The 576,716-nt window shown below is 45.0% G+C and overlaps 6 protein-coding genes and 1 pseudogene across 10 annotated transcripts; 2 read left to right on the top strand and 5 right to left on the bottom strand.

Annotated features, from left to right (window-relative positions):
* The first annotated feature begins 149,129 nt into the window (after window positions 1-149,129).
* LOC8028901 (5'-3' exonuclease PLD3) lies at window positions 149,130-232,827 on the top strand. Of its 2 annotated transcripts, none has more exons than XM_029972504.4 (10): window positions 149,130-149,228; window positions 212,287-212,564; window positions 217,301-217,484; window positions 220,102-220,225; window positions 221,066-221,199; window positions 224,361-224,561; window positions 224,909-225,048; window positions 228,825-228,996; window positions 230,165-230,267; window positions 230,768-232,827. In XM_029972504.4, the coding sequence occupies exons 1-10, from the start codon at window positions 149,187-149,189 to the stop codon at window positions 230,926-230,928; spliced, it is 1,539 nt and encodes a 512-aa protein (XP_029828364.2). In that variant the 5' UTR covers window positions 149,130-149,186; the 3' UTR covers window positions 230,929-232,827. The 2 variants fall into 2 exon arrangements, with proteins under 2 accessions (XP_029828364.2, XP_029828363.2); XM_029972503.4 differs by lacking the exon at window positions 149,130-149,228 and adding an exon at window positions 202,628-202,993.
* On the bottom strand, window positions 232,126-283,656 carry LOC8053406 (thyroid adenoma-associated protein homolog). Its single transcript, XM_029972500.4, has 39 exons — window positions 283,454-283,656; window positions 283,049-283,146; window positions 280,608-280,735; window positions 279,763-279,908; window positions 279,193-279,225; window positions 279,045-279,093; window positions 278,197-278,354; window positions 276,487-276,572; window positions 275,887-276,059; window positions 274,526-274,591; window positions 273,884-274,001; window positions 273,172-273,238; window positions 271,535-271,728; window positions 270,856-270,993; window positions 269,955-270,030; window positions 269,742-269,860; window positions 267,427-267,582; window positions 267,187-267,294; window positions 266,974-267,094; window positions 266,425-266,567; window positions 264,006-264,508; window positions 262,770-262,912; window positions 261,381-261,643; window positions 260,454-260,563; window positions 256,580-256,700; window positions 252,801-252,908; window positions 251,292-251,414; window positions 250,589-250,773; window positions 245,798-246,071; window positions 245,474-245,574; window positions 243,116-243,201; window positions 242,308-242,702; window positions 239,241-239,318; window positions 239,117-239,157; window positions 238,257-238,323; window positions 237,580-237,742; window positions 235,673-235,783; window positions 235,178-235,329; window positions 232,126-233,877 (listed from the first exon to the last, which is right to left on the bottom strand). The coding sequence occupies exons 1-39, from the start codon at window positions 283,527-283,529 to the stop codon at window positions 233,419-233,421; spliced, it is 5,736 nt and encodes a 1,911-aa protein (XP_029828360.2). The 5' UTR covers window positions 283,530-283,656; the 3' UTR covers window positions 232,126-233,418.
* Window positions 283,657-291,127: 7,471 nt separating this feature from the next.
* Window positions 291,128-292,130, bottom strand: LOC8053399 (annotated as a pseudogene).
* On the bottom strand, window positions 291,128-302,596 carry LOC8053400 (cofilin/actin-depolymerizing factor homolog). 2 transcript variants are annotated; one of them, XM_002435089.4, is made up of 3 exons: window positions 302,199-302,596; window positions 296,147-296,424; window positions 291,128-292,332 (listed from the first exon to the last, which is right to left on the bottom strand). In XM_002435089.4, exons 1-3 carry the CDS (start codon window positions 302,199-302,201, stop codon window positions 292,170-292,172), a joined length of 444 nt encoding a protein of 147 aa, XP_002435134.1. In that variant the 5' UTR covers window positions 302,202-302,596; the 3' UTR covers window positions 291,128-292,169. The 2 variants fall into 2 exon arrangements, with proteins under 2 accessions (XP_002435134.1, XP_029828366.1); XM_029972506.3 differs by having other exon boundaries at window positions 296,237-296,424; window positions 302,199-302,344.
* A 4,010-nt stretch (window positions 302,597-306,606) lies between these two features.
* LOC8053401 (serine/threonine-protein phosphatase 2A 56 kDa regulatory subunit alpha isoform) lies at window positions 306,607-355,011 on the bottom strand. 2 transcript variants are annotated; one of them, XM_029972498.3, is made up of 11 exons: window positions 354,236-355,011; window positions 343,577-343,773; window positions 336,090-336,191; window positions 332,566-332,658; window positions 330,657-330,787; window positions 324,070-324,238; window positions 322,673-322,726; window positions 318,267-318,317; window positions 317,786-317,905; window positions 314,174-314,403; window positions 306,607-310,966 (listed from the first exon to the last, which is right to left on the bottom strand). In XM_029972498.3, exons 1-11 carry the CDS (start codon window positions 354,402-354,404, stop codon window positions 310,789-310,791), a joined length of 1,494 nt encoding a protein of 497 aa, XP_029828358.1. In that variant the 5' UTR covers window positions 354,405-355,011; the 3' UTR covers window positions 306,607-310,788. The 2 variants fall into 2 exon arrangements, with proteins under 2 accessions (XP_029828358.1, XP_029828359.1); XM_029972499.4 differs by lacking the exon at window positions 354,236-355,011 and adding an exon at window positions 352,487-352,760.
* A 331-nt stretch (window positions 355,012-355,342) lies between these two features.
* LOC8053402 (endoplasmic reticulum membrane-associated RNA degradation protein-like) lies at window positions 355,343-389,757 on the top strand. Its single transcript, XM_029972497.2, has 16 exons — window positions 355,343-355,641; window positions 355,718-355,863; window positions 357,703-357,804; window positions 357,907-357,996; window positions 359,341-359,438; window positions 363,817-363,953; window positions 365,016-365,127; window positions 370,280-370,382; window positions 373,798-373,827; window positions 375,013-375,081; window positions 375,772-375,942; window positions 376,303-376,383; window positions 381,445-381,605; window positions 386,242-386,463; window positions 387,706-387,819; window positions 389,510-389,757. The coding sequence occupies exons 1-16, from the start codon at window positions 355,467-355,469 to the stop codon at window positions 389,742-389,744; spliced, it is 2,046 nt and encodes a 681-aa protein (XP_029828357.2). The 5' UTR covers window positions 355,343-355,466; the 3' UTR covers window positions 389,745-389,757.
* Window positions 389,758-402,137: 12,380 nt separating this feature from the next.
* LOC8035961 (pyrokinin-1 receptor) lies at window positions 402,138-438,220 on the bottom strand. Of its 2 annotated transcripts, XR_006078243.1 has the most exons (5): window positions 437,749-438,220; window positions 415,307-415,587; window positions 411,282-411,451; window positions 403,007-403,697; window positions 402,138-402,573 (listed from the first exon to the last, which is right to left on the bottom strand). XR_006078243.1 is itself a non-coding variant. In XM_042293246.1 (4 exons), exons 1-4 carry the CDS (start codon window positions 438,112-438,114, stop codon window positions 403,210-403,212), a joined length of 1,305 nt encoding a protein of 434 aa, XP_042149180.1. In that variant the 5' UTR covers window positions 438,115-438,220; the 3' UTR covers window positions 402,829-403,209. The 2 variants fall into 2 exon arrangements, 1 of the variants encoding a protein (XP_042149180.1); XM_042293246.1 differs by lacking the exon at window positions 402,138-402,573 and having other exon boundaries at window positions 402,829-403,697.
* Window positions 438,221-576,716: the final 138,496 nt, after the last annotated feature.

Here is a 576,716-nt window from a genome sequence, read left to right as displayed (position 1 = left end):
GGTGACGTCATTTTTTTCTGTGAATGTCAAAACTTTCTCTGCCTCTTCTAAAAACCTATCCAGTTAAAATTGCAATGAACAAGATCTCGGCGTATAAATAAAAAAAACACCACGGTGCTTTTGAGTTTTTTTGTTTTTTTTTTGTAACCACATGGACGGATGAAAATAATCGCAATAAAAAAAGAACATAGGAAAGATGGTTATTCACCTCGCAGTCCTCACAGCTCGTATACATCATATAAAGGACACAGTGTTCCCTGGAAACCAAATGACAAAATGATCCGCGAAAACGTCTCCAACATGCTCCGTGCATGTTTGTTTCATACACTTCCACGCTTAGAAGCAGACACTACTTGTACCTCTCCAAGAAGACCGTCGTACAACGAAGAGCCCCACCTCATACACTGTCTGCAACAGATTATCTTTAGTACGACGTATTCGGAAGTGTGACCGTGGTTTTACGGTCGCTTTCGCACACCGCCGCCATAGAGGGAATTCCTAACAAAAAGGACGCAGCACGAAAAGGGCATTAGCATTGTGCAGGGGTCGGGAGAATTGTGCGGAGCCAAGCGAGCAGGCGCGATTCCCTCGACGATCGGGAACGATTCCGTCCCGCCCCAAAGAGCAACAACGCGCTCAACGAGAGTAAATCGCCAGAGCGGTAATACAGTTAAAGCATTGTCTTCAGCGGCGGCCGGGTGAGTCCCACGAAAAGAAACGAAAAAGCAACAGTCTCGGCTTTCCGAATAATTCACTATTTTTTTTTTCTTCTTTTTGACTGTACACTTTTCAGGCGAAGAATAGGGCGTAAATTTATTAGAAGCCCCAGCTGCATACTCGGCGGCATCATAAGCTGAAAAAAAAAAAAAAAAAATGAAAGACGTTTACCATTCTCTGTAGTGCGAAATGAGAGCGCAGCTCTTGAGGAGGAGAAAGCGAGTGTACGGAGAGGAGGTTATGCCCCTCCTCCCCCTCCGCACCTTCCCCTCCTCCTCTCCTCCTTTCCCCTGATTTAGCCGGAAATTTTCGCTAAATTTTCCGCTAAATTGAGTGAAAATTTCTCCGCTATATTTAGCAAAGAAATTTTCCCATAATGCAACGCGCGGTTACGCTCGGTTTCATTATTCCCATGATGCAACGCGCGCGCGGTTACGCCGACGCTGACGGCGACGCCGACGCCGCTCAACCCGGAAACGGGCGCCTCAGAACTGCGCTCCAAAATAAAATAAAAAAATAAAAAATAAAAAAAATATTTTTTTTTCACGTTTTCTGTTTTACGCTTTCAGCTTTGAACCTGCTTGAGCTTCAAACAAGTCTCCGCTAAGCGTCCGGCACGCCCGTCAAGGCTTTGCCGCCTGCTAGCGAAACTCACGAGCTCGACGCTCGTGAATCACTAGTCCACTAGCGATGACGTCGTGTGCCGGCCTTGTCTTCTAGGCCTTCTTGCATTGCTCCACAGAACGCCCTTTGTTGCCTTTTATCGGGCTTCGGCGGGGCATACTAGTTTAGAAGTATACGCACTGATCAAACAACGCATATCGCGCGGTACACGAGACCTGGCCTACAAGGGGTGTTTAGAGAGGTGAAGGAGTTTTGCGAAGCCCCGCTGGAATCTGGTTGTAAATATCATTCGGCGTGCAGGTCATTTTAAGCAGTCGCACACCACGATGTAAGCATCTTTAAAGGTTAACGCGTTTTAGATGCCCTTGAAACAGGAATCACTCACTTTATTCAGCTCATTTTTTTTTCACACGCGCAGCCAAATACGACAATGACCTTCCCTACGGCAATGTTTCTCGATCCAATCCAATTTATGTAAAAAAGAGGTTGATGAAAGCTGCGCTCACAGCTGCCTCAAAGACGTACTAAAACGTCTTTTTTTTTTTTTGCAGTGTTCTATTTTTCTTTTGAGTGATTTCAATTTGACGAAGCATAACTTCTGTGTAGTATTTTTTTTTACCAGTTTTCGTTCTAAGATTTACGCAACGCGACAGTTCTACACGCTCTTTCCGAAGTTTAAATTGCATGGAAAAGAAATAAAAACCCCAAAGGCTACATAAAAGCAATTACGTAGTCGTTTATGCAAACAGTTTCTATCAAAAACCCTCGCCTAACCCTGAATTATTTCATGTAAGAGCATAAATAAAAAAAGCTTTCCACCCCTCTTTCAAATCCCCTTTTTGTATATAAATCCGTAATGGTGTTACGAGCTTTCAATCATCCGTGCGCGCGTTTTCTAACAGGGCGAAACACCTATGCAGCACGTGGACTTCATTAAAGCACAGAATAATATATATGTGCATATATATTTAATCCTCCCGCCGTTAACGAATTCCTGAAAGACTGAAGAAAGAACTCATTGTCACGTTGCCGAGAATCAAGTCCAGTAGTGTCCGAAGCACGCTCCGGAAATTACTTATTTCCCGGGAGGTCACGAACATCCCCGTGATTTGACTTCGATCCAGGTTCGACTTTTTCGAACTTTTAAATACGAAGTTCGACTTAAGTTCGACTTTTGTGCGCATTTGCGAAAACGTTTAGGGCGACCTGAGGCCACCCGGTGGGAGAAAAAGGCAACATTTATTGGGTACATTTGTTACGCCGTTTCACACTAGTAAACCATTCACGGCGCCGACTATTTCCGGCTGTCATTGTCGTGGCTATAAGCGTAACTTCCACACAACTGCTGCATACAAAAAGACAATGTTCGCGGACATGATGTCATAGAATGATCTCCAGACATGACTCAGGAATGTTCTAATCCTGTTTGCTTCGTACATTTGAGATTGCGTGTTTCGAACATATTTTTCCAGACAGTTTTCGAGTGAGCAATGGGACAGGACCGCCATAGAAAGGAAGGAACTCTTCTTAGACATTGTTTGCAGACAGTCTTTTGTATGACGTCTCACCTTGCATGACTTTGACTTTAGAGTACCGTGAAAACTTACACTACCCATCGACAACGCACAGCTCAAATTAGTTGCAGCCGAATATAACTAAAGCGTGAAAAGTACATATGTTTACGTTCACTAATTCACTAATTTATAAATCGTTTGTTTCTCAAAATTCAAAACTCGTTTGTGAACAAGTCGGGCAACGCCGTTCACATTTGAACTTTGTCGAACTTTGTCGAAAGTTCGACCGTTCCTCGGAAGCAGCAGAACCTGTTTCGACTAAAAATTCGCAATCAGCCCTACTTATTTATAGGTTGTGCGTATATGTGAATTCACCCGGTCGATTTCCCAACCCGTGCGGATGTGTAAATATCCGCGGGACGAGGTCCCCGTGCGATGTCGTCGTCATAAATGCGTCGCTAGCGTGATGCCAATGCGTTCCGCAAAAACATTAGGAAGGTGGCTTCATTTTCTGCGGCAGTCCCGGCACGCGTTTGCAATCAAACATGGCCCGAATATATGAATATACAATTATCCACGGGCACTGCGCGTCTTCCAATCTGACTAATGAATATTTCCGGGTCAATCTCGGAAAAAGCACTGTCGCTCGTTTCGGCTCGAGCTTAATTTTTAGGGTCGTATTTCCAACTCTATGCTTCGTTTTACATTATAGGCCGGTTCACACAGCACCACCCGCTTACGTTACTTTGTGCGATACGGCAGCCAGCGTCAATAGATTGCTTCAGTCGTGGAACCTCCGCAGAGGGAGGTACACCTCTCATTCCCTTTAGCAAGCTTCCCGTCGTTTCTGGCGCCATCTTGATTTTGGTTTCAAAACTGAACGTTTCATAGACAAAGGTGAAACGCCATCCAGATGCTGCGCTTCGGAACATGCGTCTTGCATAGAACACACTGCATTTACCATAGTAGCCATCCCCCAAAGACAATGGCACGCCGCACGACGGGAGGCGAGTACCGCAACTGAACTAACCTAGTAACGTTGGCCGACAGCTTACGTCCGCTTATGCCCAGAGTCACCGTTCCGGTGACTCTCGGCATAGAGCGTTCCGCCAAGCAAGCATAGAGCGTTCCACTCTATGCTTGATGCGAAGCGCGGTTACCAGTTGAAAGGGTATACCCCTGCACGCGACATTCGAGGCACGGATGTTCCGGTTACCTATAACGTAACGTGAGCAAACGTTCCCTCGTGAATGGGCCCTAAATCCCACCGGAACCAACGCTACGATTGAGTTGAACCAACCCAATAGCACCTTCACGGCCCTCGTGTTCTTTGTTGTGCGTTCGTTGCCACCGACTAAATCAATCGCCCCGCCCCCCCCCCCCCCCCCCCCAACGCCGCATTAGTTGTAATTTTTTTTTCGAAACCCCATCAAGCAACATTGGAAGTCGCCATTTCTTGGTCACGAAGCGTGTGATTGGATCCGAGTCCTCACCGAACCCTGACGTCACGCTCGTTCTCGTTACGAGCTCAGCCGAGTAGACGCCGAACGCTCACGCAGCCCTCGTGCCCAATGCTGGCTCAGAGCTCGTATTGGACGACGAGCGCGGCGACTGCAGTGTACCTAGATTTGGAGAGTGTTTTTTTTTCTTTTTCATTTAACTGCTTGATCATGGTTACGTGTTTTATGGGCCGTGTTTGCAACACTAGAGAAGGCGTCAATCGTCGGCGAGCGCTCCCGGGCGTTGCTCTACACCACCGTTCGCTGTCCTCGTCGCCCCATGGCTTCGCGCGCATGCGCACGAGCAATCAGCTTAGCGAGACGCATCCGCCATTAAATAGACTGTACTTACAAAAACCCTTCCGCGCAACACTACGTTCGTTGAGTTATGGGACCTGATTGGGCAGAGAGAGGAGGAGTGGCCTGGCTTCGGCAAATACTTTACAAGGGGGAATACAGCTTACTCCTCTGATTTGCATTAGACCAATTTCTCCTCCGGCGGTGTAAACTTCTAGCCGCGCCGAAAAAAAAAACACGTCTGTTTCCTCTAAGAATGATTAAGAAAGAAGCCACGACACATATCAAATAAACACTCGCATCGACTGAATGGCCTGTGGCGCGCCCGATTTCGCACACCGGCGCGAATGCCCGATAACGCCGACTTCCATGGCAATAGGGGACGCCTCGCACCACTACTGATTCAATGCGGCAAACACCAAGCTTGCTGGTCAATCAGCCATTCAAACTGTGCCAAACTTATCCGCGCCGAGGCCATTATATCATCGAGGAATAGTGCATTCCTTCTAGTAAAGTGTTTGGTTTAGGGATCGATCGCCCCTTTGACGAGGTAGTGCATCTCTGCACTGCGTGGAAATGAAGTCAGTGCTCGCTTGCATTGCACTCATTCGTCTTCCTGAAGGCCCCCGTTGAAAGACAAACCTCAAGCGGACGTAAGAACCTGTCTGGACTGATCGAAGAGTAGGAGTACGGCCAGCGGCATCCCATACCCTTCAGCGGCCTGGCTATCACTCCAGAGTGCAGCATGAATCTCCCAGCACACGGATAATCTAAGTAGCCCAAGACATTGATGAGGAAGTAGAGCAGGAGGATCAGCCCTAAATACTTTCTTTTTCATGTGCCATCGTCGTCCTGTGCGAAAAAACGCCGGCATATCAAAACCCTCCCGAAAAAAAAAAAAAAAAAAAAAATCTCACGGCATTTTATCTGTATACGGAGGCAACACCTGCGGTATCATAAATTTAAGAGGTGTCGCATAAGTGAGAATGCAAATAATGTATTTGGTCGTGGAGAGATGTCGTGAAGTGAGAGTAGCTAATCGAAACCGAAACTTAGTGGCCATCCAGTACCCATGATGCTTTGCGTGGTATCTGGTCACTAGGATCGCTTCGAGTTTTGCAAGAGGAATATGGCGAACGCGCTTCCTGATTTTTGGTCTCTTAAATCTAGGCTATTTACGCTACTCAAGAAAAGGCGACATCGCCACCTAGCGGAAAAGGTGTGACTTTTAGAAACGAGGAGATCATGCCTGTCGAAATGTGCAGCGAAAACTTCCGCGGCCTGCCGGGAAAAATGTTAAGCCGAGGTACGGAGGATTTAATGCACACCGTTGAAATCACTAACGCTCGGTGCATAGGAAAGACAACGACAAAAAGGTCACATTTGTTGAATAAATATTCATACAGATGCCACGCTGTCTTCAAGCAGCGTCTCCGCTGGTATTCCGAGGGTTTATGCGTAGTCCACGTAGACTTTAATATCCAGATGCACGCCATTTTGTAAGTACCGCCCATAGCAAAACCAGCAAGAGTCGGTGAGTATAAAATATTAATTGCGTGCTAGAGTAGTCGCTACTCCACGCACGGTCGTTATTAAGGTTTATAAATAATGTATGAAGTAGGAAAGCCGTGTCCTCGTTTCTAACACACTACTATATACTTCGTAGGGAGGTTCAGTAGACCGGTGCATTTCGCAACGATGGTGGTGGGTCGTTGGGCGAATAAATAAACGATTTTGGCTCTGTTCTTTGCACTCGATGGTGACTTGCGCCACCCGGCCTATGTGTATCGAAACTATAAAAATGTTTCTTAGTGTTAATTGAATGAATGAGAGCATACGGCTCAACCTTTTAAAATTGGGCGGCGGTCTGCGCCATCTAGGCACCTAGTCAGTGATCACCAGCATAGCAGGCGGGGATTAACTGTTAGCTTAACCACATAACGATTAACTGTTCGGTTAATACATTAGCATTTGACCCGTATTAAATGTACAAGAGTATTAAGTTAAAGCTTGTATTAGTAATAATTTTATAAATTAAGAGAGCGAATATTCCTAAGCAGGAACGCTCACCTTCCGCCCTTGGAAGTTTAGGATTCCTAATCTGGTGGCGTACTGGGAAAACCTCAAAACGAGGAGGTTTTAAGCGTTTATTCATCTTTTGATTCATTGATATTGTAACCTTAGATCGCTAGAAGGCATAAGACAAACCCAAGCTTCCTACGCTCAAGGGGAACTCTGCCGGTTTTCTGGGCAACCCAAACTATACTACATTTTCTGAATACTCGGCGTTTACTTTTTCAAGTGTGCTATTTAATATTTCTATACCACAAAAGAAACATTGAGTAAACAGAAAATCAAGGCTGTGCCAATGAAAATATTCAAATTTCCCCGCACTTTTGGTGGCATGACCTCAATGGCAGGCAAACTTGCAGGTCGAGCAGGTAGTCTGGAAATCAAAGTATGATGCGCAGTTTGTTGGTGCGTGATGCTGAGCGAGTGCTCGAGGTAGCTTTTACGGCATTAATTTTAGACCATTAAAATTATCTTAAACAGCTCGGAACAAGCTTTTTTGTATAAACATGGAACCTGTGTCGTGCGCTGGCGTGCCTTTTTTGGTATCTTAAGTAGAGCTCCTCAATTTGAAAACGCGGGGAGGACCCCCAAATTTGAAAATTCAATACCTTCACGAGAGAAAATTATAATATTATTTTGGAGTAATTACTACTTCAGCCATGACTACTGCTGCGTTGAGCCAATTTTAAGGCAAATCAGCTAGTGCAATAAACAAACCGTCAAAGTACCCATTTTTAATCGCTCACCTACCTGCTCACTCTGCCATCTATATGTGAGTTTTATTTTGTTTTGTTTTTTTACTGCTTTAAGCAAAATTTTTGTCTTTCATAAGACAAAAATCAAAAAGTTAAAATGTGAATAACGTTAGCTGTTCTCCTCTTGCAGCGTTCTACCCACCCAACTCGGAGTCCAAACGAGCTGCTACGTGATCTGGAGCCGATTATATGCCGCCAATGTTGATCATAGGCACGCGCTGGGGTTGGCTAATTACAGGACAAGCGCTGAGTTCCAGGCATTGTTAAGATTAGTATATTGTCGTCACTGCGGCTATTGGACAGCAGCCACTACCCTAATGCTTGTCGAGCTATTGACTGTCGCGAGCCCAAGTCGAGTGCTCGCACAATGTTCGGGTCCTATCTATGAGCCGCATTCAAATATCGTCACTGAGGGATTATGCTAACACTGCAACCTTTAAACTACGTCATCAAGTTTTGCGACTGAAAAATTATAACGAAAAAAACGCTGTTTCTATATTTTTTTAATAACACCACAACAAAGAGGTCAATGGCATCGCGTGCGAGTATAATTCAGCTTAAGTGACAGTAAGCTCGGGCAAAGTGAACAGCATTCCAACCGAGTATAGCGGCACCGCCTCTTTAAAGACACCGTAAACGCAACGGCTCTACACCAACACGGTGGCTACAGACAAGTCTAGGTTCGTTCACATCATTTATGTGCACTGAGCGTGCGCGGAAACTAGAATCACGCATCTGCGCATGCGCGGTCCCGACAGCAGCGCCACCGTAGCAACCTGACGTCAGACCCGCGCGTTGGTGTAGAATTCATTAAAACAGTTTCGAAATTCTCGGAGATTCAAAGCATTACTCTGACCTTAGTATCCTATCGAGACTCTAATGTAACGTAAACAGTCTCAACCTTATTATCAAGCCTTAGAGAAGAAAGAAAAACACTCTTCTTAAAACCCGCTAACGTCTAGACTGTTACAAAAACACACCGAACGTAAGGAGAAAAGGTATGCAAATTCACTGACGAAAGACAAAACAAACGGTATTCATCACTGTTTATATAAGACACTCAAAAGCTTCTTCTTTTTTTTTTTTTTACGTGTTAAATTGTTTTTTCTAGTTTTGATTTTGTTGGCGCTCTGCGATGACAGTGTCAGCATGTCCGTCGCGTTGACAGTGTCAACACCGGGAGAACTGAAAGCTTCTGGAGACTGATCTTTTCGAAGCCTTTTTATCGCATTGCCTCCATCTACGTGCTTCTTTCTACGAGCTTTCGTTCCTGTTTTTGAGGAACGCGTGCAACACTGGGAGAGTTGCTAGGAGCACGGGCGCAACAGTATGCGCCGGTCACTAAAAACTTAAAAAAAAAAAAAAAAAAAAACTAATGTAAAGAAACGCAAATCGTGGCAGATTTTTTTTTTTCTTTTGCAGTTAGTTATTTTGTTTTTATATAGATTGTAGAATTTTTCCGATTAGAACTCAGTACAAATCCCGAAGCAAGAACGGTGTTTCTTCAGATGCCACTAACACCAGAAGCGTAGCTCCACAGGAGGAACAAATTATTGGCAAGGTGCGCAACCAATAGCGTCGCTCTGTTCGGCCTTTCATGATCATCCAGATACTCGGGTCGTATTTACTGGCGGCCATAGCTGTGTGAGCAACTGCTGAGCGCGTGCTGACGGCGAGCTTCCTTCCGCAGTTCTTTTGCAACGTGCATTCCGCACCATCACGATTGCCGGTGTTAGCGGTCTATTATTATGAGCTCTTTCTTGAGCATGCGCTCTTAACGTCGCCCTAAAATATGGCGTCCGGTAAATACTCTCTATACCTACAGGTATTGGCAGGGTGAGAACGGCTGGGAAGTATCTCAGTTCTCCTGCTTCGAGCGCGAGCTTCCTACCTTCGCTGACACTTTGGCGTCTTGTGACATAGGCTCTCCTCTATACTCACAAAGCCTGGCAGTTCGACGACGGTGCCATATAGAGTGCCCGGTCGCAGATTTGGAGCGCGAGGATCTGGTAGCACAGAGCATCAAGGAGCCATTTCTCAGGGAACCTGGACTTCAGCAAACAGCTTCTGCAGTGGCGAGGAACCGAAACACGCTTGTTCGCTCGGAAGAAGTGTGTTTCGGCGTATCGCCGCAGCGGGGCGCCAGTCACGTGGCTCTCCTCTCATCCGTTGTCTGTCGTTTTACCTTTTTCGTTTCGGCGGCCGCTTCTACTGGCGATCTGCCAGGCTTTGTCAGTATATAGGAGGCTATGCTTGTGAGCTTTTATTGTGCACGCGCAGCCGAAGCGCGATGGAGGGCAACCAGCAACTGCTAGAGGCCGGACATCCGGAAGACACGTTCTGCCGTTCTGGTTCTGTCTATGACTATAGAAGCTTTGCAGCAGCTGTGCATGGGCACCGCCATAACTGACTTTCAGTTTTTGCTTCCCCTTATTACGTTTACTTCACTTCATTATTACCATAGCAGGCTAGGTTATTGCCATCTTAGATATTATTCTGCCTTTCTCCCCAGCATTGGCCTTTGTGGAGGCTCGTCCGCACCAATTTCAGTGCCTCGGTATCTCGGTAAAACAAGAGAAGGTCAGCAATGGCGGCCGTATTCTGGCGCGTGTATAAAGCGTCCATAGTAGCATTAATCGACCCTTGTCGAAACAAACTCAGTGCCATCCGATGGCTCAAATGGCATTTTAATTTTTGTCGTACAAATGGCGGTAATGAACCTGTGTTCCGCAGTATTTTATCGGGCACCGTCAGTTTCGCGAGTCAACGGCACAAAGATAATGTGCGCTTCAATGTGCAGTCCTTTCTCAATCTCTCCCAATGTTGGTAGCCACAAAGATGCAAGCAGTCAGAACGAAGCGCCAACCTACACCGACAACTTGATAACGTTCTCTAAATGTCAAAGGAGTTTGAAGCCGATCGTGTGCTACTGACAGATTGACCGGGCCCGAGTTAGAAATCAGCGCTTAAGCAGCTCTTGCATCCGATTCCTGCTTCGCATCGTGCTAACGTGTTGAATGTATAGACGATTGCCAGCAAAGCATTTGGCCGCCCCCAAGTCTCTGCTCATGCTGGCAAGCTCGTGCATCTACAAGCTTGCCAATGCTACGCTCACGCGCACGCTACGAATGCTCGCACGCGTGGGGCACCAGTGAGGCGACATACTTGCAATTTTTTTATAAGGAGTATTCGCTGGGCGCCATATTTGTGGGTGCTGTGTAGAGCGCGTGCTCAGAACAAGCCCCCATTAATAGGCTGCTAAGACCGGCCATTTTGACGGTGTGAAATGCACGTTGCAAAAGAACCCTGGAAGGTAGCCATCAGCACGCGCTCAGCAGTCGCGCACACAGCTATGGCCGCCAGTGAATACTTCCTATTGGCATCGAATCGTCAGCTTAGAAGCGTCTTGAACTTCTTCCTCTATCACTAAACAGATGATTATAATGATCAAAGTGACAAGACTGAACTTCCGAAAGCCTCTACGTCGCGGAAATTAGAACAATTTCTGACTCAACTTTGACAGTGATGACTTAAGAACGCGGTTACTTTAGGCATTCACACTACTTTTTGAACACGCAATCGAACTTGCTAGTCACTACTGATTACACTGGTCGTGACGTCACGAGTGTGAACGCCAAGAGGGCGCCATTGAAACAACTCGTCGCTAATGTCACTTTATTTAGTTATCGATAACTTTCCACGTCATATAGTTCACTGTAACGTCAAAATAACGCTCAAAATATAATTTAAAAATATATTAAATGTTTTTGTTTTTTTTGTTGTTTTTTTTGGGGGGAAATAACATTGCATCTTGAGTTTTGACATTGCAAATAATAAAAACAAACATTGGTAGCGAAAGCGCTTTAGAAAGTTTCTTCATGGTCGGTACAACGATGACGTTACCCGAGATAATCGTAATTAGAAACGATGAAAAACCACAAATATTCTCCGTCAAATGTTGGACTCCCCATAAATGTGACGGAGTACGTTACGAAGGCATTAAAGCGCTTATGTAACCGACCCCACGCCCATCACATGTGCATCCTATCTTCTGGGTGTTCACAGACGGAGTCCTGCGCGCCGTCAATTAGCGACGCGACACATCTGACCCATTATGCAAGCTTCGACTGATTTAACGCGACCCTTAAACCGGAGTCACACAAATTACGCGGGCGGAGTTCTCCGCAGAGATGTATGAGAGATTAATCCGCGGACATACCCCTCAAGCATGTCCGAAGCTACGAATATGCGCTCTTCAAGCATTCCTGCAGAGTTTTTTTGTTTCTATGATGTATTGGCGGCGGGACCGTGGATTAGCACATCTGGGGGAAGCGATATACACAGTATGCTACAGCGGGGGTACAAAAACAGGCTTACGGCAGAAAGGAGCATCGACGAAAAATAAAAGGGAAAAAGCATTAATCAGCTCACAATTGCCCCCCCCCCCCCCTCACCAATCGGGTCTTTCTTCGTATATATCTCTCACATTACCAGTTGATTGTTAGTAGAAAAAAGTGCCCTGTAGAAATTAAATAAAAAAAGACATTAGAGATGAATAAAACTTTGTCTAGGAAAGGTCCAACTTCAAATATTTGGCTAAGGGACCAGCGTGGGACCTGTTGCTGTTACGGGTCAGAAAAATTATTAATACAAATATTAATGAGGAAATACTACATAGCAAGCGTAAATCAGTATTTGATTAAATAAAATGAGACTAGAGCAACAATTTAAAGAACATTAAGGTGGGTGAATATCAGTGTTGCGGAGTTGCCACTCCGGAGTTGGAATGATTCCGGAATCATTCCGCATTTTCTCGACCCCGGAATGGAATGGGAATGGAATGGCGGCAACGTTCAGGGGAATGGAATGGGAATGGAATTAGATGCCTTTTGCCCGGAATGGAATGGGAATGGAATGCGCCAAGTTCTTTATCTTTATTTATTTATTTATTTACGTTAAGCTATACCAAGCCAGGCAGCGAGTCAGCTGTTCAGAAATAAAATGAGCGAGAAACTACAAACCCGCGTAAGGCCCTAACAGACTTATACGCAAAAAAAAAAAAAATGCAATAAAAAAAGCCTCAAAGCAAAGAACAAAGGGGAGGGGGGCGGCGGTGGCGCCTTTCACCAGTGAAGTTCAACACATATCCGAATGCATCTGCGCCTGTAATATTGCACGGTTGAAGGGTACGTCATCAGCCGTCGTGAACGTGACCCGCAGCTCTGGTGATCCGATACCCAGGAAGGAGGCCAGACGTGGCCTCGCTGTGCGGACCCAGACTTCGTACACCTGCGAGTCGTCTCGAGCGGGCTGTTTCTCGGGAGAGCTCGCATTTGTGCTGGCCATCTCTGCTATACCACGAGCTCTCTGTTTGAATGATGCTAGGCGAAACTTGAGGATTGCCATTCATGCGTTGGAAGCGGAGGGTTTGCAGATAGGACCGTCACAACAGGGATGCCACCGTATCGATTTTTCAACCGTAACAGAAGGTAAGACGTGTGCTTCAGGATGCTTCAGGCGCTCCACTTTTCTCGAAAATTCCAAATGCAACTGCCTGCATGGCCTTCAACGAGGTCACCTACAACGAAAGTATGTACTGTCCTTTCATACAGCAGCGTGGGTAAAGTTTCATGTTCAAGGCAACACCTGTCTTTTTTCGAAAAAAACAAGCAATGTTTGCCTGATGCAGCTACCGAGCCCACTATGCTGTTTGAACCTTTTTTGTGAGTGTATTGATGTGGTACGCTCTCTCCTGTTATTATCCGGCGATGTCGAGGTAAACCCCGGGCCCGGACCTGACCCTGATACCGCAACTACTCGCAGTAAACAGTCGAAACAGATGGCTCTCACTAGTACGCAATCACAGGCCTCACCGGACGCCATCGCACTTTTAACAAAACTAAGCGAAGGACAGGACTCACTTTTACGTGAAATGCAGGCGATAAAAAAGAAAGTATCGTCTACGGAGCAAACTCTTTCTAACCTTTCCGAACGAATAAGTGGTCTAGAAAAGGAATGTTCTTCCTTCTCCTCAATTTCAACTGAGGTCCAGACCATACAGTCTAACATGTCTTCAATGAATAACACAATTGCCTGCCTGGAAGCGCGTATTGACGACGCAGAAAACAGGTCTCGCCGTAATGATTTAATTTTTTACGGCTTGCGGGACGTCGCTGGTGAATCTTGGCAAGATTCTGAGAAGCTAATAATTGAAACATGTTCAACTCATCTTGCAATTAACCTGGAGCCACCGAGTATCGAGCGCGCCCACAGGATTGGCCGTTTTTCTCCCGGAAAAAACAGACCGATAATTATGAAGTTTGCATCAAGTAAATCCAAAGAATTGGTATTTTCTAAAGCGAGGCTTTTCAAGGGAACGCAGATAAGTGTAGGAGAGGATTTTTCGCCAGCCGTTCGCACAGCCCGTAATCACCTTCTTGCTTTTGCACGCTCAAAATCATGCTCGTTTAGTTTGCGTTTTAATAAACTTTGTATTCAAGATAAGCGGTATTTTTATGATAGTTCTGTTGCTGAGGTAAAAGAATGTTCCCCATAACTAGTCCCCCGACCACCCATTGACTTGATGGCCAAAAGTGTATTGCCAAAAAACGAGAAAACATCGTTTTTGTTCACTAATATTCGCAGTGTCATTCCGAAACGTGACGAGATTTCTGCACTCATATCCGCAACTAACTGCGACTTCGTCATCTTAACCGAGACATGGTTATCATCAGCAGTCGATGATAGCGAAGTATTTCCTTTTATGAATAACTTTACTTTATTTCGCGCCGACAGAAGTGATAGGCGAGGTGGCGGTGTCCTAATCGCCGCCAAAGATAATTTAAAATGTTCTCTGATTAACGTGGCCTCTTCGCTTGAAATGTTGTGGATTTGTTGCCGCGTTTTCTCGTCCCCTGTTTTGATCGGAGTATGTTATCGCCCACCGGGAAATGACCCGTCATTCGTACCCATCCTTAATGACCACATTGTTTTGTTGAAGCGTAAATATCGTAACGCCAAAATGTTCTTATTTGGCGATTTCAACTTTCCTGGTATTAATTGGTCTACTGGAATACACACTAATGCAGTCGAGCGTGATTTTTATGATATGTGTCTTAACTTAACCCTTTCTCAAGTAATAAAAGATGCAACGCGTGTGTCCTCCCAATCATCCAATATACTAGACTTAATACTTACAACTGCTCCTGAAACGTTGGATAGTATATTCCACCTTCCCGGTATTAGCGATCATCAAGTAATACTGGCTAACATCAAGCTCTCATTTAAAAAAAGTCCTACTCAGCAAAAACTAATAACACTTTATGACAAGGGAAATTATGAAGCTATTAACGCTGAACTACAAAAGTTTTACGATGCCTACGAGGTCGGTTTTCCAACGCGGGATGTTAATGATAATTGGCTTTTATTTAAGGATACTATGCGGGATCTCATTAATATATATATATCAACGCGTCTAATTAAGTCAAATCCGCAGGCACCATGGTTTAACTCGTCACTAAAGCGTCTTAATAATAAAAAGAAAAGGTTATTTAGGTCGGCAAGTAAATATAACACCCCCGCTGCATGGAATAAATACTACTCTGCTGATGAAGCATACAGGTCTGCTTTAGAATCCACCAAGCGATCATTTTATTACCAACGTCTGCCTAATATGCTAATAAACACCCCTAAACAGTTCTGGAAAGTTATTAATCCATCTCCAACAACATTAATTTCTTTAATTGATAAGGAGGGAATAAGCATCGACGTTGAAAATTGTGCTAATATTATTAATGAAGTGTTCAATTCGGTTTTTACAAAAGAAATTGTTGGTAATCATCCTGTAACTTCTGCCTATAACTTTCCACGTCTGTCAGCCATCGAGTTCGATGAAGAAGGCATCTACCATATAATCAAGAATCTGAAATTATCATCTTCAGCTGGTGTCGATGAGCTTAATTCGAAAGTTCTTAAAAACACAAATACTCTTACTAGTAAAATATTAACCCTCATTTTCACCCAATCACTAACTACTGGCTGTATTCCTGACGATTGGAAAGTGGGGAAGATCGTTCCTATCTCAAAAAAAGGCAACAAGTTCTCTCCTTCGAATTATAGGCCCATCTCGTTAACATGCATATCCTGCAAAATCATGGAACATGTAATCTTCTCAAAGCTAGTATCTTTTCTTGAAATGAATAAGTTCTTTTATCCTTATCAACATGGTTTTCGCAAAGGGTTTTCATGCGAGTCGCAACTTTCCGCTTTCATTCATAATCTACATTGTAATCTTGACAATAACATACAAACTGACGCAGTTTTTCTGGATTTTTCCAAGGCCTTCGATAGGGTTCCCCATAACCGACTGATGCTTAAAGTTTCCCAGCTTAACTTAGATGCTAACGTCATTTCTTGGATTAACTGTTTCCTTACCGGTAGAACCCAGTTTGTACTCGCTAACAACCACTCTTCTTATCCTTCTCCCGTCACGTCTGGAGTACCTCAGGGGTCTGTTTTAGGTCCTCTTTTGTTTTTAATATATATTAATGACCTTCCAATATCAGTAGCTTCTAACATTCGTCTTTTTGCCGATGATTGCGTAATATATCGTAGCATTATTTCTCCCGCTGATAATATTATCTTGCAGAACGACCTAATAACCATCGAAAAGTGGTGCACAGACTGGCAAATGTCACTCAACACTGATAAATGCATGCTCCTTTCCTTCCACCGCCGCACTAACCCAATGTCATTTGTGTATCGCTTAAATAGTTTCGCCCTAACATCCTGCACATCGTATAAGTACCTTGGTGTATATCTCACCCCAAACCTCTCGTGGGCAACTCACATTGAGCATCTAATTAAATCTACTAACCGCTCTTTAGGTTTCCTCAAGCGTAACTTAAAGTCAGCCCCACATCACCTCAAACTTCTCGCCTTTAAAACACTTGTTCGCCCTAAACTAGAATTTGCTTCATCTGTGTGGGACCCTCATCAGTCATATCTCTCTTCCGACATCGAGGCAATTCAAAATCGCGCAGTCAGGTTCATTCATTCAAATTATTCGTATAACACTAGTGTCACAGCGTTGAAGAAACAAGATAACTTACAAGATCTCAGCATACGCCGCAAAATAACCCGTCTTCTGCTCTTTCCTAAACTATTTAATGACGCTACTAAGTCTGAGTCATACATTAAAGTAGCTGCTGAACGCCATCTCCGCAATTACCATCCTCACCAAGTCATACCTGCAAACTGTAAAACAACTACCTTCATGAATTCATTTTTTGTCAAAACTGCTAATGACTGGAACGATCTTCCCCGTAAAATCACTTCACTTGCTGACCCACTGAAATTTAAAACAGCTCTCCTCTCATTTTTCTAACTTGTGCCTATGTTTACGTTGTCCATACAGCCAGTATTGCTATCATCAGTACACCAGTCTAACTAAACACCAGTATCATACTTAGAATTTTTCTAGCATTTTTCTAGCATTTTTTGAACCTCTCATTATTTTTTGTGCGCGTTTATTGCTTAATTTTTATTTGTATTGTATAATTTGCAAGTCCTTATTTGAGTGTCTATTTGTTACACTGTTTATTTTGTATTATCTACTTGCATTTGTTTATTATATATCACACGACCACCATGTCCACCCCTTATGTAATACCCCGCAAGGGGTCCTTAAGGTATGGAAATAAATAAATAAATAAATACAAGAATACTAGCAATACTAGTTCGTCCCACCGTGACGTCAAGTGATCAGTGCTGACAGGGGCGCCCTTATTGGACAGGGAAGTGGTGATGTTTTGATGGAATTTATTTAGAGGCCGAAATCTTTTCGCATCACTGGTCAGACAGACAGGATGCCATGGAAGGGAGCGCGGTCAATCCTTGACGGAACCTTTTTTGAACCCACTGAAGACTCTTCGTCCGGAACCACTACGTTCAAGGCAAAGTGCCAAGCCTGCGGGAAAGTAATTTCGGGACAACAAAAAACTTCCACTTAAAGCTTAAAGCCTCATCTCAGTTGGCGTCTCAACGAAATTTGGAAAATGTAATGCATTATCAGTATTTATATTTCTGCCCTCCCTAAAACGTATTCCTGTATTTGTATTTCGAAAAACTTTTTGCCTCTTTTTAAAATGTATTTCCGATATGTATCGTGATACATTTTTACAGATATATTTGAGACTTGGGTATCACTATTTTAGCAACCATTTTCACATACTCCAGTATTTGTATTTCTAAATACATTTTTGAATATTTCTGCCCAACCCTGCAACGCAATGCGGCTGTTAAGTGAAACTATTCATGTTTAGGAATTAGAGGAATGGAATGGAACGATTCAGCCATTCCAGGAGTGGGAATGGGCCCATTGTCCCCATTCCTAGGAGCTGAAAGGAATGGAATTATCGAAACTCTAATTCCCCGGAATGGAATTGGAATGGAATGGGGGTGCCCATTCCGCAACACTGGTGAATATGCCTAATATTTTTAACGTAATATGTTTCTATTTCTGAGATTACAAAATAACTGTGATTTAATGAGGAAAATGTGCGAGAGATAGGAAACAAGACACTATGCACGATATACACAAGAACGCAAAGAAATTTTATCGTGGTTCCAGAGACATGAGGCGGAAAGCTTCGAGTAGTAATGCTGGTGATGATGATGTACACAATACATATTAAGCGAAAAAAAAAACTAGTTTTTATGTAGTTTTCCCCTTCTGATTGCTTTGTTTGCGCTTTCTTTCTTTTCGTCGTGGTGATATTAATCTTAAAGGATACTGAGTCAAAATTTTAAATAAAAAAAAAACATTAAAAATTAAGTCGAATGGGATCAGCTGAACTTGTAATTGATAGTCGCATAGACGTATTTGAAGCAGAAGGCTATATTTTTAGTACTAAATGACAGGATTCTGGCGACCGCTTCAGTATCAGCCATCGAAGAGCGGGATACATATTTGAAGGTCTGGCAGATCGGGCGCGGCCTTGACGTCATTATGCCCTGAGGGATTAAGCGTACCGTAATTACAAGCTTTGCCACTTGGAGGCGTCAACGCGTTGCAATCTTGCTTAGTCGAAGTACCCGAGGGCTGTAGCATATCGCGGAGCCGGCGGAGCTGCCTCGAGTACGCGGTGGTCGACCAAAGAGACGAGAGCGGTGGGTAGAATGACACATTGAGGACAAAGAAGCCGCTACATTACCAGTGGCCATGATGGCCAAGAAGGGGCCTAGAGTCATATTTTTATGACCCGTCTGCCTTGTTCACGTCGTCCGCAACAGGTAGCACAGCTTATTCGCGAAACGCTCTTAAGACAAAACCCAAGAAATCTGCACTCACGAAGCAAAATTATCGCACGTTTTTCGTAAGCAGCGACGAAATCTTTCGATCGCGCCTACGACAGCTCCATAGGTTTACGCACTTTTTATGATCAAATCCACATCGCCGGTGACATCGCTCGCTTACGTCGTCCCGATGACCATCGTGCATTTCTTTGTGCTCTCTGTGAGCGTCCCGACTTAGAGCAGCGAGAGAAAAAAAAAAGCATTTGCAACTGAATGTCGTGACGTAGGGAAACGCTGAAATCGCAGATACCCATAAAAGCTACAACGACAACTATCCCGCCGACCAGGCGACCACGAAGGACTATCTAGGAAAGCTAGGCCTAGCAAGCCACTCCGACGCAACGTTGCTTCGACGATCCGGGACAGGACCGTCTGCACACGACCGGCTGGCTTGCTGAATGGAATATGCACACGTGACCTTTATGAACCATTCACGTATGCGAAATAGTTTCATCCCTGACCTCTACTTTATGATAAGATCCTTGCCCGCGTTGTCCCTAGCAATTGTTTTCAGATGCCGTGGTGGCGAACGCTCTCGTCAAGAAGGAACTCTCCTTGATTCTCTCCTTTTTTGTGTGACAGAGCTCAAATAAACGCCGTATGGATTTCCTTCGCAACATGGGTACGTACACATTTTTTGTATGTCCCTTTCAGTCCGACATGACGGTACGCCAACACATGTTGAGAGTTGTTTTTGTGCTACTCAATGCCGGTTCAATCTTTCTCTGCCGAGCGTCACGTCAGCATCGAGTTGCGATTGTCTAGTGGCCCAGCGGTTCATAAATTCGGTTGTAAAAGATCGTTCCCGAAGCGTTTACCGAAAACGCGACGCATGCATGTGCGGTTACGCTCCTAGTGTGTACGGGTATTTACGTGAATCTTGCTGGACACTCTTTTACTTCAAACGTATCTTCCTGGACGTTTGCTTCCACCCGCATTCCTGAAGCCACGAAAAACGCCTCAGTGATTTGTTTACATGTGCGCCGCTTTGCAGAGCCGTGCGGGCGGTCTCATTCTAGCAACGATGGTAGTTGTGTTGACCTCGCAGTGATCGAGTTCGTTGCGGTGGACCACATTGCTATCCCGTCATCAGTAGAGGTGGGCATTCGGGCCCATTTAAATAGACGTTTCGTAGCGTCCGCATTACACCGCACGCACATAATCCCCAAACCACCGCAAACAAGTCTTGCCGGAAAGACCACTTGATACTGAAACCAATGGTGGCCAACTCCGCTGTTACTTTCTTCACCACAGCCCCTCGGTACTACGTTAAGTCCTCAACAATCTCTATGAATTAGCGTAATTTCAGTTGTGGCGATGGCTTTTACTTGCATGTTGATGTCACGACATTCCATCGAAGCTTCACTGACACCCACGAGGTGCTTTATGGTTATCGTTATATTCAGCCTAAAATACGTTTTCTTGCATGATACCACCAAATATTGCTATTGGTGAGGTCCTACTTTAACCCGCTTTAAGGATTAAGAGAAGCAGAAACACTTTTTGAAGAAAAACAAGTAAGAGGTGATTTTAAGCGTATTTATATTCCATGAATATAAATATCACGTTCGTTTTCCCCGAGAGTGTAACTAAACGCGAGAAAGCACAAAAAAACTCCGACCACTCGTGAGGTCATAATAGGGTTTTTGGACGGCCAAGCGGGCGTCGCTGGTTTGGGCAACGCGTGCAATTGCGAGCTTGCCAGGTATATTCTCCCGCACTGACACCAGTCGTGACGTCTCTTTTTGAGCTTTTCGAAAGCAGTACGAGTGCGCGTGCATAGCATTGATAGACTCCGAAGATGCGCGAGAGCAGAGATTCCGGAAATACTCTATATGACGTAACACTCCGGGCAGGCAAAGCTTCAGCGGTACTTTGAAATTTAATTTCTGCCACCTCCGGGCACCAAATGGAAAAAAAAGTAATAATCTCAAAAACCGTGATCCCGGAGTCCAAATGAAGACGATTTAAGTGCATATCTTCAAATGCAAAACCGCTTCAGTTTCCATTTAAGCAAAGAGATGAGCGCCAGAGCGCGAGCATATTTTTTTGTTGATGTTTCGTAACAGCGGGTCGCGGGCCGTGGGTCACAGGAAAGACCGCGGCCATTCGTGGGCCGAATATGACCCGCGGGCCGTGGTTTGGAGTACCCTGCTATAGACAAAAAGCTTACGCAGTATTCAATAGACCTTTTTGTTCTTTTAGTTAGGCTTTTTTCACTTATTTCATTAAATATTGAAAGACACCGAATTCGGTTAAAACAAGAAATTCAACTAACAGAAAATAGTTCTTTTTCTTTCAGCGAGAATTTTTTAAAGAGCAAAAAAGTAAAAGCCGCGGTCACGCTAGTCATACACCATACAAAAGACAGTCTCCAAACATGGTCGACGCATTATCCGTGGCTCGAATGCCGAGTGCCAAGTTTCCCACTTGAACTCGCTGCCATGCGGCATTTGAAGCACAGATTTCTCGATGGCTCGCATTCAAATCTCTACGCAGACTGTCTTTTGTATGATGGTGCCAGGAGTGCATCCACGATTTAGCTTTGCTATGCCAGCCTTGGTTACATTGGAGATCTAAAACAAAAAAAAAGATAGGACAGCATTTCGAGAGAATAAAAATTACAAAAAGCACGTACCTTCCCGCTTCACGTTTCCCAAGTTCCTGTTGAGCACGTGTGAGAAGTTGATCAGGTACGCTCCCTGCGCCAGTCCCACCAGTACGACTCCCAGGAAGAACAGGTGTTGCGTTGCCCTGGTGAGCATGACGACCGAAAGAAACCGAGACCACGGAAGCAGCAACACGCAGAAACAGACGACTCACTACGACGCAAAGAACGAGATCAATACGAATTTGTCGAATGCCCGATGACTAGGATAAAACAAAAGGGAAGAAAAAACTAGAAAGTGAACTAAAGACACTTCACTGTGACGGAGAAACTTAAAACTTGTTGCGAGATCGAACGTCCGGTGTCTGGCGGGCGGGCGGGCGGAGAGCCGACGACGACACTTTTCGAGGAGAGCGCAAAAAGGACCGACCCTTCGCGGAACAAGTGCTCTGCGGGACGCTTCTCCCCTCTAAAGCGCGCTTCTCTGCGGTGCGGCGGTGCGATGCGGCAGAGTCGAACTCCTAGGACAGGGGCTCGCGCGGGTCGCCTTCAAGCCCCTTTAGCGGCGGGGGTGCCGCACGCGGCGCGCCACTGCGCGTGCGCAACAGACGGAATCGGACCAATGGGGGCAGCCCAGAAGCGAGCAAGCGAGGGGGAGGGGGGCGACCTTGCGGTGTTCGATACCACGCTCCTCCTGGAGTTGGAACATTTTTGGACCTGTTGGCGTTTTGCAGCATGGGAAAGGGAGGGGACGCAACGCGTGGGCGCCATGTTTTGACGTAGCGGTGACGTCACGGTGAGCGGTAGGAGAGGGCAGAGATGTGATCAGGGTCTGCAGTGGTACTTACACGTAGTGTTCTTGTCCTGAATCAGGAATGGGGGTTTGGGTAAGAAAGGGTGTGATTTCTTTTGTATGGTCGGCTGAATGCGGCGTCCGAAATGTTAAAAGCAATGTCGTCTTTTTTTTTTTTTGTGTGTGTGTGTTTTTTGCGACTAGTGGCGAGATGCCCAGGATTATCCTTCAGTGATTGCGGGTGGGCCTGCGTTTGGCCGGATCGTAAGAAGCTGACCTTCACCACGGGTTGAGGATTTCTCCCGGCGCATTATTACACACCGGGTGAACCGATATGGTAAAAAGAAAACGAGAAAAAATGGTCGAAACACTCGCCGCGTCGCAAGCTTTGTATGCCATCCCTAAAGTTCCCATGAGCTTCATCAGCGACAGGAAAGCAGACGCATAATGTCCAAGTGTTCTTGATATCAGTCTCTTTTCGCATAGCTGTATTTTTTTTTTTTTTTTTTTTTTTTTTTGTACTTTACCTTGTCACCACCGGAAAACCAGTTTAGTTTTGAGCGCGGTTGAAACGTACAAAGGAATTCCTGTCTACAATAGGGGCCAGCGGCATTGGAGGCGAACTGGCGCATCATTTTGTTTCCCTGAAGTTAGAACTTTGAAGGATTGACCTCGACATGGGTTTTTCAAGCGTTGGCTGAGGGCATTCTACCAATGAAAGGCTTTCGTTGCCAATTAAAATCTTAATTGCGTCAGAGACGATCTGTGTCGTCTTCCTCCTCAGGTTTAGATTCTCCAACTCGCTTGCGCGCTCACTCTTCTCTTAGGTACTGGTGGTTTAAAGCGTTAAACTCAGATGTAAATAATTCCCAGACTTTACCTATTGAAAGACTTTTTTTTTTCCAATTAGTTCTAGGTTTCGGCAAGCAGGCGATAATTTAGCACACTATCAACTCTTGTGGGTTTCAATGTTTTCCTTTGACACGAAAGCTGCTTGCGAAAGTATTTTTGTTTTTATTATCTGAATAATTTCCGATTAAAAAAGTGTTCGTAAAATAAACATTAAGTCGCAATGATTATAAAATTTAGAATAATAATTTTAGTTTCGGTTTCAACTCTATGTGACGGAGTTGAAGCCATCAATATCTGTGGCAAATAGTACTTCGCCTGACGTGTGGGAGCAGCTCCTTCAGCAGAATATTCTTTAGGGGGAAGGGATATTTATTCAAAAGGAGCTTTAGGTCCTCGTCTGACAGAAGTATTACTCTTATACCCTGAGTGTCTTCTATCGGCGTGGCGACGGCAAAACAATGTTTTCGTCCATTCTGAAAGTGACGTTATTCAAGATGGCGGCGCCCTTGTGGAAATGGAGTAGAGTGACATCCCCTGTGCACAACTTTTATTATGGTACATCTATCATTCTTTCGTCGCAAAAATTACAGTCGCGAGCTGGGCTGAGAACTATAGGTTGGATACTTTGTCGTGCACGCTCTCCTACATAACTAAATGTCTTTTACTCGTAACCACATCAAACATTAAATAAATTACGTTACCCGCTTCTTTTCTTAAATATAACCACGTCGTTACTTCGTTACAAAGAAAAGTGTCTAGGTCCAAGTAGCGTGTTAACGAATTAAATGCAATTTGTCTAAAACTGACCATACAGCGTCGTTAATGTGAAAGGGTTCATGAAATAAATTTTTCGGTTGGAATAAATTTTGATTTTTCTAATCGCACATCATTTTAGTGCGCAAAAATAAAACAAGAGCACGAGCATAGAAAGCGCAACACCTGCGTTTGACTACAAAAATTTTTAAAATATAGCAGACTATTTCGTAGTTCTTTTCCTTCGAAAGCCCTCAGCCTTTTCACCGTGATGCATCCGCTGTGCCCGGGCACGTGAACCGAACCCAGCTCGCGCAATGGACGCTGCGTCACTCGGACGTATGCGCTCGTTAACAGTCAATCCGACGACAAACATTTGAATTCGCGTTCGTGGTTAACGAGTGCCGTTGCGGCGCTTATCATCGCTTGAGCATGAGAAGTTCTGTGGTAAGCTTAACAAGCACGGTGGAAGCTTGGGATCATCGCTTCCGGTGACCAACCACGTCACGATCACGTGATTTCTTCTTTAGCTTTTTTGTTGAGGATTAAAGTTAAGGAGGAAGAAGTTGATAAATCATTCCATGGTCCCTTTGAATTCACAAAGTAGTGGCGAATTTAACAACATTAACGCGAAAGTAACAAAGCAACGTTAACGCAACGTTTACGTAAATGGGCGACGCAATGCACGCTTCTTGGGGCACAAACCCTTTCTCTATGAAACCGTTTAGTTGTGACAGGAGATTAAAATACCGTCGCTGAGAGGCTTTTGTCCAGCAACGGCTTGCGGTAGCGGTTCATTTGGGTTACAAAAAAAAAGCGAAATATATATATTTTTTTTTGTGTGTGTGTGCGTACCATTGCCCCTTTTTGCAATCTTATTTCTTGCTTCCTTTTGCGGCACTCAAGTTCTCAATCATGATTAACTCGATGGTCCGTAGCTACGACACTCCATTATGCTTTCAATCACCTTCTCAACGCTTGCCAATTAATTAGTCCCTCGGAAGAGCGAACGCGTTAACGCGATAATACCACTGTCATCTCGCAAGTGACAGGAATGACCGAAGAACAAACCTAACGTCGAAACTACTTTGGTTGATTAGTTAGGTTATCACACTCAGCAAAAACAAAAGAAGTGAAAGGGGGGGGGGGGGGGGGGGGGGGGAGAGACCGCACCCAATGTAACGTCAAAAACAATTGTATTACCCTCTACGAACGTGTTTTTGTTTTATTATTTATTTTTTTAAGCTGCAGTTTTACTGCTCATGCGTTATATAAAAGACACTGAATTTTCTGCAGAAAAGTATGAGAGATTTATGCGTAAAGAAGCCTCAAGGATATTTGAAGTAAGTTTGCTTTCGTTTCCGTATAGCCCACGTGGTAGGACCCTCGCAGAATAAGAGACACGCATCAGACTGTGCCTACGGACTGTGCTTTGAGGTATTAGCGACGCGAACGCGACTGAAAGCAACGGTAGCTTTAAATCGGATCCCAGCACGGACGTCGCTCGATCGTGTTGGCGTTGGTCACACCATCGTGACGCCATGGGAGAGAGTGTGGGCAACAGAGCACTGCTATTGGTTTGACGTCATAACGCGTGCGACCAATGGCGTGGCGCATCGCAGAGGGGAGGGGAAGGGGGGGGGGGGGGAGCAAACAGTGCACCAACTAGACTTGTACGGTACACTTATTACAAGTAATCAAAATACTTGCAATCAGTTTCTTTTGGGTGAATTTTGCAATCGTTCGAATACGTTTATGAGGAAGTAATCGCAAGAGTAGACTGGTTACTTATAAAAGTTCTAAAATTACTTGTGACCGTTACTACTTCTCCCTCCCCTTTTTTTAATGGCGCCCTTTGTGTCTAGAAGTTTCCCACCGAGGAATTATGGAACCAAGTCTTGGTGCATTAAGAAGATAAGTAGTTGTAATTCGGTGATCCTAAGCCAATCATGGACAGTATACAAACAAAAACGTTTTCGAACCGGTAGAAAAATTTGTCGTTTCGAAAATCCGAAGTAATCGGAAAAGCAGCGGTTACTTTTCCAAGTAACGTCCAATTTTACCTTTCTACTCGAGTAATCAAGTAATCTAATTGAATATTTTAAGCAAGAGTAATTGTAATTATAATTGATTAGTTTTGTCAGTTATGCGTACAAGACTGGCGCTAACAACACCCCTTCTTACCCCCTTACGCTGCGTAGGAACAGGGGCTGCGTAAGGGGCGGGCCGGGGGGGGGGGGGGGGGGGAGGGGGAGGTAGGAACTGCGTATTGGTTGAATAATGTAGTAGGGGCAGAGGCATTTTGAAAGTTCTGCTCGTGAAAAAACCCCATCGAGTGAAAGTCAAATATTTGGAGGACTATTGTCCGCAAAAGCAAATTTGGGGTCAGAAAATAATAATGTTTCCCTTAGACAGTTTACACCTGGTGCACTCTGGACGTAAAAATCGTCATACACAGCGCACCTTGACAAATTCTTGCTGTATTAGCTTACAATAACGCTTGTACCATACATAAATCAACGTTCTTCTACTTTGTTATTCGTGTAATCCTTCGCGTATTGCCACAGTAAACGATCTATAAAAAACAAAACAAAAACAAATCCTCGTATAATCCGCATTTTTAGATAGTCCGAGAAAAAAATTTCAACTTTTAAACATGTATAGTCGGCGGAATATATTTACTCTGGAAAATACGGTAAACAATCGCTCGTTTATTGCATTTGACGGGTTATCTATAGGCCAGGCGAGTTTTGCTTTCTATTTGCGGTGAGAAGCTCGCGAGGGGTGCTTGTGTTTTCCTTAGGGATGCCGCGAACCACCCTAGGTTCGATTTCGAAAGATTTCAATATTTTCGAACCGAACTGATGTTTGAATTTGAAAGGTTTCGACATTTTCGACCGTACAGAGATTCGAATTCGAAAAATTCGCAACTTTCAAAAATCGTGAAGTTTCGAATTCGAAAAGTTCGAAGCTTTCACGGTTTCTAAAAGTTCGGGTTCGATTATTTCGAATATTTTTTTTTACTGGAGGTTCGAGAAATTCGAAGATTTCGAACTTTCCTAACTTGAAAATTGAGAGATTCAAATGTTTCGATTTTCTTTGAATCTGAAATTCGAAAAATTCGAACGTTTCGAATTCTTATAGACATGAAGGTCGATATATTCGAAGATTTCGAATTTCTTTCCTCATAAAGTTCAAAAAGTTCGAAGATTTCGATTCTCTTTTAGCGCTAAATTTGAAAAAGAAACTTAGGTTTCGAATTTCTTTAAGGTCCAAGTGCGCAAGGTTCGAAGTCCCGTTTTCATGTTCCGCCACAGTTTCAGTTTCAAATAACGTTTTCACGCCTCAATGGTCTTCACGAAATCAGGTTTAAAAATGTTCGGGTGTGATATTCAGATTGCGCGAAGTTGGTCAGGCGATTAAATGGGACGACGAGTGTCCCGGATGGGCTGGATTATTTGCCAGTGCAGAGTGACGTGTGCAGACCAGTAATTGTGGCCGCCAGCCCGGGGAGGGGGGGGGGGGGGGGGGGGTCTTTAACGTGAATCACGTTGTAGTGATCACACGAACGCACTGTTTAACGATGCTCATCCAGTTCGAAACGGCCAGGGGCAGGCAGGTGGTTGAGTGTCACTGAGGCTCAGAAACACCTTGAAGCGATCTGGGAAACTGCCCCCCTACCCCTTTGCACGCTGGTAGAAATCCGCTGGAACGCCGCCCGAGTGACGCTGGCATATAGTAAGTTTAGTTTGTACATGATCCAAAATCCTGAGACTGGGAATGAAATTTGAAAGAAAAAGTGTAAGAAGACAGAAAAAAGGGGACAGGACGACGTCTCAAACTCAGCTCAGGACAACGTCTCAAACTCAACTCAGCTGAGTTTGAGACTTTGTCCTGTACCCTTTTTTCTTTCTTCTTACACTATTTCTTTCGAATTTGATTCCCAGTCTCGGGATTTCGCATCATGATCAAAAGACACCAGCTCGCCTGCACCTTGACATTTTTTTTTTTTTTTTTTTTTTTTTTTTGTAATTGTTTTGGAGGTTTATTTTCGGAGACGGAAGAAACGCCGAGCAAAAAGCACAGAAGCCGATACAGCTGGAGGTCGAGGAGCGTTCTACCATACCAGCAGCGTCGGAATAGGAAAACAAAAAGGGGGGGGGGGGGGGGGGTGCTCCGGTCTTTCCCTCCTTAGGTATTTCGGACTGTTATAGAAAACAATACGGGGAAAGGGGCCATGGTCGAGCTTGTTTTAATCTGAAATTAATTATGCATATGTATAGCTACTGTCGCTCTTCACTGCATAAAAGATCGCGTAGATGGTCATTGCTAGAAACTCGTTGTCAGAAGGCACTACTCGTCACATGCTTAGTGGTTCGGAAGTTCAAAACTATGTCTTTTCGACCCAAAATAACTGCGCCATTGGTAAAAAATAATAAATAAATAAATATAACAATAAATGCAAAAAATAAAAAGCTGGAAAAAAAACTATCAAGAATCCGCCGGAAGTGTGGTATTCTTGCATATTCAGAGGCCCAGAACTACGAAACAGATTTCTCCTACCAAAATGTGTACAGGCTAAAAGAAACACGTCCCAAAAAGGTGGAATGAAAAAAATAATAATAATAAATTTTTTTTTGTTTTTTATGACGTGCCGAATTTGAACAATATTAGAAATCTGTTTCCCTGAGTTAATTTATTCATCAACGTGAAAAGAACAATATATACATTAATTTGTATTCTGCAGATAGTAATGATATGTACTGTATGTGGTGTTAATTTAAATGCGATACCTCAAACAATTTCGACGAAAATAATTACCAAGTTTAGGGCACAATTGCCCGTAGATACATATTTGAATATCTCTTCGAAACTCCTCTTGAACAACAATAATCATATCTTAAGAGGGCACTTACCTAGGTTATACATTGATCTTTCTTAAAAAAGTTGAACATCTCTACCATAAATATCTTCGCCTATAGCGCGCTTCAAATATGGCACAAACCCGTCGTCCTTCCTCGCTCCTTCGGGAATCCATTTCTTTAAAACCAAGCATGCCAGATGATTGAAATAAACTGCATTGTCTTTCGCAAAGAATGCGGCACCACATGCGAGAAAAAGAAGAATGCGAGAAAAAAAAGTTACAAATGTACCTCACTGCTTAAATCCAAATGAAACCGCCCGCCCGTATTTCGAAGTTCGACGAACTTCGAACATTTACCCTAAAAATTTAAAGTTCGACGAACTTCGAACTTTTACCCTAAAAATTCGAGGTTCGTCGAACTTTTGATTTTTCAGGAGTCGGAAGTTCGACAATTTTCGAATTCTTTAGATTAATAAGTTCGAAAGGTCGAAAATTATCGAATTTCTTAGCGTAGAAAAGTCGAAAGTTCGAAAAGCTTCGAACTTTTTAGTGCAAAGAAATCGAAAGTTCGAAAATCATCGATTTTTAATCTATCAAATTCAAAAGTTCGACAAGCATCGAATTTAGCAGCGTAATAAGTTCGAAATTTCGAAAAGCGTCGAACTTTTTTGTTTAACAAGTTCGAAAATTCGACTTCCGTCAAATTTCTCGATATGGAAAGTTCGAAAATTCGAAATATTTCGAACCTTTCGAAACGCTTGATTCGATCATTGAAACTTCGATTCGAAAAAGGTTCGCGGCATCCCTAGTTTTCCTAACTATGGGTAGTGCACGTGCTACACACGAAGTTATCTTTTAAATTTCATAGTGCATAGAAGCATGGCACCACACCTGCTTGTACCAGCAGAAGAAGTTCAAGTATCCTCACTCTAGGTTGTGAAAGAATTCCACCAGGCGGCGATACCGGAACTTCTCGCCACGACGCTTGACGTCGCACCACTCCGGTGGCGCTGCTGTCAGCACTGCGCTTGTGCAGAAGCTTCCCTGCTCCCATTAGCGCTCTGTAGCCATCCAGATTGCGACGTCATAAGGTAAGGACGCCGAACTACCAATCGCAACACAAGAAGTAAATAATGTATCCTGTATATTTGCTAGTTAGTTGTTGTAAACCTTTTAATGTCGTGTTATTTGCTTTCGTTGTATGTGTGAATGTATATGTTGTATCCCACACCTACTTGGGCCTTCAATGGCCTGTAGTATCCTCTAAATAAAAATAAAAAGCGCGACTTTTAGTTGGCAACACCCTCCGTTCCATTAACCGCCAGTGACTATGTAGTAACTTTTCAACGGAAGCTTGTATTTTTTAGCAAAGATTTAAAGAAAAAAAAACCTAAGTTACTTTTTGGTCAGTGCTTGATAACGGCAGTGGATCCCCGAATGTGTGTATATGTTCATTTCTGCTATGGCCAATCATCCACACGCGACATTCCATCCAACACGGCCCAGAAACGCAAAGCTAAATGTTGCTCCGTCCGTTTTTTTTTTTTTTTCGTTTTTTTTTATGACATTGATACGTTAGTAAGGTTTTTGAACGCTAACCTCTGAATTTGGTTTTACCGATAAATTATGTGGAGAAGATCGAAGGTCACTGGGTCAAATGTCAATCGTAGCTAACGTATCGCCGAAAAAGTACAATCCATCGAGTATACTACGCGCTCTTTAAATATGCACCTGTAAATGCCTTGGCCCGTTGACGGCTGGCAGTACGAAATGAATAAATAAAATAAATAAGCGTCTTATTCTACGCAAGCAGACATGGGTGGAATTTCCCGGTTTTAACGCGGTCGTTGAACGTCTCTGACGTGGGAGTGTACACCTTAGGGTTACGAAAGAGGAGTCCCTAAGAAGAAAACCGAAGCCCACAAGGGGCAATCGGTCGGTGGCGGGTGGCAGCTTAAGCCCCCGAACAACAAAAGTAATGACATCTTTCTCTCTCCTCCAAGGGGCACACTCTGTGCGTCATCACGATGTGTCCCAAAATAGCAGGGAGGCCGCATGCTAACAATCAACTCAAGTGTGGCCGTCAAATGCTAAGAGCCACGCCAGACGCGTGCACATAACTATATAAGAAGAAAAAAAACGTATTGTCACGGTGCCTGTATTCGACGTTTCATTGGATTAGACGCGACGAACAAACTCCAAGAAAGATTATGAAAGCTTTTACGACGCGCCTTTTGGCTCGCTAGATTGGCGCCATCAACTTCCTTAGCGTCCGCTCTTCCCCCTTGACGGTGTTCGCATCTCTCGTGTACCTAGACTTCGAAGTGTTTCCAAGTGCACGCTCGGGGTTACGTGTTTTACAGGCCGCGTCTGTAATACGGGATCTGCGAGCAGGTGACGAACGCGGTGGTCGTCTGCAAGCGACTCCACCTCTCCGCCAGGTTTTCTTCTCGCCACGGCAGGACGGAACGCATGCGCACTTCCGACCAACCCACCATTAAATTGCAAACGCTCTCTATGGTTTGAGTTGCTCTTTCTCTCTCTCTCTCTCTCACTCCTAAATCTAGGCTCTCTGCGCAACCTCGGAGGAGGGAGCGCCAATCAGCGGAAAGCACGCGAACGAGCCAAGTGAGGAGCTACAGCCTATTGAAGGGCGTAGTAGTGTATGAAGGCTCCGTAGGGCGTAGCGAAAACTGACGCGGCATGGCGGCCGAAACCCGAGACAGGGAGAAAGGGAATAAAATGTGTGCCACCGAAGTTCCGAATATAGTCATTCCTCCTCCATCCTCCTCTGTCTCCTATAAGCTCTTTAATGTTCGTCCTTTTGTTTTCTTTCGTTTTGTTTGTTGTTGCTGATTTATTCTAGAGCACTCGCGCGTGTCCCAAGATATCACAAGGTAATATTCTAGGTTTTCGTTACTTTTCCTTGCAGAGGCACTCGACGCCGCGATAACACACGTCATACAACTGTCAGTAGCGTCTCAAGCGTGTGCTTCTTTGCAGGATTGTCCCGTCCCATCTGTCATGAAAAACACAATGCAGACAAGTCCGAAGCATACAGAATTGCGAAGCCTTCGAATATACCCTTGAGGTGACTCCACAGATATTTTTCTCATTATGTCTGAGGATATATGAGCACTCTGACATCGGCTTTAAAATAGCCTACTAGGAGAACGAACTAGGGAAACGTCTGTATATATCGCTTCAATATTTTGAGCATAAAATATGAACCAAGTAGATCACGGTAAACTGAAAAAGGGAGGGTGGTGTTAAAATACGGGTAAAAAAAGAATAATTCCCTTACGTTTGGACAGGATTGTTTTTATAAACACGAACAATATGTCCATACTGCTGTATACATGTTGCTTTTCTTTTTTATTAGCTTAAAAGATCTGTTCTAAAAAAAAAGCAGCGAAAGCTGCACTAATGCGGATTGTGTGAGTTATACCGTCAGGGGGACAAGGTGTAGGGGGTTAATTGAAACGATCAGCCGCATAATTAGGTAAATTTTGTTAATTATATTTTTACTTAGTGGAAATAGACGTATGGTTTCAATTAGAAACTTGCCGAGCGTCATTAAAAACCACTATATGAGTAATTTTTATAGTAACTTTGAGCGCGTGACAAGCGCAGTAGTGCGCTAAAGTTATCAATCGCGTACCGGAAGAGAGTCTGTTATCATAGCCCCAGCCTTGTACCTGCTGCATGAGCGGTAACTTTAGCGCACTCATGCGCTTCTCACGCCTTCAAAGTGTTTCTAAAAATGATTAATTCAGTGGTTTTCGATGACGATCAGCTAGTTTCTAATTAGGACCCCCCCCCCCCCCCCCTTATATGTTCATTTTCACTAGACAAAAAGGTAATTCAGAAATTTTACTCGATTAGCCGACTGATCGTTACGATTAGCACCCATACCATATTCCCCTGGCAGTATAACTCACCTCCACCAACTGAATAATTGTGGCTTTCACGGCATTTTTTTTTAAACAAATTTGTTAAGCTATAAAAGAAAACACCTTGTATATATACGAAAACACCCTGTATATTTTCCTTTAACACCTCAGTTTTGCGGGCACGTTAATTCATAACGAACTCCTTTAAAGGGTTCCCGGAAGACGGAAAGTACCATTCGCCGTGTGTGCTTTGAAAGCGAAGGGAGTCACAGGGTCCACGAGTGCGCAACCACAAGCCAAGGTTCACGACAGCGCTGCGTTCACTTCGGCAATCTCGTTCTGTTTGGGGCAACACGGCGATGCGAGAAAGAGCCGAAACGTTCGTGGTGTGTGGTGCGGTGCTTGGAGGTAGAAATCCGCACTAACACAGAGCTGATATTGGTTGTTGTGGGGTTGCGTTTGACGGGTTCAGACCCCGTCGCCGTCAGCTGATCCGGCCCAGCTGGTCCGGGAGGACGAAGCGAGCGTTTTTAAAAGTAAATCTTCCTTCGTTCCGTTTCAAAATGTGGAAGATTCCCGACGTATACCGTGAGTAAAATGCTGCGGGAGTTTTCAACAAACTTACGTTGTTTTAATTGAACAAGAGACTTCGGATAGTTGTCCTAAATCTGCCGTTTTTATGCTTCGTGTCGTTGGACTGCATTTGCACAGCGACGTGTTCGCACAGTGACGCACACCGCTCGAGTAGATGATTCGGTCCCGCAAACGACCGGTTATACAGAATTTCAGGGAAACTTAAGTCACCACCGATGTTTTCCTGTAAACCTCGCGTGAATCGTGTGAGTTTGTTGCGCTTATCATGCCGTGAGAATAAATTCGGGCAAGATTTTCTACCTGCCCACAGATGCATGAACTGAGACCAATTTTTTACGTAGTGAACATAGTGCTTTTTCTTTACCTTGGGAAGAGGCCCGAATTTGTCTCATTTCCCTCTGGCACTGCCCCAAGTTTCAAGTTGCAGTTTCAGTAGACATACCTACTAACAAGTACATACTGCTCTAAAGCAGGTAAAATACTGGGAAGTCAGGACGGTGCGGACATCGTGTTTTGTGCTTCTCGCAAGGTGACTGATGCTTTTGCGAGGTATGCTGAATATGCAAACGATTTTGTTATGCCAGTCGTTTCCGTCTCCAGAAAAACGAATAAGATTATCTACAAATTTAGGCGCAATCACAAGCCAAGATTTACGATAACAGTGCGTTCGCTTCGGTGGTCCGTGTAGTGGTATTATACCCTGTTTTCTGCAACACCGTGTCATGACGTAGAGCTGGAACGGTCACGGTCTGTGCTGGGCTAATGGTTGAAAGAAACCCGCATCGCCCGCATCGGCACCGAGTGCACTTGGGCTGTTGATGCTCAAGCCTTTTATACGCGACTTGTTGCCAGCTGATCCTGCTGCTGGACGGTGAGGAAGCGGCGAAAGTGACCTCTGAAGTAAATGTAAATCCTCGGTCATCCAGGTATCCAGTGTCAAAGTGTGGAAGATGTCCAACGTGTACTGAGGGCGGGAACTACGAGCGTTTTCCCTTGCTTTTATAACCGAAACCAGAGCAGCGAGATAATCGCCTTGCGTACTCCAAAATGACGGAAGCAATAAGTTTCAACAGGTCGAGTATGTCACGGGGTACGTAGGCGAGACGGTGCACACTGTTTAAACGCTTGCAGTATCCACGAGTGGTACCAGGAAAACGACGTCAACCGAGAAGGAGCTCGCGATTCAGCATAATCCAGTGCCACGTGCCCGTAAATTTTCAATGTCGCTATAAAGAAATATTTAAAAAAAAAACGCTTCAGCGCCACATTGGTGATCACGAATAACACCGGTCACCTGGTCACAAACTCCTAAGCCTCACCGCTCCACTCGACACCAACACGACATACGACAACAATCTGCATCAAAACGCCCCAAAATGGGAAGGCGTCTGCCCCCGTACGCGTACTACAACTAGCGGAAGTGAAGTGTTGGCGGATGTCCTTCACAATAATAATAATAATATATATATATAAAATGCCTTGTGCAAGTATAATTTCCATTTATTATTGAAAACGTACTGATAAAATCCCAATCATTTGTTTTTTTTATCTGATTCAAGCTAGTCGGACTCCTCATAACACTGGTCAAGCATGAAAATAACAAATATTTGAACTTTTTCATGGTCGGTTTAAGATTTATTGTTAGTACATCGTTGTTTTTCGCAACGGACTAATTTTACAGATTTTGCCTTCATACTTTTTAAATGCAAACAGTTCTTACATACGGCTGTCCATTGTGCCGTGTTTTGTGTCTTCTATAAATCTGTAACGGTCAGCGACCAAAGAGCTCACCCGCACATGTCAAGCTTATATACGCCGCGGGGAGAGTCCGATGTAAGTAGGATGTGTCGGGCGTAGTGTCGATGTTGTGTTTGTGTATGTGTCACTGCTGTGTCCTATGTGGTGCTCGTGTTGTCTGTGATGTATGTAGAGTTGCAAATTAGTCGTGATAGTTCCCAGCGTATTAACAGTCTCCTCCTTTTTTTTGTTTTTTTCATTGGTTGCTAGAAATCTCACTAGGTGGTGCAAGTTACCGCCCGATTCCAAGTAGTTTGCTTGAGTTATTTATCCACGTTAATTCGATATTCGTTTCTTTTTCTTTTTTTTTTTGTCTGGTGGTTTTGTCGTAGCTGCCGACGCCACCGACCGCCGACAACGCACGTACATTACTTTGCACGTAGCTACGTCCACCGCTTAGAGACTGTTTACTGTGCATAAAAGACATCGAACGAGAACGAACGCGTCCTGTGTGCTTTCAGTTCGGCTGAAAGGCGCGGCTCGCTGGGCTCGTCTCTCGCCTGTTCTCGGCTGCTGGCCGCCATGTTTCATAAAAAACACGTTGAACCGCGCTTCTCGGAAGGCAAACACGGTGTAGCGTGTTAAGTTTACACATCACCTCATGTGTAGACGAACAACACAAATGGCTCCGTGTAAAACGAACACGTTTCGACGTGTCCGCTATGGGTTAACGGTTTACACGTCTGGACGTGTTATTTTTGCTAACAGAGTAGGGTCCAAAGTAGCGCTTCAGTAGTTTTTCGCTGAGACCACCACGGCGGCGGATTGGTGTCCACACCCACACCCGGTCTTCAGGTTGAAAGTGGACGTCCCGGTGACGAAGGTTATACCGGCGTGCGTCGACTCGCTGTTGCTCTTGAATCTTGATTCTTGCCAGTTGACGAGCTTCCTCCGCGCGTTGAGAGATCAGTTGAGCGTCGTCGTTGCCATCATCGGTTGGCACGTGAGGCAGCATGACGTCCAGCATCGTGGTAACCGTCCGGCCGTGTACCCGTTGGAACGGCATCATTCCTGTGGTTTCTTGTACCGCTGTGTTGTACGCAAATGTAACGTACGGCAACACCTCGTCCAACGTCTTGTGCTCCACGTCGACGTACATGGAGACCATGTCGGCGATGGTCTTGTTCAGCCGCTCTGTTAGCCCGTTGGTCTGCGGAGGATAAGCGGTGGTTCGTCGACGGCTGGTGTGACTGAGCCGAAGTACCTCTTGAGTCAGCTGTGCCAGGAAAGATGACCCTCGATCTGTGATCAGCGATTCAGGTGCGCCGTGTCGAAGGAGAATGGACTAGACGAAAAACTTAGCGACCTCCACCGCTGTTCCCGATGGAAGGGCTTTCGTCTCGGCGTGTCGTGTAAGATAATCGGTCGCGACAATAATCCACCGGTTTTCTTGCGTCGACTTTGAAAACGGCCCAAGCAAATTCATTCCGACCTGCTGGAAGGGCGTAGTCGGGGCAAATATCGGATGCAGGAGTCCTGCTGGCTTTGTCGGAGGCTTTTTACGTCGTTGGCGCTCATGGCACGACCGTGTGTAAAGATGGACGGTTTTCGGGAGTCTCGGCCAGTAGTACTTGTCACGAATACGGGCGAGCGTCCAGCTGTAGCCAAGGTGTCCAGCCGTCGGGTCGTCGTGGCATGCTTGAAAGATTTCTTCTCGCAGGCTGGCCGGAACAGCCAGCAGCCAGGCAGGGTTACTCATTCCGAAGTTCTTGAAGAGTACGCCTCGCCGCAGAATGAAGCTTGACAAGTCTCGGACCAGGACTCGCGGAACTAAACTTCCTTGACCTTCGAGGTGTTCGATCACGGCGCGAAGTTCCGGGTAGTCTCGTTGAAGTGCTCCCATGTCAGCATCTGTCACTGCGCCGAGGAAACGGGCGTCATCGTCGTCGTCAGTGCTTTCGGGAGGAGATTCGACTGAGGCCCTAGACAAATAGTCGGCGTCGTTATGCTTGCGGCCAGACTTATGCACAATGGTCACGTCGAATTCTTGCAGTCGCAGACTCCAGCGAGCGAGGCGTCCTGACGGGTCCTTGAGGTTGGCGAGCCAACAGAGAGCGTGGTGGTCCGTGACAAGGCGAAACGCGATCCCGTACAGGTACGGGCTGAACTTGGTTAACGCCCAGATGACTGCGAGACATTCCTTGTCGGTCGTCGAGTAATTTTTCTCTGCCTTTGACAGTACCCGGCTTGCGTAAGCGGTCACCCTCTCTGCTCCGTCTTGTCTTTGGACGAGTACCGCGCCGAGCCCGGCGTTGCTGGCGTTCGTGTGAACTTCCGTTTCCGCTAATGGATCGAAGTGTCCGAGGATGGGGGGCGACTGGAGTCTTTTCTTCAGTTCGGTGAACGCTTGTTCTTGTTCCTCCCCCCAGTGGAAGTTCATGTCGTCCTTGGTCAGATGCGTGCGCGGTGCCGAAATCTTGGCAAAATCGCGAACGAAACGTCTGTAGTAAGCGCACAGTCCAAGAAATCTGCTTACGGCTTTCTTGTCTGATGGCTTCGGAAATTCGGCAACAGTGGATGTCTTGGCAGGATCAGGGCCTACACCCTGAGCACTCACGACATGGCCCAGGAATTTGAGCTCGCCGTAAGCGAACCGACATTTTGACGGCTTTAGTGTCAGTCCAGCATTCTGGATAGCCTGTAGCACGGCTCGCAAACGTCTCAGGTGCTCGTCGAAGTCGCTTGCGAATACCACGACGTCGTCGAGATAGACGAGGCAGCTTTGCCATTTCAAACCGGAAAGAACGGTGTCCATTGCGCGCTGGAACGTCGCCGGTGCTGTGCACAATCCGAATGGCATCACTTTAAATTTGTACAGTCCGTCCGTCGTGACGAAGGCAGTCTTCACACGATCCCGTTCGTCAACCTCGATCTGCCAGTACCCACTCTTCAGGTCCATCGACGAAAAGTATCGGGCATGGCGCAGCCGGTCCGAAGTGTCGCCGATGCGTGGCAGCGGGTAGACGTCTTTTTTCGTTACGGTGTTTAGTCGGCGATAGTCTACGCAGAACCAAAGAGTCCCGTCTTTCTTTTTCACCAGGACTACCGGTGAAGCCCACGGGCTGCTTGAGGGCTGAACAATGTCGTCATCGAGCATTTCTTGGACCTGCTTCTGGATGACCTCTCTCTCTTTCACGGAAACACGGTACGGCGACCGATGAACAGGAAGCGCGTTGTCTTCAGTGACAATTCGATGTTTCGCAACTGTCGTTTGGCGCACCTTTGACGACGTGGAGAAGCACTCATTGAACTCGGCGAGAAGGTCACTGAGTTGTTGTCGTTGTGGGGTAGGCAGGGTTGGGTCGATGTCAAACTCCGAAGGCGGCGTTGTCTTGGGTGACCACGAAGAGAGGTCTTCTGATATTCCGGCGATTGAGGCTGCGTCCGGGAGTTCCTCGGCGTGACCCACGGCGGTGCCTTTCGTAAGGTGCTGGGCCTCCTGTCGGAAGTTCGTTACGAGTGCGACAGTGTGTCCGTTTTGGAGCTCCGCGACGCTTCTTGCGATGCCGATCCCTTTTTCTAGAAGCAACTGGAGGCTTCCTTCGAGCAAAACGTCGCCGCAGAAAGTCTCATCGACCCCGACGGGTACGAAAACACTTGACCGCGGCGGTAGGTTCACGTGGTTTGCGAGGACTCGTACCGCGGATGACGTCGCTTCGAAGCGTCAGCCGGTTTGCTCCAAGGTTGATTATGGTGTCGTACTCGCAGAGAAATTCCATTCCGAGGATTACGTCCCTCGAACAGTCTTGCAGAACGACGAACTTGACAGGGCACGTCTCACCGTGGATCTCGACGCGAGCAGTGCATCTCCCGACCGGTGTGATGAGGTGCCCTCCGGCGGTTCGTATTTGAGGTCCATCCCACGGCGTCGTGACTTTTCGAAGGCGGCGGGAGAGCCTCCCACTCAAGGCTGAGTAGTCTGCTCCGGTGTCCACGAGCGCTGATGCGTCGTGGCCGTCGATGACGACGTTTAGGTTATTGGACACCGTTGCAGGGGCGTCGTTTCGATCTCTGCTAGCGTTCGAGTGGGGGCCCTCCGACGTTCGTGGAGTATCTTGGCGTCGGTCGTCTTCGGCAACTCCACCTCCAGGGGTTGCTGCGCCTAGTTTCCCCGGCAAGGAGCGAGGGGTGGGTGAGAGGCTTTCACGTCGGGGTCGGTGCATCGGCGAAGCTGGACGTCGTGGTGAGGGCGATAGGAACTCTCGGCGGGACGCAGGCTCGGGGGACTGAGGTCGTCGCAGGTACTCGTCGATCTCCCGAGGTGGTTCACCATAACGGGGGCGCGGGTCGTTCGGGTAGAACCCGCGCAGCCCAAGTCGCCGGTATGGGCATCGGCGGTAGGTGTGGTCTGCTTCCCCGCAGTGGAAGCACAGAGGGCGTCGGTCGGGCGTTCGCCACACATCGGTCTTCCGGGGTGCACGAGGCTCCTCGCTGGCGTACTGGAGCTGGTCATCCCGGCGTCGGTCGTGCTGCGGCGCAGGAGACTGACGTCGGGGCGGCGCGACATAGGCGCGAGGAGAAGGCGGTGGCCGTCGGGCCACTGCGGCATAAGTTAGCGCGGGTTCTTCGGGGACTGCTGCGCTGTTGGGAGCCTCTGGTTGAATGGCTCTCTGCACCTCTTCCCACACGACCTCAGCGATGGAGAGCGAAGCTGGTCGGTCAGCGGCGAGTAGTAGCTTTCGCAGCTCCTCCCGGACGACGTCGCAAATGATCTCGCGAATGCCTGGGATGCTGGAGCCAAGGTCGCAAGCGGACGGCGGAACCGCACTGACGCCTGGTAGCCTCTGGTAGTGGCTGGCTCGGGCTTGCAGAGCACGCTCGATGTTCGTCGCTTCGGTTACAAATCCTTGAATCGTCGTCGGTGGGTTGCGTACGAGCCCACCGAAAATGTCGTCCTTCACGCCGTGCATCAGGATACGCAGCTTCTTTTCCTCGGTGGCCTGAGGGTCGGCGCGGGAGCTCAGGCGCAGGACGTCTTCTACGAAACTCGTGACGCTCTCATTGGGGCCCTGGGTCCTGGATCGCAGCAAATCTTCGGCCCTCTCTCTTCGGTGTTGATTGGCGAACGTGCGCGTCAGCTCGTTCTTGCAAAGCTCCCATGAAGTCAAGGAAGCTTCGTGGTTTTCGAACCAGTGCCTTGCAGTTCCTTCAAGCGAGAAATAGAGGTTCTGCAGGCGCTGTTCGTCACTCCACCCGTTGTGGCGAGCCACGCGCTCGTACTGGGTCGCTAAACTCGTCAAGCACAACTTTGTGCCCGAAGTTTGCGGAACGCGCTAATTGGACTCTCGCGACGCTGACGTCGCGCCGAGCGAGGTGTCAATCATTCGAACGCTCATTTCTTGCAGAAAGGCAGAATGTAGCAAAGTTCATTGAGGCGCGCGTGCGGCGCGTGAGGGGAGCGAGGAGCCCGCTGATTGAACGGCTTTGCCAATGACGTAGCGCCCGTTTGTCCCTACATCCCTACGCCAAGCTAAAATTAATGCTTTGCAGATTGTCCCTAGGCGACCTGCTGACGCTCAAAATCCCTCCGAAGTTTGTGGAGAAAAAAAACCTCGTTTGTCGAAGTTGTCGCTGACGTCAAAGTGACGTTTCCGAACTTTGCGAGAGCCGTGGTTTGAGCTCGAGAACTTCGCTTCGGATCGAGGCGAAGTTAAACTTCGTCAACATGGCACTGCCGTACGCTGCGGCCAAGCTTATGTTCCGCCACCGTCGGCGTCGCTACTGAGACCACCGGGGACGCCTTTCAACTCCCCGACGACGACTTTCGGCTACAGTACCGGCTATCGAAGGCCGTTGTGCGTTTACTCTGCGACGAGCTTCGTTCGGCGCCCGGACTTCGAGGCGGCGCAAAATCGCGTCTACCATGACCGTGGAACAACAAGTTCTCTGCGCGCTCCGGTTCTTCGGAGCCGGTAGCTTTTAAGGCATGGTGGCGACTGACGAGCACCTGTCAGTCTCCCACATGACTGTGAGCCGGGCTGTCAGAGTTCTTGCGGCTGCTATCGTTTTTTTTTTTTTTTTTTTTTTTTTTTTGTAATATCCGAAGTGGTACTAATAACCTGGTATTCAATTCAGAATGTTGGGAAACAAACAAGAACCGCGGTAATTCTTGGGTAGGGTCGAGTCTCCTGGCAGCCGGCAGAATTATTTCCCCGAAATTCTACTGGCAGTCGTCACTCATTGGCGGTCAAATCAGTTCATCGAACGACGTGTCATCGACGGATCGTTTCAACGGCACGCGATGTAATCACATGAAAGAGATTTTCTTCCGTTAGAGGTATATACACATTAAACATTTTCACACCTTTATACATGTAAGTGGGGTGTCCCATAACTAACACCCTAATAAGTGCAGCGATGGACCTTATAAAAGAAATGTAAACCTCACACCTTTAAAAATGTGTGATTTTTAAACACGTTTCTTAAAACGCGTAATAATGCACTACACCTTTTTATAAAGATGTAAAACTACAATACCCCTTCTCGTCAGGCACGTAGCCAGGGGGGGGGGGGGGGGACAGAAGGCCCGCCCCCCCCCCCCCCCCCCGAAACCTTCCATTTTGATGGGGCCTCCTCTCCCCCCTCCCCCTCATAGAGCACTTTGTCATGGGCGCCCGCCCCCCCCCCCCCCCCCCCCCCCCTTATACAAAATTCTGGCTACGTGCCTGTTTCTTGTCAAGGTGTAATTATCACGGTACCTTTCTTTTTTGGGGTGTACACTGTGGCCCGGGACCGAATAATATGACTGAACAAATAAATTACATAAACGAGTCGCCGAAACAGCACGTTGCTTCTTGGCGAGTGTCGAGGCAATTTCGGCCGAAAACCGGCTTCAATATTGGTCGAATGTACGGTTTTGCGCCTCGTCCCGACGTCCGGCAGTTATGGGTGTACCGATGCAAATAAACGATTTTTGTCTAATAGCACTGGCACCACTGATTTCTTAGGAGGCTAGATCGCGGATAGAGGCCTGTATTGCTGGGGTCGAGCGGTACCACCGGCAGTCATCGCTTGATACGATCTAATGCATGCTATAGGAGAAACGGGAAAACTCAATTTTATTACGTTAGTAGGTTGTTCTCTACCATGAAACTTCTATCGTGTTTCCGCAAATAACAGTTAATATTGTGGGCAAGAATATTAAACGCGTTAGGATACCAATCTTGTTTAACTAAATGTTGTGTGGTTGAGGGTCGAGGGCGACTTTGTTGGGCGTTAACTGTGATGTGTTTAATGAGACAAGGGCTACCGAGAGTTATTGCGGAGTCATCCGTGATTTCGGAGTCATCAAAGCTCAGCAAACGATAAGTTAGAAGGCCTTTACTGGGGACATTCGCATTGTTTTAACCGCTGTACATAGTACTTCATGGTAAAAGCTTTTTCTTTGAACTGCTGTGAGGGCTTCCGTGACAAACTGAAACTCGGAGCCTGCCGTTCAGTCGCTGAACGTGCCATTTATTTTGCAACCGAAGCAAGCGACGTCGGTAAAGTCAATGGTGCTCCGGCCGATCTTTTTTTTTAATCGATGTTCAAACGCTTTACGAATGTCTATTTGATCTCCAAGAACCCAACATAATCATCGCAGCACGTCATAAAATGTTCGCCCTCGAGCACCACGTACAAACTTTTAATTTTTCCGTGTTTCTCCCTTAGACTTGCGTGTATTGCCTCATGATGCAATACGCCAAAACAACAAGGACGAAAACGAAGGGAGAACTAGACAGTACGCGGCGTATTGCCGGTCGTCAAGCAATGGCCGCCGGTGAGGCCAGTGACGGGCTCCCGATTCGCGATCCAGACTTGCACCGTGAAGGCCGGTTCAGACACTTGCGTTTGAGTGCGTTTGACTGCGTTGCGTCGAGTGCGGAAAGCTAGTCACCGGCACATCTGTGCTTCGTAAGAAGCGTGGAATCCAATCCAAGGAATCATCTTGGCACGCGATATAAGCAGCAGGGATGTCCTGGTTTCTCGCTGCCGCAACGCAGTCAAACGCAGTCAAACGCAACTGTCTGAACCAGGCTTAAGAGTTCTAATGCATAACACCCGCGGAGTGCTGCACGGAGAACAGGCCCCGAACGAACTTGCCGAATGCACCGAGTGCAGACTGATGCTGTCGTCATAAATGTAGTAGAAAAGTGCCCACCTCAAACCGAAACTAGCGCCTTTTTGTTCGACGTGATGGGTGGGAATGCGAGAGTGCAGTCGCTGCCATCGTTTATCTATAAATGTTGGTTGCTGCAACGTGGAACTTATATTTGCGATGACTTCCAATTAAGCAACTCGGGTGTCAGAGATATCTACAGACGGCGTAAGTTTCCGAAACCAGCTGACTACAAAACAGCATACGCTTGAGAAAATTGATGGAACTGTACGCGCAAGAGTTTGCTCCGTTTTAAGCATAGTATTATGAGTGGAGCACTGAAAGGATACGGCTTAAATCTAGTTCTTCGTAACACCTAGCAATACGTTTTGTAAGACTCTTTATTTCCCTGGTGAGGGCATTGAGAACGAGAGCTTTCTCGAAACAAAATATGAAGGGGCAAGATAGCTGCCGTTCAAATATGACTTTGCTTGAGTCTCGGGCAAGGTCTCCATGTTTAGGCTTTTCGGACGCTGAGTGAATGTGTCACAGGTTTCTGCTGTGGGAGCTTTGTCGAAAAATGTTCCACTTTTCACCCATACACAAATGATGCTAGATCTCACGGCCTCTGTGGTTGTCCTGACCCTTTCATTACACATTGCTAGGTTTCAGCGTCTGTACGGCTACAAAACGACTCAAATTTTGCAAATAAAACACGGACCGTCAATTCCTCCCTTCGTGAGATATCAGACGCTAGAATTCAAGCTCGCGTTTGAGTTTGTGGCCCGCGGGACGCGAGTTCGAGCAGAGAACCAACTTTTTCTTTCAGTTCCGCTGTGCGAATGCCGCACCGTAGCAGACGAACTCTTGTCGTCTGCTCTCGCTCCTCGCCTGGGCAAGGAATGACGGGATTGTCGGCGCTAGAGAGCTCAAAGACAACGTACAGCGAGCGGCGTGAACGCTCGCCTCCCCGCGCTGTCTCGTGCTCTCGTGCACCGCCTAGGGATCGCGGGGGATTTTTAGTCAAAAGTTGCGAAGTTGAGCGCGCGCAGGGAGGAGGAAACTTTGCGGAGTTCTTTTGGTCACTCCCCCCGCTACGTCAAAAAGCGAAGAATGTTTTGCTCCACGAGTTTAGCTACCCTGGTTGATCCAGTTTTCGACGTCCTCGTAGGTCTCGCCGAGGAAGGGAGTAGGCGTCCGCGGAGCGACGGGCAGGACGACGACGGGCGGGGTTGTCATCGCAGGGATGTTCCTCTTCAGCTTCTGTAGCAGGGGTCCGGATCCCGGGAGTTGGACTTTGGTACGGCGGCTTGCTCGGGCGTCGGCGTCTTGTGAGAAAGGTAGCCATCCGGGGCTGAGCACCTCACTTGGCCGGGATGTTTTCGGAGGGGTACGCTTCACGGGCATAGAATGCGATACCCCGCACCTCCACCAAAATGTCACGAATGACAATTGATGAGGCGTTGATAACTGAAGAAAACTAAACGTTTAATGGGGCGAAATTGTGCCAAAAATAAAGAGAACACAAAGAAGAAGAACAGAGCGTCGCCGACGTCGAAGTCGGCGTGACAGCAGAGTCGAACGCTAGGGCGAGACTGACTCGACAAGGTCGCGGGCGGCCTGTTATCTAGAGTGAGTCACTATCTCGAAGATTCGGCGGGGAAGGTTCGAGCGTAGCGCGCTCGGGGCGAGAATGAACACGCACTTTCTAGAACAACAAAGGCAGGGACAAACGATAGAAGTTATGTTCGCAGCAAGAATAAACGAGAACCTTCTGCAAGTCTGCGCGCGGCAATATTATGTTTCTTCTCGGCGAAAAAAAAAACATTTTTCGACTACTCTTTACTTGCTTCTATCATCTACAGAACTATACACATTATGTAACGCCAGCGTTTGCAATCTCAACGAAATGTAACGTTTTCATTGGTCACGTGATGTCCTGGCTGCTGGTACAATGCTCCTCCCATCGCCGGAAATAATAATTTCGATCTTTGTTTTGTTTTTTTTAACAGGAAAGTCGGCCGCGCATCGTCATGATGTATAGATTTTCAAGATGCTTAGGGACGGCAGAGTGAATTATCGCCATATTTAGGCGACCTCAGAAACCTCCTCAGGGCAACTTTAAAGCCGTGGCCACAGCGCTGATACACCGTACAACAAAAGACACGGAGTTCTCCGCAGATATGTGTGAGAAATTTATCCGCAGACACGAATCAAGAACCTTCGAAGCATGTACAAATGTACAAATGTATGCTTCGAACATTTTGTAGACAACGTTCGTATGTCTAATGTGACAGGAGTAACAAACAAGAAAGGAATACGCCTCAGGTCTACTGCCAGACTGTCTTTCGTACAATATCTAAGCAGTGTAAGTTCGGCTTGACGTTGTTTCTTTTAACGCATTTTAAATTTGCTTTGTTTTTTTGCATTGTTACCGTGTTACTTACGCCAAACACGTTTGCAACATTAAAATCAGGTAGCTTTTCTAAAGGGTTAGGTTTAATGACGTTTACGACAAGAGGCGTTAGGTTTTATTTCGGGTTTTTCACGTGCCCAAAGTCCTTTTACGATCAACGCCAAACAGACTGCTGTTTATTTTTTTATTTTTTTTTCAGATTGGCATTTTTTTCGGGTTTCACCTGTCACATAGCCGTTGCAAAATTATGTCTGCAAAAAACAGGAGCAAAAAGATCAGAGATTTTTCTTCATCGCTTTACTTGCATGACTTTCGCGACAGTCATACACGACGAATATATACGAGTAACGTACGTTTCGCTACTGGTGACACTTTAGACAGATTTCGTGTTTTCTCGTCTTTTATTTTTTGCTTTTCATGCTTGATTTTTTTTTTTTTGCTTTTTGTGTGTTTAATGTTTTGTGTAAAGCTACTTTATGTCGTCAAATATTTTCGTTACTAAAGTTTGAACGACCTTTGCCTACCGCTCGAAAATGCAACTAGGAATGTTCCCTAAACTTAGACGTAGGTTTCGCTGTGATTACGTAACAAAAAAGCGGTGACACACACTATGGGATTAAAAAAAAAAACTGAGAATGAATGCTCTGCAATGCCTTGTCGCTTTGACTGTAAAATCACCGCATGCAGTCTTTGACTTGCGTCACAATTTTTGTGTATCCGAGTCGCCTCGTAAAAAATAAATGTCGACCCTGTTCGCATTTATGAGTCGTCTACGAGGCAACTATAACGCGCCGACAGGTCGGATATACATCCTCCACGGCGTCTGATCATCTCTTTGTCAAATGTACGAATAATCGTCCGGTTGCACAAGTCCCTCTTTTAAAATGTACAACACAAAAGAAAAGAAAAAAAATCTCCACGAGGACAAAACGTGAATGCACTCGCTGATGACGCCAAACTTTAAAAAAATCCCTCTTTCGTAAGCCGACCGCGACGATGTGTTCTGAGATGCCACCGCTAAGCCTTGGCAAAAATCAATACAATAAAAGTACAGGGCGTTTCTGAAAAAGGAGAACCGTGTTTTCCTGACCGCGTAGCTAAGCTACGCATGGCAGAAAGCTCTAACTTTGTGAGAATGTGACATTAGCGGGTGGGATAGAACGAGGAAGTTCAAGAACATGACATTACCCGGATCAAAAAAATAATTGAGAAAGACGAAACGTTTTCTATGAGCCGACGTTGCCCTAAGCCTAATATTGTCAAAACAAGAAATGACTTGTGGTCGCCTGTAGCATCTATCTCAGTGAAAGAAAAAAGAAACTTCTCAGAAAGAAAGAAAACAATATTCTCTTTCTTGCTGGGAAGCGTTCTTCCCTGATATAAATCCCACGTGCATCCACAATGTCATTTCTAGTTTTGGCAATATTAGGCTTAGGTTGGCGTCGGGTCGTAGAGACGTTTGGTCCTTCTCTTCAATCTTTTGATCTAGCAAACGTCGTGCTCTCAAAACTTTCACGTTTTATCCCAACTGCTAGTGTCACATTCTCAAAGCGTTTGCGGTTTCTTAGATACATAGTCCATTTACCCAGACCAAAGAACGTGCTTTTATTTACTCGGTAACGCTCCGTACAGCTTGACTGCGCTTTCGTGGCACAAATGAAAAATTCCGGTTCTTTGCGGCGTCCCGAAAATCACCTGTGCTGACAGCAGAGACGCTTCACACTGTCGCACAGAGTTACTCTGGCGTTTTTACAATTAACGGACATACTTTCGCCCAAATGTAGGAGACGGTGTTTATGCGGCACTGCGCCGTCACGTGATACCATGACGGCAAGTGACACTGTAACATCGCGTGGTACCATAACGCCACGTGACGCTAAATTCCCTCCGAATATAGCTAATACATTTTCCCGCTAAATTTAGGGAAGAAAATTTACCGCTAATTTTTTGGCAAAATTTAACAGAAAAATTGTGACGTCGCGTGACATGACGTCACGTGAAACCGTGACGTTAAAATATCACGACGTTTTGATTCTGCCGCTAAAATGAACGGGCGAAGTTTCCCGTTAAATGTAGCGGAGAAATTTTCTCGCTAAATTTAGCACATCACTTTTCACGCAATATTCAGCAGACCAATTTTTCTGTTAAATATAGCGGAGATTTCGTGACGTCATGGGACGTGACGTCACGTCTCAGTTTGACGTTACAATGTCACACCATTGTGATTACCCACTAAATTTAGCAGAAAAAATCTTTCCGTTAAATTTGACGGATAAATTTTCTCGCTAAATTTTGCAGGAAACTTTTCCCGCTATATTTGGCATACAAATAGGCAGCTTTGTAGACTGCGTTTTCCCCTCCGCTAAGCCCTCCACTACGAAGAAGCCGCTACTGCGCCTGCGCGCCCATGGCCTTGACTGTAGAGTTTCGGGTATCGTAGCGGGTTGGCGGAGAGCGTTGCGGGACGGCGAAAACAACCCACGAAAACTCCCTATTACGAACTTTTGTAGACCGTGTTTCTTCTCGCCTACTCACCTAAATTTAGCAGAGAAATTTTTACGCTAAATTTGGCGGGTAAATGTTTCCTGTTAACTCTAGGGGGCCACGACGTTTACAAAACACGCACGAGACGTCCTCCCCGAAACCCCGCCAATAACGGCTGCCGCCGTAAAAGGTATACCATCTCAACTCTCTGACGTAATTTGACTGCGGTGGCGCTGCTATCGGCTCAGCGCATGCGCAGACAATTCACCTTACGTGAATGTTATTTCTGCGCAGGCTCAGGGCATACACCTGGTATGTGCAAACGTGGGTTTGTTAGTAAAGAGAGCGTAGGTCTGGGGGTGAGAGAATATGTAAACTAATTTGCTTACTCTATTTGGTGTTATAAAAAGATAATGCGTGACTTAATTGTTTTTTTTTGCATAACGTCGTTAACGGTGTTGTTGATTGCACTGCGCTACTGAAATGGGCACATTTACGTGTTCCTCAAAAGGTCTAGTCTCGTGTACGCTCATTAATTTATACTTTGGTTTTTTGCACACAGCACTGATCCCATACTACTCGTCTGCAACTGGTTGTATAACAAACTCAAATCCAACTTAAATAAATCTGATATTCATCTTTTTTGGGTGCGAACAAGCATTACGAAAGTGAGTTGACGCCTTCCTTTCTTTCTGAAATGCCAACATTCCTTCTGGAGATGGGAGCTCTTATTTTTAAGACGTAGTGCACCCCCGAAAATGAGTATAGTCATTTGTGCGGCACTGAAAATGAAGCAAATTAGTACTTCTAAAACGTATGCACCTCACCAGCGCTTATCGCTCTGGCGAAATTATGCCTAGTCACAGGACTGTGGACACGTGCGCGAGACTTGATATTCCGCGGAACGGGGCTATTGCGCGTGCTAAGTACGCGTTTCGCACCCCAGTAAACAAAAATGGCAGCGCAGGTGGCGATCGCTGGCATTGTCCATACTTAACCAAAGCATATATAGTTTGTTAAAAGTATCACTAAAAATTAGCTTCGGCCGGGTAGACCTTCCTGACTGGACTGGGTCGGTGGTAGCAGTAGAGTTAATATCCGCGAAGCACCCACCACTCAAACAAACTGTAAAAGTATATCGGAACATATACCTCAGAGTTTGAATGTATATAGAACTATAATCAAAATGCAGTTTTCGTGCACTACTTTGCTTCTTTAAATTTCCAAATAAATACGTTTTCGGTAGATTTCTCTGTAGTTTTTAATACCGAACACTTCAAGATTTGTCCTACAAACCATGGCGTCTCAAGCACTGCCACAAGAACTCACCATTTGGAACACGAAAGTGTTTAAAGTCATCATATCACACCTCAAAGAAAAACAACAATTAAAACATTTATGTTGCCTGGTCACCAGGCAAAATCAACTTTCCTTTTGTCTTCGTGATAAGATATATCTTCAGCTGTATCGTATGTACCTAATTATGCATTTTCTCCGACATTGTATGAGTTTTAAGACTCAAGATATTTCTCACAGGGTCAACAAATATCCCATCCCAAAGTCAACAATGTTTCGATCACAGGGTAGTAAACGTTTTAATCAAAGAGTCGAAAACCTTTCCATTACAGAGTCAACAATGTTTCAATCACAAGGTAAACGCATTTCCTACCCCAAAGTCAACACATTCTCCACCACAGAGTCAATAAATTGTTGATCACAGCCATAAAACATTTTCATCATGCAGTCAATAACATTTCAATCACAAAGCGAGCAAAGGTTTCACAACAAAGTCAACAAATTTTTAATCGCAGAACCAGCAAACTTTTCGCCATAGAAAACAAAATTCTGATCACAGATGCAGCAAATTTTCTACTACAGTCAATAATGATTTAATAACATAGTAAAAGAAGTTTTCATAAAAAACTTAAAAAAACTTCCCTCTACAAAGTCAGCAAATTTACGATCACAAAGCCAACAAATTCTTTCATTGCAAAGTCCACAATGTTCCAAGCTCAGAGTCAACAACTTTCCCATCAGAGTCAAGAAATGTTTAAACAAAGTGCCAACCAATTTTCAATCACAGAATAAACAAACTTTGCATCACAAATTTGAGGTGTTCGTGAGCAGTGCGTGGTGCTTGCTTTTATATTTTAGAGTTAATTCATAAAAGTACACGTAAAAATTAATATACGATTGTTCATTTGACACCATCAACAAGTTCGGTTAGTCAACTGTGAAATACACCCGGTAACGTTACTGACTATTAAACATAAAATATTCACTCCATCTTCAATACAAACAACGTTTCAATCAATGCCCAACGCGTCGAGGCGCCTCGGGTGTTAGGCGGAAGTTTCTTCTCGTGTTCTCGTGGGCACTAATCTTTAAAAAAAGACGGGCTCCGACAGATATTCCTCCGTTTCCATGACTTCAGCAAAAAAACTGTGCGCTCGTTGTATCGTGCGGAGTGACGTAGAGGCGCCATTATAGCTCACTGGAAATTTGAGGGCGGTGTCTTTGCGGCAATGCGAATGTCGCGACAAATTATGCGGAGCTCATGTTCGTCTGCTTCTTGCACGGAGTTGTGATGATGTCGGAACGCGCAACTCTTATGGGCTGTTTGAGAAAAAAAAAAAAGAAAGCAATAGTGGGTAGCTCACAAGGCACCTGCTATGACTCACTATCCTTCCAATCTAAACCAATCAGAACGCGGCTTCGTTCTGACGTCACTGCAACTTCTGCTCAAGGAGCAGACGACTTGCTTTCCGCTTAGCGCTGGAAACAGCGGTTCTTGTCCGCCTACAAATCAAACTTGGCAAATAATGCGGCTCAAAACAAAAAACCCGAAATAACTCGAAAACTATGTGCGCAGTGTGTCGTTCGGCGTCGTGCTGTTTTACATTACGGCGACCTGTTCAGTGTCAAATAACCATATAATTTTGTTTTCCTTTTTATTAGTCAACAACCACAAACGGCCTTGAAGCTTTCGATACTGCCTCCGCAATTGTTTTGACGCAGAACGTTTCCGAGCATGAATAGAAAACAAAAAGAGCCATTCTGCACGCTTCAAAATCTCGTACCGCATTCATCGTAACTGTCATTACCTCCATGAAGTTCGAGCTCCCAAGCCGTCGCTGGATGTACTAACGCAATAATTGCGTGAAAAAAAAAAAAGCAGTTTCAAAGATATTGTAAGGAATGCATAAAAATGAAGCAATCCGGTAGCGCTCCCTCTGCACTTTCAAAATTGCTCCGTGAAAACAGACACTTCAGACACCATTTTAAAGCGCGGCTGCATTCCCTTTCTCTATACCTCCATGTACCAAAGCGATGTTGGGGAACAACTCAAAACGGAGAAAGAAAGCATCGTAATTATTTTTTTTTTTAATTCGTTCATGTGCTTTCTAGAATTAAAAATTTGACCGTTTTTCAGGCTGAGCACTGTCCAGACCACTTGTTACCTAAAGCGTTGTTTCTGTTTTAAAAAAGCACTCTATAAACAGTGTTCCCCCAAATCGTAGGGGAAAAAACAGAAGTCTAAATCGCACAGATAACTTAACTATCGACCCAGTTTAAAAACTAAAACAAAAGTAACAACAAAGAAAAACCAAATAACCCCGAATCCAGAAAGATAACCACAGAAGACCTATGGACGGAACGCAGACGAAACTCCATCTCACCCTAACTTGGCAAACGGCGAAGGCTACGGTCAAAGTTAGCCAATCAGCGCGTCGGAAGGACACACGTGACTTCACCCTTTCTCAAGAATTGCGCGAAGTGCAGCAGAATCCACGCAGGAGAGAAAGAGGAAAGCAGTTTTTGTACGAATTCTGAACAACGGGCTAATCTTCAAAGGGGACAAAAGCGACGTCCGAGACGCACAAAAGAGGGCCCGCGTAAGAGGGGAGCTCCTCCTTCCCCTCTTCTCCAACTGCTTGGGTCACGCTTTTGCCCTTGTAGCTTTCCTAAGGGCTGTCACGTCGTGCCTCGCCTCCGTCACTCGGATTGGCTCCGAGGGGGCCGTGGCGTTGGCGCTTTGCCAAGATACGAAGTATGGATGAACACGCGGGAGACAAAACTAAAAGAAACGAAATAAAAACGGTCTTCCGTTTCCGAAGCCCAATCTTAATCTAATTTCGGTTTCGGCCGCGTTTCTCCAGCAACGCACGAAACGCGTTTCCGAGGTCGAGGAAAAACAATGCCATCGCCGCTGCGGCCGCGCGCTCCCCTTTGCCTCCTGTTGCCCTGGAAACGTCGCGATCTTTGAAATGAAATGCGGCATCGAAGCGAGACCACGCAACGCGAACAACGCCGGAAACGTGCATGGCAGCGAGAAGTTGAGTCGATGACTATCTCGTGCTACAGACAGAAAACGAGCTCAATTTTCCTGCCCTTACCGAAAAGTACTTTTTTTCTTGTAGGGGGGGGGGGGGGGGGGGGGAAAGGGGGGGGGGGTGGCGCGGTTTTAAAAAGATTTGCGCGAAATTAGTAGTTGGTAAGAATAATCCAAGAAAAAACAAAGTGCTTGTCCGCTTTCATAAATTTGGGCGCACCAAATGTGAGATGAACTTTGTTTTACGTTTGTTACGTTTCCCCGCTAACTTTTGCGTTTCCACGATAAAATTTAACGGATAATTTAAATTGTAATATAAAAATACACTAATCCAAAGTTTTTTTTTGTTTTTTTTTTCGGTAAGTAAACCTGGAAACCCAATCAAGTGAGTGCCCGAATGGTGGATATGTTTCATTGGAAAATGCTGAACTGGGTTTTAATGTCGTGGCCCCATTGCGAGTGCCTGCACGCTCGATAATACCGCTGCAGTTTAAGTAGTCAAGAAAAAAAAGTGAAAGCCGTTTGCAACTCCCTGTAACGCCGAATTGGAGCGCAGCTCTTGAGGAGGAGGAGGGAAGGGTACTGAGGGGAGGGTAGACCCCTCCTCCTTCTCCTCATTCTTTATTATTCTCCGGGGGGGGTCACCTGACCTCGGCGGGGGGGGGGGGGGGGGGGGCGCGTGACTTCGGGGGGAGGGGGGTCACGTGACCTTGGGGAGGGGTCACGTGACCTGGAGGGGTCACGTGGGGTTCATCTTGGGGGTCACGTGACCTTGAGGTGACCTTGGAAGGGGTCACGTGACCTTGGGGGTCACGTGATCTTAAGAGGGGTCACGTGACCTTTGGGGGTCACGTGACCTTGGGGTGACCTTGGTTACGCCGACGGCGACGGCGACGCCGCTCAAGCCGGAAACGGGCGCCCAAGAGCTGCGCTCTAAAACATGTCATTGTTTTAATGGATTAAACTAATACTCTAATGTCTGAAGCCTCCAGAATCAAAGCGCGGACAGCCTATTTATTCACAGCCAGTCGAAGCGATCCGACTCGCGACAAGGCAGAAAAAACAAACTCGCTTTTTGTGCCTCCTTCAAGGCGCAAAAAAACCTCGAAAACCACGAGGTTAAAAACAAAATTATACAATGTAAGACCAAAGTAACATTAGAAAAGAGAAGGTTCTATGGTCACAAATGCCAATTGATGAAGCGACGAATTACTTAAGGAAAATTTAATGCGGCGCGCTTGTGCCCAAAACAAAATAGAAGAAGGCTAGCGTCGCAGGCGTCGATGGCGGCGCTACAGAAAGGGGAATCTATAGTTCTGGGACGAAACAGACTCCGTACGGCGGGACGCGGCTTCTTTTGACCCTTCGCTGGGAGCATAGAATATTCTGCCTCGATCCTTCTCGAACAATACAATGTGAACATGAACTAGCTAGACGATTCTTCAATTTTCTCGAAACTTCCGCTTACACAAAGGAAAGTAATATGAGATGCAGTGCCGGGAATCAAACCCGAGCCACATGCGTGTCAGCCCAGCGGGCTGCCGACTCGGCTACGAGAGCGCCTGCCAATATGTACCGCTGCAAATTCCTTCCAAACCTCAATTTTTTTTTTAATTCCATGGGAAGCTTCAGATTTCTTGATCTTTCAATGCCCCTTTGGGGCACAGCATACGTAAGAGCCACTCAAAAAGAATCACGATGTTGAAAAAGGTGCAATCGTTCAGAAAAAAAAAGAAACACGAAAGAAGCGCGTTAGCTTAACATCCGCGGCACGTGTCAAAATTGAGTCAGAAGTATGTAATAATATTATTTGAAGCGTTAGGAAGGAGACATGTTACTTCTGGGTGCCACTTATTTCGTATCCTCGTCTTATTTTTGTCGAGTTGTTACGCAAAAAGTTGTCATCGTAAGTTTGAGCCTCACTCACGCGAGGCGGGGTGAGTATTTAACCTAGGCGAGACAAACTGATGAAGAAGAGGCCCTAACCGAAGCTAACCGTTTGTGGAAATAAAAACTAGAAGCTGCCTTTCTATCGTGGATCGATCGAAGGCACCTCACGCCGGCTCGAAGGTTTTTAAAACGTTTTATTTCGGGATACCGTGTTGACGAGTGTGTATCTTGTCGAGAGTTGAAAACAGCAAGGTCGAGATGGGGGCCTATGGCGGGAGTGAGTCGATCAACAATTCAACGATTCGAAATCGATGAATAAGCATGTTTAAACTATCCGCTACAGAAATTGAAGGTCTCTTCCCAGCTACCTTACATCCCAATTTTAAAAATAATAAGAATCTAGTCGCGTTATGACGGTCAAGATAGGTTCACGGCTCTTTGCCCTTGGTGGAAAGTCGTTCAAAATCAGTAGGCTAGAGGTGTACTGAAGTATACTAAAAGTATACTTTCAGTGCCGTCGTTGTACTGATTGTATACTTTAAGTGTACTTAAAGTATACTTCCAGTAAACATGGTGGTGGGCTGAAAGTATACTCGTCCGTATAACCCAAGTACATGTAGTATTATCGTAGTGCCCACGGCAAAAAGTAGTACAAAATCAGTATACAAGTGCACTCAAGTATACTAAAGGTCTACTTTCAGTGCTTGCAGTCGGCGTACTCAAATAAAGGTATATATTAATATGTGTGTGTGTGTGTGTGTGTAGTGCGATTTTTAACATCAACACATTAAAAGCGCGATAGATAGGCCGATGTCTTTTTCACAGAATATTTGCGGGGCTCGGCGAACATTAGATGAGTAAATAAACGTCACAGTCGTTGTAGAATTAACTTTTTTATTTGACAGTGTAATTGACCGTGTTGAAGATTCAATTTTAAAGGGGCTATGAATAAACTCTAGCCCAAATGAAACAATTTGCGAAAAGGCGACGGGTTTTGGGTTATTCGTAGCTAAAAGTCTGCCTTTCGTCGCCTGGCACGCTGTCAAAAGTGTGCAAGTTTGTTCATGCTGAATGCGACAGCACTTTATGAGGGTTGTAACTTCACTAGAAAATAAAATAATGCATGGAACTCTAATCTGAGAAGTTTTCGCTAACACAAACAAACATGCCATCACCGACATGCCATGTCAAAACCGCTAAGTCACTCTCCACTTTCCCCGACCCTGCAGCGCGTGGTACTTGAATCGGGGGAAGAAAGTGCAAAACTTAAAATATAAGTATCTCAAAGCACCTTGCTGTTTCGTGAATAGTTTGGATTGGGTTAGGCTCTAATAGTAAAGCAATAGTAAAAAAGATAATTTACGGATTTTAGCTCATTAACAAAGATGTTTCCACGGTTGTCCACTCATGTAATGTCCACCGAGTCGCACGACACACTGAAGACTGCATCAACGTGGCAGTGAGTCCCCTTTTTTAAAAAACCTATTGATTAAAAAATAGCACCCGGTATAGCTGACATAATGTGACAAAGGGATGCTTCATTTCTCATTTCACTACAGACCACGTGGTCCAAAAATTTCCCGGGGAAACGACCGGCACTGTCAAAGCATACTTACGCCTCAAATGCAACATGGACTATACGCTTAAAAGGAGCACAAATAGAAAAATCAGCTACATTGTACGTTACGGAAAGTAGGGTTACGTAACTTGTCAATATTATTTTAGCTACTCATTTCTACTATATTGATCAATTGAAAAGTCTACTTTTATGGCAAAGATAGCTTTTATTTTCCCTGAACTGTATTTGTTGCCTTTATTGAAGAATAAAAATTTACTGTAAAAAACTGTTAGCACTATTCGGAAGCTAGACGATCGAGGGCAAATGGACCAAGTATTTGATGCTGCTGATGCAAAAGCATGCACATGTCTTTGTTTTCAAAGTGCACCGCCACTTGCGTGCTGCCTCATAGGCTAGTAGACAAATCACGTTTACAGGATCATCCAGTGTTTTTGTAATGCAGGTCTCAGCGCACTATACGCTATCTCAGAGGTCTGCATCCGCAGCAAGCAAAAGTACACGAGGCAAAAGAAACCACGGCTAATAATTCGTACATAATATTCGCCACCTTGCGAAGTCCCATGTAGCGCAAATCAAATTCTGAACCGCATAAGTGAAGTGTTGTTATGAATGGAAGCTCGCTCTGAAATTGGCTGGAGAAATTGGCGCCTTTTTATGTAACCTCAAGCTTTCACCGAAAGTGTTTCATGGTGTAGATTTGACTTGCAAAACTCAAAGACATCTCAATTCACGTAAAAGGAACTTGACAATTGCAACAAGGAACACAACAACACAGTCGATCGAGAGTTCCACCCTGTAAAAAATCGACGTAAACTTCACGTATCTTTCATTCGCCAAAAAAAAAAAAAAAACGGGCACACTTATTGTTTCAAAATACGAGTTTGCCCTCATTATTTATTTGCCACGAGATCCACGCCTTCCAGAAAAGCCGAAATCCAAGGAGAACAAGCATGCGCAGATGAATCAGATTTCGCGACTCCAGCAAAACGGACGCCTCCAAGCGGGAAAACCGGGAACCAGCCGGACCAGGTCGCTCCGCGCCCCTCCGCATCGCTGGTGGCTTTCTTAAATTTCTTAAGTTTGCCTGAGTGTTCATTTGTGTGGGGAAGCCTCAGAAGATTGTTCTCTTCCATCACGTGTTTGAAAGCCCGTTTACTCCACAGCACACGGTCACGTGCTTTCGATTTCTTGGATGGAAAGGAATCACGGAAAAAGGTTTTGATTATTTGTCTGTCTCTAATCACATTCAAAGTGACGACCACTTGGTAACTGATAAGTGGTTTCTTTATAGGGATGTAGAACAGTGGACTGAGGACGACAGACGAGGTGTTTCACTCAAGGAGGCACCAATATTACTGTCAAGTGAATGGGAAGGTTCGATAGCTGCTTTTCTTGAGTTTGGTTGTGGTCGATTAGCTTGAAGATTGAGCCTCCAAGCCGGTCGGTGCGTTGGCTATTCATATTGGCTGTTTTTTGCCAAAAAAGATTATGGACCACACTGAAGGAGTTTGGGCTAATTTCGCAATTACTTGATTCAGGAAAACCTGCTCGCTGCAAATGATGAATGAAGGAAATTATCTGTCTTCAAAAGGTGGGGGATGAGTCTCGCAACGTTAGAAGCTGTCACGGCATTTCAATCTATCGCGCCTCCAATATTTATATTATACCCCCGTCAAAGCCAGCAGAAATATACGTCTACATTGCTCAAAATGACCGGCCACAAAAAAAAAAAAAACTAATTTTTTACGTTCAGGATTTGAAGCAAAGTTCAATGCAGAGAGGTTCTGCGTGAATCTCAGATGAAGACTCTCTTTAGTTTGTCTCCGTGCTGCCGGCTAGAACCATTTGGCTAAGTTTCAGTAGTATTTCTCTGTCTGTTAAATATACCTTTATTCAGCAGTTCACCTAATAGCTAGTCAACTAAGCTCATATTTCAACCCGAAGAATATACTAATATCGCTTTAGTGGGACCCCCCTTAGTACGTAATATAATACATAACCCGCTCGTCAAAATGACTTCTCGATTGCTACTAAAACCTGAATTGGAATACGACTATCAGCTGCTTAGTGGGGCGCCGGCGGGTTAAAATGGTCCTTAGCAGAAGCTCTTGCCTAATTTTCTTAATTTTCCTGCAGCCTGTGTAGTTGGCCGAGCAGACGACCGGAGCTGTTTCTTAAACGCGGATACGCACAAAAGCTCGATTTCGCGGGCAGATAGGTCACGTGGTCGAGGCATGCGAGTTAGCTGAAAATTACTCTCGGTGAAACAATTCTGTAGTCATCGCCGCTTTTCTTAGATGATCAAGACGGATTAGTATCTTACCGTCTCTCCGGAACCCGTATTTTCGATTTTGAACGAAATATCCGAAACAAAAGTTTGACATGAAAAGCACAAAAAACACCGGGAAAACAAAACTATGCTTTGCAAGCTTATCTGCGCCGGCATAACTTAACCGTCTCAGCTCAAATACTTATAAAATTGGCCATTAAACGAAAGAAAACCTGTTAAATTGAACGCGCCACCTGTTCAGGCGGCCCGGCCGAACCGAACCGACCTGGACTCAGCCGCCATTTTTGTTTGGTGATGGCGCCCCCTATAGGTCGCTGGAGTCAGAAATTGCTTGAGATAGTTTCGGTTTTACACTGAAAAAGAAAACCTAAAGTTTAGATAAAACATAAGCTTGACTGAAGATTTGTTAATTTTTTACAAAATTAATATAGTGACATTATTATTGATAATATATATTGATTTGCTTATTTTTGTCCTAAAAAAAAGAACAAAAAACAAAATAGACTTGAAAACTGCGCAAGACCATCGCTATTGCAATCAGCTTCCGTTCGGCCGCCGTTGGGGTTAGGGGTGTCGCGAACCGGCCGAGGTTCGAGTTCGGCCAGGTTCGACTTTTTCGAACTTTTAGTGGAAATTTTGACGAACCTTGTATTGAGGTTCGACTCGTGTGCGCATGCGCGACAGGCTGTCCAGTTGGCTTCGGATTGGATGGTGATGGCAAAGTCATGAATTAAGGGCACCGCTGATTGGCTATTTCATGTAATACTGTACAAAAAATTAAATTATTAACTTCTGCAGTGATTAGAATTGGTTTCTTTTAATTGCAACTGTTCCAAAAAATAAAATAACCCTTTGCATAAAAAAAATTTCTCCAAACCTAGACATGCTTGTATCAAGGTCTGGCTACACTGTCCACAAAGTCGAACCGGTCGAATCTGGTGAAAAGTTTCGAAGATTCGTCGAACCGGTTCGACCCAGTCGAACCCTGAAGGTTCGACCTAAAAATCCGGTTCGACAAAAGTTCGCGACACCCCTAGTTGGAGTACGGTTACAAGGGGTGTCGCGAACTTTTGTTGAACCGGATTTTTAGGTTGAACTTTCGGGGTTCGACTGGGTCGAACCGGTCGACGAACCTTCGAAACTTTTCACCAGACTCGACCGGTTCGACTTGGTGGACAGTGTGGCCAGACCTTAATAAAAGCATGTCTAGGTTTGGAGATTTTTTTTATGCAAAGGGTTATTTTACTTTATGAACAGTTGCAATTAAAAGAAACCGAATCTAATCAGTAAAGAAGTTAATAACATAATTTGTTTTGTACTGTATTAACTGAAATAACCAATCAGTGGTGCCCTTAATTCATCCCTTAGCCATCACCATCCAATCCGAAGCCAACTGGCCAGCCTGTCGCGCATGCGCGCACGAGTCGAACCTCAATACAAGGTTCGTCGAAATTTTCACTAAAAGATCGAAAAAGTCGAACCTGGTCGAACTCGAACCTCGGCCGGTTCGCGACACACCTAATGGTTACGGTGCCTGGAACGCGTCTCCGACCGGCGTGTTTACCGGGTCCAAAAAAGTGGTCCCTCGATTTCCGCCTGATGACGTCATAAAAGTGTCATGCTATCACCGGTCGCGAACCTGGCGGTGTCTCAGCAGCTGCGGTGGACATACCAGACGCCTGTTCTAATGCAGGTCGCTCTTCACTTCGACAGTCCACGGAAGCTACAGCAGCAGGAAGTTGGGACGCCTGGGACGCCGTGACGACAGCGACACTCGTGTTCGCTCGTTCTTTTCGCCAGCATTTCTGCGACCAGCAGCAAGGATCGCGTCAGGCTACAGCATGACACTCCGGCTTCTGTGACGTCATTTGTTGCCACTTCGGGACCACTTTTGATGTATGGGCGGGATAGGACGCTAAACACACCAGTCGGAGACACGCTCCAGGCAGTATAGTTTGAGTTCCGAAGGCTTCGAGTATCGCTTCCTTTTTACGTTTTAGCCGTTTTAACGGATACTTTAGATAACTTTCTCACGAATACCGTGTTCAAGAATAGCAAGCGATTACCGAAATCTGGGAGACGCTGCGTCTTACCAACGCAAGTAAGTGGCGGACAGTCATGGCCGACTGGTGCAAGCGCCGGTGAGGAAGTTTCTTTTGTTTCTGCGAAGTGCGCCGCTGTTCCAAACTTTATCGTGTACCGTGTGGTTGCTAAGCTATGCTTGATTCTAACTATGCTCTACCCAATGTTATTTCGTTATTCAAAAAGAGCGTATCTTCAAAATTTATGGCTCTCTCCGCAGAGTGAAAAAGATTTGCGTGCGGCGGAACCGAGGGCCGGCCGAGGGCCTGTTCTGGGCGCCGTCCTACGGCGATCGCCCGTCGACGCTTTTGCGGAGCGTCTAATCGCAGTCTGACGGCCGTTCAAGCAATCTCAAGTTACGCTAGTTCTGACATGCGGTCCCAACAGCCTCTCGCCAACGATTTGTTTTATAAAGCGGGAGTGAGAATACGTTACAGGAGGGAGCAGCATGATTTCTTGCCTGTGTTGATGCCTGTGCCGTAGACACGCGCGGTTTCTTTGCGTATGCCGAAGCGGCACGGTTTCCAAGTTTACGAGTGTGTGATGTAAATAAAGTGAGTTTGGATGTCACGTTTTTTAGTGGCAGCGAAAGCCGCTAGTTAAAAGCAAAAGCAAGAAAAAAAATGCGAAAAGGACCTGAATATTCGATGGCGTTGAAAGACTACCAACGTACCAACCCGCCCGGTTATTTTTTATCAAAGAATAATAGCATATAGTAATAAATTAAATAAATGCCAACTTTTAATTGGATACAAATTTGTTATTGATGCAGTACAGCCCTACCCTGTTCCAGTGCTTTAATGATATCAAGTAATGTGTAAATGTATAGGATAGTTCATAGCAACCATTTATGTCCCACCTATTATATTGAATATTTTCTCTAAAAGCTCGAATTTGATAAAAAAAAAGTGCTCATCATACATTAAGCCGCACCACTGAATGTGTAATAGCGTGTGACTTCTATGTGTGTTCTCAGCAAAAGAAAAGGATGTATTCAAAAAGGGCCAATCATTTTGTTTCTTCTGTGTTAGAGCTTCTTTCAGGTACACGCAAAATGTGGGTGTCTACGTCTAAAAGAGTGCAATTGACATTTACCGCAGAGCTGCAGGCCTGACTCAGTTGGGATAGCAGGTTGCAACCTATGGGAACCTGCAGGGACCTGCATCACAAGAGTAAAAGTGACGTCCGCCCACTGATCTCTATTATGGGTGGCTGGATGATGCATCAAGCAGAAGGGTATGAAGCCACCGGAAGTAAGCGGCCTGTCCCGATAGCGAGCGCTTGACAGGCTTTTGAATTCTCCCGAATGCTGGTTCAAACAGCGTTGAAGCCGCTGGGTTTATTCTCATCCCAAGAGAGCCAGCTTTTTGCAGAGTAACAGTGCCTGTGGACCCGAGAAGTCTCCTGGGAAACCATTCGATGTGAAAATTTTGAGATTCTCTTTTATCAAAAAGTGTGTATGTCCCACGTTCAAATGTCTTATTTTTGAAGATTCATCCAGAACTAATCTCTGCAGCGCACTGGCACTTGCGGAGAAGCGCTTTGAACAAAGCAAATCCATCGCAATGGTGACTTTTGCGAGCGCTTTGAAAGGTTTGAATGGCATGAACGACTTTATATTCGCGAACTCAATATTTTATACATTTCATGAAGCGTTAGTGTTGGGAATACTTTGCCGGTACGATATTTCGGAATCAGGAATAAGGTTCAATGCGTCGATATTCCTGGAGTTACTTTTTTGCATGACCAATTTTAAAGAATTTCGATAAACTGGCAAAAATTAAGCCTTCGCGAAAATGAAGTCGTTTACAGTAGTACAATTAATCTTGAAACCAATATCGAATACGGTATTATACTAAACTTCTCAAATAGAATGTTTACATTATCACATTCTTGAAAATGGCCACTCTCAAATGTTTTCGTTGTGGCCTTCATCAATTCATAAGTGCTTAAAATGCAGCAGCTGCAACCTTGAATCTGGAAAAGGCTATTGTTTGTCACACATTTTCATTATGCTGCTTAAGATTTGAGGTTATAAACGTTGTGCCCTGCAATGAACACTATTACCTGTAGCATAGCCCTGGGTACGCGAAAAAGGCACACCACCAATGTCTGACATATCAGGCTTTCAGAAAGGTTATTGTCCGATTTTCCTCACCCTTAGGTCAAGATGAAGTTGTTACTATCTTGCCTCCCTTACACAGTGGTCCTTTGAGCGAGTTATGTAGTGTTATATCATAGGGTGGCATAGGGTAATTTTCGCTTCTCTTTTTACGCAGGATGTAATGGCACACCAACATCACAAAGGAGAGTGTACAGCGAGGCGAGCTCGAAAACTTGAATAAAGTGATAAGTACGATTTCAATTTCTGTCTTATCAATTACGCGAAGAACACTGATCATAATGTTTGTATGCTACACATACTTTCAGCTGAAAAAGGCAATGCACCTTGTTTTTATGGCTTTTCTCACACAGTGTCAGAAGACTGTGGTACGTCATTTTCACGAGGAATGTTGGGAAATAGAGCTGCCAAAGATTTCCTCGTAATTTTCACGTACATAGCCACAAATCAAAATGACGACTCTCCTAGTCAATGTTAGGAGACGGCAGTACATTATTTTCACGAGGGAAGATTTGGAAATGATTCAATTGTCATTTTCAGGTCTATGCTCGCAACTTAAAAATGCAGTGCCTCTTTTTTTTTACAACTTTGCCCACGTGATGTTATAACATGATTGTACGTTATTTTGACGAGAAATGTTTGGAAATGCAGCTGCCAAGACTTTCCTCGTAAAATTTCTGACTCATTTTTAGGAGTGCGTCTCCCGATGGTGACCCCTCTGCATTATCATCAATTAAGTTGTCAACGGCGTTTCTTAACTTTTCATGAGAATGGAGCTATATGTCATGCAATTTCACAAGTTAAAAATCCAGCCGTTCAAAGAAACACCTTTGAAAAGTCAGCTTCTTAAATGCAGGCGCCGATTTTTCTGTCCAATTTTAGACCGTTCTTTCCATTCAGAACGCCCACATACACGGCGTCCCAGATAACTTGCACCGTACTTAAAAGACACCGGAGCGCTCTGCAGGAGTGAAATCAACTGTCGTTAGCAAGCGTCTTGCGCAAGCGAAACATTTTTTTTAATACGCCTGGTTATCTAAATAACTAAGATTGATCAGCTTACCTTTCAAATATTCTTTTAAAGGACAAGATGTCAATTGTAAAATTGCAGGGCGCATTGAGAAACGCCCAATTAAAGTGTTTTAAACATAATACGCTTTTGTGCTTTTTCCGCGTTCAGAGAACGCACATTCCCGGCGCCCCGCGCGCCGTGATTGAAAAAGCGAGTTGCCACGCTTTTTTTTTTTTTTTTTGTATTTCGCGGGCGTTTTTTGAAGCCTAGGAAAAAGGAGCATGCAAAGTGCACCTTGTTGAAAATAGTTTAATTGGGTGTTTCTTAATGCGCTCTACAACTTTCCGATTCGCACCTCGGCTTTTAAACGAAGACTTCAAAAGTTAGCTTGTTAGTCTTAATTAAATAACTAGGCGCACTAAAACATTTTCGTGCACTTTCGCAAGAGACTTGCTAACAGCGTACACTTAGTTTGAATCCCGCAGAACGCCCCGGTCTTTTGTCATTTTAAGTTTGGTGCAATTTGTTTGGGACACCCCTATATATGTACTAGTAGTGTATATTTAGTACACTAAAGGCACACATGTAGTGTACTAAATGCACGCTTATATTATGCTAGATCAGGGATGGGCAAAATACATGCAAATACTGTATGTATCAAAATACAAATACAAAATACTTCGTCAAAAATGCATTTAATTACAAATCTAATTACATTTCCAAAAAAGCATTTAAGTGCAAGATACTAATACAACCAAATGTATTTGGTCTCCTCCAAATACTTTTCCAAATACATTCCTCAAAATTTACGTCAACGACTTCAGGGCACCTGCAACGGGTTTCTGGGTATCTCATTTTAATTTTGCATAGCACACACGGGAGTTAGTGTGCGATAGTAACGTAATAGAAATATAATCACAAAAATTGTAATCAGCTTGGACGTAATAGGTGAAAAAAGTACAGAGCTTCAAGCAGTTTTTTTGTCGATTACATTTTGGTATTGTCCTCGAGATCGACCTAGAGGTGGCGCTGCGGTCGCGCTATCATCGTCATCAAAGCGGGGATAGGAGAACGGCCGCCCCATAGGCTCTCCACTTTCAAGCGCGAGACGGCGTAGATTCTTGCGTTTATTTTGTCGCATACTATCGGTGGGAAAAATTTTCTAGCGGAAAAGGATGCGGTACTGTTCGGTGCTTCAGTGAAGATTGAATCGTATTGCCAGCGTGCGGCCTAAATTTATATAATCGCTTCTGTGGGTGCATCGTCTGCTCTAGGCAGACGTTGGAAAGCATGGATCACCACGAATGATGCCTGTCTCCGGCTGAACTGGAATATTTATGTTAAGCATTTGTTTCGTTTAAAATGGATGTATCGGTTCATCAACGTGGGAATTAAAAAAACAATAAATTCCAGCCCAGATAACATAATACTGGTACTGTGGGCTGTGAAATCGCAGCTTTTATGCTTTTTTTAACGTCTAGCTTTTGCAGTAATATAAATGTTTAGAATGAAGATAAAGTTAGCTCTGTACTGGAAATTACCATGCTATTGAGTTCCTCTGCCCTTTTACTGTGCCATAGTGTGGGTAAGTTTTTTGGAGTCTGAACAAATCTACTGCGTTGCGATGAGGAGAATGTGTCTCTTCTAGTTAAGATCTGCAAACTGCACGGTTGGCAGCACAACTGAAACAAGTGAAACAAACTGTTCTAATACATCTGCTGTTACTGTAATAAACGAGCGTAACCGAGCAACGCAGCAATGTTCCTGTTATTAAATGCTTTTCTCGGGAGTGTGGGTGCACCCGCTTCAGTTTTCTTGGTGAGGGCCGCGGATGTCAAGCGGCTAATATTATAAATTTCTGGCCAAATAATCTTGTATTCAACCACAGTAGACTCTGCAACCCCAACAAACGACGCGCACCACGACACAGACAGCATCGGCCGCAGTGACACTCTTTTACTGAAGAGGGCTAGCGACCTTCACGAGACTATCCGATCACCCTCCGCCCTCACCTAACGTATATCGGGACTGGGCAGTTCTTCGATTAACTTTCAGATTATTAAAGTAAAGATTTAATTTTAATTTTTTGCCGGTTAATTGGAGTCTTGTTCTGTAGAAAGTCAACGAGGAGTAAGAAATGCCTGCCTTAATATTTTTGATGTCTTTATTTCTTTTGTGACACAGGCTTGCACGGTAAACAACTTCAGCGTGCTTGTCATTTCACCGAGGGTGAGTATACTGTTTAAATAATAACTTCAAAAATACTTCATTTTAAAAGGCTTCCCGTGTTGATATGTATGTAGGACTCACAACGTGAAGTTTAGAATGAAAATGCAATATGCCATTTATGACTGTAGTGGACCGCGTTCACGCTTGTGTGGGTGTGCGACGCGAAGAGCATGGACAAAGAGACGACATCTTTGGGCCAGTACGAAAATATATTAAAGCGTTAAACACTAGAGAATGAGAAAATTAAAAAAAAATAATTATCGGAAAATCTAGCACTTAAAGGATAATTAAAGGAGTACTTCACATAGTCCGTGAAGCGGGTCTGAGTTCTGATCATGGTTGACACGCCGAAGTCTTGATGCCAGGTAGATTGGCGCGTTGGGGCTGGGTAGTGGACGACGGGGTGGCTTGAAGAGTGTGGCCTGAAGTAGCGGCAGGGCAGCCTCGGAGGCCCGCTGACCAGGCCTGTGTTTGTGGACGACGAACTGAAGCCGTGCCGACCACGCCTATCGTTGCGGGTCGGTTTTTTCGCCCACCAGATCCTGCTCGCTTGTCCTGTTCGGTCACTTCCAGGCTTCCTTCTACTTCTTCTTTTTCCACCACCCGCCACTCGCGCCAAATTTTCCCCGTGCACACAAACACACAGTCAACCAGCCACATCAGCATTCCTTTTCGTCGTCGTCCTCTTTTTTCTTCTACATTGAAGTCCGAAATCACCACAATGACATATAAATGACATATTGCCATTTATGACAGTAAAAGAATGTATAACTTTAACGTCTTTCACGCAATATGACCGGCAAAAAATCAACATACGGATTTATCGATTGATTAGTCTGTTAAAGGATAGCGATCAGTCGGGTTAATTTTCTAATCAAACCACAGACCCACTCAACATTAAATGCTTTATAAAAGCCACGGTTTGTGCGAGATAACAAAAATACGCGGGAGTTTTTTATGGAAGCTTCCGACTTAATAATAATCGCTTTGCTGAATTTCTACGCATGGGAAACGATACAACACAACCTTTAGTAAGAAGAAACGGCAACAAAAATATAAAACATTTAATAAGGAATGTCAAGCTCAGCCTGAAACGGCCGCTGACGTCGCCAAGATCCATGCTTCTGAGCGTGCGCCCGTAGCAGACGACGCACGGCGGTATCCCCGCTTTCGCGCGTTTCCAATTTCGGCCGCATGGTGGCGACACAGTTCGATCTCTAGGCGAATAGACCAACAAAGAACGGAGACGACCAAGACACGCAGCACTAGCTAGAGAATTTTTTATTGTTGCAACTCGCACCAGTTACGAAAATCCGGACGACCCGCACATTAAGAATATTCCAGACAAATATATGGATGGAAATCAGGCTGCAAAGCATCACAAGTTGTCACAGGCACTTATTTAGCCAGTCTGCCTGTGAACGTCGATTTCGTCACTATTCTTGCCCTGGACTAGCACCGTAATCACAAAGTCACTAAACGCTTGTGCTTGATTGAGAGACACTGCATTCGGTGCAGAACGTAGTTTTCTTCCTGCTCTGGACAGTAACAATAAATTTGAGGGATGTATTTTTGCCCACAAAATTGTATTTAATTACAATTGTATATGAAATACCCACATTTTAGTATTTAAATACACACGTCAAATACATTACGGAATTTGTAATTAAATAGAAATGCAAAATACACAAAGTATTTGAAATACGTATTTCAAATACTTGTATCTGAAATACTGCCCATCCCTGTGCTAGATATACACTCGAGGCGCACTTATTGTATACTACATATGTACTTGGGGTTTACTAAAACTATACTATTTTGTTTCATAAAAGTATGAAACTAGTACGATTTCACTAAATACCTTAAGTTCACTATTAGCATACATTCAGTACATTGATTTTAAACGACTTTTCACTAAGGGTGGTATTACGCAGGAGATCGCAATTCCAGAAAACCGGTAAAACTAACTTTTCGACAATTTCCATCCACTCCCGGCGACGGAAATGAGCCTTCAACTAAATGTTGTAGATAATAAACTCGATTGAGTGTCACCAGTTTAAAATATGAATATTCAAATTAATTTAGTTACCAAAAGTTGCAAACTGAAACAGCAATTGTCACGATAAAATTTGCACGCACCTTGCGGGCGTACCCCATGTTCATCGGCGGTAAAGCGTTCGGTGAGCGCTCCATTGACAAAATGTTCCGAGCAAAGTTGAGAGGATGACGTTGAGGAAACATCTTTTCGGTTTACGGACGTAACCCTCTGCAGCCGGAGATGCAGCTTAAAGACAATGCAGCCGCACTCGCCTAGCCGGATTTTGTGCGAGAGGTCCTCGGGCAGTATTCGACGCTTTCTGTCGTTATTTGTGCACCCTATGACCAAGTAATGGTGTCCCAATGACCGGGGATTGTCGCCATCCACGCCCGTGGCTTTAATAAGATTTGGGAGTTTAAAGCAAGGAAGAAAGCGCGAACCAAGTTTGGGCATTGCGTACACCCAACAACGGCAGAGACTCTCATCCGGGGCTTTCACTCTTTTTAACGCACCAGCAAGGGGAAAAGCAACGGTAGCCCTTTCCCCTCCTCTCTCGCCCACTTTCAGTAAAACGGTCTACACACCGTCCGCAGTCGACGCTATAGTTCTATGGAGCCAATCCAGGAATGCCAAAAGTGTATGGTGACGGTCATTTTCTTGCGCGCGATTGATTTAGTCAGTTGTGGCAAACGCACAAAGACGACGAGCGACATATGACGATGCACTTTTGGGGCTGCTTGATTGGCTTACTCTGAACGTATGACGTCAGCTGCGGTGACGTAAAATAGGAGCAGTGGTAAGCGTGCTGGTGTCGTAAAGGGAAAACGAATATATGACCGAACATTGCGTTTTAACGAACATGCAAAACCAGAAACGCTATAGAAACATCACATCTTATTCACTGCCCCAAACACGTAACCAAACAATCTAGCTAAACGGTTTTTTTTTATGTCTTCCTATTACAGTAATGCAGCGTTAATATGGACCTCGATCATATAAACCACGTTAATATAGATACCCGCTTATGTAGACAAAACTTTCGGTGACCAACTCGATAGATACATGCCTTTTTTTCCCCGTTATTATAAACAACTCACGTTAGGAACAATTTTTTTTTTTTTTTTTGCTTTTGGGAGGGGGCGGGGGGTTGTATTAGAGTTTTATAATAGAGAGCTCCAAAGCTTTGGGTCTCCCAAACAACTTTGGACGTCTCACTGCGCATGCGCAAAACGTCCGCGCTTGCGCACTGCGACCCTCCGAGCTGCTCGGGTGCACCAGAGCGTCCCCCTATTCTGCACAACTCTCTATTATCTACACGTGGCTGTATTGCGGCAAACGTGGCGAACGCAAAGTCGGTGTCATCATCCGGTTCTTGGTCATTGTACACATCGAAGTCTACTGCCCAGGTCTCGGTGCTCGGACATTATGAATAAAACGGTGTTTGCTGCAGATTCCCGATTACCAAATTATCTGTCGACTCGTCGCAAGTATGTACGAATTTTACGGTCAGTGCGTGGGCGAGCTGGTGGAAGTTTACTACGATGATTTTGACCCGATACTGAAGCACAAAAAGGACTTTTTTTTTTAGATAGAAGCGCTGTCTGTCCCAGTTACTTTCTCTTTCGTTGTAAACAAATTTACTTCTACTGTCCGTCTCGGGTAAAAATCGTCTTACGAAGCATCTTTGATGGAATCATGTATACGCTCCAAATATTTCTGCCGACAAATTTTATGACCAATGTGTCTGGATCATCATACAATCAAGAAACAAGCATGAGACATTGACTGCGGATTTTTTTTTTTTTTTTATGATCTTGTTGAAATTTATTTGAGACTGGTAAAGGACGGGAAACTCGGTAGAAGAAAAAAGATGAAGTTTAAAACGTAAATTTTTTCCCGTGTCTTTTTTTTTTCTAAGTTTGTTTTTATGTTTTTTTTGTTTTTTTTTTTTTGTTTTTTGTTTTTACAACCGCCTCGGGCAATTTTCAACATCCCATTCACGAGCTCGCCCGCACACTCACTGTACTTTTCGTTAATCTTTTCATCGTTAATCGCAGCGTGATCCCGGCACGGACGATACATACGATTGATAAGGTTATAAGGGGAATTATCCGGTTAGAGTGTCTGAAAAATAGTTAGCGTAAAAACGGAAAAAGAAGTGCGCGCGTGCGCGTGTGGGGAACCAGGGGAAGGGGCAGGCACGTCTACGCTTAAGCTCCAACTTTTTAAGCCTTAAAACTCCGCTATAAAAAAATAGGGTAAACTTTTTTTATTTTAATGTCAAAGTTGACGACCTTCGAGCGTCCGCGCACTCCATGCATATAAAGAGATGTTATGAGAAAATGTATGCCAAAGTATTCCAAGCACGTTCATTGAGAGCGCTGGCAGCAGAGCATTCCACTGTTCAAGCCCTAATCCGTCGCTTTGATCCCGCGCGAAAATCTGCGGCTCCAATTTCGCCAAACGATGTAGCCTTTTTCCGTGCCGTTGCCGGATCACTTTACAGTTTGCTTCTTCGACGTTTAGGTGCAATCTAGAGATGTGGCGCCGCACACTGGCGTGATTCCATTATACTTTGCATTATATAATTACTATTTTCTTACGTTTTTGTCTAGGGCGTGCTGTACATCGATGCCATCGCAGAAGCTCTCCGTCGAAATTGCCGGGAGGGTGCTGTGCTCTCGCGTGCTTGTGGCGGGTTTTCCAGAATACGCGCGGGCACTTCTAAATTTTTACGTACAAAAAGGTACTCCGGTCCTCTGCTATGTTAAAACACCTGAGACTGAATGTCAGAAAAACCTTGAAACAACCAAAAGTATAAATTACAGTAAAATAGGTGTGACTGACTTCTTTTCCTGTCTGTACTACTTTTGGTTGTTTCAAGGTTTTTTTCACACCCAGTATCAGGTGTTTTAGGGTGATCTCAGATAAGACCGATCAAAGGGAGGCTGGTCGACATTTTTTAAATCAACTGATGTTTTTATATGCCATTGTCTGGTGTCTGGTATAAACGAATCAACACTTAGTTTTGACCAGAAAAAAAATTTCGAGACAGGAAAAATCGTAAGGCATGGAGAGGTGGACAGTTGCAATAACGCGCACTGATGGAGGGGGCACGTTTAACGAGAAAAAAACAAAAACAATAAAAACAGGAGAATTTTAATTCTTTTTAGAAACAAACTATGGGTACAGATTGCTTGTAATATAAAGTAATAGTATTTTTTTTTCTAAAAGTTGCCAAACATGCCTGCTCGAATGACAAATGGCAAAATTTGGAGGTCTGTATCTCATGATATAATTTAATCATTATTATATAATTTTCAGATAGTATTCTACTAATATATGGATATTATTTAAAAACTAAATAAGGTTTTTTAGTGATAGTATAGTTAGGATATATTTAGAAAACTTGGGGAAAAAAATAAAATAAAAAAACATTCCGATCCGAAAAAAAAACACCACCTTAGTTTTTTTTTTAGTTTTTTTTTTGTAATTTGGGTATTTTGTTATACTCTATTTCGGCATTCATTTCTATTAAAACATGTTGCATCATTTTGTCGAGAGAGCAGAAACAACTCCCCAAAGTAGGGTCCTTTTTCAAAGCCTACATTTAGCAGTGTCCTATACAAGAAGTGACTATGAGTTCCAGTTTCACGAAACTTACACAAATCTTTTATAAATTTTTATTCAGATGAGGTCATTGATAACTAGAGCGATCGGTCACACATAAAAGGGAGGAGAAACTATATACAGCATTTTACATAAGCGTACAAAGTGGTATCAGATAGGTACGGAGGGGACGGTATGCCCCTCTTCCTCATCCGTACCCTCTCCCCTTCTTCTTCCTCCTCCTGCTCTCCTCTTCCATCCTACCCCCCACCTCCCTCCTCCTCCTTCCCGCGCGTTGCACCATAGAAAACGCCCCATATTGCAACGCGCGCGTCAGTGCGGTGCATTATGGGACGTTTCCCATAATGAACCGCGCGGTAACGCCGACGGCGACGCCGACGCGACTCAAGCCGGAAACGGGCGCCACAGAGCTGCGCTCTTAAAGCAATCAAAGATTGAACACACACCAAGGTCATCTCCGGGAATGAGACGAGCATTGTTTCCGCAGCCTGGACGACATGTGACCAAAGAAAACGCGATATTTTGTTGAGATCGCAAAAGATGCTCTTGAAAAATGTGTATGCCCTTGTAGATGATAAAAAAAATAAAAGGAGTCGAAAATATTATTTTTCCGCAAAAGGGAACAAAATACTGGAATAATTGTGTCAAATACAGCGCCCTAAGTTGTTGTTGTTGTTGTTGTTTTTTTCTACTCTATTTTGCGAGAGTGATGCGTCCGGTCGTCAGCTTTTGAGTGCGCGCTCGCTGGATTCAATCATAGTCCGGGCTGTATGGGCAACGAGCCGCTTGCATTCGAGACATCACTCCGCGGTTCCATCGGTCGGAGGCGCGGGGATCTTTCGCTTGTCATTGGCTGACAGTGGTCCTAATTTCGGAACATGCTCCACCCATCGCTGCAGACGACCTCGGTCTGTTCGATCTTTAAATGTTTTCTTAACAGAAAAATCGCCTGCGAATCGTCATTATTTAGAGATTCCTAGAAAGCTTAGTGCCAGCAGAGTGAGTTATTGTCATATTTCGGCGACCTCAGAAACCTCCTCAGGGCACCTTTAAGCTGAGAGTGCGGCCAATGCCACGAGCGCGAGAGCTCGTGGTCGCTTCCTTGAAGCGTTCTTCCGCAGAACGAGCACTCGCCCTACAAATGCATGTCTCAAAGCAAGGAGCGCGGCCAAGCTAGCGCTTTTAGCTTTGGCTGCAGTCTCAGCTTAAGGTTGAAAAAAGTTTAGCCTTGACAAAGCAGCGAGAAAAAAAGTGGATATGGAGTTTCTTCAGCGATAGCCGTTATGGCTTTCCCCGCCTCTAAAATTGACGTTCGTCGTTGATGTTGTAGTAGTAGTTGTTGTTGGTGTTTTAGTCGTTCTTGTTGATGTTGTAGTTGTTGATGTTGTAGCAGGCGTAGTAGGGCGTAGCGTGTCCCTCATCGATGTTGCCAAACCCTTGAAAAATATCGCCCGTCGCCCGCTGGAATAGAACCTGGGCCCGCGGCGTGGGAAGTGGAGGCGTTGGCAGAGAGCTACGCCACAGCGTTAATAACCCGCTTTTTACTTAGAGTTTTTGTAGTACCCGATGCATACTGCACCATCTCTCTGGAAAAAATACGTAGAAATAGCCGAGAACAAAATGCCGCCGTGGCACTGTCTATGGCAAAAGCTCGTGTAGGTAGACGCTCTTCCACGCACTCTGGAACAAAAAGGAAACAAAAGTTTCGAACAAAATGGTCATATGTCTATTTTGTTCCCAACGCATGTTTTCACGCGTCCCACGCTTCGTGAACGCGACGCCGATTCCCAAAGACCTCACCGAGATTGTCGCAGCCATCGCTGTGACTAGCTGTACCGTGAATTAACATAGAACTGTTTTTTTTTTTTTTTTAATGTACCTTGTTATTATGAAGCCGGTCGTGTGACCAAGATATTCCTCAGGTGCAAATTTTAACCGCCGGGAAAGATACCCGCATTCATCAGCAAACCGGCCAGGGACGGTTTGCTGATGCAGTCATCATTTGCTACAATATACCTGTAGCTCTCAATCCTTGAGAGCTACAGGTATATTGGAGCGATTTCGCAACGGATCTCAGTGTGTTTCCTGTAAATTCGTCGTGGCTGGGACAGATTTCTTTGCTAGATTCACCTGAAACAATCTTCCGCTAAACACCACAGTGTCACCTGGCATGACATCAAGCTTTGGAGTTCCGTGACACTGTAATATCACGCGACATTGTGACTTTACGCAACGCTGTGACATAAGATGATACAGTGATGTCCCATGACGCTATGGCTGCTGTGCAGCGTGATTTTTTGCGGTCTTAGTGCGGTACTTCGGCTGTCGCCAAATTTTACTTGTAGGGCACGACTTTTAGAGCGCAGCTCTTAGGCGCCCCCAAGCAGCACGGATTTTGGCCAGGCAGTGGCCAATGGCTGGGGATGGTCTTGTGGCCAGTGGCCAAACAGTGGCTATTCATCGGCTAATGCTTGGCCGATGGCTGACGGCCAGTGGCCATCGGCCAATGGCCAGGGAAAGGCCAGTCATCGGCCAATCTTTGGCCATGGTCTCGCCACTGGCCAAAAGACCATTGCCAGCCATTGGCCAATGCTTGGCCAAGTCTGTGCTGCTTGGGCCGTTTCCGGCTTGAGCGGCGTCGGCGTAACCAAGGTCACGTGACCCCCAAGGTCACCTCAAGGTCACGTGACCCCCCAAGGTGACCCCCCCCCCCCCCCCCGAAATCACATGACCCCCCCCCCCCCCGAGGTTACGTGACCTCCTCCCCCCGAGGTCAGGTGACCCCCCCGGAGAATATTAAAGAATGAGGAGAAGGAGGAGACGGAGGGGTCTACCCTCCCCTCAGTACCCTTCCCTCCTTCTCCTCAAGAGCTGCGCTCCAATTCGGGCTTTACAGGGAGTTGTAAACGGCTTTCACTTTTTTATAAGCGGTCGGTGACATTTTTTAGACCCATTTAAAGACAAACGAAGTTAGTCGCTTTCTGATCCTTCTTTTTGTCTCAAAATCCGACTTGCACTTTTTAAACGAAAGTAAATGGTCGGGTGACATAAACAGCCGGTGTTCTGTAACGAGAAAATAAAAGAATAATGTAAAAAAACATTGCCGACCGTCATTGAAGCGACTGGAAACAAACTAGAAAAAAAAAAGCAGCTGCGATCAAACTCCCTTCAGTTCCCTTCTTTTCACCCTCGATCGAACCGTCTGCTCCCACCAATTTCCATCACCGTATTTCCTAATTTGGGTTGAGCTACGGGTTCGCCGTTAGGACGCCCTATCGGAATACGCGTGTAATAAAAGGAATGGGGATCAAACGCTTCGCGTCGGCACAAGTGGCGAGCGGCCATCTTACGACACCCAAGAAGGAGCCAAAACCTCGGCCGTGTTCATGAACGCGCTATAAAGCAGGGCGCTCGGAATGAGTTAGGAAGACGCCGTGACCTCACTCAATGCCAACTAGAACACAAGGCCTGCAGATGAAGTCATCGTTGGTGGCCCAAGCGGCAATCACGCGGACGATTGATAAGAGTCGCCGCAAAAAGGTGGACGCGTTCTTCTCATCGTCGCGTGCTAGCGTCGTGCATGTTGTGAGACACAGCAGGTTGCTCTGGTGGCGGTGCTGACGGCATCTAGGTGGCGCTGCGTGGGTTCACTTGGGATGACGTCAGGGGAGGAATGGTGCGGGCCTTGTCTTGCGGCTGGTATTACCTTACTCCTCGATGAATCCTCCCGAGACACATCTAGCCGTGCGATCAAAATGGCTGCCTTTCTTTTTTTATTTGTTGTTCTTGGCGCGTTTACTGCGGGTTTCCATGAACGCATCGAAGGAAACTGCCTTGATTTTCTTCTAGGCCCTGTTTCCCCTTCCGGGCATGGTGTCTCGGCGGGACAGTGCGCCATCGTGCATCATTAAGAAGCCAGGATTTGGCGTCCGTTTGGCGTTTATTACCGTTATGAGATGACGTGGGTAGGTACACGTTCGTTTAGTCTGCGTCGGTTAGCGTGGCGCGAGTTGGCGATTTTCAATATTGTGTTGACGCTGCGAATGTTTGCGAAGTCTGTCATGGAGCCTTCTTAGCATCTGGTTTTCTGGGGCGCGAAAATTCCTTTTTTGTAGCAGCTGGATATATTTATAAAGTGGGTTTATGCCAAGGCGCCCTGTTAGGTACGTAAGTATAGCCATTAGTAACATATGGGGGTGTTGAAACATTACCACGAATATCTAGTAAGTTCCCATTTATAGCAAGGTATAATGTTTGGTATGGGACAACCCTAATAGTTAATAAAGTATTGCAGCGAAGCTGTATATGGCTAGGGTTTCACGCATTTTTTGGTATCCGTGCGCAGAAACAAAATTGTTTGTAAAAGCGCTCTATGGTATGGAAATCCGTATACGCCCCGTCACCTTGATATTCATTTTGATAAGGAAAGACGTCGGAACGTGTGATAAGGGATAAACATCCGAGAACAATGGGCCTTCTTCCGCGGGTGATTTCTCTGCTTTACATATATGAAAGCTGCAACTTTTATATGTATGTTTAAGCATTATATGTAAATACTTAACTTTAGTAAAGAATCTCCGCAAGGTTGTAATGGAACCCATTGGTGTATATTATAGTGATTGCAAAGCAGCCATCACTACCGTTTCAAAATGATGTATATATATAGTGTATAAACATTTGGTGAAGTGTGTCTCTTGGTGAATCAGTCGTAATGGTGCTCTACAGCTTCGCTAACCAACCACGTTCACAAAGTGGAATGGCTCAGAATTTCTAACTCCGAAATTTAATTTTCAATCTCGCTGGGCTTTCGGCGGTAAAGAGCAAGGTTGTCTCAAATAGGGCTTTAGAGACTAAATTTGTACAGACCTATACAATTGCTAATCTGTAGACTTTACATGTATCAAGTTGCTACCACACGTCAGCATGCCCTCGCGCATCGTCTCAAACCTGCGATCGTAAAACAAGAGCGACTCCTCAGTATATGCCATTATTACGATAAAAACACAGCTATGAAGACAACACCACGCGAAGAGACAAAACTCGATTCCTGGAAGGTGTCGTTTTTTCAATTACTTTTAAAAAGGTGAAGCACGCTTTTCAGGCGACAAGATTGCTCAAAATTGCAAATGTTCGCTTTCCGAAAGGTGGCTTTTCTAATAAGGACCCTTTGTGAGGTGAAGCACGCTCTTAAGGCGACAAAGATCGCTCTAAGTTGCAAGTGCTTGCTTTATAAAAGGTGACCTTCCCCCATAATGATCATTTTGGGGTGAAGCACGCTCAACAGGCGACAATGATCGCTCTAAGTTGCAAGTGCTTGCTTTATAAAGGGTGACCTTCCCCCATATTGATCATTTTGGAGTGAAGCACGCTCTTAAGGCGACAAACTAAGATCTCTCTAAGTTGCAAGTGCTTGCTTTATAAAAGGTGACCTTCCCCCATAATGATCATTTTGGAGTGAAGCACGCTCTTCATGCGACAAAGCTCGCTCTAAGTTGCAAGTGCTTGCTTTATAAAAGGTGACCTTCCCCCATAATGATCATTTTGGAGTGAAGCACACTCTTCAGGCGACAAAGCTCGCTCTAAGTTGCAAGTGCTTGCTTTATAAAAGGTGACCTTCCCCCATATTGATCATTTTGGAGTGAAGCACGCTCTTAAGGCGACAAACTAAGATCGATCTAAGTTGCAAGTGCTTGCTTTATAAAAGGTGACCTTCCCCCATAATGATCATTTTGGAGTGAAGCACGCTCTTCATGCGACAAAGCTCGCTCTAAGTTGCAAGTGCTTGCTTTATAAAAGGTGACCTTCCCCCATAATGATCATTTTGGAGTGAAGCACGCTCTTCAGGCGACAAAGCTCGCTCTAAGTTGCAAGTACTTGCTTTATAAAAGGTGACCTTCCCCCATATTGATCATTTTGGAGTGAAGCACGCTCTTCAGGCGACAAAGCTCGCTCTAAGTTGCAAGTGCTTGCTTTATAAAAGGTGACCTTCCCCCATAATGATCATTTTGGAGTGAAGCACGCTCTTCAGGCGACAAAGCTCGCTCTAAGTTGCAAGTACTTGCTTTATAAAAGGTGACCTTCCCCCATATTGATCATTTTGGAGTGAAGCACGCTCTTCAGGCGACAAAGCTCGCTCTAAGTTGCAAGTACTTGCTTTATAAAAGGTGACCTTCCCCCATAATGATCATTTTGGAGTGAAGCACGCTCTTCAGGCGACAAAGCTCGCTCTAAGTTGCAAGTACTTGCTTTATAAAAGGTGACCTTCCCCCATAATGATCATTTTGGAGTGAAGCACGCTCTTCAGGCGACAAAGCTCGCTCTAAGTTGCAAGTACTTGCTTTATAAAAGGTGACCTTCCCCCATAATGATCATTTTGGAGTGAAGCACGCTCTTCAGGCGACAAAGCTCGCTCTAAGTTGCAAGTACTTGCTTTATAAAAGGTGACCTTCCCCCATATTGATCATTTTGGAGTGAAGCACGCTCTTCAGGCGACAAAGCTCGCTCTAAGTTGCAAGTGCTTGCTTTATAAAAGGTGACCTTCCCCCATAATGATCCTTTTGGAGTGAAGCACGCTCTTCAGGCGACAAAGCTCGCTCTAAGTTGCAAGTACTTGCTTTATAAAAGGTGACCTTCCCCCATAATGATCATTTTGGAGTGAAGCACGCTCTTAAGGCGACAAAGATCGCTCTAAGTTGCAAGTACTTGCTTTATAAAAGGTGACCTTCCCCCATAATGATCATTTTGGAGTGAAGCACGCTCTTCAGGCGACAAGATCGCTCTAAGTTGCAAGTGCTTGCTTTATAAAAGGTGACCTTCCCCCATAATTATCATTTTGTAGTCAAGCACGCTCTTAAGGCGACAAAGATCGCTCTAAGTTGCAAGTACTTGCTTTATAAAAGGTGACCTTCCCCCATAATGATCATTTTGGAGTGAAGCACGCTCTTAAGGCGACAAAGATCGCTCTAAGTTGCAAGTACTTGCTTTATAAAAGGTGACCTTCCCCCATAATGATCATTTTGGAGTGAAGCACGCTCTTAAGGCGACAAAGATCGCTCTAAGTTGCAAGTACTTGCTTTATAAAAGGTGACCTTCCCCCATAATGATCATTTTGTAGTCAAGCACGCTCTTAAGGCGACAAAGATCGCTCTAAGTTGCAAGTACTTGCTTTATAAAAGGTGACCTTCCCCCATAATGATCATTTTGTAGTCAAGCACGCTCTTCAGGCGACAAAGCTCGCTCTAAGTTGCAAGTACTTGCTTTATAAAAGGTGACCTTCCCCCATAATGATAATTTTGGAGTGAAGCACGCTCTTAAGGCGACAAAGATCGCTCTAAGTTGCAAGTACTTGCTTTATAAAAGGTGACCTTCCCCCATAATGATCCTTTTGGAGTGAAGCACGCTCTTCAGGCGACAAAGCTCGCTCTAAGTTGCAAGTACTTGCTTTATAAAAGGTGACCTTCCCCCATAATGATCGTTTTGTAGTCAAGCACGCTCTTAAGGCGACAAAGATCGCTCTAAGTTGCAAGTACTTGCTTTATAAAAGGTGACCTTCCCCCATAATGATCCTTTTGGAGTGAAGCACGCTCTTCAGGCGACAAAGCTCGCTCTAAGTTGCAAGTACTTGCTTTATAAAAGGTGACCTTCCCCCATAATGATCATTTTGGAGTGAAGCACGCTCTTAAGGCGACAAAGATCGCTCTAAGTTGCAAGTACTTGCTTTATAAAAGGTGACCTTCCCCCATAATGATCATTTTGGAGTGAAGCACGCTCTTCAGGCGACAAAGCTCGCTCTAAGTTGCAAGTGCTTGCTTTATAAAAGGTGACCTTCCCCCATAATGATCATTTTGGAGTGAAGCACTCTCTTAAGGCGACAAAGATCGCTCTAAGTTGCAAGTACTTGCTTTATAAAAGGTGACCTTCCCCCATAATGATCATTTTGGAGTGAAGCACGCTCTTCAGGCGACAAAGCTCGCTCTAAGTTGCAAGTACTTGCTTTATGAAAGGTGACCTTCCCCCATAATGATCATTTTGGAGTGAAGCACGCTCTTAAGGCGACAAAGCTCGCTCTAAGTTGCAAGTACTTGCTTTATAAAAGGTGACCTTCCCCCATAATGATCATTTTGGAGTGAAGCACGCTCTTAAGGCGACAAAGCTCGCTCTAAGTTGCAAGTGCTTGCTTTATAAAAGGTGACCTTCCCCCATAATGATCATTTTGGAGTGAAGCACTCTCTTAAGGCGACAAAGATCGCTCTAAGTTGCAAGTACTTGCTTTATAAAAGGTGACCTTCCCCCATAATGATCATTTTGGAGTGAAGCACGCTCTTCAGGCGACAAAGCTCGCTCTAAGTTGCAAGTACTTGCTTTATAAAAGGTGACCTTCCCCCATAATGATCATTTTGGAGTGAAGCACGCTCTTAAGGCGACAAAGATCGCTCTAAGTTGCAAGTACTTGCTTTATAAAAGGTGACCTTCCCCCATAATGATCATTTTGGAGTGAAGCACGCTCTTAAGGCGACAAAGCTCGCTCTAAGTTGCAAGTACTTGCTTTATAAAAGGTGACCTTCCCCCATAATTATCATTTTGTAGTCAAGCACGCTCTTAAGGCGACAAAGATCGCTCTAAGTTGCAAGTACTTGCTTTATAAAAGGTGACCTTCCCCCATAATGATCATTTTGGAGTGAAGCACGCTCTTAAGGCGACAAAGATCGCTCTAAGTTGCAAGTACTTGCTTTATAAAAGGTGACCTTCCCCCATAATGATCATTTTGGAGTGAAGCACGCTCTTCAGGCGACAAAGCTCGCTCTAAGTTGCAAGTGCTTGCTTTATAAAAGGTGACCTTCCCCCATAATGATAATTTTGGAGTGAAGCACTCTCTTAAGGCGACAAAGATCGCTCTAAGTTGCAAGTACTTGCTTTATAAAAGGTGACCTTCCCCCATAATGATCATTTTGGAGTGAAGCACGCTCTTCAGGCGACAAAGCTCGCTCTAAGTTGCAAGTACTTGCTTTATAAAAGGTGACCTTCCCCCATAATGATCATTTTGGAGTGAAGCACGCTCTTAAGGCGACAAAGATCGCTCTAAGTTGCAAGTATTTGCTTTATAAAAGGTGACCTTCCTCCATAATGATCATTTTGAAGTGAAACACGCTCTTCAGGCGACAAAGCTCGCTCTAAGTTGCAAGTGCTTGCTTTATAAAAGGTGACCTTCCCCCATAATGATAATTTTGGAGTGAAGCACGCTCTTAAGGCGACAAAGATCGCTCTAAGTTGCATGTGCTTGCTTTATAAAAGGTGACCTTCCCCCATAATGATAATTTTGGAGTGAAGCACGCTCTTAAGGCGACAAAGATCGCTCTAAGTTGCATGTGCTTGCTTTATAAAAGGTGACCTTCCCCCATAACGATCATTTTGGAGTGATGCACGCTCTTAAGGCGACAAAGATCGCTCTAAGTTGCATGTGCTTGCTTTATAAAAGGTGACCTTCCCCCATAATGATAATTTTGGAGTGAAGCACGCTCTTAAGGCGACAAAGATCGCTCTAAGTTGCATGTGCTTGCTTTATAAAAGGTGACCTTCCCCCATAATGATAATTTTGGAGTGAAGCACGCTCTTAAGGCGACAAAGATCGCTCTAAGTTGCATGTGCTTGCTTTATAAAAGGTGACCTTCCCCCATAATGATAATTTTGGAGTGAAGCACGCTCTTAAGGCGACAAAGATCGCTCTAAGTTGCATGTGCTTGCTTTATAAAAGGTGACCTTCCCCCATAACGATCATTTTGGAGTGAAGCACGCTCTTCAGGCGACAAAGCTCGCTCTAAGTTGCAAGTACTTGCTTTATAAAAGGTGACCTTCCCCCATAATGATCCTTTTGGAGTGAAGCACGCTCTTCAGGCGACAAAGCTCGCTCTAAGTTGCAAGTACTTGCTTTATAAAAGGTGACCTTCCCTCATAATGATCATTTTGGGGTGAAGCACGCTCAACAGGCGACAATGATCGCTCTAAGTTGCAAGTGCTTGCTTTATAAAGGGTGACCTTCCCCCATATTGATCATTTTGGAGTGAAGCACGCTCTTAAGGCGACAAACTAAGATCTCTCTAAGTTGCAAGTGCTTGCTTTATAAAAGGTGACCTTCCCCCATAATGATCATTTTGGAGTGAAGCACGCTCTTCATGCGACAAAGCTCGCTCTAAGTTGCAAGTGCTTGCTTTATAAAAGGTGACCTTCCCCCATAATGATCATTTTGGAGTGAAGCACACTCTTCAGGCGACAAAGCTCGCTCTAAGTTGCAAGTACTTGCTTTATAAAAGGTGACCTTCCCCCATAATGATCATTTTGGGGTGAAGCACGCTCTTCATGCGACAAAGCTCGCTCTAAGTTGCAAGTGCTTGCTTTATAAAAGGTGACCTTCCCCCATAATGATCATTTTGGAGTGAAGCACACTCTTCAGGCGACAAAGCTCGCTCTAAGTTGCAAGTACTTGCTTTATAAAAGGTGACCTTCCCCCATAATGATCATTTTGGAGTGAAGCACGCTCTTCAGGCGACAAAGCTCGCTCTAAGTTGCAAGTACTTGCTTTATAAAAGGTGACCTTCCCCCATAATGATCATTTTGGGGTGAAGCACGCTCAACAGGCGACAATGATCGCTCTAAGTTGCAAGTGCTTGCTTTATAAAGGGTGACCTTCCCCCATATTGATCATTTTGGAGTGAAGCACGCTCTTAAGGCGACAAACTAAGATCTCTCTAAGTTGCAAGTGCTTGCTTTATAAAAGGTGACCTTCCCCCATAATGATCATTTTGGAGTGAAGCACGCTCTTCATGCGACAAAGCTCGCTCTAAGTTGCAAGTGCTTGCTTTATAAAAGGTGACCTTCCCCCATAATGATCATTTTGGAGTGAAGCACACTCTTCAGGCGACAAAGCTCGCTCTAAGTTGCAAGTGCTTGCTTTATAAAAGGTGACCTTCCCCCATATTGATCATTTTGGAGTGAAGCACGCTCTTAAGGCGACAAACTAAGATCGATCTAAGTTGCAAGTGCTTGCTTTATAAAAGGTGACCTTCCCCCATAATGATCATTTTGGAGTGAAGCACGCTCTTCAGGCGACAAAGCTCGCTCTAAGTTGCAAGTACTTGCTTTATAAAAGGTGACCTTCCCCCATAATGATCATTTTGGAGTGAAGCACGCTCTTCAGGCGACAAAGCTCGCTCTAAGTTGCAAGTACTTGCTTTATAAAAGGTGACCTTCCCCCATAATGATCATTTTGGAGTGAAGCACGCTCTTCAGGCGACAAAGCTCGCTCTAAGTTGCAAGTGCTTGCTTTATAAAAGGTGACCTTCCCCCATAATGATCATTTTGGAGTGAAGCACGCTCTTCAGGCGACAAAGCTCGCTCTAAGTTGCAAGTACTTGCTTTATAAAAGGTGACCTTCCCCCATAATGATCCTTTTGGAGTGAAGCACGCTCTTCAGGCGACAAAGCTCGCTCTAAGTTGCAAGTACTTGCTTTATAAAAGGTGACCTTCCCCCATAATGATCATTTTGGAGTGAAGCACGCTCTTAAGGCGACAAAGATCGCTCTAAGTTGCAAGTACTTGCTTTATAAAAGGTGACCTTCCCCCATAATGATCATTTTGGAGTGAAGCACGCTCTTCAGGCGACAAGATCGCTCTAAGTTGCAAGTGCTTGCTTTATAAAAGGTGACCTTCCCCCATAATTATCATTTTGTAGTCAAGCACGCTCTTAAGGCGACAAAGATCGCTCTAAGTTGCAAGTACTTGCTTTATAAAAGGTGACCTTCCCCCATAATGATCATTTTGGAGTGAAGCACGCTCTTAAGGCGACAAAGATCGCTCTAAGTTGCAAGTACTTGCTTTATAAAAGGTGACCTTCCCCCATAATGATCATTTTGGAGTGAAGCACGCTCTTAAGGCGACAAAGATCGCTCTAAGTTGCAAGTACTTGCTTTATAAAAGGTGACCTTCCCCCATAATGATCATTTTGTAGTCAAGCACGCTCTTAAGGCGACAAAGATCGCTCTAAGTTGCAAGTACTTGCTTTATAAAAGGTGACCTTCCCCCATAATGATCATTTTGTAGTCAAGCACGCTCTTCAGGCGACAAAGCTCGCTCTAAGTTGCAAGTACTTGCTTTATAAAAGGTGACCTTCCCCCATAATGATCCTTTTGGAGTGAAGCACGCTCTTCAGGCGACAAAGCTCGCTCTAAGTTGCAAGTACTTGCTTTATAAAAGGTGACCTTCCCCCATAATGATCATTTTGGAGTGAAGCACGCTCTTAAGGCGACAAAGATCGCTCTAAGTTGCAAGTACTTGCTTTATAAAAGGTGACCTTCCCCCATAATGATCATTTTGGAGTGAAGCACGCTCTTCAGGCGACAAAGCTCGCTCTAAGTTGCAAGTGCTTGCTTTATAAAAGGTGACCTTCCCCCATAATGATCATTTTGGAGTGAAGCACTCTCTTAAGGCGACAAAGATCGCTCTAAGTTGCAAGTACTTGCTTTATAAAAGGTGACCTTCCCCCATAATGATCATTTTGGAGTGAAGCACGCTCTTCAGGCGACAAAGCTCGCTCTAAGTTGCAAGTACTTGCTTTATAAAAGGTGACCTTCCCCCATAATGATCATTTTGGAGTGAAGCACGCTCTTAAGGCGACAAAGCTCGCTCTAAGTTGCAAGTACTTGCTTTATAAAAGGTGACCTTCCCCCATAATGATCATTTTGGAGTGAAGCACGCTCTTAAGGCGACAAAGCTCGCTCTAAGTTGCAAGTGCTTGCTTTATAAAAGGTGACCTTCCCCCATAATGATCATTTTGGAGTGAAGCACTCTCTTAAGGCGACAAAGATCGCTCTAAGTTGCAAGTACTTGCTTTATAAAAGGTGACCTTCCCCCATAATGATCATTTTGGAGTGAAGCACGCTCTTCAGGCGACAAAGCTCGCTCTAAGTTGCAAGTACTTGCTTTATAAAAGGTGACCTTCCCCCATAATGATCATTTTGGAGTGAAGCACGCTCTTAAGGCGACAAAGATCGCTCTAAGTTGCAAGTACTTGCTTTATAAAAGGTGACCTTCCCCCATAATGATCATTTTGGAGTGAAGCACGCTCTTAAGGCGACAAAGCTCGCTCTAAGTTGCAAGTACTTGCTTTATAAAAGGTGACCTTCCCCCATAATTATCATTTTGTAGTCAAGCACGCTCTTAAGGCGACAAAGATCGCTCTAAGTTGCAAGTACTTGCTTTATAAAAGGTGACCTTCCCCCATAATGATCATTTTGGAGTGAAGCACGCTCTTAAGGCGACAAAGATCGCTCTAAGTTGCAAGTACTTGCTTTATAAAAGGTGACCTTCCCCCATAATGATCATTTTGGAGTGAAGCACGCTCTTCAGGCGACAAAGCTCGCTCTAAGTTGCAAGTGCTTGCTTTATAAAAGGTGACCTTCCCCCATAATGATAATTTTGGAGTGAAGCACTCTCTTAAGGCGACAAAGATCGCTCTAAGTTGCAAGTACTTGCTTTATAAAAGGTGACCTTCCCCCATAATGATCATTTTGGAGTGAAGCACGCTCTTCAGGCGACAAAGCTCGCTCTAAGTTGCAAGTACTTGCTTTATAAAAGGTGACCTTCCCCCATAATGATCATTTTGGAGTGAAGCACGCTCTTAAGGCGACAAAGATCGCTCTAAGTTGCAAGTATTTGCTTTATAAAAGGTGACCTTCCTCCATAATGATCATTTTGAAGTGAAACACGCTCTTCAGGCGACAAAGCTCGCTCTAAGTTGCAAGTGCTTGCTTTATAAAAGGTGACCTTCCCCCATAATGATAATTTTGGAGTGAAGCACGCTCTTAAGGCGACAAAGATCGCTCTAAGTTGCATGTGCTTGCTTTATAAAAGGTGACCTTCCCCCATAATGATAATTTTGGAGTGAAGCACGCTCTTAAGGCGACAAAGATCGCTCTAAGTTGCATGTGCTTGCTTTATAAAAGGTGACCTTCCCCCATAACGATCATTTTGGAGTGATGCACGCTCTTAAGGCGACAAAGATCGCTCTAAGTTGCATGTGCTTGCTTTATAAAAGGTGACCTTCCCCCATAATGATAATTTTGGAGTGAAGCACGCTCTTAAGGCGACAAAGATCGCTCTAAGTTGCATGTGCTTGCTTTATAAAAGGTGACCTTCCCCCATAATGATAATTTTGGAGTGAAGCACGCTCTTAAGGCGACAAAGATCGCTCTAAGTTGCATGTGCTTGCTTTATAAAAGGTGACCTTCCCCCATAATGATAATTTTGGAGTGAAGCACGCTCTTAAGGCGACAAAGATCGCTCTAAGTTGCATGTGCTTGCTTTATAAAAGGTGACCTTCCCCCATAACGATCATTTTGGAGTGATGCACGCTCTTAAGGCGACAAAGATCGCTCTAAGTTGCATGTGCTTGCTTTATAAAAGGTGACCTTCCCCCATAATGATAATTTTGGAGTGAAGCACGCTCTTAAGGCGACAAAGATCGCTCTAAGTTGCATGTGCTTGCTTTATAAAAGGTGACCTTCCTCCATAATGATCATTTTGAAGTGAAACACGCTCTTCAGGCGACAAAGCTCGCTCTAAGTTGCAAGTGCTTGCTTTATAAAAGGTGACCTTCCCCCATAATGATAATTTTGGAGTGAAGCACGCTCTTAAGGCGACAAAGATCGCTCTAAGTTGCATGTGCTTGCTTTATAAAAGGTGACCTTCCCCCATAATGATAATTTTGGAGTGAAGCACGCTCTTAAGGCGACAAAGATCGCTCTAAGTTGCATGTGCTTGCTTTATAAAAGGTGACCTTCCCCCATAACGATCATTTTGGAGTGATGCACGCTCTTAAGGCGACAAAGATCGCTCTAAGTTGCATGTGCTTGCTTTATAAAAGGTGACCTTCCCCCATAATGATAATTTTGGAGTGAAGCACGCTCTTAAGGCGACAAAGATCGCTCTAAGTTGCATGTGCTTGCTTTATAAAAGGTGACCTTCCCCCATAATGATAATTTTGGAGTGAAGCACGCTCTTAAGGCGACAAAGATCGCTCTAAGTTGCATGTGCTTGCTTTATAAAAGGTGACCTTCCTCCATAATGATCATTTTGAAGTGAAACACGCTCTTAAGGCGACAAAGCTCGCTCTAAGTTGCAAGTGCTTGCTTTATAAAAGGTGACCTTCCCCCATAATGATAATTTTGGAGTGAAGCACGCTCTTAAGGCGACAAAGATCGCTCTAAGTTGCATGTGCTTGCTTTATAAAAGGTGACCTTCCCCCATAATGATAATTTTGGAGTGAAGCACGCTCTTAAGGCGACAAAGATCGCTCTAAGTTGCATGTGCTTGCTTTATAAAAGGTGACCTTCCCCCATAACGATCATTTTGGAGTGATGCACGCTCTTAAGGCGACAAAGATCGCTCTAAGTTGCATGTGCTTGCTTTATAAAAGGTGACCTTCCCCCATAATGATAATTTTGGAGTGAAGCACGCTCTTAAGGCGACAAAGATCGCTCTAAGTTGCATGTGCTTGCTTTATAAAAGGTGACCTTCCCCCATAATGATAATTTTGGAGTGAAGCACGCTCTTAAGGCGACAAAGATCGCTCTAAGTTGCATGTGCTTGCTTTATAAAAGGTGACCTTCCCCCATAATGATAATTTTGGAGTGAAGCACGCTCTTAAGGCGACAAAGATCGCTCTAAGTTGCATGTGCTTGCTTTATAAAAGGTGACCTTCCCCCATAACGATCATTTTGGAGTGATGCACGCTCTTAAGGCGACAAAGATCGCTCTAAGTTGCATGTGCTTGCTTTATAAAAGGTGACCTTCCCCCATAATGATAATTTTGGAGTGAAGCACGCTCTTAAGGCGACAAAGATCGCTCTAAGTTGCATGTGCTTGCTTTATAAAAGGTGACCTTCCTCCATAATGATCATTTTGAAGTGAAACACGCTCTTCAGGCGACAAAGCTTGCTCTAAGTTGCAAGTGCTTGCTTTATAAAAGGTGACCTTCCCCCATAATGATAATTTTGGAGTGAAGCACGCTCTTAAGGCGACAAAGATCGCTCTAAGTTGCATGTGCTTGCTTTATAAAAGGTGACCTTCCCCCATAATGATAATTTTGGAGTGAAGCACGCTCTTAAGGCGACAAAGATCGCTCTAAGTTGCATGTGCTTGCTTTATAAAAGGTGACCTTCCCCCATAACGATCATTTTGGAGTGATGCACGCTCTTAAGGCGACAAAGATCGCTCTAAGTTGCATGTGCTTGCTTTATAAAAGGTGACCTTCCCCCATAATGATAATTTTGGAGTGAAGCACGCTCTTAAGGCGACAAAGATCGCTCTAAGTTGCATGTGCTTGCTTTATAAAAGGTGACCTTCCCCCATAATGATAATTTTGGAGTGAAGCACGCTCTTAAGGCGACAAAGATCGCTCTAAGTTGCATGTGCTTGCTTTATAAAAGGTGACCTTCCCCCATAATGATCATTTTGGAGTGATGCACGCTCTTAAGGCGACAAAGATCGCTCTAAGTTGCATGTGCTTGCTTTATAAAAGGTGACCTTCCCCCATAATGATAATTTTGGAGTGAAGCACGCTCTTAAGGCGACAAAGATCGCTCTAAGTTGCATGTGCTTGCTTTATAAAAGGTGACCTTCCCCCATAATGATAATTTTGGAGTGAAGCACGCTCTTAAGGCGACAAAGATCGCTCTAAGTTGCAAGTGCTTGCTTTATAAAAGGTGACCTTCCCCCATAATGATAATTTTGGAGTGAAACACGCTCTTCAGGCGACAAAGCTCGCTCTAAGTTTCAAGTGCTTGCTTTATAAAAGGTGACCTTCCCCCATAATGATAATTTTGGAGTGAAGCACGCTCTTAAGGCGACAAAGATCGCTCTAAGTTGCATGTGCTTGCTTTATAAAAGGTGACCTTCCCCCATAATGATAATTTTGGAGTGAAGCACGCTCTTAAGGCGACAAAGATCGCTCTAAGTTGCATGTGCTTGCTTTATAAAAGGTGACCTTCCCCCATAATGATCATTTTGGAGTGATGCACGCTCTTAAGGCGACAAAGATCGCTCTAAGTTGCATGTGCTTGCTTTATAAAAGGTGACCTTCCCCCATAATGATAATTTTGGAGTGAAGCACGCTCTTAAGGCGACAAAGATCGCTCTAAGTTGCATGTGCTTGCTTTGTAAAAGGTGACCTTCCCCCATAATGATAATTTTGGAGTGAAGCACGCTCTTAAGGCGACAAAGATCGCTCTAAGTTGCATGTGCTTGCTTTATAAAAGGTGACCTTCCCCCATAATGATAATTTTGGAGTGAAGCACGCTCTTAAGGCGACAAAGATCGCTCTAAGTTGCATGTGCTTGCTTTATAAAAGGTGACCTTCCCCCATAATGATCATTTTGGAGTGATGCACGCTATTCAAGCGACAAGATCGCTCTAAATTGCAGATGATTTCCGAAAGGTGGCTATCCCTCATAATGATTCTTCATGTGGTGACGCAAGTTCTTCAAGCGACAAGATCGCTCTAAATTACAAATGGTCGGTTTCCCTCAAGAGCACCCTTTGTGAGGTGAAGCATGCACTTCGGGCGACAAGACTAAATTGCGCAAATGTTCATATCCGAAAGGTGGCTGCCCCTCATAATCACCCTTTATGTGGTGAAGCACGCTGTTCAGGTGATAAGATCGCTTTAAATTCCGAATGGTGGCTTTCCTTCATAGAGAGAAGTTATGAGGTGTGCGCATGTGCGGTGGGCGACAAGATCGCTCTAAATCGCAAATGATTTCCGAAAGGTGGCTATGCCTCACAACGATCCTTTATGTGGTGACGCACGTTCTTCAAGCAACAAGATCGCTCTAAATTGAAAAAGGTGGCTTTCCCTCAAAAACACCCTTTATGAGGTGAAGCACGCTCTTCGGACGACCAGACTAACTTGCGCAAATGTTCGGTATCCGAAAAGTGGCTGTCCCTCATAATCACGCTTTATGTGGTGAAGCACGCTCTTCAGGCGATAAGATCGCTTTGGATTGCAAATGGTGGCTTTCCCGCTTAAAGACCCTTTATGAGGCGAAGCACGTTCTTCCGGTGACAAGATCGCTCTCAATCGCAAATGCTCGCTTTACGAGAGGAGACTTTCTCTCATAATGACCCTTTATCTGACGAAGCAGGCTCTTTAGGCGGCAATGCCACTCTAAATTGGATATGCTTGCTTGCAAATGGTGGAATTTCCTTAAAATGACCCTTTGTAATGTGAAGTACGCTCTTCAGGCGACAAGGTCGCTCAAAATTGCAAATGTTTGATTTTCGAACGGTTACTTTTCCTCATAACCACCTTATATAAGGTGAAGCACATAGTTCAGAATACAAGATCGCTCTAAATTGCAAATTCAAGCTTTCCGAAAGGTGACTTGCCTTCATAAAGTGCACTCATAAGTCGAAGCACGCCCTTCAGGCTACAAGATCGCATAAAAGTGCAAAAGCTCGCTTTCCGGAAGATAGCTTTCTCTTATAATGACCTTTATGATGCGAAACACGCTCTGTTGGCGACAAGATCACTCAAAATTGCAAATCCTCGCTTTCCGAAATGTGGCCTTTTTTTCACAGTGACCCTTTATTATGTGAAGCGCGCACTTCAGGCAAAAGGATGATACCAAATGGGAAACACGTATTTTTTTCTGAAAGCTTTATGTTGGTATTTGAAAAGTTGAGCGTGATCGGTTATGACTCTGTAGTCCACTTACCACCGCCGTTACTGAAAAAATTTTGCTTCTAGTGACGAGAATCGGCTTTCTACCAGAGTTCACAAGGAAATATTTGCGTTCGCATTCATTAGAAGCACGGCCAGACATCATGCGATCACGGGAATTTCACGAATCCCGGCGAAACGCGAAATGTGTCTCAGATAACAAAAAAAAAATCATACCCACGCTTCTTTCAATTGTGGAGAAAATAACATTACATGCTGTAATAATCCGAGCGCCTAATCACACTAATATTGGCGAACATCCAACTTCAAATTGCATAGTGCGGGAAAAACAAATTCTTCTTATTCGCTATATCTGTAAATGTACAAAGAAAGACACTAGTTGTGGTTTCTTCTATCTTCGGTAAATTCAGGAAACGTGCCTACCGCATTAATATGAAATGGAAGATTGTTGTAAAGCAGTTAGATCTTATCGAATCCCATTTAACGATGACCATATACCCCGCGAAGCGACTGCCTTAATAACGAACGTCGGGCGGCTTTCAGAGCTTCGGAAAATGGTCATCTCGTAATACTTGCTGTTTCAAGCGATACGGCTAGGCAGTAACCAGAGATTAGGATAACTGGAGATGGTTTATACCAAAGTCGTTTCGTGCAGTTGTGTTTACGAGTCTGTTAAGTGTATCTGTGCGCGCGCGAATGCGCATGTGTGTGTGTGCGCTTGTGTGTGTGCGTGTATTTGTGTGTGTTTTGTGCAACAGTAAGAGCTATGCAAATGCAATTAGGGCGGACATTTTTAAATATTTTCGAAGACAAACAAAATATGATATCTTACCTAAACTGAAACGTCATTACCAATATTCATAATGTTTCGAATGACAGAGTAAAAATGTTAATTTATTCGTTGTCACAATAGCTTCTCATCTAAGGCTCATTCTCCCCAATTTCGTCAAAAAAATCTTGCGAGAAAATCTTAAAATGATCCCCCGCAGAAAAAAAAAGTCAGAAACGTTTGTCATATTCAAAGGGAACACTGCTATTCACTAGACAGTTCAAAAAACCCTCGCATAATCCTGCCAAGGAATAAAACAGACAAAAATCTATGACCACGGTGCTCGAGACTACAGCGCGTCAATCCTGTAAGGTTTCGGCTAGTCACATTCTAATAAAAAAAATTAAAACTCTAAAAAAAAGGGGTCGCCGACTTCAAGTGCGCGTTGTACCAATCAAAAGCTTTTTTTCTTTATTACTTCTAGCTTGCGGCAATCACTTCAACAGAATGCGATTGAGATCGACTCTGCAGACTCAAGAATTCAGCAACTTGGCTCGCGAGCCGAAGGTCTTTCGAGCTCTTTGAACTTGCCGGCTGTAAAGAAGCTTTAGCCAGATCTCCCTCGTGGGTGAAACGTGACGCCTCTAAAGGAGGGGGCACACACCAAGAAAAAAAAAAGAAGGGAAAGAAGAATGTGCCAATTTCAACAGCATCCTTCGCGTTCCACTGAACGAGATTCAGCTTCGCTTCTAGGTTCCAATTTTCAATGTCACCCGAGGAGACGGCGCCTCTCTATCGGGGCAAGGGTATAGAGCCCGTATTTGAGAGATGCAGCGACTCGGACCACGGAGATCGTCCGGAATTTTAATGGCGGACGTTTCCTGCGCAGATCGAGCGCACGTGCGCACGCGTCCGTTGTCAAGTGGTGAGGATAGTGGGAGCGGAGAGTCGGAGGAAGGCGAAGAGCACTTGTCGACGGCAGAGGCCTTTACCTCCACGTCACAGCTCATATTCCAAACGCGGCGCATAAACCACGTGACCTGGATCGAGAAGTTTGGAACAGCCCGAAAAGGAGGGATACACTCTACTCCATTTCCTTTTAAAATCCGACCGCAACCAACGCTACAGTTCGACGGAGTCAATCAATTAATTTCATTCATTAAATTGCATAAATATATATTTTTCGTTCATTTAAAGTTATTGAACATTCTTTTTAAATTGTTTATGTACATTTTTCCTCTTACCTAATGCCTTTCACGGGCCTGTATGGTACTGAAATAAATAAATAAATAGGTGCCCAGAGTGCAGTGTCACGGCGCCGATCGGTGCCTCGGCTCGTCAGCTATCACCGACTAATCACGCACAGAAAATACGTGACTATCCTGCACCCTTTCTCTTGCCTGATTGGTTTACCCGATGCTAACAAACCCAGAAGGACAACGAGCCCCCCTGACAATGCGCTTCTGGTGCTTTTTGTTGGCCCGATCGTATCGCAGCATCGGCTCTGGTCGAACCTGCAGATAAACGGAGCATAAAGAGGATTTCCAATCAACACGCCTCTAGCGGCTAAGTTGAGAACTAAATCAATGGGGACAACAACAACGCAAAATATTTGTTGATATTTCCAAAGTCGGCCGAATGATGCGTCAGTGTTCACCCCGAGGCCCTTGATCGTCTTCAATCGGGGAAGCACAAATTGACTACGAGCCACAGGCGAACGCTGACGCCACGTTCTTGTCCAATTTCTGCGCCATGCCCGATCGAAGAAAATTACGTAAAGGATCGAGTCCGGAGGCCTCGTGTTGCGAAACTACCTTGCCCTGCGGAACTCAAGATGGACACAGCGGCCTCTACAGATCGATCTACTCGCCAATACTTCGTTCTCTTCTAAGCTGACAGTGCGGTGGAAGTTAATGCTCTATGAACCAGTCGTGCCTTTCACCGTGCAATCTTCCTCCCGTTCTAACCGACGCGCAGAAAGAGGTCTCGGTAGAAGAAAAAAAGGCGGTGTATTGGTCCAGCCAGCGAGTAGCTTCCAGCGCAGTGTCAGCTTAGGGGTGAACGGAGAATATCCACTGTTGACGGCCGATAAGCAAAGAAAGGGAGACGCGGGGCTGGTATTTATGGAAGTAAAATAACTAAAAAAAAACGATACACACCCTAACAAACGTCGTGTGTGTTCTGGTAACCATGAGACTGAGTATGGGAAAGTTTTGTGTGGGTTTCTGTAGTTACTGTTATCGAGTAAATACGCTTTCTGGATCGATCGCCTATCCTGACCTAACGTTTATGTGCTTCTTGCACTGTTGGCATTTTTCTTCACGGGAATGTGTACACTCCGCCACGAGGAACACGCACATACGCACACACTCAAACTCGGATGAACTAGCTCACGTACACAAACAAACACAGTCACCCCTTCACAGACTCGCACGACAAAAACACGTTCTCTTACTCACCGTCGCGCAACAGCTATGACTATACTCCGCGACAACTTTTCTTGGCAATACAGTGGAAGGTACAGGCCCGCGTCCCCTCTCCCATTTTGAGTGTGCACGGGCTCTCCTCCTCTCCCCGGAAATGGGGAGAGAAAGAGAGTTTGCGTACACTCAAAATGGGAGAGGGGACGCGGGCCTGTACCATCCACTGCATTGCCAAGAAAAGTTGTCGCGGAGTATAGGCCGTCAACTATCTTGTGCTGCACATTAGCAAGGCAACCGTAGATTCAGCAGTGCTACAACGCAACTCTTTTGCAAGACTGCGAGCGCAAACGAGCCGCAAGACGAGACCACGTGCTCTCGCAGCAGCGCGGCGTTTTTGCAGTGTGGAAGCTCCGCTAGCCTCGACAACGTGGCATCAAATACTCGACGCCGAGTATGGCTCATTCACTTAATTTTACGTTCACATATATACACAGACACACAAACACGAAAAAATGGCATGTTTGTTAGCACCTTTAACAAACTTCCCTTTTTTTCATTTTTTTTACACCCTACACGTACAAACACTAAACGTCTCCAGGTTAACCTTTTTTTTTCACCTTTTGTCCTTTCTTTCTTTCTTTCTTCTATCTATTTGACATTTACTTTCTTCTTTTCTTTTTTTTTTTTTCTTCGGCTTCACGAATTTTGAAACTTGGAAAGGGCTTTCCGCAAAACCGTGAACGCGGCACGTTTTGTCACAGCCTAGAGAGATCCGGGGGTGCCTTTTCCTACTTGTTCTTTTTTTTTCTATTTATTTCTCCATTATCGCATCGCGTTCGACTTTTCACTTTTTGACTTATCTTATTCAAGAGCTGTCGGAGCGAACATGACTTGATTTTTTTCGCACCACCATCTCTCTCTCTCTTTCTTTATTTGTCTCTTCTGTCCTCCATCAACCACCAGCAGTCGTGACCCGCAACTTCAAAAAGGATTGCGCAGATCCACTCCCAACTCCGCGGGGACTTCCACGACGCATTCATGGAGTCGACGTACGCATAAGACAGCGATACACACCCACATCCTTCTCGTTTTATAATATGCAAAAAAAAAAAAAAAAAGTCGAATTCCGAGAAGCACCTCGGGGCGAGTTTCTGGAGCTCCAAAGTTTCGAGGCTTTGCCTTCTTACTCTGCATTCAACCCTAAGCTGACAGTTCAGTGGAAGCTACGGCTGATCGGTGGCCCAGTCGTGCGTCGATCTTTCGTCACGTGATCAACCCCCCACCCCCCGCCCTCCCCCGCCCAGGCGCCGAAAGGGATGATGGGAACGTAGGCGGCTGATCGGTCCGGCGAGCACGTAGCTCCCCACCGCACTGTCAGTTTAGACGTGATCAGAGTACAGATGCTCACGTCCTTCGGTGTTGTGGGAGTCGTGAGAAACGTTAGAGAAAGTGAGGAAGTAAGAAGCGTGGTACGTAGTGCGCAAAAAGGTAAGATGATGCTCTTCTCCTTGTTGATGCCTTCGGCACTGACGTGTGAAAACTCTTCGCCAGGGTGATAAAAAAAACTCAAATAGTTCGCCATTTTCTCTTGTTTATTCTTTTTTTTGCGCTTGGAAGGGGGCTGAAAAATGTGGAAGTCGATGTCGCGAAAACTTGGTCACGGAAATGACGTGTCTCTCCAATTTAAGTCAGGTGTTGTCGGGTCCCGTGCCGTCAATTGATGTCACGTGTCCTGATATATGCATCAATTCACTTTCCCCCCTAAATTTGGCAAACGAACTGATATCACCTGTACGCAAATTTAGTTTCTCCGTTAAATTTAGCGGACAAATCGACGCCACGTAACCTAGACGCCAGTTATGTTTCCCCGCTGAATTTGGCTAGAAGATTAATGTCACGGGACGTGGCGTCACGTGACTTATACACCACTTGCGTTTACCCGCTAAATATGACGTGCAGATCGATGTCATGTGACCTGAAGTCGCAGGACTTTTACGCCAATTCAGTTTCCAGGCTAACAGTAGCGAGGAAATTTGTGTCACGTGACCGGACATCACTTAAACATACACAAATTTAGGTTCCCCGTTAAATTTAACGGGGTCACGTGACATCAGAAATTCCGCAAAATTTAGCGGGGAAACTGAATTGTTGTATAGGTCACGTAACGTAGATCACGGCGCCTCATGTATCATCCCCCCTCCTCTCATTCCTTGTGACACCCACATGTAGTTAGTTCTACGGAAATTTATGCAGCATAGTACGACACCTATGCAGTGACCAATAATTTTACGTAGAACTACGTCTTTCTCTGCACCTGGAAAGGGCTGCAAAGTTGCAAGTCGATATCACGAAAACATGGTCCCGGAAGTGACGTCTCTCTCGAGTATAGGTCAGGTGACGTCGGGTCGCGTGACGTCATTTGATGTCACTTGACCTGACGTCACACGATATATACACCAATTCAGTTCACCCGCTGAATTTCGCGAGGAAATCGACGTCACGTGACCTGACGTCACGTTGACTACACACAAATGTAAGTTTACCGGCTAAATTTAGCCGGAAAATTGACGTCACGTGACGTAGACACCAGTTCAGTTTCCCCGCTAAACTTGGCTGCAAAATTAATGTCACGTGGCCTGACGTTACGTGACCCATATACCAATTCGTTTTCCCCGTTAAATTTGACAGAAAAATTGATGTCATGTTACCTAACGTCACCTGCAACGTACACCAATTCAGTTTCCCTGCTAAATTTGGCGAGGAAACTTATGTTACGTGACTTGACATCACGTGAACTATACACACATTTAGTTTCCCCACTAAATTACGCGGGTCACGAGACATAAATTTTCCCGCCATTTATAGCGAGAAAATTGAACTGGCGTATATAGGTCACATGACATTAATTTTCCCGTCAAATTTAGAGGAGAAAACGAATTGGTTTATAGGCAATACCACCTAGAAGACAAGGCCTGCGCATGACGTTTCGTTAGTAGATCCCCGACACGCCCCAAGCGGCAAACACACCGAAGCTTGACGAGAGTAGCGGCCCCGCGAAGCGCGGGCGAAATGTGATCGCAGCGCCCCTGGCGAGCTCGGAGCCTCCGCTAGCAGACGAATTCTCCGCAACGCATTGATTTTGCCCAATTTCCATGCGAAGTGACCAGTGACAAAAAAATTGTCACGGGTATTCGTTGCTCTGAATGTTAAAAAATAGGTGCCACCTCACAAATAAAGGACATTTCCTTCGCGTGGGAAACATGTTAGAGTGTTCAGGTTGCAATTTTGGGACTCTCCTGAAGAAGACACTCTGTCACAACTTATGTAAGCGAGACAAAACACGAATGTACCCTCACACTGTCTTTTGAAAAAAACGGCAATGTACAAACATTTCCGAACGTAGCTACGTTTCAACTTTACTGTTCTCGTCAATCAATTTGGTTCGTTGTTGCAGTTTCCATTTCTCATGAATGTATGGCTCATAACTGTTTTGTTGTATAGGCGAATAGGATGAAGAAGCAAAAGTCAATTTCGAACCACGTACGTTATTGCGATTTCAGTATGCTCTGGAAGAAGTCGATTGTGCACATGCAAATCTGGCGCTATTACTGAAACTAATAAAAGTGGAGTTACAACCAAAGCAGACTTTGCGCCCGTTCAAAAGAAAAAAAAAACGAGGAGAGCGTCGCAGTGAAAAAAAAAAAAGTGATTTTGGTCACGCTATATTCGGTTTGGAAATTCGGATTGTTAGCGCCCGGACGACTAACGTCTTCGTCGCTTCCTCCGATAAAAGGCGGCACCCTTTAGACCGTCAGTAACTCTTTCCATTTTCTAAAGTCTACTTTCTTTTATTTTTGAGGAGACGCTACGGTGTTGCGTTCTTTCTTCCTCCTGCTTTTATGGGAGTTTTTTAGGTTTTTTTTTTTTTTTTTGTGTGTGGTTTTTGTTTTCTTTTTTGTTAACTTCACGTTCAAACCATCGTGTATTTTGTATTGCCTCGTTTGGATTCATTTTCGCTCTGTTGCCTTCAGTTCGGCGCTTCCAACCGCCAGTCCGTCTGCTACGCTGTGCCCGGAAATTTGGAGGGCCGTCTGCAACTTTGTTGTTGTTGTTTTCTTCCGCTGTCGTCTGCGATAGTTATCGCAGACGACAGCGGAAGAAAACAACAACAACGCGAAGGCGAAAATAGAAGGTTATCGCCGATAACCTTCTATTTTCGCCTTCGACTGAGTTTCTAGTCCTAAATCTTCATATGTGCTTTTTGGAATTTACAAAATATATTCGAAAGTGCAAGCTCGTTATACATTTATATTCGAATGTTATTTGTCTACGGCGGAACGTCTGCTGTAGGTCATCGTTTGTTGATCAAGAGGCCGCCTTCAGGCATACACCAGCGAATACTTGGAGATGGCAGGCGTGTAATGTGCTACCTACCACTGCAAAAACAAGTTTTTGCTGTGTGTTAGAAAATCCTTCTTTCGTTTCCCAAAGTCCGAACAAACGTGAGTAATTAAGTTGCTGCAACATTAAAATTAAGCTAAAAAAAAACAACTAAAAAAAAGAGAAGCTCATTTTTTTATGCTGCTGCTTTACATTTTTTCTCCCCCTATGAGCCCTAATGATCGTCGTCGTTGAAGTAGTTTTTTGCTGGGTGATTTGTATCTTTCTATCGTCTTCTAATGTTTTTCCGCCGTTGTTCAGTACCTGTTCCCCATTTCTCTTTATTTTCGTCGGAGAAGGGCACCCCAACTTTCCTGCAAAGTCCGGAAAACGTTTGCACGGTCATTTTCTCGTCCTTTTTTTGTTTTTATTATGCTGCAGCGGCTGGTTCGCTTGCTCTGGTAATCTTAACATGTTGTTTGCGCACGTTTTAATGATCAACTATCCACATAAGAAACCGTGACAATGCAGTCTGTAACGGATCAACAGTAACTTCTTACGACATAGTTCGAGCAGCTAAACGCCTTTCTTCCGCTTCGCAGATGCGCTCCAAACTCGTGTGATCCCCTAAGTTGCGTTTGAGTCCACTAAATAGACTGCTCTATCTTTGTTTATACGTGCGTCGTTAATTGAGTGTCCTTTCAATGGATTCCGCTCCGCAAGCAGACTGACCGTAAGGAATTCTTTCAGCTGTTGGGGCAACGAAATGGACGAAACGGGGCTCGCAAAGCGTCTGCTCACCTAAACTCAGAGTCCTTTATCGGCGTTCCCCGCCGCTCCCGTGGGTTTTCGGAGGAACTACGCCGAATTTACTGGTGGCCACAGCTGCGTGCGCGACGGCTTAGCGCCAGCTGATAACGAGCTACAGCAGTTCATTTGCAACGTGCATGCGACACCATCAAGATTGCCGATCTTAGCAATGTAAGCTCTATCTAAGCACGATCACTGAAGCAGGCGATGGAGCAGACGATGTAGCAGACGATGGAGCTCATTCGAGCTACCTAGGGGACGCTGAGGGGATCTACTTGTGATGACGTTTAGAGGAGGAAACGCGCAGGCCTCGCGTTCTAGGCGGTATTGGTATAGGGCGCGTGACGTCGATTTTTCCACTAACTTTAGCGGGGAAACTGAATTGGTCTGTAGCTCGCGTGACGTGAGGCCACGTGAGTTCGATTATAACCCCGTCGCGGGCATTCCTTACTTTCGCACCCGACATCGTCACGCGGCACGAGCCGGTGGACGTATGTCCAGCTACCACAAACAACACGTCTGGGACGAGTGGACAGGGAACGGCCTCTTATGTATCACCCCCCCTCATTTCTTGTGCCACCCACACGCAGCTTTACGAAAATTTATGCAATATAGTACACCTTCGCACCGACTATTTTTTTTTTTTTTTTAAGTTTGAAAAACGCTTTTTTCAATCCCAAAATTACGTCCGTCCATCCGTCCGTCCGCGCGTTCGTACATTTTCGCTTAATTTAGCGGGGAAAACTACGTCACGTGACCTATATATCTTGGGGAAATTGTCGACACAGGACTTATACGTGAGCTCAGTTTCCCCCTAAATTTAGCGGGAAAATTCACGTCTTGTAGCCAATTCATCAATTCAGTTTCCCCACTATATTCAGCCGGAAATTGACGTCACGCATTTGACCTATACACCGATTCAGTTACCCGCTGAATTAAGCGGGAAAATTTACGTCCTATGACTTAGGCACTATTCCAGTTTTTCCGCTAAATTCAGCGGGGTAAATCGACGTCGCGTGACCGGGCATCACGCGACCTATACAACCATTCGGTTTCCAAGCTAAATTTAGCGGGCAAACGTACGTCCCGTGGCATACCCATTGCATATAATGAATTTCATGCTTTCTAGGACTTTGAAAGTAAAAGTCGCTGCCTATTTTTTTTTTTTTTTTACTTGTAACTAGAAATGCGTGATCTGCAGTGACACCTGCTGCGTGGTGCGCTGCCACTAGCCCCACCAGCCCAACATCGCGAGTTGTGTATCAAAACGTCAACTGGCAGGAAGGTTAGTTACGCATAAAAAAGAAAAGCATAACTCAAAAGACTTTTTTTTATTTTTTTATTTTTTTTTTATTTCTAATATTTACTGACCGCGGTCGACGCTATATCATCCGATAGAGTCATAGAAGCAACGCCAAAAAAAAGTGCATTGTTCACGTCTCTCGCCGCCTTTGCGGGTTTTCCAACACCGGCGAAATTAATCACGCAGAGAGAGAGAGAGAGAAAAAAAAACCTCAGGATCGTTCACCATTATTCATTGAGCGTGACTGGCTCGTAGGCATTCGATGTTCGAATGCCTACGAACATCGAATGACTGAAGTAGGCATTCGATGTTCAGCTGCCGCGGTTCGGGGTACCACGGTCAACGAGACCTTCAGAAACGCGGAGCATGGCGAATTCCGTGCATCTCATTACCGCTTCCTAGCCAATCAGGTTTACGGCATTGGCCGATGTGATTGGCGAAAAGCCAGTCAGGAATCACGAAGCGTGAACGGGGTGAGCCCATAGAGTTATTACAATAAACGCTAGAGGCTCAGGTGGCGCTAGTGTGCTGTTGCATTTTGAAGCAGACAGCAAGCAGTCTGAAATTGACTTCCGGTAATGCATTTCTATGGGAAAAAGCGAGTGCATTTTTTCTCTGCGCTCGATTATAAGAGCAAATATCACGACTAATGTGTACGTACTAGGCACATTCGAACATTTCTAGGTCACGCAGACGAAATAATTGGTCAGTTACAGCACTTTTACTTGAAATTCGTAGCATGAAAAACGGTGTTAAAACCGCTTCGTGCGTGTATTTATGTACACTGTCGGACACTGTTAGCGCGAACGCGGCGAAGATGCTTTCCAGCATGGGAGATATACGTGCCAAACGAACGAAGGACATGTGGAAAACCAAGAGAGACGGCAAGAACTACGCAGTAACACCGGATAAGTAACTCCTTGTGCACGCAGATGATTAAAATAAATTGAAAGCCACGTAATATAGTCAGATTTGCAATAAATAAGTGCTGCTTTATTCTTTTTGCTCGTGAATATGTGTGAAGATGGTTGTTCTGGGTTCAAATCATGGCCCGCACGCTCCAAATCTTTGCAAATAAGGGGATCCAGAAAGCAGATGCCCGATAAAAACTGCCCGACATAGGAAATAATAAGAACAAACACCTTTCGTAGCTCACGTCCTTAATTTTTTTGCGTTCGAATGTTTCTTTAACCGATTGTAAAGATCCACGACGAGTTAATTTTCATCCAATGACAGGACGGGCATATTATCAATATATAAGCACCACCGAAATGCTAGCAGACCTTGAACACACCTTACGTTCCTTTCGATCATTAGTTTGCTTAGAATCGTGGCTCGTTTTCACATGCCTTCCTTGAAACAGGGGTTTGGGCCTGAAATAGAGCGAAGTTTGACATCGTTCCGAGGTAAAAAAAATGCTGCAGCTAAAGCAATTACACTTTCACAATACCAATAAAGGTACATACTATCCGGTACAGCCGAAATGACAAAAGTTATTCATGTTATATTCCGGCGAAGAGACGAAATTCACGCGCGTTTTCCCATAGGAATACACAGGGAGGCTGGAAACGTAGACTGCATGCTGTCTGCTTCAATTTGCAACCGAAAGTCCCGTAGACACTAGCGCCAGCTGAGCCTCTAGCGTTCATCATCATCATCATAATGCCTTTATTTGTGCCAATTAACAACCAACAAAGGTCTACAATGTGGCACAGTAAAAAAAAAACAAATTGCACAACTGTAAAACATGTTCAACTGATAAAACTAGCATGCAACAAAACACGACAGTACATTTTTAGCGACGGAAAATAATCTCATCTAATTGTCTACTGAGATTTACGTAGCTATCAAAAATATCAAACTTTTCATGCCCAAGATTGTTTACACTTGTCTGCATTCTTGTTGTTGGTGATGTGATGTGTTGATTGTAATAACTCTATGGGTGAGCCCTACCATGCGTTTCCGAAGTAGTCAGTGACCACACCGAGTCTTAGTGCGAAGGTATAGGGCTAGTTTATTTATTAACGCGATAGCCGTTAAGGGGCTTGTATCCCAAAAAAAGCCGCTGTTGGTGGCGCGCGCTAACATCCAGGATTGGTCGATAGGGTTATGACGTCATAACCACGTGACCTCGCGTGGAAATTTTAAACAACCCACAAAGCTCACGTGACGTCACGCGTGGAATCAAAGTGATTAAAAACGTGGCGTGTAATACGAATTAAAACTTGCCGAATGTCTGAAATGGTTTTACGTTAAAGAAAAAATTCTTAATTTTAGGCGGAGGCGGGATTCGAACCCACGACCTTCGGTTGCGAGCCAGACACGCTACTGGCTAGGCCAAGAGGGGACACTGTTTTATTTATTTCTAGACCCCATGGACACACTTGCACGGCTACATATGTTCAGCTATCGCGATCCACCCTTAAAGGCGACGCTTAAGAACCCTTTAATTTTTTATTTATGTATTTGAAATACCCTCAGCACCAGAGGTGTTATAGAGGGGAGTGGGTGTTCGTGAGGTGATCGGTTATAACTTTCCGAAACAAGGTGCCGTCGCTGATGGTCGCAATATTCTCCGGGAGGTCACTTCAGCCCACAATGACATCGGGAAGGGCAGAATAAGAGGTAGGCCGTTGAGCTGCGTATGGGTACCGGGTATTATTCAGGAATGATCAAACCTTGGAGAAACATAAATAGGCGCGCGAAGAAGGAACAGATGTAAGGCTGGGTGTTAGTAAATTTTGAGCAGACGACAAAGCCGGGAAATGTTACGACGAGTAGAAAGATTTTTTGAATGTTAAGTTGAGCTTTCACGGCGGACATACTAAAAAAAACGTGAGTAATTAGACAGAACAAAAAGAACGGCTCGGTTTTGAACCGATTCATTAAGGTTTGCTAAAGTGAATTTGTGAGTAGTCTCAATCGAACCCGCATACTCTAATTTTTTTGACCAGACAGGGGCAACATGAAGATGACTTTTAAGAGAAGGACAGGTGAACTTAAAGGTGCGCCGCAAATATCCTAAACTGCGGTTTGCTGAAGCTATGATGGCATTAGTCTGAGTATACCAGGAGAAATCAGAAGTAATGCGGACCGCCAGATATTTATACTGATTAGCATAGGGAAGGGCTATACCGTGAAAAGTGAAAATCGGTTGGGGATAATATGGAGGAGAGAAACACGTGGGCATTTACATTTATTGATGTTTAGAGTCGTGTGTCGTGTAACGCACCAGTCGGATATTTTATCGATGCCATTCTGTGACCGTGCAATGTCATGGGGAGTTATTATTTTCCTATACACGACACAATCATCTGCAAAAAGACGAGTAGAGAACTAAAGATTCTAGAGGCAGCTAAGCGCTCGCTTTGTCCAATATAAGTGACGCTTTCAATATCGACCATTTCTGCCAACCGCGCCATGCAAGGCCGATAACATGTATAAGAGCATTTTGGGAAACCGTCCTCGTAAGAACGATAGGATCGATCCCTGCCTGCATATTTTTAAAAGTGTTGCCGTAAATAGCCTCCTTGTTTTCATCTCGTACTTCCCGGTTCTACTCGTGCATGAAAAGGGTTGAAATATGACGAACATCCAAACTGCGCGTCCACGAAATTTAAAACGGCGTGCAAACATTTTATTCTAAAAAGGATACATTATGTACTCGGTCTTGCCGTAACTCGGCCAACGGCGAAGACTGCCCTACCGGGCCAAAACCCAATATAACTTTTCGCTATCTATATAATGGAACAATAAATCTTATTGAAATCTATCTGGATTTCAGGTTTCCAATACATTTTCAGCTAGATTCCTTGTTCCATAATCCATTAGAGAAAAAGCTATATTGGGTTCTGCGGTAGGGTACAGTCCAAGTAAGCCAATCCGCGCATCGGGGAGAGGCACGTGACCCTTATCCCACTAGTTCCGCACAGTGTTGTCGGAGCCACGGGCGGAAGAAAAGAGAGGAAAGTCACTTTTGCACGAATGCTGAGTGACGGGTTAATCTCCGAAGGGGAGAAAAAAAGCGTCGTCTGGGATGCACAAAGTAGGGCCCGGCTAAGAGAGAAGTTCCTCCTTCCCTTCTTCTCCAACTGCTTAGGTTACCCCCTCGCCTTGTACCCTTGGTACGGGCTCTCACGTGCTTCGCATCCGTCGCACTAATTGGCTCGAAGGGCCGTAGCGTTAGCTCTTTGCCAGGTTACGGTAAAACAAAGTATAAACAAATCTTTAAAAAAAAAAATTTACGACGGGCAAGAAGAACGCTAGTTAAAATAAATTGCCTAAACGAATAAATCTAACCGGATTTTATTTGACCGAAATTTGCAAAGAAAGCAAATTGCGTTAATGCCGTTAAATAATCGGACTCTCTTTTTTACTCCGGCCTTAGAAGGTGCCTAAGTTCGAATGCGATTACCGCGGTCATACAGCGCTAATCCCTTTTATTATACTCCGTTTCACTTTAAGTTAAACCGCGTTTTGCGCTACAATCCCTTAGAGCAAATCAAGCGGCGTCAAATGTCCACTCGTTTCATAAGCTGTCGGTCTGCCAGCTTAAGTAACCAAATGTGTGGCTTATATTATGTTCACGTTCCCAACTTCATGATTGTTTTCTTTCTTTCTTTCTTTTTTTCTGCGTTCTTTTCGGCAAATGCTAAAATTTCATTGGCTGGGGAGCCATACAATTATGCTTGCGATGCACCAAGTGCGTGTTTTCAAATTATAATCTAAAATTATTTACTTAGTCGTTTAACATAAAAATAAGAGGGAGGAAAAAGCTGATCGAGCAGCTTGATGTTCGCGTGGCCCTCGGTCCCCCCTTGTTCACAAAGTGGTTGCAGCGGCAATGGAGAAAAGCAAGGTGTTGATAGCTCATGCACACGAAAAACGACTGTATACAAAGTACGCCATCAGCTAAAGGACATCAAGAACGAAACAAGTCACACACATAAAGACGCAAATAATTCGTTGATTCGATATTTAGCAATGATAAAAAATAGAGCGAAATGGTTTCTCTAATATCCTATAAACAAACATAACTGGCGCCAAGGCGGTAAGCTGGGCGAGTTGGTGGAACATCTTCAAACGTGCACTTCTTTCACTGGTCCTTTGTCAAATTTTTGCACTGTTTTCATATAACTTGCGCGTCATAATAACGTGCACTTTAGTAGTTGACAAGTTACGCCTAAAATGTTTGTAGCGTAAAGTTGTATATATTCAGCGAGACAGAAGTAAACCACCCTCAGTTTGTGTAAATTAATATTATTAAAATAAAAAGAAAATCTGCTAAAATGCGATAACTAGGAATACATACCGCAAGAATAAACAGCAAATTGAGGTACATAATTTATATCCCACAACAACAAACAAACAACGCCAAAGTCCTACGTCTGGCACAATTTTGTTTCGTTTAGAGCAAACTCTATGGTCGCATAAAGTTTTGTTTTAAGAGAAGCGCTGTGTATATCTTGTTTGTTATTTATAAGAGGTATAAAATTTTTCTTTTATGGCAATCCTGCAACACTTGTCACACAAAACCAAACGAAACTTGACATTCGCGTTTCTACAGCGTCAAGTCGATCTGCCTTTAAGGTGAGGCGAGACTGGTTTACGCTCTAGACGAGAGTCTAATCGATACTGTACCACCGCTTACCTGTACGAGACATTTCGGTGTTTATATTAAGTGGCGCAAGATCTTTCCACGAGCCAGCAGTCGCTGGTGTGCGCTAGCACACGCAACGAAATTGACGTCATCATATCCCCCATTCACGCTTAATAAGCTTGAATGGGGGATATGATGACGTCAATTTCGTTGCGTGTGCTCGCGCACACTGGCGGCTGCTGGCCCGTGGAAAGATCGTGCGCCACTTATTATAGACACTGAAATGTTTGGTTCAGCATCCCTTTAAAGTGCACGACGCGGTAGTGATGCACGACCGCACGCCGGCACGCGAACGCTTATCCAGATCGAAACGGGTAAGAGTGGAAATTGAAGCTGCAGCGTCCCTGCAGCGTCTCAAGCTTTCCACGTGCGTGTGAAGCCAACGTGCGTGTGAAGCACACATGCTTCGACCGGGCTTGATCTGTGGCCGCATATAAAATCGTTCATCATGTTTGCAGAGAAACACGGGGTGTCATTTGTCACTGAGGCTTTGGAGACGCATTCTCCAATACAGTCAACCTCGCTATACAAAAAGACGTTTTCTTATTTTTTTTAAAGTAATGGTGAAAGTAGTCACGACTGTTCGTGTATCGATTTTATAATAAAACAATCTTGACCATGTTGAAAACAATTCCCGGGGTTAAGTAAGTTAGAAAAATTGAACAAGAGTCCTGCGCAGTGCTGTCACGGCGGTGGCTGCGACACGTTACGGTGGAGTCGCTGGGCATCGGCGTCACGTTCACGAACCCTGTGGCGCAGTGGGGTGCGTGAACTAAAGCGTTTCGGAACAAAATAGATACCTGCTTTGTGCCCAATGCTTTTGTTTTGTTCCGATTTCTTCCAAACGCTTTTTTTAACGCGTGAAAGCGAGTTTTTTGTCACGAGCTCTTGGCATTGACCGTTCTACAACCACATTTTTTTATAATCTACTTATTTTTTTTTTTTTTTAGAAAGCGCGTGCAGTGGGCGTTTGGTACTACAAAACGGCCAAGTTTGGAGCTGGTTATTAACTCCGTTGCGGTGAAGACGTCTCCGCTTTGCACGCATGCGGACCCAGATTCGATTCCCGAGGGCGGCGGACGACCTTTTCCAAGGATTTGGCCTTACATCGCAAACTACAACATCCACAACTACTTCAACTACAACATGAACAAAGACCGTAATTACCAGTGTTGGGAAGAAGCCCTAGCTGTGTTTCGAGATTTGTGTTTGTCTTTTTCCCCGAGGTTTCCCTTCTCCAGAGATTACTTTTCATCATTCTTGTCTAGCTCGCTTGCACATCTGTATTTAATATTTAATTGCGTTAAAAAGTCCCCAAAAATACCGACACTCAAACAGTAGCCTCTGACCTATATATATATATATATATATATATATATATATATATATATATATATATATATATGGAGACACGCAGCGCTGCCCACGCTGCGACAAGGTCGACTAGATAAAGTCCTCTTGGCGCGCGCCCAAGTGGTCCGAGCACACAGCGTCTCCGCCATTCAGGGGCTCTAAACTTGTCAAACACAAAGTTGGGGCCGAAGTTAACGGAGCACATCGATTGGACATCCCGGCGATGACTTCGCGCTTTTGTCGCCGGCCTCCAATCAGCCCGTTCCGCGAACTTTCGGCTCCAACTTTGACGAGTTTAGAGCCCCAAAACTAAGTTAAAAAGACAAAAAAAAAAAAAAAAACTCCTTCTAGGTCGCGCGGTTATTTCGCTCTGAATTTCTTCCCTGACCTTTACGGGCGCTGCATGGCTCGAAGGTCACGCCAGAGATCTTCATTTCAACGCGTTGATAAAACTATTATTGCCTCCGTTCAAAAACGAAAAATGACGAAGCAGTGTCTAAACAACACGAGCAGCGCAAGTTCCAAGTTTTACATGACTTGGCACACCCAGGAAACTACTTTAAAAAGATCACTTGTCCCGTGGAGCATGGGAAACTGGGCCTCGAAAGGCGGGGCCTCGACAGCACTAGCCGCATATCGAGGAGCCATCTGGTGTCACCGCTTGCAACCAAGGCGAAAAGAGGACTTTGTCTGGCAGCTGCGACGCGCACGGTGTTGACACCTGCCTATATATATATATATATATATATATATATATATATATATATATATATATATATATATATATATATATATGGGTGGTTTCATCTCAAATCGTGCAGGCAAAAAGGGTCGAAATTTTAATTTTGATGAAAAAAATATAGGTTATGGCGCCGCTTCTAAAAACGCAGTCGCCACAAACCGCAAGTTCGTCGGATTTTTTGTTCTCGACTTATGAATTTTTAAAGAGGCCGCGGCGAAAAGCTGTGTTTTTCACACCCGTCGTGGGTCGGATGTTTCGCTTAATCTCCCGCCGTGGATTTTTAGTCCACATTATATTATCTTTTTTCAAGCACTCTGTGGACACATTTAAAAGGCTCCAATACCATAAAATAATTTTAGGCGTTTTGCTTTTTTTCTGTAAAAATGTCAAAAACGCCCCCTCGGTCAATTGTTGACGAACTTTGACAATTAATAACTGGCGTTCTACTTGGGTTACATCGGTAATTTTTATGTCCACGGAGAGCCCAAAACCCGTTCTTTATATGTATTATAAAATAACTCGGCTGTATAAAATATTATTTGCCGTACGTTTACGTTAATGTTATGTGAAAACAAAAAAGTACCATTTTTGAAATTGATTTTCTAAAAAAAAACATTTTTAATTTTTTTTTATTTTTTGTTAAAATGTAGATATGATAGTTTTCTACGCGAAAATCAAGTCTAGAAAGTGTATATTTTGTTTGTATGTTCTATATTTAAGCATCAATATCGTACAAAAACGTGTTTTTACGGCTCGAATTGGCTTTGCTAATTGCGCGTCTCCACAAGCTTGGAAATAGTTTTTTTTCTTTTTTTCAACGTTCCCACATAAAAATGAAATACCGTATTTCCACCCTGTTATATTTATTGATTATTTAAATTTTATTATAGGCGGCAAGCTACGTCGGAGGAGTTCCAAAAAGAGAAAGCAACACTTCTTAACAGACCAGCAGGTGTCGTAAATTTTTAATGTGTTGGAGACGGCAGACGTCCCATTGATTCGGGGTCCTCATTGGCCTGCATGAACGTCCCGCCCTTTCGGAGCCAGCAGATGACCACGACCTTTCGCGCTCGTTGTGTTAGATATGACGGCCCGTGACAGTAAAGCGAGCAGCGCACCCTGTGTCACGAGGAGTGAAATGGTACGATTGTGTCGTTGACGCGGCGAACAGTGACAGCCACCCAGGAGGAGTCAGTCAGAGTGTTGCACAAGGGAAAGCAAAGGAATCGTTGCCTGAAAGGATGAGGACACCACGGCCTTACAATATCGACGGTCAACAACTGTTCTGCCAGCCAAAACAACACCGTGTGCGCGCTAAAACCGGCGGCGCGGGACAGAATTCCCGCAGACGCACACACGAAGTTGGGCCGGTTTCGTTAGGGATGTGAAGAAATTTGAAACCAGCCATTCGTGCATGCGTGAAATGATACCGCCTGTTTGCCCTAGCTTCGAGCACCCTATCCTTACCTTGAAACGGCCGTGCTCTCTCTCCCTCTCCGGGGAGATCCGATAGCACAGAAGGGTTATCTATTAAACTTGAGGAAGAAAACGAGAAGGGAGTGTTTAAGTTTAATTATCCCCACCAACTCGCTCGTTCTGTCCTTATAAAGGGTTATCTCTTTTGGAAACAGCAAAGCCCGGAGATTGACATTAAAACGAGCGTGTTGGTAAACATACTTGTGTTTGTACTCTGCCCAGAGACTAGTTGGGTCGAAGTCAGCCTCCTTGTCAACTATAACCGTTTGTGAAGACTGGGCTTCTCCCGAGATGAAAAGTTAGCGCCGGCTGACGTGTTCTTTTGAAAAAGGGAAGGGGAAAGAGAAAGTTTGAGTAACTGCAGAAACTACCTCGAAAGCTCCTCTCCCGATATGAAGCTTGAGGCATATGTTTCGGTTACCTTCTCGCGCATCGGCTGCTCGAATCTATTCTTCACATTCTTTCGCACAGCCACTGTTCCGCACAGCCGTCGTGGATGTGCGTAATAGAGGAAGGAACAGATTCGAGCATCATCTGGACGCCGTCATCCTGCAGACTTCAGTGTCGTGGGACCGACTCGTGTGTTTCTTCGCCCCGCTGAACTTTGTTTCTCGGGTGCGGTATTTTCTGAACGTTTTTTTTTTTTTTTTTCAATGTTTTCTTACGATTGTTTGTTATCACTGTTCAGTTGTTGCGTTTATTTCGTCATGGCGTAGCGGCCTGGCGGTGATGTAGAGAGCGTGTTCGCACGCATTTGGTTGCGTCCCGTTTAGGGAATGCCCGGAGGAGTTGGTTTTTGTTCTTGCCATGTGCGGCTGAGTTTTCCCGTCCTTATTAAATTATTGATTTTTTTTGTTTGTTTTACCTTTACGTGCCGTCGACTTCTTTGTCTGACTCTCACCCAGGCGTGGACCTATCGCCTTGCCACCGCTCGAACCTAAAAACTTTATTTTTTTAACGCAATTTTCGTTAAGATCGCAGTTGGGCAATTTAATTCCTATCTATTTATTTTTATTTCCTACCCCTCTCCGTGACACACTCTCTGCGTGTTTCGGACCGTTCCTGTGTCACCACTTTCGTGTATTACGGAAGTGAAAGGACATTCCCTGGTGACCTGTGCGATGTGCGGTGAACAAGCCCCAGTGTTTGGTTTCGGAAAGAATTGTCCATCTCACGGGACGGACACTATATACAGACGCAACAAGTTTGCAGAAGACAACATCGGAAGTCATTTCCGAAAAGGTCGTATCTCGTCGCGCGCGGGTAGTAGAGAGCCTAAATTTAAACAAAAGGGAGAGAGAGAGTGCAACTCAAACCATGGAGGGTGTTTGCAATTTAATGGCGAACGCCACCTGCTCTGATTGGTCGCAAGTGCGCATGCGTTGCGTTTGCGCGTGGCGATGAGGAAAGCAGGGGGAAAGGCGGAGTCGCTTGCAGATGATCGACGCCTTCATCACCTTCTCGTTGCTCGTATTGCAAATCCCGCACATTAATCACGTGACCTCGGTCCAACAGTCGGGAACTCTCAGAAATCTAGGTGCTCTAGAGTGTAGAAAAAATCAACAAGCTCCGTTGTGGTTCTATCCATCTAGTACACTCATGTGTTTATTGGATAACTGTTTTTTTTACCCGCTATGAATTATTTTTTTTACTTCAAACTTTGTTTTGTTGTGTCGGAAAGAACCTGCTCCCACGCCTTACGCTCTACACCACGTGAATATGGAAGTTTTAACACAGGGCCGTGGGCATCTTGAGTTTCAGAACTTCCTGTGTGGGCGCAGAACATCGTTTTGCTCTCTCGCGGCGCCATTAGAAGGTGTTTCCGTATCAAGCGTGAATGTCACCTGTTCCTGTCTTTCCTTACCTTTCATTTTCTTAAATAAAAAAAAAAAAAATTTTTGTCGTTTATATTTGATACTGGAACCAAAAGGACCGAAAAGATCATCAAAAATCTGTAATGGGCAACCAGACTTTTTTTTTTTTTTCTCACTGTAGTTGACAAATAAAAAAACTCAGCGCGTGCCATGTTTTGCTCCTTGCTCTGTCATTGGTTGTTCGGCGGCGAATGCAGCGATCTCATTGGCTGCCGAGGTAACATTCATATGTTCGGGACCTGACTGCGGTTTAAGTTCTCAGTGGCCCTCTTTAGTGACACTGTAGCGCGACGGTCAGCAAGCGCGGCATATGTCTTATCTGTCTGCGAGCAGACAAATAAAATGAACGTTCGATCAATGCAACTGCGACTTCCATGCCGGCACGAAGTGAAGCTACACTCGAGTCGCGGTTGACCTGAATACGTTTGTGACGAAATATAAGACGCGACATCCCCGTTTGTTTGCCAAAGTCTGGGTGGCGTTGACACACAGCACTCTTTCTATGTTTACAAGACATATATAAATATATATATATATCCGAGAGAAGCCGACGTTCTCGACAGCAAACACTGTAAGCCAGTCGATGGCGGCGAGGCACGCCAGAGCCGAGCCTACTTTCCACGAGCATGTGGCGCCATCTGCACGGCGGGGCTCAAAACAAACCAGTACCGGGTATTACCCGAACAATCCGCACACAGGGGAGAAGGGTCGTTTTCAAAAGTCGACCCGCGTGAGAGCCGGTCACTGTATTTACGCGGCCGGTAAATGCTGCATTCGTCAGACTTTTTGCTGCCATCTGACGAGATAATCTCGGTGGATCGATGGACGGCACGCTATACTACATTTCACTCGAGCTCCGGCAGCGGCTGACGCTACGACGCCATGGCGTCAGTCAAGCAGCCCCAAAAATGCATAATCACGACGCTTGTAATCTTTGTGCAACGCGGAGAGTGAGTCTTCTGCTTCTTGCACACGAGTTGCGGTGACGTCACAATGATGCAGAGTTCTTATTGGGTGATTGAAAAAAGTAGAGGGTAGAACTCAAAGCGTCTATAGCATTGAGATCCACCCGCTATTTGTTTTTTTCTTTTTCAGTCAGCCAATAAGAGCTCGGCGTCGTTGTGACGTCACGGCAACTCCTGCGCAAGAAGCAGACGACTTCTTGCGCATGCGCAGACGACCGGCTAGACCAATCACGCAGAAAAAAAGTGCTGATACGACGGCGCCTGCCCGATTGGTTTTATCCGGTGAAAGCAGACGCACAGAGACGACGAGTGCCTTGAGGGGCTGCCCTTTGGTCGCTGTTTGCTCAATTGGCTTCATCAGATCTTAAAGTTGGGCCCCGGGTCAAACGTAGAGCAAAACCGAGCATAATGAAACGAACCTAGCTCTTAGCAACAATATTCTGCTGTATCGATTGCTCGCCACCGCATGTTTCTGATCAGTTTCTGACGCTCAGGAGTAAAAGACGTTTGATAACTGACGTTTTCGACGAGCAGTGCATGTTGTACGTCGCTCGAGTAGGACGAGACCTTTAAGCGGGGGTCTCACTGTTCATATACGTCATACAAAAGACAGTCTGCAAACAAGAGTCACCGCAATAATAATAATAATGAGTTATTTTCCAGTGCCCACAAACAACCTAGCGGTCAACTGTGTGGTGCACAAACATGGGGGAAGTGTTATACATATAAGACAAAATACAAATTATCAAAGAAGAACTAACAAACACAAGCAAAAAACAAGAAAAAAAACTAGGGCTAGGCTTGATCTGGCCTGCTTAAGGCGATTGCATCCATTCGCGTAATTGGTGCATAAAATCCTGATGTGCACTAAAAATATCAAACAATTTTGTGATGTGCATTATTAAAATCATTTCGAACCCTCAAACGAGTTAAGACAGGCGATGTACAGGAGGGGTAAAATCTAAAAAAGTGTATTTGTTCCTAATGATTCGGGGTGGAAGATGGAAGTCAATAGACTGCAATGTCGTCTCACAGTCAGTTTATGCAACAGAAACCTGTGAAGCAATGATTCGTAGTGGTAGAAACGCCCCCTTCCAATATACCTATCGTAGACAATTCTAATCATTCCCTTCTGTACATTTTCAATCGCGATAGCTTGCGAAATAGTCAGTGAATTCCAAACCACCGAGCAAAATTCTAGCCGTGATCTAACCAAAGACTTATACAAATGCAATAAACCTGAAGGGCCAGAAAATTGGTGACATAAACGTGAAATCATACCTAATACTCTTAGCGCTGCAGTTACGGTTGTAAAAACATGATTATTAAAAGAAAGTGCGCTGTCAAGGACAGACGCCAAGATCTCCGATAAAAGATGCGGGAGCAATCGGGACGCCACCAACAGCGTACGCAAAGGAAATTCTCTCGCGCTTTCTAGATAGCACTCTAAATTCAAAATTTTTCGACGTGTTACGCCACCTAGCCGGTGTTATTAACATTACCAGTTAACCTCTACCCAACATACAAGACGACAAGGTTAATCCTTATATTAGCAATACAGTTTCAAGCCTATGATATCCGTGGGACGGCAGTTCCTCTTCGCAGCAGGGTGCGCGCGCCTTCCATTCTACCGATCGACGGAAAGGAAATAAGGCAACATTTATTCGATAATCATGATGATGATAACGACGTTGCGTAATTTCTTTTGTGTCCTAGTCAAAACTGAAAAAAAAAAAAACTTTAAAAATTGACTCCCACTGCCGAGTACTGTAACCACTATTCCAGAGTTGTTGCGAACCCGTTCGCGTTCGAGTTCCGCAACGTTCGAGTCTTTCGAACTTTTTAAAGTAATTTCCGACTCAAGTTCGTCTCTGAAGCTTACGCGCAGAGGCTGAAAACTAGCTAATTTCACCTGGCAAAGGTGGGGTACAACGTCTATCGGGTGTATTGCTCTACATTAATAGCCCAACGACATCGTTAAACATATATACGCGCTCTTTCGTGTTCCGTAGAATTTTTTGAAAAAATTCTGTGGAGGTCGAGCAACACCGTTAAAAAATCGAACTTTGTCGAATTTTTGCAAAAAGGTAGAAGGTCCGTCTGACTAGTCGAACCGCCAACCTCAACCAAAGTTCGCGACGCGTTTAGTTTCAGCCTCGTTTTTTTATCGTCTGCACACACAAACACACTGCAAGCGCAACAACACGTTCCCATGGCGTGCCGCCATCTAGTGACCGGCTCACGCACTACGCAGCGCTCGCGGCGCGCCGCCGTCGAAGTTGGGAAGAGGCGAAAGCGTCGCCGCATCTTCCGCTCACTCCAAACGTTCCTGTTGCCCAAAGTGGCTCTATAGGCGGGCTCTGAGCGCAAGCGGGAAAGGGGCGACCCATCTGCATAAACTGGAGTCGGAAGACCCACGTTGGCATCCCCAAGACCTGCGTCAGCAGTCATGGGCATCCGGATATCTTCCATCTACCGCGAGGTAAGCGTGACTTGCGTGTTTTGTTTCATTTTTTTTTTTATCATGGCGAACAGTGCATGTTCTTTTCAAGGCGTACTCGAGCATCGAAAGTTTTAAGCCGGCGTTACAATGGCTCATACATCACAGAAATAACACGGCGTTCGTTGCGGACAGCTTGCTTGCTTCAACCATGGCAAAAAAAAAAAACAGTTTTTGTACGGTTAATGTTTTAGGACCGGTTATGCAAGAACGAAACACGTCTCGGGCAATGTCTACATACTGTCTTTTGTATGATGTGTTAGCCGCAAAACCGTTCTGTTAATCTGGAGTACACGTATAAGCTTAGGGGAGGACCACGGTTTTTTGTTTCTGGTAAAGTGGGCGCGCTTAATTTAGTTATTCAGATTCCTCATTGAAATTCTTTATATGTGTGTTGTGTTGTGTTGTGTTCGTCCCCTTCTGTGTTCCTGAGTCTCGGGTTTTATTACCATAAATTCTTTATGTTTCTCTATTTACAAGGGAGAGATAGAAGGGGGAATAAAAGCAGCTCTGGAATCGCTTCAAAAGCTTCCTTCACCTCACCCCACAAGAGCGTACAAACAGCATGCACAATTTTCAATATAATGATGCAAACACGCACGCACACACACACGCGCGCACACACACGCACGCACGCACGCACACACACAAGTATGAAGTTCGTTAATGCATGAAAACACGAGCAATAAATTAATTTAGGTCTCCGCTATTCAAAATGGCCACGGAAATCCGCACTTCTTTTCTTTTCGTGTTTTTCTCAAGATGTTTGTGTATAATTCGTTCAAATTATCTCGGAAACGGGGTACGTACTATGCATTCCAACTTCCTAGTAACTTGGGTTGTTCTGCAGTACGACACTAACCCGATTTGCGGACATGCCTTCTCAAATCGACGAGCTTATTTCCATATTTGGAGCAGAACTTCGAAAAACTCTGGCCTGCATTCACACTCCGAGGTTTCTGAGAGGAAAAGGTCGCCACAATATGTTGAACGGCACTGGCAGCCTGGTCATTTTAATTTTAAGTTCACCGCCAGTGCAAGACACAGTTAGTGCGAACGTATCATTGGCGAACATAATGATAGACCATGAGGCTGTAGTGAGAATAAAAGGTAACAACCATTAGCAAAAGAAAAAAAAAGACACAATATTTCAGCAGTTTCTATTACCCTAATTTTGTTTTTTCTTTCGCCATTTTCACTCTTTTCTACTTCGGACCAACTGTTTACCATCGTGTCCAATATAAACCAGCTCGCTCGCACTTTGAGCATCTTTTATGTCATTACTCCCCCATTTGTTTTACATTTTTCTTCCACCAAATAGTCCGGAGAGCTACATGTCGGTACATAAGATTGTTGCGACACGAAAACACGTATAAGTGCCCTCATAACTTTTTTTATATAGTATGTTAGCAGTTCGTTGTGAGTGTGTTGCAGCATTAACACACCGCCTCCATAAGCTGCCATTGAAGAGTTGCTAAACCCCGCTGACCTCAGCTTCTGCGAAATGACAACGATGAGTGAATGCATCGAGGCACCTCGAAGCTAAAGTTGTGTTTTGTCTGAAACCGTAAAACGGAGTGTTTTCTTGTTCATAACACCGCAAAAATTCAACAAACTTCGAGCGATATCGCCAGCAACTGTAGTGATCGGTCAGTTGCCGCATCGGCTGGACCATAGTTACCCCTTGTCGGGCAGTAGCCAAGAGTTTGGACGGAGACCGGGTTTACTTCAACTATATTCACCGAAACTATAAGAACGACAAGAAGGTGTTTCTCCTTTTATTCACTTGTCCCACTCTCGGTGCGAGCTTCCAGTTTTCGATAAAGCTTCGGCGTCTCTTAAGATTCGAGCAGGCACCCGCTGTCAAAGAACGACGGAAGGCAACAAGCGAGCCCTGGAGGCCGGGCATAAGAAAGAAACGTCCCGCTGTTTTCAACCATGTCGGTGGCTATACAAGGTCGAATAATGATTCGTACATTCCACAGAACGCCCATCCTGCAAACCTGGCGACCAATCGACCTTTTACTTTTTAAAAGCCCATCGAGCAACATTGGCAGACGCCATTTTTGGGGCACAATCGAAGCGTCTGATTGGATCCGAGTTATCGCCGAACTCTGACGCAGCACTCGTTTCCGATACGAGCCAAGCCGAGCGAGCTCGTACCGAACGCTGCCGCAAACTCTAGCGTCCGATACACGCATGCTTAGAGAGGAGGGGCCCAAGCAACGGCGGACTCAGATAACAGACGAAGCAGATATCAGATGGCGCCCACTTTCAAAAGGGGTCTATCATTCGCGGAGAGAAGTTTCGGTATCACCGCCTGGGTAGCTAAACTCGTCGAGCACAACTTTGTGTCTGAAAGTTGCGGAACGCGCTAATTGGACTCTCGCGACGCTGACGTCAAGTCGAGCGAGGTGTCAATCATCCAAGCTCTCTCGGTGCTCAAATTCCAGCGAGAATGTAAAACACAAAGTCGTAGCGAGCTCCATCGAAGCGCGTGCGAGCAACACCGTGGTGCCAGCCGATTGAACGGCTGCACTGATGACGTCTCGCTCGAGTGTCCCTACATCCCTACGCCGCGTTAGAGTCAATGATGCGTAGATTGTACCTAGGCGGCCGGTAAATACTCTGAACTTTCTCGTCGCAAGATCGTCGTTTGTGGAAGTTAGTGGTGACGACAAAGTGACGTTTCACAACTTTGGGAAGGAGTTATTTGAGGCCAAAATCTTCGCTTCGGAATCGAGGCGAAGATTGAACTTTCTGATGCTGTGGAGCCGTGCGCGGTGTACGCGGGCGGCTTTGTAGAGCTCATCTTCCGCCACTGTCAACAACGCCACCGGGTTCACCCACAGGCGGTTTGTGTAGAGACGTCGGTAATGTCTGAGAAATGAGGGGAAACGGGGGATAACAAAAAAAAAAAAGCCGAAGAAATGGAAATAAAAAAAAATGAAAGACGTTTACAAATCTTTGTAATGCGAAATTAGAGCTCAGCTCTTGAGGAGGAATAAGGGAGGGTACGGAGAAGAGGGTATGCCCCTCCTCCTCCCCTCTTCCTCTCCTCCCCTCCTCCTCCCATTCAGTTTCTCCGCTAAATTTAGCAGGGAAAAGGACACCACATGACAATCTAGCGGAGAAGTGAATTGGCGTTGAAGTCACGTAGCTGGGAATTGAATTGGTGTTGAGGTCATGTGACGTCAATTTCGCGCTAAATTTAGCGGGCCGGTTACGCCGACGGCGACGCCCACGCCGCGAAACCCGGAAACGGGCGCCGAAGAGCTGCGCTCTAAAGAAAGAAAGATGTGTTGTCCCGTCCCCTGTCTTTACGTATATAACTCTTTCTAAACCTACATCGATACCAACGCGCTCACTAACAAGTGAAAGAATTAAGGCCGGTTCTCACATGCAGCGAAGCGCTGATGTAGCGCTCCTCACGTGCCGTCAGGTACTTATCGTCTGCAATGAGCAACAATATTGACGGTGCGATGCAAAGCTGGTGAATGCTCCCGTCAGCACGCGCTTAGCGCAAGGTCAGCGCTATGCTTGTAGCGCTCCGCTGCATGTGGGAACAGGCCTTTAAGGTACGACCAACACACACACACACACACACACACACACACACACACACACACACACACACACACATACGCACAAACAAATAGGAGTCTCAAGGGCCGTAGAAATTGTTCGGGAGAGAGAGAGAGAGGAGGTGATGGTGGTGAAGAAGGGGGATATTCCTTTTCCCTAATATTTTTATTATAGCTCTCTGAAATGCTATGGTGGTTCGGGGCTGCGGCGATACCCCTCCCCCCCCCCCCCCCCTTCCACCTTTATGCCCCTTGCCCCCTCTTTCGACGCAACTGGGGGAGTGGGGGCTAAATCCCCCCTTCCCCATCCTCCTGTTTCGACGACCCTGCTTAGTGGTGTTTCAATGAGCAATGACGAGGAACAGCACAGCCTGCAATTTTCGAAATAACGGTTCAAGAGATTCTGGAATTAAAACGGCTCGCGTTCCATGAACTCAAGAGTGGCCATGACAGACTTTCAAGCGAAAGGTTCGTGCCAGGGCAGGCATATAGTGTGCGGGCGCGTTCAGTGACGTCATTTTATAGTTGATACCTTTGACGATGGAGTCAGGATTGTCAGTTGTGAACGACAAATTTAATGGTGCGTGTTCAAATCGACGATGTCAAGTTTAGTGTCCTTGCGTTCTTGAAGCATCACCGCCAATATTGACAACCTGACACACGGCCGGACTGGAAGCGCGCGCCCTCTTTCTCTTCTTACGGCCTTTGCAATTGGGGCAGTCGCCACCTCCCACCGCAATTCGTGGAGGGCGCTGTCACCTCACCCCTGGGCTACCCTTCGCCGTTTGCGCAAAGCGCGGCTGACAGTGTATCTCAACGCTGTCGCAACTTGCGGCCGAGATTTTCACAGCCTTTGACGCTTGATCCTTACGTTTAGACCCTCAGCCACTATCTAATGCGCTTCTGATGAGCCCAAAACGGTGAATATTTGACGTACATCTCCGAGAGATTCGGGAGTAAAAAGTAGTAAGTAGAGACAGCGAATGCAATTCCGGAAAAACTATAGTCGTCTTTACCTCCAAGACTTCTGTTGCAACTCAAGAATAGGAGGAGACGGACCCTGTCTACGTGGAGGAACTTTAAATGATGAATAATTCGTACACTTTCGTGAAATGTAAGCAGGCCCAATCTATCTATTGCCGTGGTCTGCATCATCATTTCATAGGCCGCACATGAAGTCGGTCAGCTGCTCTAGACGAGGGTGTAGTAGTCTGTACAATTTTCGTGCAATGCATATTACAGCCTAAAGTGCTTCCTCGAGGGCTTGTGCACATATCCTGCTGATTTTTCTTTTCTGTTCGTGGCCGTCTTTGCATGGTTAATCAGAAGTATTCTGAGGAACCGTTGCCAAAACAACAACCTACGAAGCTCGAACACCTGCTCAAAGCAGCTCGAAGGGACTCTCCGAGTGGGGTGAGGTGGGGTGAGGTGGTTGCGCCCCTGGCGGCAAGCAAATGCACTACATACGGAGAAAAAATGCCATTGACTCCCGGGCGATTGCAAAGGCCGTAAGAAGAGAAAGAGAGCGGGCGCTTCCAATCCGGCCGTGCCTGACATTACTTTTATTTCCTTATTTCCGTTGATAAACATACTTAATCCCAAACTGACTTATCTTCGAATGTCTACCATAAAAGGATTTTATCCCGCCGATGAAGGGACAATTGCCCGGAGGCGAAATTCGCCCGAAAGTAAACAACGGTAGTCGGCTGGTTGTGACCTAGCCACGTCGGGCTACACTTTCGCCAGATTCGAAAGGCCGAGATAAATCAAAAGAATGGCAGGGACGCTTTTTAGTAAATTCTGCTTTATCGGTGTAAATAAGAACGATAACAGACTAACAACTCCGACGGTGTTGATTTTAAAATGCAATTCCCAAGCATCCATCGTGCTTTTTAGAGACCATCAAACATGACGCTCGCAGCTGATAATCTTTGTTGCGACGTCACACGTATGAGCCACGGTTAAAGTCCCTTGATAAAATTCACGCTTTCAAGTACCGCCAACCATTGTTGTAGGAACGCGCGAGACACGTGCCACGAGCGAGTGCTCCGCCGCCATTCGCTTCCAAGAGCCGATCATTTCAGTGCTGCGCCGCCATTTGCTTCCAAGGACCGCTCGAGACACAAGCCTCGTGCACTGGCGCATTTGACTCTACTTGCAAGACAAACAGAAACACATCGAGGGGCTTTAGCCACGGTCGTATCCGCGCGCTCTCTAGTGCTGCTCTTGTTCGGTGCCTAGGGAGGCGTTGGGAATTTTCGTCTCCTCAACGAAAAACGTCACGAGGACAGACAGATCTGCGGGTTTGTGAGAAAAGAAAACTTCGCAGCAATCTTTCGGCTCCTCCCCCCACCATGTCATAACACAACGAATATTTTTGATGACGACTTTAGCGACCCTGGTGTGATTTTCTTCACAACCCATAGGGAGGATACTTCAACTTCCTCAGCTGGGGCAAGCACATGCAATGCCAAGCTTCGATGCACTATGAAAATTAAAACATAACCGTGTGGGTAGCACGTGCACTACCAAGAGTGAGGAAAACAGAAGCGCCCCTAGCGAGCTTCTCATCGCGAATAGTCCAGAGCTGGAAGACAGATGTTTCAGTTCAATTTTTTTTTTTTTTTCTTTTCGTTCTTTAGAGATTTTCTCTTTTTGTACAATTGGCGGACGTTGCCCTCAGACCCGCCGTTAAACTTAACGTGAAACGCAGGACACATCGGGTTTGGAGCGATTTATTATCGCTCCGCGCAAAAGGTCATCGGGTTATAATCCCCCTCAGATATCGCATTTTCACTAATATCTTGGAGCGGCCAATTTACAGCGAGGGCCCCAGCACCAGATCAATCTAAGATGTCGGAAATCTTTAAAAGCTGAAAATACTTTTCTTTTTTTTTTTTTTTTTGCCAGTGAATAGTATGGTGTTTGGAACGCGCGCCACCGACTGGTTTGTTTACCGCGTTCAAAAAAGTTGTCCTTGGATTTCCCCCTAGTGGCGTCATAGAATCGCCATGCTTTCGCTGGTCGCGATCCTGGCGGCGTCCTAGCAGCGGTGGTGGAAGTGGCAGATGCCTCGTCTGCTACACGTCGCTGTCCAGTGTGCCAATCCACTGAAGCCTCGTCAGCCAGAAGTTGGGACGCCGCGACGACAGCGACACTCACGCTCGCTCGCGGTTCTCGCCCAACATTTCTACGACCAACAGCACAACACCCCAGCTTCTGTGACGTCGTTTTTGCCACTTTGGAACCACTTTTGATGTATGAACGCGATCTAGAACGCTAAATACACCGGTCGGTGGCGCCCTCTAGGCATCATAGTGACAAGGCAGCATCCAGGACAAATAAGCGTGTATACACCTTTGCAAGTGGGATCCCGGCTTAACCTCGAACCGCGCGCCAAGGTGAGGCGGACCTGTTCTCCAGCCAGGACGTTCGCTGGTTGTCGTACAATGTTGCCAAGCGTCTCTCGCCGAAGCGTACACCACTGAGCGCAGAAAGAAATTTTAAAAAATAATTATAAAACGTACACGTGTCGTCTTCGACACCGAAATAGCAAGGACAATTAAATAAAATGCCTAAAGCGGTAACAAATCGAAAATTTTCAAAAAGATCGAACGTCTCAAGGCGCTCTCTTCAGGATGCGCCAAAAGTCGCATGGCCTTTGCATCAACGATGGCTGCGCTCGCGGCAGCTCTGGCTTCCACAACATGCAGGAACAGAGGCTGCGATCGTTATAAAGTCAGCTCCAACCCTGAAAGACGCCCCGTCCTACAATATGTGACGCTACGATTCTGTGTGGATACCTCCTGCTGCGTTCCGAGACAGTAAGTGTGCCGCTAACGTAAGCCATCGGCGATGCAGCAAACGGCACCATCTTGTCATCGCGCACCCCAATGACGTGCCCCTGGCGCACCCCAGCATGGCGGAAACGGTACGGGGCGCCAGCATCGCTCAAAATGGCAGCGCACAGGAGCCTTTCTTGCAAACGTGTATAGTTGGAGTCGCATAAACCTCGAAGACGATCCAAACCCAAAGTTTTTCATTCATGTTTTTTTGTTGTTGTTGTTGTTGTTATTGTTGTTTCTAGGCATAAAATGCTTTTCAACCGAGCTCCCAATTCTAAAATAAATGTTGTCCGTCCGTCCGCACATTTCCCGCTCAGCTTAGCGGGAAAATTGACCTCCCATGACCTAAGCCCCAAATCCGATTCCACGCTAAATTTTGCGGGTTAATTAATGTCACGTCACCTGACTTCGCGAAACCCACAAATCAATTCTGTTTCCCCGCTACATTTAGCGCGAAAATTGACGTCACGTGACCCATGCGCAAATTCAGTTTCCCCGCTAAATTCGGCAGGAAAATTAAAGCCACATACCTCACTTCTAAATTTAGCCGGAAAAGTGATGCCATGTTTCCTCTACATAAATGTTGTTTCCCGCTGCGGAAAGAAAAAATTGACGTCACGCACCAAGTCAGTACAGAGTTTTAGAATAGGGGGCCCCAACGCTTTGGGGAACCCAACGCTTTGGGGTACCCAACGCAACGACCCCTCACGCAGCGTGCTTATAGAATAGACCCTTCCCGAAATTCAGTCTGGCCACTTTGATCGCTATCATCATCATCGGAAAAATGGCATATGTGCCATACCAATGGCGGCTTTCTATTTACTGATGAAGGAACATGCTGAAGATACTCCTAAGCTGAGGATTCGAGGCCTATACATTCTAGACGGTAGCACGTTGCAAAACCGGAATTGAATGCAAGCGCTACGTAAGTGTTCATTTCTCTAATTCGAGCCCAGTGAGCCTGTTACTGGCACAAGATCGACTTCGAAACCCCTTGACTTATAGAACTTAATCAAGGCGTCTGTCTGGGTTGGCGCTTCATTCTGACTAATTGCATCGTTGTGGGAATCGAGACTGGATGAGATGATCCAGAAAAACCTGTATAGCGAAAAGTTTATTCTCGTCTGCCGTTGACATGCAAAAGTGACGGTGCCCGATAAAATACTGCAGGCTACGGGTTCATTGCCGCCATTCGTATGGCAAAAGTTAAACCGCCATTTCAGCCACCAGTTGGCGCTGAATTTCGGAAAGGGTCTATAGGGTTTGTGACGAGGCAACGCGGCACGCTTGCCTTTTTCGCATGCAGCGCCTTTGTGGACAACGAACGAACTTCTTAACAGTGAAAAATTATTAAACGCAAAACATTTGCGCTGAAACGATACTTGATTGCGGCTTGCGGTTCAAATAATAGGGAGGGTAACACCAGTTGGAACGGCACAGCAAGATCCATCTGCTGACCATCTCTAGATCAGAAGATTTACTTATCTGGTCACAAGAGAGTGCGCGCCCTCAAATACCAGGCTATCATGTGCGCCAATGGAATTATCTGCGAACTCGACGGGCCATTCCCCGGTCACAGGCACGACGCGTGTAGCTTGCTTTTAGCCCATCCTGTAGCTGAAGCGCAGCACAACAGTTAGAGAGAGTTTCATGATAGGGGGTCCCAAAGCTTTGGGGCCCCAAAAGAAATAGGGGCTTAGCACTGCGCATGCGCAACCGGCTTTCGCTTTGCTTTATCTCGCTCAAATCACAAAGAATGAGCGGTGGGATCGCCCTATTTTAAAGATTGTACCTGATTCTGGCCGTTCCTAAGCCTAAACATGCGTCGTAACTGTTGACATGGTAACGTACTGCTACTCCGTGGCTAAAGTCTGGTTCACACAGACCCTTTTCTTTACGTTACGTTACGAAAAGTCACCGGCAAATATGTGCTTCGTATTAAACAGTGCCACCAGCAGGTCAACCCGGTAGCGGAAGGCCCGCGTGGAGAAATTTCTTCCGATTGCTTCGGAGACCCTTTCGGTAATTGAAGTTCAATTCCTGGAAACCTGGAATGGGTTAGTGGCGTACACTTCGCCTAGCACATAAATGTCATCGTCGATCGAGAAGCGAACGCGCGCGGGAGCCTTCTCTTCCGCCATTTTCCTCTGGTCTTGAATTGGCCTCGACTCGTTCGGCCATCCCGCTTCGGGTATAGCCGAAACAATCCAATCCGTAGCGCTGTAATTTGGCGCTTGTTCTCGTAGTAACATAGAGAGTTAAACTAGCTGGTACTTAGAAGGACATACCTAAAACAGCGCACAAGCACAGGAGGAAGATAACAAAAAACACAGGAAGGGGCGCTGACTTCCAACTTAGGTATTGTGAATGAAAGAGTAAGAGGAAGCTTCAGATATGAAGCCCACATTGTTGTTTTTCTTTCATTTTTTTTTAATCTTTTTTTCGTCGTGACCATATAATATCAGTTTTCTCCTATTCTACTGCAACTTAGTACCTGTTTTTATTCTGTTTTCTTTTTTTTAACCTTGTGGGTGCGCGTGGGCTTCATGTCTGAAGCCGTCCTTTTTCTCTTTCTTTCACAATAAATAAGTTGGGAGTCAGCGCTGTCATGGTCATTGCCGGACAAAGAGTTAAGAGAAAAAAGAGGACGGAAGGGAAGAAAAAAGAGGACGAGGGGCTCGTGAGAGAGAGCGGCACGCAGGGGCTCGGGACAGTCGAAGCTCGAATCGCAGACCGTCCGGGACGAGCACCATCGACCTCCGTCGGGGTTCCCAGGCTCCGAGAGGCGAAACATCGGCTGAGACTCGAGCACACAGCAACGACCTCCGTCGGGATGCCCAGACCCCGAGAGATACGATTGGGCTGCTTCCAAGCGCTCGAGGCGCCGGCCCGTACGAGGTCGACTCAGCTGCGCGGAAAGCAACCGGCGATAACAATCTGAACCTTCAAGCCCCGGACTCCGTCCGACTCGCTGACCACCCGGCTACTCAAGTGACTGACTGCTCGACCCGAATGACTGACCGACTGCCCTCCGACACTCTGACCAGCCGACCACCTCGCTGACTGCCCGACTGCCTGCTCCCTCAACAAATCAACGACGTGCACGTTCAAGTAAAACTTTTGTACACTAATAACTCTAACGTAATTAGCACTGTACATATTCTTTTTATTCAATCTTCTTTTGTTGCCCAGTGAAAGCTTATATAACGCATCCAAATTGTCTCCGTGTGATTACTTAACACCTCTCAATCACAACCGACATGACAGCGCTCTTTCCTGTATTCCATTTTCTTTCTCCTGTGCTTGCGCGCTGTTTTAGTCATGGCTCGTTCTCTAATTTTTTTAGCGTTCGTGTGCACTTTGACCATCTGCAGCCGAAGATTTAGGCCTTCAACTATGCTCAGACTGAGATGAACGCGAGCGCGCATACTCTGCGAGCAGCTGCACTGTTTGGAGCGACTTTGAAGCCTTAAAATACTGGTTTTCAAGATGCAGGTATCGTGCCACGAACGAAATCTACTCAGAGCCACGAAGTAGTAATACGTTGCCATGTCAACGGTTACCGCGTATGTTTAGGCTTAGAAACGGCCAGAATCCGGGACGATCTTTTAAATGGGGCAAGCCCACCTCTCATTCTTTGTGATTTGAGCGAGATAAAGCAAAGCGAAAGCCGGTTGCACTATTCATTGGCATTGAAATGGGCTAATACTGGAGCGACCATGACGAATATGCTCCGAAGCGAGCGGAAATTTGGGCGCCGCCAAGTTTGCCGACGCAACCCGGCCCCAAGCAATTGGGGACCCAAGCGCCAACCCAAAGCCCCAAACCGAGTTTGGGTTCTGCGCATGCGCAGTGGTGAGCCCCTATTTCTTTGGGGCCCCCAAGCCTTGGGGCCCCCTGTTCTAAAACTTTCTAGTTCCCCTGCTTAATTGAGCGGGTAAATTAATAAAATATAGGTTCTTCATCACTCCTCGAAACAACCGCTTAATGCTTTAAAAATAAATTTAAATGATCGCTCATTAAGTACTGCGTTTCATGGGTTATGAAACTTTAAAAATAGAAATCGCTGTCATTTTTTTTACTAATCAAATGTTTCGATTTAGAAACTGGTTACTTGGGGTGACAGTGATATATATGTCATTGTTGTAAAACTTACATAATTGATCAGGTAAAAATTTTGAACGCGCATTGGGAGTTAAGGTATGTCATCGTGACGCCCCGTCAGTTCTACGACATTCATTAATATAAATATAAAGGGGTGATGAAACGATTTTCGTCCTTTGCGCAAATATCGTCTAGAACGAATCCCTGACGCCAATGACCTATGACACACGCGTTCGTTTTTCACCACACGCGATAGAAGTCGCAGAAAAAAGAAACCAGCAAAGTTCATCCTTTTACCTCGCAGCCAGAACAAGCGGCCACGTGATCTGGAGCCAATTGTATGCCGCCAATGTTAATCATAGCCACGCGCTGGAGTTGGCAAAGCACAGGACACGCGCTGAGTTCAAAGACATCCTTACGGTTCGAGTTTTGTTGTCATTGCAGCGGTTGAACACGGGCCACTACCCGAATGCTTGTCTAGCTATTGATTATCACGAGCCCAAATTGATTGGTTACGCAATGCTCGGGTCCAATCTATAAGCCCCATTTAAATCTTGTCACTAGACGGTACTGCGACCCCCACCTACGTCATCAATTTTTGCGAAGGAGAGATAGAATGACAACGCTCGCTCTCGTCCTTGAAATCAGACCGCTACAAAGAAGTTTCTTGTTCAGTGGCGTTGCGTACGAGTACAGTTCCTGTATAGGCTCTTTACGGGAGCCAAAGTTGCTCGTTCACCCCGGAGCGCCGGCTTTCCTGCACGATATCTGCTTCTTACGTGACTGAATTCGGCGAATAGCGGCACCGCGCGTTCGAGGCGAGCGGCGCGCTCAAAAGCAGGGGAACGTACGCCGGGGCGCGCGCGACGTCTACTTTCCTGCACGGCACTTCATCCGGCTGCTCACGTGATCGGATCTCGGCGAATAGCGGCGCGGCGGCACGTGGAAAACAGACGCGCAACTCTGGCTCCCGTAGGGAGCCTATACAGGAACTCTACGTGCGAATATACCTGGGTCCCATAACACTCTAAAAAACGCCCGTGCGTCTACTTTCTCACACAACACTCGTAGAGCCAGTCACCGCGACTTACGGAGGCACCTTAGCGAATGACGATGCCGAAGCACATGTTCAAACCAAAAAAACACAGTCTGAGTTGTGACATTAAGCATTGCGAGCGTGACGTTCTGCAACTCAGACTGCGTTTTTTGGTCTAAACATATGTTTCAGCATCGTCATTCGCTGAGCTGCTTCCGTAAGTTGCGGTGATTGGCTCTCCGAGTGTTGTGCGGGAAAGTAGCCGCACGGGCTTTTTTTAGAGTGTAGTGCTAGTAGGCTTGTGTAAAGGGATTAACATTCCGAGCGAATGAAACGATTTTCCTACTTCTTCTTCCTTAGCTTTAATCCTCAACTCAAATGTGAATTGTAAAATCACGTCGTTGTGACATTTTTCGGCACCGGCACGATGACTCCTAGCTTCCACCGTGCTTCTTATGCACGCCATAGAATTTGTCATTCTCCAATGACGATAAGTTCCGTCAGGGCACTCATTGGTCACGAACGCGAATCCGAATATTCGTCGACAGATTTATTTTTGACGAGCGCATACGTCCGAGTGACGCAGTTCTCGTGTCCAATGCGTGAGCTGGGCTCGACTGACGTCAGGTTGGCACCGCTGACGCGCTTAGGGAACCGCGGATGTATCATAGTGAAAAGGCGGAGAGCTTTCGAAGGAAAAAAGGTACAAAAGAGTCCGCTATATTTTCAAATGTTCGTACCGAAAAGCTGGCTTTTGACTTTCTACCCTTTTTCTTTTGGCCAACTAAACGATATGAGATTAGTAAAGTCCCAATATAAAATCATTCATCCCAGCCCAAAATTCGTTTCATGGCCTTTTTAACCACGGTTAACTCAGCTTTAACATCTAGTACGCGGCACCACCGTTACCGCACTATATTCTCGGACAGCTATTTCGGAAGAAGCGAAGGCGCGCGTGCACTGCTTTGTTGGGTGCCCAAGATGCTCAAGCCCACGTTCCCCTATAGCTTTGACTCCGTAGACGCAGAATGTTGCCCGCAAGTTTTGTGCGCTAACTGCGGCTTAGAGTAACTGCAGTTATGTGTGCTCGTGTAACGAGGGTATTAGAGTATCGGCACTCTGTACCCGATATTGTTGTGGGCGCCGCCATTTTGGTGCTTGTCCAGAGCAGACGCAACTGCCGATCGTCATTGCTCAAAAGTGCGACTTCCTCAGCATTAAATTCGGTGTGAGAAAACTCAGGAAATATAGCTTTGCTCTGTCGCGAACCGTTTAAACATTCGTGAAGGACGGGAAAGCATTTACTGTGATGTTAGATAAAGCTTCAGATAACTGGAAACCATAATTTTTGAGCCACAAGATGGGTAAGTATCGTTACTGTGAAGCGTAGCTTATTTAGTGACACTACGCGGTACTATCACTCCGTTTCACTTTAAGTGTGAGCGTAGCAGAAGCTACAACAGCGAGCTCCGGGCTTTCAGCTTTCCTGCCAAGCACGCGCTCTCTTTCAGTGCAAGCACTGTTCAGGGCCACATACTCGCGCTTGTAGCATCGGCTGTGTCTAAATTTAAGCTGAAACAAAGTATATACAGTGATCGTTATCGCCATGTTCTTTTTCCTTTACCTGTTGTATTCAAAATAAGCTACTGACAATTTTTCGGGCTTCCCATATTCGTTATATATCAAGAAGCACCGACCAGCGTTCGCTGGATACGAAATTGAAGGAAAGGACTCGAGCTCTTATTTTACTTCACACCTGCTTTTATACTTGTTAATCTACGTGTAATTTATTAATTCTATCTGCTCGGACATTGAGGAGTGCTTTATAATAATATTTTATTAGAAACGCTCAAGCAATTATATAAAGTAAAGTTGATTGGTTATGTATCATGCATGATTGATATATCTCGATTCCTTTTTGCGCATCTTTAAGCATAGCTGTGTACTTTTAATACTTCTTTTCCAATTTATTTTATATTTTGGAGTCTCTTTCAGTGAGTAAAAACACCGATACACGACGAATTATTACCCCGAATTGTGCCAAAGAGAGATGTACCCGTAAATCGTGAGCCATTCCGTCGGATAATATTCTGTCATCAAGTTTTAAAGAGTCGCACTTACACTGGTATCCAGAAAACGAACAAACTAACTCGATTGAAATAGAACGCTACTCAGTTGACAAGACCTATTCACGTGAATTCTTCTTTCAGCAAAGGTTCAAAAGGTTCAGGATATTTCGTCCCCCTACCGCGAAACTTCGTCCTTTTTAGGCTGATCAGAATATAACAACGATACCGGTCTTGTACCAGTTACTCGCAAAAAAAGTAATGGATTACAATTATAATTACTCTTTTTTAAAACATAATTGTATTACATTACTCGATTACTTGAGAACAAAAGTAATTGTTCGCTATTTGAAAAAAGTAACCGCTACTTTTTCGATCTCTTCAGATTTTCAAGACGACAAATTATTCCGCCGCTGTGAAAACGGCCCTTTCGTACCGTCTGGTATTAGATTAGAATCACCAAACCAACTACTCATCTTCTTAATCATCCAATTTGGGTCAGCTATCCACCTGTGGTTCGAGTATTCCTTTGAGGGAAATGTTTCCAAACAAAAGGCCCCATTAGGAAGGGGAGAGAAAAAAAGAATTTAAATAGTACAATTAAATTTGAATACTTCGAGAAGTAATTAAAATACTCGTGCGATCACTTCCTAACAAATGTAATCAAATGACTACAAAATTACTCCAAAAATAATCGATGACAAGTAATTTGATTACTTGTAATCAGTACTGTACAGGTGTGAATGACACTGGCTGCTCTTGTTCCCAACAGCTTAACAAGCACGTGAACGTGGCAAGTCCCGCGGATCTAATTATTCCTCCTCAGCCAATCAAATTCCAACATCATTTAATAACAATTTCTAAGAACCCATTACGAAGCTAGAAGTGTAAACATATCACGTGCACGCACTCCGTTTTTTCATTATTTGTTTAGGTTGTTAGTGACTGTAGTTGTTTTGGTTCTAATTTGGTGACCATGAGCTTTCAGTAATGCCTCGTCCACTAACCTTTAACACATTCACCCATTTATAGAAGGGCCCGCAGGAAGACGTTACATGGCAACAGCGCGAGTGCAACGCAGCCGAAAGGCAGCGAGCTCTTGCGCAAGTATAATGGTGTGCTTTCCGCGGGCGTGCGTGTGTACGACGGGTGATTAACTCCCGCGTCGTATCGCCACTCGTCTGCACAAAAAGCATCGTGCGAACCTTTGCGGTAAAACGTAAACAAATTCTAGAAAGAAAAAATAGAGAAAAAAATGCATATAGGCGTATAATTTTGGAACGCCTACGTGGTACTGACCTTTACTCGCACAATTAGCAACCGAGTACTGCAAGCATTTGGATCCGACGTGCGCTTCAATAATCTCATTAGCCTTTTTCATTTATCTTCTTTTTTATACTGTCGAGACCAATCATAGCGAAGTCGGTTACAACGAAATAGCGGCTACAGCGAAGCGATCACGGTTTCCCCTTCCGTTTTGAACTTCGTTATAACCAAAGTCGGTTATAACGAAATATCCACTACAGCGAAGCCATCATGATTCCCCATTCCCTTTTACACTTCGTTATCACTGAAGTCGGTTATAACAAAAAAACGGATATAGCGAAGTAATTTCCGATTCCCGTTGGCTCCGCTATAACCGGTGTGGACAGTATTAGGTTTTTCTTTATACTTTCCTGTAGCGTAAAAGCCCCGGTCACGATACTAAGGTTACATTCGTACGGCTCCTGCATCTTACAAAAAGACACGGAGTTCTTGCTGACATGATGAAGAAATCATCCGCGAGCACGTTCGAACCAAGTTTCCTCTATGCATTCGAAGTGTGATCAGAAAGTTCTGGGACTGATTTTGCAGCGTGGAAAGAGAGAGAAGCAGAGGGATGCGCGCGCAGCAGTCGAAGGAAGGGACCTTCGTGTCCCGTTCCGTTGTACCAAAGGGCGTTGCTCTGTGAACATCCGGAGCTGCGTGGACGAGTTTTTTTCTGACCGCACGTGCTCGGACAGAATGGCGATTTTACCATAGACTGTAAACCAGAGCCAGAGCGGACATCAATTCTACGTCAAACTGGGCAGATATGAAACAGAGACCGTTGAAAGGATTCAGCAGGTTCGTGTCACGAAAAAGGCGGTGAACTTTGCGAACTGTTTTAAGGTGCAGCCCCACCCTTGGTTAGGGTGATTCTGAACCAATAGATGGCGGTGGGATCGCCTTCCAGGCCTGTACATCAATGCGAGAAATCGTGCGTGGTGGCGCTTCGATACAGTGGGCTATTTTTCTATGTCCTGAATTTGACATCTCTGGTCCCTGGCTTGTTCTTCTCTCCACGAGCTTTTTTTGCAACGCGCACGGCTGCGCCAGTTGTCGTGCAAGGGGGCCAGTTGCCACGCTCCGAGCTCACGTCTCCAGCAAATGTGGGCAGAACAAAATGCGAAAATTGTCCTGAGCCAAATGGCGAGACACATGCATAACAAAACCACCGACGTGTTGAAAAATATAAAATTGCCCGTGCGCCGTTATCGGAGATTTCAGACGCCAATTCCACATATTTCAATGTGATCAGATTTATATTGTCACGAATGAAGGTGACGAGTCGACGAACAGTGAACTGAAAAATAAAGGTTTTATCGGCGATCTTGTGCCAAACAAAAAAAGTATAGAAAGAGCGTCGAGGCAGCAGCAACCAGGTGGCAATTCGGCAGCGTAATAGAGAGCGAGAGCGAGACTGACTCGACAAGTCGCGGGCAGCTGCTTATCTACAGTGCGTCACTATCTCGAAAGTTCGGCAAAGAAGGTTCGAGTGTCACATGCTCGGGGCGAGGATGAACTGGCGCTTTCAAGAACAAGAAAGCAGGGCGAAAGTTAAGTCTGGTGCAGGAATGAACGCGAATCTTCTACAAGTCCGTGACCGATCGTTGCTTTCCCGGCTCTGCGGGCGGCAATAAGACGGGCCGGCCCTTTTGTCGTGCATGTGTTTGGCTCTTTGTGGGTTTCCAGGAAAACGTGATGACGTGTAGACATGGGTTTCCAAAATTCTAGCTTGAGGAATTAACTACCTAAAATATCAAAACAAATGAACTATCGGTCAGGAGTCTGATTTAGGTAGCTGGGTGTTTAGTTTGGCCAAAACCACGAGGCTGAAAAACACAAAAAATGACACTCAGGTTTAGATGTTGAGTTTGGTAAACCCAAAGTAGGACTGGTGCGGGAGTCATGATAAAAAAATTCCGAGGTTAATAATTCATACATAGCAATAAATTATAAGAATTAATTTTAATACGAATCCAGTGATAAATGCAGGACTGGCCAGGCAAAGATTCTGGGTCTGTGGATAGCGTTTGCACAGAGTTTAGAGGGGCCCTCCGGAGCGTTCTGCGATGGTCTATTTATGGCGGTAAAGGCGCGACCACATTGGCGTTTCGGAGGCCTGCGGCGCGACGGTCGTCGCTGCCGGTTGCCGGCGGAAACCAGTTTTCGGCTTCAACGTCACGACGTGCGGCGCCGCACACCCAACCGCTCCGTGCGCGGTTCAAGCTTGACGCCGCACGCCGCAGAAGAGAGGAGCCAATGGGAGGTGGCGTAGATAGTGACGTCGCGATGCCATGGCAACGCTCAAGCCGGTCCTCGGCGCCTCTCGAAGCGAAGGACGTGTTTGGTGTCGTCTGCTCCCCCTATTTCCCCCCGATGCCTTCCCCAACGGAGCGGTTCCTTGAAACTAACCAATTCGGAATTACAAGTGAGTTTCTCCGTGGCACTTGTTGCATGTCGTCTCTGTTGTGACGGATGTCGTGTTGATTTGGTGACACTTTCGAAAGTAGCCTTCGTCTCTGGCGCGCTGCCGGGGCAGCAAAGCCCCGGCGGCGCGCCAGACCTCTCCTGTCCTTCGGTGTTTCGGTAGAACCAACCCGGCCGGACCCAAAACCTGCGCCTCCTTCCCTTCAGAGCGCGGCGACGTCGCAAGATCAACGAGCAGGTTAGGATAATCACATTCACGCTGATCACCAGGTCATTATGAACTCTTACCGTCTAGACAGCGAGTGCGGAACGGAAGAATCTAACGAAGAGCAGACGACGAAAGAGCGGGAAATCCGACGGGAGGCGCGATCGCGGGAACCAGTGCTGTCACGTGACGCCTGCAAAACGGAGGCCAATGTGGACTCCTCGCGTTGGGACGCCGGACGGCGGTACCGCCCGGCGGCGCCGCCCGGCGGCGCCGTTCACGCTAGTGTGGTCGGGCCTTAACTCAATATACAGGCCCTAAGGATCTTAAAAATTATAACATTATGGTCATGCGCGGCGGATTTCCCTAATAAAATTGCTATCAAAGTCCCCGGCACGCCCCGCTTTCTGAGATGACTCCGGAAAACGGGAGGGGCATCTGTTTGCGCGTCAGCCAATGGCAAGCGAAGGATTCCGGCGTCACTGCGCATCACCAACGCGGCCGACCGCCGACCCGCGGAGGAATCTCTCGAACACGCGCGGACCGTCGTCAAGGTGCCCGGATTTTGTGCTCGGCAATCGTCGTTCGTCGCACCGCACCGTCGCGCTGCTACTGCAATACGCAGTCGCATTCCACAGATGACAAAGAAAAGTTTCACTCGTTGACATGGAAGGATCGCAAAGCTGGCTTCGGAGTCGGGATCCACGGGAAGAGGGAACACGTGTGCCGCAAACGCACGCTCGCACACGCCCCGGGAAGCAGACGAGCCGACGCGCCGAGGCATCACCCCCTAGCAACAAGCTTGCGAGGAGAAAACATAGTTTGCTGGTTTTGGAACGATAATTGCGTATTACGTTTCCCGCACGACAATCAGTTTACGTTTTTCTCAAACTCTAATTTACAACAAGCTTAAAAAGTGTTGCGATAATGACGTTCGCATTCACCGCGAGATGCAGCATTTCCATTGGTCAAGTTTTAGCGACAGGCAGGAAATGGGAAATGGTCTTCCAAGCCGAAAATAGTCCCAATATATTTCTAATCCCATCTGCTTAATAAACGGTTTTGTAATCTAAAACTTTGTATATATGTTAACTTTATAGAGTTAATATTAACATATTAACTCTATTAAAACTACGCCAATATAACAACATAAATAAACCATCTCAGAAAGCTTCGGAGGGCCCCTTTAAGCAATGTGCAGTGAACCTCAAAAAAAATTACAGGATTTTTTTTTTTTTTACCGCAAGAATAAATTAGGCATCGCCGGATGCTCATTCTCCGCCCAAAGGTAGCGCTAGAGGCCACAACCAGATGTCAAAGTTTGAGCACGATCCGATACCTTATTAAAAAAAAATAAGTGATTTTCTAAAAAAGGTTTAATGGGAAAATGGCGGCCGACGTAGTTTTCGAATACATGAGGCTCTATGGCACCAGAAACCGAAAACGGGCAAAAACGGGCTCCATTTTCCAATTGCAAATTTTCAGAAAATCACTTATAACTTTTGAATATAAGATGTCCGTTCGGAATAAAACTTTGGCATCTGGTTGTGACCTAGGACTACCTTTCGGCGGAGAATGAGCATTAGGCAATGCGTAGTTTATTTTGCGGTAAAAAAAAAACGTAAATGTTTTTGTGACATCCTGCACCAGTCTTAATTTGGTGATTTATGCGCGCAAGTAGTGATGTGAATAAATGAAAAAAATGCAAACGGGAAGAGTTTGGCGTTGCATAAAATGCAGTGTAAGCACGCACATGGTACGCTGATTAAGAATGAAACAGCGCTACATTTTACACTAGCGTTGAGCGTATCGAAAGTTAAGCGTGCATCAAAAGCTAAAGCTTCCACGCATATACTGCTCAGGCAGTAATGTTTGAATGTTCATAGTACTTTATTACCTTAAGATTTGGTGTAAATTGTCTCCTGTTAGCTTACAACAGAAAGAAGGAAACATTCTAACTCTGGGTTGATAGAAAAACTCCACCCGCTGACAGCTACCAGTCATCTCGGCGCGAATTTATGAGTATTCACTGCATGCTAACGGTCGTGTGCTTAGAACGAGTTTTTCCCACGTGATTTCATACAATCGCAATTGTTCTTGACAAACAACAATGTTTACTCAAGCCAGCGGTCACATGTGAAGCTTATAGAATATTTTGTATTGATTGTGGCACACGTGTCTAGTTTCATAGGTTTTTCTTACAATCCGCGAAATAGAATGCTCCTGGGTTACCTTGGTATCTAAGGCATGTATCACACAAAAAAGCACGAAATGAATCGCAGTGGGAAACGAAAACAATAATGATAAACAAGCGTCCGTGTAATCACGCGAAAACTGAGGGCATTGCACATATGCAGAAGGTAGCTTTGTTTCACTAAATACATTACCAGTAGAGTATTTGATTTTATCGTGCGAGTGAAGCGGAACATACAAGTGCGAGCATACTACCCTGAACTACAATTCCAATGAACAAGCGCACCATCCAATGCATCGAGCTTGCTTGTATAAACTTTGGTGCGCTGAAACCTTTGAAAACACAATTATAATCAATTCTATTATTTCAATTATTTTTATTAAGTGCGCCTATGTGTATGTTTTTTTTTCTTTTGCGTTCACGTGCCATTTTCTTAGTTATATAATATTTTCCAGAAGTCCGACAACTACAATCTGTTTCAGAAAAAAAAAAAAAAAAAGAACGCGACCACACATTAAAGTGCAATGTAACGGAGCATTCAGAATGAGTTGTTAGTTTTTTAGAGAGCAGGAGTTTCGTAGGGCGACATTGTTACCCGTTGAAGATTATAAAAAGTGCTGTATAGAACTGTTAGCTCGGTGTCTTTAACGTGCATTACGCAGTATATGTGGTACACGATCGCACGACGGTAGGATGCAGATGGGCGACTGAACCCAGGGTCCCTGCTAAAGCACCTTGATAAAAGCGTTTTTTTACAAGTACCGCCAACCATTGTTGTGGAAACGCGCAAAACACGTGCCACCGAGTGGGTGCTCCACCGCCAATCTCTTTCAGGCAGGGGGGGGGGGGGGGGGGGGGGGAAGGTGCCGCCGCTTCCAATGCACCCTCCTCAGAATTTACGGCGCTCCGTGGGGGCCGCCATGTTAAAACTTGATACCAGTGTTGCTGCATCTGTAAGTCATCTTTAAGTTAGAGCTGACGGAGAAAATCTGGCCACGGCGCAACGCCGATGTACGCTGGAAGCTAGAGCCGGTTTGCTTTCGTTGTTTTTGTTTGGTCGGAGAGAATCTAGCAACAACGCACGTTCAACATGGCGCCGGTATTGCTTCGGCAGCTTCGGTTCGACCACGTTTGACGCGGTTTTCGAGCACATGTAGCGAAGACGTGACCGGAGAAGTGCCCTTGATGGTCCCGGAAGACGGAAAGTATCATTCGTAATCGTCGTGTGTGCTTTGAAAGCGAAGGGAGTCACAGGGTCTACGAGTGCGCAGCCACAAGCCAAGGTTCACGACAGCGCTCCGTTGACTTCGGCGATCTCGTTCTGTTTGGTGAAACCGGTGCAACACGGCGATGGGCGGCAAAGAGTTGAAACGTTCGTGGTGTGTGGTGCGGTGCTTGGAGGTAGAAGCCCATACTAACACGAAGCGCAAATTGGTTATTGTGGGGTTGAAATTCAGCGGTTTCAGTCCCGTCGTCGTCAGCTGATCCGGTCCAGCTGGTCCGGAAGGACGCAGTGAGCGCTTTTAAAAGTAAATCTTCCTCCGTTCCGTTTCAAAATGTGGAAGATTCTCGACGCATACCGTGAGTAAGAAGCTGCGGGCGTTTTCAACAAAATTACGTCGTTTTGATTGAATAATGGACTCCGGATTGTTGTCCAAGACCTGCCGTTTTTATGCTTCGTGCTGTTGGCGTTTGCACAGCGACGCACACCGCCTGGGTAGATGATTCGGTCCTGCAAACGACCGGTCATACAGAATTTTAGGGAAACTTAAGTCACCACCTATATTTTCTTGTAAATCTCGTGTGAGTTTGTTGCGCTCGTCATGTGGTGTGAATAAATTAGGGCAACGTTTCCTCCTGCCTACGGATGCATGAACTGAGATCATTTTTTACGTAGTGAACATAGCGTTTTTTTTTTTATTTTGGAAAGGTGATGGGGAATTTATTATGGTAAAATCACTTGAGAGTTCAGAAATTGGAGAGAGCGAGCATGCTTTCCCAACTTTGTCTCTTTTCTCTCTGGCATTGCCCCTAGTTTCAAGTTGCAGTTTCAGTAGACATGCCTACTAGCAGGTACAAACTGCTCTAAAGCAGGTAAAAGACTGGTAAGTCAGGGCGGCGCGGACTCCGTGTTTCAAGCTTTTCGCAAGGTGACTGGGTAAGTGCTTTAGCGAGGTATGTGGAATACACAAACGATTTTGTTACGCCCGTCGGTTGCGTCTCTCCAGCAAAACGAATAAGATTATCTACAAAGGCGCAATCACAAGCCAATATTTACGATAACAGTGCATTTGATTCGGTGGTTCGTGTAGTTGTATTTTACCCTGCTTTCTGCAACACTGTGTCATGGCGAAGAGCTGGAACGTTCACGGATTGTGCTGGGCTACCGGTTGACCCAAAGGCGGATCCAGAACTCTGTTTTTTGTTTTTTTTCTTTTGGGGGGGGGGGGGGGGGGGGGCGGGGGGGGGGTGGAGGGAAAATCTAAAGCAAAATAGACAGAACTCGGGTTGCGCCTTTTGTTTTAACCGCCGCAGAACCACAGTGCACCGACGGCCCCTAGATGTGCGCCGCTGACTTTTGGTTCTAAGCCGTGCTTTGATACCGCCGCCGCGGACTTCAGTCTCAGTTGAAGCGACGGAGTGGTTCTCCAAGTTCAGAGTAGAGTGTGCCTGCTAGGGTGCGGCCTACCCTATTTCGAACCCTCGTCCTTGAGTACCGAGCCTCCTACCACCATGTCAGGCCGGTAGTTGGTGTTACTTCGGGGGATCCACCCATGTCAAATCGCCCTTCGAAAAGGGGGCAGGGGGGGGGGGGGGGGGGGGGGAAGCGGGGGGCGTCCCCATCGCCCCCCTCTTGGGTCCGCCGCTGGGTTGACAGAAGCCCGCGTCGCCCGCATCGGCACTGAGTACACTTGGGCTGTTGTAGTGGCTCTAGGCTGTTGATGCTCAAGCCTTTCATCCGCGGCTTGCCGCCAGCTGATCTGGCTGCTCGACGGTGAGGAAGCGGCGAAAGTTACCTCTGAAGTAAATGTAAATCCTTGTTCATACAGTTATCCAGTATCAAAGTGTGGAAGGTGTCCAACGTGTATTGAGGGCGGGAACTACGAGCGTTTTGCCTTGCTTTCGTAACCGAAACCAGAACAGCGAGATAACTGCCTTGCGTACTCCAAAATGACGAAAGCGATAAGTCGTCAAAAACCCGTCTCTAGGGTTTCAAACCAAGTAAACAAGACAAATATAATTCAACTTCGTTGTCTGTATGCAGGAGGACTTATGTAACACAACAATACATTCTCGTTCCAAAACGAAAAAGAAAGTAAAACTCAGTCCGCCGTATATGGCAGCAACTTCTCCGCTGCAAAACCTATGCTGGCAACGTAAGCGGTTTTAATATGGCAGCCTCCGCTTTGCGCCGCGTTCCCTTTCCCTCCTTCCCCCCCCCCCCCCCCCCCCCCCCTGCTTTCAGGGGCCAGTCATTTTAGTGCTGCGCCGCCATTTGCCTCCAATGGCTGCTCGAGAGACGGGCCTCGTGTACTGGCACATTTGAGGTTACATGAAAGACCAGCGCAAACGGCATCGAGGGGATTTATACCCTGTTTCACACTTAGCGTGCAACGCTGTCAAAGCTACTGGCGCGAGCATGAGGCTTGATCCCGTTGATCATTTGCACGCGTGCTCGCGCGAACGAAACCATAAAGAAAGCCACGTGCTCGCGCCAGTAGCTTTGGCAGCGTTGCATACTAAGTATGAAACGAAGTATAGTCCCTACAGGCTCTGTAGCGTGAGCTCCGTGCCCTGAACGGAGCTCGCGCTCGACCATTTCTCCACGTGCTCTGGTCTGCGGTGCCACAACACACTCGGTTAACGATCCCCCACCGCACTTGGTTTAGCTAAAGCCCCATCATGTTTCAAAAGTTGCGCAAGCTTCGTCGATGCACGAGGCACGTGCAACGTGCAGCTCTTGGGAAGATCATGACGGCACAGCGCAGCACAGAGCTAGATTTCAGACGCCATGAATTTCCCAGAAGTGGCGCGCGGCACATGCCTCGAGCATTTCTACAACAATGAATGGCGCCACTTTTCCCAGGATAGAGGGCATGTGAGGTAAACCAAATGAGCTACGCTTAGAGTATCGGCACTTTTCCCCCCGATATTGTTTTGGGCGCCGCCATCTTGTTGGTTAGTAACAAATAAACGCAACTGCCGATCGTCATGATTCAAAAGTGCGACTTCCTCAGCATTCGGTGTCAGGTAGCTCACGTAATATTGCTTTGCTTTTTCTCGAACTGTTTAAACATTTGTGGAGGACGTAAAAGCGTTTCCTGTGATTTCAGATAAAGCTTCAGATAACTGACAACCATCATTTTAAGCACCAAGATGTGTATGAAGCGTAGCTTATTTATTGGTTCTAGTTTAACCCGACCGCCTAGGCACAGGAAGAGAACGAACAGCTTAACCTCACGCTCTTGGCGATGCTTCAGTGGCTTCATCAGCCCGTAGCGTTGGCTGCGCTCCGAACTAAAGTAAAGCAAAGCAAATTTTAAAATCTTAGTTTCTCACAAGCCAAACCAACAAAAATCACTTAACACGCCCTAATAAAAAATGCTTGTTTATTTTGACTAATTGAAGATCTTTTGGCATGCAACCGAAATCTCAGATTGGCCTCCGTCGGATTGCGGGCACCTCGGCCGATATTTAAATCCGGCAAATATGAATTCATGGGCCAGCACGTTGGCTCAGAAACACCGAGAGGATTTAATGTTTTGTGTTTTGTTTTAATATCATTGCTACTTAAGAGTCACCGAGGTGGTTTTTGAAACAAAATATAGTCGAACCATTCCGACAAGCATAGTTTGATTGCGAAAATGATTTTTGCAAGTGATAAAAGCATTAAAATGTTTTCGCATGCGTGGCGGAATCTGAGATGGCAGAATGCATTTCCATGGCGCACATTTCATTTGGATCGCGTCGGGCATGTGAACCGGCGCACAGTAGAACGCGCGCAAAAGTAGCTGTGGTGCACCCGCAGCCTCGCGCTTGTTGTTCTGACATCTCTGGCTAGCTCACTGCGAGCATCCAGGCATCTGACACCCTGACATCTGGCGCTTTTTCTGTCTTTCACGTGGCGTTCCAAGCGGCACAGGACGGAAAATGCACATCAAGCTCTTCTTGAACACGTGTCGCCATCTGTATTTTATAATAAGAAACTACAATTTTCCGTAACTGAATGGGAAAGGTTTGAGGTCTTATAACATTATTAACGTGTAATATATCAATATGGAAGTTCTGGGAATTGTAATATCGAAGGATGCTTCATAATTTAATGTCTCGTTATTTTGATTAGTTGACGTGATTCCGTTTTTATAGCGCCATGAAATAATACTATTTTAAACTTTATTCTTTATTTTAAAATATACATTATTTGCACAGTTCGTTGCTTACTTTTTTTTACTTTATTACATCCAACCGAACGCTCACGTAAAATATCGTGGACGATGGGACGTTATAACTCGAGAAATAATATTTTCAGTATTAAAGACTGTGGTCTATTAAACGCTAAATAAAAAAGTAATCACTACAAATAATCGTAATATCGAGACATTAAAGTATCGTTGAAAAACTGCTCTTTAATTCGACATTAACTTTATAAATGCAAGACACATAGAAAGAAAGTTATAAACCGTCAAAAACGCATAAAAGCGTCATGCACGGTGGGGTTGCACCTTGCACTCAGCGCTTCTGGAACGGCAGAACATCGCTGGAAGACGAAGAGCGGTATACGGCGACCTCAGCCGATCTCTCTTTGGCTTCAGTGACGTTCTGCCATTCTTGAGCCGCAAATGCCACCCGAACCAAAAAAAAATTAAAAAAAAAATGTTTACACTTTTTTTTTTTTGTACATAAGCTTTTTAAATTATTTCAGGCGTCTCTGTTTTAGATTTTCCGAGTTTGACGTAAAACTAATGTTCGCTCTCGCATTGGTTTGCAGTCTATGGAGAGATCGCCATCATATGCTCGTGCATGTGGTCAAACAAACTCGTGTAGCGCAGTTCCAAATGTTTGCAGAGCGACACCCTTTTTTGCATAACGACGCAGGAAGGTCCCCAGCCTTCGACAGGCTGCGCGCGCATCAGTACGCCCTCTCTTTAGGCGTTACAAAGTCAGTCTCAGAACTTTTTGATCCCACCTCGTACACATGCTTCCGACACATCCAAAAGACACTCTTTTTGCGACCAATGTGACGTCATACAAAGAAGTAACAGGCCTCAGACAGTGTCTGAATGTAGTGTCTGTAGCGATGTCTTTTGTGGCTGCAGAATATCCGTGTCGTGTCGCTGTGCATAAACTTTTAAGAATGAACTGTACCTATACTAGCCCGATCGTCAACGTTATTCAAAGATATATTTTTTGTAAGACGATTATTGATGTGTGCAGTCGAGAAATATGGTGTACATGCGGTGAAATAAGAAATACAAAAAAGGCCAAGCAAGTCCGTAGCTTCCGAAGCACCCAGCGCTATTTAACGAGGGAAAGCCGAGTTCAATCCCCACCCCTGCCCGTTTCGATCTGTATGAGCATCGTACCGGCGTGCGGTCGTGCATCACTACTGCGTGGTGCACGTTAAAGACCCCAGGTTAGCAGTCATACTGCACTCGCTAAATTGTTCATCTACAGCTGGGAGACTCGTCGCCCGTTGAGACAGACTAAGTTTTAGGCTGTATAAACATACACACAGCGCCCAATTTTTGAGGGAAAGCCGAGTTATCAGCAGGCATGATGCGCATGCATGAGAGATATTTAAGCAACTGTTTTTTTTTTCTTTTTTTTTGTCATTTTTTGGCTCAGTCGGCCAACCAGCTCTTGCTGATTCACTGCTTATCTTGACGCTAACTTCTGAAAAAGCTTGTAGCGGCGTTTAACAACAGCCAAATGGCGAAAGAGATATTGGCTCATCCAACAGGGAATGAGATAATGGTTAGTTCCAAAAATTTGACATCTGGTTCGGACAGCTATAGCGCTACATTTGGGTGAATAAGCGTTCGGCGTAAAACAATTTACATTTGCGGTCTAAAAAGAAATTATATGGAAAAAAAATTGATGTGGGGCACGTTAAATAATCAAAGTACCGCTATTTTTTTTATTGAAGTGTATTAACTGGTGCTTTACACTTCTGGCTTTCGTTTTCTTTCCTTTTATTAGCCCTGTCTTCATACATTTGTTATTACGTGGTGCAACGTTTACGCGCGCGTCTCCAGTTGTTTACGTAAATTCTCAATATTTAACTTCACAGATGCCCAAGTTTCTACATACACAAGCAGCAGGACTGCCAGACAGCGGGTCGCCAAAAACTTCGTTACAAACCAAAAAAAATAAGCTAAAATGCATGGCAATACTCGTTCACCGGTTCGAGGAGCAAGCAACCTACAGCTATGCAAAGGAAAAGGGGGGACGTAGCAGAAAGAGAGAAAAAAAGGAGCAAGGCATTACACCAGACCCCAGCTGGCTGCAAACCAAAGCCATCCACGACTTTCTCCATGCATACATTCATACGCACGCTCGAAGGCGCATCGTCAGACGTGTCTTGAACACGGTAACTGTTTCCCCCCCCCCCCCCCCCAACCCCCCCACCCCTTTCCCCCGCCCCTTTCCTCGAAAAAAAAAAGGAAGCAGCAGCGTGGATTTTTACGATCGTGTGAATCTCTGGAGGCCAAAAAAGCGTGCAGCCACGAGGCAAAGGGGCGAGCGACTCCGCGAAAAACCTAAAAAAGTCCAGACTCGAATCCCTCGGGGTCGGGGTCGAAGTTTGTTTTCTCTGGCGCCCCCCCCCCTCTCCCTCCTCCCTCTACCCTCCCCTTTCCGCAGAGACTCTACGAGAGATGCCTACAAGCTCATCCTTTACAGCTGCCCAAATTTTCCGTCGGTACAAAACGACCTACCTCTCCTTTTCCATCGTTTCCTGTTGTTTTTTTCTTGCACTTCCGGATCGGAACACCAGGGATCACGCCATGGTTGCGTCAGTGCTGTTTTTCGTCGCAGCACCTCGTATACACCAGCACAACTTTCTAGCGTCACACCGTGGCGCTGCTATCGGCACTGCGCATGTGCAAACGCTGCACCTCTCGCGAATTTGATTCCTGCGCGCTCGCAGTGACACAGTGTGGCCGAACGCAGGCTGGTTTGCGAACTAGGCGTTAATGCGTTTTATTATTTTATTATTTTTTTAGGCTCGGTATATTTTAACGGACTCCTTTTTCTTTAATAAGTGGAAACCGATGGAGGTGTTCGTAATATCTTCGCAGTACCGGCTATTCCATTCCAAGTGCAAAAAGAAAAAGCATGTAACTTTAGCGTAGAACAAAACAATATAATCTACGCGTATATAAGCTACGCACGCAAAGCACTTCGTCAAACCGGTATACACAATCATAGACATACATACAACTACCTAAACAGTTCTGGTCGCATAAAGTCCATTGTTTTGTGCGATGCCAGTTTGTCCGTTCGTATGTTCATGCATTTTCTCGCTGAATCTAGCGGGGAAAGTGACGTCACGCGCCCTACATCCATCCATTCAGTGTCCTCGCTAAATTTAGGGGGAAAACACTGACGTCACGTGATCTAGGCAGCGAAAATTTAGTTTCCTCCGTTACATTTAGTGTGGGGGACAAGAGGTAAAGAAAATGTTCTTCTGCGCTGCCCGAAACGACAGTTAGAATGTCTTCTAAACAAAATAAAGTTTGTTCATTCGAAAAATTTCGAAACGACCGCTCCCTTAAAATACTGCGCTCCGTGCGTTATATACGCTCCAAGAAATATGGAGCATCTACTTTCCCGCAAACCGCTCGGGAGAGCAAATGGCCGTAATTTATGGAGAGAGCTCAGTGATAGGCGGGGCTTAAAATATGTTTAGAGCTAGAAACATCAGTGTGCGGGGTTTCAATCAGAGCGACCTTTCGCTATGCTCAAAGCCACAATGCAAAATGATTTTTTTGGGGGTGTTTAATTATATTACTAGTTTCGTCACTCGCCGACCTGCCTCTCGCAAGTGTTTTGCGGTAACGTAGACACGCTCCACATTTCTTAAGAGTGTGTGGTACTCTAGTAATTAAAGTCGCTGCCAATTTTTTTTTCTTTTTTTTTAGTTGATGGTGTAAAAGTGCCAGGAGAGAGGCGGCAATAACGGACGCTGCGTTATATATTGCACGCTTCGGCGGCGATGCGAGCGGCCCAGATGACTTTAGGGGCGCCCACGAGTGCACTTGGTCGGGGCGCAAACGTGACCCCATGTTTCCCTATGGGGGCGCCCCGGATTCTTGATTCCCCGCAAAAGTCACACCAAAAAGAAAAAAAAATGATTTCGAACACGTGTGTGTGTGTGCTTGATGTCTTGACTTCTTTCCCTCCCGCAATTCGTTCTCCTAAAACTCTTTCGCCGCGGTCACACTCTTAATACATCATACAAAAAAAAAAAAAAAAAACTATCTGCAAACACTGTTTGAGGCGTGTTTCTTTTAGACTTTGGCTAGGTGGCGCAAGCTACCGCCCGTTACAAAAAGCATAGCCATGAACACCCATCTATCCGTTCTATGTGTGACGTGCCCTGTCACATTTATCATACAAAAAGTGCCTGCAGAATTGTTCTAAGCACACATAAGTACGAAAGAAACGTGCTCCGAACATCCTCGAGGCTCGTACGCAAATATTTCTCTCACCATCACATCTGCAGCGAACGACGCGTGTCTTTTTGCATCCATCACGTATATACAAGCAGTTTGATTACGGCTTTTTACGGGCAGTCCAGAAAGGAAACAGCAAATAGCCGTGCATGGCAAGGAAAAAACGCGCCTAAAAAAAAGAAGAAAAAAAAAAAGAAGGCCCTAAAATATTTTAGGTTTCCGCAGCAATTTTGAGTAAATCAAGCCCTGTTTTTAACGAATATCATCCTCGATCGAGGGATGATTAAACATTCTCCCCCAATAAAAGCAATTAACCAATCGACATTTCGTAGCGTCGACATTACATCGCACGGACGCAATCCCCAAACCGACCCAAACGAGCATTGCCGAAAAGACCACGTATAGATGCTAACGGTTCCTACCCCTTGTACAGAGCGGTGGCCAACTCTTCTGTCACGTCACGACATCCCATCGTAGCTTCCAAGACATCCATGACGTGGTTCTTGGCTACCGTTTAATTCCGTTTAAAATATGTTTTCTCGCGTTTTTTTTACGGAATAATGTTATTGGTGAAGTCCTACTTTAACTCGTTTAATGTTGAAGCAAAGATATGACCTCCAAAATTGTGGTTACCGTACCCCTTTAAGTCACAGTAGCCCACATCTGCTTTCCGGGGCAACGAAGCGGATCTTGGGGCCTGAAGTTGGAGAAGTATGTTACCTCACGGTACCCTCCGAAAAATGGTGATACAGTTGTGCTTTCGAGATGAATTTTATACCACCGTAGCCCAACGAAACATACCCAAAAGGTCACATCAGCGTCCCTGATGGTATACCTTGCTCCTTAGCGCTCACGTTTCCCAGCATACATTCTGCACCTCTAAGTCTGTCTTTATCCGCAAAAAAAAAACGAGTAGGTTTGACCATCAGCATGATGCGACGATGTCATGTGCAAGCCATCTAACTCAGCCTATTCTTTTGCTGGTCTGCGACAACTCGTACAACAAAGGAACTTTGCGAAGTCACACGCTCGTTTTGCCGCCTTTTTCGCCAATGCAGATATTTGGGGATCCACTACGAATGACGTCATGCGCAAACCCTGTCTCGTAGGCGGTAGTGGTTCAACTGACGCGCTCACACGCGCGTTCGTCTGCCCCTCAGCCACGAGCGTTGAGCGGTTTTCGTGTGTCGTCACCTCCCCCACCCTCTCCCTCCCCTACGGGTCATCTATCAACAGCCCCGCGGCTGAGGGCACGTGCGGACATCGTCGGGGAACGGGAGTATCGACCGCCTGTCGTCCGCGCCAACAGGTGGGAAGGCGGCCCGGGCGTGTCGAGCGATGGGAAAAACGTGTTGCCCTCGTCAGTGGTTTCGCAAACATCCACGCGGTACATTCCGCTTGTGGTTCACTCGAATGTTTACAGAAGACCCGCCGGGCCTCCAAGGAGTGCCGACTAATGGATATATCCTGGCACGCAGAACCAACACCAACTAGACAATACTAGCCATTACTGAGTCGCAGGAAAGGTAAGACAGACGCAGACGACGTTGCGAGCAGACGACGTTGCGAAGGAGCAGACGACGCTCAGATAGGGGGTCGCGATCAGCCAATCAGGGCTCGGCGTTCTGACGTCACCGCTACCCCCTGCGCAAGAAGCAGCTTTCGAAAGACCGCCCTCTGTAGGCAGCTGTTGAATCCCTGCACAACGGCGGGCTCAAACCGCAATGTCGCGGCCCACTTTACGCGTTTGGTTGGATTCGAAGGGAAAAACACACGCACAGAAAAAGTGACGATTGCATTGACGTTGCACTTTCGACGCTGCTTTTATTGGTTCGTCGGCTCCTATGGTTGACCGCGCTTCGACGTTCGTTATCTTATGGAATGACTTGCACGTTCCACGATGTCAATTGTTCCGCTATTGTGCAGTGGTTCCGAAGTTTAATGATCGGCACGTGACTTTCGAAAGGGGTCTATATGTGTAAACTCGTGTCCCGACATGGCCCAGTGAACACTGCGTTCAAATATGGCACTCATATTTAGTTTCAGCTTAGAGGAACCGTGCAACAATATTCGCCTGAATTTTTTTTTTTTTTTTAATGTTGCACGAACTATTAACACTAGTGGGACCAAAGTATACTCGCACGCAACGCCACTGACCAAGAAACTCCTTTCTTGCGGTGTCATTTCGAGCACAAAGGCGAGCGTTTTCTTTTAATCTCTCCTTCGCAAGACTTGATGACGTAGCTGGAGGGTGGCAGTGCCCCCCAGTGACGACATTTGAATGCGGCTCATAGATTGGACCCGAGCATTGTGTAATCGCTTGATTTGGGCTCGCGATAATCAACAGCTCGACAAGCATTTCGGCAGTGGGCCGTGTCCAATCGCTGCAATGACGACAATACTCGAACCATAAAAATGTCTTGAACTCAGCGCGTGTCCTGTGTCTTGCCAAACCCAGCGCGTGGCTATGATCAACATTGGCGGCATATAATCGGCTGCAGATCACGTGGCCGCTTGTTCTGGCTGCGAGTTGAGGGGTGAACGCTGCTCGTTTTTCTTATTTTTTTTCCCCTGCGACTTCTATCGCGTCTGGTAAAAAACGAGCGCCTGTTTCATTGGTCATTCTAAGTGGTATTTACGCAGATACAAAAATCGTTGCATCGCCTTTTTAATTCGAGACTCAGCCGACGCTACGAGCTAAGGTGAGCAATCGAGCAGCGCCAAAAGAGCAATTCACTGGGCCTTTTCTATTTATGATTAGTTCAGCGATGATAGAACACGTACAGAAACATGACGAACACCATGAGGATGTGCTTTTGACGCTGCCTGATAGGTCCCATCAGCACGTAGCGTCGGCTGCATCAAGACTGAAAGTAAAACGAAGTATACTGAACACCCTCCAAAGTCATTACGTTAAAGAAGTAAAGGCACAAGCCGTGCCTTCGGGGTGATATTGGTTGAACTTGCATGCACGCACAAGTCAAATGCACAAACAATAGGCTCCAGTCTCCACAAACCTTAAATGAGCCAGCGAACACCGACTCTCAGTATTACAGAGCACGAGAAGACGTTAGACATCTGCTCCTGTACCATCTTGAATACAAAGACTAGCGAAAGACCCTCGTTCGCTCGTGTGCCCCCGTCAACGGCTTTCCTTTCCTCAACCGTTGGAGAACTTGTGTTTTCCAACACAATAAGTCGAACCTCCAACAGGGCATACTGAACCTTATCGACTAATTTATTTTCTTTAATATTTTTTTTGTGCAAGATTTGGGTTTGAACTCAAATCTAAAATCTAAAGGAAGAGGGAAGCAGTATGACGTGTGCCTTATAAAACTGGCCTTTATTCGTGACTTCAATAAAAACAAACCTTCCATGTACGGCTCGCTCGACAGCCGACATCACTTTCTTGATGCAACTTATAATCAAGAAGAGTAGCCTAGTCAAATATTTGTTGACCGGGTGTTATTGTAATTATACTTCTTTTTTCTTGGTGACGTGTATAGCAAGTATGGTTACCTAACCCATGTCTTCTGACACTATTCAATTTTTTTCACACTTTTGCTTAAAAGCTGCTGAGGCTGAAATAATTTCATCATCTATCCTAGTTACACATTAAAATTACTCATAAGGGGAAAAAACGCGAATAAGAAAAATGAACTTCTGGGCATCTTTTTAAACAAGTTATTACTCGAGCGCAATTCTGTAGAACAATGCAACATGTAAAAACCAAAAAAAAAATGGACACTTCAATATTTAACGAAGCTGCTACAGCTCTAGCCCGTGTGGCGTAACTGCGGGACGAAACGCTGGAGATGCATTTTTATTGAGAGATTCACGAGCGAGCTGTGGCTACAGAAAACGCAGCTCGAGGGAGTGATCATGCGCTTCAGAAATTACAAAAGGGCGTTGTCGTTCAAGAAAAAAATAACTCATTTGAAGCGTGGATGAGGAACGGCGAGGTCATTGGAGCGAACGAACAATTCCCCTGCCCTCAACAAACTCATCTTCGTCGGGATAAAAATGGCGCGTACACCGTACGCCAACAAACAGCGTTGCCGAGTTCCTGAAATATACCCAGAGCAAATAAATATGCGGAAAGAAAAATAACCGAGGGCCGGCGAGGAGGGGATTCCCGGCCTCGGTTGTCTCCTTTCGCTAGACAGACGCAGATGCCACTGAACCGTATGTTGAAGAAAACTCTTGCGGCAGAGAAGACGTTGACGCAAGGAAGACACGCCTACATACACTTCGTGCACTCCTAAGCTAACAGTGCAGTGAAATCTACGAGCTTGCTGATCCAGTCATAAGTTGTTATTGTTTTTTGTCACGTGATCACGGGTTTCTCGCAGGCGCGGGGGGGGAGACGAAAGGGAGGCTGCTGATTGGCCCAGCAAGCGTGTAGCTTCCACTGCACTGTCAGCCTCGGGGTGAGCGGAGTATGGGAGGATCGTTTTGTTTCGCTTTCAAAACAACACGGCTCGGAGTAAAACTAGCTCGCGATCTCGGGGAGTGTTCAGTCTGGTGCGCTTTGTGCAAAGGGGGCGTTTGAACCGCGTGTCTTTGTTCTTGAGTTTGGAGGCCCGATGGCGATGCTACGGGACGACGTGACATCGCCGATGTCAAAGGTAATGTGACGGTCTATCTGCGCCTCGGTGCGATTCTTTGCATAGATATATGAAACTTGGCGGCTATGCCTCCTGTGCAATAAACCCTTTTTAAATTTGCGCGACATCTAAACTCGTTTTCACCTCATTAAAAATAATAATAATAATAAAGTGCGGCTTGTCGCGGAGCCAGTATTAATTTCTCCCTTTTATGCGGGGAATTGAAATATAGTATGTAGGTGCATTCTTTTTTAGATTCTATACATGTCATCTTATCATGACGTATACGTTTCAAATGCCATTAGCGTCGCTCCTTCCTCCGACAACGAAATCTTGTAAGGACTACTTTGTGCGGCGTATGAACAATGCGCAAAGCTTCCATTTTGTAGTCGACGTGAAAACGAGAGTAGCCGCTGCTCCGATTATCCCGAGTCCGCCATTGTTCGGGCACGAACTCTTTGCAGCTATTGGACACGAGGGCTGCGTCAGCGTTCGGCAAGGAGTCGGATCCAACCATAGGCTTCGTGTCCATGTACGGGAATATGAATAGATATCAACGGCTGCACCTTTTATAACGGGCGGTAACTTGCGCCACCTGTAACCTAAAAACTTGAAGAAATATCGACCGTCAATATTGTTTGATGCGGGGTTTGACGTGGGTTTAGCGTGTGGCGGAGCGTCTCCAGTTCTAACCTTATAACGGAGCGTTTTACATAACTGCGTGCAGCCATCTTTGTTTGTAGGGTTGTAAAGTAGTACGTTCTGAGCGTGCAGAGTATGGCTCTCTTCGTATACGTGATATTTTGTACGCCGAGCATGCATGTTCACGGCCCATGACTGGCTTTTTTTTTTTCTTTTTTGGGGCTGAGAGACTGGGTTGGAGGTTTTCTCGGAAAGATCTACACTCAACAACTCGGAGGGTCTGACGTCTCGCAGATGCGTGGCACTGCTGTCGGTACGACGCATGCGCGCACTTTCCTTTCTTTCACACAAATCTGGTTTTTGCGCACGCGCAGCGCCCATACCTGGCGTTGGCAAGCGAATCGACATCGACAGCGGCGAGCGCTTCAAAGGGAAGCTTCTAAATACAATTTCGTGCCGAGCGAGTTTTTTCTTCTTTTTTTTTTTTTTTAGTTTCCCGCAGAAGGGACGCCATTTTGACAACACACGGGGCAGGAATTCAAACAAACTCGCTACGCATGCTGCAGTTGCCGGGAGTTCATAATGTGACCCTTTCTGAGTGAACAATGCGCCCTACAGGGTGCTCTCGAACGCTACACGGGTGCCAAAGAAAAATAAATTGTATAAAAGAAACCGAGAAAAAGAGAGACTAACTTTTTCGCAAAGGTGTTTTTAGCTGGGTCATTTATCACACCGAAATTGTATATCGGCTTTAAAAAAAATTAAGTCTAAAAGAACGGACATGGTAGACCAGGAGCGGAGAAAAACTGGAACGGACAACACAAAGCTTCAATGTCAGCATTGAACCAGCTTGCCTCCACACTTAGTTTAATTTAGAACAAAAAAATTGTGTTTTCTTATGCACGAAGAGAAAAACGGCAAAAACCATCTGGTTGGCGCTGCTCCTCACCAGACGGCACGACATAAAGCAAACACGTAAATAACTTCAAAGTCGTATAATTCATGAAATACATTCAAGGGAATCGGTGAGGGAATTGGTATGGTCACGTGAGGTATATTTTCCCGTCGAATTTAGCGAGGAAACAAGAATGGTTTATAGGTCACGGTCACGTGACGTAGAGTTCTCCCGCTAAATTTAGCGGGAAAACTAGATTGGTGTCTGGGTCACGAGACGTGAATTTTTCCGCTAGCGGGTAACTGAATTCGTGTACAGGTCACGTGACGTCGATTCCCCGCTAAATTTAGCGGGAAAACTAAATTGATGTTTTGGCCACAAGACCTGAATTTTCCCGCCAAATTTAGTGGGAAAACCGAGTGCCGTCGATTTCCCCCAAGGTATATGGGCCACGTGACGTGACGTGACGCCAGTTTCCTGCCACATTTAAGCGATTAAACTGAATTAGTGTATACGTTGCGTGATATCGATTTCCTGAAACCTACACTTATATGGCTTGAGTGTTATAAATGTACCACCTAAAGACACCTTTGTGAAAAAGTTTCAATGCACTCGGTTTGTGTGTTTATTTATACGAATGTTTGTTTACGCCCGAAAAAAAAAAACGCTCGAGAACACCTTGTATGTTACAGTCAGGTCAGTTCGCTTTTCCGCAGGTCACGGAGACGGCCAGTCCCAGTGAGCGGAAAAGGTATCTCAGCGATCGACGAAGCTCGAAATACGATCACGATCAAGAATGCGATGAGCGCAGGAACGATAAACACGATGTTTCACTCGCTCGTTGTTCGGGGCAGCGTCAAAAGAGCACCATCCTGCTGTTCGTCATTTTTTGTGTACGTGTTCCATCATTGTTGAACTAATCATAAACAGAAAAGTCCCAGTGACGCACTTTTTACTCTGCTTGTTTGGTCCGATTAGCTCGTAGCGTCGGTTGCGTCAGGACTTAAGCTGACACAAAGTATAGTCGCATTTTGTGCTTCGTCATTTGCAGACCGTTCCTTCTGTCGTTAGCCGCAAACCCACCGCCCAGCCTCCCTCGCAAAATAGAGAGGAGTATTGCGCGCGTGTGCTGCACGTCTTGGCCACCAGGGGCAGGACCGCTGGCACAAAGATGCAACGCGTCCAAACTTAGAGGTTTTTTTTGGACGCCATAAGACGTTGTGTTTGCCTTATATTATATACTTTAAAAGAAGCTGATTTTGTGGTGCTTGAAAATGCTTAATAATGCTGTGTGTATGTTTATACAGGCGGAAGTTAGTCAGCTTCAATGGACGTCTGGTGTCTAAGCTGTAGATGAGCAATTTAGCCAGTGCAGTAAAAACGGCTAGCCTGGGGGTCTTTAACGTGCACCACGCAGTAGTGATGCCGGAGCGCTCCCCGGTTCGATGCTTATCGAGATCGAAATGGGCAGGGGTGTGGATTGAACCGAGGATTCCTGGGTTCTGCGGCGCGAGATTTCGCTTCACGCAAGCCCATCACGGCCACGGATCCTGCCTCCCCTACCCCCCCTACCCCTTTCCGGAAAGATGCTTAGCGAGGTTCTCGTTAAAATCATGTGTTTATTTTCACCACTTAAAAAAGTTAATTAATAAAAAGTTAATTAATACATTTTTGTTCATTATTTAGCTAATTAGTATGTGTTTTGCAGTTCCTGACGTCCGCCGTGGCTGGCATTTTGTTCCCGTAAAGAGTTTCTTTTTTTTTTTTTTTTACCTATTTTTAAAGAATTTTGAAAACCGTCGCCGAAACACCCGGTATATATCTTCGCAGCATTTGTCTGAAAGCCCCAATCCCTCCGCCAGAATGACATTTAACACATTTCGATTAATTGCACGCTGCTGACAACACTGTGCTCTACGCTCCGCTCGCGTGCCGCTAAAAGCCAGGCGGCTACGAACGCAACAATAAAACAGACAAAAAAAGAAGCGGGACCTAGTCGGGCGTGTGCTACCATGGTTTTCGCGAAAAAGACAGCTCTCAATATTGATTCGACGAGTAAACAAGAGACAAAAAACAAAGCGCTAAAAAAAAAAGGAAAAATGCCAACGTAGCGGCCTTGGCATTTCGCCACGCTGCCCAGTCGATGCGTCGTGTGGCGAGGCGCGGAAAAGCTACCACCTGTTGCGGTAAGGCGCCGCAGTTTCGAACAGCACGCAACTCTTTGCACTCTTCTGACGAAGAAGTCTCTTTTCTTCTTCCGAGATGGGGTTGCGCCGGGGGCAGACAGTGAGTATGCATATATCTACATACGTTACACGCGACGCGCGAAATAAGCGGATCGTCCGTGTACCACCGTAAGGGCCAGCGAATTGCCGGATTCTCTCCGATTTGCTCTTAAGCCGCAGTCACGCTTCTTGTATACATGCATCGTATTCAAAAGGCGCGGTGTTCGATTGCAGGTGTAATGAGGGAAGTTTTCGCGGACGTGCCTCAAAAGCATAATCGAAGCATGCCCTGCTTCATACACATGGATACACTTCGAATATGTCTGCAGAGTCATTTGTATACTGTACAAGGGGTTAAAAAAAAATATGCGCACGGTTTACATTTACACACTATACGCATCGCCGAACGCTATCTCTCCGCTCAACTGTAGCGAGACACATCGTGGTGTCTCGTGTTTGCAGACTGTCGTTTGTATGATGCACGAGAAGCGTGACCCCGGCTTTAGAGTCACGGACAGATCTTCACGCTTCTTGCTCCGTGATTGGTTTCATTGCGTTTTTATCGAATAAAGACACAATCTGATTGGCTGCGAGGTAATAACTTGATGCATGAAACTTGCCACGCCCCGCATTTCTTATAAGCTGTAAGAAACCATATGGAAGTCAGTGCTTGTTTAATTCAACTTTTATCTGATGAAGTGAAGAGTTTGGTCCAATATTCTGTGGCCAGCTACTTAAAACTTAAAAGAAAAAATAGATAGAATCTGCGATAAATTAACTCTAATCAAAAAATATGTACACTATTATTAAAGAATTGAACGACGCGTACTCACCCAAATAAATATATATGAACACTACAAATTTAAACGATCACGCGATAAGTGCAATGAAACAGAATCATATAAATGATAAGATACAAGATAAAATAAACGGCATACTAAACGTTGGAAATAAAGCGCGCTTCTTGTTTCCTCTTTACATTAGTTATTATTTCATCCCTATTTTAGTTACATTAAAAAATCGCCTGGTAAGGCGGATGCACGTTTCTGTTTCTTGAAGTCAAACCAATAACCTAAATTGTTGTAAAATAAAATTGGGGCTCCCATCCACGCTGTGAAGGTGGTTGGTGAGCGAAGCTGTGGTATCACCTGCAACGATTGCCTACTGCACTATAGACGCTTTGCAGCAGCTGTGCCTGGGCGCCGCCATAACTGACCTTTAGTTTTTGTTCCCCCTTATCACGTTTACTTCACTTCATTATTACCATAGCAGGCCAGGTTACTGACATCTTAGACATTATTCTGTCTTGCTCCCCAGCATTGGCCTTTATGGAGGCTCGTCCACACCAATTTTAGTGGCTCGGTATCTCGGTAAAGCAAGAGAAGGTCAGCAATGGCGGCTGTATTCTGGCGCGTGTGTAAAGCGTCTATACGAAATGCCGCCGCCGGTCGCAGCACGCCGCCGCTGGTCGCGTTGCCGTTTCTTTACCCTTCTGCCGCTCCTAGTATACACGCTGCTCCTCGGGAGTCCTAACCATCCGTGGCCTATTCATCGCGGTGCTGCAGTAACAATGAAATCAGTTGCTATACTTCCTTTCACCTTACGTTTGAGCGCAGCGGATGTTACGAGCCATCGGAGGCCAATCGGAGGCCGTGTGAGGGTCACGCAGACTTGTACACGTTACTGAAAAAAAGTAACGGACTACAATTACAATTACAGCCTCGAAAAAGTAATCAGAAAATTACTCTAAAGTAATCGATTACTTCCCACGTTACTTTTCATTCAACTTTTCTTATTACGGTAGCATAATCCTTGGGGTCTGGCGCTCAGTTGTTCCGAAAAAAAGAAAGAAAAAAAAGCCTTGACAGTTTTTGCTTAGAGCTGAGTGAGCGACGCCAACACACACAATCCCTCTCGGGAAAAGATGAATAGAGTAAAGTAAAAAGAGCGCTGTTTGAATACATTACTCACGAGAGGCTGCATAAGGTAAATAGTAATTTTTCATACCTAGACGTAGTCTCCGGTGTACAAAAAAAATGAACCCAGGAAACGAAGCATAGTGAAGTGGCCTACTAATCCCCAAGGTGCCGTGCTTAGTCGTTTCGAAACAAAAAACAAATTGGCCGTTGTCTAGAGCTGAGTGACCCCACCACATCTAACCCCTCCCCCCACCGCCCCCCCCCCCCCCAAAAAAAAAAGAAGAAATTTATAAAACTTGTAATGGGTAATTTTGGAAGCGATTATAGCAAAAAGTAATTCAATTACTAGGATTGTTACTCCTTAAAGGAAGTATTTGAAGCGTTACAAAATTCAGTAAAATGTAATCCATTACAAGTAATCCATTACTTGTAACGCGTTACGTGCAAGTCTGGTGTCACGTGACCTTAGAGATGGGTCACAGCGACGTGCGGAAAGCGTATCACAGGCCACGCCCACAGAACGGGATTGGCTAAGATAGCTCGTAGCATCCGCTGCGTCTCGACGGGGTATAGGCGGGTTCTTCTTTTATATAAGGAAGGCTAGTGACATCACTACGTGCTTCGAATTGTTCGCATGGCGCCGTTATCATGCATTATGCGGTTTGCACTTCACACGAGGGCTTTGAATGACGTCAACCCCTTTCGAAGCAGCTGCAAACCCAATCTTTACTGGAACGCGTGGGAGGGTGTTCCTATTGTTCAAACGCGCCTTATCATCCATCATGTGGTTTTGATGCTTCTTTTGTGGGTTTTTTATCAAAACGGATACTGAGCTGATTTCAAAGGAGATATGATGTCTTGCCTTCAACGGTTCGCCTGGAGGTTTTTGCTTACAACGCCAACGACACGAAAACTTCCTTGGCTGGTAGAGGTATACAGTTTCGCTGTAAAAAAATGAAAATAAAAAGAGCCATTGTCGAGTATGGTTAGTTCAACCCGTAATCGACTTCGAAACCAACACAAGCAGCGACCTTGGGGATTAGTTATGGCCGCTACTTGTGTTGGTTTTTGTGTAGTGACTTTGCTGTTGAACATTTAGTTTCGAATATTTTCTTGTTGCTTTTGCGTTTCATTATCGGAATTCACGAGCAACGTCTACGGTATCTTTTTTACATATGTATATATTTTTCATTATTTTTTGTTTTTCGCTCGTATAGACATTTTTCGTGTTCAGCGTTACTTGTCGTTTTTGGTTACTGCTGCATGCGGTGTTTCTTCTTTTTACGCGGGATGAATGTAACGGATATGATTGCACGACGCAAAGTTCAATCCGCGAAGTGTTCATGATTATTGAGCCACAGTACGACACCCCACGGGTTCTTGAAATTTAGTTTTTGTTTTATTCTTGTTGTTTCTTTTTTTTTTTCCTGTAGTAATGCGTTTGGGGGGGGGGGGGGGGGGAGAGACTTGTAGAGTTGGACTGCCCGTTCTCACACACAAGCACACATGTGCTTAAGTGAGACGATTCTGGAAAATGTATTCTTGAAAGAAACCTGGAATAAACACTGAACCTAACTGCGGCGGTTCCTAATTATCTAGAAATTGCTGAAACACTCATTCGTGCTTTTTCGACGTACCTGCCAGTTGTTGATGGCGCTGTAGTCTGGACTAGGAATGCAACACGACTCTCACACGTCGGGAGAAAATGAAGCTTTAGGGAACTGCAGACGCAAAAAAAAAAAGGGCGGAGCGGGCGTTTTAGGTTAGTAATTCGTCATGAGAGTACTGGGTGAGACGGTAAAGATCAGCACATTTAGCGCGCCTCTCAAAATTTCGAATTCCAAACGTGCATACCTGAAATTGGGCACGCGGATGTGGTTTCGCGAGAAATTTTGTCTCGTGTTCTTTTAGAGCTCAACTTAAAGGGGGTGAAATATTAAAAATGAAACAAAAACGGCGGCCGTGAATTTCTTATGTCGTATATACACCAGCCAACCTGTACGGTTTGCAAGCTCGTATCCGGGTGGCTTGCTGAACGCAAACATGCTGAGAATGCCCTATTGGAGTCTGCCGACGAGCGGGATAATCGCAACGAGTAATATTTTCAACAAAATATATTAATGCTGAGTACTTAGAGCGAGCTCGCAAACCCGTCTGCAGGCAACAAACATCCGATATATGTAGTAAATTGAAAATGCACGGCCGTTTTAGCACTATTCTTAAAATTTCTCCACCTCTGTTTTGTGCTCTGAGAAGAAAAAAAAAGAACGTGTAAAGCATTTTGCGAAACTACGTTCTCGTGCCCAATCTCAGGTACTTATGGTTAGAGTTCTAACTTTGTCAAGGCTTGTCAGATGTTCTGACGGCCTCACACTGTACACTCTAGTGTTCATTCCTAAACTTGTTCTTGCTGAAAAAAAAAATCTGGGACTAAAAAAAAATATGCTTCAGAAGGTACGCGCTCAGCAGCAAGACCACCACAATGGCCGCTGATCTGACGTCATGCGCAAGCGATATATACGCCAGCGAGCTGCGCTGATATGTCCTGCTCCTGCAGTGGTGCTGCTGTCGGCGCGGGGCTAAAACAGGCGAACGCCGGCTTGTTTGTAAGCAACCATGTTGGTCTATGAATGCAAATCGACAACGGCGACAGATCTTTGTTTGTTTGTTTGTTTTCATATATGGACCCATTGGGAGGCTGGGCTCGAGTAGGGCCACTAGTACCCGACTTACACCGGCAACCTTAACCGAAGTTAGGTCAGCCATAACTCCAGTTACGCTCAACCACAGTTACCACACTTTGCAAGTGGGATCCCGGCTTATCCTCGAACCCCGCGCTGAGGTGAGGCGGACCTACCCTCTAGCCAAGACGTCCGCTGCTTGTCATACAATGTTGCCAGGCGTCTCTTGTTGAAGTGTACACCAACAGAAAGAAACTAAAAAAATAATTATAGAACATACAGGTGTTGTCGTCAACCGCGAAAGAGCGCTAAAAATAAATGAAATACCTAAACCAGTAGGACATCGAAACATTATTTTAAAAAGGAATATCTAAAGTCCCAAAACGCTTATCAGAATGTGCCAGAAGCCGCATGGCCATTGCCTCAACGACGGCTGCGCTCGCGGCAGCTCCCATAGCTTCCTCGGCGTGCTGAAACTACCGTACATTGTACTGAAACAGAAGCTGCGATCGTTATAAAGTCTGCTCAAACCCTTAAACATGCACCCTTCTACAATATTTGATGCTACAATTTTGTGCGGATACCTTCCCCCGCATTCCGAAACAGTAAGTGCGTCGCTAACGCTGGACGTCGGCGATCAACGTTGTCGGCGATGCAAAGACGCCGCCATCTTGCCCTCGCGCACCCCAATGGCGTGACCCTAGCGCACCCCAACATGGCGGACACGTTACGCGGCGCCAGCATCGCTCAAAATGGCAGCGCACAGGAGCCTTTTTTGCAGAAGAGTTCACTGTCGGACAGCTATTTCACGAGAAGTGAAGAGTGCGCGTGCACAGCTTTGATGGGCCCTCAAGGTGCACGAGCGCGTGTGCTCTCAAAGCTGCGACTGCATAGCCACAGAACGTTGCCCGAGATTATATTGTGTGGTAACTATGGTAGACCGTAACCAGTTAAGCGTGCCCGTGTAGAACTAAGGTATAAATAAGATACGCTTAGATATCAAAACTCCATTTCCATTTTTTTTTTTTTTTTTGCGGGTGCCGCCAATTTGGTGCTTGGTGCAGTGCGGTGCAATCAATGATAGTTCTAATACTTGTTCCCATTTCTCTTTTTTTTTTTTTGTTGGTGCACTAACAGAATACCATCGTAATTGTTTACTGGCAGTAAAAAAAAAATTTTAATTTAGTTTTATTATTATTATTATTATTAAAGCAATATTGAAGCGATAACTTTACGGACGACGATTTGCAGCGATTTCGACCTTGTGGGGTGTAGTCGCCGCTATGGAAAAACCCTTCTCCCCGCTCTCGGCGCGACGCCAGGGAAGCCGGGTTTTTCCGTCGGCTCCACAGCGCGGAGTGAGAAGAGAGGGGAGCCTAGGCAGCCCGCCAGTAACGACGCGGCGGAAGGAGAGTCTTCCGTGTCGTCTGCTTCAAAGACTTGTTTTCAAACACTATACTCGCGTTATGCGAAATCCCACTTTGGCAGTGTCCAGTTGCTACGCGTCATGTTGGGTGGTTTTAGAAACTTCTACCCCGTTTACCCACTTCGCGGTTCACCGAGCACTGGTGGCGGTCATCAGTGGCGTCCACGACGCCAACCACGACGGCACGAGAATGAACCGCGTCGCACCTCCATCCCCAGGTACGTGCCAGCACCACTCCACGCGCACTGTGCGACCGTGCTGCACCTATAGCTTTCGTTTCTTCGCGCATTGTGGGCGAAAAAGTATTTGTTTGTTCTCATTATAATAATTGTTCATTAATTACAATTCTTATCTAACGAAATTTACCTTGTAGCGTCTCTGACTTTTTATAGCTTCTTTGTTGATGTTTTTTGTTTTGTTTTGTTTTTACATTGCGTGTGCTTCTTTATAAAAATTTCGTTGGGATCAGTCCTACAAGCCTAGGATTTTGGCAGTCCCTAAACGATACCTTGAAGACCTTTAAGCACCAGAAATAAAGTATTATTATTATTATTATTATTATTATTATTATTATTATTATTATTATTTTAAGCGCCAAGCTGGCCGAATTGTCGCTACTCTGAGTCGTCGCTTATGGGGTGGCTCGAGGCTCGCGACCAATCGCAACACTTCCCTATTCTCGTTAACGGACACGGGGTAAATACCCGGGCTTTCAGACTTCCCTCCCGCTGTGTTTGTCGCGCGTCTTGCCCGCGGCCATGAGGCCAGCCCGTGAGCTAAGAGCCGCCACAGACTGGCTCCGTCAACAGAGACGACAAAGGGAAGTGCGCCGTCTAAGAATAGCAGCGTTACATGCGCGCTTCGCCGTTTGTGTGCGTGGGGTCTGGGCCAGAAAGAGGAAGGGTCAAAACCCCCCGCGGCATATACTGCTCGCTGCACTACCGCTATCGCCTTCTTTGGCTGCCTTCGAGGTTGCGGGGGCGCGCAAGTCGATCCCGCTGGGACGGCGAAGCGACATCCAGCAGTAAGAGAGTTTTAGGGGACCGTTTTATAGCGAAGCTGTTATGTGCTAGGATCTGGAGAAAAAAAAAACATGCGTCCATGGATGTTAACAAAAAAACTTCGGTTTAAATGGCGCTCCTTCGTTCCGACTGGTCGTGGCAAGTATAAATAAAAAGAGGGGGCAACCCGCGTGACTCAGCCTTTCTTAGAATTATTAGGTTGTGAGGTCCTGATCCCTTGTTATCATCTACGGTCACCGACTTGTCTTAGCTAAGAGTGCGCTGTGACGAGGCTGAGGGCAGAATGCGCAGTTCTAACCTTCTTTTCTTCCGCTTGCGCGATGCTGATAAAGAGACTTGGGCTCTTTATCAGCCTTGCTGATAAAGAGTCCAAGTCGCTGTAAAACCTACAATAGTCGCATACCAACACCTATACGCATACCAACGAGCAACAACAGAGCGTGTATAGACCTCACGTTTAGTAAGAACGTATCCGAAGTCAAAATACAATGGCGGTTTACCGTAGTCACCATAAGGCAATGATCACTTTAGTCACTAAGAGTTAAATAGACACGATTAGACAACGAAGTCATGTACGTGTCTTCATTGCAGTCATACGTAAATCGAATAGTTGTCGTAAAGTTGTCGTAAATTCGTAAAGATAACAGCTTCGCTGGTCGTCCATCCTGACGTGAAGTGCATGGATGGGCTCTACAACGTTTTGCGCACCCGATACGGTAGGATGAGCCCTCCGGTAGGTACTGCACATGCGCATTTTATACCGGACGGCCCATCGCGTATACAGTATCGGATGCGCAAAAACGGTTCTCTAAAACTCTCTATTCATAGCGAGTTCCTGACATCGCGTATACGCGCAAGCGCAAGCACCATGCATTTGCGTTAGCGTCCCGTTTTTCACACTGCGCGTGGACGGCAGCCCAAACTGCGTCTTGGATTGGCGCATGCATGGAGACGACGCGCATGCGCAGCGTGCATCACGCGAGGCTAAGGCAAGCACACATTGTGGTCGCCTTTTCTCCTGTACGCGATACTAAAACTCTCTCTCTAATACGATTCTCACACATAGCGCAGGCATACGCCAATACACTCTAAACCCACAGTCAAACTATTTCATTCGTCGTATACAAAAAACAAGGCGTTCGCTGGGGGCACGATGAGCGAATTATCTGCGAACAGGCCTCAAGCATTTGTCGAAGAATGCTTGCTTCTTACATACGTATGCTTCGAACGAAGGACAGTTTTCGTACGGACAATGTGACAAGGTCGTCGTACGAGGAAAAAATACGGCCTCTGAGAGTGCCGGCAGACTGACGTTTTTGCACGACGTATTAGTGTCCGCGGTGCGTCTCTACTACGAAGCTCGGCGAACGCTCTGCAGTTCTTACCGTGTACACCACACTGTTGAGCTCGTAACGTGCACTAAGAGCTTGGGCAGCAACAGCACTCGAATTCGTCGGCAAGCCTATGCGAAGCGCAAGTTCGTCTGCTTCTTTTGCGGGGGTTGTGGTGACGTCAGAAAGACGCCGAGCTCTGATTGGCCCTGATTTAAGGATAGTGGGTAGAGCTTAAAGCAAGCTGCCTAGGGGTCTACCCACTATCTTTCAATTGGAGCCAACCAGAGATAGGCGTTCTGACGTCACCACAACCCCCGCAAAAGAAGCAGACGAACTTCCGCTCCGCATAAGCAAAGAATTGTTGTATACCGCAAATTTGGCATCTGCAGTCGTACAAAGGGTTAACGTCTCCCGTCCTAATGCTTAGATCTCATTTTTGAGCCGGACAGGCAGTCGAACACTATGGTCGCTGCCAGATTTAAGAAGCACCCGTAAGAAAACGCGAGGAAACGCTCCCGCGTGAATGAGCCTTCATTCGCTTTTCCGGGTTCTGATTGGGCTGCGAAAGAATAACGAGATGCTCGGACTAACCACGCCCTGAATTTCTTGAGTTGTCAGTGAGTACACGCCTCTACAACAACTCACTGATGTGCCTCCACGTAAAGAATTGTTGTTCAAGTTATTACACTTTCCAGCGTTTAAGGTGTACAACCACCGAAACCAGAAGTGGTCACGTTTGAAGCGAACCTATTAAGCAATTTGGGCGAATAAATGTATCGAAGCCATTTGCTGCCAGTATTTGCTCTTCGAAAAGAGGCCTTCGCATAACTCTGCAAAACATATTTTAAGGGAAAGTAATATTACATTTTCCAAAAACGCTCAGCACATTAAATGTCTATCTCGTCACATACAAAACAGCCCCCTGACTGTATCATTTTTTGATTCGTCAAATAAGTGCAACGAGCATGACAATGAGCAAGGAAATTGTCCTTCCCATTGTCCTAGCTCATATATTTTTTTATTTGTCTAATAGCTCGGAAACGTCTATAATTAGCACGCTTCAGTGTAATGACAGTTATCCATATTGGGGCTTAAAATTATGGTTGCCAGTTATCTGAAACTTTATCTGAAATCACAAACTACGCTTTTCCGTCCTCCACAAATGTTTACAGAGTTCGCGACAAAGCAACGCAATATTGCACGAGCTTCCTAACACCGAATCTGATACTGAGGAAGTCGCACTTTTGAATCATGATGATCGGCAGTTGCGTCTGCTGTGCACTAAGCACCAAGATGGCGGCGCCCACAACCATACCGGGGCACAGAATGCCGATACTCTAGCGTAGCTCATTTAGTGGCTTTATAGAAGCACCGTTGCATAAATTGCACCGACAAAAATTTTGTGGAAAAAAAAAAGCGGCGGAACGCCGGCGTCTGGCGTTTGGCTTTCGCATTCGAATGCGTTCGACAAGTGCACTACCATAGCCTCCTCTATACTCACAAAGTCTGGCAGTTCGACGACGGAGCCATAGAGTGCCCGGTCGCAGATTGGGAGCGCGAGGATCTGGTAGCACAGAGCAACAAAGAGTCATTTCTCGGGGAACCTGGACGTCAGCGCACAGCTTATGCAGCGGCGAGGACCCGAAACACACTCGTTCGCTCGGGAGAAGTGCGTTTCGGCGTTTCGCCGCGGCTGGGCGCCAGTCACGTGGCTCTCCTCTCATCCGTTGTCTGCCTTTCCCATTTCGGCGGCAGCTTCTCGTCGCGATCTGCCAGGCTTTGTCAGTATATTCAATTTTCAATTCAATTTATTTACTCCCATGATATAAAATGGGCGATGGAGGCAGGAGAAGAAGCTACTGAAGTGCAGGTTGACGAAGCCCCTGCCCCCTACAGGCAGATTGGTCAGCGGGATATAATTACATTATTTGAAACAAAACAAAAAAGAAACAGAACATACATACACCACACCAGTGTTGTACGGAACGGCGTTCCTGAAACGCGTTCCTTTTAGAAGGAACGAAGGAACGCCGCCGTTCCATTTTGCATCAGTGGAACTGGAACAGAAACTCGTTACATTTTTATTGGAATGGAAAAAGGAATGGCGTTCTTTTTTTGTCCAGTGGGGTAATCTTTGCTTTATTTTTAAAAGGGAAACTCTAAGAGTATAAAAAACAACAATATCTTTGCGAAGAGCAGGATCTCGTTAACTTTTAGGTTACTTATCTTAGAGTTTATTTTGTGTGGGCCTCGTTTGGTAACAGTCGGGTGCAGCAGGGCGAGTGAATATTGATTCTTTTTTGAGTGCCCGAGACTGCGGTACAAAAAGCAAAACGTTTTGGTCGAGGGAAAAGACACAAAAAGAGGAATGTTTCAAACTCAGCTACTTTCTTTGCTTCCCCGAATCCTGATACACCCAGGAAGCTAAGGCTGCCTACAGCCGTCACTGAACTTCCACAAAAAGACCTACAGTTACAACAAAAGAACAGGATACCAGACAGTGAACGCACCCTTGTATCCCGAAGATTGGTCACTTAAAAGATACACAAAATTAAACTTTATTCCCTCTCCCCTTGTCTGCCACGTTCAAACTGAACAACATATCCAACCTTCACAAAGAAAGACTTGTACTTTTCAAGACTGACTTTCCAAAAGCCCTACCGTCTCCTTCACCTGCTCGTCTCGCGGATGGCAACATCGACAACTGCTGTTACGTTCGAACAAGGGACTTTTTTATATTAAAATGCGTGAAGTAGTTAGTTGTTAAAGCTCGTGCAATGGGGGGTAACAGTACATTTGGCTCGTCTGAATCGTCCACCACAAGCATAAATATAGTTAAAAGCTGAGATTTGTAAAATTGAATATATCAACAAATGAAACCCTGCATCCGCTTGTTTTCTTTTCATCGTGCCCTTCTATCACAGCATTCAAACTCGTATGTTCTCATTTCATGTGATATATAAAAAAAAAGGAAACTTTGCTTATTCTAACTAAATGTGGTAATGAGCTAAATACATATGTAACGTATTTGTAACGATAGTTTCATTTTTTTAACTGTAACGGGAACGAGTTCCTTTTTATACATATGGAACTTGTAACGGGGACGGGTTCCAAAACTTAGAAGGAACGAGGAACGAGCTTTCGTTCTTTTTTTAGAGGAACGTGTACAATACTGTACCACACCGAGAATTATGTTATTAGGAGGATAATGCATTGTGCAATATCTTCTTATTTAGATTTTCTATGCAGACGCCCTGTTCTTTGTAAAAAAAATCAATACTGTTGGAAGTGCGTGCTGAATCATCTGAAGCCTGTAGGTAGTTCGTGGAATCTCTCAAGGATCCGTCGCTGAGCATTTTATATGCAATATTTTGGTTAGTTAATTTGGAAATTTGCCGTAATGGACTATCAGGAAATTTAAGTGATGCCATGTACATTGTTTCTAGCTTATATTTAAAATATGCTTTGATTTTCTTTACCTTGTGTTTACAGAAAAGACGTTCAGTATGTGCGCAAAACGACTCATTAGTTACGATACAAATTGCGTTTTTCTTCAGCAAAAACTATTTATTAAAGTTAGTACGCGCCGTAGTTCCCCAAACTAGATGGCAGTATGATATACGTGAATTAAATAATGCATTGTAAATTAAAAGCTTTACACGAATTGGTAATATATAGGATGCTTATATAAAGCACCTATGATACTTGAAAGTTTGAGAGTAATGTTTCGAACATGCGGAGTCCCATAACATATGTTCGTGAAAAATCACGCCTAATGTTTTAACAGTAGCTACAAATTTAACCTCCGAGAAATTCATCCTTAATTTTGTGGTGGCGCTGCACACTGTAGCTTTTGGTCTGAAGATAATTGCATTTGTTTTACTTTCATTCATTTTTAGGGAATTGGAAACAGTCTACCAACTAAGTTTTTCTAGGCGTATATTGCACCGGTAATTAAACTATCAATGTTTTTTTTTTCCTGAAGAAATATACGGGTATCATCTGCATAAATGACAAATGAGGCATCACTTGCAATAGTAACTACATCCTTTATAAATAGATTAAACAGCAATGGCCCCAAGGCACTACCTTGAGGTACTCCTGTCAGAACTGTTTTCAGCATTGAAGAATATCCGTTTATTTCAACACTTTGCTGCCCGAAGCTCAAGTAGATTTCTATTGGAGACAGGGAATGCCCTAAAATTTCATAAGAATATTTTTTTTCAACCGAATTTAATGACTCAACCGGTCAAAGGCTATAGAAAAATCAGTAAATATTCCTAAAGTTAGACAATATAGGAGGCTACGGCAGTGGAGACAAAGGAGGCTAGCTTTAGGTCTACCTTCTAACCCTTATATTCAGAGCTCGGCGTTCTGACCGTCCCCTCTCCTCTCCTCCTCTCCCTCAGCTTCTCGACTCACAGAAAGACGCGCCCGCCGGCAAACAATGTCCTCCCGCGAACGGAAAGCGCTCCCGAGAGAATTGGCCCTAAAGTGTGCAGCGCCACCACAAAAAAAATGGCGAAAAAGCCCGGCCGCCATCAAAAAAAAACGAAGCGGTTTTTTTTTTTTTTTTTAACGAATTGCAGGAGAAGACATGGCGCAATCGTCCGCCATTATGTACAATCACGCCGTACTTAACATCCCCGTGCTAATGTACTGAGAGCCGCGATGCAACTTTCGGCCGTCAGATTTGCCGAACACTTCAGTCAAATCTTTTGCGTGCGTGCGTGCGTGCGTCCGCGTGCGCACACTTTACGTAAGCGTGTGTGTGTGTGTGCGTGCGTGCGTGTGTGTGTGTGTTTCGAACCTTCGCTTAGAACTGCATGTTGATCGCGCCTGCTCGGCTTGAATTCTTGATGCGAATAAACGGATGGATGGATCAGTGCATGCAAGAGCCGTATATGTAGAGAGTTTGGTCAATGGGAGGCGCGGGCAGAGCCAGGGCGTGCGGCAGACTCGGAAAGAGGGCTTGGCATGCTCTCTTGACCAACCAGAAGCCGAAAAGAATCCCCTAGCGGTGGTAGCGAGAAACAGTTCTGATCAAAGGTCTATGTTTCGTATATGGTTTTAATAAGTGCGTAAGGGTGAAGTGTAGTAACTCTTTGTGGTTGAAAATAGAGTTCATGTGTTGTTTTCATCATGATCATGCAGAAAGATGTAAGAAACGAATGCGCTACTCAACTCTGTTTTGCACGGACAGAGTGTGACCGCTCGGACGGAAGATTCCCTGCCCTCGGCGCTTGGCGCAAGGATTATGTTGATCGTTCCGCTAGTCGCACTCTTCCACCATCATTTTGGATGAGCGTGATTGAAACATCACGTGTACCATATTTTCAGTCACCGAGAGTTACTCCGATGCACTTATCAGGTTTGTTTCTCGCGACCACCGCCAGGGTATTATTTCCGGCTTCTGGTTGGTCACATTTGAATTTCCTAAGACTCTCTGGAAGACGCCCAGCCCGCTTTCGGCCAATAGCGCCTCATCATTCGTTTCCTAAAGACCGTTTTACTGAAAGAGGGCGAGAGAGAAAAGGGGAAAGGGCTACCGGCGCTTTCCCCCTTTCTGATTGTGTAGAAAGAGTGAAAGTCCCGGATGAGAGGCTTCGCCGGTGTTGGGTGCCTGCTGTGCGCGAACTTTGTTCGCGCTTTTTTTTCTGCTTTAAACTCGCAAACTTAATTAGAGCCAGAGGCTACAATGGCAACAGTCCCCCGGTCATCGGGACACCATTGCTGGGTCATAGGGCGCACGAATAAAAACAGAAAGCATAGAATACTGTCCGAGGACATATGTAGCTTGCAAGGAATCCAGCAAGGCGAGAGCGCCTGCAATGTCTTTGAGCTTCATCGCTTTTCACATGACCCCTGTCTCCGGGGGCAGTGGATTGCGTCCGTAAACCGAAAAGGCGTTTCCTCAACGCCATCCTCTCGACTTCGCTCGGAACATTTCGTGAATGGAGCGCGCACCGAACGCTGTACCACCGATCAACATGGGGTACGCTCGCAATGTGCGTGCGAGTTTTCTCATGATAACTGCTGTTTCAGCTTGTAAAATTTCGTAACTGAATTTATCTTAATAGTGATAATTTGCAGTTGTGACTGAATCGATTTTATCATCTACGACACTTCTTAGTTCAAGGCTTATTTCCGCCGCCGGGTGAGGCTGGAAATTGTTAAACGTAGTTTATTGGTTTTTTTCTTCGTTTTCTTTTTTTAATTGCGATCTTTTGCCCGATACAAGAGAGCGCCCCTTACAAAAATGATCAATGAGTTTCAATTGAGTTTCTATTCAATTGAATGACTTTCAATTAAAACTCGTTTCATTTTTTTGTAAGCCGGCAAAAGCGCTCCTTGGAGTGCCGCTGGTGGGTTGTTTCCGTCGACTAAGGCGCTTTGAGGCGCTTGATAGTCGCTGCAGGGAACGTCTCTTGTGTTGCGATCTGCGTTTTCAAGCCCATTGTGCACGTTTCTTTGTTTGAGTCATGGCACCCGCCAGTGTGGCGACGGGGGGAACAGCGGCAGCGAACGTGCCAGCTATAGAAATTGGAGGTGAGTACCCAAAATATTGCATCAAATAGTAAAATAATTCGTGGCTGCTTCGAGGCTTTCTGCGGTTCGATAGAAGTACATCGAGAGCGTCTTCGTCGTTCATTCATAAGGAAATATAAGAACAGGGACACGAAGATAAAAACAGCACAGCAAGACGATATGTAGCAGCTCCGGGCGTTTACAAAGTTAATTGAGGTTCCCGTTTCGTGTATCGCTTGTTGATTACAACTAAAAGCGGCTCCGTTGAAATAGGCCCATTGCAAGCAAAAATGTATAAATGGTTCATCATTTCCAGTCATGCGGAAAGCAATGGAGCACAAAAACATTCCAGCCGTACTTGCCTTGCCGGATTCCATGCAAGCTACATATAAGCCCTCGGACATTATTCGACGCTTTCTGTCGTTATTCGTGCACCCTATCACCCAGCAATGGTGTCCCGATGACCGGGGGACTGTCGCCATCAAAGACCATGGCTCTAATTAAGTTTGGGAGTTTGAAACGTAGAAGAAAGCGCGAACGAAGTTGGGGCACTGCAGACGCCCAACACCGGCCAGGCCTCTCATCCGGGACTTCCACTCTTTCTACACAATCAGAAAGGGGGAAAGCTCCGGTAGCCCTTTCCCCTTTTCTCTCTCGCTCTCAAAATGGCGCTACCCACGATAAAACGGTCTCGAATGGCCAAACCCTCGACATATACGGCCCTGGTGCATGCATGATGGCTATTCCCTTTGAATCAGGCAGTAACTTGCGCCACCCGGTATTTTTTTTTTTTTTTTTTTTTTGCTCTAGACTAAATAATTTGGTCAGATTTAAACTCTATCCGACCCTTGATTTTAGTCACCACTGTACTTTCGCTCCGCCGCGTTGAGGTCACTTGGCGAGCCAATGGCTTCGTGCCTTTTAACACAAAGACAGCCGCCTATTTGTGATCGCAAAGAAATGTCCATAGTCGTATAAGTGGTCAACATATAACGCCGTAAAAGGACGTCGACAACATCGTTCGCTGGAGTCGCAGGAGTTCAACGCTTTTTCTACGGCCATGCCATCTCGGACATTTTCAATCTTCATTCTCTTTTTACTTATCTTGTGTCGTTTATTTCAAAGCATGCAACGCTTTTTATCGGAACACCCTACACCCAGACATTTTTTTCCGCCCTCTTGTCCGTGCCTTTTCTCGCTAAACATACCTGGGAAATTAGACCGGTACGTGATTATGCAATAATTTGGGTCACACGTTACACGCTGTTGATCACGCGGGAGCGTTTTCGCGCTAAATTTAGCTCGAGAATTCAATTGGTGTATGAAAAGCAATTGACTTTACGTTAGACCTCGACTTAACACCATGAAGTACATAGCGTGACAACGTCGTCGCGTGATGTCAGGCTACGTGCCACAGAGTTAAGGTGTCACGTCACGTGGCGCAGTGACGTCACGTGACTAAATAACCTACGTCGCGTGACAGGACTTGATATTGTGACGTCAAGGTGTTATGCCACACTGTCACGTGACATTAGTCCACGTGACGTTTGTGGGCACCCTGGCGGCTCCCCAGCCCAGTTGCCCGACTGCGAGGCAAGGGTGCCGAACTTTTCCCGCGTGGCGGCGACGTCACGCCAGCCACGCGCACATCGCGTGCGCCGCCTTGATAAGGCGCATCAGGGGCGGCGCACAGGGAGTCGCTGCCTGGACTCAGGCGCCGGTGGTATCAATGTTAATCGTCTCGTCGATGTCCCATTAAATGTAGTTTCTTGTTGTTGAAACCGTTGGCTCCGTGTTATTCCTCCGGGTCGGGTATGCAGCAAGGCAAACCGACCACACGTTATGGCCCCAAATGGCACCACACCGTGACGTCGCGTGACGTGAGATCGCTTGACGTCAATTAAAAAACATGTTCAATCCCCGAAGCGACTGTTTAAGGACTTCTAGACAGTATTAAAGGGGCGGTGTAACGATGTTTCTACTTCACGTAGACATCACTTAGAACGAATCCCTGTCGTTTATAACTCACAAAACACGCGTTAGTTTGTCTCCCTGTGTACAGGCAGTCGTAAACAAAGAATTAAAGAAAAACGGGAAGCGTTCACCCCCTCAACTCGCAGCCAGATCGAGAGGCCACGTGATGTCTAACCGATTATATGCCACCTATGTTGATCATAGCCACTCGCTGGAGCTGGCAAGGCACAGGACATGCGCTCAATTCCAGACATTGTTAGAGTTTGGCTACTGTCGACATTACAGCAATTGGAACACGAGCCACTACCCAAATGCTTGTCGAGCTGTTGATTATCGCGAGCCCGAATCGTGAGCTCTCGCAATGCTCGGGTTCAATCTATGAGCCGCATTCATATATCATCATTGGGAGGCTATATATATATCGTCACTGGGGGACACTGCAACCTCCAAACTACGTCATCAAGTTTTGCGAAAAAGAGGTTGAAAGAAAACGCTCGCTTTTATTCTTGAAATAACACCGCAACACAAAAGTGTCTTGGATCAATGGCGTTGGGTGCGAGTGTACTTGAGACTAGATGCTCCGCCCTCTGCGCGGCTTTCGGTCCCATGCTTATAAAACCGCGAGTGCGCAGGCACGCGCAACCAAAGAACTGCGGAAGCCAGCGAGCTCGCGCCGGCGGCGGAGTTTCTTGTCTCAGCTTAAGGATGAACGGAGTGTAGTGCCAATAAGCTCGTGTAAAGTAAAAAAACATTCCTACTGAATATCGCTGCACTGCCCCCTTAAACGAGCTCTCCTTAAATACTGTATTTCATATAAAGGTCGCTGCCAGTATATGTTTTTACGAGGGAGGCGCGCGCTGCACTCCAAAAGATGTCCGTACGTCTGATTTCTTACGGAGCACTTGGAGATCCAATTATGGCGATATACGATGGAAGCTCGTCGAACAAAGGGGCCGGGAAAACGTGTCTCAGAAACGAAAGCTTTTCAACGAAGACAGACGAGGACAGACAGGCAGGATTCTACGTACCTGTCTCTCCTCGTTCCTCTTCTTTGAAAACTCTCGTTTCTTGAATAGGAACGTACTTGGAAAGACTCGTCGGAGGAACGTTTGCAAGAAATTTCTTAACGTCTGCCATGCGACAAACGACGTGTCTTAGCTCGCAGTGTTGTGCCCGGTGCTGCTTCGGATCCTTAGACTTTCGGTAAAAACGTTCTTCCGTCCAAGTTCTCCGTGCCCGGCGTCAATATTAATAATTGGGGTTGTGTGAATATTTATACAGCGTGTAGTTGGTCAGCCATTTCAAAGTTGCGACGAGTCACTCGCTGTAGATGAGCAACTTAGCCAGTGCAGTACAACCGTCCACAGCAGACCTAAATGGAATTGCCACCCTGACCCGTTTCCACTTCAATGACTTCACCGAGGCTAGGTCACTATACTTTGTTTCAGCTTAAGTCCAGACACAGCCGACGCTACAAGATTAATGAGATAAATCATGCAGCATCGAAAGCGAAAGTCACGGGGCCTTTTTTCTTTATGATTGGTTCAGCGATGCTAAACAACGTACAGACACATGACGAGCACTATGAGGGTGTTCGTCGTGTGTATTCGTCATGTTCGTCATGCGTCAAAAGCGCACCACGATGGTGCGTTTTCGACGTAGTCTTATTGGTTCCATAAGATCGTAGCGTCGATTCCGTCTGGAGTTAAAAGGACAGACACTGACACCACCCCCCCCTGTTTTTGTCAGGTGATTTATTATGGCGTTAGAAGACTGCCCAATCAATATTTTGCTACAGCGTCACGTACATTTTTAATAAGGTCAAAAAACGCATCTTCTTGAAACCGAAGCTGGACGGGGGGGGGGGGGGGGGGGGGGGGGGGGGGGGGAGGAGAGAGGAGAGGAATGGGGATATATTTAGAGGAGGAGAAAGTTACCGGAAGTCACGTGGCTGGGCCACTTTTTTTTTTTTAATCAACGTATTTGCATTTTTTTTGAGGCCACAAAAAAAATGGATGACATATTTTTTTGTCAATTTCTAGTATTGAATGTGTGCCTTCGATCACCCGCGACTATGATTAATATTTTTAGTGGTTGTGCCTAAACCATAAAAAAAGAAATTGCACGTGACCACGAAGAAGAGAGTGAGCGCGACTCGAACCGGTCAGTTCTCGATCGGCGGTTTTCGGGCGGAGAGAAAACGAATTTCGAGCCGCAAATTGTGTTCTGGGTAGTTGAGCTCTCATATATGTCATGTACAAATAAAAACCTTAACATAAATACCCTGTCAGTGTCTCCTGAAGGCGAAATGACGTGAGCGCGAGCGCTTTACCCCTCGCATTAAAGTCGGCCAGCGAGAAGCGCATTGCGTATCGTGCTCGTGACGTCATTAGCTCATGGTGCTTGTGCAGAGCCAAAGTTATTAGATTAGCTCAGTTACGGAACTGCTCACAGACGCTGCATGCACGAACAGTACCCCCCCCCCCCCCCTCACTCCCCACGACGCGCCGCTGGACGGCTGCTTTGGTAACTGCAGTGTATTCTATGGGAATCAGGATATGTATGTTTCGAAGCACGGCGTCTAGATGGCGCTTCAGCTCTGCTCTTTGGAACGCACAGTTATGAAATGAAAATCTAGATGGCGCTTCGAACGACGGCAGGCAGATTGAAGTGAGTGAGGGGGGCACCCCCTTACGCGGAAGTTCCACAACTGAGGTAATCTAGTAACGTTGTGCAGAGCCGACGCAACTGCCGATCGTCATGATTCACAAAGTTCACAAAACACGATCACCGTGGTGTTTTACGCGCAACGTCTCTATACTTCGTTTCAGCTTCGGTCCGAGCGCGGCCGATGTTATGAGCCGAAGGGCCAATCAACCCGCGAAAGAGGCACAACGTTATGGGGTGCTCTCTGCAGTTGATAGGACCAGCCGGTATTCGCAGTCTCTCTGTGCGCGCTCCTCCGCCGGGCAGTCCTATCAAGCGCAGAGAGCACGCCATGACGCTGCGCTTTTTGCGCTCTCTAATTGGCCCTTCGGCTCATAACATCGGCCGCGCTCGGACCGAAGCTGAAACGAAGTATAGCAATCAGACTACGGCACTCATCACCACAAGCAATCAAATTCGTCGTAAGCGATTACTGTCCCGAATAATGTTGTAATCGTTGGATTACATTTATTAGGAACTAATCGCAAGAGTAATCTCATTACTTTTGGGAGTACTAAAATTACTCCAACCGTTACTTTTTTCCCCCTCTTCCGTTCCTAAAGGCGCCCTTTTTTCGTGCACGCGTTTCAAATCAAATCAAATCAAATTTATTTGACACCACATGTACAAGGATGGTGATGTCGGGAGCACAGACAAAAAGCCACTGGGGTGTGGCTTGACGAGGTCTGTGCCCCCGATTGATCTAATTAGCGACAGCGGCTATTATACAATAGTAAACAAGGAACAATCTATACAGCAGTTTGCAAAACAGAACTTAGCATATGTCAGGCCAACAATGCAGTGAAAACAAAAACCGGAAAAACAAGGTTGTATAACCTTGTTTTTTCGGTGGTCCTAGGACGGAATCCTCGAACCAAATATCCGACAGGGAGATGCATATAGGTTTAGAAAGAGTTATACACGTAAAAACAGGGGACGGGACAACACATCTACGGGACAACACATGAAAGATGTGTTGTCCCGTCCCCTGTTTTTACGTGTATAACTCTTTCTAAACCTACATCATTACCAACGCGCTCACTAAGAAGGAGATGCATACTTTACCAAAATTTTGTTGGTTAAAGAGATAAGTAGCTTATAATTCGGTGATTCTAATCCAACGATGGACAGATACGGAAGACCCGTTTTCAAACAGGCAGTAAACTCTGTCGTCTTGAAAGTTTCAAGTACTCATTGGAAAAGTAACGCTTACTTTTTTCAAGTAACGGCCATTTACTTTTTTGTCTCGACTAATCAAGTAACCTAAGGGAACTCTTGTTATAAACGAGAGTAATTGTAATTCTAATTGATTACTTCTTTTTTTTCCGAGTTACGTGTGACTGCTAGCAATCAAGAACACTTCATCTTTTTAATGCAGTTTTTGACCATAGCAGAGTGTGGAGGAAACTTCACTTCAAGAGAAAACTTCGGTGCCTGACACAAACAAAACGACCATGGCGAGTTGCTCTTCTTTTCTTCTTTTTTCTTTTCTGTAGACTTGCAGCTTATAAACGGAAGATACAGAAACCATCATGCCTGGAGCGCGTCTTCGACTGGTGTTTTTGTTTAGTGTTTAGCGTCCTTTTCTGCCCATATACATCCAAAGTGGTCCTGGAGTGGCAACAAATTACGTCACAGAAGCCAAAGTGTCATGCCGTTGCATGTCGCGATCCTGACGGTTGGTCGTAGAAACGTTAAGGAGGAGCTGCGAGTAGCAGAATTGAACGCGAGTGTCGCTGTCGTCTCGGCGTCCCAACTTCTGGCTGCCGAACCTTCCGTGGACTGTCACACTGGAGAGCGACCTTTAGCAGGACAGGCGTCTGCCACATCCACCACAGCTGTTGGGACGCCGCCAGGATCGCGACCGGCGACAGCATTCTGTGACGTCATCAGGCGGAAATCGAGGGACCACCTTTTTGGACGCCGTAAACGCAACAGTCGGAGAGATGTTCCAGGCACCATACAGAAAGTGCTCTAGAACTTTCTTTGCAAGACGGGTTGTCAACCGAGTTGGAACCCTGTTCACTTTCTACTTTACTTTTATGTCATGGAACGCTTTACAAAACAACACGTTAAAAAAATCGTGGCTTTGTTTGTTTGTAGGTGTGCGCATTGCGCGTGCGCAGAAACCACAATCGCGTGATGTAATTCGTCCGAGCACGCGCCACGCCGGCATCAGCGCCATTGCAGAGGTGTGAAGTCAGAATGGCAAAGCAATGGATGCTGTATAATTATAGGTATCGCGTTTGTTTGTTTCTGTGTTTCTTTTTAATGCTGATAAACCCGTAACATTTGATCCAAATCGGGGAAAACCGAAAAACCTCCGAATAGACCCTTCCCGAAATTCAGTCTGGCCACTTCGATCACTATCATCACCATCTGAAAAATGGCATATGTGCCATACCAATGGCGGCTTTCTATTTACTGATGAAGGAACATGTTGAAGATACTCCTAAGCTGAGGATTCGAGGCCTATACATTCTAGACGTTAGCACGTTGCGAAACCGGAATTGAATGCAAGCGCTGCGTAGGTGTTCATTTCTCTAATTCGAGCCCAGTGAACCTGTTAGTGGCACAAAATCGACTTCGAAACCCCTTGACTTATAGAACTTTATCAAGGCGTCTGTCTGGGTTGGCGCTTCGTTCTGACTGGTTGCATCGTTGTAGGAATCGACACTGGAAGATCCAGAAAAACCTGTATTCGCGACTCCAGCAAAACGGACGCCGCCAAGCGGGAAAACCGGGAACCAGCCGGTCCAGGTCGCTCCGCGCCCCTCCGCGTCTCTGGTGGCTTTCGCGGAGACGTGTTGTCGGCGCGGTGGCGAACAATGTAATTTGACGAAGGTCCGAATATTTCTTAAGTGATCATTAGAGTGATCATTAGTGTGGTGAAGCCTCAGTAGATTGTTTTTTTCTATTACGTGTTTGAAAGCCCGTTTACTCCACAGCACACGGTCGCGTGCTTTCGATTTCTTGGATGGGGAGGAATCACGGAAAAACTTTTTGATTTCTTGTCTGTCTCGAATCACATTCAAAGTGACGACTGCTTGGTAACTGATACTGGAGGGAACATCAATGTTGCAGTCAAGTGAATGGAAAGGTTCGATAGCTGCTTTTCTTGAGTTTGGTTGTGTTCGGTTAGCTTCAAGTTTGAGCCACCCACGCCGGTCGGAGCGTTGGCTATTCATCTTGGCTGCTTTTCGCCGAAAAAGCCTCTGGACCACACTGAAGGAGTTGGGCTGATTTCGCAATTACTTGATTCAGGAAAACTTGCTCGCTGCAAATGATGAATGAGGGAAATTATCTGTTTTCAAAAGGTGGGAGACAAGTCTCGCAACATTAGATGCTGTCACGGCATTTTGACCTATCACGCCTCCAATATTTATATTACGAGGACGTCGAGGCCAGCGGCTGTATACGTCTACATTGATTAGGTTGACCGGCCACAAAAAAATACTAATTTTCTCCGTTCAGAATTCGAAGCAAAGTTCAATGCAGAGAGGTTCTGCGTGGATCTTCAATGAAGACTCTCTTCAGTTTGTCTCCGTGCTGCCGGCTATAGAACCATTTGGCTAAGTTTAAGTAGTATGTCTCCGTCTGTCAAATATACTTTTATTCAGCAGCTCACCTAATAGCTAGTCAACTAAGCTCATATTTCAACCCGAAGGATATACTAATATCGCGTTAGTGGGACCCCCCCCCCCCCCCCCCCCCCCATAGTACGTAATATAATACATAACCCGCTCGTCAAAATGACTTCTCGATTGCTACTAAAACCTGAATTGAAATACAAGTATCAGCTGCTTAGTAGGGCAGCGGCGGGTTAACATGGTCCTTGGCTCAAGAAGCGGTTGCTTAATTTTCGTGATTTTCCTGCAGCCTGTGTTGTTGGCCGAGCAGACGACTGGAGCTGTTTCGTAAACGCGGATACGCACAAAAGCTCGATTTCGCGGACAGATAAGTCGCATGGTCGAGGCACGCGAGTTAGCTGAAAAGTTGCTCTCTGTGGAACAATTCTATAGTCATCGCCGCTTTCCTTAGATGATCAAAACTGATTATTATATTACCGTCTCTCCCGAGCCCATAGTTTCGGTTTTGAACGAAATCTCCGAAACGAAAGTTTGACACGAAAAAAACAAAAAAACACCGGCAAAACAAAACTATGCTTTGCAAGTTTATCTGCACCGGCTACACTTAACCGTCTCAGTTCAAATACCTATAAAATTGGGCACTAAACAAAAGAAAATCGGTTAAATTGAACGCGCCACCTGTTCAGGCGGCCCGGCCGAGCCGCCGCGACCTGGACTCAGCCGCCATGTTTGTTTGGTGGTAGCGCCCCCTATAGGTCGCTGGAGTCGCGAATAGCCAAAAGTTTATGCTCGTCTGCCGTTGACATGCAAAAGTGACGGTGCCCGATAAAATACTGCAGGCTACAAGTTCATTGCCGCCATTCGTATGGCAAAAGTTAAACCGCCATTTCAGCCACCAGATGGCACTGAATTTCGGAAAGGGTCTATTGGAGTTGTCCTTAAACTACAAAAATCCCAAGCTTCGCGGGAAGAACAGCAATATCTACGGATTTTGTTTGTATTTGACCCGCAACGCAGGCCCCCATGAACTGTCCGCAAGGCTTGCTTCAAAACCTCACATCTTATCTCGTTTTCTTTTGCCCTTATTATCGGTACGAGAACTTTTTCAAAGTATTTGGTCCACGCGTACGCGCAATGGAGGTTGAGAAATTTCTTATCAGTGCCCTGTTTTCTTCAAAACCAGCCCCGATAAACAACGTGATTTTTCGTCCGATATCGCACATCGCTGCCAAAAAACACTGAATCTGTGCGGAAAAAAAACCAAAACGTAAAACCGTGCGCCCGTGCGTGCCGACCCCCCCCCCCCCCCCCCCCCCCCCCTTCAACCCACCCACCACGCGATGATTAGGTGGCAGGATACGTGATTACAATCGGTTTGGTCGTTATGGAAACATAATTCCAAATCAATGAATGCAAGCTCTTACCTCTTACTCAGAATTAAGCCAATATATATTCACCTAAGGTGCCTTTATGTGCGCTTTGCTTGGGGTGATGAATGAGATCTGGCTATTTCTTTTCAAACACTTATTCTTATTTTTTGTTCTAAAGCGCGTGAAAGAGCGTGCCCCTGCCCGCGCTCGTGGCGCTGACTATGCTAAAGGTCTGTTCACACGATGCATCTTTTAGGCGCCCAACAGTTTCGCGACACTCAAGTTTCGCGAAATGTGCTCGTTCACACGTACCGCTTCACGTGCAACAATGATGACGTTTAGACTCGCGAAAATAGTTTGGGTGTTGACCATAAAGTGGCGCTTCAGTTGAAAGCCAACATCATCATCATCACCATTAGCCATTCAGCGTCGTGTTCTCCATCTCCCGCCACATTCTAAGAGTCAAAACGCAGGCGAGCTGGTGAACAATCATAATTAAGAAATAAAACCTTAAGACAAGGAAACAAAAAGGGACATATATACACCACCGTCTTAATACCAGCACAGCATACAGTTGTCATTTACTTCCATTTTACTCTTAAATTGTCATTTACTAGTTGTTGAATTGTCATTTACTGCCATTTGCTTTATTTACTGTTGAATATGTATAATTTGGATGGAGGTTGACAAAAAAGAAGACTGTTGTGGAAGTAAATGAGAGCTGTACGCTGTGCTGGTTTTGAGACGGTACTGTGTACGTCCCTTTTTGTTTCCTTGTCTCAAGATTTTATTTCTTAATTATGACTAAAAATAGACGCGAATTATCATCATCACCAATTAGGTCTTCGTCCATCGCTGGATTTTTTTCCGATATGCTACTCACTTTTCCTTCAGTGGTGCTTTACTTGCTTGCGGAAGCGCCTGCAGTATCCATCGTTCGTGGTTTCGGTTTTTTTCGGATTTGGCTCAGCTACAACACCGGCAGTGAAGTGGTCTTCTCAAACAGCTCGCTCCCCCCTCAAAGGCCTCAAAGGAGCGTTTCTGAGCGGCCGTTGGCGGCTCCCTGAAAGTGATTGACAGGACTCGGCAAAGTTTCAGCAAAAGCTCGCTCCAGAAGCGAGGTGTGCGCGCAACTTTTTTTAGATGCGCGCGTCCTTTTCGGACTCGTTCAGACGGCGCAACCATTTCGCGAAACTACGTTTCGCGACACTAGATGCGCGAGAAAAATGCATCGTGTGAACGGGCCTTAAGGCGACATTTTGTTTCCTGCGATTTCTTTGTGTTTTCCCTGTGAACGCGTGCTGGCGGCATCGGGTGCTACAAACGACGGCATCACCCTAAACAGAAGGACATTGATGCACTCTATACTCACCTGAGAAGAGATGAAAAGCTAAAGCCGGGTCACACTGCTTATACATCATGCAAAGGGCAGTCTGCAAACGCGAGTCACAGCAATATCCGTGGTTCGAATGCCGCGTGCACAAGTTTTCTTCTTGAACTCATTGCCATGCGGCATTCGAAGCACGGATCTCGCGGTGACTCGCGTTCGAATCTCTATGCAGACTGTCTTTTGTATGGTGTATAAGCAGTGTGACCCCGGCTTAAGTCTCTCGGAGAAACTTCGGCTGCCATTCGGATCAGAACCAATCAGAGCGACGGAGCTAAGCACGTGGCAGCTTTCTACGCGGTGAGTGTGCACTCCGACGGTGAGTTGTCACGTGCCTGGCTTCGACGTTCTGGTTGGCTCGGTGGGGCCGTATCAAATGCACACGGAACTAAGGATGACGCCCTATCTTTCAGTTTTGCCACATTCGGAGAGGAAGTCGTCTGATCCTCGCGCAGGGGTTGCGGTGACGTCAGAACGACCCCGAGCTCTGATTGGCTCTGATTGAAAGGATAGAGGGTAAATAATAGGTATTCACTAGACGCCATATTTGAGGGCGATGTTTAGAGCGCATGCTCAGAACGAGCTTACATTAATAGCCTGCTAAGACCGGCAACCTTGATGGTGCTAAATGCACGCTTCAAAAGGACTGCGGAAGCTCGCTGTCAGCACGCGCTCAGCAGCAGCGCACACGGATATGGCCGCCAGTGAATACTCCCTATACCTCGGTGCTAGATGCCTTGAGGTCTACCCACTATTTGTTTTCGATCAGTCAGTAAGACCTCGGCGTTCTGGCCTCATCGCAACGCACGGGCAAGATGCGGACGAACTTGCTCTCCCCATATCTTTAAACCAGAAGTCTGCGAACTTTTTGGCTAAGGTGGCCGGACTTGCGATATGTTGCAGTTTCGAGGGCTGGAAAAAAAGACCAAACATAAACGAAGAAAACTAACTAAATATGTCTAGATAACCATTTAATTACACAAATTAATGTTTGAGTAACTATTAAAAACATCTCCTAAGGTGGATGCGCTTTATTTCAAAATTTTATATTTAGCTAATTACGACATTGCACGACACTTGTGGCCAAGACAACTCACCAGTCATAAAGCAAAGCGCATAGCAACTTCGCAACAATCGCGCAGTGCAAAAGATCAATGATAATGATAAAATTAATGCTGACAATATGCGATAGTTGTGACCGAGCACACTAAGTGCAGTGTATATGAGAACGAAACAAAAAAAAATCAACATAGTTACACAGACACGAAGCAGGGGACTAAGAATGGCAATGCTGGTGATGACAATGTTTAATTAATAATATGGCGCGAGGACCCGGGTTACAATTCAGTTTCTCTCGTTCTTTCTCGTACCTTAGTTTGCGCATTTGAGCGCGACCCGGCGCCGTTTCTTTCCGCAGAATTATTTCTGCGCCGCTAGCGAAGCCGGCCGCGCCGGGCTTCATTGGAAAGGCCGCGGCCAGCTGCGGTACGGTCGAAAGACCCCGGCCCGCGGGCCGGGGTTTAGAGACCTTTGCTTTGAACTATCTTATCTTGACTTATCCTGCAAAACAAAATCACATCTTATACATCATATACCGTGTCTTACATAAAAATAAAAATACAAGAAACACGCGAGATAAAAAAAAATTTAAAGCGAGACACGACGTAAAACACTTTCCCTTTTATCACCGACAGTCCGTCTATTCTTGCGTACGTAAACCCCCTTCACATACATGTGTACGTCAAATAAATTACTAAAAAGAACAACGCTGTCGGCTTTATTCGTTTATGGGGCTGGACGTTTCGCAACCTTGCGAAGCTTGCAAGAGCATAAAAACAAAGTAAACAAACACCTCAATTTTACCTTTTTTTATTATTATTAGAGGGTTTTACGCACGGGTACCCTTGAGGATCCCAAATACAAAACAAAAGCATAAAACGCTATTTGCTATTTGTACAATGCCGCGGAAAAACGGCTGAGAGCGGACGGCCATCAAGCTCGACCTTTTCCCAAAAGCCCCGCTTCGCAAAAACGGAAAAAGAAAAGAAAACAAAAAAAAAAAAACGGAGAAAAGCCCCGAAGCGCTGCATGTCGTTCGAGGACTGTCACGTAGACACGCATACAGCCCCGCCGGATGGTGACGCTGTGATCGCGTTTGATTGCGTTCGTACGGTGGCGACATCTACGTTAATCGAAAGTTAATTAGTGTTGGTTTACCTAGCCACCGTTTGCTGGAATTGTTTCCGAGACAACAATTGATAACCCAGAGCTCGCGAACGCCACGGGGAATCGACACTGTGATCGCGTCGACTGAGGGTTCGGTCATTCACTTGAGATTGTCGGCACGAAAATGGAGGAACGTCACCGGCCGAAGCCAGGCCGTGTCAACACCGTCTAGAAGACAAGGCCGTGGTGCTTCGAGCCGAGTCTGAGTCAAACGTTGACGCAATCGTCGTGTCCAATCTGTGACCAGCGTTGGCCTTCGCTAATGACGACATCTCTATCAGCACTACGGATCTGCTATCTAGGGGGTGTTGGCCGTGTTCGCAAATACAGTATCCGCGCAGACACAAGAACAGTAGTACGCTTGCGGTGGGTATCTAGCAAACACTGTAAGCCCCAGTTTGTTATTTAGTTTTAACATATATACCTGAAAGTTATGACACTTGGGAATCAAAAAGATGGAGCAAGTTATCATCCTCCCCTGGCGGATTTCAATAGTGGACCGTTGGCCTGCCGGCCGAGTCGGCGCTTTCATGAATTCGGTATTCAGTCTTTTGGAGCCACATTTACCTTCGAAGCGCGCTAGGAGCCGTAAACCCTAGCCGCGGAATCTTGGTAACGCTCTGCTAAAACTGCTACAAGATTTTGATCAACTGTAAAGGTTTTTGGACCTGTGCCTCGAACCTCATTTCTTTTTAATTATAATGCAATTAAATGCAAAGGAGCAAGCGAGCTGGACAAGACTGACGAAAATAATCCCTGGAGAAGGGGAACAAGAGGGACAAAGGACAAACATCGAACCCGGGACCTCTCCATTACAAGTGGCGCGCTCTACCAACTGAGCTAACCAGGTGTTAACCCTCAGTTGGTAGAGCGCGCCACTTGTGATGGAATGGTAGAGCGCGCCACTTGTAATGGAGAGGTCCCGGGTTCGATACCCGGACCAGGCGGATTTTTTCGGTCGCTCACCAGTCACCTAGCTGTGTTTGGAGATTTATGTTTGTCCTTCGTCCCTCTTGTTCCCCTTCTCCAGGGATTATTTTCGTCATTCCTTTCTTTCTTTGTTTTTCTCTTCTTTTTTTTTTTATTTTGTTACAAATAGCGATAGGTGGACGATGCACAAAGCCCATACACCCGTGGTCCTTGAAAGAACATGGTGGCGCAGCTCTTTAGTACTGACGAACCCCCTCCCCTATTTTTTTTTCATGCTCACAAGTTAAAACAATTAATGTGGCTGCAACTGTTACATGTTGCTTGTACATTATACGAAAAAAACTCTGCGTTCGCTACTGACATAAGGACTTTTGACCAACCGTTACCGTGTTCCGCGGCGTGCCGCAATGTTCCGAAGCCTTTGAAGCGTGCTTTTAAGCGCGCGCCCGGGTGATACCATGACCGCGAGACGCGCGCTTAAAAGCATACTTCAAAGGCACCGGTAGCGCGGTACGCGGAACACGGTAATGGCTTACTAAAAGTCCCCAGTGACAAAATCATCTACGGAACCGCCTCAGGCATATTCTAGGCACGCTTTCTTCATACATACGTATGCTTAGAAACATGTTTGCAGACGGCATTTGTACGGTGTACTAGCAATGTCATCAAGGCTTAAGAATTCAGTACAAAATTGCTCCGCCTCCATCGCGCTCCTTGTTTTGCACCGCGCTATGGCAGAGCGTTCGACGAAGTGTTATCAAAATCACTGTAAACCTTCTTGGTAGGCGCATAACACCTGTTTCTCAGCGACCTTAGACTCTCCCGAATCAAAACAAACAAACAAAAGTCAGAAAGCTCGCGCAGAAGGCGGAGCATCTACTGAATGCTTAGCTTATATATAGACCAACCACACTGTTGACAAAACAAGTACGACTTTGCTCGCACCAGGCATGGCCGGTGCGCGTGTGCAGAAAACAGATCCGCGTCAAGAGACACGTCTGCGCATGGCGGCGTCCACCGAAGCGATGTCTAACAGGCAAGCTTCGAAGCCCAACGTTTGTCTGGGGCCAGCAGCGAGTCGGCGTGTGGTGGACGCTCTATAGTAAAGACATCGCGCAACCGCGCCCGGGGAGCCTCGTCTAGAGCGAGTTGTCATAGCACGACTTTCGCGAGGGAGCGTATCGGTCGCCGTAGGCGCGAACGCTAAGGACGCAACCGGGTTGAGGATGTCATTGAGGCTTTGCTTTCAGAACAGGTTCATTGCCTTCCATCGTCCTGTGACTGCACGTAGCACTTGCTCATCGAAACTTCTTTGGGTGCGCCGAACGTATCGAAAGCTGCAGCCGCGGCAGCGGGCAGACGAAGCAGACTACAGGTATACGGAGCAAACGGAGCCTGAAGCCTAACGTAGCCTACCGAGCCGACCGAGCGGCGAGCAGACGATGAGAGCAGCGTCGGTGCGCCAAGTAATCTGGGATTAAGTTTATTTTTGTTCGTTCTTTTCGGCGTCGCTGAGCAAGACGTTATGCCGAGCCCTGGGGTATTTAGACATCCTTGGTGACTATAGTTGAATATCTCATCTACAGCGTGACTCATGGACTCTCGCCCATATCTTAAACAGTAGACGGACTCGCAAGAAAAATAAAAAAAAAAATTTGAAAACGCATAAAAGATGTTCTACCCTTACTCGCAAACGCCCCATAGCGAAACACCTGCCCACGCATCTCTGGATTACCGGTGTCAGTGCACCAGAAGTTGGAGCGTATCCCCACTCCGGCGTTTCGAAATGAAAATCCCCTCAGAGAGTCCCGCTTAAAATTCTCGGCGTCAATCTAGCCGTTGCTTCCATCCTATATATATCCTCCTCTCTCGCGGATTTGAACCGCATCTCTTTCGGGAAATATATAGTATATAGTCCGCTTTTGCGGGATACGGAGATTCGTTGAAATTTCGAAGTATACCAAGGAACGGACGAAAATAGAGCGGCCCAATCGCCGACAGGGATTTCGGCGCCCGTGGCCCCTTCAGCAATAATCCCCTCGAGCGATTGTACCCATTTCAGTTGGTGTGACAGAAAAATCAATACGACTCCTCCCTTTCTGAGGCCACGTTTTCAAAGAAAAAAGGCCGACGGACGTATATGTTCCTATTCAGGCAATCCGTCTGATTTGAAAACGAGAGTTTCTCGCTATAAACCTATAGATGGGTATTTGAAGCGCGGGGTCGCAAAAAAGGAATCGAAATATTGGGCTGTTCGCCCGATACGTGCTCCGTGAATGGGATTCTTTGAAGGCTGGGGACGCTCGCTTTCGTTCGTTATGCTAATGTTAGGACGACAATTTTCTTCTTTGTTTTTTCTCATCTCGAGCACCAATTTTTGGTAATGTGTTTCGGTGAATTACACACTAAAACATTTCGTACCCTAAAGGATGTAAAAAAGGCTGTTCCAAAGACTTATACCCATGGCTACACAATTTCAGCACCATCATTTCAAGCTATACATCCTTTTTATTCGTAAAATGGGGTGTTGTTTCACGGACTACCTTTCGTCGGCTGCAGGGTATAAATTAGGTGACATTTGAAGGGTGTTCGCCCTTCAAAAATAACTTTAGCGGACGTTGTCTTGTCGAGTATGTCAACTAATTATTGCCGGTACAAATGGTTTTCGCTTAGAGATACGTTCCTAGAACTTAGATATATGCCATGTGTTACGTGAAATATTGACGAAAACAAAGCACCATGCATGTACCTTTCGCAATTGTGGTTATGAAGTAGGGTTCCCTGTTTTATAGGGTTTATGTTTCTTCGAATTCGGGGGTGTTTTTTTCACAGTGTTTTTTTTTTTTTTTTTTTTTTCCACAGTCTTTCGGTGTCAATATTTGGTGTCGAAGAAGAAATGGATGTTTATCGGGCCATATGTTAAATCTCCAGAGAACCATGTACGCGTGACCCGAATACTTGGAAAGTGACCGCGTATACCACAAGGAAACGAGATAAGAGTTTAGGTTCCTTAGCAAAGAACTAGCCTCGCGGTCTGTTCAGTACGGCTGTGTTCGAAGTAAATACAAACTAAGACGGTAGTTTAAACTTATTTTTCCCCGTAAAGTTTAAATTATTATTTACTTTTTTTTTTTTTTTTTTGCGAAGGACAATTTTAATTTGGAGTTTTTCGGTTTTTCTCGATTTTGAGAAAACCGGTTCGGGGGTTAATTTTCAGGGTTTATCGGTATTTGCCGCAAACGCACGAATCCTAGTCACGATCAAGTTAACTCTTTCCTGATTGGTTCGTCGCCGTTCTTATCGGCGAATGCCGTAGTCTGATTGGCTGCTAAGCGATAATAAAATGCGTGGGGACTCGCTCCGCCCTTCGTTCCTTGGTTGTCTGGTGCTACTTTATACAGAAACGCGTTCGGTAGCCGAACGTGCGCAATTCTCAAGCACGATATTGCTGCGTCAGACATATCGTGCCACTGCAATCTCGTGCACGCGTTATTTCTCGTTGCATATAACATATATAGTTCGACTTAATTCTCGCGCCGAGGCAGCGCCACAGTGTCTTTCTCTCGTCTCATGGTCATTTCAGACGTTCCAGCTTACGTTGTCCACAACTGTATACGTCTTTCCGACACAAAAAGATGAAAAAAAAAAAAGTTATCTTGACATAGGAACGGCAAGGAAGAGACTTGATTTCGATAACGAAAGAGGTGCATGGAAGACAAACGGACGACATATGCTGCAACTTCTCAAAGTGGTGGTTTAAAATTTTCTACTATACTTCCAAACCCGAAAAGATTAAGAAAAAAAAAACACTGCTTTTTGTTCTTGGCTTTTTTGAGACGGGTGCAAAACAATTTAGGTGCCTAACCGAAAATCGATAGTATTGGCAGGGCGTCGTCTGCTTTGCTACAGCGAGAACGATGTATTATCTACACCGGTGGAGCCCTACATTCCAGCCCGCGCCCTCTCGGGTCGTTGGGCCGCATGCACGTATAGACGTATATCTACTCACCGCATACTGCACTCGGTTCACCCCTAAGCTGATAGCGCGGCGAAAGCTACGTGCTCGTTGGACCAGCCATACGTTTATTTTTTGTCACGTGATCGCGCCCGGCGAGCGCGTACAGCTCCCACCGCACGCTGTCCGCTTAGGCCTAGGTCACATGGGTGATGCACCATATCCCCCCCCCCCCCCCCCAAAAAAAAAAGAAAAAAAAAGGTGTGCAAACATTGTCTGGGCCGTGTTTGTTTTTTTAGACATAGGCCAGGTGGCGCAAGCTACCGCCCGTTACAAAGGGTATAGCCATTAACATCCATCCATTCATCCATCGTTTCTTCCTTGTGTGACGGACAGCTGTCACATCGGTCGTGCGAAAACTGTTTGCAGACGTGTTTCGAGCGTGCTTGAAGCGCGTGTCCGCAGATACCGAACCGGTTTTTAGGCCTCTTGCGACGTCTTAGGACTGGATGCGCTGCAGCGGAGCTGGTCCTAAGACATCCCAAGAGGCTTAAAAAACGGTCTGGTCTCTCTCGGTCTCACTCGGTCGCAAGAGTGTGAATTGGCCTTAATTCTCTCATACATCTCCGGGGAGAAAACTCCGTGTCTTTTGTACGGCGTATGAGTAGAACAATCGGACGCTACGAGCCGTCGATCGATCCAATCCAATCCCGCGTGAGTGTCACGTGACCGTCGGGAGGGGCGTAGCCACGCGTCGGGCGGCTGGTGGCGTTCGCAGCGCTGGGTTGGCCGGGATGGCTGGTAGCGTCCGTTGCAGTCCACTGTAAGGCGAAACGAAGTGTGTGTATATATATAGACAAAGAAAACGGCAAGACCTGCATGCCGACATTATACACGACTTCTCAAACTCGCTGTTTAAATTGCCATACTTTCAAACCTAGGAACACAAAGAAAAAAAAAAACCGTCGCCGCTCATTGCCGCCATTTCTTTTGAGACGAGTACAAACTATTTAAGGTGCCTAAGCGAAAATCGATAATATATGCTGTCGGGGCGTCGTCTGCTTTGTTGGAGACGACGCCCCGACACTGCAGACCTATTACAGCGCTCAGGTATTTATACTGCGCGCTGGAAGCTACGAGCTCGTTTAGACCAATCGTACGGCTATCTTTCGTCACGTGATTACGCTTTCTACCCATACAGCTCCCACCGCATCATACAAAACACATTCTAAAGACACTGTCTGAGGCATGTACCACCCTTGTGTACAACGTCCCTGACGAATTGGTTCATACGTGTCTTTTGAATTATCCATGAGCAGTGGCTTCCGCTCTAGGGGTGAACGAAATATATATATATGCTTGGTAATGGATGCGTAATGTCGCGCGAGCTTTTTTTTGACGGACGACGGGTATATATGTCCGAGAAGAAGAAAAAAAAATGAATAAATGGTCTCCATGAGCTATATCGCTTTTAGAGTTCCATGATGGTGGGGCCACCATTCGTAACTCAAATATTAAAGCCCGAGGTTTGGGACGCGGTGGGAGACATCTTTTTGTATTTTTTTTTATGTATTAATTTTTTTGTTTGTTCGTTTTCCGTGTGTAGGAGGACCGACGAATAACGTGGCATTTTTATTTTCGCGGTTCTTGTACGCTAATTACGTATTTACAACGAACAAAACAGGAAGGTGACAAAGCTGCTAGAACCTGAATGGATCGACGATTGTGGCTGTACCCTTTGTACCGGGCGGCAGCTTGCGCTACCTAGCCTCTTGGCCAGTTGTCGCTCAATATACTTTCACAAGACTTCATTTCAAGTTCAAATTATGTATCGTCGTAATTATCGTTCTTGACAAGACGATCTTCGTTCAGTACTTGGTAGAATGGTGCAGTTCTAACAATCTTTTCTTAAATCCGCGCTAAACAAAAGTCATGTCGCTGTCGAAAAAGCGTCACAATTTATCCCATGTATATGTTCTGGAAAATAAAACGATCTGTCAGACCACGCAGGTGCGAGACCTACGCGTTCTTGTGGACGACCCCCTTTTTTTCCTTTCTCATGTAAACTCCATTATTAGTCAGTCATTACGCACGCTAGGAATAATGTCTCGCCTTAACTAGACCATTTATCAATTATCACTGTCTTTTGAGATTAGTACCCATGTGCGTTCGAAACTAGAATTTGCATCCGTAGTCTGGAACTGCATATCTATAACAGCAGGTGAAAGTGTAGAACATCTACAAAAGCGATTTGTGCGCATCATTTACGACAGATATTTTGGAAGAAAGTGTTTTTACGAATATAATTCGATTTTAGCAAAATAACATTGGGCACCTTATGTAAAAGAAGGTCTATTCGGGATGTTCAGTTTTTACATAGGCTAATTCATAATGCAATAGACAGCCCTACACTCCTCACCTGTGTTCACTTTCGCATTCCTCTTAGAACGAACTCTAGAAATCCTGGAGTATTTTACCCAGACCTCATTCGAAACGCATCACCGGTTTCGCGTATCCAACATGTTTTAAATACGTAATTTACTGACGTCGATATTTTTAGTACAAACCTGTCTTTTGGAGAACGATCATTTTGATGCATGTGTTTTCAATTGGCATATATACATGTTTGTGTGCTCGCATGTTTTTTTGTTTTTTTTTCACAACTCTTTATTTTGTCAACTCTGTATTTTGTGTGCATTTCAATTGTGTGTGCTTAACCCAATAGACTTTAAAGCTGTTGGTTAGCACAAGAAAAAAAAACATTGATTAATTGATCGTCAAATTATGTATCGTCAAGTTCAAAACTAAATTTTACTTATTTTTCTAAACACACACACACACACACACAAACACCCAAACACACACTCTAATGCGCTCTGTTGGGTGAGTTATTTGACCATGGGGGCATAATACAGTGGGTTAATAATGATAAGCTTTATTTACCATATATAAGTATCGAGGAAAAAAGCTGTTCAAGCTGCAGTTTGACCGGTCATCAGCACCCTTACAGAAACACAGCAGTTGCAAAGATTACATATAAAAGAAATTACAAGATACTTATAATAACACAACGCATGCATGCAAAATTTCAAAAGCGGTAATACAGTGATACATTTACAAAACAGAAAACAACGACGTTATGATTGTTTATTGTGAAAGAAAAATGAATCCGAAGTTCACGAGTGCTACATAAGCTTATATCTATGTCTGAAATACATAAGTGTATTCAACAAAGTTGGCAAGGTCCGTTTCATTATTTGAAGGCCGCACTCTGAACGCCAGGTTTCTACTACCCAGAAGTCTGGGTGACGGGTGGAATATGCTGGAACTTTTACTCTAATTGATGCTAATGATAAAAAAAAAAGATATTTGTCTCGTGTTGTTCCTGTTTACATTTTATACTAAGTCTATAAACATAATGATCATATACTTTAATGCCTCTAGTTGTTCAAAAAGTTAATCAGTATGAAAAGCATGTTACACACTATTCTTAGCATTCTTTTTTGTAATAAAAATATTCTTTGTATGTTAGTTTTTGTAATTCTTCCCCAGACTAAGTGGCAATAATTCAAGCGAGATAAAAATAATGAGTTATATAAGAGCAATTCTACACTAGGTGGAAAAATAAAGTAATGTCTACCTATCAATCCAGTTATAGAAGCCAGTTTGGAAATAATATAGTCTACGTGTCAGTCCTTGGCATGTGCTTTGAAAATATAACTCCCAAAGTTTTAAACGTGCCGACCACTTCGATAGAGGAGGTGTCCAGAATAATATTACTCGGAAGGTTAGAATTTTTGTTCTTGAGGCTAAGAAGAATAGCTTTGGTTTTGTTATTATTTATTAGCAGATATTTGAACTAGCACAAATTTTTAGGCGTCGTATAGTGTCATTCGCTATACGTGAACTATCATTGCAACTCTAGACCGTAAAAAAGATGCTGGTTTCGTCAGCAGAAATGATAAATTTAATTATCGGCGCAATGTAACGCAACGCAACGCAATGCAAAAAGCAACGGACACAATACGCTTTCTTGGGGTACTCCAAATTTTATTGTTTTTTTTTCGTTGTTTTTTTAAGTTTTTATCCGAGATGTGATCGTTATTATTAACATATTGGTGGCGGTGATTTAAATATGACTTGATGAGAGGTGATGTATGTCCTATATCATGCCGCATCTTTCAAGTTTTTGAAGGAAGAAATGGTGGTTAATGTAATCAAGCGCTTTAGTGAAATCTATAAATATGCCCAGTACCATAATCTTGTCTTCAGAAATTGCGCAATATGAATTATTTTTGGTCCAGCGAAGCTAGTTCTGTGGAACGCTTTTTTTTTTAAATCTGAACTGGGACTCTGCTATAATATTATGTTTAACTACAAATTTTATAATGCGGCTATAGATTACTTTGTTAGGCATTTAGAAAAACATAGAGAATTGAAACAGAATTACAGTTGTTTATATCATTTTTATCGCCTTTCTTGTGAATTACTGCTACCTTTTCTATCTGAATTTTTATGGAGAATATGGGCCTGAGTCTAAACAAAGATTAAAAATGTATGCTAGGAACTGGCTAATAGTATCTGAAACATATAAAACAGGGCGTGTCTGTATATCATATGCGTAGCAGCTGTGACTAATATTTACACTGCGGAATACTGATATTATTTCTTCCTCATTGACCGAATTTATATAAATAATTTCATGAAAATCTTGCCTTATATAATCACAAGCATCAGTTGTGTTGAAGTTTCCTACTAAATTTATGAAGAAAAAAAAGTTGTTAAACGCATTAGCAAGGGAACAACTGAACAATTTAACGTTATTGTGGGTTTTAGATTCTACGTTGTTTGGGGTTCCATTTCTGCTTAAAACAAAATTCAGCTTTTTTCAGATCATATTTCTTCGGCCAGACACCGCGCTGAACAAATTGTGGCAGTAGAAACTCCTGCATCCCACTAGTTCTTTGTTCAAATTATTTCTAAATATCTTAAAATTTTTTAATTTTCCTGTTTCTTTTTTTTTATAAAGTGTTGATACAGCCTATTTTTTATTTAAAACTTTGCAAGTACTTTCGTTGTCCATTGTTTTCGAACCCTTCTGAGATACCTTGAGGATTTGAAAGGGAAGCGTTTTTTTATAAACAGATATTAAAATATTAAGGAATGCTTCATAGGCTTCGTTCACGTCAATTTTGTTCAAAACTCCAGCCCAGTTGACATTGCTTAGACTCTCTCTAAAGTCATTCACGCAGTCAATAGTGACGCTCTGAACTAGACTGCCTTCCCGAGAACCTCTATTGCTACCAAGGTTTTTATCTATACATATGAAAATTGGAATGTGGTCACTAATATCACAGGCTATCACCCCTGACCTTGCAATTCCAAGTTTAAAGTTAGTTACTAATAAATCTATTAATGTTTCTGAAGTGGTACTAAGACCTCTTGGTAGATTTATAACATTAATGCATCCATTCATTCGAAAAATCGTAGTGATCTGGGTTTTAGAATTGCTATCGGTAAGCATATCAACGTTAAAATCTCCTCCCCAAATTACGCTATATTTTTCTCCGCAATAAACTCACGTTCAGAAATTCACATAACCTTAAGATATTTCCATGTGGGGAACGATAGAACACCGAAGCAGCATTTTGGTTTGTTCTTATCGAAAGCACTTCATAGTCTGCCGCCGAAAGGCAATACTCATTCCAAAGTTTGTAACTCGTACTCTTGTTTATAGCATCGAAACACCACCGCCATGCTGAGTTGGCCGGTTTCCAAAGTGGGTGTTATACTCGGGAAGTTTAAGAACGTCACTGTCACACTTGTCTCTGATAACATGATAACGTCGAAAGAGACGTCGATCGTGTCAAACCGCAGCTCTAAATCAGCACATTTATTTTTTGCGGGTCTTGTATTCAGATGAAAACATTTAAGTGAGGTGGCAAGTTTTGTGTTCATATGATTTTTTAGTTCCCTGGGTAGAATGACATCGGAAACTGTCCTTTCATATCAGCGATTAAAAGTAACACGTTCAGCAGGAATCGGATAACTCATCTAATATTTTGGAGGTCATCGATACTCTTTACAAGAGCTGCTCGTTCACCATCTTTTTAACAAACAAGAATTTTTCCGTTTTTGTGCCATACGAATTGAAATCTGTTTTCACTGACCCAATTTTTTGCTAGATGAAGCAGAACTCTATTGTGTCGAGTCATATTTTCTTGGATGTAGATCAAATCATTTGTTTTCCTTCGTTTTTTTTTAGGCATTGGTTTTGTGTTTGCTGTTTTGCGAAGCGGATGATGATCGATGGAACTTTCTCGGGTTTTAGGGGAAGCATATGTGTGCCGACACCACTTCCAATTCTGCTAGATCTGGTACACCTCTTTTAGTTGCAACTTGGTTCATCTTTTTGAGAAGATTTTCATTATCGGTTAGCGGAATACCATGTAACTCTAGCTTTAGGCGCCTGCTTCTCCATTCAAGATCATTCATGGCATCTCTTAACCGAGAAACCTCATTATCATATTTGCTCTCTTCAAGCTTTCCAACTCGCGCTTTTAAGTTTTTAATGTCTGTGTTTTGTCTCGACAGTAGGCTCATGATTTCGTCGCATTGATCTGACATCATCTGGACAGAGTGCTCGATTCCATCGACTGTTTCCTTTAGTGTCATAAGGATTTCAAGGTTTCCGTTTATTGAAACGAACAACCCGGCTATGTCATCTTCCGACATTTTGGTATTTTTGGTTGGCTGGCTTCTTTGTTTCCTCTTTTTACAGGTGGGACGTTTCAATTTCTCCCTGGCACTTTCGCCTTTCTTTTTAAACGAAGCTTCGGAAATCCCACGACATGCTCCAAAATCGTAACAGTAAGAACACTCTGAGCAGTTATAATGCAATTAAATGCAAAGGTGCAAGCGAGCTGGGCAGGTTGCGACAGCTCCGTCCTCTGGAGGAGGTTTACCACACGGCAAACACTCGTCGCTTGAGCTCTTCATTGTACCAAACACAGTTTAGCTGTACGGCAGCACCAGCGGCAAACAAAAAGATTTGAATAAAAAAAGGGCGTGAAACCAACCTCGAAATGCAGGACGTTGTTTATCGACGCGTACTCTGTGCCGCCGCCGCTGCATGTGTCGGGGTCGTTGGCAAACTGCTGCTTATGTATAGGAGGAATGAGGATAACTCAAATAGTTAACTAAACTCTGTTGATAAGCTTTTAGTAAATTAAAATAAGATTTTAGTTAATAAGATAAACGAGGCTGTCGCCACTAAAAGTTGCCGACACTCTCGTCTGCTACCACTACACTGCTAATGGGCCCCTTGCAGATCTAACTCAGTGACCGACACGCGCGCCTCTCGCGGCGGCGGCGCGCGTACTCATCGGGAAGCGACCTCGGCAGTCGCAGCTTGACTGCAGTGGTACACCGGTGGGTGTTGCAAGGTCGACATGCCTGCTTGGGCTACCAGATTGGCAGAAGTGCGGGAGCGGAGCTCTACCATTCTCCCTACGCTGAATCTCTTCACAGAATCGCAGAATCTCTTCACCGTTCACACTTCGCTAAATAAAAAGGGTTTTTTTTTTGGGGGGGGAGGGGCATTTAGCTACATTCTGGTTAACCCTAAGCTGAGACTGCGCGGTGGGAGCTACGTGCCCGCCGGGCCAACCAGCTGCCTCCCTTCCGTCACCTGACCAGACTCTCTGCGCCTGGGTGCGGGCGGGAGCGTGGCCACGTGGCGAAAGGGAGGCGTATTCTGACTGGCCCAACGAGGACGGGGCTCCCACCGCAGTCTCGGCTTAGGGGTGAACGGAGTATGGGGACACATTTGACAGGTCATTATTTTCTCATCCCATCTAGCTCTTCTCGGGGCGTCATTTTGTTCACTAGCGTTTATATATATATATATATATATATGTCATGCACTTTTTGGTGGTGTGTCAGTTTTATCTATATTTCTTTTGCGTGCTTTAAGGGCCCTTAAAAAGACCTTCGGTGTTGTTGTTTGTGCTACTGTTTTTTTTTTGTGTGCCTGGAGTTATTTTTATTTTTTATGCTCAGCTGAAAATTCTTCTGCATTTTTTGTTTTGTTTTTGTTTTTCTTACGTTACGTATTTTAATTAAGTTTGCCAGCAGGAAGACCACGAGATTTTTCCTGGTCAGTAAAACAACCACTAATTGGTTGATTGATTATTATCATAAATCAATGACAGATTGATTGATTATTATTATAAACCAATGATTGTTTATTATTATTCAATAATTGATTGATAATAATATTGTTAACGGGTACAAGGAGGAGCGGTTTTATTTATAACGACATAAAAATGCATAAAAACGGTTGAAGCGTCCAAGTGCCAGACAGCGGCCAGCGTGCCAAGTCACGTGACTGTGACGTGCTACCCCCGCGGCATGAGTGGGGCGGACTAGACCGAGCCACGGGCTCGTTCTACTTAAATCTTCTCACTTAATCAAGCTACATATACAGTACCGCAAGTTAGTACAAACATTTCGGCCATTCCCTTACCCCCGCTCTACGAAAGCATGACCTACTTCCTTAATTCCCTGACCCGGCGACGGTCCACCAAAGTCTCCCTCTTCATACGCCAAGAAGTCCGAATACATCCAGACGAAGAAAAATACGAGAAAACAAATGCATACACCGAAGCGAGGGTCTATTGTTAGCCAGGCCCCTCTATCATCTCCCGCGGAGGATAGAGCAGCAGAGTGCACTCTTTTCTCTCGACGCAACCAAAAAGAACCAACCCTCTCTGCGAAACAAGTTGTCTCCTTCCCCCACTTTTCCTTGCCGCGCATTAATCAAAAACGCGACACAGCGCATGTTCCGCCACCTAGCGACGGTTGGTGTAACTAATAAACGGGCCGCCGGAGGAGAGGCCGGAAGTTCCGGTCATTCGTTGTATCGGGCGATCGTCCGCTTCTCCGTCTGGTCTCTTTTCGGCGGAACATATTTTCGTACTTGGGGCCGGTGTTTCGGGGGAGAAGGTGAACGACCGCTCTAGAAAAGACACAAAGCTCGTTTTTTTTTTTTTTTTTTTTCTCTCTTTTTTTCGCGCGTGTCAACGTCTTGGAATGGCTTCCCTCAAAGACGGGTCGCCAAAACACACACGAGCAGCGCTATTTTTTTTTTTTTTTTGGTATTGCAAAAATAAAATACGCGCTATTCTGACGTCGAAATAGTGCGTAGATTAGCAGCGCCATATCAGTGCTGTGATGTACACCGCACCACTCCAAAGCGCACATGAAGGCTCCCTAGTTCGAAGTACCCGTGGGGTGACGAGCGTGTGGCTGGCCCAAGGAGCACGTAGCTTCCACGACACTGTCGGCTTAGGGCTGAACGGGGTGGGGAAAGCAACTTTTGTTCGAGTTTTGAGCGACGGGCTAATCTTCTAGGGGAAGAGTGGCTGTGTCCGGTTGCACAAACGAGGGTCCAAGAAAGAGGGGAGTCCTTCCTTTCCGTCTTCTTGGACCGTTCGGTAGAATGCGCGAGTTGTGAGTTGAGCTAGGAGGAAAGCTAAGAAGGAAAACGTTGAAATTCCAAAAGGCGGCGCTGCTCCGAAGGAATCTGCTATGTCACGATACGTAGCAAGTTCCCCGACGTTGCTAGATTACCTCCCAAATAGGCTCCGCATGCATTTACCAGGTGCACATTGAAAGATCGTTTATTTAGCTTTAAAATTTGTTTTCTTGTTCCTTTTAACGGAAGACTGGTGTTTTCGAGGTTAGGGTGCAGCCTGCAACACATTCAAGCTAGAAAATTAGCGTTGGAATCTCTAAGGGTGCTCCAAACTGGTCTACAAAACGTCGTCCGAAACAATGCAAAGAAGGAGCCCGTTATTATATATGTATATATATATATATATATATATATATATATATATATATATATATATATATATATATATATATATAAAACTTCCGCAGGCTGGGTTTCAGGGAATGTGTGCGGAACCGTCTGGACCAGCTAGAGACAGCCGGCGCACCGGCGACGGGTGGGTTGAGCGGCAAAGGGCAAAACGCACATTAGTCTCCACAGGCGGCAGAGGAAGAAAGGGCACCCTTTGTGGGACTTTTGAGGGGCTTTGAGGAAGAAAATATAAAAACTGCTTATAAAAAAAAACTAAAATGAAAAATAGTTTTTTTTAAAGGGCATAAATAGGACACTATTTGTTTCATAAAATAAAAAAATTGCGCAATATTTACGCAATTTAGGTGGAGGTAACAAGCCGTTCTAAGTCCCGCCCAAAGATCAGTGGCCCCACTCATTACTACTGGACTGGCTTGGCTTCCTCACTGATCCTGCTTGCAAGCCTGGTGTCTCTTTTTCGCGACATTCGGTGCGTCTAGTCTGACGTCTATCACCGTCTGCTTTTCGTGCGAGCAGACGCGCGGCAGACTCCGGCATCGTCTGCTATTCCGCCACCGTCTATCGTCATCTGCAATGCCCAGACGCAAACATGAAAGTTGCGCGTCGGCGTCCGTCTTCGTCTTCGTCCGTGCTGCTATTCCGCCCCGTTTAACAACTCCAACGCTCGCAAGACGCGACCATGAGAGCAGCGTTCTAGCTTTCCATCATGCACAAGCCGTGGTCCAATACAAACGTCTGTCAGCGTCTGTCGTTGTGCTGTAAAAAGCAACCGATAGGACTAAAAAGATTTACAAAAAATGTACAGTTCCTCCAACTTTTCTTTTTTTTGTTATTTTTTGCGCATGGCATCCGCGAGCAAGGTGGGTGAGCGTCATGACGCACAATTAAAAACGCGACCCAAAAATATTCGCTTTGGCAGGCCAGGTGCACTGCAAAACTTAAGAGCTATTTTCTTTTCGAAGCGAAATGACGCGAACCTGAACAAACTTGGTGCGAGCCGAACGTCCGATTGCCTACAGCCGAATGGCTCGCAAATTCTTTCCTGTGTAGGTGTATTCTTGGTATTCAAACCATGGTTGCAATCACGACGATTGCACAATTTACAAAGCAGCGGGGCCGCTTTTACGGGAACTAACATCTTTATTCGGCATCAACACGCGCCAACAAACAAATCAATCCAGATCAAGCAAAGTATAGTGGAACTCAATCTTTTAACTCTGCATGATAGAAGAGTTGCTAGATATATGCACTTTTTACATCAGGTTGTGCATGATGTTATTGACTGTTCAGAGTTGTTGATGGCCTTGAGATTCCGCGTGCCCTCTGGGCGGTCATCCAGCTGCCGGGACACTTTTTATCCTCACATGCGATTAATCTGTCCGATGACACGACTGCAGGCAGCAAACCTATAATGCCTTGTCTTTAGACAATGACACTTTTGTTTGCTTTTTTTTTTTTTTTTACTTTAGAAAAATGCATTTATCTTCAGTATTCACTCATTGGACAGTGCACTGCCGTCCAGGCCACTTGACTGTTCACGGGTACTTAATGAAATTATCTATTATCTATTATTATCTATAGTTGACGTCGAATGCTGCTGCCGGCTTATCGCACTCATATTTCTGCTCCGGGTTTTGTCTCTCCCGTCGCAAGTTTATGTCGGACTCCGTCTACTCTGCTGGCCTAATTAAATAAAGGATGCCCACTGAAACGTCGCCTTTAAATAAATATTTATTCGTCCGTGAAATGTGGCGTTCATGTCAAGTATCGTAGTTTGCGATCAGTCGCGTGGTAAATCGGGTAAGCAATATGACTGCCTCGTCCTACCATTGTCGCACATTGAGGCTTCGAGGGACAAAGTTATACAGTCGTGCTCGGCCGTCACCCTTTTAGTTTCGACGACAGGAAGTACAAGCTCTTTCGTCCCCCTACGCAGTTTCGTGTCAAGTAGTGAAGGTACTTTTGCCGCCTCGCGACGATGTCGTTCCGCTCGATCGGCACCGAGATTGGCGTCTCCGATCGACGTTGCCGATTTCGCCACGTCGCGGAGCAGACGACGCACTATTTCCGCGAAGTGCCTCCGCCGCGCACCGTATCCTTTCCTTCCTTCGCCCGTATTTTTCCGTGTGGCCGTTGAAACCAAGACGTACAATACCTCTTTGTATTTCGTGCGCATGAACCAACGTTACTAAAACACTCAGTTGGGAAACTCGCCGTCGAAACCTGGGCCGCTGGCGTCCACCGAGACCGAGCTAAATGCGACAACAGCGCCACTCTTTATCATTTGTCTGTACTGTGGTCACATTGAGCTTTTAGAAAGCATGTTTTTGCGTAAAAACAAACGGAAAAGACTCTTGTGTGAATTTTTTTTGGAGTTTAGTACAAAATGAAGGGCGCGTGATGTTTTTATATCAACATTGCCCCCTTTTGCTTGTTTTTACTTCTCCGGGCAAGCGTATCGGGTGACGTCACAACAGGCTCCTCACGGGGCTCAGCGGTGTCCACGTGATTGGCATAACGCGCCTGCGCAGCGCGCGTTTTGGGAGCCGTTGGGCCGCCCCGCCGTGGCCCCGCCGTTACCGCCGTCTTAACCATGCAGGGTATTGAACGGAACCCGAACTGTGAACCGAAAACCGGAAAAAAACGTTATTTTCGCTCGAACCGGAATTGAACCGGAACGAAATAATATTTTTCGCTCCGCAGCGGAACCGATATGTTTTCCATGCGGTTTTCGGTTCATACGCGAAGTCAGGTCGCGTGAAAAGCGCGTGGCGAAAAACACAGTAATCCAAAAAAAATAAACAAAAAAGGTAAATAAAAAATCTTATTTTCACGCAAACCGGAGAAAGTTGTGCGCTTCTTAAGAGACTACGTGTCCAATGTGTTATGTCCCTGATCAGAAACTAGGATTGAAGACACCTGTGATAGATTGTCGAACGCGGTGGATGTCCACGTTGCATGTGCTCTCCAGGCTACTTGAACTAGGTGGCTTCGCTGGAGGGTTGCTTTCAAAAGAAGAAGGCTCCGGGTCGACTGAAGACGTACGGGCGGATTTAGAAATGCTCGCTGTATCGCGTCGCTCGGCAGAAGCGGCGACGAAGACATTGCACAAGGAACAGCTCACTCACTTGTACGGAGCATGGCTGACATATTCCATGCACACGTCCAAGATATCCTCGCCGTTAGCAAAGGCCTTCGTCCAGTCAATGAAAAAGAGGGAGCGACAACTTCTTGACACGGATGTCATCTGTGCAGCACTGTACATGAATCCCCGCTACCGCCATCTTTTCTCCCCTGAGCAAAAAAAAGTACCGGGCCACGTTGCATTTGACAAAGACTTGGAGGCGGATCACAGCTCTGCAATGCGAGCAAGATTCTACCCTGTCTTCTGAAACTGTTGCGGCTTCAAAAGATCCGGAAGACGCCCTGGAAGTGCTCCTCAAGGAAAGAAAGGTTGAGGCTGGCGTGCACATTCGCAGTGCCAGTAGCCCACTTAATAGCTCTTGTCCTGTATACTTCTTGTTCTTGTCCTTTTTGCGTTATTTTATGTGTTTAACTAAGGTGAACCACTTGACATAGCATGGCTCCTGGAAATGCTAGACAAGGAGCCGCTGTTTTCAAGGCACGCTAACGTGTTACAGTTTTGGAAGGAATGACGGGAACGCCATCCAGAGCTCTGCTGATTGGAGCAAGTAGCCCTGGGAGTGCCTGCAACCCAGCTCAGCGTGGAGCGAGCCTTTTCTGCACTGAAGTTCATTCTATCGTCTCAAAGGTGCCGTCTTTCCCTGGATATGCTTGACGACTACATGCTCCTTCGGTCGGTTGCCTGACATCGAACTGCGATTTTACCTACCGTCCCGAAATGCCCCAGCACTAGCGCGTTCGTTCTACACAGTAATGTGAGCCTTTGCTGTTTATACGTAAAACATGTATATAATATCTTTTGCTGTCGTCACATGTTTTTGTAGCATATGAGTACGAACCGGGTTCGAACCGGTTTGAACCTTTATTTTTGCACTTCGGAGTGGAACTGGAGCTGAACCGTTTTCCCTGAACCGGAACGAAAACCAGAACGAAAAACATTTTGGTTCGACACCCTGGTCACAACCGCCGTCGTCGTCTCACCGTTTGTGATTATTGCCTCTCGCGGTTTCGTCCACACTACGGACAATACCAGTTGTGCAGACGTCCCCGATTGCTGTAGACACCAAAACGTGGTAAAGAGTGCGGTGCAGACGACACTTGCGCCTGGTACGCGCCCGCTACAATCCCGCCCGTCGTTGCGTAGAGGATCACGTGACATCTCGTACCACGTGATGGCCATGTTCTTGGCGGCCCGAAGCCAATGTGGCCGGACGGAGCCGAAGTTTCGGTTTCGATTTATGCTCGTGTTTAAAATTAGATTCAAAAACATGTATCCCATTTTTCGCGAACCAAATGACGTAATGTCTTTTAGTATGGCTTTTTAATGCGAAATCACTCATTATCCCGAAATCTTCGGAATTGAGCGGAGTCTGCTCAGACTCAGTGCACATTCGGTGAGAGTTTGAGCTTTCTTTGGGCAGGCGCCGATTTTTCCGGCTCGTTTTACAGCGGAGGGTCCGCTTGAGACACCCTACAATTTACGCGGAGACAACGAGCAAGTAAAGCGTCATTATCAATGCACCCGCAAACATCGCTTTTCTTTTTGCTTCTTTTTAATCGTACGTTGATGTTTTTGCTTCGCTCCTTATATCATTTACCGTTATTGTTTCCGTGCTTTGCAGGAAAGTAAACTCACAGATATCTTCTAGGGTGTGGCCCTAGTCAAAAAAAGGTTATATGAATGTGTCCATGACATAAGAGCATACGTAAGAACTTAATAACTAAAATCATTTGTATTACGAGAATCGTGTTATCTTTTTCAATAGAAAAAAAAGTCGCCCCATGAACGCCGAGTTGTCGCACTGAACCATATCGTAATGCCACAGTATACACTGCTCGTATACATCATGCAAAAGACACGGAGTTCGCTGCCTACAAGATGACAGAATCGTCTGCTAGTACGCCTCAGGCATCTTCAAAGCACGTTTATGTTATGCACATGTGTGCTCCGAACACGTCTGCAGAAACTTTTTGTGTGACCAATATGGCGGTACGGTCACAAACGGAAGAAGCACACCTCAGTTAATGTGTGCAAACTGTCTTTTGTGTGATGTATTAAGCAGTGTGTTCGCGGCTTTAGACGTTTCACAACACACGCAGAACACTCGAAATAATATAAACAATATATATATATATATATATATATATATATATATATATATATATTTCTAGAAAACATAAAGAAACACCGAGATCGGCCCTTTTCCGTGACTAAACAAACCTCAAGTCTTCGACTCATGTTGACTCCCGGCTCCTCGAACGTCGGTAAAACTCATGCCCGCGGACATTAATCGAGTTTCAAGTTCCCGAGTAAACTGTAAACAGGTATTTTCGTTTCACTTTTTTTTTTCTTTTTTTCTGAGCATAGTTTGTGGGAGTGCAAACACGCCACTGTTTGAACAAACATTTAAAAAGAAACCTAAATTATTTTCTTACTTTCATTTTCTTTTTTTCTTTCTTTTTACTTTGACGTGTTTTTGTTGGCAGTTTTTTCGGCGTTTGGATAGACATCAAACAAAAATGCAGTATAGAAAAGCACGAGTCTGATATGAAGCCTTAACGATACTGCGATTTTTTTTTCTTACGTGTAAGTGCATCTGTGAGGGTGTGTGCGCGCACGTATAGTCCGTACTGCATCCATCTCACCGTTGCTTATAACAAAGCGCGAATTGCAAGCAGCAATATTTATTAATTTATGTATTTATTCAAGCGGGACCCGAAGGCATATTACAGGGGGAAGTGGGCTAGAACGTCTAAGTAACACACTTAAAACCAGGAAGTAGGCAGGTAAACACATAAAAGAAAACATAGTGAATCGTAACACCAAAGAAGATCATTAAATTTAGCACTCTCGGCGATGCTGACGATTCTAATCCACCGATGTCATGGGCAGGAAAGACATAATAGAAGCGTAATGACTGACGGGGGGGGGGGGGGGGGGGGGGGGGGTACTTTATTTTGATGATTCTCTATCAGCAGTCTGCGCTCAAATGTACCATTAACGGTCCGAACCACATGCCAAAGTTTCAGAACTAACTGTTCATTATCCTCATCAAAAGCTGTAGGTGGCTTTATGAAACGTTCAATGGGAAAATGAGATCCCTTCTCGTTTATTTTCGCCATTCAGCCTTATGTGCTAGTGGGCTTTGTCGATCTCAATTTTACTGTTGGAAATTTCCGTGAATAAGATAACGGTTCGTTCTGAAACTTCAACACCGCCAGCGCTACACTTGGACGGAAGCTGAGCGTTTAATAATGCGTAACTTATTCTTTAGAAAGAAAAACAAAATTTGTGGAAGGGGAAATTTTTTTAATTGCAAACGAACTTTTCTATTATACGCAAGCGCACCTAAAAAGACTAATTAGTGTTTACTGGTTAAGAAAACGGCGATAGGTGTTAGCTTTCTCTTATACGACATGAGCCTGACACCTGAGTGACCCAATATTTTTGCTCGCAAATGAACGCAATGATCGCAAATAACCGAACCACAGACCCACAATCATAGGTACAAACATGGCGCGCGCAATGACGTCACCACTTGCTCTGCATGTCAGGGTTGTCCGTGCTCTATTGCCGCTTTTGTAACTCACAGGTTCCGGTTTCCGGTTCGTAATTCTCGGAACGTAAACACTTTAAACGCGTAAACGCTGACGCTTGTCGCTTGTTCTCGTCGGAGGGAGGTATCGACGTATCGCGTTTATCGTCGTGTGCTGCCAGAAGTTATGAGTCATATTATTTCTCCGTAATTCGCTAAACATTTGAGTCTCCAAGGGCGTCAGCGTCAAGATGCGTGTCAGCTTGAAGGGCCCGTACGTTGTCCAAGTCGACGACGACGAAGGTAGGGCGAAGTCTCTCGCGAGTGGACAACAGCTGATCAAAGATGGAAAAATTGGCACTTCGACTTCGGAGGCGGTACCTACAAAGATGCAACGCTTAAAAAAGGTAAAAACAAAAAAGCGATTGCTTTTCCTTGTGTTAAATGCTCTTGTTCATTCGCTAGTCCTGCCGTCCTAAATTTCGCGACTTCGCTTGCACTCATCTGTGTTATCTCTTTGTGCGAGTGACACCCCTTCACCACCAAGGCGGCAAATTCGAATGTTTGTGTTCTGTGTCCCTTGTGTTGACGGTTAGTTTTCTCGCGTTTTTAGACACATTTTGTTGCAAGTTGAGGAAACAAAACTGACATTACGAAGTTCCGATATTGTCGATCAAAAATGCTAAAACTATTATGAGGTATCCAACGCCGTCAGCACTCAATCACGGGCAAACATGATCTCTATGCGGGCAAAGCACTTAGAATTGAGAAACAACGTCGGACAAAAAATTATAAATGCAGAAACGGCGGCGAAGCTCGGGCTTTATTTATATGTTTATTTTTTTCTGTGCGTGATTGGTTTGGCCGCGGTGATAGCAAACTGCACAAAGACGCGTCGAGCGCCGTGACGAAGCAATTTTGGAGCTGCCGGTTGGCTCCTTCGGATCGTAGCTTCGGACAGCTGCAGCTTAAAGGGCGTGGCTTTTTATCTTCACGCTTTGTGATTGGTTCTTCGTCGTTCTGATCGGCGAATGCCGTAATCTGATTGGCCGGGGAGCGATAATGACATGCACGATGCTTGGGAAGTATGCGAGACACCAACGCTGTTTACAAACGAGCCGGCGTTTGCCCATACTTGAGTCGCTTGAGAGTTCCAATGAAATAATGCAGAATCCAACTAAGTAATCACCACGTACTATACTTCGTTTCACCTTATGTCCGAGCGCGGCCGATGTTATGAGCCGAAGGGCCAATCAAACAGCGAAAAAGGCACAACATCATGGTGTGCTTTCTGCAGTTGATAGGAATAGCCGGTATTCGCCGTCCCTCTTTGCGTGCTCCTCTGCCGGCTAGTCCTATCAAGCGCAGGGAGCACGCCATGACGTTGCGCTTTTTGCGCTGTTTGATTGGCCCTTCGGCTCATAACATCGTCCGCGCTCGGACATAAGGTGAAACGAGGTATAGTTCCAAGCGCTGATATTTTTTTTTTTTTTTTATGTTTGAAATTGTTGAGGCTTCCACCGCAGAGAGGCATACAACGTCAGATGATGTGTGCTACTGATGTGAACAAAAGTTGATGTATCATCACGACAAAGGGCGGACGACCCCCCCCCCCCCCCCCCCTTCCCCCCTTTGAATTCTGCATGTGTTAAAATGAAAGGGGGGGATGTTTTCTCATACATCTGATACGCTGACCTCCCCCCTCCCCCCTCCCCTGAAAGCACCTGCAACCGCCCCTGGTCATGACTTATGTACCCGTGACCCCTGGTCACGGGTGCATAATTACACAATGGACGTGGCAGCAAGCATGAAAAATCGCGATGTCCGCGTTGCCAACAATCTTCTTGCTAGGTGTGGCACACGCAGCCATCTTGAAAGAGGTCCGTCAAAACAAGTGGAAGCAGTTTGCTGGCAGAGTAATATGAATTCCTTTGAGGGACATGTGTCACAGCATGCTCATTTATTATACCATGTTTACCAATACATCACTCGTGTTCCAACTTTCATACATTACGAACGAAGCTCGATTTATTTCCCCTTTTGTTTCTTAAATTCCCCAACTTATTTATGTTTACCAATACATCACTCGTGTTCCAACTTTCATACATTACGAACGAAGCTCGATTCGTGATCCCCCCCCCCCCCCTTTTATTTCTTAAATCTTTGCTTGCATACTGTTACCCTGAAACAAACATTGACTGATGATGCTGCGCTAGCTCGTCCATCAAATTAATCCCTGGAGGTTATGTCCGGAGCGTGGAATAACCCAGACTGCCTTGACTGAAAGCCGCGCCCGAAGAATCAATGCCCACCGCGTGACCAATCAATCATTGAGCGTTTTGTCTTCCTCACTATGAAGAGGCGGCAATGCTGTCAAAGGAAGGGTATAGATTACATCGCACGCTTTGAAGCCCCGTCCCGCGTTGTATAATGATAATCAAGAACGACTTGCTCGTGCAGCAGTCTGGAGTCCTTGACAAGATTTAAAGGGATACTACAACGAAATTTCGGCGCTCATTTTTTGGTCTATATGTGTTCAAAAGAGCAGTATCACATGGAACATACCAATATCTTGTTAAAAAAGTCTCGAAAAGGAATTTTAAAACGAATTAAACGATTAGCAAATAGCACCTGGTGGATGTCGCTCACGCCTTGTTTGTAATGCTCGTCTAGGAACCTTGACAGCTAGTGACGGAGGTTGTCTCGTCTCGGGCCACGACGAGAGAAGGGGGGAAGGAGGAACTCCCCTCTTCCCGAGAATCCCTTTTGTGTGTCGCAGAAGTCGCTATTGTCCCCCTAGAAGATTATAGAAGATTAACCCGTCACTCAAAATTCGTACAAAAGCAGCCGCTTCGGTGGCTGGAACGACTAGGCCATCCTCTCGACGTCAGCCTCGCCGTAGCTTTGCTCGTCTTGAGACGACCTACGTCACGATTGCGTTGGATGTCACGTGCTCTAAGCTGGGCCTTCTCCGAGCGCTTGCCAGAGTGGGCCGTTTATAACGAAAAATACAGCCACCAGGATCAAAATACAAACGTGCGATTGTCATTTACGGATATTGTGGATCATATTCAGCCTATTTTTGAACACGACGGGAATATTTCAAATTTCGTTGAAGTATCCCTTTAAAGCGACCCCTGCAGCCCGGCACGCCCGTGTTCCTCTGGAGATGGGACCGCTGCCAGAAGGCCTTTACTCAATGAGAGCATGAGGGTCGGGGACTACGGCACTAGGCAAATATACAGTGTTTCCTTTTAAGCTAAACAGATGTGCTAAAAAAAAAAAATGAAAGGGTGTGGGTGTTTACTTTAGTTACCGGCGGGTCAGGCCCCGCACTGACCGTCCCGAAGGAGATCACACAACGCAAGGTGCGAAAGATCTACTCTGTCACAGTTGGGCGCCTTGTCCTTCACCGTCCCGTCGTCGACCATCCCCGAACTCTGCACCGTGCGGTCTTCTTCTCACTTTGCCCCTGCGGGCCCATATACGGACCTTTCGTGGCCTCGATCCTCACAAGTGGGCAAAGCATAGGGGACTTTTCATCGCGATAAGTGGAACAATAAACTAAAATGTGTTAATGAACCTTTTAATCGGTGAAAATAGACGTTTGGTTCGAATTAGAAGCTTGCTAAGCATCATCGGTCGCGTTTTTGCACCGGTAGCCTTGCTGGTGCTGCACAAGTGGTAACTTTAGCGTCCCACCGCGCTTGCCGCCCCGCGTGCTCCAACTCTTTCTAATTTTGACTGATTTAGTGGTTTTCCATGATGCTCGGCAAGTTTATGCTTAGAACAATACGTTTAATTTTGAGTAATTAAAACGCTAATTAAGATATATGAGTTAATTAGCCGCCTGATCGTTGGGATTAGTCCCCTATACTATGTCCCCAGGCTGTAAACTCGCCTGCGGACACTGCACTAATGTCGCTTTCAAGTTGTTGTTGTTTTTTTTTACCCAATTTTTGTTAGTGTTATTTCCATTTTCTTCGGCTGCCACGCCGCCATGCTCTTCAACAAATCTGCACTGTCATGTGTGAGCCGGCGAGCGGTGTCCATTTGATCTCAGGCCTTCCGTCGACACGTTTCGTTTAGAAATACCTTTTTACTGTTGTCTTGGCGAGGATGGAAAGATGGCGCAACAAATCCCCCCTACGTCATTCGACCTCTCATCTTTTGTCGGCACGAGTGTGCGGAGCTAGCATGTGAAAGCAAACATTGTGCCTTACAACACGGCTAGCAGACGACAGAAGTTCAGCTTCTATATACCGCGCACTTGCAGTTTTGTTTAGATGTTTTTCGCTCACATCATTAGTCGAGGCTCTTGATGGTCCTCTCAAGGCTAGGTGGCGTGATAATGCTCCTGGCAGTGGCTGCAGCAGTGACAATAAACATTGAGCAAAGGAAGCCATTCACTTTTTTCGTTTTCTGTGCTCTGTCATCTGTAGCTTTCACTCTGAGAAGAGAGCCAAGGTGACGTGTTCTTCCCTGGCAGCAGCTTCAGGTGATGCAGTATTATGTTAGACCCCCAGCATTAAGCTTAGCTCACCACTAAGAGAGAGAGAGCGAGAGAGAAAAAGGAATCTTATGTTAGTTACACTCTGTAAAGTTATGAATGACGCAGCATTATTCGACTTGCCCAAGATGGCTGTGCTCTGGGTCAGCTTAAAGTCCCTTGATACTTCTACAGGTAACTACAACCAATACAAATGGCAAAGCATATTCTGCTGGAACAAAATGGCGGCATTCAGTTCAAACCGCTGCTGCGCGGCGCCATTCGCTTCCTAAAACCTGCACCGTCACGCAGTCGGCGCTTCAAAGAATGTCGCTACTTGTAGAAGGCTCTTATCTAGGGACTTTAGGTCAGCTAATACTGCTTTAAATCAAACGGTGCTGTTTCATTTATAGCCTATTAGCGGCGAGATATTTCGGCGGTGCCCTCGTTTGGTTACCTTTCGTGACGTCATTACCTTGTGAACAGCAAACGCGATGGTGTTTGTAATGAGCATTCTGGAAGCCCGAGATCATAGCGGTCTCAAAGCAACACTGCCAACGCCGTCAAAATTGAAGTTCTTACATTCCTCTTATTTCCGTCGATGAGACATCCTTTGCTGACGTCATAGTCAGCATTCAGCCAATTGTGGTGGGCCGACCACAGCGACGCTTTCGATCGCTCTCGTCGCCAATATAATATAGACCAATAATCGCCTTCTGTGGGCTGACATATCTCCTGAGCTGTAAGAGGCGTTCTGGGCGTGCGCAGTAGCTCTCTTCTTCGAAATATGAGACGCCGCGCATGCGGCCACAGCCCAGTGAATCAGCATTTTTCGCCTGTGAGAGAGCAAAATTCGCGTTAAACGCCTAGCATTAGCTCATCGCTTCAAGCAATGGATCTGATTAGTAGTGTGTGAAAGCGATGAATGATGCAATGTTATTCGATTTGATAACACAGCTGTTCTCTAGGTGAGCTAATAGTGGTCTGAATTCCCAAACAGGGTTGTTTCACTCCTAACCTACACGCTGCAAGAGAGCCACAGTGATGGAAGTGATGCACCATTTGCGCCAAATTGTGCCGTGAACGAAAGTCTGCTACATCGTGCGCCAAAACGCCAAAGTGCGTCACACCTGCGCCAAAATAAACTTATAAAACCCCTACAAAAAAAAAAAAAAAACTGTTTGGGTGGGACACGCGTGTCGAGAAATAAATTTTACGCCAAAAAATATTTTTTTTAGAGCAGTATTGATGGCAAGAGATTTATTTGAAATTCTGCGCGCGAAGTCCATGATGTCACAGGTCATTACGGAATGACCATCTCGGTCGTGAAGGCAACGCACCTCTCCTCCACGCGTCCGAAATGTCGAGAGAGAAAACAAGTGGAAAGGATCTGACTGCCAACTAAATCGCGTCTCTTTGACACGTGTGTTTTAACGAGATTAAAAAAAAAAAAACTTTGGGGCTTTTTAAGTGTCATTTTAGCACCTGGCCTACACGAATGCAGTTCGAACCACAGTCTACATGCATTCGGTCACAGCCCAGCACGCGCATGTTCGCAGCTTTGGAAGGCGAGCAAAGCACGCGCGCAATCACCAAAGAGCATATGCATGTTACAAGAGTAGTCACATGTGCTGGCGTCTGCAACAGTAACTTTTCTAAAGAAAATCTAAAACACGTTCCTTCAGGTAACACGAGCGTGTGGGGCATCTGTACCTGCATTCCGAGCATTCTCCGTAGTGCTTGGGTAATTTTGTCAAAGAATGTATTGCGTGAGTCTTCGGCCTCTCTTCGCCGGCGTAACTGCCAGCTGATAAAAGGATAACGGATTTGCTAGCGATTCCACAAAACTAGCGAGCTGTGGCTTGAGCGTACCGAGTTGCAAAAACGATTTTCTCAAAAACCCCGTTGCTTCCGTTTTTTTTTTTTTTTTCTTAACTTTTTTTGTAGTTTAACATGTAGGCCAAGGTCATACTTTGTGCAACTAGAGATTATTATAGCACGAATGCCCCTGTATTCTCGCTATTTGACGCGATAAAGGCAGGCACGAGCGTACCCGATTGCCGGCCGCGCGCATCGCTGCCCGCCGGTGATGTCACGTTTGGATGACGGGAAAAACTAGGGAAAAACTGGACAGAACGATGTATTAGTTTTGGAAGCCAACAGAATATCACTTTTTGTTTAAATTAACTAGAGTGAATCTGGAAGAACGGAGATAGCGTTTCGGAATCAGGAAGCCATCCGCATTCAACTGATGCCTTTGAATTAAGTAGCTCAAAAATCGGCGGGGTTCAAGGAAGAGATGATGTTCTATTATTGGTCGACCCTAATATTAAGAGAAGTAGAAGGAAAGAAAGATCGTACAAATGTGAATTTTACAGCGTCTCTACTCACCGTGTAATTTGTTTCGTCTTAGGTCAGAGCACAGTCGAAGGCTCGAACACGTACAACTACAAACACACATACTAAAAGCGCAAGTCACGGGACATTCGCTGCACCCGACTGGTTTAGCCGATGAAAGAACTCGTACAAGGAGATGGCGAATGCCATGATGTCGCTCTTTGATGCTGCCAATCAACCGGCCAGAGCCTTTGATGCTGGCCATCAATCGCTCTGGCCGGTTGATCGCTGACATCGTCTAAATTTCCAGACGATGTCGCCGATGTCAGGAAATAAGGGTCGGGCCCGAGAAAACTTTGCAAAATTGTAGGATTGCCGATTGGCAGTCCTACAATTTTCTCCTGATAAGGTCACTCGATTATCACGTCTGTCGCATGCCTTCGTTCCCTGGCTGCAGAGTAGCGTGGCACTTGCGCCGCTCGCGTCATCCTTCACCGCCTCTCACGAGCGTGCGCTTCACCGCTTTGCACCGGAGTGCTAGGAGCAGCGGCTGACCTGGGGGAGCACCTGGCATAGAGCCAATACCAGCTAGAGCAGGTAGAGCGCGATTGGCACGCATATTATGCTCGGGATTATTACGGGTCGAACTTGTTTGTCCTAATTGTAAACTAATTTCTAATTAAAAAAACAGCAGTGAAAGGGAGCGAGGATAACAAGGGTCTATATTTGGATGAATACGGTAACCACGGTAGTTCCCGTGCAGCTGTCGATCGAAAGAGCAGCGAACTTTGACTTGACTCTGGTTTTATAATATTTTAGGGTGACTGTTTTTGCAGTTTATGATATTAGAGTGTTGGAGTTTGGTATGTGCATTGTGGGACACATTTTTATTGATAAACGTATTAGCGGATATGCTGATTCTTGCTGGCATTTTACAGGTATTATATATTTACAGGCTAAACAGACTGCCGAGTGTAAAATGGAGAGAGGACAGAGGGTTTATTCTAATGAAGTGTTGTGCTATGATTCACTGTTCACCAATTTTTTTTTTTAATATTCATTGTAAATGAAACCTACTCTGACTAGAGCCTTATTTAAGAAGACTGTTCCTTTGATGTTTTATATATTCTTGTCAAAAACGGTAATAACTAATATGGTCGAGAGTATGAGAGAGAACCTTTGATCACTATCATAAATGAATTCATATTGATGCAATCCCTTTCTCATTCTCAAGTGATGGGCTAGAGATGTTGGCATCTGCTCCAAACGAATATTTTGCCTGCTACAAAATGTCTAATGCCACTTCCACCCCTGAAGCCACAAACTAACATGGCTCATCCCTCTTCAATTTAAACTATAATTTGCACACCTCCAGGACGCTAGCTTTGAGATGCTAAACAGGAGCTGATCTCGAGGTGTGCTAATAGTGGTTCAAATCAGACAGAGTTCTTCAAGGGCACATGGACGGACAAATTGTGTATACTTGTTCATTTGTTTATTGCCACAACGCAGCAGTTTCCAGCAAAGTTAATTTGTCGTAACATAACACATTTCAGCAGTTGATTAAGTGATGCTATCTGCTTGCAAGTGTGGAATATGGATTGAATAATATGAACGCAAGCCCCACAATATTCACTGCATAAAAATGCAGCATCCATGAGACAAATACATGTTTGTAGTGTCTCCTGCACACTGCACATGCTTTTTTTTTTTGTATTTATAAAATTAGTGTGAGCCAGTGGGCAGGTGATGAATTCATTTGAGTGCCTGAACTTGCATTTTTTGTTCATGAGGTCTTTTTTGGAATTAGCGGTTGAATATTTTGCATTTTTTTATGTTATGATCTTTTTGTTTTTTACACACAAAAAAAAGCTTCCTTGTATACTTTATTTAGTCATTATAACTGGATTTTTGTATTTTTGCACTTGGTTGTCCCTGTTTGTGCTTCTATGTTAGTTTAGTTTGTCTTTTTTGATAATATTTTTGTCTTATATTTTGTAGACTGTTTCTGTGTTAATATTTATGAACCTTTTTTGCACTTGGACCCCATCTTGCCAACTGTGAGTGACGGAACATCTGTCATGCCACTGCAGCAACTTTTTTTTTTTCTGCTCCCTACCCCACTGTAAACAAATTCTGATTATTTTATAGGTTTTGTTGACTTTTATCTGCAAAGCTAACAAATGGTGTTAGGCCATACCCTTTGACATGTCATTTTCCCCGAAGCCATTGTGTTGGCTGGGTAGAGAAAGGCAGACGGCACGTTTTGTTGCGCTCGCCCCTTGTTTGCCGCTGAGCTGACAGTGCAGTTGGTGCTATATGTTATTGAACCAATCAGCCACCTCCCTTTCATCAGTTGAACCGCTGCGCGTGGTTATCGGTGGGACTTGGGAGTATGATCACGTGACGAAAAATAGGCATAGCACCGGTCCAGCGAGCATGTGGCTGCCGTTGTACTGTCAGCTTTGGGGTGAACAGTATAGCCCTACCTCGCGCGGTGGCAACAGGGTCACTGGTGATAGTGTGCCAAGATTTGAGTGTGTTTCCAGCAGCTCCATCGGCGTCATGTGGTTTAGGGGCCGTGTTTGGGACACAAGGTGCAGGAGGTGGCAAAAGTGTCAATCGTCCTGAAGCGTCTCCGAGCTTTACTCAGCATCCCCCACCTGCTATCCCCCTCGCCACGCAACACTGCACGCATGCGCGTGAGCAGCCAGTCTGCTCGGGAGGTGTCCGCCATTCAATTGTAAATGCTTTCCATGGTTTGAGTTGCCCCCTTCCTGAAATCTAGGCTCTCTATAGAAATAAACACATCGATAAACTTTGGAAAAGGAAGCCAACTACAGAACGGCGTCGTCTTGTCTCGCCCATTTGCAGACGGTGTTGGACAGCGCGGGCAAGCTAGACTTTGGCGAGTTCGAGCTGCAGCTCTTCGACAACCGTTACATGAACAACAAGCACCAGCCCAAGCCCGACATGAAGCTGGGAGGGTGGTTCCGGCCGTCGTGCATCCCCATCTCCGTCATCCTGGTTCTCATCGTGCTCGTGGTTCTGTTCCCGCTCTTGGGACACTCCAGGGACCAGAGTGCAAGCCACGGGGCCTTCTCCAAGTGCAAGCAGTCCTGTACCCCGTTTGACTGCCTAGACTCCTGTTCGTGAGTGCACCTATTTATCCGTCTAATCATACCTTCCAAGTTTCGTGTAATATCTGGGAGACCCCCTGATTTTCGCCATTTCGTATGGTTGTTCAATTGGCAGGAAAATCTCCTGGAAAAAGTAAGTTAAGCCCCTTTCCTTACTTCCCAACCCACACACTCACGCTTAGAGAGTTTTTGCCGTCACAACAGATGGCAGCAATGATAACAAGGGCCAGCTGTATCTTGATAGCATGAGCAGTGCAATAAAAAAGCAATGAAGTTGTCTTTAGGTAAATTAATTGTCAACATTTATTTTAAAAAAGTTGAGAAATTTCCCGGATTCGGTTTCTCCGAACATGGCAGGTATTTGCATCTTAAGTTCACACATTTGTGTTGTTTGACCATGTACAAGTGTGTTCTGATCTTTTGTGACCGCTTACAATGAAAGGTTTAGACCTGTACATAAGGAATTACAACTGACTCATTACTTGTACCTACTTACTTTTTTTGGTAGTGAAGTAACCACTTAGTTACTTTTGACAGAAGGAGCGGTTAACATATTTTCGTGACATTTTGACAAAGTAATGGGCAACGGTATTTAGTTACTTCTGGAGTGCACAAATACTACCCAACCTAGCTTTCACCCCAGCTTGTGCCTGTATTTTCTACGACGAGGAAATTCTAGATGAGACGTAAAAAGATGTACATAAGGTATGTCATTATAGCCACCGTTATCCCCGAATTAATGCTTGAAAAGACGAGGAATTATTAACGACGAAAAATATTGGAAGCTGCTACCGCTTCATTAAAAAACAACGTAATCGAAAATAACGAAAAAAATAAGGCGTTACTTTCAAGCCAGGGTAACCCATTCCTTTTGAATTGTAGTAACGAGCTTACCAGTTACTTTCCGAGCGGGTAACAAGTAACGGTATTTAGAGTTACTTTATCATCTACATGTCTGGAGAGAACACAGCACAGACCAGTGGAACACACTGCCACGCTGACACCATCTGTCAAGCAGCCCCGGAACCGCATACAACTAGACCGAAGGTCTTGCAGTAACAGCAAGATTGAATCCACGCACTATCTACGGGAAATGGTTGCTTATAGTAACATTGTTGAAAAGTACTTCAAGCCCATGGTGAGAACGATGCGTAAAAATTTAGGAAATATACCTACCTTAAATTGGAAGTGCTCCACGGCTGCCCGTTAGATGGAGCCACCATGATCACTTGTCGTAAGCGGTCACGAGAAAACACAACGAATGCAGTCAGTCAAACACAAATATGCGGACCAGGTGCCCGAAACGAGTCTTTGACTGGCGTCCACACCGCATTTACATTTCCGGTTCTTCAATTTTTGCTTTTGTAACGTCAGCATCGGCGCACTAAGTCGCTGGCCGCAATCGTAGCTGGTGCTGCCACATGGATGAAGCAGACGCTCGCTCTGCAACCAGCCGGTCGACGAAAATAAAAGTAGAGATTGGTCGAGATGGGCCGCGATGGTAGTAGTGGCCCTTGCATCTGCTCCTCTCCCTCGCCGGCACTTATTTATTTATTTATTGTACCCTCAAGGGCATACAGCATCGTAGGGGGAAGTACTTAAGTGGGAACACTACTCAGAAAAAAAATATGTCTGCAAAAAAAGCTAATTTTGAAAAATGCCCTATTTACATCTGCCAACATTTAGAGTGTATTCCCAGAAAGTTTCATTTTTTTACAATGCATAGTGACTTTTTTATAACTTATTTTCAGTCCACCAATACTAAAGAAAAAATAGAGGTTCGAGCACTTTGAATGTGTTTTTCTCCAACCCACTTTTTGGCATAAATCCCACCCTAATAACTATCATTTCAGTATGAAACTATGGAGAGACTTACTATTTGTGGCTTATATGCCAAAAGTTTATGGAGCCGGTTATTATGAACTTAGATTTTGCATTTTCATGTTCCTTTATTATGAAAAATTGTAATTTGCAAAACTTGGTAAATGTGAAAAAAAAAAAAGTTTTTTCATACATTTTTTTTTTACCTGAAAAGTGCATATTTTTAAAATTGCTTTTCACAGTAGCCGGCAACAAGTATTCCAGTATGCATTCCATCAGAAAAATATGTGGTTAACAACACCATTTCTCAACGATAGATTCATTGAGCAGATTCCATGCAAAGCTTGGCTTTACTTTGTTCTGAGGGTATAGTTCTGGGGGTGCCTCATAAAACTGGTTCACACGACTGAAACTTTGCATGGTTTTCTATATGGCTACAAACACCACCTGCAAATATCATGCCAATTGAGTGAGCAGTTCAAAAGTTGACATTCCCAGGTAGTGTCCTCCCTTAACATGGACATAGAAATTAACCTAAGCACATAATAAATTAACATACAAGTGTAATTTCAGGTGACATTGGATGCGAAACTGGGGCCAGTGATGCTAACTAAAGGGGCGGGAAGACTTGTATAACCAAACACCAGGAACTAAATAAGTGCTACTAGCTCCTGCGACACAAGCTGAATTGCTACGCCGGGGTACTTTGATTCCATACATGGCCGATGTAGGATGCTAAACACGCCAGGCAAAGCAGCGTTCCAAGCACAACACTCGTATTAAGCAGCGTTCTACTTACGTATCTGCCTTACACCTGAACTCTCTCCCGGTTATTAAAGCTCAGTTTCAGAATTTTTGGGGTAATGGGTAATTTTCAGTGTTGGGTAAAGTATACATCTAAAAGGTACTTAAAGTATGAAGTCAATGAGAGGTTATGTGCTTCAGGTAAAGTAGTAAATACACCGGGTGCAATGTACATTTTAGTAAAGTAGCTATCAGTACAATGTAATACTTTCAAAGTAAAGTACAGGTACTTTTTAAGGCAATCTTGTTTGTTTTTAACTGGTATGCGTGCTTTAGGGATAATCAGGGATGTATCAGTTATATTTGGAAATGGTGACTGTTGTAATATTCCAAGATAGCCCACCTAAAGTCGAAAGCAAATCGGGTGAAAATAAGGAATGGGCTAACCTTCGGTGTGTGATAAAAAAAAAGGTTGAAAGAATTCTAGTTTTAAATTTTGTGATTTGCGAAGCTTGTGATTGCAGGGAACCGAAGATGTTACTGTTTCGCTTATCTCCTGTCGTAGCTAAGTAACACCATTTCTGCCAAGGTCACCATTGGCCAGGGTCCTGCAATTACTAGAGGTGGGCTACCTTTTGGTGTTTTCAAAAAAACAAATCGTGCCAAAAATAGGGGGCGGGTTATCTTTCAGGGGTCGGACGTCTCTCGGGATATTACGGTAGTATTGGATAAAGTCAAGCAGCCACGGAGTAGTTGCTTTACTCTCACTGACGAGCTATTTAACACCATCTACTTCAAGGCACTTATTGTTGACAAATCATTTTGTGATTCAAGCTTAACAAGACCGAATTTGGGGTATGTACTTTTGAAGTTGGGAGTTGCACTTTCCTCAGAAAGTTACGGTAAAAATTATTTTTTAAGTGAAGTATAAGTACATAGTCGGAGAATGTACTTCAAATAAACTACAAGTTTCCTAAATCTACCTGAAGTTGTACATTAAAGGACAACTCCAGTCAATCCCAAAAATTCTGGGATTACGGGCAATTGTCATATCAAAACTACTAATAAACGGCTCTATGTCGTTCATTTTCCAAAAAGTTAAATAGTTTTCTTACAAAGATCATTTAAACGAAAATCACGAAGTGAAACGTAAGCCTTGTTCGTGGCACACAACATTGGTCCTGTTCATCAACTACTGGACATCACGTGGTACGGAGACGTCGGCTATGTGATGAACGAAAGCAGTGGACAACGCCCCACACTCTTTTTTTTCCTCTCGCCCTTGCGCTCTGTGCCTCGGAAAGTGAGAAACAAACAAAACAATTCTTCCAGTTGTTAACGTTCCGCGCAGTGTTGGCTGTGTCCACACAGAGGGTTTGACTACGCTGCTCCACTCGCCACGCGTCGCCAGCTAGATTGGGTGGATTTTGGTGACTGTGGAGCCGCTCAGACTTGGTTGGCCGGTTTACTTAACTTTGAGGCGGAATCGCGTTATTTTTACGTATAGGCTTTTCAGATGATACGACGTAGGACTGCACTGTTTTTTCAACATAGAAATTTGACCAGAGTTGCACTGGTCATTTTCCATTGAGAAATGCTAACGAACGGCCTTACATTATTTGTTTTGCGAAAAATATTTTTCTTGCAGTCTTGCTTTAGACAGGATTAGAAACTTAAACCGAAACTTTGGCTGCGGCTGACAGCATTGGCCTCACATTGCCAACTATATGGTGCACACACCGTTCTGGAGACGTCGTCAGAATGTCCTGGTGTTCCATAGATGTCCTCTTGACTTTTACGGGACATCTGCGCTGCCCAGTACAAGTAGTCGTGATTTTCCATGCGCATTGGCACGGTGCACATTTCATCCGTTCAAAGGCTCTGCTGCAAAGTCTATAGACCGCGCCAGGTGTGCCACTTATAGGCCCTCGTACGACACATGGAGTGCAATATACGCTAAATGTCTCTAGTAAAAATGAGTAGATTTTGTTGACTTGGTGCATGCCAAGCCTTGTTGTCCAGCTTGATAAATATTTAGATCGAATTATATCGCAATATTTGACTGGTGGTCTTCCTGCATGACACTGCCACAGAGAACTGCATTATTTTCTCGGCGACAGAAATTGAGCGGAGCTCACATTCCATTGTAAAACCCGGTCTGGTGTTCATGTCATTTCCTGCAGATTTACGCTCGTGGAAAGCATACCTGAAAATCTCACGTACCCCGACGGCTTGCCAGAACATGTGAGCACCTTTGAAGCATGGAAGACTCTTCTGGAGAAGGCGGAGAAAGAGATCTTGATAGCGTCTTTCTACTGGACTCTCCGTGGCAGCGATCTCAACGACACATTCCCCTCCGCGTGGCAGGTCAGTCCAGCCTTCTTTTCCCACTCAACTCATTGCAACTATGGTCACACCAGTTTTGAGAAAATGTTCTCGCTCTGCGGAAGTTGTACCAGTTGTACGCTGCTGAAGACCTCACACAAAAGACTGTCTACAGACAATGGCCAAGGCACGTTTCTTCCTCGTATGACGGTCCTGCACGCGGATCATACAAAAGCTCTACAGACATGCTCGAAGCCTACACATAAGTGTGGCATATATGATATAAATACTTGTATAGAGTCCAATCTCGTTAAATCATACTCGAGGGGGACCGAAAATTTATTTGAACAAAGCAAGGTTTGAATTATCGGGAGTTTCCTCCAATACAGACAAAAAAAGTGATGTGATTGCTGCGCCAATTGCGCCAAACTGCGCCAAGGGGCTAACTCTGCTACATCCTGCTACATCTTGCCAAAATATGGGTAATCTGCGCCCAAGCCTGCGCCAAAGGACCAATTTTGTCGCCTTTGAAAACCGAAACTAAACTGAGTACCGTAATTGAGCACGCATGAGCTAGGTCGCACAAGCGGCCGCCCGACACAAAGTACCCTGCATCAATCGTTCATCCGGTCTTGCATGGCTTTTCACGCCATCTCTCGTCTCGCGTCTTTTTAAAATTTTCTCAATGATAGACGCGGGCGTATGCGGACGCTCTGACACTAGCGTGTTGGGTACCAGCCATGCCGTCATGCTGTGAAACGAAACCATGTTTTTGCGCGGCGGGACATACTTTATGAGCTGAAACACTCGCTCCTAAGAGCAACGGCCGTGGCCTAACTATATTTCGTCCCTGCCTGCCAGTCACCGTGGTCGCGCGACGTCGTGTGTTGCCGTCTCATGTCGCTGTAGATGGGGCGCTTTCTAAACTGAAACGTAAGGACTGCCGCATGTTCATCAACATTCCTTTTCTTGTTTAATACGCTGCAACAAAAATCTCTTTAGCTGAAAGACTGCTGTGTCGAAGTATTGATTACCTAGGTTTCTCTCGGTAGGCTTTCTTTCGAGACAGACCCCGGTAGGTGAAAAATCTGCCGCGAAAGGAAGTTGGTCAAGAGAAGTGAGCTAAAGCAAAGAAGGCGATGTCTGCATGCTGAGCCCGCACAACGTGCTTATTTGTCTCGAGTTCAGTCGTTGCACAAAGCGCTCCAAGCACTTTTTGATTCTGGCTCGCGATGTCTTGCATCGATCCACTGAGGTTCTTTTTTTTCTCTGTGTTTAGCTTCTACCTCGCCTGCCGACCTGGCAAGCACACGCCGCTGGACTGTTTTTTGTCGTATGCTGGACAGTTACATTTTGCATACAATTATGGGAACCAGTTGGCGACGGAGCGGAGTGGCGTGGTTTCGATCGAACAGCCATCTCCACTCGCGCGATAATTTCGCATTGCACGGCAGTAGTTACGTTGCTGTGATATTTACTACTAAGCTGGTCATTTTCAAGTTTTAATATGTGGAGTTTGGTTCTTATTTACTGAAGCATTGCAAAATGTGTAATGTCATTGGCATTTCAGTTACATGTTGAAAGACTCCCAGGTAGTCTAACTTGACTATAATTGGTTTATTGCGGCGAACAATGTGTCCTTCGTTTGTCCACCACTTGAAATAAATATTTTTATTCTTCTAAGAATATCTGCTCCAAAAGCCACTTTTGCTTCTCCGAAACACTGTTTTAGCTGCTCCAAAAGCAACTTTTGCTGCTCCAAAACACTGTTTTAGCTGCTCCAAAAGCAACTTTTGCTGCTCCAAAACACTGTTTTGGCTGCTCCAAAGGCCACTTTTGCTGCTCCAAAACACTGCTTTGGCTGCTCCGAAAGGTGCTCCAAATCGGCTTAGGCCAATCGCATCACTGCACATAGGATGGGACCTGCATGTTAGTTTGAATTATCCACAAGTTTGAATTAAGAGTTTGAATTAACGAGATTCGACTGTATTTATTACTATATTATGCCAGTCAAAGTCAAATTGGACGTTTGAGTGATTTATACAGCGTAAGGTTGGTCTGCCAGTAGGGGCGACACTGGTTTACACTGTAGAGGAGCAATTTAGCCAGTGCGGTACAACCGCTAGCCTGGGGTCTTTAACGTGCACCACGCAGTAGTGATACACGACCGCACGCCGGTACGATGCTCATCCAGATCGAAACGGGCAGGGGTGGGGCTCGAACCCAGGATGCCTGGGTTCTGCAGCGCGAGCTTTCGCTCCACGCGCGTCGAGCTGGGTGTGCGCTTCAGCCCACTCGGCCACCGATCCCCCGTATTATGCCAGTGTGGCTGTAGCAAATACACTTATGCAGTGTAGCATACATCTTTATGCTACGTTGCATAAACATTTTAATGGAATAAAAGAAAAGCATGTCGATGTACCTCACTGCCTTTGTCTAAATGACAGCGGGCAGCTGCTAAAACTGCATTTTTTTTTCTGCTGCATCGCCTTTTCAGGGACTAGTAGTTGCAATTTCGGAGTACCCTTATAATCTGTACTGCACAGTAAACTTTTTGTGAGACAGAAAAGCGTGGAGCAGACTAAAGTCGTTCTTGCTTTCCACTCACAATTTTACCCGAGGCATCGGAATCTTTGCTTTTTCTTTTGTGACCAATCAGGGAGAGGAGATCTTCAACAAAATCCTGGAAGCGGGAACCGAGCGCGGCATCAAGATAAAAATTGCCCAGAACCTGCCTTCACTCCAACAACCAAACTATGACACGGAGGAGTTGGCTCGGAAAGGTATATGTCAAACTTCGGTACTCCTACGGATGATTGTTCACTTTTAGCTGGGCCATCAATAACTTTACTCTGTGTACTGAGAACAGCATTCTTGGTGTAATTACCATTGAGATGTTCGCACAAAATGTCTTAAAGTCACTGCCCCCCCCCCCCCCTCCCACTCCCAAAAAAATAATTAAAACCTAGAATGTTGAGACTCTTCCCGAAGCTTGTAGCATTGTCCTTTAAATATTCTAAAGCGCCGTTCACACATATGCAATCGAGTAAGACTCAGAGAGACCAGACCAGTTTTTAAACCTCTCGCGACGTCTTAGGGCCGGATGCACTGCAGTGGAGCAGGTCCTAAGACGTACAAGAGGCTTAAAAACCGGTCTGGTCTCTCTCGCTCTTACTCGGTTGCATATGTGAACGACTCAAGTCAGCCTGTGCCAAGAACAAAAAAATTTAAAATATCCTATTTTCAATGGAAGTGCGAACAACCAACTACGGCTGCCCACCTCTGCCAGGCTCTCCTTTGTCACAAAAGATGGCATCACCTGTACAACAAACTCCGGCAGACTTACAGCATTGTGTCCGATTTTAGAGGCTTGTAAAAGGGCAGCGTTCCGCTCAATATCTGGCCCGTGATTGATTCATATTAATAATCGGGTTTTTATTTTTTGTTGTCAAATAAAATCATTACGATTATTATTTTGACGTAGATGAACTTGACCATTGAAATGTGTGTACTACGATGTACTAACCAGCGAAATTTGTTTTTCGGGAAAATTCCGTCATGCCAGGACTTGTCATTAGCTTTTTTAGAGATACCTTAGAGTTGTTGTTGTCCTTCCTTTACAGGGGCGGCAGTTGTCCGTAGCCTCAACTTCACTCGCCTACAAGGTGCAGGAGTGCTGCACACAAAGTTCTGGATCGTGGATGGGAAGCACATCTACTTGGGCAGTGCGAACATGGATTGGAGGTCCCTCACGCAGGTATGTTCCAAGGCCACGTCTTAAAAAGGCTGCTGTGCAAAATATTTTTCAGCAGTGGTGAAAATCTTGATCTTCCTTTGCTGTGTTCCTCAGTCTTGGGTTTCTTTTTGTTCTTTATTCAAGACAAACAATCGTCAGCTCGCTTGTTTTATCCGTAAGTATTGCTTGGATAGAGGGTGTCCCAAATATTTTATATGCCTGTGAGCCCTCAAATGATTTCTAAATTTTCAAACGAGCCAATATTTTTCTGTAAAGGTGTGCCAATGTTTGTTAGTGAACAAGCTCCCTTAATGTCAACTGGTAATTTCAGAATGAATGCTGCTAATTGCCGCTCCCTTCTTACAGAAACACAGTTGCACCTTAAAGTTTCCCTGGTTAGAACTGACCCCTAAAGTACACTTTCAAAAAAATCTCAGCATGGTAAATCCAAGCACTGATTTGCCAAGTTGAATTTACAATTAAAAATTTTGAGCATGAACTTTAGGGTAGGGTGTTATATAAGCATACCGAATAAGCAGAGTTTGCATTTGCACACGGATTGTAAAATGCCCTTAGCCGTGCGGCTGGTATAGGCACCTACATGACGTAGGGCACAGCAATATTCTTGTAACGACTAATGATCAAACAGGGTGCTTATAGAAAGTGCTTGAGCTTTGATCTGTTCCCACGTGCACCTATTTTAAAGCGAAAGCATTTTTGCCCCATGGAGTGGAGCCAGCGGCATCTGTAATCGCAAAAAAATGGCACCTAAATTGGCTGCGACGCATCATATCGGATGCCCTGCTCTGGAACCCGGCGCGGCCACTCAAGGTCATAGCGGACGCGCCTTGGAAATAAAACGCAAAGAGAAGCACAGCAACGCAATGCTTCGTCACAGAAGCCGTTGTGAGGTCGGCAAGGTTCGCCGCGTCTGCACAGTGGGGGAGCGTGATATCACCGCCGCAGCTTTGTGTGCAATAGGAAGGCATGGCGTGCTGCTTGTAGGAATGCACTGCATGCAGGAATGCTTTTGCATTCCTACACGTAAGCAGTCTTATGTGTTTCTGCCTAATTGTTTTTGCAAGCTTTCACTCTAACGGTACACAAACCAGCACAAATGCTCTATCGCTAGTTGTCCCATTTTTGCAAAAAAGAATTTGTTGTTGGTCAAGTTGGTACACCTTAGATACGAAAAGTGCCAAAAGACAAGGACAACAGGAAGATTTGGACGAAATGCTGTGCTAGTGTTAACTGAATTTTTATTTGGAAAAGACAAACATATATACACTCTTAAGCAAACCATCCACTCACAAAAAGAGATAAAGAGAATATTCTAGGCTTTTAAGATCAGGGTGAAGGGTGATGAAGCATGCATAAGCACATCGTCAATCCTTTTAGCAAATAAAAAAAAATTTGAATTCATCTTGCAATAAGTTTGATTGCAAGTGAATGATTCGCTTGAAAGTGTTATATGTTTGTCTTTCAGTTGACAGTAGCGCATGGTTTCGTTTAATTCTTCCTGTTGTCCTTGTTTTTTGGAGCTTTTCGAATCTAAGACGTCCCAACTTAAGTGCCCACTGTCCTCAAAACTAATGATGTGAGAAAGTGTGGGTATCTGTGGCATAAACGAGGGCAGTAGAGTTTGATGCTCGGCGCCAGCGCACGAGTGTGAATGACGATGCAAGCGACAACCTGCGTTTTTGGCTAGCTCTTCTTTGATTTCAGTTTTGTTGACTTTTATACTCGGATATTAACTCAGACATACAAAAATAGTACATAATCATAATACTACATTATCATAATAACAGATCCTTCCTTGTTTTGTCATTTCTGGTTTAAAACCCAACTCCACATCATGTGCATGGGTCCAGTCTGCCAAATGCAAGAACAAATTACGGATTACAAATGCTTTGTCACATTGTCCCATCTACAATCAACAAACTTGTTAAAAAGAATATTCATGCAACACATGTGTCAATAAATGCTCAGATAAGGCAACTGTTCATTAACAATGTTTTAAAAAAAACCTGGATGTTGCAGGCTTCATTTAATCTTTGTTCATGAACTTCTATTACGCTGTAATTTTTCGGTAAGCAATTTTGTGTAACTTTGAATAATTTTTGGGCTGACAGAGATGTCAAATCCTATATCGGAAATTTGATTTTAATTCAAACCAATTTTTTAAAAATGCGGCGAGGGTTAGACGAGTTCTGTCTTCACTATGCATTTATCAGGCTAGGTGCATATTAGATGAGGGGATAATCGTAATCGTAAGTTGACTGATTAACTAAAATCTGTTAACTTTTTAATTATTGGTGTTGGGGTCACATTGCAAATGTAGAGTTGATGGCAATTGTTATTAGGGGTCAGACCAATTAAAATAATTTGCAAAAGGGTAATGGCTTTTTTAAATATCAATCTCTCAACTTTTGTGTTTTTTCGCTGAATTTAAAGACTGCAATCTGAAAGAGCGTCGCAAGCCCTGCCCACAACGACCCTTGAAAGGGTGGCGTAGTCGTTTCAGTCATGTCGTAATTACCTCAACAGGGCGTCCTTGGAGGGTGCGCCAACAACACGAGGTGACCGAAACGACCGATGGTAATTGCTGTCAATACTGAAATTGCAACATGACCCCTAAAACCAATCATTAAAAAGATAATTAACAAACTTTAGTTAATTAGTAGTCAACTTAACATGACAATCATTCCCTCATCTGATGTCCGCCGAGCCTGATATATAAAGACACGTTGAAGACCCAGAACTTGTCTAATCCTCACCCCCTATTTAAAAAAAAAACTATTTTAATTAAAATTTTATTGCCCGATATACATATAGTAACTGACAAGTCAACAAGGGAAGGGCGTCTTTTTTAAACTCCCAGCCTCCACCACGCGCCCATTGGCTTTCGCCATACTTTAGCTATGCATGCATGCTCGAGGCTCAAGAGACGCTGAGGTTTTGTTGGTCCCTTTGGAAACAAGCCAGCTGGAAGACATCCCTGCCGTCCTGGTCCCGTAAGTTGCTGTACGAGGCAGGGACTCATCAAGCTACGCCGTGTAGCATTTTTTTCTAGTCTCCTTCTCCCCGACTATGGATTTAAAAAAAAAATAATAAGTTGAATTGATTTGGAATTGAAGTGCAAGACGAGATTCGAGTCGAACAGATTTCCATCTGGGTTTCAGGTCAAGGAGCTGGGTGCCCTGGTGCTGGACTGCGAGTGCCTGGCGGCGGACCTGATGAAGGTGTTCGAGGTGTACTGGACGCTGGGTGTGCCCGACGCGACGGTGCCGGCCCACTGGCCAGCCAACCTGAGCACCCAGATCAACGCCCTGACACCCGCACGGCTCTCGCTCAATGGGACACAGACCCTCGCTTACTTCTCTGTGAGTACTGCGCCTGCTTAAACGAGGATTTGTTGGTCTATGCAAGGAATTTTCTAAAGTCCAGCGAGATTTTGCGGCGGATCCTGCGTGCGTTTCGTGGACACTGTGGCCTGCTAAACTTAGTATCAGTCAATTGCTTTCCTGTAGTGGACGTAGTCAGTCAATATTGTCACACTCAACATTCCTCAAATCAGAAACATTGCCACATTATATGTTGCTACATTGCCTGTGTACCAAAAGTGCCACAAACGAGCTCTCGGGCTCAAATACAAACTCAAGGTAACGGAGAGTTGTGTGCAACGTGGATCATTCTTAGGTTGCACATCTAAAAACCGGCGTTTTTCCAGAGCTCCCCGCCAAGCTTTTCGCCCGACGGACGGACGCAGGATATTGACAGCATCCTGGATGTTATAGCCAGTGCCAAGAAGTACATCCACATAGCTGTCATGGACTACTACCCCGTAATGCTCTACGGAAAAAACAAGACGTAAGTCACATGCTCAAGTCTATCTCCAGCTTTGTTTTGAAAGCATATATAAATATGATGATTTCAGGAAGCAAAAAGAAACCTACTGATAAAGTCCATAAGGAGCTTGAAAGGTCCGACTTCCTCTTGCAATAAATATGCCACAGCACAGACATCGAGCCCATTCATATCAATAAAAACCTTCGTCTTGACTTGGAAAGATTTTGCGAGATGTAATGTGGTTATGTGTCATGCTTGGCCAGTGGCCTTCCTCGTTAAATTTAGCGAGTAGTGTTCAGAGACACTTCTAATGTTCCGCTATTAGTGACAAACCAAGAGCAGGGCAAAGTAAAAAAAAAAGTCAAATTTGGGGGTTTTACGTGCCAAACCAACGACGGGCATCTGGCACGCCCCAGCGGAGGACTGAGGATTAATTTGGACCACCTGGGGATCTTTTGACGTGCAACCAAAAGCTCGGTTACACGGCGCCTTCTCCGCAATAATCCTCCGTGAGATTGCGGGCACCTCGGCCGGGATTCGAACCCGCCACATGGGGATCCGTAGGCCGGCGCTCTCGCCTCAGAGCCACCGAGGCGGCTAGCAGGGCAAAGTCTTGTGCATGTTTCATAGATAGTGTTGAGTCAGATGTCATGTAGGATGGCAGTGGTGTTGCATTGTAGGCTTTAGTGAAAATAAAATTTTATACAACAATAACACACTGTGTAGGGTTTTTTTGTTTTTTTTACTAAAATGCTTTATAATCTTTTGATAACTGCTTTCTTTGATGTAGATTTTGCATACTATTTTCGTTTCCTCTTGTTTACCTTCAAAGCTAAAAAGGTTGACCACTGAATGTACCAGGCAATCTAAGTGTAGCGTTAGCACATGCTACAGTATAAAGCGGTATATGTAGCTGCTAGAAGCTCATGCTGCAACTTTGTAGCACGCTCTTTAGCATGCCCAATGAGCATTAGCGCACCCCTGTAACACTGTGCTAAAACTGCCTATGATCTCCAACGGAGTGAAAGGAGCGGAGCATGCCTTTGGAACACCTCACCTCCAGCACAGGCTCTATGCCTTCCACCATGCTTTGGCAGCTTGCGCACACTCGAGATGCACAATTAAGACGCCAAAAGCGCTGTCGAAGGTAGGAAGCTCACGCTGGAAGCAGGACAACTGAAGCTCCTCCCTGCCATTCTTACCTCGCGAGTGACTATAATGTCTCTACTTTGTGTCCCATGACAGTTCCTACCTTGTTGTGTGTGTAGAGACCACATCAGAGACTAGAATTAATAACACGTTCCATTAAAGTTTTTCTATCGATATCGACATCTCTTTTGGTCCGATCATAGATCAGCGAGTCCAATAGACATCTCAATTGCTCAAATAGACGTGTTCATTTGTTCCGACAGATGTTTCTACTAGACCATTAGAAGTTAGTTTCGGACAAGCAGGAGTTCCTGTTGGCTCAGTAGGGCCCTCCTAGAGTGACTCTAGGACTTTCTTTTGGACCAATGAAGCTTTCGACTTGGTTGATTGACAGAATTTTCTCTCGGTTCAATAGAAATATCTATAGGACCAATAGCCATTTCTATTGAACCAGTAGACATCTGAATAGGACCGGCAGACATCTTATTGAACCAGGAACTATCTCAATAGGACCAGTAGACGTTTCTATTGGTTCAATGAAATTTTTTATAGGTAAACGCAAGAAAGGCAACTGGCTGCCCCCATGTAACCGCTCGTGTGGAAAAACCCATGCGATTTCGAGCTTGACAAAGCTATGATTACGTGCACGCATGGGGCACCAGTCGGGGCACCATGCTTGCAACTGTCTATACACTCCGTGCGACGCGACTGGCGCGCCGCCGCGCGGCCGGTACCGAAGGTAGGCAGCGAGAACCCCAGAGAAAACGAAACCGAAACCACGCCGCGTACGTTGGTACGCATTGAAGTCGGAGTGGTGCAGTAGCGCTGGGTTCACAGCATGAAGCTGTGCTGCGTCATTAAGTGCTTCAATAGTTATGCGTCGTATCTCGTGGAGTCTCGTGGAGACGAAGTTTCACAGTTTTTCACCTCGCCGATGTTTTGTGGGACAGCGACAACGATGGAACCGTGCCGTACGAAGCGAGACATTTGGTCTCCCGATCATGTCTGCCACTGTGTCGGCACGGCTGACATATTCTACACTGCCGCTTGGCGCTCTGCGTTTGTTTTCGTACCAGTAACGCCTACATGTGTCAGCGCCGATGGGACGAACCCACACTCGCAGGTATGCACTGCCAATTTTGTTGCAGGAATGCCCTCCAAAGAAATTTCGTCCCCATCGTACGTGTCGATGATATTTCCGGACAAGTATGGCACGAAATCTGTACTTTATGAAGAAAGATTCGAAAGGTAAAAAAAGTGACAAATATAAATCTAAAAAAAGACAACAATGAAACTCGGAATCACTGGAGAATCGACGGTTAAGTATGAAAGTTTATGTGGTGTGCTTTCTTTCTTGACCAGCCTCCTTTTGGATGTGGAAACGCTGATACCCCGAGTTCTGTAGACAACATTTTTTTTTCTCGGCTTTAGAGCCACCTATCACAAAGTGGTTCGAACTGGAAGTACCGTCCACTGGTCCCTTCCCTGTAAAGTGTGCACCTCCCACGATGAGTGGTATTATCTGACAGCCTTTGACGGTCAAAGCCAGTTCCCATTTAGTTACGCCGCCCAAACTAAATTTCCACCTGGTTTCGCTATGAAAACTCTTTTTGTTATAATAAGTGTTGTGCCAAGTGACGGTCATGTCAAAGTACCTGTGCGCCGAAAATCAGCACCTCGCACAAGAGGTTATTACACAACAGCTGACCGCAAAAGCCCTTGGCGGCCAAACCGTGTGTTGGCCGACAACTTTGTTTTCTCGGCTTTGGAATCACCTTTCGTAAAGTTGTTTCAATTGGAAGTACAGCCCACTAGTCCCTTCCTACCTCTAACGTCTCCACCTCCCCCGACCAGTGGTATTCTCTTGACAGCCTTTTCATGATCAAAACCGGTTCCCTTTGAGTTACGCCGCTCAAACCAAATTTTCACCTGGTTTCCCTATGCCACCTTTTTTTTTTTGTATAATAAGTGCTGTGTCATGTTACTGTCAAGTCCCAGCACCTGTGTGCCCAAATCTGCACTTTGCGCAGCCCGCTATAACACAACATTTTGGGTTCAATATTGGATATCCCGTACAGCTTTATTTCTTTATCCGTTAGAAACAACTTTCACAACTGCTGTCTTAAAGAAACTTGGCACTCTTCGTGCACAAACTTAGTGAATATCTCACTCGCCTCCAAATATCATCTTTGCAGCAGTCCTAGGTTTACAGCGACGAGCGAAATAAATTTCCCACTCAGAGCGATTAAGGTGGCGGCCGTCTTTGTTTTTCGGAAAATTACTCCAACTCCTTTTTCGGCCGCAACTAGAGAAATTACCCCTAATTACGACTCGAACTCAATATATAAGAAGTGGAGAACAGCTAAATGCCCTTCTGCCCCAGCACTCATGCAACCGTCACCCTCAACTTATCGGCTCAAAAAGCAAAAGTTTCGTCCGTGCGCGCTCCCGCCGCCACAGCTTGGCACGCGAAAAGGCGCCGCAGGCTGCTGAACGCGCCTCACAGTCGAACGCCAGCTCCTCCGCTAGCGGCGCTGCGCGCGTTTTTCAAAGCGCCCCCTATAGTTCCCGCACGGAGTGTATAGGTCCTTCCAAATTTTCGCTAAGGATGTAGGAAGGTTGTTTACGCCCGATTGCATGTGTCGCAGGTTTTGGCCCCGCATCGACGACGCACTGAAGGCGGCAGCTGTTGAACGCAATGTGCGAGTTCGGCTGCTAGTGAGCAAGTGGACGAGCACCAGGGGCTATATGTTCTCCTTTCTGCGGTCCCTTGCGGCCGTCAGCTACAATTCCAAGTATTACAGGCCCAGCATCGAAGTGGTGAGCGCAGCTTCTGCCGCATTTAGCGAGGGCATCTCAAATGTGGCAACAAAAACATTCTTAGATGCATCATTCGAGAAGCTCCACGAAAGAGCACCATTCAAAAACGGTCCTTCCCTGTTGCCTGCGCGCGAGCAGGTATGGGCGGATAGCATAGCGAGCGCCTTTGAGCGGATGTGCCATGAAAAGGGGCCAGGTGTTCTGTGAAGCTTGTAAACTTTTTTTGATCTAGTAACGTTGGTGCGGCCCACGTTAAAATAGCTCTGCGTGTAACAAATTGTGGTTATAACAAATGCCTCCTGGAAAGCATCAAAATTTGAGCAAGGGCTAGCCAGCACAAATTGTGCGCTCCAATACAACGAAACTTGGCGAAGGGCAAAAGCTACAACTCCCGCGAACCAGCTAGAACGACGGAACGAAGCATGGGATAGCTCCCTACAGGAGCATGCACCGATGGAATGTCGTTGCATGCCTCGCTCAGACATTCTGATTGGCTCGCCAAGGCCGCAGCTATGCTTTTGCCAAGTTATGCTAGAATTGAGTAGTACATCCTAGCAGATTCGAACCATCGATACAACAAATGTATTTGGGGAAAATTTGAAGTTTGCTTTGTGACTGGGTTGTGCAGTGCCAGCCTTGTCACCTAACGAGTGAATTACTTAATTAAGTATCAAAATAACAGCCTGTATAGACCACTCCAAAAATTGGCTTCTGGCCAGCGTAATTTGTTGTTTGCGTGTATGGCTTGCTTTGCTCACTTTCTGAAGAAACAAACGTGCGTGTGCTGGGCCGCAATAGTAATTGAATACTGGACTGATTTTGTAAACATTGAAGCGGTGTATAAAGAAAACAATGCTGGTAGAACTCTAAGGGACTTAAAAAAGTATCACCCGAATGCTTCAGAGTAGCAGCCTACATTTCACAAGACTTAGGTTTTCCAAGGGCTCAAGAGTTGAAAATCTTTACAAAATGTCACTCTGAAGCACCGCATATCAGACATACCATGTACATAGCTGTTGGTTTAGTAAAAAAAAAGTCAGCCTAAATTATAAAATCAGTCATCTTAACTGTTCAAAGTACAACACAATGCCGAGGCTCATCAGGACGCATAGTAAAAAGGTGGCACGTAAGCGCTGAACGATGAAGTGTTACTTCGCATTTCTTTCAGAAATACTTTGTGGTCCCAACTTTCACGCCAGAGCAGGAAAAGGTACCCTACGCCAGGGTGAACCACAACAAATACATGGTGACCGACAACAAGGCTTACATCGGTGAGTTCAGCATTGTCACCGTAAAGAAAAGTATGCCAGGTTCACAGCGTGAACGTTGAGGAACTATCCCTGGGCATTTTTCTCGAATGCCCGGCCTCCAGCACGTGCTCATTGCCTTCCACTATGCTTTGCCTTTCACCATGCTCACGAGACTCCAAAGTATCATCAAACATAGAAAGCCTGCCCTGTAGGCGGGAAAACTGGAAGGTCTCCTCCGACTCTCTCATTCTCTCAGCAACTACCGTAAAATACCGGGCAAGCGCCCGCTCAAAATTTAGAGATAATCGTAAAAAAATTAGGGATGGGTGCTTGTCCGGCCATCAATTTTACATATCAATGTACTGCGCATATTTTATCAGATCTTACGAATTTAGGAATGGGCACTTAATGTGGAATGGGTGGATGCTCGTTATTCTACAGTATATGTCAGATACATCTTCGGTTACCACGTCGAAGCTATCGACATGGACACTCAAACGATTTTACATTTCTGTGCTCAGGAACGTCAAACTGGTCTCCTGATTACTTCATCAACACCGGTGGCGTCGGGCTGATCATGGACCAATCCCACAACAGCTCGTCGCCGAGCCAGCCAATCAGGGAACAGCTCGAGTCGGTGTTCGAACGCGACTGGCACTCCGAATATGCAGACCCTTTGTAGTGCACGGTACCAGCAAACCATGTCAGGAAGATGCCAAGCTATGGAACGCATGCCGTTCTGCGGCATGCCGTGGACTCATGTACAGTGTTGACGCAAGGTCCATCAGTGACAAAGACATTCAATAACGCCGACAATCTTTCAACTGGCCATCCTTTCGGATAACACGTCAAGTGCGTCGTTTTGATGGAGCAGCTCTCTGAGGTGGCAGTCTTTTTATAGCATGGACATAGGTTGCAGATCAGCAAATGCGAAGGGAGCTATGCACGTAGCTCCGTTCGCCTACCGGGGTACGACACCTTTTCTACGACCAGTGCAGTTATGAGGCACTTTATACTTACCGTGTACCCAGTACCATTCTCGAGTGTCTCCATATTATTTGCATCGACGTGATCTAAGGTTTCGAATGCCCTTTCTCATTCAATGTGTACAGCTATTTTTGTTGTTTTATTGTTTCCACAATTCGTTTTACACCGACAGAAGGACGCGGCGATGCACACGTGCGAGAATGCAGCTTCGTAAAGTGCGTTATCCGCACAAGCTTAAATGGAGCAAAAGCAACTGTTTAAATTATATTTGTAGCCCATCGTATTGTTCTCACATTAAGGTAAAACAGAGCACAGCACGTTTGTTTTCAACTCTACATGCACTCATACACATATTATGTACCTTATGCAATCAATGAAATGTTCATAACGCAGCTGATGAATATTTCTGTGCCAACTCATAACTTCTTGTAATGAATTCCTACTGCCGTGATTCATACTCTAGTAACGCGTTTAAATGCAGTCTTTGTAGACTTTTTTTTTCATATCCTCATGTGTGGTTACCTGTATATTATTGTTACATGGATGTAAACAAGATTATCATAAATATAAACTCTCAGACGTACTTAACGGCAAACTACGACGAGCAACTTTGACCAATGCCGTGCTTTTTACGGCTTGTTCAAACCACTACTTTTTTGGCAGACGAGTTTCCAATTCAAATGTACTGGGAATCAATGTGAAATACTAGTGGACCCTTATTAGACAATTGAAGCCTACTCCATTGACTAGAACAGTCGAGGTAAAACGGCAAAGCGATATTTCCATTTGGGTCTGGTTAGTTTACACACGGACATTCCGTAGTTCAAGCTATAGATAAAAAAAATTTGATTTTAATGTAAAAAAAACTGTCAAATTTCTTTTTTTTTTTTTGGTGGTTGCTTTGGATGCAAATGATGCACAACTCATTGGTGGCTTGTAGCGTCAAACAATTCGTGGAACACGTTTGAGTCCCCACGTGATATCTCGGAGTGCAAAAATGTGCTGCCATTTTGGGCTTAAAGGCCTGTGATATTTAGTAGTTTAACCATGCTGCACAACTAGCATTACAGATATCACATTTTCATCTCAAGTGGAGGAGCAGAAAAAAAAAACATGACTCCGATTGTCAACAGCGTGCCGGGGGATAAACCTGTCGAGTACTGACGGCGGGAGGCAAATACTGCAGAACCCTGAAACCATCTGACAACCTCGATGCATAAAAAAAAAAAGAAGACTGAAGAAGAAATTGATAAGATATTGTACAGCCTACCATTCATTTGCAACAAACTGCCAAAGGAACAAACATATAAGAGGGGTTCATTGTAAATAGTATGTAATTTGTGATCCTGTCTTCTTGTTTTTTTTTTTCTTGGTTCCCAATGTGCTCTGCCGTTGGATGAGGGGCTGAGAATGATTTTGGCTCCCAGCAACTGACAATGCATTCGTTGTGCTCTTGTAAAAGGCAGTGTGCCATGTTGGTCGTGCAGATTGTTGCTATGCAATAAAGAGAGCTGTCTTGTAAGAAACCAAACCGTTTGTTCAAGTTTCTGAGAAAATAAAAATGTTTGCTCCGCAATTTGCAGAGTTCTCTGTAGCACATGTTTTTTGCCGTCAGAATTTTTGTATGAATGTGAATTTCGGAAGAATGGCAAGACAATTTGCAGAATTTTTGTATGAATGTGAATTTCTGAAGAATGGCAAAACAATTCGGGGGAAGACGTTTCTGTTGTTAGTCTCATCAAGCTGGAGGCTTCTTAAAGTCGGGGCATAACAGTTCCTTCACACAGAAAACAGTGACATTAGGTGACACAGTTCAGTGGCAATTTATGGCAATTTATTGTAGAAGAATACCGAAAGCATAGTCTTGATTGATGTAAAGGGAATTGATTTATGATTCTAGGCTACCACCGTTAATCAATATCTGGCTTCAAACGGCAGGGACCGATATTGGTCTTGTAGCCGATTGTCAATAAAATCGTAAAACGAGTGACCACAGTGCTCGCTTCACAACAAAGTTACTACAATGTATGTTCAAATACTAAAGCGCTATAAAATGTTGGCAACACTTAAAAGGCAGATTTTTTAAATGTAAGAATGTTCAAGAGGTCAGGTCTCCTCGTAAACTGGAAAGTTAAAATAAATTTGCCTAAAATCGGAGTTGGATCTCAGAAGGCCACATCTCCAGTCACAATTTCTCCACAATCTTAGCGAGGAAGGTCGTCAGCCCTAACCATGGCTTCAGCTTTGCCTGCACGCCGCTCGCTAAACTCGAAACTTCAGCAACAACAACTCTATCGACACAGTCCTTCAGCGCCGCCGCAACGCAGACGTGCTGATAAACACGGATCAGTGGCGGATCCATGTGCCTGTTCAGCAAAAGCGTGGTCTTGCTGCTGAACACCTCATTCGCTTCACTGCTGGACCGCTGAACGCAGCACCTGTAGATGTCTTCTAGAGTGACGCCGCTTGCCGACACCAAATTTTTTAGGTCAGGTGGCAGGTAAGAGAAATCTTGGCGGGCAAAAGTAGTTCCGGGCAGGACTTGGGTCGCCAAAACTTTCAGCAACCCGCTACACAGCTCAGTCAGCGTCACTTCTTCAGCGTAAGTGTTCAGCTCTCCCTTTTCAAATGGCTGCTCATCACTCTGCAACAATTGCACAATCACCAATTTTTTCTTACAAATCAAATACAGAAGAACTTCTCTATAGTAGCATAAACTAATGGAGCATTTTCTTCACGTTTTCATGGTCTTTGAAGAGGAAATACATAGTCAAAATATGGAGGTAAATGAACCGTATATTCGAATGGGTGCAAAATTTAGAAAGCCACTGAAAAGGGGTCTCAAACTAATATGAGCGTGGGTGCCAGTGATATCCCACCCACAAAAGGTTGAGGGCCAACGTAAAATGGGGCGAAAAAGATTTTATAGAGAAGGTACCTTGTGCTCTCTGCCTGTGACATCTTTGGGTTTGATATGTTTATAAGACTACTTGGGCCCTTACCTGATGCGATACCTAAGAATTAAAATGACACCAGATCGCCACCATGCTGCATTTTTTTTTTTTTAGAACAAGAGTGCAGGCACAATGTAGTTCCTGTTGCTTAGATCACTTGGGAATTAAACACAACATGTCTGAAAAAAAAACCTATTCATACAACAGTTCTTGTTTTCCTGACAATTTCTATAGCAGCAGTCTGATAAAATACTTGTATTTTAAAGGTGCCAATTTTCGAAGGTGAGAATCCCAAGCTCATAGCTTTGTTTTCGGCAGTTGTTCCTCCTGAGCAAGAGTTTGTATAGCTGAGTTGACAAAGCTAAAAGGAAACACACAACAAATTAACAGTATAAACTATATGAATATGTTATAACAGTAGAGCTAAGTTTCGAGCGGAAATGAATCGGTGACATGGGATTATTATGGCGAAGGCCATTTCTTGCGCTTGACACATGAGAACAAAGGCTCTCAGCCGGTTACTTGCAGTCCGCTTCCCAGCGAGTCGCAGGTCACGCGTTTGAGATCCCTGCACTACATTTTTTACTACTATCAGTAGTAAATACTAATATAATGGTAGCACAGTTGAAGTATTCTTGTAATACTGCTAGTACAGATATTTTTTTTAAGAAAACCGGCTTTGCTACAGACGAGTGCTACTGTACTTGCAACATTGATTTCTAAAAAACAGAATACGGGTAGCTTTGATCGCAAATGCACCGACAACATGAACACTTTAAAGCTGTCATCCTGGACAGCTCTAAACCTGTCGTTCTGGCAGAAAGCCTCGTTGCTTTTTATCGGTTATTCAAATGCAAGCACGTTGGTACTGATAATATGAGACACCAGTTCCCCGGTCTCAAATGACGATTAAGAATGTCCGGCCATCAATGCCGTAATCACGGCGTAACCACGACTAGAACAAAAAAGAGTAAAGGGAAGAAATAATACCTCCGCTTCATGACAAACGTCTTGGCACGTCAGCATCCAGTCGACCAAGCAGGGAACCACAACCTCTACATTGCCCAGACGCGCAAACAGACGAAGCGCGACGTCCAGCGGTGTCCGGCGAGAAAACAAAGATGGTGGGAACTCTGGATCACCTGGAAAGGCAGCAATTAAAGATTTCTGACAGCATTAAGACTTTTTCAAGCACGCCTCGCGCAATACGACGACAGCGTGTTGAAGAGCAATGTTTATTTTTGACCTACTAGTTTTGTTTGATTTATTACCGGACTTTTTACAAAGACCAGGATGGCCAATGTTTGCAGGTTCATGCTGTTATATGGTTCAGCAGATATTGCTGAGTCGTGTTGCACGACATTGCTGCCGCAGACACTGCAGACGCATGTCAGACATTGCCTAGTTGTGTCGCACAACAGCGATCACACGAATGTCGCCGAGTCATGTCAGACATTACTAAGTCGTGCCTGTTCAGCCACTCACCCAGAGCTGCGAGGAGGTTGTACACAACAGACACAGCATTATCCCGAACCACCACTTCGTCGTCCTGGAGGAAATTGACGAGGGCCTTCCAGAAACTGACAGCGATTCCACCTGGAAACGAAAGCCAACAAGACAAAATGTGTCAGCCATGCTGTGGATGTCAAAGAATGTTTTCGTGTCCCTCGAATGGTATTCACATTGAAAACCCGAACATGGGACAGCTGTGAAAGATTTTTCAGATAAATGACTTAAAGATGTACGGTGAAAATGAATCTAAATTTTCTTGCACAAACATGGCTTTGACAGTAAGAAAGGCTCAAGAAATTAGCATGTTCTTACAAACCTATGTAAAGCACGCACAAAAAAAAGGCAACATCTTTCTCGACATACAGCAACTGTGCACACTGTTGTTATAAAAGGTCCTCTTGCAGCAAGGAGCAAAAAGAAATGTGGTTTTCATGTGAGTGCACATAAAGCAGTTCCTGAAACAAGACACTTGTTCCTGTACTCCCCTCAATGTATACCTCTGTCTACAGAGTTTGTTTCTCTCGTACAGTCAAATTTGACTTCATGACATAATCAAGCCACAAAACCATTAATAACTATATAGTCGGTTACAAGTCATGAAGGTAGTGGCAAATGCCCCTCAAAGAGAATTTGCATTCCTCTGCCACCAATTCCGTCCCATCGTTTCCGTGACGTCACGACCTGCGCGAACCAACCTTGTTCTTGCAAACAAATATTTCCAGCATGGCTGTCAGGCAGAATTTCTACGACTCCAGCATCTTGCAGCCATTATTCTGCTCTTTACCACGGTTTTACACTTACCTGGGCATACGTCACTAAGTCGTAACTGCGCCCACTTTTATTCACAATACGTTTTGCACAACAGCGTGAGAATCCAGCGATAGCATTGCCATTGAAAAGTTTGATGCGGGCGTAAGGCTTAGCATCGTATGTCGGATGCCGTCTGCTTCTTCGGCTGCCTCAGGTGGAGTCTCAACATCGTCACGGCATCGGCTTTTCTTCGCAGTGGTTTCCATGGAGCGACGTTAAAATGCAGCAATCACCAAATTCTTTATAAGTGTAGTGGGCTGTGTGGGATGGGCATGAGTGAACCACCAACACAGCGAGCATCTTCACCCGATCTCGGCCGTATCTTTGCTGGCGTTACTAAATAGTCTGTCTACTGAAATGACGCCTTCAAAGCAGATGTACCTAATTTGCATAGGAAGGTTTTCAAGCCAAAACCAACAACCATATAAGCATTACATAAAAAATTAAAATTTATATTTATTTAAAGAGCAAAGGATGCTTTCTTTTCCCCTCTTATTTCATATAATTGCACTACCGCTCCAACTGAGGTCTGTAATAGACAAGCATTTTTAATCTTTTTATGAACGAACAATTTTCGTGGCCACTAAAGCATTCTTTTTACTTCAGCCTTCCGGAGCGAGTAATGTAGGAGCCTAAAGTACATCATTTGACCCGGCCAGGAGGCGCAAGCTGCCGCCTGTTACAAGGTTAGCCAATATATCTCCACTGGAGCAGAAGGGGCGTTTTAAGCAAACAATTTTTTCGACTGCGGAGGCATTTGAAGCGGGCGCATCAAGCTTGTGGGGGCAGCTTCTACTACCTTCTTGACTTGTAACAGACTATATGAATACATCACCTCAATTTGAAAAAAGAAAAAAAAAAGAAGAAAACATTAAGGGTGAGGACTAACAATCACTTCCTTTCAGTTAGAAATAATATTTAATGGGTACGAGGAGCAAGAAATTCACTCCCAACACGTTTTCATTGATTAAACAATAAAGTACTACATATCTTGTTCACTGGACAGGAATGCATTGCATGGATTGCTGTCCTCAAATATGAACTGTCCAATATGGCAAGACTGCACTCACCTTGCTTGCCCTCGGATACAACGGTTTTGACGAGAAGCCCCAGTCCTCTGCTGGCGGTCACGCGCATTGCAAGATCCTGAGTTGGCTCAGAGCAGTTCAGCAGTTCCAGTGTCCAGCGCTGAACAGCCATCTTCTCGGGCAATCCGACGACGTCGTCCATAATCTGAAACAGAAAACCAACTGTGTCAATGACTGGTGCCTTAGTTGATTCGCCGACATAACAAGAAAAAGACCGTCAATTGAGAACCTAAAATAACATGACAAGAACATCTGCTCCAAGCGGCTGAGAATGTTAACATACACCAGGTCAAAACACGTGCAGCAAACTCGCGCTGCAGAACCCAGGGATCCTAGGATAACCCCCACCCCTGCCCGTTTTCTGTCTGGATGGTCACTGTCGCTAATTTATGTTTCATTTTAAAGACTCCAGATGGCAGCGGTATTGCACTGGCTAAATTTCTCATCCACAGCGTAGACACCAGATGCCGACTTGGGCTCACTAACTTCCCACTGTATACATAGACAGATACAGGACACAACAACTTTTTCTTATACGTCATTGAGACAAACGGTGGAACGACCATCATAGCTACATCATTACACTTCAAAGAGTAGCATATACCGACATGCTCGGAAAGAACAAGCTAAATCATATTTTTACGGTGTTTAATACTTACATGTGAATGAATCATCTGTTCAGCAATGTTGCAAGACAGATCCAGTAAAGACTGCTTGGTGTGCTCACTAAAAGTGTAAGCAAAATAAATAATTAATAAACAGCGTGATGAGGCACATGCATTGAGTGGCATTTGGATATGTTAACATGCTTTATCTTTGCTTTGTTGCATTTCTTGCTACATTATGCAGGGTTTTTTTTCTACCACACAGAATATAAAGCAACAAAATGATAACGTTAGAGACAATCAAATAACACTAAACAGTGGAATGGAGGTTACATTCGCAAGATCGTGCCGAACCTGTGAAGATTCTCTAGACGGTGATTTAAAAAGCGCAAATGACTAAGAGAGGAAGGGGACAGGACAGAGTCCGTACTTACCAATGTCAGTTTAATAGAGCATGTAGAGAAAGACAAGGTGGAAGTGAAAAAGAAAAAGAGAAAGAAAGAAAGAAACTCCCATCTGCTACTAAGACAACATATTTAGCTTTAAAAATCATAATAAATATTATTTTAACTTCACCTAAAGTCAAAGTAATACTTGTCAGGTAAAAATTGTTGATAAGACAAAAAAAAAAAAAAACAAGAATAAAAAGAAAAGAAAAAAAGGACACAGAGCAACCGACAAAAAGGTTGGAACTGAATTTCTTTTTGTGTTTCAAGTCCTCAAGAAAAACACCGAAGGGACTGAAGTTCTTTTTGTGTTAGGGTCACTGATGGAGTGCTTATGCATTTTTCACCACTGGTGAGGATTTTGAAACTCTTACAGTTCTCTAGTGTTTTTGTCTCGGAACTGCTTCGGAACATTAAAGTGGCTGTAAACATTATTAGAATCTTACTAGAGCCTGAAGGTCAACTCACAGTGTCAGTGTGTCCATCTGGTCAAGAAGGAACTCCAGTACCTGCCAAAACACGGTAGCCAAAAATTAGTACAGAAGAAATAGTGACATCAATATTGTTTGTTTGCTTCAAGTTTCAAACATACACTTTCAAGTGTTGGGCAGCCTCTCCAGCAAAGCAGAGCATAGTCCGGCTGCTTGAAGCTCGCCAGAACTGCGCAAGCCTAAAAGAAAAGAGATGGTTTTCTTTAAGAAAAATCAATTGAAGTGCCTGATGCTACATTAATATACAAAGAGGAGAGGATATATAAACAAAACATGAAAAAGAATACAAAAGGGTGAACAACACATGGGCATAATAACGGTGGTATTGGCATGCAGAATTCCAACAGATATACACTGTGTAAAGAAACATCCAAGGAACTAATGAAAAGCTTATATTTTATGATTCGGTTACTTCACTGCAATTGTTGTGACAGTTCAAAACATCAAGGTCTCAACTGCAGTACAGACTAGGCTCTACTAATCAAAATATCAGAATATGAAAAAAAAAAAAAATATATATATATGTACCGTAATATCCCGAGTCATCGCCCATCCCCGAGCCATCGCCCACCCCATTTTTTGGGCCAATATCGATTTCCGAAAAAACACCGAGTCATCGCCCACCCCTTCAAATACCCCAGCGCGGACTCTGGGATCCGCGAACACTCATCCTACCCGAATGACGCGGCCGCGGACCTTACAGTTGGAGGACGTCCGTGACAAAGTAAAACGAAGGAGGGAAAGACACTTCTTTTTGTTTACGCATTTCCTCCGTGAGCGACCCCAAAGTGGTCGTGTATCCGTGCGAAAAGAAAACGATGGAGATAACAAAATAAGAGTTTGTTAAGGTAACCGCGGAGTGTTAGGTCAAAGTCTGTCTTTGCCGAAGTAAGGTCACCGCGAACCCGCTCCTTCTTCCCGCCCGTCGCGACCGCTGTTGTGCAATATTTTAGGCAAAGCCAAAGCGTAAATAGAGCTTTGCTGGAACGTCCTACACAGACGTTTGCAGAGCGTCCCAACCGTGCATTGATAGCCCGCCGTGCACGGACGCACGTATGTACCCACCAAACAAGAAAGTTGCGCAAGAGCTTGCAATTGACAAGGCGCCCGACTTGGCCCGACGCCAAAGTATTTGCCAACGCGACGGCCGGCTTTCCCGCTTTCCCGGCATTGCTCTTGGTCGCTTCTTTGGTTCGCTCGCTCCCTCGCTCGTTGTGCCTGGTCGGTTTCTCTGTTTTCTTGTAGACTTTTCTTTCTTTTTTTTTTTTACTAACTAGGAGAACATAATGGTGACATTCTTTCACGGAACAAACGTTCGTGCTATATGCAGATCGGGGGTGTTTCTAGCGCGTATGCAAGCAACGGACTTGGCTATAGTAAAATATTCTTTCGTGAGCATTTCTTTTCTATAAAACAATGAAACTAAATCGAGTTTTGAGTTTGATGTATCTCTTGTGCATCAGCGCTAGATACGCAGAGAAAAATAGGCGGTTTTTTCCGTTTTTTTTAAGTGTTTGTGCTCACCCACCGAGACATGGCCCACCCCACTTTTTTAACGAATTTCAGGCGGTTGGGGGGTGGGCGATGACTCGGGATATTACGGTATATATATTCCTAAAACACAGAGTTCTAAATACAGGGTGTTTTTATTTTTAGCTTTACAGACTATTTTTTAAAAAAAGCCATCAAAGCTACACAAATGCAGTTTGTGCAGGTGAGTTATACAGCCAAAGGGACATAATATAGGAGACTAATTGTCACAATAAGTTTGTTAATTAACAAAAACCTGTTCATTAACTTTTCAATTACTGAAGATAAACATATGGTTCCAATTACAAACTTGCCGAGCATCATTGAAAACCACTACTAAATCAGTCAATTTTAGAAAGACTTGGAGCAAGCGAAAAGTGTAATAGAGCCCTAAAGTTACCACTCGAGCAAAAGGTGCAAGGCTGTGGGTACGAAAATGCGTCCGCATAGCTTTTCAGTTTTTTATCATCCACTTTTTTGCATAGTCAGCTTTCTGCCTGTTGCACGAGCGGGAACTTTAGCGCACTACCGTGCTGCTCACATGCTCCAAATCTTTCTAAATTATGAGAATTAGCCCCCTTCACTAAGTCCTTCGGGACATATTACTCACCAGCACAGACCACATTAGTGTAACTTTTGCAGCTTTGTTAAAAATAGTCTGTAAAGCGTAGAAAAAACACTGTGCACAGTAAACTTGGATAATTTAAACTAAAATATTTCATACTTTCAATTAATCTAAACAAATTAAAAAAAAATTTGGTTGTCACACTTTGTTTTCAATGCATTTATAAAGTGCTTAATTCAAACAGCGTCTTCATTTAATTCATACTATTTGTTCACTGAGGCAAGTTAGCCCCGTTGAGTGCGCCTCTCAAAAACGAGCACCTGTGTACTGCGGGAAAGCAATACCCAGGAAGCGCGCTCGTTGCTTTTCCGCAGTACGCAAGTGCTCGGTGAGAAGCACACTCGATGGGATTAAGCCACCCTGATTATGCAAGCAGAACTGTCCTGACAATTTGCTTTCATTATTCATACTTGTTTTTTTTTAATTCTTCTGAGGGTTTAAATTCGAGATTAAAGAAAGAATATTTGCATATAGCAAGCCGATTCATAAATTCCCTCGATTAGGATAGCTGGGCAATTTTATGTCAAATCTGTCATTTACATGCCACCCTAATGAAGGCATTGGACTTTCTAAGGCCGCGGTTCATAAATATAGTTATATTAAAACTAACTGAGCTTAGAAGTAAACAACTGGAAGGTTGGGAAACACCTTCATGAGTTCAGCTGAATTTTTGTTTCAGCACGGTACAACGGTAGTAAAAGGCCTGAAGAAATTATATGACATTCAATTAAAAAATATTCGGCCAAAACCACTACTATTCACATTGGACTTCACCAATATTTTATGTGTGTGCTTGCTTATAAATAGGCCCGTGTAGAGAAAAGTGTAAAAAATTTGCTTGGTATGTGTGCTTGGTATGCTATTCCTATAGCAAATCACTACTTTGCCTCACATCATAGCTAAATGAACTTCTGATAATTCAAACTTCTGATATTTCAAACTAAAGTCTGTGGCTTCTTGAAGTTTGAATTAACGAGAGTCGACTTAAATGAAGAGTATAAATTAAAGCGAACCTCAGAGTACGAAGCGGCGCTTTCCTGCTTCCTCCCGGGACCTTCCTGCACCGTCTCGACGATCAGGGTGGAGAAGGACCTCCAAACGTCTGTCCTCGACAATTTGGACTCGCACCGGAGACAAGCATCGCAGATGCGCTGCACGGTCGCCCTCTTCACAAACTGCAGCGTCACGAACCTGGCCTCTTGTGACCGTGATGACAGGGCGCACAAAAGGAACTGGAAGTAGCTCGTCGCTTCCGGCGAAAACAGTGAGGGGTGCTGAAGCCCGAGCTCAAGAAGAACTTCGTGCGCAGTCGCCGTGAAGAACTCCTCGCACGTCGCCACAGCGTGCCGTTGCGTCGGTGTGATGTCGGGGAGGACGGCCCGAATCAACTTCGACGCGATCGAGCGACCTGGAACGAGATGTCGGCATGCGTGTCGGCAAGCTCTGCTCTCATCAATCGATTCCTCCAAATCAACCGACAAAAAACAATTCATGAAGGTGCAAGTTCTTTTGTGGTCTTACTAACTGTATGCTTGTAGTGTAGGCTTCGATCATCGAAATAAAAAGTTTCGAAATTGGGCCGATTTACGGCATTTAAAAGCACTAATGCAATAATCAAGTTACTGCTCTTGTTATAGTACACCAAAAGGTAATGTTTATACTTTCTTAAAGCTTTACTACGATAGCCCCCGTATTTTTTGTTTGATGTTGGTAGAGATAAGTTCTTCTAGAATCTCGCAGACATCTGCAAAGGCATGCAACTTCGCTCGACAGAAATGTGAAATGTGCCGTGCTGTCCCGACTTGAGAGGTACACACTCACTCAACGCAAATTTTTCCAGGAGGCTACGAGAGCAAGCCAGTACCACGCTGAGGTAGGCAGCCCTGGTGGCAAGGCATGGGTTACATCTGCAACAAAAAGAGATTGGAGATATGTTGTCACAGGGGCTAAGAATCTGAAAATAAGGATGAGGCTGACATTCATAAATGATGGTTCACCTAGAATGAACCATTCACGTACGTAGCAGGCTCAACAACACCTTGCATAATGGTACAGTGCACAATGTGTTGCACTAATTAAATATATTTATTGCACAAATCTTCGTTGCGTGCAAAATAGCACAAATCAAAGGTGTGACGCAGAGACCAATCCCTCGGCAATCACCTTCGGCAAACGATGGCAAATACCAAATTTCCGACACAAAAGCCTTTGGTTAACTGTCAAGCGACACGAGCAAAACGATTCGGCCAGCTCCGACTTCAAGAGTGCAGCACACTAGTTGCTATACTCTGTTTCACCTTAGGATGGACTGCAGTGGACACTACCCGAGAACCTATCGCACGACTATATACCACACACGTCGCTACATCCCTCCCGGAGGTCACACAATATTCACACTACATTAAAGGGACACTGACAGGGTATTTATGCTCGCCGAGGTTTTTAGTTGTACGTGTCATATGAGAGCTCAACTACCCAGAACAGAATTTGCGGCTCGAAATTCGGTTTCTTTCCGCCCGAAAACCGCCGATCAGGAACTGGCCGGTTCGAGTCTCGCTCACTCTCTTTTTCGCGGTCACGGGCCGTTTTCTAAGGTATCGATGCGACCACCAAATTTAATCAAAGTCGTGGGTCACTGAAGGCACACACTCAATATTAAAAATAGAAAAAAATATGAAACCCATTTTTTGTGGCTTCTAAAAAGCTGTAAATACGTTGATTGAAAAAAAAAGTTCCACAGACAACCGGAAGCATTCTGTGCGTTCGTCGTTTCGCGTATCGTGGGACTCGCGGGGACGGCGATGGCAGCGGACGACGGGCGTGGGGCCTCTATTTCAGAACTGTCGTTCGCGGTACCGGCGAATTCTGTCTACCTTTAAAAGAGAAATTTGGGACTGATCAAAAGAATTGGTATTCATCCCGTACGACACGCCCGGCCACCAAGCCGATTTGCACGAAGACGTCGCCGAGCCGTCGCTCCCTTCTCGTGGCTGAAGACATCGCTCGCGCAAACGTCAAGCACGACGTGTCTACTTCGAGTTGAATATGCACGCGTACGATTTCTTTACTAGGTGCGAATGTCCCCAAAGCGTGGTGCTTCCCGACTTCGACTCGGGAGTACTTTTGTTAGAGAAAAATCGTCAGCAAACTTTCCAACTTACAGTTTATCGGCTGAATTGTTACCAAGGAAAGAGATCCCCCCGTATCGACATGCCCCAGTAGCTCAGTGGGTAAGACGTCCGCTTCACACGCGGTGGGACCGGGTTCGATCCCCCGTGAAACTTTTTTTTAATAATATTTTCTGATGTTTACATTTCTTTTTTTTACAATTATTACTGAAGAAACAAAAACAAAACAAAAAAAAGAAACAAATGTTGTGGACGACACGTCGCTGAATTAAATGGTACGGGATTTCCTTTTTGACACCTGCGAACTCAATGTAATCACTTTCCACAAAATGCAAGGAGCATATAAATCAGGTAGCGTCCGCTTTCCGAGGTGCCCGTAAATGGTCTACAGGAAATGCAGCCAGCCATTGGTCCCGATCCCGTTGATCTTTCGGAAACTGTCGCACAATGCCACTTCTGTTTCGGACGCAGGACATGTGAGCCAGCTCTTCACGCAACATCTTGGGTGTATTCTTTTCGGAGCCGATCCAAATTCACCACGGGCACTCACTACTCATCTCCAACTCCTTAATGTACAAAACAACTCATCTTGGAGTACAGAACAACGAGCGGAACATACATAACTGCAAAAGAATCCCACGCCGAACAGTTCCCGTACGCCGCATGTCGTCTGCTACAAGAAGGAGAGAGAAAAAAAAACAAAAACAAAAAAAACACGGTCGGGTGTAGCCACGTGACTTCCGCCACTCTACTCTCTCCTCTCCACTTCTCCGACCTCCGTCGGGTTTCGGTTTCGGTTTCGAGCAGTTGCGTCTTTTGGCTTTATTAAAAAAATACGCTACTCTGTTGCAAAATATTAATTGGGTAGTCCTCCGACACCATAATGAAGCGCCTGGCAAAAAATGAAAACTATTTTTTGGGGGGTGTCAGTGTCCCTTTAAATGGGCTTCGATGGATAGTAGTGTCCTCTGCGGTTCATCGTAAGGTAAAACACAGTAAAGTACAGTAGCGTTCCCCTGTAAGTGCAAGGTGCCACAAGGAATCTGCTCACCCCGAGGCCAGCCACACTTTCTCCTCCAGTCTGCAACAGACGGAATCCACAAAGTCCTGCTCCGCAAAGAAGTCCCTGGAGTGGTTCACAATTTGCAGGACCTGCGTGTACGCGGAGATTGTCACACCATTAGGCTTACGCGGGTTAAATTAAAGACGGCAACTACAGAGAGTGGTACAACGTCCCAGACGTTTGAAACCGGAGGCGACGGACGAAAGGAGGGACAACACGGAACGGGTTTGAAGTTCAAACATTCAAACACTACATGCGACATAAACAGGATCGCCCGTTTGTCAACTTGGCCTTGTTTTTGTCGCCGGTCACCTGAAGAAGGGTCCCATGGACGGCGTTGTTCTCCGGAGGACATGTTGCGCCGGGTAGGGAAAGGATGGCACCGAGCAGGAACTCCCTGCGCTCGGCGGGCGCCACCAGGGGAACGACGGCGCGCGCTGCCAGCGCCCGCACCTTCCAGGAGGGGCTGCGCGAGCAGCGGACCACATGGGGCACAAACGCGTCCAGCCGGAAGCCGCCCTCCACCACCGAGGGAAAGAGACGAGACAGGAGCAGCAGCACGGGAAACCTGCTTGAGCCGAGGACCCTAAGGGAACGAGGAAAATGAAATGTGTAATTGTTGACAAGCTTAACATTAGACTTCCACAACTCCCAGCCGATCCAATTCTCCTTCATTTTAAATTTCCCCAAGGGTAAATGTCACCAGAAGAGCATCATCAACAAAGAAGTGCTCTGTTTATCTTGTAAGCACAGACAAAGGGGGTAAACCGAGAATGAGATTCCACGGGATCCTTCAGAACTCAAGGAGGACATTGCAGTTTCTTTTTTTTCCTTCTTTGGTTACCAGCATGTTATTTTATCCCAAACTCTGATCTTTTTTATGTGATGGTGGGCATGTCTTGGATTTCTCATTTCTTCCCACAAACTGTTCGAACGCGAACGCTAGCATTCACGCTTGGACAGTTAGTAGGTACCACCGTGACAGCTGATAGACTCAAAGCTTTGAGTCTATCCACTATAATTGGCGCAAATTCTCTTACTCAGTCTGCTTCGGTCGTAAATCAGCTTACCTATTTTTAGAAGTGTATTTGAAAATGCATCTTTTGTAAATAAATAATGTCCGGCAATAAAAAAGAAAAAAAAAAGAAATGACCACATCTCCACGTGGTGAATGATGTTGATTGGGGCGAAGCTCTGGTGGTGCTGATGATACTGATTTTGTTCATAGATAGTGAGTTTTTTTTATTGCTCATAGGTAGTGCTGAGTTTCAGGTTGCATTTCCACTTCATTATTACTGCTTAATGGTCGGTGAAATGCAGAGCCAGCGGTTCTTCTAGCAGATCAGCTTGGATCCGCTAGAAGCCGTGGGAACGCATCTCCACCGCTTAAGTCAACGGTCCATGTCAGAAAGAGAATGTCTGGTATGGAACGTGGTCATATACACATTTTAGCATTCGACCGCAGCGCCCTCTCGTCTATAAACGTTGAGCCAATGCATGCAAAGTTTAACGCGATTATATACACATTTGACCGCAGTGCCCTCTCCTGTATAGACGTTGAGCAGCTACATGCAACGTTTCATCCATGACATCCCCAGCTCTTGAGTTACTACCGCATCTCACAGCCCCCTACTCGTCCCGCAGTCGGGGCCGAGTGGTTAAGGCGATGGACTAGAAATCCATTGGGGTCTCCCCGCACAGGTTAGAATCCTGTCGACTGCGCAAACATTTTTTCTTTTTTTTTAAAAAGACAGATGGGATGGCAATCGATGTCAGCACGGACGCCGGACAAGGCTAGACCCTAAGGAGCTTCGCCCCTAAAAAATCCACTTAGTAATTGGTGCAGGAGTACAATGTCGAGCTCCCAATCATTGGGTCGTGGGTTCAATTCCCATTGGGGCGCATTTAGAAATTCATTCCTTCTTCCCTATTTACCACCCTTTTGTACAGATTGTTGCGGATGTGAGCTCGGAACAAGGGACAGATGCACGCACACCCACACAGAAGCCCATTGACACACATACCGTGAGACTCGGATAGCTGTACATTCTTGCAAATACATAGACACAACGTAAGATCCGTCTCCCCAACAGTCAATGAAGGAGAGATAATAAAGACAAATTTAAGCTTGTTTTTTCTTTTGAAGGTGGCATTAGAATCCTACCATATCTTTGGTTTGGAACACCGATTTCTGGACTATACAATTCATATAGTAGCCAGACACACTTCTATTGTTGCTGCTGAATGATTGATTGACTAGGGTTTAATAGAAGATTTCTATCTATGCTGGCGACTGATTGATTGGAGTTCAATGGCACATTTCTATTGGTGCTACTGATAGATTGATTGGGGCTTAATAGAACATTTGTATCTATGCTGGTGACTGATTGATTAGAGTTTAATGGTGCATTTATATTAATGCTACTGATTGACTGATTGGGGTTTAATCAAACATTTCTATCTATGCTGGTGACCGATTGATAGAGTTTGATGGCACATTTCTACTGATGCTACAGTATAGACCACTTACAATGTAACCGCTTATAGTGCAGGACCGGGTATAACGCGGCTTTTTTAAACCACCGATTCGCCTCCCATAGAACTCCATGTAATTACATACCGCTTAAAATGCAGGCGCGCGAAGGGAAATACCAGTTATAGTGCGGTTTCTCGAACAGCCCGCCGACCGTGCCGACACTAGATAATGGCGCTAGCCGCGAGCGGCACTCGCGGGGCAAGGAGGTTGCTCGAAGAAGCGGGGGGAAGCGAAGAGGGAGGCTTCAGTTGCCATAGCGACGGAGGGGCCCATCCACGTGTCGTTCACGTGCGTGCGTGCGTGCGTCCCTCCGCTGTGTTGAAAACAACCGCAACGACAGACCAATCGCAGATCGAGGAGAAGTGTTCGCGCGCGTTGCATGCCGGTCGCGGGCCGGCTTCTATACGCAAACATGGCGTCGGTTGTGATCGTCGTCGTAGACGGCATGGTGGAAGTTCATCGCTCCGCGTAAAAGCGCTATCCTTGACTGTGAATTTTTGCTGTGTGTCGCTATGATAACCCAGCACGTACTAGAAGGGAAGATCCACCTACTCGTGCGGCGATGTTGTGGCGGCACTCTCAAGACGGCAGAAACGCCCGTGTTGTTGTGTGTGTTTACTTCGACTACAGTGGTGCTTTCTAAACATTTGTGTTTTCGACCATTGCCCTGATTTCTTATTTGGAGCATTTTGTGCCTGTGCTCAAGTTGAAGGTATTACTGGCGCGTACCGTATAAAGGATGCGAATTTTCACGCGTTTTCATCGCCGGAGAAAAGTGATTAGGGTTAGCATTTCCGAACGCTCGCGACGTCCGTCCGCAGCCCGCGACACCGTTAAAAGGTTGCGCCAGGCAAAAGTCACCCATTTCTTTCAAAATGTGTGACAACACTTGAGACAGAACTGTACTGGTCTGGAGAAATGAAGACTTTTCTCAAATTAAGCTTTATTTTTCATCTAACATAGAAATGAATTCTTTTACAGAGGTAAGTTGTTTGATGGCATGTATTTTGGCCTGAGAAATTGATGTTTTGGTTATAGCGCGGTACCGCTTATAGTGCGGATTTTCGCGACTCCCACGACATACGTTATATGCGGTCTGCATTGTACTGATTGATTGAATGGGTTTAATGAAACATTTCTATCTATGCTGATAACTGATTGATTGGAGTTTAATGGCACCTTTATAGTGATGCTGGTGATTGATTGATTGGGGTTTAATAGAACACTTTTATCTATGCTGCTGACTGATTGATTGGAGCTTAAAGGAGCTGTGCAACGATATTCAATTGGGATGTTTTCTCTCTACACGAGCTTACTGGCACACCTGGGACTCAAGGATACTCACACGCAACGCCATTGGCCAAGAAACTCCTTTGTTGAGGTGTAATTTCAAGGACAAAAGCGATCCTTTTCATTCAGTCTCTCCTTTGCAAAATTTGATGACGTAACTCGGGGATCGCAGTACACCCAAGTGACGATATTTGAATGCGGTTCATAGATTGGACCCGAGCATTGCGTGGGCACTCGACTTGGGCTCGTGACAATTGCTAGCTCGAGAAGCATTCGGGTTGTGACCCGTGTCCAATCGCTGCAACGACGACAACAGCCGAGCCATAACAATGTCTGGAACTCAGCGCGTGTCCTGCGCTTTGCCAACCCCAGCGCGTGGCTATGATCAACACTGGCGGCATATAATCGGCTCCAGATCACGTGGCCGCTTGTTCTGGCTACGAGTTGAGGGGGTGAACGCTGCTCCTTTTTCTTTAATTTTTTTCTGGGGCTTCTATTGCGTGGGGTGAAAAACGAACGCGTGTTTCATGGGTCATTAACGTTAGGGATCCGTTTTAAGCGGTATTTGCGCAAAGTACAAAAATTGTTGCATCGCTCCTTTAACATCATATTTCTATTGATGCTGCTGATTGATCGATTGGAGTTTAATGAAACATTTCTATCTATGATGGTGACTGACTTACCAGAGTTTAATGGCACATTTATATTGATGCTGGTGATTGATTGATTGGGATCTAATGAAACATTTCCATCTATGATGGTGACTGACTTACCGGAGTTTAATGGCACATTCATATTGGTGCTGGTGATTGATTGATTGGGATCTAATGAAACATTGTTATCCATGCTGGTGATTGACTGATTAAATGGGATTTAACGGCACACTTCTGTCGATGCTGGCGATTTTGATCAGGCTTTGATGGCACATTTATACTGATGCTTATGATTATAATTTATTGACCAATCAGGTTTTCGATGCTGGTGCTGGTGCCAGCCATCAATGCTGCCGCTTGGAACGGAAAAGCTGGGAAGCCTTTTTGAATATTTAGTGGGTCTTCGAAGCGAGCACAGAGATCCCTCTAGTTCCCCCACTGGGTTCCTTGCCCAACACGATCGGTTCACCCTCGGTTCTGAGAGCAAACCTCCGGTAGCTCAGTCTGTCCCTCGAGAAAAATCTCCAGGAACAGGCTCCAAAAGCATGACAAAATGTTTTTACGCCAGAGATTTCCAAGAGCTGTGATGGCATTTTTCCCTTTCTCCCATTATATTACACTCACCGGTGGTGCAAGTGGTTGCCTGCTCGGTTCAGCTGGTCCAGGAGAAAGTGGAAGAGCGACGGGAAGCGGAGGAAGAAAACGTGCGCCGTGAGGCAGTTGCGGCGCTGAGGTTCGTCCCTGCTGCGGTTGACACCGAATATCCGCGTCATCAGCGTGCTAAAGAGGAGCGTCGCAGCATTCCTCACCTGCGGGCGCCGTCCCGGCAAAACAGGGTCAGGAAACGTGGCAATCAACCCAGAGAGCAAGTATGGTTTCCTCTCGTTTAACCTACAGTCGCCACATATGCTCCACTTCAGAGTACTAGTAACTACACATTGTAACAATATAAAGTAAACCGACTGTCCCCGAGGCTCGTAGGCTGTAGCGAAAAATCGTTTTAAAAATTTAACCTCCGAAAAAGCACTGGCAGTGTTGGATGCTGCAAAAAGGTACCGTCAACAGCTTAGTGGTTGTCGCATCCGACGATGGTAAGTTTGACACTTCCCTGTCTGTCTAATAAAAAAAATGAAGATTTTTGTTTTTTTCTTTAAAAGTTTAATTTGTTTTTGTTTTTTTACTGTTACCTTTATTTTTTTACTATTTTCTTCTCGTTGACTTGAGATGTATTTTCCATGTACACCGACATTGTTGCTCATTAACATTAATCCCCTTGCCTTCCAAGACCCTTACAGACCAGTGGCGTCAAAAAAACAAACAGACTCACGGCCCAGACGTTGGCCTCGAAGCCCAAGACGGCCACCCTGACTCCGTCCGCGACGTACGGCATGACCACATCTCCCAGTCGTGCCTCCCGAAACAGCGCCCTGAGCACGTTGATGGCGTGCACCTGCGGAGGAGCCCGGGCAACTGAACTTTGTCTTTGCCTCAAGCTGTGATCACGCTGCTTGTACGACATACAAAAAACGCAGCATTTGCTACGGACACGATGACGGAATTATCTTCTGCTTCAAACGTGCGTATGCTTCCGTGTCTGCAGACGGTTTTCGTGTGGGTGACGCAGCAGGGCTGGCATACAGGAAAGAAACATGGTCTGCAGGCCGCTTATCGTATGATGGATTAGCAGCGTGAGTGCGGCCTTAAGGCACTGTGCTGCCGACGCTACGAGCCAGCGAGGCCAATCGAGAAGCACGAAAAGTTCAATGCCAGGGCGTTCGTCGTCTGTGCATGTGTCATCGTCAACTAAAACAACGAAGTGCAGTGAATGCACCGTGACCTCACGCTTTTAGTCCGTGTTCGCATGTCTTCTATCCTTTAGCTTGGACCGACTTATGGTGAAACGAACAGTGTTATCACAAGTCACTTCTTCAAAACGCCAAGCCCTGTGGAGCGCAAGTTCGTCTGCTTTTTGTGCGGGGTTTGCACCGATGTCGGAACGCCGAGCTACGATTGGAAGGATAGTGGGTTGGCCTGAAAGCAGCTAGCATTGAGGTCTACCCACTGTCCTTCCAATCAGAGCCAATCAAAGCTCAGCGTTCTGACGTCAGTGCAAGCCCTGCGCAAGAAGCAGACGAACTTGCGCTCTGTGTATATTTGCATCTCGTAGTTAGTGGTCCAGGTCATTGAGGTTACCGAAAGGCAGCTATAAATGCACGCTACATATTATTATGACAAGTCAGTGAAAAAAAGATAGGCACCGGAATTTCGGTAGACCGTTCAATGTTAATGTCCAAGGTTCCTGGCGTCTTCTTATGTTAGCTATTGTAGATATAATATGAGTGTAGAGAACTGTCATGGTAAGGCTATTTTGTGGAGAATATGAGATCAGATGACCCAAGCAGCCAACCTGGGTGTTTCTCAGTTCTACGCTTTGAACACAGAATGTCTTACAAAGCCAAGTTTAATGAGAGAAGCAACACGCTTCACCAACAGGTCAGATGACCTCATGACATGACATGACTCAAAATGTCACATGACGCACGAGATCATATAATGTGACATCATGACGTCATAGGTCATCATGTGACCTCCTAAGGTCACACAAATACAACTTGCTCATTCACAGCACATTATGTGTCTCTGAGTTTATCAGATGTAATCGAGACATGCATAAATATTTTCACGGCAATGTCCATATTAACGTTTAGTCACGTACAGCATCATGAAAACAGGTGCCATCACAAGAGATGAGCAGTTTTCTGTTGAAGCTTCCGGCAAATGCCACCAAAATGGTTCAAAAGTCGGGCAGCTGAATTAATGTGATGCTGAGTCCCACCTTTGGTTCCACAGCTGAAGAGTTCTGGTCAGCGAGCTTCAAAAACTCAGCCATGTATTGCTGGAAAGCAGCAGACCCAAACAGTTGTGGTTCTGACACCAGCACAGCCTAGAAACGGGAAAAGAAGACAATAAATATGTTGCATGGCTCGAAGAAGCAGCCAACAATGTAATAAAAGTGTTTCTTCATTTCAATAATTACTGGGAAGGGCAACAAGAATGTTGCATGAGGAACAATGGCAACTATATAAAGTTTGCATTATTTCGGGGATAAAAAGAAAAGTAATGTAAAATTATTGCAACACCTCCAGAGCAACCAAACGTCCAAGTAAAAATGCTGGAGCAGCCCAAAAATAAAACAACAGCACAGAAACAAAACAAAATAACTCCATCACTTCAAGGTAAGAGCAGTCATGGGCACGTTACCAGTAAAAAGTAACAGCGTTACAGTTACAGTTACCTATGGGGAAAAAGTAACTCTGTTACACTTACAGTTACCGGTTTCAAAACGTAACGTGTTACAGTTACAGTTACTGAAAAAACAGTAACGCCGTTGCTTTCTCGTTACAGTACAAAAATTGGACTCAAGGAATCACAAACCAAAACAATATTATTTTATTTGTTACACTATAGTGAGAAGAAAGCAAACTGAGAAATTAGAAAAATTGAAACCCAAAGGGTGTTTCTTTTTTGTGTCATTCGCCGTTTCAGCATTCTGAGGTGCATAATTTATTTGCAATACCGTTTTTCAAAATTGTCATCGACCCGCGTCAGGGAACGTTTTGGTTTATTTTTCACTCCGAAACGAATGAGGAGAGAGATGGTCACATAATTACCTTATAGGATATACTCGGAAGCAGGCCTAAACATATCAGGTCAAACAGCTTCGGAATAAAGAGGGAAAGGAGACCACTGGCTTCTTGTGCTTTACCAGTGTATGACGACCACCATGTCCGAAACGCCAACTGTGGAAGTCGCGTTCACTCGAGTGGCTCCGAAGAGAATGAATAAGTTAAAGAAGCGCCGGCTTTCTGCACACTATGGGGACGGCTTTCTTGAAAACTAATAGGAATGAGGAAACGCCGAACGGCTGGGTGTAAAAACGACAGCATGGACATGTTCCAGACACAGCCCAGACGGAATACTCGGAGACATCGCACGACCACCGACACCCGCAGGTGGCCCCCACGAGAGAAAATGAGCCAAAGTCAGTGAAAGAGACATTGTTTGCCGCCCCTACCGCAGCGGGCGCCGCTTCCTTTATCTCCCGGTTGCGTGCTGACTCGTCCGTCGTCCATTCTCGGTCGTGGGCTAAACCAGGCAATTTTTTATTTGTTTAATGAGCGGCCACACTTTTTATTATTTTCTTTGTCAGCGAGGAGTTTGGAAAAAAAAATACTTCAAGATGGCAATTTCTCCGTGTCCGCGGCAGTGGGTTCTAATTTACATAGTACAAAAAAAAGTAACTGTAACGGCCTAAACGGTTACAGTTACCCAATAAAAAAAGTAACAGTGCTACAGTTACAAGTTACCAGTAATAAAGGGTAACGCGTTACAGGTAAAAGTTACCGAAAAAAGTAACTAGTAACCGGTAACGCGTTATTAGTAACTAGTTACTGCCCAAGACTGGTTAAGAGGTATGCAAATATTGTACAATGCTCTTGCATTGCTTCGAGACAAAAAGAAATGGCAACACAACAAAAATGTCACATAACTCAAAGAGCAAGAAAACAGTGTGACAAAGTGTCGCATCAACTTGACAACAAACCGAGAGACAGGCCACAGGCCAATAAAAAAAGGTATAATTTCAAAGACAAGCAAACGACATACGAGTACATTAAAAAAAATGGCCCATAAATTCAGCAGAATGTAAATGTTACAACAAAAACATTCCCTTCCTTGAAGGCCGAGCAAACGGTAAAGCAAAGATGCTGCAACCCCCTCGAGAGAAAATTGGGCAACATGAACAAGAAAGAGACCATCAATACAAAGCCTCACCCAAAGCCTCACCATGAAATGATTTTAAAATCGAGTTTCATCCACCGCACGTCGTAAAAGGTGTGAAAAGAAACACAAAAACACAAAAATAGGGAGCCCAAAAAAATTATTTGCTATAGAACTTTTAAAAGAAAACTGGACTCTTTTGCGCCTTCCTTCCTTCGCCTGTTCACTACGATGCATACGCAGAATCGGTGCACGTCAGCCGAATCCACATCGCCTATTGGGTAAGAGCCTACCTCACCAGCACCGCGATCGTAAACAATAAATAGCCGGCGAATGTTTCCTAAAAGTTTTGTTAAATAATATTCAGATCCACATTTTGTAGCATAATTAGAGATGTGTGGCGAAAATTGCCAAATTTGATAATGCTGAGAGCCAAGCGCCATCTATCGTGTGGTAAACGAAGCAACTACTGCGCGTGCGCAGTAGGGCAGGGCCGCCAGCTACTTGGGTGACGGCGACCGACGAACATTTATTTTCTTTGTTTTCCTTCCTCTCAAAACTCTGACTGACTGAACGTTTATTTTTCTACGTGTTCTTCCCGCGCGTGCCGACTTCAAGCAGCAAGAAAACAGTACTGAAAACAGACCACGACGAACAAGAACGCTGGATTCACCGACTCCGACGAAGCGTATAGGCCTAGCAGGCATTCCGACTCGGCGCTGCGTTGCTTCGTCGCAAGACAGTCTGCCTACGACCGTCTGGCGTGCTAAATGGAATATGCCCGCGCGACCCTTGTGGACCCTTCCCATATTATAGTTTGATCACTGACCTCAATTCTAGATTAAGAGGTGAGGAGGTCAATCTCTTCCCCTTGTTTTCCGAGGCAGTGTTGACGAACACTCGTCGAAAAGGGACTCTCGTCGATTCTATCTTCTTGTTTTGTGTGATATAGAGCTGAAATAAACGCCGTATGGATTGCCTTCGTAACACGGTATGTACACTTTGTTATTGGTATGCCATTTTTATTCTGACAGACTGCACGTCACTGTCGACCCCGGTCCAACCTTTCTTTGCCGAGTGTCGCGTCAGTATCGAGTTGCAATCGTAAAAGAACGGTCCCGAAGCGCTTACCAACAGCGCGAATACAAGACTTCCATCAAGCGCGCGCGTCCGCTCCGAGTGTAAACAGGTATTTACGTGGCTCTTGCTGACACTCGTAGTTCAAACGTATCTTTTTTAACGTCGGCTCGCTCCTGCATCTCCGAGGCCGCGAAAAACGCCATCTACGTCGCTTTGCAAACGACTGACACGGGCCGGCCCTTCTGCCAACAATGACGGGGTGGTGACAAGACTCGCTGCACTTCCCAACAGGCATACCGGCGTATGGGACTAGTCCCATGCTGTCGCTGTAGCGCAACATATCTCATTGAATTTCGCTCAGCTGCGATGCGGCGATGAGAGGCGCCGATTCAGGAAATACGTCGGTGACATCAGCGCAGTAAAACCTACCGGCGCACCCCAACTCGTTGCCGCTAACACTCCCATTCTCCTACTGCCGAGAGAACTTCCGGTTCCGGAAACGGTCTACGTCACGGCTTCTTTTGCGGTCAGTTGGAGAGAATGAAAAAGTCGATGTTTCAATAATTTTTTGTGTAAAAGTTAATAAACCGAGACGAAAACGGATGCCTGTTCGGCATTCAGTGAACATTGACGGTTTAATGTAAAAGTTATCTGGAAAAAGTAAAAAGGTCATTTCATGGTCCCTTTAAGCGCCTGGAATATAATAATCGCACCTGAAACATCCAGTACTATCACGAATACAGAAGCATATTTGACCTGAACAATGTATGGAATTCCTGCACTCCGGCGAGTCGAACTGACGCCTCCTTCCCTCACAACGGTCACAACGTCCTTCAGCCACGTCATCGGCAGCTTCGCCAATTCTGGGTGGTTGCATCTGAAAGATTTTGACAAACAATTACTGATCTGCCAATAATGCAATAATGTGAGACACTGCCGCCCGTCACCCCGATACTCTTGTCGACGTTTCCAAGCATCCCTTCACACGAGGAAAGAAGTGACTCCTTGTCCAAGGTAGCTAGATTTTTCTTAGTGTACAAAAACACTTGAGGACGCCTGTTTCAAAGGAATGTCAAAAAAAAAAAATTCCAAAATGTCTCCAAACTTTTTTTTTTCTTTGTGAACCAAATGGTTTGCAAAGAATGTGAGCGAGTGAGAGTTAGTAAATGATTAGAGAGAGAGAGAGATAATATCCCTTTTCAAGACTATTAGAGACTGGAAGGTCACGAGAACCTTTCCAAATTTCTCCCATTACGTGTGCACAGCCCTTTTAGTCAGGGTGTCGAACCAAGCCCGAACCGAAAAGCGGATCAAAACCGTTGTTTTTGACCGAACCGGTACAGAACCGAAATAGAACGCTTTGTATTGAACCCAAACCGGAACGAAACCATAATCTGATGTGCCGGTTACCGGTTCAACCAAAGCGGTTCAGGGCCAATTCTGTCAATAATTGGTCTTAATGGGAAAAGTTGCGGGCATTTTTTTCTTATATTGCCAAGACTAATCCTACATACTGTCAGATATTTTTACATTTCATGTTTATTGCATACCTAATAAAAAATACATCATGATCATCAAAAGCGGAGACACAAAGAGACCGAGTGGTCAGCGAGCTTGTTCAGTTCCCACCTCTACTTAGGCATCCAGAAAACTTCAACTTCAGTTTGTTTCTTAGATAGACCCTGGCGGTGCGGTAGCGGCGGCGGCGATTTTAAAGCACCGCTTGGCCGCTTGGCTACGAAATGTCCAAGTGTCGGAGCGGATCGCGCCACTCTAGGGATGGAGGCCTGCGTGCCCGCGAATGTTTGACCTCAAGACGGACCGCAGTTGCAGTCGATGAGCCATTTAGCCAATCGAGCACCAAGAGCACACCACGTGATCTTCCGCTTGAGTGCAGCGACACGCTGAAGGAAGCTGGCACCGCGCTGCATCGGCAGTATAGTTTGTAGAGTCACCTGTGGTCCATTTCAATGAAAAACAATCTTTTCTTCAACATGCTCAAGATGTACCGTATTTACTCGCACAATGAACGCACTCGCGTAATGAACGCACCCCCCAAGTCGGCTCTCAAAATTTCGACTTTTTTTTTTCACTCGCGTAATAAACGGACGCCCAACTCGAACGTCAAAATTTTGACCCCGTCCCCCCACGCGCGCGAAATGAACGTACTTTTCTATCCTGGTGCAGCGAGGTTGCAAATGCATGGGCAGCGTGGGCGAACAAAACGCCTTGCAAAAGGCCTTAAAAAAATTCGCAAAGATCCAAGGGAAGCAAGCAAAAAAAACATGGAGAGGAGCTTTTTTTTTTTTTTTTTTGCACAGTGCAGTTTGGATTTTGGTTTCGCGCGCCACCCCGCGCAAGGAGGTAAAAAAGAGAAACGAAGAAGCGCTCTAAGCGAACAAAACAGCTTGTAAAAGGCGGCCAAAAAAAAAAAAAAATTCACGGAACAGAAATAAAAAGTTTTTTTTTTTTTTTGCACAGCGCAGTTTGGCTACGGGGTCGTGCATCCCGCGCAAGGAGATAAGAAAGATATGCGGATAGCCCTCGCCTAAGCAACGCCTAAGCAAACAAAACAGCTTGCGAAAGGCGGCAAAAACAAAAAACAAAAAAAAAAATACCAAAGAACTAAGAGAAAAAGAAAACAAAGAGGAGTTTTTTTTTTTTTCTTTTTTGCAAAGCTTAGTTTGGTTACGGGGTCAGGCGCCGCGCGCAAAGAGATAAGAAGTTCGATTTTTCAGGATAAAAGGTCCGTTCATTATGCGAGTAAATATGGACGCAAAAATTTTACTTCGCGTAATGAACGCCCCCCTCTCCCCCAACTTTGCATCGATTTTTCGGTAAAAAAATGCGTTCATTCTGCGAGTAAATACGGTAATCTTAAAAAAAAAAGAAAGAAAAAACATGAGTTGTTGGAGGCAACGTTACCCAACGATGATTTGCCTATAGGCAAATCATCGTTTTTGTAGGTTTGTCATACTAGCAAGTCACCTGTTCAAACATTTTCTAATTTTTGTTTGAGTCCTCTTTCATCGTCTTCAAATGAGCATTAGAGAAATGTTGTTCGCTGCGGTGGCATTACCGAGACTGTTGGGTGGTTGACAGTTTCAAATGTTAGCACTGTTATGATATTATCACGGTCATAAAATTAACAATTCATGCTATGTAACTAATTCTGAGTCCCTCAGATTTGGTCATTTGCATAGAGCGTTGTTTGCGATAAAAAGTCAAAATGACAAGACAAAGCATCGCCACGAGATCTTTAGAACTGCGTTTTTCCGCCGGAACCTGAAGTGCTGTCAAGATGTAGTCATATTTCATTATACGTGCGTGCTCACGTGCCCGGTCATTGACACATCGGCCAGTCCGGCCGACGTATACATGACCACAGCGGGATTCGGTAAACTACCCCACTGCGCACTCAACATACTTGTTTTTGTGTTTTACGGCCCATTTGTTTCCTCTCGTTACCCTGTCAGCCACTCCGGGGCATACTGGGAGCCGAAAACAGGGGCCCAATGTTGCGCTTTTTGGACTCCCATGGCGACTAGGGAGAAGAAAGTGGTCAACAATGCAGCAAACGCAGATTGGATGTTGATTGGTGAGAGTCGCTGATGACGAATTTCCACAGAAGAAAACAAAGCTCACTTTTTCTTTGTTTTATTCTGCGGAAATGCGTCATCAGCGACTCTCACCAATCACCGTCCAATCTGCGTTTGCAGTGTTGTTGACGTCACTTCCTCCTCCCTAGTCACCGCGGGAGTCCAAAAAGCGCAACATAGGGCTACAGGTAGCATGTCTAGAAAACACGTCTGTGCACAGCAAAACAAACAAGGACATATAAAGGGCAAGCAATTCAGCTAAAGAGTTTTTTCCGGCTTACAAAATTACAGCCCAGCGTGCGATCTTCACAGCCCAGCATGTCCGTGTTCGTTGCTTCAGAAAGCGAGCAAAGCATGCGCTATACACCCAAACACTAAAGATGGCACCGGCCACAGCTTTTTTGAAAGGTCTACAGAACCATCCCGAAATTACGCCCTCTTCTGGCAGAGTTTGAAATACTGCACAGCTGCGTGTGCGAAAGACACTCTAAAAACGGAAAGCCGACCGCTTGTATATAGTTCACTTAAGAACAGTATTATACAAGTAATAGCCTTGCCACATTAATGGTGTCTTTTGAGCGTATCACTGTGCAGGGTTTTCAGATCTGCCTGAAGAGGGAGTATTTTTGGGATGGGTCTATTGCAAGTATCTTGTGCTCAGAAAAGGCTGCAGGAAGTGCTCGGTCAATATTCAAAAGTCGAGTTAGGAACCGGTTCGTGCTTATTAAAACTGGTAACCGGAGGGATATTATCTGCGCTACCCTAAACCGGAACCGAACCCGATCCCGAACCGAACTGAAATAATGACTGGTTCGACACCCTGCTTTTAGTTGGTTGGTTGCTTCTGTAAATTACCTATGGGCCAAGGGATCATCTATTTCAAATTGATCGGTTGTTACTGGGATACCTCTGCTATGTGTCAAGCATGCAACAAAACTTTCGAGATTAATTTAGTGTTACTTTAAGGTAAAGCCTGGGATTGCATATTGCAACAAAATTTACGGAGAAAAAATTAATAAAAAAAGACCTACCTCCAGAGCATTTGGCATAGCTTCTGGAAAGCAGTGTAGGCCTGCTCAAATGCACCACGATGCCTGATGCTAGACATCTGCTCCATGAAGAAGGACCCAATCTTCAGCACCTGCACAAGAAGTTTAAAAGAGGGTCATATAAGCTTAATTACACCCTGACGTGAATTATTAATCATCCTGACTTATGCGAGATTTAAAAATTTTCCAAGTGATGCCCAATACTATAGTATAAAACAGGTTTTCTCAAACTTTTCGATCTTGAGGAACCCCTCCAAGAATTGGCATTCATACAATAAAGCGGTGCAGAAGTCTGCAAACCTTGTAAACAATAACGTAAGCAGTAGAAATTGTTTGGCTGCATGAATCGGTGGCTTAGATCCGTTGAAATAGTGCTATGAGAAAACACTTTCCTTTGGGGCAGAGATCGTCAAGGAAATTGGGGAATTAATGACCTTCTTTTGGGAACCCATGGTTTGAAAAACCATGCTTGATACAACTGGGTCCAAGAAAATATTTTTTGCAACATTTTCAAAAGTCAGTCGCGAGAGATTCGCTTTTCCTAGTTCATGGCACAATCCCTCGAGAAGCCATGCATTTCATTTGTGCAAAAGGATTGCACAAACATCCACGGATCCTTGTACAAATCGTAGGGCAATGCTCGAAAAGTAAAATGTCCGTCGTGCAACAACTACGGGGAACCAAACATATGCGCGGCAACATTAGCATGCAACCGTATTCAAGAGCACGTTATCTTATTGCAAGTTGAACTGTTTGCCATTTTGACCACATGTTTGTGTGTTATTTACACACCATTCCTACAGTGGTCCTGAACAAGGACCAGTACTAGTAAGTACATATGTGTGTGTGTGTCTATGTGTGCATGCATAAAGGAACGGCAGTGGCTTCACCACTTTTACTAAATCTCACCTGGTCGACAGACAGCAAGCATTGTTTGGAATCGTCCGAAACGTCGCCAAACGGACAGCCCTCGCACAGCTCTCCAAACAGGAGGGACACTTCCCGGTGGGCGCGCCATCCACACAGCAGCAGCATCTGCGCTGCCACGGCCGTGCTCTTTACAGCGTCTATCTCGGTGACTCCTGTGCCGCCTTCTCTGTGTGCGCCTTGCACGACGTCGAACCTACGGCCCAGCCCCTTCTGCAAGGCGGCTTGCATCCGCTCCAACATGCCTGTAAAGTCCCAAGATGTGCACGCCTTGTTCTTCGTGTCCGATGCATGTTGAGGCATGTTTCTCAGTAGTCACTAACAGGATGAGAACAGTTGGGCGTCTCTTTCGGGCGCCCGACCTCCAGCATGCGCTCGTTGCATTCCACCATGCCTTGGCTGAGCACACTCAAAGCTCACAAGATGCTCGAGCATTATCAAAGATAGTAAGCTCGCGCTGGAGGTGGGACAATTGAAGCTTCTCCCTGCCGTTCTTGTCTTGTCGGCAACTGCAGTCGCAGTACCATGAAATACCAAAATCACACCACAAGTCGGAAGATAATTTTGTCAAAACCGAGCACACAAAACGGAGAGTCGGTGCTTACAAGCGCCGACACGTGCCCGGTGTTTCGGCACACCGGCCCCCCATTTCTACGAATTGCAACCAAAAGGGAGGAAAGGTGTGTGCATACCGTTTCTATACTATGCCAGCAGTAGCTGACAAACGATCAAACGTCACACACTTTTTGCAAGCCGGGTTTTTTTGGGGTAACTTTTTTATCGACAGCTTCGCGACGATCTGCATACTATGGTGCTTCTCGAGAAGCCACCATTTGTTACGGTCCACAACAGCAACGGTGAATTCCCTCATAAAGCGATCTGTGCTAAGACATGCGAAAGGCGACAATCCTTACTTTGCCTTTCGGTGAACGAGTTCACATTCACCCCATGCATGACTCAAATTCATCGCTACGTTAAAACAAGCAAAACCATTTTTGCCACCTAGAGTCGGGTCGACGTGTAATATTTACATTCCCAGCTCCCACGACGTGACCCAGAGAAAGGGAAAAGACGAAAGTGCCGGCGAGCTAGGAATCCCAGCCGCCTCTCAGCCCTAAAGGCTGGTTTACACACTTGTGTTTGATCGTGCTATGACTGGTTGTAAGAGAACACCCAACCAATACGCACATGACTAGACCGAAGGTTTAGCAGCCTTTGCGAGATCAAGTCTACACACTTATCTACGAGAAACGGCCTGTTATAACGATGCCAAAATTTTTTCAATAGCAGTTGTAGCGAGCTCGACCCCAGTCAAACTTGAACGCGTGAACCAGCCTCGACTCGTCGTGCGTGCAGAGAACGGGTGCTCACCAGGATCGCCCTGAACGTCCAGCTGCCCTTCCGGCGATGCATTGGTGACAACGGGGCTCACTACTTCGGCCACTCCAAAGGCCAACGACACAGAACAGTCCAAGACGGTCTTCCAGATCTTCACGTCGGACGTCGACAGATTCCTGCAAACGTCGATTGCAACATTTTGTAGCTGCAACTACCACTGTGCTCCGTGAGCGAACAATGAGTACCTGAAACTTTCACTTCTGAGTGGCTCGTATACTTAGGCGATTTAAGTTAACCCTCAGTCTAGGGGAACTAAACGTTCCAAGAGTACTTTGAATGTTCCAAGAGTACTAAAACTACTAAACTACTTTTTAAGAGCCGCGCTGCAATATCATGGTTGAGGGCTTACAATGGAAGCCCTAGACAAACGAATCGAGTCGGGGCGGGAGAAACTGGCGAAGTATGCATAGTCGATCACCGTGCTGACTCCGCAGACTCTGCATCGACCGACTTGTCAATCACTTTCCTACTTTCCATAATTCACCAGCTGTTCGAAGCTCCAATGTAAACGTTTAACACGTTTGATTTTCTCGGCATCAAGATGGCCGATATCAGCCATCTTGATGACGGCCATCCGACAGTTCGAGCGGGCAGGACCATACACAAACATCAAGAAGGCTGACTTGAGCAAGCTTGATGTCGGCCACCTTGATGCTAGTTCCAGCGGGCTCAATCATTTAAAAACATCAAGATTACCGACTTCAGCCATCATGATGTTAGTTCCAGTGAGCCTGACCCTTTAGGGACATCAAGATGGCCGACTTCAGCAATCTTGATGTTAGCCATCCTGACGCCAGTTCTAGCGGGCACAATGGAATGCAGCGCTCTTAGGACCATTTAGAAACACCAAGATGGCCGACTTTAGGCTACTTGTTGTTGGCCACCTTGATGCAAGTTCCAGCAGGCACAACGAAATGCAGTACTCTGGGGCATTCACAGACTCTGCCTAATGCGTTTGCAGGGTTATCCCAGATGCCTTATGTGGGTTCGGGGAATGTAGATTCTCAAAATTCGGTTCTACTTAAAGACCGACAACCCGTTAGCGCTTTCCACTTTCCCCCACTTCCTCCTCTCCCCCTTTTACCCTGTCCAGCGTTGCCTGTTTCCTCCTCCACCATGGTGAGGAAGATCTTCTGCCTTGCAGAATCTCGGGTCTGGTCGTCGGACTTTAATGACGATACAAAATTGGTTGATCAACCCGTCTCTCACCTCCAGGACACCTTCCACAGCAGCGTCCTGAGCGAAATCATCACCCCGTAGAGCGGACCACTCGAAGATGCCTCCAGCAGGTTCCCCCTCGCCACTTCCAGCTGGGACTCCAGCTCAGACAAGAGCAGAATAGCCATCCAAAGGAGTCCGTCGTCACCGCAGTCCTTGCGGAATGCGGCATCCGAAAAGAGATGCAAGCATCGGCTTTTGAAAGGTGTCCTCAAAGTCGTTTCTGACAAAGCTCCCGAAGACATTTCTTGCAGAGCTTCAGACGTTTCGGACGACACATCTGGTGCTTGTTGTGGGATTTGTGGCAAAGAGCATGACGTCTGCGGTGCCAACTCCGACGTCAGCAACCGAGACAGCTTCCATACGACGGGTCCCGCCACCTTGAAACCCGACAAGAAGGTCAGGAGGTATGCCGCGGTCACTGAGTCCGGAGGCCTTGCGCTCCTGGTCAGTTCGACTGCCGCGCTGAGGAACTCTGCAAAGGGCAGTTCGTCCTGCATGGAAAGTGATCCAGAGGTCACGTCATACTTGAAGGTACTGTCGAGACCAGTTATAACGAAGTCAACGAGAATTGGAAGTCACTTAGCTATATCCACTTCATCGGTAACACGCAAAAAAAAAAATACACAAGCCGTCACGGGCACATGCTTATCGTGCGGAAAGCGGTCAAGGCTTCCCTGCACGTGCTCTCTGGTAGATCGAAGCCGCTTCTCGCCAACAGCGAGAAGCTCCGATCGAGGAAAGATCCTGCGAGCTACATGCGGACCGTGTCGACAGCTGCGACTGCCAACCATGGAGGACGCCGGTGGTGGACGACGCTCTTCACGTTTATGCGCGCTTTGCTGAGGATTGCACGCTTTTGGTTCAAGGAGATTGGCTCCGTCTTCCCCGTCGAGGTGCCCGGACTCCCCATCGTTGAGTGGCGATGATTAGCCGAATCGGTGCTTGAGCGAAGTCGAACTTTCGCGCATGAGCGACCACACCGACCAGCAACGCCGACACGGAACACGAAGCAAACAAAGAAGCGCGCACGGCACCAAGTTTGCACTCAAGCTCGTCATTCGTCGGCATAGAGAGCCTAGATTTAAGAGAGGGGGCAACTGCTTGATGAAGGTCACATGGTTTGTGGACCGCGTTGGAAAAATGAGCTGCAGTATGTAAGGAGTCAAAACTCAAAAGCGTTCACCTTCTGCAAATGTGTCCACCTCTCCGCCCAGTTTTCTTACCACACTGGCCACGTGACAATCAAACGCAGGTGCACTCATGCAAATCTGCCAGGAGGCGTCTGCCATTAAATTGCAAATGCTCTCAATGGTTGAAGTTGCTTCCTCTCTTAAATTTAGGCTTTCTCCATCATCTCCGCTAGTATGTTGTCACTAGCGCTCCGAACATTGGCATGCCACGATGGCTGCCGATGCGGAAAAGCCACTTTCCATATAAGGGCCCGTTCTGGGTAGCTGCTCAACCGCGGCAGCATGAGTGCAGCGGTCTGAAACTTTCAGAATTTTTTTTTTTTTTTTTAAACTATTACAAAATTTTTTTTCACTATATCCGTGGGAGTCGCACCATTTCTTTCACTAAAAACAGGTACAAATGCATTTAAAAAGTGCAAATGGGAATGGGAAATCATGATCGCTTCACTGTGTCACTATTTTGTTATAACTGGTCTCGACAGCACACTAGTGGTTCATTTATCCCAGAAGGAGCCGCATCCGGACTCGCTAAGACAGCAAAATATCTACCAGGAGTCTGTCTTTGAGGATTGAGTTTCATAGATACACCAGTCCAAAACTAACATGCTCTTCTTTGAGTCAGAAAGGTCAACTTTTTACGTGATAACAAAGACAAGATGCAGGAGTGGTAAGGTGCGTGTCTGACAACCATAGCACACGCTAGCCCAAATGTACTCTCGCATTGTGCAGCGAAGCAACAGAGCAAAAAGCTTGTATGTGTGATTATCCCTAAAAATAATAACCTCAAGCAAAAAATTTTGAAAATACCAATGTCACTTGTGCTGTCTCGATTTTCCATTATCCCATTTACACGCTATGCATTGGTGACCAGGTAAAAGTGGCAAAGCTACTTTTTTGCAGAAACATCACATTCAAAATATTAAAGAATAACAAGCAAGGTCATTACGCAAATATCACTACTACCGTAAATAACAATATGCTATTTGTGGGCTCAACTTCATTAAGCGTTCAATTTTCCCGTGTTGCCTTTCAAAATATTTGGTGGGGACAAAACTAAGGTACTAACCGGGCTAACCTTATCCATGTAAACGTGAGCATTTTATCCTCATCATCAATCTATCGCAATTATATTTCATCTGCAAAAGTCGAGCTGTCGCAAAACACCATAGTCTTTCAACGTCATAATATCAAAACACAAGTCAACGACATCTACGTACGTGAAACTCGTGCAGTTCCAACGGAACAGAATGCAACACCTGCAGCACCGCGGATTTGTTGGTTTCGTACGGGTCCTTGAGACACTGGAGCAGTGTGGTCAAACATTCCCGAGTCCAGGGTAGAAACAGCTTAGAGCCAGCACCTGAAATTACAACAATAATCTTTAATTCATGCCTTGCCTAAAAAAAGAAATGAACTCCCCTTGGTTAAAGCGTGAAAAAGCTCCAAAGGAACGTCATCTTGAAAAGATCATCTACCCCGTCTTTCCGACTAAACATCTTCATAATGGAAAAGAACACTGAAAAGAACGCTGGACCATGGCTCGAACGTGCACTAATTGAAGCACATTCTATTTCACTGCTATCTTAGCGTGGCAATTAGGTAGCACCAGAAAAGCACGACAAGTGATTTCCCAGATTCCTTTGTTACCATTTTATATCTCAGCCCATTGCATTCGTGCAAGCAGATCAGAAATTCGGAAAGCAGGAAAGAAAAACCCACCACCCAAAGGCTAGTGGAAAATAGAATGAGTGTAGAGACACTTCAACCTTTTGTGCACTGGGTTGTTGCAAGCAAGCAGAGGATCTCCACCGCCGTGGAGCGGCGGCAGAAGTTGGCCCCGGGGTACAGCTGATCAATGGCAGTGCGCAGCAACCAGCTAATAAACTCCTAAAAAAGACAAGAGAACAACAAAACTGGATAAAAGCAACTGCATCTGCCAACGGATGCGAAATCAAGCAAAAGCTGTTGTCGACACAAACCTGATGTGCTTCAAACAGCTCCAGCCCCAATGGGTTTGGCTTGGACGGGTCTCCTTTTCTCAGTTGCCTTCTGAGCAGTGTGTTGCTGTCATAAATTCGGTTCACCAGCTGTCGGAAAAGAAGAGTCCCAGAGTCTGAAGACCAAGTCTCGATGTCTCCGTCGTGTCATTCTTGCTGAGCAATGCATAATCGAGCAGGGAGCCAAGCCCTAATCCAAAAGAGAACAGAGAAGAGTTTCACCTTCTTAAGGGAAGCCAGCATCTGTTGTCTGAAGGCAGGCAACTGAACAGCCGTGTTGAGATGCAGGAACCCGCGCAAAGCGTCAAGGCAGAAGGGTTTCGGGGGTTCGCAGGACTTTGGATGATCTACAAGGAGTTGAAGAGTGTCTAGCCGAACCTGCGAGCAAAAGCAGAGTCAAATAATGTTTTTCAAGTGTATCGAAGCAACAAAAACTTTATGAAATATCCTACAAATCAAATGAGCTGCCTATGTGAGTGCACACACAATGCTTAGCTTCGACATTAAGGGAAGCTACGGAGGTTCTTGAAAAAAAACGAGTTAGAAGTGAATACTAATGTATTTTTACCCTGTGAATCCGAATACCCATACCATTTGTTGTGCAAGTATTGTTAAACACGAGAAAATGCGAAAGACAGTCGCTGTACGCTGCCCAAGGCTAGGGAGGTGGGGCTTCAGCCCTATATTGAAACTGCTCTTATGGCTCTCCAGCGCATCACATTGAAACACAATCGTGGTATTTGTTATTCTAAAGGCCAAATGAACGCAATTCAAGTGTTTTTTCTCAAATGCAGAAGTGCCCCATCCTCCCTTTAAGGGGGGACACTACCCAAAAAAGTAAAATTTTGAACCCCTTGTCTGATTTAAGCCATATTTACAGGGCTTGTTTCTGTTAATGCTGAGAACATTTCTGCCAAATTATGTTAACCTGGGTGAGGTACAAAAAAAACTGCAGACATTCAAAGATGAAAGTGGGCGTGCCTGCATAGGAAAACTATCGTTTTGAAATTACTTATAAATTTGTTATTTTGATGAGTTATATTGCATTAGGACAGTTCAGAGCAGATAACTATGGAGCTATATTTCTATGTTATACCATCTTTCACGACAAAAAAGCCACATAAAAACAAATACAGTTTTTTAGATTTCCATCCTTTGTCCAAAATTTTTGTTTTTGAGCATGAAAAATTACAAAAATAAAAAATACAAGCTCATAGTTATCTTCCCCTTAAAATTTCACCCCAGAAAAACTCATAAAAATGAATCCAAGTTATGTAATAACAAAACGATAGTTTTCCTAAAGTGAGATTTATGCCAGAAAGTGGAATGGAGAAAAATACGTTCAAAGTGCTCCAACCTCTACCTTTTCTTTAGCGTTGGGGGACCGAAAACAATTTATAAAAAATTAACTATGCAGTACAATTTAATGAAACTTTCTGGGAATACTCTCTGGATGTTGGTGGATGTAAATATGAAATTTTTCAAAATGAACGTTTTTTTGCAGAAATTGTTTTTTCTGGGTAGTGTCCCCCCTTAAAGGTGCCCGACGCCATAGCAAAAATGCATTTTATATTGTTGTGTGAATATTTGAATAGTAGTTTTGAATAATAAGCTATACGATATTTGCTTTGAGATGAACTGCGATATTCTTACTTTTCGAAGTGTTGATCGCAGCAGGTGAGCCCTGTAAGTGCACTTCTCATCGAGCACCTGCGCGCTGCGGGGAAGTAATACCTGCGAAGCTCACAAGCTCCGCAGGTATTGCTTCTCCACAGTGCACCAGTGTTTGGCGAGAAGCACACACGGCGCAGCCCACCCGCCGTGAATATGCATAAGTATATGCTACACAGAGATAGGCATTTCTTTTCAATTATTTACGATAACTGAATGAAATGTACACATTTTTTAGTGTTCAACCTCCTTTTTATAAATCTGGTACTTGCTTTGATATAGCTTTTTTTTATGTCCTGGATGCTGTGTATATGCAGGATTAACCATGTTCTTGCACACATGTGGGGCCTGGCAACACACTTAAAAGAGCCTAGTAAAATATGCTAATTCAGTTGTTTTAATCCACTGAGTGCAATGAACAACAAAAATAGTGTGTGAGAGACCTATTTTATTTTAAAATAACTAAAAATTGCAAAAATGTCATATCGAAAGTTGGTTAAATATACATTCTAACCAAGCCATGATAGTTGCACTCTACGCATCCTAAAGCATATGCATGCCTAATTCGGTAGGTGGTGTGCACCAACACAAATCTAGCTTGTGCACACTCTATACACAGATGGACAATTAGAATATTAGAGCTGTTAGAGCATCACACAAAGTACTGATTCGTAGGGGCACACCAGGTGTCGAATAGATGGCAATGAAGTCTAAGTACGCCCATGGTACTAAGCCTGTGAGCAAATTTTGCATTCGAGGAAGAAATACCTCAGGTAGATGTCTCCCATTTTATTTAAACAATGAGGCCAATGTTCAGCTAGGACGTTGAACAGCCCCAAACCACGACAAAAGCCCAGACAACAGACCTGGACGTTCTTGTGGCACATTCCCTGGTCGATGACGTTGCGCCACCGTTCCAAGTCTCCGGCTTCGATGAACGGCCTGTCCAAAAGCAGGCACTTGAGAATGGCCGGCACAAAGTCACCTGGAACGTTAACGGACGAGCGTCACGAAATAAAATGAAATGCTCAGTCATCCCGAGAATGAAGTTGTCACTCGACATTGAGTGATTCACTCACCCCCGCCTTCGGAAAGCTTCCCAAACACAAACTGTGTCGTGCCCGGGTGAACGGTGATCAGGGCGGGGAGCACGTGCTGTTAAAAGAGTATGAGTTGTTTGTACAGTCGTTTTGTCGTCTCTAAAGAGAAAATAATCAATATATGCGGATGAATTAACCGTCCCAATCAAGGAGGATAACTGTTACAAAGCCGCCGAAGGATAAAATTCTGGTGGTGCCAAAGATTGTCTTTCTGCAGCTTTGTAACATTCATCCCATTTGATCGGTGCAATTAGTTTATCTGCATACGCCGAGTGCTATAAAAGCATACATTTCAGTTCTGTACAAACCAATTCGGAAAAGTAATGTCCTGCCTTCTGTAAATTTGGAATCAAAGGGGAGGATTAGCCCGGTATCTATTTTCTAGGCTATGTGGCGCAAGCTACAGCCCATTTAAAGGGTACAGCCATTAGTATCTATCCATTCATCTCATATCCATACTTACTATATACAGTGCACTGATGTAATTGCCATAACTTAATGTTATGACCTTAGACTAGAGCAAGAAATCTCAACTTTTTTTTTTATATTGAGGAAACCCTATTTGGTTTGACTGAAAGCCGAGGAATCCAACCAGGTCTTGGCATTAATGAAATAAAGCAGCCCAGAAGAGCCCAGATGTTGTAAACAAACTTATTTCATAGTCGTGCATCGACTGATGGGTCAGATCTGCTAAGATAGTGTTTCATCTGTAACCGGGGGACCTTGACGGTACATGGAGAACCCCTGGGTTTCCAGAAACCCAGTTTGAGAACTCGTGAGATAAAGAATCCTGCGACACCCTATCTGGATAATTGCGCGAGGAAAGGGGGAGTTTCCAGAAGCTAACTTCTGTTTCGTGGTCCCGCGACAAACGACCTACCTGAAACAGGGGCACCGAGAGTTGCCTGAAGGGCTCCCGCGTTGACTCGAGAAAAGGATCGAGCCAGGCACGCTCAAACTCGGCAGCGGAGACTTCGCTCTTGTGCAGGAGGCCGAGCTTCTGCACCAGGTCTTTTACCTTAAAGAGGAGAAAAGGATGCCAATGCTTTTGTTCTCACATCTTGGATTTCGTGATCTATGACCGTTTTGGTGCCAGGTAGAAGTGCGTCCGCCACAGTGTGTGAAACACGATATGACTTCAAGGTTTTCAGTCACTGATATCAAACGGTGATAGCCAAATTGCAGTAGGACTTGTCTTGCCTTATCCTCGACATGGCTAAACTACCTGTTTTGTCGCACTTTGCTTTCACATTTCTGATTTTCAAAAAAACTTGTTAGATTTCTAAAAAATGAATATACAATTTGTAATACTATGCACTTGAGCCTCTTCGAGTGCAAGATTTTTTGTATCACGAAGCAGTGGCACTACATATTTTCTGACGTTCATTCCGGAACGAGCTTCGAATACCTTGAAATTCAGCCGCCGTAGTATTTTACTGAAAAAAAATACTATACCCAAATGCAGTTTTGCAAACTGAACGCCTGCATTCCAATACAATCGGTTCTGAGCAGAGCGAGAAGCTACGGTTAAAACGATACGAAAGCAATGCACTCCTTACGTAAGAGCACATGGCCGGCTCTTCAGCCGCCGAGAGGAGTCCGCTGACTAACTGCGGCCTGAGCTTCAGCAGGCGCTCGCAGCCCATGAGCTCGGCGATGTAACCCAACGTGTCGTACTTGCCCTTCCGATGCCATGGGAGGTCCATCAGAAACAGTACCATTTCCGTCAGAAAAGGCTCTGCTTCCGTTGCATCTGCATTCATAAGATTAAGCAGCTGGTGAGATTTTTGCTTACGGTACGTTGAATGCCACAATTACCGAGTATGTCTGCCGTTCATGAGCACACAAAATAAACAAATAAATCAATGAATGAATGAAGAGTAGAATCCAAGGAATGAAGAAAGAACCCATCTAATGTTAAGTACAGGGTGTCCCTAAAAAACATTTACAGCCTTTTTTTCACAGCGAAAATAAACCATGCCTTGCCAAACGCTCAACCTCCACCAAATCTAGCGCTAGCAATCCAGACTAGGTGCCAAAGTCTCGGAGCCTCCCACTATCCAATTTAAAAAGTCACAAGAGGAATTTGCAGTGCAAGAAACACTGCAATTTTTTTTCAGAGACACCTGGCATACTTTTATTCCACATCACACGAGGACTCACACTGGACAAACCGAATGGCTATTAACATTGCAAAGACAGTAACACCTCTAACTTGAGTAAAAAAGGCAGCATTATCAGCTCCCATTGCCAACCAATAACAGCGAGGAAACCAGTGTTACCGGTTTTATATTTTTGTCGGCGGCAGGCACTTTCGGCATTTACTGGTTACCGTAATTGAAGTCCAACACATGCTTTGTGCTTTCCACTTTTGCTCGCTCACTCTTTTCCCGTCTTGACCCCTCCCCAGGAGTTTGACGCCTTCTTTTAGAGCAGAAATTACACTTAACCATACCCTCCTCTCCTAGACCCTCCTTGCCTTGTGCTGCTACCCTTTTCAGTCTGGGTGAAGAGAAAGCTGAAAGGATCTTCAGCAACATAGAAAACTGATGCTGAAGGTCGACCTTCGACGCCCGAAAAGGTTGCGACCTAATTATATGTACCATATTTTACGGACTAGAGTTCGCAGACTATACACAATTAAAAGTTAAAACTCTAAGCGATGCAAACTATCTACTGAGGTGGACTACACTAGGATTTGCATTTTTTCCCAGATCGTTCATTACGACAAGACGTGACGAATTTTGCAAATTACAGACTAAGTTAATGGTAATTTATCTACAACACAAGCGTCTTTATGAGGTAATAGAGCAAACATGTGTCAAGGTGTGCTGCATATAAAAAAAAATATATTTTTTCGTGCAGACTATGCATTAGGTGTGCAGACTATAGTCCGGAAAATACGGTAAACGATGCCCAGAAGTAAATCATACGTTTTTTGACCCCCGTTTCTATTAATATGCCAATGAAAATTGAAACCAAATTATTTATTGACCTGATTGCAGGGCGCCTACATTAATAAAGTCAAGCCTTTCATTTATGCCCAACATTAGTAAGCACTAATCGAACACGGTGAATGTGCCAGTGGCCTCGGGGGCTAGAACCCACACCAAATGCATGTGCACATTGTGCGCATGACAGATGACGGGAAAAACGAACGTCAATCCACAAATCCAGCCGCCCGAGAAAAGCTCACCTCCGGAGAGAAGCACGTTCATGCTCACCACTCCCTTGAAAACGAGTCTCGCATGCTGGCTCACTGCCTGAGTCGTCGGGAACGCATGTTGGAGAAGAAAATGTTCACCCGATCAAATTCCGGCACCAGAAACGACAGAACAAACTCGCCTAAGCAAATGTGTCCCCAGAAATTGCTCAGAAATGCATTCCGAGAATTGTCCGTTTTTGTCACAACGTCGCTGTAAAGGCTCGTTCATGCACTTGCAACCGCTTACGAGCAAGTGTACTCCAACCTTCCGGGGTTTCTTATGATGACTGAACATGCTGATGGCGCCACCTGTTGGGAAACCGTGGAAGGCTCGCAGATTCTGTACATTTTCTTTTTTATCGTTCTTTTGAGAAAATTTTTACGTTATAAACGACCATTTCTCGTAGACGGTACATTCATTTGGTCTTGTGAATACTGCGAAACCTTAGCTCTAGAAAAATGCAGTTCCGGGATTGAATCATAGATGGCAACGGCTTGTTGTTTCGTCACAAGTTTATCAAAAAAAGTTTAAACGCGCTTGGTCGTTAAGCAGTCAGGAGTGTGTCAACCAGTTTTAAACTTTGAAGCCTTACAATCCGTCTCTAAAAAATTTTTCTGGGGACCTATAAATTTGTCGTCTCTTCGACAAAATAAAATCAGACATGCAGCGAGACAAAGATGAAACGAGAAACTAAAATCTTACGTCGATGTAATGCTCCCAGTAGGACCAGACGAATTCCAACAACGGGTCGGTAACCCGCGACCTTTCGACGAGAACAGTCTTCATCGTCTCGAACTGGCTACCAGATCTGAGCATTTGCCTGGAAGAAAACGGCACGAAAACTATTCTCGGCTCACAAGCTCCCGCTCGACTAAGGAAAGTGAAAAGGCACTGAAAAACCCCATCTGCACAAGGTGGCGACCGGTTCGCAAGAATGGAGTAATCGTGCAATTTGCTATGGTAGAGATACGAGCAGAACAATGCTCACTTCACCCATGTGGTGGTTTAAATTTTTGGACAAACATCAACGTACAAATTGGCCAGGCTACAGCTGTGAGGTGTGGTCCTGTAGCCTGTAAGGTGGGCCCATAGCAAAACCAGTGTATATTCTCAATTAGTCGCTGAAGGTTCACAAAACACACGACGTGCCGAGCTTCGTGCACTTCGCCATTGCTACGCAGCCAGTGAGATTGCAGCATGTTCCAATAAGAGTGTGAACGAATTACGAAGCAAGAAGAGCCATTGTAATAAGCTATGCCCTTAGCTGACAACAACCGTGGCGGCATACGAGTGCCGGAGACGACACCAGAATGCTAGAAAATTTGAGAACTTGGTCCAACTCACAAGATGCGATTTACAAGCTGCAGCACGGTCTTTACGCACGTGAGGAGAAATGCCGGCTCTCCTGACCTGAAGAAAAACAAAAGAACAGGGTGCTTTTACTTTGTCTTCCTGTCAGCCACACACTTTCGAGTAAGTAATCTAAACAGCGACGACAAGAAAATCAAGCGCACGATTAGGGCACGTAGACGGAATCGGTTTGCTCGTACGAGGTCGTCCCATAAAGATGCTCTAAAGTTTCCGGTCTCTCCTTGTTGACCAAGCAACACTGTTGGCACGAACGTGACGTTGGCGCTTTTTTATGTTTTACGTCAGAAGCGTATCGACAGGCACCACTTTTACTGCTTCGGTTATTGCTCCAACTGAGAACTTTCCACCACATAAACAGTCTTATTTACAACCTTTCCATTCTTAAAAAAAAAATTGCCAGTTAGCATTAATAGTTTCATGCCACGTACATACTTGTGTATCATATCTGGCATAACAAACCAACAAGCTTCAACATGATGCGCAAATACTGAAAACTACCGAGCACTTGTTAGGCTAGAGTGCAAAAACACATAAGAGGGTGGGCTTCACCGCTTTGCACCGGCGTGCTTGGAGATGCAGGAGATGTAGGCGGGACGCTACAATCCCTACAACACTACTCGCAAGGCGATATCTCAAATGGATGGCCGTAATTTTGGAAAAAGAGGTCGAGATTAAACCAGGCCGACGAGACGCGTGACACCAAGATACCGTGTTTCCTCCTCTCTTTGCTTCGCTCCCTCAAGGCCGCGAGACGGAGAAGACGCGAGGCCGTTCCCTCTCCTTCTCAGAGAAACATGACGTCAACATTCCCGCCAAATGCGCCTCCTTTTTTGAAAAATACGGTCATCCGTTCGAGATATCGCTCTACGAGTGATGTTTTCGTGTTTGTAGCATCCCGTTGCACGCTTTTGCCGCGTGTTTTGGGAAATTCAAATTTTGGTTCAGCATCCCTTTAAGCTCTTTTATGAAATATTAAAGAGAGCAAGCTGGATGAGCATAATGAACAATAAATACCACAAAGGGCACATACAGCCAAAAACACGAAGACGGGACAAGCACTTGTTTTTTTCGTGTTCCTGTCCCTGTGTCTTTTGTGCTTTTTGTTGTTCATTACACTAATTTATGACACGGTGCAAGCTCAATATTTTACGGCAAGTCAAGTCTCCAAAGTGGCCAAAGGTAAGCAACCCTGGGGGCAAAGCAGACAAACAAAGAATAGCTGTCTGCGCAGTGATAACAGCCTGTTCCTGGCACGGAGGGTCGCCGTGAGCAAACTCGTTCAAAACGTCAAGCAAAACCGAAACATACATACATAAACTGCACAGCCTACGAACCTTCGATGGACAGACAATGTTCGATAGAGTAAAACGTCGACGAGAACAGTTCCTTTGTCTCCGCATCCTCGCAGAACTTCTTCGGGTGTGAGGCTTCCGACGAGCCCGCTCAGGAAGCAAACCTCGGCCAACGGCGACCCGGCAAACCAATCCACCGGCCAGGGATGGAACATCTGAAGACAAGGACCCAGTTCGTGTACCAATGTCCTGACACACCGCTTCAAACATCTGCCATCTATGTTACGCCGAGGTCAGAGTAACTATGTAGGGTATGCTTCGAGTACTGGCAGTTCATTCCCCAATTTTCTTGTGGGTGCCGCCATTTTTTATCTCTAGTGCAGAGAGAGCACATATGGAGATCAATACAATTCGAGAATGCGACTTCCTCAGTTTTAAACACAGTGTTGGAAAGCTCAGGCGATATTGCTTTGCTTTTTCGAAGATTGTTTTATTGTTTCTGGAGGACGGAAAAACATTTCCTTCAATTTCCGAGAAAGCTTCGGGCAACCGACGAATACGATTTGAAGTGCAGAGGTGGCTCAAGGGTCATTGCTCGAAAGTGTAGCTCATATGGCGGCTCTAGCCAAACCAAGCACGTACCTTCTGGAAATCTCCGACATTCGTGACCTTGAGGACGAGCGGCAACACCGTGCCCGTGCTTAGCTTGCATGTCAGTATGGACGAATCTGCGGTTGAAGAAAGGGGAGGGGGACAACGTTGCCAACCGCACATCGAAGTATGGCACCCGGAGTGTGCCTCCAACACCATTGAAGGCAGTCCCTTGGTTCACACCCGACAACAAAAGTGTTGCGACGCTGTCCGAAGCTTTCTGCCGCGAGCCGCTATGTGACCGGACGGTCAATGGAAACCAGAGCAGACGCGGGACGGGACGCCGCGGTGAGAGCGATCCCCGCGTCCACTCACCTTTTTTGCCGGCACTTCTGCGACCTGGCGGAATTGCGACGTCCAAGGGCGCGACACTCCGGCTCCTGCGACGCAACCTGTTCTCACTTCGGGAATGCTTTCAATGCTGGGGCAGAATAGGACTCTACACACACCACCCGGAGACGTGTTCCCAAAAACATGCCTCAAAAGAAAAGAAAGAAAAAACGGCCGACCCCAAACAAAAGCAAATTGCCCGGTAGAGTTTGCACGGCAGCTTACCTTAAAGGGATGCTGAACCGAAATCTGGATTCCCCAAAACACGCGGCAAAAGCGAGCAACGGGATGCTACAAACACCAAAACATCACTCATACAGCGATATTTCGAACGGATGACCGTATTTTTAAAAAAAAGAGGCTCATTTGGCAGGAATGTTGACGTCATGTTTCTCCGAGAAGGAGAGGGAACGGACTCGCGTCTTCTCCGCCATGCGGCCTTGACGGAGTGAAGAGAAGAGAGGAGGAAACTAGGTATCTTGACGTCAAGCGCCTCGTCGGCCTGGTTTATTCTCGACTTCTTTTTCCCAAAATACGGCCGTCCATTTGAGATATCGCCTTACCAGTAGTGTTGTAGGGATTGTAGCGTCCCACCTACATCTCCAGCATTGTTTTCTTGAAATCCAAATTTCGGCTCACCATCCCTTAAGCAGACTGCTCCGACCGCATCCTTACACTGTACAGCCTCGGCACAGCAAAATCACGTTGCTTTCTTTTTACTTTCCACAAGGACAACAATTGTGCCTCGCTATCTACATATCTTCGCAATAGTGAAGTTTTACTGTATTAGTGCTACCCGACCCATCACAAAATTAGGCTTCGTGTTCACCAATATTTGCTACCACAATGTCGCAGCAGACCAGCTCAACCTCTTAGCTCCTCGCACCCTTCTCAAGACCTCGCATGAAACCTTCATTCAAGTAACCTCAAGCCGAGTAAAGCAAGAAGTGCCTTTAAAATACCTCCTCTGCAAAATGTATCGATTACGTGACCTGGGATTGGCGACAGGGGGCAACCGAATCGAACGGTCAGGTATGCTTGCTGCCATCTGTACGATCAGTAAGTCACTATACTCTGTTCACTTTTAGGCTGAGACTACGGTTGGAGAAAGGTGCCCGCCGGACCAATCGGCCGCCTCCCTTTGGTCACCTGACCCGACTCTATGTGCCTGGGTGTGGGCAAGAGTGTGATCACGTGACGAAAAAGGGGTACAACTCATCTCACGAGGACATAGCTTCCACTGGAGTCTCAGTTTAGGGCTGAACCGAGTACAAAGTGACACCAGGATCTGGTGCGCAAACCCGCGGACGACCTGGTCAACGCAACGTCAGTCACAGTGCCCGAGAGAAGAGAGGAGTTGATACTACTCACTCGACTTCAGCAGCTCAAGAAGAAGGGGGAAAATGTTTTCGGCCCACTTCGGCAGTTCTTGATGGCCAGCACCCAGCTGAACCACAAGACCGACCGCTTTTGCCACCTTGGCCAGCAGCTGATAACAGTCGCCGATCACTTGGGTGTCTTCAGTGTGGCTGGAATCGCAAATGATTGACCGGTTCAGAAGCCCGTCGACGCAATGCTGCGTTCGAAGCGACCTACCCTGCCCCTGTACTAGGAGTGCCAGGAAGAGACACAACCGAACCACGAATTAACTGTAATTACGTTGTTCGTTTAGACAGCAGGAAGTTAGAATGCCTCAATGGGTGTCTGGGGTCACCACTTCAGATGACAAACTTAGCCAGTGCAGTACAACAGCTAGCCTGGGGTCATTAACGTGCAACACGCAGTAGTCATCCACAAATTAAAATTAATTAAGAGGTGATCCACAAACGCACTCTGCTCGTTTAGATCAAAACGGGCAGGGGTGCGAACATAGCTCAGGATCTTTGTGCTCTGCAGTGTGAGCATTTGCTCCTTATGCTCCTAACTGTGATGCACTAATACGCTCGGCTGCTGATCCCCCCAAACGACAAAGAGAGCGTGCCAATATGTCACTGAGCTTTCTTTGCCCAATTGAGAAGTTTGATTGCAAATAACCCTGTCCCTCGTGAAGCCGATACAAATGCAAATAAGATCTGCAAAACTGCAGACCTGTGGTGAGGCATCATCACAGCCTTTCCCCTCGCTCAAATAGCAAAGTGCGAACGCAACCAAAACTCGAGTTCCGCCATGACTCCGAGCTGTCGATTTGATTTGCTGGCAAACATTTTCCCTCGTACTACCTGATGATGCCGACACCCGTGACCAGGAGTACTTTGAGGTAGTCGAGCACTGTAACATGGTTTAAAAAAAACATGTCAGCCACACTTCTAGCCTGTGGCACAAGATGCTGGGCACATGGCATTCATTAGTGAGGTCATGAAAGCTCACCTTCTTCAAAGCAGTGCTCCACAACTCTCAATCCTAAAAAAAAAGAAAAAAGGATTTGTGTGAAAATGGAGATTTGTTATGTACATAAAGTGTTCAACTGAAGGTTTTGTTTTGTTTTCTTAGATGACCTCATAGAAGAAAACACACTGTGATGACAAAGATCATCACACTGGCATTAAGAACCTAATTAGCATGAAATATGTACTTCTCTTTTACTTTTCTTTGGAACTCTCAAGATGGGCTTTACTGGAGTTTTCAGATTGGGGACAAAACACTCTAACCCTTAAAAGAATTATACGAGACAAGAAGGATAAAAAAAAGCCCTCTTGAACTCTAGAGAAACCAAAACAATGCTTGTCGACATTTAGCGCACTTGAAAAACTGTCACTCAAGCATTCACACACCCAAAGAACACTTTTCTCACACAGCACTCGCTGTGTGAGAGCTGTGTGAAAAAAGTGTTCTTTGGGTGTGTGAATGCTTGAGTGACAGTTTTTCGAGTGCGCTAAACATCGACAAACATGAACAACCAACTCGCCTAATCTCAAGTTCTTACAAAACAATGCTTACCCAACGAAGTCGAAAGAAGGGTCAAGACGTTCTCGACGCCGTGCACGAGTTGCTCAAGATGAGGCTCTCGCTGGTTTAACACTTCTAGCAACGCAAGCATCATTGCATCGAGGGTCTCGGGGTCAGCAGCGTGTTCTTCTAGGACCCTGAATTTGATCAAAGATCAAACCATGTTAACCCTTGAGAGCCATGCCCAAGTATGCTAGGGCATATTCCCATGTGGTTTCAGTGTCGGTTTGCTCCCTGCCGCCCAACTGAGCTGTCTTTTTTTTTTTTTTTTTTAATGTGTAGTGGCATGTGTGGGCAAGCAATAAAAACAATACTTTATCTTGTTTTTTTTTTTCTTTTTAGTTAGTCTATTTTTGTTTTGTATGTTCTTTTTTTATTACAGAATGGTGAATATACTTTGTCCAGTCGTGTGCTTCATGACAAACAGTGAGACCTAGAAATTACTAAAATGAACTGTTGAAATGAACGACTGCAAAAACGAGGAAGTTAGAGTTCCCAACAAACAAAGGCCGAGTAAGGCCGCCGAAAAGAGTGACCTCGGAGTGCGAGGTCAAGGCGCCGCTGTATAGTGTCGTGCCTCAAAAAGTACAATAAGAGAAATACGCCATACGTAGGAGACACGCAAACATTGATTAACTTTTAGTCCCCAAAATAGTTACGAATAAATATTCGTCATTGAGCATATGCTACAATTTACTTTTGGACCTTCCCATACAGGAAAAAGAAAAACCCGGCACTCAAAGGGTTAGTCATTCATAGCCGTATTTACTCATGAAACAAATAAGTCGTAGCGGTTACGGCATTTACGAAGTCAGGCAGAAACAATAGATGCTAACCTGAACGCGGCTCGCTTGACCGGATGCCCAATGTTGGCAGCAACGTGAATCTTTGCCAGGACGTCTGCCATCAGTTGCCAGCATAATCTGCTCGTGGGATCCTTAATGTCCCGCAAGGACTTTCCAATCTAGGAAGGAGTGCCCAAGCCAAAAGTATGTTAGGATTAGCGCATCAGCTAGGTGCAGTACAATGATGACGTGGCTAGAACCGGAAGGCAATTACATTTGATCAGTGGCAACAAGCCCACTGAGCACAACACATTCTGTAGACCAAAAATAGAGAGAGCATGAAGATCCATGGCTACAGGACTGCTACAAGACGTTTCAAGACGTCTAGGGCTGTATATGTTGTTAAAATGTCCACAGGACGTCTAGCACATCTTGCCAAGACATCTTATTTGCGACTCCAGCAAAACGGACGCCACCCAGCGGGAAAACCAGGAACCAGCCGGACCAGGTCGCTCCACGCCCCTCCGCGTCTCTGGTGGCTTTCGCGGACACGTGTTGGTGCAGTGGCGAACAATGTAGCTTGACGAAGGTCCGAATACTTCTTAAGTTTGCCTGAGTGTTCATTAGTGTGGTGAAGCCTCAGAAGATTCTTTCCTTCCATCACGTGTTTGAAAGCCCCTTTACTCCACAACACATGGTCGCGTGCGTGCTTTCGATTTCTTGCATGGGGAGGAATCACGGAAAAAAGTTTTGATTTCTCGTCTGTCTCGAATCACATTCAAAGTAACAACTACTTGCTAACTGATAAGCGGTTTCTTTATAAGGATGTAGAACAGTGGACTGAGGACGACAGACGAGGAGTTGCAGTCAAGTGAATGGAAAGGTTCGACAGCTGGTTTTCTTGAATTTGGTTGTGTTCGATTAGCTTCAAGTTTGAGCCACCCACGCAGGTCGGAGCGTTGGCTATTAATCTCGGCTGCTTTTCGCCGAACACGCCTCTGGACCGCACCGAAGGAGTTGGGCTGATTTCGAAATTACTTGATTCAGGAAAACCTGCTCGTTGCATATGATTAATGAGGGAAATTATCTGCTTTCAAAAGGTGGGAGACGCATCTCGCAAAGTTAGAAGCTGTCACGGCATTATGATCTATCGCGCCTCCAATATTTATATTATACCCCCGTCGAAGCCAGCAGAAATATATGTCTACATTGCTCAGGTTGACCGGCCACAAAAAATACTAATTTTCTCCTTTCAGGATTCGAAGTCAAGTTCAATGCAGAGAAGTTCTATGTGAATCTCCGATGAAGACACTCTTTAGTTTGTCCGCATTCGTCTCTGTGCTACCCTCTAGAACTATTTGGCTGAGTTTAAGTGGTATCTCTGTCTGTCAAATATACTTTTATTCAGCAGTTCACCTAATAGCGAGTCAACTAAGCTCATATTTCAACCCGAAGAATATACTAACATCATTTTAGTGGGACATACTACGTAATATAACACATAACCCGCTCGTCAAAATGACTTCTTGATTGCTACTAAAACCTGAATCGAAACACGAGTATCAGCTGCTTAGTGGGGTGCGAGCGGGTTAACATGCTCCTTGGCTCAAGAAGCGCTTGCTTAATTTTTATAGTTCTCCTGCAGCCTGTGTTGTTGACCGAGCAGACGAATGGAGCTGTTTCTTAAAGCGGATACGCAGAAAAGCTCGATTTCGAGGACAGATAAGTCGCATGGTTGAGGCATGCGAGCTAGCTGAATATTACTCTCGGTGGAACAATTCTGTAGTCATCGCCGCTTTCCTTAGCTGATCAAAACTGATTAGAGTCTATTACCGCCTCTCCTAAGCCCATAGTTTCGGTTTTGAACAAAATCTCCGAAACAAAAGTTTAACTTGAAAAGAACAAAAAAACACCGGGAAAACAAAACTATGCTCTGCAAGTTTATGTTCACCGGCTACACCGTCTCAGTTCAAATACATATAAAATTGGGCATTAAACAAAAGAAAATCTGCTAAATTGAATGCGCCACCCGTTCAGGCGGCGCGGCCGAGCCGACGCGACCTGGACCCAGCCGTCATGGATGGATGGATGGATGGATGAATACGGCAGAGCCCTTTGGATTGGGCGGTAGCTTACGCCACCTAGCCGTTTTGTTTTATCATTTAAGCTTAGAATATTTAAATGTGAAATCTATATTCACTCCGCAGTGCCATGTTTGTTTTGTGGTGGCACCCCCTATAGGTCGCTGGAGTCACGAATAGCTGCTCAGGGAGGGGAGGGGGGGGGGGGGGGGGGGGGGGAGGGGTACTCCCAATTGTTGTCACTAGCCAGAAGATGCTTCCGACACAAGTTACACTTCATTGCAAGGTCAAGCTCACTTTTCTGACTTGACCACCGTCGCTACAAGCTGAACATCTCAGCAAAGGTGCTTGTACAATTATAAAAGGGCAGCTTTAAATATTCTTGAATGGTTAAAATCGGGCAAATCTAACCTGTTTAACTGCAGCAACCTGGTGAAGGCCATCGGAACTGTCGAAGATTTCAATCAACTGCTCGTGAAGATCACCCTGCAAGCCTCCAGTCTTCAGCTCTGAAAACGAAAACAACTTCTCTGTCACTGACATCGCCTCATTAGACCCGGTGTCGCACGCTTTCAGGGTGTACGCTACTTGCCCCCTATTGTGCCGCGACTCTCAATGAGCCAAAATAAATAAATACTACCACCATCTCACAATTCTGGTGCTTGTCAGCAACGTAATCAGTTGCGCTTTCATAGGCATCGCCACTAAATCTCGACACCTCGGGATATCTGAAGTGCCGAAGTTCCAAGAGCTCTTGCACTCGAATTTCTTGGGCATATTTTATGAGGAACAACCGAGTAATTGAAGCTAACTCACCCTCCAGTCGCTTGTAAACATGAGCAGCTGAGGAAATCAGAACTGTCTTTGGCGCTTCGGATTTTTTCCGGCCCATAATTTCTCCTACGCGTGACTGGCGACGAATTGTTCTTTGAACTGTACTACGTAATTACACCTCAATCGCGCCTAGGTTCGTAAAAAAGGGGGTTTACAACCCAACGAGACGGAATGAATGCGGCACATTGACAACACACACCAACACGCACGTGTGCAGTCTGTGGCTGGCAGCCTGGCGGCCTGGCCAGCCTGGCTGTGACTTTGATGGATACTAATGGCTAAAAATAAAAACTTCCTAGATGTGCAGTCTAATGGACTACAAAATAAGCTTTTAGTTATTTTATGCTTTCTGCTCTTAGATCTTAAAACTCCTAAACCCAACAAGCCTAAACCATTCCAGCAGGAAGGGCGGAGAGAGAAAAATAACCTCCCCCTCTCACCCCATGCGTCGTCTGCTTCGCCTAGTGGGCTGTGCACTGGCTGTGCCTCGCATAAACTCGGTTCAAAAATCGCGTCAGTTCAGAAATTTCAAGCGCAAATGCGTGGATTTTGATGTGCAAGTTATCGTGTAATGCTATTTCCGATGAAAAGAATAAGCGGGTCCAATTCCGCTGTTACCTGCTGGGCAAATAAAAAAAAGAGAAAAAAAGAAAGGAAACATGGTCGGTCTTTCCCCACCGGCGAAAAGTAGACCCGGTTGCAGTAGCTTTTTACTATATATAAAGGTCGTACTTGTGTAGGCCTTCAGCAAAAATGAGTGAGGCGTCTGGAATAAATAAATAAAAACATGCTCCCCTTGAGGGTAGTACTGCCGGCTGGTGCCACTGCTATTGAAGTAACGGAACAAAGATAGGCTAGCTGATCAGCTACTGAAATAAAACAACAGAGCACTATAGGCTGATTCTGGAGTATCCATAAATATTCTAAAAACACGAACACTTCGCAACTGCAGCCGCGAGCGAGAGTTCGATGTTCCGTACAGCTCGCCGGTACAGCTAGCCCAGATGCAGAACAGTTTGTCGTCTGCTAGCGGAATCAGGTGCGTGCCCTTTCTCTCGTTTTACCTTAGCGAACCTACTGAAGTTCCCGGATGTGTGGAAAGGGCGCATCGGTCGAACAAAATGGTGCCGCCCTGAGAGCCCTTACGAACACTGTACCCTTACAGACTACCAGACACGCGATTCTCCAAGGCAGAAGATCTTCCTCACCCTGGGGGAGGAGCAAACAGGCAACAGTGAACAGGGCAGAAGGGGGAGAGAAGGAAGCGGGGAAAAAGTGGAAAACGCAAACTGGTTGTCGGTTGTGTCCTTGGCTACACCATGCAGACATCTCTGATCCTCGGACCGTGTCGATAGACCCTTCCCGAAATTCAGTGACATCTCGTGGCTAATGGCAGCTTAACTTTTTCCGTACTAATGGCGGCAATGAAAATGGAGTCTGCTGTATTTTATTGAGCACCGTCACTTTAGCAAGTCAACGGCAAACGACAGTGTGCACTTCACAGTACATTTCCTTCTAAATCTCTTTCAGTGACGACAGAAACAAAGATGCAACCAGCCAGAATGAAGCGTTGACTCACGTACACGGCTTGCTAAAGTACAAATCAAGGGGTTTTGGAGCACCTTGATGCTACCAACAGAATGGCTGGGCCCAAGCTAGAAATGGAAGCTTAAGCGAATCTTGCTTCCAATTCCTGCTTCGCATCACGCTAACGTCACGAATATATAAGCCTCGAATTATCTGCTAAGGAGCATCTTCAACTTCTTCGTTCATCAGTAAACAGAAGGCCGCCATTAGTATGGCACATATGCCATTTTTCCGATGATGATGGTGATCAAAGTGGCCAGAGTGAATTTCGGAAAGGGTCTATTACAGGTCTAACCTTTCAAAGTTTGTCCTTCTTTTTTTCTTCATCACTGGTGGGGATAGGGTCAACAAACCTCAGCCGTGAGCGAAGGAAAAAGAAACAGTCTTTTGACACGTCGCAAATGCAGGGAACTTTGGCCTCAGCACTCCAATACATACGTATTCAGGGGTACTTCAGACACGCCATAACAATGCATACACCCGAGAATTTCCTCATTTCCTCGGGCATGGCATTTGCAGAATTGACACCTCCACTGTCCTGCACAACTCTTAGATTGGTGTAGAATGTGTACTGTCAAAAAAGTCTTCACTAAAATACTGCGTGAAGTAAGTGATGGGAGTCCAGCCATCATGGGTGTCAAGAAGTGAGTCCTCCTCTCGAAGGGTCGTCCAGGTAGGATGAAAGCTGAAAGAGGAATTAAGATCCGTGCGGAGCGCAAGTTCGTCTGCTTCTTTTGCAGGTGTTGTGATGCCAGAACACCAAGCTCAGATTGGCTCTGACTGAAGGATAGTGGGCACTGGGTAGACCTCAAGGCAGCTTGCTTTGAAGTCTACCCACTATCTTTCAATGAGAGCCAATGAGAGCTCCGCGTCGTTATGACGTCACCGCAACCCCTGCGCAAGAAGCAGATGACTTGCTCTCTAGCTGCATAGGCAACGCAGTTTGGCACTACACGTTGCGCCATCTGGCGGCTGCAAAATAAAACACTGGGTAGGCCAGGACGGCCCAGGTCGCAGGGACTGCAGGGCGGGCAAGCACATTTAGAAACCATGTCCGATTGTAGCATTTCGGATCGGCGTGAGCCTTTTTCGGAACCGTTTTTCGTAAAAGTAAGTCCCAGCTCCACGTCTCTATGACCTCACTGGGTTCCTGCGACATCTCGCCTACTCCTGGAGTTCCCCCACTCAAAAACCTTGCTATTGCTGCGTGAAAGACTGCCACAGTCACGAAGGTGACTCAAGCGCACAGGCGCCGACTACGGGGCGGGGGGCTTGGGGGCCCTCTCCTTTCGTGCTCTTCGGAAACCGAAACCTCTGTGTGCACTGGTGCCCGCACATATCAATAGCTGGCGCCCAGTGGATAAATGTCTGTGGACCTTAGCACCTTAGTGCCCTCGAATATAGATAGCTGGTGCTCAGTGGATAAATAAAAATTTATCCACTCACCAGCTGTTTACTAAGTGACCAGAGCTGGCGAGTATAAATTTTTCTAACTATTTGCGCAGCCCTGTTTGAAGACCCTGAGTAGTATTAGCAAATACGATAAAGGCTAGTGCTGGAATTTTTTTTCGAGTCATTGGAAGTAGTTGCGAATGACAACAGTGGCACCTTTAGTGAACCTGCAGCCTACGGAAGTAGACGACATGGTGGTGCAGGCCCTCTTAGCAATATTGCCGTCTCTGCTCTACCTGTCAACCCAGGGTTCGGCAATCATGGCCACGAAGACAAGAGTAATTTGAAACAGCTGCTGGAACTCCGTGCTAATGACATCCCGTTGCTGCGATCGTGGCTTGAACAAAATACAAATGGATTTCCTATCAGATTCTAAATGAGAACTTGGAACTCATGGCCAGCGACTTAAACTGTAACCTTAATCGAAACTGTTTAGGAAAAACTTTTTCAGTAACCGTAACTGGAACGAAACCGTTATTTGAAATTTATAAAAACCATAACTGTAAAATATTTACCGGTAACCAATATTAACCTATATTAACCGAAAAAACTAAAATATTAGTTTTTCTCTAAAATGACCTTGAGAAGGGATCTTGAAACGAAGTGGCCATTTGAGGGTTGCAGTCAGCGAGCTGTGTATATGGTAATACGTTTCCGTTCAATCTAGATTCAGGATTAAGAATACTTAGTTGGAATCAGTGGTCAAGCTTACAATTAAAAGTCTCCGTTTCTGAATCTGCCACACTACTACAATCGCTAGATCGTTCAGTATGTGTCGCTTTCAGGGTATTAACTAATAAGTTAGAATTCAGATATGTTCATATCCAACTCGGTTCTTTCAAAACCACCGATGTTCCTGACCTACAACTATATAGGGATGTTGCGAACCGATTGAGGTTAGAGTTCGACCAGGTTGGACGTTTTTGAACTTTTATTGAAAAGTTAAAAAAAGTTTGTTTATAATTCGACTGCTGTGCACGTGCACGACAGGATGGCTCAGTTGACTGTGGATCCGATGGTGATGACCAAATGATGAAGTCAAACATTCTACTAACAACTCGGTCGGGAAACTGCCATAAAGCCTGCTTCGAAAAAGTGGCTCGGATCCGTACTCGAGAACCAACTAAAGGCGATCAAAACGTTGCAGCCACTCCGGGAACTGCACAGCTGCACGTATTGGTTCCATCTTGGTCGCTGCAGCGCGAGTGACGCCGCCGGATGGCCATCTTGTATCCAAAAAAATTGCGGTTTTGGAGCGTTGCGGAGGCTAGCGGCAACGTGCTGAAAACATGTTTTCTACTCGTTCGTCGTCATTCGCCGAAGCAGTTCGTTAAAACCCTTGGTAAGCCCAGATACTTGCTGTTGAGAACATGTGGATATTTTTAGGGAAGCACAGTGCCGCAGGAAAAAGGCACAACTCGTCGAGAGCAAGTTTCGCCGGTATCGCAGCATGATCAAAGCCTCCTTGGCACTCCGAAGTGCCGAGCTTCTGTACCTTCGCACGCTTGGATACCAATCAAGAAACGACACCGTGTAGATGCGTTTTGCGACTGCAATGTGCGTGAAGCCATATGTACATCTGGAGCAGTGTTTTACTTTACTCCGACGACTGTGTTACTAACTTGCAGCACTCGCGGTCCAAAAAACAAACTTGATCCAACGTTCAGTGGCAACACAAGAGGGGGAGGGAAGGTATGTCTTTTAGTTGTTAGACAGTTTACAGAATACCACGCACAACAGTTTATCACTGATCAGTGCTGGCTCATTAACCTACTTTATTGCACTTGAAGTTTCAGCACGGCTTGCCCAATTGGGATTGATCAACAGATTGCACACGACTGTATGGGCCGCGCTTCAAAAATTTTAATTCTCGCCATCTTGTAGTTTTGCCTTCCAAAACCCTCTCTGCTTCACAGCGTGGCTCTATTTGTGCTGGCATGTGATCTCTTAGTATATTTGGAACATAGCCATGGTTGATAATGCATAAGAGAAACCATACAGATTGTTTTCCCCCCTTTGATAGCAACTCCCCAGAACAGCTGAACGATCCAGAACTTCGTGGCCGATATATGATGAAAAGACATCTATGCGTGACACACCTTCAAAACTTTGCAGTGGCGCCGATTGCGAAGGCAGAGATGCAGCGCTTCGGCGTGCCAAGGAAGCTTTGATCACAACGCAAGGCTGGCGAAACTTGCTTTCGACGAGTTGACTTTTTAATGCAAAAGCATCAACTGTCCGATCAAACCGACGTCAGCTTTTGAAGTTGCGCCCAACGGCACATTCCCCTGTCCCAATAGAGCGAAGCCTGTAGCCTGTAGCAGAAACCTGATGGATAGGCTACCACTGGCTGGCGCGCATCATAGTTTCAAGGGACGAGGCTCCCCTTGGCTCTCAAGCGGCATAGTTCCAAGGAACGCCACCAGAGAAGCCTGGCCACAGAGCCCGCACGGGCAAACTCCGGAGAGGCTGCATGGCCAAGCTCAGTGCAGCGCGGCCACTTCACGAGCGCACAGCCGTTGGCCTCAGCAGTAGCAAAACGTGGCCGTCCATGCCAGTCCGCCGCAGACAAACTAAGGGAACGGAAGAACATTCATTGTTTCACATTCACAACTCACATGACAGAGTAGAAAATATGTCTTCAGCATGCTGGCGCCACTTTGCAACGATAGCAAAAACGCGATTTCGCACCACGATGGTCGTCCGGTGGCTTTGGACCACTTGTTTGCCTGAGTAGTGCATGTGCTACCCCCACGTTTGTTTTAATTTTCATAGTGCACAGAAGCTTAGTATTGCAGGTGCTTGCACCAGAAGAGGAAGTTAAAGTATGGTGCCAGGAGCAAGTCTTCAGCAGGTGCGTTTCAAAAGTGGTCCCCAAGTGGCAACAAATAATGTCACGGAAGCCGAAGTATCGTGCTCTTGCATGTTGCGATCCTGGCGGTTGGTCGTAGAAATGCTGAGATGCTGCGCGTAGCGCAACCAAACGAGTGTCGCTGCCGCCACGACGTCCCAACTTCTGGCTGCCGAAGCTCCAGTGAACTGCACACTGGAAAGCGACCTGCAGCAGAACAGGCGTCCGCCACATACACCACAACTGTTGGGACGCCACCAGGATCGCTTCCACGTCATCGGGCAGAAATCGAGGGACCACTTTTTTGGACGCTGTAAACACCAATCGGGGACTGGTTCCGAAATCATAGTTAAACTATCCTCACTCTAGGTTGCGAAAAAAATTTCACCAGGCAGCGGTACCCAAACTTCTCGCCGCGAATACACCAAGTATGAGAGTATAGAAAGATTAAACTTTCACCAAGTGTTCATTGAGGTGGTCAGTTTTAGCTTGCGAAATTTCAAGGTATACTTCTTTTCCTGTAAAAAAATGAGACCAACTCTACGAACTTGTACGCAGATGAACTGCAAACAGCAGTCTCTTACTGCCAAGGTGAACCGATCCAGCACTACAACCAGGGGCACCATTACAACCTAAATCACCCATCCCCCTTCCCCCTCCCCCGAGAAAACCACCACCACCATCGAATGATACGCAGAGGTATAGAGGCGGCCTCTACATTTCTATGGCAACAGCAGAGACATGGCACTATGGCTCACAAACACCCCCCCGGACATGAAGCCACGACTTTCACAAAACATGCCCGAATTCCACTGCAAAACCTCAACAATAACAAATGTAATTTTTTTGTGTTATAAAAATGTGATTTGCCAATCTCTGTTCCTTGAAAGTTGAAACATCCATGCGTAGTCCATTGCAGCTCAAGAAAGTAGGGCGAAGGAAAGAAAGGGCCGGGGAGGAGGAAGCGGACAATGCTGGAGGAGAGGGACAAACCTCTTCAGCGTTCCGTCTGCTTCCTCCTCCCTTGCCCCAACTTGAGTTGCAACGGACTATGGTCACTGAAATGTCCTACAACGCAAGTAGCCGAGAGCACATAATCTCGCCTTGGAGAAAGGAACGAGAACACCAAGAGAAATATTTAACATGGCAATTTCTTTTAGCCTTGCATAACCAGCGAGGAAAACTAATTACTTGAATATGTTGTTAAGTTACATAACATTGCAGAGAATCTGTTGTAATATCAGCTTCCGTTTATTCGCAGAAGTAATTTATTCCAAGGGTTCTTGTCATCAAGATCAGTTTAATTTTAATGCAGCCCTACTAAACTCCACGGCAACTCGTGCAAGTATGTATTCGAAAACAAATTTTTAAAAAGTTTCTTTAAGCATAGCATAGCAAATGAAGCTATGCGTTTAACTGTGAGCTGGACATTGGGCCATTAACTTTTGTCAGCGACTAAGTACTTTGGTGCAACTGTATCAAGAAATACTAACCAGAAACCCTACACTGACGTGACCAGCTCTGTCAGGAGGAAGCTAGATTGAAGAGCAGTTACTGCATAATACGGCGACAAAACTTTTTTTGGGGGAAAAAGTTATCACCATACACTGAAAAATCTTGGAATTGCTCACTTAAGATATGTCCATCAGTATTAGCACAAGGCATCAATTTCCATGACATAAGACCACCAAGGCATAGACTGCCAGTAAGGCAGACATTTTCCATAGTGAGCCTATTAAAAATAAAAATCTGCACTAAATCCAAAAAAAAATTTTCAAAAAATTTATTGTCTTGGGTTTGGGCAGATTTTACACAGGGACAGAAGATATCGCAAATTGACAAGTTATGTTTTTTCATCAATGGGGGAAGAAGTGAGAAGCTGGCCAGCAATAGAAAAAAAAAAAAGATCCCCTGCAAATAAGTTGCATGCACTTTTGTATACATACTAAAACGGGACACCATCATGATGTTGCATGCACTCAAGTATAGAGAGAAGGTAAGCGTCCAAAACTCGCGTTTTCAAACTGAGGCGTCATTTCATTCTAAAAAAAAAAAAAAAAAAAAGGCATAAAAAATTGTTTCAAAATACTAAGAGCCAAACAAGTTAGAAAAAAAAAAGGCCGGTTTCATGCATCGCAAAGGAAAAACCTAGTGATTCAATAAATAGTTAGCAATTAACACACTAACGCAGGATAATCAAAGTAAAAACAGAAGAACGCAAAAAACCGTCCCAATACACAAAAAAAAAAAAAAAATACAAAAACCACGCTGTGGCAAAAAACCGTTAATGAAGCCCTCACACCGTTCCCTCCCAAGCTTTGCAAAATCTTTTGCACCTTCACTTTTCATTTTTCCAGAAAAAAAAAAAAAAAGGAAACACTGGCAGCCAGCGCGCAAAGAAGCGCTGCAGAAATCTTTACCACACACTAACCAGACAGTCGGCGATTGCAGACCCAACAAACAACCTGTAATTCTTTCACAACACGCATACAAAACAAAGGGTAAGGTCAAAGCCAGCTTCGTCGGGTAGAAAAGGACAAGGTAGAAAAAAACAACAAGAAACGATCGAAGCGTACAAAGAAATTGTTCTGTCTTCCTCGGTGGGGCGCTTGGACAGTTTTCCACTTCCCAAGACCCCTTGGTTTCTTTTGTTTGTCCACAAATCCTTTCTCATATCCTTGAGGCAGGACGGGTTTCCAGGGGAGTAAAAAAGGCTCGGGGTGGGGGGAGAGGGAGGGGTGGGTGTGGAGGGGAAGGGAGGAGGCGCATCCTGCGTGTATTTCCGTTTCTTCGTCTCCCCTTTCCGATCTACTTGTTCCCGCACTTAAAGCATGAATCTATAGTGGCCTTGCTGGCCTCTTCAAAGTCACACGCCTGGACGTATCTGTAGATGCCGACCAGGGCCTTCTTGAGGGCGTCGTAACTGCTCGAGTACAGCATCTTCATCTTGATCTTGGAGCTCTCCGGACACCTGTGGGAAGATGCAACAGAAAATGCTAGGAATCCGCCGTTCAACACAGCAACAACAAAATTATGAAAAGCCTCGCTGAATGATGATCATGACTAGGGATGCAGCAAACTTTTTCCGAACTGAAGTTTCGATGGTCGAACCAAGCGGTTCGAAACTTCGAATTTTCAAACTTGTTAAACTAAGAAGTTTGACGCTTTTCGAACTTTGCACGTTCAGAAATGCAATGTTTTTCAAACCTTAGAGCTTATTACGCTAAAAATTCAATCCTTTTCGAACTTCCAAACTTATTACACTGCGAATTTTGATGCTTGTCGAACTTTCGAACTTAGACTAAATAATTCAACGATTTTCAAACTTCTTGCACAAAAAAGTTTGATGCTTTTCAAACTTCCAATGCTAAGAAATTTGATAATTTTCTAACTTTCGAATTCTGAAATGTCAAAAGTTTGACGAACTGCAAACTTTTAGGGTAAAAATTTGAAGTTCGAACTTTGAAAGACCGGGGAGCGGTTTCACTTGGATTTAGGCAGCAAGTACCTTCACATTTTTTTTTTCTTGAATTTTTACATGTGGTGTCTCATTCCTTCCGAAAGACAATGCCATTTATTTCAATGTTCTGGCATACTTAGCTTTAAAGAATTTTCAAAGGAGCGACGAAAGATGACAATTGTCAATTGTGCCATATTTGAAGCGCGCTATAGTTGAAGCTAGTTATGGTAGAGATGTTAAACTTTTTAAGAATGACTTATGTATAGCCAGGTAAGTGTCGTCTTAAGATACGATTATTGTTATTCACGACGAGTTTCGAAGAAATGTCCAGACACTGATCTACGGAAAATTATGCCCAAAACTTGGCAATTTTTTTTCGTCTAGATTTTTCGAGGTATTGCATTTACATTAACACTACAGACAAAAGAATACAAAATAATGTATTGTTTTTTCACGTTGAGGAATAAATTCTCATGGGGGAAGATTTCAGATATTGTTCAAGTTCAGCAAGTCATTAAAAAAAAAGCCATTTTATTTTCTCAGTTTACATTCTTGGGACGCGTTTCTTTTAGCTTGTACACGTTTTGGTAAGAGTAGAATTTGTTTCATAGTTCTGAGCCTATGAATATGCAAGAATACAACACTTCCGGAAAATTCTTGATAGTTTTTTCTTTCCAGTTTTTCATTTTCACATTTGTTATGTTTAATTTTTTCACCAATGGCACAGTTATTTAGGTTGAAAAGACATAGCTTTGAACTTCCGAACAACTAAGCATGTGACAAGTAGTGCCTTTTGACGAGTTTCCGACAATGACGACCTACGCCAGTGGTTCTCAGCCATTGATGTTTTGCGGGCCCCTTCTGGATCGGCGGAGACGAAAGAGGACCCCGTTCGCGGTGCGAGGAATGGCAAGTATAGGTTAATTATGATAGCGATTTAATAAATTGATATAACTAGGGGCTAGTGTGAAGTAAACTTCTCTTATTGACATAAACATGAGAAAATGCACCCACAAATTGGAACGTTCCGTCTCAATCTGAGAAAAGACAACTTTTACTTCCAGGTTCGACTAATCGTGTTGGGCTTTGCGGACCCCTAGAGTGCCTTCGCGGACCCCAAAGGGTCTGTGAAAGCACTCTTTACCCATTGAAACACATTAAAGGGCCCACAGTTCATTATTTTACATGACAATTTGAGTGAGGGAAAGCAGCAAAAACTCAAAAATATCAGCGTTTTTTTTTTTTTTTGACAAATAAAATATACTGATACCTTTAAGGTGTATGAAAGACTTCTTTAAAGGGGGGGGGGGGGGGGGGGGTGTAACCATCAAGATTAAAAGAATTTGCATCTGATCATTTTTATGTCCATGATTGTGTCCCGGAGGATGGAGAAAACGTCTCCATTAAAAATGTTGCGATTCCACTGCATAATCGCAGAGCAAACGTCAATCTTTTTCCCCCACCCGCAGCTGCGAGTGGCAGCCGAATGGACTACGGTGAGAAGATTACGTGACCTCGCTCAGCGCTAAGCTGCAGCATAACGCCCGCTAATGTCAGCAGAAAGAGGGAGAGCAAGCGTCCTCCGAGAGAGCACACGAAAACCTGCACAGCACCTCGAATTACATCCCTAGGAATGCGACCATCAGTGACGCTGAAGACTGGGATTGAGTTGAGGGATGCCAGAAATGCCGCTATCTCTCTTTTTTTTTATTACACAACTAGGACACGCAGGCAGAATCGGTTTTCTGTCCTTTACTTCAAAAGTGTAAGGGAAACTTGCAAATTTTCAACCGAAGTCCGGAAATCGTTGCACCCCCCCTTAAAGGGACATTGAACTCAGCAAAACATTTGAACTGTCCCGAATTAAAACGAGCCTCCTGGCATTAAGTATTACGCTAAAGATTGTCTTTGTTTTCAGGAGAAAGAGGTGACCTGCAGGATTAACACCCTAGTTTCCTCGTAGAAGTGGGGACAATTGGTGTCCCTCGGTGAAGCCAGCACACTAGACAGGCTCGGCAACTAGCAGAGCCCTATATGTAGAGAGTTTGGCCATTTGTTGGGAAGTATAGGAGACAAATGAGGCGATGCTATTGGCCGAAAGCGGGCAGGGCGTGTTCCGGGCATCTTCCCAAATTCGAAAGCGGCCAACCAGAAGCCGAAAATTATACCCTGGGTGTTGTCGCGAGAAACAAACAAACTTGATAAGTGTTTTGGAGTAACTGACTGAAAACGTGGCGCCTGTGATGTTTAAATCATGATCATTCAAAACTATGTGGAAGAGTGTGACTACCGAAATGATTGACATAATCCGTATGCCAAGCGCCGAGAATCTGCCGTCTGAGTGGTCACACAGTGTCAGAGTAAAGCAGTTGAGCGACACATTCATTTCTTACATCTTTCTGCATGATCATGATCAAAACATCACGTGGATCCTATTTTCAATCATGAAGGGTTACTACACTCCACTCTTACGCGCTTATTAAAACTATACTAACATATACCTTTGATTAAAGCTGTTTCTCGCTACCACCGCTAGGGGATTCTTTTAGGCTTTTGGTTGGCCAAGAAAGCATGTCAAGCCCACTTTCTGCGTCTGGTGCGGGCCTTCGCTCAGCCCGCGCCTCCCATTGACCAATCTCTGTGCACGACTCTGGCAACTGGTATACCACGCCACTCCGACCCTCACCATAACAGTCATTTTGGAAAACTAGTGGCGCCACCTACAGAGTTGGAGTCACGAATTCGGTAACTGTGAAACATTTGGCATTTCCTAATCTTGCTTTTTTTTTTTTTTTGGTTCGTGCAATTTTTTATTTTTTTTTTGTTTAAAAAATTAGACAATGACAACCATTTTTTATAAATACCGCATATGAATGACTGTGTAAACACAGCAAAACCTTTGCTCTAGTGAATTTCAGTTCCAGGGTCACCTAGATGCGCCAGTTCTAGAAAGCCCCAAACCACAAAGAATTTGCAATTCCATGGAAAACACCTGTAGATTGGTTGCAAGTGCACGACGAAGAGGAAAGTGGGTGGAAAATGTTTGCCAACAGTCTGCACTTTTGGCACGTCACCGCAGTTTGTGTCGCAAACGAGGCCTTTAAACCACGCGACCCCGATAGAGCAGTTGGAAACTTCTCAATACTGGAGTTCTCGTCGTTTAAGACTGCATGCACTTGGCCCCGAGCAAATGCAAGTGCGGGAATGTGCTTTAACCAGGGGAGTTTTGAGCTCATTGAGCCATTGGGATGAGACTTCGCTGCCCGACACTCAGTAACACACCCACCTCGACCAAAAATCTAAGCAGAAAGGGTGGCAGCCTCACCAGGTCATGAGGATGAGCCGGTCCACAGACATGCCGCTTTCCGAGGCGCCCTCGGCTCGCACGGGCACGGGGAAGTCGAAAACGCAGTACCGGCACTCGTTCTTGAACTTTTGCAGTTCCTCGAGGAACTCGCTGTAGGTGGCATTGCGGGGACCCGTAGACTCCACGTCGATCACCTTCTCGTCCTTGATGTGGTAGATGATGTAGCGGTACTTCTTGTCCTTCTTCACCTCCTCATACACCGTCTTGGCCTCGTTCGAGACGGTCACCCCTGACGACTGCGCAGACAGAAAGACGTGTTCAGATAAACAGTCCCAAGCTGCGCTAACGGACAGCAGGGTATAAAGTGAAACGCAGCGTGGGCACAATAGAACCTTTCCAAAATACCGCCGAACGACGTTGGCAGTCGCCATTTCTTGGGCATGAAGAGTTTTCGATTTGAGCTCAGCAGAGTTTACGTCGAACGCTAACGCAGCCATTGCATCGCGCTCCATGCTCACTCCGATTATGTGCCAAAACAATGGCAGATTCATGATAATTGTTGCAGCAGCTATGGCACACCTTTGAAAAGGGCCTATTGCTGCCTTTTCCAATTTCCTTCTCAAAACCTGAATGCTTCGATTTGTTTGTTGGCAGCGACTATTTCGACGTCCACTGTCAAAATTATTTCGACGTCTGATGCGACTTCCGTAAAACTTCAAAATAGGGGATTCATAAATTCGACATCCCCCCCCAATGCAGCCGGCGCAGTGGAAGCAGTTTTGTGGTTTCGTTCCGTGTAGTTTCTGATGGTGTTTTGTTGACGTTGCGACGGATTCATGTGTCGCGTGCCCAAGGTGTTTCAGTCCTGGTTTGCAGTGGAAATATCTTATTCTGCGTGTGTCGGACTCACTCGATGGTTCAATCATTCGCATGTGATGTGGCCCAGTGGCAATGTTCCAAGCTCCCACGTGATTTCGACACGCGTCCCACCTAAAATTTTGAATCTACAACAAAGACAAGCTGAATATTCCCGTCTTGTCGGCACATAACAAATACAAGTGCATACGGGTGCATATGACACAACGTTTTAGTGAACAGCAGTAATTAGAGCGAAATCGGAGTTTGGTTGCAGTCTCTTTGCATCTGGCTCCTGCCTAGTTTTAAACCGGGCTTCCCCAAATTCGTTTCATTCAGATTTTGTTTGGTTCGCGTATAACACGCAGAATGATCGGAATGTTAAATAAAAGGTTGTGAATGCAAACACTGCCTCCTTGATGTTTTTGACCGGTGCGAACGAACAAAGGTTCTGGTGCGGTTGTTCAAGAAATTATTTTGAAAGTGAACATCGAAATAGTCACTACCTCGTTTGTTGAGGCAATCCCAGCCAGTCCGGCACTAGGAACGTTACCGCGTGACTGCTTGCTCACTTGCCGCTGCATCTCTTTCAACGGCAACACGACACTCCTGTGGCATTTAATTGGCTCTCATGTCTTGCAGCGACCTAACTACGTGCTTGCACCAATTGTGCTGAAGCAGTAGCTGCGTCCGATTTACCAACACCTCCTGCACCGGTGCAGAAAAGTAGGACAGTGTACTTCCGGGAAGTGTATTAAGATACGACTGAAGTTACACCGCCCCACACTTTTCTGTACTGGTGCATAAGGTGCAAAAGAATCAAACGAGCCTATTGTACACCTACAGAATGTTTCACAAGCATACCTGTGACCGAGCGAACCTCCCTATAATGCAACCCATCACAAGTTTGTGATGCAAGCTAAGGCTTGTGTGTTGCAAACAAATTCATGTCACCTACAAAAATACATAGTGGGACAGCTAGACAACCAATTTCAAGATTACATTACCTAAACTATTTCTAAACTGGAGTCTCCTACCCATTTTATCGCTTCATGCAGGAAATGGTAGTCAACTGGAAACCCATAGATTCCCTGTAGGTCTTCCGCCCTTCGAACATATGCCGCCATGTGCACATGCACTTGTTAAATTTTTGGTGCCTACCCGCACTATAGTCTCTACAGTATTGCAGTCCTTTTCTTTTGCTGACAACCTTGTTTTGTTGCAGTTGGCAGTGGAATTGCCTTATTCGGTTGCAGTTGGCACTGGAGTTGCCCTTTTGGTCCCATATGAATTTCAGAACCAATCTGAATGAGCCACACCTTGATCGCAGTAATGTGACCAAAAGCATTTCTTGTGATTGTCACTGTCCCTGGCTCCCGCATGCTATTAAATGCAACTGTGGAAATATATCTAAAATAGTTTTCTAAAAACAATACTGTTACTAGATTTGGGATGACTTGCTCGGAGTAGAGAGTCCAAAAGCAAACTCTGCCAGCACATAAATACAAGGTAGCAACGCGCTGCCCACAGAAAGGGGTTTTCGTCACTCTGCAAGTCGCCTCCAGTCGACGACAATGTGACAACGGCAAGGATATACAATGCTTTCGGTGTTTCCCGCACCTTGAGCTCCTGCCCCCAGACGCCACCGTGTTCTAAATACACACCCTGCCGTTCTTGTCCCGTCTGAAACCAAAGAGACTCCGGCGCAAAGAGCGGCGGCAACAGTTGCCAGCGAACCATACCGCTTGTAACACCCCCAACCGACGACGACCACCACCACCCGCTGGTGCAACGCCCCCCTTTTTTTTTCTCTCAACAGGCAGCCACAGCGTGTCGCCCCCATCGCGGACAATGTTGTAACAAGCCTCCAGTCAGGGGAACTAACCCAACCCTCCCGCAATCAACTGCAGCTGGCAACTGCACGGGCGCTCACGAGGACGACGAAAGGCCGAAACCTTCCCTCGCCGAGCAAAGCCAGAAATAGGGCCCGAAAACCCCCCGCCCCACTCCCACAGGCACTCCGCGATTCCCAAAATAAAAGCGCTCGCTGCCCAGAACGCAAGAACGGCCCACGCAGCACGACGCTGCTCAACAGGTCCAAGAAAGAAGCCGTCGGCTCGCTAAGAACTTGAAACCTGCGACCGCCACGTGCGCATCTGAAGTGGCCTAAGGACCTTTCACCCTGTAAAACATTAGTAATGGTTCACAACAGTCACATGCTTATGACCAATGTGTTTCAGCAAATGAGGATCGCATGCAACAAAGCGTGTATCCGAATGAATCTTGTTACTAGGCAACGGCTCACTGTGCTCGCCTTTATATAATGCAGACAACGTTCTGCAGCATTTCAGAAGCTGAGCAACCACTAATGTTTGTGATGCGACTTGCCACACAACAATTAAGCTATTTGTTAAATTTATTCGCAGCCTATGGCCAAAAACCCATTGCTCGGCAATGCACCTGGACATGTCCCTATAGATAAGCTGACAAGGCAATGTAAGCTGACCTTTTCGCTGGACCAGATTTTTCATGCACCCCACAATTCAAGCTGCACATGCACAGAGCGGGGGGTCAGACATTGATTGGTCCGGCAGGCGTGCAGTGTCTAACCCGTCCTCTTAACGGCGAATGAGGTAGTGTTACAAATGTTTGGCAGTTCACCTTATACTGACTTACAAAAATGACCAAACGTGCAAGTTAGCCAGAACAAAGCCCTGCCTGCCAGGTTTCACTTTCAACAGCTACTTCGCTAGAGCAGTTTTAATAACAGTGAAAGCCAAAGGCTATCGCTGTTCTCCTTAGGCCAGGTAATTCGGCCAGTCCAATTAGCAAAGGCAGCGAACCATCAACAGCAACCTGGTAACCAGCAGCCAGGAAGCAGAAACAAAGAGTCAGTGAAACCATACCCCAGCAATTTGAGCTGTTTTCTGCCTCAAAGAAAAGTTCCTTCAACCCCCAGCAGTCTGAATCCTACCATTTAACAGAGAATGAAGGAACTTCACAAAGAAATGAACATGCAAGTTAATACCATGGTTGGTGAATACAGAGGTTTAATGTATCTGAAATGGCTGAAAGAACCCAATAAAGGTCTACACTGTGGCGGCTCAGTGCCTGGGGATCCACACAGCCTGCATCGGGTTATTTTAACATCAGCTTCCATGCCCCTTTCCAAATGCTATTGAGGAGTCAACGTTCAAATGAAGCTGTATACTAGCTATGTAGATACCACAAACAGTTGTCTAATTAACTTGTTCCAGCAATGAACACTACAAGCTTAGACTGGTGGGCAGAACTGCCATGAAGGCCACTTTTACTGTTTCGGGGACCCTGACACACTGCATGCATGTGCTACCCTTTTCTACTTTGTACCACCTTAGCTGGGTAAAAGGCCTCAAGAGAGTAAGATGTGACTCGTACGACCTCACTGCGCATGCTCACCAGGTCTGAGCAATTTTGGCAAGAATGACACTGCACTTTTCTGAGAAGTTAAATGATGCACGCATCAATAAAGAGCAAGTGGATGCTGAAAACACATTCCCGCCCAAGAAAGGATACAATGCTTCTTTAAAAACGAGTTTCAGCAATATTTGCCAGCACCGTTAGTTGACTCCCATTTAGCTATCAAAACATTTTTAAGGGCTGGCACACAGCAAGCGTGACGTAAACCGAGAAAATGGCAGTGTCCTCTGCTCCGCACAAACAGGGAAAACGGCAGCCAACCAACAGCACGTGCGGGACTTTGGTTGTGACCAGATAAACTTTGAAAGATGGACAGTAATGACTGCAGTAAATAGGTGCGTCTCATATGGAACAACGCGAAAATGGAGACTTCATGACACTAGAGCTGTGACGCCGCACCTGCCGCTACGTGGGCTTTTCATTTTTTTTTTGTTTTGTTTTCTGCCTATCAGGGAGGCGAGAGTTGGGAGGAATTCGCTTATCGTGAAGGCGCAGAACGTCCTGTGAACCCTTCCGCCGCTCGCTCTACCAAGGCCAGTGACTCGATAATAATTTAAAGAATAAATAAAAAAAAAAAAAAGCGTTACCGTTAACGAAGTAAAGAAACCGAATAACGCAAAAAAAAAAAAAAAAAACGCAAAAAGCTTAGCAAGCAGATAGTACCGCACCGACTGCTAACCCGGGAAAAAGAAAAAAAGCACTTTTGTAAAATCGAGAAATGAGGTCAAAACTCCGTAAAGTTCGCAAGAAAAAAAAAAAAAAAAACTTTCCTAAAAATAAAAAAAAGTTGAAATGAAAGAATACAGGCGAACTGCGCACCGCACAGTAAACTAAACCAGCCACCGGAATTGGACACTACGCTTACAAAACAAGTTTCTTTTGCTTTTTTGCCGATTATTACGCACGATTATTTATCGTCTGCCGGGACCGTCAGAAACTTTCAACGATGACAACTCGCAGCGGAACTTAGCGAGCAAAGAAACGCACAAGACGCCTGCTTCTCGGCGACTCGGTGCAAGCAGACGTGGGTTAATGGGCCCCCAAAACATTCTCGGGTTCAGTAGCTGAGTCGACAGTGAACGTTACTTACAATCATAACACAAACACACACAAAAAAAAAAGTTCAGTGACGCCGTTAAGCCTAACGCTGGAGCGGCGGTCTCCCAAGTCGTTGTTAAGCCTCGTCCGCAAGAACCGCCCTCCAAGCTGCACTGGCAACGGTCTACAAGCCCGTGACGACTGCATTCCACCAAAGGCGCGACCACACGCCAATTGCACACACATTCGCCATTGAAAAATACAGCTTCGCGGCACCAACTACAGAGGAACACATCGAACCAAAAAAACCTATTTTCTTTCTGTTTTCTTCGCGACACTCGGCAAAAGTGCCCTCCCGACTCGTCCGGAAGGGCTGATATGTGGCTACTTCTCTAAAAATAGAACATTTTCTGTTTGCCCTAGCACACACTCGCTTCTTGGGTTTCATTAAACAGCGGAGAGACGGTCAACGAGCAACGAAGCGGGACTGAGCCGAATTAGTTGTTTTTTTAAAACGGTGCCAAAATTAGCTCCTCAGAGGGGCTGCATTAGGCTTCGCGTGGCCTACACAGCTTGGAAGATAGCAACGCCGGCCGGTGGGCCCAGTCGAGCAAGCTACAAACTTTAGGCAAGAACAGCGAACGCTAACCGCACGTAAGGGCGCGTCGTAAACCGCGGTTTCCGCACCGAGCGATTAATGGAAAGGTTTCGAACTCACCATGGTGCTGGTTTTCTTAAATTAATGGGAGGACAACAACTGAGCGTACCCACACCACCTTCTTATTTTCACACTAGGCCTTCTCTCAGACGCTGACGGGAAGGGTGTTGTAGACGAAATCGGCTTCACATTCGGGATGTATCCCTCCGCGCGGCAAACCCGGCGCCTCTGATTGGTCGAAATTTCTGTTTTAATTTTTAGTTTTTGTTTTTATGTTTTTTAGTTGGTTTGTTGTTTTTGCGTTTGCGGGATCCTCAACAAAAATAAGCGACGAAGAAAAGTTCCTGATTTTTCTACAAGCACGACATGGCACTGTTAATACGGCGATCTCCTTCTAGTCTCACTATTGCGCAGCTGGAGAACTCACGCTGCGGAGCTGGCGCTTGTTATTGAGGATTATTTTTTGTCACGCAGGCATCGCTAAGCGAGGCGCGATGACTCAACAGAGCGAAGAAGGGTCATGTGATGGGGCGACAGCCAATGACGTCGCCTTACCCTTATTTGGAAATTTGCGGTCTTGTCAAGGGGAGCGAGCGCGCGTCTGCTGATGCTTCGCCGCTTCGCCCCTTGGCGGTGGGCTCCGAATAGTCATTCATTCGAGAATGTGGCGTCCAATCTCGGCGAATTAAACTCGCGTATAAATTAAAGTAGGTGGTGCGTGACGCCAGGGACCACAAGGGCGCGGTTCTGCTACACACTGTTAAACACTGATCTCTATGTCTATTTGCTGGATCGCGTTTGACCAGCTCCTCCTATGGACCGGAATGCGGTCACTGGCGGCCATCTTTAGGTAGAGTTATATCATCTCTAGCCATCATAGTAATATGGCGGACAGCGCAATGGCGGCAGGCTGCCATGAAAATAGCCGTAGATCTAGTACACTGTACCGTGGGTGACATTTCGTGCTTGATTGAAGTTGTTCGACGAAGCAGATTCTTGAAACCCGGCGTGAACGGTAGCCTCATTTTTGAGGACCCGGCAAAAGTTCTACGAAAGCGCAGCACCGGGGGAAAGCAGCGCAGCTCGCATCAAAAGCAGACTCCGTACCGTCGTCTGCTTTCGATGCTTCTTTCGATGCGACTTTCGATGCGTGCTGTGCTGCTTTTCTCCCGGTGCTGCGATTTCGTGAAACTTTTACCAGGTCCTCAAAAACCGGACTACTGTTCACGCCGAGTTTTAAAAACACGTTTCGTCAAATAATTTTAATCAAGCACGCAATATCACCCACGCTATTTTGACCGCAGCCTGCCAACCCACCTGCCAAAACGCTCTCTGCCATGGATGGATGATAGCGGCTGCAGCAGCTTACATTGGCTAGAGGTGATATAACTCTACCTAAAGATGGCCGCCAGTGACCGCATTCGCGGAGCGGGCAAACGCGATCCAGCAATTGTCATAGAGATCAGTGCTGTTAAAATTGAAAAAAAGAAATCAAGTTTTTTTTTTATTGTTTACTGTCTGCTAGGCATTTTTGCTCATGTTAATTTCCATGCAATATCTTTAACGTGCATGCATAGCATTGGAATGCGTATTTATGCTCACCAAAGCAGTCACGAAAGGGGCACAAACTTTTGTTGTCATATGCTCTTCGTAAAATTAGGTTTTAGAAAACATTTCCCGTCCAATCTTTAATCATGCGCCACCAGCGCGCCACACACAAATCGCGTGACTTTTTTTCCCCTCCAATTTCAAGCAAATGTGAGCTGTTTCTAGAGTTATTATAGAGTAACTTCTTCCCGTTACATATAGCTGTGAGATGTTAAATTGCACCTGCATGTAAAAAAAGAAGAAAGAAAACAATGTGTTTGTTACATCTGATTCTGTAACTGCAGAGTGACGAATCTGCCAAGAATGGAAGCTATGCCGTTTTATGCTGCAGAAACCAGAAACTGATGCAATAAACTCAATTTTAGTTAAAAAAAAAAAAATCCCCATGTAAGAAAAAAATTATGTTTTCCTAGATTTGTCTTCCTTCAGAACGGAATGAAACCTACTCAAAATGTAGCTGTGCGAATATGGTCCGCACACTTGAACAACAAATATGTGCGTGCATGAGCATTTGTCATTAGTCACTGCTCTTAAATTGTTTTGAAGCATACAAAAGCATGATAGTTCCCTTGTTGGAACAAATAAAATAGTTTTCACCGCTGCCATTCATGTAATGAGCAAAACAAGTTTTTGAAGATTAGGCTTCCTTTCCCAGTAGGGGAATGTCTCAAAGGGTACAAAATAATAGAATGCAAGCGAGCGGTGAAAGTTAAACCACACCATTAATTTCCGTCGCAAGATAAATATCGCGTCAATGGCATTTGTATGTCATGAATAATCAGAAATTCCTTAAAAACTCCCTTTCGACATCAAAATTCATCTTGTGCTGCATATCTGAGCGGTGCACATTTGGGTGCGATGTGTGTACACTCGAAACAAGCCCCCATCAATCTTGAGAAAAGAACTAAACTTTAGTGAATGTTTAATGCACGCTGCAGAAGCCTCGTGGAAGCTCATCGCAAACTCGTGCTCAGCAGCAAAATTTTTTTCAAGAAGTGTTTCAGCTTCCTATAAATTATGTTATATAAATTCCTATAAACCTAGGAATATAGGAATTTATATAGGAATATATAAATATAAGAAATTCCTATAAACCTGACCGATTTTGTTGATGACAAATTATGTTAATGAGATTTTCTGAATGATCGATACAAGCTTATTTGTCTGCCAGCAACGGACTCAACTATGGCAGCCAGTGAATACTACCGACATCCAACAAATCCTCTAAAATGGTCAAGCGCATTTACAAAAGGACCATTGGCATTAATACCTCCGGTAACGGCAATAGACCTTTCTGGAAATACGTGGTACACCCACCATCTGCTTTACGCATTGCAACTAACAGAAGTACAGCACGCGAAATTATCTAAGCGAAGACAAAGTTGACGTTGGATTAACAGTCTGCAATTTCAGAACACAGAGAAGGCAGAAGTGAAACAGTGTACTTGATGAACTTGTTTTCCGTTCACTTTACTTTTTTGCGTGCTCCGAGCTTCTAATGGTAAGAATGCATTGTGTCGCTATCAGGATATACAAAGTGTTTGAGCCCGAACGACTCACATTCGAGCGTATATCCAGACAGCCCCACAATTCCCTTCGTTGCAAGGTCTCCTGGAATTTTCCAAAGGGCGTGTTGCTTCTTTCAAAGCACTATAATACTGCCAGAAAATAATGAGCATACGCCCATTTCGCAATCAGTGCCCACCCCTAAATTTTATAACATTCGGAAAATGCACAAAGTATGTATCTTCACATACCGTTGACCTAGAGAGTGTCCATCCTCGAGTCCTACACGATTCTCTACAAACTTTAAGTGGGCACATGCTCGGGGCTTTACGGTAGGAGACAAAGACTCGCCTGCACATTTCGTGGCTTTCGGGGAATATGAGACGTCAGTACATTAATTCTACCGCAAACAAACGTCTGAAGGTGCGATTGCCAACTCACCTGCTTTTATGAGCCGTTGGTTGCTCTCCTAGAAAGTACAAGGTTCTAAGTATTTCTATGAATTGAGTTCCTGGAGAAGAGTTTTCATGAGCAGTAGCAAGATCTTCCAATGAAAATTACGTTCTGCAAAGTGTCCCCCCTCAAGAAAAAAAATTAAAAAATACATACCGTAACTTTCTGACAGATAACCCACCTAAAATTGAGAGCAAACTAGCTGAAAATAAGAATGATGGCACACCAACTTTTGGTGTGCCATCAACAAAAGTTTAAAAAGTGCTATATTTAGATCATGTGTCCATGATTAACTTAACGCGGCAAGGGGGCAACGAAGCAAAGACGGCTGTACTTTCCGCCATGGCTAGCTAGATGCATTATGCCGAGGTCATCATTGATCCAAACACTACGACTACTAGGAGTGGGCCATCTGTCTGTGCTGAAAAGAAAATAGCAAATTAAGTCAAAAATAGGGAAGGTGACCTTTAAGGGCGGTGCATCTCTCGGGATTTTACGGTAGCTTTTTTTTCCCCACAAAAATGAATTATGCATCGCCAAATGTTTAGCCCTTGTCCAAATGTGGCACTGGAAGTTGGGACCAGATGCCAGAAGTTTAATGGTTTGCCGTTATCCAATTGAAAAGTCACAAGCAATTTCAGAAATTTTCAACAGAAAAATGGCGGCCGACGTCATACACGACGAACGACGTTTGTTAGAGGGGCCCCATTTCCTCACTGAAAGCTCCGGAAAATTGTAACTTCTGAGGGAGTGACAGTTGGTTCTGAAAACTTGATTCTGGTCCGAACCATTTGGGCAGCATTACTATTTTTTTGGGGGGGGGAGACACATTGTGCATACAGCTGCCGCAGCACATTTAACCGAAGAATTCGTTCCGTGAAAAAATGCAACACACAAAAGATAAAGTGGACATGTCACAAAATTTTTATTACTCCTTTCATTTTTATACATTACGGTTTCCCAGTCTCACAAGTGTGTTGTCTGTGTGACAAGTGCTGCTTCACAAGCCACTGGTTAATGGTCAATAATAATTAAGGTGTGTAAAAAGTGTCTCACAAAAAAAAAACAAAAAAAAAACAACAAAGAGGTAAAGGATCATCCTTTCAGAACTGACATTCTTTCGGACTGCCAGACGCCTTTCAAAACCACACCATGCTTTATAAAAAAAAAAAAAAAAAAAAAAAAAAGGGAAAAAAAGAATGTTACTCCCAAAATGGGGACATCTTGGAGAACAGGTCACAGAAAAAAACAAACATCAGCAGGTCATTGTATAACATTTTCTGTATGTTTGCGTTCACACAACAACCATTCGCTCCACACATTTTTTTTTCTTCTTTCCTACAAGGTTGTGCAGAGCTGGGCCAAGTTTATCAGACAAAAAGTTTGAAAAGCAAAACTTCCTACCTCAACAAACTGCGGCTATTTACTTTTTTTCGTTTTTTGTATGTTACACATTCAAAGGAGGAAAAGGGGAGGCTGGGATTTTCTCGTTAAGGGAGGGAGGGAGGGAGGAAGGGGGGGGGGGGGGGGCAAGAGGGAAAAGGGACAGTAAAGCGCCTAATACACAAAAAAAAAAAAAGAAACACAACGCTAGTTCTCTTGTTAAAAAGACGGAAGCAGCGGCGCAACTTTGAGACAAAAGCGCTCCGGCAAACCCGCAAACACCTTCCCGTCGTTGTCTGCTAAGCTCGCAACACAATGTCGTCAGCTTCTATGCGCCCGCACCGCATCATCTGCTACGCAGGAATGCGTCGTCTGCTAACAGCAATACGCTCGTCTGCTAAACGGCCTCTTCCGAAATCTTATCTCGTGTTAGTGTAAAGTCAAACCTTACTCATCAAGAAACAACAGGGCCCCGCAAAGGGTTCAGGGACCCAAAGAACCCTGCTCGCACATACACAAGCACACACAGCACATTCCGAAACATTTTTCGAAAGCAGACAATCATTTTTGGGGTGCGTGCCTCTCTGAAAACAAAAGACTCTAGATGAAATAATAATAATAATAATAAAAAAAAAAAGGGAAAGGAAACTTGACAGAAAAACAACTTTCCTAAACACAAATGTTTGCACAGTGGCCTAACTGACTTGCGTCTGCTAGTGAAACCAAGTAACGACGATGGTCGGTATAATGCATTTCTCGGTTAAAGAGCCTGTGCCGCTTCACATCGCGATTCGGCATCATCACAGTACAAAGGAACGCGACGAAGGAATGGGGTGGGCGGGTGTAAGGGTTGGTTGTACTAGTCTGTGTTCGCAAACACTGAATGAGAACTGAAAGAGTAAACAAAGAGACTGACAAACACGAAGAAGTGCGTGGCAGGTTTGAATAAATACGGCACAAGCTCGCACGTGGATGAAGCTCAGCGGCGCCTTCCTAGGGTAAGGGACCGATTTCGTGCCTGCCCGACAGTCTCTAAAGGTGTGGAACTTGGATCTTTCAGACTGTAATCTGAGCTCTCGGTTGCGCTATGGTGCAAATTCAGACAAGGGAGAAAATTGAAAACAATGTAAAAATTGAAAACACCAAAAATACAAACATTCGCATAAAAAACAAAACAAGGAAGTATAGGAAAAAAAAAAAAAAAGAGCATCTGGGGCAGTGAATACAATAGTGTCAACAGTGCCAGTGGCCCGTGCGCAAGCCTTTGGGATCTCCCTTGTCATTCCTGCCTGCTCTTTGCCTTGCACAAGGATAGGCCCAGCAGAATGCATCATCAGGCCTAGCCGGACCAAGCAAGTAGCATGCAATGTTAGGCCAAAACAGAACCCTAAATCAGGTATCATATTGTATCAAACAAAATTGTGCACAAAACTTAGCATGGCAATCTTGCACTCTGCAGAGCCAGTAGGCTTAGTGAAGGTCAACTGAGCATGGTTAGGACTAGCTCGGCTGAAACTCAAACCAACAGTTATTCGTGCCAGGTATAATATGGACTGATATCCAGCTCAGCAGGTCACCATTTATGGCCCAGCATATCATATCACACAATCAAACTGATCTTGATGGCAGACCTTGCACTGTAGTGTTACGTTAGGCTTAGCAGAGCACATTTTTCAATGTTAGCTGGGCCTCACCCCTGCACAAAACATGAAGCAGGCCAGCCCAAAAGGAACGAATCTCTAATCTCTTCGCGATCAGTTGGCTGGCTGAACATCATTTTGACATTCAGCCCAATCGAGAGTATGCAAACAATGTCGTGTGGTTGGAAGGATTTGGCATGAAATGCGACTAAATTGCACGTTTCGTCCAGCATCTGAAATATCAAAGCACGCTGCACCTTCTAAGCTGTTCCTTGGGAACCTACACTAAGTATCTCAAAAACTAGTCCTTATTAAAAAAAAAAAGAAAAGAAAAAGTTGTAAAAAGAAAACAACTAATTAGCTGAATGGCTTTCCACAGCTGGTATGACAAAGTCCTACAATGGGTCCCAAATGTCACGAAGGTGCTACTGTCCACGCCATAGTTGTGTCACCGGTAACGTAACAAAAATGCCCCCCTTGCACTGCAAACAGGATGGGAAAAAAAAAAAGGAAATGCCGATAAAAACAGAAACGATTGATGGAAAATCAATTGTGAGCACATCTCTTGGACAAAAAATAACGAAAGCGGTCGGTACAATCTTGAATCGCGGTAGCGGTAGAAGCAGGAACGATCCACAAAGTTTACAGCCAGTGAGCCAGCCAAGAACTTTTGCATCCGAAAACAGTGTTTTATCTTTACATATGTCGTTTTAAAAAGAAGTCCGAGCAACCAAAAGGGGAAAAAAGGGAAACACACGTGTACGAAGAAAAAAAAACAAAAAAACACCGCTTGGCAGCAACGGCGTACCGTCCATTCCAACTACTTCGTCGTCGTCGAAAGCAAAATTACAAAAGTTTGCGGAGAGAGGCTCCACACAAAGAGAGTGCGGCAGACGACACTGGTGAGTGGATGCGGCGGCGGCGCAAGCAGACAGGAAAAGGGCACCGAGCACAAATATAGGAAACAAAAACGGAACAATCACAAAAGAAAGAAAGGAACAATCCAGGAGCCGGCACCTAAAGTTCTCCGCAGCGTTGCAAGTCCAATCGCAGAATGGGAGGCAAAGGAGGGACAATAGGGAAAGGAGGTAGGGACGCGAGAGAGAGAGAGGGGGGGGGGCCACTGTTGTTTTTCTCACTTCCACCGTCGTAGGTTCCACTTCGTTTCTCGGCTCTGCTTTCCCCTTCCCCTTCCTCTCGCCGGGTACCGGCGGTCGCGGCAACGACGGATGCCCTCGCTCCTCGGTGCCAGGAACGCGCGTCGCCGCGGCAACGGCGGCAGTGGTTGCTACGGCGACGGATCGACGCCTCCTACGGTCGCCGACAACGCAAAGAAGGCAGGTACGAGCTTCGGTGGCCCCGCCTCCGACGCCTGCCTCCTGCCTACGACGAAGCATCAGCGTCTCGTGCACCTCCAGCGCATGCGCGTGGCTAGATCGCTGCGGAAGGCACGAAGCGCTGACTGGAGGCCCGGTTTTCGAAAGACGCGCCTCGTCGTTCTCGCTCTTCCGGCAACCACAGACGACAAAGCCGCAGTGCAGAATTCTCTGCGTCGCAGGAGAAGGCCCACGTAGGGCACGAATCGTAACGCAAGCGCTGCACCGGTGTTCGGCTCAATCTCGCGCTCAGTCAGTGCGAACGCGAGTTCTGGCCTAATGCCCGGGTTCCGCTAGAGCGGCAAACAGAAACAACGGACGAGCTTTGGACACGCACAGTGCATGCGCGAACGCACCTTTGGCAGGCCTGCAGTCTATAGGTGCTTGTAGAGTAAGCACGAGCGATCGCACTGCACGTGCTCCACGCTCGTTCGCACTGGTTCCCTTTGTTCGTGGCTCTAGCGGGACGAGGGCACGACACTGACGTGGCGCTCGCGTCCGGCCCTTGCCCTGTGGCAACAATCTTCGAGCGATGCCGACGATTCGGCGCCACGACTCTGCTGTCTGGGAGGCGCCCGACGGACCACCCGGGCGGGAGGAAGGGGTGCGAGGGGGGGGGAGCGGCATGTGCGGCACAGACAGGAGGGGGCGGGAAGGGGTCAGTGTGAGGGGGGGACGGGAGAACTAGTTCCCACAGGGTGCACCGCCGCCTCCCCCGGTGACGGAGCTGTTTGTGGGCGGTGAGGTGCCCGGGCGCGCCGGCGTGCCCGCTCCGCCGCCGGCGAGCCGTGACTTGTGGTTCAGCTCGAGCTGCGAGAGCTGCTTCCACAGCTCGTCCCGCTCCTTCTCCCGCTTCTTCTCCCTGCGCGGAACGTGGTGCTGTCATGTCTGAACCGGCCTTTTATGCCAGCTGTTACTTCCCATATTCACAAGAAAAGAAGGAACGCTTTTCAGGAACAAATTTCCAGCGACGGTGGAATTCCAGAAAACATACTGATTGGCAAACAAACTCCTATAACTTACTAATCAACTTTTTAATTAGTGAAAATAAACGTACGATTCAAATTAGAAACTTGCCGACCGTCTGCAAAAACCCCTAAATCAGTCGATTTTAGGAAGGCTCGAAGCGCGTGGGAGGCGTGAGGGTCCGCCAGAGCTTCCACTTCTGCAGCAGACTAAAGGCCGAAAATCGAAAAACGCGGACAATAAAAAAAATGGCGCGCATTTCCGCGTTGCCTGCCTTGTGCCGGCAGCACCGAGTGTGTCTCTTTTCTGAACCATCCCATTTGTAGGGATTTCTTTAAGTATTTGCAGAAACCACCCGTACATGTTTCCACGCGCTTACCCGGACTGGCCTTTACCTGGTGTCGTGTCGTCACACAGAGCGACAACGGCGCTACAGTGGTCGCTCTCGTGTCGCACTTCAAGCGCCACAGTGTTAGTCCATCGCTAACGCTGCCCCCATCCCCCCTCACGCGGTGCAATGCCACAGGTTGTGTGTGCTGCAAAGTCAAACCAACAGCTCTGCTTTGAGCGAGCAAAGTCCGTCCAGAGTTTATTTATTTATTTACCGATGCAGCCAATCCCATCCTAGTGACCGTGGCAGGGTAGAAAATCGTACGGATGGGAAGCTTCGAAATACTAAGACTTGCACTTAGTCAAAAGATAATGCAGAAACATGTACAAAATACAAACCAACAGCAGTGATGTTTCACATTGCAAAGCAGTCGACTGTCTCAGCGAAATCCCAAAGATTTTCTAGAGAAGGAACCTCGTGCCTTCAGGTATTTATAAGCTCACGGTTTTGCCACCTTTAGCTTTTATTTGCATATATGACTACGTTGGGCCCATGTCCGATGTTATGAGAAGATTTAGAACGCCACCACACCACGGTACTGGCAGTTTTCAATAGAACGAGAGCAAGCACACCGTCCTTGCCACGTTGCACAATTCACCAGGTTCAACAGGCATACAAAAATATCTCCTCATATGGCAGTTGTGTACTCTCTCGACAATTTCTATAGCAGAATTCATATAAGGAAATACTTTCATTTTAAAGGTATCGTCTGACAGATCGAATCCCAAGCTCATATCTTTATCTTTTTCAGTTGCTGCTGATGAGCGAGAGTTTGTGCAGCCAAGGTGCGTCCTCGGGCAAAGAGCTCGCACTTGTAGCCTATAGTCAGTTACAGGTTAAGAAAAGTATTTGAGGGAAAGAAGGGCTGGGAAGGAGGAAGCAAACGGATTGCTGGAAAGAAGGAAACCTCTTCCTCTATCCAGCGTTCCGTCTGCCCCTATTCCTCAGCCTTTCTTTCCCTCGAAAACTTTTCCTAGCCTGAAACTGACCATAGTAGTGGTGCTGCCATTCCGGTTGATTTAGACGAAAAAAGAATGAGAAGACAATATTTAGAAGAAGTAATACTCTCTCCAAAGGACCGGAAAACAGTGCAGAATGCATGAACACATTAAATGAGAACAGTTCCTTTTTGAGCGGAAATAAAGCTACAAAATAAAACCTGTTTTTGGTGCATGTGGGGTGCATGTGGGCCCCATGCGACCTGCAGGCCGCGTGTTTGAGACCCCTGAGCTAAAGGAATAGGACGTCTGTGAAGTGCAGATTTTATGCAAAAACACTAGTCATGTGTGTATAGTAGATTTTGAGTTCGAAGCGAATAATGCTTTCAAATTGGGATGGTGCATGCGCGCACCTGCTGTATTTAAAAAGAGACGGCAACTTTGTGAATGTTGATATCTGCATTGCAGTAAAATTTTCAAAATTAAACTGTGGCTGTTATGCAAGAGTATATGTTAGGCAGAGATGCCTAGCTATACTTAACTGAGTGGATTTACAAATCTTGCTATATGCAAATAATCCTTCTTCAATCACAAATTAAAAAAAAAAAGAAAAGAAAAAGAATCACGTATGATGATTACAGGTTGTCGGGGCATCTCTGCCTAACATATCCTCTTGCATAACCGCCACAGCTTAATTTTGAAAATTTTACTGCAATGTAGATATCAACACTCACAAAATTTCCGTCTCTTTTTAAATATACCAGGTGCGTGCACCACCTTGATTTGAGTGTGCTTTTCCCCCAAGCATGCAATTGCGATATTAATAATTTTCCAAGTGTTGATAGAGATGGGTTACGCCGTTAAGTACGCTTCTTACCGAACACCGGTGCACTGCAGAGAAGCAACACGCGCGGATGCAAGCTTTGCGGGTGTTGCTTCTCTGCAGTACACCGGTGCTCGGTAAGAAGCATGCTCAACGAAGCTAACCCGCTGCTATCAACACTTCAACAAATGTGAATACTAGCATTGCAGTTCATCTCGAAGCGAATATCGAACGGTGTAATACTGTAAACGACTTCATTTTTGCGGGCTCAAATTTTCACGAATCGGGCCAAAGCTGAAAATTTGAAAATACTCGCGGGTGCTAATTTTCGCGAATCGAGTGTAGCTTCCATAGTGTTCACATATTGCCCGAATTGTTCGCGGGACGTATTTTTCGCGAATTGTAGGCGATTCGCAAAAATTAGGTCCTCGCGAAAATTTTGTCGTTTACAGTATAAAAAACTACTAGTATTCAAAATTTCTTCGCACAACACTAGAAAACACTAATCGGGGGCCAAGCACCAGAACCTATTACCTGGTCAGTCTATCGTTCGATATTTCTTGCAAGATAAACAACCTGTTTTGAATGAACCACCGGGCAAATGCTTTGGTGCGAGCGCAAGCAGAGAAGCGCTATATCTTGGTGCACGAGTCTCAAAAGAAGGCAATTAGGTTCGGCCAAGACTTGTGATTTCTGAGCAGAGACTTGATCCGGCACTCCGGCCGAATTGCACGCAATCCGCGTCACACCAGACACACATCGTTTGCGGTCGCATAGAAAAAAGACAGCTCAATTTCCCCAACCGACGCCGGTTGGGGAGGGAGTTCCCCAACTTTTCCCCAAATCTTCTAGAGTTGTCAAAATGCCCGATAATCCCGTTTTTTTTTTTTTCATTATCCAAGGTTGGCAGACCTCCCGAGAGAGAGAGAGAGAGAGAGAGAGAAAGAGCACCTCTGCCGTTCCGTCTTGTAGGCCCCTGTGAGCTCGTCGAAGAGCTTGGAGTTCATCTCCATGAAGGTCTTGAGGACGTTGTAGACCAGGGCCACGATGGTCTGGTTCCAGTGCTCCTTGGAGATGCGGTACAGGGAGGGGAACATCAGGGGCATCACCACCTGGTTGTTCTCCTCGATCAGGCTCAGGATGTACTCGTTGTTCCAGAAGTACAGCGCCCGCTCCGCTACCTGAAAGTTCCCCCCCCCAGGGTGGTGGCAGTTAGTCGGGCATGGAGTCACGGCATACAACGGCATCGTCTGCCAGAGTAACACGACGCTTTCCTCGATATCGCTCTGCCACGATTGGTTGATTAGGACTGCATGCATTAGGGCTGGTTTTTACACTTGTGACTGCTTACGACTGCGCGCCTCAAATCCTCTTGGAATCTCTTTCGACGAGAAAACACAGTGCCGCCATCTCACGAGACGGCATTTCCCTATACAGTCAAATCTAGCAACTGCAAACATCAGATTACCAACTTTTTCAGATTTACAAAAATTTTCAAAATTCTCTTCGGATTTTCTTATGGCTTCAACGTAAAAATATTTTAGTACAAATTTCAAAATGCTGGATATTTCGAAACACTGTATATAATTTAAGCGCCCTTGCACATATTAAACACCTCGACATTACCGAATATGTTCACTAAAATACGAACAAAAGGTTCCGTGCGTTCCCGCTATGTGGCAGCTTCTGCCACTAGGCGACTCCCAAGACTGGACGCTATCATCATCAGCAGACAATGACCGGTTACAGTGTGTCAACCAGCGGGGCTACTTGTCGACTTCCTCGTGCTGCGACTCTAGTTTAATTTTCTGTTGACGTGTTCCTCTTTTAAAAACTCCAGTCCAACCAGAAGGTAAAGAGCACCGACACAAAAGCGACGCAAGCAGACTCGGGACTTTGGAGCGAAGTCGCCGAGAAGCATGCCGTGGACTTTCCGACGGAGTTTGAAGATTACGTGCTGCGTGGCGGAGCACCATAGACGTCGGCACAGCCGACGATTAACATCAATCTAAACATCTGCAAAAAAAAAGAAAAAAAGAAAAAAAAGTTGTGCCAGACATTGAAGATTTTTTTACGCGGTTCCCTATGGGCACAACGCTTTTTGGTGTCGGTTTCTCATTGCGGTCGACCGTTACAGCCAAACAATACAAAAGTCCGTAAAAATCGGCTGATAAAACACATTCTGTGCTAAAATTGCAGCGGCGAGGAAGACGCCGAAAACAATGAGGGGGGGGGGGGGGGGCAAACAGTGCTCGCAGCTTGATGGGAAGAATTCGTCTCCGCCTCAGACGTCCCGAGTGCAATCGGCAAGTTGTGCACGTTCCTTGGAAGCCGTACCGATGCAACCGACGCGCCTTACGAGAATGTAAACGACACGGAATTGTTTGCTGTGCAATATTTTGTGCTGCACCTACCCAAAAATTATTAGAAATTTCTTCTAATAAGTACGCATTGTTCCGTCGCGTTGCAGAGGTAGGTTACATCATTTGTCTGATTTTTAATCATTAGTATCTACACGACGGCGAAAAGCCGACGGTGTCTGTCTGTAGACAAAACAGTGCAAAGGGAAGCGCGCCGCGTAGAGAGGAGGAGAGTAAGGATGGACAAAAGCGAGAGGGAGGCAACATCACGGGGTGGAAGCCAATGCACGCACTGAAAACCGGTGAACACCGAAAGCAGCGTCAAGGGGTGTCCAAACAGGACACTACAAAACGCACGACTCCGACAAATCGTGAAAATTGAAGCGGACGCGCCTGCTTCAAGCCCACTTCAATTTTCACGATTTGTCGGAGTCGTGCGTTTTGTAGTGTCCTGTTTGGACACCCCTTCAGGTAGCAGATGCCGCTGTTAAGCGTGCAAGGCGGGCGAACGAGACAGCGGAGCGGAAGCGGCGCCTGGATCGGTTGGTCGAAATGCGGTGCAATAAGCGGCAGGCCGACGCGGGTCTGCGTGCGACAAAGGCTGGGGCGAAGAGGGCTCGGCGAGCCCAGATCGCCGGGAAAAAATTTAAAGGAAGATCCATTCGTGGATCTTTAGGGAATGCGTTAGCATGACCCTTAGTTAATGCCACAGATGCCCCCCTATGGGAAACGCTGACTGACCCCGTGACGAGACCAAAAAGAGGCAGCAAAAAATAGAAGCAAAAGAGAAAGCCAAACAGAAAAGTGAAGGGGTAAGCGTTTTAGCGTTTCCCAAAGGGGGACCTGTGTGTGGGGGTTTCCCAAGGGTCATGCTAATGCCTTCCCTAAGGATCTAACAATAGATCTTTATTATTTTAGTGGCGATTGGCGAATGTTTTACCATAGCAGTATTTCAGAATAACGAACAATTTTCTGTAGTCCCATGAAATTCGTTACATCGAGATTTGACTGCATTTCCTGTTTCTTTCGCACGTGATTCTTTCTTTCTTGACTTAAAAATCTTTCGAGAACTTTATAAACAACCATTTCTCGTAGAAGTATGTACATTTGATAAAGCATAACCTTTGCTCTAGTGAGATGCAGTTCCAGGGCCACGTCATAGATGGCGCCACACTATTCTTTCGTCGTGAAAGATCGTGAGAACTTCCGTCTTGAGCAAACGCAAGTGTGCGAGCGATAAAGACGGCCAGAGGTGGCTGGGGAGGTTGCCGAGGCCACTCGACTGGTATTTAAATGTTTTTGCTAATCTTTCCTCCCGACGATCGATAGGAACTTCTCAGATGCACACAGTTTAGGGCAAACTTGGTCCTCAAACTACATCTTTCTCCAAGTTCAATAATCCATGCCCATAGCCACGTAACTGCACCGGGGCAGGCTCGCTAGAAACAGCATCATAGCTGACGCTGTGTGTAAGAGTTAGTTAGCCAAGCCAGAGGCATGCGAGCGCTGGAGATTCAGTTTCACGTGTCAACCCGCTCGTGCGCTTGCTTTGATGATCCTTATTTTCACGAAATCTTAACCAGGACTTTGTTTTTAGCAAATTGGCCATGTACCAAATTAAAAATGACATGCGCGAGTGAACGGGGCGATCAAACTCGTTGCTAGCGATCCCATCACCATGGCGATCTATAAGACAACAAAATTGAGCACACCCATGTTAATCTACAGTAGTCAAGGCGATAGCTGCAACGTGTTGCGGCAAGGTCGTTGGGCGTCGGCGTCACGTTTGTACACAGTGAGATGTGTGACCAAAATAGATACCCGACCATTTTGTTCTAAATGCTTTTGCTTGTCGTTCCGGAGAGCGTGAAAGTGCGTCTCCCGGCGCGAACTCTTGGTGTTGACAGTGCTACAACGGCATTTTGTTATCGACAATTGTGGTCGGCTGGCAATCTTTCTTCAAGATTTGGCAACATCCACAACGGACGTCCTACGTCGCCAGCTACGACGACAACTACTATACATCTACTACAACGTCGACGATGGATGTCGTTTCCCGCGGGGGAATGAGCCCGTAACAGCTATCGTCGTAAAATGGAGATTGCTGCTGCCGCCTACGACGTCGTATGTCAAGCGCATTTGGCTAGCAGTGGTGGGGTGGTGGGGGGGCTCTGGCACCTGGTAAGGCCGGGGGCTGCCTCACCTGGAAGTGTGGACTGCAGACGCACTTGGAGATCTGCTTGAAGAGGGCCTCCTCAATCTTGGCAAACTGCGTCGGCTCTATCACATCCAGGATCTCCTCGATTTCGCCCAGGAACATCACCTGCACAATCACGCCCGTCCTACCTCGTTGCAGTGGGTGCCACAGGCAGGCTGAACACATTGTCTATTGTACACACACGCACGACGGCTGCGCCCTTAGCTCTAAAAAAGAAGAAAAGGTGGCGTAAAATAAATTGCTTGGCTTAGACATTCTGTCCAGCGAAATGGAGGTGCTAAGGTACTTCGTAGGCCTCTAGAGCAGCACAGCATATCAGAACGATGTCTGATGCAACGCATGGCGGAGGAAATGTGAATGCGTAAATGACTACTTAGGCATCTGGAGGTTAGGCAGCCAGAGAGAGATGGCCTCCCACTCTCCAGGAGGAGATTAAAACCCAAACCGAAGCTTCAATATCACTCACCTCTTTCTGACTGCAGGTCTTTGGCCAGAACTTTAGTAAACCCTTCATGACCTGGAAGAAAAAGAATGAAATGAGACGCAAAATCTTGCTACAATTATCCGCACCAAAAGTTATCAAAATTCAGTAAAAAGAAAAAGAAAACACACAAAAAATATTCTAGTTTTACGGGCAAGAGTCGGGAGATGCAAAGCGTGCGGCGCATCATAAGTTGCGCCGGGTGTTTGCTTCCGAGCTCTTCCGAGCTTGGGAATCGCAGTAAATTCCGGTAAATATTGCGCGACGATTCCGGCCGCCCATTTAAATTAGGGGGGAATCCGAATCGGCGTACAACCATACGCCAGCCCGATTTTGCCGCTTAGATTAGCGCGTTACACCGTCACGTTCACTTTCGCATAAAACTGTCCTCAGACGCTAGAAACTTTAGTCTTTTTCGGCGACGAGATTAACTTATGGCGGGCACCTTGTTCAGCTCGTTTTCCCCAGAGTTCGGCGTTTGCCCACAGAGGGGCTCGTGGACAATATTCTTAAAGTTGTCTTCCTCGATCGGCCGGGACTCGCGTTCGATGCCGATCGCCAGCACAGCATTCGGCCATGCGCCATCAGATGTCGCGATCCTCACGGTCAATCGCAGAAATACCGGCAAAAAGTACGAACAAATGCGACAATGTCGTCGTCGCCGCGGCATCCACTTTTCGGACGCGGTCAACGCGCTGGTCGGAGACGTGTCCCAGGCGCCATGTCGGAAATGCGAACAAATAACTTATGCCGTCGTCGTCTCCTTCCGTTCAGTCGTCGACTCGGCCGTTGCGCCCCACCCCGACACACGTCGCCCAAAAAAACGTGAAATCTTTGACGGACTCCGCAAGAAACAAGCTTGGCACTATGCGAAGTTTCGACCCGCCTCCATCGAACAGCGCTTCTACTCCAGCAAAAGCGGACTTTCTTTCGTAAAGAAAGGTCACTTCATGGAGTCCGCGGGTCACCAACTGTTGCGAGTACGAAAGCTGTGTGTTTTGACCGGATGCAACGACGCGAAGTGAGAAAGCCGCCGTCGCAGGCAAGGCGAGGACGGCAGGGAGCAGCTCCGGTAGTCCTGCCTCCGGCGCAGGCTTTCTATTTTCGACGACGCAACGAGCATGCGCCGGAAGCGGGTAATCCGAAAAAGACGCCCCGCCGTCCTCTTCCCGTTGGCAACCGTGGTTCGTTGAAGCGAGGCGTCGTCACCCCGAGACTAGGCACCCAACAGGAAGGAGGTTGGTTGCCTCCCCTCGTTTCGGTCTCTCGTCACAAGACAGTCCCGCTGGTCCAGGGCAAGTTAATTTCGAAAAGTAGTTAGCGACGGTTCCTTTCAGGAAAATATTCTACGAGCTCGATCGTGCCGAAGAAGACCGAGGAGTAAAGAACATGTCCTGCACAAACCGCACTCCGTGTCTGGTTTGTGCTAGATTCTTTGTTCCTTTTATAACCGACTTTTTAATTTTTTTAATTAATTTTTTTTATATACCGTTAAATCCCGTAACGGCGCCCTCCCCCGAGAGATTGCCCATCCCATTTTCTGGCTAAATTAAACATTATGAAAAAAAGGCTCAGATAAACAGAGACGAAGAACAGGTAAAGAATACGACAAAAGGCCCAAATCACCACCCTACTTCTGGCTAAACATCTGTAACTTCAAAATTCTGAAACATCACCCACCCCAATTCCCGTTGGATGTCAAGCGATGTCCGACGGGAATTGCGCACCAACAGTGCGATCGGTGGTACCGGTGTGTCCGAAAAGCAAGTTCATTGCGGGTTTTTGCGTTTTTGTCCGCTATCTGCATGCGATATCAACTCGCGCGCGAGTTGTTCCCGCGTGTATATTGCCTCGTAAAATGCGAATCTGCTACGTTCGCGATTTGCGGTATCCGTTCCATAGTTCATAGCGGATTCCCGTGTTTTTGTCCGCGATCTGCGCGCGCGATAAAGATTTTAGCTGTAAGTAACACGCGCGAGTTGCTCCCGCGTGTATACTGCATGGTGAAATGCGATTCTGTTGCGTCCGCGATATTTGTTTCCGTGACATGCGAGTTTGTAGCGTATTCTTTTGTTTTTGTCCGCGATATCGGTTTCCGTGGCAGGCAAGATTGTAGCGGGTTGCCGCGTCTTTATTGCACCATGAAACTTGAATCTGCTGCGTCTGCGATCTGCGGTATCCGTTCCCGTGAGATGCGAGTTCCCGGCGGGTCTCCGCGAGTCCTTCGCACCATAAAACGCGAATCTCCTGCGTCGGCCACTTGTGGTATCCTTTCCCGTGACACAGGAGTTTGTAGCGAATTCCCGCGTGTTTATCGCACCGTGAAACGCGAATTTGTGGTGTCCGCGATATGCGGTACGAGTTCCCGCGTCACATGGTTTGTAGCGGGTGCCCCGGTGCTTATCATTAATATTTTATAAAGTTTTGCTGTGGCATTCCCAAAGATAGCCCACCCCATGTTTTTTACTATTTATCTCTGCATTTTGGGCGGGCGTCCTGACGGGATTTTACGGTATATATATATTTTTCTGTTTTGCATAATTTCCTTACTTTCAGTCAAAACCTATGGCAGTCGCCAGCACGTCTTCATTCGAATAAAATCACTTACCCTTCCAGACCAGGTATGCTAGTAGTTCAGTGGCTATGTGGAGTGCAAGTTCACCTGGTTGTTTTGTAGGCGTGGTGGTGACGTCAGAACGCCGAGCGCCGATAGGTTCCGATTGAAGGACAGTGGGTAGACCTCAAAGCAAACTGCCTTGAGGTCTATTCACGACCCTTCAATCAGAGCCAATCAGAGCTTGGCATTCTGACTTCCCCACAACCCCTGCAAAATAAGCAGACGAATTTGCGCTCCGCATAGTATAATACAATCGCACCGACCTGGGTTTAAGGTGAGCCACCTAGCCCCTCTCCCCCCCGGGCTTGAACTTTATATGTAAACTTCATATATAACTTTCATGTCTAAAACTTTATATATAACCCAGTGTGTCGCTCGTTCATGACCCTCACTATGATCAGGGGCGGATTTAGAGGGGGAATCCGGATGTCCTGACCCCTTTCTTGATTTCTCAATGTGTGAAATTTAGGGCGTAAAACGAAGAAGAGGGGGAGGGGGTTCCTAAACATATGGTATGCTGACCAACACCTGACCCCCCCCTCAGGAAATTCCTGCATCCACCCCCGACTATGATGCCTTTACGTGAAAATTGTTTCATAGAAACCGACTCATAAAACAGGTGCTAAGAAGTAGTCAAGTTACCATCACATTTACCAAAATGAAAAAGTAACTTGGTACACTTACATTAAACAAAATTTAGAAGCCTTGCGTTAAACCATAGTACAGCCACGGCGACGAGTCACGGCAATGTTGTTGGGTGTTGTGTTCACGTAGCGTGGGGTTTATGAACAAAAGCGCTGGGAACAAAATAGATAGTCGGCCATTTTGTTCCGAACAATTTTGTTCCTTTGACGCTTCGAAGCGCGTGAAAGTGTATCTCCTGGCATGAGCTTTTGGCATTGACAGTCCTACAACAGCATTTTGTTATTGACTCTATATATTATATATATATATGTGTATATATATATATTTTCTTTTTTTTTCCAGAGAGAGCGTGCAGTGGTCATTGGGTCAGTGGCGTCACAAGGGGTGGCGGACCGCCCTGGGTGCAGGGCTCAGATGGGAGGGCCATAAGAGTGGCGGGGGGGGGGGGGGGGGGGGGTTGCGGCGGGCTGCTGCTTTGGGTGCTGCTGACCTTAGTGACGCCACTGCATTGGGTGCTACAAAAACACCAAATATAAAGCGGGTTGTTCATGCTCTGGCACAGCTCTAAGGTAAGACCTCCGCTTCGCACGCAACGGACCCAGGATCGATTCTTGTGAGTGGCGGGCGACCTTTCTTTTGAGGGTTTGGCAACATCGACGATGGACGTCCTACTGTGCCAAGTACAACATCAACATCAACAACGATTGCAGCTACAACATCAACAACAGACACAATTTCCAGTGGTGAGAAAATCCCATAACAGCTATCACCATAAAAATATTGGCACTATCACGGAATGGCAAGATTCTACTCGTTCAATGATATCATTAATCCTCGAGGAATCACAAAAAGTACAAATAAAACTAAGGTCCTTCTTGTTGTCGTTACTTCAGAAAAAGTAATAAGACTACAGTTACAAGTTACATTTAGAAAAATTAATGCGTTACAGTTAAAAGTTCCCACAAGAGTAACCAAGTTACAGCAACACGTTACTAACCAAGACTAAATTGCACTGGGCAAGCAGATTGTGGCTCTCCAAGAGCCAACCCACGATTCCTGGGTGCATCAAAACATGAACCAACAACGTGCAAATCCCAGAGCTGACGTAAAAGGGGCGAAATCCACTCACTTGCTCTGTGAGCGTGGCGTCCTTTTCAAGGAACTGCACTACGCAGTAGGCCAGCTGAAACGACAGTGGGCCACAGATTAGAAACAAGAAAGCTTGTCCTCGGAAAAAAATCGCCAGACTTAGCCACTTTGTCAAATGCAACAAAGATATGATAGCACTCGATGGGGTTTTTAATGAGCAGAACTTTAAATTGAGTCCAAGCCTAACAGATTATTCTACTACGGGCATGTGTGAACGCTGGATCTTGATTATGAAGCGAATTCAAAGCAAAGAGTGGTTTTGGCTTAATATTCTTTTTTAATATCTAATGTTTTTTTGAGCCTTTGACTACCGTGCACCATGCTTAACAAAAATTCAGCCACATTCCTGAAGGTCGTTCCAGCCTTCCACTGGTCGAATCTAGGCTCAGTTAATTTTAATATAGCTACTTTTACAAACTCTTGCATACGTAAGTAGTAAAATTGTCGCAGCTATCCTTGTCGAGGCAATTTATATGTCTGCTCGCTATATGCAAATATTCTTTCTTCAATTTCAAATCTGACAAAAAAAAATCTTTCAGCCTTCCCACTCTGGTGAAGACCAGAGTGGAAAGGCTGGAAAAGTTGCCGCCATCTATGAGTGACGGCGGCAACCAGACAACTGACAAGAAGGTTGTCTGTTTGCCGCCGTTGCTCATAGATGGCGGTAGCTGTCCAGAGTTTTGTGTCGACATTTGTTTGGTGACGGACACAAAACTGGAGAGACTAGCCCTTAACAGCTCCGCTGCAAAAAATGTTTTAGCTGCCCCGTGTTAATTCACAGTCCAGTCCTGGCGAAGTCGTTGAGCGTCGGCGTCACGTTCACGCACCGTTGAACAAGAGAATTCGGAACAAAATGAACACCTGATCATGTTGTTCCGAACACTTTTGTTTCTATTTTGTTCCGGAGTGGGTAAAAGCGCGTCTCCCGGCACGAGCTATTGGCATAGGCAATGCTACAACATTTTCTTATCAACTATTATCTTTTACAGAAAGCATGTGCAGTAGTGGGCTTCGGGTACTACGAAAACCGCAAAGCCTGGAGCAGGCTATTAACGCTGTGACGTAGCTCAGTGGCAATGCCTCCGCTTCGCAAGCAGTGGACCTGGGTTCGATTCCCGCGGGTGGTGGGCAATCTTATTTTAGGGATTTGGTGACGTCGACAATGGACGCCCTACAACACCAACAACGACAACAACGGCATCAACAACCACTAATCATCTACAATAGATGACATTCCCAGTGGTGGGAAGATCCCATGACAGCTATTGCTGTAAAACACCCTGTATGTAACGACAGACCTCTCTCGCTTTCACCCCCATGCTATGCATCGCTAGATAAGATACCTTTAAGGTAAACGCGAAAGGAGGCGACACTCACCTGGGCATGGTAGAGGCCCAAGCACTTGGGCTTGTGCAGCGGGATAAGCACCTTGACCAGGAACTGCTTGTGCTCAGCCTTGAGGGGCAGCGCAAAGCCATTGATGATCGAGCCCAGGATCTCCAGCAGCTCCCCCACCCCGTTGAAGTGCTCCGTCTCATAAATAAACCTGCATGCACAGGAGAAATGTGCATCCATTCAGGGAGGATACCACCCAAAAAGGTCAACTTTCTAACCTTTGGCTCAATATGAAATAAATTTACAGCATACATTGGCAGTTGCGAGGCAGAATGCAGTGTGAAACTTCATATGCGTACGTGAATTGTGAAAGAAATTAGTCGTTTTTTTATCAGGGATGCACGGACATAGTTTAGAAAAACTTTCGTTAGAAAACTAATGTAATACCTGACATTTTTATTCACTAGATACTCAGAAGAATGCCTGGAGAGTGAAACTGTGAAAACGAAATGTTTAAGGGGGGACATGGGCCTGAGCTTCAAAATGTCTTGAAAAAATTCATTTTTCAATTTTGAGGTTTTCAGTTTTAGAAACTAATTATGTACCCTTACACTAAATTTCATAACCATGCGCCAAATAGTTATGTTGATATAAAATATTTTCAACACATTGTGAGGCAGTAACAAAGTAAAGGAGTTCAATGTTTGAATGCATTTTTCTCAGTTCCACTTTTTGCTGCAAATTTCATACGAAGGAATCTTTTGTTTGAAAGTAAAATTATTTTGATATCACAATCAACATGTTTCTTAACTGAAATTTACTGGGAAATCGGGCTATCTACTTTATTTTGTTTTACATTAAAGTCCTCATTGAGAAAAAACTATGTTTTCAAAAATTGACATAGGACAGATATGCATCTCATATTTTGAGGTAATCACTCTTCCTGAAATATTTACATTTAAGTTATAAAAACTAGATAGCCCGAAGTCCCACATCCCCCACTTTATACTCAAGCACTTAAAATTGTGCCTAATAGCTTCCTTTGCATATCATAGATTTCTTAACAAAGAGTGACGCATCTTCTTATGCAGGTATGTAAAGTTGCCCTAGAGAGCTGAAAGTTTGCACAGTACACCTACATCTGAAGTTAAATCTCCCCTGCTAATTTCATTCCGATCACTTGAGTAGTTCAAAAGTTCAACCTCTAGCCAGTGTCCCCCCTTAAAAAGGAACTTATTTTATGCTAAATTTGTACTGAAAAATCAATTACATTTTTTGCCTTTTATGTTGTCGACGAAATCTGATCTTTTATAAAAGACATCCACAAAGTAGCAAAACAATGCCACAGTTACATTGCCCATTGAATTCCAGTTAGGAAAAACAATGAGAGAGCTTTTCCTATTGTCCCGTTACCAAATGATAGATTTTTCTAAAGTGAAATTTATGCCAAGAAATGGAAGGGAGAAAAACGCATTCCAAGTGCTCGAACTTCTTTCCACCTTTTCTTTAGCATCAGTGGATTGAAAATAAGTTATAAAATAGTAACTATGTAGAGCAAACAAATGAAGCTGTCTGGGAATACCCTTTAGATGTTGTTTGATGTAAATATAACTATTTTCAAAATCACCTTGTTTTTAATACATTTTTTGGGGTACGAGAAATGCAAGAGAAAAAAACATGTCTTTCTATTACTAAAGCCTCTAATGCTTCTTAACGAAACCTCCCCATCCAGTCTCAGAACTCCGTCCATGCACTTCCCGCTAATGGACAAATTAACGTCACTTGACACGACGTCAAGGGACCTATACACCTACGCAGTTTCCACGCGTGACTTAAACATCCGTTCAGCTTTTCCGCTTAATTTAGCGAGGAAATGAATTTGGCAGGACCTAAAGGCCTTCAGTTTCATTGCACTGGAGGTAGCGGAGATTGGAGTAATGGCTCTTCGGGTTCAGACTTTAAACCCTTCTTGGACTCTGAGTTGGATGACAGCTCGACATCCTGCTTCAGGGTCTACCACACTTTGAAGAAGTACTAGGAAGTTGACAAATCAAAGTTTTAGTCTCTTTGTTATGTTCAACCCTGAGCGAGCATGCCGCAGATGTTTTAAAGTGTGCGTTACTATTTATGCGAAGCTGTTTTATGCTAGGATCTGGGAAAAAATGTGTCCTCAGAAGCAGACAGAAAACTCCCCCATTAGTCGTGGCAAGTATGAATAAATAAAAACAAAAATAAAGATCAAGTATGAATTAATTAAAAAAAAGAGAGGGGGCAACCAGCACGAGTTAGCCTTCCTTGGCGTTATTATGTAGTGAGGTCCTGATCCCTTGTTATCATCTCTAGGCATCGTCCTCGAGGTTGTTTTAGAGGTCATCCGAAAGGTCGTCCTAGACGTTGTTGCTGTGGTCGTCCTAGAAGTTGTCCTAGATGTTGTTCTTGAGGTTGTCCTCTAGGCGTCGTCCTCGAAATCGTCCTAGAAGTCGTTTTTGATTAGGGATGTCGCGAACCACCCTAGGTTCGATTTCAAAAGGTTTCGATATTTGCGAAGCGAACTGAGGTTCGATTTCGAAATATTTTGATATTTTCGTACCGACCGAGGTTCGAATTCGAAAAATTCGCAACTTTTGACCACAGCGGAGTTTCGAATTCGAAAATTTCGAAGCTTTCACGGTTTCTAAAATTTCGAATTCGAATATTTCGAATATTTTTTTACTTCAGGTTCGATAAATTCTAAGATTTCGAAATTCTTTGGAAAAAAATTCGAAAACTTCGAACGCTTCGAATTTTTATAGACATTAAGTTCGAACAATTCGAAGATTTCGAATTTCTTTCTGCATAAAGTTTGAAAAGTTCGAAGGTTTCGATTTTCTTTTAACGCTAAACTAAAAAAAAAAAAAAAAAAAAAAAAACTTCGAAGATTTTGATTTTTTTTTTTAATCCAAGTTTTCAAAGTTCGAAGTCCGATTTTCAAGTTTTTCCACAGTTTCAGTTTCAAATAACGTTTTCACGACTCACTGGTTTTTACAAAATCAAGTTTCGAAAAGTTAGGGTGTGATATCTAGATTCTGCGAAGTTGGTCAGGCAATTAAATGAGACGACGAGTGCCCCGGGCGTGCTAGAATATTTGTCAGTGCAGAATTCTGACCGCCAGCCCCGGGGGGGGGGGGGGGGTTCTTTAATCTGCATCACGCAGTAGTGATTACACGAACACACTGTTTTACGAGACTCATCCAGTTCGAAACGGCCAGGGGCGAGCAGGAGGTTGAGGCTCAGAAGAACCTTGAAGCGACCTGGCAAACTAGCTCGCCACCCCTTGTACGCTGGTAGTAATCTGATCGGGTAAAGTTTATAATTGTCCTGGAGGTTTATTTTCTGGGACGGAGGAATCGCCTCCCAAAAAGCACAAAAGCTGACACAACTCGAGGTCGAGGAGCGTTCTACCATACAAGTGGCGTCGGAAGAGGAAAAGCGGGGGGAGGCTTGAGCCTCCTTCTTTCCCTTTCAGGTATTTCGGACTGTTAAAGAAAACAATACGGGGAAAGAGGGCGTGGTCGAGCTTATTTTAATCTGAAATTATTTATGCATATGTGTAGCTACAGTCGCTCTTCACTGCATAAAAGGTTGCGTAGATGGTCATTGTTAGAAACTCGTTGTCTGAAGGTACTACTCGTCACATGCTTAGTGGTTCGGAAGTTCAAAGGTGTCTTTTCAACCTAAATACCTGTGCCAATAGTAAAAAAAAAAAAAAAGAAAAAACGCGGGAATAAACGCGTGAATAAAAAGCAGGAGAAAAACAAAAAAACTATCAAGAATTCGTCGGAAGTGTTCTATTCTTGCGTATTCAGAGGTTCAGAACTTCGAAACAAGTTTCTTTTACCAAATTGTGTACAGGCTAAAAGAAACACGTCCCAGGAACGTGAAGCGGAAAAAAAAAGGTTTCTTTTAATGACGTGCTGAACTTAAACACTATTAGATATGACCTGTCTGTGGTGTTAATTTAAATACGATACCTCAAACAACTTAGACGAAAATAAATATCAAGTTTAGGTCATAATTGCATGCAGATACATGTTTGGACATTTCTCCGAAACTCACGTTGAATAACAATAATCACATCTTAAGACGGCACTTACCTAGGCTATACATAGATCATTCTTAAAAAAAAGTATACCATAAATATCTCCGGCTAGAGCGCGCTTCAAATCTGACACAAACGATAATCGTCAAAAACCCGTCGTCCTTCCTCGCCCCTTCGGGGGTTTATTTCTTTAAACCTAAGCATGCCAGAACATTGAAATAAACGACATTGTCTTTCGTAAGAAACTCAGCACCGCGTGTAAAAGTTCGAGAAAAAAAAATTACGAATGTACCCCACTACTTGAAATCAAATGAAACCGTCCGCCGGTCTTTCGAAGTTCGACGAACGTCGAACTTTTACCCTAAAAGTTCGAAGTTCGTCGAACTTCTGACATTTCAGAATTCGAAAGTTCGAAACTTTTCGAATTCTCTTGATAAATAAGTTCGAAAGTTCGAAATTCATTAAATTTTTTGGTCAGTCAAGTTCGAAAGTTCGACAAGCATCGAACCTTGCAGGGCAATAAGTTCGAAAGTTCGAAAAAGGTTGAATTTTTTAGCGTAATAAGTTCGACGGTTCGAAAAGCGTCGAAGTTCTTAGCTTAACAAGTTCGAAAATTCGACCTCCGTCGAATTTTACGATGTAGGAAATTCGAAAAATCGAAATCTTTCGAACCTTTCGATTCGATCATCGAAACTTCGATTCGAAAAAAGTTCGCGGCATCCCTATTTTTGATGTCATCCTTTAGGCGTCCTCCTCTTGGCATCGTCCTAGACGTCGTAAAGATAACAGCTTCGCTGGTCCTCCATCTTCATGTGAAGTGGAACAGCTCTACAATTTTTATGTGACAATAAACTAGTGTATTCTCTTTGCTATCGCAGAGTAAAAAAAAAACAAAAAAACAGTGGCTTAGCTTGGCTATGCCAGGATATACATAGCGTAAGCTTAGGTTCAGCTGGTTATTCTTAGCTTCCCTGGTTGTCTAGGATTAGCTTGATTATCATGCTTACTGCTGCTTCAATGACACACACACGGTATACGCATTATGTGACTACTTCGAAATCTGATGAGTTAAGCTTCTCCGCTCTTTTTATTGCGGAGGAGGCGCCGTGTAACCGAGCTTTCGGTTGCACGTCAAAAAATCCCCAGGTGGTCCAAATTAATCCTCCGCTGGGGCGTGCCAGATGCCCGTCGTTGGTTTGGCCAGCCGTGCGCCGTGTTGTTATGTATCAGGCAACCGAGCTGCCACCCAGAACAATCGGACAGCGCGAGCCATGATCTCGAGCGGGTGCACGTGCGTGGCGCGTGCATCAAGGACTGACCTAGGCGCCATACGAGTCCTGCCCGTTCCGTCCCTGCTCCTCGCGCATGCGCAGCACGGTTCTCCAGGAGCCACGTGAAACTGCTCAACCTCGGCCAGAGTTGCTCACGCTACAAAAAACCCGACCACGAGGGCACGCCTTTCGACAAAAAATGCAACCATAAAAGGGTTCAGGTTCTAAATGTACTATTTGCCCCTATAAAAAAAAAAGAAAAATGAAAAGAGCATTATAACATAAGCTAATTCACTTGTTGTGAACCATAGCGGCCAGCACTGAGCTAGTACGTGCTCAAATTCTGAGCTTCTCAAATGGGGTCTGCGGATGTTTGGGGTCCCCCGAAGGCCTACTTGGGGTCCCCCAAAGCCCTGGACCACCCGTCGAGCCGAGCAATAAAACTCTTTCTTTCTCGATGCTGGCCGTCCCCCAAAAATAAACAGACCAAACCATCTACGCAGAGTGAGTAAGGTTGAGAGCCTCAAGGTTGCCTTGCACGCATTTAGTTTTCCTCGGTTACCTTTCCGTCATTGTAATCGAGGTCAATACCACAGCCCCCTCCCCCACAAAAGGACGGGGTTCCCCGTCACTTCCGCCGATCTAGACAGGATCCCCAAAACCTCAGTGGTTGAAAGCCACTGCTCTAGGCGATTGGACCAAATCCCTCCCCAAAAATTAGATCTTTAGGGTGAAATGACGACAAGGATTCAGCTCTCTTGCTGGGTAGGCGCATTGTACGCAGGCACTACATTTGTTATTTCCCTCCCAGTTTGCTACGCGTGGACAAATCTACCCACACACCGTACGCTGCGCATTCCCCTCCTTCCAGAAATGTTTTTTTTTTGTTGCTGTTTTGTGGCGGTTAGGCTAGTGCAGTGATTCTCAAATGAGGGTCCGTGGACCCTTTGGGGTCCCCAGGGGCATCCAGGGGTCCGCGAAGCCCAGCCTCATCAGCCGAGCCCGGAAATAAAAGTTGTATCTTCTCAGATTCAGAAGAAACGTTCCAATTTTTGGGTGCGTTTTCTCGTGTATATGTCAATAATTGAGGTCTACTTCACACCAGCCCTTGGTTACATCCATTTACTAAACCATAATCATAATTAACTTATAATTTCCCTTCCCCTCACCACGAACGGGGTCCTCCATCATCTCGGCCGATCCACAAGGGGTCCGTGAAACATCAATGGTTGAGAACCACTGGGCTACTGTATTCCAAGACCTTTTGCAGAAGTGCCCACCTGAGAAAGATGTTGTTGATCTGCTTCCTAATGAATGCCCTGAGCCCCAGAAACTTCCCGTAGATCCGGTGGAGGACCGTCTTGAGGAAGTCCCGTTCCCTCGGATCTTCGCTGTCAAATAGCTCCAGAAGCTGCGAGCAAAACAAGAGGTATTGCAGAACGCTTTCCGCAATAAGTAGATTTCAATTGCAATAGGAACGAGGCGAACGGAGAGGCAATTTGTCGCTTTCAAACTCAAGTGCAACAGTCCTTTTGCAACAATTCCGGATCACGGCACACAAAGTCTTGTAGTAAGCTAGTCCACTCCCGCGTGACATTGAAAGGGCAGAGGGCAAGAGGGTAGCACAGTTGCATGCCTGCCTTCACTCATCCGCCATTGCCCCCAAGGTTGCCTCTGTCATTTGTAACAACCAGTTGTACATCGAGTACCCGCGATCCTTTTGGCACCGCGGATGGTGCTGCACGCTTTGCGAAAGGTCTATTACGAGGCACCTTGTGGCTCCTCCATTTTTTTTTTTTTACTGTTTTTCTGAGGCTTATGGGCCCTTCGGGCTCAACCGAGAGCAAGAATGGCTAAGCACACTAAGTGTCGCCAATCCTTTCCTTGATTGTTTTGATAAGGAGAAGGACCAAACTGGGGTGGGGTGGGGAGGGAGAGGGAAGCCAAGAAATAAGAAGCGTACATTTTAAAGGCCACTTTGATAAAAAGCACAACTGCAAGCAAAGGCTGATGTGATTATTGTACACAGTAGTTACCCAAAAAGTGAAAAAAAAACATTTATGTCCCTTTAATTAATAACTAACCACTTGCCTACTCATTTTTTTTCTTCAAGGAACGTACAGCAAAAATTCGTTTGAAACAGGCAATTTGCATTAAAACAAGACAAAAACATTTCCTAGACTTTCAGGCGTTATATCTCGCTCCCAATCAGGACTTCTGGTCAGAGTCCCACTGACTAGCAGACGCCGAAGTTAATGGAATGCTTTCAGGATTCAATTGTTTTCATCACTCCTGACCATCAAACTATTGTCCGACTCCTAAAAATTGAAAAAGCTGATGGATTCGTCGCCACATCTTTCAGGCGTTATATCTTGCTCTCAATCAGGACTTCTGGTAAGAGTCCCACTGACTAGCAGATACCGAAGTTAATGGAGTGCTTGCAGGATTCACATTGTTTTCATCACTCCTGCCCATCAAACTATCGTCCGATTCCTAAAAATAGAGAAAGCTGATGGATTCGTCGTCACATATGCCTGAGTACTAATCCCTTTCAAAAAGAAGGTTTTGTATCTCTTTGTCAGCTAGAGCGGACAACCACACCAAAGCTGTGTTGTTTTAGCATGAATGCTCACAAGTGAATGTTTTTTCTTTTGACTAAATGGAGAGTTCTCTCCTTGTGAAACAGCAAAACAAACGAGCAAACTACCCAAGGTAAATGGAGCAACAGGGGTGGTTCTGCCATCTGCCAGAGAGCACGCTAAACAAGCGCCAAAACCGAGACGCGAGTCACACTTGTGGTTGGGCTTTATGGTCCATAAGGGGTGGCACAAGTGACACTCTCTATTAGTAGGGAAGTGGTTATTAATTTATAAAAACAGTCCAAGGCTAGCAAGCCATTAAAATCCAAAACTAAAAATAGGAAAAAAAAAAAAATTTGCTGCACGAAATTGCAAGAGATTTGACGAAGAAAACTAGTTACACAGCTCAGTAGATCGACAGCGCATAAAAATGGTTTGTGCCAGGCAAGCACGGTTTCCCACTTGAGCCGAGAAACACAGTAAGGAAGACGTCGACGTCAGTTGGAAGGAGAGGTAGGTGACCAGGCATCCAAAACAAACAAGGAAAGGGAGACAATAAGAAATACAAATAAGCAGCCAAGGAATAAGGAAAGAGTGTGGCTTCCCTTACCTGTAGAACAAACTTCTGGTCTATGACTTTCTTTCCGATGCTTGGCTGGAAGTCCGGCGATTCTAGAAACCGCAGGAAGAACTCGTACACAAGCTGCAACGACAGAGGCCGAGCGCCCGGTTACTGCGAGTGCGCGCCGGATGGTTCGACAAACGACGAGCGGTGCCTCCTGTGTCCGCCTCCTTGCTGGTTGTCAGCAAACAACTAATGGATGGCGGCTGTCGCAGCTCGGGCTCCAAGTTGGACACTTAAGGGAAGGCACTCCCTTGGAGGGTCTACTTTTTAAGTATTTGTGCCAGGTCAATGAAATTTTTAAGGTATGTTAAACGTCAAAACTTAGGAGGCTACACCAACTTTCAACCCAAAAGGTTTATTTTTTGGCAAGTTACAGCCTTATACGTTGAAAAAAATGAACATGTAGCAGTGCCAAAGGAAAAAACTATCGTTTCAAAATATGAATAAAAAGGCACAATTTCTTTGTTGGGATATAACACTGAATGACTAAACTAATCGGTAGTAGGCTTGAAATAATTTTTAAGGCCATATTTTATGTAAAAATTAACTTTAAATAACGGTATAAATTTTATTTTTTTTTCTTGTTTCATGAACGTCAACATTTTTGTGTGAAGAAATAACAATTCGCAAAAAGTAAGCGCATAGCCGAGTTCTCCAGTAAATTTCATGCCAAAAAAGTCATACATTAGACTTGGGGGCACTTAACTCATCGAACGATAGTTTTAGAGCTGTGAAAAAATGGTGAAAACATGAAGCTGAGAAAAACGGGTTTGAAAGTTCGAACAGTGTTTTAGTTCAGATGGGGCTTGCCATTTCATCTAAAATGCTCCAGGGGCATATGTCACTCCTTCCTCTGCACGGTCCCTCTGTGCCTTGGCCACAGCTTCCATCTTCCTTTTTTTGTGGGACATCTTGGAGGACTTGAGCGCTTTCACTTGGGCCTTCGCAACCTTCATCTTGGTGGCCCTCTCTCCGTATGACGCTTGGTAGCTCCCTGGCTGTATGCCCATTTCCAACAGAGCTTCCTGATTCGCTAGGACGAGCCACGTCACGTGGCTTATCCTAGCGAATCAGAGCTCTTGTTTTGCCAGCTTGACCAATAAGAGCGTGCACAGCTATGTTTTCTACGGGGTTTTACGGTCTGCGAGCACGATATCGCGAACAATGCTACGAACAGAACGAAAGAGGGCGAGACGCTCATTCCAACGAGGGGGGCCTGTCCATGCTAATCCTAAGAAACGCGGAGGGAGCGCGCTTTGAAAATGGCACATTTTCGTAATCGGCCGCGTTGTTGGCGCGCACGTGCGGCCGCCAGCACCTCGAAAATAATTTATTTCGGAGTAAATACTTTACTTACAGGAATAAAATTTTTGGACAGCATTCTTTATGAGTTGTAAAAGCTGGTCAGCCTATTTTCCAAAAATGTGACTTTTTTGAAAAAATCGCGATTCCTAGGCCGTGCCTCCCCTTAACAAGAAAGTTGGTGAAATCGCCGACTTTCTTGTTAAGTGTCTGAGACTTTGAGCCCCTGTTCTGACCGCTCCTTTAGATTCGGCAGTTCCGGTTGGGACACAAATGAAAAGCTGTCTGTTCGGGGCAAAGTGGCGTTTCACACAGGCTCCAATGATCTGCTGCATCCGACTGTGATCCTATCAAATGTCGAACTCGACGCTTCGGCGACGGCATAACGCAGCTTCTCCCCGCAAGCAGGTGTGGAGAAGCTACAAGGTTTCTAAAGCGGCGGAACTCTCTAACCTAGCGAAGCTGTGAAAATGAGATACCTCGCCCCCGCCGAGAACTTGCATCTCATGGGAACAAAGACCGCAAAGTGCGGAGGCAGCAGAATTGTGTTTCACAATGCAATATACACGCAGGACCAACTCGCGCGTAATCAAGATCACACGCGCAGATAACAAACAAAAACACAGCACGCATTTTACGGTGCAACATACACGCGGGAACGACTTGCCTATACGGGAGCCGACATTGCACACGCAGATCACAGACAAAAACGTGGGAACCCGCTATAAACTCGCTTGTCAGACATGCCTGTATAGAAAATAGCGCGGTTGATGCGACTCCCGTCGGACATAGCGTGACATCCGGCAAAAATCGGAAGGGTGGGCAATGTTTCGAAATTTTTATGTTAGATATTTAGTCAGAAAATTGGGATGGGCGATCTCTTGGAACTTCACGATACTGCGTTATCTCGTCGGATACCGTCGCCCTCACGAGCCGATTGCGGATGTGAATTCTTTCCTTGCCGTTCACTTCTCGCTCGATTTATTTTGGTTTAGACGGTGACGAAGAGGAAATTGGTCTCCCATTGGTGACCTGACCCGAGTGCATGGCGACAGATTAAAAGACCTTTACCAAGAGTGTGTGCCACCTGCCGTGCCAGTTATTAGAGTCCACCATTGTTTGACCACATTCCCTGAACATGTATTGGACACGAGGGTTGAGTCAGTATTCTAAGAGTACTTGGATCCAATTGCACAGTTCGTGCCCAAGAAATGGTGGCCACCAAGGTTGCTCGATGTGGTTTTGGAAAGGGTCTATCAGACTTGAACCCAAGAAGAATGTCGACACAGCGCCCGTACCTAACAGACCTTTTGCACAAATCCCAAAAGCCCAAACACGCAGCGCGACGAATAGCAAGAGTTTCGGTAAGCCCCTCTCGTCACCTTTACTCCTGCTACCACCTGGCATACGCGAGCGGGTGCAGGTTACTACGGCAACAACATTCAGGCAGCCGAGAGTTGAGTCGGTGCTGAGCGCACCAAAAATGGGGGAGATGGTGTCGCATTGGCTGTCTCGCGAGGCTGCCCCTTTCTTGTCTGTCGTCTGCTGCACCGACGCTTTGTCGAACCTAGTTGAACCCTGCCACGGTTGCGGTGCAAAATGAGTAGATGTGGTGATACTGCAAGACGTGAAGGTAAGTTACGACGAATAACGTATCCAAATGAGTGAATAGCTTCACCTGTCACAATGCGTTTACGCTGCAACGGATACGGTACGCTGCCAACGACATACGACGTTCCGGCGGACGGGCAGGATGGCGGACGGCTGTGACGGCTGCTGCTGGGACTCGCGCGCAGTTGCGACGAGAAAGCGTGTGATCTGTACCAAGGGTTCCCAAAAATGCTCTGCAGTCATGGCACTGCAAGTTTGCAGCAGGTCTATTAATCAGTAGCACCGAGCTTACTTTTCGAATATGCAGTCATCACGGGACAGACCACCGTTTGTTTAGCATAGGCACCGCGAGTTACGGCAAGAAAAGCGACTGAAGTGGCCAGACTCTTTTGAGATTCAGTCTGCCCACTTTCGTCGTCAGGACAGCTGTGACAGCTGGTGTCCATCAAACAAGGATGGGTAGGACGTTGCAGCTAAGTGCCGAGGTAACAACACGATATAGAGCGACGTAAAGTTAGAAGTTTCGGATGATTCATGGGGGAAACCCCGGCCGATGCCCCCGCAGACAGTGGTTGTTTGGGAGGGCCCAGCCTTACCTGCAAATGGGGCCAAGAGGCCTCTAACGTGGGGTCGTCCTCCTCTGGATCGAAGTCTGGGTTTTCACTCGGAGGTAGTGTCCGGAACAGGTTGGACGATATCTGTGCAACAACGGACAGGAGACATGTTACCATGGTAATGCCACAAAACAGCCACTTCGAGCGACATTACTAGACGTCGTCAGTTCGCAGTCAAGCTGCTTGGACAGCTTTTTTTCCACGGTTCCTACCATACTTCCGTGATAAATAAACAATTAATATTACTATTATTATATTTTGAGGACTAAAGTCCACGAACAACAGATGTTTAGAAGCTTAATTTTATGCGGTGTGGACTACACAGGATTTTGTCTTTTCAAGATCATTCATTACGACAAGACGTGCCAAATTTTAAGAAATGACAGACTATGCTAATGATTTGAAAGACCTGTTATTGGGCTAGTTCACTCATGGTACTGAGTGAACTTGTGTGCACAAAAACAGGAAAACGTCATGTGAATACAAAGGGGTGAAGGAGTGTAAGGAAACCCCTTTTCTTGATTCTGCCAAAATTTGCACACCGTGGACTTTACTTCGGGAACGGACTATAATCCAGAAAATGTGGAACTCTGCATTTTGTTCTGCGTATTACAATGAAAGCTGTAAGTGCAGGCTGGCTTGCACTTAGAGCTTTTGTCGTAGTGTGTTATAGCTTCACAAGGCTCTGTTGTGAGACGACCTTGGGAGAGAATACTCTCCAATAAGTAGAGCCCTGCGCGGGTAACAGTTAGACCTGCATGCGATCCCCGCCCGCAGACTTTGTATCTGCATCCAAACCGCATCCCCAAAATTTCAAACCCTATCCGACCCATAATTCGTGCATTCAAGTTAGATCGTAAAATCAAGCGCGAATGAAAAGAAAAAACTTTCAGCCTTTCCACTCCGCTGAAGAAGGAAGACCAGCGAAGCTGTACTATGGTGGGAATGAAGTTATGGCCGGGCGTAAGTCGGCACGCCAAAGTAAAAAGGCACGGGAAAAAAAAAAAAAAAAGTCTGGATGGTGTTTTAGAAGATGCTTGGTTATCTTTGTAGAACACTTTGACTAAGAATATGGTGAAAGTCATTTTATCATATTATGTTTTGTTGTATTCACATTATAAGCGATCACCCTTCCAGATCTCATAACCCAACCATCTTTGCACCAGTTCACACTGGTGCAAACATGATTGCGGTTATGAGATCGTCTTGAGAATCTGTGACACTCTGCAGTCTGCACAAAAGATGCACTCCAAAGAAAGTAAAATTTAATATTTTGCTCTTTTTGCTTCCGCTCCAAAATGGCATCAAACATACTGGTTTGGGCAAAATAAGCGGTTCTGTTCCAGTTCCAGTTCTACACCCTGCACCCTAGTAGAAACGTCGCAGAAAGAAGTGTCAAGGCAATACCTCGACAGGTTACAAACAAACTTTCACAACTTTAAGTGTTGGATTAAGTACATCTAAAAAGTATTGGAAGTACAAAGTAAGTGAGATGTTATATACTTCAAGTAAAGAAGTGAGTACATGAGGGGCAATGTACACATCGTGACACTGTTAGTGCGAACACGACATTGGAGCCTTTTCGCATTTTACTTCAAAATAGTATTAGCCAGCACAAAATGTTCTCGCTTACATTATACAACTAAACAAGCTCTTCCCATAGCAATAATAACTTGGATGACATCCCTTGGTTTCAAAGAGAAAAATTGGAAAAACCGGAAATCGCTTGCTTGCGCTAACAGTGTCACGCTCTGAACTTGAAGTAAAATACCGTAAATACAATCTACTTTCAAAGCAGAGTACAAGCATTTTTTAACACAATCTTTCATGATGCCCTTTCACTCTTCTAAAGTGACCAACTCATGTTTACAAAGAAACTGGAACACTCCTAACAGACGCCACCGGTGCTGCGCATGCCCGATGGAGTGTGGGCAAGAAACTCGCAGTTGCCCATAAACAAGCCATTGGAATGTGATGCTGTCGGCGTCAGTGCGAGTGCCAGTGTTCTTTTTCGTGTTGGAATTGTTGATTCTCCGTCTTTTTGGCAATGTCAGACTACTTTAACGGTTTCAGCAGAATTAACGAGGCTTGTTAAACTGCAAAACTTTGCATGGACACCGCAGAACGGACGCTAAAGCCTGATTCGCATGATAAGGTTCTGCAAACCATTTTCGGTCATGACGTAGCTCGGACTGCAAACACGTGAATCGTAGCTGAGATGTCAAAGTCGATACTGAAAATCGTAAGCAGAATCGGACCAAGTGAATCAGGCATAACAAGTCGGTGATGGCCAAACAATTATCGACATCTCATATCTACTGCTTACACCGAGCCTACTTACCCTATCCAACGTTCAAACTTTAACATCTTTTGAGGCCTGCACCTACTTCTTATTGCAATTACCATGTCAAAGTATGGTCTACGGGCTGCTGTTGTTTGAACGATGGACGACAAGAAGAAGAAACGTTTGAGAAAACAGACGACAGCTCTAACTATCAGGTGGCCGTTAGGACTTGATGACGAATTGAACTTAGTACGCAGGTGGTCCGTACAACTTGTCAATAAACCTGACGACAACAAGTATCCGTGAATTCAACCCAAAGTGCTTCCTGCACAAGCAATCGTGGTCCGACGGCGTCTATTTTCCTTTTTCTTGGCCGCTATCCACGTTCTCGGACGAACCAAGCAGGTAGAAAACATATAAAAACTGACTTCAAACTTTTCCCGACTCTTTTAGTACAGCTCCAGTTGCAGCATTTTGACGAGAAGGCAGGTTTTTGTCCGGTTCCTTCCAAAGTAACACAGGAATGCACGTCCCACATGGTGACTGCTGCCCACAGCCCCAGACCGGAAGTGCGCCCCACGTGCCACCACTGCGCCGTGACGTAAAGGCCCGTTCACACTCTTCAACCTCTTAAACCTGGATTCCTTAAAACTTCTTAAACCAGAGAATACACTGGCGCCATCTATTGGGAACCAGTGTAAACTCGCCGGTCCGGCATATTTTTTTTTTATTTCTCGCGCATTATCTTTATTTTTTTGGCTCGAAAAACTTTTGTCAATGTTATAAACGAGCCTTTCTATGGGTATTACGCACATTTGACCTCGGAAATCCCGCAAAACCTTCGCTTTTGTGAAAGGCAGTTCTAGGGTCACCGCATAGATGGCGCCACAATGTCAGTGTGTTCCCTCATTCTAGAAACATTTAAGAAGTTGTAAGAGATCTCGTCTCTCTCAGTCGTACTCGGTCGCAAGAGTGTGAACGGGCCTTAAGAGCTAAGTTTCTTTATACTGATTTACAGCAAAGTTGTTATGCACTAAGATCTAAAAAAAAAAAAAAAAAAAAAAGCGTCCACAGATGTTGACAGAAAACTCCCCATTAATCATGGCAAGCAGGGATGGGCAAAATACATGCAAATATATATTGAAATACAAATACAAAATACTTTGTAAAAATGTATTTAACTACAAATCTAATTACATTTCCAAAAAAGCATTTAAGTACAAGCTACAAATACAACCAAATGTATTTGGTCTCCTCCAAATACTTTTCCAAATACATTCCTCAAAATTTGCGTCAGCGACTGACTTCAGGGCACCTGCAACGGGTTTCTGGGTATCTCATTTTAATTTTGCATTGCACACTCAGGAGTTAGTGTACAATGTAATCAGTTTGGATGTAATAGGTGAAAAAAGTTCAGAGCTTCAAGCAGCTTTTTCTGTCGATCACATTTTGGTATAGACCAACCAAAAACCAAGACGACCAAGACACGCAGCACTAGCTAGAGAATTTTTTTTTGTTGCAACTCGCACCAGTTACGAAAATCTGGACGACCCGCGCATTTAAAATGTTCCAGGCACAAATATGAATGGAAATCAGGCTCGAAAGCATCCCAAGTTGTCACAGGCACTTATTTAGCCAGAGTGCCTGTGAACGTCGATTTCGTCACTATTCTTGCCCTGGACTAGCACCGTAATCACAAAGTCACTAAACGCTTGTGCTTGATTGAGAGACACTGCATTCGGTGCAGAAGGTAGTTTTCTTCCTGCTCTGGACAGTGACAAGAAATTTGAGGGATGTATTTTCACCCACAAAATTGTATTTAATTACAATTGTATTTGAAATACTCCTGTTTTAGTATTTAAATACACACGTCAAATATATTACCCAATTTGTAATTAAATACAAATGCAGAATACAGAAATATTTGAAATACGCATTTTAAATACTTGTATTTGAAATACTGCCCATCCCTGATTGCAAGTATCAATAAATAAAAAATAAAAAAGGGGACAACCAGCATGAGTCAGCCTTCCTAGGAGGCACTATTAGATCAGGGGTGAGACAGGTGAAACAGGTTTTGGAGCAATTTTTGGAGCAGAAAAATCTGGACTTGGGAGCAGCTTAGGAGCACGAAATTCTCATTTTGGGGCAGTGTTTATGCATTTTGGAGCAGCTTCGAAGCACAAAAGTCTAGAGTTTGGAGCAGATTAGGAGCAGAAAATGTTAGAGCAGCTTATCAGCAATTTAAATCATAAAAAATTTGATATAAATCACATAAATCAGATTTTTCTTTTATAATCATTATTTTTTTTTTTATTAATTTTTTTTCTTTTATTTACTTAACATAGGGTTTAGATGAATGTCTCAACATAGTATACTTTTTGTTTCATACAATCATTATAATTCATGCATCAGAGGATTAAAAACAATGTACACTCTCCGGCGATATGAAAGACCCACTCGGAGCGCGTGGCAGAGGTGGTGGCTGAGGGGGGCGCTGCTCGAAATTGGGCAATTCCATGTCGCTCGGAGGGGAGGCCTCACTCGGTGCTCAGCGAGAAAAATTGATAAAAGCGCCCGTGTTAACGAGACTTCGTTCGAGCCTCCTTTACAATGCTCCCAGGCGTGCCATGCAAGAAGCGCTCTCCTGCCAAACCGAAATCAAGATCTGTTAAGCACGTCTCGGCACGGCTGGTGCAGCTGAGCCCTTAGTGAGGCCTCCCCTCCGAGCGACATGGAGTTGCCCAAAGAGCGCGCAGTGCCCCCCTCGGTCACCACCTCTGCCACGCGCTCCCAGTGGGTCTCTCATATTGCCGGAGAGTGTACTTAAAGTACACCCAACACTGACAATTTTACAGCTTCCACACTTACAAAGCTGAAGAAACTATATTTGTTAAAAAAAAAAAGGAATGCTGAGAATTATTTTAAATGTTTTACATTCTTCTCACAAACAACTATTCAAACGCTTTCAAGCACTACACATGTAAACATTACCGTCATGTCTTGCCAATATGCACACCTCCATTTCCTCCCCCCCAAAGAATCGTCCATAATGCGAGTCGTTCATAACAACGAGACAAAAATGCATTTATTGTGCATGTTTGTCCCTAAAACATTTGTCTGTATTGTCCTCATCAGACCAGCTAGAGCCAGATTAGGAAACTCGTGCCAGCTGGACCGGCTACAACAAATGCCGTCGGGGCAAAAAAAGCATACATTTTTCTAAAAACAAATGTGAAAGTTGAGGCGGCGCGAGCGACTGCTTTCAGTTTGGACATCAACCACACGAACAGCACGGCTTTCCTGCTTGCCGTCGTCCCTTTCCCTTTCTCGTTTTCGGGAGATTGGGGACAGACAACAATAGCGGAGGCCCGGAGGCCTTGACGACAGCCAGCAGAGCGTGCGAGTGGCTGTCCGTACCCACGTGAGGAGCACGCTCCAAGTCTCTGCTCAAGGATGCAGGCGGAGGGAAGCTTTCCCCCCAGGCAAGAAAAAATGTTCAAAAACGGACCGGAACCGGAGAAAAACCTCCACTTCAGGTACAACAAATGCTGAGATTTCAGAATGCTTGTCCTGTTCAGACCGCACCTAAGAAGACACTAAAATAATTTTTTTTAAGTGTCATTTTTTTGTTTGTAAATTTTCCACTAAAAATTATTTTAGCAATATTTACGTTAGACATAATTTAGGTGGGGGTAGCCCTGCACTAGACCCCGCCTCGTGCTTAAAAAAAAACAAAGCACCTTTCATTGGAAATGTTTTTTATTTTTATATTTTTATTGACAATATCTTTATGTTTGAGAAACAAGCAATATAGATAGAGTCATTATTGTTTTCCTAAATACCCTGCTATTGCCTTTCCACTTTGGCTTCAAACGATAACAAGCATGGCTGCGGGCATTTGCCGCGTGCTCAAAGAATGTAGCTCGTTTATTTTTATGAGCACGAGTCGTTCTGTGTTCACCGAGGTTTTTAGAAGATCCCCTCAGCCGACCTAGTTTGCAGCAAACAACCGCCGCAAGGATGCGCCTTCGGAAGCACTGTGCAGGTGCTTGAACTTGTAGCGGGACTGGCCTAAACCTAGCGCCCCACGCTTTTGGAAGCGCTGTGTGGGTGAGTGATTGGATTTGTAGAGAGACTGGCCTAAGCCTAGTATCCCACGTCAACTATATAGCTTGATCTGGCCTGATCTGCTCCTTTGCACGTGTTGGTGATGAATAAAAATGTTGGTTCCCCTAAAGTGGCCAGCTGCTCTGTGAATTGTGCAACCGTTGTGATTGCAACTATGGTTTAATACCGAGAAGATACCTACCTACCTACACACTTAAGAATTTGCGAGCCGTTTGACTGGAGACAATCGGGCGTCAGTTTGTCTATGTTCCCGTCATTTCCCTTTAAAAAGCAAGTAGGTCTCAAGTTTTGCAGTGCACCTGGCCTACCACAGCGAATATTTTTACGTTGCGTTTTAATTGTGCGTCATGACGCTCACCCACTTTGCTCGGATGCCATGTGAAAAAAATAACGAGAACAGTAAAGCTGGAAGGACTGCCTATTTGTTTTGTTGATTCTTTTAATCCTCTTGGCCGCTTATAACTGCATATCGATAGACTCTGACAGATGCTCGTTTTGAACCATGGCTCGTGCATGATGGAACGCTATAACGCCGCTTTCATGGTCACCTCTTCCGAGCGTTGCAGAAGTTTTTAGATGGGGGCGGAATAGCAGGCGGACGGAGGAGAAAACGGATGCCAACGCACAGCTTTTATGTTCGCGTCACACGGGCACTGCAGACGACAATACAGTGGTGAAATAGCAGACGATACCAGTGGCTGCCACGCGTTGTCTCGCACGACTAGCAGGCGGTGTCAGACGCCAGACTAGATGCACCGGATGTCGCGAAAGGAAGACCTAGGCTTTTTAGAATGTTCAGTCGAGCAGCCAAGCCAATCCAGTAGTAATGAGCAGGCCACTGCTCTGTGGGCAGGGCTTAAACCGTGCCGTTACCTCCACAAGATAAATATTAAGCAAAACATTCTTTCTTATTTTACAAAAAAAAAAAGTGCCCCATTTATGCTTTATAAAAATATTTTGTTTTCATTCCAGTGTTTTTTTTTTTAAGAGCTAAACTGTGCAAGAGAACATGGACCACAGCACATCAAAAAGAAAGATAGAGAGCATGGCCTACCATGCGTATGATTTCTGGGTAGACGGACTCTGTGAGGACGCCCCTGCCCGCTGTGATGTAGTCCACCAGCTCGTTGAGGGTGGCCCTCTTGATCTCCTTGCCCTTGATGTCTGCCACAGGGTCCATGAAGTCGAACACCACGCTGCACTGCCGCAGCTTGCGGATCAGCAGCTCCTCCTGCTCCCCACTTGCCACATCTGTGCCAACCAGAGAAGGAAGAGAGGGTCATGGGGCTAGGCCTACAGTAGTCTCAAGACAAGGCCTGATTGTGAGGAGCACCAGTAGCATTGAGACTCAAGATTATGCCTACGGTAGTCTGAAAGCTAGGCCTAGTCGTGAGGAGTACCATTACCATGGTGACTTGGAATGAGGCTTATGGTACTCTCAGGATTAGGACTAGTCATGAGGAGTAGTAGTACCGTTGAGACTTGAGATTAGGCCTATGGTAGTCTCAATACTAGGCCTAATCATGAGGACAACTTGGGTCCTCAGCACAGTGACACTTTCTAGCACACAAGACAAGTCTCAAGAGGAAGCCTGACCACTAAGTAAATTTGGATCCAATGTCCAGTCGCTTGCCAACTTTTCAGTATGCGGGAGACGCCTCAAGATTATACCGATCTGCAAGGTCAATTTGTGTCTCATTGTCAGCAACTCTTCAGCATATGGGACCAATATCGATTAAACCTATCAGAAAAATGGATTTGGTTGTTATCAGCCCCACTGGCACAGAGACACTTTCCAGTGTATGGAATTAGTCTGAAGAGAAAACCGAACCACAAGGCGGACTAATATCTTGCAATCCGTCAATGCCACTACAAAAAAACACCCGAGTGGACTAAAAAAAAAAGAAAAGGAAAAAGCTGCACCAAGAATAGCAGATTTCAGTAAAAGATGTATATGTCTAAATTTATACAGAAAGCCTGTTTGAATCCTTAGAGACACTTTTCATCACTGCTGAGATTTCTGGTAAAATAAAAGCACGCTATCATATTTGCCTAAAAAAAGTGAAAGCCGTTTACAACTTCCTGTAACGCCGAATTGGAGCGCAGCTCTTGAGGAGGAGAAGTGGAGGGTATATTCCTCCTCCTCCCTCGTGATCATGCCTGCTAGTCCTCCCCTCCTGCTCCCCCTCCCTCTCCTTTACTACCTCCTCGTCCTTCAAGCTCCTCCCCTCCCCTCGCCTCCGCCTCCTCGTCTCTCCTCCCCCCTCCTCCACCTTCGTACTGCTTTCCTCCTCGCCGCTGAAGTCATGTGACCCCGTCCCCCCGAGGTCACGTGACCCCCCCGAACCAGACAATGAGGGGAGGAGGAGGAGGGGGAAGAGGAGGAGGGCAGAGGTCCGGGGGGGTCACGTGACCTCGAGGGGACGGGATCACATGACCTTGGGCGGGCCGTCATGTGACCGGCGGGGGGAGGGGAGTCACCCCCCGGGGGTCACGTGACCTGGGCGGGGGAGGAGGAGGGGGAAGGGCGACGCCAACGCCGACGCCGCACAGGCTGGAAACGGGTCATGTGACCCCCTCCCCCCGAGGTCACGTGACCTGCCCGGACCATACTACACAATGAGGGGAGGAGGAGAAGGAGGGGAAGAGAAGGAGGAGGGGAGGAGGAGGGGGAGGAGAGGGAGGGGCGCGATTACGCCGACGCCGACGGCAACAACAACGGCGACGCCGACGCCGACGCCGACGGCGACGCCGCTCAGGCTGGAAACGGGCCCCTAAGAGCTGCGCTCTAAAAAAAAAAGGGTACTTTTTTAGTTGAGTGTGCATCGCGCATATGTGCACTTTCCAGTTTGTTATTTGTTGGCCATACTGTCACATGCTAAGTTGCCCTCTGTGAAGACAGCCTCATCTCATCAATTCTGGGCACACATCTCAGCTAGCCAAACCCAATGTCCTAGTTAGGGTTCACAAGTTCTTGCTGTTAATTTTAATACCAGAGAAAAATTAGATAGTTAATCCAGTCACAACTAAAACAGAATGCTGATTATGTCCAGACCTGCAAAACAAGCATTCATGCTTTTGCATACTTAAAGACACAAAACATGCTCTCAGTGTTTACCAGCTGTACATCTTTCATCCTGAATATGCCAAGTCTTTGGAAACCTAGGGAAAGTCACCGTTCATATGTCGGGCGTAAAAGCGCTCTTTCAATGTCTGCCAAATCCAAAGAAAGTATTTCACCAAGCTGATGATGACATCACAAGAGCTATCAACAATGGAGACAGAACCGCTACTGAAAGGATGTCTCACACGGGGACCCGAATTGTTGGATAATATAATTACAGACACCCGTTAGCAGAAGGGCGACAAAAAAAAAAACAGCTAAACGAACAAGGACATCCGTTTTGCTACGGTGGCACGCATCTGCATTTGTGTTTCCTCGTTTGTCACTTCAGGTGGGACCCATTTCAGCGAGTGACCCCCTGCTGTGCGTACGGCAGAAGAATGTTTGGCGAGGCTTGAACGCACGTTGCATCACCACAAAAAAAGGATCAATAATACGAGAGGCTTCCATGAGCTACCTGCAAAGTTAAAAAGAGAAACAAGTCAAGCCGATAGAGAACTCAAGGTTACAACAGCAGCTTCCGACATCTTTGTTTCGAGTTGCATTTCACAACTAAGGCATTTTTGCTCATTCAGGTGTAGAAAATGTTTGCCGACCGCATTAATCAAGCTGCTAGTTACAACCCTATCCACTGCCAATAAATATTTCAAAAACAATTCCATGGTAATAGGTAGTTCAAGATAAAAACAAATCATTGGCAATGCCGAGTAGACATAAGTAGTGTGGCGGATTCCTCATTTTTTTATAATAGCAACGACAGAAAAAAAACAAAAATACATCTACACTAACTTTTAGATTTGATGTTTGCTCTTTGACACTGCCAGAAACAGCAGAAGTAGGTGCCAAGCTTTCTACAACAGTGTCCCATTGTATATGTCTAACGACTTCATTTGATGCGTGCTGCCATTTACAAAAATGTGACATCATTAAGTCGCATTCGAGCGATTCCCGTCGGTGGCTTGCTGTGTGCGACAAAGCGCTAATGTTAAATAGAGCCCGCTGCAACTAACTAAAAAGTTGGAAGAACTCGATTCCCATGACTTTTCAATGTTACAACAATATTGCCGACCTCTTTTGATCTCTTCGTCAGAACACAATCTGTTTTGGGTATCTTCATTTCCCTCCTGCAACCTGCATGATGTCTTCTTCATTCACGAGATCTCGCAACTTGAAGGCTTTGCAGTGAGGTACGATCGCTGGAGATCAGAAGGGTTGTGGGACGAAGCACAGGAAATCTGCTACTGACTGTCAGGAAAGTGTAGTGTACGACAATCTTCTGGCGTGCGGGTTTCCTTACACTGGGCAAACCGACAGACACGTAAACAAAGAAATCGTAGAGTGCAAAAAGGCGGTTCTGTTAAAATCTTTAAATTCAGACTTTAAAACATGTGGAGGAGTGCAAGTATTGTTATCCAGAATAAAAATTGACCAAAGTGATCAGCAAAAAAATAAAAATAAATGAAGATTGGAAACCAACGGCGAAAACATCCACCAGTATCACATCTGCCAAAAATTGTGTGTATTTGCCCCTTCAGCATAGTGGGACAAGCAAGTGCCAACTCTTTTTGCAACTGTTGCATTCTTTTTTTTTTTTTACAGTTTCCTTGCAATTGTTTTAAACTGTCCAGGTTCTTTGTGCCGTGGGGTTCAAATTGTACAAAGAATGGTTTGATGAAGCATCCCGTTACATCTTCTTTTTGTCCCATAAAACAGGGCGTTGTCTTTTAAGATGCTGAACGACAGCATGCTTTATTTTGTCACTATTTGTTGACTATTTCGGGAAAGTTGATTCGTGAAGAGCTTTCTAACTATGACTTAAGGGTGCATACTTATAAGGGGTGTTCACTGGATGCCATATTTGAGGGCACTGTTTAGAGAGCATGCTCAGAACAAGGTCACATTAATAGGCTGCCAAGACTGGCAATTTTTATAGTATGGAATGCACATCGAAAAAGAACTATGAAAGCTTGCCATCAGCATGCACGGAGCAGTCACGCACACAGCTGTGGCCGCAAGTGAATACTGCCTAGAAGAGGAGACAGTTGGCAAAAATGAATTCCAAGCGGTATGGCACTCTTATTGTACATCTTCCTTTTCTTGCCTTCCGCATGTCCGGTTTTAGTTAAGTCTGTGCATCACCGGCTTGACTGCACACTTCACACTCTTTCTTAATCAGAAATTTAGACAAATTCAAAGAGCAGCACAGACATTACTAGACACAGACAGTTCAGTAGGAGACTTCCGGTTTTCAAAACGACTGTGTCTAATGAAGTACCTGCTGCTATTAAAACTTCTCTCCCTCAAGGCTCATAACTTCTTGATGAAAAAAGATTTTAGAGTACATGCAATTACTCAGTTATAGAGGTTAGAACCTAGCTCTGTCAACAATGTTACAAAACACCCAACCACAACAACCGGATTCTTCCGGAAGCTGCCTCCCCCCCTCCCCCCATGCAAACAAAGAAACAAAAAGGCTTCCAAGTGGAAAGGGTTGAGAGGAAGAAAGAGGAGCGAGGGTGAGAAGGCACAGCGGCCTAATTGGAAGCAAACATACACCCACCGTGCAACTTGATCCCCCACATGCCTAACGCGACACCTGTCAGAAATGAATCTGTGACAGAGTGTGCTTCCCTCTTCCAAGTGCTTTCAATTCCTGTTTGCAACCAACCCCTACCGAAGCCACCCATTGTTTCGAAGAAGGGGCTGATCCAACCGCTGGATTCTAGGCTGCTGCAACCTGGCTTTTCGTTTAAGACTCCAGTGAAATTGAACAGAATCAAAAGCGACTGCATGGACGGCCCCCTTAGCAAACATTTTCTTCCCTCCCTGCACAAACTTGGCAATCCTGAGTGGCCTTTAAAGGAAAACTAAAATAAATTTAGGATACGCTCCATTTCCACGATAAATTTAGGATTGTCTTTTTTTTGTCTAAACTGAACTTATTTGTTAGATCCCAGAGAACCAAAAATTACAATTGTGCGGGGTCTTCTCGTTAAAAAAACGTGACCAAACTTCGTGACATGCCCCTTGTCTTACGTAGACCTCAGAAAAAAGGGGCGGGTCGCAATGTTTGGTTGCATAAGAGGGAAAAAGTTCACCCATCATTGTAATTTTTGGTTTTCTGGGATGCTTTGGGCAAGGGGGCAAGTTGCAATTTTTGGTCGCATTTTGATAGAGAAAAGGGCCACGCTCGATTTTGTTAGGGATCTCCTGGGATGGTTCAGGCATGAAGGTTGAGTTTACACCATAAAAAGATCTCAAAATCCACTTTAGTGCCCCTCCAAGACCATTAAAAATATCCAACATGCATGAATTGAATTTCCTAACAATAAAGAGCTGCCAGACAACCCACTCAAGCATCCCTTCGACTGATAAGTAACGCTTATAATCAGTGCAAATGACACCTAATCCGAGAGCGGCGATTACGACCCGACGTACAAGTACCTGGGATGAAAGCAGGTGGCAAGAGGGAGTGTTGTTTCACACTTGCTCACAAGCAGTTGAAGCGTTCTCAATTGAAAATTAAAGATGCACAAACAGGGAACTCAATGCCTTTCACGAAGGAATATCAGACCGTCTCTTTACGTCTGTATCTAAGGGGATGCACAACACATGACTGGCGGTGGAAACAAGACTATACTTTTCAAGACGTCACCCGCTTGGCATTCCTGATCTATCAGTCCTCTGGACGCACGTCGATTGTTGCTGAATGAAGCTTCCGATTCCGGCATCTCCTTCAACATGGTTTTGGGTCCTCCGTTTCTCAACGTATGACAAGCTGTTCTACAACTATAATTTTGACAAATGTCATGTCAAAGTGAACGACCTTGGCAATGTCCTTGTAATACCTTCAGAATGTCAAGGTGCATGTAGCTGTGAAGCAAGCCTCGTGCCCGAGGGGAAGCCTAACCCAAAGTTTGGAGCCCCAGTCAAGTTTGCAATTGTTTTTCACAACCAAAAAATTTTTTCCCTGCGGTGTCGTTCGAGCGCGTCTATTCAAAGTGTTCTTTCTGTGCAGCATCGCGAGAGTTCGCACTCAACCCAGTGTTCCGAGCAGCATAGTGGAGAGCTTCGAGCACTGCTTCAAAAGAGCTTTCTGGGATAAGCAAGCGCTCCCGCAAACAATGCATTTCACAGCTGTGCCTCTGACAGCGCTGAACACAACTTGGAAGACTGAATGTAATGCATGCTCCAGAGCGGTTCCAACTGTTAACGCACAAAGGGTGCTACGTGGACCGCCTGAGAGTGACAACCTCCGCATGGTTCTGTGCCCCATTCTTTGCCAGGGTTCCTTCACTTGCTCGAAAATGATTGATCAGTGAGCCAAATCATAAAAACATGGTGCACAGGCTTCCACGGCGATGAACCAGAAGCTATTAAATAATCCAATTCTTTCACTTTTTTTTTAAAGTTTTGTTGAAAAAATGTTTTTTTTTTTTTCAAGTGTTTTTCAAACACTTGAAGAGCTTATTTCAAAACACAGTATACGAAATGGTATCTTATAAAAGGATAAAACGGAAACTGAATGGTAACAAATACCACTTCTGGCATGCTCAGTGACTGCCTGATGACGTGGCGGACATGTGCGAGGTGCAGAAGTGCACGATGTGCACACTCCTCGTGTGGCTTTGATTACTTCATGAGAGGTACAAAGGTATGCTGAAACAATCTTAATGCCAGTGCACATGCAAGTTGTCCCGTAGCCTGTTACGCCATACCACAGCAATGACACCACATGTGCCCAATCAATGCTGAATTTTGCCTAAAACTTGTACGGAAACGGTCCCATTTGTAGTCTTACCTACCTAGCAAAACGCTGGCAGATATTCAAGTACTACCAGGAACCTGCCAAAGACAATGCAGCAATACTTGCACTTCCCCGTACGCTGCCCGATTAACGATATTGAAACAATGTGCGCCTTTCCACTAGACCACTGATTAACAATGACAAAAGATAGCTGCAGACGGCAGATATGCATACGACGTCAACGAGATGAGGGTAACGGCATCCAGATGCATACTTTGAGAGGTGCAGGGCGCCAATAACACTGAGAATGCTGGTCTAGACTGTGCCACAACCGCACTAGAAGTTGTTGGTCCCCAATGGCTTAAGGCTGACAGAGCACTTGTTTGAACATTCACTCTCCAGTGATGCTCAATTCCACTCTAAGGGCAAGTGATGCCGAACTATCATAGAAGGTCCTTGTGTCAGAAAAGTTATAGCTAAAAGTCCCCATGAATGAATGTAGAGCTGTCGCTGCATTGTCAGTTGGTTAGAAGGAAGGTGGAGGTTTGATTTTTATTTATAAATTGTACTGAGTAAATTAAGGCCCCTTCACTCTCGTTGAGCTTAGTTTGGGATCTGTGCCACTGAATTGCGACACAAGAGTAATTTTTGGTTCACTTTGACGTGGCTTCAAAGAGCACGGATCTAGGACAGCTTGAGCCCCATTATTCCTGGCGTAAACAATGCTTTCCTAAGTTTAACACCCGGCAAAAGATTCCATTCCTGAATCGTTTTGAGGAACACAGTTTTCTGAAATAATATTTATCCCACCCCCGCCCCACCATCCAAGGCAAATGTCACATATCCATAAAAGCCAGTTGAAATGTATTCGGGCAAGCCCTCCTAGAAAGTTTGGCAGCGTTACAACGAACAATTTGGCCACCATGCCTAGATAAAAACCGACTCTGACTCCCCCCCCCCCGCAGGGATTTGGCATTCATACCCCCCTAATCTGGTCACTTAGCAGAACAAGTACCCCCCTTAAGACACAGATAAACAAGGACTGAATCCCAAGTGATACGGACAGAGATTAAAAGAAATCAATATCTGTACCTCTACAAAAACCGCAAGTTCGTTCAAAAAAAAAAAAAAGCGTTTTATTATTTTGTTTGTTAAGTGCGCCTACTACATTCATAGAACGGGGAGGGCAGGGCCAGAAGATGGCACGCTATTTTTAAAACACCACCCCGTTAAGTAAAAATGACAAAAAGAAAAACAACAACAAAAAAGAAGTGAGGTAATAGGAATAATAAAAAGAGTGCAGTGGTGAGCAAAGGGAACACCTTGGCCAAAGCTACCGTGACCTCAAATATCTGACCGTCCTTGACTGTCCGCGCAACAACACGCGGTTCCGCTGACAGGGGATTAGGGCTGATCCTAATCCGTACGCACATTTTAAGGAGGGTCGCGTCGTGTTTATTGAGAGGCAACCACGTCGACCTCCGTTAATCTCTACCCAAATCTGAGCTCGTTGACACGACTGGCGCGCGATTCTACAAACCAAACAAATTCCTGCGCGAATCCGATGGTTAATTTTTTTTTCCCTCTCGCTTTTAAAATGATAAACAATCGCAACTTTTTTTCCCCCGATATTGATAACACAATGTAGCCGATCGAATGCTCCAAAAAGAATAATCAATGAAACCGCCGATCAATACGGAGGACTAGGAAGAAAAAAAAAATGGCCCACTTTACAAATTTCATTCAAGACAAACGGCCGCTCTATCCATCAACTTCGGATGCACGCTTCCCCAAGACAAGGGCGCGCTCGCCTTCCGAAGACAGATTGAACAAAAAGAAAACAAGCAAGCACGTAAAACTCAAATGACCTGATCTAACGATTTACGTTTGCTATTCACCAATATGTATCTAAAAAAAAAAAATCATAATAAAGGCGATAGAAGTCGATTTGAGGCCATGCAGACTTGGAATCCAACATAGGTTCAGTTTGCTCTCAGTATCTGATAGCGGGCTATATTTTTATCACGAGGATGACGTCCTGTAAGGCACCACGGGCAACAAAATACCACAAGTACAAAATACGACATCTTTACCTTTTCGACGCTCATCGCAGAAACTGAAACATCTAAGCTATCGTCGTCTGCTAAGCTGCGATTCGGTCGACCACGAAACACCCTCGGCGACGGTTATTTTTCCAGCGTCTCGGAGGTACCACCTCATATTTTCTTCCTTTCTCGGCAAAAATATCACCCAGCCGTCTAGGTGTAACCCCGCACGCCGCCGATAAGGAAGTTCTGCGCCCTACCTACCCGCGATGTGCTTAACCTTTTCTCATTTATTATTTGCTTCGCTAGTCCTCTCCTCTTCGGCGGAGGTGCACGTACGAGCGGAGATTATATTATTAAAGCACGCCAGTGTGGGACGCCTGGCCTTTTACGAACACCACACACACCTTCTTTCGGCGAGAACCTACGCAGGCAGGCCTCCTCAAAAGAATTCGACGCCGAAAAGTACATACACACACAGTAAAAAGAGAGCACAAAAAAAAAAAAAAGAGTAAAGCTATACGCACTCCGGAGTGCGCTTCGCGCGGAAATGGCTATACGCACTCCTCCGAGAGATCATGCCGCTCGGGCTACCCTTTTCGAACGGCGCGTGAATCACTGGGGCGCTCGTTAACACAGCCCCCCGCCTGCGTTCACGCCGCTTCGCGGCGACAGTATCGGCTGCTAATTACAAAGCGTAACCAGTACACGCCGCTTCGCGGCGTCCAGCCGGCAATCCAAGCCCCGCTGTCCCCGATCGCACCTCCGGAAAGGGAGTCCGATACCATTTAGTTCTGCGAAGTTTCTCGACAACATACGATTTTTTTCTTTTTACTGTTCACCGCAAAAAAGGAAATGTCGTAAATATCGCCAAATGCCTCGACAAAACAAAATGTTTGACAAAAAAAAAAAAAAAGTAGGCCCACCGCGGATCGAACCCGCGTCCACTTGCGTATGAATCGGACACCCTAACCCCTATGCCATCGCACCGCTTAGGAAACTCGTTGTGTCCACTCTTTTTATACGAGAAAAGTGGAGTGCGTATAGCCATTTCCGTCCGAAGCGCACTCCGGAGTGCGTATAGCTTTACTCAAAAAAAAAAGTGGAGAGGACTCTCTAGCGCGGAATGAACCGGCGTATTAAAAACACACACACAAATGATTTAACCTGCGCCGAGCGCAGTGAACACGCACTGAACGAAATGTGATGATAGGTTCTACTAATAACTCGCACGCTACTTTTTACTCTCGCATTTTTCCCCCCATAACTCCCGTGCCCATGGGGTGGGAATCAATGTATTGATTACTAGCTTGCTTCCTACTACGACGGACAGCTAGCGCTCCCCTCAACCCTCCCACCCCAGATAAGCCGGTGCTTCCCTTTTCCTTTTTTTTGGGGTCCTCTCTGAAGAGACAGAGAACGGGGGAGAAAAATGAAACGCTTCACCGCTGTCGCTTCGAAGCCTCGATACGACGAAGGTAACGGTACGCCAGGAAAAAAAAAAAAAAAAAGAAAAAGGACGAAGAATCGTATTGTTTCCGATGCAAACACGGGGGCCTGGCTAGCCGTGACGGAGTCCCTACCCGGAGTACCGCTACGGTGGCTCGCGTTTTCGCCGACGAGGATCGGGCCCGGGTTTTTATACGCAGAATACCACGGAACACATGGTGTTGTTTTGGGGAGAGGTGGCCACATACACACACGGACGACCAACAAGCAAAAACGACGCGGAACCTAGAACGACGACAACAACAACAACACGGGGGAAAATAATAACAATAAAGAACGCCCGCGCACCTTTTAACAGCGGCAAGGGTTGGAGCTCGACATCGTTGGCCGACCGATACCTCGACGATCCTTGAGACTTGCGCTGTTTTCGCTTGAGGGACCCCTTCTTGAAAGGGTCGATCTTGTCGACGAACGTGGCCGAAGACGAGACTGGATGGGACCCCGAGTGTGCAGACATGGTACGGTGGGTACGACGAGTCGCGTAGCACGGTCGGTCGTCGTCTCCGAAGCGGGCGTCGGGGAGGGTGGTACCGGGCGATGCGCCTCTAGCGCTCGCTTCCTGCCGTCGCGAGCTCGTCTAAAACACGGCCTCGGCTCGCAGAGTGGCCGCCGCCGCGCACTTGGGTATCGGTCCTAGGCCCATACCGGCCCCGGGGAAGGCGCAAGTTGCCGACGATTTGCAAACAGGACGACGGTTAGGCCTAAGCGACGCCAATAATTCCGATCATCTCCCGACTCCTAGGCCTAGCATTGCAGGCTCACATACGTCCATACGTGAATATCCGTGCTTTTTTCCTGAAGCCGCGTCGACGGGGAGCTCACGGGCACATTTTACATGACGGACGGCGATCTTCGGAGCCCGCCCGGCGTCTCCGTTCGCATGCGGGGATCAGAGTTTGGGAATAAAAACCCCCCCGCCGATCACATATACACTTTTGCAAGCAAGCAGACACCTAAGGTTTTACATAGACGCATTCGGCAAAGTTCGGCGAGGCCTCGGGTGCCGAGCCGGGCGAAAGCCTACGATTTGCACTCAACCTTCGAAGAGAGTTATTTTCATTCCTACCGCCATGAGCGCTAGTGAATTTCTAAGAATATTACGTTTGTTTTGTGAAATGAACGAGCACAATTTAATAAATGTGTAATTATTTTGATGTTATTTTTATTATTTGTTTTTATATGCTAATATATACAATATTGCCATAAATATATTCAGATAATTTTTGTTGTGCATGTTGCTTTTCTTGCATACTTTGTTCACCGGTACTAGGATTCCAGTTAAATAAATATCCAATTCATTATTTAACACAAATTAAAGTAAAAATTATTGTTTAATTAATTCCAGCGAAGAGCATTGCTGCATACACCCTGGTTACCATGGTTATTCCTACAACCATGGCTGCGTCCGCTTCGGATTTCACCAAGGTTGCACCGATTTCAGGTTGAGGACGTTGTGATCATCCGCTGCGAAGAAGACAAAATTTAAAACCCCAAACTTGGAGGCATATAATAATGAAAAATGCTCCCAAATACGGTCCGTATTCAAACATGTCTGTCAGAGAACGTACGGAAAATGCTATGCGAAGTTTGTGTGACTGACGCTACGTTGTCAGACGCCGCGTTCACCGCGTTCTTGTCGGACAAGCTCACTTTGGATTCTGATAAATTGAGGTCTCTTCTGGAAAGCTGTGGAGGTAAGCTGCTGATTTCAGGCGATCTGTTCATAAACGTTTTCCGCAAGTTTCGTCTAAACTCCCGTCTCTTCCCTAGATCGGGATGCGTCTTCCGACTGGCACGAGGTATCTCTATCCAAGTTGTCGCCGGTCATCCATTCTGTGTGTCGGGTGTTTCGCAGCCTGCCCGTAGAAACATTCCGGAGTTCGTCGGCACTTCTCACTTGGACGGGAGAAGAGAAGGTGATACAATTGACATTTTGTCTGCATAATATTCCGGTCGATAAAGGCGGGGCAAAATCAACATTGCACTCCGTTTATCCGATGGTGCCAATCAAACCGCGGCAAAAATGCGTCGTCACGGCCCTTGTGCGTTGCCGTGATCCTGCGCTTTTTTCTCTGCGTGATTGGTTTAGTCCGTGATGCAAACATGGGTCCGGACATTTCACCGAACGCCGTTTCATCGAATATCGTTTCATCGAAGCCGTTTCATCGTACGCGATTTTGTCAAAAGCCACTTCATCGAATGCCCTTTCATCACAGACGTTTTATCGAAGACCACCTAGTTGAGCAGTAGGAACTTTTACCTAGGAAATAGTTTTAACACTGGAAGGATAGCAGACCTTTCTGTTCCTACAACTAACAATAAGAAACATTATTTTCTCTACACTTTTTTTTTTTTTTTTTTCATAGTAACTGAACTGATGTCTTGTGCTGCTAATGTGGCCAATATTAAACGGGAACACAGCCTTGAAATTTTACTAAACCTGCGATCGTCGGGTGCAGTGACTAAGGTATGTTCCTTCAAGGCTCTATCCACGTCCTTGAAGAGGCGTATTCTGTTCCAAGCACAAAGCCGTCCTTGAAGCAATGATGTATATCCGTGTCGCACGAAGCAGAAAAAAAAAAATGTGTCTCCTCCCCTTTGTTTACTCTTTGCCATCGCCAGAACCGTGGACTTACTGGCTTTTCAACCTTTGTACTTAGAAAGAAAGCTATTCTGCTAGGATAGAACGAAAACTCGAATAAATAGATAAATAAAAAATAAAAAAGGCGCAGAGAAGAACAATTATAATCCTTCCCGGATGTACCTTTCGTGCGTAAACAAGTAGGGAACCAAGTGTGTGGTGGAGTACATCCGCAATTGTTTTACCCAAAAACAGTAAGTCACATATCCACTCGAGTTTTGTCACGTTCTACGATTCAGTAACCGAAAGTTTTCCGAAAAACCATATGAGGGTAGTGATTTTATTACCGGTGATTCAACAGCAGCATGAAAACAACTCAGAAGCGAGAGTATAAATAATCTGAAAAGAACCATGATGCTCCAAAATTTGGTGAACTGAAATTCGATGAAGCAACAACCAAGCAATTCAATGAAAAAGCGTTTGATGTATCAGCGTTCAATGGAAGGGCCACTTATTCGATGAGACGACGTTCAATGAAACAACATTCAATGAACCGGCGTTCAATGGAAGGTTCACTTATTCAATGAAACGGTGTTCGATGAAATGTCCGGCGCCAACTCAACAACCGGGCCCAAACCCGATACCGAGCATCCTACGCATTGACTGGACGCGAGTCCTGACCGAACACTGATGCAGCACTTTCCTCCAATCTGTGTCTGCACTTGGATTGCAATGTGGTGACGTAAGCTTCGGTTATTTCAGACGGTGTCTAGATGTGTTGAGCAGACGTCATTTGTAGACATTGTCTGAAACGGAAATGCCCCTTTCCCACAACAAACTGTGATCACGCAATTAAACTGCATGATTCAGCTTTATCTTTTTAAGTGTTCTTGGGCTTTTGTTGTCTTTATAGCTTAGGGGAGGGAGATTTAATAAACTGGTTTCATGAGTCATTCAAAGCACAGTAAACAGAAGCTAGTCGTTAATTTTTTTTTGCATTGTGGGCATTTTGAGTGAAACAGCACTTTTCATAACAAGTATTTTCCTTGTTTGTTTGGTTTTTATCCGGAAGCTGGTTTTGCAGAATTGAGTTTGTAACGTTAGCCTCCGGCACAAGATCTCCAGAACGTTGCGTCCACGATTCGCACTGTTCACACGAGCGTATACATTCCAGGCTTTTGAGGAATGCTTGTGTCGACTGCAATCCCCGGACGAATGCAGCGCCGTTCTGTGTGTCCTGAAGGTCACGGCGATCCTTGAGCGTTGCCTCGGAGACGTAAGTTGTTTGTTTGTTGTAAACGGTACTTGTAGCTTTGGCCTCTAGTCGGGGGGAAGAGTGGGCAGAGTGCAGTCTCAATCGCCTCTTTTCATTTCTCAGGTGTTGTTCTCGAGGCACGTTCCAGTCCCCTTCCTTCTCAAGGATATCTTAAAGCAACCGGAGCTCAGCGCAGTATTTGGAACTGAGCTGGTAGGTAAGATAGTCTGTATGATAAAAACACAGCAAAATAATTTTGATGCTTTTTACTAAACACCCGACACATTCAGTGAAATGGCAAGTTTAAATATTGTCGCCCCAGCAATATAAAACGGGGATCCTCAAACATTGCGACCTCGAGAAACCCCCATGTCCTCTATGATTGGCCGAAGTACCTCTTACGGTCTCGGTATTTACGCGGTGAAATGGTAAACATGTCTTTGGATCACGTAAACAATAACGCGCATGCTAGGGAGTGTAGGGTTCCTAGCTGCGCATCAGTGGCTGTCTCAGGCCCGCTAAATAGTACTTAGACTGGGAGAATACTTTACTTAGGGGTAGGGATGGACGAGGAAATTTGGGAGGTTTGGAACCCCGTGAGGGTACTCTGGGGAATAACATAAAGTAATTATTACCACAGTTGGAACGTTGGTAAAAACAGACTTTAATCTGCCACCTCCTTGAAGTCGGAGCAGTCGTTCAGAGAGCGAATAAATTCTCATTCGCTCGATACGTCGACACTGACCTTCGCCGACACTGACCTGGAAGGCAAAACATAAACGCGCCCGAGAGGCAAATGATATTTGCCTCCTGGGCATGCGGGATGCCAGCACAAACTAAGCTTTCTGCGTGGTCTGTGCCGGCTTTTTCTTTATTGCGCACCACAGACGATAGCCAGGGCAAGACAGAGCGCATTGCACTGGCGCTACCTCATGTGGCCCTTGCGGGATGTGCAACAACAATGAGGGGGGCAGTTGGAAGGTATGACGTTGCACCCCTCTCGCCGGCATGTTTTGTCGAGAGGCCAATCCTTTGGAGCAGCCGTGCTACGCAGCTCAGTAGCTATAGTTTACGACTGCCGCTCCACTGACCCAGGTTTGAATTCTGCTGTACACATAAATATAATATATAGCCTTAACGTCGCATAATGCTCCCAGCATGTTGCTCGTTTTCAGCGTTCGTTCCTGACGCTCATTCACGACTCGTGAAATGACTCATAAAAATGCATGCCGCGTTAAAACGAGAATGGAATTGGGCCTTTCCGATCCGCAAGTGTGTTTTGTTTTTCTGGTACAGATGTGGCCAAAAATAGACTCCTGGGGGGCTATGCAAGAGGGCAGGACGAAAAGATTGGGATATTGCCATTTGCTGGGATTGGTCAGTGGCATGGCACTGACCAGTCACAGCGGGCAGCGATGTCACGGTTGCTTCGTCCCACCCTCTCGCATAGCCCCTCTGGAAGCCTCAGACCCGCTGCCACTCTGGGACTTTCAGTAGACTCCTTTTCGCAGTACATTTCTGCCGACTTCCGACCACCCCCACGTTTTCTCGGCGCAGATGCTGGTTCTGCAAATCGTCATGGGCTCGCCCCGTTCCCTCAACCTCCGCAACATCGTCTGGCACGGCTTTGTGACCCCTCGAGAGGTGGACCGCAGGTTTGTGAACGGGCGTCGTGTGTCCTGCGGAACGGCAAACGCCAGAGCCGCCGAGCGTTTCCACGGTTAGGGTGAAATACACGTAGCTGCTGTACCCTGTTTCACCTTAAAGCTGCGGTCACACTGCTAATACGAGGCGTGCTTCTTCTCTGTACGATGGTACTGTCCGATTGGTCATACAAAAGCTGCTTGCAGACACGTTTGCAGCATACCGTAATATCTTGGAAGATGGCCCACCTAAAATCAAAAGCAAATAGAACGAAAATGAGGAGCAAGTTAACTTTCGGTGTGCGATAAAAAAAAAAGGAGTTGAGGAGTGCTAGTTTAGATACCGTGACCTGCAAAACTTGCGATCGCAGGGAAGAAGAGAGACAAACCAAATTCAACTTTTCATTCCCAGTTGGCAATGTTCGCTTATGTCCCGCCGCGGCCATGCGACACCCTTTCTGCCGAGGTCACTGTCGGCCGGGGCCCTGCAATTGCTAGACGCAGACCATCTTTCGGTGTTGTAAAAAAAAACAATAACGGCTAATCGTGCCAAAAATGTGGGTGGGTTGTCTTTCGGGAGTGGGGCATCTCTCGGGATATTACGGTACATATATATGTGTAAAGCAAACATGCTTAGCACATGTGTGAGACGTGTCTTCAGGTAATTCTGTCATCACGTGTGCAGAGAACACCGTGTCTTTTGTACGATGCACTAGCACCGTGACTGCTTGTGAAGATGTACAATGAGATGGCACGCTGGTGCCGTGTAGTTGGGTAGCTCTGGAACATATCCGATCCGCATGTATTTTACGCATCATTCTTTCACTGTGGGGTCGAAGTAATTTTCATAACTTGATAAGAGGCCGTTTCTCGTAAATGGTGCACAGATGTATCATCTCGCAAATACTGCAAAACCTTCAACTCATTTTGGCAGATTGGAAGGGTTCTGGGGCTCTCTGATACAGTCAAACCTGTTTATAACAAACAAAAGGAAACGCTGCGATCAGTTCGATATAGCAAAAGCCATTTACAACGAACTTCCACCATCTGTTTGTGATAAGGCGAGAGCTTCTCTTTCTTTCTCATCTCTGCGCTTCCGCCTTGTAGTAAGAATTTTCGTTCTTTCCTACTTTTCTTTTAGGGGGGAAGGGACAGGCTAGAAGACGATTGTTTGCATGTTTTTGAAAGCCTTCCCGGGGGAAAAAAGTTTGATATAGCCCATACGTTCTTCGTTATAAAAAGTACTTTTTACATGCATTTTTATTTAAATTTTTCGTGAGTTCGGTGGTATCAACAATAATTCGCTGTATGTGGGTCCGTTCTAAACGGGTTTCGCTGTAGGTGGCGTCGTGTTGACCAGTTTGTTCTCTATGCTCGGAGGCAACTTTTTCTGGCATTTCAACAGGAATGAAGACCGTGGGTGTAGAGCCTTGATTGGCGCTCGAGGTGCGCAAGTGCATGGGCACCCCTAGCTCTGGCTTCCAAAAAAGCTGTCCCCAAGTAGAGAGTTTTCTCATCGTAAGCCGTCGCAGGCGGTCGCGGCACAGTAGGTCACTGTTAAACATGAGCGAGTGAACCAGCCTTTATGATGTTACTGCAACGGACATTACAAACCCTATTAACCAGTATAGTTTGTAATGTCACGTGCGTTGCACGTGACACTTTGCTCTGCCCAGCCTGAAGGTTACGTGCCACACTTTGAGTTGCGGATAGGCTCCGGTGACTCGTAGCATATGTTGCGGCTCGTTGGAAGGTGAAACAGAGTTGGTCGCCTACGGTCCTGTTGGGAAGAGGGAGCGAGCGTGCACCGCATTCCCAAGGCTGCGCTTTTCATGAAGCAACCACGAGAACTGTCTTGAGCAACGCCAATCAAGACATTTTCCAATCTACCCTTTTTGCGAAATGCGTAGTGCACACACCTGTCGATGCTCCTGGGTTGGAGATTGCGTGCTACCAAAGCAAATCCGCCATCTTGTATGTCGTGCACAAGCCTCGTTTACCTATAGTCGGTGACGGGGTTAGAGTCCAAGGGAAGCTCCTCTTACCTCTGTTCACTTTAACAGAGCGAATGCTGAAGACTGGGCTGCCTTCTCTCTAGTGTTTGCTCTGCTAAAATGGAATGAGGTGGAAGGAGCTCCCCCTGAATTCTTAGCCCGTCATCGACTAAATACCGGGCAAGCGCCTGCTCAAAATATAGAGATAATCGCGAAAAAATGGGGGATGGGCACTTGTTGGGTCATCAGTCTTACATATCAATGTACTGTGCATATTTTCTCAGATCTTACCAATTTGGGAATGGGCGGATGCATGGTATTCTACGGTAGTACTTTTTGCGGGGAATAGCTTTTTTTGTTTTGCGTGGGCCAACTTGTTTTAAACCATGCCGTAGGCCCCATCGAATGTTAATGCGAGGTGACACATGCAAGTATGTTGACGAAAAGAAGAGAAAAAAGACACTTTTGACCGCATGGAAGGAACTAAGCAACAACAAGCATGGCATCGTCAAGTTATGAGCCCATCTGTTTGTCATTTTTGTTATGTCATTAAGTAGTGTTTCTCTGTACGGTGTCGGCTATCATCTTCTATAGTAACAGTGTTTTTCTTGCGAGGCGAGCGGCATATATTCGTACCGCAGCAACATAGGGTTTGTTTGGAAGTCTACCAAGGTCCTGGGAGGGGTTCACACAGTTTGGGGGATGACAACTCAGGGGTCTGCTTCAAAAGTGAACCAGATTTGCTCATCCTGTAGATTTGTGACTAGAAGTCCTTGAAATGCTACGAATGTACCCAAATACCATCGTCAAATAGCTTTGTTTTCTAGTGACTCAATCTCCAACCCGGGCGTCCCGGCAAGCTGCGGCACATATTTAGAAAAAAGTCCATTGGGAGGAGGTCTTGAGAGATTAGGGTATTTTTTCTGAAATTTTGAGATGTGCTATCTTTTGAAAATAATGTTTCTTGGGGAAAATACTATAAAAGCCAGAGCAACCTTTCTATCTTTTTTTGATACAAATATCAGAAAGTATGTCACTCTGATGTGGCAGTCATTGTGGAGAGCTCTTCTACAGTGGCAACTGCAAGTATTACAAATTTGAAATTTTTTTTCTTCTTACAATCGATGAATGGTACAGCTTTCTGGGGGCCGTCACAAAAGGCAGGGATATGTCTGACAAGGTGACAGTCCTCCCCCCCCCCCCCCCCTCCCTTCCCGCTTTTCTGGGGCCACACGTGAAGCCAGAGCACTTCCCCAAAAAGTACAAGATCGAGCTTGTGCCTTTTCTGGAATGGCAACTGAGCTGTTCTTTGACTGGTATTCAGATTTTGACTGTGTTGTCGCAGCAGTGTTCATCTTCAGGCATTCTTAGAATGCATCACCAGCATTAGTGCTAATTTTGCTGGGTTGTTTCATCGATTCCTTACGCCATTAAGCCATTTCATGACGTGCACCATTATTAGAGCTCTGGGAAAATGTTGCCCAAAACTCAGAATGAATATATTTTTTGTCCTATGACTCTACAACTTCCTCACCAAGTGTAACTTCCCCACTAAGTGGCAGTGTGCAGTGGGAAAGGTGTCTCTTCAGGGCAGAAAGATGGAAAAGCATGCGAGCTGTATGAAATCACGGTGTGTCTTCGTCCGTGGGCATATGGTTGTGGCTAACACAGGGGTGCACACTTAATACAGTGCCAAGCAGACATTTGTGGCAGTTTCTTTATAAATAGCCTACTGTGCAACACCAACGTGTCAATCTTTAATGTTGGCGAGTTTCTTCACTCCTCAGTGAACAGAAACTCTCTAATGTGAGCACCGAGCAAAGTGGTACAAGTTTACATGTGTGATATAAGAAGTGAAAAATGAGGCATCAAATATCGGTATGAATGCATTACAAGAACCGATTAATATTTACTGTCTACACAGCGTGACACGATCAGCACAAACAAACAAACACCATTTTTTATTGTTTTTGTCCTCGCAGATAATGACTCTAATCAAAATTACCCCTCTTGTGGATAGTGGTCATCTGGTGAGCCAACTTGGGAGGTAGAACCTTGAGTTTTCCACTAACCCGTCTGGAGAAAACATAAGAATGTGCGCACACTGTATCACGCAGTGTGTCGCTTGTGCAAGGTCTTTTGTAAATGAGTAGTATATACCCTGTTTTGTTTTAATCTAAGCAGTACCAACACTACAAGCCAATGGGGACAATCAAGCTTCTTCAAAATCACTAGATTATGGCATTTTTCAGGTTTCTATGCATGTGTTGCTGCCAACCGATCCATTTCTATGCGTCGTGACATTGCGTTTCTAGTCTGTGCATTTATGCTTGTGTTGCAGCTAGGTGTATAGCAAGCCTGTGTCTGTCTAGAGCTTTTTGTTTTTGCTGCTTCAGGCTTCCATTCTTCTTGATCTGTGCTGCCATGAGTTTGGGGGAACGGCTGGCTGAAAGCGGTTCTCAGCACAAGGCCATCGTAAGAAGAAGACGGTTCAGCTTCATTGACACGGAGCTCGCCCTGAACGACTTCCTAGGCAAGTGCCGGCACTCGGGCCTCATCATACGTCTCCGCGGACGTCGTGGCTCCATCCACACGCCTAGGGTCACTGAAAAGCTATACACTAGCAGTACCTACCGGCTCAGCTACAGGCCATCACTACTTACCTACTCTTCTTCCACACCCGTTGTCCGATGCCGCCACGAAGGTTATTCGTCCATTTGCATCATGTGACATCTGTTTACATGTTAGCAACTTGCTTGGGCGGCCTAGAGCCGCCCTGGCACTATTTTTGACAGTTATGGTCCTGAAATGCGACTTTTGGAGTGGGAGATACAACAATAGGAGATTGTCGTGGTAACATTGTGCTCCGTGGTGATCCTTAGCAAGCGGGACGACAGAGAGCAATTGCATCCTTCATCAGGCACGTCGGTGAAAGCTGGAGACAACTGGCAACATTGATTTTCTGAGACAATATGTCCGAGGTGTCATTACTTTGAATTATAGTTTACTTAGTGACTCTATGATTGTTCAGTGTCAATGATGTCGAGTTCCAGAAAGCAAAAAAACAGAATGAAAATGAAAAGACAGAGCACAACGTGCCCTGCGTTTTGTCCCAGTCTCTTTCGACGTCGTTCCGACAACATTTTATGTGGCGTTTTGCATGGTGGGCAAACTGCTAAAAGCAAGAAACCAAAAATTTATTGTTTATGCTTACCTTTTTTTGTGTGTCCAGGAGGGATGATAAAATAGACAATAACAATGATATCTCTCGTTTTATTTTCAATTTCACCTTATATGTGCTTACATGCATTTAGTTCGGTTCCTAACGGGTCTGCACTGAAAATTAATTTTATTCAAAATACCCCTAAAGGCCCTCTGTATAAGGGTGGGCAAGCAAATATATCATAGTACACAGATAAAACACAAAAATTATACAAAGACAATATGAAAACAAGTTAGGCAAAGACGGAGATATACCTGGTGTTTATCGACAAAAACAAAAACTTGAGTGGTAGCGACATTTGTGCCAGAGTGAATTGGAGCAACGACGTACAGAACAAGTGACCAACTTCTTTTTTTCTCCTCTTTGTTTCAGGTGTCGGTTTCGACGAACAGAGTTTCCTGTTGGTCCTTGAGGCGAGTCCGCTCGTTCTGCCAGGAAGGATGCCATTCTGGCACGCGTGCGTCCAGCTGTACAATGAATCCCGGTAAGGTGGCACACGATGGCCATGTACACTGCATGACACTGTTAGTATGAAAACGGCTTTCACGATTTTTTGCATTGCACTTGGAAAGGCTGTTGGCAAGCACCAAACTTTGTCACTTCGGTTAGTGTCTCAAGGGAGCCCATTCCACCACACTAGTAGTTTTGATGATAGCTTTTTGATTCTAAGACAAATACAGAAAAAAACTGGTGATCACTTGTTCACACTGAGTGTCAGGCCGTGTACAGCACTCAGAAAAAAACCTCCCCTAAAGGGCAACTCCGCTAAAGGGCAACTCCGCTAAAGGGCAACTCCGCTTCAGTTATAATTGTTTAAAAAAAAAAAAACAATGCAGTCCTCTTCAGTATCACCTATGCTCCATCTCACCCTACGATGGACTAGGGCCCGAAGGCTGGCAGGCGGAGCACTGCCTCAGGAAAGCTTACATCCGCATTGGGAAAGAGTGCGCGAGAGAAATTCCGACACGCAGACTACGAAGAGCACTAATCTAACGCATATGGTTCTCCATAAAATAGCGCGCTATTTTATATTGGTGAAGTAAAGGTGCATGGAATTGAGTTTCATAAACATTCTTGTCATATTTCGTAAACATGTCAACTGTTTGGAGAAGTCGGAAGGCACGCAGGCAACACTGACATAAAGTCGTTTCGCCTTAAGGCCCGTTCACACTCTTGCGACCTCTTAAACCTGGGTTCCTTAAAACTTCTTAAACCAGAGAACACACTGGCGCCATCTATTGGGAAGCAGTGGAAACTCGGTGGTCCGGCATATTTTTTCTATTTCTCGCGCATTATCCTTTCTTTCTTGGCTCGAGAAACCTGTGTCAATGTCATAAACGAGTCTTTCTATGGGTACTACGCACATTTGACCTCGGAAATCCCGCAAACCTTCGCTCTTGTGAAATGTAGTTCCAGGGTCACCGCATAGATGGCGCCACAATGCCCAGTGTGTTCCCTTACTCTAAAAACATTTAAGAAGTTTTAAGAGATCTCGTCTCTCTCAGTCGTACTCGGTCGCAAGAGTGTGAACGGGCCTTTAGCCATAACAATCCAATCCAATCCAACTTTCGTTTACGTAAAACGTACCCGGGCCTGCATCTCCCTTCCTCACGCGGTCCGTACACGCTCCCGTGTCGAACACTGTATGCAACTCATCTTCATTTTATAATGGGCACTGGTTCTTATTCTGGGTTCTCTTTGCCCGATCGCTTCCAAAGGGTATATAATTCCTTCAGTAGTCTTCAGTAGTAGCAAGCAGATGGAGCCACCGCAAGGGCTTGATAAGCAGACAAAGACTCGCCTCCGCATGCCGCCGTCTTGGTGCACTGATACGTACGATGAAGCAATATACAACATAGTTTCGAACAGGCTCGTGATTAGACTCGGAGGCCTGTAGCATTGGGGTTTAGTCCATCGTAGGATGAGACGGAGTATAGACCAGTGTCCGCGCCAATTCCAGGGCGCCGCCATGTTTATCTACGCTCGCGCCACCACGCGGAGAGAACTGGCAGGCAAGAGGGGGGGCTGCGTTGGCGGCGTTGGTTTGGGGAGCTGGATGCGGCAGGCTGTCCGAATGCACCGGCACATCGTGAACGATGTCTTTACCAGAAGCCTCCGCGACCCGTTCTTCAACAGATAAGAGGTCGTGAACATTCGAGAACCCATCTCGATCAAGGAAACAAGAGAAAACCTTCCTTGTCTTAAATGTTCTCGGTGTCTGCTGACCCTTGACATCCGCGTTTCAGTCTGGGTTCATTGCGTAGTAAATATTTCGCTACCGCTTTCTTGTAGCTTCCAAATGCTTGATTGTTGGTTTCTTGTATACGACATTACATTCGTGGCACGTTTGAGACCGATTTTCGCGATCTGCTTGCCTTTCTGCGGCAGCGCGGCTCTGCCGAGCCGAAATAAGTGGGAGGCGTTCACTTGATCGAACGCCGTTTTAGCGAATGAAAACGAGACCACGACGTTTCATCGAATGACTAGCGAATGGGTCTAGTTACATAGACAGCTCGGATTAGCTTTCTTTTGTAATGTGGCGCCTTGTCTGCCGCTGCGAAGCGGCGTAAACGAGGGCTCCGAGTATGTAAGTGCGCGTCCCGTCCCTCCCCCCCCCCCCCACACACACACACATACAAACACAGACTGCGAGCGTCTGGGTTCGAAACTATTAATTGCCAGTTCTAAAGGATGGTACTTACTTGAAGTGGGAGCTGGAATTCTACGAGGTACCAGGAGACACTTACTATCGGGCAACGAAGCACGGTGGCTGTGGGGGCGGAGTCTAGGAACGCTACTGATTAATATTGTGACAGGCGATCAGTTATGATGGCAGACGAAACTTCGACTCGTTTGTTCAGAATTTCTCGGTGATATTTTATTAGCCCTCGTTACAGCACACCAAGGATCTTGGGCAGTGAAATTCACATCACGCAGGCTCGTCCGTCGTAGTCAAATGAGCGCAGTCGACGATGAGGTGTAATGAGCTACTAAGCTTCACAAGGAAAATGCGCGTGAGAAAGAGTTTTGAGGAAGTCCAAAACACCGATCCAGCAGACGCACGTACGTACGTTTACTCCGGATTTCATGAACTCGACGGCGCAAGATCAAAGAGCACCGCCGCCATCGCCACCCGGTTTTCTCTGCACTTTGCGCGACGACGGCACTGCAACGGAGGGCACTTGCCTCGGCGTTAACAATCCACGAAATAGATTAATTTCCCACTCTTGAAGCCATTCCAAATGATAAATGAAAATACCTCAGCGTTGTTGAACATCTGACGACACAACCAACACAACTGTGCCGCTGGCTGCGTGAGCCTGACACAACTGTGCCGAGCGCCTGCTCGGCACCGTTGTTGCTCGTGAAGGCTTGCTTATTTGTGGTTGAGACGATGATTCCACATCTTTCGTGGTGCTTGCAATAACTTCGAAGGGCAGGGGAACCTTCTCACGAGGACGTTGAAGACACTCAACACCGGAGCCACCAAAGCAATCGCACAAACTGTCGCCATGTTTGCTCCTTCTTCGTCACTCGCGGCGCAATCAACTCGTCGCGAGATGTTTTCTGGCTCGGCTAGATGGAAACCAACAGCGGCAAAGTGGCGTATGGACACACGGCTCTCACATTACGGGCACTATACTCACATACCGCGGTAAACAGGACCGATGCCGGCGAAACGGCAGTCGGCACACCAGCGAAGAAGCCCTCAACGGGAAGCGGCGGCGCAGGCCGACGCAGTCCCCCCTCCCCGTGAGCGTCTGGGTTCGAGATTATTGTTCGCTTTTGCTCCTTGCGGTCGAGGCTACAAAGAGCACTTCCGGACAAAGGTCTATAGGGAGACCACACGTAAAATATTACGACCTAGTTCTGCCAAATTGTTTCTTAAAAGTCCGGCAAACTTGGGAAAGTGCCAAGTTGCCGAAATCGGGCGACTCTAGCAGGCGAATTGAGGCTGAATCAACAGCGCAGTCAGGGCTGCGGTGTTAGCGTAGCCAAGATTGAGCTAAACATCATCTACATTGCTACTTTTTGTTTGTTTTATTCCTCCGGGCAAGCGTAACAGGTGGCGTCAGCAGCGTCTCCTCTCGGCGCTGAGCGATGTCCACGTGAGTGGCCTAAGCCGCCTGCGCAGTGCGCTTCTCAGCCTTGGGAGCCAATTGATTGTCCCGCCATTAGCGTTGTCTTTTGCGTTGGGGCCGCCTTAAACACTACCGCCCCAATGGTGGCCTGCCCTGATGCTGCTCGTCATCGTGTAGAGGCTCACGAGGTTACTCATATCATGTTGTAGCTAGTATGTTTCTGGCGGCCTGAGGCCAATGTTGCCTGACGGAGCCGAAGTTTCGGTTTTGGTTTCTTCTCATGTTTAAAGTAAGGTTTCGCAAAATATATCCTATTTTTCGCAAAGCAAATGACATAGTTCCTTTTATTAGTGCTTTCTGATATGAAATCACACATAATTACGAAATTTTCAGAATTGAGCGGAGTTGTCCTTTAAGCCCGACGCAAGCAACCAACGTTTTGCTAAGAGACTTCACTTCCTCGGGACTTTGTCGGCCATGTACTAGAGGCTGGCACAATTTATTGCACTTCATCAACTCACTGGATCACACTGATTAGTCACTTCACCAAGCGCCTGAGTATGTTCTACAAAGCTTCAACTATAGGCCGTGAACATAAGTTTTTAAAATCCTCAGCAGGCACGATTAGTCGGTCGATGAGCTTAGAATCAAACTCAGCATCGTCCTCATTTTGTGTAACTTTTTTATAGTGTTTGCGTTGCCACAAGAACCAAAGCTGCGTACTGACACGCTGGCAGTCCTACCCACTGCTGTGATGATTTGGAGACAGTTGATATGGGAACGGTTGTATTCCACTGTGTAGTACCGTCATTATTTCTTTCACGACTGGCGGCTGGACGATGTTTTCTCCAGGAATACTTTTGCTGTCGTTTTCTTCGGTGATTTTTCACATTTTACTTTGAAAGGATACTGGCAGGCATCAAGATTTATCACTTAAGCTACCCCAACTGGGCACTTTTCACCACTACCGTAAAATACCGTAGAATACCCACTTCAATTTCACCAAAAACTGGGTTAATCTAGACATGGGTGCTTGTACGGTCAATTCGGGCGCTCGACGTATAATTTTAAGAATTCACAAGTTTGGGAAATGTTAATAGTGGGTGCTTGAACAAAGTGGGTGCTTCCGCTGCATTTTGACGGTATGTGTAGCAGTTTTCGGTGATGGCTCGTTTGCGCTAACACTGTCGCGGAGTTCACATGAGCATCACGAGACAATAGGAACCCACAAATTTTACGTTTGTGTTTAGACAGCGTAAAGTCGGTCTTCCCTTGTGTTATGGCAATGCTGGTTTGTGCCATAAATGAGATATTTAGCCAGTGCAGTACCACTGCTAACCTGAAGTCTCTAACATGCATCATGCAATAGTGACACATGACTGCTTCTCGGTACGACGCTCGTCCAGATCGAAACGGGCGGGGGTGGGAATTGAGTCGAGGATCCGCGGGTTGTGCAGCGCAAGCTTTCGCTCCACGTGCACCAAGCTGCGGTGTGCCATCACACTCAATCATCCGTTCCCTTACAGCACGTGTCGTGCGTCTCTTTAATCGCAGGTACGACGAAAGCCTCGTCTTGGCGCTTCCTCAAGTGGAGTGCGTCCTTCGAGTTCTTTTCACGGCGGCCAATGACTGCCCTCGGCGACTCCTTACAGCCGAGGTTATTCTTTTCTGCTTTCTCCCGGTTTGACCACAGACTGTTGGCATTGGGAAAAACATGATAGAACAGCCAACACCTCTGAAGTTTCAATAGGCACCCCTGGCGAGTAACATCGGATATTTCTAGGTCACGTTTCGATCGGGAGGGGGGGGGGGCGTAAAGATGAAAGCATAATGCAGCAAATCGTAAGCACTTCCACTGGTGGTTCTGAGAGAAAGGGCAAAAAATGAAAGATGTTTACAGGTCTGTAATGCAAAATTTGAGCGCAACTCTTGAGGAGGAGGATGGGAGGGTACAGAAACGAGGGTATGCTTCTCCTCCTCCTCTCCTCTTCCCTTCCTCCTCTTCCGTACCTTCTCTTTTCCTCCTCCATACCCTCTCCTCCTCCATACCCTCCCCTCCTCCCACAGTTTCCCCACTGAATGTAGCTAAAAAATTGATGCCACGTGACCTCAACACCAATTTAGTTTCCCTGCTAAACTTAGCGGGGAAAATGACATCACATGACTTCGTGTCATGTCACCCATCGACAAATTCAGTTTCTCCTCTAGATCTGGCAGCAAAATTGACGTCACGTGACCTCAACACCACTTTAATTTCCCTCTGAATTTAGCGGGGAAACTGAAGTGGTGTTGAGGTCATGTGACATCAGTTTTACCGCTAAATTTAGCGGGAAAACTGAATGCGTAGTGTCACATTATGGGACATCACAGACATACACACCAATTCAGTTTCTTCGCTAAATTTAGCAGAGAATTGAATTTGTGTATTGGTCTGCAATGTTTCATAATGCAAAGCGTGCAGTTATGTTGACGCCGTTATACGCAGAAACAGGCGGGTAAGAGCTGCGCTCTAAAAAGAAAGCGACAGGAAAGTAAAGAAAGAAAGCAGATGATAGGGTAGGCATGTTTGTTTTTGCCACGACAAGTTGAAGTTGTTAGAGTGCTCGTCAACTTTATGTTCGGATTCTGCAAAATTCAGCACTTGCCAAACTTTTGGAGAAAAATACAGCAAAGATTTGGCATACGTCTGTGCGCGTGCACCAACCGCAGTGCCGGCAATATCGGCTGGCGGCAGCTACTGCACGAACGTGACGAAAGGTAACCAGGGACAATGGCAAGGATGTCGGATAACAATGTTTCTGCACGGTTATATATACGCATTCGAAAGCGGCGGTAGGCACAGCTCAATTTTGCAGCAAAGTATACCAAGGTGGTCGTTATCTGTTTTTTGGACAAGAGCTAAATATCATGCAGGCTTCGCACTGTGCAATATACAAGCGGGCAGGGCAGTTATCTTAAATAATAGCGTACTGTCTTAAACAACGCGGGTGGAAACATGATTGCCACATGTGGAACTGGTGAAGTCTACTAAACTTACATATTTACGTTTTCATTACCAGATAAGCTGTTCATGTGCCTAAGAATAACACTCTTTTTTGTGATACTAGGAGAAAGTTGCAGCATTGACTAAGAAGTATGTTCAAAGACCCACCTCACAATTCTAGCGACGTGCCGTTTGCCAAAAATAAAAATTAATGCAAAAAAAAGTTTTTTTTTTATTAGCGTGCATTTTGCATTTTTGGTTTTGATATCGGTTTAAGCACCTTCATATAATTTTAAACACAAAACAAAAGCACTCATTCCTGCACATCCGAAACTTCTATGTGGCACGTTCCTAAACAGTTTACAACCTATCGACGCATGCAAAACTGGCGCAATATTCAAATGCTTGCATACTTCTGGTGGGGGCTCAGTCGGCGGATTTATTGCGACACGCAGAAAACGAAAGTATCCATGTTACCCTGCAGGACCACCGGCCCTAATGCTCACACTTGCAGACTTGCATTGATAAAGTTCAGAAACAAACTAAACCAGCTACACGGGCGTACCGGATGCCACCGCGTACCTGCGCTTACCATGACTGAAGTAACTGTTATTTTGCAAATAAACACGCAGAAATGACACTGATAAACTATTACTTTATAATATCACATTATTTAGCAATTGCCATGCCAATGTTTATTTAATTTGTTCTACTGGGCACTTTTAAATGTTTTTCACTAAAATAATACAAAAATCAGTTAATCATGTTTGACAACCCTACGTCTTTTGCTGAATCTTTGACGGATTTTCGCGAAACTTTGGCAAATATTCGGATGTGTAGAATCCCGAGATTCGGCACCAAATTTCAGATTTTGCAAAAGTTTGGCTCATCACTACTTACAGAAAGTACTAGATTCAGACCTTGCAAGCAATGTTTTCCTGCTTCTTTTATGTATATGAAACCGTCACGAGTAATAAGGTCACATCGGAACCATTGGTGTCTGTGTATATGCTCCGCTGTTCTGAAGCGGCCAGCATGCATGGGACCTTTCCTTCTAGATCAGGGGTTCTCAAATGGGGTTCCACAAAGCCATTTCTGGGGTTCGCCAAGCCTTTGCCTCAACCCTCAACCCCCTGCCCCTTATTTTCTTGAAAATAAAGTTTTTGTTGGCTTTTGCTAGGTGGCGCAAGCTACCGCCCCTTTCCAAAGAGTACAGTCGTTACCGTCTATCCATCCATTCATCCTTTTACTCAATGCTTCTCACCTCTGTCTATAGCAGTAAAAGATGCCCTTTTCACACTGCAATTACTTGTCTTATTATACCCTCCCCCTCCCTCTCCCCTTCCCCCACTGGCATGGGCTTCCCCATCACTTTGGCAGGTCCCCAGGGTGTCCCCAACTCATTTGTGCTTGAGAACCACTGCTCTAGATTATTATAATAGCTCTATGGTTTTGATTGTGCATCACCACGCACGCCCACACTGATACAATTATTTGAAACGAAACAGCGAGAACAAAGAAGGCGGAAAGAAAATCAATACAACGTATTGATGGGATACTGAGAGTCTGTCCTTTCATTCACTCAAATATTTATTTTTCTCCCGGACGGATGGATGGATGGACAAACGCCGACAGACATGTACGATGCGACGCTAGGACGCTGCTTGATATCGGCGCTAAATGGTTGCGTATCGCGGATGCTATACTCTGTTTCACCTTGTGTTGTACCGCAGTAAAGGCTATAAGCGTGAGCTCCTTGCTCTAAAGCACATCTCGGCGGCACAAGCTCTCGTGCACCAAGGGCAGCTGCCAACGCTATGAGCTCGCACGTCTAGCCTTTGCTGCGGTACAACATGAGGTGAAACGGAGTATAGCAGTGGCTGCAGCGTCTTTTTTGTGGTCGGGTCTTGCAGACGCCACAGTGCACCCTGGCTGAAAGAAACTGACCTATTTACTCTGCCTGAATTCGAGGTGGAATCTTGGGGCGAATCTCGGAACTACAGTCTTGCCCCGGAGGGCAACAGCGTAGAACTGCAACATCTCTTGTATTTTCTTGCTTTTGTCTGATCATGCTTTTTTTTTTTTACAGATGTCGACATTGTATACAACATTAGATGAGGTCAGTGCTTTCGTCAAACTCCATAAATTTTCGTGGCCTGTTTCTTAGATGGCGCATGCCTTAAACCAGTGGTTCTCAACCATTGATGTTTCGTGAACCTCTTGTGGATCGGCAGAGATGAGGTAAGAGGAGGATCCGTTCATTGGGAGGGGAAGGGAAAGGTATACGTAAAATTCCGTAAGAACGCCCTCCCAAAATAAAGAGAGAAATGGTGAAAGACATGGGGTGGGCTATCTTTGGGGATGCCACTGCATTATAAAAAATTAATGATAAGCACCGGGGCACCCGCTACAAACCACATGACGCGGGAACTGATACCGCAGATCGCTGACACGGGAAATTCGGGTTTCACGATGCGATAAACACGCTGGTATTCGCTACAAACTCCTGTGTCATGGGAAAGGATACCGCAAGTGGCCGACGCAGCAGATTCGTGTTTCTCGATGCAAAGGACTCTCGGAAACCCGCCGAGAACTCGCATCTCACGGGAACAAATATACCGCAGATAGCAGACGCGGCAGATTCAAGTTTCATGGTGCAATAAAGACGCGGGAACCCGCTACAATCTTGCCTGTCACGGAAACCGATATTGTCACGAATGACAAATGATGAGGTGGCGAATAACTGAAGAAACTAAATGTTTAATGGGGTGAACTTGTGCCCAAAACAAAAAAGAAACAGAAGATAACAATAGAGCGTCGCGGGCGTTGATGGCAGTGTAACAGCAGGACCGAGCACTTGGACGAGACTGACTCCGCTCGCCCTGCAGAGTCCCTTATGTACCCTCGTGGGTTTTTGGATCATTCGGCGTAGAATTTTCTATGCGTAGAACATTCGGAACTCGATCAGACGAGAATGTTCTCGAACTTACGAGAAGGGCAAGTTGAAAAAGTAAATAAAAGTACAGTCCGCTGACTAGAATCGAACTTACACCTTCCACGCGACAGTCAAGCGCGGTAACCACTCGGCCACGCAAGCGCTTACTCGCCAATGCGCGTGGCATTACTCCCCCCTTTAAAAGCGCATTGTCTCGATGCGACGTGCCGGGAAACAAAGCTGCGAAACAAACAAAAATAATGGCAAACTACGTAGACTTGTTCATCGTTTATTCATACCTTTTTTTTTTTATTAAATGGTGATATTGTACACCAGCTTGTCTGAATTTCTACTTCTTTTACGTTTCAGGTGCTTGCCGAGTTTACCGACGATCGCACTTGCAATGCGCTCAGGAAAATTCTAGGAGATTCCCATTTTGTAAGTTTGCTGCCCTAGAAGTTCATCTGGTACAGATGCTTAAAAAATGTTTTGCATTTTACAATGTTCTGGGGACTTTGTTCTTATTATTTCAACTGAGTGCTGTCAAAATTTTGTTCATGCATTGTTGTGTTAAAAATTTCCAAACTATCATTGATGTTGAACATTGTTGAAACATGAATTCATAGATTAATGTTTATTTGTTGGGATGAAGAACTTGGTTTCATGTTCAGAGACTGGAGGCTTCGAAACAAACGCGGGAATGTGAGGTGAAGGATCGCAGTTCCAATGAAAAGTACATTCAGATGTGCCCACTGAGATGCATTGTTACGTTACACATTATTGTAGTGCTTTTTACGTTGAACTTCATGGAAAAAAGAACACCAAATTTAACATATACCAACTGTCGTGGCATAGGACATTTTCCGAGCAAGTCGACAGTAAATGTTTTCATGTTATTTTCAAAACAAAACTAAAACTATTCAAGCACATTTGAAAAGAGAAAAAAAAAGGCAAGTGCGTTTTCGTTGAAGGAATATTTTAACAATTAACAACTTTCAAACATTCCATACCCAATAACCGAAAGAATAAAATATAGTACTATACTTTACCAACACTCCCGTTGGGAATATAACTGCATACCCTCATACGCACACTCCTAGATAGTTTGAGGGGTTTAATCTTTTGCAGGAAATCTATCTGGATCTGTTTGCATACCTTGAAGGTCCCCGGCTGAGGGATCGCATCAGCCACGGCGAAGCGGATTTGTCTTCGATCCGCAAACCTCTCCTGATACATTTGTTCAACGCGGTGGCCGCCACTTGCGCGATTTCGCTTTGCGAGAACCACGAACTTCAGATGGTAAGCAAAACTCGACACCCCATTTGTTTTTGGTTTTTTTTTCTTGTATGGCCTAGAACAAATATTGTGCTAGCTATATTTTAGATGAATGATTTTGGAACATTTTTGTACAGTAGTCCTTGTGCAATCCGTTGCGTTTGTTTGGAAGTGTCAGATATGTATCTTAGGATTGAGAGAAGTTTATGTATCTGTTGGCTTGAAAATTTGAGTGCCTCCGAAAGAAGTCAATGATTTTCAGCACCGAGCCAAACGAAATTTGAATATCATATTTCAGTGATTTATAGCCAATGATAGGTTATTAATACTTTTCAGGCTCTAAACCAATCAGTTTTTGCTAGATTATATTTTGTTACCTCACAGTGCAGCACCCTGGGGTCCTTGAGGTCCGTCGCCGTCTCATATCATTCACATTTTCATCCGATCCAGCTTTTGAGAAAAAAGGTGAGTCTTCTCAAAAGTCTCTTTTTAAAACAAAATGGGTTATAGGTGGGGTTCCTTGTTTCCAGTATTTATTACTGCAATTCAAACTTTCCATATCTCAATATGGAAAGTTCGAATTTTTGAACTTTCCATATTGAGAAATTCGACGGAAGTCGAATTTTCGAACGTATTAAACTAAAAAGTTCGTTGCTTTTCGAATTTTCGAATTTATTACGCTGCAAAATTCGATGCTTGTTGAACTTTCGAACTTGATAGACAAAAAAATTCTATGATTTTCGAACTTCATCTTGCACTAAAAAGTTCGAAGTTTTTTTAACTTTCGAACTTCCTACGCTAAGAAATTCGATAATTTTCGAACTTTCCAACTTATTAATCTAAAGAATTCGAAAATTGTTGAACTCTCGATTCCTGAAAAGTCAAAATTTCGACTAACTTCGAAAGACCGGCGGGCGGTTTCATTTGGATTCAAGCAGTGAGGTACATTCATAATTTTTTTTTTCGCAATTTTACATGGGGTGTTGCATTCCTTGCGAAAGACAATGCCATTTATTTCAATCATCTGGCATGCTTGGTTTTAGAAAAATAGATTCCCGAAGGAGCGAGGAAGGACGACGGGTTTTTGACAATTGTCATTTGTGCCATATATTTGAAGCGCGCTATAGCCGAAGCTATTTATAGTAGAGATGTTAAACTTTTTAAGAATGATCTATATATAGCCTAGGTGAGTGTCGTCTTAAGATTATTGTTGTTCAAAACGAGTTTCGAATAAATATTCAAACATGTACCTACAAACAATTATGCCCTAAACTTGGTAATTTTTTTCGTCTACATTGTTTGGGTATCGCATTTAAATTAACACCAGAGACAGTATCATATCATTACCATTTGCAGAATACAAAATAATGTATTTATTGTTTTTTTCACGTTGAGGAATAAATTAACTCATGGGGAAGATTTCTAAAATTGTTCAAGCTCAGCGCGTCATAAAAAAAAAATATTTTTTTTTCCTCATTTTACGTTTTTGGAACGTGTTTCTTTTGGCCTGTACACATTTTGGTTGGAGAAGTTTGTTTCATAGTTCTGGGCCTCTGAATATGCAAGAATACAACACTTCCGGTGGGTTCTTGGTAGTTTATTTTTTTCTCTCCAGCTTTTTATTTTTGCATCTATTGTTATGTTTATTTATTGATTATTTTTTACCAATGGCACAGTTATTTAGGTCGAAAAGACATAGCTTTGAACTTTTGAGCCACCGAGCATGTGACGAGTAGCTGACAATGAGTTTCTAAAGGCCTGTTCACAGATGCAGCGGAGCGCTAGAAGCGTAGCGCTGACCTCGTGCTAAGCACGTGCCGACGGGAGCGTTCACCAGCTTTGTATCGCACCGTCACAACTGTTGCTCATGGCAGACGATAAGTAACTGACGGCACGTGAGCAGCGTTACATCAGCATTTCGCTGCATGTGAGAACCGGCCTTAACAATGACCATCTACGCAATCTTTTATGCAGTGAAGAGCGACAGTAGCTATACATATGCATAAATAATTTCAGATTAAAATAAGCTCGACCGTGCCCTCTTTCCCCGTATTGTTTTCTTTAACAGTCCGAAATATCTGGGAGGGGGGCGGGGGAGAGACGGAAGCTCCCCCTCCCTCCCCCTCCCTCCCCCCCCCCACCCCCGTTTTTCCTCTTCTGACGCCACTGGTATGGTAGAACTCTCCTCGACCTCAAGTTGCATCAGCTTCTGTGCTTTTTGTTTGACGTTTCTTCAGCGCCAGAAAATAAACCTCCAAAGCAATTACAAACAAAAAAATCGTCAAGGTGCAGACGAGCTGGTGTATGTTGATCATGATGCAAAATCCCGAGACTGGGAATGAAATTCGCAAGAAATAGTGTAAGAAGAAAGAAAAAAGGGGACTGGACAACGTCTCAAACTCAGCTGAGTTGAGTTTGAGATGTCCTGAGCTGAGTTTTCAGCTGAGTTGAGTTTGAGACGTTGTCCTGTCCCCTTTTTTCTGTCTGCTTACACTTTTTCTTTCAAATTTCATTCCCAGTCTCAGGATTTTGCATCAGGTACAAACTAAACTTACTATATGCCAGTGTCACTCGGGCGGCGTTCGATCGGATTACTACCAGCATGCAAGGGGGTAGGGGGGCAGTTTGCCAGATCACTTCAAGGTTTTTCTGAACCTCAACCACCTGCCTGCCCCTGGCCGTTTTGAACTGGGTGAGTATCGTTAAACAGTGCGTTCGTAGGATCACTACTTCGTAATGCACGTTAATGAGCACCCCGGGCTGGCAGTCACAATTACTGATCTATTGTTACACGTCACTGCACTGGCAAATATTCCAGCACATCCGGGGCACTCGTCGTCCTGACCAACTTCGCGCAGTCTAAATATCACACCCAAACTTTTCTAAACCTGATTTCGTGAAAACCAGTGAGGCGTGAAAACATTATTTGAAACTGAAACTGTGGCGGAACATGAAAACCGGACTTCGAACTTTGCGCACTTGGACTTCAAATAAATTGGAAACCTTCAAAGTTTCTTTTTTTTTTTCGAATTTAGCATTAAAAGAGAATCGAACCTTCGAACTTTATGTAGAAAGAAATTCAAAATCTTTGAATTGATCAAACTGTATGTCTTTAAAAATCGAAACGTTCAAATTTTTTGAATTTTAGATCCAAAGAAATTTGAAACATTCAAATCTCTCGAATTTCAAATTAGGGAAGTTCAAAATCTTCGAATTTATCGAACCTCAAGTAAACAAATATTCGAAATAATCGAACCCAAACTTTTAGAAACCGTGAAAGCTTCGAACTTTTCGATTTCGAAACCCTACGATTTTGGAAAGTTGAGACTTTTTCGAATTTGAACCTTCCTACGGTCGAAAATATCGAAACTTTTCGAAATCGAACATCAGTTCGGTTAAAAAATATTGAAACCTTTCGAATTCGAACCTGGGGTGGTTCGCGGCATCCCTAGATAAACCTCGGAAAGTAACCCCCACACCGCGGTTTTACCAAAATCTGGTGAAAAAACAAAAAATGTGCAACGATTACACGCCATGACGCATTTCGACAGTGGCAGCATGATTGTGATGTGACGTGACACAACATCACAACACCTACAAACAAATTTAGTTTTCCCGCCAAATTTAGCGGGAAATTGAATTGGTAGATAGGTCATGTGACGACAATTTTTGCGCTAAATGTAGCGGGGAAACTGAATTTGTCTGTTGGTGTTGTAATGTCAGGTCACGTGACATAAATTTTCCCACCAAATTTAGCGGAGAAACTGAATTGGTGTGTAGGTCACGTGATGTCAATTTTTACGCAACAGGGAGACTGATTTGGTGCATAGGTCACATGACGTCACTTTTTCCGCGAAATTTAGCGGGGAAACTTTTCCTTTATGCTCACGCTGTCAAAAAATCGGGGAATAAACCACTAACAGCTCCTGCTATGAAAAAAAGAAAAAGAAAACCCAAATTGGAGTTATTCTCGAATAAGGATATTCCAGGATTCGCAGGCCGAAGTCCTCATCTACCGTAATATCCCGTGAGATCGCCCACCTAGAATCAAGTGCAAATTGGGTGAACATAAAGAGTGGGCTAACTTTCGGCATGCAATCAAAGAAGTGTTGAAAAAAATGCCATATTTAGATTATGTGACTCGCCAAACTTGTCGTCGCAGCGAGAGGTGACGAACCAAAGATGTCCGTGCTTCTCGGTCAGCAACGTTCACTTATCTACCACCGTAGCTAACCAACAATATTTCCACCAAGGTCACCATGGGATTGGGCAATGCAATAACCAGAACTAAGATATCTTTTGATGTTTTTGAAAAAAATGCAGCAAATCTCACCAAAAGTTGGGCCAAGCTTTTTTTCGAGGGTGGGCCATCTCTAGGGGTATTACGGTACGGCTTTGTCTTCTGCCGACCGGAGACATAACCCGTACTGAACTATCTGCGAGGCAGTCACATTCTTGGGGTCCACACCACTTGTCTCGTCTGTTTCTCTTATCGGTACTGGGACTTTTTTCGAGTCTTCGGGCCCTGCAGATGTTTTCCGGAGTTTAGGAATTACAGTCCCCCCCCTTTTTTTTTAGCGTGAGACTCAAAATATGTGGATTCTTTTGTCCAGCACTGACAGTCGCCACCAAAACAAACAAACACTGAATCTCAGAAAAAAATAAACCCTGAAAAAACACTCCCAAATTTGAAGAAATATGAACCCCAAACTGCCAAGCTCTCCACAGCCTTCATTTAATTTCTCTCTCTCTCTGTCTTTCTCTTTCTCTCTTTAAACCCCGAAAACACAGAGCCCTGATTATCTTTAGCTTTTTGGCACGGGCTTGTTTGGCATTTCACGCCGCTCGCATTACAAATTGGCCCGCCTGGTCGTAAGCCTCAGATTTTTTTGTCAACCTTAATGGGATCCTGCAACAAAGTTCTAGTGCATGTTTTATTGTCTAAAGTTCAACCTCGTTCTGGCTGCACCATGGAGACACCAACTTCTTTGGTCAAAAACGCACCAAGATATTATTTAAAAGAAATAATCCGAATGTCGTTACGTCACTCTCAACGTAAAAGCATCGCCGCTCCACAGAAGTACTGCAACAAGCTGCGTGCGCGCGAGCCTTGTCGAACCGGGTTTCCCTTCTCTCCCATCCTATTCAACTCCTGCGGGGAGTGGCAACTAAAATGGCCAGGTTGTAACGCGTCGACGACGCCAAGTGGCGGAGCTCATGACCATGCCAGCCCCCAAGCAGCTTTGCCCGTGCTGGACCAGTTGACGTCACGTCCATCCGTGATGCGTCGTGCTCTCCGATAGCCCTCTTGGAGCGCTCCCTGGAACCTGTCCTTTGGAACGAAAAGTATAGCCATCCGTTCAAAATACAAACATGTGATTGTTGTTAGCATATAGAGTTGATCACGTTTAACTTATTTCTGAGCTTAGAGGTATATTTCAAGTTTCGGTTCTGTATTCCTTTAATACAGCTGGCTGGAGGGTAAGCAGCAAGTTACATGCTTGTGCTCCTTTTTCCTTTTAATAGGTTCTCAATACCATTGAAGCTCTCAAGTCCTGGGAAGAGTTTATTGTACAAGAAAAACTTGGAGATCCTTCTGTGCATTGGGACCCTTTGGGAAAGCCCGCCAAACATTGCATTTTACTTTTGATGTCCAAGTTTGACATCAGCCTGCCGGTGCATCTGAGGTATTGCAGTTTTTGTTGTATGTTTTTTGTCTTGCTTTTAAAAATGGATGAGGGTTCTAATGTGCAGAGAATAAATGTTTAATGTGTTATCATGTCAATTACCACATAGCATAATTTACAGAAAAGACCTCAGCACCAATATCAAAACTTTTTTACTTATTTTTAATTTTTACCTGTTATATTAATAGTGGTTAAGAAATTTAATATTTTCAAAAATTGTAATTGTTTCTCAAATTATCTGTTGAGCTGCCCTAGTAAGAATGCACGCTTCTAAAAGATAATCTGAAGTGTAATTATGGTTCCTGAGATCATAGAAAAAAAATGCAACTTAAAGTTACAATTCTGTATAGGTAAGTTATGAAGTGTAGCAAAGCCAACATCTTTCACTCGGAGCACGGGGCAGGTGATTGTTGCCATTCAATAAAAGGGGCCAATAAAGAACGACGCACCAGTAACGTTGGGGCTTGATTTCTGATCTGCGCTGGACTTCCAAGCACAATAATGTCATGCCTTATATCTGTGCTGTCCGCTGTCTTGGGTTTGAACATTATTGGTGCCTCATCATGGGTAGTGCCCCTTTTGTAGATGATGGTGATTAACCTCTACATTCTCTGTGGGAGACTACAGTAGATGTGCAGACCTCATCCATCTCTAGCTCGATTTTATTTTCCCAGTACTAGTATCATCTTAAAGAGACAAGTATCAATCCTTTTTTCTCCAAAAAAGATGGAAAGTATTGCGATGTTGTATTTTTAAGGATGTTCCTGACCAATTTTCATTTTTCAATTTATGAAAATATAGCCTGCCAGTTTTACGGCACCCGTATGAAATATTGCCCGGTAGATGGCTCGATTTCAGTCATGCACTGAAACTTTCCTTTTTTTCTTGGTCTTCAGAGCTTGTATCCCTCATTGGAATAAATGACCTGACATCCTGTCATAACCGATCATGATTCCATTTTATTACTGGACCAGTTCACAAAATTATAGAACTGCTAACAATGTCATGCATTCTGTTGCTTACTGTAGCTATTTATCTGAGTATAGGTCATTTTTTGATACCATTCTTTAATGTTAGAGGTGGACTCCATGTGCCTCAAGCTAACGAAGGTGCTCCTGTGTGTCATCCGCCTATTCGAGCACAGAGCGGTGAAGCTAGACACGAGAGCGCTGGTGCGAAGCAGTGAAGCTTGACGCGAGAGTGCCGGTGCAACGCGGTGAAGCTTGACACAAGAGTGTCAGTGTAAAGCAAAGCTTGATGCAAAAGCACCAGTGCAGAGTGGTGAAGCTTGATGCGAGAGCACTGGTGCGAAGCAGTGAAGCTTGACGTGAGAGCGCCGGTGCAATGCGGTGAAACTTGACGTGAGAGCGTCGGTGTAAAGTAAAGCTTGACGCGAGAGCACCAATGCAGAGTGGTGAAGCTGGATGCGAGAGCGCCGGTGTGAAGCTGTGAAGCTTGACGTGAGAGCGCCAGTGCAATGCGGTGAAACTTGACGTGAGAGCGTCGGTTTAAAGTAAAGCTTGACGCGAGAGCACCAATGCAGAGTGGTGAAGCTGGATGCGAGAGCGCCGGTGTGAAGCTGGGAAGCTTGACGTGAGAGCGCCGGTGCAATGCGGTGAAACTTGACATGAGAGCGTCGGTGTAAAGTAAAGCTTGACGCGAGAGCACCAATGCAGAGTGGTGAAGCTGGATGCGAGAGCGCCGGTGTGAAGCTGTGAAGCTTGACGTGAGAGCGCTGGTGCAATGCGGTGAAACTTGACGTGAGAGCGTCGGTGTAAAGTAAAGCTTGACGCGAGAGCACCAATGCAGAGTGGTGAAGCTGGATGCGAGAGCGCCGGTGTGAAGCTGTGAAGCTTGACGTGAGAGCGCCGGTGCAATGCGGTGAAACTTGACGTGAGAGCGTCGGTGTAAAGTAAAGCTTGACGCGATAGCACCAATGCAGAGTGGTGAAGCTGGATGCGAGAGCGCCGGTGTGAAGCTGTGAAGCTTGACGTGAGAGCGCCGGTACAACGTGGTGAAGCATGACACAAGAGCATTTGTGCAAAGGGGTGAAACTTGAAATGAGAGTGCTGATGCAAAGTGGTGAAGCCCAATGTGAAAGTGCTGGTGCAGATTGGTGGAGCTTGTTGGGAAAACACCGATGCAAAGCAGTGAAGCTTGATACGAGAGCTCCGTTACAAAGCGATGAAGCTTGATGTAAGAGTGTTAGTGTAAAGCAAAGCTTGACGCGAGAGCACTGGTGCGAAGCAGCGAAGTGTGACGCAAGAGGTCCAGTGCAAAGCAATGAAGCTTGATGTGAGAGTGTCGGTGTAAAGCAAAGCTTGATGCTAGAGCACTAATGCAGAGTGGTGAAGATTGATTCGAGAGTGCTGGTGCGAAGCAGTGAAGCTTGACGCGAGAGCGTTGGTGTAAAGCAAAACTTTACGCGAGAGCACCAATGCAGAGTGGTGAAGCTGGACGCGAGAGCGCCGGTGTGAAGCTGTAAAGCTTGACTTGAGAGCGCCGGTGCAACGTGGTGAAGCTTGACACAAGAGCACTTGTGGAAAGGGGTGAAACTTGAAATGAGAGCGCTGATGCGAAGTGGTGAAGCCCAATGCGAAAGTGCTGGTGAGGATTGGTGGAGCTTGACGGGAAAGCGCCGATGCAAAGCAGTGAAGCTTGATGCGAGGGCGCCGGTACAAGGCGGTAAAGCTTGATGCAAGAGTGTCAGTGTAAAGCAAAGCTTGACGTGAGAGCACTGGTGCGAAGCAACGAAGTGTGACGCAAGAGCTCCAGTGCAAAGCAATGAAGCTTGACGCGAGAGCGTTGGTGTAAAGCAAAGCTTGATGCTAGAGCACTAATGCAGAGTGGTGAAGATTGATTCAAGAGCACTGGTGCAAAGCAGTGAAGCTTGATGTAAAAGTGCCAATGCAAAGTGATGAAGCCTGACACGAGAGTGCTTGTGCAATGTGGTGAAACTTGACGGAGTGCCGGTGGGAAGCGGTGAAGCTCAGGGAAGAGCTGGTATGGTTTAGTGGAGCTTGACTTGAAAGCTCTGGTGCGAAGCAGTGAAGCTTTATCCATCAAAGTCAAATTTAGGGGTTTTGCATGCCAAACCAATGATAGGCATCTGGCACGTCCCAGCAGAGGACTGAGGATTCATTTCGACCTTTTGGGGATCTTTTAATGTGCAACCGAAAGCTCAGTTACATGGTGCCTTCTCTGCATTAAGCTTTCATCAAATTATGGGTACCTCGGCCAGGATTCGAACCCTCTACCATGGGATCTGTAGGCCGACGCTTTGCCTTTGAGCCACCAAGGTGGCCAAGCTTGATATGTGCGACGCAGCTCAAGTGCCATGTCATAGAAGCATGTGATTGACCTTTCTGGAAGTTTGAACAATGGCCTGGCAAGCGCGGTTGTTGAGTTAAGGCTAGTTTGCAGACTTGAGACTGCTTACGACCTTGTGCAGTCTCTTATGACTAGAGGATGCACTGATGCCATCAATTGGACGGCCGTGAAATGCTTGCGATATCCGTGTATTTTCTTTTTTTTTGTGCGCATTATTCTTTAATGGCTTAAAAAAATTTTTTGACAATGTCATAAACAACAATTCCTCATAGCTAGTGTGGACATTTGATCTTGCATATACCGAAAAACCTTTGCTCTAATGAAATGGAGTTCTAAAGCTAGCCCATGGAAAGTGCCAGCGTGTCAGTCTGTTCTCTCGTCGTAAGAGATAACAACAACTCGGTCGTAAGCAAACTCAAGTGTGTGAGCCGGCCTTTACATTTTAGCTAGTGTTACGAGGGATGCTGCGAAATTAATTTTACCGGTAATTTCCATACTTTCCACTTTACAAATTAGAGTTGACTTATATTATTAGTTCGTTTTAATTATTTTCCTCGAGTTTTTATTTCATTACTTTAAGAGCCAACTTATATTTGGGTGACTTGTATTTCTTAAATCTTTTAGTTATCACCTTCGGTTTGCTTTTGCTTTTATTCACCGAGTATGAATTGAACAGTGCAAATGAAGAGACGTGGACAAGTGGGAAAGACACAAACACTGCACTGTTTGTGTGTGTCTTTCATTTGTTCCCGTGTCTTTATCTGCACCTTTTTATTTACTCGCATCATGCACTAGCTCGCCTAACTACACAGCTTGAAAGATGCCTCATATGTGTTGCAATGTATAGGGTGTTCACTCGAAAAAATTCCCTCCCCTAGTGGTTTTTTTTAGCTCTAAATTAATCTATGCATCACCAAAAGCTCATACTAAGACTATGATACTAAGACTAAGATAGCGCTCATTCTCTGCCTTTGGGAGGAGAATGAGTGTTATCTTAGTTATAAGTAATTTTCTGAAAATTTCAATGGGAAAAGGATGGCCGAAAGACTTGTTGAATAACATTTGAAGCCAAATGGCACCAGTTACCGAGTACTGGCCCCTTTTTCCCATTAAAATTTTCAGAAAATCCCTTATAACTTTTGAATGAGATAATGGTTAGTAATAGAATGGAAAGGTTGGCTAGTTGGTGCACTCACAGCCCTGAGGTTTGATTGGCGAAGGCAAGTAGGTCGACCTTCACGTACACGAAATACGGCAGCTGTCGTAGTGAATTAAAAGTCTAATTCACCGGATTCAATTTGCGAAGGACAGAAGCCACCCCTGGAGCCCTTGTCGCAGAGCATAGTCCTCAGACCATGTTCAGGCCCAGGCGCGAGCTGGAAGTGACGACGATGCTCAGGCAGGTTTGCCAAGAAGCACACCGGTCCCTGAGGCAGGTCCACGAGACGCTTTTGGAGAGGACTGAGAGATGGCGCCTGCATCAGCTTCGGTCGCGGCAGAGGGACAACTACAAGAGGCTGCTGGAGAGGTCGGTGCCCGTGTCACGTGCTATCTGATGCAGTCTCCGGAAACTGCGCAATCGTGTTTCTCTGAATGCACAGTGTTTTAGATTATTAAATGCTTTCTAATGGATCCCCCTAATCCCACAAATTTTGACCATTCGTCCTTGCATTTCCCTGCCAAATTTAACGGGGAAATTGATATCGCATGATGTTTTGATATTACGTGACTTGATACTGTTGAGGCATCTTTTTATAAGTACATGTCTATTATAAGTACATGCCTCTGTAGTCTGTCCCCGGTTTGTGTAGATCTCGGTCTCAAGCAGACACTCTACTTTCTCTACTTCAGCAGCCGCTACAATACCTTTGCATCATATGACGTCAACTTGCCCACCAGATTTGGCGAAGAAATTAATAAACTATGCTTTTCACTCTCCAAACCACTGTTTAATGTTTTCTAAGAAAACATTTAAACAGTCGCTTCCTAAATACTGCATTCCATGCATTGTACAACTGGAGATGAAAGTCACTGGTAATACTTTTTGTTTTTTGATGCACTCAAAAGAATGAAATTAGACACATTTAAAATCAAGCTAGAAATATTAAGCCAGTTTTTTTTTTTTGTTTTTATGTAGTCAATTTTTATTTCACTGACACTATTAAAAGTTAATTAACAAATTTTAGTTAATTACTCACCAGACTGTGATGGTTGTTTGGCCCTCGAAAGTCCGCCGAGCTCAAGAAACAAATGGCAAATAGGGAATTCGCGTTGCAGTATCAGTTTTGTATAAAATCAGTTTTGCACAAATCAGTTTCAAATAAAAAAATAACACCCAGTCTATCAGAGTACTCTTCCGTCAGTTCATTTACAGATTAAGTATTGTTTTAGCTGTTCTTAGCATGCATATAGTACACTCTACGACTTTTGTTTCCAGACTCTTATCAGTGTCATTTTTTGCACATCCCTGGATTCCTACAGAACAGTGCCCGAATAATACATGTCTGCTAAGGTTCCTGCTTTCAGCCTAAAAATCTAAAAGGCCCTAGATACCATAAAGTATGTTCAGCTTTTGTTGTGTAGATGTACTCCTCATCTCACATTGCACCTCCTCAACCCCTATTGTACAGATCTTGGGGAACTGTGTGTAGTATGGGGGAGCTCTAATATAAAAAGATTGATGCTTTTTTTTAAGAACATTGCATTCATTAATTGTGACTAGGCATTTAATCATATGCACAGTTACCAACAGACTCTCACCTTTCCACAGCTTACCTGTTCTGAGGGAAGGAGCTACTCTTGGTTTATGGATTGTGTGTTGCTGTCTTAGAAGGATAAACGGCATGACAACCCTCGACGCTCTTCAGTACGAAAAACTCGTGAGGTGAGCCTCTACAATGAAAGGTGACAAGGAATAATAAATGGAGCCGGTGCATGCACTATGGCTCCCATTAGGTTCATGCTCAGACTATAACCCGTTTCACGATAACTTGGCGAACTGCGGAGGCTAGGGCCCCGCACCCAATAAAAGTGTCGGAGCGAGGCACGTGACCCAACGTCACGGGAGCATTTGTGTCACCACGCAAAATGCAAGGCGCGAGGCCCGGAGAAATCGGCTGTCGTCTGCTAGCCAAGAGTCGTCTGCTTTGAAACCAACTAACTTCGGGTGAACGTCCACCGCAGCAGCATATCCGTCCGCTAGAATAGCGAGCACTTTGGGAACAGTTCATGAGACAACCATATGCTCAATTTAGCCGCGAATCTGCAACAGGTGCTAATGCCAGGGCACAGTGCAATGTTTTGAGCGTAAACGGCCAATTACATGGCTGCGATCGCCCGCACTCGCCAATGGCCACGGTGCTACAAGGCGAAAAAAATCGAGTGGATACGGATGTGGCATCACTTTTTGAGTTTAAATATAATTGGAACTCATCAATTTGTGATTGTTTATTATTCTTCATATCTTCTCATTATAGATGGAATCGCGCCGTTAAAAGAAAAAGAAGCCTAGAACTACTTTTTGTTGCGGATGGCTCTGTTGCTGTGGCGGTAATGAGGCCCCGTGGCCTCGACCATGGAGCGTTATTGCGTGCCTTGCTCCGGCGCCCTTATTGGGTCGCGGGAGCCACAGCCTCTACAGTTTGCCAAGTATTGTAAAACGAAGTATAGCCATGGAAACTGTAGTTTGTGTGAAAAGGCAAAAAGGTTTTATTCAAAAATGAAATGTCACATTTTTTAGCGCCCTTAGAATTCACCCAAACATCACCAGTGAAGGGTCTTCAACAATGATTAAAAGCAGTTTTGTTGTTCTTTCTCGGCCCAATTTCAATGTAAGCAATTGAACAATGATGTGTAAAGTAGCCGTTGGTGTGAAGAGGTCACACAAAGAGTTGATGTGAACAGTGAACATGAGACGTTGACATGGAAAATTGATGTGAACAACCAGTGAGATGTCAAAACCTGTACAGATAGATGATGTATACAACAATTTTAAACAGTTCATGCAAACAGTTTCAAGCAATGTTCATGCAACAGTTGTGAACAATTGATGTCGAAAGCTTACATTATTATTCAAAGACACTTTATGATGCCGAGGACATGACAAGTATACGCAGGCCTGAATGAACTGCCTGTACAGCAGTTTAATTGGAGCTGTTCTCGATTAGCAGACACTACTAGAAATTGAAAATTGTACTGGCAACCTTAATAGTACAACATATGTTTCGGTTATGCAATCAAACAATGATAAGCATCATACTTTGTTCCACCTTAAGTCCGGGCACAGCCGACACTCCAAGCTGATGGAACCAATTAGCAGTGTCGAAAGCGCCACGTCATGGTGTTCATTATGGTTCTGCATCTGTTTGATCCAATCATTTACGCAAAGGGCCGAGTGACTCGCAGTTTTAATGTGTTTGTGGTTGTATGTGTTCATGCGTTCGACTGCAGTCAAACATAGGATGAAACAAAGTATAGGTTGAAGATGCCCAATTATGGGAATCACTTGACACGAGGGCAAAACAAGTTCAGGACGAGTTTCTTAGTCCTACGTCTTTTGTTTTCTTTCCACCTAGGTTGTTGAAGACGACGCTAAAGTTCTCAGAAAACTTTGGGACCTTGACGTCTTCATCGAAGAATCGATGGGACGAGTGTTGCCAGCTGTGCTGCGATCACGTCGACAACGCACTGCGAACACTGAGCGACGGCCAGATGTCATTGTTCTCTGGTCTTGTCACAAAAACGACACTGAGCATTGAAACAGAACTGGGAAATTTCACTGGGGATAATGCCGATCTACTGACAATATAATGTTTGCTGCATCCATTGAGGTGTTCTGTCGTATATCTTGACCAAGAATGACGGTATGTTCCTCTTAACAGTTATTGGGGAGGAGGAGTGACCGTGACGCCCCAAGCGGTTAACTTTACAACTACACGAATGGGGACAACAAATACAATGACTCAGCGCTCGGTTGACATAACCGAACACGGTTGAACACAAACTCGAGCGTTTGGCTCGAGTTTGTGTTCTCCGGTGAGGGGGAGGAGGGGCTCTTTTGTTACCACTCCGGCCTGCATGAACAATGCAGCATGCACGGTGCCCAGCTCAGCACAAAAGCCGAAGTGGGTCAAGCTCGCATTCTGTTGACTGCTTTCGGGATAGATCTGGCTCTTAACATCACTTCGTGGATTGTTAGGATTTTTTATATTACACTGTGCCCCGCGCTCTATTGTAGAAGATGACATGGACATGCCCATAAGGCCTGTCGGCATGTGCACAGGCCTTGTGTTGAGTAAACACCGGGGGTGGGGACAATAAAGGGGTTGGAGCGCCCCCTATGGTTCGATCTCCTGCCCAACCCTGATCGACAGGTGTCCCTTGCTAACACTAAAGGTGTGTCCACACCAGCGATGTCAAGCAGTCACGGATGCAACTAGATCGCATCGCAAAAAAATCAGATGGTCCCACTGGTGTGCGCTATGAGCGAGTCGCTTCTCGAAAACTCTTGCTCTGAATGCCGTTGATAGGCTCAGCCGCATTGCGCTAGATCGCATTGCAAAAAGTCAGGTCAGCTAGTGACTGCTCAATTCGTGTCGCTTTTTTTCACGATGGTTGCCTTTGCGTTGAAAGTTATCGCACAACTAGATTGCATCACGTGTGAATGCACCTTTATCCCTAGCTGGTTAACAGTTATCCCTTGTTAAACTTATTCCTGATTAACAGTTATCTCTCAATAAACAGCCACTTGGTATCATTTCGAAGTCCCCATACTTGGTAGATGCCGGCAACCTCTGCGATTAGCCAACGATTGTCACGTAGGAGTTGTTAAGGAGTCTCATCATCATTTACTCCTTTACAGAAGTAGTTAGAAGGCAAAAACAATTTGTGCCTCAATAATACTTTTTTTTTTTAAATGCTAGCGTGTCTCTCAAATGAGAACTTGCTCCATGTTTGAGCACGAGGAGCTTATTTTGGGCCATACATGGATAAATTACTTTCAAAATGTAATTTAATTACAATTACAATTTCTTTGCTTCAAAAGTAGTTTAACTACAATTACTATTATGTGAAAGCAATTATTACAATTACAAATTACTTTCAAAAAGTAATGCAATTACTTTACAATTACTCATTTCTGAGAGCAACCCCGACTTGGGCCATATAACTTGTGTTCATTCCTTGCCGCAATATTTGAGGAGGCTTAAGCATCGCTGCATAATTGCCAGGGATTGTACTTTTCTTTTTTATGAATTTTGTTAAATTCATGATAGAACTTGACAGTTTGGGGCAAAGAAGCACTACGTTCTTATATTGTTTATAAATAATAATAAATAACTTCCTATGCTGGAAGACGCCAGACCGCTAAAGAAAAAATTGGATTGACAGACTTGTTAGCCAGGTAAATATAAAATTAAAATCTACACGCGCCTAATGCGACCGCATTCACATACAAACATCATGGTTTGTAAGTTATTTGCACTGGGTTGAAGTTATAACGGCTCAGAAATATATAAGAACCGAATGGGGGCTTCCGAATCAGTGGTGACAATATTCACAGGTGCGAGGTCAGTCTCCAAAGTACTTATGCAGGTAATACTCGAAGTAAAACCAACAGGGAATAAACTTGAAAATATTACGAAGAATCAAATATGTGATAGTACTGGAAAAAGGACGTATAAAACTGATAAAAAATATTCATAGACATATAAAATGTTAAAGCTGGGCTGAAAGCTGAAGCTCGATTTTTTTTCTCAATATTCTGGCATGTATTGTATGTATTGTATTTCTATTCACACCGCAGACGGCGCCATATGGGGCCGCTGAGGTAGACTCCAAAGAGGATTGTCTCCCAGCCCGCAGTGTAAGCAACCAAACAACAAACAACACAATACTATTTTTGTTTTGCGTGTGTGTGCGTGCGTGTTCTATGTGTGTGAGTCTGTCACCGAGCGCTAGGCCGCTTGTGCGAGCGCTGAGGCTTTCAGAGAAGATCCATCGGCTCCAGAAAGTCTTATAAAAGTAATTGTAATTGTGCCTAAAATTTTGCAATTACTGATACTAGAAAGTAATTAAATTACAATGACAATTCCTTTTAGCCCAAAGTAATTAATTACAATTACAAATTACCAAAGGTAATTAAATTACAGTGATTCAATTACTGTAATTGAATTACTACCCAAGTATGTGAATCTGGGCACATAGTTGGCCGGAATAAGAAATTGCTTCATGGTCCCTTTATGTGAAAAAAAAAAAAGAAAAAAAGACAAAGTTACTTTTTTACAATGGCTGCCTTAGAAAGGAGGGGGGGGGGGGTAATAACACTACCCTTTTCATCCAAATTTTTATGCTGAACGATTTAAAAATGTAGTAACGATTAAATTTTTTCTGTGCAACAAAAACATAACCGAAGTCCATTCTTGACCTGATACGTACTGAAGGTATAACCTGTACATTTAATGTTCTTGGCCTCCATCCGATGTCATCTGAGCAGTGTGGCCAAAAAGAACAAATCTTTCAAAAACATGCAAAGAAAAAGTACTACTACAACCGCTTGCCACATTAAACACCGACGTATTGAGCATGGTAAGGGCTCTCTATCGTTTCATGGAATTACGTTTTGTGGAGAACTTTTCATTGACACACGTTTTGTCGACACAAACGTTTCATCAATACTCGTTACGCGAATTGCACGCTGTAAAGACATTTCGTCACGCATGTGTCAATGGGGTGTGCGTTAACCCAACCACTGCCTGTGTTGACGTCACTTCGTGGTAGCAGTCTGACACAGCTTATTACAGGAAAAAGCTAATCTGAGCTTCCAAGGAAACGATTTGTCGATGAAACAATCTGTCGATGAAACATCATGTGTCGATGAAACGTCGCTCGATGAACTGATGGCCACCGGACGAAAAGAGCTGAATGCAGCGATGCATCTGGGTGTGTATGTAGAGTAGCTCGACGGTCTTTGTCTTAAAGCGATTCGTAATAGTCCAGTCTCGCCTAAAACGCCGTTCACACACTTGCAACCGAGTAAAACCGAGAGAGTGCGACTGTCAATTGTGTGCGCCGCCATTTTGGTTCCTAGTGCAGAGTGCGGGCACAAGTGGCAACCGTTACGAAACGAATATGCGCGACTTTCTCAGCTTCACGTACGGTGTCGGGGAAGCTGGGCTGATATTGTTTTGCTCTGTCGCGGACTGTTTTTGATGGATCTGGAGAACGGAAAACCGTTTTCTGCGATTGCCGATAAGGCTGATGATGATTGTCAACCTCGATTTTAAGCACCAAGATCTAGGTTTGGTGGCACAAGCTATTGCTCGTTTTAAAGGGTACAGTATTTAGCATCCATCCATCCATCCATGGCTGAAGTGTCGTTACTCTGAAGCGTAGCTTATATAGTGACTCTAGCCTCACCAAGCGAAATAACCAGCCCCTCAGGACCTGACTTCGCGAAGTTCTTAGCTCGAGATGCTGGCGTGTACCCCATTGCATCGGCAGAGCTGATTGGCCAGTAGCTGTGTGTTCTCTGGTGCGTGCACAAGTCGAGCATTCCGAGGAATAATTAGACTGCATCACATATACCTAATCCAAAGGAGCGTACCATAATACCTCGAAAGGCCTCCCGCCCCTGAATGATAACCTGCCCCCTATTTTTGGCTATTTACTCATTTTTTTTTTGCACACCGAAAAATAGCCTATCTTTAGTAATGATAATGTTTGGATCAATGACGACCTTGGCGTAAGTGCGGCTAGTTAGTTATGGCGGGATATAAGTGCACACTGCTGACTGGGAAGCACAGTCGCCTTTGCTTCATAGCCCCTCGCCGCGATAACGTTTGTCAGAGAAACAGGGTCTAAAAATAGCATTTCTTACGCCTTTCTTGATTGCTCACCTAAAGTCAGCCCACTCCTTATTTTCATCCGATTTGCTCTCGATTTTAAATGGGCTGTCTCTCGGGATAATCCGGCAAACGTTTCATCGGGCTGACATCTCTTTATTTAGTTTTATTTCGAGGACGAAGAATACGAAGCAGTTTTGCTATCCTTCTCGTTCCTCGCGCAGAACTCAAAAATACAATTGAGTTGTAAGTCAGCGCTGTGTGTCTCTTGGGTGTGTGTATTGTTGTCGTGTGCTGTTATGATACCTGCTCAGCCAAGCCGCAATCCTTACAGGCTGAGATCTAAGAACAAAGTGGCAAAATAGATGTAGACGAAATAGAAACACAAAAAAGAAGTACTCTGAAACTATTGAACGCTCTGGAGCAAAACCGTACTAGGCCCAAGCAGGATTGCCAAGCTTGTGCCAAGCTAGGCGTTTCTCTGGCGTACCATACCTGTGATATAAGTGGCCAGTGCAAAGCATGGTCAGAAAGCGGGCATATACTAGGATTAACGAGTGTCATGTTAACTGAAGTTGACTGTATACATGCGTGTTGCTCTGAAACACAGTATGGTATCTATCTTGCGAGGCAATCCAATTACCGTTAGTCCTTTTGAAGTGCCGTGCACTTCTGGGCATACTTGGAAATATATCCTTTTCAAAGCTTCGCGCCCACCAGTAGTCCCTGCATCAAATCTGTCGATTCTCGGAACCGCCATATCTTGGGCATGCGCTTGTGTTGTGTCAGCCTTCGGCGCGTGCTCAGATCCAAATGTATTCGACACAAGTGCTACGACAGCGTCACAGCGCTCTTGGCTTGAACTCTGATCCAATCACATGCTTGGCTCAGGAAGCAATGCCCAATGGATGGATGGACTGATGCTAGCGGCTGTACTCTTTATAACGGGCGGTAGCTTGCGCCACCTAGCCTAGAAATTAAAAACCAAAAGTATGATTCCAAAATATGGTGGCTGCCAGTGTTGCCTGATGGACTTTTGAGAAGAGTTTAAAGATCACAAAGGTCGGTGTTTTTCCCAGTGTCCTCGGACGTTTCAACAATAGCAAACTTACTTTCAGAAGTATGTGCCATCTCGTATCAAAAACACAGGAGTACTTCGTCGGAGTGCGGTGAAGTCTAAAATCCACTCACATGCATCGTGCAATACCATACAATACCACCTAGAAGACAAGGCCTGCGCATGACGTTTCGTTAGTAGATCCCCGACCTGCCCCAAGCGGCAAACACGCCGAAGCTTGACGAGAGTAGGGGCCGCGTCGCATTCACTTGCGGCCGCAGCTGTGCGCGTGACTGCTGAGCGCGAGCTGATAGCGAGCTTCCAGTGCATTTGCGACGTGCACGCGAACGCTCCCTCGGCCAGGAGCGCAAGCTAGCACGCGCTCCTGGCTTTGAGACGCGCATTTCTAGCGCGCGCGCTCGTTCTGTGGTAGAACGCTTCGAAGCAGCTACCCGAGGTATAAACAGCGCCCTCGAAAATGGCGTCCAGTGTCAGCGTCCAGCGTCCAACGAACGGCTTTTCAGCCCTTCGCGCAGCAGTAAGGCGATTTCGCTCATGCATTTGACGCTCCACGTGAACGTCTAACTTCATCGTATGATATTTGCAAGAGACACTCGGCGTGAGCATCTGTTTCATTATCTGTTACACAAACCACTGAAACAGGCGATGGAGCAGACGATGTAGCAGACGATGTTGCTCATCCGGGCTAGCTAGGGGGCGCTGAGGGGATCTACTAGTGATGACGTTTAGAGGAGGAAACGCGCAGGCCTTGTGTTCTAGGTGGTATTGCATCGTGCCCCCCCCCCTCCCTCATTATAACCGCTAGTGTTGCTTGCCGGTATTTTTGAAAAGGGTTAATAACAGTTTTACTCCAGGTGCATAAAGGACAACACACTGCTTCACTTCTGAAATATTGAGTGTGTTTAAAAAACTTGAAAGGTTGCACGAGAGAGGTATAATAGATGCCTCTGAGCGATTCGCACGGAAACCCGCGATGCACCGTCAGTGATGTGATTGCTGCGCCAATTGCGCCAAACTGCGCCAAGGGGCTAAACCTGATACATCCTGCTACATTTTGCCAAAATATGGGCAATCTGCGCCAAGCCTGCGCCAAAGGACCAATTTAGGTCGCCTTTCAAAACCGAAATAAACTGAGTACTGTAATTGAGCAGGCGTGTGTTATGTGGCACAAGCGGCCGCCTGACACAAAGTACCGTGCATCAATTGTCCAATCAGTCTTGCATGGTTTTTCCGGCGTCTCGCGTTTCACGCTCTCGTCTTGTGGGTCTCGTCTCTCGTCTCTTTTTTTTTTTTTTATATTTTCAGCAATAGACGCGGATGTGTGCAGACACTCCGACGCTAGCGTGCCGGGTACCAGCCATGCCGTCATGCTGTGAAACGAAACCATGTTTTTGCACGGCAGGAGTTACTTTGTTAGCTAAAGCAACGGCCGTGGGAAAACTATATTTGGTCACTGCCTTTCAGTCACCGTGGTCGCGCGACGTCGAATGTTGCCGTCCCCACATCACTGCAGATTTGGTACTTTCTAAACTGTAACGTAAGGACCGCCGCATGTTCATCAACATTCCTGGTCTTGTTTAAATTATACGTTACTACAAAGATCCATCTTTAACAAAGTATTGATTATTTATAGATTTTTCTCAATGGGCCTTCTTTCGTGAGGGACCTCGGTACGTGAAATATCTGCTGTGATAGAAAGTTGGTGAAGGGAAGTGAGCTAAAGCAAAGAAGGCAATGTCTGCACGCTGAACCCGCATAGCGCGCTTGTGTTTGTCTCGAGTTCAGTCGTTGCACAAAGCGCTCCAAGAACTTTTTGAGGCTGGCTCGCAATGTCTTGCATCGACGCACTCAGGTTCTTTATGTTTTGTGTGTTTAGCTTGTGCCTTGTTTGCAGGCCTGGCAAGCACGCGCCACTGGACTGTTTTTGTCGCGTGCTCGAAAGTTACATTGTGTGTACAATTTTGGGGATAAGTTAGCGACGTAACTGAGGGGCATGGTTTCGGTTTCGATCGGACAGCCGTTGTCTGCGCTCACGCGACGAAGCATGCCCAACAGCAAGCCTGCCGAAGTTTGCCTCACATGCATGCGAACATGATTGCGTGACTGAGGCACCAGCTGGGACGCTTGCAACTCATTGTTTTACATTTGCTTACTTTTGATGAAAATCTGGCACGTCGGGAGCCAGTAGAACGGTGGCAAGCGGTTTTTCGAAATTGCTTGGCAATGCCTACAGTACCGTACACTTGTGGGATGTCTGAGCGGTAAAAACAGAAGCAGCGAGTTCCGTCACAACACGCCACATCAGAACACAACACAACACAAAGTGCCCTTCGTTTCTACAGCACTTAAAACAAATATTTTTATTTTCCTAAGAATATCTGCTCCAAAATCCATTTCTTCTGCTTAAACACTGTCTTGGCTGCTCCAAAAGCCGCTTTTGCTGCTCCAAAACACTGTTTTGGTTGCTCCAAAGGCCACATTTGCTGCTCCAAAACACTGTTTTGGTTGCTCCGGAACGTACGCCAAAATGGCTTAGGCCAATCACATCACTGCACCGTACAACTCGCGATCGAACAGCAGATAGACATGAAAATAGCAAAAGTTGAGTGAGGTATATATATTGTTGCCGACGGACGGAATGACAGTAGTACGAGTTAAACCGTAGAGTTGCTTCTCACATGCTTGGGTATGCAGTATGTTGAGTGGTCATGTATGTCTTACGCGCGAAAGAAAGAAAGAAAAAGAGCAGCCCAAAACACAGATTAATTTATCGTCATTTTGGGACTGAATTCATAGAGATTAATGTTTTAACGGAGAATGCACTTTTTTCAGATAAATTTCATGAAAAAAATTGACACGTTCATCTGTTACACGTTTCAGCGCTACGTGAATTCTAAAGCCATATATAAAGTATAGGGAGTTTTCACATGACGTCAATTCGCCATTTTGTTGTTAGTTTGTTTTTTCAACCAAATTTATTAATATGAAGGATTACATCGCAACCTGTTAAGGAGATGTCAGCATGGTAGGACTTATAAAATTCTGTGCTTTAAACATTCAAGGGTCATCTAAGTCACACGCCAAACAGCTCACAACAACAAAATGGAGGACAAAATTACGTCAGTGAAAACACCCTATACACTAACACGCTGTTAGCAAACAAGTTCGCGTTTGCCCACACCAGATTTAGCGTCTGCGCGTGCGCAGTGCCGACAGCAGCACCACCGCAGTGGCGTGACGTCGGAAAGTTAGGTTGGTGTTAAGTTCAGCATTACATAAAGTTTAAAACCATGAAGCCATAAAAAAAGCCGTGAAAGCTACACCAATGCTATTTGTGCAGGTGAGCTATACCAGGGAAACACAATATTCCCTCCTTCTCACACGAGTTAAAATATGACTAATTAGAAACTTGCTCACAGTCATTAAAAACTACCAGGTCAGTAAATTTGAGAAAGACCTGAAGCACATTGGAAGCACAGGGGTGCGCTAAATTAACACTCGTAAAGCAGGCGGGAGGCTAACGATGCGAAAATGTGGATGAGTGATCTGACCATCCGTGTGTCAGCTGTGTATAGACATATATTAGTATCAACGAGGTAGAGGGGCTTAGAGCGATACAGAGCTGTATAAGTAAAGAGTTTGGCGATTCGTTGGGAAGTATAGGCGACGAATGAGGAGGCGCCATTGGCTGAAAGCGGGCTGGGCGTGTTCCACATATTCGGATGTGGCCAAACAGAAGCCGGAAATAATACCCTGGCGGTAGTCGCGAGAAACAAACTTAATAAGTGCGTCGGAGTAACTCTCGCTACTCTCGCTGACTGAAAATACGGTGCACGTGATGTTTCAATCATGGTCCTCCAAATTTATGGTGGAAGAGCGTGACTAGCGGAACGATCGACATAATCCGTCTGACAAGCTCCGGGGGCCAAGAATCTGCCGTCCGAGCAGTCACGCACTGTCCGAGCAAAACAGAGTTGAGCGACATATTTGTTTCTTAGAACTTTCTACATGATCATGGTCGAAAGATCACGTGCACCCTATTTTCAACCATAAAGGGTTACTACACTTCACTCTTACGTGCTTATTAAAACCATATATCAACATATGCCTTTGATTAAAACAGTTCCTTGCTACCACCGCTAGGGGATTCTTTTAGGCTTCTGGTTGGCCAAGAGAGCATGTCAAGCCCACTTTTTGCGTCTGGTGCACGCCCTGGCTCTGCCCGCGCCTCCCATTGACCAAACTCTACCTCTCTATACACAGCTCTAGAGCGATAAACTGGCGGGTGAAAGTAACCCCCACCTGGCAGCCGCCATGCTGCACATTTTTGACCACTAGACACATGACCTTATAGCTTTACGTCTAGATTTTAACAATGTACCGCGCGCTGATAATTGCTTATTGATCTTTAATAACAGTATCAACGAGATAAGTTATGTTTTGTTTGTTTTAAGTCCAACTTAAGTCACGATGGCTCCGCTAGATGCCGTAAGGTGCGGTGCGGTATTTTGGGTTTTTGGCGGAGCTAGACACTGATCTTTGGGGCTAACAGTATTGAAAAATAGTTTATCATGTTTTTTACAGCCGTCACAATACAAATATCGGCTCAGTTTTGCGTAAAAGCCTCAGGATTTGGTACGGTCACGTGGCGGCAGCCAGTGGCGGATCACTTTTGTCTGGTGAACGGGATAGAAGTTCATCTCTATAAGCCCCCTCTACCTCTTTGGCACAAGCACATCCCATCTCACCCCAGGCGAAGAAGATGGCGGCACCCTGAGGCCATATACTTGCAAACGTGTGTGCACAACATACGGCCCGCGGGCCCCATGCGGCCCGTGAACGCTTTTCTACCGGCCCACGGCCCGGCTCAGCACAGAAATTCGCTTACTATGCCATTCTATCCATTGAGCGCCCGCTCCGCTTGGCAAGCAGCAGTGAAACCTGCTGCTTGCCGCTCTGACCTACTTCTCTGTCTTTGGCGAAGTAACTACGATTTCTCAATTCAAAATTTCCCTCTTCACTAATCCCACTGAGAACAATAAAACAGCATGTGCAGCTGTCCCTGTCCATGGTGTGGATCTGTCTCAACATGTCTGTACACGGAACGCGAAAACTTGTTGCTCTCTCTCAAGAGATCCCTTCACTCTTTCACCACGCACGCTATCAACCCTCCCCCTTTTTGTTGGGACAGTTAGGGGTTGCATCATCGGAGCTTATTGACCTCCAGTGTCCACCGGCGCTGAAGACTATTCATCTCGAATTTCAGCTGCATGAGTTTTACAAAAGCCTGGACAAGAACAAGTACGGAAGCCTGGTGGACCACGCCTAGAAATTGTCGTCACATTTCGGGAGCACGTATGCCTGTGAGCAAACCTTTTCACTGATGACTCTCAAAAAGAACCGCCCTCGATCTTTCATGACGGACATGACATTGCGAGATGTGCTGACGACGGCAAAGAGTGAGATGACACATGATATCGAAAGCCTGACCGCAGCCAAAATGTGCAACACGTCGCACTAGGTGCGGCCCGCAGAGTTTTCAATAAACCAACTTTGGCCCGCCTAATTTTTTAGTTGTGCACCCCTGGTGTATACACATGACTCCAGCCTTATGCTAATACACGTATACCTATCCACTTGGTTGCGTCAACACAAGAGTGGGGGCGCAAGGTAGGGTGACCGCCCGCTTCGCAACTCGTGGGACTGTCCCGCATTGAGGACTCGTGTCCCGCGTCCCGCAAGAAATACCAAAATCTTCAAAATGTTAAGTACAAAACGAGCGTGTTGGTAACTGTAATTAGACATGAGGAAGAAACACAGAAAAACACAGAAGCACAGAAACACAGAAAGGGGAAGTCTTCGTTGGAAGAAACACAGAAAGTTGGAAGTCTTCGTTGTCCGTCCCCCCTTTCTGTGTTTCTTCCTCATGTCTAACTTCAAAATGTCCTGCATTTCACGTTGTCATAACATTCACTACGCAAATAATGGCGCTTCTAAAAAACGGGGCGCGGGGAAGCGCGGAGCTCGCGATAAGCGTGTGAATCTGTGGTATATGCCATTTTCTATCCAAGCAGTGCGGGCAGCGGCCGTCGTTCCTGCAGTAGACTGACGCGCATGCGCCGTTATGCCTTTCCCCTTGGTGGCAAAATATTGCAAGCGAGAATTGCTCAGCAAAAGTTGAAAACTAAACTATTGTAATTGTTTGCAAATAATGCCGTGTCATGCAAAAGGGTTGTTGTGGAATGCTCTTTTTTTATTTAGTGAAGACAGCCACAGAAGTCAAAAAGCCTGCAACTTCCAACGGTCGCCAAAAAAAAAACAAAAAAAAAAAAGAAACACCAACAACATAAGGTTTTAATTTTGTGTAGGAGCATGTTAGTGGAAGAGTAAGTATCGACAGGAAACAATAAGCCGAAAAGATTTACTGTTTCTTATTTCCTTTATATGCATTGGGGTCTGCTGCAGCCGATTTTTATGTTTTTAACTTAGACACATTTAATAAATTATTTACCATTACAATTAAACAAAAATATATCACTGTGAGCGAAATTTATTTTAAGTTAATTGCCGTAAGACAATTTTCAAGTGTAGAATATGCTTTCGGAGAGCACAGGATTTCGGGGTGTGCGTGTTGATGAATTTTCTTGAATACTTTTTTCTTCAGTCGTGAAAGTATACCGTCCTCCTCTTACTCCCCCTCCCCCCTCCCTCCGGTCACGGTGTCTCGCATTTCGCCGGCAGGATGGTGGTCACCACCCTAGCCCAAGGGGGTGCAGCTGGGCAATGAATGGGCCGGGGGTGGGGTTCATGGTAAGCCACCGCCTTGGGTGCCATAGCGACCGACATACTGAGAACAGCTGGTGAGAGTTTCAGCTGTCCCACCTTCAGCGCAGGCTCCCTACCTTCGACAGTGCTTAGGCGTCCTGTGAGCTGAGAGCCTGCACGCTGAGCAAAGTATGATGGAAGGCATGGAGCGCGTGCTGGAGGCCAAGCGTTTCTACGGGGGGGCATCGAGGCTCGTGCCCCTCCCCCCCCCCCCCCCCCCCCCCCCCCCCGGGTTTGGGCCAAGATCGTTATTGAGACGCTGTTTAGGTGCCATGTAACGAGCTTCTAGTAGCGGCATGTAAACAAAATAACGCCCACGTGGCCTTTATTGACAAAATACATGGGAAATGGAATCCCAGCGTGCCTTCGTTAGCTTCAATCTCCAGTTTTAACGAAAAGGTAACTCGCAGCACCCCCCCCCCGGGAAAATGTAAAGTCTACGCCGCTGGCCCTGTTCTTTTAGTCTTGTCAATGAGTATATAAAGACGGGGTCAATTATCTCGAACGGGAACATACATAACGTGCGACATCTCTTATAGCTCGTCATATCTGGTGTAAGAGTGTCAAAGATGTCAGAAAACCTAGTTGCCGCATGATCATTGAACCAGATGAAGATTGATATGGACACGAGTGAGAGGAATATATACATCATGTACCAGTTCTACAAAGAGTAAACCATACGCGTTTAGAGAGGTACGTATCTTGAACCCGCCTGTTATTTCGTTACACGTCATACTTATAAAATTCTTGTAAACCCATGCAAAAATAAAGGTATGCACATGTAGCGAACACCACAGGTTCATTGCGAGGGTGGAATGGGCACAGAAATCTTGGGAGATTCGGAAGACGACGTGACGGCGTGGCTGGGACTGAACTGCCAGGCCGAGAGCTCCGTCTGCAAGAGTGGTACCGGAACTACTCATTGAAGGACAACCGCTGCCATGGAAGGCACAATATTACATCTGGGAATTAGCTTTGCCTTACGTAGCACGTCACCTGAATTAGTGGGTTTCCGTCAAGGCAGCGAAGCTAGGAAATCGTGAACTTGTCAATCAATCAATCAAGCAATCAATCAATCAATATTGTTTATTTTAACTCGGGCATAATTAGATTAGTGCTTACGTAAGAATCATACATATATGCCGTCTTCTCCAGCGCTACGGTTATGCTATCTAAAACTGAGGTCACACAGCTAATGCGTCATACAAAAAACAGCTTGCAGACAGTCTCTGAGGCGTGTTTCTGGTGTCATTTAGCTTTCTTCAGCTGGAGTGGATTGTTTCTTAGAGTTTACAGTAATACGAAAGAAAAGAAAGCAAGAACCTTACACTTGCCGAGAAGTCAGCGAACTGACGCCGGTCACTGTGGCATTGCGTCATCGTCTCACTGCTGAACTCTCCGATGGTGAACAGGCAGCTTCTTCTCATCCGGACGCAATCTTGTTCCAGAACGCTCGCCGAACGCGGCACCGACCGCGTTCCGAAAGCGCGACGCGACGGCGTCCGGCGGGCCCGCAACCGTTGCCCCACAATCATGTCCTTCCGCCCAGCTGCTGCCTCTTGAGCGGATGACCATCGTGGTGGTTCTTCAGCGAGCCCAGGTCTGACGAGTCCAGGGACTCGTCGCTCCTGCAGAGCCTGCTGATGGTGCGCCACTTGGACAGGAGGTACTGCTTCATCATGCGCCTGAAGATACGACTGCCCACGTTGTAAAGGATGAAGTTGACCGCAAAGTTGGTGTAGTAGAGCAGCATGAAGTAGCGCTGGAGCAGGAACACGTGGCCCGGCACGGGCTGGTCGCTTATGGACAGCGCGAAGACGTGGATGCGCACCACGTAGCTGGGCAGGTTGAGGATGATGAAGACGGTACAGACGAGGAAGAGCATCTTGGAGACGCTGATCTGGCTCGGGTGCATCAGCACGCGGTCCCTGGGGTGCGGCGGGGCGCCATTCATGCTGGATGCGAGCTGGTGACGCGGGCTGGGGATCGGGGATCCGCCGCTCATCGTGGCTCTGCCGTCTGGGTGGAAGGTGTGGTGGGAAGTTTAGTTATTATGTTGGTAATCAGAAGGATATGGGACATATGAGTTGACTTGGCGAATACGCCTTCCAAACGGATTTCCTTTTAAAGGACGTTTAGACAAATTTTATTGGCGACAAAGCGTCGCTCTGGTCGGCCTTCTAGGAGTGAGCCAGCAACCACTACATCGTCTTGAGTAGGGTTAATAGACCCCTTTCAAAAGTCACGTGCCGATTGTTAGAAAGTCGGAACCCCTGCACAATGGCGGAACAACTGCATCGAGAAACGTGCAAGTCATTTCATAAGATAGCGAACGTCGGAACGCGGCCAACACTATACGAGTAGACGAGCCAATGAAAGAGCGTCGAAAGTACAACGTCACTGCGCTCATCCCGTTTTTTGTGGCTGTGTTTTTTTCAGTGTGACGTTGAGGTTTTAGTCCGTCATCGTGCAGGCATTTCGCAGCTGCCAACAGAGAGCCGTATTTCGAAAGGGGTCTATTCTGCTTTCATCGACGGAAGAAATGTTGGATTGTCAACGGTGGCGGTTCAAGAACGGGATGACTCCAAGCTTCCTCGGTGTTTTTTTACACACCACCAAACTTGTCGTTCGTAACTGACTGTCTTCATAATCTTTAATTAAAAAAAAATTCTGTGGAGGAGGGGGCTCGTCAAGCTGATTTTTCAGCAACAGAGCACGGGGTTGGGCTAGTTGGTTTAACATATTAAAGTAAATAAAACAGCGGAAAAAAAAGAAACAGAAAACAAGGAGTACACACACAGAGCGGTGTGTGTACACACTTAATCTTGTTTCAGTTATTTATTTATTATCATTTTTTTGTTTGCTAACTCCTTTTATTGACGATGATAATCCCTGGAAAAGGAAGAAGGGGGGACAAAGGAGGAAACCCAAATCTCCAAACACAGCTAGGTGAATGGTGCAGATAGAGAGGTCCCTGTTTCGATACCAAGACCAGGCGGATTTTGTCAGTCGCGCACCAGTCACCTAGCTAGTCGTGTACGGAGATTTCTGTTTGTCCTTTGTCCCCCTTCTCCAGGGATTGTTATCGCTATTCTTGTTCAGCTCGCATTTGAAGCATGACAATCGGCGGTGAGATCGGTCTATTAACATTGAAAGATGGGCTAGTTGGTACGTCGTTGGACGGAAGCGCCGAACAAACGAGGACGGAGAAGACAATGACGTGGCACTGTAGTACTACACTGTAGTAGTACGCATATCAAGCGGCAACATGATCTGAAACCGAATATATGCCGCCAGATTTTTATCATAGCCACGCGCTGGGGTTGCCAAGGTCTAGGGCACGCGATGGGTTAGCGATTCAGCACTAGTCAGTACCGGAATGCATGTGGAGGCATTGATCGTCATCCCGAGCCGAAATTGGTTTGAGTCACGAGCCCAAATCAATGTTGAGTTTGGCAAGTTTTTGCTATAATTTATCGGAGAAAGTTCGAACTTTCCATGCGTAGGCGCCGATTTTTCCGATTCATTTTCAGAGTGAGGTTCACTTGTGCCATATTGAGCATAGAGAGAGAGTAATCACTGGCGGCCACATCTGTCTGCGCGGCTGCTGAACGCGTGCTGACGGCAAGCTTCCGCAGTTCTTTTGCAACGTGCATTCCGCATCGTCAAGATTGTGGGTCTTAGCATGTTATTAATGTGAGCTTTGTTCTGAGCACGCGCTTTAAACATCGCCCTCAAATATGACGTCCAGCGAATACCCCCGTAGGCTCCTGGGAGTCACAATACACCTTTTGCTAAAATACTCCACCAAGGAGCATGCTGCGAGTGTATAGTTACACGCGCGCTGCACGTGCTGGCGTCTGCAGTAGTAACTGTTCCAAACAAAAAGCCTAAAACAAATGTCATCTCGCAGCCCACGCGTTCGTCAATGCCTCATCTTGGTTATTTTGTCCGAATCGTTTCTACGGGGAAGGTGAGCGCGTGTGTCGCGTGTGCCTACATTCCCAGCATTCTCCTCGATGCTTGGGTAAGTTAGCAATGTATTGGTGCGTTGAAACACGAATACAAGACCCCACGGAGAAATAAGCTTGGGATGCACGTGATTTTCCGCCATGCAGTTAGTGTGATATAAGCGGAGCAGGTGCGCGTGGGGAGGGCTAACGGTTGGTTTATAAAGTCAGAAAACGATATATACTGGTTTAATGCCGCCATCTGAGTGGCTGCGGCACGATGATAAGATCCTTGGGAATCTCCGTCTTTGGCGGAGCCGCGTGCTATCGTCGAACTAGTTCTGAGACGACGCGCTGGCGGCGATGTTGACGATGGAGGGCTGCGTGGATCGATACCGTACTCCGTTCACCCCTGAGCTAAGGCTGCGGTGGAAAGCTACGGACTCGTTTAGTTCAATCATACGCGGATCCTTTGCCACGTGATATCGCGCTCTCGCCCATCTCCTGGCGCAGGGAGCTGGGACCAAAAAAGGGTTGATTGGTGCGGCGAGAACGTATAGCTTCCACAGCAGTCTAAAAGCTAGCTTATAGGGGTGAATGGAATATCGTGATGACGTTTACGAAGGGACAGTTTCATCCTAGGTTAGTTACACTTCTATTTTTCTTCTGAGTCATTTTATTATTTCTTTTGACGCTAATTGAACTGTCGGTGCTGCTATGCATCTTAATTATTTTTTTTTAATGTTTTACACCTATGGTTGACAAAAGTTGTAGGTTTTTGTGTGATCTTTGTGTCACTTGCAGGTTGTTTTTTTACTTGACAACTTACGCTATTTTTTTTTCTGAGACTATTCTGTCATTAGTGCTACCCTTATTCAGTCCCACAAGCCCCTGCTGGCTTTGGCGAGCCGGCTTTGTATCATCTTTGCATTCAATCTGCATAAAGAGACTTTAACAAAAAATAATACTAATAATAGTAATAACTGTTATTTTTATTATTATATAATACACTTGGATCGAACTAGTGGCATTTGCGAATAAATTATTATTATTATTATTCGCTATGGTGCCCATTGATAAATTTCACCCTGCCTTCGAGGTACCTATACCTTTTCCGCTTGTCCTGAGGCGGACTTCAAATGCCAACCAGACCCAAATACAAAAAGCGTTTAACATTGGCGTAGGTGATTACGCATGATTGTATAATTCTTTTTTAGTTTTTGATTGGTCTTCTATTATTGCGGCAACTGACGTGATTGAGCAGGTACTTCGCTTGACTAACGCTGTACAGAAGGGCATGAACAAGTTCGTTCCTTCCAAAAAGTATGGTACCCTGAAAATCCCTTTTGGTTTTGTCCCCAGCTAAAAAGTTCGCTGAAGCGAAAATCTTTCGCACATGCGAAACATAAAAAAAAGCAGGTTTGAGGAAGTGGGATTTAGAATTTAAGCACCACCGGCGTTTGTCCAAAACGCAGTACACAGATGATTACGCCCAATATGTTGCATCTGTAGAATCCACGATCTGAAGCGAAATCCCAGGAAACTATGGAAGCACGTGAGCAGTCACTCGGGAAAACGGTCTCGGGCAGATATTGTACTTATGGACGAGGACGGCAATGCCACGTCCGATGCATGTAATTCATTCGCTAAACATTTCAAAACCGTCTGTCGTCTAAGCACAATGGACAACTCCCGTTTACCTTTAGTAGGGAACAGGGAGCACCTATCCTCACGTGTCATTGATGACGAGCTTGACGAGTGTGTAAAGGGATGTCCAAACAGGATACTACAAAACGCATGACTCCGCTCCGCTTCCGGCTGCCGGGGGGAAATTTCTCCCTGTCAAATCTGCCGGGAGGAAACTACCCCCCGTCAAATCTACCCCCCCCCCCCCCCCCCCCCCCCCCCCCAACCTCCACGGCGGCCTTGCTCTGCTCATCACGTGGGTCCGGAGTGCCTTTCACACGCTCTGCTGGATGTCGGTCAATCGCTGAAGGCCTTCGCCGCTTTGGAAGTCCCGAAAACGGGAAAGGGAAGACTCGAAGCGCCGTTCACACATTTACAACCGAGTACGACCGAGAGAGACCAGACCGGTTTTTAAGCCTCTTGCGACGTGTTAGGACCGGATGCGCTGCAGCGGAGCTGGTCTTAAGACGTCGCAAAAGGCTTAAAAACCGGTCTGGTCTCTCTCGGTCGTACTCGGCTGCAAGAGTGTGAAAGGGCCAATTCCCGCGGCTCTTGTTTCAAAACTTGGTTGGTTTGGAGTTTAATAAAACAAATGTCATATTCTTAAGTTATCAGTGTTTCTACATACAGCTAGAAGTCTCACTGTTGCCTGTTGCGCACTGCTCTTTTTTTTTTTCCAGCTACGAACGTGAATTCTCGCAAAGAAAGCTGAACCGGGGCGGCCGAAACGCGCGCTTCGACTCAGGAATCTCCCAAATCCACCCGAAGCCGGACCTCTTTGGCCTTTCTACCGAGGTGACGGCGGTAGCAAGGTCGGCGACCTCGTGAGCCGCGGGAGATAGACAGGCATCAGGCACACCATTGGAAGGTGGCGTGTGACGTCAAGTCTAACGAGCACCGACGTCAAAGAAAAGTGGAGGAGGCAAGGAGGAAAGTCGTGAATTTGGCTCGGCCGGTGTGCAAACAGACATTCGGCCGACGACTACCGGACGCTTCAATTTTAACAATTTTTGCAGGAGTGGTGTGGCCTGACGATTTTTGTAGTAGCCTCCCAAGCAGCACAGAGATGGCCAATCATTGGCCAATGGCTGGCAATGGTCCTTTGGCCAGCGGCCAGACAGTGCCCAGAGATTGGCCGATGACTGGCCTTTCTCTGGCCAGTGGCCAATGTCCACTGGTCATCAGCCATCGGCCAAACATTGGCCGATGAATGGCCACTCTTTGGCCACTGGCCAAAAGACCATCGCCAGCCATTGGCCATTGCTCGGCCAAAATTCGTGCTGCTTGGAGCTGTTTGGACAGGCCTTAAGAAGGGTGGGGCTGACTTTGTCCTCTGGTCATAATGGAATTCTTGGGGTTCTCGTCAAGGCTTATCACGAGTTCCTTACCCCCGTGCTTTCGTCAATTTTTAACAACTAGTTACGATTAGGCGTGTTTCCTGATACGTGGAAGGTGGCAGTTGTGATTCCAGTGCATAAGCCAGGAAAGGAAATAGAGAAGACATGTCAAATTACCAACCCGTTTCTTTACTCTGCACGTTCTCTAAGCTATTTGAAATGGTAGTTCACAAAACCCTTTCCCCGTCTTTCAAAAATATAATCGTTTCACACCAACACAGGTTCATATCGGGATCTCTCGTCTAGGACACATTTTGTCTCTTTTATGAATTTTGTTTCGAGGGCGGTGTGTAATAGAGGACAGGTGGATGTTGTATACTTTGATCTCAGCAAGGCTTTTAATGTCGTAGACAACAACGTTTTGTTATCAAAACTATCTGGGTAGAGTGTCCACTGGCTGGAAAATTATATTTTACGCAGGAAATGTCTTGTTCGTGTGAACGAAAAACGTTCACGGACATACATGACGTCATGTTCGGGTTGCTGGGGGTCAGTGCCTCTTCTTTTCTCCATGTGTCGGATGTCGTAATTAATTGTCGGGTTCTGCAGTATCCGGATGATATCAAGATATTTCGTGAGGTCCGCAGTGACGGGGATTGCGCGATGCTTCAGGCGGATGTGTACGAACACAGTAACTGGTGTTTAACCAATAATGTTCTAAAAAACAAAGCTAAAACAAAGGTAATGACTTATACGCGAAAAACGCATAGCATATTGTTTTCCTATCAGATTCATTTTGAGGTGTCGCGTTAGAAAGACCCTCGATCTGGGAGTGACGTTTGACACCTCTTACCGTTTTAACGCTCACGAAGTAATGATGTCCGTGTTTCGTACTCTCGGATTAGCCTGTAGAATGACGAGAAAGTTTGCGAATCCTAAGGCCTATTTTATACTGCGCTCTAACTCTAACTCGACTCGAGTATGCGGCCATAGTGTGGAACGGCATCTTTAGTACATTTTAAAGCTAGAGCGAGTTCAGAATAAATTTATATCAATCTATAGATACCGTTCTTCTCGTAATGGGCCATCACCTGTGCGTAAAAGGTCTTTAATGAGTGACCTAGATTTATCCACCTGAAACACGATAAAAAAATCGCGCGCAAATACACGAGGACAAAACCGGAAAGAACACAGACAGGCACGTACTCACAACTCTGGTGTTAAGTGAAGAGAGGAAAGATGAAGCAAGATTCATTCATGAGAGGGGGACACAGGCACCAGGGTGAATACAGGTCAGTCATAGTAAAATCATCGCAAAAAGGTAACTTCTTTTTCGCTCAAAGCCACTGACGGCTGACTGACGCAGCGATCAGCCAAACCCAAGATGGTAAACGCCTCGAGCACCTTGCGTGTTTGTTTTCCTTTGAAGCGCCCAATGATTGAGTTTTTTTTTTTTTTTTTAGAGATGGTGAACACGTAAAGATCTAACAATGCACCGAAAGGTGACCTCCCACAGTTGATATTAAAGAAAGATTCTGCTCTCACAGCCAGTCATTAACACACAGTTCAAACAAAGATTGCGCATGTTTTTTGTGGCAAGTGTTTTTTTACACTCCGCTTTGGCGGGAACCTTCAAACAAATTTGTCGTATTATTTTAGGGGCTGATAGTATAACTACGGGAAAACCATACCTGCTCGCCACTTGTTTTAGATTATGCGATATTTTGTTGTAGGTATGGTATAACTACCACCAGTTGTTTGTCAACAGGGCGCCTAGTTTTTCACCCCTTTTTACCTTCCTTCCCAGGAAGGTAAGGAATGAACTTACATTAAGACCTGATTCGGGAACCCTAAAGATTTTAGTCTATCGATTTGGCACAAGAAACTCCCACTAATGGCATGGAAATAACGTTTACCAACTCGCCCAGCTTATCACTTTACTACAGATTACTAGCTTAGCTGAGCGCCGAGAAAAAGTAGATTTGTTGTTCGTTTTAAAAACAGTCCACAGTGTATAGTGTCTGTCCTGATTTGCTAAGAAACATATCGTCCCACACAAGGCGACGCGATCGCCGGTGCCTTTGTACACCGCAACTCAGGGAATCATGTTCCACTCTCTCGTGTGACGAGCACATACAATAGTCATGCCAGTGACCTGGCTCTTTTTGGTGGATATAAAGAAAGCTTTTTAAAATCTCTTTCGTTTGCTATATGGGCACAAATAAGTATGTTTTGTTCATTGTCTCGTTCTCGATGTTCATTTTTGTTGTGCTGAATGACGGGGTGTTCTCACCTCTCAGCTTACCAGGCTGACTGTTCAACTTGCACCTTGTTATACTGCAGGCGATGTCTTTGTAAAGCTGGTTTTCAGTCCTGGCGTTGCTTCAATTTTTGTGTGATCATTTTAAATGTAGTGTGTAGCGTGTTTTCTTTTTTGTTTCTTTGTTTGGGTGTGCCAGTATCAAGACCGACATGGTCGTTGCTGGGCACAAAATAAAACTTATTCTCGATTCTTGATTATCTTCTATAGGTGATTGGTTCAACACATTCTGTGTCCCCCGGTTTTTGTGCAGGATGACCAAGCTAAAGTAAATTTTTGCTTCGTTTGATATATATTTTTTTTTTCTTACCGACGTCCATCCCTGTGGTGTCCAGCTGGGAACTGTTCAGCCGTTGGAGCCGACGCCTAGACGTGAAGAGGTACAGGGCCCGGCCGATCATGAAGTTCATGATGACGATGAGGATGAAGGGCACGATCAGCGTTACCACCGTGTCCATGATGTTGGTGTAGTACAGAATCCTGGGGGAAACGCGCCAACATCCGAGTGGAAAACATTATTATCTCAACCCTGAGACAAGTAGAAATAAAATAACGGACAAGATGGCACAAAACTTCTCAATCGTCATGTTTCCTAACCAGCTCGCCTGCAAACTTTCGCTCCTTCAAAAAAAAAAAAAAAAAAAAATGGCGGTTGAAGTGTTGTCACGTGGCAGACGATAATGCAATTCCAATTCAAATTTAAATAATTTATTTGCATCTGCAAGTGCAGGTGCCGGAGACACGGACAAAAAAGCTAATCTTTGTTGGCTTGACTAGGTCCGGGCCCCGAAAGCTTAGCAGATGGTGCAAGCGAGTTGAAAAAGAATGACGATAATAATCTCTGGAGCAGGGGAACAAGGGGGACAAAGGACAAACACAAATCTCCAAACACAGCTGTAGATGTCTGATGCGCGACTGAAAAAATCCGCCTGGTCTTGGTATCGAATCCGGGGACTTCTCCCATTCCAGCGGAGCGCTCTACCAACTGAGCTAACCGGGAGTTAGACGTCAGCAGAGCAAACGAGTTTTAACAGCTGCCACCAGCCTAATGCCAACAAGGGTGAACGGCCTACATTTGAAGGATGATGATGCAATTAGTGCAAAGGGGCAGGCGAGCTGGACAAGAATAACAATAATAATCCCTGGAAAAAGGGAACGAGCGGGACAAAGTACGAACACAAATCTCCAAACACAGCTAGGTATCTATAGTGCGCTACATAAGAAATGGAGAGGTCCCTGGTTCGATACCAGTACCAGACGGATTTTTTTCAGTCGCGCACCAGACACCTAGTTGTTTTTGGAGATTTGTGTTTGTCCTTTGTCCGCCTTGTTCCTTGTCTCCGGGGATTACTATTGTTTTATCTGACAGATGGTGCGGCTTTGAACGACGACTATAGACCGACACGCTGTTTACAAACAAGCCTGCGTTTGCCCACACCATGTGTGGGCACTGCGCGTGCGCAGAAACAGGATTCGCGTGAAGTAAAACTGCGCATGCGCAGTGCCGTCGACAGCGCCACCGCAGAGGAGTGACGTAAGGGCCGCGTGTTGGTCTATACAGCCGTGTCCTCCTCCCCTCTCCTCTTAAAAAATAAAAATAGTGTTTTTTTGTTTTTTTTTACCGCAAAAATAAGCTACTCATCTCCGAACGCTCATTCTCTGCTCACATGTAGTGCTACGTGATCCGAACCAGGCGCCGAAATGTCAAAAATAGCCGTTGTCTTATTCAAAAGTTACGTGATTTTCTTAAAATTCCAATGTGAGAATGGGGCTCGTTTTCGCTTATTTCCGGTAATTGGCGCCTTTCAGCTTCCTGTTTTCGATGCAAGCTGGGCTTGTGTTCAAGCCCAGCATGCATCAATGAATTCAAATCATCATGTGAACGTTTGTTTCACTTTTCCATGGAATGAATCGCTGGATGGTGTCTTTCTTGTTTTTCCTGTGCAAAGATAGTCTTTTCTCTCTCTTTTTGTAGCCTAGTTGGCACGTTGTTTCTGTTTGTGTAAGAGTGTATTCCTTTCGAGTGGGTGTATTGCGTTGTTTCTTGTTTATCAAGCAAATATGTACGATATGTATCGTTTCAATATTTTTGTCGAAAAGCTTGTACTCCCGGGCCCCCTCATACAATGCCCAAAAGGGCGCTTTGAGGTAAATTAAATAAATAAATAAATAAATAAATAAATAAATAAATAAATAAATACGCCGATGGCTGATGCACTTATCGTGTCCAAAACATGCTCAGAGTACATCCCCGCAGCAGCGACTATGTATAGCGTGCAGGCTGAACGGGGAAACAAAATAGATGGATATTGTATGTATTTTGCTTCCGCTTTTGCAGCGTCTAGGTTCCTTTGTGGAAGCCGATCCGAAAACGGCGGCTTGAATTGCATTTTGTCATGGGGAAACAACAACAACAACGACTCTAACATAATACACTCCATCGATTTCTTTTAGCTGCAAGGAACATAGTCTCGACTAGGAAAGCACGTTGCTAACCTATTTAAATACAAGAAAAACGCGAACTAGACGAGGACAGGTGCTATTTGATGTAGTTTATATATATATATATATATAGTTACTCTATTTGCGACTCCAGCGACTTATAGGATACGCCGCTCTCGACATATGTGGCGCTTGTAAACAGGACGTGCCCTGCTATGCGACAGCTCAACAAAACGCTGGAGTTTTTTTTTTTTGCCACGATTTTTTTTTTGTTTAATGGGCCCAAACAGTTTTTGTGCAGTTTTATTGAAATGTTGAGGAAAAAAAAAGAGTTTGAATTTGAGTTTACTGCGCTGAAAACCTGCGGCAGCGCGTTGACGGAAGCGAGCTTTCAAAATAAGCGTAGCGTTCGTCGGGGAAGAAACTGAGAGAGGGGAGAGAGGAAAGCGTAGGGTGACGTCAGAGAACGCCGAACTCTGATTGGACGGATTAGTGGGTAGACCTAAAGCTAGCAGCCTTTGTCTCGAGCCAACGCAATTGTTGCCATAGCAACCCTCGCAATCGGTCGGACTCGACGGAAGTTCGTGTGTGTGAATCGCCCTCGAGGACCGGCTTGCGCGGTGACGTAGGTTGCGTTTAGAGCGACCTATGCAACACGCTGATACGGCAGACACGACAGTCTCGTCTGGGAAAACTGTTCGCCATATTCACTGCATGAAAAGTCGTGCGAGGTGCACCCGATTCGATGGGCCGTTAAGAGTCACGGTTTTCCCAGCGGCCCTCTCGTGGCTCCTGTTTGCGTTGCTGTGAAGTTTGAACGCAACCATCGCTTGACTTCAGTGGCCATCGCGCCCACCGCCTACACAATACGCGACCACGGAAGCCACACGAGACGAGCAGAATTAGCGAAAGGACCATGTTCTGGCCAGTTCACTGTTTTCCCACCAGGTGTCGTCCGTTTTGTGGTAGTCGCGAACGGCAGCACAGCGAAGCCAGGACACATTTTTTTTTTTTTTTGTGTGTGTTTGGCTAAGTTATGCTGCCATGGAGTGCCTATGCATGCCTGTCTTTTTGTGAATAACTCTAGTTGAAAGTTTGCGACTATCCTGTCTACTCTCTTGTCCTTGACTCTTTCGCTCCATTTTATTTCGCACCTAAGAGGTAATTGCGCAACACTGATAACGCTGGCAAAGACCTGAGACCACAGAATGCTACCTGCACAAACCGCCCCATGGTATGACGTGAGACCGCTTCCTCGTTCTGCCTACGAGAGCGCCTCAAAAATGCTTATTCATGCTTGAGCTACAGTAAACACCATGTCTTATTTCGTATGAAGCAGTGCAGAAGACACGAATCTCGCATGAGATTTCTTCGCAAGATATATCATGTCTCATTAGGACCTCATTCATCCAGCCGGCTCCTCGTATTTCGTATCGCGTTTATCATCACTGTAAACTGTCACCCATCTTTGACGTTCTAACTTGATTAAAAACTCTCATCTTGTTCTTGCCATTTACGAATGAAACAACCTGCCCAGAAAACAAAACAAAACAAAAATAAAGGCCTTGTGATCACTTCGCCCGAGATGTTCAATAATACTCTAAATAATGTATATAACAATATATCAAGTTCTGTTTTGCATGCGTCCCTCAAATGTTTTTTTTTTGTTTTTATTTTGCTTGTTTGTCTACAGTTTGTATAGATTTGTTTATGTTAACAATATAATTTTGTTATTTTTTCCACTTGACCATAATGATCTTTCGAATATGTGCTTTCATTTACCTAATGCCCATAGGTTGTTTTAGGTTAACTAATCATACGAATAAATAAATGTACGGGCAATGTGGGCGCGGCACTACATATATGGATCGATCATGAATTGCATTCACTCACTGTTCAAACTCTGGCCGGGCCTCGCATTCGGGAGTACCGCCCTCTTCGACGATGACGTCGGTGAGCACCAGGAGGTAGGCGTTGAAGACGAGCGAAGCGAGCACAGTGACCCCTACCGTGACCCTAGCGCGTCCGCGGGTGCCCAGCTGAAGACGCCACAGCGGGCACTGGACGGCGAAGCAGCGCTCTGCTGTGAACGTCACCGTGAGCCAGACGGACCAGAAGCTGAACGCCGACGACAGGTACAGGATGCCCTGGCACATGCCCCGCCGGTTCAGCACCTGCAGAGATGGCGACACCGGAGATTCCCGCAGTTCGACTTGGGGTATGTACTATATGGTGACTGCAACGCGTCTTCGACTGGTCTGTTTAGCGTCCTTATTCCGGCCGTGTATCGTGTATTAGCGGAAAAGTTTCCCGCCAAATTTAACGGGTCGACAGGGTCATGACGTCAAAGCCGCGTGTGACGTAATGTGTCACATAACATGCCGTCACATGTGACGTCATGTGACGTCACGTGACACGCTATCGCATTCGTGCCACTCTTAAAGGCGAAGCTTAACCGTCCCCCAAGTTTGTTTCCTTGAAAACTGTTTCTTCAAGTTATATTATATTCAAGTGGATATTTGAGAGATATTGCAGGGGTCTCAAACACGCGGGGACGCGGCCCGCGCATGGCTGCGGGCTCCCATCCGTATTCCTCGAGTGCTGCATGAGCCAGAAATATTGACCTGTCGTCGTTCATTCATTTCCTCTGAAAACTTAGCTGTGCTCTTATGACGTTTTAACATATTTGGAACCAATCTGTTTGCATTCACATCGAGGATTATTTTGTCTTACATACCGTCAAGGCACAAATATTTTCTTATAAGTCCGCTATAAAAATGAAAGCCGTTTACAACTCTCTGTAATGCCGAATTAGAGCGCAGCTCTTGAGGAGGAGGGGAGGGTACTGAGGGAAGGGTATGCCCCTCCTCCTCATCCGTACACTCTCCTCCTCCTCCTCTCCTCCCGCGCTTCTCCCCTTGTCCCCTGCTCCTCCCCCTTCCCTCCTTTCCGCCTCCTCCTGCTCTTCTCTCGAGGTATTTCGATTTTGCGATATACAGTGCTAAACATTCTGAGTCAACAATCTGAAATATTCTCTAGCCAGAGAGCTATTTTCTGCGACAGGACTCGGCAAAAACGCGTGCGATGGCGTTGGAGGACTTGTAAAACACTACACAGCCTGTGACAGCCAGCAAGCATAGCAATGCAAAACGCCCAAGACATGTCAAGTGTACTGTCTCAGCGGCTCCAAGGAGTCCAGCTGATTTACCAGGCCAACTAATGGAGTTTCGAAGCCGGAAAGGAGGAATGGATGAACGTGCTCCCTGTCGCTGGAATGCAAAAGTGGCATGTATGGCAAAGTCGCACAGTGGAGCTGAACTTGGAACTGATTGTCTCTCGCAGCGCTGAGAGCGCGATGACAACCACTTTTTATATTCCCCATCACATAGTGAAAACGTGTTTTTTTTTTTTTTACGGGAGTGAAGTGTTATAAATGCACATGGGCGTACCAAGCAGGGGGCAAGGGGGGCGGTCGCCCCCCCCCCCCTCCCCCCTCAGTTCTCCAAGTGGGGGGGGGCAAGGCATGTGTTTTCCCTCCCCCCCCCCCCCCCCCGAAACAGCCGCCACTGGGCAGGGCAAACACTGGCCGGCGGCGCCCAAGGGATACCAAGTGTACTGCCCCCCCCCCCCCCCCCCCCCCCGGCGCTGGGGTGGGGGGGGGGGGGGGGGTGGGGGGCAGGACTTGCCGGGTGTGGTTTGCCCCCGTACTCAAGAACAAGTTGGCACGCCACTGTAAATGCATGAGCCAACCGAAGTCTTAAGTCAGGTTCCTGCCTCGACGGCCAACCGAGGTTTTGTGCTCGTAATTTGTGTTTCAAGTAAAATTGACATGCACAACAGGACTGAACTTGAAACTGACTTTTCCTCGGACCGTACAGCACTCAATACAACGGCAATTTCTTTATAATTATTGCTTGAACATGCTGAGTGCCGACCGCGTTTAGTATTGTGCATTTGTCAGCGAGTGAAGTATTAAATTTTGGTTCCAATAAGGTGTGTTCGGTTCGTACCTCGAGAGCGCAAGCCGGGCTGTCGCGTTTCTTTGTTCCTGGGAAGCTGTGTTTCAGTTCACGCATATACCAAGCTGCGACATTTGAAATAAGCACGAGGGATGGCTCGTCACAGGAAGGATGCAGTTAAAGCTTCGAACTACTGCTTAAGAGATGTGTTTAAAGAGCTATATATCTCAAACTTGAACTTGGCCACAAATTAAACAAAGTATAAAAGTATGATAAGTTTCTTTTATAGAACGTAGGAGTAATTGAGGCCGAGGCAGTTATCAACAAAAATGTTTATCTGGAGGGTACACAGTACAATTCGAAACGCTGTTTTTGATCGGGACAAAATAAAGCAACACACATTTTAATGAAAAGCACAGCATGTGGTGCAGCACTTAAACAATCAGCTTTTTTTTTTTTAGTTGCACGTTGAATTTGCAAACAGGTTTGAAGCGCTGTAAATATTTTGAATCATAAACGAGAACAACAAAATAAACATCTATGATAGATCCTTTAAGAAAAATATATGAGTAAAAAAAAAAAAAAAAAAAAGCAAAGCTACAAGATCTTACGAGATAACAGCGAACCAATATTAGTTAAAAATGTCAAAGTAGCCAAATTCCTGCATTTGAGAGTGTTTTATTTCTGACAGAAACAAAATAATGCAATATGTTTTAATGGGAAAGCAGAACAATATAGCGTAAAATGCTTCACCAAAAATTAAAAAAAATTGAAGATTTTATTTTTTAATTGCAAGTTGAAGTTGCGGGACTTCTCATTTTCAGCCATGTTTAGAGCATGGTAAATTTTTTTTTTTATAAGTCAGACCGACACATTATGTATAGACGATAGGCCCTTATGTGAAGAACCTGTGAAAACAATTTAAACGATATATCTTAAAACGTCTACGAGATAACAAATCACAAACTAAAGGTAAAAACGTCAAAGTAGCCATGTTTGTGCATTTTTTACACACAATACATATTTTCCAGAACTATATAAATCGTTTTATGTATTGCCATTATAGAGTACTATTTGTAAAACATTTTTGAGTTATATTTTGTTTGTTGTTTTGTCTATTACGTGCCGTCAAACCTGGCAGAAATGACAAAACGCAATAACGGGTTTGCCACCTTGATGTAGTCCCTTTTTTGTTTTCTCGAGAAATAATTTTTTTCTCGCAAAACCATTTGCGACTCCGTTCTCTCCACACATTGGGGAGTAACATAGGACAATGCGAAGAAAAACAAAAATGCTGGCCGGACACGCGTGCATGATATTATCTGAACACACCCCGTTGTTATTTCAGTGTTACCGTTATATTGACTTTGTGTTTGTAAGAGATCCTACTTGGTGTACGGTTTTCTTGATTTGTATTCTTATTCTTTCAGACTTTGTTTCTCCTTTTTTTTGTATTTCAAATAATCGATATTTTTTTATGTGAATAGTTTTGGTCTTTTCTACGCCACTGCCGGGTCCAGTCCCACAAGCCATTATTTGCTTTTGACGTACCCGTTCTCTTGTATATTGCAATGAAGACGTGAAATAAAATTATTACTATTATTATTGTTTTGAGAGCTTTCGCTGTCCGACTTGCCGGGTCCTGTTCCACAATTGCCTCCCTTGGCTTAGACAAACCCTTCTTTGTACAGTGCTATTGAAGATATGTGGAATAAAATTATTATTATTATTATTATTAGGACTATCATTATTATAATCTATCTCGTACCGAACTGCTACACACAATATGGCAAAAAGTATGTGTTTGTTCTACGTCCCACACGTTTTTAATCTATTACCAAAAAATCTCTCAAAATGTTTTGAGAGATTTTGGAAATTTGGGGTCAAAAATAAAAGATTTTGCTTAGACAGCCCGCACCCGGTGCATAGTCCGCACCTGGTGCTTAGTCGACACGAAAATCTTCTCATAGACGGCACACGTTTACAAATGTCTGCTTTTTAGCTCACAATAAAGCCTATAATGTGCATAAATCATCATTAACATACTCTTTCGTGCACAAAATTCGTCACGTCTCGTCATAATAAACGATCTTGAAAAACATAATTCCTGTATAGTCCGCACGCGTAGATAGTACGCACAGCCAGAAATTTCAACTTTTAAACATGTATAGTCCGCGGACCATAGCCCGGAAAATACGGTACTTAGGGTTTCGCGTTCTTGGTTTTTATTTTTCAAAATTTGGCGTACTTTTTTCGGTGTTTATTTTAAAATTCAATTCTCGTTTTTTTTTTTTCGGTGTATATTTATTCTCAAAAAAGTTCACCGTTTTTTTTTCGGTTAATCTGAAATAACACCATCGGACACCGGGTCAGACGATCCTTGTAGCTGTGATATTTGTGATCACTCAAAGAATAACGACACATATACATACGTGGTCTTCGCTACAACTTCCGTCAGGACACACTTCAGAATTTCGTAATTCGCGGGCAATATCTTCAGCGTGCTTCTTTTCCCTTCCATCCAGTGTATTCATGTTTTTAACCACAGGGAAGTTTGAGAGAGGGTGTTAAGAAAGGTATTAGCGGTTTTCCTCGATGTCCTCTGAAGTGCGTGAAGCGAAAAACCTTATCCTAGCCCACATCCGAACTTTATTTTTAGGACAGGAAATTTGACACACTAAGCCCGATCACAGAAAGGACACGGATGTCCCGCGAAGGCCAATTCAAGACCTCTTTGGTTGCATGTTGAATTTTGGAAGAGGGCAATCACGAAGACGTCACACAATGTGGAACCTTGCAAAGCCCCCCCCTCTCTCTCCCTCCCCCACCCACCCCAACGCGGCCCTAAAAAAAACTGGGTTTTTTCGGTTAAAACCGAATTTTAGAAAACGGATTAGACGTACTTTCATCGGTTTTTATCGGTTTAAACCGAAAACGCCGAACCTACAAACTGACCTTTTTCGGTTGAAACCGAATTTCCGAAAGTGGATTTGGCGTACTTTTATCGGTTTTTATCGGTTTAAACGAAAAAACTACGGACCCTACATGATATAATACAAGTAAAAGTATAATTGCCATTTTTTTTTGTCACAATTCTGTGGTGTATGTTTGTGCGACTCCGCTAGACTAATCACCTGGAACTTCTGTCCCTCACATTTTAGAGCGCAGCTCTTAGGGGCCCGTTTCCGGCTTGAGCGGCGTCGCCGTCGGCGTCGGCGTCGCCGTCGGCGTCGGCGTCGGCGTCGGCGTCGGCGTAACCGCGCGGTGCATCATGGGAAATGTCCCATAATGCACCGCGCGAGCCCCCCACCAAGGTCACGTGACCTCGTGGGGGGTCACGTGACCCCCCGAAGTCACGTGACTCCCCTGAGGTCACGTGGCCCCCTCCTCGAGGTCACGTGACCCCCGCCGATGTCGCGTGACCCCCCGATGACGTCATCGTCACTGATGACGTCACCGGCATCCACATTGTCATCGTCATCATCACTGATGACGTCACCGGCATCCACATCGTCATCGTCATCATCACTGATGACGTCACCGGCATCCACATCGTCATCGTCATCATCACTGATGACGTCACCGGCATCCACATCGTCATCGTCATCATCACTGATGACGTCACCGGCATCCACATCGTCATCGTCATCATCACTGATGACGTCACCGGCATCCGCATCGTCATCGTCATCATCACTGATGACGTCACCGGCATCCACATCGTCATCGTCATCATCACTGATGACGTCACCGGCATCCACATCGTCATCGTCATCATCACTGATGACGTCACCGGCATCCACATCGTCATCGTCATCATCACTGATGACGTCACCGACATCCGCATTGTCATCGTCATCATCACTGATGACGTCATCAGTGACGTCACTGATGTCGTCACTGGCATCCGCATCGTCATCGTCATCATCACTGATGACGTCATCAGCGACGTCACTGATGACGTCACCGACATTCGCATCGTCATCATCACTGGTGAAGTCATCAGTGACGTCACTAATGACGTCATCGGTACCCGCATCGTCATCGTCACTGATGACGTCATCAGTGACGTCAGTGATGACATCATCGGCATTGGGGGTCACGTGACCCCCAAGGTAACGTGACCCCCCCCCCCTGGTTAGTTTAACCCCCCCCCCCCCAGTGCCCTTCCCTCCTCCTCCTCAAGAGCTGCGCTCTAATTCGGCGTTACAGGGAGTTGTAAGCGGCTTTCATTTTTTTTTTGTGTCGACTTTTGAATGTGCCGTCACCAGACGAGCCGTGTGAGTGTGCCCTTTTTTTGTCACACCGCTAGACACCTCATCTCGAATTTCTGTGCCTCAAATTGTTGTGTTGATTTTTTTTAATGTCACGTGACGAGACGGACAGATCAAGTTTAACTTTCTTTTTCTCCTGTCTCTGTGTGTTTGACATCAACGATTTTTTTATTAATGATTTATATTGATCAGTACTACTGAAGTGAACATTTAGTGTGGTCTTCTAAAGTTTTAGCTTTGTTGTTTTCTTCCTTGACCGATTATGTCATTAATTCTACCTAAAAGGGTTCAGTCACACAAGCTCTTGTCGGCTTTGACGAACCAGACTGGTTCGTCAAACGCAGGCTGAAGCCTGGTTCAGACAGTTGCGTTTGACTGCGTTTGACTGCGTTGCGGCTGCGAGAAACCAGGACATCCTTGCTGCTTATATCGCGTGGCAAGATGATTTCTTGAATAGGATTCCACGCTTCATACGAAGCACAGATGTGCCGGTGACTCGCTTTCGGTTCTCGACGCAACGCACTCAAACGCAAGTGTCTGAACCGGCCTTGAGAGTTGTGACATGCAGCAATGCAAAACACAGTTGGGACATTACGCAATGCAAAACGTCACGTTTGCATTGCTTAATGTCACAACTCAGACTGCGTTTTTTGGTCTAAACATATGTTTCGGCATCGTCGTTCGCTGAGCTGCCTCCGTAAGTTGCGGTGATTGGCTCTCCGAGTGTTGTGCGCGAAAGTAGAAGCACGGGATTTTTTTAGAGTGTACCTCGTCCTTGTACAAAACAAGCTCTGGAGTGCCTCAGGGATCTGTCTTGGGCCCGCTCATTTTCACAATTTTTGTAAATTATGTCTCTCGGGTTATATCAAACTCTTCATTTCTGTAGTACGCTAAAGCTTTGCAAAAAATATATCCACCTTAGAGGATTGCATCGCGCTTAAATATGACGCATATTCCTTCGGTCGTTGGTGTTTAGACAATGACAGTCCTTTTGAATCGTCCTAAAACAAAAGTAATGACATATTCTCGCAAGACCCACGATATATATTTTCCATATAGTTATCATGGTGAACTGCTGTCACGTGTAAGTGAACCGAGAGACCTTGGTGTTGTTTTTGATTCAACCACAAGATTTGACACTCACGGTACCAGAGTGGTTCAATCGGTCTTGCGCACGTTAGGTGTCGCGCCTCGCATAACGAAGGAGTTCAAAAGCCCTTCCGCTTTTTTCACTCTGTATTGTTCCTTAGTTGGATCCCAGCTAGAGTACGCCTCGGTTGTTTGGAACGGCATTTCCAAAACTAACAGTTTATCTGTCGAGCGAGTTTAAAAAAAATTTATTTCCATCTTTAAATATCGTTACCTTGAGAAAGGAGATCTTTGTTTGAACGTCGGGTGTATACTCGCAACTCGTAAACTTTTGGAGCCTGCAGCAGCGTCGGGCGAAGACAGATCTGTTGTTTTTGTTTTAGACCTTGCAACGCTTGGTCAATTCTCCCAGTCTTCTGTCCGAAGTGAGCCTTATAGTTGCACGTGTGCCTACACGGCTTCAATCATCTTTTGATATAGCTCGACATTTTAGCCACTTAAACACGATCCAAAGGTCGGCTGAGTGTTATAACCACTAATCTGATACAATTGATATTTTTAACTCATGCGGGAGCAAGTTTGGAAACGCTGTTCGAAACCTCCTCTTGCAAGAAAAGGGCTGACCAGTTGAAGGGTTGATGTTTGCAAGTACGACATACAAGTATTTGCTTTTCGCTCTCACACTTGGTGGTGTCTCTGTTTTGTGCTTTTGATTTCTCTTGTTGATTTGATTGTCCTTCGTACTTGTTACTATTTTTAATCTTAGACTGGTTACCCTTCTGCACTCGTGTGTGTGTGTTTGTATGTGTGTGTTTTTGCTTGTTTTTTTTGTGTGTCAGCACTAAGACCGATTGGTTGTTCCTGGACACTGGGCCGTAGCAACTGAGCGGCTCCGCTTGGCTTGACGGAATACAATGCGATAAGGGTCCCTTGACTTCGTTCCACCGGCTCCATTCCCCCAGTGGCCATTCTTCGAGGGAAGTTCTAGGAATGGAGGGATTACCGCCGCATCGGTGTCTGTGCAACGTTCCAGTGCGGTGTTCGTGACACGTTTGGACGCCAGCTGTCCTTTGGCGGACGTCAGAGAACATCTCGGACAATTCTTTGGCCCAAGGGAGTTTCGATGCACAAAGCTGAAGACACGCTATGGTGGGTACTCTTCCTTCCACGTCGCTGCTGTGGACGACGACATTGAGGCATTGTTCGACCCGAATATCTGGCCGGAGTGCTGCCTCTTCAGGGAATTCCAGGACCGGCTGACGGAAAGCCGCGTGTATGATAAGTGTGAGCGTATAGAGTGATCCCCCATCTTGCCTGCAAATGACTAGCACGCACATTTACTACCAGAATGTTCGCGGCCTTCGTACTAAGGCCAGTGGATTCTTTCGTAATGTTATGTGTACTGATTTTTCTATATTTTGTATCACGGAAACCTGGTTATGCTCAGAAATACTGTCTGAGGAGTATTTTTCGTCGAATGTTGTTGTGCATCGCAATGATCGAGATTTATCCCGCGGAAAGAAAACGGGACGCGGTGCCTTGATTGCTGTCGATAGGTCTTTGAAGTACAGCAGGTGCGCCGATCTTGAGACTTATTCTGAATTTGTGTGAGTAGAGCTGGAGTGTGATAATAGAGAAAGCGTTCCGATAGGTACCTTTTATTTTCCTCCGTACATCGAACTTACGAGCTTAATGATTGTCTCCTTGGAATTGAGGATATAGAAAATAAGCTGGGTGAAGGCAGACTATTAGTAATTGGCGATTTTAATGTATCAGGTGTAAGCTGGGAAACTCACATTGTTGTTTCAAGTAATTATTACGGTGCAAAGAAGGGCGATTATCTTGTTGACTTTGCCTCTTTCATGGGCCTGAATCAGTTTAGCAGGGTAAAAAATTGTAAAAGCGCTATCCTCGAGTTTTGTTTCTGAGACATTGATAACGTTTCTGTAACTGAGAGTGGATTTTCTTTGGTATCTACAGACACACATCATCCTGTACTTGAGGTGGCAATAACCTCGAATGTACCTGCCAGCCGTATACCGGCTGCTAGTCTTACTTATCTAGGAAAACTGCATAACTTTGCTGCTGGTGACTATGTGGGATTATATAACCACTTTTCTACGTTTGACTGGTACCATATCCTGCAATGATCTGACGTCAATTATCAGGTTCTTCAATTTACCATGGGAATGCAGGAGGGAATGGATCATTACATTGCTCTTAAGAAGCAGACCAATTCAAAATTGTTTTCCTGGTTTTCTCCGTATTAAAAAAGTTGCTGAAGAAAAAAAAATTCTCTCACAGCAAATAAAAAAAAAAAAAAAAAAAAAAAAAACTGGTAGTCTCAGGTGAGAGGCTGAGTTCATTGATTATTGACGCCTTTGTAAGCAACATCAGAGGATTGATTATAAGATATATGTAGAGTCAATGGACTCCGAACTGAGGAGAAATCTAATGCGTACAAATTTTGCGAAAACTTGCCCGTGGAAGCAGGAGCGGCGTGATGCAGACAAGTTTGGTGCAGCGCAAGTCCGCACTGTAGATCACATGACACCTTATATCGCACGTGAGCGTTCCCGACCACCGACGTTGGGTGTACAATGTGGGCAATATTGTACACCCAACGTCACAGGAACACTCACGTGCGATACAAGGCGTCATGTGATCTACCGTGCGGACTTGCGCTGCACAAAACTCGTCTGCACCACGTCGCTGCTGCTTCCACGGGCAAGTTTTCATTTTGTGGAAGGTGAAGCATAGTAAAGTGCACGTATGACGGGACAACATCCGGTTTGAGCCTCGCGCGCTTCGCCGAGAAGCCAGTGTCGGCTAACAGACGCAAGTCTCGTGTGTATCACTCCGGCAAGAAGGAATCTGAAAAGATCCCCATTCGGGGCGTTCGCGACAACTCCTTCTTGGGTTCGGATCGGTGAGCGGCGTCCGTTCAAAGTTTTCGGTGCTCACTGACGGTATGGAAATTGCGAAATAACTCTTGGGCAGTTCTGCGTATTGCGAGGGCAGTCAGCGACACTTATACACCGCGAGCCATTTCTGCTCCTTTTCCAAGCATCGCAAACACGCATATAGAACAAAGCTCTCTGAAAAAAAAAAAAAAAAAAGAACAAGACGGTTTTTTTATTTTTAAGTTTCCTTCCCAATCTCAAGGTTTAAACATCGTAATTAAACTAGAAGACTGCACGACGCACGTCTCCGAGTTGCAGATCACGCGACTCTGCTGCTCGCGTCACCCCCAGGCTTTGCCAGGAAAAGAAAATACGAAGAAAAAACTGCTCCCCAAATTCTAGACGTCTCCAAAAAGAGAAGCACAGCGTTGGCTATGCCGCACGTCAACCGCTGAATTAGCAGCCTTTTTTTTTTTTAAGCGATAGCTTTACGGGCGACACTTTGCAGAGATTTTGACCTCGTCCGTTGTCGTCCGTTTCTAGGCGAATGTTTCGCCTAGAAAAAAAGACGATAGCAGTAGTACGGTCGCGCAATGCGGGTGGAATGGTGCCTGCAGTGACGACGGAGGTGCGACGGGGTTCATTCTCGTAGCCGTCGTGGTTGGCGTCGTGGGGGTGCCACTGACGACCGCCACCAGTGCTCGCTGATCCGCGAAGTAAGTGGGTAAGCGCGGTGGAAGTTTCTAAAACCATCCAACATTACGCGTAGCACTCTGGATACTTCCAAAGTGGGGTTTTCGCGTAACATGAGGAATTTTTGAAAACAAGTCTTTTAAGCAGACGACACGAAGATTCTCCCTTCGCCACGCCATTCCTGACGGGATGCCTGGATTGCCCTCTTCTCTCTCTTCGCGCGGCACGGCCGACGGGAAGACCCGACTTTCCCCTCCTCGCGCCAAGAGGAGAGAAAAAAAGTTGTTCTCCTCTTCGCGCTCGCGGCGACGACGCCCACGAGGTCGAAATTTCTGCAATGCAAAGTGTCGCCACTACGTCGCTGTTGCTACTGCGTCAGTCGAACTTCCTTACGTAGTAGTCAACGAAAACGTCGTCCCTTCGCAAGCCGTAGCTGAGCGTTGTTGTCTGGTCCGAGCTGCCCGGACTCCCCGAGCGCCGCAGACGAGAGCAACGCGATAGTTCTCCCTGTCGTCTGCTTCGCAGACTTTGGAAACATGTTTTAAAACATAGCTCGCGCTACGAAACAACGCGATTTTACTGTACCCGGTGACTACACATAATTTTCAATGGCCAAGGCACCTTCCAGTTCGTTCGACTTTAGTGTAGGAGGTACAGGGTGTCCCCGAAAAAAAACTCTACACGTTTTCTTTTTTTACTGCAAAAATAAACTACATATCGCCGAACGCTCATTCTCCGCCAAAGGGTGGCGCTAGAGGTCCGAACGAGATGCCAAAGTTTTAGCCCAAACCAATATCTTATTCAAAAGCAACAAGTGATTTTCTAAAATTTTCAACAGGAAAATAGCGGCCGACAAAACTCTCGAAATCTATGGCGCAAAAAAAAAAAAAAAAAATAAAAAAAATAAAAAAAAAACATTAACAACAACAACATGTAAATTGTTTTTCGGGGTACTTTGTGTATTGCGCAAACGCGAAGCGAAACACGTGCTCCGCCCGAAACTCGGCGCCTGCAAGGTCGCTTTTCCGCATGAAGTTGAATCCAGCTCGGCACATGTGACCGCTTTTCCGACAATACGGAGGTGGCGGCGAAAGGAAAATGAACGCAATATCCTGGCTCTGGTCCATTGCCTGCGTGTTTTTTGTATAGACCTTTTTCACAAGGGCGCCGCCATCTTGAATTGTCGTCACTTCCAGTATGGGCGAAAACATTGTTTTGCCATCGCCACGCCAATAGAATGCATTTAGGACAAAAACGTAACCGTCCCCCATTCTGGTTTTGCCCCCCCTCTATTTTTTTTACTATTTGGAGGTTGAAACGTTTTGGTATTTTTTCGCCGCCCATACCGGATATGCTTACTTGGCGGTCGGGGGCGAAAGTAAGCGGAAAAGATCGATAGGGCAGGAGGTCAGTGATCTAAATCACTGGCTTTCCGCCATCGAAAAAAAAAAAAAAAAAAAAATATATATATATATATATATATATATATATGGAACAATATCAAAGTCGGTTGAATAGCGTTTCCTGACAGGTCTTAGAAAGTTTGGCAAGGCAGCTAGAAGACCAGAAGGGTTTGGCAGAGCCTTTTTATACTGGGCTTTGGAGCAGCTTAGCGTAGTTATTATACGGCGTAACTATAAACAGCTTATGCCTTCTTATATGTAAGTACCTAGCTCATTTTCTGCACCGGGGGTCTGGAGGTAATTGCTTTGCTAATAGGATCTTGTTCACGGGAAAATAGAGCAATTCTAACGACCTTCGCGGTGGAGCCATCCTAAGCCAGGCTTAAAGACTCCCCGCTTCACCGGAACGAGCAACGTAAGATGCAACTCAGATTCGTAACCTCAGCAACCTTAGCAAAAAAACAAAAGTAGTTCGCTTCTTTGCGGAGCTCTCCAAATGTCTTTCTTTATGTGGCGAACCTAGGAACCTGCATAAGCATTAACGGGCAGCTCCGCTTCATTTTTGGTAGTGAGAAAACAATGCAGTTCTGTTTAGTATCATCGAGAACGACCGTATAGTCAAATATCAAATGATACCGCGTTCACGTTTATTAAATTGGTCAACAAAGTCTGTGGTGCTCCGAGTAAAAGGTCGTATTTTTCGCCCACAATGTGCGAAGAAACGAAAGTGACAGGTGTAGTACGGTCGTGCAGTGCGGGTGGAAAGGTGCCGCCGCTTACCTGAGAACGCAGGTGCGACGTAGTTACGGTAATTCTCATAGCCGTTGTGGTTGGCATGGTGGATGCCACTGACGACCGTTCCCAGTGCTCGGTGATCCGTAAAGTAAGTGGGTAAGTGCGGTAGAAGCTTTTAAAACCGTCCAACATTACGCGTAGCAATTGGATGCTACCAAAGTGAGATATCGCATAACGCGAGTAATGTTTGAAAACAAGTGTTTGAAGCAGACGACTCGGAAGACTCTCTTTTCGTCGCATCGTTACTGGCGGGATACCGGGCTCTCCTCTCTTCTCTCTCCGCACTTCGCGGCTGACGGAAAAATCCAACTTCCCAGTCGTCACGCCAAGAGCGGAGAGAGAGAAAAAAAGTTTTTTTTTTTCCCTCTTCGCGCGCGCGGTGACGACAACGGACGATCTCTACACTCGGCAATGTGTCGCCTGAAAAGCTAGCGCTTTGAAACCCTCGTTCTCTCCGCTCTTGGCGCGAAGCCAGGGAGATCGGGTTTGGTCGTCGGCCGCGCAGCGCCGAGAGAGAAGAGCGGGGAGCCCCGGAATCGTAGCGATGCGACGAAGGGAGAGTCTTTCTGTCGTCTGCTTGAAAAACTTGTTTTCAAACAGTACTCGCGTTATGCGACTAATGTTGCACCGCGTAATGTTGGATGGTTTTAGAAACTTCTACCGCACTTACCCACTTATTTCGTGGATCACCAAGCACGGATGGTGGTCGTCAGTGGCATTCACGACGCCAACCACGACGGCTACGAGAATTAACCCCGTCGCACCTCCTTCCCCAGGTGCGTGACGGCTTCATTCCACCCACATTGCGCGACAGTGCTACAGTTAACACTTTCGTTGCTTCGCATATTAAGGGCGAAAAATACGACTTTTCTTCACCTCGGGCAGATGGCGCCACTAAAACTGAATATAGTAGAACTTCGTCGATGATATGAGGTTTTTGACGCATATACTCATATTGAATCGACCCCATTTATAAAATAGAGCTTTAGATTGAGCACATAATGACTCATCTTGCCAACATGTTACATTGCACCCAGGTGTGCGTCACGCCTGAATTCCCATGGCCGCACCCCGCGACGGCAAATTACGAAATTTCCCCGTTCTTTTGTTTCGCTGTTACGGAACGGAATGGCGATATTTCAAAGTAAAGAGGCGGTTTCTCTATTCTTTTTAATTATATAAACAATGTAAAAATATAAAACAGAAAATTTATTGGAAGTTTCAATTGCTGCATCACTCCTTTAAGAAAGACCTTGCACAAGACTATGCACTTTAGATCGGGACGACCCAAAACGTCCATAGGCTGCAGTAGTTGACTTTCTTTTACTGTTTCGATTTCTCAGGATTATGGTATCAACATTCTAATACCCGAGATGATCGCTTCCTTAACAAAGACCTTGCACAAGACCATTCTTGTGCCACGTTCCAATCCAAAGCCTTCATTGACTACAGTAGCTGTCTTTCTTTTACTGTTTCGATTTCTGAGGATTATGGTCTCAACATTCTAATACCCGAGATGATGGCCAAACAGGACAAAACATAACGTCTCGCTTGTGACCTTTTTGTGCTTAACCCCCGGCAAGCTTGACTAAGCGGCTTATTTTTAACCAAGAGGTAATCTTTTTATTTTTGCGATTTTCAGGCGATTATTTTAGTCTTTAAATTTATTATCTATGAAACGAGGAAAGATATCAAAGTTTTGGGTTGCGTCTTTTTGTTCTTTTATTCTAAATAATGCGTCTGTTTACTCGAAATAATGTGGACTTTTAGCAAACCGTTACCGTGTTCTGCGTGCCGGAGCCTTTGAAGCATGCTTTTACGCTCGGGCCCCGCGGTTGGTGTCACCCGTGCGCTACGGTAGTGCGGTACGCGGGGCACGGCAACGGTTTGCTAAGAGTCCCTAATACGTTTGTCTACTCGAAATAATGCGTCATTGCCATTACGTCATCGCCATCTGTACATATTCATGACTCTGTTCAACCTTGTATTGTGCGGAGTCGCAGACCTCTACGGTATGGGCCATCGCCCTTTCTGCGGCGTCGCAGCTGTCCTAAGCCGGAATAAATATTATTATATTATTATCATCAATCATGTAGGGCAACTTAGAATACGTTAGCATGGTGTGAATATTTGATCATCGCGTTATTTTTTACTTAGAGGTTTAGATTTCAATCCCTGGGAGCCGGAACCTCCTCCGGATGACGTCACCAGCCAAGAAGAGGGGGGGGGGGGGGGGGCTACTTAGACCTAAACGGTGCTCGTCCTATTTACTTGTCTGTTGTCCTTCAGCTTTCCGGTCGCACCTAAGGTATATGACTTCTTACAATGAGACTAGTCACTGCATATGCTCTAGCTCTGCAAGCCGAGCTTATACAGTTATCGAGGCGAGACTAGACTTCCTAGATAGGCTCCCCGTAGGAGAGCCAGAGTTGCGCGTTTGTTTTCCACAGGCCACTGGGCAGCTATTCGCCGAATCCAATTACGTGCCACAAACAAAAGTCCAATGCTGCGCAGGAAGGCCTCTACTACAGTCGCTCCACAGCTCCGTTAGCCGCTAGCCGCTACTAGCCATTAGCCAACTGTGATTACGTTCTTTGTTTTTGCATGAGGTCATATATCATCCTTTCATAGGCGGTATATCATTCATGTATCATTGACCCGAGCACTGCGACGACGACGGAGACAAGCGGTAGTTCACCCCCTCCCTTCCTCCCCCCCCCCCCCCCCCCCCCCCCCAGGTCTTACCCGATTCCGGCCCATTTGGGTGCGTTTTCTTGTATGCTCTCAACCAAAAACGTGGACATCACGCGTGTGGTATTGAGGCTGACGGGGAATACTCGCGAAACCGCGGCAACGTGAGTGTACCACGGCATGCGATCTCGAAGGGACTAGGCCTATCGACTCGGCCTATCGTTCACATGTGGCTCCTGCACACGTAAGGAGTGACTTTCTTGCATAACCCTGGATTTCAAGATGCATGAAAGCGCAACCCCGCGCCCTCTACAGAAACTTATATGGCGCCATCTATTGGGTAGGCCTGGCTGACTGACTTCCTTCGCGCGTATACTACTTCCTGGATTAGACAGAAGCGTAGGCGTAGACTACGGGGGGGGGGGGGCATCGGGGCTTGTGTTTTCCCTGCTGAAATCCGAGGGGGGGGGGGGGGGGGCAGAGCCCTCCCCCGGGCCCGGGCCATGATCCTTACCGAGTCGTTATTTACGTGCCATGTAACGAGCTTCTAGTGGTGGGATGTAAACAAAATAACGCCCACTTTGCCTTTATTGACAAACTACCTGGGAAATTGAATACCAGCGTGCCTTTCGTTAGCTTCAATCTCCAGTTCTAGCAAGAAGTTAAAGCGCAGCCCCCCCCGGGAAAATGAAAAGTCTACACCACTGGACAGAAGGTTTTGGAGTCTTTGCGAGATCGAATAAGCGTGTTATTTATGAGATATTTTCAAGTGTAACTTGTACGTTAAAATATAATGAGAGTTACTTTACGTTCATGCTAAAAGAATGATGTGTGAAAGATTAAAAAAAATATATAAGTAGATAGGAAGCGTTCCAGGGCTCCACGATAGACAGCGTCAGATTATATTTCGTTCACTTCAGGGTGCTTTACGATTCACTAGGCCCCAGGCTTAGTCACGAACTCAGTTTGAGTCAGCTCGTTCCAAAAGGAAATAGCCGCAAGATCACCGCCACCACCATCATCATCATCGTCATTATCACCATCACCACCACCACCACCACCACCACCACCACCACCGCCACCACCATCATCATCACCATAATCATCATCATTCTGCTTAGAAAGCCTAGAATTAAGACGGGGAGCAACCCAAACGCAAATGTGCGGACCTGCCTTTATTTGCAGTATTCTTTTGAATGATATTAATTAGACTGCGGGCTACCGCAAATGTTCATGGCCTGACCCGGGGAAGTTTCCTGGGGTAGCAACGAAGCAGAAGGAGTCTTGTGTGGCCACCAGAAGCAAAAGCCGGCGAGTTTACCGCGGAGTTCAGCTTTTCTTGACGTGTGGCTCGTCACTTCGGCAATTAGTCTAACGACGAGGCGGCGCGTGTTGACAACGACGTTAAAGTACAGGGTGATTCAAGGAGAGGCCAGGCTCTTTAAATCTACCGCAAAATTCGGTTTCTTAACCTAGCGCGCTACGACTTTGTGCAGCGTTGCCCACAGATGGTGCATTTTTTTTTTTTGTAAAATTTGCAAAGAGCCAACTTACCTGAGGAAAAAGTAAAGAAAGAAAAAGGCTTAGCTCCTATGAAAAAGCAGCGAAGCCACCGGTTTTCAAACAACTCGGCGCCGTTTCGCACGGGAGACAAGACATGGCGCAAGCGGTCGCGACGCCAATTGCTGCCAACGAACGAGCATACGACGCCGAGAGCCGGCGTCTTTAGCAGACAAGGAACTGCAGTTCCTTGTTGTTATCGCGCCTGTTTTTGTTTCCGCGACTGTCGCCGCCTGCGGAACGCGCGCCGCTTTTGAGTCGGAAAGATTGTCTGCTAAAGACGCCGGCTCTCGGCGCCGTATGTTCGTTCGTTGGCGGCGTTCGTTGCGCCATCTCTTGTCTCCTGTGAGAAGCGGCGCCGTGTCGCTTGAAGACCGGTGGCGTCGCTGCGTTTCAACAGGAGCTAAGCCTTTTTCTTTCTTTACTTTTTCCTCCGCTAAGTTCGCTCTTTGCAAATTTTACAAAAAAAAAAAAAAAGTATGCACCATTTGTGGGCAACGCTGCACAAAATCGTAGCGCGATAGGTTAAAAACCGAATTTTGTGGTCGATTTAAACAGCCTGGCCTCTCCTTGAATCGCCCTGTACAGTTAGGCTGTTGTCGGCTCGCAGTAGTGTATATCTGGTGTTGGTTACTGCGTCGAGCTCCGTAAACATCCGCCACGATAAACAAGCCTGGAGGCGTATCCAATTATGTTGATCTCATAATGCTTAGGGACTACTGTATACGAATAGAAACTGAGAAATAGAGAGATAGAGAAGATGAAAGCGCGCGGGGACGTCGAAGGGCCAAGCTCGGTGCTTTATTGTCTTCCCGTGCGCTTTCATCTCCCCTCTCTCTCAGTTTCCATCCGTACTGGGAACTCAAACCACGGAGAGCGTTTGCAATTTAACGGCGCAGGCCTTCTGCGTAGATAGGATGCATGTGCTCATATATGAGTGACCGCGTGGGGAGGAGGAATTCGAGCGGAGACGTTGAGCAAACGTTGGAGACACTTCCAGACGATAAACGCTCTCGGCTCCTCCTATACTTTGTTTCATCCTACGATGGACTAAAGGCGAAAGCCACGGGCAGCCAGGTCCAATCACGTTCCACGCTATTCCATGAAACGCTTAACATTGATCAGGGGTGAACGAATAATGCTCGAATCCAAAAGCGACACATCATTTCTATAACTTCGACGCTGCGAAGAGCCAATATGTCGTGACTTTCTTTGCGATGTAAAATTGTTGAGTCGCTCAGTGCTCTTCGATTCGAACCACTGTCAACCCGTCCCCTCATCAGTGATCCTAGATGCGGCACCGATACGTGCATCGAAGCGAAATACCGAACAATTTCTAAGTTGCTCGTGATTGGATCTGGCGATCCGTAGCTTTGCTTTTAGTCCATCATAGGGTGAGACGAAGTATAGCAGCTTGTATTGCAAACCTGGCACCACATGACCTCGATCAAGCAGCTGGAAACACTCTGTAATATAGGCGCACTAAGGATATGGATGGATGGGTGAATGAGGCGGAACCCAGAGCCGTATGGACCTTTGTCCGGAAGTGCTCTTTTTAGCCTCGACCGCAAGGAGCGAAAGCGAACAATAATCTCGATCCCAAACGCTCACGGGGAGGGGGGGCTGCGTCGGCCTGCGCCGCCGGTTCCCGTTGAGGGCTTCTTCGCTGGTGTGCCGACTGCCGTTTCGCCGGCATCGGTCCTGTTTACCGCGGTATGTGAGTATAGTGCCCGTAATGTGAGAGCCGTGTGTCCATACGCCACTTTGCCGCTGTTGGTTTCCATCTAGCCGAGCCAGAAAACATCTCGCGACGAGTTGACCGCGCCGCGAGTGACGAAGAAGAAGCAAACATGGCGACGGTTTGTGCGATTGCTTTGGTGGCTCCGGTGTTGAGTGTCTTCAACGTCCTCGTGAGAAGGTTCCCCTGCCCTTCGAAGTTATTGCAAGCACCACGAAAGATGTGGAATCGTCGTCTCAACTACAAATAAGCAGGCCTTCACGAGCAACAACGGTGCCGAGCAGGCGCTCGGCACAGTTGTGTTGGTTGTGTCGTCAGATGTTCAACAACGCCGAGGTATTTTCATTTATCATTTGGAATGGCTTCAAGAGTGAGAAATTAATCTATTTCGCGGATTGTTAACGCCGAGGCGAGTGCCCTCCGTTGCAGTGCCGTCGTCGCGCAAAGTGCAGAGAAAACCGGGTGGCGATGGCGGCGGTGCTCTTTGATCTTACGCCGTCGGGTTCATGAAGTCCGGAGTAAACGTACGTACGTGCGTCTGCTGGATCGGTGTTTTGGACTTCCTCAAAACTCTTTCTCACGCGCATTTTCCTTGTGAAGCTTAGTAGCTCATTACACCTCATCGTCGACTGCGCTCATTTGACTACGACGGACGAGCCTGCGTGATGTGAATTTCACTGCCTAAGATCCTTGGTGTGCTGTAACGAGGGCTAATAAAATATCACCGCGAACTTCTGAACAAACGAGTCGAAGTTTCGTCTGCTATCATAACTGATCGCCTGTCACAATATTAATCAGTAGCGTTCCTAGACTCCGCCCCCACAGGCACTGTGCTTCGTTGCCCGATAGTAAGTGTCTCCTGGTACCTCGTAGAATTCCAGCTCCCACTTCAAGTAAGTACCATCCTTTAGAACTGGCAATTAATAGTTTCGAACCCAGACGCTCAGAGTGTGTGTTTCTGGGAGGACGCGTGCTAACATACTCGGAGCCCTCGTTTTCGCCGCTTCGCGGCGGCAGACAAGGCGCCACATTACAAAAGAAAGCTAATCCGAGCTGTCTATGTAACTAGACCCATTCGCTAGTCATTCGATGAAACGTCGTGGTCTCGTTTTCATTCGCTAAAACGGCGTTCGATTAAGTGAACGCCTCCCACTTATTTCGGCTCGGGAGAGCCGCGCTGCCGCAGAAAGGCAAGCAGATCGCGAATATCGGTCTCAGACGTGCCACGAATGTAATGTCGTATACAAGAAGCCAACAATCAAGTATTTGAAAGCTACAAGAAAGCGGTAGCGAAATATTTACGCAATGAGCCCGGACTGAAACGCATATGTCAAGGGTCAGCAGACACCGAGAAAATTTAAGACAAGAAAGGTTTTCTCTTGTTTTCTTGATCGAGATGAGTTCTCGAATGTTCACGACATCTTATCTGTTGAAGAACGGGTCACGGAGGCTTCTGGTGAAGACATCGTTCACGATGTGCCGGTGCATTCGGACAGCCTACCGCATCCAACTCCCCAAAGCAACGCCGCCAACGCAGCCCCCCCTCCTGCCTGCCAGTTCTCTCCGTTTGGTGGCGCGAGCGTAGATAAACATGGCGGCGCCCTGGAATTGGCGCGGACGCTGGTCTATATGTAGAGAGTTTCGTCAATGGGAGGCGCGGGCAGAGCCAGGGCGTGCGGCAGACTCGGAAAGAGGGCTTGGCATGCTCTCTTGACCAACCAGAAGCCGAAAAGAATCCCCTAGCGGTGGTAGCGAGTAACAGTTCTGATCAAAGGTCTATGTTCGTAAATGGTTTTAATAAGGGCGTAAGAGTGAAGTGTAGTAACTCTTTGTTGTTGAAAATAGGGTGCACGTGATGCTTCGATCATGATCATGCAGAAAGATGTAAGAAACGAACGCGCCGCTTTACTGTGTTTTGCTCAGACAGAGTGTGACCGCTCGGACGGCAGATTCTCGGCCCTCGGCGCTTAACGTACGGATTATGTCGATCGTTTCGCTAGTCGCACTCTTCCACCATCATTTTGGATGAGCGCGATTGAAAATCGGGTGTACCATATTTTCAGTCACTGAGAGTTACTCTAATGCAGTTATCAGATTTGTTTCTCGCGACCACCGCCAGGGTATTATTTCCGGCTTCTGGTTGGTCACATTCGAATTTCTGAAGACGCCCTGGAACACACCCAGCCCGGTTTCAGCCAATGGCGCCTCCTCATTTGTCTCCTATACTTCCCAACGAATGGCCAAACTGTCTACATATACGGCTCTGGTGGAACCCTTTGAATCGGGCGGCGACTTGCGCCACCTAGCCAATGTAGACAAGATCGAACCGTAGCGCCCCTATGGGCTAAATTGAGAACTAAACGAACGGAGTCAAAAACAACATAAATTATTTGATTCAGTTCTTTTTCGGGGGGGGGGGGGGGGGGGGGGGGGGGGCGCAGCGCTTGGGTGATGTGACCGAACGTTCCGTCAGCGCCCGGATGTGGGTTCGTTTCCAATAAGTAAAGCGCCTGCCGAGCGTACGAGCCCCAGCCGAACGCTTACGCTGCACACATGTCCAGTCTGTTAGGCTAAGCGCACCCAAAAAAAGTTTCGATTCGGACGCGCAGTCGCAGCAGGACTCAGGGCAACAAACACGTGCTTGAAAGCGGAGCTCCTACGACGTTCTCCACCCGGTGACATCCTCAGCGTTCGTGCTTCCGGCACGGCGTCGTCCACTACACCTCCACTTCCTGCTGGTCGCTCAAGATGTCGGGCTGCGAAACTCGCCTGTTCGACACCTCTTCCATGTTCGCAGCAATCTTATGATGGAGCAGACATCCGCGTTGCCACAGCAATACCAAGGAAACGCTGTTCTTCGACCCCTATTTAAGTGGCGGCGCCCTTTAATTGAGATTTCCTATCGTCCGAAAGACTCAAGACACTGCACAAACATCATACAAAGACACGGTGTTCGCCGCAAACATGATGCCATAATTATCTGCAGACAGGCGCGTATGTATGTCGCCTTCAAACATGTTTGCAGACAATATTTCTATGACCTATCTTACAGGACCGTCATACAGGGAAAAAACACGATCGGGCAGTGTCTGCAGGCTGTTTTTATGTAACATATTGGCAGCGTGAGCGCGTTTTTACTATGTTCGGCATGCGGACGCTATGCCTGGTGCCCATTACGACCTCCTTATCCCAGACGCATTCTGTGCTAACAGGCAACACCACGGCCTCACCTTGACGCCCTGCTTGTCCAGCCAGACGAAGGTCAGGATGAACAGGTACCCGAAGTCGGACAGCGCCAGGGTTCCCAGGTAGAAGCTGGACGCCCGGACCTTGAGCCTGGTGAAGAGGAAGGTGACGAAGGACAGGCCGTTCCCGATGAGTCCAAGCACGATCAGGAACGGGATGAAGAAGGCGTGCAGGTAGCTCAGGACGTTCAAGGCCGCCTGGAAGTTGTCCGACGGACCACCGTCGGACAACGAAGGCTCGTGCTGGGGACCCGCCTCGAAGACTGGATGCTGCCCGTCGGGCCATGGCCCGTGGTAGTCCACCGTCAGGTTCAGGGGACCGAGTGGCGAGAAGACGTTTCGTCCGGTCATGGTGGTGAGCCGCTTGGGCCGGCGGGCCTCTGGAGACGCTCGAACCTGCCTCCAGACAAGAAATCGTAGTTACGTTATTTTCGTCCGCGTGCTATAAAGCCGCCGTCACACTACTAATACATCATACGAAAGGTGGTTGGCAGACATGATCGAAGCATACGTATATTTATGAAGCCAACTTGCTTCGAACATAATTGAAGACTGACTGCAAATAATTCTTATTGCATGTCCGCAGTCATCACCCTGTCTTTTGTATGATGTATGGGCAATGAAAGTGCGGCTTAATGTTTCAAAGGGGAAGATTTAAGCAGTGTGGCTTATCCACAGGTACGCATTGTTCACACGGGTTAGTTTTTTTTCTCTTCTAGATCGTTCATTATGACGAGACCTGAGGTGCTTGAAGAATGACGAAGTACGTTAAACATGATGTATCTATAATGCAACCTTATTTCTGAGCTAATTAAGCGGGCATTTGTCATAGTGCGCTGTGTATAAGATTTTTTTTAAGCGTGCGGCTTAGATGCATCAGGTGCGTACTGCTAGAAAAACGCAGAGTTCGCAATAGTGTCGTTTTGGCTAAGTGTTGGTGATGATGTGTGTAATAAGGTAGCAAGCAGAAATAGACGGCGAGAAGTGCACACGGGGAACAGCAACATTAATAACAACAACGCGAAAGAGTCTTTGGTGATAAGTTGGCCGGACAGCCATCTGCTGGCAGCCAGGGCTGGGTTCTTTGGGAAGCCAGCGGCCCAAGCTGGGACTGGGCTGTAAGGTCACAGGCTTCCCAGACAACAGGAGCGGGGCTTCAGAAACCGTGATTCCCAGAAGGCAAGTTGCTGACAGTACAGGAAAAACCTGCTATTGGTTTCAGCACTGAGAGAGTATACCAAGAACCCCCGCGTCCCGACGCTGGCCCACAGTCCAGTTTCAACCCGTGCCCAGTTTTGACGCAACTTGAGATGGTCTTTGAAGATCGCAATGACACAGCCACCACTGGTTGAAGAGCTGTCCACATGAACACGATTCCCTCCGAACTTTTGTCGTACAGGAGTTTGAGCTTGGTAGGCGCGCGCAAAGCAGATAGCGCCGACGCGAATCTGGGTGTGAGCTTTGTATGCACTGCTATATACGTGCACTCGTGCACGACTACACAGAAAACGAGTCGTGTAGTGTGTGAACACCCGCTAAGACAGTCTGTTGGTTTCCTTTGTCACTTTTGTGTGCTTCTCATTCCCCCTGTTGCGTTTTCGTATACTTTTCGCGATCTTGCTTTCTACCATCACTGGCTTCGCTCTTCACACTGAACGGACAGAAGGAAATGGGATTCTACATTCCGGTCGCCTTTGTTTTAACTGTTTTGTCTTCTAGTTTATTTATTTGTTCCATAATTAGTTTTTTTTAAAATATAAATTACCGAAGTTCATGCAGGTATTATATATATTTAATTCACATTTTCCATCGTTGGTTCGGTCTTGAACTTTAGGAATGTATCTTAGAATTCCAATTTAAGTCATGTTGAAAAGTACCAAGAGATTGAAAAAAAGCTCTTTGGTTTCGACTCTTTAATGAGTTCAGGACAGAAAAAGTACAAAACAAAGTTCTCGGGGAGTTCGTTTTGGTATTTTCTGTTTTATCGTTCTGAACTATAGAATCAATAATATATTTAAAATAAAACCACTTTTAATTTCCAGAGTTGCCCATTATCCCCTGCATCTGTGTAAAAAGGGCGAACTTTGAATATCTTAGGATTTTACTGGAATTTCGCCAGTCGAAAGAACTGCCTTCATTTGCATCGCATGTATTGCGTATCGTGGAAACCTACCGAGTCCGCTCGGTTACACAGATTAAAGCTAGAGATTTGAACAAAAAAAAAATGAGAAGGTACAGGGCTCCCTAAACCTGAAGGGATAGTGAACCAAGGAATTTAGTGTCCATAATAAGTGGCGCGCGTTCTTTCCACGAGCCAGCAGCCGCCGGTGTACGCGAGCACACACAACAAAAATGATGTCAAGGACCTCCATTCGCGGTTAAGATGACAGTGAAATGTATAGGCTTTGGGGCAAAGGAGAATAAAGACAAGTTTTTCATCTACACAGTGGTATCTGGTGTAGAAAGGTAAGCGATTTATTGGTGTAACAAGCACGTAGCTTCTACTTGTAGAGATGAACTGCTGGTATTTATTCTCCTTTGGGCCGAAGCCCATGCATTTCCCTGTCCTCTTAAGCGCGAATGGAGGTCTTTGACGTTATTTTCGTTGCGTGTGCTCGCGCACACCGGTGGCTCCTGGCTCGTAAAAAGAACGTGCGCCACTTATTATGGACACTAAATTCTTTGGTTCAGTATCCCTTTAACGCCGCCACTGGGTTCCCAAACATTGAGCTCATGTCGACTGTTAAATTTGTCACCAAAACGTTCGGGATGCCTTCTCAGGATGGGATAGAAATCAGGAACCCGAACATTCTTCAAATAGTTCAATCGGCCGCCGCAAGGACTGTCAGAAACGGCAAATTCTGTGGCGGTGTTAAGTTTGAGGTGCACTGTACATTCAAGGGGGTGTGCAACGATATTTGCTTGGAATGTTTTTAACTTTACACGAGCTTACTGGCTCTAGTGGGACCCAAATATACTCGCACGCAACGCCGCTGACAAAGATATTCCTTAGTTGCGGTGCAATTTCAAGGACAAAAACGAGCTTTTTTTCCCCTCCTTTGCAAATCTCGATGACGTATCCGCGACTCCAATTCACTATGGTGGCGCCACGCTTTTTTCAAAATGGCGGGTATAGTGAGGGTCGGAGATGCTTGCCGCTGCTGAGCCCGTCTAGTGTGTTGGCTTCAATGAGCGACACAAATCATTTCTGGTAATACGAGGAAGCTAGGGTGTTATGAGCGCTGATCACTGCTTTATCCAAAAAAAAAAAAAAAAAAAAAAAAAGAAAAGAAAAAGACAGTGTTTAGCATAATATTTACGCCAGGAGGCACGTTTTAATTCTGAAGCGAAACCGAAACTAACCTCTATTTTGGATTGAATCTCTCGATATGTAATCTTAATTTCTGATTCTTTCATAACTGAATACATGTCTCACATCGTAATTATTTAGTTAACCAAGTTTTTCGCGGAAACTTTATTTTGTGACGTACGTGTTCCACCGTGGAACTTCAAAATATTTTGTAGATTTCAGTGTCCCTTTATTGACAGGGTCTTTAATACACCTTAGAGGTAAGATAGAATATTGTATTAGTTGAAAAAACTGTGCTGATATTTTTGCGTTGCCTCTGCCTTTTCTTGTTCGGATAGCTGTTATGTGAAAGAGTGAGCTGCGGGCATTTTCATGGGTTTTGTGGTATTTAGATGATTAATTGCTTTAAAATTATTATCTATCACGAGAATAACAGAATAAATCCAATTTTTGCAATATGTTCACAAAACGTATAAATTAATAAACACTGTTCTCACTACAACAGCCCCAAGACGGAATCCGAGTCAGACAGCTGAAGTGTGTGTGTTTTTCATAGCAACACATGACGCATATGACTTTATACACCAACTCATGTTTACAAACAAACCGGAGCGCCCCTAGCGGACGTCACCGGCGCCGCCCATGCGCCGTGGATGGTGGGCAAGAAACCCGCCGTCGCCGTTGTTGTCGGCGTCGGTGGGAGTCCCCGTGCTCTTTCTCGCGTTGGAATTGTTGATTCTACGTCCTCCTAACAATGCCTGACTACTTGAGTGGCTTCAGCAAAACTATCGAGGCAAAACTTTGCGTGAATAGTGTGACGTGCGGCGATTCATTTCACGTGGACGCCGCAGAATGGGCGCTAAAGCCTGACTCCCACGTCGAGATTCTGCTCGCTATTTTCAGTCGCGACGTCGCTCGGACTGCAAAGGCGTTAACCGTAGCTGAGATGGTGGGCATCGATACTGAAAACCTCAAGTAGAATCGGACATTACAAGTCGGTGATGGCCACTGGTAACAATGATCAACAACTTCTTGTATCTGTTTACACTTAGCCGACTTACCGCAACCAACCTTCAAAAGTGTTTTGAGGCCTGCGCTTAGTTCTTATCGCAATTACCGGGTCAACGTTTGGTTTACGAGCCGCTGTCGTTTGAACGAACTGACGACAAAAAAGCAGCCAAGTTTGAGAGAGCAGACGACAGTTCGAACGCACGCGCAATGGAGTACGGGCAAGAAGCACCGCGTCCCGCGTCAACAAACCATTCGAATGTCACGTTGTTGGCGTCTGTGTGAGTCTGCATACTTTTTTTCGCGTTGGAGATGTCGATTCTACGTCCTCATCGCAATGTCTTACCACTTCAAACGCCTGAGCGAAATTATCAAGGCTCGTTACGCCGCTAAACTTTCCGTAAATAATATGACGTGCGGCGATTCATTCGCATGAACGCTGCAGAATGAACGCCAAAACCATGATGAGATTCTTGTAGCTATTTTCGGTCACGACGTCGCTCGTGCTGCAAAAGTGTAAAAGGTAGCGGCGATGATCGACGTCGATACTGAAAATCGGAAGCGGGAACAGACAAAGCGTAACAAGTAGGTGATGGCCACCGGTATCAATAATTAACATCTTGTGTCTACTGTTTACACCGAGCCTACTTAAGTCTTTTGAGGCCTGCAATTACTTCTTATTGCAATCACCGGGTCAAAGTTTGGTCTACGGGCCGCTTTTGTTTCAACGAGCAGACGACAAAAAGCAGACAACTTTGAAAGAGCAGACGAAAGTTCGAACGATCAGGCAGCCGTGTGAATTTGAAGACGCACTGAATCCGTGGGTGGTCCGGACAACTTGGGGGTTTTCTCTCGGTCATGTTGGAACAAAGCAAATACATCTGGCGACTACAAATTGTGGCCCGCACACGCAATCGTAGTTCGACAGCGTCAGGTTTGCCCTTTTCACGGCTGCTATCCACGTTCTCGGACGAACGGAGGGTGCAAAAACAAGTGAAAATTGATCTTCAAACCTTCCCAGACTCTCTTGGTAAAGCCCCCACCGCAGCATTTTGACGAGAAGGCAGGTTTTTTGTCTCGTTTCTTCCAAAGGAACACAGGAATGCATGTCTGGCATGGCGACTTCTGCCCACCGCCCCAGACCGGAAGTGCGTCCGGCGCGCCACCACCGCGGCGTGACGTGGGAGAGTTGAGTTGGTGTATATTGCATGCAGCGTTTGACTGTTTGTCTATCTTGATAACGATGTCAGAGTTTTTCATATGCCAAAAAGGGAGCAAAATGATACCTTTCTGGAAAAGCTATTATGGTTAAATGGCGAATTTTTGTGATCGTGACGCTAATTGGGGGCATATATTGCTTCGATTTGTATTAATAATAATAATAATATTAAAATTACGATATTTTAGTATGTGAATATTTCAGGCTCTAATATAATTTGCTGCTTATGATCTAATTTCAAACGCGCGAATAAGTATGACAATCAAAAATGTGCTAATTATCATCACTGGTGCCAATTGCAGCATTTTTAATTACCAAATTATAAAAAAAATAGTCTAAAATCAATTAAAACATTCTAGCGAATGTGAGAAGTCCATGTAATATTACATTAATTGCGGGTAATGCATATGGTGCTATAAACGTTGCGACTTTTGACAATCAACAAAACTTCCAAACAGCGGCGTAGATGCAAAGTCTACGCCGCTGTTTCCGAGGGTTTTCTCTCGACCTCTTTAAAGGGGTGCGGAAACATAAATTGAAATATTCAAATTTCGTTCGGAAATGAGTCAAGCATGACGGATAATAACCGTAAATCATAATCGCACGTTTGTATTTTGAACGATTGGCATATTTTTCGTTCCAAACGGTGCACTCGAGCAAGCGCTCGAAGAGAAGCGAGCGGAGAGCGCGATGCGTCATGGGATGTCCGGCGCAAACAAAAACAGAAAGAAAAGATTTCCCGCGTTCGTGGAGTAGCAAGGCAAGCGTGGTTATGAGCTTTGCCCTTGGTGGCGTTGTCAGCGTTGTGGTGGTGTCAATAGCGTCAGCGCGTTACAACCAAGCCGCTCGAAGTATCCGTGGGGTGACGAGCGTGTGGCTGGCCCAAGGAGCACGTAGCTTCCACAACACTGTCAGCTTAGGGCTGAACGGGGTGGGGAAAGCAACTTTTGTTCGAGTTTTGAGCGACGGGCTAATCTTCTAGGGGGACAATGGCTGTTTCCGGTTGCACGAACGAGGCTCCGAGAAAGAAGGGAGTCCTTCCTTTCCGTCTTCTTAGACCGTTTGGTACAATGCGCGATTTGTGAGTTCAGGAAGAAAGCTAAGAGGGAAAACGTTGAAATGCCAAAGAGCGGTGCTGTTCCCAGGACCAACTTCCCTTATTTAAGTTGGTCCTGGCTGTTCCGAAGGAAACTGCTACGTCACGACTACGTAGCAGTTTCCACAACGTTGCTAGACTACCTCCCAAATAGGCTCCACCAGGTGCACATTGAAAGATCGTTTATTTACTTCAAAATTAGTTTTGGTAACTCTCGCCTCATTGAGCTGCACTACCTTTTTCGCCCAGCGGAGTCACTCTAGACCAGTGTTGCGGAGTTGCCACTCCGGAGTTGGAATGATTCCGGAATCATTCCGCATTTTCGCGACCCCGGAATGGAATGGGAATGGAATGGCGGCAACGTTCAGGGGAATGGAATGGGAATGGAATTAGATGCCTTTTGCCCGGAATGGAATGGGAATGGAATGGGCCATGTTCTTTAAATTTTATTTATTTATTTATTTATTTATTTTTTACGTTCAGCTATACCGAGCCAGTCAGGGAGTCGGTTGTTCAGAAATAAAATGAGCGGGATACTGCGAACCCGCGGAAGGCCCTATAGCAGACTTATGCGCAAAAGAAAAAAAATGCAATACAAAAAACAAGTGTCAAAGCAAAGAACAGAGGGGGGATGGGAGGGGGGGGGGGGGGCGGTGGCGCCTTTCAATAATGAAGTTCAACACATATCCGAATGCGTCTGCGCCTGTAATATTGTACGGCTGGTACATCATCAGCCGACGTGAACGTGAACTGCTGCTTAGGTGATCCGATACCCAGGAAGGAGGCCAGACGTGGCCTCGCTGTGCGGACCCAGACTTCGTACACTTTACACTTTCGAGTCGTCTCGTCTGGAGCGCGCTGTTTCTCGAAGAGCTCGCACCTATGCCGGCCATCTCAGATCGCAATTCACGAGGTCTCTGTTTGAATGGTGCTAGGCGAAACTTGAAGACTGCCATTCATGCGTTGGAGGCGGAGAGTCGGCAGGAAGGACCGTCAAAACAGGAATGCCATTTTTCAACCGTAACAGAAGATAATACATGTGCTCCAGGATGCTTCAGGTGGTCCAGTTTTCTCGAAAATTCCAAATGCAACTGCCTGCATGGCCTTCAACGAGGTCAGCTACAACGAAAGTATGTATTGCCCTTTCATACAGCAGCGTGGGTAAAGTTTCATGTTCAAGGCAACACCTACAGATTCAAGAATACTAGTTCATCCCACCGTGACGTCATGTGATCAGCGCTGACAGGGGCGCCCTTATTGGACAGGGAAATGGTGATGTTTTGATGGAATTTATTTTAGAGGTCGAAGTCTTTTCGCATCCACTGGTCAGTCAGACAGGATGCCAGGGAAGGGACCGCGGTCAATCCTTGATGGAACTTTTTTTAAACCAATTTAGGACTCTTCGTCCGGAACCACTACCTTCAAGGCGAAGTGCCAAGCCTGCGGAGAAGTAATTTCGGGACCAAAAAAAAAAAAAAAAAGAAAGAAAAAGAAACCTCCACTTCAAACTTAAAGCCTCATCTCAGTTGGCATCTCAAAGAAATTTGAAAACTGTATTGTATTATCAGTATTTATATATCTGCCCTCCCTAAAGTGTATTATTGTATCTGCATTTCCAAAGACTTTTTGCCTTTTTTTAAAATGTACTTCCAATACGTATCACGATACATTTTTATTGATATATTTGAGATTTCAGTATCAGTATCTTAGCAACTATTTTCATCTACCCCAGTATTTGTATTTCCAAATATATTTCTGAATATATCTGCTCAACCCTGCAACGTAATGCAGATGTCAAGTGACACTTTTAACGTTTAGGAATCGGAGGAATGGAATGGAGCGACTCAGCCATTCCAGGAGTGGGAATGGGCCCAGTGTCCCCATTCCTAGGAGTTGAAAGGAATGGAATTATCGAAAACTCTAATTCCCCGGAATGGAATTGGAATGGAATGGGGGTGCCCATTCCGCAACACTGCTCTAGACCACAAAATATTTATTTTTAAGAACTGCGATGGCTGTCAGTTTTAATGTCTGTACGCAAGCTCTTTGACGGGCTTATCGAAAAGCAGCCGAAAGGTTTCAGTCGCAAGAGTGTGAACGGGCCTTTAAAGCGCCGTTCACACTCTTGCGACCGAGTAAGACCGAGAGAGACCAGACCGGTTTTCAAGCCTCTTGCGACTTCTTAGGACCGGATGCGCTGCAGCGGAGCTGGTCCTAAGAGATCGCAAAAGGCATAAAAACCGGTCTGGTCTCTCTCGGTCGTACTCGGTCGCAAGAGTGTGAACGGGCATTGAGGGGTTAACGAAGATCGGAAACTCTCAATTGGAAAATTGCGGGCGAAGAAAGCCCCCGAATACAGGAGGTGGATGGCATCAGCTACCCGACACACACACACATATACGCACACTCATTCACACGCGCACGCACGCACGCACGCACGCACGCACGCACGCACGCACGCAAGCACATAGTCCGCACTTGGATGTGACGCACGCGCTACCGTTTTAACAACACACACACACACACGCACACACACATACACACACACACACGCACACACACACAGACACACACACACGCACACCATACTTGCATGTGACGTTTATGACTTGCAGACATAATAATAATAATAATGTTTATTTCCATCAAGCACAAGTACATGATGGAAGGGGGCTGAGGAAAAAAACAAACAAACAACACACACACTTTACACTTCGATGGACGGAACAGCGCGGATGAACAGTCACACTCGGAGTCTGTCTCCTTCTTGTGTGCATGTGAGTGTGACTGTTCATCCGCGCTGTTCAATCCAAGCATGAATTACCAACTTGCCCAAGCATCCACATTATCAAGCTTTACACTTGGATACGACGCAAACGTGCTCCCGTTTTTCTCCCACGCAACAATGGCCAAAGTGCGATTCTCGACAACCCTCCGCCCGTACTTATTCAAGAGGACTCTGATGACGAAGAGGAGCCTGACTGGGACGAGGAGGCGACCCCTGCCCGCTTCGAGCGACGAAGGGTCCTGCAGGCTACCTGAAGACTATGACCCACTGCCAAACGAGTACAGTCGGTGGGCAACAGTGCGTCTTCGGAGACTCCGAACCATAACGGCCGCCTCCCCACCAGTCCGGGCTAAGTTCCAGAGATGTGCGCTCAAGACAGATGTAGAAAGAGAACACGCCGACGACGGATCTTGCAGTCGATGCGCAACTGGACAACAAGCCACAAGTGCCCATCAGGTTCACACATGCAGCGAAGCGCTGATGTAGCGCTGCTCACGTGCCGTCAGCTAGTTATCGTCTGCCATGAGCAACAGTTTTGACAGTGCGATACAAAGCTAGTGAACGCTCCCGTCAGCACGCGCTCAGCGCGAGGTCAGCGCTATGCTTGTAGCGCTCCGCTGTATGTGTGAACAGGCCGTTATGGGGCTGTGTGGAGCTCAGCCGGACGCGGGAAAAGCAATTCGAAAACTGCAACCTAAGCTGCGCCTGGGACGCCTTCCGGACTGGATACACCCGAAGGGCTCACCGCAGCACCTCAAAGCCCCCCATATTGGGCTCTCTTCTTAACTTTGTCGCGACAGCAAACACCCAGGACTCCATCTGATTAGAGACATTACTAATGCCCCCTATCTAGCTACACCCCATTCCCCCACCACCTTCTCTCTCCAATGTCAGTGGACAGTTGTTTAGAGAGAGTCGTACGCCGCTTTACTTCTTTTTTTTATTAATAAAACATGTTCAATCAATCAATCCTTAACGTCTTTCGCGCTGGGAAGGTTGACATATTTTTCAAAAATATTTTTGACTCTAGTCATTGATGACTTAAGAAACGCAGGGGCGTGGCGAGTCCCCTCGCACCTCATTATCATTTCGCAGCCAATCGAATTGCGGCATTCGCTGATAAGAGCGCCGAAAAACCAACCGGGAAGCAAGAACCGTGAACGGATGAAGCCACGCCCCCTGCGCCGATAAAGCGCCTAAGTCACGTTGGCGCGAACAGTCTCGCGCAGTTTACATATTCTTAGGAATACATGAGGAAGGGGAAAAGGAAATAAATAAGATGATATAAGCAAAAATAAATCAGAAAAAAAAAACGAAATAAATATTGCCGCGTTCGTGGCGGAGTTGGCAACACAACAAGGGGGCTGCCACGAAGAAGAGCGGTCCTTGACTATAGATGCTTTAGACACGCGCCAAATTGAGCCGCCATTGCCGACCTCCTCTTGCCTTATCGAGATCCCGATCCACTGAAGCGGGCGCTGGCGAGCCTCCACAAAGGCCTATGCTGGGGAGAAGGACACAGTAGCACCTAAAGTGCCAATAACCCGTCCTGCTGTGGCAATGATGAAGTGAAGCGAACAGAGTAGGAGGAAACAAAAACTGAAGGTCGGTTATGGCTGCGCCGATGCACAGCTGCATGATAGCGTCTATAGTAGCCATAGTGTGAAAGGATGAATGTGTTGTATTCGGTAATAAACTGAGCGAAAAGAATTCGAGCGAACGCTTGTACGAGAAACGCTCACATTCAAACTCGAATTTTTTTTTTTTTTACAATAAAAAAAGAAAAAAAAAAGAAAGTGATTCCACAAATTTAGGTTATATCAATTTTCAACGTATAGTCCCTGGACGTGTGCAGCGTATCTTCGCTATCAATACAGTAACTTCTAAACTCAGCGTAAACAAAAACATATTTATTTTGACAGGAGTTGCGCTCACTCAATCACGTTGAATTTGACCGCAGTTGCGCTCACTCAGTCACCCTTTCAATCACCTCTTTGATTTTATTTAACCTTTTTCTTTATTTTTTTTTCTTCTTCAAACCTTCCACGAGACTCCAAAGAGATGGAAATTCGACGAGACAATATCGGAACTTTGCGCGGAGGATGGGAAAGAACGATCCCGTTCACTTTGTGCACTTCTGCCGGCAACGGCATAGCTGCTTGCAGCAGGCGTGCAGGAGCGGCGCCATAACCAACCTTCAGTATTTGTTTCCTCCTTATTTTGATCATTTCGCTCCATCATTAGTACAAGAGGGCAGGGTATTGCCATTTTAGACCCGACCATGTCCTTCTCTCAAACACTGGCCTTTCTGGAGGCTTGTCAAAGTCCGCTTTAGTGGCTTGGTATCTCGGTGAGACAGATAAGGTCAGTTACGGCGTCTGCGATCTGGCGCATGTGTTGAAAGCGTTGTCCCCACACGCTTTAGCATGTGGGGACAACAAACCAAATTTTCTAATTTGATCTTGATGAAAGAAATCGAAGGTGACGATTCGAAGGCCGCCCCTAGAGCCACTAAATAAGTCACTAAATAAGCTTATTTAGTGGCACTAGCCGCCCCTAGTGCGGCGAGCACTGATCAGAGCGAAGCGCTCTTGCGCAGAACGTGCTGGCGAGGTTCCATTTCTTTGTTATGCTGTGCTAGTAATCACCGGGCTGTGGGGACAACAAGCATAGTGCCTTCATACACACGCGCGCTTTTGCTTGAGTGGTGATAACTCAGCCATTTTTCCGCCCAATCATTTTTTTTTAATGCATTTTGAAGTGCGCGCAATCCGCTGTTATTCAGCTCGGGCGCGTAGCTTTGGCTAACACATAAACGCCATTTTACTGTCCAAGTCCCGCACCGAGTGTGCCAAAGTGTCACGCGCTGGCACATTCAGGGCAACAATGGATGTCTTCACTCTGAGACGGACAGACATGTAGGCACCCTAACAACCAGCTCTAGATAGCGCCTGCTATTGGGGAGGAGATTAGAGTGCCTTCATACACACGCGCGCTTTTGACATGTAGGCACCCTAGGGAGGAGATCGAACAGTCACGCCTCTAGCGGCACGCTTCAGCTGTGGGGGCAACAAACCGAATTTTCTTGTTTGTTTTTCATCAGCGATATCGAAGATGACGATTCGAAGGCCAGCATTGGTCAGAGCGAAGCGCTCGTGTTCAGGCCGTGCATGACGAGGTTCAATTTCTTTGTTATGCTGTGTTAGTAAACACCGGGCTGTGGGGACAACCTCGATAAAGCGCCCCCTATAGTTCGATCTCCTGCCCAGCAGGGTTAAAATCTGGGCTATACTTGGTCTCACCTTAGCATAGACAATTGTTAGACGTGCCATAGCCTCCTTTATACCGAGAGGAGGCTATGGAGTATACATAAAGGCTATGGACGTGCATACTAAAAGCGCGAGCTAGTTGCCTTGAAGCCTCGATCGGCGGCTGCACGAGCGCTCATGCAGCGAGTGCTCCAGTGAGGACAGTCAAGGCTAACCACTCACGCTTGCACAGGCCATGGCAGTAAAAGTACGTTTATACTTCAACGTAACGTCGACGGGCGCGGCGTAGCGCAGCGCACACTGATACTGATGGGTCGCAGATATCGAGTTCCTGGCCGCCGGCCAATGAAAGGCGCGCGTTCTGCGCTGCGTTCACTGCGCTTAACGTCGGAGTATAAACAGCCCTGTAATCCATGCTGAGGTGAGACGATTTTTTTTTCAGGGTTGGTAGTGGTTAATGATGAGATAAAAAGCGCACAAAAACAAGGACAAAGAAGCGGACATGTACCAGAGACAAATGCTGTTTAAACAGAGAATGGCCACATTACACTGGCGATTGGGGCGTGATAGTTGCCCCATCCCCGGCTGCACATGCGCCGTTCTATAGTCTCCCCAACCTCTCCCCGGTTATAATCTAAAAACGAAAAAAAAAGGGAACACCTTATTGTGTGTGTGGGACGGTCACCTATAAAAGTGCTTCCTCAGCATCTGCCAAAGTAAGTGATGGATCGCTTACCCAAAGTTTTGACATTGGAAGCCCCCAAGACCTCCCAAGCTTTCAGCTCTTTAAATCGCCCTAAACTATACATATATGCACTGCCCGAATATCGTCAGAGTGCGCGGAATTCTTGCGAGCCAGGGAGGCCAATTTTCGCTTGGACCTCGTCGCCTTTCTTGAAAGGAACTGCTCCATTTACATGCCTATTTATATCCTGCAACGTTTCCTCGCCTTACGTACATTTTGTAGACTTTCGCATGTTGCCTAGTGTTCTACTGGTTTTATTTCTACAAGGATTGTTGATACCTCTTGTTCAAATCGTAGGTCCGAGCACAAGAAAAGAAACCATTGCAAATATATTTTTCTTTTTTTTGCATAGATGAAGATTTTGTAGACTGCTTCCGCTGTCACGCAACGGCTCTCTGAAATCCTCAAAGACATTCGGAACTCTTCGGAGAAGGCTAGCGGCGAGCCTCGCAGTGCCGGTGTCTTCGTTGCGGAAAGCGCAGCTGAAGGGAAAACACGGTCTATGAAAACTCTCTAATAAACTACGCATCATGGAAAGCAGAAACTACACGTAAATGTGACGCTAGCGATGATCATAGAATAGGAAACTTTGAGAACATGGCGTTACCTAGATCAAGAGATAAAACAAAAACGAAATTTCTTTATATGCCGACGTTCATAGTCGACTGATGGCAGAGCCGTGTATAGAGAGAGTTCGGTCAATGGCGGGAGTGGGCAGAGCCAGGACGTGCTCCAGAGGCAGATAGAAGGCTCGACACTCTATCTTGGTTAACCAGAAGCCCAAAATAATCCCCTAGCGGTGGTAGCGAGAAACAGTTTTAATAAGTGTGCAAGAGATATATGTAATAACTCTTCGCGGTTGAAGATATTGATAAAACGAAGAGAGAAGTAAAAAGAAGGACTGGATCAAGGCGAAGAAAAAGAAGCAGAGAGCTAATACTCCACAGCGCGCAAAGGCAACCATCAAATCACATCCACACAAAGAAATAACTAGGGTGCCTACATGTCTGTCTGTCTCAGGGTGAAGACATCCATTGTTGCCCTGAGTGCGCCAGCGCGTGACGCTCTCGCGCACTCGGTGCGTGACTTGGGCGGTAAAATGGCGCCTATGCATTAGCCAAAGCTACGCGCTCGAGCTGAGTGACACCAGATTGCCCGCACTTCAAAATGCATAAAAAAGATTGGGCGGAAAAATGGCTGAGATGTCACCACTCAAGCAAAAGCGCGCGTGTGTATGAAGGCACTCTGGAAGTAACACTCACGAAGCGCTGACTGTCAACTCTGGTATATATTAAACATCATCTTCGTTATCTTCTACTCTTACGCACAAAAAAGAAGAAAATAAAAATTAACCGAGGAAGAACATAGAAGGAACAAGAAAACAAATAACGAAAAAGAAAAGGAGAGAAGATAAGGGAAAAAAAAGGAGTCAAAGAAATAAAATACAAAATAAAAATAAAACGAAAAAGAAAGAACTGAGAGAGGATAAAATCAAGTCCGACTACAGTAAAAGTCACTAAGGTGGTTTTCCTATATAATCTAGCTCTTTTTTGGATAAGGTAATCGAAGGGGTGCTAACACATAATCCATCCAGCAGGTCAATGTCAGCTGCTTCGATAATCTCTCTAGTTACTTTGTTCTTGCTTCGTCTCAGTCATAGAGTTATTACAATAAACGCTAGAGGCTCAGCTGGCGCTAGTGTGCTGTTGCAAATTGAAGCAGACAGCATGCAGTCAGAAATTGACTTCCGGTAATGCATTTCTATGGGAAAAAGCGAGTGCATTTTCTCTCTGCGCTCAATTATAAGAGCAAATATCACGAACAATTTGTACGTACTAGGCACATTGTAACATTTCTCAGTCACGCAGACGAAATAATTGGTCAGTTACAGCTGTTTTATTTGAAATTCGCGGCATTAAAAACGGTGTTAAAACCGCTTCGCACGTGTATTTATGTGCACTGTCGGACACTGTTAGCGCGAACACGGCGTCGACGCTTTCCAGCATGGGGGATATACGTGCCAAAAGAACGAACGACATGTGGAAAACCAAGAGAGACGGCAAAAACTACGCAGTAACACTGGGTAAGTAACTCCTTGTGCTTGCAGACAATCAAAATAAGTTGAAAGTCACGTAATATAGTCCGATTTGCAATAAATAAGTACTGCTTTATTATTTCTGCTCATGAATATGTGCGAAGATGCTTGTTCTGTGTTCAAATCATCACCCGCACGCTCCGAATCTTTGCAAATAGGGGAAAGCCAGAGGACAGGTGCGCGATAAAGACTGCCCAACATAGGAGATAATAAGAAAACACACCTTTCGTAGCCCACGTACTTTATTCTTTACGTTTCAAACTTTTCTTTTTTTTTTTTTTTTTTTTTTTTTTGTAATCGCTTGTAGAGATGCACGACGGGGTCATTTTCATATAGTGAGAGGACAGGCATATTAGCAATATCACCAGCGGAATGCTGGCGAACTTTGAACACACTCTGCATTCCTTTCGATCGTTATTTTGCTTAGAATCGTCGCTCGTTTCTACATACCTGCCATGGAACAGAGGTTTGAGCGTGTAATATAGCGAAGTTTAACATCGTTCAGTGGTAAAGGAAAAATGCTGTAACTAAAGCAATTACACCTTCACAATATTAATAAAGATACGTACTACCCGGTACAACCGAAATAACAAAAGTTATTAATGTTGTTTTTCGGCGACGAGACAAAATTCGCGCGCGTTTTCCCATAGGAATACACAGGGAGGCTGGAAATGTGGACTGCATGCTGTCTGCTTCAATTTGCAACCGGAAGTCCCATAGACACTAGCGCCAGCTGAGCCTCTAGCGTTTATTGTAATAACTCTATGGTCTCAGTACTGTGCAATTGTTTAGAAGGGGGGAGCATCCACAATCTCTGCAATGAATGACCAGATGACCTGAGTTAGCGTTAATGGCGTTGTTGTTATGTTCTCGAAGTCTATCGTTAAGACAGCGACCCGTCTGCCCGACGTAACGCTTCCCACAGGTAAGAGGGAAAGAGTAAATCACTCCTGCACAGGAAACGAACTTGGCCTTGTGGTTTTTGTTGCAGCAGTCTGGTAGAATAGATGACCCATTCACCCGCTTGCATAGGCTAAAAAGTTTTTGCGGAGCAGCAATTTTTGCGGCAATTAAAGCTATGAACTGGTTTGAAGCTAGTTTAATTAAAGTTAATGCATCTAAAACGCAGCTAATATGTTTTCACAACCCTTTGAAAAAGGTTAATCTGACCTCCTCTTTACGGTTACATACGTCTGGATGTCTATCATGTGCATGGGATACAGCATACATATTCTATAATATATCTTGGCCTATTCTTTCACAGTGACCTACCCTGGAACCCTCATCTTGCTCATGTGTGTACGGAAATTCGTGCAGTGTCGTGTTTGGCATACAACACAAGATATTTTATGCCACTATGCTTTCTAAAAATTGTTGTCCATGCTCTAGTCTACAGTGTGCTTCGTTACGGTGTTATCGTGTATGGTCATTGTGCTCTCCGTTGGCAAATTAGAATTAATTCGATTCTGCTGTCTTTGTTAAAGAACATTTCCTATGATTTATTCCTTGGTAAGAACATTGACGTGTTTAAAGCACTGCATTTGCCTGATTTTAACTCGCTATTGATGGAAACTGTTGTTAATAGGCATGTTTGGCATAGTCAATTTAAGGTTCTATATGTACCTTCTCGTATTCTTAGACCCAAAGAGTGTTACCGGATACCTCGATGATCAACAAGGTTTGGAAAAAGAGCTCGTAGTTGCTATGTGCCAGCATTTCTGAACAAACTACCTTCTAGTATTCTAAATTTAAAAACAAAATTCAAGCTCAAAAAGGCTGTGAGAAATTTTATTTCGTAAGTCCTCACTACTTTGCTCTTTTTTATTCTAATTTCTTTGTGTGGATTTTATTTTACATGTTTTCTTTTGCATACGGCTGGGTTTACTGACAGTCAAGCCCAATGTGGCTTAAGCAGGTCTGACTAAACATACGTTTTGCTCATTTGCAATACAATTTTTATTATTATTATTATTTAGCTCGGGGCAACAGTCAATTGTTTTTTCTTCTTCGAAACCACATAGCACGGGACATCGAGGATTAGTAGGCTACTTCACTATTCTTCGTTTCCTGGGTACAAGTTTTTTTTTTTGGTACACCGGAGACTACATTCGGGTATGAAAAATTACCTTGTCCAGCCTCTTGTGAGTAATGTATTTAAACAGCGCTGTTTTTATTTTATCTATTTTTTCACAAAAGGGATTAAGTGTGTTTGCGTCATTCACCTCAGCGCCAACGTTACTAGATTAGCTCAGTTACGGAACTGCTCATAGGCGCCGTATGCAAGAACAGTACCCCCCCTCACTCACCACGACTCGCCAAGCGTCGCTCGACGCGCCGCCAGACGGCTGCTTTGGTAACTGAATCAGGATACGTACGTTTCAACGTTACTGGAAACGTAAAAACCAACGGGAAAGAACTCTTTTTGTAATAACTTTTATTGGAGTTTAGTACAAAATGGGGGCGCGTGATGTTTTCTAAAATCTTTAGTTTGCAAGGTTTTGCAGTACAATTAATATTGTTGTCATACAACCATGCCTCAGCGGCGATTTCAGGTAGCGCGTACCGACCTAGGCTCATCTTACCTTCGGGGCAAGTTTGCGGCGCGTCCGCTGGGCTGGGCACACGGGGGTGGCATGGCCGATTGAAGCCAAAATAAATGTTACGTGTAGTTTCTTGAGTGACCGCTGCAGGATAAATGGGGCGTTGTGATCGCAATTTGGCGCTTCAGCTGGGCTCTTTAAAACGCATAGGTATTAAACGAAAATATAGATGGCGCTTCGAACGACGCTAGGCGGACTGAAGTGAGTGAGGGGGGTACCTCCCTCCGCGGGAGTTTTGCAACTGAGGTCATCCAATAACGTTGCTCAGCACTAAGCAAAAACAATCAAGGCTTTTTTTTATTTTTTCTTTGCCGGACTAATGAGCGCGCGACCTCAAGGATTATGCTCCGTAATAAGAAAAGTTGAATGATAAGTAACGTGGGAAATAATCGATTACTTTTTCGAGGCTGTAATTGTAATTGGTTACTTTTTTCAGTAACGTGTACAAGTCTGGTAGTGATATACGACCGCACGCCGGTACGATGCTCATCCAGATCGAAACGGGCAGGGCAGGATCCTAGGGTTCTGCAGCGCGAGCTTTCGCTCCACGTGCTCCGAGCTGGTGTGCGCTAGACCACTCGGCCACCGATCCCCCCAGGAGAGACAAAGAAGGTTACCTGAAGCTGTGTCGTGGTCATCGACTTTTCCTGTCGTCTGCTTCCTGCTCGGCGCGTATTCATACGCCGCAGAGTAACACCAAATACCATGTAAGCCAATATTGGCAACTTCCGCGGATCGCGTACGAAAAGGGATCGCAGTGCCCCTGGCGAGCTCGGAGTCTCCGCTAGCAGACGAATTCTCCACAATGCATTGGTTTTGCCTATCTCCGTGCGAGGTGAGCAATACAAAAAAATTGTCACGGGTATTCGCTGCTTTGAATGTTAAAAAATAGGTTCCACCTCATGAGTCAAGGACATTTTCTTCGCGAGGGAAAGATGTTACAGCTTGTAGGGTGCAATTTTCGGGCTCTCCCGAAGAAAACATTCCGTCAGAAGACTCAGAACTTATGTCTGCCAGGCAAGACACGAATGTACCTTCCCCCTCTTTCTTTGAAAAGTTCAATGTAAAAAATGTTTTAGAACATTGCTACGTTTTGACCTTACTGTGCATATCGATCAGTTCTATTTGTTGTTACAATTTCAATTTCTTATGATTGTATTGCTTAAAACCGTTTCGTCGAATAGGTGATCTAGCTATATACCGATCGTCTCCGGATGAAGAAGCAAAAAGCAATTTCAAACCACGTACCTTACTGCGATGTCAGTATGCTCTGGAAAAAGACGATTGTGCACATGCAAATCTGACGCTATTACTGAAACCACTAAAAGCGGAGTTACAAAAAAAAAAAAACACCGGATGGACGTTCGTGCACCTCCTTCCATTTTTCAGTCTACTTTCGTTTGATGTTTGAGGCGACGCTACTCCGCCGCGGTCTTTCTTCCTCCTGCGTTTATGTTTTTTGTTTGCTTTTTTCTTTCTTGTGCTTACTTGACGTTCGAACCATTAAGTATTTTGCTTTGCCTTGTTTGGCTTAGTTTTTACTTTCTTTCCTTCGCTTCGTCGCTCACTACCACCGGCTCGTCTGCTACGCTAAGCCCGGACATTTGGAGGGCTGTCTGCAACTTTGTTGTTGTTTTTCCACTGTAGTCTATGATAACCTCCTAACTTCGCCTTCGATTGAGTTTCTGATCCGAAATCTTCATATGTACTTTTTGATACTTAATAAATATATTAAGAAGTGTAAGCTCGTTATACATTTCTATTTGGATTTTATTTGAGTACGCGGTCACGTCTGCTATGAGTCATCGTTGGCTGATCAACCGGCCGCCTTCGGGCATACACCAGCGTATACTTGGAGATGGCAGGCATGCCACGTACCTGCCATCTCCACTGCGAAAACAAGTTTTTCTGATGTGGTGGAGAATCCTTCTTCCGCTTCACGAATACCGAACAAACGGGAGTAATTAAGTTACTTCAAATGAAACTGGAACAGCTATCCAAGTCTAGCTTCAAGATCGCCACTGACGCCTCAACAGACGAATATTCACCAAACAAAAGTTCAGCTGAAAACGCACTTGAGGCCGTTGATCGACACTCAAAACAAAGGCACGGTGTGCAAGGATTGCTTGGACATGTAAGTACTGGAAAGTACTTTTGAACTGCTGCGCCAAGCGAGCAAACAAACAACCTGCCAAAGTCACTGGGAAAAGAAAAGCGAAAGCAAAAAAGGTCACACACTGCTAGCACGTAGAAGATTGCAGCTCGTTTGTTCTTAGTTCCTACCAACGCCGCGAAAGCAAAGAAACAAACATGCAACGTGCAACTGAAAAAAAAAAAGTGAAGCTCTTATTTTTTTTAATAGTTTCGTCGTGCTGCTTCCGCGTTGTTTGTTGTGGACTCAACACCGAGGGCGAGCACCACCTGCTAATTTTTACTGACGCCACGTGCGATCGTCGTCGCTGAAGGAGGTCTTTGCTGGTTGATTTGTATTTTTGTACCGTCTGCTAACTTCTTCGTTGCAATCGCCGGCCGTTGTTCGCGACTGTTCTTCATTTCTTTTCATTTTCGTCTGGGATGGGGACCCCATATTTTCTGCAAAGTTCGGAAAGTGTTTTTCGTTACTTTTTGCTTTTGTAATGCTGCAGAGGTTGGTGCGCATGCTCTGGTAATTTTAACATAATGTTTGCGCACGTTTTAATAATCACCTATTCAGGTAAAATATTGTGACAACGCAGTTTGTAACGAATAAACAGTAACTTTTTACGACGTAGCTCGAGTGGCTAAACGCCTTTTTTCCGCTTCCCAGAGGCGCTTCAAACGCGTGTGATCCCCCAGAGTGGCGTTCGAGACCTCTAAATAAACTGCTCTATCTTTGTTTATGCGCGCGTTGTTATTTGTTTGTCGTTGCACTTGCAATCAGTGGATTCCGCTTAGCAAGCGGACTGACCGTAATGAATAGACCGATCTCACCTGCCAGTTTGACAACGCCACCGCTGCCGCAATGCATCGAGGGAACTTTAGCCTTTCTGCGCGTGCGGCAACTTCGCTGGAGCTCTGCGCGTGCAGGGCACGAGCAGTCTCGTGCACTGCCGTTTGCCTCCTGTGGACTAAAGTTATGGCTGCCTCGCGCATGCGTCGAAAGCTTGGTGAGATCGGTCTAATGTTTCGGCTGTTGGGGTGACGAAACGGGGCTCGCAAAGCACGAGGACGTCGCGGAGCCTATACTTTTCCATTTGCGTTTTCTGCTTCCGTAGACTCCGAGTCCGCTAGAGGCGCCACCCTCACGTTCGCTGCCGCTCCCATAGGTTTTCGGGGGAGTTTCCAGTGTTTGCGAAGCTATATCGTATTTGGTAACACTGTGCAGAGTGGCTTTCACGTCTTTGATTGGTTCACGAGAACTGTAGCTTCCACTGTACTGCACAGTTTTAGTGAGGCAGAGATAGCGGATATTCACAGCACGCCATTTTGTTGGACGTCGTTCGGAGTGCATGCTTAGAACAATGCTCGAGCACTACTTTCTGGGGCATTTCAAAAGAAGCGAACACGGCTCGTGCACAGCTTTGACCGATGCTCAAGGTTTGTGAGCGCACGGGTATAGCCATAGCTTTGACTTTACGGCCTGCGGATTGCACAAGGATGCAACGTTCAACGCCCATTCCGCACAATCGGAACCGCGGTTCTTGGAAAACGATAAATAAAAGCTAATTCTGAGCATGCGCTGTGAACAAGGTCTAACAAAATGGCGTCCCATGAATACCCTTTATTGGGCAGGAGATCAAACTATAGGAGGCGCTTTATCGAGCTTGTTGTCCCCACCACTGATCTCTATTGTAGTAGGCTGGATCGCGGACCGCGGCCTCGGCAGCTGGGGCCGAGTGTCGCCACTGGCGGCCATTGATTGACACCAGCCAATGCATGGGACTCTACGGGGAAAACGAGAAAAAGTGTGCCGTTTCCACCGTTTCTAAGCTGTTGTCGGCGCTGAAACTTTTTGGATGTTTTTCAGTAAGCCTGTCCAATAGTTTGCGTACAAACATTAAAACTGACAGCCCTCGCAATTCTTATAAATACGTATTTTGTGGTCGAGAGTGACTCCGCTGTAGCGCAGATCAATGAGGCAAGTTACCTAGAGTTACCGCGGAATCGGTGGCGGTTTCGTTGAGTTGGGTTTAGCAGACGACAAGCTCGAAGGCTTTGTTACGCGGAATTCGCTCACTCTCGGAAAGCCGTTGTCGAGATAGAACTTCTTTGTCATTCATCAACGTCTGGGCTTCCCCCAGGACGGTCTCATTGGCGGCAAGTTCCTTTGTTTACTCCAGTACGAGAGCAAGCTTGCCAGCTCAACCGTAGGTGCTCCGGTACGTTTGATTTTTTTATTCGGCGACCGAACGTTTGACAAATACCGATTTAATCTCCGAACACCCGACATAAGGATCGCAGCGCACCATAAAATACTCGCCTCTGAGCACAGCGTACACGGTTCAATATTCTTACTTTTGTGCGTTTCTCCCATAGACTTGCGTGTAATGCCTGGTGTCAAGCAATGGCCACCGGTGGCGACACCGACGGGCTCCCGATCCGCGATCTAGCCTATAAAATAGAGATCAGTGGTCCCCACAGTCCGGTCTAACCTAACACAGCATAACAAAGAAATTGGACTTGGCCTAGCACGGTCAGGGCACGAGCGCCTAGCTCTGATGAGTGCTTTGGTCACACGAGGAGCGGACTTCAAATCGTCAGCTTCGATTTCTTTGATCAAAATCAAACAAGAAAATTCCGTTTGTTGACCCTACAGCTGAAGCGTACCGCTGGAGGCGGGGCTGTTCGATCTCCTTCTTAATATATACGGCTCTATTCTCAGTTTACATCTTCACCAGTCAACTATGAACGTCGGCATATAAAGAAATGTCTTTTTTGATTTATGTCCTCATCCAGGCAAGGTTATGTTCTCGAACTTTTCCATTTTATGAACGCCGCTAGTGTTGGGAGTTTCTGCTCTCTGCGATGCGTATATTAATAGAGGGTTTTCGTAGACCGGGTTTTCCCTTTGGCTATGCTCTTCACAACAAGGACACCGCCACTGAGCAGTTGCGTTGCTAGCCTTCTCCGCAAAGTTCCGAGTCTCGTGGAGGGCTTCAGAGAACTTTGAGTGACAGCAAAAGCAATCTAAAAAAACCACAAAATCTATGCAAAAAAAAACAAACAAACAAACAAACAAACATTTTTTATTGTTTTCTTTGGAGCCTAGTTTACTTAAGTTTGGAACAAGGAGCGTCATAAACCTTGTAGCCATCAAACCAGTAAAGCACTAGGAAACACGCGAATGTCTAAACAATTTACATATGGCGAGGGAACGTTGCATGGATATAGGCAAACTTACAAACGGAGCAGTGCATTCAAGGAGCGCGGCGAGTTCCGAGCAAAAATTGGCTTCCCCGGCTCCCAAGCGTTCCGTCCGATTGTTACAAAAGGACGTCGATACTCGGGTAGCGTGTACAGCTGCCGGCACAATAGAGGGAGTGCACAAACTGAGGTGGACTGTTCTCTCCCATCCTCCGTTCGAAGACCCGGTATTTTTCTCGTCGAATTTGCATCTCTTTCAAGTTTCGCGGAAGGTTTTAGGAAGGGAACAAAGAAAAGGTTTTCTTGAATCGACTAATAGATTGAAAAGGTCTGAGAGTAAATGCGACTGCAATCAATATAAACTGTCTTCTTTTTTTTCAGTTAGATGCTACGGAATTGATTGCTCATCAAGATGCTACGGAATTGATTGCGGAATTGCGCTGCGGACGAACAGGGAATAATCGTTTCAAATTGATGTGACCTAAATTTGAGGGATCGATATTTTGTTTTAAAATCTTATATTAAAAAAACAAATTGCATTTAAATGTGAACTTTCCTCGTACGAGCGTTTGCTTGAATAGTTTTCGCTCAGTGTATTTTCAAAAACAACAGATTTATCCTAACACACTGTGACCACTATAGTCAACGACATCTTATGAAACGCAGGGAGCGTGTCTTGATACGTTCCCGCTTCTTGCTTCGTGATTAGTTCTTCGACGTTCTTATCGACTAATGCCGCAATCTGATTAGCTGCGAAACAATAATGAGATGCACGGGGACTCGCCACACCCCTGCGTTTCTTGAGTCGTCGGTGACGATAGTCAGAAATATCGAAAAAGAAAAATGCCAACGTCCCCAGTGGAAAAGACATTTGTGTCATATCCAAGCGTGGAGCGAAAAAAAAACACGAAAAAAAAAGAATTGTGGCGGTCCGGTGGCGGAGATGCGAAACTGAAAAACGAGGACTAAAGACAGGAGGTTGAAGTTGCGCATAAACCCCTTTTTTTTCAAGATTGAGTGCCATTGGCTGGCTCAAAAAGCAGTTTCACTTTCGATGAACTAATAATGGTCGTGATACTGTATTGCACCGGGCGCCGTCACTTTCGCACGCACACCCACCTCATGATTTTGGGAAAAAAAAATCTTGCTGGTTGTGAAATTTGCACCAATAGGCCGATCTATCAGCCAGTTTGCCTGCATCGAGGGAACCTTAGTCGTTCAGCACGTGTGGCAACTTCGCTGCAGCTCTGCGCGTGTAGAGCACGAGATCTCACGAGCCGTCTCCTGCACCGCCGTGTGTCATCCTGTGAAATAAAGTTAAGGTGGCATCAAGCATGCGCTGAACTCTTAGTGAAATCGGCGTATTCGTATCTTCGCCTCTTGCGGATTTGGCCACGTCACGGCCCCAGTCCCTGGAATCCTTGGCTCCACTTCGACCCCGAGAAGAACCAGGCATCAAGCCCGCGACCTCTGAGATCCCTCCCCCCCCCCCCCCCCCCCCTTCCGGGGGTATTTCTTAGATTTGGAGGGAGAACGCTGAACGCCATGGTGACAAAAAATGGAACACGCTACAGGGAGTATTCACGCGACTGCTGAGCGCGTGCTGACACCGAGCTTCCACAGTTCTTTCGCCGCGTGCATTCCGCACCATCAAGATTGCCGGTCTCAGCAGCCTATTAATGGGAGCTCGCTCTGAGCATGCGCTCTAAAGAGCACCAAGAAATATGGCGTCCTGTGAATACTCCCTATTCGCACAGCAGCGAGCAACGCGGCTACCCCGACCAGCATGTGCAAGGGGTGCCTGCAAGGCTGTGCTAGCAATCAAGAACTGGTCAGTGACTTTCTGGCCAATCTCGACTTCTAAAACCGTTATGTGGTTCAACGAGATCATATCCGCATCTTTCTCGCGGAACCCGAACTTAATAGACCTATTGCTATACTACCCAAGCATAGAGGGGAATGCATGGATTGGTGCTCTCGCGCCGCACGTGCTGGCCTCAGCAGTAGTAACTTTTCTAAAGCAGATACCTAAAGCAAATGGCATCTTGCACGCGCGTTCGTCAACGCTTCATTTTCGTTATTTACTTCAAATCTTTCATATGGGGAAGGCGCGCGCGTGTGGCGCGTGGAATACCAATCCCTGCATACTCCTTGATGCTTGGGTAATATAGCAAATGGTCTACAACAAAAACCTATGTATGGCGCAGTGCGAGAAAATTTAGAGTTTTTGCGCGGCAGGAGAAAGTAGAGCGGGAGCGTCAAAGTCGGTCGCAGAGGAAGCAATGCAAGACACTGACTTCCCGACGCTTAAAGAAAGCACGAACATAAAGACCTACGGTAGGAACAGAAGGCGTAATAAACAAAATGACTCCGTCATTTTGGGAAGAAACGAGGTGAGCTGGCGAGACGCGCGCTCGAAGAAGCGTAAATACCTAACGACAGCAACTGAGGAGGAATCACTGGAACGGAGGAAAAAGAAACCACCGCCCACGAAAACCATTGCCATGGGCTCGATCTGCAAGCAAAACGTAGACGACTTTTCGACCGAAGAAATCCGTGCTGCTATCGAAAAAACGGACGTCAAGAGCACCGAAGGATACATGGTTTATGAACATGAGAAGGCGAATACAATAGCAATAACCACGATGATCGGAGATCTTGCCGAGCGATTTCTTCTGATCCGAGAAATTTCGACAGCCGAAAAGGATTCCATGGAAGTTTAGCCATAAAAGGCAATGAGACCTAACGAGATCAAAGGGGTTATACATCTAAACTCGCCACATGGCAAACCAGAGACGCTTATCAAGGAGCTCAGCTCAGAGCCCTCGACCTAAGGAAGAAGACCATCGTGATCACATTTGCAGAAAGGACACTGTCGGTACACGTACTTTATGTATCCGAAGTGTACCGAGTATTCAAGTACAGACCCATCCGCTTCTACATTTCGGGTGTCACCAAATCGGTCACAAGGCTGACGTGTGCCCCAGAAACATGCAACGCTTCGGCTCATGCAGACACGAGCTCGATCGACATCATGAAAAAGTGCACCTCAACGCCCAAATGTGGCAACTGCGAGGGCAATCACGTGGCAACCAAAGACAAATGCCAAAAAAAAAAACACTTCCGAGAGGCAAGTCACGAAAGAAGGAGCAGAAGACCAAGGGCGCAGAGGACAAGCAGAATGGCACGACATGGAGCTCTTCTCCACCGAACGTTTTGAGGCTCCCTAGGAGCGATGTCAACAGATCCATCATGGACAGACGTGGCCAGTTCCCAAACAAAACCACCACACACGGCAAGGTCACAGACACCACTGACCTGGCTAGGGATTTTATGAGCCCAACTCGGAAGCATGGCTCAGCAGAGCACATCCCCAGGATTAGCACCATCACCCCCGCCACACATGCTGGCGTTCGCACCAAGAGACCCACATGAAATGGACCGAATACAGATAGCACTCAGCTGTCGAGTCTACAGCTTCGAAAGAGCTACACTACAGATTCTGACCAGAATGAACAACCTCGGCAGAAATATAGACAGGATCGTGGCGGCACAACGTGGAAAACGGCCCTAGATGGATCGCCACAAGATTACATTCCTGGATCCCGCCATGGAATTGCAGAGGCTACGCAAACAAGGCAGCAGAGCTAAACATCCTTATCGAACGCAGCTAAACAAAGGCGGACAGCCATACTTCTCTGAGCAACGAACACTGAATACGTGCAGATTACCGGCTACAAGACTTACGAATCCAACTCAATACTAGAAAATACCGGAAAAATCAAAAGAACAAAGGCGAAAAACCGATAAGGATCGCTGGACAAGTGGTCATATTGATGAACGAATCCGCCCTGCACGCTCAAGTAAACTCTCTGCACCTGTGCAAGGCTAGAGAAGTGGTCGTAGTGCGGATACAACACAAAGATTCACCCCTGAACATTGTCACGACTTATATCCGACCAAACGTGAAGGACGGCGACGATATGAGCTGGCTCAGGAAGCTGTGATCCAGGCGCAGTAGAGAAGCTGTCCTTATCAGAGGGGATTTAAACGCACAGCATGGGGATTGGAGATACAACTGCTCTAGCAACGAGGAAGCACTGAATCTGAAATGTAAAGAGTTTGGCTTCACGATTGTTAGCGAACCTGGAGCTCCCAGATTGATTGGACTCCACAGTAGGCAAGGGCACATTAAGCCGGACTTGACGTGGATGTTCAGAAATGTTAAGGATTGCTGGTACACGATGCCAGACGCGATGGGAAGCGACCACCTCCCCGTAAAAATAGAACTACCAACAAAATTCAGAACCAAACGAGACGCTTCTTTTATCAGATCTGACGCTTACAGAAAGAACATCGAGGCGGCGCCGTCCACAATCTAGGCCTTCACAGACAAATTCAAGCGGTGATCGAAACGGCAACCAAGACGTGCTGAGTAACGATGGACTCACCCGACCCGGACCTGCAGCTGCTCAGCCTATGGGTGGGCAGGCTGCAGGCTCAGCAGAGATGCAAAAAAGCTGAGTACAATATCAAATTAAAAATCAAAGACAACCTAGCAACGGCAAACGCCACAACAGCCTCATATGGAGGCGCCATTGCCAATCGTTCAACGAGAAAAAACTGGCGTTAGAAGAATGTGGAGAACCTACAAGGGCATGTCCGGAAAGAAGAAAAGTGCATGCACAGGGCAAAACCTCGCACTTAAGCTGGGCATCGCCGAGAAAAGCCTCGCCGTCAAGGTGAGGGAAAATTTCTTCCCGCAAGCGATGCAAGCGACACCAGAAGCAAGCGACACCAGAAGCAACGGTCCTCGAATACGAACAGGCGTTCTCCGCTGACGCCTCCTTCAACATGAAAGAGCCAATGGCAGCACTCATTTTGGCATAGAACACGGCCCCTGTACCCGATAAGATTGCTATTACAGCCCCTAGAAGCCTTCCTTAAAGTAAAAAGAAGAAACTCCTGGCCTGGATTAGCGGAATCTGCGGGGATGCGGGAATCATTCCCAGCAAGTGGAAGCTTTCCACCGTAATTCCGATCCCAAAACTAGGAAAGCCCACGAACTCAATTCAGAACCTTCGATTAATTTCTTTCACACCATATTGCCGCGCGCAGGGCCGAGTAAGCTACACTCGAGCAAGGATTTCTAGAAGATTCGCGTTTATTCTTACTCGTGACGTACATTTTATCATTCGCATCGTAGCCGTTACTTTATTTCTCATCTTTCGGAGTTCCTTTTTAAGAGGTACATTATCCGGTTTTTCTTTTACATCTTGACCAAAGCTTGTCTTTTAACTAGCAGAGTTCCATTATGACCTTATCGATTTATACGTTTTCATCTTTTCTTTTTTTAGTCTCTTTCTTCTTTTTGACTTAGAATACATTTTTTGGAATTTATTAACTAGTCGCGTATATATGCAATATGATCACTTTCAATAAGCAGGTTTCAATCGTAATATTGTATTAATCTGTCAATATTTTTGTTATAAAAAATAATTATATTATCATCTTCGGCCCGCGAGTTTTCAAAGGTAGTGTTTTAATTACAGAGTAATGATCTGCAACGTTTTGCCTTTTTGCTTGATAACCCCAGCTAGTGTTCTCAACTCCCTCACTCTGACTATGATATGATCAATACAACTCCGCGTAATATAATCCCCTAGACATTCTTCTCTCGTGTAGTCGTAAATAGTATTTTACAACCCAAACCCAGTTAAACTATCTAGGTACTGAGATGATACACACATAAACAGATTTTTAACGCCAATGTTGAAATCGCCCGCTAAAATTAGGTGAGGGTTGTTATTAATTGTAAAAAAAAAAAGAACTCGATTCGTCGCAAAAAGGAACTATGCTATTGGTGGTCGGTTTGTACACAGCACAAACTGTATACGAATCGTTTTTGCCGGTATATTGACACTGTTACCTCTTCTGCAGAAATAGATGTGGCCTCCGCGCGCTCTGACACATAGTCGTCCCGGACAAACGCCAACACACCCCCACCTCTACGTTTTTCGCGGCACAAGTAACGTGGACTCAAATTATTTAATTTGAATAATTGACAGGCAGCTTCATCGAAATTTATTTTACTTAATATTGGAGCATCCCGTCAACTCAGAATGTCTAACAAATATACATTCATTCGATTTCAGTGGTTTTGTAGACTTCTAATATTAATATGTATCATTTTTAATGCATTATTTTCATTCTGTACTGTTGTACGTTGCGTAAAAACATCCCAATCTAAGAATGACTGAAATGAGCTTTTCATTTCAACGAATCTTGTTCAGACATCTTGCATTTTCAATCCGAATAGAAGAAGCTCCTTCTATTTGCCTTACAAAAATGTTACCATTGCGCGTCCAAACAAATTTGTACGAATTTTCTTTGGACAGATTCTTTGTATCCCAAAACAACCCCCGAAGAGCTCTAGTTAAATTTTCGGTAATGAATGCTCCTCAGTTCTGAGTGTTGTTCTTCTATCTGTCCATAAGTCCCTGCTCGCTCTCTCTGTGAACCTAGCGAGGATCGGAGGGATTTTTCCTTCCCTGGCCTTTAACCTGTGCACTGCCTCGATTTGTTCGGGAGCGGGAACTGGAAATTCAGCTTTGACGCAAATTCCTGAACAATCTGCATTACATCTTCCTGTCGTGGCTGGTGCATGCCGTGAATCTCAATATTTTTTCGACGAGAGTACATTTCCGCCTCGCTTAGTGCACTTTTGAGCTCGATCATATCATGGATATTTTACTCTAGCCTCGTTTTCAGGTCTTTCGATTTCTTTCCCAACTCCCTCATTGTGTTTTCGTGCGTTTTTAGCGTCGAGAGAGCCTCATCATATTTGATTCTAAGCTCCCATTCAAGCTCTTCGCCATTCCTTCCACTGTCTTAGCCTGGCTCTCGATTTTCTGATTCATGGTATCGCCTTTGCTCAACTCTGCACTAAGTGATTTTTCTACACTTTCAATATTTCCCAACATGCGTGTCAACTGTCTGTCCATCTCTGACGTCCTAGTCATGATACAGGTGCCAAGTTGCAATCATGGATATCCTGAGTCATCGGGTCACCCTCCATCGCTTGGACCGCATCCAGTGTTGACAGACTGTTTGATCGCCTAGTGCGTGTGTTGCATGTTGCACAATGCCAGGATTTCAGAACTTCACTAGTCATATGTGTCCCTACATGGTGGCAACTCTTGCATTCAACGCACTCAATGCACAGGGTACCTTTTGTGAAAGTTTTAGGCCATGCTAAACATTGGAACGTTGTTCACTTCACACGAGCTTCCTGGCACTAGTGGGACTCAAGGATGCTCGCACGCAACGCCTCAGGCCAAGAAACACCTTTGTTGCGGTGTACTTTCAAGAACAAAAGCGAGCGTTTTTATTAAATCCAGGACCAACTTGAGTGATTCAACATCTTTTTCGCGAAACTTGATGACGTAACTGGGGGATCGCACAACCCCCCAGTGAAGGTATTTGAATGCGGCTCAGAAATTGGACCCGAGCATTTTGTGCGCGCTCGGATAATCGATAGCTCGAGAAGCATTCGGTTAGTGGCCTGTGTCCAATCGCTGCAGTGACAAAAATAGCCGAACCCTAACAATGTCTGGAACTTGGCGTGTGTTCTGTGCTTTGTCAACCCCAGCGCGTGGCTATGATCAACATTGGCGGCATATAATCGACTGCAGATCACGTGGCCGCTTGTTCTGGCTGCGTGCTGAGGGAGTGAACGCTGCTCGTTTTTCTTTATTTTTTCTGGGGCTTCTATGCGTGGGGTAAAAACGAACGCGTGTTGTAAAGGTAATTAACGTTAGGGATCCGTTCTAAGTGGTATTTGCGCAAATTACAAAAATCGTTGCATCCCCCATTTAATATTGATAAAATTCAGATGATACAAGTGCAGTTGCAGTTTAAGCCTATTCTTTTAATTACGTCGAGCTATTATTGATATGTCTGACTTTATTTTTAGCTTAATGGATGTATGGCTTGCAATTATAATTACTTTGACCCAATATAAAACGAATTAGATAATACAAATTTTACAAACATTTTTTATTCCTCCCTCGATTATTTCGAGGACTTATTGGCGAAAATATAAGTTGGTTGAAGCTCATTTGGCCTTCTGATTACTTTTTGGTTACACAGGAATATCAGTGACACAAGGAACTTTACAGACGCAAAATTTTCATTACTCAGTCGATTAATTACTTTGAAATATAATTGACGAATGCGGCTACATTAAAGTTCAATTAAGATTTGGATTACTCCTTTGATTACTCCGTGTTAGTAGATACTTAATCGACTTTAAATTAACTGAATTCATTATCAGTAATCAAGTAATCAAGATTACCATCTTGATTACTTGGAGTAGCTGACTTATTTGACTTTATATTAATCTAATTGACCCCATAACATGCACTCTCATTATTACTTTGAGCTGTTATGCAACCGAGTGATTTATTCTGAGCTCAGTTAGTATTTTAATTACTCTTTTGATTACTTCGAGTTACTATTGACCCAATGGCATTATTTAACCCTAATTGACACCTTGATCACTTTGAGCTAATATTAAACTAATTGATTTGTCATAAGCTTAACTGATGTGATTAGTAGTTTGACTACTTTGAATTATTATTTACTCAATAGCTTTTATGTCAGCAACTTTACACTGTGGTGCCTCTGTGATTACTTCGAGTTATTATGCAAATAGTTGATCTATTATTAGGTCATTTCATAATAATATTACTCTTTTGACTACAAGCTTCGAGTTACTATTGACCCATGGGTTTTAATACGGCCTAATTGACGTTATGATTACTCTTTTTATTACTTTGAGAATATCCAGCCAAATGATTTATTATATGAGCTCAATTGACATTATGATTACTCTTTTTATTATTTTGAGTTACTATTTTTCGGTCGAATTGACATTTCGGGGCCTTTCTTGATTACTTCGTGTTAATATTCGACTAGTTCATCTATTACGAGCTCAACTCACATTATTATTAATCTTTTGATTACTTGGAGTTACTTTTGACTCAGTTGACTTTAATTCGGCCTAATTGACATTGTGATGACCGTTTTGAATAATTTGAGCTAATATTCAACTAACTGATTTATTATAAACCTAGTTGTCATTATGGTTACTATTTCATTACTTTGAGTTACTATATTGACCCAGTTGACTTTAATTCGGCCTGATTTACATTGTGATTACCTCTTTGATTACTTTGAGCTAATATTCAACCAATTGATTTATTATAAGCCCAATAGACGTGATCATTACTCTTTTGAATGCTTTGAGTAACTATTGACCCAATGGACTTCAATTTGGTATAATTAAAATTTTGGGGACTCTCCTGATTGCTTAAAGTTATCATATCACCAATCGATTTAATATGAGCTCAATTCACATTAGTATTACACTTTTGATTACTTGAAATTATTATTGACCCACTAAACTAGTAATTCGCCTAATTCACATTTCAATGACTCGTTTAATTACTTTGAGTTGTAAATAGTAAATTGTTTGAATGTTAGCTCAAAGTAATAAAAATGTATTACACTGCCAGTTAGGCCAACAGAACTCGGAGTAATCAAAAGTGTAACAAGCATGTGATTTGAGCTCATAAAAAATCAAATGGTGTTATAATAACTCGAAGTAATAAAAAATCACAAAAATGTAAATTATGCCGAACTAAAGTCAATTGGTCTGGAGTAACTCAACATAATAAAAAGAGTCATCATAATGTCATAATGTCCACTAGCCTCATTATAAATCAATAGAGTGACTATCAAAACAAAGTAATAAAAAGGGAACACGATGTAACGTAGGTTGCATTAAAGTGAATCGGGTTAAAAGTAACTTGAAATAATCAAAAGAGTAATATTACCGTGAATTCCGCTCATATTAGATTAATTGGTTGTAGAACTCAAAGTAACCAATATAGTAACCATAGGATGTTTATTGGGCTGAATTAAAGTTCATTGGGTCAACAGAAACTCGAAGGATTCAAAAGAGTAATCATAATGTGAACTAGGCTTATAATAAATTAATTGGTTGAATATTAGCTCAAAGTAATCGAAAGAGTCATCAAAACGTAATGTAGGCCGAATTAAAGTCCGTTGTATGAAAAGTAACTTGAAGTAATCAAGAGTAATATTAAAGTGATTTGAGCTCACAATTGATCGATTGGTGATATAATAACTCTAAGTAATCAGGAGAGTTACCAAAATGTCAATTATGCTTCATTAAACACCATTGGGTCAATAGTAACTCAAAGTAATCAAAAGAGTAATCATAATGTCTATTGGGCTCATAAAAAATCAATTATTTGAATATTACCTCGAAGTAATCAAAACGGTCATCACCTTGTCAATTAGGCCTAATTAAAGTAAACTGGGTCATTAGTAACCTAAAGTAATCAAAAGAGTAATAAAATGTGAAATGAGCTCGTAATAGATGAACTAGTCATATACTAACTCGAAGTAATCGATTACTATTTTGATTACTTCGAGTTACAATTAACCTAATGAATTTTAATTCACTCTAATTGACATCTGCATGATTTGATAAATTTGACTTGATTACTTCGAGCTAATATTCAACCAATTGAATTGTTATAAGCATCATTGATGTTGTGATTAGTAGTTTGATTACTTAAAGTTACTATTTACTAAACACACCTTATGCTAGCTAATTAAGATTGTTGTGCCTCTCTTGATTACTTCGATTTATTACGCAACCAGTTCATGTATTATGAGCTCAATTCACAATAGTATTACACCTTTGACTACTTAGAGTTACTCTTGACCCCTTAACTTTAATATGGCCTAATTGACATTATGATGTTTCTTGTAATTACTTTAAGAACATACCCTAATAAATTATTTACTATGAGCTCAATTAACATTATAATTAATCTATTACTTTCAGTTTCTATATATTGACCCAATGAACTTTAATTCGGCCTAGTGAACATTTTTGGGGGCTCTTGTGACTCCTGCTCATAATAAGTCGGTTAGTCTATAATTTGCTCAAAGTAATTTCAAGGGTAACCATGATGTCAATTAGGCTGAATCAAACTCCATTGGGTCATTATTAAATCGAAGTAATCAAAAGAGTGACCAAAATGGGAACTAACCTGAAAATAAATCATTCAGTGGTATAAAAGCTCAAAGAAATAATGAAAGTGAGGATTATGTCATTTATACCAATATAAAGTCAAATAGGTCACTAGTTACTCAAAGTTATTAAGATGCTAATAATATTGACATTAACTGAGTTATGTGACTAATATATCGGGGAAAGATAAAAAGTAATCACCAAGTTGAGTTAATTTGAAGCCAGTTGGGCGATTAGTAACATGGAGTAATCAAAGGAGTAATCTCAAACTCAGCTGAACTCATGTGAAGTCGCCTTTGTCAATATTAATTCAAAGTGATCGACTGAGTATTGAAATGTTTGCTTTTATAAAGTTGTTTGTGTCAATATTATATATAACCAAAAGTAACATGTCCTTTTTGTGCATCTCGTGTTTTCTTTTTTCTTTTTTTGCTTTCACACTTCCCAGTTCTTGATTAGAAGACTTTTTGTGGTCAAAGAGTGTATTCCGTGGCCATCCGTTCTTAATCCCCTTTAGTGTATTTATTGTGGTGTATGATTACATGTCAGTATTTTTTTTAAAGAGTTACGTATGCATAGTTCTTGGAATTGTTTTTTTAAGTGTTTTTTTTTAATCACGTGTCAGAATTTGATTTTCTTCACGCCGCTGCTGCGTCTAGTCCTACAAGCCTCTTTTGGCTTTCGACGGACCCGCATTCTTGTATGTTGTTATGAAATACGTGAAATAAAAAATTATGATTATTATTATTATTATTAATCAGAATATGTTTTTGTTAATAATTTCTGGAAGTATTGTAGAATGTAATACAAATTATTGCTGAGCTTTTATTATGTAAACTGTGCTATTGTGAGGTCGAAGTAATTAGAAGTGGAAGCGAGTATAAGTCAGCGGTGTAAATAACAGCGAGAAGTAATAAAAAGAGTATTCACAAATTGCAATTGTACTTACATTATTTGAAAAGCCGAAGTAATGAGAAAGAGTAAGCAAAAGGTCAATTCAGCTAAAGTCGAGTACGCCACTAAGAACTCCAGGTTACCAAAAGAGTAATCCACAAGCCAATCGTGGGACTAGTAACTTCAAGTGATCGAAATAGTGATCAATATATCAGTGGCCCCCCACAAAATCTAATTTTACAAATAATTACTCGAATTTATCAAACGTGTAAGCGAAACACAACCACCGAAGACAAAAGCGTTCATGCATGTGTTATGGATTAAATTGACCGACCCATAGATTAAATCAGGCAGCGCTAAGGTGAAATTGAATGGCGCTTGAATTAATTTGAAAGAAACTTTAATTAAATTGAGCACCATTTGGAATAAAGGGGCCCTGCAATCATATTTAAGCGTCTACCTTTTTTGCGGTTTCTACGTATTTTTGGGGTTCGGGCAAGCCAGCGGGCACAGAGAGAGTAACTAAATATCAGTGCGTCAGATTTTAACCGGACGACGCGGAAACTTCGTCCACCTACGGGGCGACCCGGGGTGCCGAAAGCGCGCGATATGTGACGTCTTTGGTCCTGGGCTTACTACTGGTCAGAGCCGCTAAAAACTTCTTTTTAGTCGAAATACAAAATATAAGTGGCGCGAACCGTTTTAATTATTTATTAAAGTAGTTTTTCTTGAGCATTTTAGATCAGTAACAAAAAAAAAAAAAAATGCAGTAGTACGGAAACAAGAAATGACACGTCGACATATCCGCCACCAAGCGGTGGAAGAGGCGGTGCATACTAGAAAGGTGTAGTAGGATCAGGCACTGACGAGCAACGAGCGTAAAAACGTCCCTGATGTACGCGGCGGCGCTGCGGTCGTATACGGACTCGAGGATCCGACCGGTTCCGAGCGTTCCGAAGGCCTTTGGCGAAAAGTTTGGCTTGCGGTTTTGGCGTTATGGCGGTATGGTAGCGCGAAGTGGCTCCCGTTCTGAACTGATCTTTGCCCCGTGTTTGCTGTCGTTTCTGGCCGATTAAGTGCCATGCCGAATTTGTGTTAATCGCGCAGCAAATGCAGCAAAGGCCCGCTGCATACAGCCTATCCAGAACATTATTTAGTGGCGCCCTCTCGAGCCGTCTGCACGGAGTGCGGCAGCCGTGAGCGCTCGCTGAGCTCACTACCCCTCCTCTAATTCACGTTCACTCAAGCGACCAAGGACGTCATGAAGGAGAAATATTTTTGGCTTGTTTTTGCAGTTTTAATTTGCCTATTCGAGAAAAGAAAAGTTTCATGAGGCTACTACGTTCAGTGCGCTCAGGTTCGGTGCAAATTGAAAACCAGTAAAAAAGTCCTTGCAGGGCCCCTTTAAGATGAGCGGGAAAACGTGTACATAAGGAGCTGCGCGGGACCTTGTCGGATCAGTCTCGCTCTCGCGTCCTGTTACGCCACCAAATCGCCGCCCGCCTTTCTGCTGTCTCGAAGTTCGCCGATTAAACCTTTCTTTTTACCTAATTATTTTTCGTCTCTTCAGCTTAACTCAGTGACAATATTTACGCAAGACCATGAAAAAAATGAATCTCGCCAGAATCACTTGGCTTCTAGAAACAAAGAGCCAGTCGTACTGCGCGAGGCAGACCGGCTTTAGGCCGGGCTTATAGACTCAGGATAGCCTAGTCCTCATCCTCAAAGCCATCACTTCCAAGCGACCATTCTACAATCCCCATTCGCTTGTCGACATCGATATTAAAAAGGCCTTTGATTCGGTCCCTCACGTGGCGGTGATTCGAGGGGCAGTGAACAGAGGCATCAGGGGGAGAACCCTCAAGTTCATCCGTGCCTCCCTTGAGGACCACCAATACAAAAAGGCCATTTGCAAAACGAGGAGTACCAAGGTTTTACCAACAGGATAAGGTTTCCGACAGTGCAGTAATTTCGCCAGTACTGTACAATAGGGTCATGGCGGACCTGGCACGTTCGCTAGTGGAAGTGCACGGATTGAGATGCACAAACTACGTCGACGATATCACCATCTGGGCAAAGACTGGCCGCGCCTCGAAGCAGAGCGCAATTCTACAGACAGCCTTTGACAGCATTCAAGATTTTTTTACGAATACCGAACTGCTGCCCTCTCGAGAAAGGACAGGCAATGTGGCCATCTATGACAAGAAGGGTCGGGACGAGAAAGGCGTCTGGAAGATCACGCTCCACACCAATGGGAATCAGATTCAGCAGCAACCAGCCGTCAAGATTCTTGGCATCCCGGTCGGCGAGGATGGGAAGGCAGGCAGCTGGTACAAACCAGACATATACAAATTACTCAAAAAAGGTACTTAAGTTACTGAGTATCGACGCCAAAAGTAATTGGAGTAGAGTAGAAAGTACGCATTTGTAATAGTAATTGAGTAAACTAGTAACTAAAAAAAGTAGCGAGTTACTTTGAAGTGACTTTCGAAATTACTTTTTATATTTTTGTGGTAGCAAAATGAACAGAAGTTTTTGTCCGTGAAAACCCTGCGAGCCTAAAATGAATGCAGACATTTTATGACTTGCGTTTCCACCAAAATAGCTTATTTGCTCGCAGAAGCAATCGACTTTCAAAGTTCTTAACAGAGAGTTTTCCCCTTTTCCTCCTAAAGACGTTCCCAGCCAAGCTAAAAAGGCGTTCCAACCACGCGCTGGGTGGAACGGCAGCGTTGAGTTTCAGAAACAAGCTGTGCAGGTTCGGGTAAGCGAGTGTCAGCATCTTTGGCGTCCATTACGAAAGATGTGAGGTTTGCCTCGGCCTAAAGGGTCTTTTATAACAAACTCTCCTCCTTTTTTCTTTTTTCTTCGGCAAGTTGAGATTATGGTCGGTTCGCCAAATCTAGAGACCAGAATGATCTGAAGCAATTTAAGAAGTACCGCAATGATTTAACCAAGGAATTAAGGCGCGCCAGAGAGCGCTATTATTTCGATGTGTTTAAAGCAGCACAAGGACGTACGGACGCCATGTGGAAAGAGTTAAATTCTCTTCTCAATCGTAAACGACCCTCAAACTCTATCGACAACATTTTTTTCAACGGTACTGAACTTACTGGATGTTCTTTAGCAAATGCCTTTAACGAGCATTTTATCAATATTGCAAGTAATGATGACACTCTATATTCTTCTGCTTTTAGCGACAAAAGAAACAATGACTCCATATTTTTAGAGCCGGTGGTCGAACCAGAAGTAATTTCCATAATTTTACAACTAAACAATAGTGGAAGCTGTGACGTGGATGGCATTCAGATAAGACCCGTCAAGTACGTTGTTCACTTGATAGCGCCGGCGTTATCTCATGTTTTTAACTTCTCTTTATCCACGAGCGTATTTCCGAAGAAAATGCAGATAGCTAAGGTGTTAGTATTGCATAAAAAAGGAAGCGTAAACGAAATGGGGAATTACCGGCCTGTTTCCATACTCCCAGTTTTCTCTAAAGCTCTCGAAAAAATCATTTATACTCGAATAATGACGTTTTCAAACAAGCATAACTTAATAAATACCTCACAGTTTGGATTTATTAAAAATAGGTCTACCGAGGCTGCCTTATTATCTATAAAAGAATTTATTCTCCAAAACTTCGAAGAAAGAAGACTGGTTCTCGGTGTGTTTGTCGACTTCTCAAAGGCGTTTGACTGCCTTAATCATAAAATACTTCTAGCAAAATTAGACACTTACGGTTTCCGAGGGCATGCCTTGCAGCTAATAAAGTCATATCTGGAGCATCGATCGCAATACGTCTCTATCAATGGAATCTCCTCTGTTACCAAGCCTATTCACTCTGGTGTACCACAAGGTAGTATATTGGGTCCCTTTCTCTTTAATATATACATAAATGACATAATCAATATAGATTCAGAAGCGAAATTTGTAAATTATGCTGACGACACAAGTATATTTTTCTCTGCAGAAAATACTGACTTATTATTTGATAAGGCGAACCGAATGCTCTCCGGGTTGAATTTGTGGAGTACATATAATTCACTTCAAATAAATACAGAAAAATCAAAAGCAGTGCTTTTTCGCCCTAAAAATAAAATAATCAACACTACGAGAGATCTTAGTTTAGACTCAACCAAGATTGAGATTGTAAATTCCTTCAAAATTCTAGGCGTAATTTTTTCGGATAATATGTCGTGGGATGAACATGTTTACTACCTTATTACAAAACTGTCTAGAACTGTCTGCATGTTAAACCGCCATCGTTATACCTTACCGATACACGTCAAGTTACTAGTTTATAATTCCTTGTTCTACTCGCACTTAAATTATTGTAATTTAGTCTGGGGTACCACCATTTCAACGAATCTTGAAAGGATACATTTGTTACAAAAAAAGCAATAAGAGCCATAGCCGATGTCCCATTTCAATCGCATACATCCGACCTATTAAAAAAGTTCCGCATTATCAATGTACACACTTTGTATGCTTACAGGCTCAGTACAAGCCTTAAGATAGAGCTAATTAGGAACACAAACTTTCTAGTAACCCTTGGCCGCCTCTCAAAAAATATTATTACTTATCCTACTCGTGGCGCTGAATGTTGGGGGGTGGTCACGCCAAGAACAAATTATGGCACTCAAATGCTGAAGCACAATATTCCTAATTTATTAAATCTTTACGAATCGAAAAACTTGGACTGGAATAAAATGTCTATAGGGGAAATCCGTTCATTATATATTATGGGTGGTCATGATACCTAGTTAAAACACTGTTCTCGTATTTGATTATATTGCTTTATCTGCCATGGTGAATTTTTGCGTGTTGCAACCTCTGTGTGTATGTATGTTTTTTGTTTTCTTTTCCCCTGTTGTGTTCCGTCGCCGTGCACTGTAGGCGGTCAAGGGCTCGTCAAGCTGTGTATGCAGCTTTTTCCCTTGGTCGCCACCATCGAGTGTGATGGAAATAAAATATTATTATTATTATTATTATTATTATGACTGGCCCCTCTTTATTCCCACGACGTTCGGAGAGTACGCTGAGCAAGTGCACCTGACCGTCAAGGGTTCAAGTCTCGCGCCATGACGATGAGATTAATCGGACGACTACGCGTTTCGTTGCAGTGCTAGTGCTACACTATTGAAAAAAAAAATTGTTTTGGTTTAGCAGAAGACGAAACGAAGTATACTTCGCCGCTGACGCCGGGTTCAACGAAAGGATCTCCCAAGGGTGATTCGCAATCCTCGCCGGCGACTACGGTATTCTGACGCGACTGACACGCCTGACAAGTAAATCGTTTCCAACAAAGAGGAGGTCTCTCTAGCGTGGAAGGTCGGAAGGACGCGAAGGATTACGTGAACAAGCATCGCCGCTTGTACAGTTGCAGCTGGAAGCGGGAACGTGCTCCCATGAACGTATTATCCATGTCTGAAGAGAAAGATAGGGAATCTAACCAAAAATTTAATAAACGTTTACCCAACGTTTTGGGACCAGTTTATTTCGGTCCCTTGTTCACGGGTGAGTGACGAAAAGAACACGCGTCGCTTAAATGCACATACGGATCTAGGGAGCTTTGCTCACGTCACGCAGTTTGTGCGCGGTCTCCCCCGCGTTTGTGCGCGAGGGAGTCGGGCTTTGCAAGGGAGTATGTGCTGACGATGAGGCGACCATGGTAACAGGCGCCCAGCTACGAGATCATTCCAGTGGTGCATCCTGTGGAAACCCCAAACCAGACTTGTACACGTTACTGAAAAATAGTAAGGAATTACATTTACAATTACTCAAGGCTAAATTGTAATTTATTACAATTACAATTTCCCTCCCATAAAAGTAACTGACCGTTACCCCAAAAAGTAATCCGTTACTTTCGTGGCGTTACTTTTAACATTATTGTCCTCAAGTAAGAAATAAAGGGAAGAGGGTTATTCAAGTTCTTATAGTTGCAATCTGTTCCATTTAATGACCTTGAGTATTTTGAGCAACAGCTGGCTCTTGAACGTCTCGTCAGACATTTTGCGTTATTTCTTAATTACTCAATATGTCGACTGCTACGCTGAACACCATTTGAATTGAGGCACTAGATGGGAGTGCAATGTTGTTCCTCACGAATGCTTCATGCTCTGCATTGAGCTTTTTCAGCGAAGCAATGGAAGTACTATTTACCTCGAATGTAGAGCAAAGCTTCGTCGTTGCAGCCGTTGCCTGCTATTCGAGAGATTTAGTAGATCGTTCCGATACGTCCGATACCCGCGATAACGGTACCCGATAACGATGGGATGCGTGCGCAAAGAAGGCGGCGAAGTATCGGATATCGTTATCGGAGTCATCGGACCGATCTACTAAAATTCTCCATTGTCTAAATGCAAAGCTGTGGAAGTCATCATAGATCTAGCCAAGAGTAGAATAAGAATTGATTTATGTCCATCTTACTATACCGACATATACTGCCAGACAATAGCAAAACATACTTAACCCTGTAAAGTTATAATTAAATAATAAATAATGTCTGGCTCGATATTCTTCTTCCCTTGGTTCTGAACAGTTCGACGTTGGTGAATAAAAAAAAGTTTCCAGTATATAAATATAAGTAATAAAAGAAGAAGATGGACACTCATAAGAAGAATTAATTAGAACGTCGGTTAAAACAAGAAAATGTAAACGCACGTTTGCCGTGTGTACCATTCTTGGTGCCGTTTAAAAAGGCAAGGAGCACGAACCGACTGCAGTTTACTCCGGTGTTCTCCGGATAGACATCCGCTGATGCCACGGGCAGCGAAGGGTAGAGTACTAAGTAAGCCGCGCTATGGCCCCACTCACGAGTTCCACTCTCACCAGTCACCATTATGTTTTATTTGTAAAACTATCGGCTTGAGATAAGACGCGTCCTGCTGGGGCAAAACAGAAGACTTACCATTTTCCAAGTGCTCGCAGGAAGCTGACTCACAAAAAGGGTGACTGAGACGCAGATAATTTGGATGGAACTCACCAATAAAGTGGGCCAACCCTAGGAGTTGGACTACAAAAAAGTAAGTAGCTTTTAAAACAGGGTCAAAAAATGTGAAAGATGCAGAAAAAAATACATCCTGTTTTCTAAGAGAAGATGATAAGTGTGCAGCAACGAACGAAGATACTTGTGGCAATAACACCATCACATATTATCACATCTCTTTTAGCGGATTTTAGGGTAGACGAAACGTTGTCTCTTGTTGTGACATTATGAAAATGGACGTAGTCACTGTAACCGAGAAGGACATTGTTAATTATTTTCAATGCATGCATTTACCACCTCGAGCTTCTCGAAGAGGCTCACAATCACTTGGTGTCCTTCTCTCCGCGTCTTCGATCGCAAAGAAAAAACAAAGGGACTCAAAAAAAGCGGATATAACTTTTTTTTTGTAGAAATGTTCATTTGGACATTTTTACATTGATGCTAGGGTCTAAAAAAAAAATTCAAAAGTTTGGTGTTGAAAAAAAAAATGCTTTGCGAAGTTGGAGAGTGCCAAGCCTCCCTTCGCGCTGGTCAATTCGCATGACAGTGTCACTGCACTCAACTTTACAAAAAAAAAAAAAAAAAAAAGTTTGAAAAAAAGGGGGGGGGGTTGAGGAAAAATGTAACGGATTACAAGGAATCCGTTACGTCAAAAATGTAAGGGAATTACTTTAAAATTACTCTAGAAAATATGTAATTATTCCGTTACTAAATTACTGATAAATGTAAGGGATTACAAGTAATTTCGTTACTTGTAACGGATTACGTACAAGTCTGCCCCAAACCGTCTGAGTCAGAACTCACTAAAGGCAGACAACTTGAGAACAACAACAACCCTCGGAGTGTCCCCGTCTTTCACGGTTGCAGCTGGAGCCGCGGCGCCTGCGTGCATTACCGGATTAGGTCAATACCCTACCAAGGCTTGTTTTAAGCATCTGTTCCTACGTTCGTGCTCGCCGGTGTTATGTTTTGGCTGCTCATCACCACCTTGGCCCAAGGACGACTGTGATGCAGTTTGTATACGGTTGACGAGTATGCACCTTTTCTGCGTGGGCGCCGCCATCTTCAATTCTGGAACTTCCGGTATGCGTGAAAACATGGCTTTCTTGTCGCCTCGACAGTAGAACGGGTTAACATTTTAATTGCAACCGTCAGTCGTTCTTGTTAGGACCCTTCTATACTTTTTTATTTTTTTGGGGTTGTAATCTCTTGCTTTTTGTTCGGAACGCATACCGGATAGGGAGACAACGTGGCTGGGTGCGAGGCTAAACGAAAAAGGTGTATAAGTTAGTGGAAACGGAATGCCCTTTGTTCGGGAATGTCACTTCATCTGCCGGCGTCTTATTTATTTCGGCGCTTAAACTTTTGTGATGAGCAAAATCAGCACTAGATTTTGAAAGTAGTGAGTAATTTGAGTAGTAGTTACCTGACAAACGTAGTTAAATGAAACTACTAATTACCCCAAAAAAGTTGTAATTGAAAGCTACCAAGTTACTCGGAAAAGTAGTTAAACTACAGTAGATTGAGTAGAGTAGTTGAACTAAGTCTAAATCTGGTACTAACAGGCAAGAAGCCAGCGGAGGCAAAGCCTTAACATCGTAAGGAAAACCACCCGAAAAAGCACTGGGAGCTGAAGAGAAGACTGGTCAAAGCACCAAGTGTCCCTAAGGCAACTTACGGAATAAGTTATCTAAAACTGACCAAAGTGCATAAGAATGGTCTAGAAGTGCTCAACCGTGATGCCATGATGGTTATTACTAGCTTCCCAAGTACACAAGGGTGGAATAACTTTATTCGTCAGGGCGTGAGTTGATTGTTCTGGGGACGCGTTGCGAGGATAGCGAGAACGGGCAGCGGCACTCAAAGTTGCTTTTTGATGGATTATCAGACAAAGACGGGGAGACCTGGGCTAAGTCAGAAGAGTTTGTTCTCGATATTTGCTCTGCGAAACTTGGTTTACCATTAGAATCTGGCATCATTGAACGCGCCCACAGGATCGGTCATTTCGGCCCTGATAGAAAATGCCCTGTCATTGTAAACGTTTGCTCAACAAAGCAAAAGGACTTAATCCTGGGGAGAGCTTAAAAGTTCAAGGGTACCACGTTTGCCGGGAGCAAAGACTTCTCTCCTGCCCTGCGTGAAACACGTCAAGAACTCCTAGAGTTTGCCAGGCCACAAAATAAACCGTTTAAACTAAAATTTAAAAAAAAAAAAACTTTAATTGGAACGTTAAGTTTTTAATTATGACTCTGAAAGCGAGAGTGTTGTGGAAGACAGGCACCCATAACGTCTGTGTGGTCGAGACTCAGCTCAGTGCCCCCAGATTAAAAAAAAAAGGTTCTCTTTCGGTACTTTACACTAACATCAGAAGTATACTGCCAAAGCGTGGAGACTAGGGATAGGCAGTATTTCAAATACAAGTATTTGAAATACGTATTTCAAATACTTTGTGCATTTTGCATTTGTATTTATTTACAAATTGGGTAATGTATTTGACGTGTGTACGTAGATACTAAAACGTGGGTGTGATGATGTGACTCAGTGTGCAAATGAAGAAGTGCAAGTCAACCATGGGTCGGCTCTGAGGGACAAGGAAGATGAAGAAAAAGAGAAGAGATTGGTAGTGCGTGCACGGAGAGCGTGCAAAAGACTGGCGGGGAGAACGTGCTACGGTCGGGACGACACCACCGGCCAGGGCAATCGGCGGCTCGCTCCTACTGCCTGACCGGCAGTCTGTTCCAGCGAGGGCAGCGCATAGAAACCTACGCTGCCCGGCTTCCTACTGCGCGAGCACTTGGTGCGGTGACTCTTGGGTCATCGACGGAAACCTACGCTGCCCGGCTTCCTACTGCGATGACGAAAAAGAGAAGATGACGAAAAAGAGAAGATGACGAAAAAGAGAAGAGATTGGTAGCGCGTGCACGGAGAGCGTGCACGCACTACTGACTGCCTGCCACAACCGTAGGCCGACAACGACAGCTCCAGACACAAGACCCGCTGCTGCGCATGGTGATTCAAAGACATGGTGACTGTTGCGTTTTCTTTTCTTCTATTTTTTAACTAAGTTTTCTTTTTTTAGTATAAGCATATGAACTCTGATTTCTTTTGTAAATACATGTTTAAAAAAAAAAAACGAAGGACATTGTATCTTGTCAATTATTAACCCCAAAGGACATCGCAACCGTGGGTAATTCAAATACAATTGTAATTAAATACAATTTGTAGGCGAAAATACATCCCTCAAATTTATTGTCACGACCCATTTTGCTCATCCTAAGACGTGTCCAAAGCTTCCCTTTCTTCATGCAGTGTCTCTCAATCAAGCACAAGCGTCTAGTGACTTTGTGATTACGGTGCAAGTCCAGGGCAAGAATAGTGACGAAATTGACGTTCGCAGGCAGACTGGCTAAATAGGTGCCTGTGACAACTTGTGATGCTTTCCAGCCTGATTTCCATCCATATTTTTGCCTGGAACATTCTAAATGCGCGGGTCGTTCAGAATTTCGTAACTGGTGCTAGTTGCAACAATAAAAAATTCTCTAGCTAGTGCTGTGCGTCTTGGTCGTCTCGGTTTTTTGTTGGTCTATACCAAAATGTAATTGACAAAAAAAAAAGCTGCTTGAAGCTCTGTACTTTTTTCACCTATTACGTCTGAGCTGATTACATTTTATTGGGATTATGTTTCTATTACGTTGCTGGAGCCTCGCACACTAACTTCCGAGTGTGCGATGCAAAATTAAAATGAGATACCCAGGAACCCGTTGCAGGTGCCCTGAAGTCGCTGACGCAAATCTTGAGGAATGTATTTGGAAAAGTATTTGGAGGAGACCAAATACATTTGGTTGTATTTGTATCTTGCACTTAATTGCTTTTTTGAAAATGTAATTAGATTTGTAATTAAATACATTTTTGACGAAGTATTTTGTATTTTTATTTTGATACATATTTTCATGTATTTTGCCCATCTCTGGTGGAAACCTTCATTTATTAACTGAGTCTTGTGTGGCGGACCTTGTTTTCCTAACGGAGACATGGCGAAGACCTGAGTGTGTTTCCCACGACTGTGTTTGCCACGACTGTGTTTGCCACGACTGTGTTTGCCACGACTGTGTTTCCCACGACTGCGTTTGCCACGACTGTGTTTCCCACGACTGTGTTTCCCACGAAAGTGTTTCCCACGACTTTTAATTACAATACTTATAGGTGTGATAGGGAGTTCCGACGTGGGGTTTTTTTGCAGTACGCATTCAGTTTTTTTGCAGTTCCTTTGGTTCAAATCCCTACTTGCATTGAAATGGTATGGCTACGGCTGCATTCCCCCTCCGCGTGTATTTTCCTTGGTGTGTGCTATACACCGCCCGACTTTGTTAATGTTTTTTTTTATAAGCTTCACGACGCACTCTCTTTCATTTTCAACCCATCCCAAATGCATCATGCACTCTCCTAGGCGAATTCAATTGTCCTGACATAATTTGGGATACTCTTTCATTCTCGAATAACATTTCAGGCGAACTTATAGACACATGTCTTACATTTAATCTATTACAGATGATTACTCAACCTACCAGATTAACCCAACGAACAAGTCGTATTTTGGATCTGTGCCTCACTACTGACACTACACTTGTTAAAATATAACATACCACCCACCCATTAATGACCATGACATAATTAATTTCAAGATTGAATTTGAGACTCAGCGAAAATCACCATATTTTAAAACCATAAAGGCTATAATAAAGCTAATTACTCCGCAATTAACAATGAGATTGAAATATTTTTTGATAGTTTTCAGGGCGGCTATATGAGCAGGACAGTTGATGAAAACTGGATCCTCTTCAGAAATAAAGTCGCACACCTTGCCGACACTTACATCCCATCAATAAACATGTGACAAATCGAATCCCCGATTCACAAAAACGCCTAACCAGCTTAACAGTATAATGAAAAGACTATTCAGCCGTGCCAAACAGCTGACTACCGATCTCGCTTGGAAACAGTTCAATGATATGGCTAAAATTTATAAGAGATACATTACAGAGGCGAAGGCAAAATACTTTAACATTGACTTAGTAAACATTCTTCGCAATAAACCTAAAAAGGTCTGCGAGGTAATTAATCCAAAAACGTCTAAAACCGTACAACTAATAAGTGATGATCGGTTGCCATTATCGGATGAAGAGAGCGCCAACAGTCCTAACCACTATCTCACCTCGGTCTTTACCACAGATGACCACAGTAACATGCAACATCTTAGCAACGCATATCACACTCCCATGGCTGCCATTGAAATAAGGTAATCAGGCATCATACGCTCTATAGAAGAGCTACAGTTGTTCAGTTCTGGGGACGACAAAATTAACTCCAAATTACTAGAAAACACTAAATGCACTCAGCTCGTTTTCTGTTATTTATCTTCCAATAATCTTTGTCTTCTGGCGAGCTTCCTACAGATTGAAAAATTGGCAGAGCGGTTCCCATACACAAATGGGGGATCGAACTTTTCCATCAGATTATCATCCCATATCTCTAACCAGTGTTCCGTGCAAGCTACTTGAGCACATGATATATTCAAATGTCATGAAGCATTTCGAAAATAACCTAATCCTTTCTTCAAACCAGCACGGCTTCAGACAATCATATTTTGCGAAACACTACAACTTGTTCATGAAATACACAGTAACATCGATAATAACATACAGAAAGACGCCATATTCATTAATTTTTCTAAAACATTCGATAATGTATCCCATAGTTTACTCATGCTCAAGCTAAATCAACTGCACATTCGTTCCCTCGTAACATCATGGATAGAAAATTTTTTTAACCAATCGTACTCAGCATACTGTGGTTAACAACCAGTCGTCAGCTTTTTTCCTGTATTATCTGGAGTCCCACAGGGCAGTGTTCTCGGACCTCTGCTTAACATTTGTAAATGACCTACCTGATCACAGAACACCCTGTATTCGACTTTATGCTGACGACTGCGTAATTTGCCGATCTGTATTTAACCTGAACGATAACGTAACCCTACAAGCTGACCTTAACGTAATAGCCGACTGGTTTAAACAGTGGAAAATGGCCAATTAACTTTTCTAAAACAAATCTCGTTTCATTCACGCGTGCTCATAGTCCCCTCTCTTTTATGTACACCACGTGCAGCCAGGTAATTACCAAATGTCCGTTTTACAAATATCTTGGCGTTCTCTTATCTGACGATCTATCATAAAACACGCAAATAATACACGTCATGTCTAAGGCTCGCCGCTTACACCATCATCAGCGAAACAACTAGCCTACACTACACTCGTAAGATCGCAACTTGAATACGCGTCATCTTCTGGTCCCCTTGGCAACATTCATTGATAACAAACATTGAGGCACTTCAAAATCGTGCAATCAGATTAATTTTTTTTCGGATTACTCACGAGACACCAGCATGACTTCTTTACGAATGAAAGCTAACCTTATTCTGCTCTCATCTAGAAGAAAATTATCACGCCTGTCTCTTTTGAGAACAACGCGGGCCTTTAGGGGTAATATGAATAAAATTAATAAATAAATAACCATGACATCAGAACTTCACTATTATTCCCAGCCACTCGCATATTTCCTCGCATTGATAACGTCAGTAAAGTTCGTCCAATTTTCACCTCGACAGTTTCGTTTCTTAACTTCCCCTTTCCATTAACAATAACAGACTGGAATAGCCTGCCTGACAGTATCATGACCCAGACAAATAATAACACATTCATATCTCAACTGACCATTGCATCTGCAGCTCTACTAATAGGAAAGTCATTCGTGTTTATAGAAATGTTTTATTTGAGTATTGTTTTGTTTAATCAGTTGTATTTCCTTAAAGATGTCTTGAGTGAACTTTTTCCCCTGTTTTTGTTGCTCTATACAACAATGTTCTCCAGCATGTAATCCACTTTTTCTTTGTTTCTTTATATAATGTTTTTTTTTCAGCAGGTACCCCCAACCTCTTTGTGTGATTTCCGTAAGGGCCTTCAAGGTTTAATAAATGATAATGATGATGATTAAATTGCCGGCCTCAACACAATTGAAGAGATTGCAAGATAAAACACAAAGATTCAAATGGTCTGACTACGAAAAAGAAGATAAAGATTGGAGGTTCTCAGAGGTCTCGGGTACAGACAAGACGAGCACCCTGTCATGACGAATTATCCTCCACCGTGGGAAGACGAAGTCGTGGCGGATACAAAACCCACACCACAAAACCAAGGTGTCGACCAGCAAAACAGAAGACAGCACGCTGCTGGCGAACATCTTGATGAAGTCTCTCAACTCCGTCAGGATAGCGCGAACGTCGTTGTTTCCACCAACGCTGCAAAGGATGAGGAACAAACCTGGATAGCGCACTACAACGCAAGCCGCCTCAAGACATTTGCCGACTCAGTCGGTAAAGACAGCAGCGTCAAAGAATCAGAATTGAAGGCCGTCGAGAAATCCGTAAAGGACTTTGACCCAGCAAAATCTATGCGGAACCTGTAAAGAGGCAGCTCGAAAGACGCAGTTCAGGAACGCAACAAACATGACAGCCAAAAACGCACTGTCAGAAGAAGCAAGGCGAATTACTAAACAGCTGCGAGCCGAGGTTCGTAGCATAAGGTGCGATTATAAGGTGGATCCCGCGACACCAAGGTATCCGCGGCAACGACGAGGCGCACGCAGCCGCTCGGGAACAACTACATTCCTTCCCACCCAACCCAGGCTCAACTCGCCCCGTTGTCACCAGAAGAACGCAGGAAGGTCTTGCCGTTGCAGAAATGACATCCCAAGAGCGCCAGGAAATAGAGTAACGTCTCGCAGCCCCATGAAGGCCGCAATTAATAATTGTCACAGATGTCGTATACACTGAGTTCGGCTGAGCGTTTGGCTGGCCCTCGTGTCTAATGAACGAGCCGAAGGATGGTCGTCATTGGGCTCGGGGCCGTCCACTTCGGGCCATCGTGAATCGGTCTGTAATATGTACACCCTTTCATGCTGGCTGAATTGGCTCGCTATACCAGCTCTTTTAGTTCGATGATTTACTTGCACCTCAAGCTGCCATTTTTTGTTAAAACGCGTCCAACTCTCGTTATATAAAAAAAATATAATAACGAGGAAGTGATGGTGTTAGAAGAGCTAGCTGTCTCTTAGATGTAACTAATGGTTTAATGGTTGCGTAGTGGAACCAGTTGAATTGGACGGCGCCTGTATGTTGAGATATGGTACCCGTTCGTGCGACTTCATGGACGGCGGTGCGGTTGAAGTGTACTATCTTGTTTTTTTTTTTTTACGGTTGCCTTGTGGATGTGTTGCGTTCAATGTGATCGATCAAAGGCTTCTTTGACTGCTGCCATTAATATTTCTTGCCAGCTTCTTTTCGATTTTTGTTGTTTACGAGTGCTCGCCCAATCCTTTGAGAATGAGGTATACATTGTTGTTTTATTGCGGCTTTGGAAGATGGTCATATATCTCAGGGAACGTTTACTTCTTGGTACGTAGACAGCGTTCTTCTTGTTACTGTGCGCTGTCGACGCGAATACGAGGCGGTACTCGATGGCTTCTCACCTTTCTGTATTGAATGACCGATTTAGTTTGTATAGTTATTATTACTGGCCCATACCGATGGGGTATAGCTTTATCTTCAATAAAAAAAGCCAGGATTGCTTGATTGAATGGGAGCTATTTACTCCCGCATTTGGTGCAGGAGGTGTGTGTAAAGTATTTGATTTTAGAGACGTCTATAGTAGGTTTAGTCGGAACTCCTTCCCCCTCTTTCCACTTTAGCAGGGCGAACGCTGGAGAGGAAGTCGCCTCTCCAGCGTTCGTTCTGCCAAGGCAGAGGTCCTCGACTCTTGATGTTTCACTGACTCCTTGTGAATCGGCGGAGATGATGGAGGACACCGTTTTTTGTGAGGGGAAGAGAAATGTATAGGATAATGAATATAATGATTTATTAAATGAGTATAATTAAGGACTACTGTAAAGTAGACTTTTCCCATTGATATGCACATGAGGAAACTCACTAAAAATAGGAACGTTTCTTATTAATCTTAAAAAAAAAGACCAATTATATTGCCGGGCTTGACTGATGAGGCGGAGTTACGCGGACCCCTAGGATGCCTTCGCGGACCCCCATTTGAGAATCACTATGCTGAGATGTAAAGAGGTGGAAGGAGACTTCCCTTGAACTCTTAACCTGTCACAAACAATAGTCTGTCTTTAATGCGAGCATTTTTTAACGTTCGACAGGTGTGGAATTCATATTATAGGTCAAACACTAAAACAAGAAACTTCTGTAAAGCAAGCTGCATGGGCACGAACATAGGGCATCATTTTAATATTGTATATAATATGATTTGTTTGTCTACCCATTGAAATTGTCTACTTTTGAGAACAACGCGAATGCTGAAGATTCATTTTACACACGGGGTAGCACAGAAGCATCCACACACGCAAGCATACTGTAGGAAAGAACGGTAAAATAACAGTGATAAAAACCTTTATTTGTAACAAATTTTGCAACCACCAGATATACAAAGTTAGTATCACTGAATTTTCACTTTATCACTAGATTTCCAAGTCGTTAGATAACAAAAAAGTATGTTGATTGAGTATTTCTCGACTTCCGTAAAGCCTTCCACACAGTGCCAGATAACGTAATGTTGTACAAATTGACTTTGCTTCATAGAGATCACAAAGTCTTGTAGTGGATACGAGGTTACTTGGAATGTCGAGAGCAGCGCATCCTTTTAAATGGTTAGTTTACCGTCATTAACCAGGGTTACGTCAGGAGTGCCTCAGAGTTATGTTTTAAGACCTGTTTTATTCATTGTTTGTATTGATATTATTTAAAATATGCAGTAGAGGGATAATAAACTTGTCAGACAATATTGTGACCTTGCAAAATAACCCAAGCGTTTTACCCAGGATATAGAATAAAAATCATTGACTAAAATCGTGATGCGAATCTTGTTTTAAATTGTGATTTAAGTCAGACCAGTTTACTATGATGATTTCAGTCGAGGCTTTCCCGCGAAATAATATCGAACATATATTTAGGTACTGCATGTGTATCATTTTATGTTTTCTATGCGCATTTTTCTTTTTATATAAAAAAAACAAAAAAAAAGCAAAACTTAATAATATAGGCTGAACATGATCAAGTAGAAGCTCTCTTCTGAGCTATTCGGAGCTTTTCACTTGACCTTTACTTTTCACTTCATTTGTAAGCTACGTAATATTCTATTACAACAAAATCAACACGCAAAAAAACTAAAAGGAAACTAAAAAAGTGATTTTGCAATCGTCAGAACAAAAAAAAAATTGAAATAAAGCTTTTGTTTTCAACTAAAATTCAAGTTGTTTTTGTCCTAGTATGGCGTGGATAACAGCAAAAAAAAAGTAATTAATTCAATTGGGCTTTCCCTTCACAGTAATTTTTCTTCGGTATTGTTATCAGTGGTCAAATGAACTGATCAATCGATTTACATGTTGAATAATGCATCAAGTGGTAAAAAGTCAATATTTACTTGCTACAATGTATTAAATAAAATAAACAAAATAAAATAAATATTTATTAGCTTAAAGCTATCATGATTATTTTTTTTTTTATCTGGCCTTATCCAATAGACCGATCTCACCAGCCAGTTTGACTACGCCACCGCTGCCGCAATGGATCGAGGGAACTGTAGTCTTGAGGCACGTGCGACAACCTCGTGGGAGCTCTGCGCGCGGGGAGCACGAGATGGCACTAGCCCTCTCATGCACTGCAGTCTGCCTCCTCCGAACAAACGTTATGGCGGCGTCACGCATGAGCCGAATGCTTAATGAGATCGGTCTATTGGCTTAATCGGTGGAATATTAATGCCACGCACGGCTCCGAGCAATTAAGCACGCCCGTGGCCGAGTAGGTATCGTGCTCGGCTCTCACGCAAAGGCCGAGGTTTAATGCCCGGGAACGGAAGCGCGTTTTTGTTATTTCTGTAAATTTCGCGTTCTGGTAGATTCGAGAACCCTGTTGGCTTGCTCGAGGTCCGAGTGTTATGCGCGCCGAAACCTCTACGCCGATTTTTCCGGAAGCCCACGCATGACGAGCCGGGGTCAGTCTTGCCCCAGCGCTCTATCCCGCTGTTTCGCCGACATCAACGCCTGCGACGCGAACCTTCCTCTATTTTGTTTTTGGCACTAGTTCGCCCCATGAAATGTCTAGTTTTCTTCAGTCATTCGTGACATTTTTATGGAGGTGCGATTACAACCCATGCAACGTACCCCTCCGAGGGCCCGCAGTACTAGTCCGCATTTAGCGAAGGAGGACTTTTCGAGGAGGAAGCCGTCGCACGAGCAAGCTGCCGTACCAGGAGACAAGCCCCGGAACTTGGTCTCCTATCGCAAAAGCAAAAGAAGACTGCGACGATGACTACCCCACCCGTCGTCATCTTGCCCGTCGCCCCCGGATACCGGATCTTTTCGGCGGCGAAAGCTATGAAGACATCGACAATTGGGTCCAGCAGTGCGAACGAATAACGGATGGGCACCAGAGCAGTGTCTTCAGAACGTTCACTTCGCCTTGGTGGCCACAGCACGGAACTAGTTTTGAGAACCATGAAGCGTCCATCACCTCTTGAAACCAACTCAAGGCTGAGCTCCGAGGTAGGTTCACCAACCAACAGCGAAGAGAACGGGCAGAAGAGCTTCTTCAAGCCAGGGTTCAAGGCTCAAACGAGAGCACCGTCAGCTTCGTCGAAGATGTTCTTCGATTCAGCAATCGCGCGGATCCTGACGCTTTTGAAGCAAAGAAGCTGACGGTTATAATGTGAAGGTGAAGAAAACTATTTTCGGAGGCATTGTGCGGAGTCCGCCTACGACCATTGAGGGTTTCATCACTGAGGCCACAAATATCGAACGTGCCCTTCAAGCTCGGGCCTCCATTACCAGAGACTTTCCGGCTTAGCCGCCCTCTCGCTGTCCAGCTGCAAACACCCCGGACATCCGCGAGATCATCCGGAACGTCGTCCGGGAGGAGATCAAGAAACTCTTACCTGCTGCCGCAAGCCCAGCTTCGCCTTTAATTGACGAGGTTGTAGGAAAAGAAATTCAGCAAGAGCTCCAGCCGGATGTTCTCGTCAACGCCGCTTCCACGCTTGTTGAATACAACAGAAAAGTTTTTAGACAGAAGAGAGGAATCTGTATAGGTTTATGCCTAGCCACGGTGCTTAGCGAAGTCTTTCTAATGTACCTAGACCGAGCCGTGAGGACCCAACTTGACGTTATAGCACCAGAAATCCAAGTGTACCGATATGTAGATGACTATCTAACTGTTCATCCGCCCTCCATCTCTTCACCGGCCATTTGTGACGCCTTCAATTCTTGCTCGTCGGGTCTCAAATTCACAAGTGAAGAACCAACAGACAAAGGTCTACGGTATCTGGATTTAAAACTTCATCTTCATCCTCAAGGTCTATGCTGGAGCTTCCAGCAACGAACCAAACAACCCGTTCTTCCGTTTTGCAGTAACCATTCCAAGTCGGTAAAGCTTGGAATCATTCGAACCTTATTTGCCCCTTCTCGCTCGAAATCCTGTTCACACCTCTCATCAGAAAGTGTGCTGCGACAGCATGACCGCTTGCTCCAAGCAGGTTATCCAGCCGACCTCCTCCGTACAACCTTTCAGCGTTCGTCACAGGCCCCATTCGTCCTCCATTGAAACAAAATGGTCATTCCCGGCCAGTATGCATTCCATACGTGCACAACACCGCCCACCGACTGAAGACTCTTGCTGCTCGGTTTGACACGAAGGTGGTCTTCACTTGCAGAATGAGGTTAAAGCAAATGTGCCAGAGGGTGAACAATGAGAGTCGACCACCCGAATGCGCCATCAAGCACTCCAATAAGTGTGTTAAATGTAAAGAGAAACCAATCTATTAAATTCCACTGAGCTGAGGAGATCAATACATCGGCCAAACTGGAAGATGCCTAAATGTTCGCCTCAGGGAGCACCATTTAGAAGTCACCAAGGCATCATCGGACTCATTCCACCCCATAGTCGTGCATGCGCGTACCTGCCACGAATGCACCCCAAACTTTGAAAACACTACTGTACTTGAAACACACAGAGATAAGTGTGGGCGAGAAATCATTGAGGCATTTAAGATCAAATAAGCTGCGAACAATGTTTCTGAGCCTTCTCTGGTGTTATCGACAAAAGAGCTGGAGTTCCTCGCGCCAGAGTTATCGAAAAGCCAGTTTTTATCAATTATTTACCTTTCTTTTCTTCTTCCTTTTCCCCTTTATTCAGGGGTCAATTTCCTTTTCTGTTCTTCCTTTTCCCCTTTATTCAGGGGTTAATTTCCATAAATGTCCTATCGTTTTAATTTGGTTTTCTAAAAATTTTCGAGCAATTCAGTTTTATTTTATTTTAAATTTGAGCAATTACGTTTAATTTTTGCTCTCTTTCTTTCAATTTTTTGAAGTTCACGGTCGTAGTGTCAGGGGCATTTCATAAATGTTCGTTGCTCATTGAAAGAACAGTGTGCGTCTGTGTTCGTCCTTCATGTGTTTTATTCTTTCTGTGTATTCCGTAACCACAAGCCCTGAGCTACGCCGCCGTGGCTCGTCACCCGCCGCTCCCGTCTTTCCGGCAGTACTCGGTGTCACCACGACGAGAGGTCTCTTCGCCACAGTATACTCTCCACCAAGAGCAACGAAGGTGTTCGCCTTGACCCCGAGTGTACGCGCGCCGTGGCAGAATTTTCGCCGCCGTCCAACAAAAAGACAGTGCGAAGATTTCTCGGATTTTGTGCATACTATAGGCGGCTTGTTTGAGATTTTGCAAAGCCCTCCGCGCCGCTGACAGATCTCACGGAAGACGCAGTAAAGTTCAAGGGAAAAAAAAAAAAAAAAAGGGAGCAACGGTCCTTCAACGAGCTCAAGCGAAAACTCCAGACGCCTCCCATCGTCAGACAACTCGACCAATGTGCAGAAACCGAAATTCACACGGACGCTAGTTATACGAGACTCGGAGCGGTGCTAGTCCAACTGCAGGGGTTTACAGAACGAGTAATCCCTTACGCCAGTCGGACACTTTCAAAGGTCGAGACTGAGCCTTGCCGTCGTCTGGACGATAACCAAGTTCCACCCGGACTGATACGGGAGCCCGTTCTGAGTGGTCACAGACCACCATTCGCTCTGTTGGTTCGCCAACAATAAATACTCGCCAAGACACCTCGCTCGCTGGAGTCTCCGATTGTGAAAATTCGACATGACTTTCGTGTATGAGTCCGGCAGGAAGCACAATGACGCCGACTGCCTTTCGAGAGCCCCCGCCGAGTGCTCTCCCGCTAGCATTGCCAACGACGACGACAAGGTCTTCATCGGTGCCGTCAACGTGAGTGACATGGCAGCACTCCAGCTATGCGTCCGTCAACTCCGCGGGATGATCGAGCACTTGGAGGGCCGAGGAGGCGCAGTCCCAAGTATCTCATGCAGAATTCTGCCAACCTCTGTGCTGGTACAGTTTCCTTGCACGTTGCATTGAGACGATGTTCTCTGTAAAGGGTGGAGTAATGCCACGCACGGCTCCGATGAAGCGCGCCCATGGCCGAATGGCTATCGTGCTTGGCTCCCACGCGAAGGGCAGAGGCTCGATGCCTGGAAACGGATGCACATTTTCGTTGTTTCTGTATATGTCGTGTTCAAGGTAAATTCGTGAACTCTGTTGTTTTTTCCAGGTCCCAATATTCTACGCGCCGAATCTTTTACGTCGATTGTTCCAGGCGCCCACGAGCGTATTAATGTCCCTCCGCGTGGCGACCCGGAGTCAGTCTCGCCCCAGCACTCGCTCCTGCTGTTTCGCCGACATCGACGCTTGCGACGCGAACCTTCTTTTCTTTTGTTTGTTTTTGGGCACAGGTTTGACCCAATAAACGTTTAGTTTTCTTCAATCATTCGTCGCCTCATCAATTGTCATTCGCGACAATATGAGCCTCCAGATGAATAAATGCAACTACATCTGTTTTTCAAGAAGCCTATTACACATCTTTCAAGTTTGCGTAATTATTTGGTACAACCCTATATAGTGTCACTGAGTATTTTTTGCCTATAAGTATTGTTAAGCGATTCTGTTATTTTGAATAGTAATATAGAGAGCACAGTCACGAAAGGAAGCAAAGTCTTATATTTTATACGCCGAAATTTCAATAGTGCGTCGTGGAATGTAAAATAAGCGCTGTATTTCTTTTTACTTTTTTCTGTGAGGTCTTATTTAGATTACGCTTCTGTTATATAAAATTTGTATCAAAACTATCTTAAAAAAAACAAAAAAAACCTTAGGATGTAGACCGTGCAGTTTGATCTAAATAACTGTGACCCTTACGCTAGCATGCCAGCACTGATGCCCCTGCTGTGCTGGGAGGCGGAGAAAAATAAAACAGTACTGGAATTGATACAACATATTTTGTTTAACCCTCATACCTCCCTTCTTGTTGCGATAATAATAAAACTTTGTGTAGCTATTGAACATTCTATTCTGCATACGCATTTATTGGTAAGACGTCCAGAGAATGGAAAAGCATTACAGAATAAATTGCGTGCATTGATAACAATAATGTTTTCTTTCCCGCTTGTCTAAATACATAGAATAGCCTCGCCCCCCTCTCCTTTCATACAAGAATGCCCACGAGACGATGCAGATACAATATAAATAATAAAAATATGGTACCTGCTTTCCTCGCCTCGAGCGCGCACCTGTTGGCCTGCGGAGATCGCATGCCAGGCTCTTGATTTGTAGACATTGGAACGCTGGATTCTCGCTAGCTATTGTAATACAAAGTGTTTGCCTGAAAAATGAATTCCGTACGTTTTTGTTTTAGAAACGTTCGATTTCCAGGAGAGTAAACAGAGCCGACATAAATTGTTGTGAGCGAAATGGTGATTCAGAGGGTAAGGCGGCGTTTGTTGTGATTGTAGTCGGGCACGTTGGTATATGTAAACATCATGGGAGAGGGGAGGTGGGCCTTTGAACAATGCTTTTTCGTAGAAACCTCGCTCGAAATTTTTTAGAGCGCAGCCCTTAGGCGCGTGTTTCCGGGTTACGAGGCGTCGCCGTCGGCGTCGCCGTAACCGCGCTAAATTTAGCGGGAAGATAGATGTCACGTCACCTCAACACTAATTCAATTTCCCGCTAAAATTATCGGAGAAATTCAGTTTCTCCGCTAGATTTAGCGAACAAATTTAGTTTCTCCGCTAGATTAAGCGGGGAAACTGAATTGGAGTTGGGGTTACCTGGCGTCAATGTTTCAGCTAAATTTAGCGGGGAAATTGTGGGAGGAGGGGAGGGTACGGACGAGGAGGATGGGAGGGTACGCAGGAGGAGGAGGGGAGACTATGAAGAAGGAGGAGAGGAGAAGGGGAGGAGGGGAGAGGAGGAGGAGGGACGAGGAGGACAGGAGGAGGGGATGGAGGGGATAGGGAGAAGGAGGAGGGGCATACCCTCTCCTTTGTATCTTTTCCTCCTCCTCCTCAAGAGCTGCGATCTAATTTCGCGTTACATAGATTTGTAAACGTCTTTCATTTTTGCATTGATTAATCATTAGGATTTTAATGGCGTAGCAGCAACGAAGGTCGTAATACACCAGGCTAAACTTGTTGGGCTAAAAAGACTACATTAGAATAAAAGTGGATGGAGATATAAGAGCTCAACGCTTTTTTATAACTAATGTAAAGAGTCAGCTCTAAACAAAACAAAAAAAAAAAATCAGGACGCGGGTGAAGAGTATTAGACGGAGATTGCTAAGTAAAAACATAGGATGAAATCGAAGATGATCATTAAAACTTTATGGAAATACGACCGATATATGTGGTAATAAGCACGACAGTACAATAAGATGTGCATAACTGTTAACATTTATTTACAATGTGTACTCTTTTTAAAATCCTCCCCACGAAACAGGTACGAGTGATTTGAACGGATATGATTAACTATAAGGTGACACACAAGGACCTCAAGATAACGTTCTCTATGAGATTAACTCCCCCAGATTCCAAAAATAGGCTTGATCACGTGAAGCTTATTGTTAGTCTGAGAGTTCAATTTAATCAGCCATGCTGTATTAATTGTTCTTTTTAACAGAGATATGAGGTCCTGGTGGCACAAGGCTAAGGATGTCATCGGGTTCGTAGAAGATGCAACCAATTTATCTGCCTCCTCGTTGCCTACAATGCTGATATGATGAGGCACACAGCTAAAGTAATGTCCAGTGTAGATCGAGGAGCCTAATTTATTTTATAACGTACATCCACCACAACATCATTTTTCGTATGAGGTATAGATGCAACTTCCAGTAAAACACTGCGCGAATCCACGAAGAAAATAGCTTCCTATATATTGTTGTTAATTATTTGTTCAACAGCTAGTAATATACCAAAAAACAAGAACAAAAAAAACAAAAACAATTCAGCCGTAGAAATGCTTGCTAGAGTGCCAAGCCGCACGGTTTTACAGTGGAAACTGGGATATACAGCGGATCCCAGAGAAGATGATTACTTATAGCCGCCAGTATAAAGCTCTGTGTAGTTTCTATACGTCTGATGCAAAAAGAGAAACTCTTGCAGGATGACCTGCGGAGAAACAACCCGCTTGCTATATATGGCAAGTGACCAGTCATAAAAAGCATAACAAAAATCTTGTACCTCATTTTACGGGGCAGTCCTGGTATCGTGCTTCATGCGAAGAACGTCGCGAAGTGGAACGTGAAAGGATGAGTTGGCGCTTTCAAGCCGAAGACTTAAAGGCTGCAGACTATTGGGGTTTTATTCAAAGAGTCTCGAAAACCTGCACTTGCAAAGAGCACTGTAAGACGGATGTTGTGGATCGGAGTAGATCTTGTATACATAAGTGGAGCTGAGGTACTGATGACGCTTTTCGAGGGACATCTAGTGCGTGTCAGCATACACGATTAGTACAGGCGATGTGCGAAATGCGTCCATCGCAAGACGCAAGTCAAGGTAATGAACCGGATCCACCATTTTCAAATCAGACGGCCGAGCCGGACCATGCACGTTTGAGCCATAGTCCAGACGGCATCGGAGCAGAGAGTTCTACAAGCCCGACAGTCATCGTGTGTCTCATCCCAATGACATACGTGAAAGCAGTTTAAGAATTTCGGTTGACCGCAAGCACTTCTTTTTTGGCTCTTTCAAATGATGAAGAAGAGTGAGCTTTCTGTCAAATAGTATGCCCAAGACTTTCTACTCTCGCTTTACGGGTATACCAATTGTATTCAAATATAGGATGGGGTCAAGCACCAATCCTCATCGTAGGAAAAAGGTGACGCAGACAGTTTTTTTTACGAAAAAAACTTAAGACCAATATTTTCTGGCCACATACTCATTCTGTTTATTGCGAGTTGTAGTTGCTGCTCACGGGTAGGAATATTACAAGAAGCAAATGATATCTTTACATCGTCTATATATAACGAGTAGAATATTGATGGAGTTATTACCTTAGCTAGACTGTTGGTTTTGACTGCAAAAAGGGTAACGCTCAGTAATCCCCCCGGGGCACGCCATTTTCTTGTACAAAAATATCAAACAGGGTGCAACATAAACGAATTTAGAAAGTGCGGTCAAATAAATAATTCTGAAGGCAGCACAATATTCTACCACGAATCCCATAGGTGTAGAAGTTTCGAAGGTTCCCGTACGCCATGTTGTTTCGTAAACTCTGTAAGTCTGTAAGTAAGAAAAAAAAAAAGCATTACAGAAACACAATGGTGACGATGTGGGAAAGCCTCCCTAATGAACGCTTCCAGACGAACTATATACGATCTAATGTGAAATGACCAGCTCAAAAGCCACACTCATTATTCTCAAAAACATTTGAAACTTCTCAAAAGTACACTTGAAGTCGATTCATGAGTAGTTCATTAGTTTTCTCCAGGCAGCTCGTCAGCGCAATTAAGCGCTAGCTCGTTGGAGAACAAGGGAGTTTATCATTTTTAAAAAAAAAAGATGGATGATATGGGCACGCCTTCAACAGTGAAGGAATGATGATGCTTTCAACAGGACGTTGAAACAGTCCAACAAACTGGTAAGAAATTCCTGTGTCAAGTGTTTTAACATCTCGCAATTCGCCGTTTTTTTTCTCATTCAGGGAAGCTTTGAGCTCATGAAATGTAGAGTCTATTGTAAGCTTCACTACTTCCGCCAGACATGGTAATTTTTTTTTCTGCACTTGCTTTCAGCTTTTAAAATCCTGCATTATATTTTGAAGAACTGGAGACACGTTGAAAATGTTCTCCAATATGCTGGCCTGATTTTTCAAGGATGAAAAAGATGAAACGAGATAATGAACTCTAAAGGAGTGGTACTTTCATTTAATTTTCGAAGGCGATCCTACACTTCCTTGGAAGAAACAAAGCTATTCAAAGTGGAGACATATTTCCGCCATGTGCGTCTTTACCTCGTTTTCTTGTCCAGAGAGCTTTAGCGAGCTTCTTTTTAAATTCAAGTACGTTGAAGGAAGTAGGGTACCGGAGATATGTACTCCAGGCCTTGTCCTGAGATTTCCGTGTTGAGGCGCAGGCGTCATTCCACCAAGCTTTGTATTTTCTCGGGAGACGACCAGACGTTTGGTTAGTGGAGCACACAGCAGCACATATTCTGCTGTTGTAACATACACAGTTGATTCCTCTGGGTTTATTGATGAAAGCACACTGGAATCAATCATGGCGTGCAAGGTAAAACTGGACCGTCAGCCTTCTTTTGTTTCCACCTAGTGAGGCACGTTGGAATACAAGGAAGAGGCTCCAAGCTTTTTAAAACGGCAGCAAAAAATTCACTAACAGACGGCAGGAAAACGGTCAATAACAAAACTAAAAAAATCCACGAAACACATGGATATAATGTAGGAGATGGAATAGAAACATAGATGATTGTAAAGGTAATGAGCTGTACTATAAAAGGTTAGCCCTCCCCCATTCAGTACTCAAGCCCAGATGTCACAGAAAACGTTCTAAAAGCCCCCTGCGTGAGTCCTGACGAGTACTACCGCTTAACGAGTGGCGAACCACTTCATTTTGCTCTACCACGGCAATTCCACCAGATGAGTGCGAGGAATCGCGACCTTTTCTAAAAACCTGATATTTCCGTAAAAAATGCAGGTTAGCATCGTTAAGGTGAGTTTCTTGCAACCACAGTGCAATAGGTCTAAGCTCCTCGAGTAGGTAGTGTACAGTATCAATATTACTCAAAAGACCGCTGCAGTCGCAATGCGCATAAAGACAGTTTTTCAGGTTCTATAAATGTATAAAATAGAAACAAATATACATATGTATCTATATAAACAAAACCGTACTTGAAACCCTTGTATAGAGTTTTACAACATATTACTCATAGTCAGTAAACGATTCAGTTTGTGAGAGACGTTCTTCAGTCCTGAAGGTCTGTCTCAAACCGAAGCGTTAAGTGACTTTCTCTCTCTCTCTCTCTCTCTCTATGTGTGTCTCTATATTGTCACGAATTACGGTTTATGAGGCGACGAATGACTGAAGAAAACTAAACGCTTAATGGGGCGAACTTGTGCTCAAACAAAGTAGAAGAAGGCTAGCGTGGCAGGCGTCAATGGTGGCGTAACAGCAGGGTCGAGCGCCGGGGCGAGACTGCCTGCGGCTCGCTACGTGGACTTCCTAATGTACACGCGTTGCTTCCGGAAACTTCGGCATAGAAAGTTCGGAGCGTAGAACATTCGGACCTCGTACAAGCAACATGGCTCTTGAATTTATCAGAACGCGACACTCACAGAAAGAACAAGGCGTTGCATCCGCAGCCAGGCATCGAACCTCGACCCTCTCCGTGGGAGGCAAGCACGATAATCATCCGCCCATGGGTGAATGATTATGTTACTTCACCGGAGGAACCCAAAGAGTTCGATTAGGCAACAGTACAAGCTCTGCTGCACAACTCACCTGCGGTATGCCTCAGTGCTCGGTATTGGGTCGCATGCTATTCAACATTTACGTGAACGATTCAGATTTAATTCCTTAAAAAAAGAAAAATGTATCAATACGGTGATGACACAGTCTTAGTTATAACACACGAAGATTATAATACTGCGATTTTAATTTTGCAAGAGGATATCAAACAAATCATGAGCTGGTTTTCAAAAAGCTATATTTTCATGAACAAATGACAAATCGAGCCTAATGTGTTTTGGAACTTACCAGAAACACGTTAATCTCACTTAGCTTATATATTTGCATTTATGGGAATATCAGCATTGCTCTTGCCCACCACTATTTTACGCCGGTGAAACCAGATACTTAATTACAGTATTTATCCTTAGAATCACCACGTTAACTAAATACTCAAACACCTGCGAAGAGTCTCATCATATCTCTAAAGACTGCGACATTCTGCAAATGTTAAAATAAAAGATTAATTTACCAGATTGTAGGAGAGTCTCAACTAAGATATGGTATAACCATTTATGCATTTCCAACAAAATAAAAAAAAAATGATACAGTACATGATGTACGGTACACTCTTAGAAAGTCTCTCGTTTCAGGAACAGCTGTTAGAACTTCAAGTGTTCACAGTAGAAGACCGTGCGTAAATGCATCGTCCTCACAAAATATTATTTCATGCGCGACTTCAAAATAACATCCACCGAACAGAAACAACCAGGACATACAGAAAGATATCACGTACCGAGAACAGGGTGTTTCTGAGAATGCAGCCTATTTAGAAAAAAATGATGACATTTGAAAAAAAAAAAGTTTTTGTTTTGCTTTTTAGAAAGTAACTTTTTATTTGTTGATTTTTAGACCATAGTTTCAAACGTAGGAAAATGTTTGAACAGCAGTAGAGGCTTTATTACACGACGTTTCGGGAAGAGACTTCCCTCCTTCTAGTGTGACAATTAGAAAGTTACAGGAGATCATCAATAACCTCTATATCAACCCTTTTTCGACAAGTATAAAGCATGCCGAGCATCTTACCATGTTTGGAAAAGCCCTCCAATTCTGACGCGTACCCTGGTTTTGGATTCTTATCCAAGCGCATCTTGGCGGTAGATGTCCTGCCCTCCGACGGCCGAAGCACGGAACAAAGGCCAGACAATTCGCCAGTCTCGTCCGCCCGCCCGCCCGCCTCCCTTCCCTCTCTAGTGGAAAACGAAGAAGTGTAGCGTGCCGCTCGCGTGTCAAGGCGATAATGAACTGCCGCCTCGCTGTTCGAAAGAGCATCACATTAAAAGATCGAGCTTTGATTTTTGGGCTGGCCTTGGTTTTGCGCTTCAGCCGTCGGAGGGCAGGACAGCTGCCGGCAAGATGCGCTTGGATGAGAATTCGAAACTAGAGTACGCGTCAGAATCGAAGCGCTTTCCAAAACGTGGTAAAATGTTACGGGTGGAACCAGCTGAACAATGAAGGAAGGAGAAGCAGAAAAGACAACCAATCGCTGGACTACCAACTATTTTAATAAATCATCCTCCTCTTCTACTAATCTTATGCGTATCAATTTTTTTAATTGTGTTTTTTCTTATTTCTATTTTTACTTAGCATAGCAAACCGGCAAAACGTTAAAGTTGTGCTCGGCCCCCCAATAGGGCTTATATCCTATGCTGCAGGATCAATCAGACACAAACGGACATGAAATACATGTGTGACACCCGACACAGGACAAAATACCTTCCGTGCCGAAGAGGAGTCGTTTACAGCATACCGTTAACATGTGGACGATGCTATATTGGACAGACCGGGAGATGCATAAACGACCGTGTACGTGAACATGTGGCCAACGTTAAGAATCTCGCGGGACCAGGACACCTCGCTGCCCATTGTCGAACTTGCAAGTGCAAACCAAAGCTTCAGCAAGCCAGCATCATAGGGCACCATAAAAATCACCTTGCAAGGGAGATGTTGGAGGCCTTGGCTATTGACATCGAAGAAGAAAACTGTGTGAGCTCCAGCTCTATAACCCTGCAACCGCAAGAAAAGCTCTTTCTAAAGGGTGCCCTCTCTTCTAAGTAAAAATAGAAATAAGAAAAAAACACAATAAGAAAAATTGATACGCATAAGATTTAGTAGAAAAGGAGGACGATTTATTAAAATAGTTGGTAGTCCAGCGATTGGTTGTCTTTTCTGTTTCTCCTTCCTTCATTTTTCAGCTCGTTTTACACGTAATGTATCATAACCAACTAGCTCAACTGATCCCCGTACTATGGTAAAATGCTCGACATGCTTTATACTTGTCTAAAAAGGGTTGATATAAGGGTTATTTATGATGCCCAGTTAGTTTCTCATTGAAACTATGGCCTTAAAATGAACAAATAAAAAGTTACTTTCTACAAAACGAAACACAACCTATTTTTTCCAGACGTCATTGTTTTTTCTTAATTGGCTCTTGGGCAGACACCAACACGGTACCAACCTTTTTTCTGTGCGGTGCTGCAAGAGCGATTTGGCCTGCGTTTTCTGAAACACCCCGTATTTTCATTTTGTTTCATTTCATTTAATATACCCTTATAGCGCCCGGTAGGGGCTTTACATAAAGGGGGAGGGGGGGGGGGGCGAAAACAACAATACAGATACAAGTCAACAAGTGTTAGGAATCTTCCTCCTTCCGCTCTTTTTTACATATTGTAAAGAGTTGCAATTGCGGAACGAAATCTAATGGGCTCTTTTACTGTTACGATGTCGTCTGGGATATACCAACTACAGTAAAAGGCTGATGAAGTATTGTGTACCAATATGTTTGAATAATTTCTCCGCTTGTTTACTTGATCTGCCATCTTTAGCACAAGCGAAAAAAAAAAAAAAAAAGAAATCCGTAAATGGAGTCGTACGCCAAATGAACAATAGATAGTTCCCAGAATCGTGCCTTTTGACGTCCCTATTGTTTTATGAGTACCAGATTTTGTCGCTCTCCTTTTGCAAGCCTGAAGTTGCCTTTATTTCTGTTCTCTTCACGCCTGTTTTGTATTCGCGTACTTTTAAGTGCGAGGGTAGACTTTTCTGTGGTTTTGTGGTCTTGCTAAATCTATGCGAATTATTATTGTGTAAAACTATGTAATTTCGTTTAATGCTTACTGGTATAAAGTGTCCGCTTGTTTTCATTCTTTTTTTATTTTGAGAACTCCAGAGCTGGGACTCTTATCGTTAGTATCCATTCAGTTTTTATAGGGTCAATACTTTCGATTTCTTAAATTTATGCTGGACTGTGTATTCACGAACAAGCACGCAAGTGCTTTTGTGAGAGTGATTGAATTGTATGCATGCTTTATTGGTGAATAAACTTATTATTATTATTATTATTATTCCATGGGGCATCGTCTCGTAATTAAACAAGCGACAACAACTTGACATAACATAAATAAATAAAAATTTAATCAGACGTTTCGTCTCCCTCACGCGAGACGTCATCAGTGAAGCCAAAAGGCAGTAATGAGAAAAACGCCAACCAGAAATCCTATTTAAGGAGGTCCGCCTGCACTCCGAAAAGGGGGCCGCGATTAGAGTTACACGCAGATGAATAACTCCAGATGCACTATGATTCCAAGTACCTTCGTGGACCTCACCTTCGTTCGCGCGCCAAGGTCGACGCGTTCTCGAAGTCAAAACTGTGACCCGTTGTCCAACAATGGTCAAACAGCTCCGTCTTTGCCCTAGTGGCATGCGTGGCTTTCGCCACGTCACGTTTGTATCCTTTTATACGGGTACAACGTTTGCTGCCGGTCCCCACAATATACGATGTGCCACAATCTAGACAGATAAATATATACACAACACCGCACTGAGAGTTTTGGAAGAGGAGGGTGGAGGGGTTATCTATTGGTTTGGAAACGAGGTAACGTAGTTCAGAGCTCCGAGTCGACGAAGTACCTTGTAGGGTTTGAAGTATCGTTCGAAGAGTTTTTCGCTCAGACCATGGCGGCGAATCGGTGTCCACACCCACACCCTGTCTCCAAGCTTTAAGTGGACGTCCCGGCGATGAAGGTTGTAGCGGCCAGCGTCAACACGCTGTTGGGCATGAATCCGGAGTCTGGCGAGGTGGCGAACTTCTTCAGCCCGCTGGGAAACCTCCTGAGCGTTGTTGAGACCGAAGAGTTCTCTAGGCAGCATCAGTCAGGGCCAGGCCAGGCCAGGCCAGGACAGGAACCACAGGACGACTCCAGGCAGGAACACCAGGAGACGGGAGGGTGTCTCACGATAAACTTTGTTTAATAAACATTTACAGAAGTATGTAGACCTTTTATGTGTACTCTCGTCGCCAGGCACCTAATAGGCGTATCCGGTATGGGCGACGAAAAAATAATCCAACGTTTCAACATGCAAATAGTAAAAAAAAAAAAGGGGAGGCAAAACGAGAAAGTGTGACGGTTACGCTTACATCCCAAATGCCTTCTATTGGCGTGGCGATGGCAAAACAATGTTTTCGCCCATACTGGAAGTGACGTCAATTCAAGATGGCGGCGCACTTGCAGAAAAGGTCTATACGTCGTCCGAGAGCACACTTGCGACCTGTTGTTTTCTTCTTTTATGAGGTTGCTCCTCTGTACCCTAGCGTCGGCAGCCAGTGGTGGCCCAGCTGCCAACGAACGTCACACAACCTGGTTCCGCCCATGCTCATCCGGCAGACCCGCACACAGACAGACCCACACAATGGCGCGGTAGACGATAATCACGTTGTGGCGCCGAGGTAGTAGGTACTTTCGAACTTGATGTTGGGAAGCTGCGTCAAGGAGGTGACGGCAATTCGTTCGCTGTTGGCCCGTCGATCCTGACGGTTCCCTCCATCCGGCGGCGCGTGGCTCCCGAAATAGTTTCGCGGGATAATCCGCGGGTGGCGGCAGACGATAATCCGAACTGAAGGCCCCTGTTCGAGGGAAGGTCGACCTTCACGGAAGTCAACACTGGGAACTTGCCTCGTTTATCGTAACTGAGGTCTGCACCCAGCAGTTGTAGGCGCCGCTCGCAATCTTCACTCGGTAATCCACCGTCGTGGTCCCATCTCACGCTCCTTTAATTAGACGGCCCTCGGTGACCATGTCGGGCATGTCGGTTGGTGCGTTGATTGACACTCGCCTTGGGTGATACGTAAAAATAGCCAGAGAAAGTAGCCGGCTTAACTACTCGTCCAGGCGTCGCGACGTCAACACGACGCCGAGAGATGTTGCCAGTCATTTAAGGCCCTGTCACACAGAGGCAACAGTAAAACAACTCTATCCGGTAACACCAGAAAATCGTATTGCCTGGGACCCTGTCACATTATGGCAACAACAACAGTCGGGCAATATGTTGCTTCCGCCCGGCAACGGTGTGGGCCGATTTGTTGTCCGACTACCCTGTCACACCGCGCTGATGGCGGGGATAACACGTGCGAGGGATAACACTCCGCCAGTTTGATTGTTTATTTTCGTTCGTGTGCGACGCGGAGTCGCCGGAAATGTGACTCTACAAAGTGCTAATGCGTTCGAAGGACCGGAAATTACCACAGGACGACATTAACCAGTGACTGTGATTACATAACTTGACACGGGGAGTATTTTATACCCATTATTTTATCAAAATGTTCTTCATTCGCTGACAAAGCATATAGACCTAACCGAGGAAAGTGAGATCGCTGATATATGTTCGGGATTTACGCCACCATATGAAGTGTTTCTGTCATGCAATTCCTATTTCTACTGAAAAATTGAGTTAGCACCGGAAGTACCCCGAGTCGTCTTTTGTTCCATGGTGTTGAGCTGAACTGACAGTGCTGAAAAACTGCTACACCGACAGGATCGGCCTTCATAACGGTCGGTGGGATAAATATTTTTCAACGCTGTCTAGTTGCCTACCACCTGCTATATGATCGCTTCATTCCCCAAAAAGTCCTGGGTATTCTTGAAACAGATCAGGGTAGTGGCTGTTTTCAAGCTCCAAGCATCAACGATCATGATCAGAGTGGTCGTTTTAATGTTTCGATCGTCTAATATTTGCTCTCCTGGATTATTTTTATTATACTTCCTCAACGGGTGAGTAGGCGTGCCATTTTATTTCACTAGCAGTAATTTCAGCTAGTCACCGGGCAGTTCCAATCTCAACACCAGTCTGAATGTTCACGACCGTATCTGTGACGGTTTCGACAATCACCTTCCGTAATTACACAGCAAAAAAATTCATCAAATCAATTTAGGTCCATACCAGCCTTAATTATTGTTAAATAACGTTTTTCAAGCCTTTTTTTGAGTCATACGTTATGATAGGGAACTAGCTCTGCCATCGACGCTATTTGGTTGCCGGCCCGAAATTCGTTCAGCCAGCGATCAGGGCAACACACGTTGTCAATGCAAGTTGCTGTTGTTTTTGTTTCCGAAAGCCGTCGTACCAATGCAACATTTGGTTGTCGTCCATGTTGAGCTGCTGTTGCCGCGATGTGACAGGTTCGTCGGACAACACGGGGAGCGAGAAGTTGCGCGACTGTTGGACAACATATTGTGTTGTTGTTGCCGTCGTGTTGCCTCAGTGTGACAGGGCCTTAGAGGTGCACTGAGATGCTTTTTTAAACAATTGGTTTTTTTGTGTTATATTGTGTTATAGGTGTCAGTTAACATCTATATCTAGTTTCAGATTACAATATTACCTAGTGACCTTACGCCAAAAAAAATTATGCGGACTCTTTCCTTTCGCGTTCTATATTTTTTTTTTTTGTAGACCAGTGGAAATTACGATTGTTATCGTTATACCTATTTTTGAGTACGTTTGCATTGACTTTTGTCAAGGACACAAAATGTTAATGGTGCAAAAGGCGTAATACTAAAATTTCACTTCGAAAACAGCGAAGTATATTTTCACTCGCATTTCGCCGTGAGGAGAATGATGTGTCCGCCCGACTCCGTCGGATGGATGGATGAATCGGTCGATGGACATCGATCTTATCCTTTAAAACGAGCGGTAGCTTACGCCACCTATCCACGACGGGCTGTCGCGGTTTGTCTTCATCGCGCTCCACTCGCTGGAGTCGCGCGTCGTAACCGTACTTGTATAGTTATTCAATTACAGTAATTGAATTACTATAATTTAATTACGCTTTTCGTAGTTTGTAATTGTAATTAATTAGTTTCGGCTAAAATGAATTGTAATTGTAGTTTAATGACTTTCTAGCGTCAGTAATTGCAAAATTTCAGGCACAGCTACAATTACTTTTGCAAAACTTTGTGGCGCCGACGGAACCTCTCTGAAAGCCTCAGCGCTCGCACAAGTGGCCTAGCTCTCGGTGAAACACTCGCACACAGACACGCACTCAAACACGCTCAACATAAATAACGTTGCATTGTTTGTTGTTTTGTTGCTTACACTGGGGGCTGAAAGACAATCCTTTCTGGAGCCTACCTGAACGGCGCCGTGTAGCGCCCTCTGCGCTGCGAGCAGAAAACAATAGCGTAAACATGCCACAATATTGAAAGAAAAAGAAAACATTTAGCTTGAGCTTTCAGCTGAGGTTGGGAATTTTAATTGTCTATGAAGTTATTTGTCTTTCCTTTTTGCCAGTGTTTTACGTTGTTCCTCTTCCAGTACAGTCGCATATTTGTGTCTTCGTATTATTTTGAAGTTTATTTCCTGTTGGTTTTACTTCGGATATTATTTGCATAAGCATTTTGGAGACCGACCTCGCACCTGTAGATATTGACACCAATGATTCGGGTGCCCCGATTGGGTTCTTATATTTTTCTGAGCCATTATAATTTCAACTAAATGTAAATCATTTACAATACCATGGCGTTTGTGTGTGAATGCGGGCGTATTAGCGCGTGTGTATTTTATTTTTATTTTTGCACTTGTAAAATATTCATATATGACTAATTGTCGCCTTTCGGTTTGCCTCTCAACCCATTTTTTTCTTTGCGATCTGGCGTCTTCCAGCATATAAACTAATTTATTATTATTTATTAAAAATATAAGAGCGTAGTACTTCACTGCCCCAAACTGTCAATTTCTATCATGATTTTAACAAAGTTAATAAAAGAAAAGTAGCCCCCGGCCAATACGTGACATTTATGCATTGATGCTTAAGCCTCCTCAAACATTGCGGCGAGGAATGAACAAATACGTTGCATTCAATACAACTTGTTTAAAGTTATATGGCCCAAGTCGGGTCGCTCTCAGAAATAAGTAATTGTAAAGCAATTGCATTACTTTTTAAAAGTAATTAGTAATTGTAATTAATTACTTTTCACGCAGTAGTAATTGTAATTTAGTTAAACTACTTTTGAAGCCGAGTAATTGTCATTGTAATTAAATTACATTTTGGAAGTAATTTACCCATGTGTGGTCGTAACGTCGACGAGTGCCCGCGCCCAATCGCGTTGGCCGACGCTGGCGGCGAACGGGAGTCTCTCACGCCCAGCGCGACGTAGCACAGTGCAGACATGTACTAGTTACTCAAAAAAAGTAATTAAGTTAAGTTACTGAGTATTGGCGTCAAAAGTAATTTGAGTAGAGTAGCAATTACTCAAATAGAAAGTAATTGAGTGAATTACTAATTACCGCAAAAAAGTAGCGAATTACTTTTGAAGTTACTTTGAAGTTACTTTTATATGATTTTTATGGTAAAAAGAAAGTAGAGAGGTTTTGATCCGTTAGGAAAATGGTGCTTGCCAAATAGGGATGGGTTTGTTTTTTTTGGTAACAGCAATGCTTTAATAACTGGTTCTGCTTCTGCGTGCCTAATTGTTTTTAACTTTCTTGTTTGTTTGGTCAGTGATGCACTGCGAATGTGTCATTTGTACTTTGAGGTTTAGCACTGTCTGAGCTTGATTTTTTAGACAATGTTTGCTTGTTTACAGTGTTGCATAAAGTACATCTGAAAAGGACTTGAAGTAAAGTACAAAGTAAATGAGAGGTTATGAACTTCAAGTAAAGTGGTAAGTACACCGGGTGCAATGTACTTGAAGTAACGTATATAAATACAATATATTTCACGGCAAAGTACAAGAACTTTTAACACAATCTTTCATAATGCTCTTTCATTCCCTATACTGTTTTTTTTAACTGGTATGCATTTCACCAGGGGTAATCGGAGACGCATCAGTTTTTACAGAAATGGAAGCAAATATAGTATAAGGTCAAATCGCCGCAGAGTAGTTGTTTTACTCTCGCTGACGAGCTATTTGACACACTCAACTTATAAGGCACTTATTCGTTTCGGTCTTACAGCCGCCATTACTTCACTCATAGAAATGAGCAGATAGCGTCTCGAAAGAGCGCGTTTTCACACGACAATACCGCCATTTTTTTTTTTTTCAAGGAATGTACATTGAGGTTGGGAGCTTTACATTCCTCGAAAAATCGAAGTACATGCTTCGAAAAATTACTTCAAGTGAAGTACAATTTTTCTAAACAGTAGTACTTTAAGTACCATGTACATAAAGTACTTCCCAACACTGCTTGTGTATTATTTTTTTTTAATAAAAATGGTGGGGGAATTACTACAGGTTTGTCGAACGATCTATGAATCTTTGAGGATCCCCAAAGTCTGAGTTTCGGCAGGAAAGACAACGCAAAAAGGCAATCTTTGCGTTGCCCTTGAGCACGCGATTCTTCGAGTACAGCACAAACTACGGGAGCACAAGATGAGTTTCAGAGCAGGTGCTGCATTTCGTTGCCTCCTTTGAGTGAGGATGCAGTGTGTGCACCTCCTATAGTGGGCGAGAGTTTCTACGTTGGGGAGAAGCGGGGACCAGCCCTTTCTTAAAAAGGGTCGAGTCTCCTTGAGCTTGGGGATACAAAGGAACGCCAGTCTTCGGCGCAAGTCCCGCAGTTACTCGGCCTCTCTTGCGTCGTGTCTGTTCGCTCCCCGCGCCTCGTAGCAGTGTTGTTGCAGGGGGGGGGGGGGGGGGGGGGGGTGTTCTTGTGAAACTTTTGGGAGAGTTTCGGACTCTACAAACAATTTTCTTCCCCCCCCCCCCTTTTCCTACGCCACATGCTTCCCCCTCTTTCTAAATATCAGCTGATCTTCGAACATCTAATCTCCTTTGTGCAGGAATGTTTGTTGATAAGCAAAACAACCACTAAAATTCGAAAGTAATTTGTAACTTGAGTAGAAGTTACTCAAAAAAGTAATTAAAGTAAACTACTAATTACCGATATAAAAATGTAATTGAAAGTTACTAAACTACTCAGAAAAGTAGTTAAACTACAGTAACTTGAGTAGAGTAGTTAAACTACGTACAAGTGTGGCACAGTGTAACCCAGCGTGCGTCGGCGTAGATATGGCGGCGTAGCTAACGACGGAATATTAAACCGCACACCGCCCACACCGACGACGGTGGCTTTCTCAGAAGCCCTCGCGCGAGCGCCCCATTCGGGTACCTGTATGTCGGGGCCAGTCGGAAAGTGGGAGACGCTCATTTCTGCGACCTGAACTTGCCGTTCTAGCCGCGTGTCGTGCGCTGTTATCGTGTTCCTGTGTTGCTGCGCGTATTTAACATTCGTGCGATCGACTGTGCGCGCGTGTGCGTGGACGTCGACTTCTCCGAGGAGGCGCTACTCACGAGACGCTCCGCAGACGCGCCGGACCAACACCACCTAGGTGGTGTTGGCCGGACTCATACGCACGTTGTGCCGGCAAAAGCTGGAAGCTCGAAGACGCGCCGAAGTTCTTTCCTGATTTAAACAACAAGCGCCGTCGAATCTACGGGAACGGTGAACCCAGTGGAACATTTTCTATTTAGCCGGCCAGAAATTTTCAACAGGTGTGTGTCTCAGTTCGTAAACGATAGAGCGGTAAGAAAGAGGTCGCTGTGGAATATTGAGTGCATCGCTTCCATCAAAGTATCTTGGCGAATTCCCCAGATTCGCTTCGACACGACTGCGGCGAACCGGCAAATTCCAGCCACCTTCGGCGGACGTGATGTTGTGATATTTTGTTTTTCCGTCGACAGTTGCGTAAGATTCCAGAAAAAAAAAAAAAATTGTGTGCACTCGTTATTCCTATAATTTTCTTGTTGTCGAACTGCTAACCACTGCCCCAAATAGCTGTTTAGAAGCATTACCACACGGAACGGATGAACCACACACCGATCGCATGATTTGTATCGACCAGGAAATGGAAAAACGCTGCGCGAGACAACGCGGTTGCCATGTAGTTTTGCGCTGGCTTGCTTTTCGGTCGCCGACGTCGGAGTATAAACAGCCTTGTCCGCCGAAAGATTTATAACTCTAACGGCTGTCATACTGTGAATGTCCAACACATGCACACGCAAACAGCCGCCGAAACGTAGTTCGTTCGAGGCAGCGGCGGCTTCGGACTACATGGGTTTCGGAACAACTCCGCTGATCTCTCGGCGTGCTCGCACTTTCGTCGACCGCTTCACTCGGTAAAATTGCTTTAAGAAAGGGCACGACTTTTGTGCTTTTTTTTTTTTTAACAAAGAAATGGTTTACGCACGACTGTAATATTTATATTTCAGGGATTCTTTCAGCGCGTAGATCACGTTACCGCCATAAAATTAAGGTCTCAGAAACCATTTCAGTGCACTTTTAACGGCTCAGGACAGTCATTGGGATAGCACCACGGGGAGAGGGAAAGGGGGAGGGGGAAAGGCGGGGAGGCGAAGGGTGGAACGTGACCTCCACGAAGGCCCATGCATCGTAACAACGTCGTCGCTTGCGTCGGCAGCTGGTTTGTGGGGCAACATCGCGTCCAGGATCGTCGTTGCTTTGCGACCATGAACTAGTGGAAATGGTGTAGAACTGAACATAGAGAGAACATAGCTTGCGTGGTAGAATAAACATGTTGCAAAATGCAACAGCGAACCGGAATAAGTCTCAAGGGCTTCTGTATTTGGCTCAGCACGTGAGGAAATCTGAAAGATCAGATAACGAAGAGGATTAATTGAAAGCATTCACATTCTGTAACAGACCCGTTCTTTGAAACCTCAGTGTATGTTAACCTATACCGAAAACATACATATTAAAAAAACAAAAACATCTTCGACACATTGCAACCTTAATGTTAAAAAAGAGGGGAAAAAGAAAAGAGTGCATTTTAAAATTTGACTTCATTCCTCTAAATTTTGTACGTTTTCTTAAGATTTCTCCTCACTGTTATAAACAGCAATGATTCTGGTAGGTGGTTAAATACATGTGGCACATAATACATGTTTGTGCGCTCACCATAGCGTGTTGGAATACCCGGTACCTCAAAACGAAGAGATGGCCTCATGGGCCGCTGTTGGATATAAGGAGCTTTGAAATTGGAGCTCCAGAAATGGCGAACCACGACGGTTTCTCTAAAAAGCCCCTCAAAAGACGGCAGGTGAAGTTCCTGAAATAACTCTGCCCTCCAGACGTCTGGCATGTCGATGGTCATGTTGAGGCTGATGGGCCCCTTTGTATAAGCGTCACTCCGAGGCATGGCGTCGGTCGAGCGGGACGTCTCCGGCGTTTTTGAAGGCTTTTTACGTCGTCGGTCTACGGCAACTATACCTCCAGAGGCAGCCGTGCTTAGAATTCCCGGCGCGACCAGGGCGACAGGCTTTCACGACCGAAGCATACAAAGAAGCCTTCTTTCACGCTGCTCTCCGCCGGCACAAAGAGGGAAAGGGAAAGGAGCGCTTGTTTCTAAAGCGATCTAAAACATATTAAAAGAAAATTCTAGATTTGAACAAATTTCCCTTTGCCCCTGATCTATAACAGAAATCCCTAGATCTAGGAAAAAATACCGAAGGTTGGCAGCCCTGCCAATAAGGGAATGGGTAACGCATCATTACAAAAACGGCTTTGCTGGAAGCATTATTACACTTCTAGCGCTACACAGGTAACTATAACCAAGTGTAAATCTGGACGAGAGCACCTGCCACTACAAAAGGTAAATCCTTGCCGCCAAAGAGGGGAAAGAGGAAACAAGGGCAGAAAAAGAGAAAAGGCAAAGGATGGAGAGAAGAAAGGCTGAATCGTTCTGGACGGACAAAGAAAGCCAGGACACCCGTCTACGAAAGTGGCGTATAGTTGTCTCCTCACGGTGTAGAACCATGGGGCGAGTCCAGGGCTCCTGGTTGGACTTTTAAAGCGGTAGCTGTACAGGCCAGACTCGCTCAAGGTCGTGTCTTCAAGGTCACGTAATGCCCGTGGCTGAGGCTCAAGGCCGTATCATCAAGGTCACGTGATGCCCGGGGTTGAAGCAATGGTGGCTGAAGCATAAGCTCCGGTCGCGTAAGCTCGTAAACACCGTTCGCGTAAGCGCCGGTTGCGTAAGCCCCGATCTCGCGAGAGAGAGAGAGAGATAGAGAGAGAGAAAGAGAGATGGCTCAACCACGCTTAAAGGCCGACGTACACTTCGCGCTTTCCACTTTTCCCCGCCTCGTCCTTTCCTATATCCTTGCCACTTTTTACCTTGCCCCAACTTGGCTCCCCTCGAAGCTTAGGAGAGGGGGAGCGGTTAGAGGATTATCTTCCCTGCAGAAAACCGAGGCTGTACGTCGGCCTTTAAGGTCGCGTTATCAAGGTCACGCAATGGCCGTGTCTGCAGTGAAACGTAAGCTCCAGCCGCGTAAGTTCGTAAGCGCCGGTAGCTGAAGCTGACGTCACCTGACGTCCTTGGCGTCATCCTCCATATCTTCCTAGAGATCGTCCTAGACGTCGTCTTTGACGTCTTCCTCTAGGACGTCGTTCTTGAGGTCATTCTAGACGTCGTCCCTTACGTCGTCCTGGACGCCGTCCTTGATGTCATCCTCGATCTGTCTACGGCATCATACAATTCATTTCATCACCGTACCATTTCCTTTCCTAATTGCTTTCACTTAACAATGTATTTCTAAAGATACCGAATTCCATTGCGTTTGGTCGAGTAAACAAAGCTGCGTAAAGTTTTTGGGGCACGTCACAAATGCGCGCCCCCGCCAGCAACTAGACATGCCGCGACGTGGGCTTCTTTTCTAACATCCCTCCTCCCCCCTCCCTCCTTCTTAACGCGAGAGAGAAGGAAAAAGACAAGACCCCGCCGTTTCCTCGCTGCAGCGGGACGTCTCTTTGCAGGTCGTCAGGGCGCAGTCACGTGACATAAGAAATCACGTGACCACCTACGTAACCCCCCCCCCCCCCCCCCCCCTCTCCCCATGCTCGAGACACGTGCCGTCCGCCACTTCTGGGGAAGAACATGGCGTCTGAAATCTAGCTCAGTGCTGCGCTGTGCCACCATGATCTTCCCAAGGGCTGCAGGTTGCACGTGCCTCGTGCATCGACGCACCTTGCGCTAATTTTGAAACATGAAGGGACTTTAGGGGAGATTGTCTGCTAGCGCCACACAAGAGCGAGCGGCCAATCGACGCTTTGTGCATTGCTGCTATGCTAGAGTGCACGTGCGAGGCAGGAACGCAAAAAGCGCTGGGTTCACGCTTTTGACGAAAACCCAAAAAAAGAAACGTGGTTCGGGTAGCGGCCGCTCATGGCCCAAGCGCTCGCACACTATCTCTGCCCTTTCTGCTCTGCGCTACCATATTTGTCACCGTTCCGCGCGGTCCTCCTCTCATTTTTCCTGCGGCCGCGTGCCCTATCGCTCCATCGTCGATGTGCCAGCATTTCTCAGTATAGAGGAGGCTACGGTCTAACCTACATGGGTTCGGGGTCCGCGGTGACGCCACTCACCAAACACCTACGAGCGTAGATGTTCCCTGCGGAGTCCATAACTTTGTACGTAATGAATTCTTTCCTTATTACAACGAGAAGAGGTTAATTTTCGATATATTGATACTATAGTGCATTGAACGCGCCTCCGGCTGGTGTGTTTACCACGTTCTAAAGAGTGTTCTATTCTTTCATTTTCTGACTGATGACGTCATAAAATGTCATGTCGCCGCCTGCCGCGATCTTGGCGGTGTCACAGCAGAAATGGTGGAAGTGTCAGATGCCTGTACTGCTGCAAGTCGCTCTCCCGCTTGACAGACCACGGAAGCCTCGGCAGCCAGGCGTTGGGACGCCACGACGACAGCGACAGACTTGTTCGCTCGTGTTTTTGGCCGAGACTTCTCGTACCAACAGCCAGGATTGTGACATTCGACACCATGAGGCGGCGGCTTCTGTGACGTCATTTGTTGCCTCTTCGGAACCACAATTTATTGTATGGGCGGGATAGGACAGGGCACCGTAATTGATACTAATGGTACAATACCACAAGTCTCGTCTGCTCCCTGGAACAATTAAAAGGAAACATTATCCCTGAACTAAACTCAACTTGAAGGCTGAGAACGTGCGATCAGCAGACATCAATACAAACTACATTTTTTTCTCTAACCTGCACTTTTAATTAAAGAAGGAAAAAGAAAAGGAAATACCTATTACACTCTTATTCTCCATAGATCTAAACACAGCATTTCAGGAAATGATACAATATGCTATTAAACCCCACACATTGCGAGGCATCGTCAGATTCCAGCTAGAAACAGCAGCGTAGTTTTCTGCCGTCACATTTATTGATGTGCTTAAGAAAATTGTCTGTGTCTGCGCAAACCAAGAATTTATGATAGCGGAATTTACGGCAGGCTAAAAATACGCTCCCCCCCCCCCCCCCCCCCCAGACATTGTAAACCAAAAGCTGCTACTATAGTACAGGTCTGCTTTACTACGAAGCTTACTCCAAACAAACAAAAAACGCACGTGAAGTCATTACGAGGGGCCTTCATAATGGCGTGTTATGTACGACAGATCTTTATCTCCAGAGAAAACTGAGTACGCCATAAATCTCCGACGAAAAAAAGCCGCGAGCATACACACGACGGATTCAGATGTGGTTGCGTCGACGGAGGTTTTCCTTTTATGAACGTGTTTGCGATCTTCGGGGGCTCATCAAACAAAAGGCATATAAAAAAAAAAGAGAAAGAAATACACCCCCCGGTTAGGCGCTGGGGCCATAATCCTTCCCCAAAACGAGGACGAGCGGTCACTCCGGAGTCCGACGGGACGACGGATATTAGGGAGTTTTCGTTTATGTTCAGATAAAGACGGTCATAAGGGTGTCATGCCTATATTTTGTTTTCAATTAAATTTATATTTAAGGTAACAAAACATGTCTACATGTCAGTTTTCGCAAAACGCATTGCGTCTAAGAGGAGGTGGAACAACGATCTTCCAAAACTTCTCGTAGACGCAACTCTGAGGGACACAGGAATAAAAATACAACTTTCAATCACGTAAATATTTGATATATAAAGCACGCCAAGTGGTGCACCTGAAGCATTTAGGTATGTTTTATTTAGGTTTATATTTAAAGTAGAATAAAATTATTATTTAAAACGCACAGCGAAACAAACGGGACGGAAGAAAAGAGACAATCAAACGCTGAACTTACAACTGAAAATTTAATCGTCAAAGCGCAGCCTATATATACACGACCAAACAAAGGAAGCACACACAGCCAATAGCACCTCACTGAAACCCGCACTATCATCGCGCATGCTGTCGCTGTGACAGGAAACTAATTCTTTAGCCGACATTAAAACTTCAGTTCCATGTTCAGAGTTTGTTTGTCTCCTTTCTTCCGTCCCGTCTGTTTCGCTGTAAATTTTAAATAATCATGCCTTACCAACACGCCCAAGTTTCAATTCTGAAGAATCAAATGGCACACTTGACCACTGGTGCTACTCTTTCATATTTAGGCATTTTCTCTCAATTTTTTTAACACACCTCAGCAATAAGTTTTAAGCTGAAGATTTTTGTACAAAGTATTTCATGCTTTGTTCATTTTGTACGAAAGCATTTTTCAAATATTGAAAAAGTCAGAATTGTGTATTTTTGTGCGGCAATAAAAAACATTATCATCCTCGATTTTCTCCATACCTTCTACAATGAACCCTTGAAAACGGATAGTTCAAAATTCAAAGAAACATATTGCATTATATTGTTTTAGATAAGAAAAAAAAAAGTTTATCCAGGTTCTATGTCGTAGTCAATTACCATTGGAGGGTTTCTGATTCTACGACTTGCGATACTCGAGCACGGCATGTGCAGTGTCCGTAACGGTCAGATTATCTTCCAGACAGCATAAAAAATTATATATATATATATATATATATATATATATAAACCTTTTAAAAAGCCTAATTTTTTTTAGTCATCTGACTGATATTGCTTATGAAAACTGAACTTGGCGGCGCTTTCGGTCCTTTGGGTGTTGTGCTTGGTTGATTGCGCTGCACTGCCCTACTTTCCGAGACTATAGTACTCTTATGTGAGTACTGACAAAGGGATTTGATTAATTTAACTAGACAACTCGTAACCTTTTTCCAATTACAACGAGCTATATGAGCCAATTCAGTGTACCAAGGGACAATGGTCACTCGGCACTCAAACGGCTTTGGAATGACTAGTATGGCTGGTAGCTTTGTCTATGATCTATTGTAAGGTAAAACGGAACATACGAACAGGAGACCTTACAGAATCTTATGCCTAAACCCATGAGGGACCTGGCCAGGGCGAAGCAATAACAGGTAGCGTTAAAAAAAAAAAATAAAAAAAATGGACGATGAAATAATTTCAGGTAAGATTGAAAGGTCGGCAATTTTAATTTACTTGATATTTTTACATGTCATTGTCCACTTTATAGTGTAAATAAATCAAACAAATTTTCTGAATAAAAAAAAAAAAGAAAACCTTCGGACAGAAAAAAAAGAGGCGTGAATCATAAAGAGCTAGCCCAAGCAGCACGTTGTGAATGGGCCATCGCTGGCAAGTGTACTATGGCCAACCAGATTTTCGGTGGCCCAAGCTTGGCCAAAGTGCTCGGCAATAGAAGTGTTTTCGTCCTCGTCTGGTGACTTGCCATTCACTTTATGCCAGTCGCTGGCCATTCACTTTAGGCCAGTGACTGGCCATTCACTTTAGGCCAGTGACTGGCCATTCACCTTTGTCCAGTGGCTGGCCATTCAATTTAGGTCAGAGACTGGCCATTCAACTTTGGCCAGTGACTGGCCATTCACATTTGGCCAGTGATTATACACCTTTCCAAAAAACACTCGACCCCAGGGGCAACAGACCGTTTTTGAGCCCAGTCACTGAGTTTGAGGCTAGACTCTCACCGGCGTCCCTCCTAACCCTAACCGAGTGGACTGTGATTTCAATAGGCGCAGCCTGCGTAGGCGCAGTTTCAAACGCTGCTGGCGGCTAAATTCTCGTCTCTTCCCGCTATATTTTATGTTTCATGGTACATGTCTTTTCCCGAGGACATTGAGAAAGCATTGTACCACAATTAAAAAAAAAGCAAAAAAAAAAAAACTAAACTATTTTTGTTGGGTACGCGCGCGACAGAACAAATGCAACTGGACTAGTTATTTGTTTTTTTCTTACGATAGGTTTTGACGGCGCCGCGGGATTCGCCGCATGTGAAACGAAAAAGCGCTTTGCTGTCAAAAATAAATTGCAACAGAAGAGGGCCGAAAGGCATGCATTTTTCACGCTCACAAATAACGTGTTTACCGATGGACAGGACACGGACATACATATGAGGAAGTGCTAACATTCGAACAATATATCGTACCGTACGTACCACAGGATGCAGCGTTATCCGAAAATAATTTATTTGAGAAAGTTCTCAAATAACTCAGTCACAGTCGACGACAGTCACATCTTGACGATCGGACGGAATCCGAGATGACTTCGTTTTGGGGAGAGCTTCCTTTTTCACAACCGCACCAAGGCAAAGAAACAAACGCGACTGACCCGTTTCTCACCCCAACCCGGACAACTATTTTTGGAGATGACTGAGGATTTTACGCAGATTATCTTTGGGAGGGTGGAGAACAATGTTCGCAAAACGCGTCGAGGGTCGTTCGACGTCCTTCACCTCCGCTTCCCGAGAATGTCGAGCAGAAAAGCTTGAATGGCAGGCACTTACCAGCCTTATTTCTCGCAATGGAAGATAACATAAAAAGGGTACGCAGCACGCATAAAAAAAATTAAGTGGAAACTTTCAGGAGGGACGAGAAAACGTCGAATGCAAAACCGCAAAAACGTAGGTAGAGAACCGCGCTGAGCGGGTTTTCACAGTCCCAGCAGTCCCAGAGAGTGGCAGAAAATTTCTAGCTGATAGAGGGCGCGAGAGTCGCACCAGCCGCATCAGCATCAGCAACATGGCGGCGGCCTAGGAGCGTTTTTTGGAAAGGTGTATAGACCTTTTCTGCAAGTGCGCCGCCATCTTGAATTGACGTCACTTCCAGTATGGGCGAAAACATTGTTTTGCCTTTGCCACGCCAATAGAAGGCATTTAGGATATAAGCGTAACCGTCACACTTTCTCGTTTTTCCTCCCCTTTATTTTTTTACTATTTGCAGGTTGAAACGTTGGTTTATTTTTTCGTCGCCCATACCGGATACGCCTATTAGGTGGCTGGGGACGAGAGTACGCAGAAAAGGTCTATACTCCATTTCACCTTCAGTCCGAGCGCAGCGGACGCTAGGAGCCATGCCAGCCAATCCAGCGTGGAGAGAGTGTCATGTGACCTTGAGTTCCCTGCGTCGCTCTGCCCAACCGGCAGGTCACGCGATTTTCTCCAGGCGCTGGATCGGCTGGGATAGCTCGTGGCGTCCACTGCGCTCGGACTGAAGGTGGAACGGAGTATAGCCATTCACTTTCCAGTGACTTGCCAGTATAGCCAGTCACTTTAGACCAGTGACTTGCCATTCACCTTTGGCCAGTCACTTTTGGCCAGCCACTGGCCACTGACTTCCGGCCAGTCACTGGCCGAAAGTGGCTGTAGTTATACACTTAATACATAATTTATCACAGACTGCCTCAGTGTTCCTCAGAAGACTGTCAAGAGTTTCGGGAGGTCATGTTTTATAACTCAACCCCAGAAACTCTTACATAGTAATGACACGCGAAGCTGCTGCAAGGCTGCTCAATATTTATTGGACTTTTTGAGTACTAAGTCTTACGACGCTGGTTGCGACCACCATTCCAGTCGTCGTAGGCTCAGGGATGGTATGTTGTCCCACCATTAAGATCCCCCGGTAATGCAGCAGTAAAAAAATAAATAAAAAGAAGTAACTTTAGGTGAAGGGACAGTGCAACAATAGAGAGTTTTATTAGATCGTTCCGATACCTCCGATAGTCCCGATAACGATACCATGCATGCGCAAGGGAGGCGGTGGCGGAGTATCGGGTATCGTAATCGGAGTCATGGGAGCGATCTACTAAAACTCTCTACTGTTCAGTTACAATATTTTTCACTTTACACAAGCTTACTGGCACTAATGGGAAAGAGAAGCCTTGAGTACACAGCAAAGGTTTTTACACACTTAAGGGTTTAAATCAGTTTGTTTCTGGGCTAACACCCTTATGGCGTTCAGGCAACCACCCTTCACAAAGGGTGCTTGCTAACACCCTTGGTGAGGGGTGCTTGGCATGAAATGGGCACGTGCTGGGTGGCCCAGTGGATGCTGGGCCACCCCAGCCAATCTGGCGCCGGGAGAGTATCATGCGACGTTTTGGTTATGTGAAGTTCAAGGTCACATGACGCTCTCTCGACGCTGGATTGGCTGGTAGCGTCCGCCGCGCTCGGACGATGGGTGAAATGAAATATAGACCCCAGTGAACATTTCATTGGAATGTGTCCAATACACATATCAGAACTTGTAAATTGTACGAAAATCATATATGCTATTGCATATTCTTATATTATTATTATATGATTTACAGCTTATCATGTTTACTGAACACATTTACACTTTTTTCACTTAGAGGGATTGCCACATCACCATATACGAGGCACGTGATAAAGAAATAATGAGTCACACTAAACACAACTCACTTCATGAAGAAGTAATACAAAAGAGCCCCTTGCAAGCCACATCATAACCCCGTGGGCACTTGGGAAGTGTTACGGCACCCCCCTTTCTCGAACTCTAAGTGAGCAAGCAGTAACCCCAAGCATCGCGCTGCACGGCTGAACCATTGTGAACATCATGGTCTGCCACAAACGAAGCATGTAAAGCTTTCCTGTTTGGAGATCAAGTGACATGTTTTGTTTGTCTCAGAGGATTGCAGGCAACACGCTTCGCTTATCACTTGTCTCCTACGCGCATATGTTTACTAATTGGAAGCAGGGTAGAGGGGGGTGGTTTAGCCCTTGACTGAACCACTGCAGTATTTCATTATGACATCAATGAGAATGTGTTAAATTGAACATTTATTGAACCTTGAGAAATGGAAAATACAATGTATGCCATTCCATGAAATAAAGAATGCTATCTGCAAGCATGTAATGAAAAATATTAAAGAATAAACTTGCACTCTACGGTAAAAAAAGCAAACGTTTCATAGAAGACGCTATCCTCTTGCTCACGTACAAAGAAAATTATAAAGTTCTGGAAGACGACTATGGATAAGGAACTCGTACAGCTAAATTCTAAGCACCTCGTCTACAGGAGGTCAGCATTAGTTATCACAGAAAGTGCCCAACATTTAAATAAATAAAAAGAAAACATGCCTCCATAAAACCTTCTATCGTTCGCTCTGGATGCAAAATAAAAATCTCTTCAACCACACAAAACATCTCTTCAACCACATACCTTTGTGCAAACTTTGTTCAAAAATTTAATTACGACTGTCCTTGGATTGGTGTCGCTCAAGCCAAGGAAAATTCTCTTTAGAGCAACCAGTGTGTTGGAGGCCTTGCATTCGTACTGGATGCTGAAAGGCCAATATGCTGCCAACAACATGCACAGCCCCTCTTCTGCATTAAAAACAGGGAACAAGCGCTCACGATCCTCAACAAGGTGAAGAAAGTCTGCATCGTCCAGCTCTTGCTTGTTGTAGAGGACACATGGTGCCGGTGGGGTGTTCTCGTCCTGCGTTAGGTAAAAGGATAAAGCAAAACATATTTTAATGTAGAAGGCCAAAACATGTTTGCTCTTGTCAACTGCTATTATTCACTGCAGTTAAGGCCATGAGCATCAGCCTCCACACAGGCATACAGTGCTTATATTGGAACAAGTAACCTGCGTCTGCAGCAATGTAAAACGAATGAAGAATTACAATCGGGGCAACATCACAACATGCAAGCATTGCGATGCAATCTTAGGGCCACTTGTGAGTATCTCTATTTCTGTACCGAAATGCATTTCCGAAATCTATTTGTGTTTCAGTAGTGAAATACTTTTGCGATGTATTATGATACGCTGCTAGACTTATGTATCTTGTTACATTTATTGTTAGAAAAGAGCCGACAGGTTTGGAGATAAAAAAAAAAAGCCACTGAAAAATCCGACGCATCACTGGTTTATTTTGGCAATGAGTGATTTTTTGCTTTGCTCTCACTTTTAACTTCTACAGCGGCCGGTTTTCTTTCTGCTGACAGCAGTCTTCCTGTGTACATTTGAGGTTATTGTATGGGTAAGAGGCCACCAACAAATGCACAGATGAGAAACAATATGTCTAAAAGAAGGCAAAAAGCAGGGACGTTTGGGCAGACACGTTTCGTCAGGCGGTGTCATCGGTCGCCAGCGTTCATTGGGTGCGATAATGGGTTCTTTTCGGTATCAGCGAACATAGCCAAGGGAAGTCAAGTTGCAAAAAAAAAAGGGACACACAGCGACAGAAGGCGGGCAGCTTAGGTGCTACAATCTATGTTTGACACAGACGCACCCTTCTCACCTCGCCACCCTGCATTTATGACCCGTATAGGGCTGCCGACTGACCATAACGGTACATGCTAATATTTGCCCCTTGGCCAATATTTATTTTTTTTGCCTCCTCCTCTACACTGAAAAACCAAAAGATAAAGGTTACAGAAAACAGCCAACATAAAAATGTTTCGCATGTAGCTGTAGAAATTAATTTTCAAGAGCTACATTTTAAGTACAGTCGCCGGCCATATGAACTCCCCCGTCCAAACACCAACCGGTGCAGCAAAAATCCAGCATGCAGCGTGTCGAGGTTGACGGCTGCGGTTTTCAACGGTGGAGGGGGTGATTACACATTAAAAGGTGCTCGTGATAATATATATCTACAGCTATCTATGATACATTGTTGCGTTTGCACCTCAATGCACCCCTCGAATCCGTGACAGACAAAAGTGTTCTGACAAAATCTACAATGATGTCTGCGTCGAGAGAAGAGCAATCTCGGTGGCCCAAAAGGTAACCTGCGGCTGCTGGATGACTTTATGTAAACGGACCCAGAATTCACGGGCTTGGAGAGAGGTGCAGAAACTATGTGACATTCAACTGAAAAGTTAATAAGCTCAAATTATTATCCATTTTAAGCCAAAATCCATGATTCGCACATGCCTATTATTTTCACAATGAAGCCAAAGGCGAACCAAGTAGTAGTCCGTTGATTTATTGCCGAATAGAATACAGTTTGAGTACCAAACTGGATGCTTTGCTTATGTTGGAAGGTTGCAATGACAAATGCAATACTTAATTATGTGAAAAGCAAAGTTTTGTAACAATTATGTGCATGATTACGTTCTACAAGTCGTTTTACGTGTATACACTCTGCACAGCATTCTATTTGAAAGCTAACAAAATTTAAAAAAAGGGCCCTGAGAGTTCTGTCTTTGTCTTCACTGCGTGTTCGTGAGACTCGGCGGACATTAGTAAAGGGGATAACTGTCACAGTACGTTGACTAATTGACCAAAATCTGTTAGCTTTGTAATTCATGGCTTTATGGACCATGTTGCAACTGCAGTGTTAAAAGCCAGTCAATATTAAAGGCTATCCCTATTTAAACCATTCACAAAAAGCCAAGCGGCTTAAAGGTATTCATTGTCCAACTTTGGCGCTTTTAATGTCGGATGCAAAAACCGTGCTCAGCTTCAGCTCAAGTTTTCGTGCCGTTAATAATGGGCAGAAGAGTACCCTAGTCATACCGGGTACGTCGTCACTATCTCGACAGTGTGTCCTTGGCGGAAGCATCGGCGTCATACTTCCAGGATAGTGAAGGTGCGTCCGAAACAACCAGGTCCGCACGACATCCTGAGGCCTTCTGAGCGCAAGATTTTGGAATTGGGCGACGAAAAGGCAGATTTTGATCACTGAATATTTCGAAACTTGTTGCCATTCGCAAATTGTGTCAATTGTGTTAGTCTTTAATATTCACTGCCTTTGAAACTAGAATTGAAACATACCCCATAAAACCATTATTAAAAATTTTGGTTAATTAGTTTTGAATAACATACTGCTAAGGGTTTTCCCCTTATGTAATGTCCTCTGAGCCTTACAAACACACATTGAAGCCAACATCCAAGTAACACTCACGCCATTTTTTTTTACTTTGTTTGAATCAAAATAGAAAGCTTTGTATTTATGTATATATAAATATAATAAATACCGGGTGCATGTGCATGCAGCCGAGCACCATCGCACTATAGAGGTCCACTTTTTTCTGAAGTAAAACTGGTTCAAACGGACAAGGCCAGTTTTACATAAACCCCCAGCACTGCATGTACCAATGACTGCCAAACATGATTGCTCACCTCATAGAACACTCTGCGCGGCTTGAAGATAGCGGCTTGCGGTCTTTGACGGTGAGTCTACTCGCTTGGTGCAGCTGGGACCTGCAATAAATTCAATACCGCTTGCCATATCCCACAAAGTAACAAAGAAAAGCCAGTAATACATAAGTCTACAGCACGACATGTCCCAAGGACCGCTAGAAATTCTCGTTCGACTCATAGAACACTTCACGCGACAAAACCCTGCGTTAAGGACCGATTGAACTTAGTATAAATGTTGCAGAAAAATAAGGATATGTATTCAGCTGTGTCAAAACACGTGATCTAATGTAATAATTGTGTGGCCTTAAAGGGGTAGGGAAACAAAATTTTAGCGCTCATTTTCTAGCTTGAATGTGTTGCATGTTGCACCCTAACCTCAAAAAGACCAGTCTTCCGTTGAAAGGCACAAGAAAACTAATTTTAAAGCTAAATAAACGATCTCTCAATGTGCACCTGGTGGATGCATGCGGAGCCTATTTGGGAGGTAATCTAGCAAGACTGAGGAACTTGCTACGTAGTCGTGACGTAGCAGATTCCTTCGGAGCAGCGCCGCCCTTTGGAATTTCAACATTTTCCTTCTTAGCTTTCCTCCTGGCTCAACTCACAAATCGCGCATTGTACCAAACGGTACAAGAAGACGGAAAAGAAGCACTCCCCTCATTCTCGGACCCTCGTTCGTGCAACCGGAAACAGCCATTCTCCCCCTAGAAGATTAGCCCGTCGCTCAAAACTCGAACAAAAGTTGCTTTCCCCAACCCGTTCAGCCCTAAGCTGACAGTGTCGAGGAAGCTACGTGCTCCTTGGGCCAGCCACACGCTCGTCACCCCACGGGTACTTCGAACGGCTCGGTTGTAACGCGCTGATGCTATTGACACCACCACAACGCTGACAACGCCACCAAGGGCAAAGCTCATAACCACGCCTGCCTTGCTACTCCACGAAAATCTTTTCTTCCTGTTTTTGTTTGCGCCGGATATTCCATGACGCATCGCGCTTTCCGTTCGCTTCTCTTCGAGCGCTTGCTCGAGTGCACCGTTTGGAACGAAAAATATAGCCAGTCGTTCAAAATACAAAAGTGCGGTTATCATTTACGGTTATTATCCGTCATGCTTGACTTACTTCCGAACGAAATTTGAATATTAAAATTTTTTTTTTCCGTACCTTTTTAAAGAACACAACTGTGATGATGAATCAATGAATGATGATGATGAAATAATTTTGACGAAAGAGAGTGACCACAAGTGTATACTGAAAGAATCACTAACAATGATGAAACCTAGAAATCTATTAGTGTCTTCCCTGTGTTTTGCCATCGAGTGGAAGAAGTTTCTTGGCCTATATTTTTGTTCGAAACAGGTGTGATGCGTCCGTCTGTTTTTTTAAATCTTGATGTTGTGCATATTTTTTTTATTTCCTAGGTTGAAAGCTTAAGGCATTCCCCGTTGTTTGTTCAATCACATTTATACCCAAATGTTAGTAGGTTGCTTTTTTATGTTTACTGTCCTTGGGTATGTCAAGGGTTATGAACAGTAAAACGCTGTAAGGCCCAGGAAGCAATTTTCTTTGTAAAGTGGTGGCAAGCAGAAGAGAAATTGTAAAGACTGACTTCATGTCTTCCCCTACGTTTTCTTTTTTGGGTCGCCTATTCATTTTTTGCCCATTAATATTCAGCTTTGTTTGATACTTCTCTGCGATTGTGTCATCCTTCAGAGAATCCGTCTTTAATAAATTATGTGTTTAGCCTGTTTAGCTAGCTTGCACCCTCGTTTTTGTTTATTAATAAATGACTAGGATTCAACTGCAAGCACGGTGTTGATTCATACTAATAAAGAGCAGCATACTTTTATTGACTATAGTGCTGATGATTGGACTAGTTAGCAGCCAATTATTGAAAAGAAATCATGAAGAATATGGGAACGGAGGATATGAACACAACAAGCGCTGTGTTGATCTCCTCCTTCTTGTCCGTGCCATTCACATTCCATTTTTTTAATAACACATTTATTAATAATTTTCTGCCTGGTATCATCTGTATAGGGGTTCACTGGAACGACCCACCTGCTATTGCATTCACTTTAGGGCAGCTCCCTTCCTCATGGTGCCATCGTTCAGGAAGTGCAAGGCGGGTGTCACTCTCACTCTTGTGGTTCAGTTCCCCAGGTTCCCATGGGTTTCAAGCTGCTAGCCAAACTGAGTCAGGCCTTCCAGCCCTGCAGGAAATGTCAATTCCACTCTTTTAGACGTAGACACCCACATTTTGAATGTACGTGAAAGAAGCTCTAACAGAGAGGAAACAAAATGATTGGCCTTTTTTTAATGCATCCTTTTCTTTTGCTGAGAACATACATAAACGTTACACACTATTGTACATACAGTGACGCGGCTTAATTTAGGAAGAGCACTTTTTTCATATAACTTTTATATAAAGAAAAAACTCAATATAACGGGTCGGGGATAAATGGTTGGTATGAACTGCCCTATACGTTTATACATTACCTGATATCATCAAAAGAGTAGAGTAGCGTAGGGCTGCACTGCACTAATTACGACTTTGTAACCAATTAATAGTTGGCATTTATTTGTTTATTACTATTGGCTATTATTCTTTGACAGGAAGAATAACCGGGCGAGTTGGTACGGTGCTGGTCTTTGAACTCCATCAAATATTCAGGTTTGACATTAGTTAATTTTTTCCGCCTTTTTTCATGTTCTTGCTTTTTCTAGCTGCTCTGATTTTTGTGAGGGCTTTCGCCACTACTAAAAAACGTGACATCTAAACTCCTCTTATTTTTTGCATCACACAATCGTAAACGTAAAAAGTGTGCCGGTTCGGTAAACGCAAAGAGACCTAATTTTCGAGGGTAAAAGCTCTAAAAACAACGGACAAGTAAAAGAAACAAACAACACAGGGCGTTGTTTGTCTGTTGTTTTCAGCGCTTTTACCCTCGAAAATATGACGAAGAGACCGCGCGTCTCTACGGCACAGGCATTAGCTTATGCAAAATATCATGCTGCATGCTCGCTCTTGTAACATTTTTCTCGCTCCTGTATTATGAAACAAATCGGTGGCGAGCGGCTGTTAGGACAACACGTCAGAACTAGCATGACCTGAGATTAACGCTTTGGGACGGCGACTGAATGCTTGAACTGCCGTCAGACGGCACTTGAAAGCTCCGCACAAGGGTCGTCGGACGAGCGCCGCACGACGGCGCCCAGAACATGCCCACGGTTCCGCCGCACGGGAATCTTTCTCACACTGCGGAGCGAGCCACAGGTTTTGAAGAAGTTACGCTCTTTTCAAATAACGAAATAACACAGGGCAGATGCATAGTTAGCATCAAGCATAGCTTAGCAAGCACACGGTACACGACAAAGTTTGAAACAGCAGCCCACTTCGCAGAAACAAAAGAAAGTTGCTTACCGGCGTTTGCACGAGTCGTGCATGGGCGGTTCTGAACTTACGGGCGTTGGCAAGAGCAGCGTCTCCCAGCTCTCAGTCGTCGATTGCTATTTTTGAACACGGTATTCGTAAGGAAGATATCTAAAATATCCACTAAAACGGCTAAAACGGAAAAAAGGAGATATCCGAAACCTTTTGAACTTCAACGACCATTCAACTGAGCCCAACGGAAGCTGATTGCAATATCGATTGCCTTGCGCAGTCTTCAAGAGTCTCTTTTCCTTTTTATTTATTGCTATTTTTTAGAACGATGCTAAGCAAATTATTATTATATTAGTAACAATAAGAATGTCCTTAGAATAATAATGTAAATCATTACAAGAATTGAGTAAATCTTAGGTTTTATTTAAACTTTAGGTTGTTTCTTTTTTGTGTAAACCGAAACCGAAACTAACTTAAGCAACGTTTCCTTCGTCGTAATTGTTTGCGTGTGTGTGCGTGTATGGCGCGTGCGTAATTGTGCGCGCGCGTGTGGATGCGTACGCGAGCATGCGTGTGTGCTTCTCTGGTTGTGCGTGCGTGTGCGTCTGCGCGCGGGCGTGGGTTTGCGCGTGTGCATGCGTGTGTACGTGCGTGCGCGCGTATATGAGTGCGACTGCGAGCGCGCAAGCGTCTGTAATTGTGCGTTCTATTGCACTGCGCCCGCAAGAAGAACAATTGGATGTCCCTGGACACTGTTAAAAAACCAAATTATTATTATTATTATTTTGTTGTTGTTGTTATTGAAACATAGCCCTGAGTCTTTAGACACAGGGCCCTAAACTTTTCTATAGCTGACTGTAGCTGTATCTATAAATTTCTAAGGCCGACCATGCAAAGCTACAGGGGGTGATAGCCTGCCATTGAATTTCCCATAGACGACCATAGACCATTTTTGTATGGGGTGTCTCGGACTGATTTATTATGGGATTTGCCTCTTTATGTGTGTGAGTTTTTTGCATGTCACCATATTCTCAAATGAATATTTTACTCAGGTTGACATGGTCACGTGACAGGTTCTAGCAGCATGTCATGAATATTTGTCAAACATTTTCACTATATTTTGATTTCATGTTGCCAGATATAAACTCGAGACTAACTGATTTTTTTACTGTACGCTTCCATCAATAAATATTTGTAAAAAATGCTAGTATAGAGCATTTCACCCTACTTGGCAATTTCTGAGCATGGAGTGATTTGTAAGAAAATGAAATATGAACTGATATATAAAATTTTGTTTGCAAAGATAAAAATTGTACGCAAAATAGGCACTTTATTATCAGCTATTTGCATGAATTACAACTGACATTATAAAAACTAGACTGCTAACAACTGTTGCTTTTCAAGCAGAAATCTTACTTGTACATTATGGACAGAGCCATATATAAGATTTCCAAAACCATTTCACATTATTTATTTAGCACCCTCTTCTACACCCTTCTCACATTCTTCACTAAATGTAGGTTGTAACACGAAACAGCACCCTTTTCGTTAAAATTATGAGGTTGTATTCCTAGTTTTTAGGGTGTTAAAGGGTGTAGCCGAGGATGTAAGTTGCTACAACACCCCTTTTACACCCTTAAAGGTGTAAAAAATTTACTGTGTAGTACGGCCGAGCATCACTGGCGTCAATCACCCCGATAGCGTCAATAGCGTCACGGCGTTGCCCACCACCCGCCAACAACCACGTTGTTAACAACAAAACCAGCGTTCTGCACATCTAGGTCGAGATGTTCATTTTCTTTTTCTTTTACGTGTGGTTAAATTTTGAACGTTTCCGTTGCGGTTTTATCCGAAGTTGTTAGCTTTCGTTGGCTCAGGAAATCAGTATCCTAGCACCTATATAAAACATTACTGAGACTAGTTTAAGTTTAATCAATATATGAGAGACGTCTTGTTTAGGCTCTTCCAAAACACATAGCCTGAAATATCCAATCTTATCCGATTCAAGCACAAGCTGATCGGGAAGCGTCGCTAGCGTGGCGGTTTACTAAGCTCAGTGCATTGATACACCTATAGGTTTTTAAGGTAGAGAAGGGGGCTTATGGTCGGTGTACAAGTATACACTGGCTGGGTAACGGAGGGCACGTCTTCCAGGAAAGGGGATCATGTGCGCCCGATGCACCCGACTACAACTCTTTTTCTTCGAGTGCAGTTGGAAAGTAAATATGTGGAGCACTGATCAAAAAATCGCGGATGTGGTATTCGCGCTAAAAGTGCCGCGCAGCGACACAGCGGTATTATTAGCGCGAAAATGACCTGGGCGCTGTTTTCGTATTTTATTTTCATAGAACAACGACGGGCACAATATTTTCCCACTTCTGGTAATGTTCCAAATGAACATATCACACGACAGTGCTAGTCTAACGAAAAAAAAAAACTAAATAAAACAGTGATCGTTTGCTTGCGCTAACAGTGTTCGCGCGATGCACGCACTAATATCCTGCCAGCCACTCGCTCATGATGCTTCTCTCGCTGCCCGTCGTTATGCCAAAGTTTCGTCAACGCGATGAAAGTTTAGATTATGGGTGTCCCTGCGGCGAAACTGAAAATCAGCACTTTTGGCCAAACACTTGCTGGCCGTGTTTATGTCCCCGGCGGCCAAGTTGAAAATCAGCTCTTCTGGCCAAACAGTCGCCGGCCGTGTTTATGTTTCCGGCGGCCGCGCTGAAAATCAGCACTGCTGGCCAAACACCTGCCGGCCGTGTTTATGTCTCTGGCGGCCAGGCTGAAAATCACCACTTCTGGCCAGGTGCTTGCCGGCAGTGTTTATGTCTCCGGCGGACAAGCTAATAACAACTAGTTTGTGGCCGGACTCTTGCCGGCCTTGTTTATGTCTCCGGTGGCCAAGCACTTAAAGTGGCCAAGCTGTCCAGACACTGGCCAACCGTCGGCCGATCGAAATTCACTTTCTGGTGCTGCTTGGGAGGTTGTCACTCTCATTTACGTGGAACGTCGGTGTGGTCATGTTTGATAGTAAATAACTAGAGTAAAAACATTAGGCAGTTTTATATTAGGATACCAAAAAGCAATGCATGAACCAAAAAAGAACAAAAAAAAAAAAAAAACGTAGTCATTAGTGCGCATTCGTCAAGCCCAAACTGCGTTTTGGATTGGCACATGCAAACGATGCTATTTACTTTCACACGCACAAATTTGGGTATGTTATTCTAAAACTTGCAATAAGGGAAGTAGATAATTCTAAGAAATATTGTCTGCTCACAAATAGTATTTCTTCTTCATTACATTACTTATATTATATTTAAGAAATAAAAACTAAAAAAATGGCAGCTTGAGCTTATTGTCTGCGGGTTTTCAGATGTTGACACGTGATCAATACCGAAAAAAAAAACTAAATTTCCGAAAAATGATTAAAAACATCTATTTTTTTTAGCATTTCCGACACCAATGCTACTTTATATAAGCGTTTCTCAAGTGGAGGTCCGCGAACCCTTTGGGGTCCGCGAAAGCATTCTAGGTGTTCACAAAGCCCTGCCTCATGAGACAAGCCAAGCAATAAAAGTTGTCTTTTTTTTTTCATATTGAGAAGAAATGTTACAATTTTCGGGTGAGTTTTCTCGTGTGTATGTTAATGAGAGAAGTCTACTGCACACTAACGCCAACTTATATCCATTTATTAAATCATTATCATAATTAACATATAACATCCCTTTCTCTTCACCACCAACAGAGTCCTTCATCATCTCCGCCGATCCACAAGGGGTCCGCGAAACATCAATGTTTGAGAACAACTGCTTAATATAATCTTTCATCCCCATCCGGCATATACGATTGAGGATGGAAATATGCAGCCCCTCCGTGGAGCCCCTTTTTCGAGCCTGCGCAGAGCTTTCCGCCGCTGCCTGGTGGAAACATCGCCCGACGTTCATGGGCGTTATAAACACCAGAGGCATCACTTGCGCGATGGCCAACTCTGGTCCAATGACACTAACTATAGCGTTCCAATTCTTCGTCCTTCTTTATTATCTTCGAGAGGGACGCAGTAATGCGTTGTCACTCCATACCCGGAATCGGCTGAGATAAATCGTAACGTCCGCCACAGTGCATCGCAATTGGAAACGGAGTATAGCGATCTATAGAGAAGTGAATTGAACCATTTTGTTAGTAGACCACTCACATCAGACCTTGTAAAACTAGCGCAGCGCAGGGTAACCAACCATGTACCACACCCTTAGGTCGGAATGTGCCGCATAGTTTTGTTTTTATGGCAAATATCCGCGAAATCACTAACAATAAAAAAACTATGAAAGTATTTTGTATGGCGCTTTATAGTGCACGGGGATAATACGACCAAGTACGGCTACTGTCGATACGGTGCTCGAGTACCACTAGTGGTTGGGACAAAAAACCTCCAACGGTAATTGACTAGCTTAAACACAGACCTGGCTAAACCTTTACTTGTTTGGAATTTAAAACAAAATAACGCAACACGTTTCTATTACTATTGAATTGCCGGTTTTTAAGGGATCATTGAGAGAAGTTTGGAGAGAATTGAGGATAATTATTTCTTTTAATTGCCGCTCAATTTATGTAGTTGACAATTTTTAATTTTTTAATATTTATCATACATCCGAGCGCAATGCAAAACCACTTGCAGCAGTTTAACGCTAGGTGTTGTTTGTACAAGGTGAACCAAAGCATGAAATACTCTCTACGAAAAGTTTCAACATAAAATGTTGTTTCTAAGATGTCTTGAAAAAATCACGGGAAAATTAAAAAAATATGAAAGAATTGGAGAAATGACCGAGTGTGTCACTTTAGTTCACTTAAAGTATAAACTTAAATAAAACGTATTTAACTACTTCAGAGAGACCATTTGGCACGCTTTATACATAAACATGTTTTGGCGTTTTAAAAAGTTGTATTTTCAAATTCACGTGGCCCTCAAAATTACGTCTACGCGCAATCGGGAAAATCGTTGTTCCACCTGCTCTCAGACGCAATTTTTTTTTTACAAAAAACAAAGAATATATTTTTTTTTTGCAAATGAAAGGTTCTATTTTGTGGCGTGACTATGTCTTGCTACCTCATATAAAAATGTATTTGAAAAAAAAAAGGCATATGCCATTCCTATGACCGTCCTTACCTGAACGCGTCCTTTAGTAAATTGTCCGGATACCCCCAATAGGGATACACGATGATCGTACGATGCAGGCGCAAAGCCGTAAGCGGAGCATAGGTTAACGTTATCGGAGTCATCGGACGATTTACTAAAACCGTCTAATATTCGCCGTCCCGTATGCTGGGCCACATAGTCCAAGGCAGCCGCACGTCTAATCGTCTGCTGCGCGGAGCGAGCTGGCGCTGGAGGGACGGAACGAGCGGGTTGGTATGGATAGTAAACTTGAGGAAGAAAACGAGAAAGGACACGGAATGAGCTGGCGCTCATTCCGTGTACTTTGAACGTGCCGAGACTACATATGGGCTTGCCGTGCAGCCCAAAATGTAAAGAGTTTTTTTTTGTGTGTGGGTTAACTAATAAATATTTCATAAATGCCCTACGTACATTTTAAAAATAGATTTTAAGAGTAGGCTTTTTATCACGTGCCTATCAATCAAAGTGATAAAAAAATGTAAAACAAAGCAGCGAGATTTGTTTCTGGAAGTTATCGGAATTTTGAGAGGAACATTGGGTATAAAAATGATCTGGAACTTTATTTTCGCTGGAAAGCCGCTAAAAGTGATGTAACATAAACTCGAACAAAAATAAAATCAAGAAAAGTAAGTTTTTCCTTGGCATAGCGTTGGTCTATAACTGGTCGTTACAGACACGTTAAAAACACGTAGAGGGCCAAATTTTGTACTCTTGAGAGACTTGTACATAATTCCTTTACATGTATAAAAAATTGTTTGTATTCCCTCGCAATTATTTAAAAACTTCCTATAGCATAAGTGACATGGTTTTGCGAGTAATTCTAGAATAATATTCTTACCTACTCAAAGGAGTATTGTAATTCAGCCCATTTTCATCCACGGAGGGGATAAAGTGAATAGTTTGAGGACAGGAAGAAAAGATGGTTGACGAGCAAACTGTGTACGTTCCGGTAAGTTGAACCTCTATCACTCTGCCACGGGCATTGAGAAACGCAAACAAAGACTTAGACTCCTTCAGATGCACAGTCTTTTTGCCCATCGCCTTACAAACGCAAACAGAGGCTCAGCGGACAAAGCCTTTTTGCCCATCGGGCGATGGGCAAAAAGGCTTTGTCCATCTGAAGGACGCTGAGCCTCTGTTTGCGTTTGTAAGGCGATGGGCAAAAAGACTTTGTGCATCTGAAAGAGTCTAAGTCTTTGTTTGCGTTTCTCAATGCCCATGGCAGCGTGATAGAGGTTCAACTTACCGGAACGTACACAGTTTGCTCGTCAACCATCTTTTCTGCCTCTCCTCAAACTATTCACTTTATCCCCTCCGTGGATGAAAATGTGCTGAACACGGGTGGTATTTTTATTGTGTCCCGTTGCTTTGGATGTTCGAAAACGGTCATTCCTCAGCTTGCTCGCCAGCAATTGGGAAAAACACAATACAAAAAAAACAAAACACAAAAACGGGACTTTAGGTGCAAACATTAGGCCCTTAGAACAAACTCACGAAGTCAGTGTGTTTATTTCTCAGAAAAAAAGAAATAGGCAAAGTACAGGCGCGCTGATGTAGTGAATTTATATTTGCCTGCTTTCTTCCCTTCATTCTTTCTTTCCTGCCTTCGATGCGGAGAAGAGGATTGAACGAGAGTGTGTGCCTCCAAGAATATCAAGTTTGCAAGTCGGCAAACAAGAATTAAGAATGACCCTTTTTGGTTATAGTGATTACAAGAGTAGGTGTAATGTAACTACAGGATAGGACATTCCGTCTTCCGCTGGGACCTGGAATGGTCTACAGAAAAGGTTGGACCAATAATTAAGGTGTTGCAGTCAGAGGCATTCTCGTAAGTTCGTTGTTGCTGCAAAGATCTCAGAATACTTCTCGTCTTCCCTTGAGGAAATGATTTTTTATTGGCTTTCCTGCTGCCTGTCATATAACCCTACTAAGACCGAGTTGCTTTTAAAAATCCTAACTCTTGTGTTGTCAATATTCAAGGTTTCTAAAATATTCTTGCTCCATTCCTACGGTGCATCTTTATTCTATCGTTTAAGTATGGTATTTTCCCACAGCAATGGAAAGAACTGATTGTAGTACCAATATTTAAAGCAGGAGACGCTTACCACGTGAATAACTGCCGACCGGTGTCTCTTCTTTGTGGTTTTAGTAAGATTTTTGAAATCGTAGTAAATAGGCGAATGTCGTTCTATTTTTGCCAAAAGACAAATTGGGTCCAACATAAATTTGTGAAAGGAAAGTCAGTTGAAACCAACCTTTGTACTTTTTTTTATTACTTGTCACCGATATTTTTTAAAAGAGGACATGTTGATACCGTGTACTTTGATATGTCGAAGTCCTTCGATAGCGTAAATAATTTTTGATTATTGTCGAAAATTCATTTGTATAGCCTTTGCCTTCAATATCTTAGCTGGTTTAAATCATACCTATCTTCACGTCAGAATGCGGTTCGGATTTTGAATACATTGTCTGATCATTATACTCCACCATCAGGTGTCCCACAGAGTTCCAATTTGGGGCCTCTTCTTTTTTGTTAATTTTTATAAATGATATTGTTTTTGCTGTTAGAAGTGCTAAGATTCTATTCCTTTCCGTTGATATCAAGATCGGTTCGGGGTTCTGACGATTGTTTATTACTACAGGAAGATGTTAATTATATGTCAACTAGGTGCTCAAGCAATCTTTGATTTCTTAACCCGCGGAAAAATAAAATGATTTACTTGTCTAAGAAGCGTGATCAGAGTGATTTCCGTTACACACTACAGGAGAAACCATGACTCAGCGTGTATCTACAGTTCATGACCTTGGTGTTCTTATAAGATAGCCGCCTTACTTTCAAAGATCATGTTACATGAATAAACCTTATTCACATTTGTGACGCCATCTATCGGAAACATCGGTAACATGATCCAAGCTGCCTCAAAGATGGTCGCGCGCCATCTCTCTTTTGGGGGGAAGCAATAGGTGGACTAGGGAATGTGATTAATTTAGATCGCAGTGGCGCATCAACTTATTCAAAGCGTTCCTTGTCAGTCTGAGCGCCTCTGATGCAGCATTTGCATTCGGATTCTTGAATTCGCTGATCTGCACAAATCTCTTAAAAATTCACTTTTTTTTACTTTTTTCTTAGCACAAAATGTTTCCGATGTCGCCAGAATAATGTTAGCTCTAAACCCTGCCCCCCGCCAAACACTAGCGCTATGTACGGGGAAATCGTCAAGCTGCGCGTTTCGATTATGAACTCCGAAATTTGCGGAACGCGTCTCTTTAGCTCCTCTTTTGTTTAAATACACTTTTCGCTAGTTTGAAAGTAAGAGATTAAACGAACGCCCAACGATTTGTCATGTGTCGATGACATACCTTGTAAAACGTCACCGTGCAAGAAATTGTCTTTTTTTTTTAAACCAACGATCACCGCGAGTTTTAAACTCCTCGTCCGGAATGGGGTCGAAACGCAGACGAAGATGCTGTCGTTTTTGAGGCTTGAAGCCTGTCATTTTCCACAACGAAAATGCATGAGGTATATTGCCGGTAGTTTGCTTCGTATGTTGGGGCTGGTTTCCCGTATGACACGTCAGTTTTCTGAGTCTAAATGTCTCGTTCGTTTATATTGCTCTTTTCTACGTCCATGACTTGAATTTAGTTCCTTCATGGAACCCTTTCATTGTCAATCTGAGCACCGAAATTGAACACGTTCAGAAGCGTCTGGGGCGAATCGTCTATGATAGACACTTCAATCACTGTTGCTATCATAGCTGTGATTCAATCCGGAAGTGTCGTGACAAAAGAGCTATTGAAACGACGAGTCAATTCTGATTTGTGGTTTTTACGTAAAGTCATTATTGAAAAAATTTATAGTATTTTACTGGTATCGACTGTGAACATTTACGACCCTATGTTCGAATAGGGACATACCGCTTCTACTTTTACACGAATACTCCAGCTCATGCTTCACCCATGTCTAGAATTCAGTATCTCTATAATGCAAAATCTGACCCCGATACGGAAATATATGCAGATAATTTCTTGGGAACATTAAAATATCGGTAGCATTTGATGTTTAGTTTTGCTTGTTTCCACGCTCTTCCTCTTTTCTAGATTTTATACGTATAATTTCCGTAATAGAACTTCGATGAATTTCTACAGTATAGTTTTGTTTTGACAGTAATGCTTATTCTGTGTTGATAGATATGCAATGTATAGTTTTGTTTTTGACAGTAATGCTTATACTATTTCAGGGTGAAACTGTTCAGTGTGCTAACGTATTCGGTCAATGCTTTGGTTTCTATTTTTCTTTTCAGTGTTCCAATAAGAACGCTTCTATGACTGTTTTAGATACTATCAGAAACGAAAGTAGTACTATTATTTTTTTATACCTTTTCCCTTTGACCTCATCAACAGCCACATAGTTCACACGGTCGGTAAAGGGGGGGGGGGGTGGAGACGAAAGAAAGCAGGACACTAAAACCTGGAACGAGCAAAGAAAAGATAGAAGTGGCACATCAAGAAGGATTTATAGTCGCGATAAAAAAAACATGAATACCTTCAAGTTATTTGGAGCAGGCAAAGCAATGTTTTACAACATATATGGAGTTCCGTGAATCAAGACGGGCAACGGCTACCAAAAAAAAAAAAAAAGAGTACAGGACTGGCACTAATTTGTTAAAAGAAGTGTTTCAGCTTGCCTTTAAAGGGATACTACAACGAAATCTCGGCACTTATTTTTTGGTTGATATGTGTTCAAAGGAGCAGTATCACATCGAACACACTAATATCTTGTTAAAACGTAACAAAAAGAATTTCAAAACGAATTAAAAAATAAGCAAAGAGCCCCTGGTGGATGTCGCTAACGCCTCGTTTGTAATGCCCGTCTAAGAACCTTGACAGGTAGTGACGGTATCTTTCTCGCCTCTAGCCACCACGAAAGATTACGGGCAGAACATCCATTGGGTCAGAACATCCATCGAGTCGAAACATCCAAGCGGTCACGTGACACTGGACCCAGAACATGCAACGAGTCAAGAGATCCACCCGAGTCGAAACATCCATCCGTGTCTAAACATCCATCTAGTCAAAACATTCATCGAGTCAGAACATCCATCAGAAACGAAACATCCATTTGAGTCCAAACATCCATCGAGTCAGATCATCCATCAAAGTCAAAACATCCATCTGATTCAAAACATTATTATTTGAATTGAAAGGAAAAGAAAAAAAAAAATATACATGTGAATTTTTGCCGGCTCGAGGCTGCGAATTTCACTAAGCGCCAGTTTCGGGGATACACTTAATCAACCACCTTGGTCAGTGTCCTCGATGTAGGGTCTCTCATTTTCGTGTTTTATTTTTGTCACTGAGTATATTTGGATACTCGTGGTCAAAACTAGCATTGTAAAGCTGCGTATTATTTCCTCTCCGTGATGTCAGTTTTGGGGAGTGTTGCCATATATGTGTTCGAAGTGCCAAAGGCTTGCAAGTGTTTTTCCCTTTCACTGTTGGTGATATCCGGCTTAACCTTCGGTCGGAGGGAAATTTCATGAAATCCCTCGAACACTTGTTAAACCCACTGACCCCAATCTTGAAAATGTTGAGAAAGGGAAGCGACAGGGTGATAGCACGATCTTGGTTACAAGGGAGTGTGCAAGAAGGCGTGGGTGCATCGCTTTAGAAAGCCGGCAACCTCGAAGATAATTGAGATAACGCGCGTACCGCAGCGGAAGTTCGGGGAACAGGAGTTTGGTGACTTCGATGTTTTGTGATGCCTTTCTTTAGTCCGAACTGTGTCAAGGTTTTCTGGTTCAAAGATGACTAATTACCTTCAACGACTGCATATAAACACCTGCAAGTTTTCGTTCCGGGATGGATTCCAGTCAAGAGGTGTTCCCATCAACAACAACTTGTTACGTTCAGCTTTGAGAGCAGCGATTTGTCAAAGTATTTAGTTTTCCTAAATATTTTAGTCAAGCAAATTTTGAACCGAAGTGCTAATTCCTGAGAAGACTGGCCTTATTGAGCAAAACTTCGGAACACCGGTATTTGTGCCGTCCAGTCATCGCTCGAAGTGGCCGGTACTCCAGTTTGAAAGCATCGCCTTTTTCAACCTGAAGAGTCGGCTTGGACGGGATGAGAAGAGCCCCATTGCCCACCTGACATTGCGGAATGGAGTTATGATCACTGACCCCGACGACCCAACTACGCCCTATAGCTGCTGGCCAGGAAATGCACTGCTTGTGGGGAAAACGCTCGCGAAAAGTTATATGCTGGAGGTAGGAACGCAAATCCGTGAATACAGAAAAAGACCCCGACAGGCCTTTGACGACGCTGTCCGTTCTGTCGACGAGACGTTCGAAGATCACTTTTCTGAAATTCGAGATGCAATCAATTCTGAACTCAGCACCCATTACGGCTATGCTTCTAAACGCAGAGCGTTATCAAGGAACAGGCACTTCAATGTCATCAGAGGCCACAGCTTGGACGCTATCCTCTCAGGACTTCAAACAACCAAGGATGGGCATCGCATTCTTCAGTTTGAAGACAAGACGGAAGCACGGAGAAAGCTGGCCTCCTTTGCCGATAAGTACATGGACGCGCTCTGTGACGCTCAATACGTGTTGGGCGACGGAAACTGCAAATACAGCCCCATGGAATTTCATAACCCTGGAGAGTTGTATACACCTGACGCTGTCGTCAAGGGGGAAGCCCAATCAGTTGTCCACGCTCTTATGCAGTCGTGCGACACCCGTGCTTGCGAGACCTACCTCAAGGTGGTCAAGGATGCCATGGAGCGGAAGTTTGGCAATTTCGGAACACTCTCCACTACTGCTACGTGGATATTCGATTTTGAGTTTGCGGCCATACAAGCAACGAAACAGGTCTTTGGCGCGGCAGAAGGAACACTACGTGTGAGTAAGCGTTTTCATTATACTAAATGGTCCTATCCGTCCGTCCGTTTTGTTAAACTCTTCCATATTTTAGATTATTTTTATGTTCGTTTTCTGAATATTTGAAGACAATTCTTATAACATTTGAGTTCCTACCACATTTTTATGAATTTGCGCACTAGATAGAAAGTTATCTGGATTTTCTTTTTCGCGGGTGTCAGTAACTGAAACAGATGAAAAGAAAATCACGTTTTTTTCTTTTATGAGGGGGATGATCCCTTTTCCGAGAATGGATTTTTAGACTCTAATGAGATGTAGAATCACTTTCACCCGAGCGGCCACAACCTTTCTCTATAGAAAGACGAAAAATACATTAACCTCTTTGGGAAGACCTCAAAGTACCACTTTACTGAAAAATAGTGATCAATGCTTTACTTGGATTGTCAAAGGAAAATACATCATTCGAAGTGAAAGCTACTTCAGCTTACTGTCATAACTTTTTTCTTATTTCCTATCAACTTGTCAAATTGCTGTCATAACCGTTACACTGTTTATTTCTTACGTTTGATCTAAGTTTTACTTCCGAATCTACCAACATTGATTAAACCTTTAATGTGATACCTAACTCGAATAGGAAGTAAGGCTTATAGCATAAAGAATGTTATATTTGTCCCAGGTGCGTGGTTGTGCGTTCCATTTCGCCAAGGCCCTCAGCACCAAACGCGACGAGCTAGGCCTGCGGTCAAGTTGCAAACAGAACGGTGACGTCGCCAGGTGGATTGAAAGGGTGTAGGACAAAATGGTTTCGGCCGAAATGGTCCCCGTCAAAATGGTCCCGGACAAAAAGGTCTCAAGTGCCAACCCAGACAAAATGGTCCCAGGTGAATTTATCAATACTTTGAGCGCTCTTAATAGGACAAAATGGTTTGGTACTTTTATTTTGACACACGTTCAAGGATAATATTAACATTTTCATTATAATCATTTAAAATAAATTTTAAATCCCTTCTATCTATACCATGCAACTCTATTTCTCAAATGTTCTTGATTTTTACCGATATATTTCACGTGTGTAATCAATATCTTTCTACCGCCAGGACCTGTTCTCAAATTAGCGCTATCGAGCTTCAAAACAATACTCGGAATGAAAATCATTATCATAGACGTACTACAGGTTCTTGACGTGTTTTCTTTAAATGAACCTGTCGTACCACCGTGTTATATTTTTCAGAAACAGCATCGCTCTGTCTGAACATTGTATATTAAAGAAATCAAACATTGATTTCGCAATTATGAGCGTATTCATTACATAGACCACTTAAGAGAAAAGAAGTCGAAACTGCTGAAGCGAAGGCCTAATACGAAAATGTATTCACATGACCCACACCCCTCAAAAAGTCGTTCAAGGGACGGAGCCCTTGCACGTACCGTGTGCACAGAGTTACAATCCGCGGCTAATATCCATCAAGAGTAGAAAATACAAAAACCTGTAAACAGCTAATAAATAATGTCGCGCTGGGACCATTTTGTTCGGGTTGGCAGTTGGGACCATTTTGACCGGGACCATTCTGACCGGATCCCGGATTTAAAGGGTGCGACATCTCCCTTTCGTACCTGACGGCTTCCGCCAGGCCTTCTCCAGAAACCTGGTTGCCTCTTGGCCACAGGCTTCGCCACTGGACAGTGCTCGGTTAAAGCAATTTGCCAAGTATTTTGATAGTTTCTGGCTTTCCAACACTGTTGTGAAAGACATTTGTGGACAGTTTGAAAACGATGGCCCACGCACGACCAAAATGGTCGAAGGTTGGCACAATGTGCTGCACAGCCGGCTGACAAGTCACCATACAGACTTGGCCGAGTTTATTCAGTTCCTCCAAGCGATACAGAACTCTTCGCAAAATCGAATCCAGGCGCTGCTCTTGGATCATCTTGCAGTGGCATCTGCACCGGGGGTTAAAGTCAGCAACCGTAACAAGCGATTACACAAGGAAATGGCCCTGTTTTCAGGCTACTTGTCATCTGCAGTCCCGACATTTCAGGATGTCCTTAACTATCTCGACAGAATTACAAGCCTTGGAGTTCTTCCGTAGAATGAACTGAATAGCACGCGTGGGCCAGCTTCCTTCAATAAAACTGTTTGAATGCCTCACGTTGTCTCGGTGTCTTATTCAACCAAATGACTTTACCTGAACGATATGCACTATGTTGCGCATGGTAGTAGTAAACGGTACAAAAATGACTGCATAGACACTTCGATAGGTAAAAATACCTAAAAAGTTATAATACATGAAAAAAAAAAAACTTTAAAATTTGTTCCAATAGTGCTTCCGTAATTGCAAAAAAACTACTATTTATATAGAATTGAGCAAACCTATGTAGAGTGCTTTGTCCGAGAGTAAAACTAACTTTAAAAAGCCACGAAATAAAGCTGCGATTATCTCGTAATAGCGTTATTGATGACGGCGAACATATGGGACAAGAATGTCTTAACACAATTCAGAGGCTTAACACAAAAAAGAAAGTAATTGACTGGCGAGGTGAACTTAATATGTCTGTAGGGCTTACGTTACATAATTCACGAATAACAGTATTTTGGTCCCTCGAGTAATCGCACAGACTCGGAGTCAGCCCATCGCGCGCTCTGCTGCTCCCATCCCGATGTAAGAAAATTGTTCTCCTTCGAATTAATACGGCGAAGCAAAATACTTTTAAAACAGAGCTATTCTGTCTTGAAAAATGTTTCACCATCACAAGCTTGACAGTGCTCTAACTTTTCGTGTGAATAACAATATCTCCCTTTTCATTTGGATGATATTTATCACGTTGCTTTTGAATGAATTGCTAAAATTTGTTACTCCACATTGCCTGGAAAAAATAGTTTTTTTTTTCCGAATTTCATTGACATACACCAAGCTAAAATAGAAAATGGCTGTCACACTTTTTTTTTCTCCGAAGGCGATCTAAATACCTAGCATTTTCATATGAATTCAAACGGCCTTGTCTATTGTCTGCGGGTCACGTAGCAGCCACGAATCGCTGAGTGACGTGCTGTTGAGCTGCGCGGGTCAAACGACAGCAAATAAAACGCCACCCGAGACGGCAAAGCAGCGGATTGTACCGGCAATGCTAGTAAATTCTATTCTTAAACCACGTCGCGTGATCACGTAACATTACCGCTCGCCGCTTTCGAGAGCCATTGCCACTGCGCCTTCGTGTCCTACCTATACGGAGCGGACCACCAAAAACCTTTTATTTTAAGCTCCGCTAAGCTACAAGAAAGACGCAAGATCACTGACGAGCGTACACCTTCTAATATAGGGATAAAAGAAAAGAAAAATTATTTCGCTCCGTTTGCATGCCCCTGACGATATTAACTTTATTATTTTTGTTTATTTATTTATTAACAGAAAAACTACCTACAGACCATGAGGGGTTCAAGCAGGGATCAAGGAAAACAACCTCCATTATCTTACAAAACAGAAAATAAATTAAAAAAAGTAAGTGACACTAGTAGAGGAAAATTGAAGAAATCGGAATCACAAAATACATATAAAAACGCACGTTTACTGAATAGCCTAAATAACTGGCAAGGTCTCAATCAGATAATAAAATCGTAAAGGCAGTCCACAGCTCGAATAATAGTAAAGAAATAAGAACATGCCCTATCCACTTCCGTCAAGTAACGAACTCAGTTTTGTCCTCCATAATTGATTAAATTTTATCTAGGAGCCTATGCAAACGGTCCTTGCTTACCATATCATCAAAAGTCGTCAACAAAACAGGTCTCTCCTTTCAGGCAAAAAACGATAGAACATTCAACTCGTCAAAATATCCATGACATCCATCCGAGTCAAAACATCCATTGAGTCAAAACATCCATCGAGTCAGAACATCCACCCAAGTTTAAATATCCATGGACTCAAAACATCCATCCAGTCAGAAGACCCATCCGAGTCAAAGTATCCATCGAGTCAGAACATCCCTAGAGACAAAACAACCACGAATGGATGTTTTGACTCGATCGATGTTTTGACCCGTTGGATGTTCTGACTCGGAATCAGAGAAGATTACTCCCCTCTCCCCGAGAATCTCTTTTGTATGTCGCAAAAGTCGCTATTGCCCCTCTACAAGATTATAAAAGTTTAACCCGTCACTCAAAATTCGTACAAAAGCAGCCGCTTCGGTGGCTGGAACGACTGGGCCATCCTCTCGACGTCAGCCTCGCCGTAGCTTTGCTCGTCTCGAGACGAACTACGTCACTATTGCGTTGAGTGTCACGTGGTCTCCGCTGGCTGTTCTCCGAGCGCTCGCCAAAGTGGGCCGTTTATAACGAAAAATACAGCCATCAGGCTCAATATACAAACGTGCGATTGTCATTTACGGATATTGTGGATCATATTCAACCTATTTTTGAACACGACGGGAATATTTCAAATTTCGTTGAGGTATCCATTTAAGTAATTTGTAAATAGCCATCTGCGTCCAGTAAGGTTCGGGTTGCCTACATTCTTGTCACTTTTTCTTTCCAGCTTTCGTAAGCTCTTTTAAAAATAGTGATGGCCTCTTATCTGTGTTTTTGTTTGTACCCCAATAAGGTACATTTTTCATTCAAACACTAAGTTTCAACGTGGAAATTATTGCTTCTTTTTTTTTTGGCTCCTGAAAAACAAAACTTGTAAAAAAATGATTGTTGACCTAGACTGTAACCACCTTGGAATTGGAGATTCGGGATTCGAGGAGGGGGTTCCACTGGTTTTACGGTTAAGCGCGTACTTTGGTATATGACTCAGGAAAGTATACTGCGTTTGCCGCCTCTATTAAAGCAACAACAACAACAACATCGTTTGTAGTTTTAACCGACGTACACTCTTGAAATAAAAATGAGCCTGTAAGCTTATTTCTTTTTGTAGAACATGCAGGCAGCCAATCGCGGTAAACAATGTAAGAACCCCAGCGAGTGACGACGCTTCAGACTCGGCTGGCAAAAAAAAAAAAAAAAAACGAAAAAAAAAAAAAACGTGCACAAGGAATGACATTTTATTTGCTGATTGTCCCCGTGCACACCGCATTTTCATGACCCAATCATTATCCGAGCGTCGTCCGAGCTCTTCTGTTGTTCACCATGATTGGCTGTTTTCGTGCTCCGCAGAAAATTTGAAATCACAAACTTTTTTTAGTATGTATGCCTGGAGAATACTGGACTGTATAATCCCGCCGGCACGTGCCGCCTGCGATTCTGTGTGACATCAAGAAATGATACTTACGGCATACAAACTTCTACAACGCCGGAATGGAATAAGAGTAATATACCGCACACGCAAACACATTTTCCACAGTAAATGGTCGTTGGTCAAGCCGTTGAAACGCTCCTGTCACGTGTTCTCGTTGAGCTTTGTACTTAATGCATACGCATAGCAAATGTTCAACACCTACCTTCCAGTTGATCATACATCAGTTTGGATTATCGGTTCGACCGAGTAGAACACGGTAGCTGCTGGTGTAGGCGACTCCAACTTGCCGCCTATATGGCATACAAGGTTTCTAGCTTTCTGGAAGTCCGCCTAAGTCCGCCCTGTGTTGTTGTTCTAACGTAATAACAAAAAAAAAAGTTTAATGGTTTTTTTAATTCAGAAAAGTATACCTAGGTTCCACTGAGAGAAACGGGTCGTTGATGTTAGCGGTCTATCAAGTGAGAACGTTTCAGCTATTTTACAACGCAGAGGTGGTACTCCTACTCCGGCAACAAACAAAAATGATCCTCACCACCGAGTTAAGACGTCCTTCGTAGAAGGCCATAAGGCGGATGGGCAAAAGTCGCAACAGATAGATCAACTTACGGATGTGGCCGCGTTCTTCACGGGAGTCTAATCCCTAAGGCCGGTTCGCTTGCAGGCGCTCCTGACGTCATCCGCAGTGGCCTGGAGAAGAAAAAGAAGCGCACTCACACACACGCATGAAACTATTTCTGGTTGCCCTTGTTTATTCTTTCTCGCTTAAAGGGTGGTTCACACACTTGCGTCGAGTCCGACCGAGTACGACGGTTGCTATGGCAACAGCTTAGTCGGCTCCAACAAAACTGGGTTAAAACCGGTTTTGTTGGAAACGACGCAGCTGTCGCCATAGCAACCCTCGCAGTCTGTCGGATTCAACGCAAGTGTGCGAATCAACACGCGATCGTGACGTCACTCCGCTGCGGTGGCGCTGTTGTCGGCATGACGCATGCGCAGAACTGTCACTTCCTTTGAATCTGCTTTGTGAGCACTCGCAGTGCCCACACCTGTTGCGGTGTTGCGGGAAAACGCAGATTTGTTTGTAAACAATGCGCGGATCTGAAATTCAACTGACTCTTTATCAACAAGCACGTTTGCTCACAAAATCTGCGGTTACAAGATACGCTTGCGCAGGGCGCCGTTGTTTGCAGTGCGAAACTTTGCGCTTGTTTTGTGGCGGCGCCTCAGCGCTGTCGAACACGTGGGTAGAAAGGAAGGAGTGAATTATGACCCATCCTATATTTCTACAAGAAACGGGGAGGCTGGAAGTTACAAAAAAAGAAAAATAGCTGTCCTTCTCGTCGCATTGGATGTAGGATCCGTCTCAACATTAAAGCGCAGCTCTAAAAGCTTTAAGCGGCGTCGCCGTCGGCGTAACCGCGCGATGACGATGAGGATGACGTCATCGTGATGACGTCATCCTCATCGTAATTGTCATCGTCACTGATGACGTCATCAGTGACGATGACGATGACGATAACGATCACGCAAATTTCATTACTAATATGTTTTGTCGAACAATTTCAATCAAGCACGAAATATCACCCACGCTATTTTGATGGCAGCCTGCCATCGCAGCTGCCACAACGCTGTCTGCCATGCAAGGAGGTTGTAATGGGCAGGAGCTGGCGTCCCTATCCCCAATGCATGGAGCGAAGTGTAACGGAAGTAGGCGTGGCCACGAGCCGCAACGAGCATTTCTTGACCAATGGGAAGCCTAGTGAGTGGGCTCCGCCATTAATTTCGGTGCAAACAACCGCGTTGCGATGACATATCTGTGGCAACGCGACTGTGTGCACCGAAAGTAATGGCGGCACCCACTGTTATTTGAAACAGCGCTTAACGGGAGACTTTTAAACCGGTATGGTCGGAATTGGATGAGATTATTATAAACGAACACCTGGTTGCCCAGCAGTCAGTAAGTGACTAGAATTGAGACGCTCTAGACGACGCACCGTGAAGGACTTGGCGGTGCGCAACGCATTTTTTAATGAACAGCAGCAGCAGATCGCACGAGCGCGCATGCAAGCCAGGAGCGCACAGAACAACGGGCTCGCGCTTCCAGTTCTGACTTCGCTCGCACGTAATGTGGAACTAAGTATAAACACTCACGCTACAAAGCATTTGCATCGTGGACGCCCACGGCGGACGCCGAGCGCATCGAAAGCTAGCCTCGTGAAGCACACGCCGGAGCAGATTAGAAAGCAAACGAACCGCCGGTGCGCCACCCCACGGCCTCGGAACGGGTGCGCAAAGCAGTCTGGGATTAAACGCTTCTTCCGGCTTCACTCAGGCTGATGTCATGCCGGGTCCTGTCTGTTTAAACGTCCTTGCTGCCATGAATGGATGATGGTGGCTGCAGCAGCTGTATGTACCTTGGCTAGAGGTAATATAACTCCAGCAAAAAGATGGCCGCCAGTGGCCGCATTCGCGGAGTGGACAAACGCGATCCAGCAATTGTCCTAGAGATCAGTAGGCTAGAGGGAGACGCAAAAACAGTTTGCTTGGGCTTAAAGTGGGCTTTGTTGTAATCACTCGACTGAGCTCGTCATTTTATCTTTTTTTAATAGTCTGTTTGCTTAAGAAAAGCCTAAAAAATTATTTAAATTGCGAAAATAATATTTTTCTGGCGTGAACGTGATTTATTGTTTTTGCACCGACCTACGAGACTTCAATCGCTGTAAACATCGTCTAAATGACATATACTTGCGCTGTCTGGCACGGCAGAACGTAAAGGTCATTCGAAAATCCTAAAGGCCTTTGGCGTAGATCTCCTTTTGGGTGCCCGTCTGACAGAGCTATAATACGTCGTGCAAAAAACGACAGTCTACACTCTCCGAGGGTGTATTTTTTTTCCTCGTATGACGACCTTGTCACATTGCCCGCACAAAAACGGCCTCTCGTTCGAAGCATACGTATAGGTAAAAGAAGCAAGCATGCTTCGGCAAATGTTTGAGGCTTATCCGCGATAGTTCGGTCATCGTGCCCGCGGCGAACGCCTTGTCTTGTGTATACGACGTATGAAATAATGTGACTGAGGGTTTGGAGTGTATTGGCGTATGCCCGCGCTACCTGTGCGAATCGTAAAATTAGAGAGAGTTTAAGGGCCGATTGCACCAACGCCGCTTAGCGCAAAGCGGAGCTTAGCCGGGAACTTAAGCTTAGTTTTGGTTTCGTTCGGTTGCACCAAACTCGCTTATCGCTAAACCTAGCACTAAACTACGCTTAACTTAAGCGCTCAACATTGGGCGCTTTGCTTTTCGTTGTTTCTAGGGGTGTCGCAAACTTTTGTCGAACCGGATTTTTAGGCCGAACTTTCGGGGTTCGACTGAATCGAACCGGTTCGACGAACCTTCGACTTTTAACCAGGTTCGACCGGTTCGACTTTGTGGACAGTGTGGCCAGATTTTGATGCAAGCATGTCTAGGTTTGGAGAATTTTTTTTTTTATGCAAAGGTTATTTTATTTTATGAGCAGTTGCAATATAAACAAACGAATTTTAATCATTGAAAAAGTTAATAACTTAATTTTTTTTGTAGTGTATTAACTGAAATAACTAATCCGCGCTGCTTTTAATTCATCCCTTAGCCATCACCATCCAATCCGAAGCCAACTGGCCAGCCTGTCGCGCATGCGCACACGAGTCGAACCTCAATACAAGGTTCGTCGAAATTTCCACTAAAAGTTCGAAAAAGTCGATCTCGTCGAACTCGAACCTCTGCCGGTTCGCGACACCCCTAAGTTGTTTCTTAATCCTGGATTAAAAACATGGCGGCTGGTTTGTCGCGGTCGACGCGGTGGACGAAATTGGTTGTGCAAAGTGTTTTAGGCTACATCAGCGTGAAAGTCTCGACAAAATGACCTTCGACTGTGACAAGGATGCAAAATATTTTCGCGTGAAGTTTTTATCGACCCCTGTTTTCAAGTTGGCTCTCCACTCTCAGGGCGTGTTAGCCCTAACCGAGATACGTACGGAGCTCTGGGTCTGTGGGGCTCACGGGGCTCACGTCTGTCTTCCCGTTGGTTCTTCTGTCAACGAGCTTATTCGTATGTACTTACTAATTTTCGCATAACCGTAACGTATTGTTATTTACCACCTTGTTTATTTACACTTGCAGCGCGTTGAATAGTGGCAGTACATGATCTCGGCGATCAGCTGATTGTCGACACCTCTGCCGTTCGCATTAGATTGCGGCGCTTTTAAGCAATAAAGCAACGAAAATTCAATTTCTTTCGTTTTCTGAGTTTTGAGACAATCTTCAGTGAATTTTCCTAATCTCGCGAGTAGAATCTTGGCTTCAGAAAACTGTATCGTTCCAAAACCATAACTTTTTTGGTGATCGCGATTTTTTAAGAATATTTTGCTTTATATCTTTCATTCGTGGCGGCGACAAATCGTAACGACTACTATGCTAGATTCGTTCATTGCTGTATCGGGGCAGGCTGGGGCAGGCGATGCGAAGAGACGACTGTTCTTATCGGCATGATGTGATGTACTAGTGAGAGTTTTTCTTTTCTTTTTTTCTGAACTCGACAGTGTGAAACTGAAGTCCGTTTGAGGCTGCAGCGGATATTCAACGACGGTACAGTGCAGTTCTGTCACCTTGCTGATAGCAACGAGTGCCGTCGATGCAAGGTCTCGTGACCTGACCTCTCGACGACTTCTATTCGACGATTTCTGGGCATTTTCGCAGCTGCGGTGGCGAGTTCGTCACTGTTTTGACCTTCATCGGTCTCAGGCTTGACTTGATTTTAGTAGTCATCTTACCTGCCTACTCATATCGATGATGTTTTGTCTTCAGCGATGTAGCGAGTAGAGTCCCCGATGGCTCCTTCACCTCAAAATGTGAGCACGAAAACTACAACCACTGTCAAAATATCCTGTTATCAACCGATATTAAACACACAATCACAGATGTAAAGAGCATTCGTGTTTATTTGAAGCTTTGACTTCTGTTATTGAAAGCTAAACGAAAAAATGATTGAATTTTGAGACCTTTATTATGTTACTCACCGAAAAAATACAGCGAAAAGCAGACGCCGACGACGGCTACAACGGCAGTTTTTTTTTTTTTTTTTTTACATCACGTGACTCCTCTCCGCCAATCGTATTCGTCCCTCTAAGCGTTCCCTAGTTCCCTCTGTTTGTCCCTAGATTCCCTACGCAAATCCAGCGTTTAGCTAGGGGCGCGTCTATAAGGCCGGAATTTAAACCCGTGCTTACCTGAGCTCGGTTTAGGGCGCTAAGCCGGCTTAGGAAAGAGCCGCTTTGGGTTAAGGTAAGCGGCGTTGGTGCAACCGGCCCTTAGTATCGCGTATTCGAGCAAAGGCGACAACAATGTGTGCTTGAGTTAGCCTCGCGTGATCCACACTGCGCATGCGCGTCGTTGCCATGCGTGCGCCAATCCAAGACGCAGTTTGGGCTCCCGCCCACGCGCAGTGTGAAAAACGGGACGCTAACGCTAAGGCACAGTGCTTGCGCTTGCGCTCATTCGCGATACCAGGAACTTACTATGAATAGAGAGTTTTAGGAAACCGTTTTTGCGCATCCGATACGGTATACGACGGGCTCTCCACTACGAACTGCGCATGCGCAGTTCCTACCGGAGGGTTCATCGTACCGTATGGGGTGCGCAAAAAATTCTAGAGCCCATCCATGAACTTCACGTGACGATGGAGGGCCAGCGAAGCTGTTATCTTTATAAATTTACGACAACTTTACGATCTACATGTGATTGCAATGAAGACACGTACACGACTGCGCTCTTTATTTGTCTCTGTTTAATTCTTACTGAATAAAGCAATCATTGCCTTATGGTCACTATAATAAACGCCATTGGTTGTATTTTGACTTCGGATACGTTGTTGCTAAACGTGAGGTCTATGCACGTTTTGTTGCTGGTCGTTGGTATGCGTATAGGTGTTGGTATACCACTATTCTAGGTTTTACAGCGACTTGGCCTCTTCATCAGCTATGCTGATAAAGAGCCCAAGTCTCTTTATCAGCATCACGGAAGCGAAAGAAATGAAAATTAGAGATGCGCATTCTGCCCTCAGCCTCGTCACAGCGCACTCTTAGCTGAGATATGTTGGTGACCGTAGATGATAACAAGGAATCAGGACCTCACTACCTAACAATGCCAAGAAAGGCTGACTCACGCGGGTTGACCCCTCTATTTATTTACACTTGCCACGACCAATCGGAACGATGGAGTGCCGTTTAAACAAGAGTTTTCTTCTTCTTTTTTTTTTTTTCAACATTTATGGACGCATTTTGTTTCCAGATCCGAGCACATACCAGCTTCGCTGTAAAATGGTTCCTTAAAACTCTCCTAACGCTAGGATGTCGCTTCACCGTTGCTCCACCGTCCCAGCGCGATCGATTTGCGCGCCCGCGCAACCTTGAGGGCAGCCAAAGGCGATAGCGGTAGTGCAGCGAGCAGTATATGCAGCGGGGGGGGGGGGGGGGGGGGGGGGGTCTGACCCTTCCTCTTTCTAGCCCAGACCCCACGCAAACAAACGGCGAAGCGCGCATGTAACGCGGCGCACTTCCCTTTATCGTCTCTTTTGACGGAGGCAGTCTGCGGCGGCTCTTAGCTCACGGGCTGGCTTCATGGCCGCGGGCAAGACGCACGACAAATACAGCGGGAGGGAAGTCTGGAAGTTCGGGTATTTACCCCGTGTCCGTTAAAGAGAATAGGGAAGTGTTGCGATTGGTCGCGAGCCTCGAGCCACCACATAAGCGACGACTCAGGGTAACGACAACTCGGCCAGCTTGGTGCTTAAAATAATAGTAAGAATAATATTAACAAGAAAAAGAAATAGAAGAACAACAACAATAACAATCGTAATAATAATAATAATAATTAAGATAATAAAAATAGTACGCTTTGGATAAGAATGTGCTGGTTCAGGTGACGGATAAAGAAAGAATAAACAATTAACACTGAGACAACACAACCACATCTTTTCTGAAAGATGTGGTTGTGTTGTCCCAGTGTTAATTGTTTATTCTTTCCACCATCTAATAATAATAGTTTATTGCAGGTGCTTAAAGGTCCTCAAAGTATCATTTCGGGACCGTTAAAATCCGAAAGTCTTTTAGGTCTGATCCAAACAAATATTTTATAAAAAAAAAAAAAAAAAAAAAACACAAGCAATGTAAAAAAAAGAAAGAAAAAAAAAAAACACACACACAGTCGAAACAAAGAAGCAACAAAAAGTCAGACACGCGACAAGGTAAATATTGTAAAGAATTCTAATTCAATAATAATAATAAAAAAACAAACAAAAAACGCATCTCCACGTGGTGAATGATGTTGACTAGGGCGAAGTTCTGGTGGTGCTTGTCTGCGTAGACGCTGAGCCGCAGCATGCCGAGCTTTTCGTTCGTTTTCATCCATATCACGCTGCGGTTAAATACTCAAATGCGTATAAAACCACGTTCCATACCACAGATTCTCTTTCTGACATCCCACATTATGCGTAGCAACTGGACACTGCCAAAGTGGGATTTCGCAGAACGCGAGTAATGTTTGGAAACAAGCTTTCAAGCAGACGACACGGAAGACTCTCTTTTCGTCGCGCTGTTACTGGCGGGAAGCCGAGGCTCCCCTCTTTTGGCTCTCCACGCTGCGCGACCCCTGGCGTCATGCCAAGAGCGGAGAGAAGGGTTTTTCCGTAGCGGTGACGACGCCCCACAAGGTCGAAATCTCTGCAAATTGTCGCCCGAAGTTATCGCTTCAATATCGCTTTAATAATAATAATAACAATAAAACAAAATTAATAACATATTTTTTGAAAGCACGTAAACAACCACGATGGTCTTCTCTTTAGTGTACCAACAAAAAAAAAAAAAAAAGGGGGGGGGAAACAAGTATCAGAACTATCGCGGATTACACCGCTCTCCACCAATCACCAAAATAGCAGCACCCGCAAGAAAAAAAAATTTAAATGGAGTTTTGATACTTTAAAAGGGGGGGGGGGGGCGGGTGGTAGGTACCAAAAACTCAAATTTGCAGTTTTAGTGTTAAAACATCATATGCCGTCTGAAGAACAAAACCAGCAAGCGACAAGAACGAAAGAATGTTCCAAGCCACTTAAATATGGCGCGAAAATCCGCGCTCTCTGACCATTTACCTTGAGAAAAAGTATAAAATATTTTTTCTTAAAATGACATCTTTGCAATTTTTGAAAATTTGATGTACCTTTACTAAGAAGCTACTTATCCGATTACAGTAAAACATTTACAACTTATAGTAAATATCTTTCCAACAGTTCGAACCTAAACATTTTAAAAATTCACTACATTATAACGTTAAAAAAATTAAAATAGAAACGTTTCTCTCCAATGGGGCTCTTAACTAGAAAGAACAATATATTTTTCTTGCAAGCTACTTGTTAAAAAATTTTTTTTATATCAATTCAAAGCCAGTAACATGTAGAAGATATGTGCGAAATTAAATTAGCATCTTATCTTTTGTTGTTTACAAAAGGTAAATTAAAGAATGAAACTCAGCTTAAAATATGACACTCCGTTAATAAAAATATTAAAAAAAAAACGCTTTAGTAGAAAGGCAACAGAGAGTTAATCTCAAAGGTGTATCTATTCACTACATAAAATTTCACAATAAAACATGCAGTAGTTTTTGAGACACAAATCTAAACCCAAGATGACCTACCATCCCCCCTTAAGCGTATCTTATTTATACTTTAGTTGGTGAGCAGGAGAAGCTGGCCGTGCTCTACGAACGCTTTTTGTTAGTGCTCGGCAATTTTGCAAATACTTTTGCGTTTTCGGGTTTCTAAAAACATTTACAAACGAAAAGGACATCTTAGAAGCCTCCTCTACAGACCACGGAACTGTCAGAAGAGCCCAGTTCTGTATATTTGGCTTCGCAACATCATCGGCCCGATGGACCCCATCATCTGCATCGTCTAGATTGCCACAACGACGAATTTCTCACTTCAAGAGAAACCCAGGCTCAAAGCCTGATTATACCGCCCTCAACATCCATGAGTGAGCACCTTTCTTACGACACGCAAGGACTGATAATGACTTCACCGCTTCGACCGGCCACTAGATGCAAGATGACCCACAACAAGCTATCGAAATGAATATAGATTACGAAACAGAAACTGAACTATCAAGTAGCGAAGCTACAACTGATGATGAAGGCGAATGTCTGTTCCCTAAAAGAAAGAAACGAGTCCGGAAACGCTCTGGATCTATATAGATCGTTCGCTGAGGAAAGTAGAGCCTGTAATTATCCGTCACACCGGATATCCTGTTAATCCGCAGGAAAGCGAATTCGGCTTTCAAAGCCAGTTATCCGGGTATTGAGACTTTCAAATCAGGGTTATTGGGTTTCATATAATGTATATTTATAATAAGGCTTGCATTGAATTAGTATTTTAATTCTATAATCAAAATTATTGCACCTTGTTCATCTGATAATTAGACAGTAATAAATTTACTAATTTCAGTGCAGATGGAAATGAGATTGAACCACGTAGGGGGCGATTCTTTTCAGCGGAACTCGATGTTTACTTAACACAAGACCTGTGAATTGGAATCGTTTCGCGGTCTGCGTCAATCGAGCCCAGGGCATAGATTGTACACAAGTGCCACGTCAGTGTTCGGATGGGATTTGCGTTTATAATCGGTGCTTCGCTGACTGAACACGTGCCCAAGCCACACGCTAGCGCTGCAGTTTGCTACGTCAGCCGAGCGCTACGTTAGAAACTCAAATCATATATTTATGTTGTATTGTCCACGAGGGAGTGGTTCTAAACTTAACCGCTTTGTGCAGTATGGTTGAATCTCCTCTGAGCCGTTTATACTGAGAGAGTTTGGCATTCTTAAAGGGGGGCATGCTACAATTTACGGACTTCGGTCAAAGATTTCTGGAAGTTGCCCTCAGACATTTCTGAAGTAAAGAACAGAAAAGCGATTTCGCCTGCGTGTCCTAGTTGTTGCGTAAAAAAATGATAAATATTGGCATTTCGGGCACCCCTCAACTCATTCCCAGCCTTGAGGGTCACACCTGGTCCCCCACCTAGTGACGTCATTCAGAGTGCCGTGTAGGTTCCCGTGTGCTCCCTCGGAGGACGCTTCCTCTCCCTCTCTCTGCTGACATTAGCGGGCCTTAGGCTGCTGCTTAGAGCCGAGCGAGGTCATGTAATCTTTTTGCCGTAGTTCCTTCGGCTGCCACTTGGGGCTGCAGGTGGGGGGGAAAAAGCTCGACTTTTGTTTTGCGATTATGCAGCAGAATCGCGACATTTTTAATGAAGGAGGTGTTTTCTCTATCCTCCGGGACACGATAAACAACGTAAAAATTACGAGATGCAAATTCTTTTAATCATAAAATCGTTGCACCCAGCCATCCCCCGGTTACCAGGCTGTCCAAATCTCCTTTAAGGAGATTTGGACAGCCTGGTAACCGGGGGATGGCTACTTCCCTCCGCCATTTTGTGGCTCTGGCTCACAGGAAATCTATGCGATTTCTAAAAAATAAAGGAGACGAAGAAGTAACGCAGTTTTGTGTTATCGCGAAATCCGCTGGTTCTAGCGGGCAGCAAGCTTCGCCCGTTGGCTAAACTCTCTCAGTATAAACGGCTCTAGATCTCCTCTTCAATAGACGAAAACAAGGATAAGTGCTCGAGAAAAATAATACTGTTCATTTCTGTCAATGAAGAGGAATTTGCCATGTTTAACACGCCATAAAGAACGTATGATTGGCTGTACCCACTCTAAACAACTAACTTGTAGTAAATAGCCGTTCAAGACAGAAGCGTTTCTATTTAAAGCGCTTTAGCCGTTTTTACACTTTGCAACGCAACCTTTGACGCAAGTTTTTTTTCTCGCAATTTGGCCATCTACTGGTACTGATTTTTGTCTTCGGTGAGAGCAAGATTCAAGCTCGCTGTCACGTAGCGAGCTGAAATACCAATAGGCCAGTTTCTCTCAGCCAGGGGGCACGAGCGAGTTCGTAAGATGTGAACATGTAATCCCTGCATCGAGCACTAAGTGGCACTTAGCACTAAGTGGCAGTTCGTTCATGCACCAGCCGTGCTCGATAGCAAGCGTGTGTGAGCACATGTGTGCGCGCGGTAACAGAGCGTCTGAAAGATTACGAAAAGTTTAAATAAACGCAAGAAGAAGAAAAAAAGCAGCTCCCGCTTGCAGTGTCCTATAAAAACGATAAGAACGCTTTGCCTGTTGCTTTGTTTTATTATTGTTGTTTTCCTTTCCAAATTTACATTTACCAAAGCAATTCCGCCAAGTTAGTGTCCGCGAGCAACGTGAAAACGCGTAATGACGGACAATCGAGAAGCACCCGAATGTTATTTGAATTATCTTGCCAGAGGCGCTGACCCAAACTGATAGAAACAGGATACAAGCACATGAGTCGTCTGATGACGCGAGCGAAGAACGGGGCTTCATCTGCTAAAGCGAGCGAAAAAGGGAGGTTTGTCTGTTTTGAAGCGTCATTCGCGGACGGAAACAATAAAAGAAGCTCTTACGTGTCACCTGCTAACTGAACCAGATAAACATTCTCTGTCTGTTTTACTGGCGGACAATGCGATTGAGCACCAGCTCGAGTGGTGTACGTCTTCGACCAATTGGCGAACATTGGTTACTTTGCAAACGTGTGGTCGTTTTGCTTCCGTACGCATAAACTTGCAGTTATCGGAGAGAAAAGGAGCTTTTAAAACAAGCACATCCGCGGCCGCGAGACTTCTTTAACCAAACGTATGCCGGCGAGCATTATTTTCGTCAAAATCTCTCACCAAAATAAATATTCGAACTTCGGCGCCCGAAAAAACAGATTCTTGTATTTGTCGGCAACGCGTGTCCAGCAAAGGCGCCGTGATGTAGATTCGAATAAGGATTTGAAAAAAAGCAATCTCTCTCTCTTTCTCTCGCTCTCTTTTTTTATTTCTATATCTTTTTCAACGGAGATTAAGATTGAGCGCCTGAACACGGAGGTGGGGATGACCTCTGAAAAATCCCCCTTAATTTTCAGAGCATTCAGACTATTGGGGAGGAGATCGAGGAGTGGCGCTCCCTAGCGGCCACCTCGGGAACTAACACTGTGTGGCAAAACTACCCTTCGATTGCAGTCATTAATGCATTCGCTACCATGAAAGACAACGGCGCAACACTCGTGAAAGATATGTAACAGTATTCTTTTCTCCTAAACGCATGTAGATCAAAATAATATGGTCCCCTTTTGCGTTCAATGTCATCGAAGTCCTCTTGGAAGGCAAAATAAGCATATGTGTGGTAGTGACGGATTCAGAGGGGGGTTCCGGATGTGCTGAACCCCCTCTTGAATTCTGCATGCGTAATTAAAGCCAACTTTCTGCCCCTGCTAACACACGTGTGAACGCGCAGGAACGCGCAATCAAAGCACTGCTGAAGCCAGCGAGCTCGTGCTGAAGGTGGAACATCTACACTCTAAAAAACGTTTGTGCGTCTACTTTCACGCACAAAACTCGGTGAGCCAATCACCGCAACTTACAAAGGCAGCTCAGGGAATGACAATGCCGAAACATATGTTTAGACCAAAACACGCAGTCTTAGTTGTGACATTAAGCAATGCAAAACGTCGCGCTTACATTGCGTAATGTCACAACTCAGACTGCGTTTTTTGGTCTAAACATATGTTTCGGCATTGTCCTTCACCGAGCTGCCTCCGTAAGTTGCGGTGATTGGCTTTCCGAGTGTTATGCGGGAAAGCAGACGCACGGGCTTTTTTTTCGAGTGTAGCCTCAGCTTAAGGGTGAACGGAGTATAGAGGAAAGCGAACCCAGCGGGCTCTTGCTCAACCTATGCGTTGGAAAGACGGAACGAGCTCCCGATAGCAGAGGAAGCTCTAGCGCGCGGTCTACTCAATGTCTAAAACCGGGGCCACACTGCTTAGACATCATACAAATGACAGTCTGCATACAGATTCGAACGCGAGTCACCGCGAGGTCCGTGCTTTGAATGCCGCATCGCAAAGAGTTCAAGGAGAAACTTAGCACGCGGGATTCAAATCACGTCTGCAAACGCGAGTTACCATAGGCGTAGATTTCGGGGGGGGGGGGGGGGGGGGGGGCATCGGGGCTCGTGCTCCCTCGCCCCCTGGTGAAATCCATGGGGGGGAGGGGGGCAGGCCTTGATCACGAGATCCGTGCTTCGAATGCCATGCGGCATTCGAAGCACGGATCTCGCAGTGACTCGCGTTCGAATCTCTATGCAGACTGTCGTCTGTGTGACGTATGAGCAGAGTACGTAACCCCGGCTTAAGGGCACACTTTAGAAAGTAAATATTTTCCAGTAAGCCCTGAGTTGCCCCGACACACAGAGACTCAAAAAGGTTTTCTTCTTTTCTTTTTTTAACCCCGACCAGGGCACCCCTAACGTAAGCATATCATTTTCAACTGTGGGTCGTTTTTAGCCGCTGCACTCAGATTACGTTCGCTCAGGTTTTGCGCCACGGCAAAATCTTGCAGAATTTGTAAGAACCTTAAATCCCGTTGTAATAATGACAGGCAGACTAGTCCCCGTTATAAATGAAAACACACGAACACACATGCACGCAATGTTTTTTTAACAAAATTGTTAAAACAATTTTGTGTGAGTGTTTGTGCGTTTTCATTCATTTATATATCTTATGGAGAGGTGGTTTTTTAAGAATAAAACAACGTTTCCGCGACAAGTAATTTATTTCTCAAACTCACGTGCAATAAAAAAATTGTAAAACAAAAAAGAAGGCCCGGATCGCAAACTCAAATATTGCATTCCGTCCTTCTAACTTCAATGTTTAACTTAACTTTTCATTTATCCAAATTTGACCTTAACCTTCATTTAATCTGCATTCTCTACGTTTACTAATTTAGTAAAAGTAGAGAATGCAGATTAAATGAAGGTTAAGGTCAAATTTGGATAAATGAAAGAAGTTAAGTTAAACATCGAAGTTAAAAGGACGGAAGGCAATATTTGACTTTGCAAGCCGGGCCTCCTTTCTTGTTTTACAATTTTTTATTGAAGATGTGTTTGAGAAATAAAAAATTACTTGCCGCGGAAAGTTGCTCTATTCTTAAAAAAAGTCACCTTTCAATAATATATATAAATAAGTGAAAAACACACACACACAACGTTTTTTTCTTCAACAATTATAAAACATAGAGAATGCAGAATAAATGAAGGTTAAGGTCAAATTTGAATAAGTGAAAGAAGTTAAGTTAAACATTAAAGTTAAAAAGGACGGAAAGCAATATTTCAGGTTGCAAGTCGTGGCCTCCTTTTTGTTTTACAATTTTTGATTACAGATGAGTTGGAAAAATAAATTAGTTGTCGCGGAGAGGTGGTTTTATTCTTAAAAAAACCACCTTTCAACAAAATGCATAAATAAGTTAAAACCGTATAGCCGTATTCCCCTCGAGATCCGATGGGCACGGATGATGTGGCGAAAGGCTGAACTATGCTTTGTTTTATATAGCTTGCAAACGGTGGCCTCCTTTTTTTAATTCTTTATTGAAGATGAGCTTCAGAAGGAAATAAGTTGTCGCGAAAAGATTGTGTTATAATTAAAACCCACCTTCCCATAAAATATATAAATAAATGAAAACCCTACAGCCATATTCGCCTTGAAATTCGATCGGCAGGGCTGATAGGATGAAAAGCATAACTACGCTTTGTTTCACATCTTTCGCAAGCCGTGGCCTGCTCTTCTTTTATTTTTTTAATTTTCGATTGCAGATGAGTTTGAAAAAGCAATCAGTTATCGCGAAAACGTTGTCTTATTCTTAAAACCCCCCCTTCACTAAAAATATAAAGAAATGAACGCCGTGAACTATAGCCATATTCGCCTCAAGATACGATCGGCACAGCCGATGTGGTGAAAAGCCGAATTAGGGTTTTACACTTACTTGGAGCAAAAGACACAAAGGGGGGGGGGGGGGTCATTGCAGCGCTCGGGCACTGGAATCAACTGTAAAGAGGTTATGCACTGTACCCTGTCCGTGCTCTGTGTCGTTTAGTATGGATGCTTTGTCACCACCCGCATTGTTAACAGAGGGAATCACCACGTGTGTCATAGAGAACCATGAATAAACAAGAGCACGCTTCCTCTAACTTCAATCAGGGTATCGAGGCGAATAGACCATCGTGACTAGACCACGGGCAATTAAAAAAAAAACGCAGGGTGTGGCGAGCTTGCGGCATCTAATTGGCACGGAGAACATGTGCGAAAAATCAACCGAAACGCGCACAAAATTAAGGGAGTGCGAAAACTGTTTGAGGAAAGCTTAGAAATACCAGGAATGTACAATGAACTAAAACGAAGTACATATGATTATATTAAAATTACAATTAAGATTTCCGGTCTATACACGCCAACTTAATGTAGTTTTCTTTTCAAATAAAGATGTGGAACTATTGTTTTTTTCTGTTCCAGAACATAGGATTTTTCATTCTTGAAAGACTGTTGCACGCTTCAAAAGCGTTGCCGTTGTAGAAGCGAATGGAGCGCAGAGAAGAGGGTGCGCGCAGAGGCTCTGTCTGGCAGCGCCAAACAATGACCCAGCAGTAAAAACCGAAAACACAAATGCGCACTTTTTTTAGGAATGAAGAACATTGTGGGTGGACCTTCCACTACTTTGATCCTCTCCAAATTCTCCAAGCGCCAATAACCTCCTTTCTTTTTCTCCCGTTGCGGTTTGTTGTTATTTTGCGGAGAGTCCAGCGCGCGTATTGTTGTCGCTGGCTGTAAGGTTACCCTAGAAGTGACTCTGCGCCACCATATGGGTTGCCGCTCGGCGCCGCTCTTTGTCGTTTTCCGGCGACCACGCGTTCAATGGCTCCGTCGTGGAAATGACAGGCTTTCTAGAATAAAGGAGGCTATGTTCAGAATTAATGCGATTTTCGCGTGGTTTTTCGCGCACTTGTTCCCGCATTTAGCCGATAAGAGCGTCGAAGATCGAATCAGGAAGCGAAGAGTGTCAACTTATAATGAGCCTGAAGTCTCTGAAGCTGTCAGGGACGATAATAAGGAAATATATAATTGTAAAAAAATTGTCAACCCGTTTTTTTGTCATCTCGTTTAATCATATTCCCCTGGCTACATCGACAATTTTTCTCCGAGGTGTCCCCCCCAAAAAAAAAACCATTATTATAGTGAGGATGTGACAGACTTATTAAGTTTTCATTTAAACTAGGCACGAAATAAACTTCAAAATGTTTATATACATTATAGTAAACTGCACTAAAGATCAGTGCTGAAAAAAAAAAAAAACGCTATCTATATTGTGAGCTGTTGACGTACGAAAGAAACAACCGTTTTTCACTCAAAGGCTCCTGCGATATTTTTTTTTATGCACAGCATACACTTTGAGCACACAACTAATACTATAGAACAAAAATATAAACCGCTTTGTTCATAAAAAGACAGTCAGAAATAATTTATGAATATTTTAGTTAGTAATTTTTGCTATGTTTCACCAAACCCTGAATCTCGACCAGAATTTGTATTGTAGAAAACTCGGCACATAATTAGTATTCGTTTTTGGGCAAGGGGCGGGAAAAGGGAAGGGGGGGGGGGGGGCAGAGAAGGGGAGGTGGGTTATTAATAATTTATTACACTCAACGCGCTATACCAGTCCTTGTGTAATGTGTAATTAAATTGCACATTGCCCTTCACCTCGCCCTTATTTTTTATTAACTACCAATTTTTGGCGCGTGGTCAGTTGAATATTTAAAGTAGCCTTTTACTTGTTAGCGCTTCTCGTTATAAATAGGCTTTTGATTTGGGCATACAAAGAAAAATAATACAGTACACTGGCTTTAGAGTGTCAGCGATTTACTTTATTTCATTTTTTTTGTGCACTTATTATTAGGCTGGGCGTTCATTTAAAGTTTTAACCCGATTAATCGTTACATTTTAATCGATAAATTATTAGATTAATCGGTCATGTTCATTTTCACCATTATATTTTTAAAAGTCAGAAATAACTTTTTTTTGTACTTTTTCTGAATATGCGATTAACGGAGGAATATAAAATTTTAATTATGAATCAACCTCGATGTGTCGTTGAGTATAGTTTAAAGACACGCACACTCAGAAATGCTGCAGAAACGCCCACCTCAGCTGCACGAGGCAAAGGGGTTCGTTGATATTTTCCTGCAAGAGCACCCTTGTTACAATAGACTTCTTCCAAAACCGACGCGCCCCATTGCGGCGAAATACCACGCAGTGCACCCTGGGAACTAGTTGGCCACTCAGTTTCAGTTTCGACTGAGAAGCTTCATCTCATGCTATCACGCCACGACCAAACGCGCTGCTTGCGTTTTTGATTATCTGACTTTTTAGGAATGTACAATACACTCATTTTCGAGCGATACAAAACGAAGACCGGGGAACTTTCCTTGGTTCCCGAAACACCGGATATTGTGCGTGCGAATGTAAACGTAGTAAGACGTGGCTTAGTCCCCTCACCCCACGAGTGCATCTTTCAGCTCAATGTCAGTAATCCCGTTAGTACCAGTAACCTACAATTGACATTTGGTCACCTTGAGCCCTACACGTATTTTGTTTGCCAGACGTCCGCTTTTTGTTCCTTCATTGGGCGAAAAGCAAGCCGCATCCTCACAGGAGTATCAAAGTTGAGCCCACCCAGTGTTGGCCCATGAACTTTTAAGAAAACGCAATAAATTCGACCTCACTACTGCACAAAAGATACTACGATGTCATTCTCGTGTCATCACATATCTCACACTCAAATTTTATGCTGATAGAAGATTAAGTTTTTGCAAACGCTGAGATCGGCTAGCTACCAACAGAGGCTCTAACAAGCGTCCCTTACTCCTCGCTAAGCCTTTTTGGACGAACTTTGACTGACGCCCAAGATCTGTGCCTGAAAGCCGTGTCTAAAATATCTCGGCATACTCAGTCAGGAAGAAAGAAAACACATAACAAATATTATGGCCATTAGCAGCCGTCAAATGCGCTTTGAATGATTTCGTTCGTTCGGCGCACCGCGTGTGTTCGTGCTCATCCGGCGCACTTCCGCCGAACGGTGCGACATTCTTCACACATGTGCTCGACTTTTCCTTTCTTAAAACGTTTTGTATGTGCGAATGTGCCTATATGATTGCAGGATTACTTTATGCGCATACGCGATGTTGAATAATAGTGGAAAGCAAGCGGTTGGGGACTTCACTTCGTGCAGTGCTGCGGGGCAGTACAGATAAGAGATGTGAAGTGTGTTTAAATGCAGCTTTTCAATGGCGCCTCCGAATTTTACCGTGCGTATTCAGGCAAGGAGGACAGAAGTGTAGGAGAGGCCATGACGCCAGCCGCGTAGCCTCCACAAGCCATGCTCCCTTGATGCCTCGCCTCTTTCTCATTTTCCTCCTTACTCTCCTCACTTACCACGCCAACGTGACCACATCACGTGACCGTAGCTAGCCTTCGTCTAGCCTTCGATCTGATAAAACCTACCGGACGAAGCGCGCGCAAGCCTGCAAGGAATCCTTCTACAATCAACCATCCATCTCACATGTGACATGTCGCGCGCACCAATTGTCAGAGAGATCTATGGTCACGCTGTCCACAATATCGTTTAAAATTGTATGACTAGGCTTCACCAATATTGCAGCGTGCCCTTTCCTGGTGCTTCTAACCTTGTACTCAGGCGTATTAAGAAAACAGTAATTGCAAGAAGTTATATTTCGTCTATGGACTCACGAAACGAAGAAACTTCTTGATCAACAACACTAATGTAAAGGCGCGATCTCGATGTATGCATACTTATTGGTTGCTACAGCTTGTTGATTCGCACACAAGCAAGGTCGCCGAGCTTCGCAGCGTCGAGATTCCCAGCACTGGCCTGTCCACACACCTCGAAACGCTAACAGAAAGGCTGAAGTACAAAAATACAACAAGCATGCGTTAAGACAAGCTATACATATCGGGCTTGTGCTAGAGCTTCGAGGTCTGGCCATTTAGGTTAGCTTAGAGACCACAAATGATGCTCTCGGGACCAGAAAACATGAAATAACGGCCGTTTATAGTCCACGTTTCTTATCTCTTGTCGACGTGTCGTTCGAAACCGAAACCATGACACTCCTTCCTGGCCAACTAGTTCCCAGAGTGCAACGCGCGCCATGTTGCATGCAGGGATTTATGGGAGTAGTCTATTGTTTACAATGGTCCCTGCTGCGCTAAACTGACATTTTCACGGTGTTAAGGTGGCCGGGATACGTGTAACCTTTTGTCTAGACTCACAAATATCGCCCCTACAGTTTACTTTAGGTTAAGATTTACCCTAAAGTTTGCCCTTCTTACAGGTGTTCTCGTCCACGTCCGTGTGATCAAAGCGTAATTTTACTTCATTTTGGTTCGTCCAAGTTGTACCGATATACCGGTCAAAAAAATTGATCAGATTAGAACATTAATTGATTAGTCGGTAGGTTTATCGCTCAGTTGCCCAGCCCTACTCATTATCATACTTGGGCCTTTTTTTCCGTGTACCAAACACGTGAACATAGGTGTTACTGTTCCGAGAGAGTGATAAAAAGATTACATTGAAAACGAAAAACCTATATAGCATTTGTATCTTCTCAACTGCTAATTGTGGCTTTCTGTGAGGGTAGAATATGCCCAAAATCAATGCGGGTCTTAGTGCCCGAAGCCCAAAATTACATGTTCAAACACGAGGAACCATAGTTCACACAGAAAGAATAAAAACACGCCGAAGACACTTAAGACTGCTTACGTGTTGGAAGACGAAATCATTTCGGTCCCGCGGATGAAAGGTTTACGAGTAATGTTTCGACGCGTATTAAAGTTGTGTATGCCGGTATTGTATTCGGTGTGTCTGTTTGCGTATTCGTTGGCCATGAAATACGGCACACCGGTGTGGCATATTTGCGTGGGCGGTCACGTTTGCCTGCGGAAGCCGCCGTAGATTTAGACATTGCTACCGATGTCGAGGCCGTAGATGTAGACTAGGTCGCCTCCCAGGCCACCGCACGACGTACACAACGAGCATAGATGAAGTCCGAAGCGTAACTGACCCACCGGCGCTCCGGCGGTGACATCACTCTCCCCCCCTGCGCAGGCGCGCCGCCCCCGCCGGCTTCACGGCTTCCCTGACGAAGCATCTGCGTTGCTGTGCTTTTCTTTGTGTATTTTTAATTTCCGAGGCGCGTCCGCTTTGTCCTTGAGCGACGCGTGCTTAATGACGTATTTTTGTGGCCATCTTTCGGGCCCAACGCCGACGCCGCTTTTTCCCATAACGGGACATATAAGGCGGCGCCGGTGTCGGCCTTAACACACTGAAATGGACGTGGAATGGACAGAGTGTCTGTCTCTCGTCCATTACAGTGTTTTTATTTCTTTTGTGTGAAATATAGTTTATCCAGCGCGCTCTGCTACGTACACGAGGAACCATATTTTTTTAAACAAATTACAGGGCAGCAAATTGATGGTCGAAGCAAATTTGTAGAAACCACAAGAGTGAGTATCTAGCATTTATCGTTGCACACCACACAATTTAATGCGGAAACTGAACTGTTGCATAGATCGGGACTTACCTTTTCCGCTAAATTTAGCAAGAACCTCCCCACTTCTCAAGGACGACGCTAAATCCTTGTCATCCTTGAGGTCGTCCTAGACGTCGCTCTTAACGTCGTCCTCGATGTCGTCCCAGACGCCGTTTTAGAAAGCATCTAGTACGACGTCCTAGAGGATGACGTCAAAAACGACATCTAGAACGATTTCTAAGGCGACCTCAAGAACGACTTCTAGGAAGACCTCAAGAACGACGTCCATTACAACCTCTAGGACGACCTCGAGGTTGATCACAAGGACGAACTCTAGGATGACCTCTAGGATGATCTCAAGAATGGCGTCCTAGGAGACGAGGTAAAAATGACGTCTAGGACGATCTTTAATCAATAAATCAAAGCATTTTGATTGATTTATTGATTAAAGACGACGTCGAGGACGGCGTCAAGTCCTCCGAAAAGGGTGCGAATGTGAAGGAGTGCCTATTGCCGCTTCGCAAACGCGCGTGAGCTGAAATTGCCTACTGCGCATTGCGCGTGTTGCGGAATCACTTCTCAAAGTATTAGAGGTGCTTCGAGTTTGAAGGAAAGGAGGAGGAAGTCCTCTAGGCCGGTTGTTCTGCCGTAAGTACATACCTTTTCACATATGATCAAGCGAAAGGGTGAAAAGTTTGACGTACCTGTTGTGTTCCCAGCTCCTTCGAGGTTGTCCCGTCTTTCTGTCGCAGGTAATCGTGTCGGGTTATCTGGCTCTTGGTGTGCGGTTAGCCACCGCACCCGGTATGTTGCGTACGCGACGGGCGTCGTGTATCTGATCCATCTGTCGTGTGGTAGGGTGTGCACAGGTGAGACGGGGAGGTGTGTTAATGTTAGGACCAGGGAGCATTCCCTTTCACCCCGTTCTTCACCGTCAGGACACCTTGCTGTTCACTGTGATAGGTGTATGTGTTCTCCGGTTTTCACGGAAATTAAGATTCGGTTTCGTCACCACACCAAAGTGACGAGAGAGATGCGTCCTTTATTGCTACCTACGAAGCGGATACGTGTATGAGTGGCTTTGGCGAAGGACGAAGTTGGCTTTTATAAAACAATTCGGCAAATTCGTCTAAATGTTTGCAGTCGTGCTTCAAGGGGGTTGATTATCTTTTATCTATCTTACTTCTTGTATGTTTCCCTTTATTTTCCTTGCAGGAATGAACTTCAGTTGCCAGTTAGCGTTGTGTTCATTCTCAGTTCACGTTCTTGTCCTTCGTATATTTTGCGCTGTTTTCATGTTTTCACAATGTCGCGTCCGTTAAAACATGCACCGGCTTGGGCGGATTCGATGCACTCGAGTCTCGCAGCAGCCTTCCAAGCTGCCCTACGTACAACATCGTAGGGAGCGAATGATTCCTAAACTTTTCCGTTTACGGGTTCGAAATTACAGCGCAGTCCGAAATGGTTATTCGGAGTTTATTCGAATTCCGAAATGTTTATTGCACACGTATCAGTTCTACGTTTGATATTTATTGTTTCGAGCAGGAACGGCTGCCGGCGAGATATGAATATAGCACACGATCGTCTCACACGCGAGGTCGTCCTGAATTATCATTAGCTCTACCTTTGGTTCGTCAACGAGCTTCAAGCTTTCTTTGGCTGGAACCCTATGAAAGCCTATCCTCTCGTTAGGCCTACGAAGCTTCTCGGGTTAGCGCGTAGAGCCGTCCACTTACAGATTCGCCTAATTGAGCGAAAGGACGGTGTGCACAGCCAGGTACAAAAACACGGAAGCACTACACTGAATGGCGAGAACAGCACACGACACACACCAGACTCAAATCGCAGAAACAAGCGTCGCGCACACCACGCTAGACTCCCTTCACTTTTAAGCTTAGACTGCGGTGGAAGCTGTATTATATATACGTACTGGTTGGAGCAGTCACACGCCTCTCTTTTTCCAGGTGATCACACTCCCGCCCATACTCACGCGCAGAGAGCCGGGTCAGGTGAACCGTAGTCCCAGCTTAGGGGTGAACGTGGTATAGACGCTTTCAGGCAGCTGTGCATGGGCGCCGCCATAACCGACCTTCAGTTTTTGTTTCCTCTTATTCCGTTCGATCCACTTCATCATTACCACAGCAGGACAGGTAATTGCCATTTCAGATTCTACCGTGTCCTTCTCCCCAGCATAGGCCCTTGTGGAGACTCGTCAACGCCCGCTTCGGTCGCTGGACATCTCGGTAAGACAAGAGAAGGTCGGCTATGGCGGCTGAATTTGGCGCGCGCTGAAAGCGTCTATAGGGCAGCGTGAGCAGCGCTCCATGAGCAGCGCTATATTACGCATGCGCTCCGGCTTGTTTGGCTGGTTTCACCGCTGCAAGGCAGGCGTGTCTTGTTTTCTTTTTTTTTTTCCTTGTTTCGGCACGTTTGAAAGCTATTTTACTTTATTTTATACCTTTCTCGCTCAATAAAAGCTCTTTCTTGAAATAATCGGGACATCTAGCAAACCGTTACCGTGCTCCGGGTCCCGCCCCACCGCAGCCTTTGAAGCATGCTTTAAAGCGCCCGCCCCAAAGTCATGGTGTCACCCGGGCGCACGCTTAAATGCCCGCCTTTAAGGCGTGATTTTAAGCTGACCGTTACCGTGTTCTGCGGCACGCAGAACATGGTAACAGTCTACTCGAAGTTCCTAATAGCAATAGTTTACGGAGCGGTACACGTTATTTAGCCTGCATAAAAAAAAAAAAAAATATTGCTGACGGCTTTTGCCGATTGCCAATCACAAAATTCTTACCGGAGATGTCACTGCAGGGTCGCGCGTTTTCAACACACCGTGTCGCCACCGGAAATAGAGCTGTTTTTGCCTGATCGAATTAAAAAAAAAAAATGATGCGCTAATATTTCGTGGCTGCTACTTACTGCCCGAGTAGCCCGAACCACTAATGAAGTAATAACATAACTAGGTCGGAAGCTCAAATGTCATTAGAGGTCCCCTTTAAAAAAGTCGAGAGAAAAGCCTCGGAAACCACATCTTTGTAATATACTTCACAGTATACTTCTATCTACCGTGCCAAAAACTTCGTTGTAGGTGGAGAAATAAATCGAGAGCAATTTTATTGTTGTTTAAGATATAGTTAATAAATTGACTAATTGCTAAAACGTTTGTAGCTGTTGATTTGCCGTTTCGAAAACCATGCTGATTTTCAAATAAAATATTATATTTAGCCACAAATTCAACTGCCCGCGTGGCTGTAAGCTCTTCCGAAAATGGTGTTTGTACGGCTTAATACCAATATGGCTCAATAGCTCCAAAATCGGTTCAAGTCTCCATTTTGTGTGTTGGTAGAATTTACGCTATTTTAAACAGTTCAGGCTATGTACCACTGTACAACGCTTAATTGTATATTTTTTCCAATGGTAAGCCAATAATATCAATGACGTCCTTGAAAATGTTTATTGAAAAACCATCATATCCAGGCCTTTTTAATCTCTGTTTGTACCACTGACGTAATTTCTTCGCGCTTCATATCTTGATGGCTGAATGAATTACTAAGATAACAGGGAAGCTGGTTTCTGATTGGTTCTTCAAGATTTTCGGCTAGTCCTTTAGCGAAAAATAGCTATTCCACTTTTCCGTACGGGGATTTTTCATTATGACAAGTTTGTCAGCCATTCGCCGCCACGTCCAGTAGTACCAGTTTGCTCATTTTAAGTTTGATTATAGAATTTATGATTGCCTTATTGTCTTTGTATGGCTCCCACATTTTTGTATCATATTACAGTAGTAACCTTTTTTTTCTTCGTAGTATGTGTGCGGTTGTCATATTGCGATAGGTTTTGAACTGGCCAAGAGATTATGCATTATCCCTGTGTTGTTTCACTTTTCCAAGCCAATAGCTTACATGGCCCGAGCCGATTTAAATGCTTAATTCGCAACGAATGCAATGTTGTCCAGTGCTTGTTACGTTGTTCACGCTAGGCGAATTAACCTGTACGGAGATTCATTTTTATTGCACATTAATACCAAATATCTTAGGATTCTGATTTGAGTTATGTTTTGTCAGGTGACGTCAACTGGTGTTGTAAACTGGACATGAATTGTTCCAGTTCTCAGAGGTGCATGGTGCATCCCGTAATGGCGGTGACGTCTTATCCTATTTTTGTCTTTAAAGCGATTAGCTTTCTTGGCATTTTCAGGCCACCTTGAGGTATGTTTCTGCACGTTTATTTTCCCCGCTAAATTTAGCTGGGAAAATGATGTAAGATTATTTGATGTCACGTGGCCTGTATACGTATTCAGTTTCCCCACTTAATTTAGCGGGATAATTGAAGCCACGTGATCTCATGGCCAATTCAGTTTCCCCGCTAGATTTAGCGAAATAATGAAGACACATGACCTAAAGTCATCTATCCTATAGACATTTTTTGTTTGCTGTTATTCTGTCACGTGGGTTCCGTATCTCGTATGCGGGACGAAAAAAATAATGAAACATTCCAACCTGGAAAATGCGAGGAAATATAGGTGAGGCAAAACTAGAATGTGCGACAATCACGTCTTTTTTGTAGACAGCGTCCAGCGGCGTGGAGAGATCCAAGCGATTGTTTTTTTACCGCATACCAGAAGTGACGACATTCAAGATGGCTGCGCCCTTGTGGAAAAGGTGTATACACATATTCAGGTTACCCGCTGCAGAAATATGAACGTCACGTGACCTCGACAGATTTTGTTCTCCCACTCCGTCGGAATAACAAACATTTTTGATAATCGAGTCTGAGTGCCTCTAGTGCTTACAAAAACAAGATATTCAGTGCCCCTACAGTTGCACGTCCGGCACAAAGAGAGTTACGAGATCATCAGTCCTTCTAAAAGAATATATTATTGTCAATCTGCCTCTAGTCGCCGAGAACTTAAGCAACGCGACGCGTGGTTTTATTATGTTGACGCTTCTTGCTTCATGATTGGTTCATAATTAGTTCGCGCCGCGATGTTTGCATAAGTAACGATGACGACGTGAAAGGTCTTCAAAATTTCTTTTCTTTTTCTTTATTTTTTCATCGGGTTCTGATTGAACCGCCGCAATATTCCGCAAGCTGTCTGTACTCGAACGTCGAGTACGTTTCAAATTTCTTGCAGAGCGGCAGGCGGACCCCCCCTTTGCGAACTCCATTTCAGTAGCTGACGGCAACCACTCCGTACTCAACTCAAACGCCGTCTTAAATGCGCCAGTGTCTGAACAACGATGCAACGATTTTTCGCACTTTGCGCAAATACCGCTTAGAACGAATCCCTGACGTTTACGGCCTATGAAACGCGCGTTCGGTTTTCACCACACGCAATAGGAGTCTCTGAAAAAAAAGAAAAAAAGAAAAGAAAAACGAGCAGCGCTTTTCACCTCAACTTGGAGCCAGAACAAGTGACCTCGTGATCCGGAGCCGATTATATGCCGCAAATGTTGATCCTATCCACGCGGTACAGGGGTTGGCAAAACACAGGGCACGCGCCAAGTTCCGGACATTGGTATGGTTCGGCTATTGTGATCACTGCAGGTACTACGCCTGAGGGTACAATGCGTGCGCAGGATCCCGTTCGTTGTCTGCAGAACGAAACTTTGTGGATGTTTTTGGCGCAGCTGCAGCACTACCCCTTTGGTGTGTGACGTCGAAGACATGGCTGGAAGGAAGGAGTGAATTGCGACCCTGCCTAAATTTCTACATGAAATGGCGTAGCTGAAAGTTAAAAACAACGAAAATAATAGGTGTCCCTGTTGTAGCATATCATGTAAGATCTGTCTCGACATTGGAGTGTTTTAGTAGATCGTACGCTGAGGAAAGCGGGTCGAGCGGGCTGGTACGTGCTCACTCAATCAATCTATGCTTTGAAGTGACGACACGAGCTCCCGCTAGCAAGGAGAAGCTCTAGCGTGCGGTCTACTAAACGTCTAAGGGCGCATTTCCAAACGTAAATGTTTCCAGTAAACCCCCCTCCCCCCTCCCCCCCCCCTCCACACACACAGGATGTTTGTTCGTTTTACGACTAGTAAACGTAGAGAACGCAGATTAAATGAACGTTAAGGCGAAATTTGAATAAGTGCAAGAAGAGAAGTTAAACATTGAAGTTGGAAGAACGGAATGCAACGTTTGAGTTTGCAAGCCGAGACTCCTTATTTATATGTGAAATATTTGATTGCAGGTAAGTTTGATCATACATATTTTTTGTCGCCGAAAAGGTTGTCTTATACTCAAAACCCACTTTTTAATAAGCTATATAAAAAATAAAAAAATAAAAAAAACCATTGCCACATTTGCCTCGAGATTCATTCGCCACGGCTGATCTGGTGAAAAGCAGAACTAAGCTTTGTTTTACATAGTTTGCTAGTCATGGCCTCCGTTTTTTAATTCTTGATTGAAGCTCAGTTTGAGAAGAAAGGTTGTCGCAAAAAGAGAGTTATTTTATAAAACCAACCTTTCAATAAAATATAAGAACCAGGGAAAGCCGTCTAGCCCTATTCCTCCCGAGATTCGATCGGCAGGGCTAGTAAGGTGAAAAGCAAAGCTACGCTTTGTTTTAAAAAGTTTGCAAGCCGTGGCCTACTTCTTTTAATTTTTGATTACAGCTGTATTAGAATTTAGAGAAAATAACTAGCTGTCGCGAAAGCGTTGTCTTATTTGTAAAACCCATCTTTCAATAATATATATAAACCAATGAAAATCCCGGCGTATAGCCATATTCGCCTCAATATTCGATCGGCCAGGTTGATTAGGTTGAAAAGGAGAACTACGCTTTGTTTGACATCGTTTGGAAGCCGTAGCCTCTCCTATTTTTCTCACAATTTTTGATTGCAGATGAGTTAGATAAATAAATTAGTCGTCGCAAAAAGGTGTCAAATTTTTAAACCCAACCTTTCAATAAAATATTGCCGCGAGCGCAGCTGACTAAGTAGGCAGTGCGCTCGTGGCCTAACGGTTATCGTGCGTGCCTTCCACGCACAAAAGCCAGGGTTCGATTCCAGCCGGACTGTCCTTTTATTTACTCTTTCAACTTGCCCTTCTCGTAAGTTCGAAAACATTCTCTCTCGTCTGATCGAGTTCCCAATCTTCTACGCATCGAAAGTTTTACGCTGAATGATCGAGAAACCCACGAGGGTACATAAAAAAGGACTCCGCAGGGCAAACGGAGTCAGTCTGGCTTCAGCGATCAATCCTGCTGCCTCGCCGACATCGACGCCTGCGACGCTACATTACTTTGATTTTGTTTTGGGCACAAGTTCGCCTCATTAAACGTTTAGTTCCTTTAGTTATTTTCTGTTTCCTTGTCTCTTCCTTTGTGACAACATATGAATGAATAGAGATAAAATAGTAAGGGTGCAGGCGAGCTGGTGGATGTTAACCATGTTGAATATACCTGAGAGTTGAGACTGGGGTAGAAAAGAACATAAAAGTCGAAGAAACAGAAAGGGACAGGACGACGTCTCAAACTCAGCTACCAGGTTTATTTAGTCCTCCTCCTTATATAGCCCACAAACAGCCCACCACCAACACAAAGGGGCAACTCTAACCAGTTCGAACGCCAAACCCTCCAGACAGTCACTACCAACACAAAGGGACAACCTCTAAACAGTCCAAACGCCAAACCCTCTAATTCCCAAAGTAGCGCTATGGACGGCCTTCATGCCGATTCACAAAGATAACTCAGCAATCTCCCCCAAAATATAACAAGAGAACCAGTACCTATTCCAACTAACAAAGATTCACACGCACACAAACACACACAAAAACACCTTTCTCCACTTAAAAATGTTTCTCTTTCCTCCTCGATGAAAAAAATGACATGCACTTAACCTAGAACGGTGCAAAGAATAACAGTGCAGCATCTCCCCCCTTCCCCCCCACCACAAAAAAATATATATATATTTTAAAAAAGCTTTTGAATTCTTACCGAACTGTAACGACGCCTGACTTATGCAATTACCTAAAGACTTTATTCTTTTTAAAGGGACAACCTCTGTTTAGAGGTTGTCCCTTTGTGTTGGTAGTGACTGTCTGGAGGGTTTGGCGTTTGAACTGGTTAGAGTTGCCCCTTTGTGTTGGTGGTGGGCTGTTTGTGGGCTATATAAGGAGGAGGACTAAATAAACCTGGTAGCTGGGTTTGAGACGTCGTCTTGTCCCTTTCTGTTTCTTCGACTTTTATGTTCTTTTCTACCCCAGTCTCAGGTATATTCAACATGATATAAATGAATGTAAACCGTATCGCCACATTCGTCTCGAGATTCAGTCGGCACGAGTGATCCGGTGAAAAGCAGAAATCCTCGTTTTACATTGTTTGGAAACCGTGGCCTTATTTTTTTTACCATTTTTGAATCACAGATGAGTGTGAGAAATAAATAGGTTGTCGCAAAAAGGCCTATCCTGTTCTTAAAACCCAAATTTCAATAAGATATATAAATAAATGTAAACCGTATAGCCATATTCGCATCGAGATTCGATCGGTATGGCCGATGTGGTGCAAGGCAGGACTACGTTTTGTCTAACGTCTACATGGAGCGAAACGAATGATACGCATGTCAGGTCAGGTCACACAACGTTTGTTAAGAATGAAATACAACTGGTGGTTTAAAGTATAGTAGGGCAAGAGGGGAGAGAGTTATCGGAATGATGGGAGCGCGTAGGGTTGTAATTGCGGCAGCTACAAGTCTCTGCCGAGGTGGTCCGTCTTCAGAAAGTCGACCAGCGATCGGAGGACGAGGCTGCGTCGTCCGGAGTCTCCCGTGGGATTTAGTCATTCCTCGAGTGCAGAAGGTTTGTCTTGACAGTTGAGTGCTCCGAGGGCGTCATTTTGTTCTTGGTCGAGCTTCGAACATTCCCAGACCAAATGTTGAGTGTCTGCCCTGAGATTCTCTAAGCAGTACTTGAACTTGTCTGGTTCTGGTACATTGTCCGAATTCTTCTTCTTTTTAACGCCCGCCCATTTCTTCGTTATTGATGTAGTGATTGCAGCTCCTGCTTGGAGTCTTCTTAGCAAGACGGATTCGGGTCTTCGGAATCTCTTGGGAAGGCCTTCCCGTCTTTCTGCTTGTCGATATGCTTCATCAGAGCGATCCTGGCTGCTTTAATTTCCAAGAAAGGATTGTAAAAGCCGTCGGGTTCGCTCTTTGGAGACTCCATTGGTTGTGATGTTTGTGGTGGATTCTGATGGGTTCGAGAGGGCGCGGGGGCTTCGGTATGGCACTGAAGGCAGCGGTGGAAGGAACGAGTTAACTCTCCTGCTGCATCGTTGGCTTTCTCGTCGCCCTCGACCCCTTCGTGACCCGGGATACAGCGTACCGATGCCCGGACGTTGCGCATCCTTAGCTTGATGGCCGCAGTCCTAATATTTCAAATCGCCTTGCACGTTTCTCGATGCGTCTTCAGTGAACGCACGGGAGTCCGAAGCCATGAGATGCGCGAATGCAGCGCTCGTGCACTGCAACCGACTGCTAAGAGCTCGTGCTCTGCTCCCTCGCCAGTGATTTTTGCCGTTATTGGGAACTTTTATCAAACCTTTACCGTGCTCTATGTACCGCACTACCGGAACTCTTGAAGCATTCTTTAAAGGAGATACTGAACCGAAATTTCGAGCTCGCAAAACAGGGCTGGAGCGATAGGCGGGACTCTGCACAAACCCAAAAGAGCACTCATACCGCGATATCTCTAACGGATGGTAGTATTTTGGGAAAAGAAATAAGTGATTGAACACTGCCG

The sequence above is a fragment of the Ixodes scapularis genome, unplaced genomic scaffold (genome assembly GCF_016920785.2).
Source record: "Ixodes scapularis isolate PalLabHiFi unplaced genomic scaffold, ASM1692078v2 PGA_scaffold4__175_contigs__length_147842914, whole genome shotgun sequence".
Classification (NCBI taxonomy): Eukaryota; Metazoa; Arthropoda; class Arachnida; order Ixodida; family Ixodidae; genus Ixodes; species Ixodes scapularis.
The sequence above is the reverse complement of the archived record's forward strand: the minus strand, read 5'-3'. Positions and strand labels throughout refer to the sequence as shown.

What these genes read in the sequence shown, in the direction of transcription:
- LOC8028901 (XM_029972503.4), top strand. Translation starts at nt 202,838, where the DNA reads ATGCGTGTCAGCTTGAAGGGCCCGTACGTTGTCCAAGTCGACGACGAC. An exon ending in GACTGCCTAGACTCCTGTTC is followed by an intron (nt 212,565 to 217,300) that starts GTGAGTGCACCT and finishes CATTTCCTGCAG; the next exon opens with ATTTACGCTCGTGGAAAGCA. An exon ending in ATTGGAGGTCCCTCACGCAG is followed by an intron (nt 221,200 to 224,360) that starts GTATGTTCCAAG and finishes TCTGGGTTTCAG; the next exon opens with GTCAAGGAGCTGGGTGCCCT.
- LOC8053406 (XM_029972500.4), bottom strand. Translation starts at nt 283,529, where the DNA reads ATGGGCCGGAAAAAATCCGAAGCGCCAAAGACAGTTCTGATTTCCTCA. An exon ending in ACATTGTCTGTCCATCGAAG is followed by an intron (nt 274,592 to 275,886) that starts GTTCGTAGGCTG and finishes GTTTTTCTTCAG; the next exon opens with GTCAGGAGAGCCGGCATTTC. An exon ending in GGACGTTCAGGGCGATCCTG is followed by an intron (nt 261,644 to 262,769) that starts GTGAGCACCCGT and finishes GGGACTTTACAG; the next exon opens with GCATGTTGGAGCGGATGCAA.
- LOC8053400 (XM_002435089.4), bottom strand. An exon ending in CGGCTCATCCTCATGACCTG is followed by an intron (nt 292,333 to 296,146) that starts GTGAGGCTGCCA and finishes ATCTTCCCACAG; the next exon opens with GTGTCCGGAGAGCTCCAAGA.
- LOC8053401 (XM_029972498.3), bottom strand. Translation starts at nt 354,404, where the DNA reads ATGTCTGCACACTCGGGGTCCCATCCAGTCTCGTCTTCGGCCACGTTC. An exon ending in ACCCAGAAATCATACGCATG is followed by an intron (nt 336,192 to 343,576) that starts GTAGGCCATGCT and finishes GTTGTTGCACAG; the next exon opens with ATATCGTCCAACCTGTTCCG. An exon ending in ACGCCACGCTCACAGAGCAA is followed by an intron (nt 318,318 to 322,672) that starts GTGAGTGGATTT and finishes TTTTTCTTCCAG; the next exon opens with GTCATGAAGGGTTTACTAAA.
- LOC8053402 (XM_029972497.2), top strand. Translation starts at nt 355,467, where the DNA reads ATGCTCCCAAATACGGTCCGTATTCAAACATGTCTGTCAGAGAACGTA. An exon ending in CGCCCTGAACGACTTCCTAG is followed by an intron (nt 363,954 to 365,015) that starts GCAAGTGCCGGC and finishes TCTTTGTTTCAG; the next exon opens with GTGTCGGTTTCGACGAACAG. An exon ending in TCCAGCTTTTGAGAAAAAAG is followed by an intron (nt 376,384 to 381,444) that starts GTGAGTCTTCTC and finishes TCCTTTTAATAG; the next exon opens with GTTCTCAATACCATTGAAGC.
- LOC8035961 (XM_042293246.1), bottom strand. Translation starts at nt 438,114, where the DNA reads ATGACCGGACGAAACGTCTTCTCGCCACTCGGTCCCCTGAACCTGACG. An exon ending in TGGACAAGCAGGGCGTCAAG is followed by an intron (nt 415,588 to 437,748) that starts GTGAGGCCGTGG and finishes CCATCTCTGCAG; the next exon opens with GTGCTGAACCGGCGGGGCAT. An exon ending in CACCACAGGGATGGACGTCG is followed by an intron (nt 403,698 to 411,281) that starts GTAAGAAAAAAA and finishes CCTTCCACCCAG; the next exon opens with ACGGCAGAGCCACGATGAGC.